This window comes from Delphinapterus leucas, chromosome 11 (genome assembly GCF_059928025.1).
Source record: "Delphinapterus leucas isolate spDelLeu-1000000601 "Yukka" chromosome 11, BTC_Dleu_Yukka2, whole genome shotgun sequence".
Classification (NCBI taxonomy): Eukaryota; Metazoa; Chordata; class Mammalia; order Artiodactyla; family Monodontidae; genus Delphinapterus; species Delphinapterus leucas.
Window position 1 is genome coordinate 90,565,941 of NC_143139.1, and position 576,716 is coordinate 91,142,656.

At 45.7% G+C, this 576,716-nt stretch overlaps 6 protein-coding genes, 1 non-coding gene and 2 pseudogenes across 24 annotated transcripts; 4 read left to right on the forward strand and 5 right to left on the reverse strand.

Annotated features, from left to right (window-relative positions):
* Positions 1–3,786: 3,786 nt before the first annotated feature.
* MB (myoglobin) lies at positions 3,787–15,652 on the reverse strand. Its single transcript, XM_022599904.3, has 3 exons — positions 14,467–15,652; positions 8,931–9,153; positions 3,787–5,444 (listed from the first exon to the last, which is right to left on the reverse strand). The coding sequence occupies exons 1-3, from the start codon at positions 14,559–14,561 to the stop codon at positions 5,298–5,300; spliced, it is 465 nt and encodes a 154-aa protein (XP_022455612.1). The 5' UTR covers positions 14,562–15,652; the 3' UTR covers positions 3,787–5,297.
* Positions 15,653–47,464: 31,812 nt separating this feature from the next.
* Positions 47,465–56,153, forward strand: LOC111187870 (apolipoprotein L6-like). The gene is given in 5 exon segments (XM_022599937.3): positions 47,465–47,561; positions 49,622–49,709; positions 52,143–52,968; positions 53,829–53,932; positions 53,934–56,153. Coding segments are annotated over 4 exon segments (1,041 nt in total). The 5' UTR covers positions 47,465–47,561; positions 49,622–49,626; the 3' UTR covers positions 53,962–56,153.
* A 25,058-nt stretch (positions 56,154–81,211) lies between these two features.
* Positions 81,212–337,470, reverse strand: RBFOX2 (RNA binding fox-1 homolog 2). 18 transcript variants are annotated; one of them, XM_022599946.3, is made up of 15 exons: positions 336,698–337,470; positions 260,100–260,150; positions 140,777–141,001; positions 117,552–117,695; positions 114,321–114,374; positions 105,010–105,102; positions 102,147–102,207; positions 98,802–98,855; positions 98,588–98,680; positions 97,350–97,482; positions 93,559–93,598; positions 88,261–88,292; positions 83,930–84,018; positions 83,398–83,470; positions 81,212–81,539 (listed from the first exon to the last, which is right to left on the reverse strand). In XM_022599946.3, exons 1-15 carry the CDS (start codon positions 336,878–336,880, stop codon positions 81,485–81,487), a joined length of 1,380 nt encoding a protein of 459 aa, XP_022455654.1. In that variant the 5' UTR covers positions 336,881–337,470; the 3' UTR covers positions 81,212–81,484. The 18 variants fall into 18 exon arrangements, with proteins under 18 accessions (XP_022455654.1, XP_089777403.1, XP_022455657.1 ...); XM_089921277.1 differs by lacking the exons at positions 88,261–88,292; positions 336,698–337,470 and adding exons at positions 180,745–197,128; positions 311,174–318,043 and having other exon boundaries at positions 97,350–97,492; positions 98,586–98,680; positions 117,552–117,698; XM_022599949.3 differs by lacking the exon at positions 88,261–88,292 and having other exon boundaries at positions 336,698–337,467.
* LOC115803704 (U6 spliceosomal RNA) lies at positions 82,712–82,818 on the reverse strand. Its single transcript, XR_004024476.2, has one exon. It is a non-coding gene; the product is annotated as a U6 spliceosomal RNA (small nuclear RNA).
* On the forward strand, positions 202,608–206,725 carry LOC111187856 (ATP synthase F(0) complex subunit k, mitochondrial pseudogene; annotated as a pseudogene).
* A 22,022-nt stretch (positions 337,471–359,492) lies between the features above and the next one.
* LOC149748070 (signal transducer CD24 pseudogene) lies at positions 359,493–361,498 on the forward strand (annotated as a pseudogene).
* A 45,097-nt stretch (positions 361,499–406,595) lies between these two features.
* Positions 406,596–411,718, reverse strand: LOC111187812 (apolipoprotein L3). The gene is given in 2 exon segments (XM_089921598.1): positions 406,596–408,505; positions 411,705–411,718. Coding segments are annotated over 2 exon segments (855 nt in total). The 3' UTR covers positions 406,596–407,664.
* Positions 411,719–422,417: 10,699 nt separating this feature from the next.
* On the forward strand, positions 422,418–433,718 carry LOC111187813 (apolipoprotein L2-like). Its single transcript, XM_022599826.3, has 2 exons — positions 422,418–422,496; positions 432,759–433,718. The coding sequence occupies exon 2, from the start codon at positions 432,814–432,816 to the stop codon at positions 433,618–433,620; it is 807 nt and encodes a 268-aa protein (XP_022455534.2). The 5' UTR covers positions 422,418–422,496; positions 432,759–432,813; the 3' UTR covers positions 433,621–433,718.
* A 15,461-nt stretch (positions 433,719–449,179) lies between these two features.
* On the reverse strand, positions 449,180–542,390 carry MYH9 (myosin heavy chain 9). Its single transcript, XM_022599874.3, has 41 exons — positions 542,193–542,390; positions 508,751–509,088; positions 504,418–504,574; positions 491,102–491,129; positions 490,235–490,328; positions 486,095–486,187; positions 485,540–485,603; positions 484,880–484,978; positions 484,324–484,467; positions 483,482–483,577; positions 482,577–482,695; positions 480,662–480,814; positions 479,315–479,488; positions 478,441–478,614; positions 476,004–476,118; positions 473,318–473,511; positions 472,847–472,968; positions 472,037–472,106; positions 470,047–470,207; positions 469,091–469,199; positions 467,992–468,123; positions 467,390–467,596; positions 466,718–466,855; positions 465,949–466,072; positions 463,823–463,994; positions 462,825–463,037; positions 462,013–462,157; positions 460,586–460,792; positions 460,259–460,363; positions 459,809–459,961; positions 458,448–458,696; positions 457,142–457,354; positions 456,774–456,986; positions 456,312–456,473; positions 455,103–455,231; positions 453,781–453,869; positions 453,574–453,697; positions 453,068–453,276; positions 452,296–452,404; positions 452,018–452,190; positions 449,180–450,733 (listed from the first exon to the last, which is right to left on the reverse strand). The coding sequence occupies exons 2-41, from the start codon at positions 509,081–509,083 to the stop codon at positions 450,616–450,618; spliced, it is 5,883 nt and encodes a 1,960-aa protein (XP_022455582.1). The 5' UTR covers positions 509,084–509,088; positions 542,193–542,390; the 3' UTR covers positions 449,180–450,615.
* Positions 542,391–576,716: the final 34,326 nt, after the last annotated feature.

Here is a 576,716-nt window from a genome sequence, read left to right on the forward strand (position 1 = left end):
TGTTTATTTTTGTTTTAATTTTCATTACTCTAGGAGGTGGGTCAAAAAAGATGTTGTGAGAGAGAAACGACTTAAATATTCATCACTAAGGGAATGACTAAATCACAGTGTTACTTCCATACAAAAGAAAAAGAAATAGTTATTAAAAAAGAATGTGGTGGGAGAAGGGGGCGTGATAAATTAGGAATTTGGGATTAACATATACACACTACTATCAATAAAACAGATAAACAAGGACCTACTGTATAGCACAGGGAACTATAATATTTTGTAATAACCTATAATGGAAAAGAATCTGAAAAAGAATATATATGTATACACACACACAATATATATATATAGATAGATAGATATAACTGAATCACTTTGCTGTACATCTGAAACTAACACACCATTGTAAATCAACTATATTTCGAAAAAAATTTAAAAAAAGATGTTGCTGTCTCATTTTTTTAACATCTTTATTGGACTATAATTGCATTACAATGGTGTGTTAGTTTCTGCTTTATAACAAAGTGAATCAGCTACACAAATACATATATTGTCGTCACCTGATACCTCCAGCTCTGTTCAGTTAAAGTGCGCTAAGTTGAGCTCAGATGAGTCATCATGTACACAGCTCTTCACAGTTTATCGCTTAGAATTTCCCAGCTCTTACCCAAGCACTGATTTCTTTTATGCCTGGCTCCACCCCAAAAGCCACAGTCCCAGGCAGAGACATTAGAGCTGGCTTTTAGGGTCTAAAGAGGTCACCTTGGCTGTCCTGGGGGTGTAAGTCCCGTGGATCTCAGAGCAGCAGGTAAAAGGGACTAAAGGTCGAGATCAGACCTCACAATGGAGGAGTTAGACAGAGGTTCACACCCTCAGACTCACACATATAGCTGCACACACTCTTGGCATCCCCACAGAGACGACACACACACACAGATACATAGACCTCAACCTCAGGCTCCACTGATGCCTCCTGATCCTAATGTTTACAATGTTTACAGTTTACAACATGCCATCGTGTCCAGGAGAGAAGTAGGGCGGCCTCGCTCCCATCTTCAGCTCACACCGTTTGAGCTGGCATGATAGAGCGGGCATTGTGCGAGGGGGTAGGTACGCAAAGATGAGCAAAACTGAGGGGACCCCTACCCTCTCTGTCCAATAGGGGAGAGACAAAAAGCCAAAGGAAACAAAACAAGGGAAAAAAACCAAAGTCATAATTATAAATTGTGGTAAAGATGTTCACTTCTGGAATTATGGAAGACTAGATAGTGTGAAATACAATCCTAATACCTCAATGATTCTGGATAAAAAAAACTTGAAAAACTGGAAGAAATGTATAACTGTGCAAGCAGGAAAATAAGGAAAATTCTGAATGATAAATAGCCACAAGGCGGAAAATAGGAAAGAGTCACGGAGGACAGTTTGAGCCCATGTAAAAACCATCTCATGGGGATTCCAGAAGGACATAATAGATATGCAAGAAAGGCAACACTTGAAGAGATATTTTATATATATAAATCCTATTGGGACTTCCCTGGTGGCGCAGTGGTTGGGAATCTGCCTGCCAATGCAGGAGACACGGGTTCGAGCCCTGGTCTGGAAAGATCCCACATGCCATGGAGCAACTAAGCCCGTGCGCCACAAGTACTGAGCCTGCACTCTAGAGCCCGCAAGCCACAACTACTGAACCCATGTGCCACAACTACTGAAACCTGTGCGCCTAGAGCCCGTGCTCCACAACAAGAGAAGCCACTGCAATGAGAAGCCCGAGCACCACAACGAAGAGTAGCCCCTGCTCGCCGCAACTAGAGAAAGCCCGTGTGCAGCAACGAAGACCCAACGCAGCCAAAATATAAATAATAAATAAATAAATAAATTATTTTTTTAAAAAAGAATGCACTTAAAAAAAATCTTATTGGCTGTGTTTCTCTGGAGAATTCTGACTAATAAGCCATCTCGGAGACTAGTCCCTGTGACTGGACCACACCCCCATCCCCTCAGATTCCTCAGTGTTCAGCCTTCTCACCTCCGTACTCCCGGAGCCCTAAGCCCATGAGCTCCCCAAAGATGGAGGCAGGCCTGTGGGCTTCACCAGGGCACCCCAGAGTGAGCCCAGGGCCTGGTATGTTGCAGCCCTCAGTAGGTATTTGTCTAATGAATACATTTCCCTGCTACCTTCAAGACCTAGCACAGATTCTTTTTTTTTTTGGCCATGCTGTGGGGCATGTGGGATCCCAGTTCCCCCGTCCAGGGACCAAACTTGCGTCCCCTGTGGTGGAAGCGCGGATTCCAGATTCTTTCCTTCTCACTCTCACGCCACAGAAGCTTCACAAAGGAGGAGATCATGTTTACCTCATTTGAAGATGGGACCCCTAGTCCCAGCCTGGGACCTGGCACATAATATTTGCTCAAGAAATATTTGTTAGATCAATGCAGAATATATGCCATTGCAGGATCACATTTAAAAAATATTAGCCTATATATTCCTCTGGGATTTCCTTTCCTCCTTTGCTCTTTCCTTTTAAGACAGCAAGGTATTTCTGTGCCCAAGCCTCAAGAAAGGATGTAACCGCTGAAAGCAAGAAAAACGTATCCCTCGCCTGGATTTGCAGATTCAAAAGCTCAGGCCTGAGAGGACCAGAAAGAACACACAGAAGGACAAAAGATTTGGAGGAAATCATGAGGCATCCCTGCTGCCCAGGCTGGAAAATCATTTTCTGAACCATCAGAAGGAAAGGAGTTGAAAAGGAAATAAGATTGCAGTTGGTGGCGGTTCCCAGAGAAAGTGGTTCTGTCTCTGCTGGGGGCCACTGCTAGCTCAGAGAGCGCCCTTGTGTGAATGAGGAAAAGGCACCCTTTCCAGGTGCACAGCTTGGCAACTGGATCACAGACTGGATCTAGCCTTATGAGCCCCTCCCGCACCCCAGCCAGGCACCCATGTGCAGTGCACACCCCATATAACCGTACAGGGCAGCCAGGCACAAGCTCTGCTTATCCCTGCCAGAAGCAGAGAAAAGCTCAAACAGGCCTGTGGGATCTGAACAGAGGAAACCTGTGCTTCATGTCCCAGGCAGAGCCGAACGGGGCTGGGGCGGGTCCCTGGAAAGAAGCGGCGTCAGGCAGAAGGAGCTTTGGGCAGCCTCAGAATTTCCATAGGTGCCTGATGGGGGCAATAACTGAAGACCGGGTGGGGTGCAGCATCCCTGAGGATACTACTGGGGACAGATGACAGCAATGACCAGATTGCCACCTCCCTGCCTATACACACTACAACTTGGCACATGTAATCTTCTTGGAATTAATTAGTCAAAACCCCAGGGACATTTGGATTGGGGGAGAAACCTCAAAGAGACTGAGATTAAGTAGCTGTCACCCAGCCACAATGAGGATTCCAAATAAAAATTCAGTTGAGTTGTAGAAAAAAAGAAGTTACCCTTTTTGCACGTCAAAGATATAAACAGATCTTTTTATCTGCTGTGCTCCACAAATATTTGTTGAACGAATACTTAATGTGTGTGACAAATGCCTGGTACTTCTCTGAGACCCTGAGTTTTATTCTGCCCTGATTTAATTATCAGAGCACATCGTCTCCCTGACTAGATTATCATTTGCTTGAGGGCAGGGACCAGATTATTCCACTTTAGATCCTGCACACGTATCCTATACAGAAGTGTTCCTTGCCTGGGCATTCAATGGAGTTACTATATAAATGCATGGAATTTTTCTCCAGACTCCAGATCCAAAAGCTCCCCTCCTCCTGTTTTCCCCTCCCCTCCTCTCTCAACTTCTCAGACAGCAGAAGAATTCCCAAAGCCTGGAGCAGAGCGGGAGGAGGGGGACTTTAACTCTGTCCTCCGATGCCGCAGCACCCTGATAAATGAGCCCGTTAGGATTTGAGACATGTCTGTTTCTGAAGATGGGTTCTGGCCTGTTCAGTGGCCATGAACCTTGGCGTAGTCTGAGGTTTGGGGCAGGGAAGTCGGGCTCATCACAGGGGTCTGGCCACTTGAGGGCAGGGGGCACTAGGTTGCCTGTCCTGGGAGCCCCTGGAGATGTATGGCGCTGAGGACTTGGGCATCTTGGGTGCTCTTCAAGTCCCTCTCGGCTTGGGTACCCACAATGACCCAGACCACCAGACCCCTGTGTGTAGCCTCTGCTCCAGTCGGCCTCCTGGCTGCCGTGGTCACATACCAAGGTTTTATTCTGGGTCCCTGGAGCGAAATTTACACATTCTGCCCATGCAGTTGGCCTTTGTAGACAGGGATTGTGTCTCTTGGCCTGTGTCGGTAAGTTATTCCCCATGCGTCTGTCCTTTCTCTGTGGCCAGAAGGTCAGCGCCTGCCAGCGGCTGGCCGCCTAGCTGTCTCCCCAGCTGGAGTCCCTGCCAGCTTCCAGGCCACACATTAAACCCAGCTCTGCCACTTACTAACTAGTATCCTTGAGTTTATTACCTAAATTGCGGTAACCACAGTGACCACCTTCCCCTGATTCTGCCTCTTCTGCTCTGCGCTCATGCAGCCCCGGGCTCCCGGCACTGATCGACTGCTTGCTGCCCCCACCAGACGAGGCTCTACCCTCCATCTCCCAGTGCCCAGCACTGTCCCTGCCACTGAGTGGTGGCTCTGCCTCCTGCCCATCCTCTCCCTCCCTCCCTCCCTCCTCCCCATAAGGCTCCCTGCACACACAATCCCATCATGGTCTTTTCTCCCTCTGAACCCCCCCTTCACTTGCTCCAGGGGATGAAAAACACCAGGCGGAGTCTATGGCATGCGAGTCTTTTATTAAGCCAGGTGAGTCACTCCATCACCTGAGAAGGTACACTTATGTTCCAGATACCAACGCGCCCCAGGGGCTGGGTGTGGCTGTCCAGTCCAGCCCAGACCTTCCCGGTGCAAGGGGACGTTCTACTTTCTTCACGGGGTGAGGTGATGGATCAGAGAATTATGGCTGGAGTTTAGGTGGACGGTTTGGATTGGGGATTTAAGGTGAGGTTGGAAGGAATTGGGTTGGGATTTAGGTGAAAGGAGAGTTGAGTGGGACCCAAACTCTGCCGGCCACAGTGAGGAGAGCCAAGCTTCTCCTGGTTACCAAGCTGACGACCCTCCACAGGAAGCCCGGTCCCCAGGCACGTGAAACCACCTGAACAAACCCTCATCCCCCTCCCTGCCCCCAGCCCCTCCGCATCTCCCACCGCCTCTCACAAACAAAGCAGGCACTCACTCAGAAGCAGGCACTACAGCTACACAAGATTAAGTCCCCTCCCTCCCTGCGCAGGTGGGTGGGGAGAGGGGCATGGGGGGTGGGGCTTAGCCATGGAAGCCCAGCTCCTTGTACTTGGCGGCGATGTCCTTCCGGAACAGTTCCAGGGCCTTGTTCATGGCTCCCTGGGCATCGGCACCGAAGTCCCCAGGATGCCTGCTGTGCAGAACATGGATGATGGCTTCCGAGATGAACTGCAAGGACAGGGGCAGAGGGGGGTACTGGTCACAGGCAGGACAAGCCAGGGGCCAGATGGGAATCAGCCCGAACCCATCTTCTCTTTATTCTAGGGTCGTTTATTGAGCACTTACTATCTATCAGGCATGCTGCTGAACGGCCTCCATGGATTAACTCCTTTAATCCCCACAACCCTGTGAGACAGGTACAGATGGGGAAACGGAGGCCCATCTTGGTACAGATGAGGAAAGGTCAGGCCATGGAACCACGGTCAAGGCGCTAGGTGGGCTGGCTCACCAGCTACCCTCAGCTGTGCTCAGCTCGAGGACCCAACCTCGGAGAGGAAGGGAAATACTCCTACTCCATGGTTTTATCCAGGATTTGGCACTCCGAAAATCTAGAAAGAAACTATTTCCATTTGTGTGTATTTAATTTTTGCGTGATTGCTTTAAATAGCCTTTTTGGGGTTTGGGCAGGGGGTCAGAACATCATGTTTTCTGTGCCAAGCACAGAGCTGGTACTCAGAAGTATAGGTGGGAGGGAAGGAGAGAAGGGAAGAGGAAAGGGTTCAGGCCTGCGACTCGGCCCCAGGACCAACTGTGTCTTACACCAACCTCGCCTTCACACTTTGCTTTCCCATCCACAAGGTCATTACCCGGAAAATGGACACAGGCATCTCTACAGCACGGGGCTGCTTTAGGGACTGAAAGATCTTGTGTCTGTAAGAAGCTACTGTGCTTTTTCAACGGTTCAGAAAGATTTGATGCCAATCACTACCGGGGCCTGTGGTCAAAGGGTGTCATTTTACAGAGGCCCAGACTGAGGTCACGTAGCAAGTGGACCCAGGGGATCGTGGACAAATGACAGCCAGAGCCAGGGACAGAGACAGAGAGGGCACTGCGGTTGGGTTTGCCCATTTTCTCCGGCGCCTGGGGTGCAAGTGACCAAAAGCAGGGTGGGGTTGGGTGAGCCGGGGGGAGCATGTACTGCGGGCAGCCTCAGAAGCACAAATGTCAACATCTAGTAAGCCCTGCTTGGCTCAGAAACAGGGACAGCTCCACAAACACCTGCTGCTGGGCATCGATGTGGACATGTGTTTAATTCCCTTTTAATGTCATAAACACAACAAGACGAAGTGGGGGGAGGGACTGACGTCAGCAAGCCCTGCCCATGGAGAACTCAGAGACCCAAGTTCCAGGCCCAGCTCCGTGACCTCCATGTGTAACCTCACCTGTAACATAGGGGCTCGTGACCCCATTAGGTCCCCCCACTCAGTTTTCCTGAGTCAGTGGCAGAGCCACAAATACGTAGAAAATCGTGGGCTGGGGCAGCTGGCAGGTTGAGTAAAGATAGTTGCTTTTATCACCCAGCGCCCTCTGTGCCCCCTCACTCACAGGTGAGAAGGAGAAATTTCTTATGAAGAACACAGACGAAGGTTCCATAGTGAGGGAAAGAGTAGACGTGGGGCTCTGTCTTGATTCTTTTGCAGGGATTATGCAGTAAATTAAACCTGTTTTAAGTAGACCTGGGTTCTAGTCTGCTAGCTGGTAGTGCTACCTTGGCTCTATCATTTTCCCTCTCTGAGCCGGTCTGCTCATCCCTAGAGAGGGGATCCATCATTCGAGTCATGTTGTGAACACCTCCACATGCCACTGGGGCTCAGACAGAGGAGGAGCCAGGGTCTGCCCTTGAGGAGCTCGTGTCCCAGCCAGGAGACAGCTGGGTAAAGAGACAAATTACAATACAGCCGGGCAGGCGCCATGGCAGCGGTGAGGATAAATGCCTTCACAGTGGAGGGCTGGCAGATGGAGCAGCTGACTGCCTCAGGGGCCAGAACAGAGGCGGTGGCTTCTGAGCTGGGCCTCGGAGGATGAACAGGGATTTGCCAAGAGAAGACGGGGAGGGCAGGGACCACGGCTCATGCAGAATCTCAGAGGCAGGACCTGCTCCTCATGTCTGGGGTGCTGAGATGGGCAGGCAGGATTGTTTGTGTGTGACTTGGGGGAGCAGGTAGGGGTGCAGGGTGGTGAGGCTGAAGAGGATGGTGGCGGTGGTTGTTCGTGGGAGATGCTGTGCCACAAGGGATTAAGAGCTTGCGTTCTAGAGTACCATAGATCAGATTGTACCTCCTGACTTATAAGCTGGGTGACCTGGGGCAAGCTACTTAACCTCTCTGAGCCTTCAGTTTCCAAATCAGTAAAATGGGGATGAGAAGAGTACCTACCTGGGGAAGAGAATGCTAACTACCTGCCCAATGTCCATTTTCTCCTTCTTCCTTGTAAGAGAACACTAGTTGTATTTGGAGTGGTAATAGGCTACATTTCCCAGCTTGCCATGCATATAGATGTGGTCTTGTAACTAACTTCTGGCCAATGAAATGTAAAAAACATTGTTGGATGAGATTTCCGGGGCTCCTTAAAAGAGAGACTTCCTCTCTTCCTCTTGCTCTGTTTGGAATATGGGCTAGACGGCTGGAGCTCCAGCAGCTATCTTGGACCACAAGTCAACTTTGAGGGTGGACACCACATGCCAAGGATGGTAACACAGAAAGAACCTGCATCCCTGGTGACTGTGGGGCTCCCATACCAGCTCTGCGCTCCCTACCTCTGAACTTCTTTTATGTGAGAGGGGAAGAAAACACTGAATGCAATTCCTAAGTTCATGGGGAAATCGTGAGAATTCCGTGCAGTGACCCAAGCAAATAGCTTATCATGGCCCATCCTAACTGGGAGCTATCATAATTATCCTTACCTTCCCTGCTGCACCAACCTGCCTGCTGCTCCCATCCCCAGGGGTGATATCCACAGGATCCTTTATCCCCCAGAACCCTACTGCTCCCTCTTGCCACATCCCCTCCTCCCACTGGGTCTAGACATAGGACTCGAAGCTCAGGCTCTCCCCAGCCCACCCAACTTCTCAGCCCATCACAGGGTGTTCAAACCAACTGCTTATGCCTCTGACACCTGAGGCTTTCTCTCTTCATCTGTAAAGATGTAGGAACTAATAATTCCCACCCGGAATTGAGCCCCAGTTGCTGAACTCCTGCCAACGAGATCTGTATGTCTCCGACTCCCAGTGTCACAGGGGTTAGGAGCTGGGGTTCTGGAGGAATAGAGACCTAGTCTGAATCCTGGTTCTGCCACTTGCTGCTTCTGTGACCAGGGACAAGCTACTTAACCTTTCTGTGCCTCAGTTTCCTCATCTGTCGAGTGGGTGTGATAATGGTACCTACCTGTGGAGACAATGCAAGTTGTGCATCCCATATCCACTTCCTCCTTGGTAACAAGATACTAATTTGAGGGAGAAATATGTTGACTCTCAATGACCCAGGAGGAAGGTAAAGTGGGTGGCAGCCCACTTTACAGATGAGGAAACGGGGGAACAAAGAGGAACGACATAGGTCACCCAGCAAGTTACTGGCTGAGCTGGGACTTGAACCCAAACCTCATGCCCTTGAGGCCTCTCCTTCCATCTTCCCAGCCGCCCCCGTCCCCGCCACCCACCTCCAGGTACTTGATGGGAATCTTGTGCTTGGTGGCATGCGACTGGGCCAGGGGCTTCAGCTCTGCGTCATGATGCCCCTTCTTCTTGAGGATGCCCCCCAGGGCGGTGAGCACGGTGTTGCCATGCTTCTTCAGATCCTCAGAGGCCTTCATCTCAGCCTCTGTCTTCAGGTGCTTGAACTTGTCAAATTTCTCCAGGGTCTCGGGATGACCCTTAAAGAGCCTGTGGGCACACGGAGGGCTGGAGTCAGATGCAGGGGTCTGGAGGTGGCCAGACCTGAGTTCAAGCCCACGCTCTCCCAGTTCCCAGCTATGTGACCTTGGGTAACTCACTTCACCTCTCTGTGCCTCAGTCTCATCCAAGGAATGGAGATAACAAGTCCCTCCCTATAGAAGCGTGAGGATTAAATGAGATAGTATATTCTGAGGACCACACAAGAAGTGTATAAATGCTTCCTATTATTAAATATTTTTATCATCATCTTTTCCTTCTTCATTGTTACAGTGAAAGGCAGGAAAGAAAGACATCTCTGCGTTGCACCCGGCTTCACCCCCATTTCCTCTAAGCTGTTGGGAGCATAGATGACTAAATGGCGTCACAGTGGAGCAGGGAAAAGGGGGAGCACTGGGGCCAAAGGACCTGGATTTGCTGAGCACCCACTGTGTGCCAGGCCCGTGCTAGGCTCTGCACCTGCGCTTCCCCTTAGGGACATATTATTCCCACTTTACAGATGAGAGAACAGAGGCTAAGAAGTGTGAAGTCCTAGCTCAATATTACACGGCCGGGGTGCCGAAGAGCCAGACTGAAATCAGGTCTGAGTGACTCAAAAAGTAGCCCATGCAGGGGACCATCTCTGCAGCTTCCTGCCTGGGGATCGCCCTTTGACTTCTTAAATACTTCTGGCTCCAGGAGACTCACTACTACCTGTGAGAGCCGTTCCAGTCTCAGCTCAGAAACCTTAGAAGGCTCTTGCTTATTTTGCTCTGACTCCTTGCACCACCCTGGCCCCTCACAGTACCGATGGTGAGGGTCCCTGGTGGGAGCCACCGCTAAAGACCAGGTCCCCGCTCCTGCCAGGGTCCCAGTGAGCTGGCCACAGTGATCTGAGCAGCCACCTGTCACCTTGGACCTCAGTCTTTCCTGCTGAGGAAAGGTGGAGGTTAGTTAAAGGGAGTCATACCTGCCACCTGGGCGGGAGTGATTTTCCCCATTTCACTCATAGGCAAACGGAAGACCACAGAGGTAGGTGAGTTGCCCAGAGTCACGTGTCTGGTCAGTGGCAGAGCCCAGACACAAACCCGCATGAATGGTTCCATAACTCACGCTCTCTCCTTTGTGTCGCACCCTGAAACCTCTGCAGGAGTGACCCTGTCTGCCCTGACTCCCCCTTCTCCTGTCTAATGGCTTCAGTTCTTTTAAAGGTTCCTCTTTTGTAGCTTCCTGGTTTTGCGACATGCTTAAACCTAACTGTGAACACACTCCAGTGTGCACAAGTATCTCATGGCACACACCCATACTCACAGGTGCGTGCACACACACACGCATGCACGACGTAGCACGGACGGGAAGCGCTCCCTTTCCCAGGGGGCGTATCCCTCCCGCTTCCCCAGAGCACCCAGGGCTGTCCACAGCCATGCCCAATGTCACCACTTCATCTAGGGCCCCAGCCAAACCTTGTACATCACTGACAGCTCATCCCTGGCACCTTTCACGCAAGGGTCCCTGGGCTCCTGACTATTATTATCTGGTGACAATGATCCTTGAACTCCTGCCTGACAGATACAAGACCCAGAACCCACAGGCGAAGGCCTGAGGTCGGGACACTGGAGGAAGACTGTCTGGGGCAGAAGAGGGCCAAGGACCTGGGACCCAAGGCGGCCAGGGATCGCAAACATTTTGGGAGTTCCCTGGATGTCTGGGAGAAAGACTTCGGCATTGAGAATTATGGAAGCTGAGCTCTGGCCCCAGCTCTGCCTCCGATGTGCTGTGTGACCTTGAAGAAGTCACTCGGTTTCTCTGGGTCTTGGCGTAACTACCTGTAAACCAAAAGCGTTGGTCTGGCTGATTTCTCAGCCTCCAAGTTCTAAGGCTTGACCTCCACCTCACCCTCCACTCTCAGTACCTGCCAGCCAGAGAGAGAGCCGGGTTTGCTTTAAACAGGGCAGAAAAATTGGGCTCAGGAGCGCCCACCAGATCATCCTGACACCACACAGTCGCCTCCCCCCCTTGACCCCAAGTCCTGCAGCTGGGAGCCGCCAGGGCAGCCACAGGAGGCCATACCTGGACGTTTGTGACAGCAATTGCCCAGAAAATGAGCAGATGGCAGGCCCTCGCCCTGTAGACATGGGTGGAGGGCTTTTCTCCAGCGTTTCAGAAGGGCTCACTTGCCTTGTGTTTTCATCCTCGATCCTATCATCAACCTGCCTAGTTTATCACAGGCCTGCTGGCAAGTCAGAGGGAAAGGAGGCCATCTCCCAGCTGTTCTCTGAGCTGAGGCCCAATCAGACACCCACACGGAAGACCTAGGACTCTCCCAGGCCTGCACAAACCCTTCTCTGCTCTAGAGCCCAAGGACAAGATGAGGATGGGAATTCATCTCCAGTGTGTCAAGACTGCGGCACGATGTAGCATAGGGGTCGAGAGCAGGCGCACTGATCCAAGTTGGCTGGATTTGAACTCCAGCTGTGGGACTTTGGGCAAGTTACTTAACCTCTCTGTTAAATGCAGTGATCATAATAATATCTACCTCATAAGGTTGCTGTGAGGCTTAAGTGAGTAAATATATGTGAAACACTTAACACAGGGCCTAGCAATCACTGCGTACTGTATATATATATAAATATTTGCTGTCCTCTTTACCACCTCTAGCACCATGGTCACCATTACCATCCTTTCCTCCATCATCATCACCGTTGTTAGGATTGGGAATTTTTGGTCCTGTCTGTAGCGGCCATTGGTTGGCTGGGACTCTTGGGCCGTGTCTCCTCCCAGCGACATGAGACGTATTGGCCACCAGCAGTGGCTTTCAAACTTTCCATGGCCTCAAAATCCTTTGTTCAAATGCAAAAATAAGTAAAGCAGAAAAGATTTGGGGAACGGAAGGAAAGGCAGGGGCCTGAAGCCCTCTCAGCAGCCTCCACCCTCCCGAAGCCCCCCTTTCCTGGAGCCAGACTCTCCAACTGACCTGCCAGCTATTATGTTCTAGAACATAATGGTCACATACTTGGAGTGAAGCCCTCAGTGTTTTATTAACAGACTCAGCTGAACAGAACTTGCCCTCTTTTATAATCAGAGGAGTGGGAGAAATGACCTTTTCTAGATGAGTAAGAAAGCCCAGGTTCAGCATCTGGAACAGAACCAAAAGGTCAGATCTTAAAGGGGCACTTTCAGCCCTAGGAGTTAGCAGCCCCTTCTCCTTGTCTCCATATCCCAAACACTAAGAGGGCAGAACCAGTTGGCGTGGTTTCTGCATGTCCTACAGCCTAAGACGTGACGGGCTGTTGGGCTCTCTGGGGCCTGCCAGGGGCCAGCAGTCTCCAGCATCATGTCTCGTCCCTGGCGCCTGGCCCCAGGCAGTTCTCTCTGATCCACCCTGGGAAAGGAGGAGATGTTTCCCCGTGACTCAATACCCCAAGTCTCCTTCAAGACATCCAAGTCACTGACTTAGGGCTGGCAGCCCCCAGATCACCTGGGAAAGACTCTTGCTCAGCAAAATGGTCTCCCACCCCAGCTACCCGGCCTCCTCTCCAAAAGTAAGGTAGGATCATGGACTCAGAGAATGCCAGGGCATGAGAGCAGGCAGGGATCTCAGAGACAGCGGCAGGCAATCCCTCCTCTCAGCAAATAGGGAAATGGGACCCAGAGAGGACTGGTGACTTGTCCAAGGTCACACAGCAAATGGATGGCTGAGGAGTTGATGTCAACTTTGGGGGAGACTTTTGTCCAATCAGGCAGGACCTGTTGCAGCCCAAGGAGCCAACCGACAGAGACACAAGAGGAGAAAGACATAAAGGAACACCCCAAGATGCCAGTTAGATTCAACAGAGAACTTGACTGTCCTCTCTCAAGTGTTTCTGGCATGGACCATTAAGGGCTCAAACTCCAGATAACAGGGCTTATAGGACTGGGCATTCTCCCCAGATTTGGGAGCTGGAGATGGGTGAAACCTGAGGGAGGCTGAAAGGGCAACTAAGTGGGAGAGGATAATCTACTCTGGCTCATAAACAAGGAGAAATTCTTCTGTAAATTAAAGTGTGAAAGCCAATCCGTTCACTGGTGGTAACTGGGGCCCACCTTCTCCCACATGCAGAAATATTGATGTACCTACATCCCATTAGGCTTTTGACCTGTGCTGCCCAGAGCATGAGAAAGGGCCAGGAGGAGGGGAGAGCCCATCACCATTTGGGGAGGAAGGCAACTGGGACATGAGATTCTATTTACAAGCCACAAGCCATTTTCTACTTAAAAATCTCAGAAGTTTGTGGGGGTGGGTTGTTTGTTTATTCAGGAAGCCCTTGCTACAGAAGGCAAGATGTGCTTGGAGACTATCCTGAGCCCTCAAATTCAAGACATACTCAACATCAAAAGTCACTAATGGGTCTCTGTCTTCTGTTTACTAATTATGATTCTTTAAAGGGCCCAAGTCTAAGCTTCGTCTATAATAGTTACTAACATCTTCTGGGGCTCACTCTATGCCAGGAATTAGGCTGCGCCCCCTACAGGCATCATCTTATTTCATTCTTATTTCCACTCTATAACGTATATATTAGGATTTCCACCCATTTTATTTATTTATTTATTTATTTATTTTGCAGTAGGCGGGCCTCTCACTGTTGTGGCCTCTGCCGTTGCGGAGCACAGGCTCTGGACGCGCAGGCTCAGCGGCCATGGCTCACGGGCCCAGCCGCTCCGCGGCATGTGGGATCTTCCCGGACCGGGGCACGAACCCGTGTCCCCTGCATCGGCAGGCGGACTCTCAACCACTGTGCCACCAGGGAAGCCCCCACCCATTTTATAGGAGAAGAAATTGAGGCTCAGAGAAGTTGTGTACCTTCTTAAAGGTCACACAGCTTCTCGGTGGCAGAGCCAGCTCTAGAACTACATACCTCATGTTGAAAGCCATGTCTTAGCCTTGACATTTTATAGACTTTAATGGACTTGTGACTCTGGGGTCATCCTTCCCTTCTCAGGTCCTTTTTGTCCTCATCCACTAGGTGAGGTGAGACAGATCTCTCAGATTTTTCTTGTTAATTCTGTCTATAATTCTAGGATACCACTTAGTGGGCTCTAGGCATCCAGGATTTGATTGTCAAGCTCCTTCCAGCTGCTAGCATAGGTGTGAGATGGATCCCCTTTCCTTTCCTGACTCCAATCTCTGACACATAAAAGCAAAGGAGAACCAAATAAGAATTTTAACAAAGTCAACTAACGCAGCCAGCTGGTCAACCCCGGGCAACCGTTCCACCTTGCAGGCGAACATTCTTGATCTTTGGGAGGGAAGTAGGGGATAGGGGCAATGGGGTTTCTTCCTTTTACCTGATGAGGACGTCCTGCCCATGGCCTGCAAGATCAGCCTCCACCTTCCCCCAGACATTCAGTACCAGCTGCCATTCTCCTTCGCTGAGCCCCATGGCACAGTCTGATGAAGAGAAGAAGAGCAAGGGTAGGCTGACTGGGTATCCTGGCTCCAACCGCTGGGGTTTGAGGCTGCCTGGCCCTAAAGGGATTTTATACCTTCCCGGATGCTTGACAGAGATCACTTGACACCTCACTCACTCTCTCCCCCCCCCCTTGCAACCCCCCCCTTTCATGCAGGGGTCTAATCTTTTCATTTCTCTAGCCCTCACATGGAAGCTATTTTGAGGCAGGTGCCATTGGGGGGTGGTAGGACAACTCAGGCCTCAGGTTGGTGGGGGGAGGAGCTGTGTGTGTGGAAAGAGTGGGGAGGAGGTTGGGTCACTCTCTGGACTCTCGAAGGCCAACAGAAAGGGCATGACCAAGGCTGATGCCAATGGCCTGAAACCCAACTCCCCCTGCTGTCAGCCATCCCAAGAGGACCTGTCATGTTTATTAGCCAGGGCAGCCGTCACCCTGGCTGGCCCCGGGACTGTCCTGGCCCTTAGCAGTTGCTTTGTCCACCTTCTGCCCACTTTGCCAGAGTGCCCTCACCCATCAGGGTGGTGGGAAGGGGCTAGATGGTTTCCTTGCTTATAGCTGGCTGGACCCAGGCAGATCCATAACCTCTTGGAGTCTGCATTTTCCCACTCCACCCAGAAAACTCCTGGCTTCACGGTCTTGCTCACATATTTCTCTCTGAAAAGTTTCTCTGGGGCTTCCCTGGTGGCGCAGTGGTTGGGGGTCCACCTGCCGATGCAGGGGACACGGGTTCGTGCCCTGGTCCGGGAAGATCCCACATGCCGCGGAGCGGCTGGGCCCATGAGCCGTGGCCGCTGAGCCTGCGCGTCCGGAGCCTGTGCTCCGCAACGGGAGAGGCCACAGCAGTGAGAGGCCTGCGTACCGCAAAAAAAAAGTTTCTCTGGATACACCCCTCAAGGTCCACTTCACTGCTTGCCCTTTCCACTGATCTGTGTGTGCTCCTGCGGTACTCCTCACCCCGTTGCATCATATTTCTTTGTTTCCATGCTGGCCCCTCCATTAGTATCAAAGCAGCCGATACTCACAGAGACTTTGCTGGGTGCCAGGCCCTATTCCAAGCACTTTACATTCGGTAACTCGTTTAGGCCCCCAACAGCCCTATATGATAAATATGGACATTACCACCATCTCATGGAGGGAAGTTAGGGAAATCTGCCATGGTCGCACAGCTAGTTGTTGGAAGAGTTGGGATTTTAACTCAGGAGTTCAGGCCCCCAAATCCATGCTCCTGAACACCCTACTTTGATTTTCACATGGTCAGGGGCTTTGTTTTATTCATCTGTGTATTTCTTGGACCTTGCACAGCGCTGTGTACCACATTTGAACTGAATAAATGTTCATTGAATAAAAAGATGGCTGGCCTTGCAAGGAAGGCAAGTGGAGGATGATCGGCCTTTATTTTATATCCATCCATCATCCATCCATCGTCCATTCATCCACCCACCCATCATCCATCCATCCATCCATCCATCCATCCATCATCATTCCTCCATCCATCCAACACACAGTTATAGAGTACCTACTGTGTGTCAGAAACTGTGCTACATGCTGAGGACACAAAACCAGATAAAACACATCCTGATGTTCAAGAAACTCAGTCCCCTAGGGGAGATAAGTAAGAGGAACAAAATTACAGTACAGTTTATTTAGTGCTATGATCAAGGTTTACACAGAACGTTACAGCTTACAAAGTGCCTCCTTGGGCAGGATTATATCTAATCTTCCCAATGACCCTGCGAGGTAGCAAGCATCACCCCATTTTACAGCCGTGGACCACAAGGCTCAGAAAGGATAAGCAGGTGTCCTGGCCATCCTGGGTCTGTACTGGACATGTCAGTTATGGCTGCCCCATGTATGCAGCCCTTTCTAAAGATAACTGCCCTGCCCCAGCGCCTGCGGTCATGTCCGCTCTCCAAGCCTGTTGCTAGGCACAGCGGATTGGACCAGGACTGGGACCTAACCCGAGGCAGTCAATGGCAGGGTTCGGCCAAACAGCCAATGTCTATTAACTACAGCAGTCAGATCCCTGGCGAGAATTGGCTAGGTGGTAGGAAACGCAGGGTCAAAGAGGGTTTCGTGGCCAACACTGGGTAAGACCCCCAAACTTGGGTAAGACCCCTGTGCAGCCTTGGGTCTCCATTCTGACTGCTGAAAAGCTCACTCCAATTGCAGTTTGAGGATTACCATCAGCTACCACTCCTGTGTGACCCCCTGTGTATCCTTGAATGGGGCCAATTTATTTACCGAGTCAGCTGATTCCTAACAACCAAAAGGGCCAGAGGCACACAGGCCCCTTCCTGACAATGCGCCACACTGAGGCCCCGTGTTAACCCAGGACACCGAGCCGGTGAGCCTCAGGGGCCGTGAAGCCTTCACAGTGGAAGGTTCAGCAGCAAGATGAGCAGCTAAAATGCCATAGGGGTTTTCTGGGGGGCTAGTGTTCGTTCATTTGTTCATTCACCGGCCTGGTATGGAGGGCCTACTCTGTGCCAGGCCCAGGATCAAAGGAAAAGGCAACTCTGAGAGATACTGCCGAGGGCTCAGCTCCTACTTCTGGCCCCTTGCTGGAGGGTGAGCCCAGCAGCGTGGGAGGGGAGGGCAGAAGGAAGAGAGGCAGCACATTGCCCCTGGCCTGGGCTGGCCACTTGGGGCCCATCGGTGACACCCCTAAGAGAATCAGCATCGCTAGCTTCTGATTTACGTCCTCAGCCCTGGCAGTGCCGTTTTCAAACACCCTCTGGCCGGTGCTCTCTTGAGAACCTCGGAGCATCCCCGAGGGGCTGGCAGTGCAGGGTCGATCATTATCCCACCTGGCTATACAGAAACGAAGGCCTGGAGACGTTATGCACCCACCCGAGGCTGGTGAATGGCAGAGCTGGAATCCACAGCCCTCGTCCCGTCTCCAGCCCCCCGAGTTGTCTGGAAACTGCCCGAGTACTTAAAATCTCATCAACTCTACCAGCGCTAAAGTGTTTAATATGAAGCTGTCACCTCCTTGGCAGGCGCCCCCATTAACTGGCAAGTTCATGGAAACCTGTGGCTTTGAAGTTGATGAACCTTTTCAAGTTTTACCTTTTAAGTTAATAGGAAGGAACCAACATTTGTTTGTACTTACACATCTCTACAACAGAACTGGCGGTACCTAGGAGTTTGCTATGGCTACCTGCTGTCGCCAGCTTTGTTTAGGAGCTATAATTATCCCTGTGACAGCCTTCAAACTGCCGGGCCAGGGAAACTGGAAAGTCACAGGATAGGAAAGCCAGGCTGTCTGTGGGTACAAAACTTTCTGCAGCCTTACACACTCCCGTCACGTACATGTGCACAGGCGTGCACACACACAGGTGGGTTAGTCTGACACCCAGTGGGGCAGGACTGGATCGCACCAAGTGACACCTGCCCCCTCCTCTTTTTCCCTTTCATATCACAGAATCCTATGAATGGGAAAATCTGAGCCTTGTAGACTCATCCTCAAGTCTTCAAATTCTGGACACTTGAGATTCCAGAGTTACAATTCTAGAGGGCCGAAGTCTTCAACTTTCACCACTCTGAACACTTAGATTCTAGGTTCCAGAGTCAGAAAGCTAGAGGAAGAGAAATCTAGAATGATAGGGCCACGGGATCTTGGAGCTAACAGAGGCCTTCAATAGTGTCCTGTCCAAGTTCCCACTAAATGCAGGAATTCTCCCTACAGATCATCATCTAGCATCTGCTTGAATACTCCTAAGAGCAGTGAGCTCACTACCTAAAGCTTTAAAGAGGCTTCTTTTTTTTTTTTTTTTTGCTGTGCACGGGCCTCTCACTGCTGTGGCCTCTCCCTTGCGGAGCACAGGCTCCGGACGTGCAGGCCCAGCGGCCATGGCTCACGGGCGCAGCCACTCCGCGGCACGTGGGATCTTCCCGGACCGGGGCGCGAGCCCGCGTCCCCTGCATCGGCAGGCAGACTCTCAACCACTGTGCCACCAGGGAAGCCCTAAAGAGGCTTCTTTATATCAGACCGAAATATGCCTTCCTGTCACGCTCAGTCCCTTGTCCTGGCTCTGGTGCTCCTTCGGGATAGGGAGGAACAGTCGAGGGAAGCTTCAGGCTCACCTCAGACTTTTCCTGTCCAGACCACACATCCCAGGGCTTTCACTGAGCACCCTTGGCTGGCAAGGTCAGCCACGAGCCTGTTTGGTGGGAAAAGCCCCCTTCTGCATGTTCAGTATCTGGCGACTCTCACCTCTCGTCGCTCACATACACAGAGAGAACTCTCTAGCAAGGGGCTTCCAGTGCCCCTCTGCACGGGTTTGAGTCCCCAGGTGACTGAGCACCAGGCCCTCTCTTTTAAAGGTCACAAGTCCAGTCTGGGTGACCTGGGAATTTGTGAGCCCTTATGCAGCCAACAACTCCCTCCAGTGAATCGGGGGTTGGGGGGTGTTACACTTTAAGGCTCCACCGTAAGGACCAAAAATGGAAAGAAAGAGCATTTTGGGTCTTCAAAGCTGCAGGTCCCCTCAGCCTTGGCCACCCTCCTTCCTCCTCCTCCCAGGAGCTGCCCCTTTGGAGGTCAGCCTGGGCAGTGCCTCCCTCCCCCACACCACCACCCCTACCCGCCCCCCTATCCGCCCCCCCCCCACCTCGGCTTGCTCTTTCCTGGAAGAGTCTGCCTCCTGGACCAGTGCCAGGCCTGACTCAGAGCAGGGCTGCGGCCTGGAGCTTGCAGGACCTGCTAAGGTCATCGACGGAGCAGTAGGACCCCCAAGCTGGTCCCCAGAATCTACTTGGGCTCACTGCCCGCTCCCCCCAGCCCCCAGCAGCCATTGTACTGACCATGTCTCCCCTTCTGCCCAGCTGTCCTCCTGGAGCCTCCAGCCAAGCAGTGGGCTGGGGGCGGGGAGAGGTGTCACAGCAGCTGGGAAGACTCACGGGGAGCTAAAAATACAGTTTATATGGCAAGGCTCCTCCTCTCCCTGGAGGCCCAGAGGGGCTTATTGGACGAGGGCTCTCAGGGACACCAGGATCCCAATATTCCGGTCAACAGGTGTGGCCCAGGGGCACCAGCTTCCCTTCCCCTCCCCCGCTCCCCAGCCTCTGAGGCTTGGAGTCACTTCTCCAGCCCCACCTTCCACCTGTCACCTGGGCGAGCCAACCTCACCTCCACAGTCCCCTCCCTCATCAGTCCTCCCTCCCTCCCTCCCTGGCCCATCTCATGGAAACAGTTGCGCCTCCAGGAATCCGACCCCATCACCGCATGCCACCCCTTTCCCAGCAGGTGTGCCCTCCCCCCCCACCCACCTTGGCTCCAACATGGATGCAGCCTTCTCCTCTCTCTCTGCTTTGGGGTGCGGCTCCCCATTTCTACCCTGTGAGCTTCCTCAGAGGCAGGAATGTAAAAGCCACGAACACACAGCCCTTACTGCCCCTCACAGCAGCCCTTTTCAACAGACAATTTTAAAAAATTTGAAGTATAGTTGATTTACAATGTTTCAGGGTAGACACGGGTTCTTTTTGAATTTTATTTTATTTTTTTATACAGCAGGTTCTTATTAGGTATCTATTTTATACATATTAGTGTATATATGTCAATCCCAATCTCAGGGTAGACACTTTTATAAACGCCGCTTTTCACAAGAGGAAACTAAGTCACAGAGAGGTTTAGTTGTCCAAGGTCACACAGCTGGGAAACGGCCAAGCACGAAATTCGAAACCAGGCAGTCTGGTTTCAGAGTATGTGCTTCACAGGTAGGACCTGGTCGAACTTTAGATTCTTCCTCTTCCCCCTTTCACGTTTTTTGCCAGCCTCTAGCAAAGGGTCAGGTCGATAAGCTCTCTGAATTGTTTATTCTATTGAACTGAGTCCATCCAGGCTCTTGGCTTCCTGGAGGTGAAGGCAAAGACAGTGTGCTGGGAGGCTGACAATTGGGGTGCTCTGCTGCCATCTAGTGGCGGCGAGGAGAAAAGCCTCCACCCCTGGTTCCGCCCCTCCCACTGCGTTCCTTCGTTTACCCAGCCAGCAGGCCAGCAGCCGGGACGGGGGCTTTTTCCATCTTTATATTCCCGGCACCGACTAGAGACGGCTTTCCAAATTTTTAAAAAATGAACAAGCATGGTCCTTTCTCGCAAGGGACTCAGAGTTGAGTGGAGGAAACATTCCAGGGGGATTCGGAACATAACCGAGATTTGAGCAAAGAGCTATGGGCGAGTCAGAAGGTAGCCCCAGGTCCACATGGAGAAGACCTGTTGGCAGAGGTGACGACCGGGCTTGATCTTAACGTATGAGGGAACTCCTACAGGGTCTCCTAAGCAGAAGTAACAAACCGCGTGTGCAAAAGCCCAAGGGATGTGTGGGGAAAGGAGTGTTGAAGGGGGTGAGACCGCCTGAGGGTCCTCCTGCACCAGAACCAGGATGGGGGACTTAAATCTGACAGTTCCGTTCCACAAACACGTGCTCACCTGGAGCCAGGCTCTGTGCTGCGCCCCAGGGAGAGCAGGGTGAGCACCACAGCGTCTTTGAGCTTTAGGGGTGATGAGAGGGAGGGGTGTGTAAACAGATGACGACAGTACTTTGTGATAAGAGCAGGAACAGAGGCAGTTCAGCATAGGTGTAAAGGCTTTGGAATCGGACACCTGGATTCGAGGCTTGGCTCCATCAGGTATTACTTTTGTGATTCAGGGAAGGTATCATTACTTTCCAGGGCTTTTGTTTTTATATCTGTAAAATGGGAGCTTTGAAAATAATTACCTATCTCAAATGTCACCATGAGGATTAAAAGAAGAGTGCATGTACAGGAGTCAGGGTGGTGCTTGGCACACAGTCAGTACTCAATAATTGCTCCCTGCAATATAAGGTGCAAAAGAATCATAAAGGAGGAAATGATTAATTCCACCAAGAAACGTGTAGCAGAGAAGGTGATGTCTAGGTAGGAATTTGAAGGATCAATAGGGGTTGTCTAGGAGAAAAGTGAGGAAAGGGTATTCCAAGCACAAGGACCAAAACATTCAAGGGCATGGAAGTTGGTGTGTTAGGACTAAGTTTGGTTGTGGGTGGCAGAAAATCCAAAATAGCATGGCTTTAACAAGAGAATATTCATCCATCTTTCATATGGAAGTCCACAGGTAGTGGTCCAGGGCTGGTAGGGCACACAACATGTCAGGAACCCAGCCTCAGTCTACTTTAGTGCTCTGCCATACCACATACATGGTCTCCACCCCCTGATCCAAAATGGCTACTTGAGTCCAGCCATCACATCATGATGCCAACCAGCAGGAAGTCAAAAAAGGTGAAGAAGTTTGTGCCCCCTACCTTTAGGGACACTTTCTGGAAGTTGTGATCAATACCTCCTCTCCCTGCATATCACATGGCCACACTTCTCTGCAAGGGAGCCTGGGAAATGTAGTGTTTATTTCGATATGGCCATATCCCCAGATAAAAACTGGAACTTCTTTTACTTAGAAAGAAGGGGGAAATGTAAATTGGTTGTATACGAGAAATTTCTGCCACAGGAGTTGTAAAGTACAAATATTTTAGTGTTTCTGTGGTGGAAAAAGTGAGGGAGAGAGTGATAGAGGATGCAGCCAGAGAATTAAACAGAAGCCAACCCCAGATGGCCTCGGGAGCCACAAGAGTTAAGAGTTCTCCCCAGGAGAGAGCCAGGAAGGGTTTTGAGCAGGGAGGGCCATGGTCTCATTTGCTGTCCTAGAAACACCACACGAGTTGCAGATGGGAATAATGTAATGGGGGGGGCTCATTGTGGAGGCAGGGGACACTTCTCCCCAACATTTTATTCTGAAATTTCTCATACATGTGGCAAATTTGAAAGAATTTTAGAGTGAACATCATATACCTACCACCAAAATTCTACCACAGACATTTTATAGCTTGTGTTCTCGCGTATCTATCCATCCCTCCACGTATCCAATCTTTCTTTATTTTGTGGCCTTTCAAAGTAAATTGCAGGCAACGGTTCATCCACTTCCGCCTAAATACTTCAGCATGCATGTCGTTAAGGAGACTTCAATGTTCGTTTACATTTTTTTCTTTTGACCTAAAATTTATATCCAATGAGATGCATGCGTCTGAAGCGGACTTTTGCTGAGTTTTGGTAAATTCGTACACCTGTGTAACCCAAACCCCTATCAGGATACAGAACATTATCATCCCGCCCAAAAGTTCCCACACGCCCCTTCCCGGTCAATCCCCGCCCCCACTACCTCCCAGAGGCAACAGCTGTCCTGACGATTTGGTTTTTATAAACCACAGATTGGTTTGGGGAAGGGAGATCTTTAAGAGCCTGCTGTGGATCCCACATCTGGACTGAGGGAGAGGCAGGGCGGAGGGGGTGAGGAGGAGGGCACAGGCTCTGTAGGGGAGGCTGGGGCGAGGGGGTGAGCTGGAAGCCCAGCGCAGCGCCGGCAGCGGGTGTTGTTTCTGGCTAACTGCGCAGATGGTGGCGCTATTTACTAAGGCGGGCGGGGTACCCGGGAGAAGGGGATAGAGAGTGAGTCTCCCTTGGGACAGTAGCATCTGGAGCGTCTGTGAGACATCTGTCTAGCAGGCGTAGGGATACACATGCGTCCCCGAGGCTTGTACTGTCGAGGTGGCATCGGAGAAGTGGTAGCCATGATTCTCCAGCGTGTGCATCCTCCCCCTGCCCAGGCCCCCGCGCGCACAAGGCTCCCGCTACCGGGAAAGGCAGAGGGGCCCCTTCTCCCCCGGTCCCGGAGCCCACACCCGTGCTTTCCTCAAAGCAGCAGAGGGAGGGCCGTGGAGAAGGCACGGAAGTGATTACTTCCGGTTGGCAGGACCCAGATAGGAGCCCCCACTCCCGAGGAGTGGAGGGGAGGGGGGAGCCAGGGAGGGCAGGGCCCACCTGGGCGGTCCCGTCCTTACCCCTCCTTCCTCCCTCTCTCCGCAGCATCCTGCCGCCTGGTACCTGTTCCTCTCTAGCGACTGCGGCCCACCTAATTCCAAATTCCTCTTCCCTCCCCTTAAAAACTATCAAAGCCCAGGTCTCAGCGATTCAGATCTCCTCCAGGGAGGAGGCCACCTGGTCTGCTTCCCTGGAGACAGTAGTGGAAGCAGAGAAAGTGAAACATGGACCCACACTCCCTGACTGCAGTTGGGTCCCCCAAATCTATCTAAAATCAAATGCAACTCACCCCAGCAGAGTAATTTCTTTCTTAAAAACCCCCTTGGGCGGGCTTCCCTTGTGGCCCAGTGGTTAAGAATCCGCCCGCCAATGCAGGGGACACGGGTTTGTGCCCTGGCCTGGGAAGATCCCACATGCTGTGGAGCAACTAAGCCCGTGCGCCACAACTACTGAGCTGTGCTCTAGAGCCCGCGTGCCACAACTATTGAGCCCGCGTGCCACAACTACTGAGCCCACATGCCACAACTACTGAAGCCCGAGCACCTAGAGACCGTTCTCCACAACAAGAGAAGCCACCGCAATGAGAAGCTCGTGCACTGCAACGAAAAGTAGCCCCGCTCGCCACAACTAGAGAAAGCCCGTACACAGCAACGAAGACCCAACACAGCCAAGAATAAATAAATAAATTAAAAAATAAAAGAATTGGGAAGGGGAAGAAGAGATGGAGAAGGAAACTTCCAAGGACGATGGGGTCTTTGAGAGATTATAGGGAGGGGAGTGACAGGATCACGGCTGCATATGGAGGATGGATGAGAAAGGAGCCATGTGGGATGTGAGGATAAATATTAAGGAATCCTTATATAGGCCTGGGTGAGTGCTGAACCACAAATATGGAGGCGTTCGTGTATTACAGCACTCGTTTGCCTCACTATCCAGTGCAAGTTAGGGGGAGGACTCCGCTGCACACAGTGATTCAGGGACACACGCTCCAACCCCAAGGACTTCAAAGACCTCGGATCCCTCCATATCCAGCAGCCAAACAACGAGACAGTGTGTGAGAGTTTTAGAGAACACGCCTAAGAGCGAGGCTCATCATTTCCGGCCATATTCCATCAGCCAGGTCACAGCCAAGTGGTGGGAATGAAATCCCGTATGCCCGGGAGGAAGCGAAGTGGGCTTGGTGGACACACGGCATTGTGTCTGCCACAGTCATGGCCTGAGATAATAAAATGTGGGAAGATGAGGAAGAAGAGCTGGAAATGAAACGTTCCTATAAATCATGTCGTAATAGCTCACAGAGTAGCTGCTCTGGATTTGTTAGGGCCGTTCGGGTCATCACACTCCAGCTGAGTTTTATCACCACTGATAAAACAGTGGGGAGGGAATTCCCTGGCCGTCCAATGGTTAAGACTCGGTGCTCTTACTGCCGGGGTCGGGTTCAATCCCTGGTCAGGGAACTAAGATCCCACAAGCTGTGTAGTGAGGCCAGGGGCAGGTGAAAGGGGCTAGCACCCTCTGTGACAATGAGAAGGGCATTTTCGAAAAGGGGGCGTCTGAATAGGGAGCTGAAAGATGGTCAGAGAGAGTTGGGGAAGCAGGAACGCGTATGAAATCTTCAGGAAACCCTGAGAAGACCAGTTTAGCAGGGTCAGAAATTTCGTGAAGGGGGTTGGTCATGGATGAGGTTGGAATGTGGGCTTGGAGCAGATCAGGAATGACTTTGAACTTGAAGAATTTTGGCGGCTCTTCAGCAGGCCCTGAGGTTGTGGCTTGGAGTGGGTTGGGAGAGGGGGTCCCAGCCTCGGATGAATCAGCAGGGTCAGTTAAAATTAGTCACCTTGGCCCGGCAGAGAGAAGCCAAGGCCAACGGTTGTGCTGGCTCACGTGGCAGCCAGGGTTTGCTTCTCTGGGGAGTCTTTGAGTTGGGGGAGTTCAGAGCTGGAGCACGTGCCCTGGGCTGTCCCAGAACCATCTGGGCTGTTGGGGCAGCAGCTCTGGGTTTCTGACCTTGACCGCAGGAGGGGGTGGGGGCAGTTTGGCCCAATTCCCTGGTTGGCCTCTCTCGGACCACCTTGGCCTGGAGTGGTCTTCCCTTCACCTTGCCAACCCCTCCTACACGGAGGCCTTCCTCACCAGTAAGACCGGGTTCTAGACTCCCTTTCTTGGCCTAGGTAGCAATATTCACAATGGTAATTGTAAACTGGATAATGGTTGTAAAATTTTTAAATAATGTATTATTCATCCAGTTGTCTCCAGGGACCCATCTCCCATCTCCCCTCTCCTCCCATATACCCAGGTACCATCTTGGAGAGGAGAAAGTGTGGTGGTAGTTAAGGGTGTGTGTGTGTGTGTGTGTGTGTGTAACCAGAGATACAAGCTGGAGGAAAGATTGAGATCCCATTAATTGGCTCATCTAAGTTGCAGTCCCCCTGACACACACAGAGCAGTGGTGCTTACAGACAAGAGGCAATGTACTACAGAGGTCAAGGATATGGATTCTGGAGCCAGACTACTGGGTTTGAATTCTGGCTTCACTGCTTGTTTGCTGTGTGACTTCAGGCAAGTTACTTAGCCTCTCTGTGCTTCAGTTTCTTCACCTGCTAAATGGCCATCATAACAGTACCTGCCTCATAGGATGAAATTTAAACCAGGTAAAGTACCTAAAACTATACCTGGCACAGAATTGAGTAAACACTCCATACACATGTGGGCTATGGGTCCTAGTAATAAAGAAACCACCTTTCTTCAAACATCTGAGTTGAAATGGTTAGATCTGTGACCGTGTTACATAATTAATGAATCAAGGTCCCTCTCCCTGATGGACTGCGGGGCCCCTGAGAGCATGTCTTACATTTCCATTGTCTGGTATAAGGCCAAGTTCAGGCTGGTAATAACCGCTGCACCACCTCCACTCCTATCACCACACCACAAACATGCACTGCTGGCCTGCCAGGGCCCAGCACGGCTCCAAATCCTTTTTACGCAGAGGCTCATTTAGCCCGCAGGACCACCATAAGTAGGAGGAGCTTGATAAATATTTGTTGAATAAAGAGGGACCTCCCTGGTGGCCCAGTGGTTAAGAATCCGCCTGCCAATGCAGGGGACATGGGTTCAAGCCCTGGTCCGGGAAGATCCCACATGCTGCAGAGCAACTAAGCCCGTGCACAACTACTGAGCCTGCGCTCTAGAGCCCGCGAGCCACAATTACTGAAGCCCACGTGCCTAGAGCCTGTGCTCTGTGACAAAGAAGCCACCGCAATGAGAAGCCCCCGCAGCACAATGAAGAGTAGGCCCCGCTCGCCGCAACTAGAGAAAGCCCGTGCGCAGCAACGAAGACCCAGTGCAGCCAAAAATAATATATAAAATAAATTTATTAAAAAAAAAAAAAGAAATGCCTACCACCCAGGATCAGGTAGACAATGAATGGAAAAATGCTTTGCAAACTGTAAAGTATGCAGCTTGTGAGGATGTAAACACTTAGGACCTCTTCCCCGAGGGACTAGAACCCCATTTTCCTTTTGGCTTCACTGGAATGCCTTGGGAACATATCCTGTGTTCTAGAACTTTCCCTCCACTTGCCCCTCTATCAAAATGTAGTTGTCATGGGTATCATTTTCCCTTATGACCTGTCTTAATGGTTACTGGTGGAATTCAACCCCTCCTACCTCCCCACCAAGAGATTTTATTTCAACAAAGGCAAGCACAAGCTTGTTATCTAACCCCAAAGAAAGACTCCTTACTTCCATTCTACCCTAGACTGGACTCTGTGACATTCTTTTTTTTTGTTTTTTTTGTGGTTCGCGGGCCTCTCGCTGTTGTGGGAGCACAGGCTCCGGACGTGCGGGCTCAGCGGCCGTGGCTCACGGGCCCAGCCACTCCGCGGCATGTAGGATCTTCCCGGACCAGGGCACGAACCCGTGTCCCCTGCATCGGCAGGCGGACCCTCAACCACTGCGCCACCAGAGGAGCCCCTCTGTGACAGTCTTGTATCATGTCTCACGGACTCATCTGCCCCCACCTGTGCAAAGCCCGCCTTTCTCAACATGGCACTTCCTCCAGGAAGGCCTCCTTTCAGAGCCCCAGCATCATGTAGACACCTCCCTCCAGGCCTCCATCCTGGTCTTACTAGTAGAATACTAAATATGCCCTTATTATAGCTCCAGGGGAAGAAAGATTTTGTCTATTCATTCATTCATTCGCTCAACAATATTTGTGGAGTACCTCTTCTTTAGCAGGTACTGTAGCATTTCAAGGGTGTAGAGAATTACCCTGGTTTCTGAAGAAGAAGAGGGAGTATTAGCTGCAGGGAAGAAGGTGAGCAAAGGCATAGCAATGTCAAAACCTGGACTGAGTTAAGGAAGCAGAGAGTGGCTGGATCATAGGGTGCAGGGTGGTGAGGAACGAGGGGTGAGGCTGGACACGTGGGCAGGATCCAGTTGTAGAAAACTCTGACATCGTGGCCAAGTCCTAACCATCCTGTAAGGCCTGACTGGAAGGCCACCGCCTCCAGGAAGCCCTCTGTTGTTGACCTGTATTGTTTTTGTCTTCTTAGCACTCCCGCTCCCCCGCCCCTTTTCCTATTGGGAACTCATTGCATTTCGCTGACTACAGCAGCTGGTTCAGAGGTGGGCATGAGATCCAAGCTAGACAAATCAGATTCTTCTCTGGGACATTTCTGCCAGACCTCTTGGACGGATTTGCCAAGCAAGGAGGATGTGAACCTGGGGCAGCAGGTGGCCTCTGGCCTGAAAGATAACAAGAGGTTTAGTGAGGTAGAGCCCTGATATATTTTTCTGAGCTACTGGGTCCATCTATGCCTGAAGCCAGTTGTATCTTGGACTTCCCAGTTACATGTATTCAATCATTTGTTCATTCAACAAATAGTTGCTGAATGCAGACTCTGTTAGTCAGGGTTCTCCAGAGAGACAGAACCAATAGGATATATATATCTATATCCTATATATAGTATATATATAATCAATAGGTTATATATATATGTATGTATTCATACATGTATATGAAGAAATTTATTACAAGGAATCAGCTCATGCAGTTATGGGCTGTGAAGTCCCATGATCTACATTTGGCGAGCTGCAGACCCAGGAGAAGCAAGTGTGAGGCTCCATTTGGAGGCTGAAATGGAGCCTCAAGGCCTGAAAACCAGGAGAACTGCGGATGTAAGTCTCAGTCCAATGGCAAAACCGAAGTCCCAGCTCAAGCAGTCAGGCAGAGAGCAAATTCTCCCTTCCTCCACCTTTTGTTCTATTCAGGCTTCAATATATTGGATAAGGTCCACCCACATTGCCATTGCGGAGGGCAATCTGCTTTACTCAAGACTATGAATTCAAATGCTAATCTCATCTGGAAACATTCCCATAGACACACCCAGAAATAATATCTAACCAAATACCTGGGCACCCTGTGGCCCTGTCAAGTTGACAAACAGAATTAGCCATCACACCCACCATGTGCAAGGCACAGTTCTAGGTAGAGAAAGTACAGCAGCTTAAAGAAGGACAAGGGACTTACCTGGTGGTCCAGTGGTTAAGACTCCATGCTTCCACTGCAGAGGGCGGGGGTTCTATCCCTGCTCTAATATCCTGCATGCCGCATGGTGCAGCCAAAAAAAACAAAACAGAAAACGACAAAAATCCTACCTAGTGGAGCTTACATGGTAGTGGGGATAGGGTGCGGGTAGAAAGATTTATAAATAAAAAAAATATAATAAGATAAAATAAACCATTAAAATGGCATGTTGAGTGATAATAAATGCTATGGAGAAAAATAAAGCAACAAAGCAGAGAAGAGTCATAAAGAGTGTTGGGTGGTGAGCGGGGAAACATTTTAAAATTTAGTTTAAAAATGTAAGTAAAAATTTAATTTAAACTTTCTAAAGAGGTGAAGGAGAGAACCAGGGAGATATCTTGAGGAAAAGCATTCCAACCGAGGGAACAGGAAGTGCAAAGGCCCTGAGGTAGGAGCACGTTTTCGTGTTTTTTTTTTTTTTAATGTTTATTTATTTATTTGGCTGCGCCGGGTCTTAGTTGCGGCATGCTGGATCTTCCTTGTGGCATGTGGGATCTCTAGTTGTGGCATGTGAACTCTTAGTTGCAGCATGTAGGATCTAGTTCTCCCCTCGAGGATCGAACCCAGGTCCCCTGCTTTGGGAGCAGTCTTAGCCACTGGACCACCAGGGAAGTCCCAGGAGCATGTTTTCTTATTCAGTTAGCAAACGCTCCCTCTCCTAGTTCCCACTGCCTGTGGCCTGTACCTCTCACCATCTCACCCAGTTGCCTTTATTTTAATTCATGTGTTATTCAGAAATACCTACTATTTGCCAAACAGAAATGCTCTCACCGTGGTGTTGATATGATCTCTCGTTTATGGATGAAGTCAGGAAAGTTCAGAAAAGATAAGTGACCCTTTCCAGGGCCACCGTCCCATGAAAAGGCAGAGCTGGGATTCAAATCCAGGCTTGCTCACCTCTAAACCCCGCGTTTGTAGTCCTGCCTCCCAAGGTCGGTGGCTGAAGACACTGGGTACATACTTGGAAAGAATGTTACCTTCTTTGAAACTCATCTATAATTCAAGCACCTGCCTCTGAGGACAGCAATACCTTGAATAATAAAGCTTCGACCAGATTTTCCATCAACCGCTCTGTGAATATCAGCCCGTTTCATTTCATAAACCCCTTGTAATGCAAGGATTGCTGTGTCCATTTTCAGGTGGAGAAAGTGAGGCTCCAACCACCCTGCGGAAACTCACAGGTCAGCCTGGTGGGTCTTTGGCTTGGTTTCTGGTTCCCACGTGTCCCTAATCCCCTCCCCTGAGGTCTGCAGAGCCCTTTGCCCTGGGCTAGGCTTTGCTGTCAGCACCCCTTCTCTGCCACGCCCTGGGCTGAGACCCCTGCACCAGAGGTCCCACTGCAGAGCCACTGCAACTCCTAGAAAAGATGTTGGCCCCGTGGGACTTCATTCCGGCTCCCCACTCCAACTGGAAGCTTTGAGCTCCCTGGAGGTGGCCCTGCCAGGGCTGACATCCCACCCACCCTGCTCTGCACCCTGTGGTTCCTGGGGGACAATCCTTCTCCTTGGTTTGAATTTCCACCCTCCACTCCTCCTGGCTGGGAGCTCCCAGCAGCCTGGGCAGCTGGGATTCTATGTACAGAAGGTTCATCAAGATGGTGTTTGAGGGGACTTCTCTGGTGGCACAGTGGTTAAGAATCCGCCTGCCAATGCAGGGGACAAGGGTTCAAGCCCTGGTCCAGGAAGATCCCACATGCCGTGGAGCAACTAAGCATGTGAGCCACAACTACTGAGCCTATGTGCCTCAACTACTGAAGCCTGCATGCTTTAGGGCCCACGTGCCACAACAAGAGAAGCCACTGCAACGAGAAGCCCGCACACAGCGACGAAGACCCAACACAGCTAAAAGAAAAAAAGAAAAATGGTGTTTGAGGGAGTTCCCTGGCGGTTTAGGGGTTAGGACTCAGTACTTTCACTGCCAAGGGCCCGGGTTCGATCCCTGGTCAGGGAACTAAGATCCCACAAGCTGTGTGGCGTGGCCAAAAAATAAAAAAAATTTGTAAATTAAAAAAAAAAAAAAGGACTTCCCTGGTGGCACAGTGGTTAAGAATCCGCCTGCCAATGCAGGGGACACGGGTTCAATCCCTGCTCCAGGAAGATCCCACATGCCACAGAGCAACTAAGCCTGTGTGCCACAACTACTAAGCCCGCGAGCCACAACTACTGAAGCCCACACGCTTAGAGCCCGTGCTCTGCAACAAAGAGAGGCCACTGCAATGAGAAGCCCATGCACCGCAACAAGGAGTAGCCCCTGCTCGTCGCAACTGGAGAAAGCCTGAACGTAGTAATGACGACCCAACACAGCCAAAAATAAATAAATAAAACATTTTAAAAAATGTATTTAAAAAATTTTTTTTAAAATAAAGAGGCTTGGGCTTCCCTGGTGCCGCAGTGGTTGAGAGTCCACCTGCCGATGCAAGGGATGCAGGTTCGTGCCCTGGTCCGGGAAGATCCCACATGACGTGGAGCGGCTAGGCCCATGAGCCATGGTCACTGAGCCTGCACGTCCGGAGCCTGTGCTCTGCAACGGGAGAGGCCACAACAGTGAGAGGCCAGCGTACCGCAAAAAAATAAAATAAAAAATAATAAAGAGGCTTGGCATTAAATAACTAAATAAATACATAATAATAATTTTTAAATGATGTTTGAAATGCAATAATTTGGTGCAGGTTTTTTTTAAATTATTTATTTATTTTTGGCTGTGTTGGGGCTTCGTTTCTGTGCGAGGGCTTTCTCTAGTTGCCGCGAGCAGGGGCCACTCTTCATCGTGGTGCGCGGGCCTCTCACTGTCGCGGCCTCTCCCGTTGCAGAGCACAAGCTCCAGACGCACAGGCTCAGTAGTTGTGGTTCACGGGCCCAGCCGCTCCGCGGCATGTGGGATCCTCCCAGACCAGGGCTCGAACCCATGTCCCCTGCATTAGGCAGGCAGATTCTCAACCACTGAGCCACCAGGGAAGCCTGGTGCAGGTTTTTTGTTTCTCAACTCGACTGTGAGCTTCTCAGGGTAGGGGTCAAATTCCAGTCTCTTCTTTATTTTCTTAAGCCCTGGGAGACTTCCTGGCCCAATCAATTCTCTTGGAGATGGTATATTAGTTTCTTAGGGCTGCTGTAACCAATGGCCACAGTTTGGTGGCTTAGCACAACAGAAACTTATTCTCTCACAGTTCTGGAGGTCACAGGTCCAAAAGCAAGGTGTCGTCAAGGTCGGTTCCTTCTGGAGGTGCTGAGGGAGAGTCTCTTCCATGTCTCCCAGCCTCGGGTGGCTGCTGGCAATCCTTGCTTTGCGGCTGCATCACTCCAGTCTCTGCCTCCATCTTCACACGGCCCTCCCGCTGCGTGTCTGTCTTCTCTTTGGTCTCTTTGAAGGATGCTGTCGTTGGATGTAAGGCCCACCCTAAATCCCGCTTGACCTCATCTCGAGATCCTTAATTACATTGGCAAAAACTCTATTTCCAAATAAGGTCGGAATAACAGGTACTGGGGGTTAGGACTTGGACATATCTTTGTGGGGTCACTAGTTGACCCACTGCTGATGGAGAAACACAGGCCCAGAGGAGAAGGGATTTTCTCAGGGTCCCAAGGGCAGCCGAGGGCCTTCCTGCTCTCCCGATGCTGGGCCAGAGCTCTGTCACCACCCGTGCTGGCCTGGGTCCCCGAGACTCTCTGGGAAAGTCTTCAGTGAAAAACCATCTGGAGACTGACTATCTGGGCTTCGGGGGAGCCTGCCCTTTCCTGCTCGGAGTGGCTGAGAATGTGATCAGGGAGGGAGTTTCCTTTCTCCATTGGCTCTGTGCCTGGGGCCTTGGCTGATGTGCAGGCCCCGCTCTGGTGGCGTCCCTGTCCCGCCTGCTCTCGGAGACACTGCTCCTGTCCCCTTCTCTCGCAGGCCACTGGCAGCCCTGGACACTGTGGAGAGGGGAGAGGGATGCAAGCCCCCTGACCTTGGGGTCACTTTCTTTCCAGGAGATGGCTCCCACCCTCTTCAGAGAGAGATGAGAACATTGCATAGAATTCAAACCAATAAATGACTCTAAATCCCTGGTTCTTAGAGGCTGTAGAGCATCGTGATTGGGATTCTGGACTCAGAACCCAGACCACCCAGCCCAGGCTCAAGGCCCTGCTCTGCCATTTGCTGAACATGTGGCCTTGGGCACGTTATTTATTCCTCCCAGCCTCGGTTCTCTCATTGGTAAGACAGGGGCAACGGCAGACTGACCTCCCGGAGTCATTAAAAGGATGAACGTGGGTTTCCCTGGTGGCGCAGTGGTTGATGCAGGGGACACAGGTTCGTGCCCCGGTCCGGGAAGATCCCACATGCCATGGAGCAGCTGGGCCCGTGAGCCATGGCCGCTGAGCCTGCGCGTCTGGAGCCTGTGCTCCGCAACGGGAGAGCCCACAACAGTGAGAGGCCCGCATACCGAAAAAAAAAAAAAAAAAAGAATGAACGTAACCACATTAGGCCCTTATCCCAGAGCCCGTAGTGAGATCGGGAGAGATGCTGTTGTCGTCCTGTGTGATCTGGGGTGCCGCTGGAGCTCGGACTACACGTGCAGTCAAGTGTCAGCTGTGATCTAATTCATATGACTTCTAGCCCTCAGCTCTTCCTTGCTAGACCACTCTCTCTTCTTCCCAAGGCTTTGCTTTTCTGGGCAAATCACAACACACCAATAGGGAATGGCCATGGGTCATGTTAAGCCAATTCTGGTTTTAAGAAATTCCCGGAGAGAAAGGTGGAGAGAATCATCCCTAGTCTGACGTCATACGCATTCAGTGCTGAGCAGGGTGGTGACCTTACTTTCTTGCCTTAATAAAATAACCTAAGGGTCTTCCCTGGTGGTCCATTGGTTAAGACTCTGCACTTCCAGTGCAGGAGATGTAGGCTCGATCCCTGGTTAGGGAACTAAGATCCCACTTGCCACGTGGTATGGCCAAAAATTTAAAAATAAAATAAAATAACCTAAGAGCAGGCCCTGATGCCTGCCGTGGAGACAAATCCTGTTGATAGAGCCCTTCTTCTGATGCATGCTCACCGCCCCATGGCAGCCTGAGCATAGGGCCAGACCTGGCGGCCCGGCTGCTGGCAGGGGCTCTGGGGGTCCTGCATCCCCATGAGCAATACGTCACAGTGCCCATCATGGCAGGACGGAGCGAGGGGCCTTCTCTCTCTCTCCCAGAAGACTTCTTGGTCTCTGCAAATCTGTCCAACCCCTAGCCAGCAACCCTTGTGTCCTGCACAGGGTGGGATGTGAATCTGTGTTGTTCTGTGTCAAGCCAAACACTTGCCTTCTTTCTATGGCATTTTAGAATCTAGAATGAGAATCTAGAACCTTAGACACTGGGGCATCCCGGCTGCCCAGCTATGGGCCTCACCCTGCCAATGCTTCTTCGCGGCCACGTTAGAGAATCCAGATCCATAGATGGAAAGAGCTGGTGGCATCACCCTTCCTGGCAAGGTCACGGGGACCTGGAGGAGACTGTCTTGACAAATAAAACACCGTTTGCTATGTTTGTTCAGCCACAGTTCCACACCAGCCAGTCCTTTCTCTGTGACCTCTCCCCAGCTCCATCTTCCTCCCTCGCCAGGTCCCGTGAATGTGCCGTCGTGCCTCAAAATATGCTCCCCCCAAGGACTGAGTCTAGCGCTGGGTCCCGCCTGCTTTGCTCATGGAGAACGGGCCATGAGCCGCTGGGGACCTCCATCCTCCCTGGAGCTCCTGTGGGTAACATCCTCCATTTCACTAGATGGGAACCACATGGACCGTGAGCTGTGGAATTTAGGTCACTTTGGATCAACAAAGGTTCACTGTGCTAAGTAAGAGCTAATTGCCAAGAAGAAAAGATGACACAGAGGCAGGCCCTGCCCTGGTGTCACCAAGAAATGGGCATAAAAATGGGAGAACTCAGTCTCATTTCCTCCGAAGCTCAATCCCACGTAAAAGCACATCCTCCCCTTCGGCGAGGCGGGGGCCTCACGTGAGAGAGTGAGGGCAAGACCAAATATACTTCCTGTGGGTGTCCTTCTTGAGGTCAAGGGCAGTCTGAAAAGAAATCCGCAGGACTGGGGAGAGAATAGGGCTTGGACCCAAACCAAGTCAATGACACAAAGTAATCGAGGATCTTCAGTTCCTAGACTCTCAGAATCACAGAATGTTAGATTCTAAGGATGACAGAATCATAGCCAAGAAAAGGATCCTGGCTCACGCAATGGGATTCCCCATTTTTACAGATGGGGTGGGGATGTGGCAATTCCAGGGGGAGGCCGTCACATTCCATACTCATTCCCGAAGCCTAAGGGTCCGCCCTAAGTGTGGGAGACCCTCCCTTTGTTGATGAGGTCACGGGGATCCCCTGACAGCTAAAACTCAACTGCCCAGCTTTGCCTGTGAAGTGGCATTTCCACAGCCACGGCACCAAGGGAACAGAACTGGGTCCACTGATCCGCAGGCGGACTCAGGTGGCCTGTGGATTTTCATCCCTGGCTGCAGCAACGTTTCCTGGAGCCACCCCCCAGCAGTTTCTTGGAGACATCAAGACCTTCGGGTGAGACAACCCACCCCAGCCGAACAAGAGGGTAAGTTCTGGTGCCAGAAGGGCTGACTCTCTGCTAGGGTTGTGAGAAGATGCTCAGTGGGCATCTTTCCCAAATCCCAAGTCTGGAGACGGTAGCAGACATCCTGAAATGGATTCTTCTGTTGGTGTAGAGTGGGCAGCTCAGCCAGGGTCCTGCAGATCCACAGGGCACCCAGAGCCCATCCTCCCCTACACCCCTACCTTGGAGGATCTGCTGCTTGGGAAACAGGCTGCTTTGCAAAACGCTATCCAGGTGGTCTGTGGGCCAAATCGGCAGCAGCCCACTCTTAGACCCCTGACCCCCTCGCAGAGGACAGCCATCAGTTGACTTGTCCGGAAGACCACCTCCCCGGGCTGTAGGGACCTGATTTCTTCCTCTCTTCAACCTCAGGGCTCTGGTGAGGACTTTTGGAAACAGCACATTGCTTTTGCTATGGGAGAGGGAATGTGACCTGGGCTGGGGAACCTGAGAACCATATTCCTCTGGCCACAGGGACCAGTAGGACATGGGACACAAGTTAACCCAGAGAGCTCTTCCCAAGGAATCTTCTTCCTGGATCTGGTGGAGAAAACGCTCTTACATCTATAATCTAGGAACCAGAAATACATGAATAGGAATAGGCCTGAGGCTGTGTCCTCTCTGTTATGGAAAAAGCCCACATATAATGGGACAGAATGAGGCTGGTTCCCCGAGAGAAGCCCAGAGTTTGGGGAAAGGAGAGAGAGCGAGAATGTACGAGGGCGCTACGATGGGTTCTTGGTCTCAGGGCCTGCAGTTCCTGGAGCTGCCTGACACCGTGTAGCTTTTCCTTTGATTCCACGAGCTACATCAGCAGCCGTAAAACATACTCTCTCTGACCCAGTTCACACTGCAATCCAGAACACACACACACACACACACACACGCGCGTGTGTGTGATGATTATATGTATATCATTTTCATGAAACAATATGTAAGCCCTTATTATGTATGATACATTCTGATACTTTGCATTCTATGCCATGTCATTTTCTTTTATTACTAGTTGAGACCCGCTAAATCGATTTCATGACACACTAAAGGGTTGTGACCTGCAGTACAAAAACAACCGAGGTGGAGCAAAAGCTTCCAATAAATCCCTGTTTTTGCCAACACTAGTTCAAGTTGGTTTTGTCACTTGCAACCCAAGTAAATACTAACTAACTTCAACCCTGGCGGGCCCTTCGCTCCCGTTCCAGCCCCACCCACCCCTACCCCTGGCCAGGCTTCCACAAGGAGCTCAGTTTGCCAACTCACTTACTCATTCATCTATGGAATGAATCCACCCTAGCACTTAGCAGTGGCGTCAGACCTCGGGTGAGGCACTCCACCCCACTGGCCTCAGGCTGGGCACCTATAAATTAGGCTTGTGTCCTCTACCTCTTAGAAGGACAGTGTGGATCCAATGAGACCCTGCGTGAAACGCTCCCAGACGGGGCTCCGAGTGTGAAGGATGCTCTGCACATAGCCGTTCCCATCCTCCAACCCCACCATCACAAGAATCTTCATTTTTAATTTGAGAACGAGGGGGAAATCCCTTCAAGAGTCTCTCAAATCTTCACAAAAGGAGAGTCCCGTGTATATGAAAATGGTGACGATGGTGAGAGTAACTGTTTACAATCCTCCCATCGTCAAGATAAACGCGTTCGATCCTTCCGAGAACCCTAGGAAGTAGGTGAAATGGTGCTGGAGGATTATTCGGACAGGCAGCAAGGGCCTGGAGCCCAGGGGTCCTGGGGCCAAGTTCAGTGCCCTTCTCTCCCCTGTGACTACTGCTTTCCTGTCCCTCTGTGAATTGGGCTCGGCTTCCGGGCAAAACTATGGGGGCAGGGATGGTACTTTTGCTACATTTGGCAAAGTGCCCTCAGGCAGCCTTTGCTCAAACTATCCTAAATGCCGTAGGCGGGAGAAGAGCAGCGATTCCCGCAGTCCAAGGATTTCAGGGGCAGAGTGTTTCTGGAGCCCGGTCTCCATCCCTCATGACGGTCACTGCCCGAGCCAGGGGCAATGGAGCTGCCAAAGGATCCCAGGATGCCTTTCGGGGCCACGAACATGGAGTCATGGTTTGGGATTATTATAACCTTGGGCCTAAGTGCCCTGCTCTGAGCCGCCCAGCTGGATTCAGTTTGCTGCCGGTCCACAGCAGCTGGGAGGGAGCCCCTGTGTGCAGCTTGGGCCCTCGCCTAACATGGGACATTGGAGAGCAAAGAGCGCCATGTCCTTTGGGAGATCCACATAAAATCTACCATCTTCACCATTAGCCAGTGTACAGTACAGAGACAGTAAGTACATTTACATTGTCGTGCACCATCACCACCGTCCATCCACAGAACCCTTTCCATTTGGCAAAAATGAAACTCTGTCCCCCATTAAACAACAACGTTCCTTTCCCGCCTCCCTACCAGCCCCTGATAACCAGCATTCTACTTCTGTCTCTATTTGAGTTTGATTACTATAGGGACCTCATCTAAGTGGAATCGTGCAGTATTTGTCCTTTTGGGACTCGCTTATTTCACTGAGCATAATGTTTCCAAGGCTCATCTGTGTTGTAGCATGTGTCAGAATTCCCTTCCTTTTCTTTCTTTCTTTTTTTTTTTGGGGGGGCACGCGGGCCTCTCACTGTTGTGGCCTCTCCCATTGCGGAGCACAGGCTCTGGATGCGCAGGCTCAGCGGCCATGGCTCACGGGCCCAGCCGCTCCGCGGCATGTGGGATTTTCCCGGACCGGGGCACGAACCCGTGTCCCCTGCATCGGCAGGCAGACTCTCAACCACTGCGCCTTCAGGGAAGCCCAGAATTCCTTTCCTTTTTAAAGGTTAAATAATATTCGAATGTATGTATATACTACATTTTGTTATCCCTGTGTTGTCGAACCCAAGTTCGTGTGCCTGACACACAATGAGGTCAAAAAACTGAAACGTCTGAGTTTGGAGCTGAGAAAGGTTTACTGCAGGGCTGAGCAAGGAGAACTGGGTGGCTCATGTGCAAAAATCCAAACTCCCCAATGGTTTTTTGGGGGAAGAGTTTTTAAAGGCGAAATTGCGGGGGAGGGCTGCAGGGTGTGTGACCTTCCTCTCATTGGTTGGTGGGGAGGTGACGCGATGGTGCTCCAGGAATCTCAGGCATCAGCCTTCTGGTTCCCTCCACTCTGGGGTCTACGTGCTTGTGCAGACCCGAAGTCACCATCCTCCCCCTGGGTGGGAGTCCCAGGTCCAGCGGAAGAACTCAGAGATTTGTATCAGATTGTTAAGTAAATCCCTCGAGGCGGAGCTGGGACCCTGCTTTATCGCTGCACCATTGTTTCTTTTCTTTCTTTTTTTTTTTTTTTTGCTGTAAGCGGGCCTCTCACAATTGTGGCCTCTCCCGTTGTGGAGCACAGGCTCCGGACGCGCAGGCTCAGCGGCCATGGCTCACGGGCCCAGCCGCTCCATGGCATGTGGGATCTTCCCGGACCGGGGCACGAACCCGTGTCCCCTGCATCGGCAGGCGGACTCCCAACCACTGCGCCAGCAGGGAAGCCCTGCACCATTGTTTCTTGACTGCCTTTCCTTTGTTTCTGCCTTCCCTCCCTTCCCTAATTAGTAACTGTTTGAATCTGCACTTTGGCACTCGGGGAATATCTAGGAGGCTGAAACCTTCTTCCTGCAAACAAGAAATGGGGGACACAGAAAGGCTTTTGTACCCAGAAGGGCCACGTAGGGTCCTGTTTGGTTTCAATCCCCCATTTTCTTTGATACTCCTCAATCTTGAGGAGAACAGGTGTGGGACAAGAAAGGGAGTAATGTTTTGGATGGAGAGGTTAAACTCGGCAGAGGAACTCGGTTTTAGGGGGACTTAGTTTCACATGGATACTTGAGTTGTTTCCATCTCTTGGCTACTGTGAATAACGCTGCTAGGAATATGGCTGTACAAATATCTCTGAGTTACTGCTTTCCATTCTTTTGGGTGTATTCCCAGAAGTGGAATTGATGGGTCAAATAATAATTCTATTTTAAATTTTTCGTGGGGACTCATTGTTTTCCACAGCAGCTGTGCCATTTTACATTCCCATCAGCAATGCACACGTGTTCCAATTTCTCCACATCCTAGCCAACACTTATTTTCTGTATTTTAAAAATAATAGCTCTTCTAATGGGTGTGAGGTGTTGGGGGGTGTCATGTGGTGAGAGGGAGCCCAGCCCTCCCTCTGCTCATCCCCAGGACCCGAGACCCTAGTGGCCGCAGCAGGTGTGGGGCAGGTTGCCACCTTGCAGGATCCTGTATGAGTCCACATACCATTTCTCCCAAAAACCACAACGCATGAGCCTGTTACCTGAAAACTGGGTTCACCTCTTGGTGCATGTCAAGCCAATAGACACAACCAAACCAAAGGTCAGAAGGAAGGATCGTTTACTTACAGCAAGTAAGGAAAACACCAGCGATCTTTCCCAAAGCACTGTCTCCTCTGAACAGCAAAATTGGGAAAGTTTGAAGCTAAGGGTCTACACATATTCATGAAGGGGCTTGAGCAGAGGAGAATTCAGCATAGAATTGGGGCAAAGGTCGACAGAACCCAAGCTTTAGTTGATTGAAGTTAGGAGGGTCAATGTCATCATTCCATCCTCCACCTGGGCAGACCTGCAGACCTCAAAGATATATTATTATGTATATCCCTTGAGGAGGAACTAGGACTCAGTTTTACTGCTGAACTATTGTTTCTTGACTGCTTTCCTTTGTCCCTGCATTCCCTCAATTCCCATAAGATCATTGATTCCTGAGACCTGTTTAAGGGCAAGCATTGCAACCAGGCTTACATCATAAAATGGCTTAGGCCAAAATGGCTTCTCTTACGTCAAGAAAGCTATTCCTGGTTCTCTTCTCCGGGGACCCCCTGACCTATCTGCTTACAATTTCATGACTTCAGGCTCTACTCTTCTAGAAGATTTAGCTTGGTATCTCTTCCCCTGCCCCCCATCTCCCCAGCAAAATCTTCCACCAGTTCACCTAGTAATTGTTAAACTGGAAGCTGAAAATGTGAGCTTGTCTTTAAAAAAGCAACACAGCTTCACTGATATAAATTCACTCATAAGTTGTACAAGTCAGTGGTGCTTCACATAGTCGCAGAGCTGTGCAATCATCACACTACCTAATTCCAGAACATCTTTGTCACCCCCGAAAGAAACCCCATCCCCATGAGTAGTCTCTCCCCATTCCTCCCTCCCCCCAGCCTCTGGCAACCACCAATCCACTTTCTGTCTCTACACGTTTGCCTCTTCTAGACACTTCATGTAAATGGAATCACACAAATGTGAGGAAAGGATGAGATGTAGTGAACACCTGTTGCTTTTGCCCACCCAACATCCTCTCTTCTACCCCATGTGGTTCTACCTGACCTTCGCGCCCACCACCCACCCTGTTATGGCCTGAATATTTGTGTCCGGCCCCCCAGATTCACACGTTGGGATCCTGCACCCAATGTGAGGTTATTAGGGGGGGTGGTACCTTTAGGAGGTGATTAGGTCATGAGGATGGAGCCCTCGGGAATGGGATTAGTGCCCTTATAAAGGAGACCCCACAGAGCTCCCTGGCCCCTTCCTCCGCGTGAAGGCACAGTGAGAAGTCAGTTGTCACCAGAACCCAACCACCCTCCCCACCTGACCTGAGACTTCCAGCCTCCAGAGGTATGAGCAATAAATGTTGTTTACAAGCCACTCAGTCTGTGGTATTTTGTTACAGCAGCCCAAAGGGACTAAGAGACACACCAAAACACAAGGATGGGCGTGTGACCTCAGCTAGCCAATCAGATTCTCTGGCAGGGATGCAAAACTGGAGTAGCAGGGAGGGACAGGTGGCTGAGAGGTCATCTGATGGGAGCAGCCTTGTGCATCGGCCCTAACCTCCTGACAAGTCACCAGGCTGCCTGCTTCTTGGTCTCTCCCAGCCCTGCTGGTCCAGTCGTACCTTTGTGGCTGGAGCTGCCCCAGAGTCTTTCCAAAAGATTCTTAAGTTTAAATGAGCCCTACTATGCTCATTCAATTCAATTGAGCGATTTCAATTCAAATGAGTGATTATGTAATAGTCTAAAGCAATTATTCCCAGTGTCCCCTTAAGATTTAGTAAATAAAGGGAATGAGTCAAGCATTAAAATAAGTAAATAAATAAGCAAGGCCGAGAATCAACCTCTATTGCTTGCAGTTCAAAGGACTTGATGAAATCGCACCTCCAGGTAGGTGTCTGATAATCAGCTATAATTCTTCAGCAAAAATGTTAGGGGCCAGGCCCTGGGCCAGGGGAAGGTGACAAGGAGGTTCTGACTTCCTGCAATCAGGCTGATTAAACAGATTGGTTTAATCCTATCATTCTCATTTAGGTTAGGAGAGTGAAAATGCTGTTTATTTGCTAGCTTGTTTGTTAACAGTAGAAATTCTCTAAGACTTTGACAAGTGTTAACTACGATATTTTTGAAATACCCCTCAAATATCCCTTTATTTGTAAATTGTCCCCCCTCCCCCAATACCGACCCTGTTCACCAGTGGCTAAATCAAGGCGCTTAGGAATAAGAACAGAGGACAAGTCCTCAGGGAGGACTTGGAAAGGGTGGACATGGTTTAGGGAGTAGCTTTCCAGGATTGGGAGGGAAACAGGCAGAGCAAGCCGTCACCTGCAACTTCCCTCCATTATGATCAAACTCTGTGGCCGAGTGGTGTAAAACCTTCCAGCGGGTACAGCAGGCAGCTGAGAGCAGCAAGGAGGAGGAGAGAACTCCTGACAGGTTGCTTAGGTGGAGAGAGAGGCTGAATCACCTCTTCCCTCCCCTGCCAGCCCACCGCAGCACCCAGGGCCTGAGCAAGGCCTGGCAGATGGACTGAGGGCTGAGGGCGAGGGCGGGCTGGATGCCGGTGGCGGAAAGAGGGACCCCTGCAGTTCCTCAGAGCCGGGCTGGCATCACGGAGCCCGCAGAGAGACGCCAGGGGACCTTTCACCAGCAGGAGGCAGTGAGGGCCCAGCGGGAGGGTGAGGCAAAGGAAGCCTCTGCTCAGGCCAGCCAGACCCCAGAGGGGCAACACAGGCCCCCCCAGGCAGATGTCACCTTGGGGCACGGCAAACTTTTATGGCGGAGAGAGAAAAAACCCTGGTTAAAAGGAAACAGCAGCCCCCAAATGGAGTCCCTTATGCTAAACCCACAATAGCAAAGCAAGACTTAGTACCTACTCTAAGTGCAGCTTCAACCCTCCCAGGAATGGAAGTCAGCCTAGTAGTCAGCCTGGTGGGGTGATTCCATTCCCCTGAGGAGGTCACCTTGCCTGAAACAACGCATTCTTTGCTAATAAGTTCCTTTTTCTACCCTGTTCTGCCTTTAAAAACCTTTCCTTTTCTACAGCTCGGCAGAGCTCCTTTCTGTTTGCTGGAAGGGACGCTGCCCAATTCACGAATCAATGAATAAAGACAATTCGACCCTGAAATTTACTCAGTTGGATTTCTTTTTTCTTTCTTTTTTTTTTTTTTGCGGTATGCGGGCCTCTCACTGTTGAGGGCTCTCCCGTTGTGGGACACAGGCTCCGGACGCGCAGGCTCAGCGGCCATGGCTCACGGGCGCAGCCGCTCCGCGGCATGTGGGATCTTCCTGGACCGGGGCACGAACCCGCGTCCCCTGCATCGGAAGGCGGACTCCCAACCACCGCGTCACCATGGAAGCCCTGGATTTTTGTTTTTTAACACCCTGATAAGAAATTGGGGCCTGAATTTGCCTAAACACTCACCCGCAAACGCCTGACTTTGAAACCATTTCCCAATGGGTTAAAAAAAACCATCCTGAAACTGTGCCCCTCAGGGTTAAAAGAACCTGGTGACTAACAGAAATTCTTGACCTTGTTATAAAGAACAGCAGGTAAGAACAGCTTGTTAAAAACTCCTCCACTTGTAACCTGCCTGCACTGAGCAGGCTGGCTGTAATTATTTCTTGACTCCTTAACCCCCACTTTAGATAGATAACTCTGCCGTGTGCTGTGGGTCACTATAGTAACAGGGCGATGGGCTTAAGCTGTTTTCCAGGAACTTGAATTCGATCGACCCCTGTCCGGTTCAAGCCAGCTAAGAATGGTTGGGACCACCGACCCTAAAACTGGACCTGTGCAGGTGTGCAAGGAACAACATTCTGGCATCAGAGGGCCAAAAATTGCACCCTCAGACGATGCTGAGAGCCTGCATTTTTGAACCTGCATCCCGCGAAGAAGCGTGTGACTCAGATACACATGCACAGAACCCCAGTCACCTCCACTTCTCCCCACCTCCAATCAGCCTGCCCCATGCCTAGGAGCATCCTGCTTCTTTATCCCATAAATATCTCGAGCCCCTCGCATTCAGGGAGGCAGAGCTGAGATTTGCTCTGTCTCCTCGGTTGGCTGCCTTGTGAATAAACTCTTTTTCTCTGTTGCAAACCTCGCCATAGTCAGGCAAACGAACCTGGTTTGGTAACAACTTTACCCAAAAGAGCGTGATTTACATGCAAGAGATGGAGTTTCCCTGAGGCCAGTTTGTTTCTTCTCAGCAGGTTGGGGACCCTTGAGGAAGGTTAGGTGAGTTTCGGAAATGAAGCAACTCCACTTCGTGGTCATCTGGGTTACAGGGCACACTTTTTGTCTCACCGCAGAAGCAGGTCTCCTGCAGGTGACAGATGACTTGCTCACCCAGCATCTCTTGGGGCTATGGTTTCATAAGAGTCTCTATAGTAAATACCCCTCAGGCCAATGGCTGGCCGGTCCCTGAGGCTCCCAGCACTGAGGAGAGGCCACGATATCTGATGTGTTGCCTGGGAAAACAGCATGGAGGCCCAGATGGCCAGGCAGCCTGGGGTTAGCCAACCCCACCTCCAGGACATTTTCTGGTCAGAGCGTCCCCAGGTATAGGAGGCCAGGGCGCCAGGGCTGCAAAGGCCCCTACGGGTCCCACCTCAGGGCCCTCCAGCCTCTCACTCCTGCTCACAGGGTCAGGGAAGGCAGTCAGCCCTGACCCCAAAGACCAAGCCTGGCTGGGTGGGCACTCCTCCTGTAAAGCAAAGCCCCAAGTGTGGCCTCAGGGGGGCTGGGGAGAGGGCCTAGCACCTCTGTTCATATAAATGTGAACAAACCACGCGGCCCCTGGTTCCAGCTTGTGCGCGTGTGCGCACACACACACACACACACACGCTCAAATCTCAGCCCATGACTGCATGAGAGGCTATTCCCCCAGACACAGGATGTAGAACTGGGGTTGCCATTTCTTAGTTGTGTGACCATGGGGAAAGCCACCCACGCTCTTGAGGTCTCAGTTTCCTCATCTGAAAAATGGGAGAGTCAGGACCACAGTCCTGTGTCTCAAATCAATGGGGCCAGCTGTGTTTCAGACTTTCCAATCTGGGGGATTTTAGGAAAGGTCCAGATATTATATATTATGTAACATCCCCAGAAGCCCTCTTGTAGTGTAAACCCTAAAGCTGGGCTTTTGTTGTTCTTGTTTGTGATGCAAGCGCCTGACTTAAGCTTTGATTGCTGAGGCATCCTCGACAAAGATGGTGATCTTGAATAAACACATTGCCAGCCCCAGGGTTAAATAAAAAGCCAGCCACCTCCCCTGCTGAGGCTCCTCGGTTTTAGAGATCTTGGTTGATTTTAATCACTGATGATTTGGGTCACTTGTTCCCAAGCTTTAAATTTCCCCTCGTATGTTTTAAATTCACCGATAAGGAGTGAACCCTGGAACACTTAGGGTCCCCACTCTCCACCCCAGTATAAGCAGAACCCCAGGCCCTGCTACTCTCTCTCCCTCTCTCTCTCTTTCCTCCCTTCCCCACCTTGACCCCCTCCCCTACCCCCCACGTGGCCCAGATGTGTCATATCATTCCCAGGTCCTGTAAGTAATAACCTTTTATTTAATTAATTAATTAATTTAAAATTTTCTTTTATGTAATTTCCAGGTTCTGTAAGTCATAAACCCTTATTTACTTTTAAGTTTTGTGATGATTATCGCTGAAGGGTGTCTTGCAATCATGAGAACGTTGGGGGCCAGTCCAACCACAACATTGGTTATTATAAACTGAGAGCGGCCTGGAACACCCTCCTTGGTCAAACACTATGCATATTTCTTCGGGGAAACTTGAATATTCAAATGAAGGGAGATGCATCAAAACTAGACACTTGCACCAGTGCAGGTCAGGTTTTACCACCAAATGAATTATGAAAAAATGTTTCCATTTTCAGAGCCTTTATGAATTTCATTCACAGTTACAGAAAAGAGGTCTTAGGCTTTAAGGTCACCCACCTCCGAGGGCGGATGACAGCACTCGTGGCAGTGAAGCTGAGCAGGACCCTGTGGGGCTCCTGGGCACGGAAGCCTTTCTTGTTTCTTGTTTGTAGGGAATAGACCCTAACCTCGACCTTCCCTGAGTCCCAAAGGGCAGATTCAAACAGCCGCTAATCAGGGAAGGGAGGGGATGCAGAGACAAGGAAGGGGCAGCTAAGAAACAATAGTGCAGCCTCGGGGCAGGGTCCTCAAGGGATACCTATAACAATACCTTTGAGCTCTTCTATAGAACTAAAACCCCCAGCAAATAGAAGATGTTCTCTTCATTCCAGAGAAGATCACAGTTTGATAACCTGGAAGCTCATCAGCAGACCACCTGAGGCCAGATTAAAGGAGTGAAGGCCCTGTCCACACGCACACCCTGATCCTTATCAGCAGCCCTGCCCTTGAACCACTGCTATAAAACTCTCCACCAGGGCTTCCCTGGTGGCGCAGTGGTTGAGAGTCTGCCTGCCGATGCAGGGGACGCGGGTTCGTGTCCGGGTCCGGCAGGATCTCACGTGCCGCGGAGCGGCTGGACCCGTGAGCCATGGCCGCTGAGCCTGCGCGTCCGGAGCCAGTGCTTCGCAATGGGAGAGGCCACAACAGTGAGAGCCCCGCGTACCGGGGGAAAAAAAAAAAAAACCTCCTCACCAAATCCTTCCGGGTTGGGACACACAGTTGGTTGTTTTGTATTTTTTTGTTTTTTTGCGATACGCGGGCCTCTCACTGTTGTGGCCTCTCCCGTTGCGGAGCACAGGCTCCGGACGCGCAGGCTCAGCGGCCATGGCTCACGGGCCCAGCCGCTCCGCGGCATGTGGGATCTTCCCGGACCGGGGCACGAACCCGTGTCCCCTGCATCGGCAGGCGGACTCTCAACCACTGCGCCACCAGGGAAGCCCCGGGACACACAGTTTTGAGGGGCATAAGTGTCTCCCTTTGCCTGGCAAAACAATAAAGTTATTCTTTTCTACTTCACCCAAAACTCTGTCTCTGAGGTTTGATTCAGCACCGGTGCCCAGAGGCTGAGTTTCCGGCATCATCAGGGGTGTTGATGCATTTGTTGGGCATTGCTTCCTCGCAGGACGTTCCCTCGCTTGCTCCGGGGCTCCTCAACATAGCTCTCCCTCACAAGGGCTAGTTTAATAAATACCCATTTAACAGATGGGGAATTGAGGCCAAGGGCAGTTGAGGAACTGGCCCACAGTGACAGCACTCCAGGTGGTCTGCTCGACTTGAGTCCTTGCAGGACGTAACCACCCTTGTTCTGCCCTTGGCGCAGCTAGGACCAGGAGAGGAGAGACTCAGGCCTGACTTGGATTCAGCTGTCCACTTAGTTGCACATCTATTAGAGAAAGAAGCAGAAAGGAATGTAAAAGTTCAAGCCATTTCGCAATAAGCGCCAGGGTCTTCCCGAAAGAGCTGCCTTGGGCATTGGCATTTCTGTGCCTGACTCATTGAACCTGGACCCAGTTTTGCAATCAGAGCCTCGGGCCTTTCCCCTAGTGAGAAGAACCAGCTAGAGACTCTGCACTTCGTCTTTGTCTTCCTGCAGCCCAGACGCTCACAGCCCCCTGCTGGACCAGAGACCTCCGGAGAGGAGAGAGCAGAAGGCCCTCGGAACCTGAGGCCACAGTGAGAGCTTCACTGAGAACAGGTGGGACAGCACACCAAGGAGGAGGGCTGATTTGGGGCCTCTAAAGGACAATGTGCCCAAGGGGTTGGCCACCTGCACTTGGTTTGGGAAAAAGAGCTGTTGTCAGGAACCCCCCAGGGGTTCACATCCCCATCCAGCCAGTTCCTAATGTGAGACTGGGTCTGAAGTTCAGCTTCGTTACTGATAAATCAGGATGGAAATCTCTCCTTCAGGAGTATTTGAAGTTTAAATAAAAGCATGATTAAGTGTATGATTAGACCAACCAAGTTGCGTCTTCCCCTCCATCGGCTGGGGACCCCAGGATCCTAGAGAGAGAGAGACAGAGCCTGGACCCCAGAAAGGAGGAGACGGCATGGGCCAAGGCATTTCCCTAGACGTTCTCTGCAGGACTGGTTTAGGGCTGTCATCTTTGTAGAAAAAGTGCTGAATGAGTTGTCTCAAAATTGCAACCTGCAGTGTTTCTTGGGTTGTAGGTTTTTTTAGTGTAGTTTGGGAGTAGGGGGTGTTGGTGATAAAGATTAAGAGGATTATCTCAAAGCTGTGTTTCAGAGTAACCGACTTTTCTGACGCTGGTGGGGTGCGTGAGGGACTTGGTTTGCAGGCAAAGGGGCAGGATACAGTGGAGCTGAAGTCTCCCAAAACTGCAAAGAGAAACTCATAAAAAAAAGCTCTCATATGAGAAAAACATCTCTAATCCTCTCCCATCATTTCCATCCCTCTCCCAACATAACATCCTCTGACATCCACTGAGAGACTGTCAGTAGAGAGGGGATGGGACCTGATGGGACCAAAGGGTTCCCCACTGTCACTATAGCCCTTCATCTGATAAGACTAATATGAAAAATGGGGGAAGTTTTAGGGGGTGCTGGTAAAGAATGGGGCTCCCCCAGGGTTTCTCAGCCTCAGTACCACTGACATTTTGGGCTGGACCATTCTTTGCTGTGGGGGCCGTCCTGTGCATTGTAGGGTGTCGAGCATCGCTGGCCTCTACCCACTAGATGCCAGTAGCAGTGCCTCCACCGGACCCCTGAATGTCTACAGGCATTACCAATATCCCCCGGGGAGGAAACATGCCCCTGATTGAGATCTACCATTCTAGACCTGGCTGGACTCCCACTGGGCTCCCCCACTTACCAAGTGCATGTTTTGTAGTGTATTCCTATAATGAAATACTACATAGCAATCTTTTTTTTTTTTTTAAATTTATTTTTGGCTGCGTTGGGTCTTTGTTGCTGCGCGCGGGCTTCCTCTAGTTGTGGTGTGTGGAGGCAACTCTTCGTTGAGGTGCACGGGCTTCTCATTACAGTGGCCTCTCTTGTTGCGGAGCACGGGCTCTAGGCACACGGGCTTCAGTAGTTGTGACACATGGGCTCAGTAGTTGTGGCTCGCAGGCTCTAGAGCGCAGGCTCAGTAGTTGCGGCGCAAGGGCTTAGTTGCTCTGCGGCACGTGGGATCTTCCGGGACCAGGGCTCGAACCCATGTCCCTTGCATTGGCAGGCAGATTCTTAACAACTGCGCCACCAGGGAAGCCCATGGTAAACATTTTTAAAGCTACTGAACGTTTTTAAAACCACAACATGAAAGAATTTCACAGACGTTGTGTGGAGCGAAAGAAACCGAACAAATGACTGAATTGACATGAAGTTCAAGACCAGGCAAACTAATCAATGGTTATGGAAATCAGGATAGTGGTTAAACAGCGCCCCCCCCCACCGCCCCGGGCCGGGTGCGGATTGACCGCCAGGGGGTTAAGGGAATCTTCTGTTCTCTATCTTGATCTGGGAGGTGATGACTCAGGTGTGTAATGTCAGAATGTACTGAGTTGAGGACTTCCTTTTGAGTATTTATCCTATATAAGCTCCACCTCAACATAAAATGTAAAAACAGCAGTTTGCAAATATTTTGTACATTGTGTGTTTATTATTATCTTGATTCCGCACCATCTAAAATCCCTCCATACTTGAATTTCATATGGTTTCGTGGCCCCTGCAGTAAACTTGGTTTCTGTTTCCAACCAGAAAATCCTTTGACGTGTGGTGACAGCTCTCATTCTCCCACAGGCAAAATGAACACGGATTTGATGCCACAGAATCTGCTGGACACCCAGGCAGGGAAAGCATTATGCAAGGCTGGTGTCGGTCTGCAAAGGTAAAACCCAGAGGGCTTTTTCCTTGGGGAAAGGGCTACTTCTGCAGAAATGTTTAGGCATCCTCATGACACGCGACAAACGTGTTCCAAGGGCATCAGCCATAAAGTATGCCCTGCCCTCCAACTGGTCTCTGTTACGTATATATGTCTCCCAGGGGAAAAAATATTCCACCGGCTACATTAAATATTTTGGAGCACAAGTCAAGTTCTTGTCGGGTACATGACATTGGGTAATAGGACTCTGAGGCCAGAAATTGCCCCTTCGGGCCTCACCTCTCTGAGGTTCATGTATCACCAAAAAGGCCCTTTAGTGTTACTGCATTCATGAATTTAAGCCCAAGTGTCCATTCATCAGCAGGTATCACCAGCCCAATATGGACAATCAACAAATGTCTGCTGAGGGAATTGCAATTTTCACTGTGTCAGGAGGCATCATTACCTAATGCGGGATGCATTTAGTTTAATTTAAAAACACAAGAAGGGAATTCCCTGGCGATCCAGTGGTTAGGACTCAGTGCTCTCACTGCTGGGGCCCTGAGTTTGATCCCTGGTCGGGGAACAAAGATCCCACAGAACACACACACATACACGCACACACACACACGAAGCCAAGCTCCTGTTAGCTACCAACCACGTGAAAGACAAAACTTCGCAGTGAATGCAAAGCGGCGTTATTGATCTTTTTTTTTTTCCTTTGGAATTTTATTTTATTTATTTATTTTTACAGCAGGTTCTTATTAGTTATCTCTTTTATACATAGTAGCGTATATATGTCAATCCCAATCTCCCAGTTCATCCCACCACCACCATCCCACTTTCTCCCCGCGCTGTCGATCTTTGCAGGTACAAATCTCTCTGTTGTTTCTCTTCGTCCCTGCAAACCTGAGGAAGCAGAGAGATCAGGGTGGGCTGCATGGTGGTGTCTGTGAAGCTGGGGGTCTCTCAGCAGGGTTACCCTCCCTGCTGCCATCCGCCCCATCCCCACTGCAAGTCCCGGGGTACTTTTTGCTCTGTCAACTGATTTACGGCTACTGGTTAACTGACAACTGGGCCTAAATTAATTACTTCATTAACACTAAAGGCTTCCTTGGTAGTATATTTGGTTTCTAACCTTTTCCATTGAGGAACTGTGTGTGTGTGTGTGTGTGTGTGTGTGTGTGTGTGTGAAGAGAGATTAAAAGGCATGTGTATATATACCTCAGTGAGGAATCCCTCACATCAACTGTCCCGATGAGAGGACGGGCTGGAGCTCTGAGTCCCCATTCAAAGCTGCGTGTCAACCTCACACCTTCCGTTGGGTGAGAGCCCTGCCCCGCTCTGGGCTTCTGTTCCCTCCACAGAAAAGTAAAATAGGAAGCTTAGATCTTCCCTAGGGCTCCTTCCAGCTCTGACACCCTCCTGTGGGCAGGGAATCTGTGTTATCACCAGGCCTCCTCAGCTTGCCCTGAAGGCAATGCACCCAGGAAAGTTCCTGAAGGAGAGGGCTTTGTTCTCCCCCCCCCCCCCCCCCCCCCGAGACTGCTGTCCCATGAAAGCCACACTCAGCTGGGCTGGCAAAAATCCCTCAGGACTGCCTACTGTGAGAAGACGGGGGGGGGGGGGGGGGGGCGGGGGGGGGCGGGAAGGGGCTGGGTCCTTTTGTCCCTGATTTCTCCCGTGAAGAACCAGTTCTGCTGGAGAGAGCAAGGAGAGCGGGCCAAGTGCCAAGGAGAACATTCAGAGCTTTAGCAGTCATTTCTCTCAGCCCTCTCACTGTGCAACTCCGGAGGCACGGCAGAGCACCGAATTCAAGTTCATCAAAGTGGAGACTTCCCCGGCGCTCCAATGGTTAAGACTCTGCGCTTCCACTGCAGGGGGCAAGGGTTAGATCCCTGGGCAGGGAACTAAGATCCCACAAGCAGAAAAAAAACCAAGGTCATCAAAGTGGGGGATGTATTATACAATATGGCGCCTCTTCCCCCTCACTCACCTCTACGCGTACAGGACTCCCAACCTCCGGCCCAACAGCGGGACTCTGCTTCCTCCTGTTTTTCCCAGCCCTCTCCCTCCCAGCAATTCGTCCCAGGTTCCTTATCTTGACTTGGGTCCTTGCGTTTCCCACTGCCCCTCCTCGTGACAGTTCCCATAGCCTCTTTGAACAAGGTTGAAAAAGTCCCTCAGCACTAATCCACCTCTTCCATCTCTTGGCCAGGGCTTCGTTTCTCCCATTTCCCTCCAGATCCCCCTCTTATGTGCTCTCTTCAGGGAACCAGCAGCTCCCAGCAATGCTCTGGGACTTTTCACAGTTGAGTTAGAGGTAACAGAGATGCTAGGAAGATGCAGGGAGGATTGAAAGTCTGGAGGGGCAAGAACATCCAGAAACCACATGGGCTTGACTACGAATTTGGCTTTCCCATCCGGGAGACTGAACATCTTTATTTCACTCATCCACAGGGACGAAGATGACATTCTTCCATATGAAGATGTGGAGTGGCAAGATAGTGACCTGTCAGCTGAAGAAAGAATATTTTTGGAAGAGTTTCCCATCCTGAAAGGGGAGCTGGAAGTGGGCATCAGAAAGCTCCATACCCTTGCAGACCACGTCGACACAACCCACAGAACACTCACCAAGACCAGCATAGTGGCCAATTCCATCGCTGTGGCCTCAGAAGTCATGAGCATCCTGGGCTTGGTCCTCGCTCCGGCAGTAGCAGGAGGAAGCCTGATACTCTCCGCTGCTGGTAGAGTTTTGGGGAAAGCAGGGGAGGTCACCAGCATCTTGACCAACGTTCTGGAACGCTTTCACAGTCAAGAAGCCCAAGCTTATGTCGGTAGCCTAGTGCCCACCCGTGCCCAAGAGGTCAGGAGAGCTGGGGCAGCCTATGTCGTGGCTGCCGGAAAGGTGGTCCAGGATGGTGAAAGCACCGTCAAGGATATCCGGAAGAGCATCCGTGCCTTTCAGATAGCCAGGGCCAACCCGCGCCTGGCCACTGCTGCCAAGAATCTCCTGACCACTGGCCAAGTCTCAGCCCGGAGGAGCAGGCAGGTGCAAAGGGCTTTTGAAGGTACCACGCTGGTGATGAAAACAAAGGCTCGCTTGCTGGGTACTGCAATGGCTGGCTTCTCCCTCAGTGTGGGCTTGGCCTCCCTCCTGAAGGACTGGAAACAGCTGAAGGAGGGAACAAAATCAGAGCTGGCGGAAGAGCTAAGGGCGCAGGCTTGGGAGCTGGAAAGGAAGCTGACAGAATTCACCCGGTGCTATGAGAGCCTGCAGCAGAAGGTGAGGCTGTGGTTTCCCTCGTGGGTGGGGCTGGAGGAGGGGGAAGCTTTAACCGGCGCTTATGGGCACCAGGGCTTATGGGAAGGGTGATGACGAAGCCCGTGTGTGTGTGTGGAGTTTGCATGGATGTTCCCAAGGACATGGGGTGTCTGGTGGCCCTGAAGGTCCAAACGGTATCGTGTTCATCTTGGAGATAGTGGTGCCAGTCCTGGAGAGACCTGGTCATGCCTTCTGCCTCTCCCTCGGCGCCCCTTGAGGTCCATGTGCTGGGCAGAGGGTCTTCCCAGTTGTACAGAACAGGACACTGAGCCACAGGGAGTGTTATGGGCTGAAACGTGTCCCCCTAACATTTATATGTAGAATCCCTAAGCCCCAAGGTGACTTTTTGGAGATGGGGGTTTGGGGAGGTGATTTGGGTTGAATGAGTTTGTGGGGGTGGTGCCATAATCCTAGAGGACTGGTGTCCTTATAAGAGGAGGAGGAAACACACAGGGCTCTCTCTTCCTCTGCCTGCACCGGCACAGAGGAAAGGCCCTGTGAGGACGAAGAAAGAAGGCAGCTGTCTGCAAGCCAGGGAGAGTCCTCACCGGGAACTCGATTGGCCAGCACCTGGATCTGAGGCTTGCAGCCTCCAGAACTATGAGAAAATACATTTTTGCTGTTTCATCCCCCGGGCTGTGGTGTTCAAAAGCGAGCTTATGCAACTTGCCAAATGCTTGCAACTATGTGGAGGAAGAGTCAGGATGACAGCCCGGGAGCCTGACCTCTGAGCCCGGGCCTGGATCTCCACGCCATGCTGCATGGGAGCCTTCTGTAGCTTTCCTTTGATTGGTGTGTGTGTGTGTGTGTGTGTTTTCCAGAAACTCTCCCAAGAAAAAAAGCCTGTGAGCTCGTCTTCGGAAGGAACCATGGGGACTGTACCTCTGCCACCAGGGAAAGCAGGATCCCAGGGGACAGGAGAGGATGAAGACAATTGAGCCCAGGGGTCTCTGAGTGGAAGAAAAGGGGACCACGGCGGTGGTGGGGCGAGGTTGGCAGAGGCAATGCCTGGAGACTCAGCAGCTGACAGGTCTACGAGGGTGTTGAGGGTGCTGTCAGTGGTGAGTGTCACACTGTAAGGTAAGGGAGGTCAGCCTGTCCCATCCCTCCCTCCTTCATGTGTGTAACTCATTCCCTGGACCCCTTCACCGCCCCTGCTCCCTCCCTCGCATGCAGAGTCAGCCCACGTGAAACGTGTATTATTTGACCCCAGGCTCTGTATTAAGTGCTGACACCAGATAGAAGGGCCCTGGGAATGAAGGGTATGCTGGGTTCTCTCTTTTGTATCAACTCAGCTTGTGTTGGCCCTCTGTCCTCCCCCTCCCCGACCTGGGCAGTAATCGCTGGAGAAGATCCTGGGTTTGCACATAAAAGGATGTCACCGCAACCTGCTCAGCCTGATTCCCATCAGGAAGGAGCCCCTCCATCCTCCCCACAACAGAAGTTCTTGGGCTCCTCAAGGCACAGGAACCTGTAGGAACTCTCCTGGCTTCCCCGTTCACCCATCTTACACCTATTTTTTTCTTTCCTATGTTTCAGCTGCTATTTTAAAAGTAGTGTATGGACATTCAATACAACTTTTTAAAATTCAGGAAAGTAAAGAATGGGGGAAAGGGGCTTCCCTGGTGGCGCAGTGGTTGAGAGTCCGCCTGCCGATGCAGGGGACACAAGTTCGTGCCCCGGTCCGGGAGGATCCCACATGCTGCGGAGTGGCTGGGCCCATGAGCCATGGCCGCTTAGCCTGCGCGTCCGGAGCCTGTGCTCCGCAACGGGAGAGGCCACAACAGTGAGAGGGTGCTGGTATTTTGGTGGAGAATTTTGTTTCTGTGCTTTTCTTGCTTTGGACATTACTGCCTGCTGGGGACCCTCTCTCAAGGCTGCATTGTAGAGTAGATTTTTTTTCTGTAACTCACTGAGTTTTCTTTCTCTTGCATTCTCAACTCCCTCATTTGCCTACAGATCTATAACTTTCCATTTTGTTGTTTTCACTTAGCAATATTTCCTACCCTTCCATGTTTCACAGAGTTTTTATAGACATTACTTTTCCATGTTGCAAAATATTCTCTTGACTGTACCTACAACGCTTTAATTAGACATATATTAGTCATCATTTTGTTAAGTGGCCAAAACCAGTTCAAACTGGCATATGAAAAAGAGAGGAATTTATTGGCTCATGTACTTAAAAAGCATAGGGGATCAGTGGGCTTCAGGTGTGTGTGGATCCAGAGGATGAAAATGATGTCATCAAGCATCTGTCTTTCCATTTCTCAGACAGACTTCCGCCACATTCAGGCACCGTGGCCTCAGCACCTCCAGGTGTGCCTGCTGCTAGCTGGGGGACTCCCACATGGAAAGGGGAGGGGCAAAAGTCCAGGGACCCCACTCTGACTGGTCAGGACTGGGTCATGTGCCTTTGCTGATGCTGGTTTCTAGGATGGCTATGGGAACTCTCTTATGATCTAGGGGTTTTAAGTAGTCACCCCAGGCCGTGTGGTTCCTGCTTTTGTTGCTGTTATAATATTTTCATGAGCATAACAGTAAGTAAACAGCTTTCGCCCCATTTAATATTGTTCTTTTAGTGTGCATGAGCATCCTTAAAGTCCCGAATAAACATTGTCAATAATAATACCTGCACAGGGACTTCCCTGGTGGTCCAGTGGTTAAGAATCTGCCTTCCAACGCAGGGGACGCAGGTTTGATCCCTGGTCAGGGAACTAAGATCCCACATGCCATGGGGCAACTAAGCCTACACGCTGCAACTACTGAGCCCGTGGGCTCTGGAGCCCATGTGCCACAACTAGAGAAGCCTGCACGCCGCAACAAAGAGCCCACTCGCCACAATGAAAGATCCCACATGCCGCAATGAAGATCCAATGCAGCCAAATAAATAAATATTCTTTTTAAATTAACAAATAAAAAAGATAATACCTGCACAAAATACGTAGTCATGAAGCTTGGGGTTTTGTTTGTTTTGTGGAAAGTTTCGAAGAAAAAAAGAAAAGAAGAAATCAGAATGGAAACTCAAGACTCATCTCTGACACTTATTTGCCTGGTCCCATTTCTGAGTTTTGGTTTCTTCAGCCACAAAATAAGTGTAGCCTGAATAAAATCCAGGACTCCCTCTGGGTGCAGATTTGCAGCACCAGGCTCACAGCAACCTGGGAGAAAATACCCTTGACAGAAACTTGAAGAATCCTTACTAATGCTCTGAGCCAGCACCAGAGGGGGTGGGAGAGGCTCAGCTTTCCCTTGTCACCTGCTTCTCTGGTTCCCAGATTCTTCCACAGGGGCAGAAGCTTCTGGAAAAAAGACTTTCCTCTTGCCCCCTCTCTCTGGCCCATACTTCCTGCCTCACAGCCCAAGCAGCTCCTCTGCTCTCTTCCTCCCTGAAATGCCTTCAGCACCCAGCTGCTTCCCCATCAGGATCTACTTCCTGGAAGCATGCTCTTTTAGGTCACCGGAATTCTGGTGAACAAACACCTTCCCCTCATTTCATCTCCCCACTAGTTAAGTCTTTGCCCTCCTGGCCAAGAGAAGCCCATCAACTCCCCGTGTTACTCAGGGCAACCCCACACCCACCACTGTCTTCCTCTCTCTTCTGGGTTAAGTGGGGTTCTTCATGAGTGCCCCCAAGGTGGTACAAGGCCCTCCATCACAGTCAGTCAGGAGTTCTGAGAAACATATTAGCTCTGAGGTGTAATCTACAGTTTAGTAAGAGGAGGAAGACACACGCAATCACATGCCCTGGTGAGAGGGAGCAATCAGCTACCAGACACCCTTGATACACTCCCCCTACACCCCCCAGTGTCCTCTGGTTGCCTCTTGTCTGTAGAAAAACTTTAGCCTCCTAAGCCTTCCCGAAGCTCCAGAGAATACATTAATCAGAGAAGTGAGAAAATGTAGAAAGAAAGGAAAACAGTCAAGCAAGACAAAATAATAACAGTTTAGCCATTAAACAAAGGCAAGAACATTTCGCTCCTCCTGAAGGGCTGTAGATAATACTCTGAGCCGTGGCCTTTGAGCTGTTTTGCAGATACTGAAGCCCCCACCAGGTGGGAGAAGTTAACTGCATGCTGCCCACAAGCATGCAGACCCCAGACCAGTTAGAACCAGATGGTTGATGATGTTGACTCCTGATTACCTCACCACCCACCAATCAGAAGAATGTCCACGTGCTGATCACACACCACACCACCCACCCCCCTCACCTTGTCTTTAAAAACCTGTCCCTGAAACCCATCAGGGAGTTCGGGTCTTTTGAGCACGAGCTGCCTAGACTCCTTGCTTGGTGCCTGCAATGAACGTTGCACTTTCCTTCACCACAACTCGGTGTCAGTAGGTTGGCTTTACTGTGCGTGGGTGAGCAGACCCAAGTTTGGTTCTTTCCGTTACTTCCTAACCTTTTAAAAATTAAATCAAAATCTTTTAAAGTCCAAAAGAATCAAAGACCAAAATCAAATTCTCTTCTAGAGTCCAATGCAGTTTTTAAAATCAAGAAATCATCCTCCCCAAAGTCTTATTTTGGCCAGTTTCAATGAATGGCATTCTTTTATTTAAGTTCTTTAATTTAGGAGTAATTTCAAACATACAGAAGAGTTCAAGAATAGTAGAAAGAACTCCCATACGTATCCTTTCACCCAGATTCACAACCATTAACATTTTGTCCCTGTGCCAGTTATCAATGTGTTACTTCTCTGCTCCAAATCCGCCCTTAAGTGCACTGCCTGGGACCCTGCACTGGACCCTCTTGACTGTTCTCCTTTGACAGCTAGCTCTAGGTTGAGCTTTGTCAGTAGAGGGCACACTGCAGGGGAAGGGGTGTGGCCTCTTTCCTTATCCCAGTGGAGCTCAGTCATCAGGTGGACAGCCAGTGAGCTCAACATCAGCCCCAGAGACAACTTCCTATGAGTTCCAAGGATGCCCCAAGTTCAAGATCAGCCCCAGAGGCAATTTCCTGTGAGTTCCCCAAATGCCACAGCCAGCTTCCCAGCTGAGGCTTTCCCTGAAGGTGGCTTCTGCCCAGTTGGATTCCCAGTGTGGTCAACAACAGCCCCCTCTACCTTGTGAGTTTTTGTCTGCCCTCCGATGGGCAGGAATGAGGTGCCCATTCAAGTTTCTCATGCATTTTTCTATTGGACTATTTGTCTTTTTTAAATGAACTTGTTGGAGTTCTTTAAATTTTCTGGATACGGGCCTTGTGATCATCAGGGGACCATGCAGAAATGAAAATGGAGGTGGAGGCTGGAAATAGGGGTCACGTCAAGTGGACCATAGGGGTCATAGTAAAAAGCCTGGACTTGGACTTGAAAGCCAGGGGCATCCTGAGAAGTGTTTCTTGCCACTGAGTTTCTTTTCAGGTTTGATCTAGGATGGGCAACAGCAGAGCTTCCTGGGAGTTTGGTTAGAAATGCAGAATTTCAGGCATCTGAAACTGAATCAGCCATCGGAGAGGATCCCTGGGGACTTGTGTGTACATTAAGTCTGGGAAGTGCTGCTCTATGAGGAAGACTCAGCATCACTGCAGCTGAAAGGGAGGAAAGGGGCAGAGCTGTCCTCGGACATGGTTCTGGTCCAAGGTAAACACACTCTTTCCTCTGACCTGTTCACTATCTGAGCCCTTTTCCTGATGAGAAGGCCAAAATATGTATGCACCTCCCCCGACCTGGTGATAAGCAACTACTTTTTTCCTGAGAGCTCTGTCCACTGCCCAGGCAACACTGCAGACAGTGGTCAGCTGTGGCTCAGACCCTTGGAAACACAGCTCAAAGCTGTCTCATCACATCTGCCTCACTTTCCAAAGTTAGAGATGTGTCTTGAAGTTGTGGGGACCCAGCATAGAAGCAAAACGTGGACCAACCTGCATCCACGTGCTGCGCTCACCGGGAGAGATGCCTGGGTGAGTACATTCCCCCCACTGAGCCGGCCTTTCCTTGGCTGTGAGATGTGAGGAACGTAAACACACTGACCTTACATGTTGTTTGGAGCAACATGGAAGAAAATGGATGTAAAGTCCCTTATTTTGTCCTTAATAATGTGACAGTCAAAATACTGAGTGGTGGAAGCAAAAGAGATTTGTATCCTCTCTCTTGCTTATCTGAAGTGTCGGCACCTCTTATAACGATCATGTAAAAGGTAAATAGGTTTTGAGCACAAAGCTGAAAGATAAAAACCGTTGTCAGTTTCCAGATGAATTCTAAGAAGTAAATCTAAGCTATCGTGAGTCAAAACATCTTTTCTTCTATAATCCTGAGAACTAATAGCACGCCAAAAATTATCCTGGAAAAGGAAAATTACGAAATTATCACACGCACACCCCCTTACAGACCCTCTGAAGATTTCTATCCTTGCAGCTTCTGTAGCTGCTGCTCAGTTGTTCTTGTGCTGAGGGTTATTATGGAAATTTTTTTTTTTTTTGCATTTTATCTTTAGATATTTGTTCTGTTCACATTTCTCAGTTTTCTTCTTTGGGGATTCCAATGAGCGTACGTTGGCGTTTTGCCTTTATTTCATGTATTTTTGCCAAACCTTTTTAGCATTTCATTTTCACTTCATTTTGCTTACTTTTCTCATCTCTGTCTTTGGTGTTGCTTAGTTGTTGTTGTTTTTTTTTAAGTAGTGTCTCTTCTTGTATGAATTCCAGTAAGCATTTGCTCCTGTGACAGATTTACTTTTCTCTTCTTTTCTTTCCTAAGCTCTACCAGTTTCCAGTGAATTCCTCCTGTTGTCTAGCTGTGATTCCCTTGAGCCCTCAGAGCTCTGTTTTACAACCTTGCGTTGTAGAGGAAATTGCTTCACTAACTTTAAGAAAATTAATTGCAAAATAATTTTTCACGATTTTCATCAGCTTTTTGGCTTCACTTTTCTGGTGCGTGCTCTTGATCTGCTGTTTGTTTTTGTCGTTGTTGTTACTATCTTCCTTTTTGTCTTGTAATTTTGTTATTGTGGTAAAATATATATCACATAAAATTGATCATTTCATCAGTGGCATTAAGCAACTTTATATTGCTGTGCAACCATCACCACCATCCATCTTCAGAACATTTTCGTCTTCTCAGACTGAAACTCTGTCCCCATTAAACACTAGCTCCCCATTCTCCCTGCCCCTCAGCCCCTGGAAACCACCCTTCCACTTTATATCTTTATAAATTTGAATATATATATATTTTTTGGTCACACCACATGGCACGCAGAATTTTAGTTCCCCGACCAGGGATTGAACCCAGGCCCCCTGGCAGTGGAAGAGCAGAGTCCTAACCACTGGATCGCCAGGGAAGCCCCTAACTTTGACTGTTCTAGGAGCCTCAGATAAATGGAATCATACAATATTTGGCTTTTGTGAGTGGCTTATTTCACTTAGTTATGTTGAAATAACTTTCTAGGTTCAAGATACTCCTGCCTGGGGTGACTGTCAGTGAACTGAAACTTAGATAACTTTCTCGTTCCTGTAAATGGTCTGCTTGACCAGAAACGCAGTATATCCAGTCAGCCGAACCCTGAACACCAAGCCAACTCTGGGCCTTCTCACCCCAAACAAGGTCGACTATATGGCCTCAGTCAATCAGATATTTTGGTTTTTTCTTCCTTGTTCTTTGTTCTCTACCCTATAGACACTTCTTGCCTTCCACTCCGTTTTACACTTCTCCAAAAGGAAGCTGTCTGCTTCATGAAGTGTTAAATAAAGTTTATTTGTATCACCTAAATTTTCTTCTTTAGTCATTTTTTTCATAGTTAGTTTGATGTCTTCAAGGTTCATCCGTGTATTTTCCTTGTCAGAATTTAATTTCTTCTTAAGACTGAATACTATTTCATTGTATGGATAGACCACTTTTTATTCAGCCATCAATGGGCATTTGGGTTGTTTCCACCTTTTAGCTATCGTGAATAATGCCGACATGGACATGGATATACAAATACCTGTTCTAGACCATACTTCCAGTTCTTTTGGGTATATAACCAGAAGTGGAATTCCTGGCCACATGGTCATTATAATTTTATTACTTTTTAGTAACTGCTGCACCATTGGCAGCGGTTGCACCATTTTATATTCCTGCCAGCAATGCACAAGGGTTCCAGCTTCTCCACAGTCTTGCCAACACTTGCTATTCTCTGGGACTTTTGTTTTTCGTTTTTGTTTTCATGAGTCATCCTTTGGGTATGAGGTGGTATCTCACTGTGGTTTTGATTTGCATCGCCCTTAGTGATTAGTGATGCTGAGCGTCTTTTCATGTGCTTATTGGCCATTTGTGTATCTTCTTTGGAAAAATGTCTGTTCACGTGCTTTGCCATTTTTCAGTTGGGTTGATTGTTTTTTGTTGTTCTTGGGTTAATATATGCTTTTTTAATTAATTAATTTTATTTATTTATTTTTGGCTGCATTGGGTCTTCGCTGCTGCACGTGGGCTTTCTCTAGTTGCAGTGAGTGGGGGCTACTCTTTGTTGCAGTGTGCAGGCTTCTCATTGCGGTGGCTTCTCTTGTTGCAGATCGCAGGCTCTAGGCCTGTGGGCTTCAGTAGTTGTGACGAACGGGCTTAGTTGCTCTGCAGCATGTGGGATCTTCCCAGACCAGGGCTCGAACCCTTGTCCCCTGAATTGGCAGGCAGATTCTTAACCACACCATCACCAGGGAAGCCCTTGGTGTGGACCTTGCGTTGGTTGCTTTTTCTCATGGGCCAGCTTTTTGTGGGAGATTCAAATAGGGAAGAAGCCTGGTCTGTGTTCTAGACGAGCAGAACTGTGCTTTCTGATCTAGAACCTTCTACGTGAGTGTTCAGCCTTTATTTCTCCTCAGGCAATGGAATTGGTCAGTTTTCAGATTCTTCACGATGCAGGTTCTTTTCTCCTTTCTGTCTCGAGGACAAACAATTACTTCCTACAAATATGACTTGTCTTACTACGTTTCTTCATTTAGTCTTATCTTCAATCTTCTTGGAACAAATCCAGATTCAGTGAGAACTTTATTCTTACTATTTTAAAAAAAAAGGATTTTAGGGGATTCCCTGGTGGACCAGTGGTTAGGACTCAGGGCTTTCACCGCCATGGCCTGGGTTCAGTCCCTGGTCAGGGAACTAAGATCCTACAAGTGGCACAGCCAAAAAAGCGGGGGTGATTTTAGTTTTGCACTGTGGGAATTCCCTCCTCTTGAAGAGCCACGTTTTTTCCTGAAATCTGAACTCATCGCCTGCTTTTTCTGAAATCTGCAATTATCAGCATCCTCTCCCCTTTTCTCCCAAACCCTGATCCTTCCCATTGCTTTTGGCATCCTTTTAACCTATATTACCTAGTTTCCCTAATTTCTAATAGATGGTGCCTGTATCGTTTCTTTGTTGCTTTGGATAATTGCTAAGAGAAGAGACACTGATAACTTTACACCAGAAGTTCTTGCAAAACTTTCTGAGCGTCATCATCCTGCCTCTTGGGCAACTTCCTTTGAGAGTCTTTAAAAGGTGCCTTTTGTTCCTCAGTTCCCTTCCCCAGGGTTCCATCCTCAGCACTCTTTCCCCCTTCACCGTCTTCCATGAGTTTCATGTGAACTCCCAGGCCTGAGTCACTAGGTCTCAGCTCTGTCTGAAGCCACAGCCTCTCTGAATGACTATGGGGTCTGTTTTCTCCTTTACGGGGTGAAGCTGCATCTCTTCTGATCCAGCACCCATTGTCATCTGTAGAGAGAGAAGTGCCCAGGAGCCCTCGGAAGCACCATGACTACAGCCCCGACTGGAATCCACCCAGGAAACCCTCCCCTTTCCTCGGCAAATTCTTTTGACCACAGTGCACTGTCTTGACCTACAGCTGGTGACACTGGGGATTGGGGAGTGACTCGGGCCCTGGTTGTGGGTGATCCCAGCTCCTAACGTGAAGGTGAGGGTCTGATGTCCCATGCCTGCCCTATTTCCCATGAGACCTTCCTACAATTACAGACATCTCATCCTGGGTCCCTTAGCTACAGGGACCATATTTTATGAACCCCAAATCAGAATGTATATTCAGAGCAGAATGCAACATCTCTGTTACCCCCTCTGGCTCCTGCGACTCTCAGCTGGCAGCCTGCTGTGGTCAGTTTGGAGGACGTCACCTGGCTGTGCAGTCAGGACCCCCCAGCAGTGCCTGAACTTGGCCTTGGTCCAGCCATACCTCCTTACTCAGTGGTCCTTGACGGAGGTATTAGCACAAGAGACAATGGCAGAGGGAAAGCAGAAATCACATCCTCTTCTCCTGGTTTGGACCTGAATCTGCAGAGCAGAGTCTCTAGCAAAATGGATTTAATTATGTGGTTTCAGTCCAAGAGAGCCTCTCCTTCACTCCAAGCCCAAGCCCAGGTTCCAGGAGTGCACTGGCCTCCAGCTGGTGAACAGGGAAGGGAGGGAGGAGAGATGAGGGCGCGAGGCAGAGAAGCTCAGCCAGCAACCACTCCTCGAGGATGGAGGAGAAAGCAGAGAGATAGGGTTCGCCGCGTTTGTGTGCGGGCCTGAGCGGCCACTGCCGGGGCCAGATGTGGCCCCTCAGCGTCAGGGAGTCTAAGCCAGAGGGGTATGAATGATGCCTTCTTTGGGAGAACTGAAGCAAAGCAAGCTTCTTCCCAGGTAGTGGGATATCCTGAGCTTTCCCAGCAGAAGATGTGTTGTAGCTGCAGAAATGTGATGGAACAGGAAATAGGACGACTCCTGAAACTAGCTGGGAAAGTGGTGAAACACAGTCAGGGTTCTATTTCACCTCTACTCCTATGTATAAATCACAAACGTCTCAGAGGATATTTATTAAAACGGTAAGGAGAGCTTCCCTGGTGGTGCAGTGATGGAGAGTCCACCTGCCGATGCGGGGGACGCAGGATCGCGCCCTGGTCCGGGAAGATCCCACATGCCGCGGAGCGGCTGGGTCCGTGAGCCATGGCCGCTGAGCCTGCGCGTCCGGAACCTGTGCTCCGCAACGGGAGAGGCCTCAACAGTGAGAGGCCCGCGTACTGCAAAAAAAAGAACAAAAACAAAAAACAAAAAACGGTAAGGAAACGGCCCATCTCCTGGAGACCCAGCACCACCGCCTCAGTGCCATGGGTCTCCCACCCCCATCCTTTGACTTGATTCTGCTTTTTCTCTGCCTTAGTCCTATTCACTCCCCACTCCCCTCTTCCCCAAAATAAAATAGAGTTCTCTCCCCAAGATCTATTCTGAGCCAGGACAGGGGAGAGAGTCAATCATGATTCTAAACATAAAAAACATAGTATCATGAACTAGGAGCCCTTATTCTAATGTGTCCCCAGTAGCTGTCATTTATCAGGTACATGTAGATAAGAAAGCAGAGACATTTCTACCTTCCAGAAGCTGTTCTGCACAGCCGTGCTGAAATCTATTCGCCATGCCTGCCTGCGAAGAATATAAAAAGAGAGTAAAGAAAAAAAAAGCAGAATTCCTCACGTAGGGTGACGCGAATCAAAGTGGAACAATTATGACCATAAATAATAATAATTAATATTAATAGCATTAATAAGTAAAGAGTATCAAACTGGGTGAAAAGTAGATTGGAATAATTCTCTGCCTACAAGAGACATCCTGAAATAAAATGCCACAAAACGCCAAAATAACAGGTTAGAAAAACTTGTCACATATAAATTTTTTAAATAGATGACAATATTAATATTTAACAACAATTTATCCAAGCTTTGTTTGTCTTACTAGGTGCTCAGCAGTGTTCCTTGCACTAAATGAATTTTATCCAAGTTGGAGGTTTTATAATGCTAAAAGAGTGAGTCGTAAAGATATCGCTTTTTTTTTTTTTTTACCATATTGGTTTTTATTATGAAATCAGCACATGATTCTTGCAACAAATTTCAATAAGACAGATGAGTGAAAGGTACAGGTGTGGGTCTTCCCTCCTGGCAACCTTCCCCAGGCTGAGCCTGCTCAGCTGTATCTCCTTCCAGAATTTTCCCCTAGTCTTTTGCCACATGTTCAATACTTTAAAAAAAAAAAAAATCGGGATCGTATTCTTCAACATTTTTTCTTTTACTTAATATATCCTGTGTCTCTTTCCAAGTCAGTTCATATAGATTTGCCTTGTTCTTTTTCACGTCCATAAGCTTTTATTCTGGGGCTTCCCTGGTGGCGCAGTGGTTAAGAATCCACCTGCCAATGCAGGCGACGTGGGTTTGAGCCCTCGTCCGGGAAGATCCCACATGCTGCGGAGCAACTAAGCCCGTGTGCCACAACTACTGAGCCTGTGCGCTAGAGCCCTTGAGCCACAACTACTGAAGCTCATGCACTTAGAGCCCATGCTCTGCAACAAGAGAAGCCACAGCAATGAGAAGCCCGCGCACCATAACGAAGAGTAGCGCCTGCTCACGGCAACTAGAGAAAGTCCGCACACTGCAACGAAGACCCAACACAGCCAAAAATAAATAAACAAATAAATAGACATACATAAGCATTTATTTAATACTGATGTCTTTTAATGTAAGCAGTCCCCCTGCATGGATATTTCAGATTGCTTCCATTCTTTTTACCACTTCAAGGAACTGGTGAACATCTTTACATGTGTTTCTCTGTGTACATGTCATTGTAGGATGAATTTCTAGAGGGAGGGTATTGAGTTTCAGGCATAGGTACTTTTTATGTTGTGAGATACTCCACATCATCCTTCCAGAAGTTATATCGTTTTATATCCAACCAAGTGTCTGAGGGTGGACACGCCCCTCTTTCTTTCTCAACAACGTAGGATGCTTTCATTCTTTTTACTTTTGCCAAAATGATCAAAGAAGTGGTGTCTTGCTGAGGCCTAAATTTGCATTTATTGGCTACTAACGATGTTAAGCATCTTTTCATATATTTACTGGCCATTGTATTTCAACTTCTGTGAAACGCCTTTTCAAAGGACATGAGAGATACCTGTTTACAGAAAATGAGAACCAAGTGCAGTTTGAAATGTCAAGGGTTTGTTATTACTTCTCAAGTCTTCAGAAAAGAATAGGCGTGGAGGTGGGCTGGGAGAGCCATTTTTCAGGAGTGGGGAAGAGAAATGAAGTCACGTTTATGACTCACATTAACAACTTAAAAAAATCAAAAGCATCCCATGAAGGTGTGGCAAATGTAAGGAAATCTGTACGTTTTTTAAGCTTTCAGAAAATAAGCAATTTTGGTGCTACATAAATTGTCCCAGAAATAGAAAACACAATATGCTACTGAGTTTATTCTTTGAAGCAAATATAACACTAATAATAAACCTTGATTACAAGGAAAGACAACTATAGCTCTTTATCATCTGTGGCTCTAAGATGAACATACTGAACACGCTAATAGAAAATATAAATCTACAACATACTGATGCAAAATTCTACAGTGACAAAGTTGGGGTTTCCATGAAATATAAGGATAATTTGATATATGGAAATGTATGCACATAATATACTATATTCTTGGGATAAATAAAAAAGGAAAATTATGACCATCTCATTAGAGTCGGAACATCCAGCACCGAATCCTAATAAAATATTTAAATCTAGGAATAAAACATACTGCCTTTTCATGAAGAGAAGTGGTTTTTGTAAACTAGCTGCCGACAATACTGGAAGTCAATTTCATAAAATTAAATAATTTAAGAATTCAAGCTAATGCAATAAAGTATGGAACCAAAATAAGAAAAATAAGTACTGAAAAAACAGGAAAGAAAACCAGCATTAGGTATTCATGAAATATTCATTTCATAGCTATTACAATTAGGAAAAATTCAGCAAAACAAAAGGGAAGTATTAAAAATGAATAATATTTCTATTGAGTAAAAAAACAAGTTAGAAAACACAGCATTATATTATTCATAATCGCCTCAAAACAATTTAAGGTATCAAGGAAATAATGTTGGCACGAAATGCAAAGAAGTAACAAATTTTACTTAAAAGAAAAATGAAAACCAGAAGCCCTGGGAGGCCATACGGTGTTGCTAGATTAATCAGGATATATCTTCAGACCTTCTCAATGGTCCCCATCTGCAAATGCAACAGCAAGTAACTTCCTTCATCAAGTTAACTAGAAAGATAAGTAGCCCCCAGCCCCTGCGTGGGAGATCCTCTGCAAAGAACTGCACGAAGCCAGAGAACAGAGCGGGGCATGGAGCTGATCGCTGACCAGAGCGCAGGCAGCAACCAGAACAAGTTGGTGCCATTATATGAAGGACTCATAAGGGTGACAGAAACATGAAGACCCCAACGTGCCACCATAAGGGAGTGTTTCTATAAACACGAAGGTACATCCCCTCTTGATGAAATGGCATAGAGTCATCAAAAATAACCTTGGGCTTCCCTGGTGATGCAGTGGTTGAGAGTCCGCCTGCCGATGCAGGGGACACGGGTTCGTGCCCCGGTGCGGGAAGATCCCACGTGCCGTGGAGCGGCTGGGCCCGTGAGCCATGGCCGCTGAGCCTGCGTGTCCGGAGCCTGTGCTCCGCGACGGGAGAGGCCACAACAGTGAGAGGCCCGCGTACCGCCAAAAAAAAAAAAATCCTTATGACAACTGTGTAGCAATATGAAAAATATTTGTCTTATAATACTACATTTTAAAAGTAAGACACACTATGATAAGTAGGTAATAAAAGCCATGCAAAAAAGAATATACATTGGAAAAACAACTGGAGGTAAGTGAATAAAATCGAGAGATATGTTGTGGAGGTATTGGGGGTGATATTTGTCAAATTTTAATGAAAATGTATTTAAAGTGATTTTTGAGCAACAAAAGAAGCTGCAACAGAAGAAAGAATCTTTAACTGAGGGTAACTGTGTGATGCTGCCTGTGCTGGGAAGGAAAAAATAATTTGCCGTCTACTCTTCTGCATTCTTGGCTGAAACCCTGGTAATAAAAGGCAGATTAACCAGAGAAAAACAGACAGAAGTTTATTAACACGTATACTTCATGCACACATGAGATACCCAGGGGAAAATGAGTAACTCCTCAAGGTGGCTTGGAATTCAGTCTTAAATACCATTTTAATAGGGAAAGGGGATGGGGGAAGTAGACCTCCTAGGGGAGAGTAAATGATTTTTAGGAATGATGAATGGGTCCTTAGAAGAATAGGTGGGAGATGTGATAGTTTGTGACAAAGATTCTCTGGGTGTGGGATTGCCTTCTCTCCGCTCCTGTGATAAGAGTCAATTTTCCCTGGTTGATGAAACTCCTGGGGAGCCGAATCTATGACAATTGAGTTTCTTTTGGAGGATCTGTCTTTAGGCAGATAAGGGGAGTTCAGAGAAAGCCCCTCTCTGCATGTATTTATTCGTGCTGAGCTCAAAATAATCAATAATCAAGTAAGCAAAGTAGCATGTTTTGGGGTGTCGTGTTCTGCTACCCTTCACCTATCTGGTTAAGACAAACAATTAACCAACTAATGATCTCCTCATCTCTAGGAAGGCTTTCTAGAGACTGGGCAATCTGCCAGAATTACAGATGGTAGAGGGCTGGACGTAATGATTACTCACTTGCTTTCCGGTTTACAGTATTATAAATGACATGGCTCTGATCATCTTTATGCCTGTCGTTAGCTTATTGGATGATTATCAGAAGGCTTTTGTGACTTAATATCAAAATTTCAAAAGTTCTTTGCCAATCTACTTTGTCACCAGTAACCTAAGAGATTACCAGTTTTACTACGTCCTAGTTGGCATTGAATATTATCATAGTTTAATTGTTTGGATAAAGTCCTTAGACAAAAGTGATGTGACATTTTTGAGAGGTTAAGATTTTTGAAGTATTCTAACCTTGCTTTTTTAACTTCCAAATATTATAATTAGATAGTCCACTTTCCCAGGGCATTGTTAAAGCTTTTTGGACCGAGATGACTAGAGAATAAATACGCTGGCTACTCTCTGAGCCACAGGCTTGGGAGGAGATGATGGAAAAAACTGGTTTGGAAATGTAATCATAGGAAAGTGATGTCTAGGGGGGAAGGTACCAGAACACGAGTTTTGTGAGGGCAGGGATTGGGCTGATACACCAACCGCCAAAATCCCAGCATCTAGAACAGCGCCTGGCACAGACTTTGCATTTGAAGGAAGGAAGGAGGAAGGAAGGAAATCTGATTGTTAATACCCACATTTTGTTGCTATGCTGTCACCATCTTCATAATATGAAACATAAAAATGTGTTCCAGCAAAGTTGGCTGAAGAGCTGGTCATGCAACCTCATTTGCCTCCATTTGCATTTGGAGATGTACCAAAAAAAAAAAAAGAAAAAAAAAAAAGGATTCACACATTCTCCTAAAAAAAATCCCTTAGGAAAGTAAATAAAAAACCTTTGGTGGGCTTCCCTGGTGGCTCAGTGGTTGAGAGTCCGCCTGCCGATGCAGGGGACACGGGTTCGTGGCCCGGTCCGGGAAGATCCCACGTGCTGCGGAGGGGCTGGGCCCGTGAGCCATGGTCGCTGGGCCTGCGCATCTGGAGCCTGTGCTCCACAACGGGAGAGGCCACAACAGTGAGAGGCCCGCATACCGCAAAAAAAAAAAAAAAAAAAAAACCTTTGGTAAAGGACTTCCCTGGTGGAGCAGTGGTTAAGAATCCATCTCCCAGTGCAGGGGACACGGGTTCGAGCCCTGGTCCAGGAAGATCCCACATGCCGCAGAACAACTAAGCCCTCGCGCCACAACTACTGAGCCTGCATGCCTAGAGCCTGTGCTCCGCAACAAGAGAAGCCACCGCAATGAGAAGCCCACATACCACAACGAAGAGCAGCCCCTGCTCGCCACAACTAGAGAAATTCTGCACGCAGCAACGAAGACCCAATGCAGCCAAAACAAACAAACACCCTTTGGTAAGCACATTAGCAGGTGTCCAAACACCTGGCCTGTCGGGTGATGGATTCCTAGTAGCGGAATTTGCTGCATTTTCCCTAGTCATCCAGAACACTCCTTCCCCAGCCTTCCTCCACCCTTGACCAAAGCCGTGAGAACATCTGGGTCTGGCCTTGAGATCCAAACTGCTGGGACTTACCTTTCCATGAGCTTCAGACTCTCCAGTAGCACTCAGCTGAAGCGTTATTCTCATAATAGACTGCTGCCTAACACAGGCTGTACTTCTGGTGCTGAAGGGTCCATAAAGTTCTATAAAATGAGTTGCAGGGCTACTCCGAGCTCTTAAATTATACGATCTTCACAGTCATGCAAACTAGAGTTCTCCTGCCCTTTCAGGACAGGAACAATCTATTCTCTGTATCTGTGACCTTGGCCTGGCCTCCTTCCACTCTTTAGATTCTTCCCCCACGGCTCCCGTTAATCCTGAGATAGTGCAAAACAAAGTCCTTTCCACTTGCTGCTGGCCGATGAACCAGCTTTGACTAGAGTTAATTGGGTCACTTCCAATGTGCCTGTGCACATGTTTCTCTACCGTCCTTGAGTGAAGGAAGAGAGATTTTTCTTTTCTCAGAGGAATATTGTCCTCAACCAGCAAAGGAGGCAGATGACAGCCTTCTGGGAAGCTGTAGTCCTAGGTTCTTACCCTAATTCCATCACTACCTGGTTTATAATCTAGGGAAAGTCACCCCACCCTTGGGACCAGCTTTTTCCTCTGTGAAAGAGGAAAAAGATAACCAATTATCTTCTGTGTTGGGTTTTCAGAAAGCATCACGGACCAATAGCAACATTCTTTCTCAAAGAGCCTGGATGCAGCATCACAATTTTTCTTGTGAAAATGGTCCAGACACCCTTACCAAGAGTGGCTGGGAAGTTTATGCTTCTTTGCCATCTATGTACAGATGAGCTTTAAGATGTAGGTTGGAAAGGGGCTGAACTCCTAGGCGTACAGAGATATCTCAAAGAAAATGCTAACTTAGTCTTTTTTTTTTTTTTAAATTGAAGCATAACTAATGTATAATATTATGTAAGTTTCAGGTGTACAATGTAGGGATTCACAATTTTTAAAGACTCTATTCCATTCAGAGTTATTATAACATATTGGCTATATTCCCTGTATTGTACAACATATCCTTGTAGGTTATTCATTTTATACATAGTAGTTTGTACCCTTAATCCTCTCCCCCTACCTTGCCCCTCCCCTTTCCCTTTCCCTCATTCATTCATTCAACAGGTTTTAATTAAGTGAGGCCTTGACAGGGACCGAGGATTTAAGGACACGTTCCCAAACTTGTCTGCATGTTGGCATCACTTGGCAAGGCTTCAAAAAATACTGATGAGTGGGTGGATCCTACCCCCCCAACGACTGGGATTTAACTGATCTGGGACATGATCCAGACTTGGGAGGTTTTCAAGGATCTGCAAGTCATTCCGTTGAGTTTGGGAACCACCGTATTAAGGCATGGGGAGCTTCCTTCTGGCTCTACTGCGTCAGTAGACTTTTACTCTTCGGCTATGTATCCTAGCTTCTTGATAACCAGGGGAAGTTTTGGGGGTAAACTGTGAGACACAGGATTCATCTTCCAAAGGGCCTTGCCCACGTCTTCCCTTGCCTGTCACAGAGCACAAGCTTAGGGCAGGTCCCACAGGGCACTGAGGAGATCGTGGGAAAAGATACAGTCTCTGCCCTAATGGCACTGGGGGCCCAGCAGGGGGATGGACCCCAGATAAGCCGTTAACAAGGAGGGGAGGTAAATAGTAGGACACTGAGGAGGAGGACGAAGGGGATGGGGTGTTGCGGGAGCCCCTCAGGGGGGCACCTTCTCCCAGGATGGGCGGGCTGTGGGAGAAGGGGAGGGAGCACCTGATCGTGAGAAGCTGGTGCCTTGCAATGCTGTTCCCACCACGTGCAATCCTGGGCCTGGGCCTTTGCCAGTCACCTCACTGAACCCTCTCTGCCCATTGCCTGCGTGCATTTCCAGCCAGAGGTGCCGTTCACTAAGTTATCTGATGTACACATGTTAATTGAGCACCTCTGTGCCGGGCATCATGCCAGGCCCAGCTGTGAACGAGGCAGACAAGGACAGGGTGCATTAAGGGAGAGAGCTACCTTGCCCAGCCCTATAACACCTGGGCGCTCAGGCAAACCTTTTGCGAGCTCCCAGTGATGCTACAGAAATGAGCACACTACTTCCTCTCCTTTTTGCCCTAGTTGGTCAAGCTGTCTCCGTGGAACAATACCAGACTTTAACTAACTAAGAAAACTTGAGAAACTTCTGCTTGCGAAGATGCTCCCAGCAATGGTGACAGAGGCAGACCTGCCGTGGTTCCTGATCACCCCTGGGGACGCCAGAAGCACCTGGGATGGAAGGAAAGTTTGTCAGAGACCAGATTTTCTGAGTGTACAGATGGGGTTGGAGACCAAGAAGACCTAAGTATTCATGTGAATTTCAACCGGCGTTGGGACATTCAGAACATATGTATTTTCCAAATTGTATATAACCATACAGCACAGTTATGATTAAATTTTTAAAAAACCCTTTATTTTAAAATCAGCTATGCTCTGCGAGTCCTCCATGCCCCTCCTTGCCCTGCCCCCACCCCGTCTCTCATCACAGCAGCACTATGCTGCTGAGCTCTGATCTCCATTCCCAGCGCCCTGAGAGGAAACGCCGGTGATTTGAGAAAAGCTGTTACCGAGAGATAGTTAGCCCTTTATTGCAGCAGAAGTTATAATCTTGAAAAATTGGACATGGTTGAAATATTCCAACACTAGGAGACCCGTTAAATACAAAGTATTCATCCACTGGAGAGAACTCTATGTAGCGATCAAGATGATGTTCAGGAGAGTCAATAATTGGATTAACATGGAAAATGTTTATTTTAGCAAGTTAGGTGAACAAAGCAGGATGAAAATTGTATATCCACTTTCTCACTTAGAACCTAACCAGGGGAAACACATCTCTCAAACCTGGCAGTAGAGAAAACAAAAGAAAACTCTGGCAGGAAGTAGAGCAAGGTCACACCGCAGCTATGGTTATTTAGAGGTAATTTTCGTTACTTTTCACGTTTCCTTTGATGTAATTCCTATGATGGGAATGACTGTTTTATGAATTGGAAAGAATAGATAATATTTACATCAAAATTAAACAGTTTTTAAAAAAGAGGACCAACTCATGGTCTGCTGGTCTTAGCTTCTTCAATCAGTTGAATGAATACAGTCTCACCCTCACTAGTGACAGAGGTCACAGTGGGAGGAGAATGAGTGTGTTTCCATGGGAGGCCACGCCCATGATGCTAGCCATGGCTGAAAACCATGACACCTAGTCTTTTGGGTTTCTGGACCCAATTCCATGGTGTGTGCATGTGTGTGTATGTAGGATTCCCCACATCACCAAGCAATTCTGGACACCAACAGGGAGTGGGCCTGGGGTTGCAGAGCTGTCCTAGGGTCAGGAGTGCTGTTGGAATGGGGTGCTGGGCTCAGGGAGAATGGGGCAATGCAACAGTGAAAAGTGATCAAGAATCTGCTCAATTGGGAGATTGGGACTGACATATATGCACTACTATGTATAAAATAGATAACTAATGAGAACCTACTGTACAGCACAGGGAACTCTACTCAATGCTCCGTGGTGACCTAAATGGGGAGGAAATCTAAAAAAGAGTGGCTATATGTATAGGTATGACTGATTCACTTTGCTGTACAGCAAGAAACTAGCACAACATTGTAGAGCAACTATACTCCAATAAAAATTAAAAAAAAAAAAGAATCCACACACACTCAAGACAAACGTGCGGCACACTTTCTTTTGAGCAAGATTTTTTTCCCCACTTATTTTCTTTCTTTTTTCTTTAGGATTTTAACATGGTTATCACCAACTGTTATCCAATTTACTGACTGAGGGAAATTAAGAGGTTTGGATAGAAAGATGATGTCAGCATATTGAATTTTAGGAGCCTTGGGACTGCAGCTGGACGAGACTAGACTTTGGAGAGCTTTATGGTCTCCGGCCACGGCCTTGCGTCATTAGGCGGAAATTGGTGTCGAGTTTTCGGGGGAACAGGAGACCGATGACCTGGGGAACACCATGACTTGAGGGAGTAGAGTTAGAAGACCCTACAAAAGGGACAGAGCGTCAGCCAGAAACGGGATGCAGTGCCAGCTCTTGGGTTTCTACAGGGGTTTCTACTGGAGAAGCACGAGAAACACCAGTGCTCAGACATGAAGGGCGCAGACTTCGGAGGCTGGGACCCCAGTTCTGCCGCTTCCTACTCAAGGCACAGGTTATCTCCTCTCTCCACACCTCGGCTCCCTCATCTTTCACGTGGAACAACAATACTGGTGAGTCTGGGATTTGATCTCTCTCTGCAGAAGCTTATGGATTCTGCGTCAGACACAAAGGACTTTACTACTCCCGGCCCGGCTGGCAACAAGAGCATCAGTGTGTGGGACGGGGTGGCTGCAGCTCCCCAGGAGGTGTGCACGGCGGCTGAGGAGCCCTGAGCGAGGGGCAGCCTCCTCTTCCAGAGCAGGTAGGAAGCAGACTCGTTCTTTGTCCCTGGGATACACCCCCCCCCCCGCCATTCCTCAAGGTTACTCGCTATAAATGCCACCCCAGAAAGGTCCTGGGAAAGCGAGGTCAGGGCTTCGCTTGCCTGGTACACCCAGCAAGAAGCACAGTCGCCGGGACCTGAGGAGGAGGACACCCAGCACCTGCCGCGGGGTTGCCGGGAAGGTGAAGGTGATGTGAGCACACGTGGAAAGCGCTCTCGGCCTCGGCGATCATCAGCAGGGGTGGCCATACGGAGAAGGCGGGGTTGGGGGTGGCGGCTGTGTTATCACCTTACATCCGAGATTGAAAAAAGTCGTTCAACAAATATTTATTGAATGCTTGTGTGTTGCTGACACCAGAGACACGGAGTTGAACAGAACGAAGCTGCCGACCTCCGGGCGCTTCTGTTCTAGTACAGGGGGACGCGCCGCGGATAAACTAGCGGGGGAGCTGGTGCACAGGCCGCAGACCCGGATGAGGACGGGGATTGACTCGGGGCCGCCTTGCACAGAAGCACGTCCTGATCCAACTGCTACTGTAGCGGGTGGCTGTCGAGAGCAGGCGGGGCGTGCGCTGCTGGGGAAGAGACGGAGGAAGGAGGCCAGGCCAGGAGAGCAGGGCAGACGCGCCAGCCTGTGTCGGGGGCAGCGGCGGAGGGTTTCGGGAGTGCCCGGCTGCGCGGGCGCTGGAGGTCAGGTCAGCGCCCGGGGAAGGCGCCACCTGCTGGCGTCACGCGGGGGCGGCTTCAGGGTCCTGGAGGGAGAGGCCAGGCGGCCGCGGGTGAAGAGCAGGGAATTGGAGTCGGCGGCAGAAACTCACTCCAGAAGTTTGTCATGAAGGAGAGGACTGGGATCGTGCAAAATCATTTGCATGTTTCAGTGCCACAGGGACCAGAGGGGGGAAAAGGTTGCCCTCCTTGTGGGAGGGACGATGGAGCAAAGTCCCCGAGAAGGTGGGAAAGGACGGACGTGTGGGGACAGCGCCTGACCGAAGACGCCTCTCCCGGTAAAACAGGAAGGACGGGAAAGAATGGGTGTGCGTCTAAGTAGGTGTCTAGATCAAGGAGATCCTGTGGCCTCCATTTCCTCCCGGAAACGGGAAAGGAGACGATCTGAGTGATGTTAGGGAGTTGCAGATTTAGGAGGAATTTCAGAGATTTGGGACTTCCTGGTAGAGAAACCAGTGCAGGAGGGGTGGCTGAGGAAGCCCAGGGAAGGAGGAAAAGGCCCAGGCCCCATACAGAAGGAAAAGGTGTGGGAGCCTGGGTGGTGGCCCGAGCCAGGCGAGAGGTGACAGGGGTGACAGGTGGCCAGACGGGAAGCGCCCCCTGGAGGGCAGTTTCTGAGGCAGGTGAGGGCGGCAGCGAGGACACCGGGAGAGGATGGAAAAGGGAAGAAGTGAAGCGGAAGATTTCAGAGGCAGAAGCAGGAAGACAGCTCCTGCCAAGACTGGAGGAGCCGGAGGGCAGGTCCCATGGCACCAGCCTCGACCTGTGTTTCCCTCTCCCCTCATCTCATTAAGGGAGCGTCGTGTTTGCCGCCTTCTTTTTTCCATCTTACAAAAGGCAAATGCAAGTTCTATCTTTGGAGCATGGGGGAGGCAACAGAGGTCGTTGAGGATCAACACACGCAGGCCAGGGCGAAGAATGGTGTTTCTCCTTTTATTTAAAAACAGTGCTTCATTACCATTTGCAAAGGCAGAGGCAGTGCTCCTCCTTCGCTTAGAGTTTATAAAAGCCAGCAACATGATCAATAATTTATACACATGGATAGTAATACAAAAAAATAAGGAATAAAAGCTAAAGATCTAACTACTCCGACCTTCACAATTCCAGCTACTTGATAATAATAGGAGTAACCCAATGAATACTGTATGGTCTGAAAGCTACTATACAATATGATTCTTAACAAGAAGGGGAGGGAATTAGAGACTGTCACAAAGCCCTGGGTGCTTCTCTGGAGTTTGTAGGGAAACAGGACCCTGGGCAAGCAGCTCGGGTGTCCTAGGAAAAGATTTAGGGGTGGGGGAGTGGGGAGTGGGGAGAAAAGGCGAGGTGGTCGATTATACAAGCATCCCATGTGATGCCCCCATGCCCCATAGGTACCTGTTTTGCCATGGCAACGGGAGGGGGCCGGAGAAACTGCACGTTGCATGTAGGGATGGTTTCGTCCCTGCCACGGGGAGCGGGGACAAGAGGGGAGGTTCGGTGGCATGTTTAGCCTTGCAGAGATTTGGACTGAAAAGCTCAGAGACTCAGGTGGGTCAGCCTGTCGGGGACAAGCCACCCTGCCTGGCTCTCTCAGCACTGTGCAGCCCTAGCTTACGTGTGTCAGCCCCAGGTTTGCTCCAGCTATTCACAAGCAGAATTATAACACAAGAAAAAAAAAATTCATTTCCCTTAGGGGGAAAAAAAAAAGGAGGATCAATTCATCACTCGATATATAATACAGCCAAAATGAGCTGCCAAGACAAGCACACACACACACACAATACTGTGAACAGAAAAATACAAGAAAAGGACAAAGCTGGGGTTCTGGGTGGGGTATCGACGTTGCTTAAAGCACTCATCAGTCCCCGGAAAAACCAAACCAAAAAACATTTTTAAAAAATTCAAAAACATATGCACCCCCTGGGAATCTGGCGTTGGTAACAGGGGCGGGTGGTAGGGGGGAGAGAAGAGCATCGCTGTTCCCTTTTTGCTGGCTGGTGTGAGCTGAGCCCTCGCCACACTGGCGGGCGCGTGTGTCACTCCCAGGAGGAGGGGCCCCGGCTGGCAATCCCCTTAAAGGCAAGGTTTGAGTTGTGGCCGATGAGCAGTTCTCTCCGTTACCAAGCCCTGCCAACCAGCACTACCATGGCTGAAGTGATCGACCGTTTTCCTGAGTAATCTGTAACTGGCTACAGTTCCGGGAACGTGGAGAACTCAGCTACTGCGGCCACCCGCCATATTCGAGGACTCCCCTCCGCCCTCCTTCCTAGTGCATCCGATTCGGGAATTTGAGAACCTGCTGCAGCCTGGTCTGTAAGCCTTATTTTAAAGATGGGAGCCAGGGACTCAACGGCACTCGCTAAACCAGAGGGCACATGCTGGCTTAGGACACCCAGAGTCTACTTGGGAAGGGCCCTGCTTCACGCTCTAGCTCCTGGATGGCTACTGCCTGGTTGATCAGTCAAGCGAGGATGAAGGAAGAACACAGCAAAGGGGAAAGGGAGGGAAGAGGCTTTCGGACAGTAACATTTCCAAAAAAATCGTGTTTTATGCAACAGAGAATCAGGTTTCACTGGTGGATACTACAAACGGTCAAACATTTTCAAGAGCATGACAAAATAAAAACACACAAACTTACGTTGGATGTTCACCTTGCCCACTATTTTTTTTCCTATCTTAAAACAGTGCAAACAGGTAACTTATGCTTTTAAAACACCACTACCCCTTCCCCACCCCCCAAAGTCCCTTTCCTCCTATTTTCTGGGGGAAACAAGTCTGCGATTCTGCAACTGTTTCTGTGCTAGGGGGTTGCAAGCAGCCGAGAAGTGGCTGGGCTTGGTGAAAGGGGGCGGTCCCAACGACCCTCCCCCCTCCCTTACAGTGCCCTCTGGGCTGTCCCTTGCTTCCCGCCCTTGGCCTCATCCTCCCGCCAGAAGGAAGGGAGGCCATCCAGCCCTTCCTGCAGATCCCTGGGGTTGCTTCCATCCCGAGTTTACACCTCCTTCCTACCTGGAAGCTATGTGACTAGTTACAGGGTGGTAGTGATGCACCGACTTATCTGCTAGAGCTCTAGGAAAGTAGAACCTAAACTAAGAGCAGTTCAGCCCCTGAGGAGTCACACTTTTGAGAGAAAGCTGCTATCATTGATTTCTACTGAATAGAGCTCCACTAGCTCCCCTTAAACTAAGAGCTGAGCTCCAGTCCCCTTCTTTTTCAAGGAAGAATAATATCGGCTCAGTTCCAACTGTGGCTGCTGAAGGAGGATGGTGACAGTGGGCTTTGTAAAAACTGAGAGCCTTAAAAGTGACGAATCACAACAGCTGATCTCGGTCAGTGGGAGCTGAACTATGTAATATAAGGAATTCTGGAAAAGCTCTAAGGACAGCTCTCTGGGCTGAAAGAGGGATATTCGGATAAAGGTGGTCACTAGGGGGCTCCTAAGAGTAAGATGCTTAGAAGTCCACATCGTGACCTACAGTAAAGCTGTCGAAATTGATTCAGCATGGATACGTTTTCTGGAATGATTCACCAGCGTCCTCTAACAAACTTACAAGATGCCATACTCTCTTCTGACTCAGTTTCTTAGTCCAGTGGGAACTAGAGTCAGGAATGAACAAGCACTGATGCTTCGAGGAACCTGCCTCTGATGAAGCTGCCTGTACGCAATCTCCAAACTAGAGTCAGGAATAAACAAGCACTGATGCTTCGAGAGCCCCGATTCTCAGTGATGACGCTGAAAACCAAAGGTCCTTTAATAACAAGCAGAACTCTATTTAGTCTTGGTAAAAGGAGCTGAAGGAAGCAGTATTAAAACCATCCCTGGAAATGCAGCAGAGGCCCACTGGAGAACACAGAGCTTGCCTATGGAGTCCTCAGCCAGAACCAGCTGAACTGAAATGCACAAAAGCTCAGGCTTCTGCCTCTTTTAAAAGGGCTGTGGAAGCTGCCTTCTCTGCCTTTCCCATCATCTTTCCCTCTTTCCGGAAAAAAAGAATAGAAAATTCTTGAACTCATTGCCCTATTTTCCTCCCCTGCTATGGATATAACCATTTAGAATTTGGCCTTGCCTCCACTGAGCAGTGGCTTGCCATTTCTGAGAATGGTCCCTGTTTGAACAGGACACAAAATTTCTCTCAGTTTCTTCACTCAGTAAAAGCTCTCCCTCAAAACAAAAGCAAAAGAAAGAAAAAAATCCTCCCTGCCCCCATTCCCTACACCTGTGAAAGCCCCACATCCCATTCCCACACCCCAAACTAAAATATTTATATACACACACAACAAAATTGTCTCAACAGCAACAAACCAAACTTTGGCTTGGGGAGGGGAACCCTTAATAATGGCCAACGGACTGGGCAGTCTGGTGTCCCCTATTCTGTGCATTCCTCCCCAGAATCAGTAAGAATTGCATCGAGGCCTCTAGCTTCCTTGATGTCTCCCCTAGTTTCAGGGATGCCTCCCTCCCAGTTATTAGGAGAGAGAGGATTCTGAAGGGGGAGAAGATATGTATTATACACGACAGGCCAGTCCCCCCCCCACAGATCCCTCTCCTTACAAAGAATGTTTGATGCTGTCATATGTCAGTCATTTTAATTCAGGGACATGAATCAGTATCAGTCAAGAACACGGGTGGAGGCAGGAGTAAAAAAAAAACCAAACAAACCAAAACAAACCCATAACAAACCAGAAGCTCCATGTCTCTGAATTACTTACTCCCTTTAGCAGCTATCCCTCGGGTGAAAGGTCACCCTAGTACCAATGTGAATAGACCAGGGAGCCAAACGGACCGTGCTTTTCTATTTTCTAATGGCTTCATTTTGGAAATGCTGCAGGACCCCTGCCTTTAAAAGCTAAGAGCTAGAAGAGAAACACTTTCTCCCCTGTCTGATGATAGATAAGTCGAAGCCAGGTAGTGATAGCAGTGACTCACTGTGGTGGCCACCACATGACTCTTCCTGGCAACATATGAGGTCCTGGCCATTTCAGACCCTCATTCCTGTACGGGAGGGGAGCAGCCTCAGGGGCTTGTTTCATGTCCTGTAGTGTTCATGAGTACCAAGTGGTCCAGGTGCTCAGCTGGGTGTCTTTGGAGGATAGTGAGAAGCTGGGTGGAATGGCCACGAGGGCTCCAGACTGTGGACAGAAGTGACTCGTAAAGGCTCTGGAAGATGAAAAGTCCTATGGCTTTGGAGCGTGAACGAAGTGCCTTCGCCTGCCCTTACATGCCCTGCTCACAGAGACCTCCAGGGACGGCTGATCTCGGGCTCGGTGCTTTATCTTTTGCCACCAGAGCCTTTATTATATGTTTTCTACTTTGTACTGACTTTTTGATGCAAGAGAAAGATCGGGAATATCAGGGAGCCTTAACCTGACATCGTCTGACACCCCTTTTCTTGCCCTCGCCCTCTTCACTGGCGCGTGCCAATCTGTACTTGGAGCCCTCAGGCCCTCAAGACACCTCGGGGACATCTGGCCACTGGCTATTTAGTCTTCTGTCCCTGGGTCCTAAACTCCTGAATCTCGAGGACACGGGAGCAGGGTGTTAATAAAAGGAGAGATGAGCTAAGCTGTGGTTCAGTGAAAGGAAAAGCAGCCCAGCAGGAATGCTAGGGTTTACAGCAAAGAAAAGAGTGATCTTTTTCATACTCCAGAGTTCATTCCGAGACTGGGTTCCTAATGAGGTGTTTATTATCCACAGTCTGAGCGCATGTCTGGAAATATTAATACTATAATTCCAAAAACGATGCCAACTGTCTCAGGCCTTGCGTGTAAGATGATTGTAAAGAGAATGAGGAGACAGGAGGGAAGAGGAGAGGAAAGTGTCTTAGTGATTCTCCTGCTTTGCCAGCACACATTCCTATAGTCTATTAGCATGTGGATTCCAGCCACAGCCAATCAGAATTGCCTGCCAAAGACCAGAAACTCAGAAGACTAGAAGGATATCCTGTTGCAGAGAGATCTCTTCCACTTCTGCTTGTCCCACAGCCACTCAGCACCAGGTACACTTTGGTAATTCTGTCTGCTGATTTCTGATCAGACGCATTTATCAGCTCCTAATGTCTCTCCTTCCTCATTGACTGCCTCTTCCGTGATTGACAGAATAAGCTAAGCACGGACATACAGACATGGAAATGCGTTATTTTTTTTTTTTTTTACCACAGTTAAAAAAAAAAGAAAAAAAGAAAAAAATGCACAATCTTTGGAACAAAAGAATTAAAGGCAGAAATTTAAAGGAAAAATACATATTCAAAGAACATAGTGAGGTATAAAAAAGTATTCTCTCTTTTTTTGTGTTTTTTGTTTGTTTGTTTTTCCTCTTCATCTTGCTATAGAGTTCCTCTACTAGTAAATATTGCAATAGCCAGGCCTCATGAACTGGGGGGCTGTCCCACTTGCAGGGGTCTCACGTCACTTCAGTAAGGGGCAAATCGGCTGTAGCCACCTCGGTATAAACTCGCCTGTAGTAATTAAAGACACAAAAATATTAAAAGGTTGATGAGAGAAACATTACAAAAGAAGACATGTCCTGAGGAGGGATTTGGAAAAACAGCTTCCTTAGAAGCTTCAAATCAACTGGTTAGATGTTGTCTAGTGCATGAGGTCAGGAAACCAACTTCTGCCTCTAAGATGCTCAGACCACAGCCCAAACATTTACTGCTGACCTGATGTTCTCAAGGGGAGAGTATGCTAATGGTTCATTATTTACGTGAGTTAGCACAGAAGAGCACTTCAATGAAGTTTAAAACCAAGTCTGTAAATAGTCTGATTTTTTAAAAGCATGGGTCTTGTCTACCTTGACGACCTCATTACAAGCGTGACCTAAAGCAGACTGCTGATCTTACCTTCTTACCCATTACCTGCCAATGGAGAACACGTTACTTCTGACCACTATCTCTGTCACATCGCATGTTTGAGATGGTGCTGGATTTAAACCTGAGTTAATCTTTCAACGAATAAAGTCTATTTCCTCTATAATTTATAAAAAATACCAACCAGGTTGTTTCTTGACATATCTTTTATATATATATATATATATATATATATATATATATATATATATATATATATATATGGTATGTAAAACTGGGGTTTTAAGTGGGCTTCTTTTCTTTCTTTAATCATAATCTAATGAATTATCTTTTTCAAACAAAAGTTCCCTAGGAACATATCGCTCCTTGGGTCATTCTTTTAGTACAGGACTTATATCACTTGGGCACTAAATAAAACCTCAGGAATTCCCATCACTTCCTTATATCATACGTCTCGACTTCAGTTCTAAACACCGCCCCCCATACCCCCGCAGGACCCTACTACTTCCTTCCACAGATCTTCATCAGTAGAGATTTAGTGTGGGAAGTGGCAGCCTCTCTCACATCCTTTATGTCTTAACTGTGACCCTCGTTCTGCCTCCCTCTCAGACACGGTCATCTGTGTTTCCGGGCCGTTGGCCAGTGACACCGTGGATGGTACAGAACGTCTGGCACAAGGAGGTATCACTGTGGACTGGCCAGTCTTTGCTGAATCCAGTGGGTCCCGTCATTGGCCCCGGAGGTGTCCAGGCCAACACAAAAATACTGCAGGGGGGATTCGAGTTTGGTCAGGGGAATTATTCTATTTTTTTTTTTATTTTAAAAATATGGAACGCTTCACGAATTTGCATGTCATCCTTGCACAGGGGCCATGCTAATCTTCTCTGTATCATTCCAATTTTAGTATATGTGCTGCCGAAGCGAGCACAGGGGGATTATTCTAGATGAGCTCTGTGGACTTTCTGTATACTTCTAAGAAGTATACCATACTTTGCCACAAATGTTAGTAATAAAATATCTTCGTAAGGCATTTGCTTGGTGATCTTTAGTACTATCTGCCAGAAGGCTTAGGAACAGCAGGGACATCCTTTGGCATCTGCATTTGGAGCAGACAGGTTAAGTTCTTTGAAAAGTTTACTGTGAAAACTGGAGAGTCTTGTGCCCCAAGTCTTTGCGAACACCCATCGGTAAAACTCTGCCACAGGTGTGCGTCCAACATCTGAGCCATTATAAAACAGCAACCTGTTCCCTTCCTTCCTCCCGAACAATGTCGTTACTCAGGGCAGACTGTCACTGCTCATTCCTTTCTGCTGTCCTTAACCAGGCCAGGCGGCTCACACCAGCACACACACAGAAGTGATATGAAATTTCCAGACAGTCCTATTGGTTTTAATACTTTGGCAATGGAAGAAGGGCTGAATTATCACCTCCCTAGATCTTCTGTAGTCTGTAGGTAAAAGTCAGAAGAAGTAAAACGTTTGAAAAAATAAAAGGCACATCTACTTACCACAGCGCCAACTCCATAGCTAGCGGCAGGGGCGAGGGCATGGTAGGGGTCGGCCGTGTACACCCTGCCATAACTGGAAAAAGAAATCCAATCAGGGAGATAAAGGAAAGACAGTGATTAAAAAAAAAAAAAAATTAAGGGGTTTTACTGTGCTAAGGACTTGTAACTTGGTCTTGGAATGTTATTAGAAAACTGGCAGAATGGAAAAAATCTCTCCGTTCTACTCCTAAAGGCAGCAACTGAAAATTTCTGAATTACTTCTATAAAATGGAAAAGAAGGGCACTGGAGATGAGGAAGAGGGAAATTGGGGTCAAAGCCAGAAACACACAGGAACAAGCTGGAGGGAGGGGAGGAGTGTGAGCCTGTGCGCCGTTGGGTTTTTGGCAGGATAGAGTCCAGGCCGAAGGCCTGTGGAAAACCCAGCTCAGCAGGCGGTCCTGGGGGCTAAGTGCCCTTTTGGAAACAGCGTGGGGAAGGAAAGGGGGTGACGCGGGGCGGCCTGGCGCTCCCCGCCCCCGTCTCGGCACCTACCCGTCGCTATAAGCGGCGGCGGCGGCGGCGGCAGCGGTGGCAGCGGTTGCAGTAGCAGGCTGTGCGTATCTGTAGGCTGCGTATCCACCCTACAGGAGAGAGGAGAACTGACTTTACACGTGCCTCTCCCCCGGGGGGCAGGCGAGCACACACCCGCCCACACGCAGATGGACGCAGACGCAGACACAGACACAGACACGAACACAGACACATCCGTGGGGAGAGAATGTTTCAAACTGCATCAGTCTGCATGTTACTCCTCAGTGTACAATTCAGCTCCACCCAAGGCAGGGGTTTGCTTTGCAATTTGTAATAGTAACAAAAATAAACTACACTGGAGAACCTCTTCTCAAATTTAAGGAATGAAGATATGATTTAAGACATTTTTTTTATTGAAATATAGTTGATTTCCAATGTTGTGTTAGTTTCAGGTGTACAGTAAGTGATTCAGTTACACACATATATATATATTTATTTATTCTTTTTTAGATTCTTTTCCATTATAGATATTGAGTATAGTTCCCTGTGCTCTGCACTAGAACCTTGCTGGTTATCTATTTTTATATATAATAGTGTGTCTACTGTAATTCCAAACTCCTAATTTATCCCCCCGCTGCCCACCCCCCTCCCCAAAATGAAGATATGATTTTGGGTCTGTCTTCGTTGGAACTTTCAACAGGGAAAATACTTACAGGAAGTTGGGAGAACTTTACCTGATAGGAAATGTAAATTATAGATTAAACCATTAAATTTATATGTGTTAACTTCAGATTCTCTGATGCGTACTTGGATTGATCTACTGCTAAGAGACTACGGTATATAAAGAAAGGTCCCATACAGTGCTATGCTCCATGTGGCCTAGTGCGTCTGCCAAGAGGCTAAGATAATCAAGCGATATTTAGAAGGAAGAACCAGTGTAGATCAGGAGTTGGCAAACCTCCATCTGTGGGCCAATGCAGTTGGCCTCCTGTTTTTGAAAGTAGTTGTGACAGAGACCATACGGCCTATGAAGCCGAAAATCTTTACCACTTGGCCCCCTACAGAAAAAGTTTGCCAAGTCCAATCTATACTTCAGACTCAGGCAAATCAGATTACAAAGGGCTGTGGACCCTTGGACTAGGTTCAAACAGATCAGGAAGCCCACCCCCCCAAGCATTTAACTGCATTTATTTTTCTTCCCTAAAAGGTTTTGGGACTTTCTTACATCCTAATCTCACAGCAGGTTCTGGAGCTTTTCTTCCAAGGGTTCAAATATCCTCTCAGTCCTAGAGAGTTTCAACTCCCCTGTCCTGCTATTTCACCTCAGTTTAGGTGAACCAAATACTCAAAAGGTTTTCAATGTCAGGGTGAAATACTTCATGAAGGTTTTCAAAGATAATCACAACAACAAATGCCACACGAGACAGGCTATTTGAAAAAGTGGCAAGCTCTACCTTTCCTTCTTCTTCTTTACCTTTCTAGAATTCATCTATTTTACCTAAACCTAATTCAGGTGTGTACTTTTATGACTGTCATTTCCCCATCAAATATAGGTAAATACAGCTATGTCCATTTGGACGGCACCTCAGCAGCGAGCACAGCATGTTTCGTTTCTGTAGATTACTGTGTCCTTTTCTCATGGACATCTGAAGCTTTCTGGCCTGTACTTTCTGCTTTCTATTCCTTCAATGTTCAGTTTTTGCTAAACCTACAAAAGAATTTCAAATTTACTTCTGTATCATTTCTTAGGATTGAAAACAACCATTTTCTAGTGGGACCCTTGGTCGTCTTAGCCATCTGACAGGGAAGCTTCTATCTTGCTCCTTTTATATCTGTCCAAATCTTATTCTGGAAATACATGTGATTTCTTCTTAGAGGTTTCTACAGCTTTTTGCTTATTTCCTATCTAATTTATGCTTTCTCTAACTGAAGACACTGCACCATGGGGGAAAGCTTACTCCTGCTCTTTAAATTTATGCTCCTTAAATTCATCACAAGCAGCTTCAAATATACATTAAAAAAAAGTCTCTGATTGGCTTTCAGTGGTTTTGTACTATTCCTTCTTTGTTCTTCAAGCGAATGACTTGGAAAAGTAAACATTGTTTTCTCAATTATAAATCTTTCCATAGATATTCCTATAAATAAGAAAACTCTGATTAGTATTACCAAACACTGGCAATGAGATGGTAATGGATAGGGCCGTGGCAGGAAGTACCCTCGGGGGCTATCTGTGATCCACATGCTTGCTCTGAATTCTAGCCAGGTCTATGGGAACAGGCAGGCCAGGCTGATTGGGGCAAAGCCGTACATCCAGGCTGCAACATACGCACTGCCATACATACACACAGAAGCATATACATTTATGTATAAACTAACTCAAGCGTCTCTTTACCTTTTAAACTTCTAAAGAAAAAATGAAACAGTAAAAGGATTGTTAAACAAAACAACATACTAATCATCATAGTTGAAATTTTAAGCTTTATATGAACCTTGAAGGCTCCAGTTTTTGGTATCACTAGAGATGATTCCACTAGTTTAGAATTAAAGTTTGCTAGTGTGAAGTTTACAGAGGGGCCATGTTTAGTAAAACTTCTTTGTAAATGAGGACAATGTGGTAAACAAGCATCATGAGGTTTCTCTCTTTAGCATTCCTTCAAAATCCAAAATAATCTCTAAAAATTGAAAAAGTCAAGGTAATAAAAGCAATTAAAGCCTAATTTATATCTTTCTGAGTAAAACATTTAAAAACTGAAGTTCTATGCCATGGGAAAGAGGTATGCATTCTCATAAAAGTACTGACTAGACTCTCAGTTAAGTCTCGGTGTGTCAGAGATACTGGGGATTGTATTAAATCATTAAATTTGAGCTGTATTGGACTAACCATGGGGAATAAAGGAGATTCTGAATGAGGTTACTGATAGCCATTTCCCCTCAGCTTCCTCAACCTGCAAGAAGCCATCGGAACCTCAATGGTTTGGGGGTAATGTTATTATTAATCAAGACAATTTTAAATGGATCAGGCTGTGGAAGAGAAGGCTCCCTCCAAGCCAGAAGGAAATGAAGATACTCTATCTGCAGTCTTTTCCTTCTGTTATGAGTGAACTCTGACTCTGGAGCTTGAATTTGATGAGGTTCTCTGCTATTCAAATTCAGGAACACAGGACAGGGATGCAAATATTTTACTGACAACAAAAGGCTCTAGGAGAATATCAACAGAATTTTAAGAAAAACTACATTAATTTTTTAGAAAAGCAGGTAATATTTCCACATATCTACTCTTCTGATTACTTTATGATAATGGTGCTACAGAGAGGCCCTTTAAAGGGGAGGGGTCTGTGTTTAGGATGGGCAGGTAATATCGCAATAAACTGATTTGCTAATTCATTGACGACTACCCCAAAATTAGAAAAATTAAGTTGTATGTCATGGATTCTTCCTCTTAACTGTATTCTTAGTCCAAAGTATTTCTGCTGGTGCTTTAAACTGGTTATTCAACAAAACATCTCACCATAATATAAGCCAATGAACATTCAGATATATTTATTTCTATTCTGGATTTTGGAATGCATAAAGAATCCAGGCTGAGAAACTGTTTTTTCAACTTTCACTTCTATTAGCAAATCTGAAGTTGTTTATGGAACATGAGAACAAAGTGCAGTTTGAAACACCAAGGGTTTCATTGCTGTTTCTTAAGTTTTTCAAAAAGAACAAGGGTGGGGGAGGGGTAGGAGAGACAGGGTTCAGGCGTGGGGAGGGGATATGGCGCCACATTTATTAATCACATTAAGAACTAAGCATGCCAACATCTGGAGCTAGAACAACCAGCAAAATCACCACGTTCAGACTCAGATTGGCTAACTCTATCTATCCCAGCATTCTCTTGGGACAGCGGTTTGCCCTAGGCTCTACCACAAGCTCGGTGAAGTACACAGCCTCAATTACTAGAGCGTGCAGCCACAACGACCTGGTATTACGGAAACAGTCAGTCACCACTTGAGTTAACATTCCAGACCCTAACGACTGGCCCCTCCCCAGCCCAAAGAAGAGTCAATCTCGCCCACCCTAGCCCTGGCCCACACCACAATGTTAATAATTATAACAAGCAGTAACCCATCTGTTATATCAGAGAAGGGAACAGAGACTCCACTGAGAGATTTAGAGTGAGATGTTAACATTTCTTCAGCTGACTGCACAAACAAACAAACAAAAAAAGAGGAGAAATAATTCATTTGGAGATATGAAGTCATGAGATAGCTGATGTGTATTGCTTTTAACCATGCACCGATGCAAAACTGAAGCAACCATTAATAATAAAAATTAAAAAGGACATATGTATTTACACACAATCAGACCTGTTTGATCTGAAGCAGTTTGCAGATTCTATCTGTGTGTGATTTGAAATAAAACAAAAAATGGGGATTAGCATGGCCACAGCACACCCTAATGTCAGAGGGCACACACGGACAGCTTTTTGGAACCTGACAGCTGGATAAATTTGGCATGGCTAAGCCTGGTCCAAATATCCACAAGCCCCTTTAAAAATAATTACTTTCTTATTCCTTTGTAATTCATTCTGAATGATTCCTAGTGCTCCCAACTGGGACAGCCCAATGCTATATCACTCCCCAATTCAACCTTCCTGATTCAGTTCTGACCCGCAGTGCTCACCTGTATGCTTGCCCTCTGTCAACACCCATACATTCTGATCCAGTGCTCTTCCAAAGTATTTCCTGTGTGCTATCCTTTCTCATATCCATAACACATCCCTGCCTTCAACTTCCAGCTTTTTCAAAGGAAAATGCTGTTACCTTTAAGATCCTTTTGTTGTTGTTGTTGTTAAAGTCTCACTTTTGCATTACCCAATGTCACCTCCTAGGGATTTTCTACTCCACTCTGAACCAATTTTATTGTCTAGTGAACTTTACAGCATTGCCACGCTGACATGATTCTTCTGCACAGCTCTGTAGCTGTGTTTTAACTAGAACAAAATGGAAGGGTTCTACGTATCCTCCCTTTTATACCTGACCTTTCCCTGCCTACCCAAGTTTAATCCTCCCTTGTCTTGATTTTCACCTGGCCATTAATTTTATTATTACTTTTTTGTTTTAGGATTTACAATAAAACAGGACTTTGGTGAGCATGTGATGTCAAGACACCTTCTTTCTACCTGGAAGACAATGACATCAATGTGACACTGAGGAGAAGAATGTGTACTTCAAGACCAGCAGACAAAATGAAAGCTTGTTCCCTACATGTGATGTATAGATTTATAGAGCAAGGGGAGTGGGGGGGGTGGTGGGCGCGGGGGGAGAATGGCAGGTGTGATGCTTCAAATCACTACAGCAGAGCAGAGATCCAGTCCAGCTAGCTTGGGTCTAAGGCTGTGCCTCTGGGAATCACTTTGTCTCTACACGATTCTAACTCCCTCCTTCCCCTCACCTCCCCCTCTCTCCGGCTGAGATGCACTGCTCTAGACTGAACTTGCATGAGGCTCATTAGGAGAACAGAGCTCTTCCGTGGCAATATGGCACCTTTTATTAAATGTGAATCACACAGATGTGAATACAAAACTCATAATAATGATAATATTGTTACTGCTTTTGAGTGAGAGACCTATCTACTTGGAAGAGTAGATAGGAAAAATTTTTAAGGAAAATCTTTTAAATTTATCCTATTAAAATTGGGGTTAAGGAAAGAAATTTTTATGACCAACTTGGTATCTTCCACTTACTACTTTTATGATGGATGAGAGATGGTGTTTAATTAACTAACCTTGTCGAACACTACTATTCCACGCCTCCCCGGATCAGTTCATTTCCCACAGCTTGCTGGGTAGCCACATAAATAAACTAACTGAATTGTGAAAAGCTGTCTATTGTTTTCTTTTTCCTAGCACCCGGCTCTCAGCAAATCTAACAGTGCATCCTTATCCAAACGCACTCACTAATCTAGTTTTAAGGTGAAAGGAAAAGAGGGCAAGGGAAATACATGTTTCAATTTTAAGTCTAGATTTTTAAGACAACTTCAAACTTACGTAGCAGCACAGCCCAATTACTACTATGATTTCACGACAGGGTCCAATTTGAGATTCAGAGTCCTGTTTAGATGGATTCTACCTTCTCCCTTTTCTCATTTCTTTCACAGTAGTAAGAAAATGTCCCGAATTTCTAAGCTCTCCAAATATAGAAGACCAGTTTAAACACCATGGATAAATGTGATTGACAAACTAAAAGAGGTGGCAGTGATGGGACAGTGCGTATAACACACCTGGGGCGGATGTGTGGCAATGGGACAGGAGCACTGAATTTTGGAGGAAGTGCCCTCTTGTAAGGAACTTGACTGGGTGCACTGCTGAGGTAGCAGGGCTTAGATCACACGCTCACAAGTCTTGCTTGTCCAAAAAAGCCTCTGTTCCCATCTCTAACGTGGAGCTGGAATGGTTAGTATAATTCAATTTTTTCACTGCAATCCACAATCTGATTGATTGGCAGGTCACACTGGCACTCCTACCTGAGGTATTTTAGCGCTAATGATTGGTTCCTGTAAGACTATTCTATAACAGAACACAGGAAGAGCAGTTCAAAAAACACAGCTGTGGAAGGAAAACAATCATACAAAAAAGCCCGCTAAGGGGCCCACCAGCCTTTTCTTTCCTTTGGATGCAAGCATGCTTTTCACAGGATGAGAATTAGGAGCAGTTTGTTATCCCATTAAAAAAGTGAATTAGGGTGAATGATGTCTTTTCTACTGATGAAAAAAAGACGGGGCGGGCAGACACATAATCTATCTGCTACACTCCCAAGTCAGCAAGGCGAATCTCTTTACAAATCATGGGCACAATTGCTAGATCAGTTCTCCTGAGAGGAATGTGTCACAAAAGACACAGCGAGGAAGAAAATGGCTAGCAGGGATTACGGCCTAAGAGCAGAACAGGGAAAGAGATAATCAAAACAAAAAAACAAACAACCTTCACAGTTAATAGCCTAAATTAATATAACTTAAATAAAACCAGTAACTTAAACTCTTTTCCCTCACGTTGTCTCTTCAAGCTTGGGTTCAGGGCACTTTTTATACTAGATAAACCCTCCTCTCTTTCTATTTCTAACCTTCTTTTCTGAGGAAACGAGAACTAAATGCATATTGATAGATTTCCACATAAGGGAAAATGTGCAGAGAGAAACAAACAAACTCAAGGTAAAATGATAGAGGTTTTTGTTGTTTGTTTGTGGAATATGGAATATGAAGTTTTAAAAGCGGTATTAAAAATGACACTAGGCCTCACTCAACAGTTCCCTCCTCATGTATTCTTGTTTTTCATTCTTGAGTTCGGGTATTATTTCACCACTACTTTTTCCTCCAAGTAACTGCTTTAAGACAAGAACTAAAAATACCATTACTATTCAGTCTTTTCATCAACAAGGGGCCACTGGTCAAAAAAATGTTTCGGCAAGGTCACTGAACTACTTCTGTTCAGCTTGATAAGGTGATCCAGTTGGTAAATAAAAAGATTCAAGAGTATTTTCTCAACAACTACAGAAAACCCATCTCTCTCTTAATAAAATCATATACTGTAAACTAAGGAAGTGAGAGAACTGTAAACAAATATTTGGTTGGTTGACTTAATAAGGCAGAAGTAGGCCACACTTAAGAAATACCCAAATAAGGAAGATATTTGAGGAAAAAAACCTGACTTAAGAAATAATGCAAGTGGAAGTGTACTCTAATAGACCAGATTTCAAGAAAACAACTTAAATAACATAAAGATGAGTGTCATGAGACTATGGATACTAACGTATATGGGAGAATGTACACGCTAAGAGCATATATAAATACGTATATTTAGAAAAGTTCACTTTGGTGTAAAAGTAGGATATAGTTTCCCAACCCTCAAGTTTCACGGTGAGCACAAGAAAAAAAGATCTTTCATTACTTCTTGAAAACCACTGGAGGAAAGTTGTGGATTTTAATTAAAGTACTAAGAGAGTTAATGAAATATGGATTATTTGGGTTTTATGTTTGGCTAAACAAATAATTTAGGTAATCTGGGTAAGTCACAATCTCTCTAAGAAACATATCTACAAAGTGAGAGCGCTGGACCAAATCATGGCTAAGGTTCCTTCAAGCATGTGTTAAATTAAAGTGTACTTTGGGGCTTCCCTGGTGGCGCAGTGGTTGAGAGTCTGCCTGCCGATGCAGGGGACAAGGGTTCGTGCCCCGGTCCGGGAAGATCCCACATGCCGCGGAGCGGCTGGGCCCATGAGCCATGGCCGCTGAGGCTGCGCGTCCGGAGCCTGTGCTCCGCAACGGGAGAGGCCACAACAGTGAGAGGCCCGCGTACCGGAAAAAATAAAAAAATAAAAAAATAAAAAAATAAAAATTAAAGCGTTCTTTGAAGGCCTGCTCTAAACAGGCCAGGTGTGTACAACTCACCCACCGAATCTCAGAGGGCTGCTCTATCCTTTCTCTAGTTCCTGCAACACAGAGGGCCTCCAAGTGCATTCTGAAAGTTCATTAACGTTTTCAGATTGCCGAGAATCTCTGGCAGACTGTGGAAACAGTTCATTAAAAAGGTACCCTTATTGACTCTGGGGAGGTTAGGGTGGAGAAGGCATTTCCAGACAATTCTACCCTATGCCCAAGGAATCATTTCATGCTGACAAGTTTTTCTCAGGAAATTGTGTCTTAACAATGTGGGTGGTTAGACCAAGCTTGCATTCAGAAAAAGATCTTTGGAGAGAGGTCCTAATAAAAGACTTGCAAAACTCAAAAACTTGACTCTTTCTGTCAGTTAGATCACTTTGTCCATGTTTTAAATAATATGTGACCACCAATCACGGAACTTGAGCTATAGCTAGACTGTTTAAATAATGGATGGTAATAAAGATGTTAGCATGGCTGGTCGAATCAACAAATCTTGTACAATGGTCAAATGTTTGTAAACGAGTCTAGGTTGCTAATGATGCCCCTTGTTTCCCTCTAGATGGCTGTTAAGAAAAAAGCCCCACTGGCTGTGGACCTTCTGATACAGAAAAGCCTTACGCACTGAGTATGTGGTCTTCTCTTATTCCTACCCACCCTTCACTGGCATCTGTTCCTTATTTCACTTTCACAAGACAATGCTCTCTCCAAGTATGTGAAACAGGAAAACACACATTTCAGAAAGCTTCCTGCCATCTACATAAATCAAAGCTCTAATGATCTAAAGAGGGATGTGAAATGAGAAGAAAAGCAGAAAAGGGAAAGAGTTGGTTTCAGGCTAAGCTAGTCCTGTTATTTATGTATGCACATGAGACGACAGTAAGAAAAGACTTTAAACCTGCTGATCATCTCGCAAGTATATTTGTGATACGCAGAACATATGTGGGTGTAGGGAAGGGAAAAGAATATGTCCAGTAGACTGACTCTAGCAATGATCAGGAAACCCAAAGGCTTAGTTTTTGCACCCAGGGGCAAGCGCAGTGGCAGAGAAGCATGCTTGCATTCTTAAATATATAAATATATATATATATATATCCACAAGGAAAATGAAAATAAAAATTAAATTATATTAAAAAAAGAAAAAAAAAAAACCAAACCAAACCAAAGAAACAGAAAAAAAAGGCTGGCTCGTCAGGGGATGGGGTCGAGAAGGCCCCGGTGTGTGTACTTACATAGAGGTCAGCACCGTAAAATCCGTCCTGGTAAACCACACTGCAGAAAATCCACACAAAAACAAAAACAAAAAAACAAAAGAACAGAAACACATTCCGGTTATTGAGGACGGCAGCATGCACATGCGCTCTACACGGGCAGGTGATGTATGAATACGGACCCTGGGCTTGGGGCCGGGGTCAGTCAGCCAGGAGGAGCACAGGGGCACAAGCTCTCTCGGCAGTCCGGGACAGGCATGGCAGGGGAGGAAGGAAACCCTGGAAGGAACCGCCTGCCAATCTGGTAATTAAAGTAGGATGAAAAAAATAAAGCATATTCCCAGAGGGCCTAATACAGCTATCGAAAATCTGCTGGATTGGAAACACCAACTTTTCATATCTGGAGTATTTTTTAAAAAATAAGTTTGTCCTAAGAGGAAGTTTTTCTTTAAAGAGCTCCAAAAGGGGTGTGTGTATGTGTGTGTGTATGTGTATGTGTGTGTGTGGGGGGGGTGGGGGTGGGCAGGGGTTGTGCAGAGAGGGGTTAACATGAAAAAGAACCCAAAGAATTCCACTAGGGCAGGACCTGTATGCAAAGTATGTTTCAAAATTATGTTTAGTATTTTGTTATCAGTTTCATAGTAACATGTAATTTTTTTTTCCTGATATCCATACATCACCTGCTTTTTTACCCTGCACATTAGACATGCGATAAGATTTGGCTGATCACACAAGCATGCAAAGTATTATTATTCAGCATTTTAAGAACCAATGCAACACCTCAGAAAAACAAGTCAATCAATTCTGACCAAAGTAAACAGAGAAATGTAATTAAAAAAAAAAAAAAACAAAACACAACCAAAAATACCCACAATGCATTGCTTTCACAAGCAGAGGTAATGAGCTAAAGGTTAAGGTGATTGGTCCAAGGTCCAAGAATTGAAAGGTGCAGTGGGGATCCCAGATAGTAACAATATAATCCAGAGTGGGAGGAGTAATTGGAAGACTTTAAGGGTTCTTTTTTGACCATAAGAATATTCATGGAATTCTGAAAAATTCAACTGATAACTGAGGTTCTGGGCATGACCTGTTTTATTTAAATGAATAAAATTGAGAAGGTAGCTGATTAGGAATAGAAGTGTTTACTCTCTGTTTAGAAAATGAATTTGTATTGAACAAACAAAATACATGACTCTTTTTTTAATCCTAAGCAACACTAAACTATTATAATTAAAATATAGATGTCAAACTTTTTGAGGTATTTTGTGCATATAACTCCCCCAAAACATTATTTTGGGACCAAAAGATATGGAATAGCAGTAGAGAAAAAAGACGACTTTCTTATTCATATTCGTTAAATCAAGATTTGGTTATGTAAAATTAGAAGATCTATTTATCATTTATTCACCTGAACAAGCTGGAAATTTTCACCACTACCCTCTCTGTTACAATAAACAAATTAGCAAGTGAGGTTATCAAATTATATTTTTAACTTGAATATGAAAATAACTTATTTTTTATATGTAGTTGGAAAGTTTCTGAATTCTACTCCCAGTGACATTTTGTTGTATTTACTGGATAGTATGATCACACTTTGCAATGCCCCTATTATGCTGTGCCCTTGTATTATACAACAGGCAAATTAAACTCATCCGTGAGGTTCAGTTAGCTGAATTCTGTCCATTTTCACAGTCTCCAACTGCAGTTAAAGTATTGATATTAGAAAGTAATCTCTCAATTGCATTTTAGTAAAAAAGAGACTTGTTCATAATGCGAAGGCTGATAAAATGCAAAGCACTGATACCAGGTGGTGATTAATTAGCCTTCAACTATTTCAGTAAGGGGATTATAGGCAATGACTGAAAAATATTTCTCCTATACAGAAGAGTGGTGGCATTAAAAAGGAATACGTTTTATGCTAAGCTGTGTCACTCACTGGGAATATTCACCTAAATTCTAGAAGAATTCCAATATTCCCTATATCAAATGCCACAAGGAGGCTAGAACACAATGATTAATGATAAAATTAGTTCACTAAGCTGAAAAGCAATTTTAGGCCATTCCTCATAAAATACTGGACTTATTCCTTGCCATCTTCCATGTAAACAGGTGGTTTAGTTAATAAAAAAGAAAACATGGGAAATTAGTGTTCAATGTAATGCACAGAAATTGATGTGATTAGACATAACGATAAAATATCTTTGAGCAAATATATACCTGACACAGACTTGGTAGAGAACGGGTTCTCAAGTTTGGCCAATATACTGAAATGACCTATATTGAATAGGAATGAATTCAACCACTTTATAAAGTAACTCAGGAATATTACAAAATAAAGAAGTCCCATGTTTCTGGTGAGCAGTATCTCTTTGCAAACATGATGGTAAAATCTCTTGGATTGAAATGGAAGACGCTTCATAAAACAATTTTCCTAGTGTGTAGAACTTCCAAGGTTCAGTTTTATGTTTTACTTGACTATTTCTTGATGAAACAATACTGCATCTTTATTCACTTCTTTAAAAGGAGATGTCAGAGGTTGAAGGTCAAAGGTCAAGTTGAGAGGGAAAAAAGGATAAAATTAAAAGTAAGTAATGGCAGAAGATGGAGATGATGGAATGCATGGAATTTAAACATCTATAAACTGCAAACAAGTTTATTTCTAAAGTCGTTCCCTTCCAGTGGCTTCTGAAGCCTGCCCGTTTCAACATGCATATTTGTCTTGTCTGATAAAGATGCTTTAATTCTGTGTAACTGAGGACCCCAAATGGCATGTCCCTTTGGTCTATGAATGAATGCTAAATTAGTACACCTCACAGTCAATTTTGCTGTCAGAAAAGGACCTACAAAGGAGGCTCTTTCCCTTTACATTTTAACTATGTAGCAATGAATAGGCTCCTCTGCCACTGTTTATTCTTCATTAAGAATATGGAAAAAAAACCCGTCACAGGCAGAGAAAAGATGAAGAACACAAACGTCACATCTTTGAAGAAAGAAAGTGCTGATACAACTAACTTATAAAAGTCCACTCTTTACAAAAATATACATTTTAGGTTGACACTGAAAAACAACTGAAAACAAAACCTGCCATCTTCACTCCTTCTCCCCCATTCAATAACAAAGGATTTATTTGTTGCTATGGAATCATTCCACTGCATGAGACACCCTCCATACAAAAATCAAAGGGTGAAGGATGCTCAGCTCCATTAGTTGTTTTATTATCATTCGGAAGCCAACTGTAGTTTAATTCTTCCTACTTCTCCCTTTCTCCCTTGATTCAATTGGACTTGGTTCATCTTTGAATTAACCTCTTTTAATCCATTTCCTACAAAGAAAGCAAATCCATTGTGGGTAAGTAGCTCTGCTGCTCACCACCCAGGCAGTGAAACCACAAGGGAGGGCACATGTGAGAGCCTCAGCCCCAGTAAGGGTGGTGGTGAGGGGGGTGAATCCAGCAGATGCAGTCTTGCACTACAGTCTTGAGCTTCTAGTTTGGTTCTCTGCAGGAGTGTTAATCCAAATTCGTGCGATGCTGAGTGAACTCCATGCCAACACACTGCTAGTGAACACAAGACAGCTCTGGCTACTGTCTTAAGCCACTACTGTGAGGGCTTAAGGTGGCCAAAATGAAGATTTATGTAATGAATCGATATTTTGTTACATTCTGACAATGGTATGGTTCTTGCCATCTAATCCGTTAATTTGCAAATATTCACAGAATCTCTACTATGTGGCACGGCAACATCCCAGAAGTTATACGAGGGCCATGGTTTTCTGTTTTTGTGCGGTTGCTTATTTTGGAATCTACTGCTTACCCTGGATAGGCGGGAATGGCTGTTGGAGGTACCGCTCGGACTGCACCGTATACTGTCCGCCCCCTGCCCCTCAGGTGGGCTCCTCTGAAAGCGGCCGCCGTGGTGGCTGCAGTTGGGTAAGGGAAGCCAGGAACTAAAGGGAGACCCAAAATACGACAGAAATGCCAACTTGCATTCAACAGCACGTGTACAATCACAGCTTGCTTTGCACCAATTACAGGAAAGACACCTCGACATTACATCTTTTCTCAAAAAGAAATGGAAATATACAATATGCCCAAACTAATTGACTCCATGCCTCATTCATCACAAATCTTGAGTGAGTTTTCTTTGTTCCTTCCCAATTTCGGCCTTACAATGCAAGCTGAGGAGAAACGGGTCAGGAAGCTCTGAGCACTACTGCCATAATGGAGACGAGACTTTTAATTTCTATGGGCAGTTTAAATTGATTGATATAAACTCTTTCACTGGCTAATTATTAACCTTGTTTCCAAACGTTATTACCTGCATATAATAATTATTCTTCGTAAGAATATTCTTTTGTGGTTTGACATGCTGCCACACTCCAAGGCACACAGTAGTCTTCAGACATTTCATTTGTCAACCTTATTCTTTATCTAAAATATTTCAATTCAGAAATGTGAGGTGAGAGGGAAACTACCTCTCCCCTGCAGCCTTGTAATCCTTTAAAGAGGCAGGCATTTTCTAAGGGCCTATTTTAAGTGTGCTGTCCTCTAGAAAGCACACAGAGACACTGATTCCATGTCCACTGAACTCTGTTTAATTATATCTCTTGCTAAATGGCTAAATGGCTCAGGTCAAAATGACTTTAGAGATATCAACAGAGCTGAGAATAAGCAATAATACTGGAGGGGCTTTTGAGTGATATTCGACTCAAGGGCCCAAAGCTGACTCGCAGATAACATGTACAACACATTCCACAAATAATTACTTCTTTTGTTTTCTTCATTACAAAGTGCAGGCTAAAATTTTCTTTACGTGTCCTCACCCCCTTCTAACTTTTCCAACTATTTATGCTTTTTGGCCATCTTAACATTTGGTCAAAAAGATTCTAGCACAGGCTAATAAGCAGGACAGGGCACTGTGATAGTATTTATCTTTCTCGCGAATGCCTCCTTTTCAGTTATGTATTATATTTGGGGGAAAAAAAAAGACCAACACATCACTGTTTACTCACAACAGTCAAAAGCCATGCCAGGTCAACATAGGCTACTTACTGATTAAAGGAATGTAAGTGTTGATGCCCCCTCTTCCTGACAGGGGCACTGCCGCGTCATTGCCTAGGGACACATCTGCTTGAAAGCTGGATGCTGAGTGCATTTAAGAAATGAAAAAGTGCAAAAAGATTACAAAGGAATAGGAAACTGAAAAACAATAGATTTTTAAAATACATATAAATAACACAAATGGAAAAATTAACTTAAATACTACCTGCATACAACTCGGGCCCATATACAGCTCCAACTACTGGGCTTAATTTCCAACCTGAAACGGAAGAGAGGACAGTAAACATTTAAAACTATATGAAGGAGCTTCCCTGGTGGCGCAGTGGTTCAGAGTCCGCCTGCCGATGCAGGGGACACGGGTTTGTGCCCCGGTCTGGGAAGATCCCACATGCCACGGAGCGGCTGGGCCCGTAAGCCATGGCCGCTAAGCCTGTGCGTCCGGAGTCTGTGCTCCGCAACGGGAGAGGCCACAACAGTGAGAGGCCCGCGTACCGCAAACAAACAAACAAACAAACAAAAAACTGTATGAGGAATATTAAGGAAAAGGAGTGATGTGCAAGTTGGCTTCAGACACCTCTGGGTTCATTTTTGCCTGGTACCAGCTTCTCTTTAGAATGCCAGTGGGGGTTTACATGAGAGGGTGATGACATTTCTGGACCTGATCATCTTTAAGCAGGACTAGCACGGTGAAAGGATAATGAAGATTTGGCAGGGGAGTGGTGGGGGTAAAGAGACGTGAGAAAAAAAATGGGAGGTAGGAAGATGGAGAGGGAATGAGAGAAGGAAAAAGAAATATAAATAGATCCTGGGGTTTGGTATACGGTCTCTCATAGAACGGCTTAATGACCGAATCTTTGTTTAGAAGAAGGAAAAAGGCAGAATATATATCATTCTCTATCATACTGTGATGCACTGTCTTCTATATCATCTTAACACTGTTTACTACTCTAATTGTTTGATAAGGGTATCCTTTGACTGAATTCAAATTTGACCTGGACCTCTGAATTCCATGTTCATTTATACCATGCTAATGGTGTTGTGGGTAAATGGAAATCTTCCTTCATTGGGATTTCCCACTGGGATTTCACTGGAGTTAACCAAGGCACCAAGGAGAGACATGCAATGATAAAATTCAAGGTACATTCCCAACTTTGGTGCATGTCTTCTGAGATTTTAATTTGCGATAAGCATATTTATGTTAATCAGACCTTTAAGCTAATGGATACAAGACCGCTGCTGAACACTAACTTAAACATTTATAAATTTTAAGTATTTCCAAACAACATTAGGTTTGATATCAATTTCATTTCTACATTCCCTTTTTTAGATTTATAGGAACATGGCAAGTAGTAAAAAAAAGAAAAATGCACTATTACCCACTGATTAGAGTAGAATTCCATGTGAAAACTTTAATCAATAAATATTTGTTGAATTTTATACATAAATATGCCATTTTATTTTTCTGAAAGATTGGCTCTTTTGGTTTAATTCTTTTATAACATTGTAACATTGTGCCACTGCTACTCTATAAATATGTGAATGGAAAGAAGAAAAGGCCAATTAACAGATTTCAATGGCTATAAGCAAAGACATTATTCAAGAGAAAATCCATTCATTCGGAATCAATCCAATCCCCCATTCATTATTTTATGTGCTTATAGACATGCCTGTTCATTATGCTGCATAAAAATTTCAAAATCTGGATTCAAATCCTACTGGAGTTGCAAAAGCACAAATGTTCTTCAACTAGACAAATCAAGGGACTCAAAGCCAACATGAACTAAAATGCTGAGAATTCACTAGAAGGCACCTAGCACACTCTTTACAGAATCTCTAACACGGGAGCTGCATGTTTCTAAAGTCTGGCTCCAGTAGGCTTGAATAGTGATTTAGAATAATATTAAAAAATGAACTTTTCCTTTTCTATCAATGGCACTATTACTTAAGCACTCCCTTTAAATGCATACAATGGATGCACATTATAATAATGGTATATAAAGGTACACTGTCAACAATATCTTGAATACGTTTAGTTTTGTACACTTTACAAATGTATTTTTACATTGTATTGTATGTGTTTATGTCATTTGACTTTCACAAAACCCAAAGAGAGCGGTAAGATAGGTACCACCTCTGGGACAATGAGTAAGGACTACACTTCCCTGGGCTTCATTTCCTAGATAATAAGCTAGGAGGGTTGGATTTTAATGACTTCTAAAGAAGACTTCTAAAGAAGAGCCTTGTGGTGCTAAAATTCTGCTACTTGACAGAGGTGAAAACAGAATCAGATAGGTTAGGAAATTGGCCCACTGTCACAGAGGAAAATGAAGAGTCAAATCTAGAAGGAGAATTTCTGTCTTCTCAATTCTAGTCAGCAGCTCGTTCTGCTCCACCATTCTCGCTGGATCGAAAGGAAATCTGACATACTCTCCTTCTGATTTAGTTTAAATTGGATTTTTATCAAAATTGCAGAAACTTCTGTTTCTGTGATGGCAGTGAAAAGAAGAAAACAAAAGGTAAAGTGGAAGGTGGTGGTATCCCAAGATATACCACTAGTAAAGTGAGTAAGGAAAATGCAAATTATGCTGATAAATGCAAATTATGCTGATTTCTATAATCTATTTGAAAAGCTGGGCTACACATATTTATTGAAGACCTCCCGGGATATACTCAACACTAATACACTTCTACTTGATTTAAGATACTACCAGCACATACTGTCATACTCTAGCAGTAGGTTCAAACTTTTATAAAGCAATAAAAGGAGAGAAACTCCTCTTTTTATTCCAGATAAAATCTTATTCACAACTCTAAAATATGCAACAGAGAATGAGGTCCACCAAAGTAGAGCTGTAGGCCTCAAGACCCAGTCCATTCAGTCTTCTTTTTCCCCCCAAGATGGTCCTGTAGAACACAGCTTGCAAAACCACTGTTGTACAACAGATTAAAATTATATCCTACCTCACTTAGGGAGTATGAGTCTAGATTAAATTTGACAACTGAAGCAAAAGTTCTGTTTTTGTTAGACAAAACATTCACAGAAAAATTCCTTCTTCATGAGAAACATTTATAAAACTCACTGTATAACAGGTAGCCACGGAATAGAAAATATGCACGCGTACCCCTCCCCAACACACACACCCCGTGGCTGCTGCCTCTAGACCATTCCTTTAAAAGGAGAACAAGGGGTCAAGAATTATTCCAATTATTATGTTCAGATAAGTAAGATCCAGGAGTATCCTGGACAAGCCTAACATATTATAAAGAACTACAGCAGCTACAAAAAGAGGGTGCCCACGGGGGGCCTAACTTGGGTTAATAGGTAACCTCAAATGATGTGTTCGCACTGTATAAAATGAACTTTACTGAGACTATAACACCTTAATAACTAAAAAAACTTAAAAAAATGTAATTTATAAAAATTAACTCTCCTAGGTAAAGAAAATACTTCAACGTACACGAAACAAACTGAAGACTGAAATCAAGAAAAAGTCTTTGATGTTTGTGAGAATAAATGACATCTTTCCGAAGATGACTTGTAACCTCTTACCATTTGCATATGGTGTGACCATCTTCTTATTGGTCATTACACGTGCTGTAGCATTATTCACCTACAGATACAAAGTAGAAAGAAGGGGCAGGGAGGAAGTAAACCACATTAGGGAATATGGAGGTGCTCATTCAATAACAAAGTATTCAGTTTAAAATGTAAATTTCAGAGACAATTGATTTAAATAATTAATATAACAATATAAAATATTAATAATAGTATTTTAATTAAAGTGTTCATTAAATGAGGCTAACAAGAGTAAAATGCAGTTTCTTGGTCTCCAAATGGAAAACTAGGACAACTTTACCATCCAGGCCTCCAAAGAAAAAGTACATCTGCAAGTTCTTTGGAGATCTTTTAAACAGAGAAGTCTCTGCATTGAGAAAATATGGAAAAAAGTAATTGGAAACAGCTCTGTGTGCACGTGAACTTTGAAGTTCATTAACAAAACAGAGGCTTGCTACATTGGTCAGGAAATAAATTTATAGGAAGATAGGAAAAAAAATCTGTGGAGTTTACCTGTTCTGATGTTCAGCTTTTTATATATGCTTGTATGAGATTTTACTGTTTGAGGTCAGTAAACAAATATAGGAACTGAGATTCCCATGCTGACAGACTTCAGGACCATTTTGAATTTTCTAGATTATGTGGCCTCTTCATTTAAGAAGAAAGTTTTCAAGAGGCCTTTAAATCAGGCACTTAAAAGAATTCAAAAAATAAAGCTTACGTTTCTTTTGTTTTATGGTACTCTCTACCCTCATTACAGAACGGCATAATTAAAGCATTCTCAGTGGTAAGGTAAGTAGACGCTACAAAGATGGTGCTGATGAAGAAAAGATGAATGGAGCTTAGAAGCCAGGATACTGCAGCCCAGTGTCAGAACCAGCCTCAAAGCTCTTGCAAGGAGGGTAAAGCCTTACCATAGAACCTGGTTATATACTATGTTGTCAGGTATATAAAAACAGGCCAGTTTTTAAAAGAATTATAAAACATACAAAATATAATATGTCTTATTTCGCTCTGGGAATTTACATTATGTTAAATTTGAATAGTGATAAATTTGTTAGCAAAAAAAAAAACCACATCAATTTTAGGTAGACTTGGAACAAAAAATGTTTTAATAATATGTCTTTCAGGATTTGTATAGTGATGATCTTCCTATGTGAGGAAAAGAGCTGGAAACTCCATTTACTCTAGTTTGACCCACCAAATCATATCAACATTTCACATTTAAAAGAAAGAATGGGATACAACAATGATGAGACTGAGAGCATGCAGATAAAAAACACACACACACAAATAAAAGAAAGAAAAAAACAATCAATTTTGGAAAGACAGGAGAAAGTGAAGAGCGAGGCTCTCACAGACAAGGATTAGAATGGGGCAAGAGCTCCCACTAGCTGCTAGAGCAGAAAGCACCCAAGCACTTGAAGGAAAAATGGCCAGAACCAATCAGAAACCACCAGTCAGCAAAAGAGACCAATAGCTGCACACAACAGAGAAGGGGTGGGGAAGGACTAGGGCAAAGGGTAGGAAGACAGCTTGGGTAAGGAGAACAAAAAAGCGGGGAAGAGAAGAGAGAAAGTCAGGAAGGCTGTCACGGGCAGGAGAGAGAGCTGTCAAGGGCAAAGAAAGAACAGTCATAGCTACAAACAGAGGTCTGGGAAGGAGGAAAAGGAGGAAAGGAAGTGGGGGCAGGAAGTGCATTAATAAAACCAGCCAAACTGGAGTTCAGTAACTCTGAGTAAGATGTGCAAGGGGAAAAAAATCATCATGACGTCAGTACTCAAACAGCTCAGACTGCTACAAAACAATGTGTACATCCAAAGTCCAGGCGGCATTACTCAACAGCATTGAAAATAAAAGGGGGAAAGGAAAAGGAAGAGGAGCAAGTCAAATCACATTTTGTAGTGTTAATGTGAGATGGCAGATGGACTTTTTCTTTCTTATTTGTTTGTAATTACATTTTAAAAAAGCTTCTTCTCTAGTGCTTTTGTTTCACTTACCGCCAACGGGCACCATCGCCAGCATTGTGTATAGTTACCATGGAAAGAGTGAGTCAAGTGAAGGGCCCTAAATGCTAAACCATTGGAAAGGGAGGGGGAAAAAAAAAGCAAAATATGCAGACATCTTACTCAAGATGGTGGCTTTTATATTTCATACTTTTACAAACTGGGAAAGGGGAAAGGAGCCAGTTAACCTTCACTGCGTTATGAAAAGGGCTGGTGTGCAGCACCAGGTGGCCGACTCACTCACAGTACTAGCACATTCTACAGGCAGCCACCCAGCCCTCCAGTAACTGCTGAAATTCTAGATAGTAAATATATTTGAAAACCACATTAGTTTTGGATTCTTTCCTCCCCGCCCCAAACCTCTGTGATCTTCTGTTCCTTACTTGTCACACGCATGTGGAGGCGAACTGGCCTCCCAAGAGAGAGAGGATACTGGCTGGCCCCTTGATTCATTATAGGACACATTTCTAAATTGGGTAGTTTGTAGACATTTTAAAAGTTAGTTTTATTTTGGCCTGATTAGAGGAATTCAGAGTCTCGCAAACTGAAGCAAAGGAAAAAATTCAAGAGAGTAGAAGGATGAACATTTTGGAGGAAAAAAGTAAATGAAAAACAAATACACATACATTCGCACACAGGTAAATCAAAATTAAAACCCCAAAACAACCAAAAAATGGGAGCGGGGAGAAGGATAGAAGTGTTACTTTTACGCGTTTTAGTGCAAGAAGGTAAAGGACACAGAGACACAAAAACACAAACAAGACAGGGTTCCAAATGTGAAATAAGTGAGGCAATACAGAAAAAGAGAAATAAAAATATAAACCAGAAATTGAATTATTGAAGACATGCACCTCGATTTTACGGCCCTCTACCACGGTGCCGTGTAATTTCTCCCTGGCCCTGTCTGCATCAGCACTATTCTCGAAAGTTACGAACCCGAATCCCTGCATGCAGCGGGAGAAGGGGGGAAAACATGCACATCGTTATATTGAAATACTGATCTCTTGGTAAATAGAAAAAAAATATCATAGTATGAAACTGACATCGGCAACAACTCAGCAATACTCTCCCAAAGTCACATTTTTGGTCCATGCATATTTTGTAAAGGGAAATTAAATCCAATAAAAGAATAAAGAACTGTAGTAGTAGTGATAATAATAATAATAATAATAATAATGTAATTAACAACAATAAAAACAATAATAAAATAAAACATAAAGCATGTGAGGCCAGACCAAAATTAAGGTATAGAGTTACTCGGGTCAAACTATTCAACTGAGAATCTGAACATTTTAAAAAAATCCTACCTTTCTTATTTCATGCTGCTAACATACATATCCTTTTATATAATACTAAAAATAATTAAATCTATTATTCCCCAGTAACTTCTACATGGAACTTGATATTTAGGTGCAAACCTTGTATAATGAGTTTTTGAGGCGGTCTAATCGTTTTAGCCCCACTTTGCCTGTTGCTTATAGCACCATCAACTTCTCTGGGAACGGTATAATTTAAGATATAGTGTTCATGCTTGATTCTGTGGGTACTGGGTGTGGAAGAGGAGAGCACTCATGTTTGTCTAAGCAAACGAAAATACCACTAAGCAGTGGTCAATTATGACTTTTCTTCAATGCGAATTTTAAACAACCAGACTGACACTCAAGAGTAAAAATATGTTCAGCTGAATTTCAGAAAATTGCTTTTACCCAAAGTTGCCTAAATTTTGTTGAAGCCTACATCTGCTACTAAATGTATTAGTTTTTTCTATATGCAGAGAGAAAAAGGAATAGTCAAAAAGGCAACAGGAATGAGATCTATGTTAGTGACACCAGTTGCATACTATTTAATAGGAAACGAATACCACAAAACAGCAATACAGTTGCTACTCTGAGTTAGGATTAATTTATTTGTCCATTGTAGACGCTGAAAAACCAACCAACCAACCATGGAGTTTTAATTTATTAAATAGAAAAAGCAGGAGACCGGGAGTTAACCCACTCTACTCCTTGGCTCACATTAAATCTGAAAAGACTGCCTGGGTCATTATCATTCTATCAATTTCAACACCAGCAGGATTTACTATATACTATAGGACTATTTGACAAAGCATTATATCAGTTTCATTCTAGGTGCTCTGTCCTTATCTTTCCACTCTGTAACTATAAAATTTTCTCAAGCTATTTATATCTGTAGAGTGGTAACTTCTTAGAATTTTCTGAGACAGTCCTCATGTCTCAATAGCTTTACTGTCCCTCTAGCATTCTTTGAATATTCCATTGTAGGATAACCTGAACCTTTACTTTCACTGAAGTTCTGCTTTGCTGCTTATTAATACCATGAGTACTCCTATATATACAAAACATATTTTTAACTGAAATGTTAAATAATGTGCATTGCTCAGTAAGATTTTATAAAAGCAACTCCATCATTCTGAAGGATCTGATTTCTCAGCATTTAAGTGACTATATGGTTGGGTGGCAATCCACGGAGGATTCCAATGGATTATCTCTACCTTCAATTTGGATATCTAGAAAGTGAAATGCTAAGCTGACAGAAATTTTTAAAAATATATGTAGCTTAGGACGGAATACTATGGGTAATTTTAATTCAAAATGTTCCTTAAAAATGTACATGTGTTGAAAATATCAATGCGAACACATTTTCAGAAACAAATTTTGATATCAACATGTTATAGCCACTTTGACAACTCAAGGTGTACAAGGGCAAGTTACTAATTAATTATTCCATTTGTCATCTACACTAGCATCTGATGAAGACAGGAAGCCAGCTATCCGATCCTGGAGAATCCTCCAATAGTAAAGTTAAACCTTTTAAAAAAGGTTACAGGGCTTCCCTGGTGGTGCAGTGGTTGAGAGTCCGCCTGCCGATGCAGGGGACATGGGTTCGTGCCCCGGGCCGGGAAGATCCCACATGCCGCGGAGCGGCTGGGCCCGTGAGCCGTGGCCGCTGAGCCTGCGCGTCCGGAGCCTGTGCTCCACAATGGGAGAGGCCACAACAGTGAGAGGCCCGCGTACCACAAAATAAATAAATAAATAAATAAAATAAAAAAAGGTTACAGATAGTGATGAGCTTTTATATCACATTTTGTAAGTTCTATAAGCTGTATTTCAACGGACTGTCACAGCCTTATACATTTTATGCCCTGGGTTAAATTAATAAATTATAAACTAGTGGTTGGACAGCAGATTATGTAGAGGCTAATATACAAGTTTTTAACTTTAGCATTATGACTACACACACCCACATACATACACACATACTTGTGTGTCTTTTAAATGCACCCATGGGGTAGAAAGGATAAACCTGTTTCCTTTTGAAAGTAAAGACATTGAGCCAATCTGAGGTTAAGTATTCAAGCATCAACAAGGCCCAGAGTACCAACAAGGTCTTCTTCCTTCCATGTAGCTTTTTCCTACAGCTAATGGTGAGAAAATTAGAAATTAAGCTTTGAAACCGAAATTCAGTATTCTATTTACTAAACTATATTAGTCCTACAATTCTTCTAATTTTCTCTTTCAAATCTAATTGCTAAATGTGTTCTATGACCCTTCTTTCTCTAATGTGTTGATGGACCATCTGTGACACAATGGCTGTGTGGTATCATAAGTGCTAGCATCTTACAGTCAGCATATGACGAAGTTTAACATTAAAGTCTGCTTGTGTAAGATTTTTTCAATATAACTTCAGTATTCTGGAACAAATTTTCACTTTTAAATGCTTTAAAAGTGTTTTATAAGGAAAGGTGCTTATAAACTAAAGGAAATGCTAATCAAGATATCAAAGACATAAAAATGAAGCAATCTTTTTTTTTTTTTTTTTTTTTTTTTGCGGTACGTGGGCCTCTCACTGCCGCAGCCTCTCCCGCTGCGGAGCACAGGCTCCGGACACGCAGGCTCAGCGGCCATGGCTCACGGGCCCAGCTGCTCCGCGGCATGTGGGATCCTCCTGGACTGGGACACGAACCCATGTCCCCTGCATCGGCAGGCGGACTCTCAACCACTGCGCCACCAGGGAAGCCCCAAAATGAAGCAATCTTTGCAGGCATATTTACTAGCGTAAAGAGGAGACAGAAGGCCTTGTTGATACTTTGGGGCTCCTGATAAGAAACACAGAGGTAATAGGATTTCTTTCTTTCCTTCGAAGATAAATAGACCTTGTGTCAGGCAGAATAACAGCCCCCCCAAAGTTGTCCATGTCCTAATCCCCAGAACCTGTGAATATGTTACCTTACATGGCAAAAGGGATTTTGCAGATGTGATTAAATTAATGATCTTGCGATAGGGAGATTATCCTGGATTATCCAGATGAGCCCAATGTAATCGCAAAGGTACTTAGAAGTGAAAGAGGGAAAGAGAGTCAGAATTGGAGAGTGTAGCAGCCTGAGAAAGGCTGGGCTGGCTGTTGCTGGCTCTGAAGATGGAAGGGAGGCTATAGGCCAAGGAATGTGGGCTGCCTCCCGAAGCTGGAAAAGGCATGCAATGGAGCATCCCTTAGAGCCACCTGAAGGAACACAGCCCTCCAACACTTTGATTTTAGCCTAGTGAGACCCGCTTTGGACTTCTGACCTCCAGAACTGTAAGCTAATAAATCTGTGTGGTATTAAGCCACCAAGTTTGTGATAATTTGTTCAGAAGCACTAGGAAATGAATATATATCTCTCAGAATTAAGGTCTGTGATTAGGAAGATGAGAAGCATAACCAGTATTTTTGGAGTACTGTCCTTAAATACTTTTCTCTTGAGTTGAAACTTCAAACAGGTGGTTTTCCATCAACTCAACTTCCTGCTTGCTTATCTGTCACATTTACAACTTGGTTTTAAGAATATTAACTCAAATAAGGCTTGAAAAAAATTTTAATGTACTGTTTCTTCAATAAAATTTAGCACTTTTGAAAATGTGCCAGAAATTGAGCCAAGGATATTCATAGACTTAAAAAGTTACTAATAGGAAAACTCTCTTCCACGAAATTATGTTTAATGTTCCCTTATTCTTGGAAATCTAATTCACATTAATTCTGGTCATTTGGATCTCTTGCCTTGAAAAAAATTTAATACAATTATGTCTACCTAACACATTTTCCTTACAAGAGCTTCAAAATGATCATACAAGGTATCAAAAAGGGAAACATAATAACAGTCTGAATAGCTACAAAGTCAGACCCTTAACAGTACATATTTCAGGTATGTAAGAAGATAAAAGATAAACAAAAAGTAAACTTTCATTTTTAAATTAAAAAAAATGATGTTGCAACATTTGTCTATACCAGCACTATCCAATAAAAATATAGCATGAGCCACATATATATTTCAAATTTTCTATTAGCTACATTAAAAAAGTAAAAACAAGTGAAATTAATTTCAGTAATGTATTTTATTTAACCCAGTATATACGACATATTATAATTTCAACATGGCATCATTATGAAACCATTATGAGTGAGATGTTTAATATTCTTTTTGAGCTAAGTCTTTGAAATTGGTGTCTATTTTACACTTAAAGCACATTTCAATCTAGAGATGTGCCACATTTCAAATGGTCAACATGGTTGCTGCACTGGGCAATGAAGGTCTACACCTTTACACTCTTACCTAAAGTTCTCAGCTCCCAAAGTTCTTCTATGTTAGCAATTTAAATACACCAGTGCTACATTCACAATTTACCAGCTATCTTAGTTGTCTTTTGGAAATTGAGGGATGCGGTGTTTATCAGGTACATGGTCGTGGTTAAAACTTCTACAGAGTGTGACAAAAATTTTATTATCTGCCTTGACATCCATTTGTCATCAAGGGCACACAGGAGCCGAATAACCGTCACCTTTTTAGTCTGGCCTCAGACTGCAGTAAATAACAAGCAACAGGATGAGCACTGTAAAAATATTTTTAAATTTGTATAATCTTTGAATTTTTCCATCTCAGAAGAATGAGAAAGAAAATTTACCATGTAACTTTTAAGGGAGAAATCAAAACCAGAAGGTTCTCCTGGGTATGGCCAGAACACAGAAATTAAAAAATAAATAAAAGAAAACTAAAACTAAAACCCATAAAATGGTAGCAAAAGAAAATAAACTAAGACTTTTGGAAATACATGCACTGTTAATTCAGTTTTAAGTATAATGAAAAACATTTCATCTCAGCATTACCCATCAAATTTTACTGAAAATCACAAAGGCCTACTCAGTGCAATTTCAAAGACAGTCTTTTGACTATATTTGGAAAGAAATAATTTCCCTTTGCATAAAATCAAAAGCCAGGGAAATAGGAGAGAAATTACAGCATATTTCTTGTGTCTGAGGAATGGGAATAGAGGTTTTATCTTCCCTAACTCCAGCCTAAACATAAGCTTAACCCAAACCTAGATTCCCATCATTCCAGAAATCCACCTGAGAGAAGTAATGCAAACACATTAACTAAAAATCTGCTAGAAATCTCAATAATTGTTGCTGTGCTCTATTCTGCAGTCCTTTAGAGGACTTAATAATTGACACTGTGTGAAGAAGAAGAGCTTCTATACATTCAATATTTATAAAACGCGTCCCTTCAAAAGTGACAAGTATACTCAAAGTATGTTGACAAAACTTTATGGAAAATATAAATGTTAGAATCTTTGTATTTCTTTTTAAAATAAGCTTGATAATTATCACAAACAAAATGTTATGGGACTGGGTGATAGTGAACAGGATGGTGGAAGGTCTGAATTTCAACAGTGAAATAAACTTTTGAAAACAAGTGCTCAGTTACTAAAAGCGTCTAGCAGACAGTACAAGGTCAAGAGTATTGGCTGTTGAACTAGGTGACCACTGTTTAGTGCTCTGTTTAAGATTCTATGTGAGAATATGTGAGAAAAAAAGAAAAAAGGAAGGAAATACATGAGAATATTGTGACTATTCCATTTAATGAACTATGTATGCTTTCTCCCCTTACTTCTCATTAAACGTCATGTTTTCCTTTTATGATGGTTTTTAAAAGGGTGCTTTTTAAAAATTGTTACTCAAAGGATCTATAAGGAGAATGGCAATATAATTTATTGTTCAAACTAGGATACTTTGAGGGAGAAAGGGGACATTATTAATTGCTAAGACAACAAGTATAACTGGGACTATCCTGGATAAACCAGGATATATGGCCACTCTCCCTATACACTAACTTCTTATTGTTTGTATTACTACTTTGTCACGACTGGTGAAATCTGGAGAATCAATAATGCTATGCGTATCTGTTTAATCATTTTCTAGATTCTATATGAGTACATTAGTTAACTTTTTGGAAGGGGTATCATTTTTCATCACATATCATAATTAAACATTTTCAAAAGGATAGTCTATGTTTGCTTCAGTTAATCACAGAAAACTAAATACAGCTGACTTTATGTTTTTACAAAGGAGTAGGGAGTAAAAAGAACATTTTCAAAAATCACATGAAATAATTTAAATAAATATGTATGTATAGGCATGTAAACGAAATAAATTCATTTCATAAAAACCAAATTCAGAATATGAAGGTCAAAGAAGAAAAAAGGAAAATAGTCAACAACAAAGAAACAACTACTTTCTGGAACACAGAAATTCTACTCTCCAGGCAAGGTGGAAAGGTAGACTACTAGCAGGCAGGGAAGGAATGGGCATGCAGCAAGACAGTGTTCACTTATGTTTTTAAGGGGGTATATTCTCAAACCCGGGGCCAATGATCTCATAAAAAATAAGACATGGTAATAAAGAGTTGCTTTTTGTTTCGCAGTCACTTGGTTAAATACTGTTTTACATGTAAGTATTGCTTATCTCTAAAAACTTGTCAGTTTTTCCATTATTGCTTCAGAAAAAATTCAATAAAGCTAATTTCTGTACAGAAAAGCACTCTGTTAAAAGACTGAGCAATTCTTAGCTAACCAATAGGACCATATAAGTCTCCTTTTCTCTGGCTCCTTTCAAGACATGTTGTAATTTTATAGTCAACCCCAGACACAAAAGTAATGAGAAACTAAACTCAATTTACAAAAAGAAAAGTACTCATTAATTTATCTCAGGTGGATCCCAGAAGACGCATCTAGGTTTTGACTCCAAAATAAATCTCTATTAATGAGCCCATTCCAGCTAAGAACTTTAGGTAGCAGTTAAGAAGGGCAAAGGATGAAGACAGGTTTTTGTATCAGTTCTAGAAGGCAGGTCCAAGGCAATTCTGAATTCTGTGCTTTGTTTTAAAAACATTTTCCAATTAGTACACAGTCTGTCTACCCTTCAGCAGCCCAAAGAAAAAAGGGCAGTGAGGACACAGCATCAAGCTGAGAGAGGCAGCATATACTTTTAGATTCCCCAAAGAGAAAAGGAAGGCTTGTGTCATTTTAAAATGGAAATTACAGGAGAGGAGTAATTGAATCGGGTAAATTAAAAATTTTTTGGTAGTAGGCAAATCCTTGAAGTCAATGAAAGAAGCCTTAGAAAGATCAATTTCCTTTGCTTCACAAGAATTCAATCAAATTATTTTCTTGGTAAGGAGCAAAGTCCTCAATGCCTGATAGAATTTTATTGGGCTTCTGGTTGTTAGTCTAGCTAAGAATGTTTTAAGTGCAAACACTTAAAACCAAAAGCATTTAAACTATACTGGTTCAGATAAACAGAGTGGTCAATAATCTTCATGTATTTATTTCACATTCATGTGCTTCTCATCTCTAAACCATTGTCATTTTTCTATCTTGTATCTAAAAAGTTCACAAAAAAATACCAGCAAACTATACAACAAAAGAATAGAAATCCACTGTGAGGAAATTACAAGTATAAACAGTTTTACTGGTTACAGTTTGAATAGATTTCACTTTAAAAATACTTACCAAGTTAAGTGCTGGAGAAAGTTCTGTATAGGCATAATTAATCTTTTTTTGTTTTAACTGAAAACTGAAAGCTTAGAGTATAATTACCTCTTTAATAATAAACAAATAATCATTATAGTCAGAACTAAACACTTTTAGTGTTGATGCATTCTATAAAGGAAGGGAATAATAGTCAGAAGCATTAGGAAAGCACAAACATTTTTATTAGTACAGATGGGGGCAGGAAGTATATATAACTCTGTAGATATGTCATTAGTTCCCAAAGTATGGTGAATTTGGAGTAGGAAATTAAGAGAGGTAAATATTAGCTTATTTATTTACTTTATTTAGCTCTTCTCAAATTACATTCTTAAGAGATTTAATCATAGCTAAGGGCTATTTTCAAAGTTCAGTAGGCATGACCAAATGAAAATTAATTTCAAAAACTGGTCTAACCTAAAAATGCAAGTAGAACTGAACATAGCGGTAAATATTTACAAGCCTGCCCACAGCTGATTGTGTCTGTGGAGTGGATTCCATTTGTTGAGGAAGAAGAAAACTCTCACATAAAACATTCTGAAATTCAGTTCATCAAATATTTTTTCACAACACCATTTGTAAGACTTTACAATTCCTTCATTCCTAAAAGCACTGCTGCTTATTTTAGTGCATAAAAATTCTAAATCATACAGATTGGGAATTTAAAACAGTAAATTATTATGTTCATCCTCATGCAAAAAAACCCCAACTCACTGTATTTGTAATTGAAGTGACTCTCAGTCCTGAAGCTTGCCTATCTGGGTATAACTTAAAGGAGGAAATCCACAGTGAATACCTGAGTCACTACTCCCTGTTTTCAAGCTTTATCAGAATTTACTGAACAGAGAGAACAAGTCAACTGAACAACTGAAATATTAAAGTTGTTCTAAGTATGTCATTTTGAAGTTCGATTTTTAAAAGCTGAACTGTTCTGGTAGAATTCAGACTAGAATTCTCACAAAATTTCACTTTTTTCCAGTCTTCTCTCTCGTCCTTTACAATAAGAAGCTTAGGCCAAATTTAAATCTGAGAAAGGACTGACATCTCCTACAGCCTTTCTTCCTTACGGCCACACTCTCCCCTCAAACCTCTCTCGTTTCTACACCATCACTCTCCCAATTTAAGAAAGATTTAGGAGAAATCTGGCCACGCAGTGGCTTATGTTTAGAGGTAACCTAATCAAGCTAGCTCACTGGGATACTTTTTGCAGGCTTGAAAAACAGCTTAAGTTTTCTGACTATTTACTATTTTAAATAAAACAAAACTAAAAGAAACCAAGCACACAACACTGAAACGGAGCTTACCTTAGAGCCACGTTCATTAAAGATTATTTCTACATCTAGGATTTTGCCAAACTGCTGCAGAGACAAAAATAAAAACATTTACTCATGTTCAGCTTTTTATCCATATACTTTACTTTCTTCTGAAAGAGGAAGAGGTGGTTTTTTTTCTTTAAACTACTTATTTAACATCCATGTTTCTATTTGTTGGTAGGTCCCAATATCAGTTGTTGATTTTTCCTCATCATTGAGCTGATAATTTTTTCTTTTTTAATTCACTCACTCACGCATTATTCACCTCTTTACAGTGGAAGCTGTTTTCAGAAGTTATTCACAGCATCACTGTATTACATGCTTCTTCACATGGACAAGAACTGGGGGTTTTCCTAACTACATCTCTAACTTTTGAAATCGTAAGTAGAAAGATATACTATTGATGGCTGTTTTTCTTCCCTTTCTTGTTTTTTTGGGCCACGCCTCCCACGGCATGCAGGATTCTAGGTCCCTGACCAGGGATCGAACCCATACCCCCTGCAGTGGAAGCTCCGAGTCTTAACTATTGGACTAACAAGTAAGGCCTTCCTTTTTTTTTTCTTTTTAATTAATAAAAGTAAACCACATTTACTGGAAAAAAAATAGAAAATATAGATAAAGGAAAAGGGAAAACAAAAAATGAAGATCATCTGCAATCCCAACATCTTAACATTTTGGTACACAGCCTCCCCAGCTTTTCCTTAGGTGTGTGTGTATGTGTGTTTACTTTTCTTAAACTTCATATACTATGAATAACTTTCCCAATCAATAAATATATGTGTTATCTCCATAGGCTACATGCTATTTTCCAGCATACCAAACATTCATGGACATTATGGATGATTCTATCGGTATTTATTTGCCACTTCAATATTTCTGCAATAAACATCATCTAGAATATTTAAAATAATAACTTCGTTTCGAAATTAGTTAAATATTTTAACATTTGGAAAATCAAAGCTAAAAATACAACACCTAAATAACTCTATTGCTAGGTAGCTAAATAGCTGATTAGAGGGGCATACAAATAACACAGTAATTATCTGGAGGAGAGGTATATATAAGGTGATAAAACTACCTGTTTTAATCAATACCTGAATGAACTGAATTGAAGGAATGTACAGCAAATCTCCAATATCGTTTTGGCTCACATTTCCCTTTCAGAACTAGACTCACAGACCCAATTATCTATTTCACTTGGATTTCAAACTAGACTTTGGGAAATGTGAAGAAACTAAAAAACGAAAAGAGCAAAACAGAGATCATGTTTTCTTATTGGGTTGAATCATTTCTATCGTTATCAAAAAAACATGTATTAAGAGCCCAAGTTTTCTAGAATAAGACTTCTGGACTTGATTCCAGTTTCACCGTTTAACAGAAAATCAGAAAAATCAAGGGAAGAGGAAAATGTCTTATTTTAGGAAGGAGGGCACTTTATTTTATTTCTATGTCTATCCAAAAAACTGAAATTTGTATGGTATTTTAGAGTTTGTTTTCTTTTACATTTTCTAATTCATCTTTATAATAACCTTCCAGAGTAAGAACTGGTTAAGGAAAATGAGACTAAAAGAAGGTACTCATCAAGTTTGCAGAGGTAATAAAATGGAAATAAAATAGAACATGGAATCTCTGCTCTTTACCAATGCTACTGTCCTTCTAAAACACTGATAGGTACTAACCATGTGGAAGAAGACAGCAACCAGGTATCTCCTGCAATGAAAATTTTATTTTTTTTTTGCACTTAGTGTCTTATGAGAAGGGTATTATACATTTCAAGAAATCACTGACAACTGGCCTAGGCAGATCTTTAGTGGACACTATTTTTCTGCCTCAACAGAGAAAACACTTCTGACAGATGAGGATGCATTCCATTTTCACAGACCTCCAGAGATTAAGGTTCCATATTATCTCTGATAATTCAGTAGAGAACCTAGTAACTCATACTCCTGGGAAGTTTCTTCTTAAACATAACGCAAATTCTTTTTTCTTTTTAAATTTATTTATTATTTTTGGCTGCGTTGGGTCTTCGCTGCTACGTGTGGGCTTTCTCTAGTTGAGGTGAGCGGGGGTTACTCATTGAGGCAGTGTGCAGGCTTCTCATTGTGGTGGCTTCTCTTGTTGTGGAGCATGGGCTCCAGGCATGTGGGCTTCAGTAGTTGTGGCATGTGGGCTCAGTAGTTGTGGCATGCGGGCTCAGTAGTTGTGGCTTGCGGGCTCCAGAGCACAGGCTCAGCAACTGTGGTGCACAGGCTCAGTTGCTTCACAGCATGTGGGATCTTTCCGGACCAGGGCTCGAACCTGTGTCCCCTGCACTGGCAGACGGACTCCCAACCACTGTGCCACCAGGGAAGTGCCATAACCTAAATTCTTTATGTTGCCCTTTATATTTTCTGTTGCTCTCTTTTCTGTAGAGCTGGAGAATAGCTGGCTACCGTTTCATGTTGAAAAGCTCTTCCAGTGCTTCAAAAATACCATTAAATCTCAACCCTGGCCTTGCCTTTGGTGTAGAAAACACATCCAGGACGTCAGCTGTAAGTGACAGAACTCTGCTCCAGGGTCTTGTCGCCATGAAGTGGCCACAACCGAGACTTAAAGAAGGGCATTTGCTTTTCTGACAAAGCATTAGGCTGCTATCCAAATAATTAAAACAAAAATCAATTATTTCTTACTCCTAGTTCAAGTTAAGTGTTTGATCAAATTAAAACAGGCAACAACACCTTAGCCCCAAAAAAGAATTAAGATTCTCAGCAGCCATTCATTTCTGAGTAACTTAAATATTTGCTATTATACTTCGTTTTCATGACAGCGATTCTGGGAGGAAGTAAACAGCTGGAAGAACACGCCAGGCAGCAAACTAACCCCCTATACCTGATTTTAGATCACAGATATGATTTTACTTAATTCATAACCCTTTGAAAGGCAGGGATTACTGTCTTGTCCTGATTTCAGTGCTTGGGTTTTCTGAACGTCCTAAGAAACCCCTCAGTCCCAGGCAAACTGGGTTGTGGAGTCATCTTATGTATGTGAGAATTTGCAAGGATAATGTCTAGAATAGGCCAGGAGATGGGAAAGTTTCTAAAGGCTGATGAAAATAATGATTTACCTCAGGATCTTTCTGAACATACTTGTAATTTTATCCTAAAGTAGTAATGACTAATAATACATCTGGTGAGTTAAAGTATATTTTCGTTGTAAAACCATAAAAGGACTTCAGAGACTTACCCCAAACATCTGCCGGAGGTCAGGATCCCGGAAGCGGAAAGGAATATTAGAGACATGCAGGCGTTTAGGGGTAGATTTACTCTCTGAATTTTCACTACTTTGCGTCTGTGACTGCTGGCCTTCTGTCTGTGCGCCCCCTTCTGTCTGCTAAGCAAAGAAATAAACAACATTAAGGGAAAAATAAATACAATTATTTCACAAGAATTACATAAAATAATTGAAGTCCTCCCCCACCCCAATCATTCTCAAACAGTGTGTCTTTAAGCAGAAATTACAGCTGTCCTTTCAAAGAGAAAAAAACCAAAGATGTTATCTGTGTTCAAAATGCTATAGTTTACCAAAAAATTTAGGTCTTTTGCATAGTTATAGTACATTAGTAAAGTGGGAGATACTAGAAACACTAAGTGACTTGCTCAAGATCACATGGAGAGGAACTTCCCTGGTGGTCCAGTGGTAAAGAATCCACCTTACAATGCAGGGGACGAAGGTTCGATCCCTGGTCAGGGAACTAAGATCCCACATGCCATGGGGCAACTAAGCCCATGGGCCACAACTACTGAGCTCACGCACTAGAGCCCGCGTGCCTCAAACTACAGAGCCCATGGGCCACAACTACAGAGCCCTTGTGCCCTGGAGCCTACGTGCCTCAACTAGAGAGGAGAAAACCTGCACACCACAACTAGAGAGAAGCCCATGCACGACAATGAAGAGCCTGCGTGCCGCAACTAAGACCTGATGCAGCCAAAAAAATAAAATAAAATAAATTAAAAAAAAAAAAGATCACATGGAGATACATTAGGAAAACAAGATATAAAAATAGTACATTGGGACTTCCCTGGTGGCACAGTGGTTAAGAATCCACCTGTCAATGCAGGGGACACGGGTTCGAGCCCTGGTCCGGGAAGATCCCACATGCCACGGAGCAGCTAAGCCCGTGCGCCACAACTACTGAGCCTGCACCCTAGAGCCCGTGAGCCACAACTACTGAGCCTGCGTGCCACAACTACTGAAGCCAGCGTGCCTAGGGCCCGTGCTCCGCCATTGCAACGAGAAGCCCACGCGCCGCAACGAAGAGTAGTCCCCTCTCACCGCAACTAGAGAAAGCCTGCGTGCCGCATCGAAGATCCAACACAGCCATAAATAAATAAACAAACAAATAAAAAGAATAATAAATTAAAAAAATAAAAATAGTACTTTATTCTTAGATTCTTATAGAAGTTCCTTTTTTTTTTTGCGGTACACGGGCCTCTCACTGTTGTGGCCTCTCCCGTTGTGGAGCACAGGCTCCAGATGCGCAGGCTCAGAGGCCATGGCTCACGGACCCAGCCGCTCCGCGGCATGTGGGATCTTCCCGGACCGGGGCACGAACCCGTGTCTCCTGCATCGGCAGGCGGACTCTCAACCACTGCGCCACCTGGGAAGCCCGAAGTTCCTATTTTTGAGATCTTTCCATTTTGAAAATGAAGAGTCTGTGGTATAATACTTAGTTGTGGAGATACCAGTATTTCTGGTCCATCATTTTAGGAAATAAGGGAATATTTTTATATTTCATTCCCTCTATTAGTTCCAGGGTTTATGACTACTGGGTTACCAAAGTATTGTAACATTATTTATGAAGAGGAGACACCTAGTGACAAAGGGCCCTTTGCTCAAAAACTGAAGAAGCTTCTTACTCTGAAACCAATCTGTACTCTCCTCCCTAATTTATGCGATTCCTGCTACTTCAGCAAAGGGAAGCTACCCTTCCGTAGCCCAGAGCAAAGTTGCATTTAGAAAAATCTGTTGGGAAAGGCTTGAAGGGACCCTGCCTAATCTACTACATACCCATAAATGCTAGATTTGTATATATTCATAGTGAAAGAATATGGGTGAGTGTGGGTGTGCATTTTTAATCATGAATCTCTTTTGCAATGTCCTAGGCATGTGTTAATTTAATTCTTTTTCAGTTAAGTCCTCAAAAAATTGCTACGTTGAGAAATACTTCTGACAAATGCATAACAGGTGTGATACATTCTAGGCATTCAAAAAACATTTACTTCGAAGTATTAATTTGACAATTTAAGAACCTTATGTTTTTACTATTCCCTGTGAAGCACATGCCAAACTGGATGGCTCAATGATATGATTAAACCAACACACTTAACACAGGAGTGGAACTTGCTGTTCTTATTATCTCAATTGAATGAGAACTGAGTCCCTCTAGCAGATTCTGGGTGACACGGAATGGGTCCCCCTACTCTGACCCAGCGTTCAGCTAAAAGAAACTGAACCAGAGATACCTTTGGCTCAGAGATGTTTGAATCATGTTGAAATGAAGTTTGAGACTTTAACATATAAAGGATAAACAGGAATGAACTCCAAATGTATACCAGCTTTTCAAGTGTCAATCTAAGGGATGGCCGCTTTTATCTCCTTCCATTCAGGCCTCGCAGGTGGCCTCACTGTGCAATTATTCACATGGTACGAAAATAGCAGGAAAGGAAAGAGCTACAAAGCCACGTTCTGCGAAAGTGTAAGGTTTTCAATCCTCAATCTGGGCACAATGCAGACTAAACAAAACACATTCCATTCAAAGATAAAACTCACTAAGTTACTAAAAAGCAGCATCATGGACACCAAAGCAACGAGCACAAGCATCAATTACAACTGATGCTCATTCGAGCACCTTCCAACTTCCCTCTCACATCTCACAGCTGGATCACATAAAACCCTTTCTTCAATCAAACTTTAAAACCACCAGATCTGATCTGAAGGATGACAGTGTTATCACTCAGACAAAGGTTAAAAAGACCGATTCTAGCTCCAAACCACAGTTTTATATATAGCTTATATATGTAGACTATGTAGTCTGTAAAAGGGTATGTGAGGTGGCAGGATAAATGAAAACTAACCATTAATTCCAAGTATGTTGCCTGAGGTACTTAATTTCTGTTCTTGAGAATATTATTTTACAGTCCAGAAGACACAACTGATGAAGAAGAAGCCAGATTGGTTAATTTTCCAGCCTTGTGGTGAACACCTACATTATTTAAAAGTATGAAATCTTTAATTCTCCGGAGACTTAGCAAGTAGAAAAAGTGAAACATTATTTCCAAAATTCTTAAGACTTCTGATTTTAAATACATTTATAAATTGAAGTTTAACATACATAGCTAACAAATGCGTAAGTCATAAGAATACAGCTGCATGAATTTTCACAAAGAAAATACACTCACGTAACCATCAAATTAGATTAAGCCACAGAACTCCAGCATCACCTGTGGGCCCCACTCCAGTTTCTACTCCCCTGCCAAAGGATCACCACCATCCTGACTTCTAACTCCATAGATCAGTTCTATCATTTTTGAACTTAAAAAAAAAAAAAAGGAATCATACATTATGTACTTTTTTGTGTCTGGCTTCTTTTACACATCATAATCACACACACACTGTTGTACATTTTATAACCATACAGAATTTGAGCTGCTTCCAGTTTTTGGCTATTAAGGATAATGTTCCTATAAATATTGTTACACATCTTTGGGTGCACAGGAGCAGGCATTTCTGTTGCGTGAACAGACATCTAGGATTGGATTTGTTGGATCAAGGATATGTCTAGGTTCAGCCTTCAAAGATACTATCAGTTTTGCAAAGTGGCTATACTAACTTACACTCCATCAGCAGTGTGTGCAAGTTCCAGCTGCCTTTAGTATCGTCATTTTCATTTTAACTATTCGGGTGGGAGGTAGTGGCATCCTATCATGCCTTTAACTCGCTTTCCTCTCTTTCAACCTCAGACCCTTTCGTCTCTCCACTTCTTTTTTTGAATTTTGTTGAAAAATGGGAATTCCCTGTAAAACAGCAAGTATTGCTTTTTAAAAAAATTGTTATTGGAGTATAGTTGCTTTAGAATGTTGTGTTAGTTTACACTGTACAGGAAAGTGAATCAGCTACATGCATATATATATCTCCCCTCCTTTTTGGGTTTCCTTCCCATTTCGGTCACCACAGAGCACTGAGTACTGTGCATACACTCCTGAGTGCATACTGTAAGACAGACCCTTACCTACGCCCTTCAATAATAAATAATACTTAAATAGTGTTAACTGTCTGTCACACGCTGGCCTAAGTATTTTACATATGTTAATTGTGATTCTTTCAACAACCCTAACAGTAGCTTTTGCTTTTTTGTTTTGTTTTTGTTTTTTTTAAAGATACAGAATGGATTCCCTCCTTTTGACCCTGTGTTCAGCTAAAAGAATCTGATTCAGAGGCACTTTTGGCTCAGAGATGTTAGCAACCATCTGAGGAGTCTGAGGAGTAGAAAGACTGCCTAAGTAATGGAGCAGGGATTTGAAGACAGGCAGCCTGGCTCCAGAGTACATGTTCTTAAGCTCTATATTAGAATGTACTTTACATGTATTATTTTCTTCAATCCTCACAGTAATCTATGAGACAGGTACTATTATTGTCCTCCAATTGACAAAGGCAGAAACTAGGGCATGGAGAGGTTAAGTTCATTGCCCAAGGTCACATATTAAGTGGCAGAGTAGGAATTAAAAACCAGGTGGCCCAATGTCATATGCTAAACCACCCCCTTCCTAGCACTGCACTCATGCTCTCTTCTTTTTATCTCATTAGAATGAAGAACCCGTGTGGATCCCATGCTCCACTTTCTCAGGACCCCCGCCTGAAGGTGGAGGTAGGCATGGGGTAAGAGGCAGGGAAAGCTATACAAGAGGTGACATGTATTCTATGCCTCGAGGGAACAGGAGCAGGTCAGGCCATGAAGGGGAGGAAACGGAGAGGAAAGAAAACCAGCAAAGGCACACTGACATTCATGAAGGAAACAAAGCCAGAGAACTACTAAACTGATATTCAAAGAGGCTGAAAAGCAGATTTCTGTACATAGTGGAAATAGGAATAGGGAATATACATTGGATGTAGTTAAATGAGATCCTATTTCCCATCTGTCATTCGCAACTTTAAGTTTACCTCACTATAGATTACTAATCGTTGAAACACACAAATCAGAGAGCAGAAGTAAACAGAAGTTTTTAAGGCTGTATCTTTGTGAAAAGTGGACAGTTAAACTGTCCTGAGAAAAATCTCAGTCAATACAGTGCTGGTTTGCTTTATTTTCTATGTTAACTGCTGAGCAACTTTACTGACTATATAAATAACCTCCCAAGGTTCTGTGTTCTTCCCTTCTGTGGTCATTTTCTGACCTACGTGATTCACTGGGCAGGGGGTGAAACAGAAGAGGCTGGAGTCTGTGGGCTGTTTACAGTGAGGACTAGCAGGGGTCCTGCTCAGTGCAATCACGCGACTAAAGCCTATACATCCACTCTTCAGACACCCTGGCCTCCCCAGTGAGGGCTACTTCGTTGAGGTTCTGAAACCCAGGGCACTTGACACTGAAGAGCAAATCAGATTTGTAAGTCTCAAAACCTCATCTTAGAAGTGAGGACTAAAAAAAAAAAATTTTTAAGTGACCTTTAAAAATTCTTGTAACTGGAAAATGGATTTAGTTTTCTGACTCCCCTATGAAACAATGGAAATATTGTAACTATTTATACATTGTAAACAAATGTTCTGTTATGGTCTGAAAAAGAACCCTGGGCAATACAAGATGAAGTATTACTTTCTAAGTCTCTATCATAATAAGACTTAATACATAATCTGAGATACTAAGGAATCTCTTGATTAATTCAGGAATAATATTTTGATTTATGGATTATCCATTTTCTCCAGTATTTATTTTTCCTCTTGTTGTCTGTGCCTTCATTGCTTATTTTCACCTCTGTGAGGCTGAAGGAGAAGAAAGGGAAATTAAATTTAGCAAAGTTTTCTTGAGAATCTGATTCATGTCTGAAAACATCTACCCTCCCATTTTAATGACAGTTTGGGTATAGAATTCTAGGTTGGAAAAAAAAAATCCTTCAGAATTTTAAAGGTAACTCTCAACTGTAGCCTAGCTTCCAGTGTTGTTGAGAAATCTGAAGGCATTATGACTCCTGTCTCCTTGTATGTGACTTTTCCCCCACTCTCTCTGGTTTGTAGATTATCCAAATAGGTCCAGTGCTCTAAAATTTCACAGTGACAGGCTTTAATGTGGGTTTGTTTTATACTGTTCTATTTTTCTGAGAATTCTGTGGTCTCTTTTAAGCTGGAAATTAATATCCTTCAGTCCTGGGACCTTTTTTGAATTATTTTGCTGATGACTCCTACCCTATACATTTTGTCTTTCTCTCTTCCTGAAACTTGTATTATTAGATATTGGATCTTTTGAACTGATCCTCTAACTTTCTTATCTCTTGTATTTTCCATCTCTCTGTCTTTTGGCTCTATTTTCTGGGATATAAGTCCTTAATCTCTTATCTGAAAACTTTGGGACCAAATGTGTATCAGAATTCAGAACTTTTAGAATTTTTAGAAAGGCAGTAATGGTGTAAACCCGTATGTAACACTATCAATGAGATGTGGAGCAGTGATATTTCTGTAGCAAAATATAAGCATATTCACATAAATGTGATAAAGACTATACATATGTTGTGAGTTTTGCTGCAAACTTATGAAAAAATTATTGACTTTCAGAACTTTACAGATTTTGGAATTGTGGGTGAGAGACTGGAGACCTCTTTTTCTTCCATCTCATCTTTCAACCTTCCAATGAAATTTTTTCATTTTGTTGACACGTTTTTAATTTCAAGGGCTCATTTTTCTTCTCTGAACCCCCCATTCCCCTCACCTTTTAAACTAGCAATTCAGGGACTTCCCTGGTGGCACAGTGGTTAAGAATCCGCCTGCCAGTGCAGGGGACACAGGTTCGATCCCTGGTCCAGGAAGATCTCACATGCCGCGGAGCAACTAAACCTGTGTGCCACAACTACTGAGCCTGCGCTCTAGAGCCCGCGAGCCACAACTACTGAGCCCACGTGCCACAACTACTGAAGCCCGCGTGCCTAGAGCCTGTGCTCTGCAACAAGAGATGCCATCGCAATGAGAAGCCTGAGCACCGCAAGGAAGAGTAGCCCCTGCTCACCGCAACTAGAGAAAGCCCACACACAGCAGTGAAGACCCAACGTAGCCAAAAATAAAACAAACAAACGAAAACTAGCATTTCATTCTTGTTTAGTGGATGCAATACCTTCTCTTATCTCTCTGAGGATATAAATTATTGTTCTGGTAATTTCTGAGGAGAAAGGGGTTCCTTTTCTTCCAAATTTCTCTTTTTGTTTGTTAGTTTTTATTCTCTATTTTCCACGTTGTAGGTTTTCCCCAGGTATCTAGTAATCCTTGGTTGTCTTGATCATAATTAAGAATTGTGGTGGGGAAAGTAGCTAAAAACTGACTGCAAGTTCTGAGTGGGTGGGATAGAGGGGCTTGATGACTTTGTGATTCATTCTAGGTTCAGTTAGGTAAGCAATTTCTTGGGGAACCCCCTGACTCATGCATCTTTAAGTCCTTCCTCTCAAGTTAGGTTATCCAGAGAAGAGTTTGCCAAATCTAATTGGAGCCGTGTTTCTGAGAGAACTGTTTTTAAAAAAAAATTTATTTTTTGGTTATATTATTATTTTTGCCATGCAGCATGTGGGATCTTAGTTCCCTGACCAGGGACAGAATCCATGCCCCCTGCAGTGTAAGGGCAGAGTCTTAACCACTGGACCACCAGGGAAGTCCCTGGAGTCATGTTTCTGAAATTCAAATTTTTGTGGTATAAACTGAATCATTTCTCAGCTTTCTCCCACTACTGGCTTAGGGATAAACTCATTTGGGTCTGCTAAGTTAGTTACTAATTGGCCATCTGCTTTCTAGCTTCCAAAATGATTAATTCTCCTGTTCTTATTTTTTATATTCCTAAAAACACACAGACACAACCACCATTTACTGTACTTTTAGAGGAAGCAAAATTAGATGGATGTATTCAAAAGTAACCTGAAACAAGTGTTTAATAAAATCTTATAATACTATATGCACATATTTTAATGAAGGCAGCAAAATAGGTCAACACAGCCTATATTTGTTTTGAGCTGACTTGTATAAAATATTTTGGGAAACAAGGCTCGCTTTCAATAATAACCTTAGTGTCTCAAGAAGGAAGAGCTTGCATTATAGCCCTTCTCCAACGCATACATGAAAGGCTGAGGTAGAACAAGCAGAGACCTCAGAAATGAGACATGCTAATCATCTTACAGCAAATCTATAAATACAAGATTTTTTTCCTTTCTCTGTTCTTCAGAGCCTAGAACTACTTCAGATATAAGCTAAGGATGATTAAAATATTTTGGGATAAGGAGACATGACAACTAAGTGCAATGTGGGATCCTGGATTGGATTCAGAACAGAAAACTGGTGACTGAATAAGGTCTATATTTTACTTAATAATATTGTACCAACACTGCTTATTGCCGGGTCCTGAAAATTGTACTATACCTATGTAAGGTGTTCACATCAGAAGAAGTTAGGTAAAGAACATGGAGAAACTTTTTGTACTCCTTTTGCAACTTTACTGTAAGTCTAAAACTATTTCAAAACAAAGAGTTCTAAGAAAAGAAAAAAGAATTTTGGGATGTCAGATTCTAAGCCCTACAGAATATTAGATCACAGAATGTTTAGTTGGTTTAAGACTATATACAGGCACAATTGTAGACAAATACTGTTGTTCATATTAAATATGTGGGTCAGACCACTTATAAAAGTCAGAAATGGGCTGAAAAGCCCATCTGTTTCAAACTGTTGGCATGATGAAGAAAAAAAAAAAACATTTAATCTAATAGTACTATTATCTATTCCCAGATTAGAAATAGTTTAATTTGTAAATCTTTTTTACTTGCAAAAGGCCAGTCACAAAGTTTCATCTCCTGTAGCATTTTCCCTTAAGAGCTCATCGTTTTACGAACAAAAATATAAATGATTCCTAGTTGGGTTCGATTTCTTTTGGATAGGGGATTGGCCTTCAGTCAAGGTGTAAGTGAATCCTCCTCATAGGATGAATTAGATATTCTCACAATTTTATAAAATCAGTCACATATAGTGCAAGGGACATGGTTGTAAAAGCTGCAAAGTTTAAGACCAAACTTATCAAAGATAATAGATATTTCTATTAATTGCTAAAAGTAGAGTTGCCACATGAACTGCCACACAATTCATACAGATTTGAAATTAAGCAATTATTAACAGAGTTCTTATTTGGGAAGATTCATATTGGTTTTCTTAAAGGGATCACATCAGACTCAAGATGAAGTTGCTCAAGCAAATCCCCATGTCAGTAAACCAAAACTTAAGTTTCTATGCTCTGCTCTCCCAGAAAAGAAAGGTCTAGGTCAACCAATTAAGTTGTCTACTCAGCAGAAGTTACCTGACCCAAGACTCCAAGGCTCCAAGATTTTCCTTTGCTCCATATAAGGAAATGCTTTAACCAATCAGCAAATGCCCAGTATAACCTCCTTGTTCCTGTTCCCTCTGCCTATAAAATCTCATCCTGTACAGCTTTTCCGAGCTTCTTTCTTTCTTCCTCCCTTCCAATTGAAGTTTAGTTGATTTACAATATTGGGTTACTTTCTGGTACACAGCAAAGTGATTCAGTTATATATATATATACACATACTGTTGTCTATCTATTTTATATATAGTAGTTTGTATCTTCTAATCCCGAACTCCTAATTTATCCCCTCCCTTTTCCCCTTTGATAACCATAAATTTGTTTTCTATGTCTGAGTCTGTTTCTGTTTTGTAAATAAGTTCATCTGTATCATATTTTAGATTCCACATATAAGTGATATATGATATTTGTCTTTCTCTTTCTGACTTACTTCACTTAGTATGATAATCTCTAAGTCCATCCACGTTGCTGCAAATGGCATTATTTCATTCTTTTTTTTTTATGGTTGAGTAGTATTCCGTTGTATACATGTGCCACATCTTCTTTATCCATTCATCTGTTGATGGACATTTAGGTTGCTTCCATGTCTTGGCTATTGTAAATAGCGCTGCTATGAACACTGGGGTGCTGTGAACATTGAATTACAGTTTTCTCCAGACATATGCCGAGGAGTGGGACAGCTGGATCATATGGCAACTCTATTTTTAGTTTCTTAAGGAACCTCCATAGTGCTATTCATAGTGGCTGCACTGATGTACATTCCCACCAACAATATAGGAGGTCCCCCTTTTTCCACACCCTCTCCAGCATTTATTATTTGTAGACTTTTTAATGATGGCCATTCTGACTGGTGTGAGGTGACACCTCATTGCTTTTTTTGTGTTTTTTTTGCGTTACGTGGGCCTCTCATTGTTGTGGCCTCTCCCGTTGCGGAGCACAGGCTCCGGACACACAGGCTCAGCAGCCACGGCTCATGGGCCCAGCCGCTCCGTGGCATGTGGGATCTTCCCGGACCAGGGCACGAACCCGTGTCCCCCGCATCGGCAGGCGGACTCTCAACCACTGCGTCACCTAGGAAGCCCCTACCTCATTGTTTTTTTAAAAAAAATATTTATCTTATTTTCATGGCTGCGTCGGGTCTTAGTTGTGGCACGTGGGATCTTTCGTTGCAGAGTGCAGGCTCTTCGTTGTGGTGAGCGCGCTTCTTATAGTTGTGGTGTGCGCATTTTCTCTTCTCTAGTTGTGGCGCGTGGGCTCCAGAGTGCGTGTGCTCTGTAGTTTGCGGCACACGGGCTCTCTAGTTGAGGCACTCGAGTTCAGTAGTTGTGGCACGTGGAATTAGTTGCCCCGCGGAATGTAGGAGCTTAGTTCCCCGACCAGGGAATCGAACCCATGTCCCCTGCACTGGAAGGCAGACTCTTTACCACTGGACCACCAGGGAAGCCCCCTCGTTGTTTTGATTTGCATTTCTCTAATAATTAGTGAAGTTGAGCATCTTTTCATGTGCCTATTGACCATCTGTATGTCTTCTTTGGAGAAATGCCTATTTAGGTCTTCTGCCCATTTTTTGATTGGGTTGTTTATTTTGCTGTTGAGTTGTATGAGCTGTTTGTATATTTTGGAAATTAAACCCTTGTCAGTTGCATTGCTGCAAATATTCTCTCCCAGTCCATAGGCTGTCTTTTCATTTTGTTTGTGGTTTCCTTTGCTGTATAAAAGCTTATAAGTTTGATTAGGTCCCATTTGTTTACTTTTATTTCTATTGCCTTGGGAGACTGACCTAAGAAAAGATTACTATGATTTATGTCAGAGAATGTTTTGCCTATGTCCTCTTTTAGGAGTTTAATGATGTTATGTCTTATATTTAAGTCTTTAAGCCATTTTAAGTTTACTTTTGTGTAGGGTGTGAGGGAGTGTTCCATCTTCATTGATTTACATGTGGCTGTCCAGCTTTCCCAACACCACTTGCTGAAGAGACTGTCTTTTCTCCATTGTATGTTTTTGTCTCCTTTGTTGAAGAGTAATTGACAGTAGGTGTGTGGATTTATTTTGGGCTCTCTATTCTGTACCACTGATCCATATGTCTGCTTTTGTGCCAATACCAGGCTGTTTTGATTACTGTAGCTTTGTAGTATTGTCTGAAGTCTGAGAAGGTTATGCCTCCAGCGTTGTTCTTTTTCCTCAGGATTGCTTTGGCAATTCTGGGTCTTTTATGGTTCCATACAAATTTTAGGACTACTTGTTTCGGTTTTGTGAAAAATGTCATGAGTAATTTGATAGGGATTGCATTAAATCTGTAGATTGCTTTGGGTAGTATGGCCATTTTAACAATATTAATTCTTCCAATCCAAGAGCATGGGATATCTTTCCATTTCTTTGAATCATCTTCAATTTCCTTTATTAACGTTTTATAGTTTCAGCATATTCTTTCACCGCCTTGTCAGGTTTATTCCTAAGTATTTTATTTTATTTTATTTTTTGATGTGATTTTAAAGGGACTGTTTTTTTACTTTCCCCTTCTGATATTTCATTGTTAGTGTAAAGAAAGAAATGCAATGTTAATCTTGTATCCTGCTACCTTGCTGAATTGGTTTATCAGGTCTAATAGTTTCTGTGTGGAGTCTTTAGGGTTTTCTATATCATGTCATCTGCATATAATGACAATTTTACTCAGAGCTCCTTTCTATGTGCTAGATTGGATGCCACCGAATTCATGAATCACTGAATAAAGCCAATAAGAGCTTTTAAATTTACTCAGTTGAATTTTGTTAACAGTTTAAAATCTGCACAAAAGTGAAGTGTCATTAATTTTTCTATATCACACTATTTCCATTTTGAATGATTCAAACTTGTATTAAATAAGACTGATGTATTTTATACCCGAGAAAATCTAATGGAAAGGTCATTGCCCAAAACAGCTTTAAGTACATCTAAAGGATACGTGTGTGTATACATGCTTCAAAAATCATAGAGCAATACTTCCCAAAGGGTAGAATGACAGTTCTGCAGGATGTTAACTGGTATTTTGTAGAAAATGAGTTTCATGGTCAAATAAATTTGGGAAATACTGGACTAAACAAAGTTAAAAGGTTTCCTGTGAATTCTGAAGACAGAAAACTCACCTTTCTCCCTAAACATATATTATATATATCATTCATTCATTCTCTCATTCATTCATTTTTGTGGATCAAAATATAAAATTCACTTTGAAAAATACTGCTTTTATCAGGATGGCCCTTAGAGCACAAGCTCCCAGGGGTATGAGGGAAAAAAATGGCAAAAGAGAAAAGAGATATATAATTGGACAGCCTGTTAATTTGTATTATTTTAACTTAAGAACTGCCTATAACACCTTCTTTGAAATGTAATAATTATATACCAATAGTATTATAGCTAATATTTATTGAATATTTGTTATGTGCCAGGCATTATACAAAGTACTTGCTGTACATTTTCTCATTTAATCCTAAAAACAACCCTATGAGTTAGGAACTAGTATCACCAGTTTTACAGGTGAGGAAAATGAGCATTAGTTATAATTCTCTCAGGGTTATACATTTAGCAAATGGAAGGAGCTGGGAGCTAAACCTAACTCAATCTGGTTTCCTAGCTCAAGTGCCCTAACCACAATATTATATAAATAGAAACAGTTTTTAAAAAACAGCTTTAAAAAAAATTCAGTCTCTCCTGATAATATTTTAGAAAGTAAGTTGATACAGTTTTCATTATGTCATTTTACAGTGCCTTAAAGAAAAATTTGGTACTACAATCCATGAAGATCCATCAACTAGACTTGTTAGCACCTAAAATTTAAAGCAATTTTATAAATGTTTATAATGGAGTATATACTGGGTTAAAACTGGTGGAATTAGATCTTATGAATTCCTTCTTAAAGAGTACTCCTAACATGACAGAATATCTTTCTAAAAAGTGAAATCTTGGCTTAGTTATATACTTAGTTACTGAAAATCAGGGTAATTTCACAGTGCTAAAATAACATACCAAGAATACCTATGCATATAAAATTTTTTCCAGTGCTAACACCAAACACAATTTTGGGGGCATAAAAAATTGAATTTACATTTATGTAGAATAATTCCTTACTTGAGCAAAAGTACGTTTAGATTTAGTTATTTTAAAGAGAAATGCTTAAGTATTTCTTCTGTGTATTTGAATATTGCTACAAGTCAAATTCTGAGAATCTAGTCTTGTTTGGGCATTTAAATGTCAGCTAACGTTTTCCCAATAAACTAGTAACTCAATTTTCTTCAGAAAATATCTAGTTCTGGGGCTTCCCTGGTGGCGCAGTGGTTGAGAGTCCGCCTGCCGATGCAGGGGACGCGGGTTCGTGCCCCGGTCCGGGAAGATCCCACATGCCGCGGAGTGGCTGGGCCCGTGAGCCATGGCCGCTGAGCCTGCGCGTCCGGAGCCTGTGCTCCGCAACGGGAGAGGCCACAACAGTGAGAGGCCCGCATACCGCAAAAAAGAAAATATCTAGTTCTATTTTCTCAGTGGGTCAAAGTGTTATAAAAAAGAATTCTAAATGGCATCATTTGTATATGTAATATTACCATATATTACCCCAGGAAACAAAAACCAGTATCACAGTTAACAAAAACCACAGCAAGTCACTTATTTTTTTAAAACCACGAGTCAGAATTATGTAAAAATTATATATATAAACACCAGAGACAATAACCTCAATTTTAAAAAACTTTATACTTAACTGAATGATTCTTTAATATTTTAATGTACACTTCAGAATGAAAGAAATCTGTAAGTATGTTCTAGTTGAAGTTCTTGGGTTTAAAGTTGAAGAGTAAGTGGAAACTAAGACCATGTCTAGAGATGCCTTTTATTTTTTATAATTTACATGGGGAAGCAGAAAAAAAGCCCTTGACTTCAAGCCGATTTCCTGAGTCCCAGCTCTGTTTTGAGCTAGCTGTAACCTTGTTCAAGTCGCTTAAAACTGCTGACCTCTGCTGTAAAAGGAGGGCGTGAGATGATTTCTAAAATCTATTTTGGCTTTAAAATTCAGTGATTCTAAACAGAGTTTACCGACTTCAAAAGACAGTACAAAATATTTACGGAAAATGCACAACTCTCGCAGACAGGTTAAGAAAAGCTGCACTACTAAGGTAATCGTGAGCGCTTCTTTACTCTCACCCTAACACACGGAGAGCAGCAAGGGCCAGCAGGGCACAGTATGACCGTTCTCAAAACTTTCCAGCTTCAGTTTCTTTTTTTGAGGGGTGGGGTGGGGGTAGAATGGGTAATAATAATCAGTAATTAATAAGTAAACAAAAATAAATAAATGAAGGCACGCAAAAGAGAAGAAGCAACAATCATAACTTAACAATATTAACAATTTGCTGAAAGGGTGTCTTGAGTCTTACATGAACCAAAGGGCAATTCTCTCTACTGAAAAATATGCATGCCTGGCTCTGAGTGTGGTTTTCTGCAGCAACTTTTGCATTTCAGACCAGGCTATAGTTTCCTCATCAATCCAGCTGTGAACTTGCCAAGCTGCTCATAGGCAGCTTTTCCATCTCTTGGAAAAGTGGATGACTGCATGAATGAATCCTCTGTTGTCCCAGGCCTCTAACTCTAGCCTGGAGATGGAAAATGCTAATGATCATACCTACGCTGCAGGCTGAAGGTAACATTGCCCAACAATACACAACACGAGAGAAGGATATGGGCCCCATTTTTACCATTATATTCCAGAAGTCCTGGTGTGGGCAAATGGACCCGCTGTTAAGTGGTATAACTTCCTGGCTACATTTGATGGGTCACCAATCTACAAGGCATCTTCAGGTAAGGGTCAGTGGGTAATTCCAAGGGAGGACGGTTAGACTGATCTGATGGTAGAGAAATGCAAGGACATCTGGCTTCAACTCCAGAGAAAGGGTGTACAAAAAAGAGAAGAAACTGAGGATGATGAACAATATGGGGTCTGAGTCATCTTTACTTGGAGGGGTGCTCAAAGGCCCCCCAGTGAGGAGGGCTATAAAATCTACAGGTTATGATATAGCACAGCAGGCCACTCAACTATTCCCTCAATTTAGATGCACCAGCAACTCTGTTCAAATACTTCAAAGGATGTTACTGACTAGCAACTTACTCTGCCTTTATAAGCTTCTTTTTTCATTCAAAAACCACTTACTAAATGTCCATTGTATATCATTGGGAGTAATAAGAGGAGGGCAAGTAATAGTTCCTGCCCTCAGGGAAAGTATGATCCAATAGGTTGGCAGAATATGTACACAAATATAAATCTTGTATCTGAAGATCACTCACCAAAGCTTATCTACTTCAAATACTTCGGCTATTTACGCCTGCTGGCATTTGGAAAATATCTGAACATACAGGAACTGAGGTCCTTTCTTCTCTGCAGGCAGGCTCAGTGATAATCAAGCCTCTGCAGACCCAGCTGGGCGACGCCTAACTGCTATCTCTCTTGCTAATGCACACTACGGGACCAAATGACTGTCAAAACAAGCTCTCATCTTAACAGTACAAGAAGCATCTAGCCCAATGTTAAAATCAGTTTCTAAAATATATTTTGGAAATAAAACTCCAGATTTCATTGCTTATTTCTCATTTTTATGTAAGAAATCCTTTCTTTTTGTTCTCTCCATCAACAAGATGGGACTATCCAACATAAACAAGATCTATTAAAATACAGCTGTAGCTCACAATAATAAAAAGCGCAAATAAATGACATCAACCAGGACAGCTGATTTAAAAAGATGGTAAAAGCAATTATCTCAAAGAACTATTTAAACAAGTAATCTCCAAAGCTTTTCTAATTTATTCTCACTACAGTTCCATCAGACAGGAATTAGTACCTTCATTTGATAGGTGAGGAAACTGAAACTTGGGGGGTAAAATGATTTTATTCAAGATATAGTTATTGCAATAAGGATGAAAACTCTTTGACTCTGATCTCCTTATTTTACTCATCCAATCAGCTGTCAAATTCTGTTTATTCTATCTTCATAATTTCTCTTCATTTCACTTCCTCCTGTACATAATCACTGCAACCCCTAATCCAGAACCCCATTATCAACTCCAACCATAAGACCCTTTCCTAACCAGTCTTCCTGCTCCTCTACTATCTTGTACATGCAAGAGATTAATCTTCTGAAGCACAATGCTGCTCACTTCCATTTCCTGCTCAAATACCTTTAATAAAGTAATTTCTCAGCCAGGCATTCAAATGCTCTTCCCAATTTGTACTCTCAAGGGACCTTTCTCCCACCTATTTCCCACTAGTCTCCACCAAGCACCCAAGCTTCAACCAAACAGAAACCCATGCTTTTATTCGAAGACATTTTGATATTTCCCATCTCTCCAACTTTGCTTTGAGAAATGACTGTCCTAATTCTTCCCACCACCATCTAAACATGTCTGAATTCTAGTCACTCATAATACAAGGCCCAGATCAATGCCATCTTCACCAAGGAGCTCACTTCTCTCTCCTCAGACCTCCCATGGCACATCTGTATCTTCTTTCATTTTTTTCCCCAAGAAATATTTACTGAGTAACTATTAAGTGCCAGGTACTATGACAAGTCGGGGAATGCAAAAGAAGCTTACAGTTTAGTTAGGGAGACAGAAGTGAACCAAAAACATCACACCTCATAAGTTCCACAAAAGGCGGTCAGCTCAGAAGTCTACCTGAGCCTAAATGAAGGATACATGAATTTGGCTTTGCCTAGGAAAGTCAAGCAGGGCTTCCCAGCAGAGCTAACACTTGGACTGAGCGGGAGAAGATGCACAAGCATCTGCTCAGAGGACCAGTGCACATATTCACGATCACTTCCATTGAGTTGGAGATGGGGAGTCAGAGTGGCAGACTGGAGAGTAAAGACTTTGAATTCCCCAAGCAGAAAAACAATAACATACCACAAAGGGCTACTTTATGAGCCACAATAAAACAGTGTTTGTGGAATCAAGCTTTCAACTGAAAAGTGTTATACAAATTTAAGATATCATTTATTTATAAATAACAATGCTTCTTATCTACCTTTTGAATTTAATTGGCTACAGGAATTACCAGACTCCTTTTATGAAACATATAAGTAGAAGGTAAAGGTTTAACAGAATAATTTATATGGTTGTCAAATCTAGGTAGGTTTTACAATATACTGCTCTACTTACTGCTCAATCGCTCTCTAAACACACCCCACCTCCCCTGAGAAACACACACCCACACACAACTTCCAAAGGTAAAATGGCTTAAGAGCAGTGGATTCACACTCACAATTAAAATGGACACTTAAAAATATAAGAAGTATCGGGCTTCCCTGGTGGCGCAGTGGTTGAGAGTCCGCCTGCCGATGCAGGGGACACGGGTTCGTGCCCCGGTCCAGGATGATCCCACATGCCGCAGAGCGGCTGGGCCCATGAGCCATGGCCGCTGAACCTGTGCTCCGCAACGGGAGAGGCCACAACAGTGAGAGGCCCACATACCGCAAAAAAAAAAAAAAAAAAAGAGAAGTATCTTCAACCAGAGCTTCCTAATAATTTCCCATTTTATTGTTAGCAACTTCCTAAAATGACAGAACTTGTGTTCTGTTTGCAGGCACAACTCAAGGATTTTCCATTTTCTCCTCAGCACCAATAAATTCACAATCTATTCATAAGGATTCCTAATCTTATTTCAATACATCTTTAGAAACTCAAATTGGTCAATATAATGCAAAATTATATACTGAATAGTTTCTAATATGGATGAAGAACAGAAGTCTTAACTGTATATATTTATATTAAGGAACAGAGCTCGCCGTTAATACTGTCATTAGAGACACATAATCCAGGAATCTGAAACAATGGGAAACGGTGGCAATAGGGAAAAAAAGAGAAAGAGAAATAAATGGGCAGTGGTGAGGAGAGGAGCAGTACAAACGACCATGAAGTGATTCAAGGAAGGGACTTCTGGCTCTGATGGCATGAAGAGGTCAGTGAATCCTCTCCTCAAAACAATAAGAAAACTTGTCAGTCATTTCACGGTCCTGGAAATCAATCAGAGGCAGATAATAAATAGAGAAGTTTCTTGAAAAGTTGCTAGAGCTTTAGGGTAAAACATGAAGGAGTCTACAAACTTATTGCCTGGGCCTACTCCAACTCACTAACCCCACCCTCTAATCCTCAGCTCTTCTGGGAGAGCTCATCAGGGTAGGGCTGGGCCACAAAACCCAGCAGCTTTGCTGCCAGAGGGGGCGGACTCCACTTGGGGTACTGGGATGGGGGGCGCAGTAGAAAACCACAGACTTGTCCGCTAAAGTGGCACACTTGGTGGGAACCTAACAGGGGAAATATAGTTCTTCTAGCTTGAGGCTGTGGTCTGATTGGGGTGAGTGGTGGATCAGCTAGAAATCTGAAGGGAAGATCCTGGAAATGAGAGAATAGTAGAATAACTAGATATGATCTCCTCACATCCCTGGCTGACTGTGAACATATGCGGATGAGGAGCGGAGACATAAAAGGGCCCAACAGAAAGAAAAAGCCAAGGCATACTTGAGAACTGGCTGTACTGTGAAATGCACTTCCCAACCCAAAACCAGATCAGCAGAGGCTGGAAGCTTTCCACACTCCAGGTGCTTAAGCACAACTTATGCCCAAATCACTGGCTGACCAATAGGCTATGGAGACACAGGGGTGACTCCCAGTCAGGCTAAAAAGTAAAAACGAGAATGAAAATCACTAAGCAGACACATCAGTGGCTGCACACCACAGAGGAGCCCGCAGTTTAAGTACAGGCAAACTATTTAAAACTCACACATATATACTCACCTACACTTCTCAAAAACAAAACCAAAAAACTTTAGAGTTGTTAAAATACATTACTAAAATGTCTAATTTACTAAAAAGTTACAAGACATGCAAAGAAACAGGAAAAGTGTGGCCCCAACTCAAGAAAACAAGCAGTAACTAGAAACAGGCTCTGAGGAGGACTGGATGTTAGAGTCTGCAGGTGACTTCAAAGTAACAATTACAAATGTATTCAAAGAATTAAAGGAAATACGATGACAAGTAAGGAATCTCAATAGAGATACAGAAATCCTAAATGAAAATTCCAGAGCTGAAAAGTACATTAACTAAAATAAAAATTCACTAGATGGGCTTAATAGCCGATTTGATATGGCGGAAAAAAGAAAGAGTAAACTGAAACAGATCAACAGAAATTATCCAATCAAAAGAACAGAAAGAAGACTGAAGAAAAATGAGTAGAACCTTAGATTCTGTGTAGATTCAGCTTAAAAACAAACAAACAAACAAACAGAATCTGAACCTGTGGGGAACAAGCATCCCCATTACTTGTAGCTAAAGTCCCAGGAGGAGGAACAAAAGGAAAGAACAAATATTTGAAAAAATTACGTTCAAAAACTTCCCAATTTTGATGGAAAACAATCTACAGACCTCAAAATCTCAATGCACTCCACGTATGATAAAACAAAGAGATTTATCCTAGACATATTAGCGTCAAACTGCTCAAAGCCAAAGACAAACAAAAAAAGCTTGAAGACAGCAAGAGAAAAACAATTCATCACATACAGGGGAACAACAACAGGATTAACAACTGACTTCTCATCAGAGGCCAGAGGGCTGAGGAGTTGGGGCAAAAATGTCAACCAAGAATTCTACAGCTAGCCTTCAAAAATGAAGACAAAATAAAGGTATTCCTAGGTAAACAAAAACAGAAAATTTGTTTCAAGCAGACCTAGTCTACAGAAATACTAAAAGATGTGCTACCAGCTGAAAGGAAATGACATCGGAAAATAACTCAAATCCATAGGAAGCTAAGAAAATCACTGGAAATGGTAAATTTCTTTAAAAATAGAAGATTTTTAAAGTAGTAACTGTAATACTATAGCACTTCATATATATATATGAAGTGCGTTCTCTCTCTCTCTCTATATATATATATGACAATAACAGCACAAAGGATGGTGAGGGATAGAGCTATATTGGATCAAAGCTGCTATATTTTACCAGAATAACACACACACACACACACAAATATACACACAGCCATCAGCAGGTTGTGATAACTCAAAGATGTAATTCTTGATCAAGAACTAAGAAAATACATAAATAACACAAATAAATAACTAAAAAATCACAAAAGGATTTAGAAGGTACAGAAAGAATTATTTAACATAAATCAGTAAAGAAGGAACAATAAAGGACATAAGACATATAAAAACAAATAGTAAAATGGCAGACATAAATCCACCCACGTTAATAACTACATTAAATGTAAATAGACTAAATGCTCTGATAAAAAGGCAATAATTTTCAGACTGGAAAAAGAAGTAAGATCCAGATGTTATGTTTTTTACAAGAGACACATCTTAGATTCAAAGAGTTTGAAACAAAATGAAGGAAAAAGATGTCATGCAAATAGTAATCATGAGAAAGTTCAAGTAGTTATATTAATATCACACGAAATAGACTTAAGACAAGAAATATTAATAGAGACAAAGAGGGACATTTCATATTGATAAAAGGCCCAACTGGTTAGGAACATTCTGTAGGACAGACCACCTACTAAGCCATAAAACAAGTCTCACTAAGTTTAAAAAGACTCAAATCATACAAAGAATATTCTCTGAGCACAAAGGGATTAAAGAAAAAAAACTTGAGACACCCTCAAACATTGGGAAATTAAACAACACACGTCTATGTAAACCAAGATCAAAGAAGAAATCAAAGGAAAAATTTAAAAATATCTTGAACTGAATGAAAATGAAAACACAATATATCACATTTTATGGGATGCAGCTAAAGGGAAACTTAAAGGGAAAGGTATAGCTTTAGACACATATTAGAAAGGATAAAATTTTAACATCAATGATCCAACATTGCAAGTCAAGAAGCTAGGAAAATAAAGACCAAATCAAACCCAAAGCAAGTAGAAGGAAGGAAGTAGTAAAGATCAGAACGGAAATCAGTGACATATAAACACAACAGATTTTTGAAAAGGTCAATGAAATCAAAAGCTGGTTTTCTGGAACAAGCTGCAAAATCAATAAACCTTAGCTAGACTGACCAAGAAAAAAAGAAGACATAATTACCAAAATCAAGAGTGAAAGAGGGGATATCACTACAGACGCTAAAGAAATTACAGAAAATGGGATTATTATTATGAGTAACTTTATACCAAAAGAATAGTTAATTAAAATGAAATAGAAAAATTCCTAGGAAAACACCAATTACCAAAATTGACTTAACAAGAAATAGAATATAGAAAAAAGAAAAGACTGATAACTAGTAAAGAAATAGACTTAGTCATTAAAATACCTTGATAAAGCCTCCGATTTATGTATTTTATTCTTTCTTTTTCCTTCTTTTCCAGTAGTTCTGTTAAGTCTGTGAGTTTATAATCATTTGAAGTGATCTGTATGATGTGATAACACACCTATTGTTAATTTATGACACTTCCTTTACTTGCTTACTAAGTAGTAAGAGATGAAGTCAAAGAGGTAGGCTGGGGCCAGGGATTAGTAAACCAAGTACAGTCTGGATTTTATTCTGTTAGGAAACCTTTAGAGTACAGCAGGAAAATAGCATTATTTTCATTAAAAAAAAAAAAAAAGTATCTTGGCTGCTATGGGATAAGTTAGGCAACAGTAGTATAGAAAATAAGTGAAGAGGTTTGGACTAGAGTGGTGACGATGATGATAAACACCTCACGTGTATTAAACTCTTTTAAGTCTCCTAAAAGCCACTTGAAATAGGTGCTATTCATTTTACAGATGAGCAAGCCAAGGCAGAGAGATTAAATAACTGGCCAAAGGTCATACTGCTAAGTAGGAGTCACATTAGGACTCAGGCCCAAAAACTCTGGCAGAAGTGCTGAGCTCTTAATCATGCACACTTAAGACTATGGTCTTAAGATGAAGAGAAAGAGGCTGAAGTTAAGAAAATGTTCTAGAGTTATGGGGACCAAGACTTGCTAATGGACTGGATGTAGAGATGAAGGAAATAAAGAAATAATGACTCGTAGGTTTTGCCTGAGCAACTAGGTGAATTCAGTAGTATAATTATACAACAGAGAGAGCATATGAAATAGGAGGGAAAGGGGTCCAAGGACTCAGCCCTGGAGCACCACAACATTTAAAAGCTGAACAGAGAAAGAGGAACCAACAAAAGAGACCAAAAAAGAGCTTCTAGTGCTTAGGAGGGAAACAGGGAGCGTCATGAAAGCCAACAACTAAGTATTTCAGGGAGAAGGGGGGAGGCAATGTGTAGAATGCTGCTGACAGATTCTGTACAATGAGGACAGAGAAGGGACCGTGAGATTCTGCAAAATGAGGGTTACCTGTGAAGCTGAAAAGAGCAGCATCCTGCTAAGTTAACTCCCATCACTGTACCTACCTTGTTGTATTGTCTGTCCCATCTCTAGACTATAAGCTCCTGGGCAATGACCGTGAGTTTTATGCTAACTCCTTATCTTCTAATTACAATGCTTAGAGTAGAACTGAAATTACATAAGCGCTATGTAATGTAATGTAAATGCAAAACTATTTCAAAGGGTTTTCTGGTGTGATGATTAAAAAGAAGATTTCGGGCTTCCCTGGTGGCGCAGTGGTTGAGAGTCCGTCTGCCGATGCAGGGGACACGGGTTCGTGCCCCGGTCCAGGAAGATCCCACATGCCGCGGAGCGGCTGGGCCCGTGAGCCATGGCCGCTGGACCTGCGCGTCCGGAGCCTGTGCTCCGCAACGGGAGAGGCCACAACAGTGAGAGGCCCATGTACCGCAAAAAAAAAAAAAAAAAAAAAAAAAGAAGATTTCAATACGACCAACGACGACACGCCGCCTTCTGCTCGCCACCTCATCACTCACATACCGTCAGAGATCCGTTCTGTGTGCTGGGTGAGTTGCTGCTCTGCTCCCCGTGGGCTTGCGTGCTTCCATAGAGGGTCAGGTTATGCTCACTGGTCTGGCCGGCATAGTCCTGAGTGTGTGGCACTCCGTATTCTGTGGGAATCCCATTTTGCGGAGGTGGTGGAAATGGGATGGTAGTAAAAGGCTGAACCATTGCGTCAGGAGTTGTTGTTGGCTCCTGGTTACCCTAGAACAAATAGAGAAAGAGAAAATAAGGAGAAAAACTGACTTTAAATTCTCATCATATAATTATTTTTAAGGTGAGTGAACAAAATTCCCTGAATATTCTCTCATTGCTCAGGTAAAATGGAACACTTACTTACTGCCTCAGGATTAGGGGAAATACTGCTATATGTATACTTATAGGTGTATGTATGGAGACACACAAACACACCCAACTTCAGTCTATTTGTGGTTTCTAGACAGGTCCGTGATCATATTAAAGTTGACTAGTTGCCAAAGGGCCAGAGATCTTCCTTTACACCAAAAAATTTTAAATGCCAGGAAACTTCTCACAGAAGATAAATTACAAGAGTTGAAATTCATTTGGACCATTAGTATTTTCTTTAGAACACTCTCTATCCCTTTAGTGATTCTTACGGGAAAACAAATCAATTTCACTAAATTACTATTCACAGCAATAGGCAGAATGACAGTATAAATTAAATTCTCAAAACCAGACAATATAGACCTCTAGATTTTAAGAACACAGAGTTCAGCAGAAAGCATATTATTAAAAAAATTAACCTTTGGATTTCAAGGTAGAGATTTATTTAAGTCTTGGCTACTAGGTTAATAAAAAATAAACCAACAAAAAACCCTTTCCTTAAATTAGAAATAGACAAAAAAATTCCCCAGACAAAAAAATTTGAGTTTCTCATAATTACTGCTAGCATTACAAGGCTAGCAGGATACCTCTCCACATGACATCCATTCCCAGATGTTTACTTGGGATCCAGCGTGATACATGCAATATCAGTAAAGAACATACAGTAACTACAGGAAATTGTTAGAAGCCATTTTGGCTCCACAGCCCCTGTCTTACTTCTGTTCAGTCTAAGTTCAGATACAAAAGAGGAGTTTAAACCTTGTGTAAGAGATTTCATAAAGCCCTTTCTTCTCAACAACTGACCTCCTGACCTCCCATTTTATTCCAAAAAAGGCAGAGCCCTTATTTTACTAAAGATATACAAGTCTGCAAAGTCTGGAGCCACTGTTCTTCTGGAAGTAGTTGGCAGAGATGGTCAAATGCTTAAAAATGTTAGCACTTTGATAGGTTTCCCCTCCCCCTATATTTTATTTATTTATTTATTTATTTATTATTATTTTTTTTTGCGGTACGCGGGCCTCTCACTGTTGTGGCCTCTCCCGTTGCGGAGCACAGGCTCCGGACGCGCAGGCTCAGCGGCCATGGCTCACGGGCCCAGCCGCTCCGCGGCATGTGGGATCTTCCCGGACCGGGGCACGAACCCGTGTCCCCTGCATCGGCAGGCGGACTCTCAACCACTGCGCCACCAGGGAAGCCCCCCCCCCTATATTTTAGATATCAAATCATTAGGGATCAAAGAAAATCCTCCGAGTCATGAGCATCACTTCCTTCAAACCAGGAAGTAATTCTTCTTCTTTCTTTCTCACTCCCGGTTATCCTTTCTCCCCCTCAATTTAAGAAGGGATTCTCTACCCACTGAGAGTTGCAGGAAACTGAACTTCCAGCAGCACTGTCTAAACATCATCCCAGGTTTTCAACATTAACTTAATGGCCATTAAACTCATACTGTCGCAAACAAAATGAATCCAAAACTGGAGAAAGATCTCACAATATTTTTAAAGGAAGGTTCAACCATCATTACGACAATCTGCATAAAATAAAACAGAACAAATGTACAAAGGCTGTTATAAATAGAGAAATATATAATCATAGATTGGAAAGCTGGATATTCTTAAGATGACCATGCATCCCAAACCCCACAAACACAATCAAAATCTCAGCAGGTATTTTTGCATAAATTGACAAGCTATTATTAAAATTTATACAGAAATGCAAAGGACCTAGAATATTCACAACAATTCTGAAAAAGAACACAAACTACCTGAGTTCAAGACTTATAAAGTGATGGTAATCAAAACAGTGTGGTACTGGCTCAAAGACAGACAATAGATAAATGAGATAGAAAAGAATCCAGAGATAGACATAAACATTTAGAGCGAATATTTAGGCATCAAGTCAATTCAATGGGTGGAAGGAAAGACTTTTTAATAAGTGAAAAACTGAATACCCAATGGAAAAAATAAACCTCAACTCTCAACCTGCATATGCAAAAAAAAAAATTAAAATATAACTACTAAAACTATGAAAATATAAGAAATATTAGGAATATTACTGCGGTGGGGAGGATTCTTAAGTATGATAGGAAACCTAAAAACCAGAAAAAAAAAAAAAGATTTGGTTACGGAAGTTAGGAAGGAAAGAAGAGAGGATGGGAAGGAGGGGAAGATTTTAAAGTCAAAAGAAAAACCAACTGGAGAAAATAGCTGCAAAGGTAAGACAGACACACTGGTTACCATCACTAAGTCAAGAGTAAGTTATTCAAACTGATGAGAAACACACAAATCAACAAAAAAAGAGGCAAAGAATATAACTGAACAATTCACAGAAGATGAAATACAAATGGCTGTATGATAAAAGTGCTTAATCTCATTAACAAATTGAAATACATATTAACCATAAGTCCAATTTTTTGTAATCAAATCACAAAAATATTAAAAACTTTTACTGACATATAATTGACATATACATTTAGCTCTCCATATCTGTGGGTTCTGCAGCATGGATTCAAATGACCACAGATTGAAAAATATTAGGAAAAAAAATTCCAGAAAGTAAAACTTGAATTTGCCATAGTCCAGCTATTAAATTGTATTTACAACTATTTACAGAGCATTTACATTGTCTTAGGTATTATAAGTAGTCTAGACATGATTTAAAGTATATGGGAGGATGTGCACAGGTTATATGTAAATACTATGCCATTTATACAAAGGACTTGAGCATCCGTGGATTTTGGTATCTGCAGCGGGTCCTGGAACCGATCCCCTGTGCACACGGAGGGACAATTCTATAATAAACTGCAGCTGTTTATTCACAGTGTACAATTTGGTAAGTTCTGAAATACATATGTACACTCATGAAATCAGCAGCACAATCAAAACAGTGAACATCTCTCTCCAAAATCCCCCAAAGTTTCCTCGTGCTCCTAATAAGTACATATTACTTTTGTAATAAAACCTACAAAGTATTTTGTATATAAAAGAGAATGATGAAAAATGAAAAATGTAACCAGTAAGAGGAAGCTGAAGCTTCATATGCTGGAGCACTGAATTATTGTGCTGTTCTTAAGAAAATGGTAGTGACATTATCTAGAGACAAAAATTCTTGTCTTTCATTCTAAAGTTATACAGCATCAAAATTCAGGCTGTCTCTGGTGTCTAAGAATCACATTTACATGGTACTAAGGATTGCTTTACATAAAAATCCTTCCCTTTATTTAGTTCTTAAAAATGATGCTAGCAAGGCCTTAAATTTTTACCCATAATTTTTCAGGGAAAAAATCATTCTTGTCACTCATCACTAAATAAGTTCTTTTCATGATCTCAAGGTCAGGGTATTGTAAATGATTTCTCCTTAGCTATTCTGGGTGGCCTAAGAAGGAAATAAAATAATTCTCTTCCTTCTCTTTCAAATTATTCAGTGCTACCTACCTACCTACCCACCCACCCACCCACCCACATGAAGCACACTGCTTCAGAAGACCTCACGGGATTTGCTGGCCTGAGGACAGATACGAAAGAGAAAATTCCATTTCAGGTGGGTTGGTGAATGAAGGTGAATAAGAGCGCCAAAGGTGTCCATAGATCTACACTCCAACTCTAGGCATAAATATACTCTTAGAGACACAGGACGGGTCTACGAAATAACACACCAAGGCTAAAAGACACTGTTGCCCAGCTATGATGAACACAGCAAAGGGGACTTCTAATGCTCCGACTGTGCTCCTCTTTCTCTTCTCTTTCACCGCAGCCTCCATTCTCCACCTCAGCCCTGCTGGGGACGCTGCTCTGGCACACAAAGCACAATATTAACTCTCCCGCAGAGGCAGTCTTGATAAAGCTGGCTCAGTCAACTGAATAAACATGTCAATTAGCAGTGGGAGATGGGGGAAGGAAGGTCAAACCTTCTTCTAGGATCCACATGTGGCCTTGGCACTATGTGTTTCAAAGAAATGCAAGACAGGCAGAGGCTGAACTATTTCTCCCCCGCAAAAAGGGAAATGCAAACCTCTGTTAGGAGGTCAAGAAGAAATTCTTGGTAGTTTATTTTGTTACATACAGGAATTTTTTTTTAAATGTTAAAAAACACTATGCTTATATACTATAGGAATGAAATTCGGATAGGAGTGATATTGCATTTAGCTCATACACTCTGCAATGTCTAAAAAGTTCTCCAGGCATACATTATTATAATTTAAAAATGTTATATGGTTTTCAGACTTCTATTAAATTTCCAGGCTATATTCCAAAGTTATAAGTTCAGATCTACTGTATAGCACAGGGAACGCTACTCAATGCTCTGTGTGACCTAAACAGGAAGGAAATCCCAAAAGGAGGGGATATATGTATACGTATAGCTGATTCACTTTGCTGTACAGTAGAAACTAACACAACATTGTAAAGCAAGTATACTCCAATAAAAATTAATTAAAAAACAAACAAACAAAAAACAAGAAAAAAAGTTACAAGTTCAGGAGAGAAGCACTACAGCTCATGGACAAACTATGAGATAACAGTCCACATGATTATTTCTAGGCAAGAATTTACCTCTAAGTTTATATGAAAATGTTTTAATGTCACAGGCTAAGCAGTTTAAGTATATCTCATCTGAGAAAATGAGTTAACTTTTTCTTGTAGCCCACAAAACTAGACACAATTTCTTTTTCTTAATTTAGTAGTCTATTAACTTTCTTGTCCACAAGATTAAAAAATAGACAATAGGGAGTACTATGCAAATAAAAGTTCTACCTCGCCTAACAAGAATCTAATAAAGATTTATCTACAACTCCTTTCTTCCCTAGGAAATAAATTAAGATTTTACGTGAAAGATGAGAGGAAAAGTAAACTACAGTTACCTTTTAGTTCTTATCAGTGTATCCGATTAAAATGAAAATGCTCTGAAAGAAGGACTATTTTTTATTCTGCCCTGTACCCCTCACGGTGCCCAGGGCAGTCCTGTGCCACAGTATCCCAGGGTTTGTAGACTTGTACACCTCCCTCATATCTCTGCTCAAATGTCAACTCCCCGACCACTCCATTTAAAACTTCAACCCCTATTTCTCCCTATCCCCTCATAACAATAATGGTATTTTTTTCAATAAAGCAGAACATGTAAGATGGTGTCCCCATTGTGTGGAAACCTAACTGTGAGGACAGAAAGAGCAGAATGCATCCAATCCTCCTACTATCCACATGAATTCGCTACAGGGATTGGCAGGAAATTATAAACAAAGACATTCTTTGGTTAACTGCCTTTCCAGAAGCAACATAATTTACAACTATACTAAAAAGTCAGATTTTCCAAATTTCAGAAAAACCTACCTACATTTCTAACTCTCTGGTTGAAAAAGTAAGAAGACACAAATGAGTGAGAAGACTGTTTTTCTAAAGTTATTATTATTATTTTTTTTGCGGTACACGGGCCTCTCACTGTTGTGGCCTCTTCCGGTGCGGAGCACAGGCTCCGGACGCGCAGGCTCAGCGGCCATGGCTCACGGGCCCAGCAGCTCCGCGGCATGTGGGATCTTCCTGGACCGGGGCACGAACCCGTGTCCCCTGCATCGGCAGGCGGACTCTCAACCACTGAGCCACCAGGGAAGCCCTAAAGTTATTTTTAAATGACTGGAAAAAAAAAAACCTCTGAAGAGAGCTACATGAAACAGACAAATCCGGGTTATATTTGATATTTCAGTAATCCTTCAACAAACCAATTCAATACTCTGCCATCTCACTGTCATTATATTATCTACACAAAAGTTTAAGGAGAGAAATTAAATATTGAGAGGACAAAAACAGTATTTTATTTCACACAGAATGCAGGCCACTGCAACTCAACGATTTTAGTGATGCCGTTTTTGAGTAAGGTTCAAGATGATAACCATGCAGGAAAGGACCGTATAAATTATGAAGACATAATAATTTTTGAAAATGTATTATTTGCCAATGCAAACAAATTTGTTTATTCCACTACTTTCACATTACCTAAAATATTAGCAAATCCATCTGAGACCCAACAAATTTCGTATTTCACAAAGGGCAATGCTGGAGTGTGTGGTTAGAAGATCATTTGAATCCTAGCTCTGCCACTTACTATAGCTGTAAACATTTAAACATGTTACTACCTACTTTCTCTGTGCTCCAGTTTCTTAATCTGTAAAATAGCAATGTTAATGCCATTATACTGTTGTGAAGAACCGGTAACATTAAGCGATTAACACCCTAGACTCTCAATAAAAGTTGTTCTCAACCACTACAAGCACCAGGTAGACTGTGGGGCCAACCTTCCACAACTTAGTAAAGTATTAAAATCCTACTGAATGCCACTGTAATGGACGTCACGTGAAATTAAAAAACAACAACCCTTAATGACCATGTATTTGTGGGAACAATATTTAAGAAAACAAACTACAGGGACTCCCTGGTGGTCCAGTGGTTAAGACTCCGTGCTTCCAATGCAGGGCGTGCAGGTTCTATCCCTGGTCGGGGAACTAAGATCCCACATGCCACTCAGCATGGCCAAAAAAATAAAGAAGAAAAGAGAAAGAAAAACTACAGATATACAAAACTTATTACAGTGATAGAGAAACCAACTAGCAAAGAAGAAAAATCCACTGAAGAAGTTTCTAGAATGATCAACTAGCTGAAAAAGAAATGGGAAGAGATATTTGAAATTCCATTTCAATTCTAAGACATCTACTAAATAACTACTGTGGGTACATAGCTGTTTTAGGCACTGAAGACATTATAACAGAAGTTTATTAACTCATTTAATTCTCACAACCCTAAAAGGTAGGTATTTTACATTATTCTCCTTTTACTGAAGAAGAAACTGACATTTTCAAAGGTTAGTAAGTATCTTATCCAAAACCACTCAGCTAACCACTCAAATCCAAATCTAAGCCAATTCCATAGCTGATGCTGCTAGTCACTACTCCTTGTGGCATCTCCAGTGGGGTCCTCAACCATTTTTCCCCAGTCATATCATACACAACTCCTAACTATAATTCTGTATTGCAGTGAATTTAGAATATTCCCTAACTATGGTGCTTTCCCAAATCACAGCCAGGCTGCAACAGTAGGGATCCGTGTCTTTCCCCCGTGCTATATCCTCTATCATGAATATTCATTATACTAAAAAACTCAGCAACTCAAGTAATCTCTTCTCCATGAAGCCATCCTTAGAGAAGGATGGTAGAAAGCAGGAGTCAGCACACGTTTTCTATGAAGGACCAGACAGAAATGTTTTAGGCCTTCTGGACTGTATGGTCTCTGATGCAACTCCTCTGCTGTTAGTAGATTAACAGCCGTAGGTAACACATAAACGAATGAGCGTGGCTGTGTTCCAGGAAAACCTCATTCACTGACACTGAAATATTATTCCTCTTTTGATTTTTTTCTTAACCATTTTAAAATGTGAGAATGTCATGAGCCTTACAAAAGCAGGCAGTGGGCCTGAGTTGGCCTGCAGGCCATAGTTTGTTGACGCCAGGTATAAAAGAAAGAGATTACGCTTTAGACCCAAATAAACCTGGGATCGAACCCTGACTCTGGGACCTCTTAGTTGTGTGACTTTGGACAAGAAACTAAGCCTCAGTTTTGTCAACTATAAAATGGACATAACAGAATTTACTGTGAGGTTGAAGTGAAATTAAAAAATCAAAAGTACCTAACTAGTACAGTGTCTAATAATAGCAGACCTTCAGTTAGTGTTTGCATTTGCCCTTTCCAGTTTGAAATAATTCCTCCACTCCTATATTCTCATAGCATTTAGCATGCACTACTAACACGTACATGACATTTAAATTCAAAGCCTTATATTTAACATACCTAGATACGTGTCTCATCTCTCCTATTAGATTAAAAGCTTCATTATAATGCGTGGGGTCAGTTTTGTACAATGTAGAATCAAATACGGTGCCTAATAAATATTAAGTGTTACCATTTTTTAAATAAAGGAAGATTAAGATGGAAAGTCACATATACGCGCGCTGCAGTGAACTGCTTTGTTTGGCTACAGTAGAGAGCGCCATGAGGGATAATACATAATGAAACAAATGTTATCTTGGGTTGATATCAAGTGGGAGAAGAGTGTTAGGGAAGGAAGACAGAGCTGGTAGAATATTATTAGTAACGAAAGGAATCAACATTTATGTGCTTGTGCTTTAGATACATGGTTGTGCAAATATAGGAGTTAGGGATGATGTCCTTCTCCTTTAAATCACATGGAGTAACAGAGGCGATACGTTATCTATAGTCTTCTGGTGTACAATGTGAAATACGCTAAATGTTTTAATTCTAAATTCAAACGTACTATCACAGTAAATAGGTCCCGTCAAACAGGAAAAATGTATAACCCAAGGACCAAGATTCAACCCTTTTATCAGTCAATCTCCCACAGCAATCCTAGAACTTCAACAATCACCCACCTAGGAGAGTGACTTCCAACTATTTTTTAGGTCCAACCATGCCCTTTCTCCCAAGCTTTCATGGGAGGTAAAGTAAAAAGAAGAAAGAGTATGAGCCTGAAGAACAGACCTTGGTTCAAATCCCAACTATACCTCCTACCAGATACGGATGAATTACTTCAACCCTTTCTAGCCTGTTTCTTCATCTGCAAACCGGGTTTTCTATTTAGAGAGTTGTTGTGAAGATTGTTCACATGAGAACAAGTGAAACTATTTATCTGGGGCCCAGCTTCCCAGCTGATTAGGTCCAGGTCTTCTGGGTGCTCATTTCCCACCCATCTCGGGTCCTTCCGCTCTCAGCATCCCACTAACATTACAAACTCTGTATGTCGAAAAACTGCATCTGTTACTTTCTTTTTCTTATTTCTGCTGATGAGTTAACCACCCTTCCAGTCAACTAGACTTACCTGGAACCTCTCCATTATCCTTTGTGATATTTTGCTCTGTGTACTGAGTATCCCAATACCCAAATCAGTTACATACTGATGATTTTTTTTTTTTTTTTTTTTTTGCAGTACGCGGGCCTCTCACTGTTGTGGCCTCTCCCGTTGTGGAGCACAGGCTCCGGACGTGCAGGCTCAGCGGCCATGGCTCACGGGCGCAGCCGCTCCGCGGCATGTGGTATCTTCCCGGACCGGGGCACAAACCCGTGTCCCCTGCATCGGCAGGCGGACTCTCAACCACTGCGCCACCAGGGAAGCCCGATACTGATGATTTTAACTACATTTCTCGGCAGTGAAGAACCATCAAAATAGGGGAATAGCAGAAGCACAGCTCATATAAAAACAGTATGTGGAATGTACTAGAGGGGGGGACAACCAGGAGGCTTTTGTAACATATTGGAGAAGACAGGTGGGCCTAGGCAAATGTAGTGGGGCAAAGGAAACTGAATCAAGAGATGCTGCGTGGTGGAATTACAAGAATTTGGCAACCAACCGGTTACAGGGAACGAGGAGGAGCAGGATGATTTTTTTTTTTTTTTTTAAGATTTATAGCTGCAGACTCACTATTCAGGACCTATTAAGCCATTCATCTTTATCAATACTTCAAAGAAAAGTTTTTTTGATTATTTACAAGTCACACTGGGGTAAATGAGTCTGCTTTATCGTTTCTTAAGCATATTCTCTGTTTTTACTGAATTATTCTGAGTATTATTTGAATCGATTATTTACTCACATTTAAACATTTACAACATGCTAGTCTTTAACATGGCAGGGAGGGGAGGCAAAATGGCAAAAATAAGATTTTGCTTTTGTAGGACCAAATTTTAAAAGGTGAGAAAAGCACATAAACTAATAATTATATCAATGTTATTTGTGCTACAAATAAAGCTAAGCATAAAGTACTATAAGAAAGGCCCAAAATATAATTGCCTTCATTTTCCTAGGATAATTAAAGTCTGTGTAATCTTAAGGACAGAAAGGTATTTTTGTTTGTTTGTAATCTTGAGTCTCACTTATATACCTAATCTGCTGTTGTGTTACAAACCACAGGCTGCAAATCCTATCTTAACAGAAAAGTTTCCCAATTCTCACATCTATGCTCAGAATAGATCACCGATAGAAACAGATCAATATTAATTTTATTCAAACCATCACAAAAAGAATCATTTAGTTTTTTTAGATAGAGCATCTTCTCACAAGTTTATCATTGCCAATGTCACTAATCGTTTTCCTAATGCTATAGATAAATGGACATTAATTCTCTAGGTTTGTAATAGAGGAAAAATACTTTTGCCTCAAGTATTTTATAAATTATATTATTTTTATCCCCTGCGAATTGCTCAGATAGGCTCAGATTTCAAGCTCTACTTGCTTTTGTAAAAAACTTTACAAAAAGCTCTCAGTTGACAGTACCTAAGAAAAGGCCTGTCATTCTTCTCAGTTCTTGTACTAAAAGCAGTGACTTCTGCCCAGATGTCTGTGACCAAAGGGAAAAAAGAGCTATAAAACTATTAATGCAGAAAGATAAGAACAGAACATTGGATTTAAGATGATCTAGAATCAATTAAAATAATTTTAACAACTCTGTAGAAGAATGATAGACCAAGAAGAAAACCCAGAGAAATAAAGTGCATGAATAAACGTGTACAAAGACAAAACAATGCCAGTTTACTAGGCATAAAGTGAAATTCATTCTAGATTCTTAATTTACCTACATGCTTAAATTTAACAGTGGCAAAAGTTAGACTAAAGTAAATAATGTATTTTCTCTTTTACAGTGAATATAAATTATACCCAGAGCCATAAGATGTCAGATAATCTGTAGGTAAGTTAGAATTTGGGAGGGAAAACCTATACATGAAGCGTCCATGTAGCCTCCAATTTTTATGTTCAGGTTGAATTCTAACAGTTCATTTTTCATTTGGTTGTCTGTAGCTTAGTAGATGGCCAGGATCCCAAGGAAACTCACAAAAACAGATTTAATGATTATATGATAATGACTATGGTAATAAAAGGCCAATCACCAACTGAAATATTCATTTTACGGGAAAGTATTTCTGATTCCAAAAAAGGAGTCCAGGGACACATCTATTCCTGCTGCAGTCTCAACAATAAGATCACCAACCCCACGCGGTAGGGACCCAGCCCCTCACACCCACAAACCCATCTTTTACCTGGTTCCTTGAAAGCAGAGATTCCCATATTTTATTGTTCATAACAACCACTCTGGGGACATATTTTTAAAAAAATCACTATCCTTTCCCCACCGATTATGTTTCAGTGCATTGGAGTAGGAGCCTGGTACTACTCACTACTCCAGTAGGTGGTTTGGGTACCACGCTGAGAAACACTGCTTTAGTGGCTTTGGCTGGCAGAATGGGAGAGAATTATGGTGGTGGCAGGTGCCTCCAGAAAATACCCAGAAGCATCTACACCTCTAGAAGAAGGGAAGAGACTAGGGAGAGAGTAAGCTATGAGAAGAAGGTAATAGTGGCCATAAATGTAGATTACCTGAAAGTAGAGAATTACCTTATATGGAACCCACAGATAAGAGAATAAACACCAGTTTTTGTTTGTTTTTTAATGTAAACCTACTGAAATGCAAGCCTAACAATGGGTCCTTCTTTTTAGAGTGGGTATAACTGAGGAACAAGGACACAAAGTTTTGAGAGTGCTACAGCCACATGAAGGGGAGATGGAGTGTAGGAGGGGACGGAGAGCAATTTTAAGCTCTTGCAAACAGATGATAAATAAAAATAAAACAGGAAATACAATATACTTTACCTTCATGCTTAGACTAAAAATCAATTACAGGATCTGGTACTAGTACAATACTAAGGAAGGTACACAGTCTTGGCCAACAAGAATATTGCAAACATACTACCAAATCACTTGTCTTAAAAATACACACACACACACACACATACACCCCTTTCAAATTACTCGAGAGAAAAGCCAGCCTGACCTCTCCCCTGAGGCTGCGTTCTGCCATCTCAAAGCAATAAATATTTAAACAGAAAAAATAAATATTTCAGAACAAAGTCATTCAAACCCAATGTCTATTAGGTTAAAAATGACAAGCCCTGTAATAGTCTTAATGTCTCCAACCTCTTAAGAGCTCTTTCTTCCAATCTCCTTAAAGCAGTATTTAGAACCTCAAACATCCCATGAATCTTGTCTTCCACCAGCAACAAGAGATACTCCGCGTCAGCTACCTGCTTCCTTGGAAATGAAACGTCCTTACACACAATTAATGGTTGGCTGTCTATTCTAGTCAATGTAATTGGTGATTTATACAATGCATGGATGATTATACTTTTTCTCAACCAAACTTTTCACTACAATTTAAATTAATTTACTCTTTATTGTGTCTTCATGGGCAATTAAGTTTGCATCTTCTCTAGATGTTAAACTGGAATATCCTTGAAAATAGCCACAACTCAGGTTCAGAATAAAACATTAGCAAGATTTTGTAGTGTGCCCTGAATAATAAAATATTTAATCATTCTTTATAGATTTTTGCATTGGGTATTCTATTATAGTCTACTTTAAAATGAGCAATCCGGGGCTTCCCTGGTGGTGCAGTGGTTGAGAGTCTGCCTGCCGATGCAGGGGACACGGGTTCGTGCCCCGGTCCGGGAAGACCCCACATGCCGCGGAGCGGCTGGGCCCGTGAGCCATGGCCGATGAGCCTGCACGTCCGGAGCCTGTGTTCCGCAACGGGAGAGGCCACAACAGTGAGAGGCCCACGTACCGCAAAAAAAAAAAAAAAAAAAAGAGCAATTCGTATGATATATATATATATAGTAACAGACAAAATTTTTCCCTATACCCTTCCCAGGACAAAATGGCATTTTGTCTGCAACCACAGTTAACATGATGGTTTACTTTTCCTCTATTCATTTCACAAGTAAAGCCCCTAAGTAGATCAGGGACTGAATCATATACTTCTTTATTGTAGCTTCCTCACCAAATGATAAGCGCATTGTAATCGATCTTTAGAAAATACACGCTAAACTGAATTAACCAGGTAGCTGAGTATCTGCTTCTGAAGCAGTCGGCAAAAACGACAGGGACCTTTCTCTCAACAGCTTTAGGAACTCTGCTGAAAGCTCACTACAATATAACCAGTCATAAATATTTACTATTAAATAAATATATATATATATTAATTGGAAAGCTACATGTGAGAGTCCATGTTATGTACCGTGGGAAATGAAAAGGAAAATGAGAGTCTCTGCTCTCATCAACTCTCACCCAGGTTAACCCAAGAACCTTTCTTTTAATAGTTCTCCTTTCTTCTAACTTAACCTCAACCTAATGAATTTTCCAAGCAGCTGCCAGAATGAGCTTTCTAAAATAAAACCTAAATCAGATATTGCTAATTAATTCTCTTCTTAAAATCCTACATTCCTCAATGCCTACAGGTCAAGTCCAAACACCTCTGTATGGAAGTCATGCCCCTTGCATACTTCATCTATTCGACTTCAATTCTCGCCATCAAATATTTATTGAGTACTTACCATGCATTATTAGACACTTTGTTCTAGGTGCTGGGGAGATAACAGTGATTAAAAAGACAAATTTCCTGCCCTTATGGAGTTTACATTCTAGTAGGGAGCGGGAGGTGGTGGGGGGGATAATAAACAGGCAAGCAACACAAGAAACAGAAGATGTGGTATGGAGAGAAACGAAGCAAAAGTGTGCAGGGAGTATCAGGTTGGGGGGATAGAGGACCCTCTAAACTACTGATTAGATTTTATCTTTCAATATTTGAAATTCATTTTTCCCCCAAATGCATTCTAAAAGATCTTTGACATTTATTTCCAGGGTGTTTTGGGTAATCTATTTTCCATTCTTAAAGTTAATTTTTATTTTTATGAAATTAGTACATGTACTAATAGCAAACCGAATGGGTACAGAAGAGTTTATGATAGAAAATGGCAGCCTCCTACCTCTCCTTCCTTTCATCAGCCCTCTTGGGAGTGGCTCTCTTTTAATGGTTTCTTAAAAGGCAGAGGCTCCAAGGCTGGAGGCTAACCCTAGGGGTTACTGACTCCTTACCTCTCCAGACTTAGATGCCACGTCAATCTTCAGATCTGTGCACAGAACATAGGACTTGGCCTCCCCATGAGGCCACTGAAAGGGTCAGGTGCGTTAACCGTTTGTATGGCAAACTTTGACCAAACGGAAGAGGAGCAGGAGATGAGAGGAAACCAGTAGATAAAAAACATCTCCACATTTCCTTCCAATGGACTGGGCAGAGGAGCGGCAGTCTATACAACCTCTCTGAAGACTTCTACTGAAACTAAGTCATCAGCAGTGTCTTTTACAAAGCTCTGGCCGACCTTTCTTCCTTGTTCTCACTCCCCCTTCCTCCCCCTGCTTTCCTGAGATCATACTCCCCAATAAAGTACTGTCTCCGGCTCTATTTTCTAGGGAACACGGGCTAAGGAAATCATCGGAGACTTATCTCTTGTATTTTCCATCTTCGCAACTTAAAGCTCTGCATCTTGGGAGATACCTTTAACTCTACTTTCTTTCCTTCTATGGCATGTTTTCTTTTGACTATCACATTCTTAATCTCTCACGCTCTTTCTCATTCTCAAACTGTTCCCTTCTCATTACACCCAGAACAGGTTTTATGAACGCATTCCGTTCTTTAATCTGACTACATTAGTTAGAATACTTCTTTAAATCTTTCTCTGTTCCCCGGAATATCTGTTTCCCCTAGGGTCAGGTTTTCTTTTTGTTTCTTCTCTTTCGTGCTGAAAGTTCCTCTCATATGACTAAGGATCCTCATGCACTGGTGACCCAGGTATAAGGACTTGGTTAGCTGGTGTGGATTTCCTCTGCTATCATATAAGGAAATCTGTTCTCTTATTAGGTCTCTTCCTGGAATTAAAATTCTAACTGGGAACTCAGTATGAGATAAGGAAGAGCATGGCAGCGGGCGGCTTCGTTTTAGTGCATGCTACTAGGAAAGTGTGGAATGACCTCCTCCTATCCTCCGAATATCAGATTAAAGGAAGGGGTGCCAATATCTAATACAAAAAGAATTAAATTTCCCCAAATATTCTGATCAACTTATTTGGAGTCAAACAATCTGGGGTTTTTGTTTTTCCTTTTTTTCATGCTGGAGAAAAGAGGTAGCATAGTAAATGATGGGGCTGGCTACTTCCACTGGAACATCTCCAAGAGATTTGTGTGTCCCCAAACAGCTGCTTGCTCTAAAATCCTCCTTTCTTCTAACCGAATAAAGCATCCATTTCCAAAATGACATTATATTTTATGTATTACTTGATTTAAGTAATAAGCACTAGAATATATGTGACTACCCAATTTAACTCTTCTGGTTTTGCACTTGTCATGAATTAACAAGTTAAAGTTCATTAATTCAATCAAGAAGTATTATTACATACTAAATTGAACCAGATACAATAATAAACACTGGCAATATAGTCCCAATCCTGAAAGAAACTACAGCCTGATGGAAAAAACAGACAAATGTATTCACAATTACAGTAATACATACTATGGACTAAGAGAACAATACATATACAACGCCAAGGAAGCACAAAAAAGGGACAACTCTATGAGACAGGGCAAGCTTTCTGAAGTAAGTGAAGTCTAAGCTAAATCTTTAAGGCAAGAAATTATTCCTGTGGGAGAAAGAGGTATTCTGGCCCAAAGTAATAATACATGAAAAATAATATATGAAGAAATATATGAAAAGCAGTAAGGTACAAAATATGGCATATTTGGGGAATTGCAAGTGGTTCAGATTTGGGGGTAGAGTGGAGGGAGAAAGCAACTGAGGAAAGGAAAAGAATTTTCAAATTTTCTGGGAGGAAAAATGAGAGAGCAAGTCAGGGTTTCACCCTAACGGGGATCCAAGATGACCCATCAAAGCTGCTAGAAACTGTGTCCCTGTCATCAAGCTATATGGGAAAACCTTCCTTCTACTAAAAACCAGGGAGGGCTGCATCCCTCTGAATCAGGGGTTGGCAAACTATGGCTTTGGTCCAAAGCTGGCCCACCACACGTTTTTGCACAACCTGAAAGCTAAGAGTAGTTTTTACATTTTCAACTAGTTGAAAAAATTTAAAAGAATATTTTGTGACACATGGAAGTAATATGAAATTAAAATTTCAGTGTTTATAAAGTTTAACTAATGAAGTGAGAGAGTGGCATGGACATATATACACTACCAAATGTAAAATAGATAGCTAGTGGAAAGCAGCTGCATAGCACAGGGAGATCAGCTCAGTGCTTTGTGACCGCCTAGAGGGGTGGGAGAGAGAGGGTGGGAGGGAGGGAGACGCAAGAGGGAGGAGACATGGGGATACATGTATATGTACAGCTGATTCACTTTGTTCTATAGCAGAAAGTAAGACACCATTGTAAAGCAATTACACCCCAACAAAGATGTTAAAAAAAAATAAAGTTTAACTAGAACATAGCCACACCCATTCACTTACCTATCATCCATGACTACTTTCTTGTTACAACAGCAGAACTGAACAGTTGTATCAGAAACAGCGTGGCTTGCAAAGCCAAAACTATTTACTATCTAGCCATTAATGGAAAAAGTTTATGGATTTCTGCTCTAAGTTAGGAGTCTTTCAAAGTCTCATCTCCTTCAATTAAGTCTCAGCTTATCTGTTCAGAAGTTCTTATAAGAAATCTCATACAATATTAAAGACTAGTTACATTATTTGTGGATATAAAAGTATTATTTTTAATTTCATAAATTATTGACTTCCATTTCCATATCTTCTTCTTAACAATTCCTTTATATATGAAATATCAAATTTTGCTTGCAGAACTTTATCCTGCAGTTCTAAATGAATTAAATATCTCCAGTTATATGATTTCAAGTTGTAATTTTTAAAACTGCATTTCCTTCTGTTAACAGCAGTCTAGCTATACTTATTTCCTGGACCATTAATTAAATAAGAAATGTTATTCTAATATTCTGAAACTGGTAGCCCTTTGAAAAAATTCAAGAGGAATGATGAAAAGAATAATATGCCAAAGTAAGCTAATCTAAGACTATTTCTAAGGCATTTGATTTATAATATGGATTGTTAAATCGGAATATTTTTCAAGGGTTTAATTTATTTTTTGGTTGTGTTTTACTTCTATTCTCAATAGAAAAATAAGATCATGATTCACTGTTGCTACTGATTTAAAAGGCTCTATAATTCCCAATTTTGGCTCTTCAACACTCTTTTTTTTTTTAATTTTTTTTTTGCGGTATGCGGGCCTCTCACTGCTGTGGCCTCTCCCGTTGTGGAGCACAGGCTCCGGACGCGCAGGCTCAGCGGCCATGGCTCACGGGCCCAGCCGCTCCGCGGCATGTGGGATCTTCCCGGACCGAGGCATGAACCCGTGTCCCCTGCATCGGCAGGTGGACTCTCAACCACTGCGCCACCAGGGAAGCCCTCAACACTCTTTTTTGATACAATTTCAACATCTCAAGAGAGGTGATCAAATTTACTTTTGCTGATTTTTAATATATCATCTGTTGGTCCAATTGGCATCTTCAAAACAGTATTTCTAAATAATAAGTTTAAAAAGTGAAAATTTCAGTATTAGTAACCTTTGAGGGATCTGGGCAAGACCTAGAAAAGTTAGAAGGCAAGTAGATCCTTGCCAATCAGCTCACAGCATGCTTTAGAATGGAGAAGAAAAACAATATTCTACTTTAAGAGCTGAGGGTAATATACTCTTACACTGAAGTTATAAATTGCTGACAAGGGCTTCCCTAGCGGTGTAGTGGTTAAGAATCCGCCTGCCAACGCAGGAGACGTGGGTTCGAGCCCTGGTCCGGGAAGATCCCGCATGCTGTGGAGCAACTAAGTCCATGCGCCATAACTACTGAAGCCCACACGCCTGAGAGTCCGTGCTCTGCAACAAGAGAAGCCACCGCAATGAGAAGCCTGCGTACCACAACAAAGAGTAGCCCCCGCTCGCCACAACTAGAGAAAGCACACGCACAGCAACGAAGACTCAATGCAGCCAAAAATAAATAAATAAATAAATTTTAAAATAAATAAATAAATTGCTGACAACAATGCATGGTCAATAGGCTATGAAAACTGAGTAAACGCAACATGCTATCAAAAACCAAAACTTATAACAAAGATATGATACTTAATAATACTCATAACTACTTAGTAATTGGATATAAATGATAAATCATTCATATAAATTGTCATAATTAGTCCAGAACAGTAAAGACTATAGAAACCATATGGTTTCACATCTATGAGGAATAATTCAAGGAGGTAGGTAAGACGAGTACTGAGAACAGAAGATTGAAGGGAACACTTAGCAGTTATTTTCAAATACTTGGGTTTTATGAAGAAGAGAGATTAACCACTCCATGTGACTCTGGATGACAGAACTAGAAACAATGAGAAGACAATAATGAAAACAGATTTTAGCTCACCATAAGGAAAACATTTCTACTTTGTAACAGCCAACAATGGAACTCTTTACCTATGAGGCTTGTAGTATAATGGAAGAGTATGCAAATTTGGAATTAAATGGATCTCATATTTGGAACCTATCCCTGTCTGTTCCCAGAACTACAAGGTTGCTTGACCTCTTGAATGTCAAAGTCTATCGAACGGGTGGGGCGGGTGTGTGTGTGGAGGAGGTGGGAAAAACACCACCTACCTAAAAAAGAGACTGACAAGTGACATATGATATGAATACAACTGTTTGTGTGTAAATGTGATTTGTATGTAAAATTGGTACAAAGTGGTATGCAAGAACAAAAGGTTATTTCAATAACAGTAACTATTAGTGGTGGTTAGGAACAGGGAAGCTGGAGCCAAACTCCTTGGGTTTAAATCCTGATGCTGTCAACTTGGCCAAGTTATTTAACCTCTCTGTATCCCTGTGTCCTAAGTTCTACAATACGAACGTTAACAGTACTTATAAGGCTGCTGAAAGGAATTACATAAGGCACTGATGACAGTGCCTAATGCATAATATATACTCTATAATGTTATCTAATCTATTACTATTATGTAATATTAGAAAAATAAATTCATTTTATTCTATAGTGAATTCCTTGTTATTGCAAGTATTCATCAAAGCCTTGAACATGTCAGAGATGGAAATCCCGTAAGTGAATAAGAGAGTCTCAACTAAATTCATTCATTCACACAGTCAGCAAGTATTAAATGAATATGTAATGCCTACAAGGGGCACTAGAGCACAGTGGTTAAGAGTACAGATTCCCAAGCCAGTCTGTGGATATGAATCCCCACATCTCTTAGTAGCTTATGAATTGGGGCAAGTTATGTAAGCGTAGTCTGCCTCAGTTTCTTCTTCTGTCCCATGGGGATAATTATAGGGTTGATGAGAGGATTCAATGAGTTAATGTAGGTAAGTGCTTAGCACAGTACCTGACAGTAATACATCATATACAAAGATTAGCTGATTAGCTATTATTTTGACTACATGCCAGGCACAGTTTTAGACACAGGGAATACAAGAGACTGCTGACAAGGTCCCTGACTCACAGAACTTACATTCTTTGTAGGGGTAGGGTAGCACTGATAAAAAACAAGCAAATAAAGAGTAATGACTAACACTAATATCAGTGATAAGTGAAGAAAAAGCAGGTTAAGGGAATAGGGAACAACTGGGGAATTCAAGTTGAGATAGGAAGGTCAAAGAAGAACTCTTGAGAAGCCTGGGGGATGAGCATTTCCATCTAAAAGAAAAACAGAAGGAAAGGTTCTGAGCAGGAAGATGCAAGGTGTGTTAAAAGGAACGGCAAAGAGGCCAGTGTCACTGGAGCAGAATATGGGAAGAGAAGGGCAGTAGGGGATAAGGCTGGAGAGGCAGCCAGGCTCCCGATCACTCAAGGCCTCAGAGACCAGAGTGAGGACATTGGGGTCTGAAGAGAAACAAATGGAAGGTTTAGAGCACAGGGGCGACACAACCAGACCTGCACTGCACTCTGGCAATGACCTCTAATGAATTATTTGACTCCAAGATTTCCTGAATTTAATCATTCTACTAGTAATAGAGGGACATTTGCATATCTGGGAAATGGAAACATACATCATGATGGCAGACTGAAACATTTCTGCTTGGAAGCTGAGCATCCAAACCCAATAATGAAATTACTACATTGGAAACAACAAAGCGTTTACTGCAGGGGAGCATTCCATTTGTGTTTGTTAGATTTCACATATGAAGTATTGTTTAGAAACGTTTAAGAAAGATTTGACAGTGGTTTTGGAATGTTGGGGAAAAAAAGTGAGGAATTATGATTCCAGAAGGGAATGCTTCAGATATCAACAATGCCAGATTCCAGAGAGGAACTGTACACCAAAAGGATGCTGTATCATCACCATGACAATCACATACAGATAGATGCCCAAGAAACAAACCAAGGTAAGGTATTACGTGAAGAGAAGTTAAAATGTGAGTAGTCCACGAACCAGAAATCAAAAGAGAAATGAGATTGTTCCCATATGGCGATCTTTTGGATGTGTGTGAAAATTTTCAGGGAAGAACAGAAAACTGGAAGAACACAACCAGGACTTTGAGCTAAGCCACTGAGAGGGGTGAGGAGTGCCATTTCCCTTTCAACATGGAGGTGTGCTCCGTAGCAATACAATCCTGAATAGCAGTTTGTCAAACACTAAGCTTTCCTAGTCTCGACTACAAAACTAAGAAGAAAGATAAAGGAAAAAAAATAAAGGGAAGGAGCCGAAAAAAGGTGTGTGTTTTGGGGCATGGGAGGTGACTGGGAAGAAAAACCATTTAGTAAATCAAAATTGCTCAGATTTAATTACTTATATGGAATTCTGGGTATCTTTTCAGGGGAACTGAGTAATTTTTAGAATAGCAATATTTTTCAAGGGCCAGCCTTGGCCTTGGCAAGGAAATGGTTATAACTGACGATAAGGAGCAATGTAGAAGAATTCAGAAAGAAACCAAAGCTCTGGAAAAAGTGAGGCTTTTTTTGGTTCATTGTAAAGGAACATAAATTAGCCTCAAACCCAATCTCCGCCTACCCCCCAACTTCCCAGAGTCCTGTGCAGCCCATAGAAAGTGGAAGTGAGCCAAAGCCAACAGTGTGGGCTGAAGCTCTGTGGATGAAGGGTGGGATGGGCTCGGGGGGGGGGGACCTGGCTGGCAACCCAATGGAATCACTTGAAAGCACTGCCACAAAATGGAGACTAAATAGTCACGGAGGACCTTCAAAATGCACAGAAAGTGGGATACGCTTAGCAAAATCAGAGAATAGATTCCCTACTCCAACTCATTTCAAAAAAACAAAAAAAAACAGAAAGGATAATAGAAAATGAAACAAAGCAAAACATACCTGCTCTCTTACCGGTCTTTAATAAAAGCATAAAATACCCTCCCTCTTCTCTCCTCCTAGCCACCCTGGAACGAATAGGGACCTGCCCACAGCTCAGGTAAAAGACTTCAGCCATCCAGCTACAAAGAGTGGAGATAGCAGACAATAGAACTGGTGGTGATTCATTACAAAAGAATACACTCCGGAGTGGCCTGCTGCCACTTGGGCTCCCCCGCACTATTTAAAGGAACAGCAACCTCCTTTCCAACCTCCCTTATTCTTAACACCTTCCCTCCTCTTGGTCCTGATGGAAAACAGATTTTGAAGAAAATGCCAGCAAAGCACTGAGCTGTCCAAGAAAGGGAGGGCTTTGTGTTCCACAGAAACTGGCAGTCTTACGCTATAGTAGAGAACAAAAATTTTCTTTAACGTCCACACTGTAAAATCTTTTCCTCTCTGCCTAGTATACTTTCCCTTTCAACAACAAATAGTATAACCTTTCTTATTAATTGGAGTTGAAGTCATTTACAACTTTGTCTAATTTGACACATATTACAAGAATGTATCTCTTCTCCTTCCTTTTATTCCACATTGTTATTTTCACAGATGTGAGGAGATGCAATAATTTGGTTCACATGCTCTGAAAGAAGAGAGTACCTCAGTGAAATACTCCTGTAACATATACAGGAATGACAGATAAACCTAAAGTTATTTTTTAAAAAGTCACATGAGCATGTCTGTCTACTATACTAGAATTCTGTAATTAAATTGCCATTTGCTTTTTTTTTAAAGCAAAACTCTGATAACTTATTGTAAATAACAGAGCCTTATAAACCAAAAACAGGCCTTATAAAACCAGAGCATATATAGTAACAATGTGTGTACACCGTGTAACTACAAATATGGATATAAACGTGATGAAAATGTCATCCATTGAAGGCCCTTCACCTTCCACCAAGTGAGCGATGGAAACCCGGGATATAGAAATGTTAAGATCAAAGATGCAAAGAACCTAGGTGACAAAATGATGAAAACATACCTAAATACTTTTCTTAATATACCTGTTAAGATACTAAATACCACAATAAACTGTTTAACTTTGATAAGTGAACCCTAAACACTGCAGACATTTTCTATTCAGAAAGCTTATGTGACAGATCATTATCAAATATTGGGATTTGACGTCTAGCTCAAAAAACCAAAAACTACCCCCCCACCAAAAACAAAACAGAACAAAACCATAGGACAAATAAAGATTTGGCCTATCTTGCTATTTTATGTATGTTACATTAACACAGAAAGTGTATACAAAAAACAAACATGCTGGAATATTGAAAATTCACAAGTTTGACATTCTATACTTTCCATTTGTATAAATTCAGGATGGGCAAAAGTGAGTTCCTTGTTTCCTTCAGCATTCACACACACTGAGAAAATCATAATGATTTTCACTTACCTATTAGAATTCTTAACCTCCCCCAACTGCCTCTTTCCAGTTTCTATTTATCTCTTCTGCTTCATTCCTAAAATTATAGTTTCCTTAAATACTTATTAAGACCAAGATATTAAGTATGCAAATGCTTGTGCATTTGAACTTGGGCTTGCACACGTTTACTCAGCTGCTCTAGAAACTAAGGGGACAGGCTCCAAGAGGCCACGGAAAACCTCTGATTATAAGAAGTCCTAGTTTAGATAACTCTTTCACTGATTTAAAAATATATACAATACATACAATGAAAAGTCAAGTAGTTGAGAAGGCTCCAGTAACAGCTGAGAAAGAAGAGAGCTGGTACCCTCTAATATGGTCAGTTAATGAAAACTAAACGAGGCTCCAAGTTTAAGAAGTATCATCTCCCAAGCAACAAAGAGAAGCCAGAAACATATTTTCTCTTTTTTAAAAAGTAAAGCAATATTTCAAAAGAGTTAATCGGGCTGACGATGAAGGGATAAGAAGTGGAAGAGAAAATATTTCAAGGGTTTCTCCACTTTCCAGAAGAGGGAGGGGTTTCTTAATAATCTCCAAACTCAGATCTGCTGAAAAATTACTATGGAAAGACATATTCTTTGAAACTTCCCTTTCCTCTCGGTCATGCTGGGAAAATCTCCTTAATGCTTTACCTCCTTCCAAACAGCACTGCGGGGCATTATATAACATTTAACAGAACAGGGTTCCAGTTCCTAAAATGATGCCTCTATCCAGATAGCCAGTTGACTCTCTCGCCCTCCGGTGGTGACTTAGGAAAAGAGATGAGAGAATACAAAAAAAAAAAAAAAAAAGGGGGGCAATCTCCTTAAAAGGAAAGCACTGTCCAGTGATGAAATTTCCCTATAGAGCATAAAAGCCTGGAGTGAAGCTGATCTTAAGTCTGAGACTAAAGGACATGAACGTTCCACAATGCAAACAATTCTCATTGATAAATCACAGTCTCATCGTTTCCTCTCAACCTATATATTAAAAAAAAGGGAAAAGGAACATACAGAAACGTGCCAAGAAGAAAAAGAGCACCGCCAGGGTAAATTGGGGAAGGGTATTCACCTTTCCATTTGTCAGGAATGACTTGCTAAAATGCAGCTATTGCCTGGTATAACCAAAGACAGGGGGAGAGAGAGAGGTACGGGGGGGTGGGGGGAGAGAGGGGCGGGGGGGAGGGGGAGGGGAGGAAGAGGGAGAGGGAGAGGGAGAGGGACAGAGGGAGAGGGAGAGGGAGAGGGAGGGAGAGGGAGAGGGAGAGAGAGAGAGAGAGGGAGGGAGGGAGAGGGAGAGGGAGAGGGAGAGGGAGAGGGAGAGGGAGAGGGAGAGGGAGAGGGAGAGGGAGAGGGAGAGGGAGAGGGAGAGGGAGAGGGAGAGGGAGAGGGAGAGGGAGAGGGAGAGGTCTTCCATTTCCTACTCCCTCTCCTTCAGATGTCTTTTAATGCCCGTGATTGTCATTTATATATTCAGACTTGTTCTTCTGCCAGGGAGGGCTCTACCTGCCTCTGCTGCACCTGGATGCTTCTACGTTCTCACAGAAAACAGTCTTTGCCAGTAACAAAGACATGAAAATGCAACATTTTCCTAGCCTTCATTTTTAATAAGCCATTTAGAGCAAAGGCAGCAAAACTGCAAGTCCATTGCCAATTCTGAGAAACCAAAGCGAATCAGGAATCAGATTTCCTTATAACACAAATTCTTCTGCAATTCTTAAAAGGAAGTCAATTCCTCTCCCCTCTTTTTGGCAGTCTACAAGAATCTCTTCCTACCTCTGCAGTCTCTCTCTCCCTCCCTCTTCTCAGAACCAAGACAAAGAGGTAGACAAATCCCCACAGGGTCTTTCCTGAGCTACAGCTGCACAGTACAGGAAACAGGAATCTGCTACGGAGCTAAGGGAGGGGAGAGAAAAAAGGATACGGGTACACCACACACAGGGACTCACAACAGGCACAGACTAACACTTTCCAGCTGATAACAATAATTCTGGCCCTTTCTAAAAAGACAGTAATAATTAAAACTCTGGTGACTGTGCCCCACCCCCCATCTTATTTAGAGCTCAGAAACGAGAAAAGAAACGCACGGAGGAAACACAGACCTTACCTGAGTTACCATTTTCTTTCTCTCCATAAACCAAATGGAAGAGATGATGAACACTTCAAAGCGGCCGCGCTGGGGCACACCTTCCACAGCTTGCTTTCCACCCCCCTCCCCCCCCAAGTCTAGCTCTTAAAGGGTGGGTGATTGTTCTCCCTTTATCCCGTTTTCCTTCCTTTTTCTTTCTAGTGTTTCTTCCTTTCTTTTCTCTTCCTCTCTGGCAGTCTCTCCCCCTCCTTCTTTCTCCAGCTCCCTCCCATATCTCAGGCAGATGGCTGAAGGAAGCCCCACCCCCGAATGCCTAAGGTAATTAATCAGAGTAGAGCCCCACCTCTTCCTCCTCCTCCCACCCCCTCCCGGCAGGCTGACATCTCCCAACTCCAGAAACAGGCCTGCTGGAGAATGGCAGTTTGGTGTGTGCTTTGCGCACGCGTGTGTGTGTGTGTGTGTGTGTGTGTGTGTGTGTGTGAGAGGGGAGGAGGGAAGGAGGGGGGGAGAGAGGGAAGGGCAGGCGCCATGTGCCCGCATATTTTAAGGAGTTTCTCCGATGGTGGCATTAATTATATGGCACGGGAAGTATTCACAGCAGCTTACCATAGTAAGTACAGATTTAAAACGTTCCATCTAAGAATACCTGATAATAAATAAGGAGAGAAACAGAAACTATTAAAAAAAATTTCCACTGATGTACAGTTTATAGATGCAGCGGATGTAATAAAAGATGAGAAGAGCTGCTCAATGATGGGTTGACTGGAAGGTTTTCAAGGAATGGAAATATGCAAGAAACTGCTTGCCCTAAACTAGTCTAATGACTGCAAAGGACAAAAAGAGAGGAGGGAGATAATTTAAGTGCTTCTTTTTTTTCTACTGTAAAAAACCTGGGGATTCTGAAAAAGGTATCTACAAACATGACTGCTTAAGAAGCTTAAGGTGGATACAAATTTGGCTGCTCAAGGCTTCCAGCTTCATTTAAAATTCTGATTAACTGAGAATTTACCCTTTGCGTTCCCCAGCCTTCTGCATCTCAGCCTCTATTGAAAAACATAAACCCTTTCTTGTACACACACTGGACATGTGTCATTACTATAACTAGTCATTGTTACTATAGAGTGCTATAGACACAGGAGGTTTGGGAGAATGTTTACTGAATGTAAGAGTTTCTTTTAAGTTCTCTTTGTAAAAAGTCATAAAGAAAAAAAGCATAAAGGTGTGATTCAGTTCAGAAGTCCTGGTCAAAGTCATAATTCTGCCCTTTACAAGTGATCTTGGAAAAGTCCTTGACCTCTGAATATAAATGTCATATCTCCCTACTTTCTATTATTATATATTCAAATAAAGTAACCTATGTGAATGTTTGATGAGTTTATGATGTTTGTCTCATAAAAATAAAGATTTTCTAATTTTTTAGTATTCTAATAAGATCCTATTCTAAAGGTTTTATTATATATTTTAAGTTATGCTATATTTATGTAATAATCTCTAATAGATTACCTGAAGAACAAAGAGATTAATTCCAAAATTGAGCTTTCTATATTTAAAATAAACACATAAAGAAATCAAAATTAAAAATCACAAATCACACCGAGAATACTTAAGTTTTTGCTGTCTCAATGAGGATTATTTGGCAAAATGTATAACCCAAGCTTTAAAACAATGTGCCACATTGGGCTTCGCTGGTGGCGCAGTGGTTGAGAGTCCGCCTGCCGATGCAGGGGACAGGGGTTCGTGCCCCGGTCCGGGAAGATCCCACATGCCGTGGAGCGGCTGGGCCCGTGAGCCATGGCCGCTGAGCCTGCGCGTCCGGAGCCTGTGCTCGCGACGGGAGAGGCCACAGCAGTGAGAAGCCCGCGTACCACAAAAAAAAAAAAAAAAAGTGCCGGATAATAATGTTGGTTGGCACATTGCCAATGAACCACCATCACGCTCCCATCCAAATTAATAATCATTTTAACAATTCTGAAAAGAACACAGGAACTACCAAACAATCTGGAGAGCCTGGAGAAACCGGCACAGTCATTGCTATTTACTGAGTACCTACAATATGTCAGGCATTGTTCTGGGCATTTTACAGCTATCAGTATACTTTTAGTATAACCTGTACGTGTAAAGAAATATGTACAAAAGAATGGGATCTTTAAACATTAGAAAAAAACATTAAGAGAAAAGGAATAGATTGGTTCTGAACTTGTTCTTTTTTTTTTTTTTTCTGAACTTGTTCTTATTTAACATTTTTAGAAATGATCTGGAAGATAGAACATATTACATTCTCTGAATTTGCAACTGAAAAGCCAATCTGGAGATAAAATGCAGTCAAAAAATTTTAAAGACAAAGTGAGGAAGCAGAAAAGAGGTGGGCGAGTTTCACTGGAAGCAGGGGCAATGCAGTGTGCTTCTGGGAAAATCTAAATCATTTACGCTTTCAGTTCTAATATAAGAAATAAACGGAGAATCACTGTATACCATTCTCTGAATCCACTGGTCCACAATAGTGCTAGGGGCAAAAAACCAGGAGCACCAAGACAGAGTCCCCCACTCCCCCCGCCACACACACACACACACACACACACTCACTCACTCACACACATGCTAGTCTTATGAAAGCCATGGCTGTCTTGAAGCTTGCAAACCTCCACACGTATGGAAAGACAACAAAGCCCCAAGAAGAGATTTTTTAAATAAAAATAAGGGATTCCCACATGCAAAAAGTCTAGGACTAGGATAAAGGTTTCCCTAGGCCTGGTATTCATGCCTCTTTTCTACATTTAGGACCACTGTTTTATATTGCAAATAATAAACTTATAAAAGTCATTACCACAAGAAAGAGTTAGTGGGAGCTAAAAGTGAAAAAAAAGTATTAAAATAATTTTCATAAACTCACTGATCATAGTGAGCACTGCACGAACTCAAGGATATTTTGATGTGCGTCCCTGACTTTAAGGGGTGGTGTTACAGAGGACAATCTGCTCCCTCGTGCCCAAGTGAGAGAAGAGCAATTGAACAGTCTGGATCTGACCCAGCAAAACAACTGCAGGCCCCTGGTGGCTGAGTGTGCCCAGTGGTACCCAGGAGAAATGCATTTCAGGGCATTTTCTGGGCAGGAGTGAGGGGGCTGGGGAGGTAGGCAGGCAAACAGACAATAAGAACGTCAGCTAAGGGAGGAGACCACATCCACCCTTGTGGATCAACCTCCAGCTTCCAGCACAGTGCCTGATACGTGGTAGGTACTCAATAAATATCTGTTAATAAATAAACAAATGAAGGAACTTCTCCTAGTTGTCTCAATGTCTTCATTGTTTGCTCAGTGTTCTATGTAATCCCCAGAACTCCAGCTTCCTTTCCCCCATACCACTCAACGGAAATGGATCTTATTAAAGTCACCAAAGACCTCTGATGGCCAAAGTCAATGGACATGTTATATCTTCTTTGACTTGTCTGCTGCATTTGGCACTCCCTCCTTTTGGAAACTCTTATTCTGAGTCTTTCTTGATTTTCCTCTTTTCCTGTTAACTCGCTTCCCCATCTTACTCTTTTTCCTCTGCCCACCTTCTATGTTGGTATTGCTTGAGGTGCCATCTTCAGACCTCTTTCTACTGCATACCACAGGTTCTTAACCCAAGGTATACAGTTCCTCACACAGGTACCCTGGTGGAAATTTGTTATCTTTATGTGCATTTCTGTGCAGAGAGGATCTACGGTATTCATAAGATTTTCAAAAGGGTACACATCTCAAAAAAGTTAAACAATGGTCCTTAGTTCCCGAGGCCTCCTGTTGACCAACACGTTTGCTGTAGGTAATGTAATCCATCCCATAGCTTCAATTACCACCCATTTACCTTGATGACCCCCACATTTCTATATCCAGTCCAGATATCTCTCCTGAACTCCAGATCAAAATATCCAAATGCTAAATAATGGTCATCTCCATTTAGATATCCTACAAATTTCTCTATCTTAAAAGACCAAAACTAAATTAAATTCTTAAAATCGAATCACTAATTCATTTAGCAAATGTTTGAGTGTCTACTATGTGCCAGGCACTATTCTAGGCACTGGGGGAAAACTAAATGGGCAAAGGAGATAAAATCCCTGTATGTGTGAAGCCTGGATTCTAGTACTCATTCTACCATGTTTGTTTACTTGGTGAAATGTGGTTAAACTTTATAACCAGTAAAACAGGTATCAGTTCTTGAAAACTTACTCTGTGGTGTCTTATCAGGCAACTACATATATTCTTAGCTCATTTCATCCTCAAGACATTTTAATCTCCTTTGCAGAGATGAGGGAACTAATACCAGGTGAGGCTAAGTATCTTGCCCAAAGTCACCAGAGCTAGCAAGCTGAAGTGTCCAGATTTAAACCCAAATTTGATGGGAAGTCTGGAGTCCTTCCAAGACTCCTCCTTCTCACTCAACACCACACCAAACCAGAAGCAAGTCTTTTTGATTTCACTGAAATGTGCCCTTTCTTTTCATCCCTAGCACCACAAATTCGGTTCTGACCTTATTATTTTGCACTCAGCCTCCTACTTATCTCCCTGCCTTCAGTCTACCCCTCTTCCCATGCAGGCTTCTTACTACTCTCAGAGCTTGCTCTTTCTAAACACAAATCTCATCATGCCACTTCCCTGATTAAACTCAACTACTGCCCACAGCCTAACAAGGGGGACAATTCTAACTCTTAAGCAGGCATCTAACACACATAACGTGGCTTCAGCCCCCTTGCCCAGAGCCCCGGCTTTCCCTCTCCCCACCCACTGCTCTCCTCTGTTCCTACCACACTTCACGACTTGCAGTTAGTTCCTCAACGACACCTCTGTTCTGTTCTCTTTTCTGTTCTTCCTCCCTTGCGTACGGCCTTCTATCTGGCTAATTCATCCTTCAAGGCTCACTTCAAGGATCCCCCTGCTCCAGAAAGCCTTTGCTGCCCTACCTGCTCCCACACCTGGGTTAGGTACCCCTTATCCCTGTGCCTTAGCGCCTAAGCCATGGTTGATACTGTTTCTGCATAACTTTGACCAGACTGTGAGCAATCTGAGGGTAGGAACTGTGTTTCACAATCCTAACGCAGTTCCTAACCCAACGCCTGAATACCTTAGTAGATGAATAAATGTTTGATGAAATCAAACTGTAATGCCTTGATTTCTACCTCTAGCCATTTATTTATCCATATGTGGGTACCTAAGAACAAAGAGCATCTCTGTGGTTATCAAAATACTATAAAAGCATTCTTTTCTTCCCAAAGAGTACTTGGAAATGTCTTTAAATTTACTTCAGTATCTTAGAAATTTGAAGGCGAAAGGAAGATGTACAAAATGAGGGAGCGGGAGAAAGGCTTTGTTTTCTACTTTATTAGAATAGTTCAGATTCTATACAAAACAACACTCACTGATTTAAAAAAAAAAACAACTCACTTTAGGTGGTGTTGCTCCTCACAATTTTAGGGACTCAACCTTCCTACCTTCCACCCACTTACCAGCAATGCTAAAAGCAGGTCCAAGAGTCCCTGACCAGAAGGCAGGGTTTGCTCATACTTTCCCAGGCTGCTGCTAACACCCAAGTGAAAAGCAACATTAAAGGGACAGCATGTCCGGCAATAATAAAAACTTGTTAGTATAAAAGCTTTTCACAGCATGTCCCCCCTCATAACCCTAAGTGTAAATAACAATTTACACCTAACAGATATAAATACCTTTCCAGAAGCATCTCCCAGACAATACTACTTTAATATTCCTTGTCCCAGCATTCTCTTTAATATAAATAAAGCCAAATTATAGATAATTCCACTATATCCTAGCTCATTTTCTCAGGGTTAGGCAGTGTTCAGTTATATATAACCCATTCTAGAAAAAAAGGTAAGCAAAATTTGAAATCAACTGCTTTAAACGTTATATGCTTATAAAAAACAAATAATCCTCATATTTATTTCCTGTCCCCCCAAACCAACCTTTAGAACAAGATCACAAATAGTATACACTAAGACACAGGTGAGGCCAGAGATATTAGAAAACATCACTTCATAAATTATTAACTAGATTTGCAGAAAATACTCTTTAAAATCTCTTTAAACTATCCCAAACTCTAAACTGAGTCATATATGCAATTGAAATTATGTGTACATTCTCTGTATTCTCTGAGAGACTAAGGAAAAGGTTCTTAGACAAATACTTAAAGGGATGGGACATAAACAAGTTTAGGAATAACCAGATTATCAAGAAAATACATGATTAATCGGTGAAAACTGAAGTGTACTGTTTCTCCAATAATACAATATGCCACGTCTCTATTACTAAATTACTGGAGGTTCTGCTGGTTTTCTTCACCACTAAATCCCTGTGTCTGGCATAGTACCTGGCCCATAACTCAAAAAACATTTGGTGAGCAATAAACTAATTTGAAATGAGAAATTAAAGTATATATATATATATCCCCCTTGACATCAAGGTCATCTGCCCACAAAGAAGTGGACAGCCTATGAGCTAAGTCACTCTATAGCATTCTGCAGACCTGAGCATCCTCTAGGCACACGTATCTTTTAGATAGGTCACTGTCTCTCAGTCTTCCAGATGCCTAATATCCTTAAGCTGTACTTGGCTCTCCTGAACCCTCAAATCAGGATACACAGCTACACCCCCCAAAATGTAAGTTCCTGCTTCTTCTCCCTCCAGCTGCCCCATTCACCTCAAAAAGATAATCAGTGCCAATGTGTTTGATGGGTGACAGGTTAAGTAAAACTGCCTGAGGAAAAACTGCGACGCTAGATGAACCCCTAACTTGCAACAAGTTGTCACATAACATAAAATTGACCATCTTAGCCATTTATACCGTTCAGTGGTATTAAATACAGTGTACCTCTGAAGAACACGGGTGTGAACTGTGCAAGTCCACTTACACGCGGATTTTTTTCACTGCACATGTATACAATCAGCGGCTGGTTGAATCCAAGGATGCAGAACCACTGATACGGAGGGCCGAGTGTGAAGTTATACATGGATTTTCAACTGTGCAGAAGGTCGGTGCCCCTAACCTCCACATTGTTCAAAGGTCAACTGTGTATTCATAATTTGTTACCAGCACCATCATCCATCTCTGTAACTCTTTTCATCTTATAAAACTGAAACTCTTAACACAGATGTAGAGAACAAACATATGGACACCAAGGCGGGGAAGTGGCGGGGGGGTGGGGGTGGTGTGATGAACTGGGAGATTGGGCTTGACATGTATACATTGATGTGTATAAAATTGATAACTAATAAGAACCTGCTGTATAAAAAAATAAATAAAACAAAATTAAAAAAAAAAAAACAAACCTGAAACTCTATACCCATTAAGTAGTAACTCTCCATTCCCCCTGTCCCCAGAGGCCCTGGCAACCACCATTCTACTTTTTGTCTCTATTGACTATGCCAAGTACCTCATATAAGTGGAATCAGTGTCTGTCTTTTTGTGAATGGTTTATTTCATTTAGCATAATATCCTCAAGGTTCATCCATGTTGCTGCTTATATCAGAACTTCCTCCCTTTTTAAGGCTGAATAATATTCCACTGTATGTATATACCATGTTTTGGTTATGCATTCACCCACTGATGGAAACTTGTGCTGTTGCTTCCACCTTTTGGCTACCGTGAATAATGCTGCTGTGAACGTGGGTATACAAATATCTTTCCAAGATTCTGCTTTCAATTCTTTTGGGTATAAACTCAGAAGTAGAATTGCTGGGTCATATGGTAATTCTATTTTTAATTTTTTCAGGAACCACCATACGGTTTTCCACAACAGCTGTACCATTGTACATTCTTACCAACAAGTGCACATGGGTTTCAATTTCTCCGCATCCTTGCCAACACTTGTGATTTCGTTATTTTTTTTGACAGTAGCCATCCTAACAAGTTATATTTTAACCATCCAGTCAGAGGTGATAAATGTCTAATCCAAAAGACTAATTTCAAGAACAGCTTCTCAAATAGATTTTTTATGGGTAGGGAGACTACACTCATTGTCTTTTAAATCATATCTAGCAAGCCCCTATCTGTAGGGGCTTCCCCTGCCTGTATTTTAAACTGATTTGGCCCAGATTTGGTTCTGCAAAAATTATAACTAATAAAATAACCAATTTCAAACTCTTAAGACAGGCATGATTTTATTAACCGTAAGAGTAATAAAAGGTGAAGTACCTAAAATACTTCATTGCCCTATGTTGAGAACTCACTTTGTTTCATTATCTCAACATCAGCAATTCTAGAACTACTTAATTTAAAAAATAGGTGCAAAACCTTTAATTTTTAATAAATACTGTACAATCACATACTCAATAATGTCCAGTTGCATAACACACTGGTACAGAACCATAAGTATTCATACTATGCAACAAAGAGCTTTGATTTAACTAAGTACAAGAATATAATAGAAGCTAAAAAGAAAATTTTATAACTATAGTTGAGACGGTTTGGGTAGCAAACAATCGTCATAAATGCACCATCATTTATAAATGCACTGGAAAAACCTGTTACCCTAACAGAATTAAGAAATAAGACTGTAACATAGTTTGGGACCCTTCAACTTAAAATTGTTTTTTCAATCACATTAATTTCCTTGATGTGGTGGAGAGTGTACTCTTAAATTTTAATATCCCATTACCTGCATTTCTAAGCTACCTTAATTTCAGACAGAATAAACCTAATAAATGGAGCAAAGTCAGGAAAGTGCTGTTTCAAATACTGAGCACCACATTTAACAGTACTAAATCTTAATGATTTGGGGTGGCAAATTCATTTTATCATAAATGAATAAAATTTTCCTGCCAAAGACTATCAAACATGTCATAATTTCTAAACAAGAACCCTTTAATCCACTTCACAATTTTTATTTTTGGGGAGAATGGCCAATTTTCTACATCAAAAAATTTATTTACATATTACAATTCTGTTTTTCATAGATCTCCAACATCTCAATCTTCTTTGGAAACATTTTTACTTTTTCAGCTTTATTTTTATACTACTTATATTACAGTTATTACAAGTCCATTACTTTACTAGTTGGGGCTCAGAAATTTACTGTTCACAGATGTTTCTCTTCAAAAGAACATCAATATTTACTTGTAAGAAGCTTTGCTTCTAATCTAGTCTCATGACACTTCCAGCCTTAAGCTGTTGCATAGACCAATCCATTGCGTTATGCCAGGAGAGAAATAGCTCACAGATAAATGAGACCCACAAATATATCAAAGCCTCATTATGGAAAATATAAGCTCGATTTGAATAACTCAAAATCACAGAGAGTTATACAGCTAATATAAAACATGTAGTATAGACCAATGTCCTACAATATAGTTAAAGAAACATAGCCATATCCCCTCCCACATGACTCCATACTGGTAGCTTACAACGTGAACGAGAGCTGTGAGTTTACTCTACAGAGCTTACCCAACAGGTCCAATTAAAAACAGCGTGGGGGCTTCCCTGGTGGTGCAGTGGTTGAGCGTCCGCCTGCCGAAGCAGGAGACACGGGTTCGTGCCCCGGTCCAGGAAGATCCCACATGCCGTGGAGCGGCTGGGCTCGTGAGCCATGGCCGCTGAGCCTGTGCTCCGCAACGGGAGAGGCCACAGCAGTGAGAGACCCGCGTACCGCAAAAAAAAAAAAAAAAAAAAAAAATAGCGTGGGTTTAGCCTTTAGGCCCCAAATACCTAATAAGATATACTGGTTTGTCACTTCCTTTAACCCTATGCATTTCTGTCCAACCCACAACTTAGGAGCTAATTATTAAAGAAATGGCAATCTGTAAAAAAAAAAAAAAAAAAAAAATTAAATACCATAAAAACAAACTAAACCAAACTGAGAAACTAAGTAATGTCTATAATTCAGATATAATTATATTAACCATTTTTATTTTCCTATTCTAGATTTTCAGTACAATTAATATTTCAAAGAATCATGACATGAAAAATCACCTAGTCCAACCCCTTCATTTTATATACAAGGAAAGTGAAGTCAAGAAAAATGAAGCTATTTGAGCATGACATGGAGGTGTTAATACCATAGGTTGAATCAGAATCCAGAATCCTTAACTTCAACTTCATTTACTGTACTGCTACTAATTAAAGGCAAATAGTTATTCAGGAATATGCTTGATAAAGGCCTACATTTTTATGATTCTAGATTTCAACCAGTTAACAATTAAGATGGCAATGATCCCATCACAGAAAGTCTAAAATGTTAAGTGTGAAGAGAGTGCCCTCTACTGTATATTACCTATCTGAAAAATACAGCAACATTTGGAAACCACCATCTGTGCTTCTCATCTACTCAAAATGAAGCCTGAAGTTTACTATAATATATATGGTGGCTTAATTATGTTACATTTATAATGCCAAGCCCAGTATTTAAAACACACACACACACACACGCATGTGGGTAACCACACACACACGGACTTCTGAAGTTTCACAACTTCTAGGATTGAAAGCAACCACCGCTGCCCAGCCCTCAATACTATAAAACACAAACTTCCTGTTACAGCAAATTAGCAAATAGCTTTGGGAAATCTATGCTCTGAATGGTACCAGGTCAGAAGACAGGAAGCTTATAAGCATTTCATCCCACCATCAAGTACTATCTAGAAACAAGTTATAACCCTTAGCTTACCTGGACAACAGGATATTGATAATCCATACAATATACACCATACATAGCAAAGGGGAAAAAAATCTTCCAATAAAGACAGTACAAAAAGTGTCTAAGCTTTTGCCTTGTTTGATCTGGCTGTCCTGTCCAAAGGAACCTGGTAGCACCCAAAAAATCCTTGGCTGACTTCCAGTCTACGCAGATAGGTATGTTGGCTCAGGTGATGAAGAAAGAGCTTGCTTCAGGCCAGGCTTCCACCCCAATAAGACTCAACACTACACAGAAGAAATGGCTGTTTTTCAGGGAAAACAAAAAGCTCCAATGGAGTTACTAGCTACAGACTGAAAACTACATTAGAGATTTGCTGTTACTGCTGGTTTTAAACTGACAACTCCTCCAGAAACTCAAGAGGTAGAGAATGACAGCCAAGGAAGGGATCGCGGGCTCCTTAAAGTGGCACCAAAAACGGTAGGAAGCACAAGGTATCCAGGATCCAAAGTGATATATATATATTCTAGGCTTTAAGTACGTCAGAGGGAACACTCCCAATCCAGGACGTGGAAAGGCAGATGGGACTGGTATTCTCTATTTCTTCTTGGGCGGGACTTCGCGTACGCGTGCGCATGTACGTGTACGTACACACACACACACACACACGAATACACACACCCTTCTTACTGTCTCCGGCACAGACAGGTGTTAGGATTAACAGTATAAAATCCTTCTGCGTGGAAAGGAATGGGAGAGAAATGAAGTCACACTGTTACATGCAGTAAAAGGAGCTCTTTCATGACACTGTATGTTTTTGTATTTGTATCATTTAACACCTCCTCTGCTGTGCTTTAACAGAAGCTAGGACAGCTGGCAGGACCAGCACTAGAAAAGAGGAAGGTGGCCCCAGCTCTGAGGCAACATGAGTCCACTGGAAACCTTCAGATATGCCAGAGACTCTCTCAGCTGTTCCAATCAAACATGGAAGGATTAACTCCGGCTGCTTGCAAAAAGATGGGGGTGGAAAGGTCTCTTCAGAAAAGCCAGCTGCTTCTCCCCTTTTAGGAAGCTGCTATACCCACCCTGCCACTATATACAAACACGCATGTGCACACATATTTCTCTAACAGATACTAAAAGCAGTAACAAACACAGACAGGTGTTAGGTCAGTCTGACAATGCAGGGCAGGTTAAAGAGTTGGCTTTCAGAGCCTAAATGGCCCATCTAAAACCAGAGAACTGCTAAGTAATTCTTAGCAAACAGGATCTAGAGTGAGCAGAAAGTAAAGATAAATGCTCAGTAAGACACACACACCATTTATAACTATCATTCCTAAGAAATCCCCTACTTGGGGCAAACATTCAAAAGTTCAAAATGATAAATAATTCTAAATTAGTTTCAGGGACTCTGATCTCCCTAATCTTGGAGAGCCAGTAATATTATAACATGTTTTAGTAAGATTAACCCATGAGGATTATTTGCATTTGTAAGAGTCTAACTCTTACCATGCCCACTCCACCCCCAGGGCAATTTTTCTCCTTTTATGGTCATCGCAATTTATTTTAGTATTGTTCAGGAGAAATTGTCTTTTAAGAGTCAGAATGGCCTCGTTAGTACATTGAAGATCTCTTGGTTAAGCGTTTACCTTAAATCGGTTCTGGGAGATCAGGCAGAGAGCACTGCAATGTACTAGATTATCTTCAGATTGCTGGTCCTGATTCGATGTGTATTACACATGACGGACAACAATAAATCAGTTCAGTATAATTTTAACAATTTATTGATCTATTATACACAAGGTATTGTGCTGAGCACTGGAGGAATGAACAGGCACAGTTCTGTTGTCAAGGAATTTGCAGTTTATGGGAGAACAGATCAGTACACAGGTAAACCCAAAAGGCAAGACAATGCTACAGTCCAAAATTAAACACTGTGGGCAACTTCTCACACAGGAAGTAACATTTTTAAAAAGCTGCTCTTAATGGACACTTCCATAGTGTCACTTTCTCACCACTAAAACTATGAGACGCTGCTGTGCCAATTCTTAACAGAGATTGAGCCTTATAAAATTTTTGATCTGATGCCTTAAGGGCCTATAATATACATTCTACTTGTCCCCTATATAGTTATTAAAATGGTAATAAAGAAATAACAATAGGGATGTTTCTATAATAAAAACTTATACTAAATTTTCCCTTCTAACGAAATCATTCTCCAATCCTTCTTCCTCCTGTACGCTCTGCCCTCCCACCTTCCCTCTACTTCATTTCATGTCCAGCAGTACAGCGGTACTGGCCACACACATACTTATAAACTAGCATCTTAATCACTATTACATCTTCTTGATATGACTGATGCCAAGATTCTCTTGATATAAAGTCTGGGAAATAATGATACTTATAAACCATACAGGGCCGTGAGGCTGTCAAACTTAACCTTCATGCGTTAACTCAGTTCAATACCTGATGAATTAATCACAGAAGATGGAATTTTCCCAAACTGTGTTATATTTAAGATGATAGACTGTAACTCAAATTCTAGAACAACTGTTCTAATTTCAGCCTGAAAGTGGTCCCCAAATATGTTATTGAGGGCCTCATCAATCTCTGGAGCTTTAAATTCTTCCTGAGGATAGATCTATACATACATGGTGAAAAGATGTGACTGATACATTATTAAGTGAAAAAAATTATACTGTTGAATAATGGTTAGGGTGTAATTTCATATTTGTAAATGCACATATGTGTCTGCGTGTATGTTAATCAATAAATTATATATGTAAGTTATAAGCTTTATGTGTCTCACATGTAAGTTACATGTTATATATTTATACACACATATATAACTAACTGGTTGACATGCACACCAATATATGCCATATATAGTACATATTTATACACACACACATTGACACACATACATATTACAGGCATAAGGCAAAACCAACACCTCTAGGGGGCGGGATAGTGGTTTTCATTTATTTCTTTAGAGATAAACTTCTAATTTGTCAAATACATTTAAATTAGCATTCACTGTTCCTATAACTTACCTTTTTATAAGTTGAAGGGAATCAAAACAGATTTTACTTTGAATACCAGTATTTTAAACATCAGTAATACTCTCTCAGCCTCTATATTATCACCTTTGCTTTACCTAACATGATGGCATAAATATAAACTCTCATTTAATACTGGAGGATTTAGACGATAAGCAATCAGTACCCAGGTCTAGTTTAAATAATAAGCCCTTCAGAAAAATGGCAAAATAATTCCATATGTGAGTTATAACTCCTTGTACTTCTTCTTGTCTTTTACTTAGCTCTTTCTGTAAATTTTTTAAATTGTTATAATTTAAGACCAATAATTTAGTGAAACTAAAATTCTAAAAAGCACTTATAGAAAGACAGACGAACCTTTCACCCAAAAGACAGCATGCTATAAAAGATCAAATTACACATTACAAATGTTAGGGTCTCCTTTCCTGACATACAGTCTTTCTGCGGACTATTGTAGCCTTACTTACCAACAGAGATTCTACGCATGGGTCAGAAGTTTCACATCATTTCAATATTTTTTCCCATTTTCAAAGACATTTTAAAAATAGAAACAAAAATATGTGAACATTTTCAACACAAATTACTACTAAGTGATCCCCACCCTCAGAGGGAACAGGCTAGGTATTTCCTTTAAATTTTAAATACTATTATATTCATTCAAATAAAAATTCCAGAAATAAAAAAACCAATTCTCCACAATAAGCTCAGAGTTACTTGCTGACGATTCCAAATTACACCATTTGAAAAAGTATACACTATGCAGTATTACAAATGCTTTTACAGTATTAAAATTTTTGTATATTGATCAATTAGAAACATGAATATAGAAAATGGCCCTTCATATATTTCTATATATCTCATTAGCAGAGACATTCAGACCATAAGTTTCAACACTTGGCACACCTAGAACGTGTCTGTTAAAGAGAATGTAATGATATCAGACAGAAAGAGACCTAGTGATATTTAAGAGTGAGATACCTAGAAATTATCTTGAGATTTATGAAATTTAAGTTTTGGTTATGATGAAGTAGACAGACTACCATATCAGTCTCATGCCAGAGGACACAGTTGGTGACACTGTAGTATAATTTGTACCATTTACAACCCTAGGGATCTCAAGACTTACCCAGTACTGGATAATCAGAAAATATTTGAGATTCTTCTCTTTTCTACTCTCTCATTCTTGTTTTCTTCTCTCCTTTTCTTTCCCTTCTGCCTACGCCACAATCCTACCAAGAGTGTTCAAAGATACTAGTTAGGCTTCGGGATAGAATGCTTCGGCAAAGATTGCAAAGACCTCTGTTCTAAGGTATAAAATTGATTTTAGTAGTAATCTGAAAAGGTTCCAAAGACTGCTGCGAACTGGGATAACACAGAAGTTCAAAAAGAGATAGAGTCTGAGATAGACAGATGAGGATGGAGGGGCTGAGATCAAGAAAGACGTATGTGTAGGCAAAATAATGTAGTTAGAAATAGGTAAGGCTTACATAGGGATCAGTGTGACCAGTCTACCTGACTGTGAGTGAATAGTGGCAAATGACAAGAAGAGTAGGTCTGGGTCACTGTGGAGGACCCAGGCCATCAGGCTATGTATTTCAGGCCTTATCTTTAAAGAGTGTTTGAGAGGGAAACAGTGCTACAAAAATAACATTTTATGAAAATGGCCTGTGGTGGCTGCAGGAAGAATGGAAAAGGGAACAATCAGAAGGTGGGGAGGCCAATTAGGGGCTACTGCTTGGTTTCTTTCTTTTTTAATTTTTTTGAGTGCGCCACGTGGCATGTGGAGTCTTAGTTCCCCGAACAGGGATCGAACCCGTGCCCCCTCGGTGGAAGCGCTGGAAGCATGGAGTCTTAACCACTGGACCACCAGGGAAGTCCCAGGGGCTACTGTTATAACAGTCTACAGATTATTAATGCAAAACCCACAAGTTAACAGTAGAAATAAAGAAGGAATAGATGTAGGAGACATTACAAGGACAGCATCCACAGGAACTGGAGACTTCAGAAAAAGGGTATAAGGGAGAAGGAAATTAAATATAACATTGAGTTTCTAAGTCTAGCTGACTGGCCAAATAAGGGTAACACTGCTAAAAGAGAGAAGTCAGAAGCATGAACTGGTTTGAAGTTGTGGCAGGTCCAATAGAAAATGTCTAACAAGTACTCAGAGTTGTAGGTGGCAGCCCCGGAAGAGGGGTCAGGGTTAGAAATGAAGATCCAAGAGGAGTTTGGGAGGAACAGTCAGGCTGCAATTATTTAGTCCACAGCGTGTACTGAACATCAACCACGTACTTCAAAAAAGGAAAGAGAGGGAGAAAGAGGGAGGAAGGGAAAGAGAGAGGAGGTGGGGAGGGAGAGGAGAAGGAAGGAGGGACGGAGGGAAGAGGGAAAGAGACAACAGTTGATACAAGGCAAAGAGCTGAAAATAGAACCTTAAGGAATACTCACTTCTAGAAGGCAGAAATAGCAACAAAGGATAAAAAGATTAAGCAGGATTGTGTACTGTTCACAAAAGCCAGGACACAGAGGACGTGTGTTACTTTCTTCCTCTTTTCTTTACTATCCTGTGTCCCTTGCACTAGGGAAAGTATTTCATAAATTGATACCAGAGATGAGTATATAACAATGTCGAGTAGAGATACAGAAAGGTTAAAGAGAATGAGAATTTAGAAAAGATGATTGAATTTAGCAAGTAGGAGACCAAGAGAAGTTTTGAGAGAGAGCTGTTTCAGTAATATCAGTAAAAAGATGGCAGCAAAATTGATAAATTCATTATCAGAATGAAAAATAGACACGATGCCTACTTTAATAAGATTTTCTACCTTGGGCTACTTCTTGGTCTTCCAAGTGGCAAGTAAATACAAAAATAATTACTGATACATTCAACTACCCACTGCTGCCTCTATCAAGGTGGACCTTTGTTTTGTTTTTTGCTTCTGTGTCTTACATTTTTAGGCATACTTTTTTAATTGGATGATTTCGTTAGGGGTAGGACCTGTCAGATCATCTTGGTATTTCTCTCAAAGAATTAAGCCAGTACCTTTTACACAGATATGCCCATCAGTATATGAAAAGGGAGGGTCTGCATTTTATTACTTGAAAATACAAATCAGAGGTAAATGAATTAATCACCATGCACAGACCATCTCTTATTTGTTCATTCAGTTAACCTTCATTCATTCAACCAAGATGCCTCTAGCACTGTATGAAGTCCTAGGAATAGGAAAAGCTCTCAAAGAGCTGACAATAGGGGAGAGAAAGCAGAAAATAGTAAGTACCAAAACACCATGTGATAAATGCCATACCTATCACAACATGGCTTGGGAGAAAAATAAAGAGGCAACTGCTGTTGCAGCCACCACTGCTGCCATCTAATTTCCGAGGGTGGAGGAGCCCAGGAATAGCTCACAAGCAGTTAATGCTGGAAATGAATTGTGGAAAGCTAGTAAGAGTTTTCCAGATGGATTGGGGTCGATGGTGGGGAGCTTTGAGGTAGTGGGACAGCATTCCAAATGCACAAACCAGCATGGCATAAGCAAAGCCATACTTAGGGTGCTTACAGAAAGGCAGGCAGGTAAATATATGCAACAAAGTCAAACACCTGTTCAAAACTATTTATATAAGACTTCCACTGGTTCTAAGGTACTGCGAGAATTGCTGAATTTTCTACACCAGTGGAAATGCTTTAAATTATATCTGCCAGAGAAGAGCAAATCACGGTGAAGTACAGAAACACTCCTTTGTGTGACACATGGTACAAAAGGAAGTATGCGTATTAACAGGGGTGCCATGCTATGGCTGAAATGTATTCTTCTATTTGGAGTGACAGACATGGCATGCAGTCTCTGAGGCCAGGAGTTAGCATTTTTGTTAGAAGTGTCTTTCATTATGCTTTCATTCTAATTCAGTATTACTAAGGTAAAATGTATCCATAAATCATAAGACAACAGACATTCACTTTAAATCTACAAAGACAGATAGTACATAAAAGATAAGGGTAAAGATATAACCTTTACATACAGAAAATAACTGTAAATATTCTCATACTGTTAGAGAAATATGTCTACAAATGATTCCACATAATTATCTTACATTATAGAGACTTTTACCCTCCACAGAAAGTTTCATCTCAACTAACTCATAATATCTCTGTGGTAGATTACAAAAATGGTCACAATATTTCACAGCCTCCCTTCAAGAGGTGAAATTTTCTCTCCACTTCTTGAATTTGGTCTTAGCTTTGTGACTTGCATTGGCCATTGGGATATCAGTAAATGTGACACAAGCAGAGGCTTGACAGGTGCTTGTCCACAGGGACTGGCCCTCTCCTGCTCCTCTCTGGAACCCTGAGCCAACCATGTGAAGAACTGTGAAGGGTAAGAAACCAAGTGGAAGAGGGATGAGCTGTTCCAGTTGCGCCTCCCAACCAATTAATTAGCTTGCCAACTGCCAGACATGAAAGTGAGGTCATCCTAGACCACTCGAGCCCAGCCTCCCCATGCTAGGAGACTCACCCAAATTCCTGACCCACAGAACTGTGAGCAAGTAAATGATTAACATTGTTTTAAGCCATTAAGTTTTGGGGAGGTTTGTTATGCTGCAAAACCTAATAGACACAACCTCATTGCATAACATTAAACGGTATATCTTAATATTGGCACCAACACCACACTATCTTAATTATTGGAGCTTGAAATCTCGCTGTGTTAGTCCTCCAGCTTCGTTTATCTTTTTCAAAGTTGTTTTGGCTCTTCTAGGTCCTTGGCATTTCCACATGAATTTTAGAATCAGCTTATTAATTTCTATAAAAATCTTGCTTGTATTTTGATCGGGATTACACTGAATCTATAGATCAGTTTGGGGAGAATTACTATCCTAAGAATATTGAGTCTTCCAGCCCATGAACATAGTATTTTTCTCCACTTCATTCCACTATTCAAAAATAGGTTTTCGAAGATTACGACTATCTTTTTTCTAGTACGTGCTAAAAGCAAATGCTATTATCTGAGGTATAGCATACCTCATTACCACTCTTCTGAAGTCTACCGAATCCCCTAATACTCACATTCCTATAAGACAGTGCGGTATTGGTGTCAAGATAGAAAAATAGATCAATGCAACAGAATAGAAGATCCAAAAATAGATCCACAGGTGCAAAGGCAACTCAGTGGAGAAAGAACAGTCTTTTCAACAAATGGTACCAGAACAACTAGATATCCACATGCAACAAAAATGAACCTAGATCCATACTTTATGCCATATACAAAATTTAACTCAAAATGAACCAGAGACCTAAAAATGTAAAACATGAAACTATAAAGATTCAAATAGAAAACCTCTGCGACCTTGGATTAGGCAAAGATTTCTAAGATATGATACCAAAAGCACAATTCATAAAAGAGCAAATTAATAAATTGGACTCCATTAAAAACTCTGCTCTTCAAATGACACTGTGAGGAAAATAAAAAGACAAGCTGTAACTCACAGAAAACATTTGCAAAGCATATATCTGGTAAAGGATACCCAGAATATATAAGAACTCTCCAAGCTCAACCGTAAGAAAACATGTAATCCATTTTTTTAAAAAATGGGCAAAAGATTTGGACACTTGAACAAAGAATATACAGGGATGCTAAATAGACCCTTGAAAAGATGCTCAATATCACTACTTATTAGGAAATTAAAACCACAACAATACCACTACCTGCCTATTAGAACGACTAAAATGAAAAAGACTGCAATACCAAGTGCTGACAAGGCTATGGAGGAACAGAAAGTCTCAAATACTGCTGGCAGGAATGTAAAATGGTACAACCAATGTGGAAACAGTTTAACAATTTCTGAAAAAGTTAATTATAACCTACCATATGATTCATGCATTCCATTTACCCAAGAGAAATGAAAACATATATCCATATAAAGACTTGTACATGAATATTCGTAACAGCTTTATGTGTCATGGCCTAAAACTGAAAATGTCCATGAACAGATAAATGATGAACAAATTGTGGTATATCCACAATGGACTATTACTTGGCAATAAAAATAAATGAACCACTGGTATATGAAATAACAACGATGAATCTCAAAATAACTACAATGAGTGCAAGAAGCCAGATAAAAATTAGTATTTATTGTATGATCCCATTTTTATAAAATAATAGAAAATGAAAACTAATCTATAGTGTCAGAAAGCAGACCAGTGGTTGCTTGGAAATGTGCGGGGAGTGGGTGGGAATTGGAAGGATTACAAAGGGGCACAAGAGAACTTTTGGAGATGATTAATATATTTATTATCATGGTTGTGGTGATTTCATGCGTGTATACATATGTCAAAACTTAAACTGGAAGCTTTACATATTTGCAGTTTATTATATATCAATTATACTTCAGTAGAGCTGTTTAAAAATTAAATGAATTCCTGCCCTACTTACTGCAATGAATTTGCAGAGGGCTAGTTATTTTCTTTGTAGGGGGTGTGCGGACTGGTAAGGGGACATAGGGGAAAGTCCCCAGTATGCCCTAAAACATTACAGAAAAAATCTTATCAAAAGGAAGATTATGGGTATAGTGGTATGAGATATAAGCAGAAGCAAAAAGGCAAGTTTTTCTGAAAATTATTTTGGATTAGTCTAGGTTAGACCCCTGCTACATACACTCTTAGCACTTGTACATATCCTTTCCAACTTGTCATACATATTATTTCTGCCTCTCCCACTCCAGGAGGGCAGGCACAATAGAATCTATCTTACTCCTTAAAATATTCCTAATACCCAGCAGAGTATTGGGTATTAGGTCTGATTGGTCTACACAAGCAACACACTGTGTGATTAAGAGTCCAGGGTTCTGGGCTTCCCTGGTGGTGCAGTGGTTGAGAGTCCGCCTGCCGATGCAGGGGACGCGGGTTCGTGTCCCGGTCCGGGAGGATCCCACATGCCGCAGAGCAGCTGGGCCCGTGAGCCATGGCCGCTGAGCCTGCGCGTCCGGAGCCTGTGCTCCGCAACGGGAGAGGCCACAACAGTGAGAGGCCCGCGTACCGCCAAAAAAGAAAAGAGTCCAGTGTTCTGAAACCAAACCACTGGGATTTAAATTGTAGTTCTATCACTTCTAGCTGTGTAACTTTGGAAAAGTTATTTAACAACTCTGCCTCAGATCCTTCCTCTGGAAAAAGAATTACCTACCTCATAGGGTGGATGTGATGATTACGTCAGTTAACATATGAATGCCTGGCATATAGCAAATACTATATTATAGTTACTGTTACCGTCATTGTCATCATCGTCTCCAATAATTTAAGAAGGGCATTTAAAGGAGACTCAGAATTACCTGATTTACGAAGCCAGATCAATTATCTGAGGAATAAGTGGCCTCAATAGGAAGCAGAAAGTATATAAAGAGCTACATAATTGTGTCAGAAGGAGGAAGGGGGAGCTCCTAAGCATAGGCAGTGTAGGGCAATACATTTCTCTTGAAGGAATTACTCAAAGCGAGAAGACCATGCTTGATCAAGAAGGGAATATTAGTAAGTAAAACAGCAGAGAAAGTACAAGTGATTTTTATCCCAAAGCAAATCTCCCCAAGTGCAAGGCAGGTAACACGTTCTGTCTAGTAGTACCGAAACACAATGAGAGACCGTACTCTCGTGTTCAAAACGAAAAGCTAACCAAAAGGCGAGGCCACAAAGTCTTGAACATGTAACTGCCTCTCTTCTTGGATTGTGTTCATCATGCTCATGCCTTACAGGTGAACTGTCAGGCATTACCTGACACTCATCCCTACTGGGGATAGGAACAGGGCTCTGACAGCAGCAATGCAGCCGTGTGGGAATCCTTGGGTTGGCACCAGCCCCTTGGCTTGATTCTGACCTATAATCTCTTCTGACTTTGATTTAATACAGCAATTACTGGTAATGTGGTTTGAAGGAGATAAACGCCCAGTGTAGCCAGCTGTCGCTTACTCTGCTTATGATGCAAGAACATTCTTTAATTAAAATTCTCTTTATGATAAAGGGGCTGCTTCACTGAATGTGCAGCCCTGATATTGGAGCTTCCCCCCAAAGCGAATTAGAAATCACAGTTGCCCCTCCTCACTTCCGGCAAAGCATCCAGATACACAATCACTCCATCACTGACAGTGAGTTTCTTAACCCCAGATTTTTCCAATTCTTATAGTTAGATCCTCGTAACAACTTCTTTCCACTTCTCACAGTCGCAATGTCAGCATTACAGGATTTCCAGCGAGGAAGACTCATCTCTCGTTTTTGCAAAGAAGATCCTTTAATTTCCTTTCCTTTAAAAAAGACTCTGTACCCATTTCACTGAAAAGTAAAGTATAGCTGAATATATCAATAGCCCTAAAGTCAGTTTTAATTCATAATGCAATGGTTTGTTATACCTTTTATATCTAGGAATCCTTGTAGAATTGTCATAAGTGAGATAAGCAGAGGAAGACAAACAGAGTCTACCAGGCTTGTGCCCACGTCATAAAGGCGCCGCGTGCTACGAGTGTAAGGCACGGCACTAGGTACTCCAGCTGTTTGGCAGCCAACCACAGCAACAGCCGCCCAACAATTAGAGGGAGAACAGTAACCACGTGGGGCCTCAAGAAGGATCATTTGGTATACAGTAGGTTACTAGTTCCTGAATCAATCAGTAACACTTTTGATCCAGTTACAAAACTTCCCATCCCTAAAAGTAGAGATAAGAGAAAACAATTTCTGGTTAGCTGGGATCTATTATTTTGACTGCCTTGTAGAGGACGGTCATTGACAATTATCCTTTTAAAAAAAAGAAAGAAAGAAACAGAGAGCACAAGGTCTAAAGCAGTTACATTCTGCAAAGTGGAAGCAAGGAGATCCAAGACCAAACATGTACTTTCTTTTCCTATGGCACACAGTGCAACTTCAATGTGAAGGTCAAAACTTAAGAATTGATTTCCTATCCTACTACAGGGGAGTGGTGTCTCAATTACAGTCAATCCAACTAATATATCCTAAGAGCCTCTAAACTCAAATTATATCCCCTTTTGGAAGAGTGCCATATGCCTCCTCAGGAAATCCGAGATGAAGACTAGATTCCCTCTCAGGAGGCCTTGCCAAGACCCACTTTAATCTTAGGTGTACGAATACAGAACTAATGTCATCCTTGCAATACTAATGTTACTCCGGGGAAGAATGCCTGGCTCTCTAGCTCTGTGTGAGAAAAGTGATCTTCTTTTTGAGAGAGAGGGGGCTGGTAGAGAGAGATCTCTGGAAAAACAACTATATGAATATATACAAATATAGATATTTTACCCTAGCCCTTGGGGAAAATGGCCTGGCATAATTAACAAGATTAAAGAGGGATTTAGGATAAATAAGATGAAAGTTAGTCTGATCTTTACAGGATTAAACTCAAAATCCTAACATGAATCCAATGATTTTTAAGATCAACACCATATAACAGGATTAAACCAAGAGCTGCTTTTGTTTTCATATTGGAAACAATCACAGTTAGCAAATCCAGGACTAGAGCACCACCTTAGCAGTTAAACAGTGGGGAATTCAGGCCTAAAGATAGCGGCCTTTACTCTAACTTGGCTTGCTGAGGTCCTGTCTCCACAGGGCCAAGATCCCTTATGTATAAATCCTAAGTCCAAAAAGCTTGGAAAACTATTTCCTTCTTTCTTCTTCCTCCCCCCGCCCCTGCCACCTAACTTTGTGGTGGTGGAAGAGGGACTCATTTGGTGATAAAATGGGACCCAGACACCATAACTGGTGTGAATATTAAAAAACATTTAGCTGTAAATATATGAATGAGTGCGATTACTAGGTGTTGCCCATGCCCAACTAGGAGTGTTACCCTAACAGAGAGTATATGTACTGCTTTTCCTTTCTAAAATCTAAGATTCCAAATTAAAATAGATATCTGACTCCAAGGGTTTCAGATAAAGGACTGTGGAACTGTAATAACTTTGTAAATGTGTAGTTCTTTAACTTTAAAAAGGTGGGCATGATATGAATAATTGCAAATTCAGGGAAACAAATTAAAACTGCTGACACAATAAGCAGCAACATGCCGCATAATGGCTATCAAGCTGCAGCCAGCGTGTCTAAGATAGACATGCGCTGGGGATAAATCAGAAGAGACAGAGACCCGGCTGGAACCAAATATGTTACAAACTGATAATTACATTTTAATGATGGCCAGAAAAACAGTATATGTTGAGAAAATTTTCTCAAAAGTCTAGTTCAGGGGTAAGTTTTTAAAACTTGCCATAAATCAAAGACAAAAATAAAAAAAATTTGGGGGGGGTTATATACCAGAAAAGATACCATGAAGGTTCTATTCAAATAGCATAATTAGATAAATATCTATTTCCTGAAAATCTATGGAGCCCTATGACTTGTAGAATTTTAATTCCAAAAAAATAATAATAATAAAAGTAACACAGAAAGTTTGGAAGATAGTACATGTACCATTTATTTCTCTTGGAACATTTATATTTATACACATGTTTCTCTTTGACAGAAATACTATCAATTAACATAAAACAAAACTAGCGACTTCTGCTTCCTGGAAGGAGTACATACCTCATCCCTATTCCTCCCACTAAGTACAATTTAAGACCCTAGACATTTTATATATTAAACAAACATAAGAAGACTCTTAAAGGTGGAGAGAAGAAAGCAAACTGGATTGGGACCTCAGAACACAGTGGTGAGTTCCCTGGGTTTCCTTTATGCCTTCTATAGCTCAAACTTGGAGCTAAAGAACCCGGAAATGCCAATGGGTTCAGACAAAGGCCTGAACAACAGCGTGCTCTCTGCAACCAAAGAACATGGAAAGGGCCACCCTAGCAAAACAGAAAACTTTAGACTGCTCTAGTCCAGCCATACCCACACCTCACTCCCACCCACGGCAGCAAAGGCCAAGTGGGGAGCAGAGACTTCCACCCTCACCAGGCCATAATCAGGCATCCCAACATCCCTGCCCAAGTAATATTAGAGAAGGAGAGGCAGGGAGCCCATATACGCATCTCCACAAAACTGTAAAACTTGAAAACAAAAAACATAGAGGAAAAATCTTCAGGACCTCGGGCTAAGCAAAGAGTTCTTAGACTTGACACCAGAAACATGACTCATAAAAGGAAAAACTGATAAATTCTTCTGTAAAAGAAACAAAGGAAAAGATAAGGAAAAGACAAGCCATAGGGTGGGAGAAAATATTTGCAAACACGACAAAGGACTAGCATCTAGAATACAGAAAGAACCCTCAAAACTCAACAGTAAAGAAATAAACAATCCAATGAGAATGTAGGCAAAAGACACTGATACCACCAAGGAGGATATACAAATAGTAAATGAGCACATGGAAAGATGTTAATCACTAGACATTAGGGAAATGCAAATTAAAACTATAATGAGATGCCACTACATATCTATCAGAATAGCTTTAAAAGAAAGTGACAACATTAAATACTGGTGAGGATGTAGAAAAACTGAGTAACTCATACATTGCTGGTGGGAATGTAAAACGGTACAGCCACTCTGCAAAAACAGTTTAACTGTTTCCTAAGAAAGTAAAGATGCAATTACCATAGGATCTAGCAATTGCACTCATGGGCATTTAGTCCAGAGAAAGGTTCACATAAAAATCTATACACAAATGTTTACAGCAACTTTATTCATAATGGGCAAAAACCGGAAACAACCCAAATATCTTTCAATGTGTGAATTTTTAAACAAACTGTGATACATCCAAACCACAGAATACTACTAAGCAATAAAAAGGAACGGATGATTGTTACATGCAACAACCAGGATGAATCTCCAGAGAATTATGCTTAGTTTTAAAATGCAATCCCCAAAAGTCATATGCCATATGATTTCATTTATATAACATTCTTAAAATGACAAAATTACAGAAACGGAAAACAGATGAATGGTTGCCAAGAGTTAAGGAGAAGTAGGAGCAGGTGGGAGGTGCCTGTGGCCATAAATAAACAACTAGAAAGAATCCTTGTGGTGATGGAAACGTTCTGAACCTTGAGAACATCACTGTCAACTTGCTGGTTGCGATGCTGTACTAGAGTTTTGCAAGACGTCACCACTGGGGGAAACCGGGCAAAGGGGGTACCTGGGCTCTCTCTGTACTACTTTTTACAGCTCCATGCAAATCTACAATTATCTGAACACTAAAATTTTAATGGAAAAAATGTATCTGTTGTGATAAAGGACATTATTGGGACAACTGGCAACTTGGAATGTGGGCTGCAGATGAGATGATAATATCCGTATTAAAAGTCCTGGTTTTGATAATGTACTCTGGTTCTATAAGAGACTGCCCTTGTTTTTAGAAAATAAGTATGGAAGTATTTGGGACTAAAGGAACATGATATATATGCATGTATACACATATCCACACATACATACAAATACATAATTAAAAAATTTATTCTCAAAATGTTCATAAAAATATAGAAAAGAGGAAAGAACAGTAAAGCAAATGTGGCAAAATGATAAGGAAAAAAACTTCGGGGAGTGTTATGGATATATTCATTACCTTGAGTGAGTCACGCCTGTGTCAAAATCCCATCAAAAATATGCAGTGAATCTACAATTATCTCAAAATAAAAAGTTTAATTAAAAAATAAAACTACTTAACCCTGAAATCAAGAATAATCTGAATACATCAGCCAGCAGTTTTATATTTTGATGTCACCCAGAACACCACAAAATGATTATGCCTAATGTTTATAATTATTATATCATATGCTTCTTCCTATGGAGCTACCAAAACATTATGGACTTTACAATGTATTCTTTGTGTTCACTAGACACATAGCTGCCCACATCAGAGGACAAAAGCAGTATGCACACTGCCTTGTAACAGCCTTCTATTTATCACTCATGTTTCTTAAATATATTAACTAAAGTTTTTTGCTTTGGTAAGCACTATTAGAACTTAAGATGTAATATAGCATAGGGAACTGTATTCAATATTTTGTAATAACCTATAAGGGAAAAGAAGCTGAAAAAGAATACACACACACACACACACACACACACACACACATATGGCTGAATCACTGTGCTGTACACCTGAAACTAACAACACTGTAAATCAACTATACTCCAATTAAAACAATTAAAAAAAAAAAACTTAGATCTTTCCTCGGTTAATATGATTAGTTGTTTTTGCATTACCACTCTTTGAAAATTATTTTGTGAAGAAAAGGAATAAGGATTCACACCTTCCATTTGATCATCAGTTTCCAAGTTAAAATTTTTTGTTCTTTATTACCTCGAGTAAGTTCCCTTCAGTCACCTTAGCCAAAACAAAATACAAATATCAAATAAAAAACATACTTTTAGATATGATTATTTTACTAATGTAATATCCAACACTGTATATCACACCATTTTTTTAAAAACTTTTTTATATTACTTATACAAACTATTAAAACTGAAGGGGAACCTGCTGTATAAAAAAATAAATGAAATGAAATTAAAAAAAAAAGAAAACCAATTTAGAAAAATAAATAAATAAAATAAAATACTTCCACTGACTGCATGTATTAAAAAAAAAAATGAAGGGAAGGAGGAAGAAGGAAGGATTAAGACAGAAGATCTGGTTCAAATCAATTAAGGACCAATATGTAGAATCTTTCTAGAAAGTCTGGGTTCATACTACAGTACTCATTACTTCCCACTTAAGACAACAACGGGAAAGGATCTATCACAGATACTTTGAAATCACCTTTTAAAACTAAGATAGCGAGAACATGGTGGTGCAGTGGTTAAGAATCTGCCTGCCAGTGGAGGGAACACGGGTTCAACCCCTGGTCCGGGAAGATCCCACGTGTCGCGGAGCAACTAAGCCCATGCGCCATAACTACTGAGCCTGCGCTCTAGGGCCCACGAGCCACAGCTACTGAGCCCGCGTGCCACAACTACTGAAGCCTGCGTGCCTAGAGCCTGTGCTCTGCAACAAGAGAAGCCACCGCGATGAGAAGCTCGCGCACCGCAACGAAGAGTAGCGCCGGCTGGCCGCAACTAGAGAAAGACCATGCCCAGCGATGAAGACGCAACGCAGCCCAAAAAATAAATAAATTTATTTTTTAAAAAAAAGAACACAAAAAACTAAGATAGCATCCATAAGACTCCCAAAAAATAATATCCAGAAGTATGATATTATTTACCACCCAAATCAAAAGAATCTAGGAAAATCGATCCCTAAGTTCTAAAATATTTGTGAGGGCAGGAAGGAATAACTGTTTTGTTTGCTGTCTCCTTCCTTTCATTCCAGCCAGAATGTCTCACTCCACACTCTGCCAAGCTTTAGACTAATGAGTATAGGAGCTCATTCCTACTTTCACCAAAAACATATAAAAGTAGCTCTTTGATGAGGCAATGTTTTGACTGACTGAGCATCCAAATCAAGGCTGCTGCGTCTTCCCAGCACCGGCAGAGTGCTTGGCCCACAGCAGGTGTGCACAACGTATTTGCTGAATTTAAAAAAAGTAAATAAAGAAATAAATTATGTCCAAAACCTATTTACTAAAGAGGCCTTGAATCCCTAGTGCTCAGGTACCTTACTCAAGAGTTCAATCTCTAAAATACTGCCTGGGCCATTTGCTTCAGGATGAAAATTCATCTGCCTCAGCTAGCATCCTTGTATTCTAGACTTCGGCACATGGATCTTCTATATCACCTGACTTTTCAGTTCTTATTCAGCCCCAGTGAGTAAGCCCACTATGGCTCTGGTTTTCTTACACATATAGGACCTCACTCTATCCAGCCTGCTCTCGCCACCTTAACTATAAGCTACCATGTACAGAAATATTCAATTTCACATTAGCCTCTGTCATCTTGATTCCCTGGCTTGTAGTTCTAGGACACCTGCAGTTTTGACGTGGAAGTTACGTGCCTTGGAGCAATCCTGCACATGTTGCTTTTCGGTATCTCTTTAAGATGTATTCTTTTATACAACAGGATAAATGCCTTATTCGGTGTCACAGTGAATGACAAAGCCTGACTGCAGCTAATTTTCCAGGATCTTATGTCCAGCACATTAAATAATATATATATATATATATATATACACCTCATATTTCAGCTGTAATCAACTACCTTCATTTTTTTTTAAAAAAAGTACTAAACAGACATGAAAAGAAATTAAATTCTTTAAAATCCAGATTCTATTATTGTCTGGCACAAGAGTACAGGTCTAAAGCACACATACATTTTTACGTTGAATTTAATCCATTCTTCATCCACGTGCCAGCAACATTAATCATCTTACAGCCTCCAAATACTTCCTGTGGCACCAAGTTCACTATATTTTGGCTAAGTCTGGGCTGTAGCAGCTGACAGAAGACTTAATATATTCTTAATATGGTTGGGCTTCACAGGGCCCATGATCCTCTAAAAACTGTGTGCAAAATGTTATAGAAATGTACATTGTTCTGGGGACCTGGTCCAGAGCTTTCATTTGATTCTCAGAAGTTCAAAACGAAAAATAAAGATTAAGAACCAAAAGGCCAGAAAAATTAACATGGTTTTGTGATAATTCCTTCTTTAAAAAGCTGTTCCATTCAAACACTCCTATTTTTCCTTGGTGAACAACTAATATTTCTTTTAGGTATTTTCCCCAAGCTCACTTCCTATTCCTACCTCTCTGATGTTTCCCTTTGATTAAACGGCCTTTACTTTCATTTCTAACCCTCAACTCCTTTACAAAACCCCCAAACTCCTTCTCTTCTAAGGGCTAGGCCAGAGACCCAAATACTAGCCCCACCGTAATTCTTTCAAGTCAGGGACCAACTGACAAGAAACATTCCAGCTCCAACATTCCAACTGTCTTACTAAGGGGCTAAAGCAGTAAGAGAGATCTTTGGGTGTGTGTGTGTGTTTTGTTTTCTATTAAACAGTTGTTTAAGCCAATCTTTGGTGTGTGTGTGTGTGTGTGTGTGTGTGTCTGTTTTCTATTAAACAGTTGTTTAAGCCAATCTTTGTGTGTGTGTGTGGCGTGTGTGTTTTGTTTTCTATTAAACAGTTGTTTAAGCCAATCTGGCTTCAAATCCTCAAGGGAAAATTTGGGGTCAAGAATCTATTGCCCCTTTTTGGTCATGCCTGAATTCTCCTCAAGCCATCCCACATCTTTTTTTTTTTTTTTTTTTTTTTTTTTTGCAGTACGCGGACCTCTCACTGTTGTGGCCTCTGCCGTTGCAGAGCACAGGCTCCGGACGCGCAGGCTCAGCGGCCATGGCTCAGCCGCTCCGCAGCATGTGGGATCTTCCCGGACCGGGACATGAACCCGTGTCCCCTGCATCGGCAGGCGGACTCTCAACCACTGTGCCACCAGGGAAGCCCCATCCCACATCTTTTGGTGTGAACCAGCTATAATGACACACTGTACTGCAGACTTACCAAAGTGGAAATTCTTTTAGTCATTCTGGGAGAATTAAGAGATTCTACACAAGTGTTTCTTACTTTAAAAAACCCTGTACTACAATATTTATTCACCATTATCTTCTGAATCCTCCTCCATCAGCCCAGAAGAGTGCATACAGCCTTACTTTCATGAAATGTTCTTTACAACTTAGAGATTTAAATGTTCTTTTTTGAACTGTATAGTCTCTCTCACCCCAGCCCTGAGATTCTGCTTTATACCTCCTTCTAATTTCTGCCTGATATCATGGCTCTAAACATACAGAATGTAAATATGGACTTTTGTTGCAAGGTCCCTTCAAAAGGTTCAAAATAGTAACCTCTATGCAAAAGGATAACAGAAGAGGGCTTTTCAACAACTTCTGTGTCTTAAGAGAAACAGTAAAGTTGAATAAAAAAACAACAGGAGTTTCTGGCTGAGAACTGTCATTTGTGGGAATCAATGAAATAACACAGAACTGTACTGAAAATATCTGGATCACATTATGAACATCCACTGCATTACAGAGAATATGCAGACAGTGCAGGAGACTTGGCTGGATTTATACAGAACATACACTTTTCTGGATAAATGGCTGATAAAAGCAGGTCTCAATTTCCTCTCAAAACAGTAGGGTATGTTATGTTTTTAGGTACTGACTTCCGGTTATTTGAACTTTCAGGATTTGTTTGGAGGCAACAAGGGTTTAATGAACTATACTCTTTTGACCTTTCATTCAGAGATGTGTAAAGAAACATGACTTAGTCTAGCTACCAGTGCAACGAGGGACATGGCTATAGAGAATATGAACAAGAAAACAACTCGCTGGGGCTCTCCATGTATTCTGGATTTTGCCTTTATTATCTTTTAAACAGATCTTATTCCACATTACAGTCGGCACCACTTTGCCTCTCCACTTGCTTCTCTTGCTTCCATTTAGTCCCAGAGTTTGAAACTGTGCACTTAAAAGGTTTACTCCTGGTGCTCGTACTTTTTCACGCCACTTGGCTCCCACTCAGCAGCATCTTGGGGGAGTTGGTATGTTGCTCCGTCCCTTGAAAGCTATTCTAAAAGGTCACTATTTTCATTTGTGTTAATTGCCTGCGGAGATAAGATGAAGGGAAACTGAACTTTGGAGATGCATAAACACATTTCAAGATCCACACTCTGAAATATAACTGGGTTTCCCTAAGTAATGTGTGTTGTATGGGTGGAGGACAGGGGGACAAAAGAGATGTGAAGGTAAGAGAAAGGAAGACAAAACAGTTGGAAGCTGTGAAGGCCCAGGGCAGAAGGAAAGGAGTTCTGAACAACAGTTAAGAGGGCTTCAGAGTGACAGTAACATCAGTAGGCAACAATGGAAATGCAGGGAAATGCTGAGTCCTGGGGGCAAGGAATTATTTAATGGAAATAAAGCAGTAAAAATGGGGAAAAGGCTGATATCCTACAGAAAGAGCTCAAGATTCAAATGATTAAGGCTTCCGGCTTATCAAACTAGCCTAATCAGAGCTGTTCTCATTCAAGGGAGAGAGGACAGGCCAAATCTCACTTTTCCTAGTCACATGAGAAGGAATACCATCAAACTCAAAGCAAGAATCAGGATCCAATAAGTTTAAAAAGGCACTGGTTAGGGGAGTCCTTTGTACACTGAACTGGGGTTCAGTGTTGGGCTCAGGCCCCAAGAAAAATTAGAGCATCACCACGTACCAGAACAAAAAGACCAGGCAAGGAGACGAGCCAATCTGATAAGGGTCATGTTTAACCCCTGGCACATGGGTAATGAGGCATCAGATTATTTAAAGCCTGTGGCTGAGTAGTGGGAAAGTAGCTCTTTAATATAAGGTCAGACTAAACTCTCTAACTTAGAGATCTGAACTTGCAAGCTTTCTGTGGCCATGGCTGGGCAGGGTAAGGGCAGGCAAAGACCGACAATTCTAAGCAAGATGGTATGCCAGAGTCCAAGTCAGTTCAACATCTACCACCGCGTATCTGATATACATTCAGCCCTGAGCTGAGCTAAGTGCTGGGGACACAGAGAATTCACCTCCAACTTTAAAGAGTTCACAGGAAAAACCAGAGTGGCCCGTCTGTGACCACTTAACACAGGGTTGCTGTTAGAATTCAATGTGTTAATGACTGTAAAATGTTTAGTAGAAAGCCTGGCAAGTAGGAGGGAGGCACTCAAAAACCAGTAGCTGCTGATCTGTATCCTTATAATTATGATCACCATTATTATCACAATACCTACTACCGTGCTGTAGTGAACAGATCTTTTTAATTCTAGAAGAAACAGCTTTAAAATGTGCAGAATTTGTTTCGGAATGATTTGTTTCTTCAGACTGCCCATCAGACTAAGGATTTATATTACAACTAGGGTAAGACCTCTGTCCACTCATGATCTAGTTCTTATAATAGTCCAGGTGACAATGTTTCTGGCAAACTTTCTCCATCAGTCATGGGAATGTCAGCAGCAATGCAGTCTTGCACCCATGTTACCCACAATTTTTAAATCCTGTGAAGCTGACTTCATAGTTTGTTGCTAATACTCACAAAAGGAGAAAAGCCATTGAGACTGTAGAACAACTACTTCCTTTTGTCACAGATCAAAAGGGAGAGATTGGAAGGGATAGCACAGGTCTTTCCTTCCCTCAAGAGTGAAAAGTCCATCACTGTCATCAGGGTCAATTCGTACTAACTGATCCCCCACAATGAAGGAGATGCTTTACTAAAAGCATACATGAAAAACAATATCCCTAGCCTCCCTCGGGCTAAATTTTAAGAAAAATGATGTGAGGAAACACATATAGGAAAACCACCCAAATATGTTCTGAAGTGACTAAAAAGCAACTTAATTTAGAGTCAATCTAGTTGAGAGGTTTGCAATACGTTTAACAGAAAGAAATATGACATTCCATCTACTTGCTAAATCCTTAAAGAGTTACTAAATATAGTAAACTTGTAAGTTCTTAGAAAATATGTCCAATTCAGGGAAGGGGAGGATGGAGACAGAGGGTAGAACGTGAGCATAAAAAATACAAAGAAACAAAAGGAGAGAAAAAGAGTAAAAACAGAGAGGAAACCTGACACAAAATCCTAAGTGTACCAGGGAAAGAGGAAAATAAGAGGAAAATGAAAATGGAACTAGTATCCGTGGAGTAAGAATGAATCATGGCCACTGACAGGTTCAACACCTTTGTTTTACTGATAAACTGCGGCCTAGTGAGGCTGAGTCACTGCTTTGAGTTTACAAAGCTGGAGAGGGCCAGGACTAGAAAGGTGGTTAGTGCACAGTAAATACTCAGATTTGGGATGAATTAAAAAGACAAGTGTTATGGTCTTCATGTTTGTGGGTCCCTCCCCTGCAAAATTCACGTGGTGAAGTCCTAGCCCAGAGTGTGGCTGTGTTAGAAGACAGGACCTCGAGGTCCCCAATCTGATAAGAGTAGTGTCCTTATAAGAAGAGCCAGCAGGGCTTCCCTGGTGGCGCAGTGGTTCAGAGTCCGCCTGCCGATGCAGGGGACATGGGTTCGTGCCCCAGTCCGGGAAGATCCCACATGGTGCGGAGAGGCTGGGTCCATGAACCATGGCCGATGAGCCTGCGCGTCCGGAGCCTGTGCTCCGCAACGGGAGAGGCCACAACAGTGAGAGGCCCGCGAACCACAAAAGAAAAAGAAGAGCTAGCAGAGAGCCGGCTGACACTCGCATCCACTTTCCTGCTCTTGCTCGCCCCAACGCATGCATGACAAGGAGGTCAAGTGTGCACACGGGGAGATGGCAGCAGCCTACAAGCCAAGAGAAGAGGCCTCAGAAGGAAACCTACCTTGCAGGCACCTTGATCTGGGACTTCCCAGGCCTCCAGAACTGTGAAGAAATTTCTATTGTTTAAGCCACCGGTCTGTGGAAATTTGTTACAGCCGCCCTAGCGAACTAAGACCACAAGCACTGAAGTCCTTTGGCAAGGTATTCAAAAGGAAAGTTTAACTTTAATTTATTAAACCTAAAATATACACACATCTTACCCCCTTTTCTTTTTCTTTTTTTCTGTTAAAGAATGAGAATGGGGCCACTGGCTAGCTTTAGTTTAAGCAAAAATCCAGGTAACACTCTGAAAGGCACACTACAAGATATCTACACATAGTAGAAACTCAATAAACTTTCAGCCAAATAATGAGCGGTCAGAACTTGATTCTGTGCTTACGAAAGTAACATATCCCTCACCTATTCCCCAAACTACGCACCACCAACTGCAAATAACAAATGCTCAAAGTATGTGTGTCTGTTTTGCAGCCAACACCATAAAGAGGCAGACCGCCTTTTTAAGAATCTGGCCAAGCCCCAAACACCCCTTTTCAACTTGCCTACTCTCCTAGCCCCTTCTTACCCTGGGAGTTTATGCCTTGACATTTAAAATTTTACGTTTTATTGACAAAACAAAATAGAATTTTTCATTATCAAATTTTAAGAAGTCTGCCTAATATATTTTGTCTGGTGAAATAGCAAAAATAAAAGTAAAAGGATTTATTGCCCAACTTGGACATAAATCTTTAAAATTTAATTAATTAAATTATTTAAATTAGTTTACTTCTTGGTGAAAAGAGGTAAATCTTAAGGGTTCAAAGGAAAATAAAAGTTACTGAAAAAATGCAAATTACCAAAATATAAAAGTAGAAATCTAGCAGTTTTCATTATGCCTTATAGTACTTTCCCAAAACAGCTGCTGCCAATTAGCATGGATGAATGAATGGGCTAAATATATAAAGGACAAAAGAATAAGAAGAACCTAGAGTTTATAGATACAGAGTGGGGACACTTTTAATAAGCATTTCAATTGTCTTAAATTTGTTGATGAAATGTGCCCAGAAAAAGATTATACCAAGAAAAGGCAGCAAAAAGAATACTGTTCTCCTTGTAACATAAATTAGGTAATACCACAGCATATCTTACAAATAAAAGCCCCTTAGAGTCTCAAAATAAAACCTCTTTAAATGGATGCCTAAATGGGTCCATCTTGTCTGCTCTGAAAAGAATATTACAGCCAATATACAATCTGTCTAAAATTTACAAAATGGGTCATATTCTAAAAATTCATTTTTATTTCAGAGTTGTTTGGAATTGATCACATTTCCCCATTAAAAGAAATACACACAGACACACACACGTACATATTTATAAATGCTGACTGGGTTTCCACACCTGACCACAAAAGCCCAGGAATGTAATCAGGGAGTTGGGGTGTGGGGGGGAGACAACATAGGAGTCCGCGGAACCAGTAATGGACCTGAACTACCATACATCTGAAATAAAAATAAACAGAGGACAAGATAGTTAAAATAGCAGCAAATAACAAATAATGCCAATGTAATTGAATAAGAAATGATGTGTTTTTTTCCAACTCATCTTGAACATTGGTTAGAAGTAGAAGACAAATTCAATCCGCTAAGAAAGTGGAGACGTCTGTGGAGACATCGAGGAAGGAGCAGGAGTACTTTCAAGCATTTTAGTGACTGGTGCAATTTTTTTTTGGGGGGGGGTGCGACTTTAAAAAATACAAATTTCATTTCCACATCTACAACATTTCCATTTTCCCTGATACAAATGTAATTCTAGTCAATCAATCATAAGGAAGGTAATTTGTTTATTTTGTAAATGGGATAAAAAGATGGAGACAAGGAAAAGGAAACATAGCAAGATTTAGAACGGAATCGTTAAGTGCTTAATAAATACTTGCTGAAAGGAGAGGAGGGAGAAATCTAAAAAGACTGCTGACAGTGGAAATAACTAAAGTTTAAATAGTAAAAGAGAAAGACGGAGGTAAAAAGGAGAAAGAAGGACCAGACATGCCTGTACTATTTTTAAAGGAGGAAGAAAATAGGTAGTAATCAGAGAGTTCTCAGTACTGCCACTCGGGAGGGTCACTGACTCAGAACAGCTGGGATGGGTCTAGCCAGGAAACAATCATGATAACTAACATAAATTGAACATTTATTATGTACCAAGGACTGTTCTGAGAGCTTTTACAGGCTCAAAGCAACCTTCTGAGATAGCTACTATTTTTGTTGTTGTTGTTCTAATTTTATAGATGAGAAAGCACATTAATATGCCCAATGTCATTAAGACAGAATGCCAGAGAGCCAGGTTTGAAACCTCGTCAATTTGGTTCCAAAGCCTGCATCATGAAGCACTACTGCCTCTACAGTAAAACCATCACACACACAGGGACAGGTGGTCCTAGTAAAGGAGAGAAAATGACGATGACAAATACAAAGAAGAGTTCTGTATTGTAAGTTCCTATAGTTACTAAGTATTCCCGTTAATGAAAAAGTAACCAGTAGAAAACCTCTGGAATTCAGCACCCATTTGACAAATATTTATTGAGCATCATTCACTGTTCTAGACACTAGGGATACAGCAATAAACAAACCAGACAAAAATCTCTACAGGTGAGGAAAGTAGTAAAAAAGATATTTTTACAGTATACTAGAAGATGGTAAGGGCTATGGAGAACTTAAAATGACTAAAAAAAGAGCTAAATGAAAAGGTAACATTTCAGCAGAAATGTGAAGGAGCTGAAGCAGTACACATGAGGGTATCTGGAGAAGGGCATGACAAGCAGAGGAAACAAGTACTGCAAAGTGCTACGGCAAGAAGGCGGCCAGTGTGGCTGGAGAAGACTGAGGACGAACAGGAGGATACAGAAGTCAAAGAGGTACCCAGAAGCCAGCTCAACCAGAGGCTTGTAGGGACTCTGGCTTTTCCTCCGAGTGAAACACATGGGTGGATTTTTGAGCATGATCAGATTTATATTTTTACAGGTCTAAGTCAGATGCTGTGTTCAGAATAAATTATTTGGAGTCAATGGTGGAAGCAGGGAGACCAGGTAGGAGACTATTGCAATAATACAGGTGAGAAAGGATGGGGTACTGAGCGAGGAGAGCAGTAGCAGAGCTAGTAAAAAGGGATTGGATTTAGGTGATTTTTGAAAGGCAGAGCCTAAAGGATTTGTTGATTAATAACACTGCCGTGAGGGAGAAAGAAGAGTCCAGGGTGACTCCAAGTTTTTTTCTGGCCCAAGCAACAGAAAGGTGTCATCTGAGAAGGGGAAAACTGTAGGTATTCCCACAGGCTTGAGACTGGAAGAAGGCAAGTGGAGACCAGTTGGACAAGTTAAGTTTGAGGTAACTATTAGGTATGGAAATGTCAAGTAGACAATTGGATGTAAACTTCCTGGGAGGGATCTGGCCTGTAGGTATACATTTCAGAATCATCAGCATACAGACAGTATTTAACCCCCCGGTATACCATCGGAGTCCACTGGGCCCAACTTTTCTTTGTTGAACAGTTCTATATTTAAGGATTTATATTTTATGACTTATTCTTTCTCAGAGGTATTTCCCATCCTTGCCCCCCCACCAAAACCCAAAGAAAATGTTACTTTAAAAATAAAAACAGGGCTTCCCTGGTGGCGCAGTGGTTGAGAGTACGCCTGCTGATGCAAGGGACGTGGGTTCGTGCCCCAGTCCGGGAAGATCCCACATGCCGTGGAGTGGCTGGGCCCGTGAGCCATGGCCGCTGAGCCTGCGTGTCCGGAGCCTGTGCTCCTCAACAGGAGAGGCCACAACAGTGAGAGGCCCGCGTACCGCAAAAAACACACAAAAAACAAAAAACCCAAACACATTCTATCTTGCAATTAACATATGGGTTCCCTGAACGCTTTTGTAAATCTAAGGTGCATTATGAGATTTTAGGGATCTTATTTTCCCTATATCTTGAAACATTCTGATTTTTCAATTAGCTTTACTCATTAATTATTCCCAACCATGTTTTAAAAAATGACCAAAGTAATTAAATGACAGACCAATGGCATACTCACTTAGAAGAATGATACAATAGTGAAATAAATCACCACTAACACATCATCCTTCAGTTTTCTTACTGCATTGTGCAAAGTATTGTATCATCTTTCAAGAAGGCTTTAAAGAAGGTTAGAGATGCTGTTTTTTTTACCGTTTGTTCAGTTTTCATTGAATACAGTTTTTCACTTCTCACCCAAAATGACAAAGAAAAACTAACAGAGGAAAATGTTTCACAATTATTAGATGAATCCGAAGATGAATGCAAACACGGATAGCAGCACTCTAAACTCTAATGATGATGGTGAAGTCTGATATATAGAAGTGAAATCTTGAGACTACGACTCTTTAGATGATTACATTCTAATCTAGGATATAAGCTTGACCACACTCAAGAATCAGTAAGTAAACAATATATTTCTAATAACAAAAAGGAACTATGGTAGTCTCATCCAGTTCAACAGAAAGAATGTCCTCATGCAGTATTTTGCAATGAGAACTAGGATCATCCTGTTTCACTAAAAGGACATGTAACAGTATTCTTTCTTTTCTTAGAACATGACACAATTTACTTGATACAGTTCATACATGGCCAAGTGCTGAAGGTAGATACATATATAAAGGTAACTGGAAGGAAACAGATGGACAGAAATGAAAAGATCATCTTTTGAACATAATTATGTACTGTCAAAGGATTTCTAAAAAAAAACTTTAAATATTGTGTTTAGACTATGTAAGTGAAGGAAGAAGAACCTGAAGCAATAATTAGCTAGACCCTATTAGAGACATATTTGGAATCTGAAATCAGAATTTACAAGACGGGTGTGTTCCAGGTTAATGAATGACATAAGCAATTAAATTACATTCAAAGGAGGCTGCTTTTTGAGGTATACGCTTCCCAAACTAGAAATATAGGGAATAAAAATTGGGACAGTACGTGTCAGTGAGACATCATATATTTGGAAGATTCACATCTACACAGGTAGAGATCTACAAAAGGAGCAGGAGCAGAACAAAAGGTCAAAAACAGTACAAATACTGACACAGAACCTAAAACTCACAGCATAAATATAACTTGTGACAATCTTAGAACAAGTTTGGGATTGGCTTGAGTACTACTCAGCAAAAAACTTGCTTTAGTTGCGCTATTAGGACGAACAGGGTTGAATTTGAATGTATTTTCACAGATGGAAAAGGAAGAGAAATCAAGAGCACATTATTTAGATTTCAAAAAGAGTAAATGATTCTTTCTGTCCTTAGAAAAACTGTTAATGTTCTTCTCAGCTCAATGCAGTCTCAACTATTAATAGATTCAAAGACCCCTCTTAAAAAAATACCCCAAAAGATCTTGTACTATTAACAAGGCTAAAGAAGGTTTAGACACAATGATAAGAAAGTTAAAATCTGTACTTGCAAAAGAATGGCTGGAAGATAGCCTATGTCTGTTTTCTTCAATATGATTGATATTAGTACAACAAATGCTTTCATTTTACAGGAAGAGGTTCAATTACAAGATCGCAAATTAATAAGACAATTCCTCATATGGCCAGGAAATGAACTTGCAAGAATAAATACAGAACTAGGAAGAGAACGTTTACCCTCTCAACCACAAGCGTGAGTCTCGGAGAATAGGAAGAAAGAAAGAGGATACAAAAAGGATAGGAAAACATGAAGTACTGCAAAAAAGATTTTTAAAAAAACCATGAATAGTATTCAAATGTGACTTGTAGTCACTATAGGAGAGATATGTAGTTAGTTGCGTGAATACATTTTTTCTTACTTCTAATAAAGTTGTTTTTCACTATAATTTTTCTTCTTTTTTTTTTTTACAGATTTGGTGCAGACTTTTAAAATTATTTATTTAAAAATTTTATTTATTTTTTGGCTGCGTTGGGCCTTCGTTGCTGTGCGAGGGCTTTTTCTAGTTGCGGCGAGTGGGGGCTACTCTTCGTTGTGGTGCATGGGCTTCTCACTGCGGTGGCTTCTCTTGTTGCAGCACGTCTGCCCTAGAGCATGCGAGCTTCAGTAGTTATGGCATGTAGGCTCAGTCGTTGTGGTGCACGGGCTCTAGGGTGCACAGGCTTCAGTAGTTGTGGCGCACGGACTCAGTACTTCTGGCTCGTGGGCCCTAGAGCGCAGGCTCAGTAGTTGTGGCACACAGGCTTAGTTGCTCCACGCCATGTGGGCTCTTCCCGGACCAGGGATCGAACCCACGTCCCCTGCATTGGCAGGCGGATTCTTAACCACTGCGTCACCAGGGAAGTCCTTCACTACCATTTCTTATTTCTTAAATTAGTCATAAGAGTTAAACAATCCTCCACTGAACGATACAGACTGAAATCATATCAGGTCCAGAAACTGATGCCCAATTACATTTCACTGGTATCAGAAAATATTCCGACTCTTAACACTTTCACAGGGAGAATAAATTGTGTACTGGCCACGTACGGAGGTATTGCTTTGATAGTCTTATATTTCAAGTTAAGGTCTAAAAAAACTCCAGCTGTGAAAGCAACATAAACGGATTCTAAACTGTAACTCATCTATTAAGTTCCCAGGCCTGAAGAAGCTAACGTCAACTCATCACGTGATACTCGATTTGTACAATCAATTATTGTACAAATAATTTAAAAAAAAAGAGTTAACCAAGATAAAAAGATCAGAGAGCCCACTGGGCCCACCTGACAAATAGTTTTGGCTATTTGTCCTGGTTAACTGAGAATTAAATCCACGAGACTAGATGAAATCACTAAGTAAAAGAATCAAGAGAAGAGATCCAAAGACTTGACCCAGAGTATGACAACTTTAAAACTGAGAAGAAATCACCAATAAGATAAGAAGAAAACCAGGAGAGTGTGATGTCCTGGAAGTCAAGTACCCAAGAAAGTGCATCACAGAGGAAGGAATGATCAGCCACATTATGTTCCACAGGCAGGTCAGGTAACATGAGGACTGAGGCCCAACCACTAGACTTAGCAGCATGGAGGCTACTGGTAATATTGACAAGAGCCATTTCAGTGGCAATAAAAACCTAACTGAGCGAGTTTAAGAGGGAATGAGAGGAGAAGAACTGGTATGAGCAAACAGAGACAACTCTACTGAGTTTTACCCTAAGAGAAAAGAAAAGTAGCTGACAGAAAAGTGAGGTTAAGAGTATTATTTTCAAGTGGATGAAAGAACAGCTTAATGGCATGTTAGCAGTACTAATCTAGTAAACACAGAAAACCTGATGATCCCAGCGAGAGGCAAGAGAATTGCTGGGTCCAGGTCCTAAACAGGCTAGCAGAGATGGGGCCTAGTACACAACTGAGGGGCTGGCGTTAGAGGGCAGGCAACTGCTTAGTGTACAGTAGTGGGAGAGAGGGAAAGCTCACTGACACTGACGGTACAAGGTGGGTAAAGTGTGGTGGTGGGAAATTTCCTCCTGATTGCTTCAGCTTTCTCACAAATACTCTAGTAACTAGAAGATTTGCAGACAAAAGCCAAAGAAGGGATGATTTAGCAATGGATATGCATTCTGCAGAGACTGGCCTAAAATGGCATAGTATCAGGGCACCCTTCTCACCTGCCCTCTTTTGGTTTCTGTTACTCTGAAATCTCTTGTAATCTCCAAATGGTGTAGCTTCTCCAAAGGGGGGTTGGGAGGACAGGGGACACACAAAGGAGTCCCTGGTCCACAGTGATTCTGAAATCTCACTGGGCAAATAAATGTTGGGAGTTCCTTGATTAGGTCTCAAGGCTGTGGTAGGAATTCTCTGGGGCTCTTGCCTTTGAATCATCCTTCTTTTTTCAGGAAAAGTAGCACGTGTCAGCAGCTGAGTAATTTTCTCAGCTTGCTTCCTGCCAGAACAATTTTGGGGGTTCAACAGCTTCTTTTCAGTTTGAACTGTCTCTTCTCCTTTTCAGCTGTAGCTGCAGTGGGCCTCCTGTGAATCTCACTGAGATTCACTGCATTAGACAAAAGCTATACCCACAAATATCTTCAAGATAAACCCTTCTCTACCTTCTCTCATGCTAAAACAGTTGTAAGCCCTATTCCTTGATTGAAAGGTCTTCTGTGTGACTCTTAAGGTTTTTCTTAGGTCTTAACAAAAGGTTTTAAGCCACACCCTCAGCTTCATCTTTAGACCACGATTCTCCAGGCAGTGCCCTTGAACTGACTTTTTTTGTTTAACAGTCCTTCCCTCAATTTATTTCTCTCTTCTCATACTTTACTTCAAGCAGTAAGAAGAATGCAGGGGGCACCGTCAATGTTTTGCTTGGAAATTTACTTAGGGACATCTGCCAGTTCATTAGGCACCTTTTCTGCTTTTCACGCAACTACAATCAATAGTGATGCTAAAATTTCTGCCACTATATAACAAGGATCCCCCTTTCCTCCAGTTTCCTTTCCTCTGAGCCTTCATGGAGATCTCCTCAAAGTCCCAAATTTTAGAAACAACATGTCCAAGGTACTCTGATTTTTCACTAACACTCTCCTCAGAGGCCACTACCCAGTTCCAAAGTCACTCCTGCATTTTAGATTTCTGTTGTAGAACCACCCCACTTTGGGTACCAAAATCTATAGTTGTCTATTTCTATATAACAAATCATCCTCAGGGGACTTCCCTGGTGGCGCAGTGGTTAAGAATCCGCCTGCCAACGCAGGGGACGTGGGTTCGATGCCTGGTCCGGGAAGATCCCACATGCCATGGAGCAACTAGTCGGTGCACCACAACTACTGAGCCTGCGCTTTAGAGCCCACAAGCCACAACTACTGAGCCCGCGTGCCACAACTACTGAAGCCTGAGCACCTAAAGCCTGTGCTCCACAGCAAGAGAAGACACCACAATGAGAAGCCCGCGCACCGCAATGAAGAGTAGCCCCCGCTCGCCGCAACTAGAGAAAGACTGCACGCAGCAATGAAGACCCAACGCAGCCAAAAATAAAAATAAATAAATAAATTTATAAATAAATTTATTTTAAAAAGTCATCCTCAAACAACAGCTTAAAACATCACTTATTATCTCACAGTTTATGTGGATCAGGAAGCCAGGCAAGGCTGAGCTGGATGCCTATGGTTCAGGGTCTCTCACAAGGCTGCCATCAAGGTGTTGGCTAGGGCTGTAGTAATTTCAAGGCTGGACTGGCAAGGATCCACTGCCAAGCTCACTCACCTTGCTGTGGGCCCTAAACATCATCTCTCTGTCATGTGGGACTCGCCACAGCGCTACTCACAACATGGCAGTTTGCTTCTCACCATGCAAGCACTTGGGAGAGAGCTGGAGAGGGCAAGCACCCAGGATGACAGCCACAGTCTCCTTATCACCAAATCTTGGCAGTGACATCCCATCACATTTGCCACATTCTATTAGTTCAAAGTAAGTCACTAGGTCCAGCCTATACTCAAAGGCAAGAGACTGCCCAAGAGCATGAATACCAAGAGGTAGGAATCACTGGAGACCACCTTAGAGGCTGCCTATCACAGACTAGATGGAAAGCATTACAGCAGGCCAGTTAAGAGCACTGACTCTCGGGCTTCCCTGGTGGCGCAGTGGTTAAGAATACGCCTGCCAATGCAGGGGACACGGGTTCAAGCCCTGGTCCGGGAAGATCCCACATGTCGCGGAGCAACTAAGCCCGGGTGCCACAACTACTGAGCCTGCGCTCTAGAGCCCATGAGCCGCAACTGCTGAGCCCGCATGCCACAACTCCTGAAGCTCGCGCGCCTAGAACCTGTGCTCCGCAACAAGAGAAGACACCATAATGAGAAGCCTGCGCACCTCAACGAAGAGTAGCCCCCGCTCGCTACAACTAGAGAAAGCCCGCGTGCAGCAATGAAGACCCAATGCAGCCAAAAACAAATAAATAAATAAATAAAATTTTTTTTTTTTAAAAAGAGTACTGACTCTAAAGCAAAACTACTGGGTTTGACTCTTGCTTCTGTATCACAATATGAAAAACGAATCATAAAATAAGACAATAGTTGTGAAAGGACCTGACCTCATACACAGGAAGCACTTGGGAATTCCTGTCCCCTTTTCTCTTCCAATCCTAATTGTCTTTAACCATCTTGAGAATTTCCCTGGCATTAGATGTAATCTGTAAGCACCCACTACCAGAGCAGCATGGTATTGAACAACATGAAAAAATATTATTTTGACTTTCAATGAGTCCAAGAAACATATCTTTAATAAACTTAATAAAATCAAACAAAAGGATAAAAAGAAAGATCCGGAATCAATGAAACAGAGCAGACGGGAATATACACACAACAGCAACTGTCTCCCCCACCCCACCCCAATCCTGGCATCTGCTTTTAAATTGTAATGCCAATCTTGGCAAAAAAATACCGTAACACTTTTTATCTAATTAGCAACTAAAAGTACAATAAAGAGAATAAATAAATCATTAAGAATGATTTAGATGCTTTTATTTAGATGTCAGTTTATCTGAGGAATACGGCATTCAACAATAACACTGGGAAGTAATATCATCCCCATTTTACAGATGAGACACAAGAGCATAAAGATGATGGGACTTGTTTTAATAACACAGCAGGTTAACAACTGACCAAGAATAGAACTGCAACCAGCATATGATGTCATACACGATGAAACTATAATCAGTTCTTTCTGATGTTCATGGATATGGCGATCTGGCTAAAACGGCCAGTGATTAAGCATTCATCTCACACTCAGGAAAAATAACTGACAGTTATTTTAAAGAATGAAAGGCAGGCTTTCATTAGTTAACCTCTAAATTAATGGTCTAAATTCAAATAAGCAAATAAAACACCATGTGAGTTAATATACAAATAAGGTAGCACAGAACCTACAGATACGAATTAAGTGGAATCAAAACCCAATATTTTAGGCTACACAGATAGTTCACTATACTAAGAATATCTAATTAACCTTTTAACTAATATTTGTGGAGTGTGTTCTATGCTGGCCTTATGTGACAGGTACTACATGTTACCTCATTTAATAATAGCGAAGGATGCTGAAAAAGCGCCTGTGAAGAGGAGCAGCAAGCTCACCTTCAGAGGAGGAACAAGAACGCTGCGCTGGAACCTGCTCACGAGTTTTTAAAGCATATTTAAACATACTTCCAGAACCAAGATGGGGAAAAGGGAGCTAGCGAAGGAAGACTACAATTCCTAAAGTGTACTTTATTCACTGCAAAAAGAAATGAAAGAAAATGTGTTTTGGGAGTTATAGGCTTCACTTCCCTATCCCCCCCATCCCCAAGCCAGTATGTGTGCTTTACCACATTGATTTTCTACCCCTTCAAGTATACAATTAAAATCTTAAAGAACGAATGTTTGCTTAAATGGTTCCAACTTTATTCCCTAATTTATAAATTTTACAACAACAAAATTCCATATTCTGGTTTGAAAAATGACAAAAGATACTTGTTTAAGAGTAAATGCCACATTAAAACGAACAATATTAAAACATACATATTAAGACAGGCAACTTTCTTATACAACTGGAAGAGCTTACCTCTCAGCATTCATGTATCCGGCCGTCATCTCTACCTAAAAATGTTATTCTCACTTCCAAACCCTGATCCCAAGGCCTTCTGCCTCATACCTGTGCAACCCTATAGTTGTTACCCAACAACTACCCACTAGCAATCGATCTCCCTGCTTCTAGTCCCTCCCCAAACTATTCTATCCACAGAACCTAAAACCAAAGCACTATTTTGAGAAGGGTAAATATTGCTGTACTGAAAAATTTAAGAATTTCTTATTTTCTGTAGAATAGTGATCCAGTATTCAAGATCCTCCAGGTTATCCATCAAACCATTTCTTTCTGCCATTCCTGTCTCTTCCAGTAATACTGGTCCCTTCACTATCCTCCAAACTTTCTTTCCTCCCTTCTTTTCGCTACACAAATGTCCAATCAGTGCCTGCTCTATGCCAGGCACCTTTCTAGGCGCACAGAATACGCCAGTGCCTTCATGGAGTTTACATTCTGGTTGAAGGAGAAAGGCAATAAGTAAACATACACAGCAAGTCAGATGGTGGTAGGTGCTAAGGAGAAAAATAAAGATGGGAAATGTTGAATAAAGGGGTATGGAATTACTGTTTATACAGGGTGCTCCTGATAATGTGACAACTGAGTAGAGATTTCACATAAACAAGGAAGTCAAGCAGATATCTGCAGAAAGACCAAGGAGGTGGGCAAAAGCTAAGGCCCTGAGGCAAGGGTGTGTTTGAAATGTTCAAAGAATGGGCAGGAGGACAGAAGAACAGGAGGTCAAAGACAGCCAGGGGAGCAAGTCATTTAGGGCCTTACAGGCCAGTGCAGGGCATTTGACTTTTATGCTGAGTGAGATATGAGGCCACTGGAGAGTTTTGGCCAGAGGAGCAATGTAATGTGACATTTGAAAGGATCACTCTGGCTGCTGTGTTGAGAAAAGACTTCAAAGAAGGGGTTGGAGAAGAAGAGAAGCAGGGAGGCTAGTTAGAAAATTATTATAGTAATACAGGCAAGAGATAGCGGGTGGTGTGGCCAGGATGAAAGCAATGGGGCTCAGGAGTAGTTGTTAAGGTTTCGTGATCATTCTTGACACTGTATCTCTGCTTCTGCCAGTTCTCCATCTGACTTGTATCTATTTAGTTCTCCCAGAATCTAGCTTAAATTACATCTCCTTCAAGAAACCTTTCCCAACCAATCTCATCCTCAGTGATTACCCACTTTTCCCAGCTCCTGTCGACAACTGCCCACACCACCTACCAGCTGGCATGTCGTCTTTGCTACAAGGTACAGTTATTTATCTATTTAACTTCTATGTCCCTATTTTGCCCCATTATCCTTGAGAAAGAAAATACTTTATAACTCTTGGTATCCTCATTTTGCTGCATAAAACAGATTCAATAAGTGTTCACTAATAATCAAATGGCATCACCTAGAAATTACTATCCCTCAAAAGAAATGATCACGTAACTGCCAAAATCAAAGAGAGGCCTGCTATCACCCAGGCCACATATCATCCGGGGCTACAGTCTGCAAGAGCTGCTTACTTAGCACAACTAGTTTCTCTGGACCAATGGTTTTCAAAGGGTAGTCTCTGGCCCAGTAGCATCAGCATCCCCTGGGAATGTATTAGAAATGTAAACTCCCAGGTACGCTCAGATCTAAGGAATCTAAAACTCTGGAGGTGGGCCCCGGCAGTCTGTGCATTCTGAGGCACCATAAAGTTTGAGAATTATTGCTCTGGCTTACAGGTTTAAGTAATTACCCTGCTTTTACAAGAGATTTCTGGAACGATTCCATCCTGGCTTACATCCTCATTCACCTCAACCATCGTCAGAAGTCCAAGGCTTCTGGATGGCTCGCCCTGTACAGCTCTGCACGGCCACTCTTCCGGTCCCGCCTCTGGCTCTCCCTCGCCCTCCTACGCCCTCGCGGTCATGAGTTACCCTCAGTAACCTCTTCTGTATGCTCACTCTCCTCTGCGATGTTCCCTTCACCTTTTTTGCTCTAAAGGAAACCTGGCCGCTGCTGAGAGCACTGCTGCTGCTTCAGTAGGCGCTTTCCTCCTTCCATCGCACACCTCAGGCAGTGGCAAGCATCCTCCCTACTCCGCACCACCATCTCGTGTTGAACCTCACAGGTGTCCTCCTTGCTTTCCAAGACTACTTCTACCCTCCGTCCCAACTGCAGATCCTTTGAAACAGGTGTCGTCTGCCTGCCTCCTCAAGTCTTAGCGCAGGGCTCCCTGTCTTCATCTCCTTTATTCGTTTTGTCGTTTTTGATGATCTCAACATCCACGCAGACGATTCATTAACTACTCTGGCCTCCTAGCTGCTGGTGCTGTTCTAATGTGTTTAAGTGCCAACTATATTTTTTCACAACTTCACTGAAGCCACTGACCTAGAACTGTATCCCTGCACCGTCATCACCAACAACCACACCTTCTCCAAAATCTCAAGCTTCTCAAGCATTCTCCCCTCACACCATCAGGGTTGCCTGCTCTAGGAGTTTTCCCACGCTAGCATTTCTCCAGCCTCCTTCAGATCTCTAATCTACAGGTCGATCCTACTGCTTTTCGACCATCCTACTCCTCTCCTCCTCCTGTTCTTAATTCCCTCCTAAGCCAGTCCAACACTATACGTAATCCTTTTCAAAAAGTCTTAGTTCCTTTGCCCCCTTTTCCCTTAGTCTAACTTACCTAGTAAAATCTCAATTCCTGGTTAAATCCAACTCTTGCACCTAAACAACAGAAGATTGCTGGATAAAAATCACACAACTGACTTACCACCACTCACTCAAGTTTATGGCCACAGATTTTAAGCATCCTACACCTCTCCAGTAAGTTCACTTCCCATTTTTTTGAGATGACTACTATTTCACCCCTTGTCCTCTCTCCTCAAATCTGCGGCACTTCTTCTCCACTCCCTGCACTAACGCTTTCAGCTGCGTTCATCTTACATGTTATAAAGAAAGCAGACACGCGCAGAGAACTCCCTCTTCTGCCTGAAACCAACGCCACCAGCCTATCTGGCTCTAAACCCACACACTCCGCCCTCCTTCCTATTAAAAAGAAAAAAAACTGCTTCTGGCCAATCCCTCTCTGTACGCTGGATATAGCAGACTTTTCTCCTGCAATTAGCCTCTTTCTTTTCAGCACCCTCAATTCTTCCCCTACTGGATCTTTCCTAGTGACAAAAGACATGTCTTGATATCACCTATCTTTTAAAAATTGTCTCTTGAATACACATGCCCATCTAGTAACTGCCCCAATTCTTTGCTCCACCCCACAACTACACAATATTTCACTGTCTCAACATCTTCACCTACCAATTAACAACTCAACCCATTCCAGTTGGCTTTTTTATCCCCATCATTCCAACTCAAACAGCTCTTACTGAGTTCACCAATGACTAACATCCTACCAAGGCCAATGACCAATTATTTGGTCTTAAGTAATCCAAACCCAACAACTTCTTCCCCAGAGTCTGTGATATCACATACTTGCCTTGTTTCCCTCCCACCTTACCCAATTCCAGTATCCTTTAGACCTCCAGTGAGAAGCCTCAGGGGCTTCCACCTCAGCCTTATTCTCCAGTTACATTTTTTTCCCCAAGGCTTTAAATATGCACTGATGAATCTCGACCTTATACCTTCAACTCACATCTCTCTTCTGTGCTCCAGGCTCATATCAAATTGCCACTGAACTTCTCCACTTGGATATCTATTAGACGTTTCAGACTAAACAAGTCCAAACCATAAATATTGTTTTTTCCTGTGTACTCTCTGTTCTGTTGCAAGGAAATGCCCCCTCCATTCTAATTCCTCAAACCAAAAGCTGAATAAGCCAGATTTCTCTTTCATCTCACCACACACACAAGCCATCTTTAATCTTATCAAATTGCCCTCCAGAGTCTAAGCCATCACCTCTTGTTTCTTGACCTCCCTCATCACTTTTCGTAAAGCAAGTCAACTCTCCTGCTGAAAATCTCCCAATACCTCCCCATTTTTAACCAGAACAAAATTCAAAATCTCTACCACGGGACATGATCTGACCCTCACCTACCTCTCCAGTCTTATCTTCCTACGTTCTTTTCGTTCTCTACACTCCAACCACACCACCCCCTTTCTGTCCTTTGAATGCCCCAAACTCATTCCTATCTGAGGACTCTGTATGTGCCACTCCTTCTATAATGCTTTCCTTCCATAGTTTGACAAGACGGTGTTTCTTATCATTTAGGCCTTTTCCACCCTAGCTAAAGCATTCACGGTCATATTACCTTTTCTCTATAGCACTTATTAGTTTCTGAATTCATCTTGTTTGCTTACATGTTTACAACTTTCTTTTTCCAGTTACAGAATACAAACTCTATGGAAAAGAACTTTGTCTTGTTCGTGCTCTTTCCCCACCCCTTAGAAAGTGATCAGCACACAGTAGTCATCAATAAATGTGTTAACTTCTTGAGTCTCATTAATATAATCATTTATTTAGCCCCTTACAGTTTCCTGAGCTTTAAAAATATGCATGAGGGACTTCGCTGGTGGTGCAGTGGTTAAGAATCCGCCTGCCAATGCAGGGGTCACAGGTTTGAGTCCTGGTCTGGGGAGATCCCACATGCTGCAGAGCAACTAAGCCCGTGTGCCACAACTACTGAGCCTGCACTCTAGAGCCCGTGAGCCGCAACTGCTGAGCCCGCGTGCCACAACTCCTGAAGCTCACGCGCCTAGAACCTGTGCTCCGCAACAAGAGAAGACACCATAATGAGAACCCTGCGCACCTCAATGAAGAGTAGCCCCCGCTCGCCACAACTAGAGAGCGAGCAGCAACGAAGACCCAACGCAGCCAAAAATAAATAAATAAAATTTTTTAAAATAAATAAATTTATAAAAATATGCATCAAACCAATTTCACTCAAAGTATAAATATAAATTCTGCAATAATAATAGAAGCCTCTTGTTATCTTTCTATATACAAATTTGATCACACCCGATCCTGCTTAAAATCAACAGCTCCTTGCTGGAATAAACAAACATCTTTATTCAGATAATCTAGGCTCTAAAGTTTTTAATTTTCATCCATCACTATTCCACTCACCCCACACATACAAGCCACATGGAATTATATATGGTTCACAACATATATACTATCTCACCAATCTATGCCTTTTGGGGAAAGCAATGACCTTTTCCATGCCTCACCCACTCAGCCTGTCTATCTCCTCCTCTGTAAAGACTCCTTTGAACTCCTAGATGCTGTAAGCTCTTCTGTCCTCTATCTGCTTTGCCTCCTGTAAAACAGGCGCATTCTCCGTACTCCTAAAGCTAATCCCATCTTCTCAAAGCATAAGAGCAATCCTTTCTCTTCTCTCAAATACTCCACTTCTCCTTCTCAAATGAATTTGCTCGGCTAGCTTTTAAACATGACCAAGTCTCTTTTATTTAAAATAAAACAAATAAACCTTTCTATGCCACACACACTCTTCTAGCTACCCTCTACATCCCTTCAGAGTCGGTCAAACTTTTCCAACAACTGTCTACACTCACTATTTCTATCTCCATTTCCTTCTCCCATCCCTCCTCCGCCCCCAAACTCCTGAGCTGACTCCATTCCCAGGATTCTGCCTTCATTAGTCCATCAAAACAACCCTTGCAAAGGTCATCAATGACCTCCACGTTGCTAAATCCATGGAGATATTTCAGTTCTCTCTTCCTGCCACTCTTTTATCTTAGTTTCCTAATGTCCTGGTTTTCCTTCTGAAGAACAAGCTCTCTGGAATCTTGTTCCCTGCCTTCTTTGCAGGTTCATCTCCTCTACCAGGCAGGTATCAACTCCTCTCCTTGCTCTACATTTTCTCCCTAGGCCAGTCTCATCTTAAGCCACTGAGTTTCAACATCATCAAACGTGCCCACAGCTTCAATTATTATTGCATGCAGGTTTCTCACAAATTTACAGTTTAATCCTCTATCTTTCCTTGTATTTCCAGACCTAGGTAGTCAACTATCTAAGCGGTATTTCCCCTTGAACATCTCAAAGTTACCTAAAAGTACTAAATCCAAAACCAAACTCATGATATCCTTCCTCTGCCCGCCTACAAAAACACTTGGACCTCTTCCAAACCATAACACCATGCCACCGACTGTACCGTCAGCATCTCTCTCAGGCAGTTCTGCTTCCTCCGGCACGTGCTATCACTACCATTCTCTGTCCCTTGGACTTTTACTCAGCCACCACTTAACTTCTCTCTGTACTCTTACTCCTCTCTAATCTGTGTAGGTATCTTTTTTGAAAAACAAATCTAATTATAAACTCCACTTCAGCCTTCTCCCAATCCTACTTAAAGTCTTTAAATGGCTTTTCACTGCCAAGTATCTGGCCTCCAATGTTAGCTGAACTGAACTGTGTCTACATTTTGTGGTAACTCAATTTACTATTAAGTCTAGTTCTCTAAATGCGTAAACCAATTAGGATGACAAAATAGGGATTAAAAAGTGAGCATTAAAAAAAAAAAGTGAGCATGGAAAAATTAGCCTGACTACAACCTGAATAACAATAACAACCTTAATAGCTGCTGTTATTATTATCATTACGTTACATCTGCTTAGCACAAAATAGCTCCCAAAAGTAGATTATTTCGATACTCTGTTAGGTATTAGTAGTCCATTTTAAAGATTAGAAAACCAATGCTGGAAAGGTTATACACTGACAAATGGCACCACTGAGACCCAAAACTGTTGTCTTTTGACTCACAGTCCATGATTTCCATGTTTCGTGATAAAGCCATCACTTACTGACTGCTTCGTTTCTAAAATGGCTGATACACATTTTTCTAAGATTACTCCATTAATGCTCTCAAGAACTATCACATCCTTTTCACAACCTGGAAAATCAAGGTACATACAATTAAGTAATGTGTCTCAAGTAATTAATGGATATGGAAACAGAATTCAGGTTACCTTATTTTCATTTCTCTACTCCAGCCTGTATCAGGCTGAATGGTAGCAGTGATAAACCAGACACTACTGAACAAATAAAAGAAGATGTTAAGTGTGATGTAGGAAGCTCTGAGGCCAGACAGACCAGACCAAATCCTACCTCTGCCAATTCTAAATTGTGTGACTTTAGCAAGTTACTGAAGTTTCTACTTTCTCCTCTGTAAAATGAAGATAACAGCTAATTCTCACATGTGTTGAGGACTGAAGTGTATGTCTAACATATATGTTATCACTCAATAAACAATTTAAAAGAAACAAAATAAAAAATATCAGCTTCTCCCAAAAGAAGATAGTGTAAAAACATAAACATTATACTCCAATAAAGATGTTAAAAAATAATAATAAATAAATAAATAAGAGCCATAGAGTTTAAAAAAAATATGGAATTGAGTTTCCAGCCCTGCCATTTACTAATTATCATATACTCTTTCTTGGTCTCTTTCCTAACTTGTACAATACAGATAATGATTCCGGGCCCTTAGCACTGCTGTGAGGATGAAATAAGATGACATATAAAAGCACTTTCTTAACCAGATAGCATCATGCAAAAATCATTATTATCTGTGTACATACACTGACTACCACTGTGTTATAAACTCTTTAAGGGCATGAGGATCTTTAATCATCTTTGTATTTGTAACAGCTAGTAGCATAGACCTCTGCCCACTATAAGCATTCGTTAAATGTTGGCTGAACTGATTTACTGAGAAGACAGGACTGAAATATGACAAAACAACAGCTCAAAGTGAAATACAGAAGTTCATCCATATAGAATATGAGTAAGAGAGAGCCTGAGACCAGTCTAGCTAAGATCAACTCAGATGGGGAGAACACATCTTGACTTCTGGGAATTTAAATAAGTGGTCTACAATTTGGTTTCCTGGACATAAACTGTATAATTATCAAACAAGTAAGTTCCCTCAGTACGGGAATCGTATGTCTCCCTCCGTCTTCCCTGCCTCTGCCCCCCACTCTCTCTCTCTGCCGCCCTCCCTGTTTTGGACAATGAAGAGGAGATGGGGAGAATAAATGGCATAGCAAGTGCTCAGTAGTACTGCACCCCTCCAAAAAAAAAAGTTTAGGAAAAATAGTGGGGATGTTCTCTACCAGGAGGCAACTTTAACGAGCGTTCTCTAGTCGCAAGTACTTAAAATACTGATTAACGGGAGACATTTCACGTACAACTAGTTTGTATTTATCAAAGTTCTCCCTGCATGAATTCAAAGGCATCCTTCACATGCTAGAGAAAATGCTCTGGGGTAGTGGGTGGTCTGCTGAACGTTCAAACCAAAAACCTGGCTCGCACTGGCTATTTACTGTGCATCTACTATGTGCCATACATCATGTTAAGCATGTTTCATAGATTATCTCAAATGTTTACAACAATCCTGGGTAACAGGCATTATTTTCCCTATGTGATAAATGAAGAAATTGAGGTTCAGAGAGGTTAAGTGACTTGTTCATGGCCAAACAATTGGAAGTAAGAGGTGGGATTTAGACCTAGTAAAGTCTCTAAAACCCATATTCTTTGCACCGTATCATGCTGCCCCCAATGCTAGCAGTTTCACTATAAAGGAGGGTGACTCAACAGGGAAGTGGGGAGGAGATCTGACAAAAAAGGCATGTATACAGCACAAGACGGCATTCTATCTCAGAGCTCTAGACGCACAGAAGCAAATTAATGAGCCACATCCAGCTACACAACCCGAATACCTGGATGAGCTGTTAACTTCCACTTTCCAGCTCTGCAGGTTCTGAGAATGTCCACGCTGCTCAGAGGTATTGACAACTAAATACACTTCAGCAGTTTTTCTAGAATGCTTAGGACAGTACCTTTAAGTCACTGCTGGTACCAAACCAAGCAGGCAATGGAGGTGATATATGCTTCACAGTTCTCTCATGCTTTCCAGACACTAACCTTTCCTGCACCACTGGGTGTCTTCCTGGCACACAGCTACACAAAATTCACTTCCCAGAACTTTAGAATTAGAATAGATATCTTAAAGATGCGGAAACTGCGGTCAGAAGACTCAAATGACTGTCCAGTGTCACCTGGCTGGGTACTAGCCTCGATAAAGTTCTGACCTCCTATTCCTCACCCGGTAAGTTTTCTCCACAGTAGCCCCTCAGTGCCTCCCCCTTAATGCTTGACTACTTTGATTTCCTTCTCTAAGGAAATGACCTCGATGTCATGTAGCTATGGCTCCTTCTGGACATTTTCACTGAATCCAGCAAATGTTTGAGGCACTGGGCCCGACGATGCAGATTGTGAAGACATAGAGCTGACACGTTTTTTTTCTCTACACAGTGCTGCCCCATCGTTCAGGTGTCATGGCACACATAGAAAATGGTAGTATTTTTATGGCACAAAGTGGCAAACTAGAGTACACAGGGACCAAGTGACCTGGGGAATCCTGGGCCCCTCCTGACTGCTCCCAGGGTTGAGGGGAACAGTTATCTTGGCGTACATGTGTCTCAACCCAGCATGTGGTACTCTGGCTGGAAAGCTCTGTTCTGGGGCTAACAAGCCAAGGGGATTGAGACCAATTTACAAATAACTGTAATATAAGCACAAAGGAAATAACTGAGGAGACTGTCACTGTCTGCTCTCACCAAACATAAATGAGTGGAAATGAGACTAATTCAACTTGCTTCCTTTTATAACTTCTCTTCCAAACAAATCAAAAGACAGAATAACCCACCCTCTGGTTAACAGGTAGTTCATCAGTCCCACCAATGAGCCTGCAAAGACCCTAGACACAGATGCCTCATTCAGAGATGGAAACTACTTAAAGGACATAAGTGTGTCAGAAAAGTTCTTTGACTTCTTCCAAATACTACAAAAATAAATCAACAGAGGGAAGAAAATCAGATTTCAAGGTCATATTCAGATATGAAAGGGGAAGCAGGAAAAGCAGCCCCTACACACACACAAGCTCCATTTCCATAAACCTAGTTAAAATTCTGCCGTCTGATATTTATAAATCTAGTCCACCTGAGCCAAGTAGGTTTCTGCGGTTCCAGACATCTAGGCTGAAGGGCAAAGGGCAAAGTGAAACCTTCAAAAGCTGGCTAGTAGCCAAGGGCATCACATCTAGGAGGCTCCCTTGGCAACACACAACAACTGTCTTCTCAAGAGAAGACACTGTCATCTTTGCAAAGGACTATAGATGTTGTTTTCACAACTAACTGCAGGGGTTTTTTCCCCCCCGTATTATTTTCCTCCTCATTCTCCTAAAAGTTACCACATTTCATAATTTAAACGTCTCTCTAGTCCCAGTATGTTTCCCTCCATCCCAAATTACAACACCAGAGTTAACAATAAATTAAAATAATGTACGGTATTAAGTTCCTGGCAAATATAAGATGCTTTATAATGCTTGGTTATTAATTACCATTCTAGCTGCTACAGACGTGGTTCCTAACCATGGGCAAGTCACTATTTGTGACTTAATTACTTCCCTCATAAAATTTTAATAACAACAGTGACCTACTTCACAAGACTATTGTGAAGGACAACAAAAATTATTAGATAAAAACTTTCAAAGGCTAATTCCTAATTAAGAATCTTACCACCTACTGGTTCTCAATATCTAAAGAGACGCTTTGATATCAAGGTCAGTGTCCCCCAAACAAAACACAGCCAGGCCCTGACCCACCAGGAAGACTGCAGCTCCTGGGATGACCAGCTCACTTCACCTGCCCCATGTGCCTTCTCCAAACCTCCCAAGCCCGGGGGATGGCACTGCACTGGGAGCTCAGCCCTTGCGCCTAAGTCTAACAAGGTAAACAACATTCTATTAAAAAAAAAAAAAAAAACAAAAACACAACCCAATGTCACAATCACGGCCAGGCTTTAAAACCTTCACACCTGTGAGGAGAAGGGGCTGTGGCAGCCCGTGCTCCGTGGGGAAGGCCATTTGTGCAGGAGCAGAATCTCGCAGCTTTCCACTCCTTATATGTGCAAGTGCAAGCCCTCACCCGCAGCACTCTGTACTCACCCAGAGGTACATCATGTCAGACTGGGCTGCTCAAACTCAGCGGTCAGTTGATCCTGGGCTGCAAAAAGGCCCTTCAGTGGACTGTAGGAAAGGAGGTGCCAGAATGGGGGGCCGAAGTTTGGGGTGGGGAGAACCCCCCCAAATCACTTGAGTTTAAAAATCTAAAACCGACCCGTCTCCTCCCCCCTCCTCCCTCCTCTCCAGCTGACTGTTCTGTTGTTCTCTCTCCTCCCTCTCACCCTCCCTCTCTCTCTCTGGGAGTTCCCAGCCCCGTGTGTCTGAACCCGAGTGTACAGCACACTCGCTCTGTATTTGCCTTCAGGGAATCTCTCTCTGTCATTCTACTTCTAGAAACACAATCATCACTCACAGAGATTATTGCAAAAGGCAGGGATGGGCGGGGTTAGTAATAAACCACCGGCACCAGCTTCTAGTAGCTAGACCTCAACTAGTGTAAGAAGGGTTCTTTAAATATGAGTGAAGCAATCAAAAAAATTCTGCCCTCCAAGATCAAGGAGAGTGAGCCAAGACTCCCCTCTGCCCCAGTTCTTCTGGAGCCCCTTGCAGAAACCAAGCGTGAACAGAGAACCTGCTTGGCACCTACATTCCCTCCCTGCCAGGTCAGCCTTATGCCACTATTCTATAATAATTCACTAACATTCTACCAATCATAATTCTGAATCTTAGAAGATTTTAAAACTAGGAAAAATTATATATAAGCTTGAATAGGTTCTTATCTTTTGTATTACTACCACCCTAGTTCAAATCAACAGAGCCTCCCCTCTAAAGAGAGGAAAAAACAAGGGGTTTAGAATCAAGTGGATTTTGAGCCCTACCACGTTGTAGATTCTTTACTAGGCTCGGGTATGGGGCAGTGTATGAAGCCTGGGTTTGAAATCTGGGTCTATAATTACTATCACCGTGGCCTGGGGAAAGTTATTTAATCTGTCTAGGCCTCTGTTTCCTCAAGCAAAAACCGGGTACAACACTCCTTTCGGAGCTGCTGCAATTCGATCGAATGATATCACTATGTGAACTATCTGCCGTGTCCCTGGTGGCCATGATCGCTAATTCAGTTCAGCTCAAACACTTACGGAGCCCCTCCTACAGGCCAGGCAACCATGATCTCTAATTCAGTTCAGCTCAAACACTTACTAAGCCCCTCCTACAGGCCAGGCAACCATGATCGCTAATTCAGTTCAGCTCAAACACTTACTAAGCCCCTCCTACAGGCCAGGCATATTTTTGTCCATTATGTTCAATGATGAACAACAAGAATTATCTAATCACCTGTCCTAGTGTTTTTTTGTTTTTTTGTGTTTTTTTTGCAGTACGTGCGCCTCTCACTGTTGTGGCCTCTCCCGTTGCGGAGCACAGGCTCCGGACGCGCAGGCTCAGCGGCTATGGCTCACGGGCCCAGCCGCTCCGCGGCATGTGGGATCTTCCCGGACCGGGGCACGAACCCGTGTCCCCTGCATCAGCAGGCGGACTCTCAACCACTGCGCCACCAGGGAAGCCCCTGTCCTAGTGGTTTTTATTCAGCAAATAACTGACTTCTCCTCCATATGCCAATGCCCATGCTCTTTCCTTACTTCCCTACCCATTTTTCCATGTTCAAATCCACAACCCACCCCAGCTGTAAGTGCTCTCCCCTCCTCTGTAGGCCTGGTGTCTGTAATGTGGCATTCACCACTCCTGCCAGTTACTGTTACAGGCACTTACCTGTACCTACCAATCTTACCCCACTTATTCACATTTTTTCAGGGCAGGGTTCATCTCTTTTGAGCCATGGAGTCTTTTGCACAGTACCTAGCACACAGTAGGTGCACAATACATTCTCAGAGGATTGTGCGTTTTGAGGAATATTTTATTCCTTTAACTTGTTATAGGAAAAACAAAATAAAAACAAAAACAAGAGGCCTTCCACCTTCCAGCTGCCTCAGGGTTCTGTTCCCCTCAGACATGTTGAAACAGCTCTCTCCTGCTCATAAAATATCCAAGTAAGGTCTGTGAGTCTCACATTCAAGGCAGGCCCGACGCAGGTACGAGGTACCTTCCCTCTCCCTACCTGACACTTGCAGCTGTAGAGAGAGCTCTGTCTCCTGCTACGGTGGGGTGTCTTTTTCTCTCAGAGTAGAAGTGAAGTCACTTTTCCTTTTCTTCCACACTAAATACGTGCCTTCCGCAAGAGCTTAGACCTCTTCCCTCCTCCCACCTCAAACTCCCACTTGTTTACACTCGGAGAGGTGGGGCAAGTATTCTTCTCAGCCTCACCCAAACCTTTTCTTTTTCTTTATGCAGAACTTCTTTGCTTCGTCTGAAGTCAGGACTACCTCAGTTCCAGTACAAAAGAGGAGTAAGAACTTCCATGTCTAAAACGGAGACAGCCTTTTTTCTAAAATGGGAAAACAAATCTCGGCTTTCTATAAACTTACTTAGCGTCTGTTATATAATCAATTTTTACATGTAACTTTCCCCTCTAGTCTCATAGCCCATGCCCTAAATCTTAAGTCACCAGGCTTTCCTATACTCCATTCTAAACAACTGTATTAAAATCACACTGTGAAGAGATTATAGTCCTTTCAAACTCTTTGAAGACACAAAATTGTATGGTGCCGTGGGCCCGTGGGCCCGGTTTTGATCCCTGGTCGGGGGACTAAGATCCCACAAGCTGTGTGGCGTGGCCAAGGAAGGAGGGGGGGAAGGAGACACAAAATTGTTAATACTCATTCATTATTTTATTTTATTTTATTTTATTTTTGCGGTACGCGGGCCTGTCACTGTTGTGGCCTCTCCCGTTGCGGAGCACAGGCTCCAGACACGCAGGCTCAGCGGCCATGGCTCACGGGCCCAGCCGCTCCGCGGCATGTGGGATCTTCCCGGACCGGGGCACGAACCCGTGTCCCCTGCATCGGCAGGAGGACTCTCAACCACTGCGCCACCAGGGAAGCCCAATACTCATTCATTCTTAACCAAGTACCAAAAAAAAAAAAACGCAATAAAATTTCATATATTGTCACTTTATGGTGTTATCTTTTAATCAAATTTAGGATGGGATAATGATACCACTGTTCTCCTGGAGCAAAGCAGGAGAAAAACACGTACAGAAACGAGATCCTTAAAATGAAATTTTAAAAGTTTAAATATGTCACAAAAACTCTGAAAACTACCTCCAAAACTCCCATGAGTGGAATCTTTGTAAACTTCTTTGGAACCACAGGGAGTTCATAAATTTCTACTGTCAACGCATCTTTCCCTTTTCTGATCATAATCTTAAGAATCGGGTGAACAGTCTGTTCTATATGTTTTCTTCACTTAAAAAACGAAAAACTTCAAAATCCCACAGGCAAGCTAAGTGGATCTTTTTAATTCATGCTCCTGCATGTCCACATTTCCCTAACCTTAAAAAAAAAGAAAGGAAGAAAAAGAAACAAGGAGGTAGGAGAAAACAAAATTCTTTCAAATCAAGTCAAATAAGGAAGGCTCTACTTTGTCACTATGCAGGATCCAGATGAAGAGACACAAAGGTATAACAAATGCACTCGAGGAAGACCCTCTGAATAGGATCCCAATCTTACACACAGGATTAGGACGCACACCTGCTTCCTTCTATCAGGAGAACACTTTACCAGGCTGCTTAATGGTTCTTTGAAACTTATCAGCCTCTATATTAGTTCGGAGGAGGGAACATGTGAATTGGAGCATCAGAGAAGGAACTCTTCTCAAGAGGGCCCACAAAAGAAGTCTTGCATGCTTGCTCCTGAGAAAGAAAAATCAGATTATCTGGGATAGCAGTATGGGTGCTGCCAGTAATTCTAATCTGATAATGCATCCTGAATTCCTGCTTCTGAAAGCACTGGATGTTGTAATGTGAAGAGTCTGGTGGGCAGAAAGGGCTTGAAGCCACATTTTTGATTCTCTGCCTCAAAGTCTAACAATTGAAGAGGTTGCATGTTTTATGCCAGTTTCTCTGTGGGTGTAAAAGGCTTGTGGGGAAAGTTTGTACATCTGGGGGACCAACACAGTTTTGCAAAAATATTCCTGAGAAATCAGGCACTGTAAATTTTTCAAAAGAAATGTGAAGCAACCCTCTCTACATAATTTCTACTCCTTTCACTTTCAGGACTGTTAGAGACAACACAGACTCACCACAGCAATGAGCTATAGAAATGGACCATATGAAGTCCAACTGAATTTGACTCAAAAAGAAAAAAAAAAGTTGAAAGAATGGGGCTCTTTTAACCTCATTTCCTCTCAGCTTAAAATAGCACGGATTCCCACAGGGCAGTTCTCTAATAGAATCTTGCTCCTCAAAATGTGACCCACGGACCAGCAGCAGCCGCAGCAGCGTCAACCGGGAGCTTCCTAGATAAGGAAGAATCTCAGGCCCCATCCAAGACTTACAGAGTTAAAATCCACATTATGACAAAAGCCACAGATGGGTCACAGCTCACTGACGTCTGAGAAGCTAGTCTAGATAGAGCACTGCCCTCACATAGCAGGACAGACTCATGCAAGACAGGGGTAGATGCTGTTGTAGCTTTCCAGTTAGGGCATCTAAACCACTCTGGAACACTAACCAGAGAGTGCGCATTCCCACGCTGCGTGACGACTTCAGTATAACACAACCACCAGCTACTATTTACTGAGAACATGCCACCTGCCACAACTCTGCGTGCATCATCTCACTGCATCTTCGCAATACCTCTGTAAGGGAGGCCCTACTTTAGCTTTTTCACACATAGAAGAAAACTGGGGATCAAAGTGGCTCAACACTTTGCTCATGGTCTGACGGCTAGTGAGTAAAGGAGCCGCAAGTGAAACACAAATTTGTAATACTCCAAGATCGGTCCTACATCACACTTTTTCACGGATAAAATCAAATCAACACTGCCAAGATCACTGGAAAATTCCCGCTGGATATAACCTTGCACTCTACCTCTGCCCGTTACCAAGACTTCAAACAACAAATGATGGAGATGAGGTTTGGAACTCAGTGTACACACATTGTACGTGAGTTTCCAAAGGCTGTGGCTCTGGTCAAGCACTGCTGCTATGACAGACGTCATTAAGAGAATGATTCTGGAAACCTCTTATGAACTGTGGTTACCTTCTACGATGTCTACAGTGAGCTCTAGACAAATACACAGAGAAAAGGGTACATCCCAAAGCTCAACTCTCGGAAAAGCTACAGGCAAATAGAATTGTTAGAGCTCTGACCCCGAGCTTTAGGGAACCCAGGGCGATCATCCCTAAAAGAGGAAAACGTATTATCTTAAGAGCTGTGTTCTTCCTCATTATGTTTCAATCATATTCTCAAATAACCTCCCATCCTTCTAACTAACTTGCTCCAGTATCCCCTCCGCTACAAGCTCTGACCTCATCAACCACTTGTTCATCAACTACCCACCCCAGTCCTGTCTTCCACTCCCTCCCATGCCCAACTCTGATTCCATGGTCCATGATTATAATCCCTCCCTTGCAAATATCCTCAATCATTTGTTCTCTCCATCACTGGCGTTTAGCAAAACTCCAATCCTGGTTAAGTACAATGATCTGCCCTCTCTGTGCCTGTTCCCAACCCACTAAATGTTGCTGGAGAAAAGCCACATGACCAAGCTGACTGGCTTCACTATACACTCATGATCAGAAGCCTCAACCAGGCACTTGGCAATGCCAAGCAATCCTAACAAAGCTGCCCCTGGAAGCTTTCTCACTCTCCAAAATGACGACTTCTTACCTTTCCCTGAAACCTACCTCATTCTCTCCCCACCACCCAATCATCAGCTATTGCTCTCCAAGGACTTCACTTTAAAAGAGAAGCGTTCAGATACTCTCTTCTGTGCACCAAATCCACAATCCTACCTAGAAACACATGCATTTCCTCCTCCTCACATTCTGTTACAATGAAGGAAGCATCCCTTGCATCAAAGGCCCATTTCACTACTTGAGCTCACACCCCACCCCACCCCCGGTGCCTGTGTAAGGACCATGCTGCTCTGTTCATCACCCCCTCTCTCCTGCCTCATGACTCTCTCCCCTCTCCACTCATCACTGTGAGGCCAACAATAAACATATGTCCATCTTCAGAAAACCTCCCCTCTGCCCTCGCACACTGATGGGGAAAGTGCATGTTGGTAGCACCACTTTGGGAGTCTGTTTGGCCACATCTATCGAATTCTGAAACATGCATGGCCTGTGGCTCAGCAATTCTACCTCCAAGGAACCTATCTTAGAAGATCCCCACAAGTGTAGAAGGAAGTTCACCGTAGCAATCTGTAAGAGCAAAAACGTAAAAACATAAATGTCCAATAATAGGCAAGTAACTAAATGAATCAAGGTTTAAAAAAAATCGTCCTTGGACACCTCACCTCCCTCCAGCCACTCTCTCCATTTCCTTGCTCACCACTTCACAGTAAATCTTCTCAAAAAAAGAATCTATACCCGTTTCCACTTCTTCACCTCTCATTTCTTCTTCAGTCTACTCAAAATAAAGTTTCCAAGCCCTCCACTCCATTAAACCAACTGGTCAATGTCAACTACATCCATGCTATTCAACCCAATGGACATTTTGCTGTCCTGAACTTATCTGACCTCTTAGGAGGATTCAACAGAGTTGGCAGCCTTCTTAAAACACTCTCTCCTTCTACCTTCTGAGATACTACAATCCTGGTTTTTTCCTGTGCATCACTGATTACTTCTTCTCAGTGTCTTTTTTGGCTTTTCCATTAACAGGCTGCTAAAAAAGGAAGTGTTCCCTGGGGCTCAATCCTGAGTCACCCTTCTCTCTCTGAGTTGTCTCAACCAATCCCACTGCTTCAAATACCATCAACACGCTAATAATTACCAAATTATATCCTTATCCTAGACCTCTTCTCATCCTGCAGTATGACTACTTAGCTGCCTCCCAAGCATGTCAAACATAACACTCCTCAAACTGAGCTCTTAATTCACCACCACCACCACCACCACCCTTGAAACTGGTATACCCTTGGTGTTCCCTACCTCAATAAGTGGTATTACCTGACAATTACGAAAGTTAAAGACGCTCCCCTTACCCCTCACCCCTCACATCAAACCCATCACACGTCCTGTGTGTCTGACTTGTCTTGATCTCCACTCCACCACCTGAACCCAAGCTACCATCACCTCTTTCCTGAACATCGCAATACTTCTTCCCCTTCCACTGCTGCTCCCCTTCAGAACACTCATCACATAGTAGCCAGAGGAACTTTCTAATCAGATCACATCACTCCTTTGACTCTATAGCTTCACATTACACTTAAATTCTTTTTCTATTTTAAGTCCTTATAATGGCCTTTAAGGTGCTATATGATCGATCTGCCAAGCGCCCACTTCTCCAACTTCATTCCATATCATTATATCGCCTTCGATCACTATGCTCTAAACACTCAGATCCTGTGTCAGTGCCTCATCTAGAGCAAGTCCATCCGTCTCCCCAGCACCCTTTCAGCCCCTTTATCCCCTGTTCTTGAAATCCCTCCTCATCCTTCCTTCATTCTCTGCAAGGCTGGCTCCTTATCTTTCAGATCTCAGCTTAAATAACACCTCCTCAACTAAAGCTCTCCAGACCACTCTCTCTAGCTGGAGGTTCTTCCCCACAAACCCTTATTCTCTAGATTACTGTGCTCTGTTTATTTTCTTCCTAACAGTTATCAAAATCTATAATTAGTTAACATATTCATTTGTTTTCTTATTTGTTATACATTTCTCCTTTAGAGAGTAATATTTTGTGTATATCACATACAACTGAGATCTTCTACTATGGGACAGTTTATCCTTTGACTTTTTGCTAGGGAAGGTCAAAGTTATTTGTAGGAGTTTCCGGCACTCAGGCAACTGTCTAACCAAGTCCTATAAATAAAGTTAGAGCGCAACTAATATCACCCTAGTTACCAAAATGACTCAAAGTTTTATCACAGCTACAAACCATAAACACATACCAGCACCCATGGCTTTAGAATGTCACAGTTTGAAATAACCATTATATTAATGAAAAAGCAATTCCAATTTAATCATTTACTTTAAGCTAATTTGAGTATTACATTCCAAACTGCCTTCTTTCCAATACAATAAATGCATTTTGCTCAGTACAATAAAATTATAGCATCCCAATCCAAGCTTCACTATAATCAAGCTCGTTGTTAATTTTTTTTTTTTTTTTTTGCTGTACGCGGGCCTCTCACTGCTGTGGTCTCTCCCGTTGTGGAGCACAGGCTCCGGACGCGCAGGCTCAGCGGCCATGGCTCACGGGCCCAGCCGCTCTGTGGCATATGGGATCTTCCCGGACCGGGGCACGAACCCGTGTCCCCTGCATCGGCAGGCGGACTCTCAACCACTGCGCCACCAGGGAAGCCCCTAGTTGTTAATTATTTATAGTCTACAAACCATACGTCCAACGCACTAGCCACTAGTCATGTGTGGCTATTTGAATTTAATTTTAATGAATGAATATTAAAATTTCTGTTCCTCAGTCACACCTGCCACATTTCAAGTGCTCAAGAGTCACATGGGCCTAGTAGTTATTATATACTAGACAGAGCAGATACAAAACATCTCCATCATCACAGAAAGATCTCCTAGACAGAGCTGTTCTACAACGTGGTAATAACCAGGAAGCAAAAGGCCCTCTAAATACCCAGAATATCAAAATGTTCACGCATTTTCATCAGCAGGAAAGCTCCGCCAGGCCTTCTCTTGAGTTGATTTATTTTTATTTTAGAAATATTTCTGTCCTGGTTATCTGGCTACTTACTCACCAAAATTTTAAAAAGCAAAAAAGGAAAGGGAACTAGAAAGCAGTAGGGAATAAGTACCAGAGGAAAGAGGAATATTATGTGAGAGGCAGCCGCATCAGATGCAAGAGAGACCAAGAGAAAAAAAATCTAAGAAGCAGATAAGTTATCAAAAAGCAGAAAGATATCAAAATGGGGTCATTTTGTAAGGCAAAACCAGGAAAAGCTCCTGAAATAATCACTCCTTTTTAGTCCTAAACAATAACTGATGTTGACAACTGTGTTAAACCAGTAAGAAAAGTATAACTGGTAAGAAGAAAATAAACTGTATAGTTAAATAACACATTTTAGAAGGACTTACTTCCAAAATAAATAAATCTTAAACATCTTGATGCTTAAAGAAGGGAAAATCCTCTCAGCTAGCTGGAATACTTGATCACTAAAAATAACTCATTCCTAAAATATTCTGCATAGTCAAATTCAATCCAAGAGTTCAGTTTAACCAATATGAACGAATGCTGCTTGCAGAGCAAGTACAGACAGGAGAATAAGACAAGGTTCTTCTGTTAATGAATTACAGTTCATCCAGACAATGGAGCACCATATAGCCTTGGGGGGTGGAGAGGGGAAGAGGAAGCTCTTCAAGTGATAAAAGGAAGGTTCAGAACAATGTATAGCACAGTGCCATTGAATTTTTTTTTTTTAATGAGGAATTATACACAAAAGGGAAAGCACCCATTGCTTCTAGGGTAAAGACACTGGGGGACTCAAGACAGGAATTGGGGAGCAGCTGTTCACTACATGACCATTTGGTGCCTTTTGAATAGTGAATAATGTAAATGTACTATTTATCCAATAAAAACCTATAAAACCTTAAATTAAAAAAAAAAACCAAGTTCCCTATACCCAAGAAACATATAACCTAATAGCTTAACCAGGCTTCAAAAAACCAAAGGAAAAATTACACTTTTTCCTTCACCAATGACTAGACACCTAAATATTTAACACATATTTTATTCTTACTAAAAAGCTCACTGTATGCTGTTTGAAATCCCAATAAACTGATTTTGAAAAACTCCAAGTTGATCTTAAAAGGAAATTGCAATGATCCTTATTATCTTGTATTAACTGTTTAAAAAAGTGTTTGGGGGATTCCCTGGCAGTCCAATGGTTAGGACTCCAGGCTTTCACTGCCAAGGGTGCAGGTTCGATCCTTGGTAGGGGAATTAAGATCCCGCAAGCTGCGAGGCGCTCCCCCGCCCCAAAAAAGAGGTGTTTGCATAAAGGTGTATACATCAAGAAAAAAATCATTTTATTGGATAATACAGCAAAGATTGGTTGAAAAGCTCCCAAAGAAGCTACAAATGGTCTTCTGCACCACGTGGGAGGCAAGGTCAGGTCATTCTGATGGTCCCTGAGGTTGCCAATGCTAGTGGTTTCCCAGTATCCTTTCTTCTTCCTTAGTAACAAAACCCCAGTTTTCATTCTAGGACATTAATATACACACCCTCCAAGAAAGGACTTTATCTCCCAACCTCCATTGCAGCTAGATGTGGCCATACGTTAAGTTCTGGCCAATGAGACATCAGTAGAAATGTTATGTGGGATTTCCTGGAAGTCTTCCTAAGTAGGGGAGGGGACCTCTTTTCCTCCTCCAAACCACTCTGTGCAAATGCGGGAATAATGGCCGGAGCTGTAGCAACCATCTGGGCCACATCCTACACACAGAGAAGCAAAGGGCACTAAGGATCCTGGATCCGTGATAACCGCTGAGCACTGCATCAGCCCTGGGCTGCCTACTTCCAGACTTCGTTTCCATGACAGACGAGGCCTTGTTTAAGCCACTCTGAGGCAAGGGGAGGGGAGGGGGGATGGATTCTGTTACATGTAGTGAATTTAATCCTAAGTGATACTTTCAAGAGTCAATTATTTTACTGTAACTTTACAAATCAAAATTCAATGTCACAGAAAGCTCTACACACACAAATAGTGTACAGCCCTCATGACTAAGACAGAGACTGTCAAAGAATCCTGAAATGTCTAGGCTGGAAGCCTAGGCCAAAAAGTCAGCTAGTCTATCCCCCTAATCTGCTATCCCCGACCATTCCACACCAACATGACAGAAATAAAGTTTCAACTTAACGATTCCTGAATTTTAGTAATGAAAAAAGTCATATATATTTTATATATATTTTATATATATTATATACACTCTCATTTTCATCATCTGTAAAATGGAAGTAATGACACAGGGATGTCTTCAGACCCCAATACAATAGAGTATGTTAGCTATTCTGTAAACAGGGCATGATACGCTATCATTACCATTACAATCACCACTATAACAGCTGACTGGCAAGTGTGAGGCACAAAAGAAAAATTAGGTGAAACCAATTAGCCAAATTTTGGGTCTGGGGCTCAAGGAATTCCATGAACTTGTCAAACCTCTTTCACCAACTTTCTTATCTCGTTATCTACCAAAAAATACTACACCAGGAACTTCAGTTTCCTTCTGGGGAAAAGAAAGGAGTTGAGTGGCTATAAGGGGGGGAAAAGAACAGCAGTAAAGGGTTTAAAGCAATTAGTGAATATGATGTATCTGAAGTATATAAGCATGTTTTTAGCATTTCACGGGCTGTCAATAGGTGGTCCAACCATTTACAAATTGATGCTAGCAATACTTCTATTCAGTTTATTCATTCAAAAGAAAAATACGAAACACATGTATACAGTTTCTACTGAGTATGCAACAAAGTGTCATTTAAGAGTGAGATGCTGTCTTTGAGAAATAAGGATAATACGTGAGGTCCTCCAAGCAGGAAGATTTTTAACCTGTGCACTAAGGTATAGGCAGTATATTTAAAACAAAAATAGCTTAATCACTTTCATTTTGCACTTAAAAATGATCTAACTTCTCCAAAATTGGTTTTGAAGTCAAAAAAAGCAAATGATTTCACTTTTGAAGGCATTAACTCAACTATGAATCCATTTCTGGTGATGACTTTAATCCACAAACACACTGTACATGAGTCACACTGTGCTCTGCTGGTCAATTCATTAGATTCTGAAAAGCATTCCATGGTCAAATAACTTGGAGAAATATGCTTTAAGCAATTTTACTATTTGTTGAATTTCAGTTTTTCCTAGTCTTCTAACAGGATACTAAAATTAATAGATGCTTCTTACTAATTTCAAATATACTCATAGGAAGAAAATAAGCTATCCAGGGGCGTCAGAGATTAGCTGACAGGCAGATAAATGCCAAGAATTTGCTGCACAATTTAAAGGGCTACAATCAGGATAACAAGAGTGTGAGAAACAAACTCAGACAGCTTGAAGGTTTTTGTTCCCCAGAAGGGATACCAAGGTATGGCCGATTTACACACCCTTCTGCTGTGAATGGCCATATTCAAGCAGGTGTAATTAAGCAGTAAGATTTCTGAAGAATTAGAACTATTCTACCTCTCCTAGATGATACACTTATCGCCTGTTTATGCCCATTTATGAGTCTGAATGTATAACTAGGGGTTGCGGGTCTTCTGAACCAGCAGAAGAAAAAGGAAATAACATCACCTTCTGAGAAGGCAATCTATCTAACCCACACTAGACTGGACCAGACCATTGTGTCCCAGATCTAACTGATGGTTTCAAAATCCAAGTTCTCCCAAAAGTTAGTATGTACCAAACTCTATAAACTTCTTTTCAGGCTATGACTACATTTTTAATAACATAAATGAGTTTAGTGGGACTTACTCTAATCGCTTCTGAAAGACAGTTTATTTTTAGTAAATATAATAGTCCCCCACATGGGAAGCTACAACCATGCCAAAAATGTCCTAAGAGGAGATAAAATCCTATTTATAGAGCTATCAGTTGCTCCTTGCTTAGGTTGTAACATAGTTTCCACTTTAAGCCTGATATGACCTCCCCTGACTTCTCTGGTCTCTAATGTTCTTTTCATCCTGAAGTTCCTCACATTTATCTTTATCTCCACAGGGTACTTAAATTGAGCTACTATGGAGTGGGGGGAAGGGAGAAGGAAAGAAACTCCTTTCCCTAAACCTTCTCCTGCCTGAGAGTTTTAGGTAAATTTCAGGAATCTAAAAAAGAGAAAAGAGGAGTTCTTCATTGGGTGGGCTTTGAGGAAGGAACCTCATAAATAAATATTCAGCAATCATCAAAGATACTGCCACAGTGAGCCACGCACACGGCAAATCGGCCTACTGATGTCTTTGTCTGTGTATGACTTTAACTTGAAGTCTTCCATCTTTTAAAACCCCAACAAGAATAAATGTCAAGGGACTTCTAGTATAGAGAATACCATACTCAAAAGCTAAGGCGGGGGTGGGGTGGGGTGCTAACCAGCGAACCAAAAGATAAATATAAGAGATCAAAAAAATTTTTTCCTAAAAATGTGATTTCCTCAGGGATTAAACTGTTGTTGTTTTACATTAGCTGCTGGCACCTTTACACTCCCCACTTAAAATGCTAACTGTGGAACCTTCCTTCCCCAGTCTCTGGCTACAACTCCATCAACAATTCTAGAGGGGTACTTACTTTATCCTTATTCAGTGAACCATTTTCACTGTTTCCTGTCACTAGCAGTGGCAACACCCAAACCTCATCTCACCCCCGCCCTGCCCTGCTGAATACCTGGATGAAACTGTAAATAAACCTTGTCTTTACTGCTCTGGCAAAATCCTAACCCCTTTCATCTCGGAACCCCAGTAAAATTTGCTGTCCCTAGCTCACTTATTTTTTTAATGTTCTTAAGCATATACTGCTTTTGTTATTAATTCTGTGTTTGTAGGTCTTGTTTCCTAAATGAGACTGCAAATTCCGCTCCATTATGAGCTCCTAAAGGGCAATGGCCATGTCTTATTTATCTCAGAATAATCAGTGTCATGCCAAGCGATTGGTATATAACAGGCACACAAGTAAACATTGTTGAAATATTTGTTAAGTTGATCTGGATGGTGGAGATGATGTAGTGAGTTTACTTCTCTTATGTGAATCTCTCAATCAGGAAAGTCCAGTATCACTGTGGTAGAATGGAATCACAAGCAATTCATGAAAAGAGTGAGCGAGAAGCAAAAGGCCATTAAGTAACACCAACCCACCTCCCACTGGATTCTCAACATCATCCTCAGTGCTCAAGGAGATGGTAAACACAGCATACACCAAATGATGAAGCAGATGGTAACAGTTCCCTACCCCAAGAAAATTTTATCTGCTTTCCTCCATCTACTTATACATAGCTAATCTCTGAGGTCTACCTCTTCCCGCCCACCCCAAACCACAGTGAAACCCTTAACTCTCTGGAATCTGATGACAAGCAGCCACTAATTTAGCATTTTCACTTATAACAAGAAGGGATGGATTTAAATTTCAGTAAAAATAATTCAAACTAAGCTCTAGTAAAAGTTACCTGATAATAAAAGTTGGCAAAGACCAGAAAATACTTCCCTTAAATTTTTTTCCAACTGTGAAATTTACCATATAAAATGGTATTTCCCTTTTAAAAAGAAGGCATATGGATTTTCTGGGGCGATCAGAGCTGAGGCATGGGCATGGATGATTAAAGTGAACTCTCAAGACCATTTTCCAGAAGCAGCATGGTACTGAACAAAGAACTCAGGTTTGGAAGTGAAACAGACCTGTAACCGCAGTGCCAAAACACTCACTAGCTGTGACCTTGAGCAAGTACTTTAGCCTCTCTTAACTGTTTCTTCATCTATAAATGCAAGTTTATCATGAAAGTTAGAAATAATGTACATAAAACACACAGGTCAGTGCCTGGCTTAACAATTTACAACTGTTAACAGATTTGCTTATTGTCATTTTTCTTAGCTCACAACAAAAAGACTCCTTCACAAATCTGACATTTTAGGGCGACTACTATAATTTATTGTAAATTGGTAGCAATACAATATCGATAGGAAGGCACCTAAAGAAAGCTATTTCCTCTATGAATTCAAAAGTAAAATTGCAGAAGAGAAACACAAAGTGTTCCACGGGGCAAGACGTCCCTAAACCAGACAGCTAGGATAATTTATAAGATACTGTAGTGAATAACCAAGCTCTCAGAAAGAGGGAGCTTCTGACAGGGGGTATAGATATCACAGCAATTCCAAGTAGGGGTAAACCCAATATTGTGGTCTCTAGCTCGTAGAAAAGCTTTGAATAAAGGAGATTTTTAAAAATCTCCTCAAAATTCCACCCCTCCCTTAAACTAGAGATACTCACCTGACAATCACAAACACAAGGCAAAGAGAAAAGGAAATACCTGCACCCGTATGAGGAAAGGGGGATGCTGGCTCTAAAGGATGAGAACTTTCCTATGATGCAAAGAGAAAACTGATGGCTGCACCATCTTCTTTTGCTGCTTCCAGGAGATGGCAGGAATGTCTAAGTCATTCACCTGCTCTAGTAACAGGGCTGTGAAAAGTGAGACAGTAGTCCTTCTGTAGGGCAGAGCTAGAAGCTAATTAAGGAGTTAAAATGCTGGAATTTTAATGAATTTAAGGAATGAAAATGCTGGAAGGACTTCTGGGGCCTTTCTAGCCAAGCCAGTGGAATGGAAGAAAGTCTGGGCATTAGAGCCAGATGGGCCTTCCTAGCTATTTGACCTTAGGCAAGTTGGACAGCCTTTCTAGCCTTCACTCTTCTCATCTATAAAATTGGGTGAACAGCATTAGCATCTGCCCTGCAGAGGGCAAACTGTAAAAAGCAAACTGCTTCAGATAGGTACGCAACACAGGGTTAAATGCTTTCCCCCAGACCTCAGGCTAGCTGTACTTTGTAAAGACCGGTGGCTGATACAGACAGCTATGTCATAAATGTTGGTTCTGTCCCTCTCCTTTCCTTCTAACTTAGCAGAAAAGGGATCAATTCCAAGTAGGGAAAGTAACTTTCCCAAGGTCATGCTGCTGGTTACTGGCAGAATTAGGGCTTAAAAAACCAGCTTCTTCAAGCTCAATGCATTGCACCTTGCCTCATTAGGAGCCTTCCCTTGGGGACGGGGCAAGCTAACTTAACATTAGATGGGCTCAGAGAGTCAAGGCGAACAGAACAAGCTAACTGCAATGTCAGGAGCTCACTGCGATTCAGACGCCCAGGAGTTAAACACTCCGCTGACTAAGGCTCCAGAGAGCTGCGGTTGGGCACACTCCTTCTGGGAGGAGGCCAGAGAGGCACTGAAATCCATTCCCTGGCGTGATTGGTCGGTTCCCAGAGGGGTGGGGAAGAGGAAAAGGGAGAAGAATGTCACCCGATCCCCAAGGGTAAACAACAGCAGGAGCATCTGCTCAGGTTTTCAACTAAAACTGTGAAGGATTTCTGAACAGTTGACCACCAGACTCGGAAGACTGGGACCCCTGACCTTCAAGAACAAGAGAGTTCTTGTTCTTTAATGACCAGATTCTTAGTGATACAATCTGGATGAACAAATGCAGAAAGATGGTTTATGATTTCCACAGTGCCGAATGCTCATGCTCTAGGTGCCCTCAATCACCCAGCTACCCTCCCTCCTGCGCCTGCCCTTACAGAGGAGAACCCAGCCTGCTCCTTGCTACTTAAACTCTGACCATCAAATTCCCTCCTCCGAATTCCTCTCCTTCCTCTTTAAGAGGAGCCCCGTCCTTTGTAAAAAGGATATCTTATTGCAAGAGGCAACCTCTCTGTAGTTGTGTTAGCACACATGTGCAGAGCAGAGAGAAGGGAGGGTCTGGGGAGAGAGAAACCTAATACCTTGCCAAATCCACTGGGAAGTCTGCCCGAGTTATTAAGCCAGGACGGGGCCACTTAACTGAATTGGTTGAGGCAATGCCCTTCAGTCCTGGCTGCATTCTTCCCCCAAGGGAGAATGCAGGAAGGGCTGTCTCCTCAAAATCTTATTATCCCTGACAACTCTTTACTCCTCAGAAGTTTCTCTCTCCCATTTCCAGGATATACACAAAATGTTTAAGTTCTGAGCAGAGAACGAGAGGCAGCCCCTCAACCCCAATATGCTATGGGACCCCACAGGACTGATCACTAATAGCCGCCAAAAACTGCATTCCCTTTGTACTTAGGTACAACCACAGCTAAATCCTCAAGTCCCAGTAACTGACGGGGGGGGGAGGGGATGGTCATCACAGGACTAAGGTAAAACTGAAGAGAAAGCCTCCTACTGAATGACTAAAACAGGAGGACCTTTAAGAAACCAAGTCAGTCCAGGGACCAACTGGAGCCCACCTTAGTGTGGCCCCAGTTAGGGGAACTAGGTGGAACCAGGACTAGGTCCACCCCAAACAATCTGGAGCTGCTGGGCAGCCCCATCTCTCAGGAACTGCGCAGGCTAGGAATGACCTGAAACCATTGTGGACTCAAAGAGCAAGGATTCCTCAACACTGGGCCAAAGCAAACCAGCTTCAGGAAGTGGCAGAGGCTCCTTAAGTCTCCCCTTTGTTCCTGCTCTGTAATCCGAAAGCCAAATCTAATCTAAACTGTGCTAAGAATGCCCTTTGCTACACAGACGTCTCATTTATAAAACCCAGGGAGCACAAGTGACTCAGCTCTCTTTCGTAGGAATGTTCAGCAAATTAACTACTCAGGGAGGCTTTACGTGGTTATTAAAAACATAGGCTTCAGGGTCAGACAGGCCTAGGTTTCAATATCTGTCCCACCACTTTCCAGCTCTGTCACCTAGACCGCTCCAAAGCTCAGTTTCTGCATCTGTCAAATAGGGCTCCTGCCGCCTTCTTACAGGAGAGCTGCTGAGAGCAGCGAGGGATTGAGGGCGCGCGTAATGAGCACGGTAAGCATTCAATAAACAGTAGCTGTCGCTATAACGTGTTACTGAGGACTAGGAAACAACTTCTATAGAGAGGTAACACTGCCAGCTGTCAGCTGTACTAGCATTCCTCACCTCGCCCATCCGTCAGAGGGCGGTCAACAGCGTGAGGATGCCAGAGATTATTTTCTATCTGCTGAGCAGTGTGCCAGATGAAGGGGAGAGAGTGAAGGACACAACCTCTCCTGTGGAGCAGCTCACGGTGCTGAGGGAGGACGTGACGGAGAGGAAGTGACGGGGAAGAAGGGAAAGTTCCGAAGGGGGTCTCAGCATGGACCGTCTACTCAGCTTCTGCATTCAACCGTGAAGGGGCTGCTTTCACTTCTGGTCCCAGCAGTTGCGGGTCCCGCTGACTGGCTCTATCAGGGTCCCGGGCAGGGGGTGCTGGGAAGCGAGGTCCCTTCCACACCAAGAGGGAGATGAGGGGGGAGTGGGAAGGACAGCGGAGAAGGGTTTTGGTCTTCTCTCCTCATGTGATACCAGGCAAAAGTCATTCCAGAAAAGGAGTTGGCAGTCACAAGCCAACAATTCAGGCGGCACTACAAGATGCCTGGTTGCTGGGTTAGTGCAGCAGCAGAGGTAGTTTTTAGCAGAGACATAGGGCTCTCAGGAATTACAACCGCGTAATCAAAAACACGTATACTCACTGGACAGCGTGTACCGTGGAAGGCCGGAAGGGCTGGGCTCCTTGGATCAGTGGCCCCCAAACTCATTAACCAGTGCTCTTGCTCTCTCTTACAGATTTTCACCATCACAGTCCCCACCTGCGAAACTCTCGCACATACCTTAAAGCCTGCCCGACTGGTGCACTGGAGCAGGACTGGGCCCCGCCCTAGTCAGGAGAGCACAACGGCCCTGGGGAAAAGCACTGAGCTGACAGTGAAGGCTCATATCACAGACGCAGCTCTGCACTGGCAAGAGCTCTGAGAATATAAGCCTTGGGAAAGTCATCTCACCTCTCTGGGACTCAGTTTCTCCATCTGCAGCACCAGGACAATGTGATGAAATCCCGTTCTGACATTCAAAGGACCTAAGGGGCAAGCTGGTGATCCCTACCCTGGGTTCTTATTTCTGCATTAGGGCAGACATGCCACAGAAGAGCCAGGGTATTAAGACAAGTGATTACAAGTCACTCTCTAAACTATCCTGAAAGTTCAGGCAGTAAAAAGTCAGCCACAACTTTTCTGAAATCCAAAATGAAGAGTTTTGGAACTTACAGTCCTGGCCCAGACCATTCATTTTACGACGGTCAGGACTCTGTTTCTTGGATGGTAAACCAGGAAAGAAAACAACGGGACGACAGTAGTTACCTGGCACCTGGGAAGGGCACATTGCTTGCTTGCTAAAAGGGCCCTCCAAACACTAGACTGAGAAGGACGTACAGGGGGCCTTAGGGTAAGCATTCATTCCAAAAAATATGGGAATGACAGCTGCTATTTCTGGCCAATGGATCAGGACCTGAAAGATGGGTGTAATCTCCACCGAACAAATCGTACAGTCAGAAATAATCTTGCATCTGCCAGCACTCAACAAACCGGCAGCTCTTTAGAGAGGACTCTCTGGGGACCCAGAGCTGCAGTAACCAAGGGAAATGTATCCAGATTAGATCAGCAAAGGCCTCTCCGTTTCCACACGAGATATTGTAGGGGGCAATGACACCGGCCAACACACAAGATTTACACAATGAGCTCCCTGAATGCTGCACATGTCCGGGTCAGAAGAGCTGCCGCTGGGCTACAAATGGCTCCTGAAGCAGCAGATGCCAAGTGTCCTATTTACCTTCGCCTTTGGTTACAATTCCTCAAGAGGGCCTGAGAGGTCTGCTTTTCATGGTATTGCCTTTTCCGTCCCTTTTAAATTAAGAAGAAGAATTCTTCCTTGTCTCATTCACTTTACCTTTCTCTTCCCAACATAAAAACATAAATAAGAAGTGGTGTGTCCAAACGATGGAATATTATTTAGTAACAAAAAAGAATGAAGTACTGATGTATGCTACAACATGGAGAAACCTTGGAAGCATCATGCTAAGTGAAAGGAGCTGGAAACAAAGGACTTTATTATATTGAGTCAATTTATAGAAAATATCCTAGACAGGAAAATCTGTAGAGACAGGAAGCAGACTAGTGGCTGCCTAGAGTTTGGGGGGCAAGGGAGACAGGGGGACCAGGCAATGATGACTAAGAGGTACGCGGTTTCTTTTTGGAATGAGGAAGACTCTGTGAATACACTAAAAAGGCCTCTGAATCGTATACTTTAAATGAGTGAATGGTAGAGTATCTAATTATATCTCATTAAAGCTGTTAAAAGATGCCGCAAAGGAATTATGACCTCCTGTAGGAAGGGACATTTAATGAGGGAGCTCTGACTCTCCTGACCACCGCTGCTCCTTCCTCCCAACAGCTCATTTCGCTAGTCCGTCCCTGCTCAGTCCCTGCTCAGCTGCAGTATCCGGCGCAGGGTTACACCTTCCCTGAGATAACTGGGCAGGTGGTAGCTTTGCTGGATCTTCAAGTCTACTCCTGCTCTGTTATGACTTTAGTGTCCTTCCTTCCACATCTAGTTTCCCTCTGTCCCTGAAGAGATAGTGAAACTACCCCCCAGCCCCCAGCACGGGTTGATGACTTGCCATGCCATGAAAAAAGAATGAAGATAAATGATACTATAAAAGCACAGGTTTGGGCGTTAGATCAAATCTGGGTTCCAACTGAAGCATCTGAACAAGTTACTTTAAGTCTCAATCTCAGGTTCCACTTCTGTAAAATGGGGAAAACACCAGGTAATGCATCGAATGCACATTGTTATTATAAAAATTAAATGGTAAAGTCTATATAAATGATTAATATGGTGCCTGGCACACAGAAGGCACTCAATAAATAATAACCGTTATTTATAAAAGCCTTATGCCCAGTTTTTTCAAGCTGTCATCCAGCAGATCAGCTTCTATGTCAAAAAAGGCAGTAACAAAAGCAGGCCACTGGCACCATCAAATGGTTCACAAACATTTTTCTGACTATTTGTTTTAACTCATCTCACTCACTGATCCCTAGTCCATTCCTAATACTTCTGTGTTTTTTACTTCAATTTGTTTTCCTATTTCTGGGCTCAATTTAACCTAAGCATTAGGCTTATTATTGCCTCTCCAGTTCCATTTTCCCTCCTCAACCTTAATCTGTATTTATCACCTTAATTATAATACTTTAAGCCACTCAGTGTAAATAAACTGTTTACCCAGAGTAGCACAGTACTCAGTATCCTACTCCTCCTAAAAGCCTATCACAGGGCTTCCCTGGTGGCGCAGTGGTTGAGAGTCTGCCTGCCAATGCAGGGGACGCGGGTTTGTGCCCCGGTCCGGGAGGGTCCCACGTGCCGCAGAGCAGCTGGGCCCCATGAGCCATGGCCACTGAGCCTGCGCGTCCGGAGCCTGTGCTCCGCAACGGGAGAGGCCACAGCAGTGAGAGGCCCGCGTACCGCAAAAAATAATAAATAAATAAATAAAAAGCCTATCACAGAATCAAAACAACTTAAGACAGAGTTTAGAAAGAATTATGATGGAACCATAAAATGGAATACTAGGCAGCCATGTAAAACAACACTACAGAAATATTTAATGACATGAAAAGATATTTACAATGGAGTAGGAAGGAGCTGCAAGCATACTACAAAAGTCTGTACCATATCATGAGATTTTGTAAGGCATTTTATAATGTGTGTATATGCAAAAAGAGCTGCATAGAAACAAGATTAGAACAATAAACAAAAAGTTAAGATAAAGTTAATATATTAAGGCAATTTTTATTCTTTTGGCCTGCTGTATTTTCTATATTTTCTTTGATAAATGTATATTAATTCTGAGAAAAAGACTGACTTAAAAATATGAATTTAAACAATACGGAACCTCTTTGCATTTTTTTAGCAGCCACTGTAGCATAGATCTGGAGTCAGAAAGACCAGGATTCAAATCCCTCCTCTACCACTTGTTAGAAGTCTGACTTTGCAGTCACTGAAACTTTTAGGCTTCGTGGTGTCATCTGGAAAATGAAGATGAACATCCTAGCAAAGTGCCTGGCACCTGATCTTCAGTACATCTCTCTGGCAGTGGTCCTCAGCTTGAATGTGCATCAGAATCACCTGGAGAGGATGCTGAGACAGGTGGCTGGGCCCCAGTCCCAGAGTTTCTGATTCAGTAGGTCTGGGAGGAGGGGGATACCATGAATTTGCATAAGTTCCCAGGTGATGCTGATGCTGCTGGTCCGAGAACCACACTTCGAGGACCACTGCAATAGGCAATAAGTACAAACTCTTCTTACAATACGTTACACAGATATTAAGTGCTCTTTCAGAGCAATATTTCCGGAATACAAGCTCACTGGATACTGAATTATAAAAGAGCCTAACACTGCACATTCACCCAAAAGCCCAGACTTTATAACCTGGGATCATTCACTCCAAGACAGTGAGGGAATTGGGTTTCCACTGTAGAGGGAAGCAAATAACAATTATTAGGACTGTATTTAGAATATCTGACTTCAGCATGGGAGAACATGTCTTCGAATGTGGACATGGATCAAGCAATGTGCAGGAGGGAGACCAGTGTGAATCCACTGCTCGCTGCCCTGTGCCTGTCTGGGAAGAAGGGCAGTGTAGTGTGTCACAGGGCACCTGCTTTGCTCTGGGTGCCCCCTGTTGACAAAAACCGACATAGCCTAAGCCCATATGTAGTCAGGATAGGCCTTTTCTTCTTCCAGTTTTCCTAGTCCCCTTCTCTCTGTATCTGCAGCTCATCTCCAAACAGGTTAACTGTTGCAGCATGGCATTCATCGTAATGGTATGTGGCATTTAAAGCACAACTGCTAGAGACGGCTAGCACTAGCAGTGGGAATAAACTGCGGTTGTAAATAGTCTCTAATACACTGTGAAACCCTGTTGGTATTTCTGAAAATACACTAACTGATGAAGTACTTAAGAGTTTCTATAGATGAAAATTGTTCCACAGCACCATCACAGACAACTAAAAGGAGAATGAGAGAATTTTAGAGCTGGCAAAGGTCTCTAATACTATCATCGCCAGCTTCCTCACTTCTATGAGGAAACTGAAGGGCCCAAAAGGTAAAGTAACATATATAAAGACACAAAATTAGTGACAAAGCCAAGTTTCCTGACTCCCTCATGACTCCTGATCTTTCCACTATACTATTTCATCTTTATTTAGAAACTTTATTCATTTAGTCATCACCAAGACAAGTATAACTGCATTTTAACCACTTCATAGAGGGTAAAGAAACTAATGAACATGTAACGATTCCTGAAAGGTACGGGATGAAAAAATTCTACCTTTTTTTTACTGTGAAAATCAAGCCTTTCCTAATATGAATACTTCTTTTTTTTTTTTTTTTTGACTGCGCCATGCGGCTCATAGGATCTTAGCTACTAGACTAGGGACTGAACCCGCACCCCTGGCAGTGAAAGCACAGAGTCCTAACCACTGAACCGCCAGGGAATCCCTATCAATACCTCTTTAATAGCAATCACTTTAAGTTAAATTCACAGGATCAAAAACTGCATTGAAGGCTTCCCTGGTGGAGCAGTGGTTAAGAATCTGCCTGCCAATGCAGGGGACACGGGTTCGAGCCCTGGTCCCGGAAGATCCCACACGCCGCAGAGCAACTAAGCTCGTGGGCCACAACTACCGAGCCTGCGCTCTAGACCCCGCGAGCCACAACTACTGAGCCTGTGTACCGCAACTACTGAAGCCCACGCTCCTAAAGCCTGTGCTCTGCAACAAGAGAAGCCCACGCACCGCAACAAAGAGTAGCCCCCGCTCGCCGCAACTAGAGAAAGCCCGCACGCAGCAACAAAGACCCCACGCAGCCAAAAATAAATATTTTTTTTAAAAAAACCTGCATTGATTACCAACAAGCAACGTCTAAACTGGGCGTGAGCAAACTTTGGCCCACCGGCCAAATCCAGCCTGTCACTTGTTTACGTACAACCCACGTACAGTCCACGAGCTCAGACAGTTTTTACATTTTTAGTGGTTGAAGAAATCAAGAGCATATTTTGTGATATATGAAAATTATATGAAATTCAAAATTCAGTGCCCACAAATAAAGTTTTATTAGAACACAACCACGCTCAGTCGTTTCCATATTGTCTACGGTTGCATCTGTGCTGCAGCAACAGAACTGAGTAGCTGCAGCAGAGACTAGATGGCCCCAAAGCTTGGAATATTTACTCTCTGATCCTTTACAGAAAATGTTTGCCCATCCCTGTTCTAAACTATTGATAAATGTGATGTCTGAGCCTTCGGTCAAGTACAAAGTTCTGGGTAATAAGTCCTATGGAGGCCCAGCCTCAGCAGCGAGCTCCCTCCCACCACCCCAGGTTTAGCAGGAGGACCACACAGGGCAAGTGGCCAAACCTATGCTGCCTGTCAACTTGATCTCTCCTCTACAGAAGCCAAGGGCACTGTGCTAGGCTTGGCCTGTTTTTTAGTTAATATTGATCAGCAATCCTGTGAAAAGCATGCCCATTTTACAAATGAAGAACCAAACCTAAGAGAGGTTAAACATCAGGCCCAAACTACAGACTGAATCCAGATCTGTCTGGCACCAGAGTTCTCTGCTCATTCCCCAGTGGTTTTCAAATTGTGCTCCGGTCAGCTGAGGGGCCTCATGGGCACAGGAAACCCAGAGGGTGGGGCCCCAGGCCTTCCACATCTTTTCTACCAGGACCACTCCACTTACATTTTTATATATTGTGTCCACGTAATTTGTCTGAAGAAGAGAATTTGCTGCTAAAAAATTTAGTCTGTAGATCAGTGTTCCTCTTCAAAACAAAAGCTAACAACAACAAAAGCTAATTTTGGTGCCACTTATTATTACCACCTTTGGCAAATCTGTCACAAAACTGGAAATCTTAATTTCCTCAGCTGCCAGTGGCGATGAAAACCCTGCCCCCCTGCATGCAGACCGCCATTCACCAAGATCAAACAAGAATAGATATGAAGCGATGTGTAAACTAGAGGACTACAGAAACATAATACAGAATTATCATCCCCTCACTAAAGGGCAGGGAGGGGAGCAAGTAGGGAATTAACATTTGCTGCCGACCAAAGAAAAATCAAACGTGCAAGTAAAATGTAAAAAAAAAAAAAACATTCTAATAAAAGTAAATAAGTAAAAGACATGATGCAGAGTGGAAGTATCATAAACTTTGAAATCTAACACATTTAAAAATTCCCTAATTAACAGCTACATAGCCATGGGCGATGGCTTAAATCTCTTTGAGCCTGGGTTTCCTCACCTGCAAATGGGATGAAATAAAATAATACTGAATACTTGCTCAATGCTTTATACAGGGCCTGGCACCTAATGAGTCAGTGTTCAATACATGTTAGCTCTCTTTTTATGGGGACCTCCCATTTGTTACTGTGAAATTAAGACCCACCTGCCAGAATTAACAAATGGGTTCCCTGTAACATAACAAAATAATAGAATTAAGGAGCTAGAAGCATCTTTACCTTAGATGATTCTATGAGGCACATGACAGCACAAAGCTGTGCGAGCACAGGCTGAAGGCGCTCTAAAGGAACAATGAAAGATACTAATAACAGGAGATACACAGGCAGTCCCCTGTTGAAATGCTCCACTAATTCAATAAGGGTATTTATTGAGTGTTTTAAGAGCCTTCTATGGCTCCATAAAATGACAGATTTACATTTAATACCCACTTGACCAAACCCATTAAACTTGTAAGAGGCACTCTCCTGCTGAGGATCAGATATCTAGCTTCTTAAGTATTAATTTTTCATATTGCTTTGGCAAGGCAAAGGCAATAAAACCTAGTTAAATTCTGAACAAAGTCTTTTTTCCTTTGTCCACAGGAAAAAAAATCACAATACAGTAGTCTCTCTATTTCAATAAGGCTGAAGATGAGTTTAATTTGTCCCTTTACCAAATTCTTACTGGGCATTTATTTTGTAAAAGGATTCAAGAATATCAAGAGGTAGGACAGTGTCCTTGTTCTCACAAGACTGTGTGGGTCATCCAACCTGTTCACCATAACATAACAGGCAGTGGTAAAGTGCTATTACAAAATAGGAAAAATGTGCCTTGGGGGTTCGTTGGGCATTAATTAAGGGTCTGTACCCAAATAATTGCATCAGGCAACACTTCATGGAGGGGGGAACACCTGAAGTAGGATTTAAAGGATGAAGTGTATTTAAACAGAGAGAACACCATAAGTAAAAAACTTAGAATTAAAACCTGTATTTGATTTCAAAGCTACATTATCCTGCCCCATAAATGTGACTAAAACACAGACTACCTTACACAACGCAAAAGGAAAAAGACTGGTGCCAGATCATGGAAGGCCTGGAGTAACCACTAAAGTGTTTTCAGCAGATAAAAGCTAAGCAGAGTCTGAGACCCAGGGAAATCAGAGTCGTGCCTTTAAATGCGTGATTATACAGAACTTGCTGAAATTATTTTCTGGTGGCACCAAAGTTTCTAACATAAGACCGTAAGTCATCTGTTGTATTCCCCTGCCTCTCTAAGTCAACCTTAAATCAGCTCAGTATAATGGCTAAAAAAATAAAAATATTTGATCTATAACTGAAACGCACAACTATATTGTCCACCAACTACAAAGCCTTTTGCTTTACCTTATACTTGACTAGTTGGTTTCATTCTAAATCACTGCCATGGTTGTTGTCTGTTAAAGAACAATGGGTTGAGGAGACATATCAAGCTTCTTAAAGTAACTCACCAAATGGTAGCTAGGGCTGGTTGTGGGAAGACTATCTGTTGCTTGGTGGTACTAACCACCAGAGCAAGGAGATCCTACTAAGTACTTGGCCGCCCTAAGTAATTCTAGACAGGTGAATTTCCTAATTTTGAAAATTGCTAATAAAGGAAATTCTCTAATTTTCCTTTTATAAACAGTCCCAGTGATTAATAATCTTTAGTCATATAATTCTTTTTGATGGGCACATTAGAGCTCTCATTACAATACAAATCAACAGCCTGTATACATAGTATTAGGTCAATCTACTAGAAAGTCAAGCAGTGAAGTTATGATCCATCCATTTACAAAATACTTAATAAGCAATTGGGTCAACAGTGGACTACAAACTGTTCTAACAGCCTAAAATCACAGCAAACCCAAACTGAGCAAAAAGAGGCAAAGCTGGGGGAAGAAGTCAAACTCTGGCATAAAAGACAGGATGTGCCAAGAAACTAAGTACCGAAGAGGGAAGAAGGGGAAAGACAGCCACACTGTCCATTCTTCTGACTCAAGTCACTCAGCTGTCCACAGAGCCACAGCAACCCTGTAGATTCAGAGGTGGGATGTTAAGTGACAAAAGCTCCCACAGTTTCCACAATGAAGTGTGACACTCCCAAGAACCACAAAATCAAACCCAACATAGGCAGAAGAGCCCTTAAAGGAAAAAGAAGAAAGTTGGGCCCAGAAATGAGAAGAGCTCTTCTAGACTACATGGGAAGTTAAAGGTAGAGGTTAGTAAACATCAACCAATAAGACACTGCTGACCTAGGAAGTTTTTAAAAATTTAATCATTACAACCACCTTACAGAAGTAGGCACTATTAGCCTCACTTTCACAGATGAGAAAACTGAGCCTTAGAGAAGTTAAATAATTTGCTCACAATCTTCATAATACTTCCCCAACTCCCTTGATCAGAACCTTATGGAAATGTTCATGTAGATGTGTTAACTGAGTTCAAATGATTAGAGGCAATTAGGAAAGATTTCATAAAACAGGTTAAGCTGTGGCCAGGGATCGTGAAGGATATTTAGGACTCTGCTGGAAAAAGGAGGAACATTTCAAGCACAAGGCACTAGGAAGAAATCAATATCCAGCAGAGGTAGCTGAAGGGCTCTGAGAGCAGAAGAAACATGTGGGTAGGGTGATAGTGAACAAGATGGCTGCAGAGAGCCTTGAGTGTCTGGTTCAGTTTGAACCAGATTCTGTTCAAGTCACAGAAGTCTCAAAAATAACTCCCTCTTTATATTTATGCTGCCAAGACCCGTAATGAATTAGGTAAATAAACTTACACAGATGTCATTTCCCTCACACAGACACATTTTTCTTGGAAATATGGCAAAGCTATGTTCCTTCGCTAGAAATTTCAAATCTATACATATAACTCATTTCACATGGTGAATAACTAAGAATCAAAAAGAAAATGAGGGGCCTCCCTGGTGGCGCAGTGGTTAAGAATCCACCTGCCAATGCAGGGGACACGGGTTTGAGCCCTGGTCCAGGAAGATCCCACATGCCACGGAGCAACTAAGCCTGTGCGCCACAACTACTGAGCCTGCGCTCTAGAGCCCGCGAGCCACAACTACTGAGTCCGTGTGCCACAATTACTGAAGCCTGTGCACCTAGAGCCCATGCTCTACAACAAGAGAAGCCACCACAATGAGAAGCCCACACACCGCAAGGAAGAGTAGCCCCTGCTCGCCACAACTAGAGAAAGCCCACGTGCAGCAACAAAGACCAAACGCAGCCAAAAATAAATTAAATAAATAAATAAATAAGAAAACAGACTTAAATCAGAGACTGTGAGAACTAATCATTTCCTTATAAAGCTTCCCTAAGGCCGCTTTCCGATAAAATAAACAAGAAAAGTGATTTACTGACCCTAATACATGCCAAGAAATTTACATGTTATCTCTAATCCTACAACAACCTTTCAGAGTAGATACTATTCCTATTTTATAGAAATTGAGGTGCAGAGAAGGCTCAAGGAAAAACTTCCCAAAGTCATATAGCCTGCAATGGCAGAGCTGATATTTAAGCCAAAAGTCAGGGTGTGTGTGTGTGTGTGTGTGTGTGTGTGTGCGCGCGTGCACACCTACAGAGGAATTTCCATGAAAGCCAATGAACCTGGCTGATCCCTTACCGTATCACATCCCTTAGGACATGCAGAAAGCAGCATAATTTCCCTTCACTACCTTAAGGGTTTTCTTGCCCAAACATGCCTGCCACTAAGGATGTGGAAAAGGCTGTGTCAGCCAAACACAAAGCCACTATAAACCTGCCAATCTTCCTTGGAGCAATCACCAGGTCTGAAAAGAGATAATCAAATGCCTGTTTTCACAGTCTCTTTCATATGATAGTTATGCAGAGTTTATCCAAACTTAGCACATAAGGATGAAAACACAGTTTTGTTTTGTTTTATTGGGGGAAGATATGTCTTACAAAATTGCATAACTGAGAAAAAATATTTGCAAATTGTAAATATGACAAAGAACTTGTATCCAGAATATGTAAAGACCTCTTACAATTCAATAATAAGAGGACAAAAGAACCAAATATTTGTGTAGCTAAATAAAACCAAATAAAAAGTGGGCAAAAGACTTGAACAGACATCTCAACAAAGAAGACATATGACTAGCTAATAAGCACATGAAAAGGTACTCCACATTGTTAACCATTAGGGAAATGCAAATTAAAACCACAATGAAATACCAATATATACTCAGTATAATCGAAGAGGTGGATAAAACCAAGCCACTCTGGAAAACAGTTCGGCAGTTTCTTAAAAAGTTAAGCATAATACTTTTTATAATTTCTTCTATCACATTTCTACACTGAAATTTTTATAAGATTTAGTCAAATAATAACCTATAGTTTATTTTCCTTTCAAATTGGATTTAATCCTTTAATTTTCTAGGTATTATTTTGATTTGCAATAGAAGGATAATGCTTTACTTGAGTAGTTTTCAAAAACAACTACCATTGCAACTGTTCAGCGACCCCCCCCCCCCAAAAAAAGTTAAGCATACATTTACCATAAAACCCAGCAATTCTGCTCCTAGAAATCTACCCAAGAGAAATGAAAACATATATCCATACAAAGACTTGTGAGTGCTCATAACAGCATTACTCATAATAGCCAAACTGGAAATAATACAAGTATCTATCAACTGGTAAATGGATTAACAAAATGTGGTACATCCATGCAATAGAATACTATTCAGCAATTTAAAGTAATGATATGGTGATACATACTACAACATGGATGAACCTCAAAAACATTATGAAAAATGAAAGAAGTCATACACAAAACACTACATACATATTATGTGATTCTATTTACATGAAATGTCCAGAGAAGATAATTTTATAGAGTCAGGAAGCAGCTCAGTGGCTGTCTGGGGCTGGGGTGGGTGCAAGGACTGACTGCAAGACAATTCATGAGAACTTAGGGGGATGACAAAAATGTTCTAAAACTGGACTGTGGTGATGGTGATACAACTCTGTAAATTTAATAAAACCCCTGAATAAGTACTCTTATACTGAGTGAATTTTATGGTATGGATATTATATCTCAATAGTGCTTTTTAAAAAGTAATTATTAAATATATATTTTTTCTATATATATGTATGTATATATTTAAATAACTCCAGGGGAAACAAAAAAGTATATAAGGGAATGTAATCATAATATTATGGTTCCTCTATATTCAGTCATAATAATGTAGATATTATGTAAACATAAATCAGTAGTGAACATTGATTTAACCATTTCTTGGTTAAATCAATGAAAAATTAGCAATTTTATAGACACTCCTTCCTTCTCATCTCTTAACAGTAGGAAGCCAAAGGATAGAGCATCAAATTGATAAATCAAGAAATAACAGAATAAGCATGTTATTTAGGTACATGGCTGTAAGCAGCAAAATAAATAAAATGGTCTTTCCTAAGAGGGAAAAGCTTCTGAACTATCTACAGGATGGAATGATCTAAAATGCAACACTAAGTCTGAAGCTGATTAATGGTTTGAGAAAAGTGCTGATGCTGTAGCATCTACTAGCCCTTCATCCACTAGAGGGTGTAAGGCAACACCACAGAAGGACCTGAACCACTGATGGGTGACCCGATGACAGATACTGAAGAGACGCAACCATGTGAATAAATCTTGCATAAAGGCTGAAAGTGGGGTTCTAGATAACCTAGTAGGAAGAAAAGAAAGCGATTTCATACTTTTTGTAATTTAAAAGCAAAGCAGAAGCATTTTTTGTTAAAAAAAGGGCCAGTAAAAAAAATTACTATGGATTGTAAGACATAAGAGAGGTATGAACATTTTACTTCTGAACCTATTATTTTAATCCAGTCTCCAACTGGGAGAGGGCAGTGGGATAAAATTTCTCATTCAACAATTAAGTACTAGCTGGAACTGATATTAAACACAGCAAATGATAAAGCTGTTGCCTAGACAGTTCTAAGGTTGCCTTTTGCAGGGGGGAGGGGGGGAGGGGGCAGCTCTAAAAATTCCTTCTTTACAGCAACCACCATGTTGTTTTAAAAAACATACAATAGGTCATGTTGCTCCCTGCTTAAAACCTTGTAAAAGCTTCACATTAAACTGAGAATAATTTTCATTTATTCATCCAACAAATACTTATTGATCTCCTCCTACATGCCAGACTCTGCTCTAAGCAAAGTCACAGCTTACACAGAACTTACATTTTAGTGGGAGAGACAGACAATAAAGTACACACACTAGATAATTTCAGATAATGATAAGAGAGCTGAAGATAAGACTGAATGGTCAGGGTATGTATGTGGATAACTTTAGATTTGTGTGGTCAGGGAAGCTTCTCTGAGGGGTAAACTTTGTCCCTGTGACCTGAATGAGAAGGTGAATATCTGGGTCAAGGGCACTGCAGATCTCAGGTAGAGAAGACAGCAATTCCACGGACCTGAAGCTGAGATCAAGCTCAAGGAGTTCAAAAATGGAAAGAACACCCAGTGAGGCTGAAGCTGGTGGTAAGAGGGGGGAGGAGATGAATTACAGAGGTAGACAGTAAGCGCACATTGAAATACTCCTAAATCCATACAATGGGCTATGGTCCACCAAAAAAAGAAATAAAGTACTGACACACGCTACAGCAGGGATGAACCTTGAAAACATTATGCCAAGTGAAAAAAGCCAGTCACAAAAGACCAGATATTGTATGATTCTGTTTTTATGAAATGTCCAGAATAGGCAAATCCACAGAGCTGGACAGTAGATTAGAGGTTGCTCAGGGCTGGGGTCAGGGGAATGGTGAAGTGACGACTAAAGGTTATGTATGGGTTTTCTTTAAGGTGGCATTTTTAAGGACGAAAACCATTAGAATTTTGTTTTTCAAAACTACAGTCTGCAATCCATTAGTGGGTTCAGAAAATCAATTTTGGTCAATCAATTGTTGGTCATAATCAACAGTTTGTTTTTTTTTAATGGAATGGAAGAGAATGGAAAATATCACAGCGCTGAGAACATAGGGTAAGTATCTGTGTGTGTGTGTGTGTGTGTGTGTGTGTACACTGGGTCATAATTCAAAAGGTATTACTTACTAGAGGTTGCCACCTTTTTTTTTTTTTTTTCGGTACGCGGGCCTCTCACTGTTGTGGCCTCTCCCGTTGCGGAGCACAGGCTCCGGACGCGCAGGCTCAATGGCCACGGCTCACGGGCCCAGCCACTCCGCGGCATGTGGTATCTTCCCGGACCGGGGCACGAACCCGTGTCCCCTGCATCGGCAGGCAGACTCTCAACCACCGTGCCACCAGGGAAGCCCGCCACCTTTATTTTTTAGGCTTGAAGTCACTGAGCTAGAACTTGAACACCCTCACTATGTCCTCCATTTGAAATCTCCCCAAGGAAAGAAAAGCAGCCATCATTTCTTTGCCACCAAACCAAATGAGTATGACAGAAAATGCATTTGCTATTGCCCATGGATCCCAATCAAAATAAGTAAAAGCCCTGAAAGTACATTTGCAAAAAACTGGACAGAAAATAAAGTCCAGGGCTTCCCTGGTGGCTCAGTGGTTGAGAGTCCGCCTGCCGATGCAGGGGACACAGGTTCGTGCCCCGGTCCGGGAAGATCCCACATGCCGCGGAGCGGCTGGGCCCGTGAGCCATGGCCGCTGAGCCTGCGCGTCCGGAGCCTGTGCTCCGCAACGGGAGAGGCCACAACAGTGAGAGGCCCGCGTACTGCAAAATAAATAAATAAATAAAATAAAGTCCATTCCAGGGATAACAAAGATAACTCGTTAGAAAAAGGGAAATTAAAAATTCTCAAGAAGAAAGAAAATACGTTGGGGAAAAAAATCTCTTAGGTCATTTAAAATCTATACTCTAAATTAAAAGTAAGGCTGCTACTCCAAATTTAAATCCCTAATTATCCAAGTCACATCTGTCAACTTAAACATCTCCTCTGATATTTCCATTCTGGGGGAATCACTTGAGCATGTGTATATAATAGTTTTCAACATACTTTTAGAAAAGCGAAGGAAAAAACTTTTTAAGGAGCCACTGACTAACATTTAAAAAATCAGAGTCTAATACTGTGACATTAATCTTCTTTACATTAAAGACGCAAAATTATAAAAGGAAGGTTTATTTCATTCCTCATGGGCCTGTTTTTCGTGACACTCCCAGGAAAGCAGTGTTCTCCAATCTAAAGAGCAAATCACAATCATAGTCCACAGTGCTGCTGGCAGGCAAAATAAGTAAATAAAATACAAAAAGATACACTGTAGACCATAAGCTATTTTAACAAACAAAATAGGAAGGAAACTTGATAGAAATAAGTTATGCAAGGGGCCTCCAGTTCATGTGAAGACTTTCCAAGCTGTTACATTCTCCAAAGATTCCATAGTGTCTTATCTTGCCACACGAGGAAGAGAACATCCCCATTCAACGAGGAGAGAACACTGACAGAAGAACACAAGAGGGAAATACAAGACATGGAGGCTGAGAATCCAGGACTCAAGTCTCACTGTGCCACTAACTCTGTGACATGGGGAAATTCATTGAAAAGCCTCTGGTTTGGTTTTCTTAGCTACCAAATAGGGATAATAAAGCCTGACCTTTCTAGCAGAGCTACTGTGAAGATCAAAACTGAATATACTGATACATGGAAGCATACACTGTAAACTGCAAAATTCCTCACCAACATTAGTTTTCATAATTTACTAACATTCCTGGTTCCATAGCTGATGCAACACCTGAACCCAACCAAGCGTCTGTGCTCTCATCTCCAATGTGAATGGCAACGCTTCATGTCCACAGGTCAAGTGTGGGAAATGTACCGTGCCATAGTCCCAAACCTGATCACTCCAGTTAAGGGGACACTCACTGTATTTCTTTAATCATAGCTAGGATGACCATACATCCCATTCATCAAGGTTTGCCTGGGACTGTTTCCACATCAGCATCCCTTTTCTCTCTCAAAAGTGCCCCAATTTGAATGATAAACTACACAGTCACCTTAATTACAGCAGACATAAGTTGTGGCACCAAGAGGTGACAGACAAGAGGCGAGCCTTAGTACTCCCCCTGTACTGTCCAGAGCCCCCGAAAGCCATTCCAAATCAACGAACAATATGAGCACAGACAGTAAGTTTGCTGTGCAGAACGAAGGCCCCTTCTAAGCAGACTGCTGCTCCCAGGTCCCTCCCGAAGAAAAGCTCTGGAGCTAATGCACACAAACATTCTCTCATTTAGAGAACGTTACAAACCCACAAACTATTCCAACCTTAATCAACACTTGGGAACTCTATCATGAGCATGTGCACACACACACAGATCACAAAGAGATGGTCAGCTAGGAATCTAAACCACTACATTGTGTCAGCAACCTAAAATCCTGCATGGCCTTAGATAAAGCATGCAGCCTTTCTGAGCTGGTGTGCACTTCTGCTAATCTGGAACAATGTTTGTCTCCTCCACTTGCACGGAGAGACCACATTAGTAAGCACAGTGACGGGCTTGGAGTGTTTTATAAAAGCAATGGATTGCCATCCCATAAAGCCTGTTAACTAGGAAAGAAGGCTGAGGTGACCTTGCATGAAAAAGGAAAACCTCTACAAGGTGACAGGTGGTTTCTTTTCCCCCTCCTTTCCTTCGCAGGTCTTTTTTTTTAATCTTTTATTTCCTTTATTTTATTGATTTATTTTTGGCTGTGTTGGGTCTTCGTTGCTGCACACGGGCTTTCTTCTAGTTGCGGCAAGCGGGGGCTACTCTTCATTGTGGTGTGCAGGCTTCTCATGGCGGTGGCTTCTCTTGTTGTAGAGCACAGGCTCTAGGTGTGCGGGCTTCAGCAGTTGTGGCATGTGGGCTCAGTAGTTGTGGCTCGCAGGCACTAGAGCACAGGCTCAGTAGTTGTGGCGCACGGGCTTAATTGCTCCGCGGCATGTGAGATCTTCCTGGACCAGGGCTTGAACCCATGTCCCCTGCATTGGCAGGCGGATTCTTAACCACTGCGCCACCAGGGAAGACCCCTTCACAGGTTTTTAATTCAAATGTGTTACCAGGGGTGTATGTAACAGTGAAATACTGGCCCACTTAGTGCTAAGGAACTTTGTTGTTATAATTTTTAACCAGGGTCATGGACTCCTAGATTCATAAGTTCAATGTCAAGGGATCTATGAAGCCACCAAATGATAAATAAGTAGAGTGAGTGAGCAGGCATACTGCACATGACCCCATTTTCCCTTTGTGAGTCAAGAATCCCCAGTATAGAAGACCCTCAACAAATAGAGGACAAATTTCAGTGCTTATTCAGCTGCTAACCTGTATTGTTACCTTGGATAAGTCACTTTAATCTCTGTGTGCCTGTTTCCTTATCCTTCCCAAGGAAATACTTGCCTTACCCATTCAAGAGGTGGTGGTGAGGATGAGATGAGAAAATATTTGATGAAAGCTCTCTGCAGTGGTCAAAAGATTATCATTTTTATCTCTTTTAAAATCACCATTAGATGCTGATAGAAATCCTGTCTGGGTATGGTTCCTATCTATTTAGAAAAGAAACATAAAAGAATAAGGAAAAGCAAATAAAGATTCACACAATCCAAATTCACCTTCACCCCAGTCTCTGGTTCCTGGATTTGCCGAGCCAAACCACTCTGGGAAGATGTAAAGATCACAAATTCAGTTTCTGCCCAACTCGGGCTGCTCAGTGACCAGTGTTTCACACTGATAAATGCCTCCCAAACCTCAGAGCATGAAGTGAGAGTTCACAAGGTCAGGCACCTTAATTAGCAGGACTCATTCGGATTCTGTATTCATCAAATGCAACAAGCAGCTATTCAACATGCGCCTGTCTGCACTATGCTACGGTCTCTAATTCAAAGGTCCAGACAGAAAAACAAAATAAAGCCCAAGAAAATAAACTAAACTAAACCGTCACCATCAGAATGTGCCTCTATGTAAATTAGGCAGCTATAAAGCACTGCAAAAGGGTCTGCATAGGCCTACAGCAGAGACAGTATGAGTAATGTGCAGGCTACTGAAGTGGGTCTGGCTGCAAAAGAAAGGAAAAACAAAGTAGTTCCAAGCAGAGACTACTTTTTTATGCTTTAACAAATTCCTCTTAATTCCTTTTGCTTAATTCCTTATTGATCTGTAATCCCCAGAGGAAGGACACAGCATTATACAGTACTTTTTCAGATTCTTTTAAACTCATTAAGTCTATTCCCATACTTAACTTTGATTAGTTTTACCTTCCTATATCTAAAATAAGCCTGTATCCAAAATCAGCAACATTTGATAAGTAAATGTCTGCATGAGTATATACAAAACTAGATCCAGAGACTGACCATGGTCCCTTACGTTTTAAGGGTCCTAGGTAGAAAGTACATGATGAAAGAGAAAATAGCACTTGTTTTAAAGCAGCCCATAGGATTGTAGTTTTTGACCTTGGCTACACAAATCACCTATAGGAATTCTAAATATCTGAATGGCTAAGCCCAATCTTAGACCCACTCAATCAGAATTATTGGGGGCTAGATCTCCAGGCAACAGTATTTTTTCCGATATATGGCCAGGATATAGAAATACTATCAAAGGACATAAACTTCACAGCTTACAGAAGCTCTATCTAGGGCAGATCCAAAGCAGAAAGAAATAAAAGAAAGACCCTCTATATTCTCTTTAGGTTTGGGGTAAATGACCGTTATCTTTCACCAAGAGCTTCCATAGGACAATCTTCAATTCCGACAATGATGATCCCACTGGGAGATGAACACAGAGATGAGCAGCATTTTCTCTCCCCCCTTTCCTCCATACCCTACCTGGGACTAGTCTGATGCCAACACAACACCAAAAATACCAGAACTGGGCAAATACTCTCAATCTGGAAGGCCCTCAAACAGGTGACTATTGCTTATGGGGCCATCCTGGTTTTTTAAGATCAGCTTCGGGGTTTTGATGAGATTTAATTAAGTTCTGGAAAAGGGAGCTATGTCAACCCTTTGGTTTAGCACTCTGATGACATATCCCTTGGACAAGCCTAATAATGGCGGCCTTTTTTGGACAACCCTATAAGGAATGGTGGATAGACATTCAAAGATATAAATGATGGCTAGAAATTGAGAGATGTTTCTAGGAGCTACCATTTTAAATCTCCTGAAGAAGATCAACATCCCCAAATAGCAAAGAGGTTAGGTGTCTTAAGCCACACCATTTCTCTGAGGCAGCCAAACCTGTTCTACCCTAACTCTGTGTCAGCCTCACCTGCTCCAAATGGCAAAAGGATAGGGAAAGCATTTTACACACTCACCTAAACCACACCGAGGGTGTCCTGGCAGGAAACAGTTTTGCTCTAACCCACAATAAAGCCTGGGCTTTTTCCAATCATCCTCCCTATCTAACAAAGACAGGCAGCAGAAACTTCCCTCTCTCAAGAAAGTCTTCCCTGATTAAAACCATAAGGCTGAATTCCCCCAGGGAGGAGAATGGAATTTTCTTGTTGCAGATTATTGCAGGGACCCAAAAAATCTGTGCAGGCAGGGGCTAAGTGGCTGGGAATAAAGAGACAAGTCCAACATTTAGAATTATGAGACATCAAGAAAACCAGGTTAAAAAATTATCATACAGCCTGGAGAAGAAAAAACAAAAGCAATTACGACTGTACCTGAGTGACTTTCCCTCTATAACATCCACAATTTCAATAATGTGATTATAATATTTTTAGGGTTAAGAAATATATTTTATTATATCTCTAAATGTAAATTCATTGCTGAAATTAATCATATCACTCTCCAAAATAAATAATTTCAGGAAATGCTCTCTATCATAGCATCCTTAGATCACACACACACACACACACACACACACACACACACACACGCGTTATCTGAGTTATAAACAGCTTATACCAACCTGGCTGTCCCGTGCTGGGAATCCATGATAACCTGGGGTCAGAGGCTCGTTCTAAGACAAAGGAAAGAAAAGAAAATCATAAGACAAAAGAAAGTGTTGAGAATCATCAAAATCATCCAGAATGATCAGACATAAATTCCTCCACCAGTTCCTAAGGTGTTCTACCTAACCATATACATCTCTCAGTTTAGCACGTATGATATCAAAAAAACAAAAACAAATAAAAAACAGTATTTGCTTGGGAGCACTGTTCCTAAGCACCATGTTCCTCCTTGTGCAGCTAAATCTGTTTCCTTCTCCGTGTATCTCAAACAGAGCGCTACTGGGATTTGGGGCAGATCAATTCCTAACTTCACACCGTGGAACTCTAGTATGCCCGGCCCTTAACTTCTAAAAGCCAGTAGGCTTTCAGTGTCCTGAACACTAGGACAACCAAAAACTTCCACACATTTCCAAAAGTCCCCTTGTTAGGAAGGAGACAGTACCACCCCTACTGAGAACTGTCTCTTGACCTGGAAAAGTTTTAGTCCCTCCCCTCTATCAATCTGCTTTCCTTCAGTTCTTTTAAACCTAGATGAAAGCCTACCTCTGTTCCGGACTTCCTCTACCATCCTACATCATCCTATGAACTCAAGTGACTCCTAATATGTGTAGTAAGTTAAAATTTACTGGGTTATTTGTACAATTTACTTTTCATATTATTTATAATTTAATATATCTTCTTTTTGTAAAGGTGTTTCATACTGAGTGTCTCATCCTCACATTAACCATTAAATCAAGATCCCTGGGGCTTCCCTGGTGGTGCAGAGGTTGGGGGTCCGCCTGCCAATGCAGAGGACACAGGTTCGTGCCCCGGTCCAGGAGGATCCCACATGCCGTGGAGCGGCTGGGCCCGTGAGCGATGGCCGCTGAGCCTGCGCTCCGCAACGGGAGAGGCCACAACAGTGAGTGGCCCGCGTGCCGCAAAAAAAAAAAAAAAGATCCTTGAGGGCAAGAATGATAGCAAATAAAAGCTACACAAACTCTAATTTAATACAATGTCATACAATATGAGCACTCACTTATGGCTTACTTGACTCATTCAATTATTCAGTCAACATATATTGAATACCTAATATTTTCAAAGTAGTTTAGATGACTGACAGAGTAAGTCAGTAAAACAAGCCCCTCGCCTTCAAGGGAACTTTTAAATGGGAGGAGATACATATGCACACAAAGGTGTAAATGAGAACATAGTGCTTTCATAGTTTTTCCAAGGTGCTCAACACAGCTATCTGAAAGATATGCATCCTCTTATTCCATTCCTACTAGCAAAACAGTAAGTTAAGAAGAATTTTCCTTGATAGGATCTTCGTTTATGACGAGAGTAAACCTGCCACCTGACAGTACATCTGCTTTCATTACATCCATATCTTTGTTGATCATCGAAAGTCCATACTCCTTTCAAAAACATGAAAGCCAGGTGTCAACTTAAGCTCCCTGCACAGACCCCATGTCTTGTTCATCGTGGTTTCCCCACAACCTAGCACAGTGTCTAACACATGGTGGACATTCAGAAGAATGTGTAAATAAATAAATGAGGTTCAATAACCAGAAATTATTAGGCATTCAGTTGCTGACTCAATCACAGACAACCCAAGTTCTCCTTTTTTTTCCTAAATCTCTATTTTGGACATTTATAAGTTAAGTCTCCCTAAAGAGAGTACACCAAAGATAACTGCCTTTAAAAATTATAGATGCCAAAATGATCCCGAGAAAGAACAAAGTTGAAGGACTCACACTACAAAGCTACAGTAATCAAGACAGTATAATACTGCCTAAGAACAGACGTACAGACCAATGAAGTACAACTGAGAGTCCAGAAATAAACCCTTGCAGTTACAATCAACTGAGTTTTAAAAAGGGTGCCAAGAAAAGCAATGTTAGAAAGAATAGCCTTTTCAACAAATGGTGCTGGGACAACTGGATATCCCATGTCAAAGAATAAAGTTGGAACTCTATCTTACACCACATACAAAATTAACTCAAGATAGATCACAGACCTAAAATCATAAAACTCTTAGAAGAAAACAAAGGATTAAACCTTCATGACCTTTGGTTAGGCAATGGTTTCTTCAATATGACTACAAAGACACAAATGACGAAAAATAGATAAGTGGACTTCATCAAAATTTAAAACTTTTGTGCTTCAAAGGACACCATCAATTCTGGGGATCTAATGTACACAGAGTGATTATAGTTAACAATACTGAATGATACACTTGAAAGTTGCTAAGAGAGTAGATTGTAAATGTTCTCACCACAAAAAATAAATGGTAATTATGTGACATGATGTAGGTGTTAGTTACAGCTATGGTGGTAATCACTTTGCAACATATGAATGTATCAAACCAACAAGTTGTACACATTAAACTTATACAATGTTAATGCCAATTATGTCTCAATAAAGCTGGGGAGGAAAAGACACCATCAAGTAAGTGAGAAGACAACAGAATGGGAGAAAATATTTGCAAATCCTTTGTCCAATAAGGGGCTTGTAGTCAGAATGTAAAAGAACTCTTAGAAAGACAACCCAAATTTTTAAGTGGGCAAAAGTTGCAAACAGGAAGTTCCCCCAACAGGATATACAAATGGCCAATAAACACATAAAAAGATACTCAACACTGTTGGTCATCAGGAAAATGCAAATCAAATGAGATGCAAATGAGATGACACTTCACACCCACTAGGATGGCTATAATCAAAAAGTCAGACAATAACAAGTATAACAACAACGTGGAGAGACTGGAATCTCATACATTGCTGTTGGGACTATAAAATGGTGCAGGCGCTTTGGAAATAGTTTGGAAGTCCCTCAAAATGTTAAAAAAGAGTTACCATGTGACCCAGCAATTCCACACTAGGTATAACCAAGAAAACTGGAAACATACATCCACACAAAGCCTTGTACACAAATGCTCCTAGCAGAATTATTTCATAATAGCCGAAAAGGTGAAATAATCCAAATGTCCATCAACTGATAAGTGGATAAGCAAAGTACTGTGTATCTATAACTGAATATTATTTGGCAATAAAAGGAATGAAGTGCTGATACAACAAAGATGAATTTTAAAAGCATCATGCTAAGCGAAAAAAGCCAGAGACAATAGGCCACAAATTATATGATTCCATTTATATGAGATATTCAGAAGGGGCAAATCCATGGAGAAAGAAAGTCGATTAGTAGTTCCAGGGACTAAAGGGAGCAACTGCCAGTGGGAACTGGGTTTTACTTTTGGTGATGAAAATGTTCTGGAATTAGTGATGATGGACTCACAACTCTTATGATTTTGCTTCAAACCACAAAACACTAAAAACACTTGAAAAGGGTGAGATTTATGGTCTGTGAATTATAGGTCAATAAACCTGCTATTTAAAAATAATAACAATAGGCAATGTTGGCTGGCTATTTTCATACAAATTTTTACAGGGGAGACACATGCAGCTTAGACCATAACAAAAAGAACAGGGCTCCTTCCAAAATCCCCAAGTGCCTTGTTTGTTCTGGAGTCTATACATTTACTTCAATACCATTCTCTACAGATTTTAACAATGATGATGATAAACGTGATAATAACCACTAGATACTGAGCAACCAATCACGCGTGGTTTCAGGATGGAGGGGAGGAGTAAGAGAAAGTGGCAAAGAGAAGGAGATAATAAAGCACAGATAAAAGGTGGAAAAGTCAAACTTTCAACCCAGGTCTGTTGGACTCCAAAGCCCCTGTTCCTCCCGCTTTATCAAATTCTCTAATAACCATTCCATATTATTCCTTTACAGTAAATTTCAAGATTGTCTGAGGAAGGAATTACAGGATGAAGAAAGTCATCAAAAACACCCAAAAGGGGCTTCCCTGGTGGCGCAGTGGTTGAGAGTCCACCTGCCGATGCAGGGGACACGGGTTCGTGCCCCGGTCCGGGAAGATCCCACATGCGGCGGAGCGGCTGTGCCCATGAGCCATGGCCGCTGAGCCTGCGCGTCCGGAGCCTGTTGCTCCGCAACGGGAGAGGCCACAACAGTGAGAGGCCCGCGTAGCGCAAAAAAAAAAAAAAAAACACACACACAAAAGCATCACTAACAAAGATTTGTCACTCCCAGAGACTATCCCATGTATAGACTATATTCTTGAGTTCAACAATGCAGAAAACTTTTTTTAAGGAAAAAAAAAAGTACATTCCTACAAGCAAGTATTGTCAAAAACTTTAACAGCAAAGACAGATATAACAGGTACACAGAGATGTGCCAGAGGAAACGGACTTCCCCCTCCACCTGCTCAGCAAAGTAGTCCTCCTTTCTTCCCCATCGCTCACCCGAGGCTACCTAGAACTCTCCAGCACTCAGACACAAGCCGCCTCTCTCAAAGTGGACTATACTTAACGACAAAGGTTTGCTTTCGTTTTTAATTTTACCACGTATATATCTGTCCCTTCAAAATGCATGAACTTTGCGTGTTTTTGAATTGTATAGAAATGAATCCTATTGTATAGCAATTTCCTTTTTTCTCATTTTATGAGATTTATCTCCACTTATGCATGTCACTGTATTTCACTAATTTTGACTACTGCTTAATATTCTATTTTATGACTATGTCACAATTTATTTACCCCTCTTGTTTTCCTGTTAATAGATATTTAAATTGTTTCCAGTTATACTCACAAACCACTGCTGCCTGTGAACATTCTTTTAGAGTTGAGGTATCACTTTCCACCCATAGACTGACAAAAATGAAAATGAAAATATGACAAATTGGCAGGAAGAAGAGTAAATAGATATCTTTACATCTAATAGTAGGAAATAAGCATATTGGGACTACTCTTTTGGAAAGCAATTTGACAATAATTATTAAAATATTAAATACTCATACCTTCTTGTAATTTCATATCTCTGATCTCTTTATCTACTCTAGAGAATCACCTGAACTTGTGCTCAAAGAAGCATGTGCAAAGATTTTTCAATGCAGTGCTGTTTGCAACAATGAAACACTAAAAAGCACCTCAATAATAGGGAAATAGTGTTATCAACTACTGTTGATACTGTTGACTATTCAACATGCTCTGTTAAACTGCAAGTGTTTTAAAAGGTAAAATCTCAGTGAACTATCTCAAGTCATATTAAATGACAGCAGAACAGTCGGTGTGCTATCCCTTTAAGTCACAATACAAAAAGAGGTATTTCTACATGCATATAAAAAAGTAAATAAATGCATAGAGAAGATCTAGAGGGATATACAACAAACTTCTAACAGTTCCCTCTAGAGAGAAGAATAAGATCTGTGGAAGGTCGAGAGGGCATGCTTTATCTGAATTATTTGAATTTACAAAATGTAAAATTCATGTATTACTTAGAGCATAAAAAAGAACCAAAGAAGTCACTACTACCAGTGTTTTATAATGTACAAAACACCTTCACATAATCTTATTTAGCTGCAGAAAATAGGTTTTATAACCCTCATTTTACAGATGACAAAGCTGAATTTCAGAAAGATTAAATGATTTGCTCAAGGCCAAATAGCTAATGATAGTGGCTGAGCTGCCTTCAGACTTAGGTCTTTTAACTCTATACCCAGTACTTCTGCTACTTCATGACAACTAGTTCAAACCAGTACTGGTCCTGGTAGAGATTACTATGATTGTCTAAAAACATGCAGATCTGAGTTTTTAATCAGTGTAGAAATAATAACTGAAGGTTATTATTTTTTTAAATTTTAATTTCATATTGGAGTATAATTGATTAACAATGTTGTATTAGTTTCAGGTGTACAGCAAAGTGATTCAGTTATACATAAATAACTGAAATTTAAAGCAGACATGGAATTACAAGGCAAGCTAATGGAACAGATGGGACAGAAATCAGATGTGTTAAACTCCGAAGAGGAAAGGCAGCTATGCTGCTATAAGCAAGAGTTGTTGACCTAGTAAGACTGAAAGACTTAGAAACTGACTGCCAAGGCACAGAAGCGGCTCAAAAATAAAAATAATATATAAGAAATAAAATACCAACCGTAAGAATTTTACTACAGAGATAGCAATGAAACCTGTTTAGAAGCTTCTGGTAAGTGAATGTGTGAAAGAGTAACAGAAGGATCCTTAAGTAACTGGAAAATACAGCAACTGTGATGGATCGTGCACATACAATGGACACTGAAGGAAGTGAAGAAAAATATTACCTGACATTTGTATTCTTCACTAGCTGCTTAGAAGCTCCCATTGCACCTATGTTTGAAAAATCCATTTAAGCAGAAGAATCTTCATTCATTCAGTAAATGTGGATTGAACAACTGCTCTATGACAAGTGCAGTGCTGGTATCCCTGCCCTTGAGGAGCTGTGAGTCGTAATAATTATAAAATAATGTGATTGATAACATAACTAACATCTATAAGAAGAACGACGGGACTCCAGAAGATCTTTTGGAAAAGTGTGTATGGGATTTGGGGGTGCGGGGGAGAGTTGAGTGGCTAACAGCCTCTAACCTCTTATTGGAGGACAAGACCTCCACACTGTGATGGATTGATGCATGCTGAAAAGACACAATGTAAAATCGATTTTAAAGCCACTTTTCTAAATACATTCTGAAAATCATCAACATCATTTCTAAATGATTATTTAGATATACATAATGGGCCGATATATTTGCCCATTCCAAATGAAAATTACCCAGAATACTGCACCTGGGAGGTACAATAGAAAAGAACTGCTTCCTTGAGCATTTAAAAAATACAGTTAAAAGAGAGGTACTAAGAGGACTTAACAACACTGAAAATCAAAAAAGCCCTGCTTTCGGTACAGAAATATAGCAGTGATATAACATACTAGCAGGACTGCCCTGGCGGCACAGTGGTTAAGAATCCGCCTGCCATTGCAGGGGACACAGGTTCGATCCCTGGTCCGGGAAGATGCCACATGCCACGGAGCAACTAAGCCCATGAGCCACAACGACTGAGCCTGCGCTCTAGAGCCCGCGAGCCACAACTACTGAGCCCGCGTGCGGCAACTACTGAAGCCCGTGCGCCTAGAGCCCACGCTCCACAACATGAGAAGCCACTGCAATGAGAAGCCCACGTACCACAACGAAGAGTAGCTCCCACTCACTGCAACGAGAGAAAGGCCGCGTGCAGCAACGAAGACCCAACACAGCCAAAAATAAAATTAATTAATTAAAAAAAATAACATACTAGCTATAAATCCTAAGCAATATCAATAAAACACTCACTGAGGAGCCTAGGGAGCCTAGGAGCCTCTGCCATCTCCCTTGGTTTCACCTACTTAACAGGTCATGTGTTCAGCGTCCAGAGATTTACTACAAAAGTATTTCTTACTGGCTTCCATCAACGATGAGGGTTGTTTAGCAGCAGGTGCAGAAAACTGGAAATGCACAAGGAAGTTACACCAAGCAATTAGAAAAAAAAATTTAACCCACCCTATTGTTTTTCTTTTGTGTCTAACAAAATCAAACCCATTTCACAAAATGGAAGGGGAAGAAAAATACTGAGAATGGAACAAAGTAAATTCTTGCCACCATGCAATTTGGGGAGAGGAAAGTAAAAGCAAGCAAAGGAAAGTAAGAATGAAGATGTCCTCTAACAAACAAAGCTTGGGCAATGGTACAAGCCCAAATTTTTCACTGACTTACTCCCAACTGAAAATTAATTTCACATTACCTTACATTTAGCAATGGAGGGAAAGACTGATTTAGACCATAAAGGCTAGGGGAAAAAAAAAAAAAGCAAAAGCAAATTCCCAGCGTATTTCATTACCTTGTTTTGCAGCCCAAGTTACTGTTTTTCAAGTAGTAAGCCTACTTTTGAACAGGGACATGGAAGGGAACACCACAGGAACTGAAGATGTACCTATGTTCCCATGCTATTACGTACAAAAACAAATCCTAGCAACAAGTAGGGTCAGGAAGAGAGACTGCTTAGCAACCACAGGACATCATTCCGCGTCCAAACCATACAGGGTTCAAGGTACCCGAAGATAAGAGGGCTTACAAGGGATATGAATCCGGTAGTATCTAACAACACAGGCCCAACAGAAGGTGCAATGGGTAACTGGTAGACTAAACTTTCACACTACAATAGAATAAAATAAAACATAGGGTAATTCGTCCCACCTCCCCACCAAGAAAACTGACAGACAGTAGCTCTTTGTTACACTCACCACTTCCACCCCAAATACCCCATCTTTTTTTTAAGAGACAGCTCACTTTGGGGGTGCTTTATCTCAGCCCTAAGGATAGTTGCTGTTACAAATTAACTTTATACTAATGATATATTATCATCAATCATATTATTCCATTATTTTATATCTATTGTATTACATCTGCTATTCCTTAGAGTTCTCTTTACCTCTTACAATCCAATCCCTTATTAATTCAATCTGCTGTTATAGTAAACAATCCTTTATATTAAATTCCTTGCTTAAATTACTTATAGTCTCTTTGTCCTGATTGGACCCAGATTGGTACAGATGAGCTGAAACAAAATGCTAATAGCCACTTATTTCACACAGGGCAGTCATTATGCTTCATGTTTTCTATACGTTATCACTTTGTATTCTCACTAAAACTCTGTAATATATCTCTCAATATTAAGAAAACTGAGGCTCAGAAAATGATGCAATTTGTCTACAATAATGCAAATCCAGGTTGGTCTGATACTCAAGTCCCTGCTGGTTCCCTACTATAGCATTTATTTTTCTTCACAGAACCTAGCAACACTTTTTAAAGAACTAAACATCTATGTACGGGAAAAGAATGAACAAAGCAGTCCTGGCTGCTATACTTAGAAAGGGCAGTTTGCTGGTTGGCCTTGACTGGTGCCTGGGAACTTAGATATCTATCAGGAGGGTTCTATTCCCAGAACTGGTAAGAGTGGCTCACTGTGCCTAAACTGTGCAAACAATACGGTTTATGCCGAACACTGCTTTCCTCCTGGGAGTCTAGAATTTGAGCATGTGCTAGGCAGAGGGTGCCTACATGAACAACCCTTCCCAGCCGTGCCCCAAAAAGAAAATTTTCAGCGCTAAGCCTGATGAGCTTCCCTGGTAGACAACACTGCCGCCACTGGCTGAAGGAAGTAAGCACATCCTGTGTGACTCAACTGCAAGAGAACTCTAGGAAGCTGGAGCCTGATTTCTTCTGGACTTCACCCCATGCAATTTTTCCCTTGGTGATTTTGCTTTGTATCCTTTCACTGTTATAAATCATAGCCATGAGTATGTCTATACAGTGAATTCTGTAAATCCTAGCAAATCACTGGAGCTGGGGTAGTCTTGGGGACGCCCCCCCAATACAGCTTATGACATGCCAAGTATTTTATTAAATGCAGAGGATACAAAGATGAATAGGGCCTTTGCCCTCAAGGAATTTTACAGTCTATTTAAATTTCCCTTCTTTCACTTCTCTGATCTTCACTTCTTAGTCTGTTTGCCACTTAAAATAGATTAGATACATCTCCCCAAGCTAAATTTCATTCTTGGCGCTGAAATGATGCTAAATATTTAATAAGTCTACCAAGCAAAATCTGAGATACAAAGCTCTAATAAACTCGAAGGCCACACATATTTTCTCTTTACTTTCCCCATCATATTGTGCTCCTCATTAAAAATAAACTGACCAACTCTTGTACACTGCTGGTAGGAATATAAAGTGGTGCAGCTACTAAAGAAAATAGTCTGGCGGTTCCTCAAAAAGTTAAATATCGAACTACCGCACGGCCCAGCAATTCCACTGCTAGGTATATTCCCCAAGGAATTAAAAACAAGTACTCATATAAGTACTTGTACACACTATGCAAAAGAGCTGAGATGTGGAAATAACACAAATGTCCATCAATGAATGAATGAATAAATAATTGTATACACATACAAAGGAACATTATTCAACTTTAAAAAGGAACAAAGTGCTGATACATGCTACAACATGATTGGACCTTGAAAACATGATGGTACATGAAAAAAGCCAGACACAAAAGGTCTCATATTGTATAATTCCATTTATATGAAATACCAAGAATAGGTAAATTCATAGAGGCAGAAAGCAGATGGAAGGAAAGGGAAATGGAGGGTGACTGCTTAATAGGTATGGGGTGAGGAAAATGTTTGGAACTAGATAGGGGTGGCGTCTGCACAATACTGTGAATGTACTAATACACCAAATTGTTCACTTCTAAAAGACGAATAATATGTTATGTGAATTTCATCTCAATAAAAACATTTTTTGAAAAGCAATGCAGTATACAATATGGTGATAATGATGTTATTTGAATGGGTTCTTGTAGCTTGAAATAAAATCATCAGTGACTACAACAGATATGGATTCAAAAAAGTGCCACATCTCAGTATATACCCTGGAAAACGATTTGAAGACTCAGTGGTTCCAAGCAATGATACAGATACTGATGCCGTAGAGTATGTATAAATTTTCTTCCCAAAACCATAGAAAATAAAATGTTTCTAAATTATTATATAAGACTTTGAATAGGCATGTATGCATAAATAAAATCAGTATTTTAAAGACATTTGCCTATTTCATCAACATCCCTAAAAATTTATATATTTAGGTTGGCTTGTCCTTTCAATGGAAAACAACTTAGAGCCTTATATACAGAGTTTCCTCATATTCAGGCATTTACAGCACATACACGTAACTTTTTTTCCCTTAAGTCTAAAAGGATGTTTCCCAAAATGTTTAGTGATTATGTCTTGGTGTTGAGTTTGGGTTTATAGAGTGACATACATTTTTTTTTTCTTTTGCCTATCTGTATTTTCTAATTTTTCAACAACGAATACATATTGTTTTCACTTAACCATCAAAAATTAGGAATAATAACAGTACCTTCTCCAGGATGCTGTGAAGATTAAATGAGATAATACACATAAAGCCCTTAAAACTATATTCAGGATATTATAAGTATGCAATAAATATGAGGTAATAGGGGTAATATTATGTTTCTGTTTTTGTAAATATTTTTCAGGACACATATCTTTCATTACCTCTGGCAAAAGCATTCACCTTAATCCAGGCCTGGGTCATCTGAGTCAAGCCTAAATAACTGAATAATAGCTTCTTAGCTGGTCCAGTAGTCTCCATCCACCTCTTCCCAATTTTCTTACCAGGCCAGGGTAATTCATCAAACACCACTCATATCACTCCCATGCTAATGGCCCTCCATTGCTCACATGATCAAGTTCCAAACACTCTAAATCTGGCCTCACCTGGCCATTCCCTTTTTCTCCCCATTTATTTATTCCTTCAACAAATATTTACTGAAGGACATTCATGTGTCTGGCACAATGGCAGAAATAGAAAGACAAATAAGTTACTGATTCTTTTCTTAAGGAACTCATAGTCTAGTAAGAGAGACAGGCATGTAAATAAGCACAACATGAATCATGCAATAAAATGTAAATATAAGGTCCAGAGGGAACAAGTGTACAAAGTTGATAATGCAGTGAGAAAGGCATGAAGAAATTACAAACACGGGAAGTCATGGGAGGCAAGATCTGGATGGGGTTTGAAGGATGACTGCAAATAGCTAATTTCCAGATCTAAACTTTACTCAATTTACTTCGCACCTTAGGGTGTTCTCCCACATCAACTCAACTTTAGTAAAATCTAGCAAAGTGCTACCTGCCTTCACAATGCAATTCTTGTAACTCTGGCTCAGTGTATTTTCAAACTGAGTCAAGACCCATTCACGACTGATTTAATTTAAGAGATCTCAACCATTATTAAAAAATTAAAAAAATGAGAGCAGCAGCTCTCAAACTTTCGGGTCTTAGAATCCCTTTACCCGCTTAAAAATTACTAGAGATCCCAAAGAACTTTTGTTTATGGGAGTTAATAAGGATTAGTATTTGCCTATTAGAAACTGAAACTGCGTAATTTTTAAAATATTTGTTAATTCACTTTAAAATACCAATAATAAACCATTATGCTAACATAAAACATTTTATGAAAATTAACTATATTTTATAAAACAAAAAATTTAGTGAGAACAGTGCCATTGTCTTACATTTTGTTTTTGCAAATATCTTTCACATCCCACTTAACAGAAGATGGCTATCTGCTTCTGCCTTCAATCTGTTGTGATATGTTATTTTGGTGAAAGTATATGAAGAAAACCTGGCCTTCCACAGATATGTATTTGGAAAAAGTAGGAGTACTTTAATAGTCTTTTCACATATCTATGGATATTCTTCCTTAATATTACACCAAAACTTGAAAAGTAACAGTTCCTTAAAAGTTAGTTGCAGTGTGACATCTGAAACCATATCAATGAATTTTTTTCATAAGACCCATTGGCCTGTCCTGCATTTTGAATGAATTTTCACCTATCATGATTACGTAACATCTTGCATTGTTTGTTTATAAAATACTGGTTCACTAAGTTATAAAGATCTTCTCAATATTGACACATTTCATTATACAATATCAATGAAACTGACTTTTTTCGCCCCTCCTTTAAGTACAAGGGTGTGGTGGTAAAAAAAATAATGACTACCAGTACAGTTTGGTGCCGGTGCCTTGATTCACTCTAGGACGACCCATCATTGCTTACACAACACCAGTGCAAATGTCAACATAGTAGGAAAGGCAAAAAACATCTTAATGTTATGAAAAGAGTTTTGACCTTGAAGACCCCCCTAAAAGGTTCTTGGGTACCTTTGTGGGCGGGGGAAATGAGGTCCATAGACCACACTTTAAGAATCACTATACTGGACTACAAAAGAATTTTTAAACAGAAAGAATCAAGTACCTCACGTTTAGTAAGGGTAAAAATTATTCCATGAAACGTGTTTTGGTCACATACATACAGATAAACATCTAACTATACACTAGGTTGTCACGTAAAATGGATCTCTTATCATGGGTCATAGTCAAAATCCCATGGTCAAACAACCCTTGTATTGTGATATTCAGTTGAAACTGCTGTTTCACTGAACTGCAGACTTTAAAAAAAAAAAAACGATACCTCTTTATTAGCCTCAGAGTATAAAGGAAATATATCCCAAAAGGATAATTCTGCAACATTCCAAAAATCCCTCTGAGATAGGCTAACATGTTAACCCTTTAGCCATAAAGGTCAATACAGACAAAATAAATTTTACTTTAACTGGCATATATTTGCTATTTCAATTTAGCTTTTAAAACAGTCTCATCACTCACATTGCTATTCAACATGATTTCAAACGAGCTCTGTTGCTATTAGCTGAGTGACTGAAGGCAAGTTACTCAACCTCTCTGATCTATTATTCCTATACCTTGCAGAGATGTTAAGATTACACATAATATATACAAAGCACCTAGGAGTGTACCCACCTTATAGAGGAAAGCTGTTATTATAACAATTTTTATTATACGCTTTGAGTTCACAATCCTGCCTTATCCCTCAGTCCCCTAAGATTTATACGGCTGAGTGACAATGGGCCTTTCTATCTCCTACTCCTGCTGTTGCTTCCAATGCCCTACTTGCTACGATTGCCAATCCTCTGACCTAAACTCTCTGCCATCTACTTCTGGTGTCCCCAGAGCAAGTCCCTGAACTTCCCCTTATCATATTAATTCCCTGGTCAGAAAAAAGATAATGCTCATTACAATTCAAGGATCTTCTGATAAATGCCATGTTAATTCTTGCTTGCAACTAGTCTAAAAGACTTTAAATGAAATCATATGAATTCATGGTGGTTATTTTTTTTTAAACAGCAATTTTTTTAAAATACAAATTAATTTTCTAAAACATATGGTCAACTTACTAAGAATTCATGAAAGGGCTGCCTCTATCAGATCTCATCACACCTAATTCCTATACCAGCTCCACTATTCAACTCCTATAGTTCTTCCAGCCCTCTTAGATAGTCTCCATTAAGTAAAAGGCACTTAACAGAAAAAAGTGGCGAAGAAAACTATACGTACGGTTTTCTGTAGTACAATGAGATGCTCGAGATAGCTGAAAGAAGGGCAAGAGGCAAGGAAACTACCCAGAGAGAATGGTGTTGGGTCTCGACTGGTGGCCCTTTCTGAGGGAACAGAACTACTACACAGATCACCACTGAAAGGGGGAAGGGGGCGGGGGAGGGGGAGGCACTAATGTGTGCAGACACTGCAACGTGCTAGATACTTCATGCACATTATTGCATGGTCTGGGTATTATTTCCGTTATCAGCTGAGGACACTGAGACTCAGAGAGGTTGAATGACTAGATCAAGGCCAAACAACTAGTAAGTGGTAGAGGCAGAGGCACAATTATAACTCTCTTCTTTCCGTTAAATGGTACACAGTGACTTAGTCCAGAAAAGCACTTATCCCTATAGGCTAAGCAACAGGGAAGGGAAGTGCAGGCTCATCTACACACTGGCTTAGCCTGACTGTTTCTCTTCTACCAATGGGAATAACTGAGAAATAATCCATCTTTAACCTGTAGTTATCACCCAATTACTCCCACTGGTAGAAGAAAAGCAGTGTTCCTTAAACTTTAACATGCATACAGGTCACTGCAGGGTATCTTGTTAAAAATGCAGATTCTGATTCATTGGGTCTGGGGCAGCACCTGAGATTCTGCATTTCTAATAAGATTTCAGGAAATGATGACACTTCTAGTGCTTGGGCCATACTTAAAACGGATTACACACAGCGGGGTTCCCAAACCTGGCTGTTCATCGTAATCATCTGGGAATCACTTAAAAATTATAGATTCCTAGGCCCCTCCCTCCTGGACATTCAGGGTGTCTGAAACCTTCTACCTCATAATTCTGTGATTCAAAGAAATGTATAATTAATTATTAATGACAATAGCCAAAGGAAACACTGATTGAGAACATACCAAATGTCTAAGTGTTTTCTGTATTAGTTTACTTTCCCTCAGCACCACACTGTAAGGTTGGTACTTATAGCACTATCATCCCCATTTTAGACACGAGGAAACCAATGCACCAAGAGACCGCTACTTGTCCAAGGTCAGTCACTGAGCAGCAGAACAGGGGTGCACACTTGAATCAATCTGGTTCCTCAGTCTGTGCCCTCAGACACATCACAAAATGCTGCTTCGATCACCCAATGGTAATGTCACTGATTTTAACAAACACAGTTGAACAAATAAGTCCACATGGGTCACCTCAGAAGACTGTGCCCTGAGAAGGCTATGCTCTTATTCCTCAGATGCTGCCATCATTCATGCAGCCACTGCTAAACTACATAATCTAGGAGCTCTTGATCTGAAAATGAAAATGCCTTCAGAACCTAAACCTATGACTTTAAATATCTTTAACTGGGACAAAAGCTCATCATTTGAACACAGATTTGATTTTTTTGACAACCCCAAATCAGGAAAAGCCAATTCAAAGAAATCCAGTGTCTGATCAAGCTAGGTATTCTTTTTAAATTAAAAAATGTGATGTTAGATATTACAAATGTTGTCCTCGTCACTCGTCTCTGAAGCTGGTTCCAAAGGAGAGTTCTTTATGGTTCGCGCAGTGGCTGCATCACCAGAGTCAAAGTGACTCACTATTTTGAAGGACAATACTCATCTGGATGCACAGACTCTGTTATATTTGTTTTTAAAAATATTAGCCCCTCACTCATTCCAAAAGAAACACATTTGCCCTTCACTATCTGTACGGACACGCACGCATGTGTTCAGAACAACTGTCCTGAGGCATGCAGTTCTCCTTTCTGCTGCAAAAGCAATGGCTTTGATTTCCTTCCAGAATTTTTAAAAATAAAAAGTGTGCTTTATTTATACACACCCATCTGTAGAAAAATAAATATAATAATCAGGCATTAATAAAGCATTTAACTGCATGCAGCACCATAAAAGGCATCCTACAAAGGCAACTATATATCCAAAATAGGTGCACAAATACCCTCATGTACAGAGGATAAAGGCACACACAAATACTACAGGGAATATAACTCTAGAAAGGTATTGTATTCCTACATCTAGATTAGCTCCTTTGTTAAATATATCCTTTTCAACAAAGAAAATATTCTGCAAATTCAGAATGATTTACAGATTTTTAAAAAGCAGGCATTAACGCAGATCAGCACGATTCCACACAACCAACCTCTGTGCTTGAACTGGACTCCCCACACCTTACTGAAGCCACAATTCCCCTGCACAAACTCCCATCCACCACCCCCCACGCACACCCAACTCCCCACCAACCTCACAGGGGTTCCTGGGCTGGTCCATGGAATCTGATGACATCACTCTCTCTTCCTTCCTGGAATTCTAAACCCTGCTGCTCTCCCCTTGCACACAGCTACCATCTCTATGGCAACCTCACCTCCTCCTGCTTCCCTATTGGCTTCATGGAGCAGGATACACAAAAAGGTTTTCCGTTCTCCCCTTACCACCCGCCCCCAAAAAATGATGCTTTCAACAGGAACCTGAGCTAAATTTAGCTACTTGGGATTCAGAGTCCTATGACTAAGAAAACAGAGAAACGTCCTCCTTCCTACATTCCACCCTTCTCTCAACCCCACCCCGAATTGGCTGCTTCACCTCTTTCTCTCTGGCCCCCAACCCAAAGCAGTATCTGCTGAGCATTCAAAACATCTGACTGTCCCACATATAAGGCTGGCACACAGAAAACTCTCACACCCTCCTCTCCTCCCAATAAGAAAAAAAAAAAAAAAAAAGAACAAAAATAAAAGTATGCACGGGTCAAAAAACCAGTTAGGACATGTTATGGGCTGAGCATCGGTATTCTGCTGTTTCTTTCCATCCCAAGCCAAGGATTGGAAACTCCATGCCTAAAGGCAGAATTCCTAAGTCTCCAACCACTCAGAAGACCGGATTCCCTCGCTATTTGCTTGATATTATTTCCTCCAGCAGAGGAAAAAAAGGAGGAGGAAAAGGGGAGAGAAGTGAAGTTGAAAGACTGCACACTTCAGTGACCAAACATGCTAAGCCTAGAACCACAAATCCTGGGTCGAATTTTCCATCCCAGAGACTGACCTGCTATGTAAACTAGAGCAAGTTCTGACATCCCTCATCTCAAAAGCAGCTCCCACACAGGGATGTTATAAGAATTACTGACAAAATTAATGTAAAGTAGTTTAAGTCCCTGGGCCAAAGGGACTGAATATAGAGTAAGTTGACATCATTAGTAGTGAAATTCCTGTGAATATAAACAGAAATCAATAATCCACAGAGGAAGAACATGAACTTCTAGAAACTTATCCCTCCATACTCATTAGATACGGCACAATGTATGCATACTTTCTTGAACCACAGATAGTTCCCCCAAGGGTGTCTACTTCTAGTAAAATCCAGCTAATCTTTGACTAGTTCTCAATTTTGGAGCTGGCCCTATCTTTTCTTTGCTTAGTCCTAACTCTAATTTTGAAACTGCTACTCATTCTCCCTAAATGACTCAATATGGACCAGGGTTTCATTTTCCAGCTTGGCTGCCCATTTCTAGGGAAATGATTTTTTGTCAGAGCCATATTTGATAGCTGAACACTGAGTCAACCCAGTGGCTAGTCATATATGACTCTAAAGGACAAAGCATCAATTGTAACCAAGTAGGAAAGGCTCCAAGCAGGTCAGAGCCTTACAGTATGAAAGGGGGTGGATTAAAATAAGACACACCCAGGAAAACTGTATTTTGGGTCTGCAGGGCAGAGACTCAGCTCCAGGGCACCAACTCTCCAGTGAAAAAATAGACATGAAAGGAAAATAATTTCGTACGATAAATAGTCGTTTGCCCCAAACAGAATTTAAACAATCTGGAACATTCAGCAGAGTCAAAATGCCCCACCAGTTAACATACAGGCATCCAGACTAAGCTTCAGAACTGCTATAGAACGCAGCAAAGGATGCGGTATTTGCTAATAAACAACGGAAACTCACATGGGGGGGGGCAGTCAGGGGGAGGAGGAACACAGCATGACTAGCCCATCGCTGAGGTTTGTACCTCCTCATTTCACTCCACGTGGACTCATAACAAGCCACTCCCTGTGTGAAACCTTTACTGTGGACGCCACTAATCAGACGGGTCCACAGGCTAACTATGATGAACACTCTTCTAAAAGTTCTCCGCAACATTCTTAAACAAACAGAAGGTCAGTCACCTTATTCCACAATGGGAAGACTGAAGCACAGTTTCCAAGACTGCCCATCCAATCAATTATGGAGCTTGACTTACATTAGTTATCATTATGACACCTATCAAGAATGGTCTGGACTAAGTGGACTACTGCAAATAAAGCTCTATTTACCTACTCCTTTCATTCAAACACACACTGAGTGCACTTACTATGTGCCAGGGGTTTTATATGGGTTGTCATTAATTCTCAAAAATAAAACCAAAAAACTGCAACTCGCATATATTCTTACCTCTCTTTGCAAACAGAGAAACAACAATTCCAGAGATGTCAATGTGACCACGGTTATATAATTTGTTATTTAATTTTTTTAAAACCTAAGATTCTAACCCAGATGTGTTTGGACTCCAAAGCCTGTGTTTTTTCTGCTTGGCCTCCCATTTACAGACAGTTGGGGTTGGAAAGAAACAGTCAGAAATCACTTTGTATCTGTGATTTCTTATGTCATCAATAAAATACAGGTTGCGGGACTTCCCTGGTGGTACAGTGGTCAAGAATCCGCCTTCCAATGCAGGGGATGTGGGTGCGATCCCTGGTCGGGGAACTAAGATCCCACGTGCCCCAGGGCTACTGAGCCCATGTGCAGCAACTACTGAGCCCATGTGCTCTGGAGCCTGCACGCCACAACTAGAGAACCCAGCCCGCATGCCACAATGAAGAGCCCGTGCAGCCAAAAGAAATTAAAAAATAAATAAAATAAAATACAGATTGCTTGACATCAAGGTCAAAGTCATACTTTTTAGGTATACTAACAGTTTTAAATGCTGAGCAGGCACTCAGTACTTACTAATTTATTATCCTAATCCTATTAGTCTAAACTTCTGGACACATGGCAATGATTCTACTCAGATCTTTTAAAATTAAAATTGGCTTGAGAAATTACATGCCGAAGTGAAATGATAAAACTTCAGATAACATATTCTAGAATTAAATTTTATAATATTTGAGATGAACAAAATTATCACTGTCAAAACGCCTACACTGTCCCAGTCATAAGGTCCTAATGCCTACACAGTCTCATCTGCTGATTTTAATCCATAAACCCTGTGCAGTCAAGATCTGTACATTAGATTATTTATGATCTCACATTCTGCACACAGAATGAGAGCATTTCAAAGTATTTCTCCAGAGATTCCACTAATATTAAATCAGCTATTAGAGGACCATGCTAAAGAGGCCATGGGCTCATGTCTGGTACCCATGTAAACCAGTTAGCATCCCTCTTGCCTACTGCCACAATAAGCCCCCTGCTGTAAATACGTTCCTGGGTTTACTGAGAAATTAACACAAAGTATCACTTCTGAAAAAAGTTAAAATATATCTACTAATATCAACTATTATCATTAACTTTTAATCCGTAGAAAATAGCTATTGTTTTTCAGAAAATATGCCAAATCATTCATACTTTCTTTCAATATTTATTGAACACCTACCACATGCCAGCTGGTAAGTCTCAAAAGGCGGGCACTGGAGGACAAATAAACACAGTTATGTGTACTATGTGATATGGCAGAGTATACAGGTAGAGTGAGAAGACACAAGAGGAATGGCTGCCTCTCAAAGGTATCGTGGAGAATGAGCTCCAGGAGTTTACTGAGGTAAATGAGGCAGGTAAGGGCCTTCCAGGGAGAGAGAATGAAGATTTACGAAGGTATGGTCAGAAAACAACATGGCAATCTTAAGATGACTTTCAAGAATTTTACTAAGGCCAGACTGAGAATTGAGAGATATGACCAGTTGAGAGAAGTCAAGGCCACATGATTTTCTACCTCATCCAGGTTAGGTTTTCCTAAACTGCCTTGCTTTGAGTTAGATTTCCATAGAGTAAGGGGGAAAATTTTTTTAATATCATGTGAAGAGTTCCTCTCTTTATAGTTTCCATGATAAGAATAAAGGTCAATACAAAGCCTCTCCACAACAAAAGAAACTACCAACAAAATGAAAAGTCAACCTACTGAATGGGAGAAGATATTTGCAAATTATGTATCTGATAAGGGGTTAATATCCAAAATACATAAAGAACCCATACAACTCAATAACAAAACAACAAACAATCTGATTTTAAAATGAGCAGGGAATCTGAATAGACATTTTCCAAAGAAGACCTGCAGATGGCCAACAGGTACGTGAAAAGGTGCTCAACATCACTAATCATCAGGGAAATGCAAGTCAAAACCACAATGAGATGCCACCTCACACCTGCTAGAATAGCTATTATCAAAAAGACAAGAAATAACAAGTGCTGGTGAGCATGTGGAGGAAAGGGACCCCTTGTGCACTGTTGGTGGGAATGTAAACTGGTGAAGCCACTATGGAAAACAGTATGGAGGTGCCTCAAAAACTAAAAATAGAACTGCCATACGATCCAGCAATTCCACTTCTGGGTATTTATCTGAAGGAAACAAAAGCACTATACTAATTCGAAAAGATACCTGCATGCCCACGTTCATTGCAGCATTATTTACAACAGCCAAGACATGGAAAGAACCTAAGTAACCACTGATGGATGAACAGATAAAGAAAATGTGGTATATATATATATATATATATATATACAATGGAATATTATTCAGCCATAAAAAGAAGGAAATCCTGCCGTCTGCAACAACACAGATGGACCTTGAGGGCATTAGGCCAAATGAAAAAGTCAGACAGAGAAAGATAAATACTGTAAGATCTCACTTATATGAGGAATATTAAAAACAACAACAACAAACAAAGAAACAAACAAAAAAAACCCCAAACCCTAACAGAGAACAGACTGGTGGTGGCCAGAGGTAGGGATTGGGGTGGGGTAATGGGTGAAGGTGGTCAAAAGGTACAAACTTCCAGTTATAAAATAAATAAGACATGGGGGTGTAATGGACAGCATGGTGACTACAGTTAATAATACTGTACCATATATTTGAAAGTTGCTAAGAGAGTAGATCTTAAAAATTCTTACCACAAGAAAAAAACTCTGTAACTGTGTGTGGTGATGGATGTTAACTAGACATATTATGGTGACCATCTGCAATATATACATATATTGAATCATGCTGTACACCTAAAACTAATGTAATGTTGTATTTCAATTGTATCTTAATTTTATAAAAAGAATAAAGGTCAAAAGGAGGTGCATTCTTCTGAAAACGAAGCCTTTAGTTATGGAGAACATTTAATGAAGAGGTTCTTCTATCTGCAGAGCAAACCCCAAATTTGCTGCCCAGTGAGGCAGAGTGAAAGTTTCCTTATTCTTCTCAGAGAGCTAGTTTAAAAAGTGATCAGTGGAGTTTTTTTTTAATCACTTTTCTTTTCCAGTGGCTGTCTGAAACTCTTAGTGTGTTGAATACTTGACAAGCAAATTTACCTTAATAAGAGAAGCATCTTCATGCCCATACGACACCTCTAATATATAAACACATAAATGTATATGCACACCCACATCCTACCAGCTTTGACAGGCAAAGGATTAGGACATGCATCAGAGGAAAAGCTATCTATAGGCTTTTCACAGGACAAAAGGAAAATCTAATTTTTAAGCAAACTTTTTACGGAAGTGACTATATATACATAAATGGGAAAAAATCATAAGTATACAACTCAATGAATTTCCACAAAGTGAACTCCCCATGTAAAGCAGCATCTAAGTAAAAAAAAAAAGAGAGAGAGAGAGAGAGAGAGAACACTATCAGCATACTGGAAGCCCATCTAGGGCGTCTGCAAAGTCACTCCTACCAGCTCACAGTAATGACTTTAACACCACAGATTCATTCTGCCTGTTTTTAAACTTCATATAACCGAAATCACACATTATATACTGTACTTTTGTGCTGGCTTCTTTCGTTCCACATTACATTTGTGAAACTGATTCATTTGTTGAATACAGCAATGGTTCATTCACTGTTATTACTGTAAAGTATTCCATTTTATAACTATAATTTATTGGAAAATATTCCAGTACTGTTGAAAGGCAACTGTGTTATTTCCAGCTTGGGGCTATTACTAAAAATGCTGCTACGTACATTCCTGTGCATGTCTTTTGGTGCACATACGTACACATTTCTGTTGCATATAAGCAGGAGTAGAAGTGCTGGTTTTAGGGTACACTTATGTTCAGCTTTGATAGATACTGCCAACTGCAGATTTTCCAAAGTTGTACCAACTTACATCCCCACCAGCAGTGCATGAGGGCTCCTGAGGGGGGTTCCTGATGCTGAACAACCTCACTAACACCTGGTAGCGTCTGCCCTTTCCATTTCAGTCTTTCTGGAGTTAGTGTAGTAGTATCTCACTATGGTCATTTGTTTTACCCTGATGATTAATGATGTCGACCACTTCTCATCTTTTGTGAAGTACCTATTCAAATCTTTTGCTCATTTTTTTCTTTCTGGCTTGTTCAAAGATTAATTTACAGGACTTCTTCTATATACTGATTTGAAGGAGTTATTTATGTATTCTGGATCTCAGCCAGATACCTGTATTGCAAATATCTTCTCCTACTCTGTGGCATGCCTTTTTATTTTCTTAATGGTGCATTTTAATGAAAAGATAGCCCTAATGCTAATGTAGTCCATCTATCATTTTTTTCCTTTATAGTTATTATTTATGTCCTGGTTCAAGTAAAGAATACCTTGAAGATATTCTCATATGTTTTCCTCTAGAAACTTGAATAAAGTAGCATTTTAAATACATATTTAAAAATTCCCAGGCACACCATGTATGTGTCTATAAAATGCACAAGTGAAGTTTTCCTCCAAAAAACAGATCAACCAACTCAACCTGTGAGTTACACAAGACCACACTAAATTAACTGCACTGAGCACCTCTCATGTGCCCAGGACTGTGTTAGGTGCTACAAGAGATAAAAGCGATATATAAGAGGTGATCCCTGACCTAAATGAATATTAACCTTAGCTGACAACATAACACTTAAATATTAATTGTGAGGATTTTGACCTCAGAGCTCAAAAATAACAATCCTCTATGACTCTCAGCTCTCCAAGCAAATTTCTACTTCAATAAGGAACAGCAGGACAAAGGCAATACTTTATTACTGGTACTGCTTCAATACACATATCTAAAAACCACATCATTTACCAGTTTTCAAAAGAGTAGACCAAAGACCTTAATAAGGTAACAGCTACAAATTCAGTATTTTATAGTTCAACTACCTAAAAGAAATAGCCGAATCCAGAAGTTATGCAATTTTTCCCGGAATAAAAAAATCTCATTCTAGGTACAGAAGAATGTGGCAGAGAAGGGGAAAATATCAATATATATATGCATACACAAACACTCTTACACACCCACACAACCCTACATTTTTTTCCTATATGTTTTCTAATTTTCTTGCCCATAATTACTTAACCTTTTCTTCCTGGTCTTGGGGAGAAAAGTTACTTAAAAACAAACAAACAAAATGCCAAGCTTAAGAAAGAGTCCCAATGAGTTAGGGATCTAATATATATGTGACCCCCTTTATAAAGATAAATCTAGGGAAGGTCATTTCCAAGATGAGAAGCTGAAGTGGTAAAAGGAAAGACTAGCCATTAAACCAATTTAGATGAGCAGAGAGTTTTTAAACCAGAGTCATCGAGTTTTCCTTGTTCTATTTTGTAACAAGCATTAAAATAGAATTGTGCTACTCTTCTAAACATGTAGAACAGAAGGGAAAAGAATAAGTCTGCTAATTTTAGAGGTCAGGGTGGACCAGATGCTTCAGAGCCTGGGATTCTAGGCCTTAAACACATTTTCTGAAATGATGCAAGAATCTATTAGTAGAGCTTAAGTGATGACCTCAAGCTAAGGTAGTTTACTGATTTGTTACAAGAAGAGAAGAAGCCTAAGGGATTAAAACTCTTTCATCTAGAAAATTTTCCAAGTCTCTATTCTGACCCAAAATAATAGGCAAAGGGTTGGCCAACTAAGAATTAAGCTTTTCAACAGGAACCATAATTTCCCATGATATTCATTCAGCGAACTTTTATGATATGTACACCTACTAGTCTAGGTACCACGTATACAGTGTGAAAAACAGACACAGTCCCTGCCTTCATGAAGTATAGTCAAATTGGGGAAAAATATTTTACCAATAAGCAAATATTTAGTTGCAAATCACAATAAATGTTAAAAAAAATTGGGATAAATGTACTTTAGGTTAAAGAAGGCCTCTTTAGGAAGATGACATCTAAGCTAATAGGAAAACAATGAACGGAGTAATCCTAGTGATCCCAACCAAATATGTCTGGTTGATTCAACCCTATCAATTCCAACTCACTTCTTCCAAGGTCTACAATGTCTCCACCCCCAATCTATCCCTACATTCTGAGCATTGTCTCTGCTCAAGCACAGCAGCAAGGTTTCATGGTATGGCCTGCCTGAACTAGGGACTGCAACTGGGTACTTCTCGTGCTAGAGCACTTCTAGTATTTGACAAGTGCGTACACCAAAGACGGCAGAGAGCCAACAAGGTGAGCGGAGGGCTCAAGGGCCCCTCATCCAATCTTCTTCCACTCTGCTTCAGAAGACAAGGAAAGGTGTCTATCCGCCTCTAAATCAGAACCTCTGCTTTCCTGCCATTTCAGAAGCAGCTTTTGTACAACTGCATGTGAATCTACAATTTCCCCAAAAAAAATTCCAATTAAAAATAAAAAACAGCTTTTTAAGACTCAAGGCCTCGGAGAACTTTATTCCTACACAGAATTTTACATATTCAATCCTAATAAATTCACATTTATGCAATAACATGAATACAACAGCCAAATGGATCAGGATGAAACTGCAAGGACCCAGACGAACCCCTGGGCCCACAGAGTTTCTGCAATCATCAGCTAGATCCAGAAAACTGAGATTCAAACACCAAGCACACATCTGAACCAAATGGTCTAACAGGCATCTGCGCCAAAAGAGAAAATCAAATTTATACATAAAATATATCCTTGGTAGAGTGTGGAAGGCCCACGGGAACGATTCATAGTCCCTGCAGCTGAGCATCACCACAAAATCCTCTTTTCATCTGTGCAGAGTGCCTGAGATGCACTGCAGTAGTTGAGAAGGTGGCCAAATTCAAGCCTCCATCAGAGCACAGAAGGTATGCTCCCCTGGCAACAATGCTCCATGGGATGTGAGCACAAAACATCTTTCTATCTCTATTGGGCTTAAAGTCACTGTCAAACTCGCCCTGTGGCACACAGCCAGAAAGGGCCAGTGATACTCAGTTTATAATGTAAACAAACCACGTATTATTCTGAGCCCTTTTGGAAAGGATGCCGGACTGAAGAAATTAAAAAACAGAGTTGGCTTGGTTTCCCCTGTCTGCTTCACATTCTCATGTTCCCAATACCCACTTCCAGCAAATATCTCCCAGGTCCAGGAAAAAAAGCCTTTCAGCATCTGTCTTTAATTTGGCTGTTCACCCTCCTCCCTCCTCCTATTTCTCCCTTCCCCTCCTCCTCCTCCCCACTGCTCCCACCCCATAAGGAATATATATGTCCCCTGAAAACAAACAGAGAAGAGATTAGAGAGGAAAGGAGACTAGAATGGGGAGATAAACCAGGCAGGAGAAGAGGGCAGTTTCACAGAATGAGGCACAAAGACAGCCCAAGATGGCTGCTCTTGAGGCCCAGCAATGACGGCTGTTTCTGATTAGGTGAGTACAATTGCCTAGCTGCACAGGAAGTGCTCAGGGGGCCCTCATGGTCTGTCCCATCCCAAACACACTGAAAACCTTTGTACTGGAGCAGGCCCATCTGGAATCAGTTAGGACCAGGCTCCTAGCAGACCTTTCCTTTTTAAAAAAGAAAAAAAACAACCCTCTCTAAAACCGCTAGGCTGAGCTTTCCCGCCTGCAACTTTCTCATCCCTCCCCCCAGATCACTCTTCAGAGAACGTTTCTCCATCTCCCATTCTGGGGTCACCACAAACAAAAGAGGAATATAAGAACATAAAGCACTTGGAGAGCTAGCATCCTCCCCTGGCCCAGACAACCCCAGAAAATTAAAGAATTCGTGAAACTAAAATCCCTTTTCATACAATTTTGGGATTTTTTTAAAAATGTTATTTTTAGGAATCTGAAGTGCCCTACTTTTTTCTTTAAGCATTTAAATGAAGCATATCCTTTATGCAACTTTTCTCTTTTTGTTCTGTCTTCTAAATCATGCAAAAAGCAGAAAAAGAGAAACTCTGGGATAGTTCTAGCATTCAAAAGGGAAAAAGGTTTTGCACTCACATTCCTAAGTTAAATTGCCAATATTCGTTTTTGCCGGAAGTCAGGTTTTACTGATGCTTTCTATAAAAAACAGGCCTTCTCTGGTAGTGCGGTAAATGCCTAGAACTAGGACTTGGCAGACCTGGAGAACAGTCTTGATGAACGATTAATTCACCATGTGGCTAGGAATAAACTGCTTAACCTTTCTGGGTCTCTATTTTGTCACTGGTAAAACGTGGGGGGGAGGAAGAGACCCTAAGGTTATTTCCAGCACTGCTACCCCCTCAAATTCCACACACCTAACAAAAATATGAGTACATACACAATTAGGAATTCCCAGCTTCACCTAGGAATCATACCTTTACGGCAAAAAAAAATTTTAATTGTCCCCAAAGACCATACAGAAAGGAGTTGGGTGTGTGGCGGGGGAGAAGGAGCAGAGTGTGTCCGCTGGTCTGAATCGTCTATAAACCTCATTCCCCGTCTTCTCGTTGCTTAGGGAGAGCATAACCAAAGGCAGAGGGGAGAAAGTTTAAGGCCAAGTACCAGGCGAGTCATTTGGGCTCAGGAACCTGATCAGAGAAGTCAGCATGAAGACCTGGAGAACTAAATTCACAAATAAACTACTGAATTAGCACTCTGTCCTTTGTGCTTACTTTAGAAGCTGCTTATTTATTTAATTGATCTCAACAAATATTTATTGAATCTACCAAGAAGGTCAGACTCTCTGAGAAATACAAAACAGGATCAGAAACTGCCCTCTCCTCAGGAAATTTATAACCTACAGAAGAGACACAGAGATGTTCGGACGTAGTTTTATTCCCAGACTTGATGACACTGAGGTAAGGATAAAGTATTGTGACAGATCCCAGAATGCCGCTTCTTCCACATGCCTCATTCTCTTATCTCTTATCTTCCACCTTCTGTTCAAATGTTAAGAGGGTTCTAATGAATCTGAAAATTATCAAAATTATTTTGCCTTGAAATTTAAAAGCTGGCATTATAAACTGCCTATACTTATCACAGGTTCAATAAATGTTAAATAAGTAGCTTATCCCCATAGAGAGAAGGGCAGACCTACATAAACCACCTCCCAACCTACAGCTGTCACCAGCACAGGAGCACTGAAAACTATCTCAACAGTCATACCCATGGCAATCGGGAACCCATTCTTGACCCTAGCTTGGTTCTAGGGATTAAGAACCAGCAAAGCAAGTACAAGGTTTGCAATTAGAACTGTCACAGGTCCGCAGTCCTGCCCTCGGCCACAACCAGAATGGCAGGAGTTTACTGTAGACCACATGTAAGGGTTTTGGCAAGAGGTGCGTACCATGCGATATTGCCTGCCTTTATCTACATCAGTGTGATCGATGTTTCATCGTAACTAAAATTGGTCAAACAAGGGTCTAAATTAGAGGGCCTGTTTTGCCATTTCATAAAAAGAATCCCATAAGACTGATACTTGTTTCCTTAATCTCATATCCTAGGTAACCTGAAGGATGTGGGCTCCTTTTCCTGGGCCACTAATTAGGGTATCCCATTCTGGGTAACCTCCCTAAAAACATACTCCCTTCAGTGAGTTAATCTCCCCGCTTCCCTAAACTGGCAAGGCTTCAAAGGCATTCAGAGAGAAGTAAGAATCTGTGACCTGGGGGTTCCAGAAACAGGAGGGTCACATTTCCTCCTGGAACATGGAAAGTTGAACTGTAGGAGGCGCATCTGAGAGACTTGGCCCAATCCCTAAACACTAGTACATTTCGAATTGGGTGCAGAGAACTTGGCAGCTCAGCTGACTCCCCAACCAGCTCTGAACAAAACTGGACTGGTCAGGATTCTTCGTGGCAAACAGCAGTAGAGGGGGCCAATCAAAACTCTCAGCTCTGCCAAAAAACTGCAGCCTTTCCCTTAAAGGGAAAACACTTCAAGGTGAGTGCTCATGTGCAGTTGTGAAGAGAGAACAGGAGGTTTCAGATTTTCTGAATTCTTACCTTCTGTCAACTTTATTTCTATAAATTCCTTTTCCTGTATTTGTTCTCCTCTATAACAACACCAGCATTGCCGCAGACAGTAATAAAAAGCAGGTAAGGACTCTACAGAAAGGTGGCCACAATCCAAACACTGCACTTGACCAAAGGAAGCATGGTATCCACCTTCATCTTAGGGGAGACTTGGGATTCGCCCTTCTGTTGAGAGCAGTCTGAAGCCTTCTCCCAGAGTCTCCACTAGACCCTCACCTTCCCTCCTGCCTCTTCCCCTTTCTACTGACCCTGTCCCCGCTGCCATTCAGAACTCAGAGTCAGCTGAAATGCCAGAGCAAACTGCCTACTGATGCAAGTATCACCAATGAGAGAGGCAGCACCGCACAGTGCAGGCCTTCTCAAACTAACTGTAGCAACCCCTTTCTTTTTTTAATTCCCAATCCATCATGGAATGGTACTTTTGTAAAATGCAATAAAATGAACTACTAGAAAAAATAAAATTAAAAAAAACCAAAGACATATAAAATACAACCCCAAACGTTTTATTATTAGATTCAACACTCACAAAATTACTCCATCAAAATGCTATAAAAGCTTCTACATGCTCACTATCAAGTCCTGTATCTATCTTGCAGTGAGCTGGCAACCAACAGTGGACTGACACCAGTGTTCAAATGACACCATGATCAGCACTGGTACAGTGAAAAGAGAACAAGCTCTGATGCCACCCAGTCCTAGGGAGGAATCCCACCCACTAGTTACATGACTTTGGACATATCACTTAATTTTTCTCAATCTCAATTTCTGCATTTATAAAATAAAAATATAGTATCACCAAATACTCTGCAGAGTTATGAAAGGATCAGGAAAATGTAATGACAAGGAGCGTACTCAGGAGTGCCTGAATTAGACCAGGAATCCAATACTACTATTATCAGGCTTTCCCAGATACTTCCTTTCATCATCCTCTTTTAATCCAAAGGCAATTCCAATTCCAATAAATCCTAACCTTGGGAGCTAGTAGTTTCATGGCTAAATGTTAACTAGCAAAAGCCAGACTTATGATCTCTTACTGTCTTTAGTATCCTCTTTCCCTTTTGGTGTCAGGAAGAACCAAACATTCTTGTTGTGCCAAAAATGCATTCCCATTAGATTTCTAATGTTTTCTTTTGACCCAAAATATATTCCAGATTGACTTACAGTCAAAACTCTTACCAGCTCCATCACCAATTCTGTGGTCATTCCAGCTTTGTTGTTATGTTTTACTAAATACTGAGTAGATACAAGAAGAGTATTTATAAATTATGTAAAGCATATAAAGAATAACAAAAACATGTCACCCCAGCTTAGCATCCTCATTTTCCCCCTCCTGCCCCCAACTCAATATGCTGCCCTTCTTCACAAATGTTCTTAAAGATCTGAATTTAAGGCCCAGTTCTTTGGTAAGTTGCATCCCCTCTCTAAGCCTCTCTCTTACCTACCAAATGAAGCTCCCTGTTTGACTTCATTTAGATTCAACACACTCCACGTTAACCCCCTGGCTCCTCTCATGCTCCTTACCCTTCTATTGTAGATAATTCTAACAGCCATCCTCCCATCCCTGAACTGGCTGTACTGAATTCTCCCACCAAAAGTCCTGGTCACCACTACCACTCTTCTTATTTTTCCCTCAGTTCTTGCTTCCTTTTCACAAGTACCCTTCAGTCCCTGGGGAGAGGCTGTTCCACCTGACCCTCGAAGATCTCCACCTTCCCTCAAGCCTAGATTCACCCTCTTACACATAGTTCTCTTGGGTATTCACAACACGGAGGCTCTATGGAAAGCCCCAAAGAATCCAATCCAAAATTCTGATACACTAAAGAAGCTATGTTTATAATTTAAAATAAGAGGGAGAAAATAGCTGCAAACACATATCTGACAATGGACTGGTAACAAGAATATATAAAGAACTCTCAAAACTCACCAAAGAAAACAACCAACTCGATTTTTAAAATGAGCAAAAGATTTAACAGACCCATCATCAAAGAAATGCGGATGGCAACTATGCAAATGAAGAGCTGCTCAACACCATTAGAATTTAAGGAAGTACCAATTAAAACCACAAGAGATACCACTACATACCTACTGGAATGACTCAGGTTTTTTTTTAAAACTGACAATATCAGATACTGCAAAGAATGTGGAGCAACTGGAACTCTCTCATACATTCACTGCTGATGGGAATGCAAAAATGGTAAGCCACACTGGAAAAAGTTTAGCAGTTTCTTATACAGTTAAACATATACTTAACATATGACCCAGCAATCCCATCCCTATGTATTTACGCATGAGAAATGAAGACATATATCCACACAAAAACCTATGTACAAATATTTATTGCAGTCTAATTCATAGTTATCAAAAGCTGGAAACAACCCAAGTGTCCATCAACTGGTGAATGGAAAAATAAATTGTGGTACAGATATAAATAAATAAGCACTCAACAATAAAAAGGAATGAATTACTAATCCATAAAGCATGGGCAGGGCTTCCCTGGTGGCTCCGTGGTTGAGAGTCCGCCTGCCGATGCAGAGGACGCAGGTTCGTTCCCCGGTCCGGGAAGATCCCACATGCCGTGGAGCGGCTGGGCACGTGAGCCATGGACGCTGAGCCTGCGCGTCCGGAGCCTGTGCTCCGCAACGGGAGAGGCCACAACAGTGAGAGGCCCCGCCTACCGGAAAAAAAAAAAAAAAGAATGGGCGAATCCTGAAAGAACCCAAAGTGAAAGAAGCCAGACTCAAAACACTACATAGTGAACAGAAATCAGATCAGTGATTGCCAGCAGCTGGGGGCGGAAGGCAGCCCTGACTGGAAAGGGAACTAAGGGAACCTTCTGTGCTACTGAAAGCATTCTATATCTTGATTGTGGTCATCACTACATGGCTATATTACATTTGTCAAAACTGATAGAAATGTATGCCTCAAAAGGATGAATTTCACTGCATATAAATTATACCTCAATAAACGAACAAAAGATATATAATCTCCCTCAGAAAATAATAATAGCTCGCTTCCATCATAGAGGAGTTAGCGCAACAGCTAAGGATACAGGTGGGGTAAGGAGTCGAGGAATTATAAGAAGGCACAGACCAGCAGGCCCAGACCCCAATGACAAGAGTGGCTGGGGGAGGTGGGGAACCACAAGGAAGGCTGGGGGAACTGGAGGGACACTGGGAGGCCAAACGGAAGACAGAGCAGAGGGCCCACTGGCTGAGGATTGCAGACCATGAGGAGTGGGATACAGGGATGGAGGGCCCGTCTGCTGTGGCTGGGAAACTGATTACGTCGAGCACATAAATAAAATGAAATAAGTAAATAGACCGAGGATAAGAAGAACCCAAGTTTCTCCCTACTTGGAAATGTATTTACAAAAATGGAAAGAGGTTGGCTAGATTTAAGATGGAGTTATCGGTATGAACTCTGGTTTTTATGATATAAAATTCAAGGTTTTATAATATAAAATACATAATATATACACACATAACATATACACACATACAAACATCATACATCTGCACATACTATACTACATATATACATATATGTACATAAAGAAATCTAGAAACAGTTACAGAGGTGTATGTATGGGGTGTGTGTATATATGTATGTGTGTGTACATATTTACTTACCTGTATTTTCTAGCTCTGAGAGAGCCTAGAGGCAATGACACCCCAGTAGCAATGCACATACCTAGCACCCAGATTTTGGTTTCTAATCACTCTCCTCCACTTAACAGAACCAGGACTCCTTGGAAGTAGCTGATTCCAGAGCTAGAGCAGGAAAAGAACAAGATAAGCCTGGAAAATCTTCTTGTGCCAGAATGTCAAGAGACATCCCATGAATGACGGAGGCAGGTCAACAGAACAAAGGCGGCAGCATAAAGTGGGAGCTACTGGCCGAACTGGGAACAGCTTGAGGATTAGAACAATTACAGAAATGGATTACAAACAACAGACTAAAATAGGAATCCAGGAGTCCACAGTGACAGAAATAAACAAACAAATAAGGGAAAACCTCTCCTTATAGTAGAATGGCAACTGATAAATATAGACAGACTGATAGAGAATCACCATTTGGCAACTATTACAGAAGTGGCTGGTTCAGGATGTCAGGTGGAGCTCTGATGAGGAACGGGCTAGTAGTATAACCTCAGAATATTTTTCCGTAAGATAATCATTAATTGCAAAAGGAAAAATGATGAACTTAATGTGGAAAAACCTGGCAAACACCAACCAAACCAGGCGATCACGGTTAATATCACTGGTCATGGGATGGGTATGTATCATTTGCCTCCAGGTCTGATGCACTGGCAAGAGCACAGCATATTTCTGTGACATTCCCACCAAAAGTGACATGACTACTGTCATGAAGAACCAGACAGACCCAGGCCAAGACACTTCAAAAATGTCAAGGACATGAAGGAAAGGCAGAGACTAAGGAACTGTTCCAGATTGAAATAGGACTGAAAGATTGAGGAGACATGTAACTAAATGTCACACATATTCCTAGAGAGGATCCTGGACCCAAAAGGAAAAAGAGACATTATAGGGGCAACTGCCAAAATGTTAATGGGGTCTATGGATGGATGGTTAACATACCAACAGTGACTTCCTGACTTGGAGAGTCGTATACTGGTTATGTAGGAAAGTCCTATTTGGGGGCATGCACACTGGAGTGTTTGCTTCAAAAAAGTTCAGAAAAGGAATAATGATAAAGGGTATGTATACACACACACACACACACACACACACACACACACATACGAGAGTGGGCAATGAAGCAAAAGCAATAAAATATTAACAACTGGGGAATCTGAGTAACATATATAGGAATTTTTAAGTTTTTAATTGTTTTGGCAACTTTTCCCTAATTGTGAAGTTATTTCAAAATGAACTATTCTGGAAAAAGTAATAGCCATCTACTGCCAGGAATTGTGCAGGGCACCATATCTTTTATCTTCACAACAAAAGCTGATCCTGAAGCTCAGAAGGTTAAAACCTCGCCCAAGGTCCTCCAGCTAACAAGTGCTGGCTGGACCCATCCTAGCTGAGGTCCACAAACTCTAAAAGCCTTCAATCTTCTACCACACCATGCTGCCTCATTCCACAAACAGGTAACCACTGTTTACTGTGGGACATGCCAACATCTGTACAGATCACTGAGGACATGAAATGAATAAGACCATCCCTGCCCTCAAGGTATTTGGTTTAAGAGACATAGACAGACTTGTGAAGTAGTAAAGGGTTACAGGTGCTCTGTTTGTCATTCCTTTTGCAGGGAATGTTGACACTCACTCTACCACAAATGCAATATGACCCATTAGAGTGGAAGGTAACTTTTGAGATGTATAGGACCACATGGCCACATGGGGTACGCTTAGGCCACGTAAGTGAGAGGTCCCTGCCTGACCACAACACACACACACACACACACACACACACAGTCTCACTCTCTCTCACTCTCCCCCTCCCCCCGCCACTCCTCCTTCCCTCCCTCTCTCCTCCAAGGCCTGAACTGCCCTAAAGAAAAAAGGGGGGAGGGGGAGCAGATATCCAAGTATATTTAAGGAGTCTCAGACTATTCTTTCCCTTAGGTTTTTATCATCCCCAGAGGTATTCTGTTTAAAGGGGTCCTTTTCTAAAAAGTAGTGGCTGTGGTGGGACTAGAGCTGTTTGGCCCAATGACGAGACAAGATTACTGCCAAGCCATACCCTTGCTTTCCAGTGGTTTTCTACTCAGAGCAAAAAACAACTCTTATGTATGAAAGAGAGCAGAAGTCTGAATCTCTACGAAAGTACAAGAATCAGGTTCACCAGGCCCCCAGAGGAAGTGGGTTTTACCATCAATTATGTGCAAATTAAGTGGTTTTCTTTTCTGGTGGTAAATCAAGTGGGAGGGGCGGGGGGGCCTGCTGTGCCTCTCTGTATTGTCCTGAGTTTTGCAATAGCTTTTGGGCTCAGGCCATACATCATTTAAGTCAAGGGAGGGAGGAAGGCACAGGCTCTGCACTGGTAACACAACAGTACACATGACAGGCGCTGCCCTCAGAAAACCGACCGTTTAGCAGAGGACTCAGATAAATTTAATGAGTACTATGGGACATCTAGAAAGAACACTTTCTAGGTTGGAGCAGGACCAGGATCAGGAAAGGCTTCCTTGAAAAGGGAGCACACTGAGATGAGATCTAAGGAACAAAAGAGCATTAACCTAAAATTGCCAGGTTTCTGTGTTTTATTTGGTAGAGAATTTTCTGGACAGGCAGGTAAAAAGTAATACAAGAAAAATATGTACAAAAGCAAAAAGGAAAAAGAAATAGCAAGTGATGTCATCTTGCTGGGACATAAATATGAAGGAAGAAGCCTGGGAAAGGTTTTTAGTAGTGGAATGATAAACATCTGATCATCACAACAATTCTATGGTAGTTATATTAGCTTCTGTTTACTAATGAGAAAACTGAGGCTTGAGAAAAGTTAGGTCAATTGGACAAGGTCACACAACAAATGAATGGCAGATCGGCTGTAAAACCCATCCTCTTTCTGGGCTACTCTCCTGAGAGTTTTACCAGAACGTGACTAGTTCCTTGGATTCCCAGACAAATCACCTTTTCCATGGATATTCAACCCTTGGTATTTAACACTTTCGAAACACAGTTACCAAAGTTGATTTTAGCTCTATTTAGAGGTCAATCCCTCAGTAAAATCTAGAATACTCATTTTTATGTTTTCACCAATGTGGCTTTCAATACAAAAAAAAAAATAAAACATTTTTCCCCTTATGCTGCAGAGGCCTCAAAAACTTAAGGCAGCAATAGGAAGACAGCCCACGCAGAATTCACTGTATACCCTGTAATGCACCACACATTGGCACCTATTTTATCTGGCAGCAGGAAGAGATATAAGTTAGGACCCCACAATTATCCCTGTAGAGAGGCACAGCAAAGGGAATGCAGGCATAACAGCTACAGTAACTGTAACACAAATAGCCAACTGTGCTTACAGCCAGTCACGCCAAGAGCTTTTAAACACCCACATCCCTAATGCCTCCCTCTCCCCCCCGTGTAGGTGGGCCAGTTCCTTGCCATTCTTCTCTACCCCACATCATTCCACAGGAAGAGAGAATCTGCTGCCACGAGTGGGAAGCAAAGGAAGCTGCTGTACTTCTGAATACAAAAGACCAAAAAGTAAGGGTCCTACCTCCCCACTCTGTGCTCTACACATTAAAGCAGGATCTCCCTATTTCTTCTACTGTCTAGCATAGACTTGTAGCTCCTGTTACAGCCCCCAGGTCTCATTCCCTGACACTCACCCTGCCCCAGCTGGACTGGGTACCCTCCCCCACACACAACATTTACTCACCTCTCTCTCTGCACTTAGCACATTACAGATCTGTCTGGGGTCAGTCTCCCCACTATACTGAGAGCTCCCAAGGACAGGGACTGTCTCTCAACCTGCCTAGGTTCGCGGAGTGCATACAAGGACTGCAGAATGAAACGGGAAGTGGGCAGTGGAAAAGGAAATGGTTGAACAGTAATCTGAGGTCTGAGAATCCAGGATATCTGAATAGACATCATGGTACAGTCTCTACACTGGACTGATATGTTGAGTGCAAAATTTACATTTAAAAAAATCATCCTTTCACAGTCTCTAATAGAGAGCTCTAGAACGAAAGATGACACTAAGAGTATCATTAAAAAAAAAAAACTAACCATAATTATTAGTGTATGTCCCCCAAAGCAAAACAGCAACAAGAGAGCACAGCCTACAAAAAAACTACCACAGCCCTACCACTCTGCCCCAGTTCCCAGCACAAACTGGTTTTCAGGGCCCCCTTTTTTTGGGGGGGGGCATTTTTTGCCCACCACTTCCCCTTACCTTCTCCACTCTCCCCTCCTTCTACAACCTACCAAAGAAAACAATGACTGTATTGCAATACGCAAGAATCTTCAGAAAGATACATCTCCCCAATTCTCCTAAGCTTTTCTTTAGGGCTGCTGGCAAGATAAGCAATTTGTTCCCAATTATAGCAGACTTCATCTGGGTGATGAATGTAGTCAGCAACTCCTCAACAAGGTGCTGGAAACGATGGAAGATCTCAAAAACATGCTCTGGCAGCACCTTCCCAATCTGCCTGCAGCTCCAGGCTCTTCTTTTGCTCTAATCCATCAGCCACTTCCTTCCCTAGGGACATCTGCTCTCCGATCCTCTTTACCAACTATACTTGTCAAATTCAAACAGAACCTGCTAACAAGGTAAGACAGGAAAAGGATCTGATAAGGTCCTGGGATTGTTTCAGTTTAAACCCTGTGACCACACTTTTTCTTGGATTTTTTTCTGCCCAATAAAAACTACAGAAATTACCTTGGAGAGGTGCTGATTCTTATTAGATTTTACTTAGAATCACTGTAATAAGATGTCCAAGCTGAAAGCAACCTCAGAAATAATCCCATCATATCCCCACATTTCACAGATGGAGAAAGGCTCAGAGAAGTTAAGAACTGCTGAACTGCAGTTACACAGAGGAATTCCCTAGAATGTCAGATCCTAAATGGCAAGAGTTGTATCTAATTCATCTCCAGGGTCCAATGCAGTGCTCAGCACTTGAAACATGGCTGGCAAACTGAACCAAACGAACACAACTAATTAGTCACAGGACTATGTCCCATGATGTTTTACTTCAAGTACACTGTTTTTTCATCATACGTGACTAGAAAGCTAGAACCTATGGGTGAGGATTTATGTGCACAGCAGACCCCATGGAATTCAAGCTCTCTCCCTCCTCAACCACTAGGTACACTCCCTTTATCTCTGACACCATTTATAAGATTTCCAACCTCTTTATGTTCCAACTGCTCTAAAAATCATACATTTCTAAACTGGTTTCCTAAAATATCTTCCACTCGATACTCTTCTTAATAATTCTCTTCAACTGTCCTCTTAATCTTCTTAATGACTGTGCTCTTTGGGATCCCTCCTCCTATCTCAACTTACCACAACCTGTCTCACCTCCCGTGTCTGTCCCCTTAAGCCAGTGGTTCTCAACTTTGACTGCATACTGCAATCACCTGGGGAATTTTTTACAAAACTACTGATTCCTGGGCCCAACCCCCAGAGTTCCTGATTTCATTGGCCTGGGTTGGGTATGGCCAAGGAATGATATTTTTAAAAGCTCCCTAGGTGATTCTAATGCACAGCTAGCTAACACTGAGAACCTCTGCCCTATACCCTCAGAAATTAGCTGCCCGGTCCACTGTATACTCTAAAAATAACTACTGCCAGTTGTTTTGGACTTGCAAAATATTAGACTGCCCTGTGCCAGGCACACGTGTTGCTAGACTGAAGGCACATTAGAACCATGCACTTGATTCACATCTGTCATATGATAATGCTTTGGTAAATATGTCGGTAAAGCTCTATAAATCATCAATGATGGTAAATGGCCAGATCCTGATAAAAGACTACAGAGGGGGAAAAAAGCTGTACTGGAGTTTTCTGACTCAAACACGTTTAGTTTCTGGTTTTTTACCAAGGATCCAAGGTCCTTCAAATCCAGATGCTCTTTCAGTATCAAAAATAGCCTTCTGTGGCCAACCCCAAAAAAGCACAAGGTATGTCATGTATTTTCATGCCTCCATGCTTAGGCATATATCAATAACTGTCTGCTTGGAAAACTCCTATTCGTCCTTCAAAGCCCAGTTCAAATGCCTCCTTTAGTAATTCAGTCAAAAAATACTGAGAATCTACTAAGTGTCAGGCATTTGTCTAGGCACTAGAGATACAACGTTGAACAAGACATAGTCACTGGTCTCACAGTGCTTATATTCTACTTGGGAAGCCAGACAGTAAACAAGCAGACAAATTAAAATAATTCCAGATGGTGGTTAAGTGATATGAAGAAAATAAAACAAAATAACATGACAGAGTAATGGTGGGTGGTAACTTTCCCCAAAGGCAGACTCACTGGGTCTCTCAAGACCACATAAAGAACAAGGGGGCTCTACCATATTCTTTTTACACTCCCAGCATTCACTCTTTGTACATACACAATAAATATTTTGAATGAATAAAAAACATAAGGGTGAGAAAAAAGGTAGAAGTTAAAAAGAAAAATGAAGTATCATAATCAACTAAGAGTTAAGAGACATGAACCCTCACCTAAGTTTCTCCCACTACCTACAAGATTTGGGGCAAGTCCCTTCCTCTCTTGCATAAAATAAGTAGACTGCATTAGACTGGCACTGTAACGCTCACCAGAGGTAAGAAAAGAGAGAAGTATGCGGGTAGAGCCTTGTAGTGGTGGGGCTAGCAGGCCGTTCCTAAAGCGCCAGCAGAGGGGCCCACACAGGAATGCAGGCCCAGGGCTGCCGAGAGAAGCCAGAAACCTGGATTTCATGTAAGTTCTCCCAGTGTTTAAATGCTTCATCCAAATGTCTTTAAAACAAAACCCCTTGTGTAAGGGCCAGACCATAGGCCTAAAGTTTGCACAGTCTATAGACTAGATCACCCCTGGGTCCTTCCTAGTTCTAACAGTCCATGGCTCTGCAATGAAATATCTTCTTATAGAAAAACACGAAAGAAGGGACAACAGGAGTAGAGGACAAAAAGAGAAAAGAACAAGTGTTTCTACTTGTGTTGCACTCAGATCATAGAAGAGCCTTCTTCATAATTCATCAGTCAATAAATCCTATTACTTGGAAAGAAAATTTTGTATCCTGGACAATAAAAAGAACAATTCCAACCTCTCCTTTAGGTTATAAAAGCTACCCACATGTGCTTAATAAATATTCCTCTCCTAAGCAGTCAGGAATGCTTAAAGAGGCACAACTCATGTGCACGCACACAGACACACACACCCCACAAAGCAAGAAAATCAATTATGCTGAAGACTGGCAAGATGCCCCAAAGACACAGCAGGAATTTGATACGAACAGCGGGATCAGGAAGGAGAATGAATAATTCAGACTCCCTGATTCACTTAACCAAGTGCTGCAGGCCCAAGCTGAGGCCCAGGGCTTACAGGCTGAGCTCCCTCATCTGAAAGCAACACGAGCTCAGCGTCTGAATGGAAAGCCAACCGTGCCTGCTCACAGGTGGGAGAGGGAAGGTACGACCGACTTGCAACTAGAATAAGTCACGTTCTTTTTCTGAACGCCAATTCATCATAAAAGACCAAACCTGAAAGTGGACAATGTTCTCACACTGTCATTAGCAAAGGAAAAACAGCATGCATATTTTATTTACGCCCACCCTCTTTTTTTTTAATTGTTTTTTTATTTTTGGCTGGGTTGGGTCTTCGTTGCTGTGTGCGGGCTTTCTCTAGTTGCGGCGAGTGGGGGCTACTCTTCGGTGTAGTGCACGGGCTTCTCATTGCGATGGCTTTTCTTTGTTGCGGAGCATGGGCTCTAGGTGCCACCCTCGGCTTCAGTAACTGCGGCACATGGGCCCAGTAGTTGTGGCTCGCGGGCTCTAGAGCGCAGGCTCAGTAGTTGTGACACACGGGCTTAGTTGCTCCACAGCATGTGGGATCTTCCCGGACCAGGGCTCGAACCCGTGTCCCCTGCATTGGCAGGCGGATTCTTAACCACTGTGCCACCAGGGAAGTCCGTATGCCTACCCTCTTTAAGGAGGCCTCATTAGACCAGAAAGCCAATGGAAACAAGATAATGGGGAAGGCAAAGGAAAAAAAGTATCGGCCAGAATAGCTGAAAGTATGCAGACACCTTCCCTACCCCCACTGTCCCACTTTCAAGAGTGAAGAAAGTTCCCAACATTAACTACCTTTAAACTACCAATGATGACCAATTTATGAACTATTCATATTGCTTTACCTAAGTTCCACATTATTTTTAGACACAAGCAATTCTGAAAACAGATGCAGATCTATCCTGAGAATTAATCAGTCTTCACAAAATCTCAGTTTGCTGGAAACCAGGGCTTTGTACTGCAGATTAAAAAACAAACGAACAGGGCTTCCCTGGTGGCGCAGTGGTTAAGAATCTGCCTGCCAATGCAGGGGACACGGGTTCGAGCCCTGGTGCGGGATCCCACATGCCGCAGAGCAACTAAGCCCGTGTGCCACAACTACTGAGCCTGTGCTCTACAGCCCACGAGCCACAACTACTGAGCCCGCATGCCACAACTACTGAAACCTGCCCACCCAGAGCCCGTGCTCCACAACAAGAGAAGCCACCGCAATGAGAAGCCCGCGCACCAAATGAAGAGTAGCCCCCACTCACTGCAACTAGAGAAAGCTCGCGTGCAGCAATGAAGACCCGATGCAGCCAAAAATTGAAAAATAAATAAATTTAAAAAACAAACAAACAAACAGGTTTGCTACAGAAATGACCTAGGGAAGAAAAAAGAATGGTAAACAGCCCAACTTGTTTTCATGTGTCTCTATGACAGGTTTTTAATGACAAGGATAAAATATTTGTAATCTTTCAACATTTAAATCTCTCAGATCTATGATACTCACTGATGCAAGTAACTCTTTGAGTCTTGCACTGGTGAAATGTTATTGTAAGCAACACGCCAAGAATGTATTAACTTCTGAATACCACAGTACTAACATCGTATTGGTATAAAAACTAAGGGAAGAAAACAAATTTGAGGTTCCTCAAATCCTTCTAAGGCTGTTAAGATACAGAGACTCTTTGCAATAAATGGATCTTAAATATTATACTAGTTGAGTAGCAGAAAACAGATTTTATCAAGCAATTACTACCACAAATAAGTGCACTCAAGAGTGAGCTCACACTTTTAAAAACCTTTTTTTTTTTAAATTATTTTATTCATTTTATTTAATTTTTGGCTGCACTGGGTCTTTGCTGCTGCACGCAGGTTTTTCTCTAGTTGCTGAGATTGGGGACTACTCTTTGTTGTGGTGCACGGGCTTCTCACTGCGGTGGCTTCTCTTGTTGTGGAGCACGGGCTCTAGGTGCACGGGCTTCAGGGAAGCCTAAGAACCATTTAAAAAATTCGCCTGATTCCTCAGTTACCAAAAGCAGCAACTTTTCCAAAATTCAAATATTTGAACAGGAGATGTTTCAGCCCTAAAAGCAAAGATGAAATAACATTTAAAAAAAAAAAAAAGTAATTAAGGGCTTCCCTGGTGGCACAGTGGTTAAGAATCTGCCTGCCAATGCAGGGGACACAGGTTCGAGCCCTGGTCAAGGAAGATCCCACATGCCGTGGAGCAACTAAGCCCGTGGGCCACAACTACTGAGCCTGCGCTCTAGAGCCCGCGAGCCACAACTACTGAAGCCCGCACACCTACAGCCCGTTCTGTGCAACAAGAGAAGCCACCACAATGAGAAGCCCGCGCACCACAACGAAGAGTAGCCCCCGCTCGCCGCAACTAGAGAAAGCCCATGCACAGCAACGAAGACCCAGCGCAGCCAAAAATAAAGGGGAAAAAAAAGTAATTAAATAATAACCTGCTCCTTCTGGGGATAATAACCAAATTTTCCTACTTACATCAGGTTAGCCCCTGGGAATTAGTCTGTGAGCCCATCATAAAGAGGTATGTGATACAACAGCAGTGACCCAAACCAGAGACCCTATCAGAGGAGCTGGCAACTACACCAGATGGAAACCTTTTGCTCACATTCTATATTACAGATCATGAGCCAAGGGTCACAGACAGAAAAGGGCCCCTAATTTCCAAATGCTCAACGACTGGTGCATCTAGAAATTAGATAATACAAAGTCTTACCTGCCATTTCTTTTGTCAAAGAGTAGTAAGGCTGCTGTTGACCAATTTTAATAAGCTGGAAATGGATGACAATCCTACCAGAATAAGAGAAAGATTTATTCTCTTATCTGATGAGGTTGGGGCAATGGAACTTTTTTTTTTAAAGCTCCCCAGATGATGCTAATGCGCAGCCAGGACTGAGAAACATGGGTCTACCTAAATTTGGAAACGAACTACCTAGGGTTACTTAAGTAGTGAAATCAAGGGTAACACATTAGAAGGAGGTTTTGGCCTTTGAATACGACTTTGTTTGAAATCATTATCTCTAGCAAAAGAACTAAATGCCACACAGTGATCATTCACCCTGAAAATCCAGGACATATTCTATACAGATAGGGTTCTTTGAGTTCTAAAATCCTATAACCTATCCAACCATTAACCATCCAATAAATATTAGGCCTACTATATATTGGGTACTATGCTAGAAGATGGGCATTTAAAAAGAAAAAAGATGAAAGCATAGTCCTTACCCTCAAGGAACTTACAGTTTGGTACCAGATCAAAGTAAATAGGCATTTACAATACAGTGAGATAAATGCTAGAAAGGGAAAAGTATAAGGTTCTACAACAGCAGTTAGGAGAGTTCCTAGCCCCATCTTAGACATTCAACAAAAGGTTCCCAAAGAAAACTGACCTCTAAACCAAGATTTCAGAGATGAGGGTAGGCGAGTACAGGTGGTAAGAGAAATTTATAGAGGTACCTTCAAGGAGGGGTGCATGGTCTATGCATGAGTGGGTCGAGGGTTTGGGAGATGAGATAGGAGCTGTATCACCCCAGTGTCATTTAATGGGACTAAAGGCAATGATATGGTGAGAGCTGTCTCAGAAGGATCACTCTAAGAAAGATAGCTGCAATGCAGTGATGTGGGATGGAAGGGACAAAAATAAAGGCAGAAAGACCACTGCGTAAATGGCGGCACTGGTCCCTGACTTTCACAAGGGCAGAGTTTTGCAGAAAGAGCAGATGAGGAGAAGTCAGTTTTAGACATGCTGGCTTTGCAGTAACTGTGGGGCATCCAAGCGCAGATGCACACGAAGCAGCTGGAGACAGACATCTGAAGTGCAGGAAGGAGATGGCTAGAGATAGCAATGTGCAAGTTGTCAGCGTACAGATGATTCATAAAGCCTCAGCAATGGATACGCCCGAAGAATCCTAGATGATCAATAAAGCTTCAGCAATGGATACGCCTAGAGAATCCTGCATAACAGCAACTTTTAAGTGGTGGGCTGAGGAAGAGACGAAGAAAGGGGACTGGCAGAGAGAGGGAAACATTTTTTAAGGATGGTGCCAGAGAAGCCAAGGGAAAAGAGGCGTTTCAAGGACACAGAAGATAGAAAAGGATATTCATTGGATTTAGCCACAAGGGAGTTATTGGTGACACCAGGGGAAGGAGTATCAATATTGTGGTTGATTAAGAAACCAGACTACAATGGGCTCAAAGGACATAGTCAATTATTTTAAGAAGTTAGTTTGTAGAAGGGAGAAGAATGAAAAGGAGCTGGAGGGTGAAGGAGACTGAAGGACTAATTTGCTAGATTTTATTTATTTTTAATAAGATAAGCATGTATAAAGTTGATAAGAAAAGATTTTTAAATCTAAGCAAGAGATCCAAGTAGAATTCACCACAGAAAGAAAGAAAGATATACATCTTTCACGATAACAGATGAAGTTTGTAGGTTTGGTGGCAGGAAGTTAAAAGAATTCAATTTGATAGCTTCTATTCCATCTATAAATTAAGAGGCAAGATTTCTTGCTATAAGTGAAGAGAAAGTGAAGGTAGGACAATGAGGAACGGCTGAAGCGGCCATCGTGGCAAGTCCCCAAGACAGGTCACTCAAACACAGAAAGACTTCCAGACAGGAGTCAAGGGTCCAGGAAAGGTTGGAAATCATGACAGCAGACATTTGTATTGATCTAGACCTGGGGTTTTGCTTGGTAGGTAAAACAAAATGAAAATAAAGAGAGGATACTGGCCAAAAGAGCTGTTTAAGCAAAGGACCATGAAATCCAAACAAGACAGGGAAGGAAGCAAAGGCAGGGGAGTCAACAGACAGGGCAAGAGCAGAGAGAGAGGGCCAAGGAAGCAGATTTCTCAGAGACATTGGAGAAAAGATGCAGTGGGAGTAAATGAATGGGAGAACTGGAAGAGTCTTAATGAGAAAATGAGAATGCCTGTCTAAATTTTCAGAAATGGAGCAGTTCCACACTGACAAGACCCAGAGTGTGTCCTTAGAATAGGTGGTGAAAGTGCAACGCAAGGAGGGAAGCTGGTTAATTAAAGAACCAAGAGACAGGGGACTAGCTAAGGTGCTGGGTCCGTCATCAGCACAGACACTGGAATTTCCTACAATAATAACATTATTTAAGGTAGGAAGAAAGCTCAAGATCCAAGTGCCAACATAGTTTTTTGTTTTTTAAATGAGGGAAGGAGGCAAGGTAATCAATAAACAACAGCACTGAGCAAGGGAAGAGGGTAGATTATTAGCCAGATTACTAGAGCTTAGACGGGCCGGGAATTTCGCCCAAAGGTAGAAGATTCGATAGGAGCAATGGAGAGGGGAGAGAGGGGACAGGATACTGACCTCCCCCACCAAGGGGAACAACAACCACCCTTGAGGAGGGGGACGTGATGGCCTCGGAAAGAAATCACATTCAGTCAAGAGAAAGGGGTAGAAATAACGTGCAGTTAAAAGGCTGAGGGTGAAGAAATTTGTTTACTATGCAACAGGGAAAATGGGATAGTCGATGAGGGAAGAAGTCACTGGAAGGTCAGGTCAGGAGAGAAAAAGCATCAAATCAGGCCCGAGATCACAGGAATACACAGATGGCCATCGTTGCTTACATTCTGGACGCTGACCAAGGAGTGCAGAGTTGAAAGGAATGATCTGTTTGGCTGCTGCAAGATTTCTAAAAAAAACCAAAAAACAAAAAGAGTCCCAACAATTCCTTAATAGAAAACTGGAGGGCGCAGAAGGACTTGGGCCTTTTGATAGGCATCAGCATTAGCCAGGTTTCAGTGACCGAGTCTAAGCTGCTGACCAAAAGAGGGCCCTTTGAATCCCATGTGACATACCGTGTATTAAAAACAACTGGCAGCCTCTGATGGTGGGAGAGAGGGGGCGCCCTCAGGCCCTGCCAGGAGGGCGGAATATCTATTTTGCCACAGCAGACAAGAAAACTCTCTAAGTGGAGTCAGTTATGACCTGGACCCATGCAGACTGACGAGGACAGGCACCTGATTCAGGCTTCTGTTACCTCCAGTAAATAATGTGAAATAAATAATGAGAGGCTCGAGAGTCAAGAATTTTGATGCTTCTAATAAAAAAAAATTAATAAGCTAATCAAATAACTTTTTACAAATCTCACATATGTAGCCTCTCCTGTGCTAACTGCTTTATTTGCAATAGCTCATTAGTTTTCACAAGTCTATGAGGTAGAAACTATTATTAACATTTTACAGAGGAAGGAAGCGAGCCTCAGAGAAATTAAGAAACTTGCCCAAGGTTATAAATTTATTAAGCAGCAGAGCCAGTAAGACTCTTATCCATGAGCTCTACGCCTGACTCTCACACCAGTGGATGCTGACAGTGTATCTAAGTACGGAGCCTCTTGAATACACAACTGAAAGTACAGTTATTAGCAGTGAGAATACAAAGAAATAAAAGGCATGATCCTCAAGAAAATTATGTCTGGTTAGAGAGACGAGAGATAACTACAAAAAAAAAAAAAGGAAAACAACAATTCAAAACTACTTAAGTACCAAGATTATGATAATGGTAACAAGGGTTTAAAAGATAGCTAGATTAAATAGATTTTTAATTCTCTGACCAAGGCAATAAACTTTCTGACAGCCCATTCATCTAAGCTTTCAGACTTCTCAAACGTTAGATATAATGTTTAATTCCTTAGGAAATATCTGAGTAAATCATACCAAGACACTAAAAAAAAATGAAGTTAAGTGGATTGAAATACCTGCTCTCCTGAATCTTGAAACCTATCCCAATCCAACAATTTTCTGCTAGTATGCTTAGTTTCCATGTACTAAAGCTCTGTTTTGACCCAGAGCAGGCAAAACTCGACCTTCACTGATTACGTCTAATGGGTCATTTATATCCTATAAGTCTTGCGTCTTGCCTCAATCTAAATCTGAGAAGTTTGAGGCTGAGCCAAAAACGAAACAGCCATCAGGAGGAGAGGCAATGGATGAACCCACCTCTGGAAACTCAGCAGCGTGCTCTAAGCACACTTACTTGTATAATATCTTAACTCCAATACTACATTTGAAGCTACCTGAGAGCACCGTCAATGTCTCTGCCTAGTACACCTCTACATCCCTCACAACGCCTTCACTCAATCTCACGCGTAAATGAACTCACCTCCATTCCCCTACCTGTGGAATAGTATGGTACCTTGCTTCATGTGCAGACCTCTCAGAGGTAGAATGAGCTATGGAATGGTTCTTAAGTGCTCTGAATCTTACGTAAGAAGTGTGATATACAAGTACATAATAACACATTTACCATGTAATATCCAAACAGCCTTATTTCACTACTCAAAATCAACTAAGGCACAGACATAACACATGAACATAGGTACATACCAGTGTTTAAAGCTCAAGCAAAGCTAAACTCATCTTTGCCCCCCGCCCCCGAAAGGACCAATTTGATTATAAGTCAGAATTTGCATCCTCAAAATGAACAGAATTGTTCCAAATAATATTGTTGAAGTAGCAGTTGAGGGTATAATGGACTTCAGCCACTGGACTCTGACCATCATCAGAGGCAGTCAGTGAAATACAGGTACACTAACAGGGGAAAACAGCGGAAAAACAGGTAGGTAGAGTAGTTCCAAAGTGCGTCCACAAATTCTTTGATACTACTCCCTTCAAGAGGTGGAGCCTAATTCTCCATCCCTTGGGAGGAACTAGACTTAGACATTTGCTTCTAACAGATAAGTAAAGCAGAAATGACAGTGTATACCTCAGGGACTAGATCATAAAAGGCACTGCACCATTTCACCTGCTCTCTCTCTTATCTGATCTCTCACTTGATCACTCACTCCGAGGAAGTTCTGCCACGTAAGGAAGACACTCAAAGAGCCAAAGGAGACAATCATGTCAGAGGGAACCCATGCCTCCTGCCAATAGCCAGTGAGGAGCTGACAACATGCCAACAGCCATGAGATGAGCCCTCCCGGAAGTGGCTCCTCCAGCCCCAGTCCAGCCTTCAGATGATGGCAGCAGTCCAGCCAACAGCTGGACTAAAACCTCATGAGAAATTCTGAGTCAGAACCACACAGTTAAGTTGGTCCCAAATTTCTCACCCACAGAAAATGTGAGATAGTAAACACTTGTTGTTTTAAGTCAGTAAGTATGGGGCAATTTGCTACACAGCAAAAAATAACTAACATAGTGGGTATGTTGTAGCACACTAGGTTGTGAATCCCAAACTATCATTAAAGTTCCTCCAAGGTTCTGGAAACAGACACTGCCAGAGAGGAGCACACCTGTACTTCAGTAAGTTCCTCTTCTCTTCGAGCACAACATCTAACAGAAATATCCTGAGAGCCAGAAATATGGGCCATTTATGTAATTTAAAATTTTCTAGTAGCCACATTTAAAAGGGTAAAAAGAAATAGGTGAGAATAATTTTAATAATATACTTTATTGAACCTAACATATCCAAAATACTAGCATTTCAATATGTCAATATAAAAACATAGTCGACATTTTAAAAATCTTAATGAAAATTTTTTTTAGACTGTCTTTAAAATCTAAGGTATATTTTATACTTCCAGAGCATCTCAATTTGGACTAGCCACATTTCAAGCCCTCGACAGTCACATGTGGCTACTGTATAAGACAGAGCAGGTCTAGAAGATTTTTTCTGCAGCTTGCTGCCCTTTTAGAAACATGAGTGTGGAGCCCAAAGAGGTAAAAGTAAGAATTTTTTTAGACACCTAAAGGATTCTTTTTGTTTTCTCTACTGAGATATCTCATTTGTATAGGTTCCCAAGCTAGGAAGGAGTGGCCTTCATGGAAGGAAAGAGGGAGGGGAAGGGCAGTGTTTACTGTTAAGAAAAGGAAGGACCACTTTGAGAAACTGAAAAGAAACTGACTCCACCGACAAAGTATCAACACCAAGAATCAGGCTGAGTGCAGAGTACATCATCCCCGTTTTTAACTGTTTCCCTCATCATTCATTCGTCTACCCATTACACACACTACCCTACATCCATTGGAAAAGGAAAGATGCAGTTTGCTCTGAAATGGAAGGTCTTGAAGCAGGGGGAGGGAGGCAAAGTAGAAGAATATCTGGTTTTCTCCAAAAGCATTCTCCAGCTAACGCATTTGCCTCCCCCCTATCACCAGTGTTGGCTTCTAGGACCACTGCTTTAATTTTAAAGGAGGACAAATCACACCCAGAGCCCTCAGCAGACAGCAATCTCTACAAGAAAATCTACCCCAGTGCAACCAGAGTCACCCTCTTCCTCCTGCTCCTGCTCCTATGTCTTGAGAAGCAGACTGAGACCATTATGGAAAAAAGCCCAGCTGTGTGAGTCACTGCAGCCATCCCAAGGGGCCTGGGCAAAATCCAGAGGACAGCTGGAAACAGCTGTTGTGAGATCAACTGCAACTGGGAGGGAAGGAGGAAAAAAGAGGATGAATTCATAGTTTATTACACATGATCCCATTCTGGCCTCAGAAAAGCTGGGTTTTATTTTCTCTCCCAAACAAAAAGTTTCTTCTCCCTGCTTCCTTACGTTTCTCCTCCTAATGAAGGAAACAGCAACAGGTTCCCAGCCCCGAGACAATTATCCAGGGTGGGATACCACCCCCACCACGTGTCTCCCACAATATGGGGTAAACAAGAATCCATCAGGGGAGTAGCTGAAAAGGCAAAATACTGCCGGCTTGAACGAAACTCAAAAAAACAAATGTCACCAGGAAATATGAGCCTGCTGAAATCTGCCAGAAAAATAGCCCCAGGGAAAGAGGAGTTCCACTCTCCTCACATGATCATGACCTTATAAACACTGTTGATTAAGGAAATATGAAAAAGTGCCCAAAGAAGGGCACTTACACCGGGTATAAGGCCTCAGTGTCCATTAAGGACTCATCTCAGAAGGTTGAAATGATACCAACAAGACTACTGACTCTGGGCCATCACTCTGGCTTTCCTGGCATCTTGACGAATCATCTTCAACCTCCAAAACTAGAAAGCAACCAGCCTCTAGACTTCTAATCCACTTTGCTGCTAGCCAAAAAGATGCAGGTCTTCACACATTAGTCCTTGAGGTCCTGAAGAAAAGGCAGCTGACCCCTGGTCCAGATACTGCCCTAAAATGAGCAGTGTAACAACAGATACCTTTCCTAAACGAGAACTTCTCAGACTTCAATAGGTAAGGGAACAATAGGGATTCACTGGCATCTGACACATTTAAACTATCATTAGTTGGCTCTGGTCATGAGACACAGGGAACTCATGAGCATCCCCTTCTACCTGGTCTCTGTACATCCAGCCATCCTTCAAACCCTTGTGCCTACAGCTCAAATGGTTTTGATCAATACACACTCCAGGGTGGTCAGTCTTGGATTCTTCAGTCATTTTAGACATTCACATGGTAGAAATACTGCATGTTGTCCAAACTCACCAGGCAGACCATCCATGAGAACAGAAGAGCTGCTGCTTTCAGAAGAGGTCTCAAGATACATTTTTAAAAATTTATTTATTTAATTTATTTTTGGCTGCATTGGGTTTTTGCTGCTGCACGCGGGCCTTCTCTCTAGTTGCGGCGAGTGGGGGCTACCCTTCATTGCGGTGCACAGGCTTCTCATTGCGGTGGCTTCTCTTGTTGCAGAGCATGAGCTCTAGGCATGCGGGCTTCAGTAGCTGTGGCACACGGGCTCAGTAGTTGTGGCACACAGGCTTAGTTGCTCCACGGCATGTGGGATCTTCCCGGACCAGGGCTCAAACCCGTGTCCCCTGCATTGGCAGGCGGATTCCTAACCACTGCGTCACCAGGGAAGTGCCTCAAGAGATTTTTAAAAGCCAATGCAAAGGCCCTTCAACTCTCCCAGCTACCCACCTGCCAGCAGCAACACTGTTTCTAAAGTAGCTACAAAGACTCAAAATGTCTCTATACATTCTCCGGACTCCCTACAGAACTTTAGTTATTTCTTCCACAAATATTTTTTTAAGTATTTACTACATTACATCATGCATAGGACCTCTTGCAACTAATTTCTGAAGCCAGCTATTGGAGATCCTGTAAATATTGGAAGGAACTGAGATGGGGAGGGAGTGTAAAGTCTGAGTCAGCTTCCAGGACCAAAGGAAACTTTTTCCTTGGCCTCCCAGGTTTAAAATTAAAATAATTAATATGACAACTTCATTTAAAAAAATGTAAAAGTCATAAAAAATTTTTCAGTTGCCATAGCTTACATTCTGGATCCCCTTTTATTCTCCTTTATATTTTTATCTTTCCAAGTGTACAGCAAATCCAGAAAAACAACTGTGGTACAATTTTATAATAAATATAGTCTTTCTCACCAACAAATTAGCAAGGTACATGACCCTTTACCATATTTGACACCATCAACTTCAACTGTTATTTAATTTTGGCTGAGTTTATACATCACCTACACAACTGAATTGAAACCCTTTACAGAACACCCCCTGGATCTTCCTCTTCCTGCCCACACTACCTCACAAAGAGCAGAACCTCAAACGACACCTCTTGATTAGGTTTCACTTTACATAAAATGAGTCTGGGGATGAAATGGAGAGACTGGATCTAAAATGCACAAAATGAGGAATCAACGAAGGTGATTCTTTCCCAAAGAAGCCATCCTCCAGAAGTGGAAAAGAAGAAAGCTTTTGATCAAATCCGAAAGATGACATCGAGACCTCTGTATCCCCCGAAAGCCAAGCTACCAGTAACAAAGCTAAGCAACCAAAGCCACTTACATTTTCATCCCCTTCTCCTTCGGTATGTATTTCTGATCACCACAATAACTTCCTTTCCAAGTAGCCCACGGTGACAGCCACTGCCATGAGAGTCAGGCATGATTTTAATAAGTCTAGTCATCTGTTTTCCAGGGTAACCTGAAAAAGCCAACAGATAAGCATGTCCCAGGCCAGCTCTGGGAGGTTCATGAGGTTGAAAAGGTAAAAAGGAGTTTGTGAGAAGATCACCATCATCTAAAAGGTAAGAGTGTATTCAACTCAAATGGGTGCATGGTAGTAACCACAGGATTTTTTTTTCCCCCAACCAAAGCAACAAGGAAAATAGAATCACACTTAGGGTCTAAGGGCAAAGTATGAATTGGTTTTTTAAAAATAAGTGAGGGGCTTCCCTGGTGGCTCAGTGGTTGAGAGTCCGCCTGCCGATGCAGGGGACGCGGGTTCGTGCCCCGGTCCAGGAAGATCCCACATGCCGCGGAGAGGCTGGGCCCGTGAGCCATGGCCGCTGAGCCTACGCGTCCGGAGCCTATGCTCCCCAACGGGAGAGGCCACAATAGTGAGAGGCCTGCGTACCACAAAAAAATAAATAAATAAATAAGTGATGGAAATAATTGAAAACTATACTTTAGAGGAATCTGTCATTTAAGAATTTTGGTTAACTATTTATTGTTGGATGGGTACAATTACCCATACTTAGCAGACAGGGAAGAAGTTAAACATCTCAGCTCAAGGTTTCACAGAAGACAGGTGTCCAAAGACAGAAACTCGATTTCTTAAAGGCATAAATTATGGGAAGAACTTCTCAGACATGAAATATAAAACATGTGGGAATGCATTATTAATTTTACATATTTAAGATCTAAAAACAGGAAATGCAAAAGTTATAGTTCTTATAACAATGTTAAAATACATACACTATATTTAAAAACAGAATTTTAGAGCTGGAAGGGATTGCTAGACAATAAATCAGTATAATAGCAATTCCAACAGAAACTTATGTCCAAGAAGTTCAAAGCACTTGGCTTTAAATGCTATATACGGGGCTTCCCTGGTGGTGCAGTGGTTGAGAATCTGCCTGCTGATGCAGGGGACACGGGTTCGAGCCCTGGTCTGGGAGGATCCCACATGCCGCAGAGCAACTAGGCCCGTGAGCCACAACTACTGAGCCTGCGCGTCTGGAGCCTGTGCTCCACAACAAGAGAGGCTGCGATGGTGAGAGGCCCACGCACCGCGATGGAGAGTGGCCCCCGCTTGCCACAACTAGAGAAAGCCCTCACACAGAAACGAAGATGCAACACAGCAAAAATAAATAATTAATAAACTCCTACCCCCAACATCTAAAAATAAAATGCTATATATGTGCAGCATGAGTAAGACTTTGAAGCCTTAACTTTTGTACTTTATGATTTGTGCTAATTTATAACCTCTGTATTACACTTCTTATTCAAAGAAAAAGAAAGGAAGGGGGACTTCCCTGGTGGCACCATGGTTAAGAATCCGCCTGACAATGCAAGGGACGTGGGTTTCATCACTGGCCAGGGAAGATCCCACATGCCACGGTGCAACTAAGCCCACGCACCACAACTACTGAAGCCCACATGCCTAGAGCCCATGCTCCGCAACAAGAGAAGCCACCGCACCACAACGAAGAGTAGCCCCGCTCGCCGCAACTAGAGAAAGCCCGCGTGCAGCAACAAAGACCCAATGCAGCCAAGAAATAAGTAAAATTTAAAAAGAAATTTTTTTCAACCATTAAAAAAAAAAAAGGAAAGAAGGGAAAAAGGCAGGGATAGGAGGAAGAAAGGGGAAAAAGGGAGGGAGGGAAGAAGGGAGAGTGAATGAACAAAAGTGCCCAAAATGCCTTAGACCTCCTGTGACAGGAAAAATGCATCCCACTAGGGTTCTCGGTATCTACCTTCCTTGTGTCTGTTTTCCTTTGTTATCATCTCCGGGTTTTTTGTTTCTCATTGGCACTCCTGGTTTCTCTCCGTCCTCCTTTTTACTTCTGCCCATCTTCCTTCCATGTCCGCCTGCCTGCCTCTTTTCATCTTTCCCTTTGCTTGCCTCAACTCCCCATCCCCACACAACACAAAAGTAAACCCCACTCAAAAGCAAACAAGAAATTTTACAACATTCTTTACAATGTTACAAATCATCTGATCAAACTGTTCCAGTTTAGGAAACTGAGGCTCTGGGAGGTTACATAATTTGCCCAATGTCACAAAACTAATAAATGATAGAACCAAAACTAAAATCCAGCTTTTCCTGTTAAAGTACTAAAAGAAAGCACAGAACATTATTTTTAAATCTCAGTATACAAGGCCTTTCTCAGAAAGAAACAAGATCCAAAAGCTTAAAAATAAATACCTTATATATTTGATTACATTAAAATGTTTTTATCTGGCTCTAAAACGCACACAAACACATATACATACATTTATATACTATAAACGAACTCAAAAGACAAATGACAAACTGAGAAATTTTGTAATATGAATGACAAGAGCTAATTTCCTTAATTTTTGAAAGTTCTTACTGACCAAAAAAAAAATTCTTTCAAAATTCAGTTCATGACAAAGAAACACAAGTAATTTTTAAACATATTTTTTAAAAAAACAGATCCTTTTTCAAAAATACAAAAAATCACTGTACCAGTTTTCACTTATTGGACTGGTGAAAATCAAAGTATGGTAACATATAGTTTGCCAAGCTGATAGGAAAAAGTCACTCTACTTCGTTGTTCATAGAAGTATACACTTCTGGAGGCTGCTCGGCAATACCTATCAGAAGTTTAAATGAACATACCCCAGAGACCCAACAATTCCACTTCTCAGAAGCTGTCCCCATATACTTACCTACATACACAAGAACATATATATAAGCAGCACTGCTTCTACTAACAAAAGACTGGAAACAACCTAAATGTCCAGCAACAGGAAATTTTTAAACAAATCATGATTTTAAAACATCAACAACAACAACAAAAAAAAAACTTACTATGGAATACTATGTGGTCATTTCAGAAGAATGAGGTTGCTCTGTACAAACTGAAACAAAATATCCTGCAAGATGTTCTGTTCAGTGAAAAGCAACGAAGGGACTTTAGGTATACAAAGATGTATGTACATCTATATGTATACACATGTATAGAATTTTCCCAGAACATAACAGAAACTACTAAGGTTTCTATCACACCAACATTCCAAAAGGAACTTTAGGGCTCTTCTAGTTCTAAGAAGCTCCTACATTAGTAAGTTCTTCCTGATTGCTAACCTGCAATAACTTTCCTCGGAAAACTCACCCCGGGACTTCCCTGGTGGCACAGTGGTTAAGAATCCATCTGCCAATGCAGGGGACACAGGTTCGAGCCCTGGTCCGGGAAGATCCCACATGCCACAGAGCAACTAAGCCCATGCAACACAACTACTGAGCCCACATGCCACAACTACTGAAACCCGTGCGCCTAGAGCCCATGCTCCACAACAAGAGAAGCCACCGCAATGAGAAGCCCGGGCACCACAACGAAGAGTAGCCCCCACTTGCCGCAACTGAGAAAGCCCGCACACAGCAGCGAAGACCCAGCGCAGCCAAAAATAAATAAATAAATAAATAAATGTATTTTTTAAAAAAAGAAAAAAAAAGACCCATCTCCAACTACCTCTCCTGGAACTCTTGAACCCTACATACAACGAAAATCTTTGCTCCTTCTCACCCCCTTCTTTGCCTTTCGACCAGCTCAACTGGGCCCCTTGGTAGCTCCCCTTTCCACACCTCTACAACTTTGATTTCTTCTTCACTCTCTCAATACTTCTCCTGCATCCTAATATTAATTCATTTTTTCCATATGTATACCTCACAGTCTTCCAAAGCCTAAAGGCTGTTGCTAGGAGTTGGCATTCTTTCTGCTCCCCATTGCTGCTTTTCTATCAATTCATATCATTCGTCACTCAGCAAACATTTACTGGGTAACAAATGTATGCCACCTATAATAAGTCAAAAAGTTCTACCTAACAGCTGGTCCCTGTTTTAAGAAACAGAGAGGAAGGGGAGAGAAATAATCATATTCTGTTGCCTTTACTCAACAACTCTTAAAGTTAATGCAGGGTTTCTCAACCTCAGCGCTACTGACATTCTGGGCCAGATCATCCTTCACTGTAGGGAGCTGCCCCATGCATTTTCAAGTGTTAAAGCAGCATCCCGGGCTTCTACCCACTAGAAGCCAGCAGCACCTCCAGTTAGGAGAGGCAAAAATGTCTCCAGACATTGCCAAACATCCCCTGGGGGGCAAAACCTCTCCCAGTCGAGAACTACTGAGTTAATGCTTACACATCATTCTACTTCCTCAACCTCCAGTTGACAACCCTTCCAAAGCCTCCAAGTTCTTCAACCTACTTATTTCCAGGGGACTTGACCTCTATCACAATCATCCATTTGATCGCCATTCCTTAGGAATCATCACTACCTAAACTCTTCTAACATCAAGATCTCAAACTCGTGTCACAAGCTTCCTATCCTTTGTCTTCTCCCACCCCTTTCCTCCACCTGAAGCTGTCTGTCCCAGTTTACTGACGCTCAGCCCAGGGTAATGTGCACTTAGCTACACTTGTGAGCTTCTGAGTACCGTCTGATGAAGTTAAGAAATCACCAAGACCACCTCAATCCAAGCTGGCACTTAACTGAGACTTAGCAATCCTTTTATTGTACTTGTTTTTATTTTTTTATTTATCTTTGGCTGCGTTGGGTCTTTGTTGCTGCACCCAGCTTTCTCAAGTTGCAGCGAGTGGGGGCTACTCTTCATTGCAGTGTGCTGGCTTCTCATTGCAGTGGCTTCTTGTTGCGGAGCACAGGCTCTAGGCGCATGGGCTTCAGTAGTTGTGGCTCACGGGCTTACTTGCTCCGTGGCATGTGGGATCTTCCTGGACCAGGGCTCCAACCCATGTCCCCTGCATTGGCAGGCGGATTCTTAACCACTGCGCCACCAGGGAAGCCCTATTCTACTTTTTAATGAATGCTTATTACACTGGAACAACACCTACCTCTAAAATTTCTCCACCATCTCAGAGTGTCATTACCATCCCTGCCTACAGGCTACTGTTCTTCTCTAACTGAAGGAAGACAGAGGTCCTCTGACATGAGCTCGGTCAATTTCCCTTCTCATTACCTCATACACATCAGAGGCTCAATAAATACGTGTTAAATTTAGGAAGGAAAAACATCATGGCTTTATATTAGCTCTATTTAAAAGAGCGATTTTTATGAGGAAAAAAGCTCTAAATTTTATTCTAAATCAAGACTTTATTCTACAATACTAAGCAACCTTAAGGAGAGTCATCATGCCTTCTCAAGGCTACCACCAGCAATCAGTGGTGCAAACTGCTGCTGCAAAGGGGCCCTCTGCGTAATCAGTAAGGTACACTGAGGTTTTAGAATGAAGCATAAATATAAACTCCAGTGACAACCGATCATACTGCACATAGAAAGTGCTGCCCATAACTGTGAGTGATTCTTAATTCCACTATTCAGTGAGATGCAGAGAAGTACCTTAACAGAACAACAGAGCATCAATGGCAGTACCACGTGCTAAAGACCCAGCACTTGGCTCTCTGTGAAGACTAACAAATATTCCCTGAGAGTAAGAACTGCTCTGCAACAGGAGATAGGTTTTAAATAATTAATTAGCATAGGTAATTGTACAATATCTTTAGAATTAAGTGTCTCATTTTCATCTAACCCTAATGCCTCCCAGAAGTATGAGTTTACTGTCAGAAGAAACAGGCAGCCTACGTGTTCCACTTGAAGAACGTCTAGGTTCCCAGTGAATCTCAGGCATAACACTTTCCACCAGTTTCTGTCTCCCAGGGCAATTATGGAATAAGAAGCTTGGCAAAAGCTTTGGCAAAATAGAGCCAATCGTTTCTCAAAATGTGTTCTAAACTTTTTTCTTGACCTTCGGCTTATGGTAGCTTAGACAAGTATCTTAAAAGCATTTCTAGTCGGCCATTTTTGGTAACTTGTGAGCAAAATTATTTTTAGCTGAAAAAGTTTATTTCAATCCCTCTCTCATAACTCAGAAGCATCTGACCAGGTTTGGTTCAAGCTTTCCAGAATAATTTGTCTTTGACTGGATTCAAAGCATAGGGTATTTCAGCTTCAAAGGGGAAAATTTCTCCTTAAGAGGCATGAACAACCAAAACATGAGAATATGCAAGATACGTGAAAAAAATATCACTTGACTACCTGCCACCTACCCTGCACACTGTGGAGATTAAGCACTTAAACGCTCGTAAAATGTTGAGAAAGCCTCTGATGGACAAAACATTTTGTTACAGCATTCCATGCTATGAAGAGCAAAATGCATGCCTAAGTGGTAGAAAGTGCTTCACATAAATTTAAATATAATGAAATGGAACATAAGGTTCAAGTTGTTTCCATGCAGCACTCAAACTGTGATTCCAAATAGAGTAAAGCTTCTTCTAGGATGAAGACAACGGAAAAAAAAATAATAATTCTGCTAGAAGGCACATCTACATATATACAACATAATCAAATACAGGTTTTCTTTGCTCTCTCTTACTTTTTTTTTCTTTTGGATGAACTAAGACAGTGTCTCTACTCTCCTACCACTATGAGGTTATGCTCCGAGAGTGGTAGGATAATCCAATCACCGTCTTCTAGTCAGCTTCGTGAACAATAGTACATGACTGCAAGGGGATGGCTGTCTGAGGAGGGACTAACTACCAAAGGCAGTTTGGGAAAATCCTCTGCCCTCCCCACGGACCCAATGAAGTTCCTCTCATACCTGATCCCTGGACATTCTGCCTCTCCTGCCCAGATGGCCTGAGCCTCCCTCTCCTTTACCTGCCTAAGCCCTGCTCACTCACTTAGTACTCACCAGTGGCTTCTGCAGAATGCTCTCTCTGCGCCCATCCCAGCCTGGCTGGCTAAGAATTCCTCTATTATGCTGCCATAGAAACCCTGTACTCACTCCTATCAGGGTACAGAAGCTCCTTTATTTACCATCAGGTTATGTCTGGAATGAAAGGCTGCTCCTAAGTCCATTAGTTCATAAAATTCCAACGTGAAAAAAATCCAAGGAACCCATGGGTGCACCTCTAGTGAGGGGACATTTCTTAAGAAAACTAGAGAGGCTTATGGTAGTGGTTCTGACTTGTTTTGTTTCTTGTCAACTCATGTTGATTTGCACTTGGCCCTTTATTATCATCTGTTGTTGAATGAATCATCCCATACACATATACAACATTTACCATTTCCTAACATCACCTCCATTTTTATTCATCTCTACATTTATCCACCTTTTCATATCAGCATTTTCGTTATAATCAGGTTTTATCCTTAATGAATAAGACCGTTAAAAATAAATATAATAGGGCTTCCCTGGTGGCGCAGTGGTTGAGAGTCCGCCTGCCGGTGCAGGGGACACGGGTTCATGCCCAGGTCTGGGAAGATTCCACATGCCGTGGAGCGGCTGGGCCCGTGAGCCATGGCTGCTGAGCCTGTGCTCCGCAGCGGGAGAGGCCACAACAGCGAGAGGCCCGCATACCACAAAAAAATAAATAAATATAATAAGACATAGTTAAAAGCACTGGAAACATCCTATATACCAATAAACAGTGTGACAGACAAAATTTAAATGACCATGTACCACCACCAGTACTATTTTTTCTTTGCTTGTGATAAGCAGAATTCGCACTTTTGCTCTAACACGTAACTTTATTCATTTTTCTATGAAAATTAGCAAGTTCAAGGATCATAAGTAAAGTAGCTCCTGTACTTATTCCTATGTAATTTTTTTCTTTTTTAATTTTATTTTTTTGGCTGCGTTGGGTCTTCACTGCTGCGCACAGGCTTTCTCTAGTTGTGGGGAGCAAGGCTACTCTTCTTTGCAGTGCACCGGCTTCTCCTTGCGGTGGCTTCTCTTGTTGTGGAGCACGGGCTCTAGGCGTGCGGGCTTCAGTAGGTGTGGAGCATGGGCTCAGTAGTTGTGGCGCACGGGCTTAGTTGCTCCGTGGCATGTGGGATCTTCCCAGACCAGGGCTCGAACCCGTGTCCCCTGCATTGGCAGGCGGATTCTTAACCACTGTACCACCAAGGAAGTCCCTCCTATGTAATTTTAATAAACTATTTTATTTTTAAAACAATACATGCATGTAATACAAAATTCAAAAGGCACAAAAGGTATACAGTGAAAATTAAATCTTCACCTATAACCCATTCCTTCATCACTCAATACCCCTCCCAAGAGGCAACCAATGTTACCAGAATCTTGCGTTTCCTGGCAAAGAGAGTCTATGTGTACTAAGTATATGGATACTAAGTATACGGATATATACTTTTTTCATTACGCAAATAGTAACAAACTATACACTTTTTTCAGCACCGTGACTTTTCACACTTAATGTATTTTAGTGTCTTCTAAATGCATTTATATAGAGCTGTCTAATTCTTTTTAACGTCTGCATGATATTCCATTTTAAGAATGTACCTTATTTTAATTCACAGATTTCCTGTCAAAGAGCATTTGGATTTTTTTCAACCTTTTGCTATTTCAAATAATTCTGTACTGTATATTCTTACACACAGACACAATAGTATCTGTAGAATTAATTCCTAGAGATGGAACTGCTGGGTCAAAGAATATATGTATTTGAACAGACATTGCTAAATAGCTCTTTGTGGAAGTTACGCGACTTTTCACCCCACCAGCAATATAAGTACCTATTTCTCTACCTACACCCTTATAATACACTGTGCTACCAAGTTTTTCTTTTACTGTATAGTTGTTCCAGAAACCTCCCCCAATAAGCCTCCCGGGTTCCATAAGAACCTCCTTTAACTCCGTAATCCTGGCGTCTAGCATGTCATAAACATTCAAATGTTATTAAATGAATGAATGACTGAGCAAAAGGGTAAGGCCTTTTGTACAACATGAGAAGTTTACTTTAATATAAAGAACAAGGAAAGTGATTTAAATATTAGCAATTTTTCCCTTGTAGGGAAGGAGGGAGAGAGGAAAGTAAGAAAGGACTGATAGATGGATTGATGGATAGATTCTGATCTAACATGCCTTCTCCTAGAGGTTTTTAAAAAACAGGAAAGATACCTACCTATCTGAAATAGTCAAGTACTGTCCTACCTTAAAGTAAGATACATAACCTATACTCAGAATGTCAAGAAAGCTAAAGGGCCTCCAAAGAAACAGCAAGATCCCTTCTCTGAAACTGCCATGGGATACTGAAGCCTCTCACATCAGTATTCCTCTTACTTACACACTTGCCAAATAATTGACTCTCATCACGTATTGTACACAGTCACATAGCCGGTTAACATTTCACTCATTTGCTTCCGTGCAGTACCTGGCACAGTCACCACAAAAGATCCTTCGGTGAATACAGTAAGTGAATACAGTGGTGACCTCTGTACCACCACAGGTCATGGGTTTGCCATGCTCTCCAGTGCCCCTGTTTGGTACTGTTAACAACCACAGTAACAACAGATAGCACTTATATACACTTACCGTGGACCTGGTGCTCTTCTAAGCATATTATATTTACTCTATGAACTCATCTAATACTCACAACCTTGTGAGAAACTATTATTATCCCCATTTTACAGATGAAAAACTGAAGCACAGAGGAGATAAGTGACTTGCCCAAAGGACACACAGCTAAGTAGGTGTAGAGACAGAATTTGAACCTAGGCAGAATGGCACCTCTTACCCCAATATTTTAATACAGTGTGATAACTGCTCTGATAGAGTGGCACACAGAATATATGTTACCAGAGCACCAGGCTTTGACATATGCTCAGTGTGAGCCTCTATCAGAGAAATGATCACATTGCATTAAAATTATCTGTGTATACATCCACTTTCCCACTGCAAGTCCAAGTCTTAGTCATCACCGTGCCCAGCACTACCTGACTCAATAAATTCTTCAACTGCGTTTTAGGTTAAGAGGTGGAATAATAAAATTCCATTTCTATTCCTCGGGTTTGCACTTCATATTTTCAATGTTGATGCTTCTTCCTCTGTGTGCCACCACTTCCTAAGACCCATATCCTTTAAAGCAAGATGTGCTTCCTAAATTGTGCTACTTCCCTAGAGATGCTGGCCAGACCTCTCAAACTGCCTTTGGGTACATTCTTGGAGTCCTAGAACACCACAGAGACCCAAACCACCATTCCTGCTGGGCAGGGCACTGGCAATACAGCTCCCACCCCACAGGAGCCACCAGCCTGCGTCAGTGGCTCTTATCAGGAACATGGAGTAACTTGAGCCACCTGCCAACCCATCTCTCGACTGCTAAGACAGGCACTTTCTGCTCTCAGGTTGCACAAATGCCTGGAAACCTTACACCGAGTGTGAAGGAAGACGCAACAGGGGAAGCAACACAGCATCTGGTGCCCTGCCTGCTTCCATTCACTGTGTGGGGTCATGGAGACGGAGTGGGCCTAATTCACTCCCTGCAAAGCCTTGTGACCAGAAAGATTGTATGGTGAGATTAGCATCACCACACAATGGAGGTCAACATTCATCCAGAATGCAAGACGCATCCCCACTGGCCTCATTCTCCAAACAGCTGGAATGCTACCTCCTCTATAATATTTTTGTGAAGACAAAGGTCCATTGCAGAAGCCAACTCTGAAAAGCACTGTTTTAGTTCACGTCTTTAAATGCAGAAGTGTGTAAAGGTTAACTGAGCTAGAATCAAAGCCTAAGCTTGAAATCCTCAATTCTATGTCTGAATCAGAATCCACTACTGTCCACAAAACAAAAGAAAAATATTCCCTGTTTGTCGAACCATATCTATTTACTTCCCATCGAGTCTCAGTCACAGACTGGTCATATTCCAGGGATGAAGAGCATTCACTCAATCCTGGGCTTTCCACAAACGCAGGAGTAAAGTGAAACTAACAACAACTGTGGCTGCTGAGATGCAAACACCTACTCGGAACCAAATCTTTCTTTCTCACAATTCAGCACCAAACTTGGTTCACTGAACAGCCTCCTGACAGCAATAACATTCAATCAGGATAAACTTAGGCATTCTGGATATGTCTGGTATAGAAGATGTCACACGGAATAAAATCACACTGCAGTTGAGATTCTATATGCAATGACTCAAGGCAGATCCGGAGTATCATTACTAACTCAATGACAAATGGAATATCTGACCCCAAATGGGCCCTACTACCACAGAAAGACAGGACCAGGAGCGGCTGACTGGAGCAGCTGGAGAGTTGAAGATGCCTACATTGTACTCAAGCATCTTTAAAAGGTATCATCATTTATGGATATTCACATGAGAGAAGAGAGATGCAGATTAGGTCTCTGACCCTGTGATTCCATGATTCCATAAAAATGCAGACTCTTACTTTATGAGATCCTGTACTAATCAGAGTCATCCTTCCCAGAGACATTTAGATGTAGTTATCTCAGTAGAGCAGAACAGAATAATCCTAATTCCAGAAACCTAACAAACAGAGAAAAAAAGTTTACAAGCTGATATAAAATGATCTCCAAATACTATAGAGAAAAGAAAAGCATATGAATATTAATACTACCATTTGACTTTTTAAAAGGGGGTGGAGAAAATATTACGTAGATACTATCTCTGGACAGATACCCAGATAACTAACCATACTGGTTACTTCCAAGGAGAGAAACTAGGTAGCTGGGAAAAGGCAGAGACTTTTTACTCTTCAATCTCTTGCATAGTTTGAATCATTAACCACGTGAACATACATTACATGTTTAAAAAATAAATGTAAAAGGTGAAAAAAAAACTCCATATAAGAAACTCCCAGAGAAATCACACCCAAAAAGTAAAAAAGAATAAGAAATGAGGGGCTTCCCTGGTGGCACAGTGGTTAAGAATCCGCCTGCTAATGCAGGGGACACGGGTTCGAGCCCTGGTCGGGGAAGATCCCACATGCCGCGAAGCAACTAAGCCCGTGCGCCACAACTACTGAGCCTGCGCTCTAGAGCCCGCATGCCACAACTACTGAAGCCCACATGCTAGAGCCCGTGCTCCGCAACAAAAGAAGCCACTGCAATGAGAAGCCCGCGCACCGTAACAAAGAGCAGCCCCCGCTCTCAGCAACTAGAGAAAACCCGCGTGCAGCAGTGAAGACCCAATGCAGCCAAAAATTAAATAAATGAATAAATAAATAAATTTTACAAAAAAAGAATAAAAAATGAAAGATTCTATTTAGTCCTAAAGCTGAAAGTCTGAGCTTATTGCTTGCTCTCTCATACCCTCTCTGAGCCTGACATAACTTCTCCACAAAAATGGGCACAGCATCTACTTCACCTGACTGAAACAAGACAGCTGGTCCAGGTAACTTTGAGATGCCCTCAGCTCTCATGATTTTATACTACCCACCATTATCAATCCATTGACTTAGCTATTGTTGACCCATTACTTGATTGATAATAAAATTAGAGACTGATAACTTTAAGGCAAAAAACAAACAACAATAACAAACTACCATACATACAGCAACCAACTATCCCATCTAACTCCTCCCAATATGTACTACAGGAAAGTGAGATAAACACATAAAATCTCTCCCACAATGCTTGGCACGTACAAGTACATGATAAATTTTAGCAAAATCCCAATTCAAAACACTAGATCCAAATGGCTAGATCCAAATTACTGAAGAATAAAACTGGGGTTCAGTGTTGACTTCAAGTGCTACATGAATCCCCTGTCAGGTAATGAGTAAAATGTTTTCAATATTAAACATGTGGCATACAATGAAGCACATATTCACTCCATTCCTTATCAATCATACCCTTTGGTCCAAGAGACATGAGGCTCAGCAAAAAAGTTACTGGATAAAAAGCCATAATATCTGGGTACAAGCATCAGTTTTGCCACTTCCCTGTCTTGAGGCTTAGAGATGTATATTTTCACCATCTGAAAAATGGGAAGAAGAATCACCTACCTTCTGGGCTTGTTACAGGGAATAAGCTGAGACTTGTGTCAAAGCACTTTATAAACTATAAAGCATCATATAAGTATAATTATTGAGGATTAGGTACATCCAGACATGATGATTACACAAAAAGCAACAACAATTATTAAGGACATTTTAAAAAATAGATTGGGGACTTCCCTGGTGGTCCCACGGTTAAGAATCCGCCTTCCAATGCAGGGGACACAGGTTCGATCCCTGGTCAGGGAACCAAGATCCCACATGCTGCGGGGCAACTAAGCCCGCGTGCTACAACTGCTGAGCCCGAGACCTCAACTTGAGAGAAGTCTGCACGCTGCAACGAAGAGCCCGCATGCCACAACTAAGACCCGACGCAGACAAAACTAAATAAATAAATTAAATTTTAAAAAAAAGATTGTATAAAGGTTGATTTATTTTTTCAACAAACGTTTACTGACTTATTATTATTAGTTATCCCTGGCACTGATGGAGGAACCAAGGATACAAAGATTAAGAGACTGTTCCTGCCTTTAAGGAAGTCAAAAAGCACTGGGATATAAGAAAACAGGGCTTGGTAATTATAATAAAAACAGCTATTGTATACGGAACACCTACTACGTGTCAGGCTCTGAACTAAGCACATTACATACATTATCTCTTTTAATTCTTATACCAATCCTATAACATATTTTATACGGGAAGAAGCTGAGCCTTAGAAAAGTTACGTAACTTAACCAAGATCACACAGCTGTGATGTGGAAAAGCTAGGGGTCCAAGTCAGGTCTGTCTGTCTGTAAGCCCATTCTGTTTTTTATAATCTTAGGGTGGGAAAAACTTTTCTAAGCATCACACACACACACAAAAAAAGCAGAAATCATTAATGAAAATATTAACAGACCCTGTTACATTAAAAAAATTAACCTGATACAGTAAATGAAAAAAGCAAGGTGCAAAAACAATGTGTGGAGTATGCTAGTGTTTGTGTAAAAAGAAAGGGGGAGGAATAACAAGAAACTAACAGGGCAGGCGGAGAGCAGGGAAGAGAGGAAGATGCTTCACTAAATATGTTTTTTATAAATATAGAGTCACAACATCTGCTTATGAAAAGTAAAATGAGATAGTTTAAATTCTGTTTAACCCTATTCCAAAGTTATTTGACTCTGTGTGTGTGTGTGTGTGTGTGTGTGTGTGTCAGAATGACACCTATTATCATTTCACAAGGAGCAATCAACAAAAAACGGCTTGGGATAACATGAATTAGACCATTTCCTTGCTTAAAACAAGATGCTGGACCAATCAATTTTTGTAGGTTTCTTCAAACTCTGGGATACTGTTAAACCAAAGAAGTATTTACTACTTGCCTAAAATTAACACTGCAGAAAACAATTCATAGTGAAGCTAAAATTCAGTAAGGGTAAATGATCCCTACACCAACCTCAAGAAAATCAGATATAAAGGTTTCTTAAAACAGCCTTCCCAGGGTTAAAACACAAAGCCTACCAGGGAACACTTACTCCCGACTACTCCTAGAGAGAGAAGCGCCAAGTAAGCATAAAGGAAAACTGCTCATCTACATGGATACCTGGGTATCGGTTAATCATAGCATTTTTATACAGCTGACAAAAATCACTAATGGTCCGTGATAAGCGCCTCTCTGAAAGGCTTCTGCTCTGTGGATGCCACGTGCCAAAGTTAACCAACTAATCTGCAACACTGTAAAACACAGCCAGCTCAGAGCCAAAATGTTGCAGCAAAAATATCTACTTAGTATCACAACAGCAGCTAAAGACCTGTAACACAAAGTAAGCGGACAAAAGATGTGTATCTAATGAATAATGAGCGGCAGCTGGGGAGGGGAGGAGGCCATCAACAGAAATATCAACTTCTAAGCCCTGACACAGACCTTTTAAATATGACCAGCATCACTTCAAAGTCCAGGATGATACCAAGATTAGCCAAATTACCTTACTAAAAGTCACAAATCAGGCTATGGCTTCAAGTGCGAACACAACATACAAAACACACCATAAAATTTGTATGTGAGGATAGCAAACACAGACAAGTAGGAAATGGGCCACCTAAGTGACAGGTGTAGAGCACTACTCTCCATTCTTCAAACAAGGCCACCTCTGACCCCTCACAGAGATGTGCAGCCTAAGACCAGAGTCATACTTTCAAAACAAGTGCTACCGACTCCCCATAAACTTTGTCAGCGCTCCCACTGTGAGAGGCAGCCATTGTGGAGACTTCCTGAAGTGCCAACAAAGTCCTCAAGGCCATCGTGCCAGCCACCGACAGTGACAGTGTTCCTGGAAGTCTGTATGAGGTGCAAGCCAATGAGCTCAGCTTTGTGGGTGCTGGGAGCCACCACAAGACATCTTCCAATTTTGCCAGTTCTTGCTTTGAAACCACACGATCTTACTATCCCCTCCCCTAGAAACCAAGAAATAGCAGGTAAAAGCTGTCAAAGCCACATATTCAGACAGATCAGGGGACAAGCCAGTCTGACTAGGGGATAAGCGACCTCATTTGCAGATTCTTTTGCAAAGGATGGGGGTGGGGGAAGGCTGGGCAAGAAATGGGGGTGGGGAGGAAACTAAACAATTCCTGTCTTCTACCTCAAATTATTACCCACCTTCCTCAGAATTTTTATGGAGCACTGAACTTCAGATGGAAAAAGAGAGGGGGAAAAAAGGCAAAGAAAACTCAAGGCTGTAAATGTGACTGTACAAAAATCCCCGAGAGGATGACCTATGAAACTAAGCTCCCTGCAACAAGGGCTAACTATGCAGCTGCTTTTTTACTCGCCTAACCGTCCAAGATAAATAGAGCAGGCTCACAGAAGCCCACCAACTTCCAGGAAAATGGAACCAAAGTCCTCTTGACTCACGACAGGCCACATACCCCTGAAATAAATCCCTAAATGAAATCCATACAGGTCTGCTCTGGAAATCATCCTGGCTGACAGCAACGAATGCCCCCTCCTCCAAACAGCTGCCGATCTGCAGAGGAAAAAGCTGCTCAAAATAAAGCAACTGGAAGAACTTCCCATGAGCCTCAGTTCCAAAAGTGTTCCAACTCCAGCATGCGCTGGAGCCCACATGCAAACCCCACGGCGCCCCGAGACCACGTGTGCAGCTCCTCTCGTTCTACCAGCGTGGCTCCTGCTCCCCACCCCGAACCCCAAAGCTGAGAGACTCCACAGCTTCCCCCCGCCCATCCCTCACAAGAAATCATGCTTTGCTTGTGGTATTAACAATTTAGGATCCAGCTAAATCAATGCAGCCCCAAAGAAAAATAAACAGTATGCCTCCTCAAAAACCATATGCTTGGAATAAAATATCCAATACTCAGTGCAAAACCTCTTTTCCTCGGCAAAGGAGAAACCAGGGAACCAGCCCCTATATGGGAGAAGTCCCACATACCAGGGTATTATCTAGGGACTTAGGTCCCTAAAAAATCCGAGTATTATGGTTGAACACACCCATGTGGAAGTCTAAATTTCAAAGGCTCGGTTTCCACCCTTGGGAAAATAGGTTTCTAAGCAGTTACTCAACCCTTATCATTTGGTTATTCAAAATTGTCATCTACTTCATAAGTGGTACTTATCATGTGTGCTGTGCCTTGAATCCTCAGCTGAAATTTCTAGATGCCACGTATGTGCAGCACACGTCAGAAGGAAGTGATATAACTGGTCTCCCTCATTCCCTTTTTAGAAACTGCTTTATTCACTCAGAATCCAAAAAACCAGAGGCACTATAAAGTATGCCCATTTGCCTTTAAAGAGGCCCCAACTAAACTAGCAAGGGAAGTCTCAAGGCTGGAAAACAGGCGAGGATTACATAGGAGCACAAATCAGAAGCTGAAAGGGAAGGAGGTGGGGATAGCAAGGGCCTGGGAGAGAAGATTCCTGTAAAATACTTCTATGAATCTGTCTCCAAAGCTGAGATTTAAAAGATCTATATCAGGGACTTCCCTGGTGGCACAGTGGTTAAGAATCTGCCTGCCAGTGCAGGGGACACGGTTTCGAGCCCTGGTCTGGGAAGATCCCACATGCCGCAGAGCAACTAAGCCTGTGCACCACAACTACTGAGCCTGCGCTCTAGAGCCCGCGAGCCACAACTACTGAGCCCGCCTGCTGCAACTACAGAAGCCCACACGCCTAGAGCCCATGCTCTGCAACAAGAGAAGCCACTGCATGAGAAGCCTGTGCACTGCAACAAAGAGTAGCCCTGGCTCGCCACAACTAGAGAAAGCCTGCACACAGCAACTAAGACCCTACACAGACCAAAAAAATAAAAATAAAAGAACGTATCAATTATCCTCATTTTCAAACATAGCCAAAGAATGATCTGAAAAATAGCATATATTCCGTGAGGTGTCTCAGTTGGGTATTTTTCCTGCATCCATAAAAACAAGCTATAATAGCTTATGAAATTCACTGGTTGAGAACGGAAAGGCTAAAGTCCACAGTAGATCAAATGGGTTTACTCCCAAATGGTGGTAATACATCTGAACTGCAACACTCCAGAATCTCTCAGCAGCACCGTAAAAGGTAGGTCAACAGACTGCTCCAATGAACTGGAACAGGTTAGCTCTAATTGCCCCTTAATCGTGTGGTTCCTCTACTTTCCTCAGCCACCCCATCACAAAGGCACTTTTTATACATATGCACGTGCTCTCAATTAATATCTGAGCACAGGAAATGAAACATCAGGTTGCCATGCCCACCCGACACATTCGGCAGTTAAGTTCCACCCCAGCTTCGGTTTTCAAAGACCCCTCTCTCACCTTTAACCCTGATATCAATGGAAAGATCAGGTACCATTCACAAATCCCACAACACCTAGTCTTCAGAGGAGCTGGAAAGCAGACCAAGGACTAGACCCCCCAGGGAAAATCTGGAAAAACAATTAAAGCCATCTGCTGGCCCCAACTGAGGAGCAGGAAGACAAAGTTCACTTCAACAAGAACGACAGTTTCTTACTCCGGCCCAGGCACAGTGCGAGATCCTATGGATCCCAAAGGCTCCCCTGATCTCACAGTCTAGGTGGGGGTAGAGGGGCAGACAGTTGAACAAATGTTAATCTAAAAGTCCTAAAACAGAGGTCTGGACATGATGTTCTGGAAAGCAGCAAGAATGTGGGAGGGATGCGAGCAGTGACAAAAGGCATCCAGGAAGAATCTGTATCCCAACTTATTCTTGAAGATTGAGCCTTACAAATGAGAGAGAGATGTGAGGCAGGAATTTCAGGTGGAACAGAAACAAAAGCACAGAGGTATGAATGAGCCTGGGCCGCACAGCGCGCTCAGGAAGCTGCAAGTCCCTTGCCATGGACTTGGAGGTGGAGTGTAGAAAGAAGCTAGAAAGGCAGGCACAAGTCAGGCCAGAAGGACCTGGTAGGCCAAACGGAATGGACTTTATCCACAAGTCAAAGATAAGCTATCAAATCATTTTAAGCTCTTTTAGATGGATGACTCTTGTTAGTAGTCAGGAAGGTGGGTTTGAAGAGTCCAGAAAGAGACCACAAGAGACAAATGCATCCCAGCCCAATTTCCACAAACAAAAATGAGAACAAAACGTGCCATCTATTTGATGCAATACATTTAACCAACAAACCTTATAAAATTTGGAACAAAATGACATTTTCGCCACTCCTGCATCCCAAGTACCACCAAAATGGCCAGTGCCTCTGTCACCCACTCTCCCAGGAGAGATCCCACAGGTTCCTGAAATGTCCACATGCCCAATGCAGGGACAGTGACACTTCAGGAGTCCTTTTAGTCCTTAGCAAAGAAGTGAATGTCTCCTCTTCCTCTCATTGGAGAGACCACCATGAACAGGTCCATTCGCCTCCTCCACGCGGATGTCAAACCAATTAGATTTCCCGGTTTCACACAGCGCTCATCTCAGGTAACTCCCAACTCCGGCACTTAATAAATCAGAAGCACGTTAACCGCTCCATGCTGATAAGCAGTAAGCAGGAACTCGCTGAGTGCTGTGTAGCAGGTTATAAGGGAGGCAAGAAATAAACATTTACTGCCGAGCTCCATGATGGGAGCTTTAAATAATCCAACTTTCTCATTACAGCAGCTCATCAGCGGATGCAGTAATTCCCCCAGTTCACAGATGTGTAAACAGGAGCTCAGATGTTAAATATCTTACCAAAGGTCATTCAGTTGGTTGGTAGGTGGAGGAACCAGGATTCAAACCCCAATATGAGAAATTCTAAATAGTGTTTCTTTCACTACACCATACTTCAAGTATGTATGGATAACAAACATAATGACATATTAAGGTTGGTAATAATAATAACAACAGTATTTCCCCTTTAAAAATTGAGAGGGGAAGCACATTATACAGTCTCAGATGAAGGGATCACTCAGAGAAGACACAATTGAGTGATCACAACTGGAATCTTCAAATGCTCCAAAAAGGTCACTCCTGAGCATTAGTGACCAAAAACTGTTCAGACTCAAATAATCAAAGCAACCTGACTATACTCCACTGAAATCTATCAAATCCTCCATACCCTTCCCCTCAGGGTCTCTTAGACAACATCTGAAAACACTCATGGCTGATTGCTTGCTCTCGCTGCGCTCTCTCTTAAATGATTTCTCAAATTACTTTACCACCCAAATTACAGAAATATGTCCAGGATTCACATGGCAGTTCTGATCCGATTTGCCCCAATCCTGGCTCAAGCAGCTTTGCACTACCCTCCTAACTAGATCAGTGCCAGCCAATGGGTTTATTCAGGCTGATCTGTGATGGATTAGATAATGAAACCTTAGCCATGTAAGCTGCCTGCTTGTACTGGGGCTGTGGGGGAGAAGAATAGGAAACTCAATACTCCTAGGGGCCACCTAAACACCACATGCACTCGCCATCCCTCCTCCATCTGTTTGCTCACGCTCCAATTACTGCCATTTCCTTTCCACCGTCTCGCATGCTCTTCCCTTCTGTCTCTGAAGGAAGTACACATTTGCCCCAGAAAAAGATGTTTACTATGCTTTACAAATGCATATCAAAAAACAATTCAAACAAGTCCATTCACTAAAATGACCATCTTTATTTTTTCCACAAGTTATTAAAGCCTGATATCAAACTGATGGCCTGAGAGATGTCAAACCAGAGATTCACTAGCAACATTCTTGTTTACACCAAGTAGTACATTGAATTTCTTTCCCAGCCCTGTAATCTTGAGGCCTGTCTGCATCAGTCTGCTTTATATCAAAATGAAAGTTAAATCTCTAGTTAGCTTTTTGTTGTGTTCACATGTCAGTATGATAGAGAAAAAAAAAATGACAACATGGGTAGAAAAATGGGAGAGGAAGTTAGGAGACAAATTCAACTCAGGCTAATCTCTTGAGTTGCCATGAAGAATAATTCTACTTTGAATTCAGATCTTTCTCCTCCTCAAAGACATTCCCAGTTTCACAATCACAAGCTTCCTTGTGAGGCTTGAAAGAAATTAGTAATTTTTATATGACTGTGCCTCAATTTCTCCAACTACAATATTTACCACTCTGGTAGTATTATGGGATGAATGTCTGTGTCCCCTCCCAAACTAATATCTTGAAGCCCTAGCCCACAGTATGATGGCATTTGGAGGTGGGGCTGTTGGGAGGTGATTAGGTCATGTGGGTAGGACCCCCATGTTGGGATTAGGACCCTTATAAGAAGAGGAAGAGATCTCTCTGTGTGTGTGTCCACTAGCATACATGGGGAAAAGGCCATGTGAGCACAGAGCACACAGAGCAAGAAGGCAGCTGGCTGCAAGCCAGGAAGAGAGCCCTCACCAGGCACCAAATCTGCCAGCACCTTGATCTTGGACTTCCAGCCTCCGGAACTGTGAGAAACAAATTTCTGTTGTTTAAGCCACCCAGTCTATGGTATTTTGTTAGGGTGCCTAAGCAGATAAAGACATGTAGAAATGAAAAATTCAATAATTTTAGTGAGATATAGTTCAAAAAATCACTTTGAAGGAAAGCACATCGTTTTTATAACTCTACCCAAATGGTAGCACCACGTTCAATTTCAGCACCAAACACTCAAAGTCCAAAGAGACATCCACCTAGGAGGAAAGAAACCCAGAACCAAGCAAATGGCAAGATAAAGTACTTCAAGAAATACAGTGTCTACAGAGCAATTACAGGCTACCTGGAAGCCCTTCCCTGAGACCAGAAAGTCTTCCTGCTACTAGTGGCTGATTCACCACTAACATGAACAACTTCTGAACTCACTTAGCTACAATGGATTTATGACTCTATGGTCAGAAGCAGTTAGTTAGCCATGTAACAATCACATTCCAACATTTCACTACCATAAAGAATTTTGCTGAAAGCTATAAATAATAATTAAGGTGCACCTTGCCTTATGAAGCAGCTAAGTTCCTAGAAAGTTGCACAAAAATTGAATTTTTGCTCATCAAATTGTTTATATTCACTAGAAGAGCTGAACAAAATAATTTATTCCCCGGTATGTTTAATAAAGCCCAAATTTTTCACATATATCAGACTTGCTTAAAGTGAAACAAACCTCTAATATCTATATATATAACTCACTTAACTTTCTACCAGGTTAGAGTACAATATTTCCAAATACCTCCTTTAACAACTAACTACATCTCTCAAGCTGTGTTTCAGTTTTCAGGTTGAATTTGTCTCTTCCCTCCTACTCTACAGTGCAGGGTTCTCTAATTCTAAACTGTTTCCAGGGCTGTGTGAACTCCTCTGCCATCCACATAAAGCTTCTGGATACTGGCCTTGAAAAGGAGTGACCCTTCCTCTCCTCTCTAGGGTTCCTTCTTAGCATAAGGATTATAACAGAAGCACCACAGACTCTCTTGTGTCCCTGGTGCTCCACTTGGGGAAGTAATGATTTATCCCAAAAGTTTAGTGGCTGTTACTCAACAGGGTTGGAACCTGCAGCTTAGAGCCATAGCTCCATTTAGTCTGTAGTCTTGGGAAATTAACGTCTGTTAAAAAAAAAAAAAAAAAAAGGGTTAATCCTTTGACACTCAAAAGATTGGGGAATTTCCGGAAAGTACTTTCACCCCAAAATTTCATGATTTTTTTTCTATCCCTTAATTATTTAAAAAAGGTAAAATTTCAACTTCAACCTAACAGGCATTGAGCACTTACTATGTACCCAAAACTGTAACGTATTACAAAGGATAACTACGAAGAAAATATAGTTCCTGTCTTCTAGAAGCTTACAGCATCACTAGGGAAACAAGAATAAAACAATAAAGGGACAATACAAGATGATGCATAATTAAGCATCAACACAAACAGGAGGCAAGAGGAGGGTCTGACTGGTGTGAACTAAGCTGTCAGGGAAGGCGTCCCAGAAGAGCTATGACCTCCGAGAAACTCCATTTGTGTTAAGATATAAGAAGAAAAACATGTGCTTTAAGACAAACCCGTATACCAAAAAGCAAGTTACTCTAGATTTTTTACGTGTATGTTTACGTGGGCCTATAGGCATGTCTACACCGCTGATATTTCCTAAAACTGCCTCGCCCCTGCTCGTTCTCCTCCAGGTACACTGGTTTCTTGTTCTCAAACACATCAAGCGCACTCCTCCGTCAATGCCTCCGTACCCACAGTTCCTCTGCCTGAACGCTCTTCCCTTAAATATCTGAACAGGCCCATTCCCTCAGGTCATCCAAAGGTCACCTATCAGAGACGCCTTCCCTAACCATCCTCCTCACCACTCTCTACCCCTTCCCCTGTTTTCTTTTTCTTCTTAGCACTTAGGACCACCAAATAATAGTTGATTTCTTTACTGTCTGTCCCTTTCAATTAGAATATTAGTTCCATGAGAGCGGAGTCTTTGTTTTGTTTACTACCATATTTCCTGGGCTCTAAAACAGGACCTGGCACTTAGCAGCTGTTCAGTAAACATCAGTTAAATGATTATTAAATATCCTATCCTTCTCATCAGAATGATAGGAAGGTCCCCGAGATGTAGGTGACCTAGGCTTAAATTTTATCTTTTCATGAACATTATTTTTCCTTTACTCCCAATTATACCTCAAATTTCAACCTCCCCATAAAACCTCCCTTGACCATTTTGGCAAGAAGGACCATCTCTTTCTTCTGGCCCCAGTGGCACAAATCCTCTGCATGCTTTGGCTCTAAATTTTGCAATGCCTTGCGACACACATCTACCCTGTGGTATCTCTACTTTCATTCCTCTGGAACTTACCAAAAAAATTCATATATATATATATACACACATATATATATATACATATATATATATATGATATGCATACGTACCTATGTATGATACATATACGTACCCACACACGTGCACTTTTTTCTTTTTTTGTAACTTTTTACCCATTTTGACTCCCCACCTAGATTGCAGACACCAAGTACCTTAAGGTCAGGGAACCTGACATATTTTTTTAGAGCTAACTTAGAAATCATCCTGTACCAACACTGTATTTTACAACCAAGGAAACAGAGGCCCCCAAAGAAGGGATTTTCCCAGAACCATACAGGTAGTTGAAGGTAGGGGGCTAAATCAAGGATGATTTGAATACCCGTGTCACATGGTATATTGGAACTACAACAATGAGAATGCAAAAAGTGAAAAATAAATAAAGATCCACAAGTACACAGAGTGAAAAAAGGATTCTCTGTGGGATAATTCTAAGTTGCCCATCTGTACCCAAAGGACCTAATCCACTGCTTCCTCTGCATACTCCAAAGTCCCTATACACTGCTCCATTTCCAAATACTACTATCCTTGGCCAATTTGAAGGCAACCAGCAAATAATGGGCCCCAGGAGGAAAGGTGGGGAAGGCAGTGGGAGTCTCACTATTAACCATGATTGACAGAAACGATAAATACAGACAGACACAGATATATGCACACACCAAGCAGAACATGCTCACCAGCACCCACATCCAATCTTCTCTCCTCATCATCCAGTGTTAACCCACCTCACCTTAAGTCTCCCCATATTCCTCTATATTTTCTCCATGGCCCAAGCTTTTACTTCTCACAAGCCCTCTGCCTGAGGGAGTTCAAATGGAGAACAAAAGGAGGCAAACGAAGCAAAAGAATTCAAAAATAAACACCAAGAGGGTCACTTTCCCCAAGTCAACACAAGTAATAGAGTGGCCTCTGCAAGGGAGACCAAGAAGCACACAGCAAACATGCCAGGCTTAAATACAGCTCCGTCTCTAACACAGGAAGTCAGACAGAGCCTTGAAAAGCAGAGAGAGAAGAGCACAGGAAGTCTTTTAGCACTGCAGAGATTTCCAAGAGTGCTGTAATGGAGAGAGCACAGGAATAGGAATTAGAAGACTAGGCTTCTAGCTCTAGTTTTACTACCAGCTAAGTGAGTGGCCCTAGGCAAGTCACTAGTCTGCTCTGGATTTTTGATTCCCCATCTGTACAACGAGGTAGTTAAAACATTTTGGGACTTGAATAAAAAAAGATGAAAACTGTTGACTTTCTCCCACCAAAGAGTTCTATTTTGCATAAGAATCTTCCAAGTCTATCCAGGTTAAGAACTCGAGTCAAAGATGATGTCTCTGGTCCCTTCTGTCTCTAACATTCTGTGATTCTAAGAGAATTAGGCAGAAGTCTAAACGACTGCTGGTAGGTAAGCCTCACCCTTTCATAGTAAGTATGTTCTGAACAGAGACCAAATCCTAAAACCTGGAAAGGTTTCACGATCTTCCTCCAATTACGAAGTCAACTGACATCGTCACTACATTTGCCAGTCCCTATCCAAATCAACCAGCTTCTCCCTGAGTCCACAACTCAGAATCCAGTCTTCTAACAACCCTATAAATTTTCTTTTATACCCCAGGACATTAAAGAACTAGTAGGTGCCCCAGCTATATAAAATGCAACTGGCAAAGTACAGGAGGGGCAGGTCCTGTGTCGCCAGACTCAGTAGCTCCACAAAGTTAATGAGCTCGAGCACCACGGCGTCCCCTAACACTACCCAACTCCTCGTACTTCTCACACTCCTTGTGGAACTGATTTAACCCACAATCTAAGCCACATCCCCTTTGGGCTCTCGAGGAGGTTTCTCGCTTTTCACTCCTCTCCTTTCTATGTCGCTCCCCTTCTCCATCCCAGTTGTGTGTCGAGAGCTGACAAAAAGGTACTCCCTCTTTGCGGAAGGTTTCCCACCACTCTCTCCCCGTCCTTGACTGGGTCTCCGGCTCTCTGGATAACAGACCCAGGATCTCTTGGCTTCCACCCCACCCCAAGGAACTAAGGAAGGGTTTGAAGAAATGGAATCCATCTCAAGCACGTTCAATTTCCTCCCAACACCTATTCATGCGACCTGGCCCCCCGTCCCCTCAGGGCTCAGGACCCTCCGGGGCACACCAGGCTCCACCTGCACCCTTCGCCTCCAAGCCGGGGCTCGCCCCACCTTCCAAGCAGGCCCCGACCGGCCCCCTCCCACCTCCAAGCCGGGACCCCGGGCAGCCCTCCCCGCTCCAAGCCCGGGAGCCCCGAGCCGCCCCGCGGCCCCCGCGCCGCACCCCCGCGGTAACTGGGCACCCGCCCCGCACGGTCACCTGCATCCCGCCGCCGTCGGCCGCCGCCTCCTCGGTGCGCGGCCGCTTGCTCAGGCCGGGTTCGGCTCCGTCTCCTCCCCCTCCGGGCACCGGCAGCTCCAGCTCCGACTCCCGCTTCATCCCCCGGGCAGCGGCGCCGGACCCGAGCTGAGGCGTCTGCTGCGGCTGGGCGCCTTCCGCCATCCGCCCGCGCCCCCCTCGCCTCCGGGAGCCCGGCGACCCGCCACAGGCCACCTCCCCCTGGGCCTCGGCCCCGACTGTCGCGACAGGCGGGCGCGCGCCTGCCCCCGCCCACGCGTGCGTACGTGCGTGCGCGCGCGGGCCCGGCTCCCCCTCGCCGGTGGCGGGCGGTCGCCGCTGGTCGCTGGCAGGCCGGCTTCCCGACTCGGGGCAGCCGGCGGGTCGCGACGGGCACTCGTTCGCGCCCCTACGCGCACACACGATCTCCGGCCCGGCCCGGCCCGCCGCGCGCCCCGCCTCGCGGACTCACGGAGCTAGCCCGCCGGCCCGCGCTCGTTCCCTTACACTGGCCCTCGCCACACGCCGGGCCGAGGGAGGAAGGGGGCGGTCCGGGCTCCCTAGGCGTGGGGAGGGGTGTTTATTTGCCGTGAGGTGGGGCTCGAGGCAGGAACGAGCTGACTGGCTGGGATCCTCCGACCCGCCACTGTGGCAGCCCCGGGAAGGCGGGGAGAGAGAAAGAAGGAGGGAGGGCCCGGGATCTGGGACTCCAGCCCGCGCGGGAGGCCGAGGCGGCGGGGGAGGGGGGAGGGGGGCGGCGGCCGAGCCCGCGGAGGGGGCGGGGCCAGCGCCCCTCGGCAATCTCCGCCGCCTCCGCTCCGGGCGCCCGAGGGAGGCCGGGAAGAGATCGGGGGAGCTCGGGGATTTACGGCGCGGTCGAGGGATTGTCCTGGAGGTACCGCGCGGCTGGAGTTGCAGGGCGGAGGGGGCGGAGTCTGTTTCCCTAAGGGCGGGGCCACAGCCTAGAAAGGGCGGAGCTTAAGAGGCCCGAGGCCGCGTAGCATCTCCCTCTGGCGGGACTCGCTGTTGTGCAGCGAATTCGCCCATCTGGCCGCGTCGGTTCCAGGCGAGGGAAGAGGCGCTCTGGGGGAGAGAGGTCTTTGCTTGCTCCTTCTCCCGCAGGAGAATGGGGATCTCGAGTTGGAAGGTCCAGGAATGAAGCCACCACTACAGGCCTCTCTCCCCAGTCCTGAAAGCCTTTACTCTAATCATAATTATTATCACATTTGTGGTCATCGTAATAATACCTGATGTCTGTAAGAGCTTCACAGTTTGCACAATGGATTCACAGACCCGTTCTGGAGACGGTGGTATAAGCAGAGTAGATACCATGATCTCTGTTTCATTGATGGTGAACCTGAACCTTGGTTAAGTCCTGCAGATAAAAACTGGCAGATCCATATCTCAGGAAAACAGATCATATTCTCTTTCTTTGCACCTTGCTGCCTAACACTTTATTGTTTATCAACTTCGTGCAATTAGAGATATTTGTGCAATAGCTTCTCTTTCTTACCGACTATAAAGACTAAGGCGGCATCCACTTTCTCTGGGTTCCATGTCGTGCCCACCCCTGTTCCATCGTTTGCAAAATGAGGAGATGATTTAGATCAGTGGTTTGAAAGCAGGGACGATTTTGCACCTACCCCTCTCCCCCAGGATATCTGTCAACATCTGGAGATATTTTTGGTTGTTACACCTGGAGTGGGTTGGGGAAAGGGGTGCTGCTGGTGGATAGAGACCAGGATCGACTGGGAAAGTTGTTCAACATCATACAGTGAACAGGACAGTTCCCACAACAGTTAACCAGCCCAAAATGTCAATAGTGCTGAGGTTTAGAAACCCCGGGTTAGATGATTTCTCAGGTCATTTCCAGATAGGCCTATGATTTATCCTTTGAACTTGGGTTTAACCTGACTAGTGCTGGAACAGTCCAGTGATAAAGATTCCTGCTTGGAGTCAGACCAACCCAGGTTTGAATCCAGGCTTTACCGCCTACTGCCCATGTGATGTTGAACCACTGATGACTTAAGAATTTCTATATTGAAGGGGATTAGGGCCTGCAGACTGGGTGCAAGGGAAGACTGGAGGACTTGTCTTAAAGCTGAGTTTTCATAGCAGGCACATTGTTTTAACTAGGCTATGTTATAGACCAATAAAAATAGTCACGTTTTAGCTCTGTCACTTACAAGTCATGGTGCCCTGTGAAAGCTACTTAGCCTTTCTGTGCCTCAGTTTCTTCATCTGAAAACTAGGATAATAATAGTACCTTTCTGAAAGGATTATTGTGAGGGTTTACATGACTTTTCACACATTAAGAACTTTGAACAGATTGGCCTATGGGAAGCACTCAATAAATGATAAGAATGTATCATTATCACTACCACTGTGTTTTTTAAATTACATAAGGTGGCTTTGTGAGGCTGCTAGAGATTAAGATGGTCCGACAAAGCTCCCCAGGTCAACCTTTAGTACAACCACTGTTGGGCAAATCAAGTATTTTCACCAAGCCTTCAATTCCTTGTCTGTAAGATGGCAATAATTGTCACAATGTTGTTCTAAGGATTAAACGAGACAAAATAAAGTACTTAGCACAGCGCCTAACATATAGTAACTGCTTAATAAATGGTAAATATTTATCATGTAATTTGTTTAGTGACAGTAAGCTACTGGCTAGGGACCCATGGGGCTGGAAAGAGAAGCTTAGACATCTCTTAATACCGCTCTTTGGGCCTCGGGCTTGGGAGTGCAAGTACCTGCAAGCTTGTTCTTGAGCTCCAACCTAAATCAGCCGGTACTCCACAGCAGATGGAGCTTGATCCTGTCCAACCAAGCATTATGTATTTAAAGAAAAATTGGGATGTTTCCTGATGGACTGTGGAACAACAATGGCTGTTTTTTTTTAACCTAGGGATATCAGTGTTCGATTTTCCAAAAAATTTACTTTCTAGACTGGTATCTTAAGAATTCTTTTCCCTTCCCCACCTATCTTGCCAAAATACTGGAATCTAAATGATGCTAGGTCCTTCCTGGGCTGCTCCATGACCCAGCAAGAAATAAGATTTGGGATCAGGGCTGCTTGTGACTCAAATTATTGTTATCCAAGTAGCATACATGTCCCCTAAGAAATAGAGCGATGTGGTATGGGAATGTTTGAATGACCAGGCAGAACAAAGAGAAATTGGACCCTGCCTTGTAAACACACATTAAGCAACTAGGGAGGGAGAGAATAGAAGCCTATCAATAGTGGAAGAGGCCAAATGCACCCATGACGGCACAAAGACCAGGATCATTTCTTTCATATATATCTGCAGCTACCTGTTTGGGAACAAGTGGTTATAAAACATTACAGAGGAAGAGGACAATTTTAAAATATTTTCCTAGAAAGAATTTTGAGCTGCAGAAACTATGGAAGTCCTAACATTTATTCATTTATCCACTCAACAAACTATGGGCAGGAGTCTAGGATACCAAAATGAGTAAGGAGCTCACAGTCTAGGGAAGAAGGGATGAGCAAATAAAAAGACAATTGTAACGCATCATGATAAGGAGGTCACCACTCATAGTGGTCAAGCACACGGACTCGTGTCAAACAGACATGGGCTTGAATCTGGCACGGCCATCTCTCTGATCTTGGACAAGAAAGATCCTTCGCATCTCTAAGGCCCAGTTTTTTCATTTGTGTGACAAGCACTGATAACAACCCAATATTCATTCTCCTCTTATTCTTTACTAGCAGAACCTCAATTTTGTTCAGGGCAGAAATCTTACCAGCTTTAAAAAGAAAAAATAGAAAGAATTCTTAAGCTCCCTGGCAGGTGAGGGTGGCCATGTTACACAGTTCTGGCCAGAGAGAGGGGTAGGTAGGGGATAGCATCCCTTCCCAACTAATAAGACAAAACCATAAGACAAAGACAAGCATAAGACAAAACCCTTCATCTTTTGCTTTTTGTCATTTATCCTTCCTCCCGCCCGAAACACAGATGGGAAAAACGACAGCCCTCTTGTGTCCACAGTAACAAAAACTACAGGCTAAGAATGGTACTATGGAGCCACCATAGCAGCCCTAGCCCATCCACCTCTAATTTATCGTTATTTGAGCAAAATAAGTTCCCATTTGCTTAAGCCACTGTGTACAGGTTTCTACATGCAGCCAAACTTGACTCCTCACTGATATAATCTGTAAACTGTACCTCCCCCCACCCCGTGTTCTTTTGAGTATTAAATAATGCATGTAAAGCACTTAGCATGACACCTGGCTCATAGACACACTCAATAAATGGTAACTTAGACCTTTTTACTACTATTATTACTCCTGTTGTCCTTATTAATATGATTAGTATATGTGCCAACAGCTATAGGAGTGTATAGGAAGATGTAACTCCCTTGCCTGGGGGAGACAGGACAAGCTTCACCAAGAATGTTATGCTTGGTCTGGGTCTTTAAAAATGAGGAGGAGTTTCCCACGATATGGTTTCTGATAAAAAGTGAGCACATTCTTGGGTGCCTGCAAGGACTTAGGAGGCATTCAGCACTGCTCACCAGGAGAAAACTCTGATAAGGTGATAATAGTGCCTGGATCAGGTCAGAGGACCAGAAATGGAGTCAGTTGTCTTCAAACTGTGACTGGGAGAGGTAAGTGGGTGCCAGAGCACCTAGCCACGGGGCCTTTGTGGGCCCATAGCAGACAAGAGATTGTATGAAAGATCTATTCAAACACCAGTTATTGTTAACCCTATACCCTGGTTACTGACAGCCATCGGATGAGCTGTTGGTGTAAATCTCTGTATTTAGAAGCTCTTTGAGAACATGAGTGTTTTCTTAATCCCTTCCTTGATGTCTGTGTACCTAGCACTGAGCACAGAGCTTGACACAAAATATGTGGCTATTCCAACAACCCTGAAGATATTCAAATACCCAGACCTTCATCTCACATCCCCTGGAAGACCAGATAAAGACCCAGAGCAGAGCAGAGGCTCTTGGAAATGCTATCTTAATCATGGACTCTTCTAAATAGAGGCAGAGTGCTCGAGGCCTGAAATCCTTCCCCAAAAATGTATTATCTCTTTAATCAGAGAGAGAAGAGTAGATATAAATAGAAGAGAGCATTTTCTACTCCAAAGCTTTCTTTTCCCAAAAAAGAAAGACGGAGAATACCCTTGATAATTCATCAGCCGGATGAAGGGGAAACCACTCCTGCCATGTGGCTGGCTGATCCAGGAGCAGATACAGAGCCTAATGAGAAACTGAGTTCAGCAAAGGAGGAATGTCTGATGTTTAAGCCTCATTAGGACTGTAAAACCAGCCGTCCAGACACAAACCTGGCCATTGACTTTGACCTCACTTCCCTACCTCCCTCTGCTCGTGGCATTATTGAACCTGGGTTTTTCCTATAGGCCAGAACCTTGCCAACCCTTTTGCCCTTCACATAATGTGTTTGTCTGGTTTCTATTTCTGTAGTTTGATGAAGGATGATAGCAGGGTATTGAGTGGTTGTTTTTCATTTAGTGCCGTCACCGCCCTCACCCTGCCCCCAACCCCCACCCTCCTCTAAAGTTGGGTTTTCATTGTCTGTTTTGTGCCTCATTCTCGGTTGTTATTGCTTCTTTACAGAGTGGGGAAAACATTTTATTTTATTTTATTTTATTTTATTTTCCAGGCCCTGGTATACATAGCCAGATATATGCATCTTTCCCGCAAAGAATTATGGTGTTTTAAAATTGGAAATGACCTCAGATGAGAAAAGCAGGGAAGGTCAGATATTCACTGAGACCCTAATACATGCCAAACCCTGAAGCAGGAGACTTTTTCGCATTTAATCCTCACAACATGTCTGCCAAACAGGTGGTACTACATCTCATTTTACAGATGAGAAAACTGAGATCCAGAGAGGTGAAGCGACAAGCTCAAGGTCATACAGAATGGTTACTGACAAAGGAACTCCCGTCCCCCTACTCCAAGCCCACTGTCCCTTCCATGCCTCAGCTTGTCTTTGCAGACATTTTAGGGCGTTTTAAATTGGGAAGATACAAATCTCATAGGGAAGACGGGAAAAAAAGTATAACTTTTTGTTTTCTGAAACAGAACATAAACATCTTGATCCTGCATTCCACCTGGGGCATAAGCTCCTGGACCTTTGTTGCATCAAGACATTAGGTCTTCGTCGTATCCGGCACCTGCTCAAGTATCTTGCTCCGGGGCGCTGTCTGGATGTCAATATCCATCTGACTGGCCTCTGCTGAGCTGTCCTGCCTGCTCCTCAGTTATTGATCCACCCAGAGAGCAGCTTACCCAGGGCTTCTCCAGGAAAGGCTCTGTCCTATCAACTTCACACCTCTGTCAAGGGCATTGGAAACCCCCCCACTGACCCCCCCCCGCCCCGCTTGGGCCCCTGCCCTGTAGACACAGAGGAAGCATCCCTACTTCTCACACCCTTGCTGGAGGGGAACCCTGAAAAGGAGGTGAGGCACAGACCTCCTCTCCTTCCAGATACTGTAGGATACCACATATACCGCTCTGTTTCTCCCTGTCTCCTCCTGAGGCTCCATCTCGGAAGAGGCAGGGATCCTCAGAGACCCACATGAGGCTCCAGCTCTGATCTCCTCTGGACTCACCTCTTTCTCTCCTCAACACTTGCCACATTTGCCTCTCCTGGGTGAAGGCAAAAGACTGGTCCTGGCTGATTCCAATCCTGGGAAAAACCTCTAGATTTTGCAGGGTGTAGATTTCATGACCAGAGCCATGCAGGATTTAGACTCTGGGAGTTAAAAAGACCAGGCTTTTAAAACACAGAGACTTTTCTCGCAAGCTATATGTTTCAAAAGTCTTTTGAAATTCAAAAGCTTGGCCCTGCCTCTCCTTTCTCTTTTCCTTTCCACTGTAACAGCTTTATTCCTGAAAGGAAGGGCAGGTGGGAATAGTAGAAGATACCAGGGAGAGGGGGGAGAGAGAATACGAGTTGACATTTCTGTGGCAAAGACAATGTCTGCACCGTTTCCTCGTCCACTGAACACAGATACAGTTCTCAGCCTCCTTTGCAGTTAGGATGGGGACATATGACAATGTTCTGGCCAATGGAATGTGGGTAGAAGTTTCAAGCCTGGCCCCTGAAAATATCCCTGTCTATCCTGTAGTCCTCTTTCCCCTCCACAGCAGCGGGGGAGGCCATGAGCTAAAGAGATAACATCATACGAGGAAAAGGAGCCTGGATGCCTGAGTCATCAATTGGAGGAGAACTGCAGAAGACTGTGACGTGAGCAGAAATGAAACTTAATTATATTAAGACACTGAGGTTTATTTAGGTGTGTGTGTGTGTCTGTGTGTGTGTGAAACGGAGCAGGACCCTATGGTCCTTGCTCCACCCCCCACACTGGTCCTCAGCCTGCCTTTCGTCTGTGGAAAAACTTTAGCCAAAGAATAAGTTTAATCAGAGAAGTGGGAAAATGCAGAAACAAAGGAAAACAGTCAAAGGAAACCAAATAATAATAGTTTAGTCACTAAGCAAAGTCAAGGACTTTTAGTTCCTCCTTAAGGGCTGTAGACAATATTCTGAGCCATGTCCTGTGAGCTGTCTTGTAGATACTGAAACCCCCGCCAGGTGGTGGAAGAGGTTAACTACATGATGACCAGGCTGTAGCCATGACACAAGCTGCCACAATTCTGAGAATTGGCCTCAAAGAAATGGAAACAAACCGGACCTGGAACTGAAGATTAACTGTACCTAAAACAATCAAGATGACGTTGATCAGACCACCAATGACCAATTTCAAGATGGCTGTCAGAGCTGACTGTATTGTTTCTGCATGTAGGCCCCTCCCTCTGTGTATAAAAGCTCTTGCCCCCTGATTGTCAGGGGCAGAGGACAGGGGTGGGGGTGGGCGGTGGCGGGTGGGGCGGGGTGTCGGCCTTGGGACAGACGTCCACACCCACCCACCCCACCCATCCCCAGTTGCTGGCATCCACAATAAAGCAAACTTTCTTTTCCACCAACCTGGCCTCTTTATTGGCTTTTGAGCAGCGAGCAGCCAGACCCCACTGTCGGTTACGTGTGTGTGCCTGTGTATGTGTGTGTTTTACAGCAGCTTTCATTACTTACCCTAACAAAATAGCTAAATATTTTTCTACTTCATAATCAATGTGTAAAAAGGGCAGTGGTGGAGAAGCAGAATCTTGACCATTTTGATTAAAATCTATGATATCGGGGCTTCCCTGGTGGCGCAGTGGTTGAGAGTCCGCCTGCCGATGCAGGGGACGCGGGTTCGTGCCCTGGTCCGGGAAGATCCCACATGCTGCGGAGCGGCTGGGCCCGTGAGCCATGGCCGCTGAGCCTGTGCGTCCGGAGCCTGCGCTCCGCAACGGGAGAGGCCACAACAGTGAGAGGCCCGCATACCGCAAAAAAAAAAAAAAAATCTATGATATCGAAGGTACTTAAAATGACACCAATTCTAATAAAATATTAAGTATTATCTTTGGACAATATACAAAGCTAGACATTGAAGGAGAAGTGATGGGAAGGAAAACAAGAATGATATCTTGATAAAATAGATTAATAACAAGGACCTACTGTATAGCACAGGGAACTATGTTCAATATCTTGTAATAACTTATAATGGAAAAGAATCTGAAAAAGAATATATATATTATATATAGTATATTATCATATATTATATATAATACACGACATAATATACATTATATACATATTGTATATATATATAATATATAAATTGTATGTTATATATGTTGCATATATAGTACATAGCATATATGGTATATATAGTATATATAATATATAATATAATTATATTCTATACTGAATGTTATATACGATATATTATATTACATAGTGTATATTTTATATACACTATATTATATATGGTGTATATATTATATATGTATAATATATATATAACTGAACCACTATGCTGTACACATGAAACATTGTAAATCAACTATACTTCAATAAAAAAAAATTTTTTTAATACCACAGTAAAAGAATGATATCTCAAATCCCTTCTTTCAACCACCCTGGCGTAAAACCTGGCACACTGAGATGCTTAATAAGTAATGATTGAGTGAATGAAAAATCCATTAACCTATCAACTCTCTTTAAATGTGGGACATTTACTATTTTAAGTTTTATAGGGAAGAGCAAAGGAGGTAGAGATAAAAAAAACAGATGAAGAGGGAAAAAAAAGTTGGGGATAGTGAGAAGGTGAGGTGGAAATAATTTTCCACAAGGCAAGCATCCTTCCTCATCCCCACTTCTGTGACTTAAAACAGTGCTTACTCCCCGTAATTTTGCACTCTTCATGCTCACAAACACACAAAAGTAAGGTTACAATTCCTGTTTATTATTGATGTTAACATACAAAATGGCAAGTGCCACAGTGAGAGGCAGGCAGAAGCCAACACATTGGGGAAAAAAAAACATTCTATCCCTGAGACTTGGAATCATGCAGAAAGGCTTTTGAGCTTTGAAAGGGCTCAATAAATAGCACCTCTTCCCTATCAAGTCAGGAACTGATTCAGAGAAACATAGAGAAGAAATCAAAACCTTTATTACTGATAAACACTAGGCTTGAGTGTGCAGCCAAACCTAGGATGTGCTGTGAACCTCCACCCTTGAATTAGACAGACTCAACCACCAAGCCACTGGCATAGCTGGAAAGCCACCAGCTGCCCCCAACAGGGACAGGCTCCTTAACTGCATGGCTTGACCCTCTCAGACTCAAGCAAATTTGAAGAGTAAGGAAGTTGCTGAGCCAAGCTGTGTCCAGTTCTTCTTCCCAAATCACTAATCGGATAAATCACTCCCTCTGTCCAGCTGGCTTTAGCTAAGACATGTGGCAGAAACAAACTCCTCCAAATTCCAAGTGGCTTAGAATTACTAGGATCTCTTGTTCATATATCCATTATGGGTTGGCTATACGTATATCATCTTTACTCTGGGACCCAGGCTGATGGACTGGTCCATATCTTGGTCATTACTGGTCTGTGGCAGAGGGAAAAAGGGGAACAGTGGTGGACCACATGATGGAAGGGACCCACCTATGTTCTCCTCTTATTCCATTGGCCAAAGCAAGTTACATGGCCACGTCTGCCCTCAATGGAGTGGGGATGTCTAATCCCCCTGAAGGGAGAGGCAATGAATATGTTTAAATAATACCAATCTACTACCCTCTTTCCCCCAGGGGATTCACTTTTCCCAATCTGCACCCAAGGCCAGAGGAGAAAGTAGTAGATGCTGTTGTTGCCACACGCATATCCTCTTGGCCTCCCGTGGAGGTCACCTTGGGTTCTGCAGACAGTCCCCACACATGCCATGCATGTCACCTGCTTCCTAACTCAGACACCTGCCAGAAGGGCTCTCTCTGGCTGCAGGAGCCATGTGGTTCAGGGAACCAAGTGTTCCAGAAGGAGCCCCAGGAGAATACCCAGAAGCACCAATTAACCAACGAGGGACAGAAGTTGGTGTATAAATTCTCCATCTTCCTCACCTCTTGGTAGTACAGTTGGAAGGTATTTCTACACAATCCTCAGAGGATCCATAATGGGCGTGAGCTCCAGTTGCCCACAGTGGTAACTGGGTCATAAATGGAGCTTTTCCTCTCTTTTCTTCCTTCCCTTTCTTCCTCCCCCACTGTGCTTCCTGGGATCACAACCCCAATTAACCACTGCACCCAAATCCCTGGGTTGGGGCCTGTTTTGAAGAAACCCAACTACAACAGGGATGGAAGTTTCTCCTGTCAAAGACCTGTGTCCTAATCTCTCATCATTCCCCAGCTATTCTTCTGCCTACTCAGATTCACAGCACAAGAGTGTGAGGGCAAAATGAATCTTACACAGTAACTAACACCTTCCTTTTGGCTGGAACTGCCATCTTCTAATAATTCACCAAAATGACCAACACAAAGAGAAAGAGATGGGGCACCTCTGTGTCCTCTAGGCCTTTTAGAAAGTATGGAGCTGTTCCTTGGTCACGTACATGTCAATCCACAAGAAAGGTGATGATCAAGGGATGGGCACTGTGCAAAAATTCCCCCAAATGTTCCCATGGCAAAACGGGAAGGGTCCACCATGTTCCCCAGCACGCTGTTGGCACCATAGTCAACAAACAAATTAAGGGCAAGATTCTTGCCAAGAGAATTAGTGTATGTACTGAGCACATCAAGCACTCTAAAAGCCAAGATAGCTCCATGAAACGTGTGGAGAAAAATGATCCCAAATCGAAGGACGTCAAAGAGAAAATTTATTTATTAAAAAATAAAAACAACTTTTATATAGTAAGCACTTTCCATATTGAGCCTCACTATATAAGTCTCAAAATAACCATGTGAGGTTGGTATCATGATCATCCCCACTTTGTGGATGAGGAAACCGAGGCTCAGGGAGGAGGGCCAGCTCCCCCAGCACTCGTGGGGAGGCTTCTGGCTTCTCGTCAAACCACTTTGACCTTGTAGCTATCTCGGCTGGTGTCAGCTGGTCTCTACCTTAGACATCTTGGTGCCTCTCTTTCCTTCCAGCCTGTAATTTAGGATTTCTCAACTGTCCCTATGCAGCTGTCATCATGCCTTAGACACAGTTCAGTGGCGGGATTGTTGTGTTACAGGCGCGGGGAATATGACAGTGAAGGTGACAGACCAGGTCTCTGCTCTCATAGGGCTTATTTTCTGGTGAGGAGAGAGGGAAAATAAGCAATAGAAATGGTAGATAGTGGTAAATGCTACTCAGAGAATCAGACCAGACTGATGGGATTGAGGGAGAGTGGGTGGCTAGTTTTTGCTGGGAGACCAGAGAAGGCTGCTTTTCCAAGAGGGTCACTTTTAAGCCAAGAGCTGAATCACAAGAAGGTGCCAGCCATGGAAAGATATGGGGGAAGAGCATTCCACGCAGAGAGAGCAGCATAAGAGAAGGCCCTAAAGGGAGTACTGACTTGAGGAGACGTAACTAGGAGGGGGTTAATAAATAATAACACTCGCCTTCAGCGGGTATATGATTATCAGAGGCAAGCCACACTGGAGTCCTGTGCTTTGAAGAATTAACACAGAGAGGGTGGACTCCCAGCTTAATCTCCCTCCCAACCCCTCCTCGTTTCCCCACCTGTTTCAGTTTATCCTCTCTCAACACTGCTTGGAATCTGGAATCTGGTCCCACTCCCAACTTAGGTGAAATGAATTGCTCCTTCAATAAGGACTTTAAAAATGGTCCACGTCAGGGCTTCCCTGGAGGCGCAGTGTTTGAGAGTCCACCGATGCAGGGGACACGGGTTCGTGCTCCGGTCCGGGAAGATCCCACATGCCGCGGAGCGGCTGGGCCCGTGAGCCATGGCCGCTGAGCCTGCGAGTCCGGAGCCTGTGCTCCGCAACGGGAGAGGCCACAACAGTGAGAGGCCCGCGTACCGCAAAAAAAAAAAAAAAAAAAAAAAAAAAGGTCCACGTCAAAACAAAGAGAAAGACTCCACCAGGGCACTGGAGCACATGGCACAGGCAGGGCACTGGACTTCTACTCTAGCTCTTTGCCGCCTTCCTAGACTAGGGGCACTGAGGGAACTGGAATCCCTCCCTCCCTCTCTCTCCCCCTTTCTAGCAGTTTGGGATGTGCAGTACACACAGAAAATGCGCTAAGCGGCTTCGCTTAGCACTTGGCAACAGCTGCAGTGAGCCTAACACATGGTTACTTATTAACCCGTCTAACTTCTCCTCTAGCTGTACATCGAGGGCAACAGACCCAAATGTCCACAGGGACCTGGCAGGGAAGGCAACGGCAAACTCACTTTCATGGAATTCTGGAAGTTTAGATTCTTTCTGTGAAATCTTCAGATACTTACATGTTGGCAATTAATTATTTGGAAAAGTCAAATGAGCTCTTGAGTGCATTTTAAGTGCATTATAGATGCATTTTATTCATAGGGTATTCTCAGTATCTCACAGATGGCAAATAATATCTGCTTAATAATATGTGTTGAATGAATGAATAAATGAAAAAAAATAAACTTTATGGGAATTAATCAGATCAGCTCTTCTCATTGGAGCCCATCTGAGACTTTAATTGTCATTACCTGGCTTAGCCAAAACTGGATTCCAGATGAAATGTAGGGTGGGCTTAGTTTTCTTTGTTACATCATGTGATGGGATCGAGTTTGTTTACTTTATTGCTCCACTATCCCAAATGACTCCAGTGGCCCTGGGGCTTTCTAGGCAGGAGATCAAACATCTCCAAAGCAAGCTAATTTCCACATGTGGCTCAGCTGGGTTCACACACTAATCAGAGAGACAACTGATAACTAAGCGCTCAGGATCCAGAAATGTTACTTTGACATTAGTATGACCGTAAAATGTTAACACTGGAAGCATCGCCTAGGGATTAGCCTCTAGTCACAGAGCTCCAATGAGCAGAGGAAGAAACTGATTTGGAAAGTTACCCACCCAAGGTCATGTGCTTCTCGGGCTTGAGTCATCCCTCTTCTCCCTGCTTCCTTTGGCTTGGCTCAGAAGAAGCCACATGTATTCACCTCTCCCCATTTCTAACGCAGTGACCAGTCTCTGTGAGAAATACACACATGTGTCATAAAGCCCTCCGGACTGGTTAACCGTGTGCGCTGGCTGTAGACTCTTCTTGGACTAACCCCAGGACTGCTGCCCTGAAAGGGTTTCTCAAGAAACAGAATTAGGTTGAATGCAAATATTCTACTATCAGAAGCCCAGAAGGCATCTGGCAGATGTGATTCAAGGAGAGGGATTGGGTCCTTCCTAGCTTTGTATCCCCAGTAGCTCTTAACAGAGGGTGTTCCGTGTAACAGACACTAAGTATACATTTGAGTAGTCCTACTCTGTGCTGGGCTTTGTGCTAAACAGTGGTTGTCAAAGTAGAGTCCCTGGCACTCCTGGGGGCCCCTGAGGCCCTTTCAGGGGGGTCCTCAAGGTCAAAAATATTTTCATAACAATACCAAATGTTATTTACTTCTGCATGCTCGTTTTCTCATGACTGTACAGTGGACTCTTCCAGAGGCTACCTGATGTCTGACAGCTTATAGAATGTGTGCTTGTGATTCTTGGGTTTTGAAAATTTCTCAGTTTTAATTTGAAACATGGTAAACATCAACAGATACAACCCACATAAGAGTTTTTTGAAGTTTTCAATAATATTTAAGAGCATAAAATGGATCTTGGAACCCAAAAATTTGAGATCCACTATTCTAGAGGATGTAAGAAGCTAATATGTACCAAGAAAAAAAAAAAAAAGGAAGAAAGAAAAAGTAGAGCAGGGTAAGGGGAACTGGAAGAGCCTGAGGATGGGAGGGAGGGGCCGGCGATGGAGGCAGGGAAGGGGTGATGGGTGGGAAGGGGCAGCTTCTGGTGTTAAATAGGGTGATACAAACTGGCCTGAGAAACAAATCAACAAATCAAACATTTGATATCTCTGAGTTGCCATTTAAAATCCCTTCATTTATCCTAAATTTAGAAACTTTAATGAGGATTGAATCATAAATATATAAGATTATAATTATGTGCATATCATTTAAAGAAATTGTTTAAGAAATGCGTACTTTGGGTACCTTTAAAATTCCACTGTGAGCCCCTCAAAAATAGTAACACTCTCCTCACCAAGATAAGCCCTATCCTGTTGTTTTTTTTTAATTGAAGTATGGTTGATTTACAAGGTTGTGCTAGTTTCTGGTGTACAGCAAAGTGATTCAGTTATACATATATATATTCTTCTGATTTTTGAGTTAAGTATTCTTTTATACTTTTTGCCAGTGTTACCATCTGCATAAGGATATAGGATATATACAATAAATGATATATTGTTTAATTTTGGAAAACCAAGAAGCCCAAACCACTGTAAGGAAAGAACAATATTGCTGCTGACAGATGAAGTCTTCCCGGAGAAAATGAACTGGACCAAGTGAGGTATCACAGTGTGGCTCCTGTTGTTTACAAGAGCTGCTCCCAGGGAAGTCAGTGGGTAACGTCAGGGCATCTGCAAGCACCTGTAGGGTGAGCCATGCACTGCAGTCTGGCAGAAATACATTCACAGGGAGAGGGCTATTCCGTTTTTTGTTTTGTTTTGTTTTTGCTTTTCAGCTCCATGACCTGACTCTAGGTCTCGGGAGTGGGTCAAACCTGAACACAAGCGGAGTTGAAACAACTGCAGGCACCATTGGGAGGGCAGGGACTCCACCAACACCCAATCAAGGCAAGATCTAGAAAAGAATCAGAGCACCGCTGATCTGGGCATTCTCTTCCTCCAGCTAGGATCTTGGGGATAATGCCCCAACTATATCTGTCTATATGCTAAGTCCCAGGACTCCCTCTGGACTGGTTGAACAGATTGCCTTCTGAGTCTGGGGCAAGACTGTCACTCAGTTTACTGAACCCACATCTTTTTGTTTAGTGATTTACACTCTTTTGGTGGAACTTAGCCTCCAGTAGCTTTGCTGAGAAAGGCTGCACGGGAAAGTATTTGGGGATCATGGCTATTTGAAAATGTTTTTGTCAAACCGTCATATGTGGCTGATACCCTCACTGAGAATAGAATTCTAGATTGAAGATTACTTTCCTGCAGACTGCTGAAGGTATTGGGTCACCTTCTAGCCCTCAGTGTTGCTATGAACAGTCTGAATCTGCTGTAATTCTGTTTTCTTTTTCTCTCTGGAAGATCATAGAATCTTTTTTTTTTTTAATACCGGTGATCTGAAATTCCAGCACCGTGCCTTGAGTTGAGTGTCTTTTCATCCATGATAATGAACACTTGTCCCTTTCAGTTTGGAAATTTGCTTTCTGCAGAATTTCTTGAGTATTTCATGAATGGTTTCATCCCTTCCATTTTCTCTGTTCTCTTTCTTCTGGGACCCCTATTATTCTTTTAAAAACTTTTTTTAAATTTATTTTTTATACGGCAGGTTCTTATTAGTTATCTATTTTACGCATTAGTGTATAGATGTCAATTCCAATCTCCCAATTCATCTCACCTCCCCCACCTCTATCCCCATGTGGTGTCCATATATTGTTCTCTACATCTGTGTCTCTATTTCTGCCTTGCAACCCGTGGAACCCCTATTATTCTGATGTTGGGTCTCTTCGTCTCAACTTCCATTTTTGTTTCTTTCCTGTTTTCAATCTGTCCTTTTGCTCTAATTTCTAAGTTGTTTCCTTAACTTGATTTTCCAATGCTTTTATTGATTTTTTAAAAAAAATTTCAACGATCATATCTTTAATATCTAAAGCTCTTTCTAAATCTTGGAATGTTTTCTGATGGTATCCTGTTTTTGTTTCAGTTCAGGGATACACAAATGTTTTCTTATCTCTCTGAAAACAAAATATGTTTTTAAAAACTCCCTGCACAGTGTCTGTTTCTTCCAGGTTGCTTTTGTCCTGTTTGTTTTGGTCTCTTTCTTCCACGTTAAAGGTTTTCCTCAGATTTGAGGTATTTCTTGGGTCTGTTGACAATGAAATACTAAAAAAAAAAAAATTTTAAGCTTTGAGTGCATGAGGGACTGTCCACTTGGACCTTCACAGCAGGCTGATCTGGGGGCCTAGGTGTTGGGAAATCCAGTATGTCCGTGTTTTTTTAAGTTTTTCCTTTATGCTAGACATTTTCCAACCTCCTCCCCGGAAGGGAAGGGTTTGGTTTCAGAATTCTAGAAACCAAGCTTAGGGGTGAAGGTTGGAGCCATGGGGGTGTGCTGTTTCCACGTTCAGCATTAAAATGCATATGGTTCCTTTATCCCTGTTTTCTGTAAAAGGCCCATATCGTCAGCTGAGCCTGGCATCCCCCAATCCAGAAAAGCTGTGCTTTACCCTCTCCTGAGGATAATCTTACAGGCTTCTTCCAGAGTGGGGGAAAATCAGCTGCCAGGAATTGGGGGGGGGAGGTGGTACCTGGGATCTAATAGTTTCCCGGATACCCCCCCAGATACCCGCCCCAGTCCTTCCTATTTTTAGCCCCACCCCCTTCCCCCGCCCCTTCACTCACAGAGAAACCTGGTACAGCTAGTTTCTTTGTCTTGGGCTGACTCTGCTGTGTCAATGAGTTTTGTGCTCCACCCTCCCCTTGGCTGCTTTGGATTCGGCTCTCCCAGGCCTGCCCAATGAGTTACCACTGTCCTTCTCTTCTTGTGGCTGTAGTTTCTGTTTTCTCAACATTGTGGGCTTCTTTTTTATTTTTTTCAAAAATCCCTCTTCTGGAAATTCTAGTGGGGTTTCAGGAAGTAGCAAAATTTGAGACACGTGTTCAATTTGTCATTGTAACCTGAACACTACCCTAGAAATCTGAGATCCAATCTGCCCCTTAAAATTCAGTGTGGGAGTTCCCCATAGTTATGGAAAATTCATAAATTCAACTTATTCTGCAGACTTTGCCATGTGTGGCCACACACCAGACACTCTGCTGGAATCTGGGAATACAGATGTATTTAAGACATGGTACCATCCTCATGGATATCAGTTAAGCAGAAGAGACATACTCACAGGAATGTGATACTAGTCCACAATCCCTCACCCCAAACCCTTAGGGGTCCAATGGATCTTGGATTTCAGAATTTATCAGAGTTTAGAAAGATGATATGGGGCATATTTCATCATTCTCCTAGCACCCCAGTGGGGCCTGCAGCAACACCTGGGAATCAAAGGTGTTGCTTTGTATTGCTGTATATTGCTGCAGTGAAACGTGCTGATATTCACGTTAAATAGGCGGGGAAAAGGACTATAAATAGCCTCACTTCCATCCAGGACAGGTTTTAAAAGCAAATGATTTAACAAACCAAGTCCAGTTTTCAGTTTGGGGATTTCTGTGTTGTTGGTAAGGCCCTGTGACCCTCCACAATGTATTAAGTTCTATAAAGGAAGTGTGTACAAAGTACTGTGGATACAGGCTGCAGGGAGCGGGGAAGGCTTCACAGACGAGGTGATATTTGAGTTGGACCTTGAAGAATGAATAGGAGCTCCTCAGAAAGGAAAGGGACTCTTACACTGTTGGTGGGAATGTAAATTGGTGCAGCCATTATGGAAAACAGTATGGAAGTTCCTCAAAAAACTAAACATAGAGTTACCATATGATCCAGCAAACCCACTCCTGGGCATATACCCAGACAAAACTATAATTTGAAAAGATGCATGCACTCCTATATTCATAGCAACACTATTTACAATAGCCAAGACATGGAAACAACCTAAATGCCCATAGACAGATGAATGGATAAAGAAGATGTGGTACATATATGCAATGGAATATTACTCAACCATAAAAAAGAATGAAATAATGCTATTTGCAGCAACATGTATGGACCTAGAGATTATCATAATAAGCGAAGTAAGTCAGAAAGAGAAAGACAACTACCATATGATATCACTATTACGTGGAATCTAAAATATGACACAAGGGCTTCCCTGGTGGTGCAGTGGTTAAGAATCTGCCTGCCAATGCAGGGGACACGGGTTCGAGCCCTGGTCCGGGAAGATCCCACATGCCGCGGAGCAACTAAGCCTGTGTGCCACAACTACTGAGCCTGAGCTCTAGAGCCCGTGAGCCACAACTACGGAAGCCTGTGTGCCTAGAGCCTGTGCTCTGCAACAAGAGAAGCCACCACAATGAGAAGCCCGTGCACCACAACGAAGAGTAGCCCCTGCTCACTGCAACTAGAGAAAGCCTGCGTGCAGCACTGAAGAGCCAATGCAGCCAGAAAATAAATCAATTAATTAATTTAATTAAATAAAAAATTATCACTTTTAATTTCTAGTACGTAACTGTTGAGCCATATAACCCACATAAACAAAAGCTTTTTGGAGGTCTCAACTTTTAAGACTGCAAAGAGAGCCTGAGACCAAGAAGTCCGAGGACATTGCTGCACGCCAAGATAAGTCACTGGCAGATTGGAACAAGGGGAGAGATTTTGTTCTAGAAAGATCCTTCTAAAAGCAGTGTGGAAGCCAGGCTAGAGTGGAACCAGGTTGCAGGCAGGTGCTCCAGTCAGGGAGTGAGAAGTGATGAGGAGAGAATCGGTGTGGCAATGGGGATAAGAGACGAAAGGATTTTTGCAAGGAACATTCCAGAAGTGGACGTGTCAGGCCGTGCTATCTGCCCACTCTTGCCCCACCATTGCTCCTATCTCAGCCAGCATCACTTTCATCTACATCCCTTTTAGTCTTGGCTGACCGGTCTAACCCGCATCAAGCTTAATTTGCTCCAAAATAGACTCTTGATCTCCCCCAATCCAGACCAGATTATCTTACAGATGAGGAAACCGAGACTCATAGAACTTAAGAACTTATTAGGGGGAATTCCCTGGCAGTCCAGGGGTTAGGACTCCACGCTCTCACTGGGGAGGGCGTGGGTTCAATCCCTGGTTGGGGAACAAAGATCCTGCAAGCTGCATGGCAAATAAAATCCCACGTGCTGTGTGGCATGGCCAACACAAACAAACAAAAAACTAACCAGGGTCATGGGTATAAACAGAAACAAGATTGAAGCCCTGGTTTCAGGTCAGCTTGTGTCTAAAACTCAGACTCCTTCCCTGACCCCGGCCTGTCTCTCTTCAAGCATAGAGGTGGCCTCTGGGGCCTGATTTGCATGCATGATTCTCATGAACTCACTGAAAGACCTGTAGGGTCAGGGGACAGGGGCTGCCTACTGACCTCCCTGGCAGGGCTGGAGTCTGAGGACGCCAGCTCTGTCCGGAAACCCTGGCTGGGGAGTTGGTAAAGGGGGAAGAATTTTTAACAAAGTCCCAAGAGGTGTCTCTTTTCCTCCTGATCCTTTCCTATCCCTCCAGCCTGCTCTGGCCAGTGTCAGTCACTGCCACGTAAATTAAGAGAGGCAGAGAGGCCAGGTTCGGTGATCCCCAGGTAATTTAACAGCAGAGTCCTTTAAACCATCAGACCCTGCGGACTCAGAAGGGTTGCTTTCCAATCAGGTATATCAGAGTGGTCTCTAGAGGCTAAATGAAACTCCCGCCTACATCAGGGAAAAGGGAGACAGGCACAATCAAATCTGAAGACGTGGTTATTGAGGGACTAAAGTGAGGGCGGGGTGGGGGGGGAAGGGGGGGCCGAGGTCCAACAAGCTTGGCTCCAAGAAACTTACAGCCCGGTTGGGAAACGAGACAGGGTCACGTGACTGGTGTCCGCCGCCGCCGCCGCCGCCGCCGCCGCCGCCGCCGCCCCCCACCTCCCCGGCTGGCAGTGCAAATGAAATCACGGCCACAGTAATACCCTGAATCACAAGCTCTCGACGTCCCCACTCATTTCACTACAGGAAATGCAGCGCTTTCCTAGAACGTTGTTTTCCAGGGGTACGGATACGTGCCCGAGTCCTGCGCCGCGCGCTGCCTGCGAGCGGAGCGCCCCCTAGAGGCAGTCGTCTGCCAGCTCCCTCCCGCGGTGTACAGATGTGCTGGGGCTGCACCTCTGTTTAGAGCGCGTGGTGGCCCGGGAAGCACCTTCCAAAAGGTATCTTTTGAAGCGAGAGGGAGAAGAAAACGTCTTCCCTTTGTGTTCCCCTCTGTCCCACAGCAAAGCGGCCAGGGTTCCAAACGATTTTTTCCCATCAGTTCCCCCTATTTCCTCTGGGGAGCGCGCGCTGCCAGGACCTGATTGAGGGTGAGCTGCTCACATGCTTAACTGTCTCTTCTACAGGCCTCCGGGCTGACCTTGAGGTATGCTCAGGGCAGGGAAATCTGCAGCCCCCTCTTAAGGTTGGAGATCTGAGAGCAGCCATCTCAATCGCGCCAAAAGACCCGAGTTCCTGCATCCAGCAGGAGGGGGCAGGAGGAGAGAATATTTACTGAACCTTCAGTGGCCACCACCGTTCTAAGCACTTTTCACATGTACTTACCCCTTTGATCTTCACAACAACCATATGAGGCAGATACTATTATTATCCCCATTTCACAGTCAGGCTTTGGGAAGGTTAAGTTGCTTGCCCAGTGTCCCACAGCTACTGATGGCGGAGGTGGATTCAAATCCAGACTAGCTGGCGCCGTAGGCCACACTGTACTGGGTTGTGAGGAGGCCCACTGGCCTGAGACACCCCAGGAGGCTGGTGGGGAGGACAGCAAGATTAGAAATGATGATGCTGTTGGTCAGATTTGTGTGTAGTTAGGGGAGGCTATGGTCCGCAGTTAATCAAACACTAGGTGTTGCTGTGAAGCTATTTTGCAGATGTGATTAGTCTATAATCAGTTTAAGTAAGGGAGATTATTCTAGATAATCTTAATCTGAGTGGGTCTGAGTCAATCAATCTAAAAGCTTTTTTTTTTTTTTTTTAATATTTTCAGGTGACGTTTTCTTTCTTTTTAAATTTATTTATTTTTGGCTGCGTTGGGTCTCTGTTGCCGTGCGGACTTTCTCTAGTTGCGGCGAGTGGGGGCGACTCTCCGTTGTGGCGCACGGGCTTCTCATTGCGGTGGCTTCTCTTGTTGCAGAGCATGGGCCCTAGGTGCATGGGCTTCAGTAGTTGTGGCACGCGGGCTCAGTAGTTGTGGCTCACGGGCTTAGTTGCTCTGGGCATGTGGGATCTTCCCGGACCAGGGTTCGAACCTGCGTCCCCTGCATTGGCAGGTGGATTCTTAACCACTGTGCCACCAGGGAAGCCCCAATCGAAAAGCTTTAAGAGCAGACCTGAAACTCCATTGAAGAAATTCCACCTGTGGACAGCAGTTTCAGCTCATGCTTGAGAGTTCCAGCCTTTCTGACAACCTGCCCTACAGATTCTGGATTTGCCTACCAGCTCCCACAATTGCATAAACCAATTCCTTGAAATAAATCTCATAATATATCCTACTGCTCATGTTTCTCCAGTTGAACACTGACTGATACAATGAATGAAGACCAGACAGATGCCTGCAAGGGGCGGGTGATGACACCCCTCCCTAGGACTCAGTTCAGTGTGAGTCCCCTCCAATGGCTAGCTGTCATTCTGGGGAGAGCTGGAAAATCCCAAATTGAATGAGATAAGAAATCTAGCTCAGATATTGCAAAATGAAGAAAGAGACATTTTTGCACTCCCAAGTGTATGGGCTAAGTAGATCCACACCTATTACACCATTTTAACATCCTGGACCTGCTTCAGGGTGGGACAGAAAAATAGAGACACAATAACACTAACCAACCTTAATACTAAGAGTAATAACTACCTTATAGTAAGAGATTATCGGGTGTCCGGTATTGTGCTTTACTTATATTACCTAACTTAATGCTGACAATCTTGTGAACTAGGGATGGTTATGAGCCCCATTTACAAAAGAGGGACTGAGACCCAGAAAGATGAAATGATTGCCCCAATGTTCCATGGCTGGTGAGTGAGTCAGGATTCAAGACCCCACCTGTTTGCCTCCAAAGTTGTACTTTAACTCCTATGCTATACTGGCCTCTGACACAAATGACTGGAATTCCCCCTTCAGACCTACCACTTCTCCTTCAGAGCTCCCAGAGACTTACAGGTACTCCTCAGCTACCACAAGAGACCTCTTTTTCTCCCTCCTGGCATCTGTCCTTGTCCTTTGATCATCCCCACGAGGAAGCTCCCAGACTCTGTCAGTTCCTCTGCTCTGGGCTGAAGATACTGTTTGTATCATTGCCTAAGGACTGGGTTCATGCTGCTGTTCCAACGATCTTACTCTCCCAACATCCTCTTCTTGGCTAGCAGCACTTTTCACAATAGTCAAAATATGAAGAAAACCCAGATGTCCATCAACTGGTGAACGGATGAATAAAAATGTGATCTATCCATATTATTCAACCATAAAAAGGCATGAAGGACTGATACATGCTACAACGTGGATGAACCTCAAAAACATGATGCCTAGTGAAAGAAGCCAGACGCCAACTGTCATATACTGTACAATTCCACTTATATGAAATACCCGGAATACATACATCTATAGAGAAAGAATGCAGACTAACGATTGCTAGATACTAGCAGGAGGGGAACACAGGGAGTGGTTGCTTAATGGTTACAAGGTGTCCTTTGGAGGTGATGAAAATGTTCTGGAACTAGATAGAGATGAGGGTTGCACAGCACTGTGAATGTACTAAATGCCACTGAACTGTACATTCTAAAAATGGCTAATTTTATATTGTGTGAATTTTGCCTCAATAAAAATCCATACACACAGAAATAAATAAGTAATGCCAGGTCACCTGTGTATATCCAGTTATATCACTCTTTCATCTGACTTACTTTTGTCTTCATGTCAGCCATCCTCGGTACAAGATCCTGGGCTGGGGCTGGCGTAGCAGCATAGCTCTGCTTGGCCTTAAGGTCCCCTGCCCTCTGGTCCCCACTGTGTCTTCCCTGGCAAGTGGGGAAAACTGCCCCATCAGGGGACCTCTCCCACCTGGTGCCTGCCGTGGGGATTAGAGTACCTATTAGTCTGGGCTCTTCACTGCAAGTGATAGGAACACACACTGGCTGATTAAGCAGAAAAGGAGCTTATTAAAAGAATTGGTTGAGACTTTGCCTGTGCCCACCCCGAGCCAGCGATCCTCCACGAACCCCACATCCAGTGAGACGTGCTGCGCGCCGACCGAGTGGACATGGGCAGAGCGATGGTAGTCAGGCGTGGACTGGGGCTGCTGCTTCTGGCACTGCTCTTACCTATGCAGATTTATTCGAATCAAACAACAGTTGTAACACCTTCAAATACTTCTCCCAGCATACCTCAGCTGCCCCCAATCCAGAGAATGCCACCACCAAGGCAAGAGATGGTGCTCTGCAGTCAAGAGCCAGTCTCTTCGTGATCTCTGTCTCCCTTCTACATCTCTACTGTTAAGAGACTCAAGCCAAGAAACATCTATACTTCCTCATCCTCTCAACCCAATTCAAATGGCATCCAGACATCCAGCGTGCCAAGGGAAAAAACAAAAAAAACCCAGATCGGCTTCCCTGGTGGCGCAGTGGTTGAGAGTCCGCCTGCCGATGCAGGGGACACGGGCTCGTGCCCCACTCCGGGGAGATCCCACATGCCGCGGAGCGGCTGGGCCCGTGAGCCATGGCCGCTGAGGCTGTGCGTCTGGAGCCTCTGCTCCGCAACGCTAGAGGCCACAACAGTGAGAGGCCCGTGTACCGCAAAACAAAAAAACAGGTCTTCATTGAATGAATCTGCTAATTCTACACATTTTATTGACAGAAACTGTTGAGGATCCCAAATTTGATTGGTTTGACTAGATGATGAATGCCAATATTAAATCTGCTGGCATTTCCTGTACAAGATGAAGAGAGACAACATCCAAAAGTAGTTAAGAGATGATTTCCTTAAATGTGGCTTAAGAAGTATGGACACATAAAACTCTACCTTGAAAGTGAGGATAGATTTTATCTTACTTAGAGATAAAGAAGGGGATGTGGAGCAGGGATTCAGTTTTTATTTGGTTCCTTAAATTTATAAGGCCATGAAACAATGAGGTAAAACAGAAAGCTTCCATGATTCTATTTATATGTACATTAGAAGGAACTTCCAGGTGTTACTGTAAATCCTCAATGTGTTGTTTCAGCGGTACTAACTTAATGCTGATGTACTCTGGATAAAATTTTTTTTTTTTTCTTTTTTGCGGTACGCGGGCCTCTCACTGCTGTGGCCTCTCCCGCTGCGGAGCACAGGCTCCGGACGCGCAGGCCCAGCAGCCATGGCTCACGGGCCCAGCCACTCCGCGGCATGTGGGATCTTCCCGGACCGGGGCACGAACCCGTGTCCCCTGCATCGGCAGGCGGACTCTCAACCACTGCACCACCAGGGAAGCCCTCTGGATAAAATTCTATGTTAAGCTGCCACTGTTCTCTTGGAAACTGAACTCTGTCCTCTGGGGTTTGAGTTTGACATTGCATTTGAATTTTTATATAGTCATTGATATGTACCAGGGCAATAATGGATTGGAATCTACCCCAAATCCAAGCATAATGAGTACATTTTGCTTATATACTTATCCACTATTGTTATTCAAAAAAGAGCACTAGATTCTTTTAGCGAAACAGATAACAAAGAGCAAAATTACATTGATCTCAACTAATTTCAAAATGCTTTTTTCTTCTGCATATGTCAAATACTTTTAAGAGTTTCTGTTTGGAAGGTAAAATTGACAAGTCTTGAAATTAAAAAGGCAAATATGTGAAGGAGCCGGACTGTAAATCAAATATTTGGGAAGTGAAGACCGGAAGCTCGCTTACCTTAGAATCAGAAAAACTTTTATACTTTTTTCTGTAAATACTTCTTTTTAAACTGAATCAGAATAGCCCCATTTGGAACACTTTCTGTATCATTCAATCTTTTTAGATAGTCAGAACCTGGTCCTAAGCCTAAAGTGGGCTTGATTTTGGAAAGTAAATCTTTTCACAACTGCCTGATGCACAGAAACCTTTTTAAAAATAGACACTCCCTAAAGTCTTTTGTTCGCATGGTCACACACTGATGCTTAGGTGTTCCAAAATCTAAAATGGCCACAGTAGTCTTGATTACCAAAGTCATTTTTTTTCCATCTTTAGAAACCTACACTGGAACAACCGTATCCAACAGATCTCAAGCTACTGTGTGTGAACATTTCCTTTTGTTTTATACCTGAATGCTATACATCTCTTTTGGATTGTATATTGTGTTTGTGCATTTATGCTTTGATTCAAAGTAACTTCTCATGTTAATGGAATTGATTTGCATTAAACACAAACTGTAAATTAACAGAAATGGCTGAAAGAGCAAAAAAAAAAAAAAAATTGGTTGAGGGGCTGACGGACCTGGCTCGAGGCTAAGCTTCAAGGATCGAGGCCCTTAAATGGCCATAGAAACAGCTGGATGAGCGAAACGCCACCATTGCTGCTCCTCGAGGACGTTCCTGCGCCAGGATTTCTCCCTAGAGCTGAGCGTCTGGAGCCACTCACCACACAGAGCATCCTTCCTCGAGTTCTCACTTCCTTCTCCTCATCTACCCGGGTGAGTCTGATTGGTGAAACTGGGTCACATGTCTGTGCCTTAGCTGCAAGGAAGGCTGGGAAGCCAACATTTCTGGGTCCCACCATGGGAGATGGGGCTCATAAGGCTGGACATTTCTCAAGTATAGCAAGGTGTTGAAAATGTGGCAGGCATACAGAAAACATGACAAACAGCAGACACAGTGTTTATTATTCCTGAACTGTTTAAAGGACCATGCAGCAGCCCTAGCTCATTTGACATTATCTTTCTTTTCTTCTGTCTTTTTTTTTTTTTTGTGGTACACGGGCCTGTCACTTTTTTTTTTGTGGTACACGGGCCTGTCACTGTTGTGGCCTCTCCCGCTGCGGAGCACAGGCTCCGGATGCGCAGGCCCAGCGGCCACGGCTCACGGGCCCAGCCGCCCCGGACCGGGGCACAAACCCGCGTCCCCTCAACCACCGCGCCACCAGGGAAGCCCTCTTCTGTCTTTTAGAAGTCTTTATTGAATTTGTTACAATATTGCTTCTGTTTTATGTTTTGGTTTTTTGGCCGCGAGGCATATGGGATCTTAACTCCCCGACCAGGGATCAAACCCCCACCCCCTACATTGGAAGGAGAAGTCTTAACCACTGGACCGCCAGGGAAGTCCCTGACATTATCATTCTCATGAGGCAGCTTGGGACTTCTGCAAGCAGAGACACAGCCTGGCCAGCTCTGGTTTTTGACTGTCCAAAAACTTTACACCCCTCCTTCCCCTCCCCCAGACATGTAGGTCTCATGGGGCTGTCAGTCATAAAAATCACCCACCCTACCAACCCCTAGTTATGGGGTAGATAAATAACTCAGACTGGATCAACCATTGTATCCCATTTCCCAACAAGAGTGGTTGATCCAAGGGGGTCCATGACCCAAATCCCTGGGATTGATATGATGATGTATGTGTGGGTGGAGAAGCTCTCTTTTGCCCTGGAGTTGTTAATCTGGAAGGAAATTTATTTATTTCAGCGGGTGGCTATCTTCCCTGGCCACATGAAAACACTATATGCAGTGGGATAAAATTAGGTCAGCCTAGAGTGAAGCAGAGATGAGAGATGGTGAGACAGCCAGGAAAATACGGTTTCATCTTCTGGATCCAGCTAAGCCTGAAGTCATTCCATCTCTGGTTTTTAATTACATGAGCCAATAAGTTCCTTTATACAGCTGCAGCTACTGGGAGTTGGATTTCTATCATAACTGAGTCTTTGTAATAAACCACCCAATCCCTAGTGGGAAATTTACTACGAAGCACGTTTCTATCCATTATCTTATTTGATAGTGGGTTTTAAAGTAAGGAAGAGAGAGCTTTAATAATAAAAAAAATAGTGAATATTATTATCAACTCAATACATAGAAGAAAACTTGAACTCGGAAAGGTTAAGGGACTTGGCCAAGGTCACACATCTAATTGTGGTCTGACTTGGATTTGAACTAAGTTCTTCCTGCCTTAGTGTTCAGCACTTGTCCTAGAATGTTTATAGGGGCTCCCCCCATAAACAATGTCAAATTTTATTTTCAGAACTAATGCCATTCCTCACAGTTTACTCTAATCCTTGGTATACTCGGGCCTTTCAAAGTCAGGTCTCAGCTCCTGAAAACATAATAAAGAACTGAAAGAGCTTATGGAGTTATTCTTCTTAGGGTGTTTTCATTTTCAAAATGTGTAAAGGTCAAGGTATAAAGCTTTGAAGGGGAAATTTCAGTCACTGATTGTGGACAGGAGGGACTCAGATCCCCTGGAACCTGAATCCCCATACCTACATTTATGGGAAACTCTGGCCTTTTCCCTAGGCCTTTTCCTAGCTAGAACATTTTTTTCTGGGAAACCCAAGAATTTCTAGACAGCAGGGGACACAGAGTCAACATGTCTTTGGAGCCTGATATAATTCATGGGACCCTACACTCACCAAACCAGGTCAGCCCCTGGAGGTTAGTTATTTGGGAAGGAAAGGTGATAGAGAAGGATCATGGGAATTGAAATTCATTGAGCACATGCTAAGAATGGCAAATAGAATTCATCTCCACCCTCAACTTCACTCATGCATTGACAAGAATGCCAAGGCAGCCTCCAGGCTCAATTAGTAATGTCTGCCCTGGGTGCAGGATAGGACCTGGTGTAGCCAACAATCCGCCCTTTCTGGCTATGAGCCAGGCTCTTTACGTCATTAACCCCAAGTTCTCACAACAGCCTCTGAGCTGGGAGTTACTTATTTTCCAGAGGAGGAAACTGAATTTTAGAGAGGATGTTACTTACCCCATGGGAAAGCTGTTAAGTGGGTGAGTCATTAAGAATTCACAAATAAAATAAACAACACACTACCCCAACAAAAACAGCAACATTATGTATCATTTACTGTGTGCTTTCCACATGTAAGACACTGCAGTAAGCCTGTGTGTGTATTATCTTAGTTCGTGTCCCAAAAGGCTGGTGGGGTAATTCGCCATTTGACAGATGAGGGCAGTGAAGAGCTGAGAATCCAAGTGTCATGTCTGACGTCACCGGCTTATCAGAAGCAGAGCGGAGGTGGAAGCTGGGTGTGCCCAGGGCTCTGGTGCCTGGCTCTCTGACTGTTACTTCACACTGGGTTATTTTCATAATGCGTTGTGGTTTGGTCAGGGAGGGGGATTCTGAGAATGTGATGGGCTAAAATATGACAATTCTGGCAAAAACTGGCTCAAGTGTTTCTGGAGAGGCTTTCTAATAAACCCCTCTGCAAGGATGGTTTCCACACATCAGGCTTGTTCAGAACAGGCCCATCCCTTGTGGCCAGCCGCCCATTTTAGGCTTTTTGAGCAGCCGACTCCCCACCATGGCACTTTCAGCCCCGCCTGCCCCAGCCTTTTCCGATCTGGCTGAGTCAGAGGCCTACAGAACTTCCTGCATGAGGAGGCAGCCTTGGGGAAAATCCTCGGGTGTTTTCATCCAAAACACTAGGCAGCTTGGTACTTGACAGGAGCGTGGCCACTGGTCCTGGCTGGGTGATCTTCAGCCAATGGAGGTTTTCTCATCTGGAAAGCAAGAAGGATGGCTTATGTGACATCCAAGTGACTTTGCTGCTCTGAACAGTGTGAAAGGCCTGAGATCATCTCTGTGGTCACCCTCAGACCCTGTTCACTCTTGTTCTCTCTCCCTCTCCTCTCACTCAACATATTGCTAATGAGTTTTCCAACATCTTATTAAGAAAACGTTCAAACAGCACCAGAATTGAATCCATTTTACACTGAGCAATCATAGACCCACCTGGCAGATTCCACCCAGTTCTCTTCAGCTTGTTTCCCTGGTGACCACGGAGGCAGAAAGCCCCCCAGACACAGCTCCCTGAGGACACAGCGTGAGATTCAGTCAGTTTTCCCCACTGTTCGTATCCCTCATGCATCCCCCGCTTGCCCCTAACTCCTTTCTCTGCTGGTAGCCATCTCTCTGGCCCTATGAATGTCCATGGCTTGCTGTAATGACCCCAGATGAGACCCTCAGTGCCCTTCTCACAGGACATCAGGGAGGGAAGGAGCTTGTCGGGTGGGACGTGGGGCAGGGCACCCACTTCTTAAGAGGTCACTTTGTGCCCAGCACTTGCCATATGCTGTTGTTTGTATAACATTTCTCCCCCAGAGATGTGGAAGTAATAAGTAATCGATGTTGGGGCTTCCCTGGTGGCGCAGCTGTTGAGAGTCCGCCTGCCGAGGCAGGGGACATGGGTTCGTGCCCCGGTCCGGGAAGATTCCACATGTCGCGGAGCGGCTGGGCCCGTGAGCCATGGCCGCTGAGCCTGCGCATCCGGAGCCTGTGCTCCACAACGGGAGAGGCCACAACAGTGAGAGGCCCGCGTACCACAAAAAAAAAAAAAAAAGTAATCCATGTAGAAACTTTGGGAAACTCCGCAAAAGCCTAATAAAAGTCTGAAAACCAGCCATGAGCTCCGCCCGCAGACAGCAGTACTAGCATGTCCCTCATTGAGGGCCTACTGCGTGTTGGGCATGTGTGTATTACACATATTTCCTCAGCAACCATATTCAGTAGGTATGTATTTATTATTATTGCCAATTCCCAGTTGTAAAAACTGAAAGGCAGAGAAGTTAGGTGATTGACTTACATCCGCGCAGCTAGGAAGGGGAGGAACTGGGATTTACACCCCGTCTGTTCTAGAGTTTGCTTTTCACCACCAGCCTCCACTGTTTCCCTGAACCTGTTATACATGGTTTAGGTTTTTTTCTGGGCAGTAACATTTGAAATGCACATGTATATTTATTTTTAATAAAATCAAGATCATGTTATTTTGTTTTTTATTTTATTTTTATTTAAAAAAAATTTTTTTTTGGCTACACCACGTGGCTTGTGGGATCTTAGTTCCCTGACCAGGGATTGAACCCGTGCCCACGGCAGTGAAAGCATAGTCTTTTTTTTTTTTTTAATTTTTGGCTGCGTTGCGTCTTTGTTGCTATGCGCGGGCTTTCTCTAGTTGCAGTGAGCAGGGGCTACTCTTCGTTGCGGTGTGCGGGCTTCTCATTGCGGTGGCTTCTCTTGTTGTGGAGCACGGGCTCTAAGTGCGCCGGCTTCAGTAGTTGTGGCATGCGGGCTCAGTAGTTGTGGCTCGCGGGTTCTAGAGCGCAGGCTCAGTAGTTGTGGTGCACGAGCTTAGTTGCTCCAAGGCATGTGGGATCTTTCCAGACCAGGGCTCGAACCCGTGTCCCCTGAATTTGGCAGGTGGACTCTTAACCCCTGCGCCACCAGGGAAGTCCCCAAAGCACAGAGTCTTAACCACTGGACTGCTAGGGAATTGCCTGAGATCATGTTATTTCATAACAGACTTCTTTCACTTAACATATTTAACCATTTCTATTCAGATATTAATCCTCAAAATAACCCTCTCAAATAGATAGTGTTATTTACATTTACAAATGAGAAAACTAAAGACTACAGAATTAAAGATGGAAAATGGAAGCTCAGAAAGGGAAATGACTTGCCCAAGGCAATGGTAAGGGGTCTAGTGGGATTTAAACATCGGACTAAAGCTGGTACATCCTACCCCCACCCCTGCCTGGCACACCCAGGGGCACAGCCTGCATGGGGTCGAGGAAGGCAACCGCAAAGCATTTTCTTCAAACCTCCCTAGATTAGATCACACTTAGTTGCCAACTGAAGCCTGGCTGCTTGCTTTCTCCTCCTCTCTGGAAGCTGGAGCTACTTTTCACGAAAAAGTTCTGCACGCAGACGCCCCCATGCAGGGGGGACACTTGCTCATCCTTCCAAGATGAGAGATGGGTCATTTCCCAGCAGAAAAAAGACAATTGCAAGGATTAAATGAAGGAATGTATCCTACAGCTTGTAACACTGTAGGAGTTCAATAAATGATATCTAATCATCACGATCATCTTCATGCTCATCACCGTGGCAATAACAAAACTAGTTATCAAAGGTACGATTTTCCTTGAGGATGTCTTTATAAACTTCACCACTAGGTGGCAGCTGCTACCACACTGGGTATTTGCTGCTCTGGTTTGGTGCAAGACAAGGATGTGTGTATAGCTATCTCTGCGGGCCGTCTTGGAAAGGGGGAGCATATGAAAAAATAACCCCACAATTCCTATATTTGGATTGAGCTACTGCTTCTCCTGGCAGGACTGGCTCCTGCCGGCCTCACTACCTGCCTTTGCTTAAGCTTTTCCTCTGTTTCCATTCTACTCTTGTCAGATCTCACATCATTCTGCAAGCCTTTCCTGACCCCTCCACCTAGACCCCAGGTAACATAGCCTCTGTCATCCCTTCTTCTCCCCTATCACAGCCCATGATTCCACCTTCCAGTCTCTGGTGGGAGGCGCCCAGTAGGACTTGGAGAGTGATGGTCATTCTGTAAATATTTACTGTTCTCCCTCTCTGTGCCAGGCATTAGGTGCTAGGGGCCTGCAGGTGATCTTTCTTTGAATAAAACAAACCAGAATCCTGAAAAGGACCTCTCCCAAGGGAATCATCAGTCCTTGAAAATCAGGACTCTGTCCCTCTTTTCACTTCTTTATAGGTGCAATGAATGACATGTTAAATAATAAATAAAATAATAGGTCCTAAATATTGTATAGGACACATTAATGCTAAAAAGTTATTTGTTGTCTATCTGAAATTCAAACTTAGCTGGGCATCCTGAGTTTTGGTTGTTTTGGTTTGTTTGGTTTTTTGGTAAATCTGGCAAAAGGCCTTGTTTGCGCAGGGGAAGTACAACATGCCGTGTGACTGCATCTCCACGAAGGGCCCGTGAAGTACAAGCCTGCTCCTATTGAGAATCAAAGGTATTTTGAAGTTTAATGGGCTACTGTTTTTAAAACAGAAATCCCTCTTTCCGGGTGATTATATGTTTTTGGGCCTTTTTAGTGGACCCCTCCTGAGAACTTAGACTCTCACCCCAGAAACATTTGGTGTGATTTACGGAAAAAGCTTTGGTCTTAAAGCAGAATCATGGTAGGGGTGAGGGCAGGAGGAGAGGTAGGGGAGAGTGCTTTCTTTCACTACCCTTAGACAGGTTTAACTTCCAGTTGACCATGTCGGTCTTCGATGGAGCCTGCTACATGATGTTCCTTTCTGGTCTTGAAGGTTGCATCCCAGGAGGACGCTCACTGCCCTGCCCATTCGGGTACAAATTGAGCCAATCAGAGGCTCCTCAGAGGGTGCACACAAACCTAGCCAGGTGGGCCGTCAGCTGATTCTGGACACTCTGCCGAGGCACTGGGGTGGAAAGAGCACTGGACCTGGACTCTGAGACCTGGATCTGAGTCCTGGCTCTGCTACCTTCCAGCTGGGTGACACTTAATCTGAAGTCATTCACTAATCTATTACTTGGCTACTAGATTCCCTGCTAGGTACTGTGATATGAATAATGCTAATGAGACATTCCTCTTAAAGTCCCAAAAGTTAACTAATGTTGAGCAACTCACTTTACCTCTTTTTTTTCCTAATCTGAGTCTCCATTTCCTAATCTGTAAACTGGGGATAATAATATGGACTTATAACCTTTTATCTAAAGCCCTTGGCACATTAGGGGCCAAATGTGCTTCCAAATTCAGGATGTTTCCGTTTTTAGGAGGGTAACATAGTGTATATATACCATGTATTCCATAGTAAGTAATTACAACACATGGCTATCAAAACAAATGACTTCACACTGGGTGGGATAAATTCCTCCCTCCCCTGTGTGTACTTTCTGCCTTTCCCATTCAGAAGTAGGATTTTTTCCCCCTCCCCTTGAATCTGGGCTGGCCTATGACTGTTTTGGCCATTAGAATATGGCAGAAGTGACAATGCCTTTATGAGGACTTGGCAGCTCTGCCTTGGTCTCTTGGAGCCTGAGTTACCATGTGGAAGTCTGATTATCCTGCTGGAGGGACCACATGGAGAGGCCCTGAGACCACATAGAGAGGAAAAGGGCCTCAGCTGAGCCCAGCCACGCAGATAGATATCCCTGTCAAGGCACCAGACATGTGAATGAAGGCATGTTAGACTCCAGCCCAGCCCAGCCACCAGCTGAATACCACCAAGGGACCACTGTTGATGCCATGTGAAGTGGAAGAATCACCTGACTGAGCCCTGCCCAAATTCCTGACCCAAAATATTAGCTCTAGCAAAATGGTTTTTCCTTTAAGCTGATAAGTTCTGAGGTAGTTGGTTGCACAGCAATAGAAAACTGGAGTCCCCAGTAGAAGAAGGAATCTCCTGACAGCCCAATCTGCCTCCTGTACCCTGGAGTCTGGTCTCCTCTAGAAGCTCTAGAGAGGGGTACAAGAGGAAGAGGTGGATGGGATTAGTATAAAGAGCCCAGAAAGATTACAAAAGTTAAAAAGGAATATGCCCTTTAACCCAGAAATTTTGTTTCTAGGAATCCATCCTACTGAAATCCTCCTGCGCGTACTTACCAGCATGCACAAGCAAGAACGTTCACAGCCGTGGTGTTTGTGATCACGAACAATTGGAGGCAACCTAAATGTCTATTAGTAGAAGGATTAACTAAATCAAGATACAGTTAAACAATGCAACAGTACAGATGTTTTTTTTTTCAAATGAGGTAGATCTGTGTGTAGTGATAAAGAAGGAGCAGTAGAGTCATCAGACATATATCAATATGTCCTCAATATGTTGTTGAGGGAAACAAAGTAGGTTACAGAATGTTATATTGTTGTAAAATAAAGATACTTCTGTGTATGTATACAGATGTATTTATTCTATCTCTGCATCTGTATCCAGTTCCAGCCCTACCTAGCTAGCTGTCTATCTATCTATCTAAATATCTATCAACCTACCGTCAGTCACTCATCTGTCTATGTGGGAGGACGCTCTAGCATATATTTGTTGCTTCTGCCTGTCCAGAGACATTCATTCTGGTTTCTTCTGGAAAGAGTATCCGGATCTCCTCTGGTGAACTATTTCTCCCCCACATTCCCACTGGGTACTTTGAGTGGGACTCTTCCTCCCACCGCCCCTGGGGGTGGAGCGTGAGACTCAGCCCTGGCCAATCAGGGCACCAACTTTTCTCAGCCACAGCGATTGGTTCCGGCCAGCCAAGCTTGTCCAATCACAAGTCAGGCCTCGAGTGGGCACTCCAAGGAAGAGTCTTTTTTGGCGCTCTGACTCCGGAGGGCAGTGCCTCAGTGATTGAGAAGAAATCCTTAGAGCTGCCTCTTCCAGGGGAGTTGCCCTAGTGAGGCTGCAGATTAGCTTCCGACCTTGGAAATCTGGGATATCAGAATTGACAAACTTGCACCCTATGAGTGAGCACCATTGCCGCTTACAAGGGCTGGTATCTTTGCTCGAAACTAAAACGCCCTAACAGATACAGAGGCTGACAATATTTTAACAGTGGTTACTTCTGAAGAGTGAGGGTTATGAGACTTTTAAGTTATGCTTCTATACTATTTATAATTTTCAATTAATGTGTACTACTTTTATCATTTAAAAGTACATTGTTAAGGCATTAGACTGGGAATGTCTTTCTCAGTTTATACCAATCCTTTCATTTCCCATCTTCCTGGTTTCCTTAAATGGGTCTCTTCAGTTATAAGCTGTGTGAAGCAAATCAAGGTGGGCCATACATTTGTTATAACAGCTTTATTGAGATGTCATTTATATACCATAAAATTCGTCCTTTTAAAGTGTACAATTCAGTAGTTTTTAGTGTAGTCACAGAGCTGTGCAACGGCCACCACTTAACTCCAGAACATTTTCATCATACCCCAAAGAAGCCCAGTATCCCTTAGCAGTCACTCTCCATTGGCCCTTCTCCAGCTCTTGGCAACCACTGATCCATTTTCTGAATCTGTGGATTTGCCTATTTGGGGCCTTTCATATAAATGGAATTATATAATATATAATCTTTCATAATTGGCTTCTTTCACTTAACATGTTTTTAAGGTTCATCTCTGTGTTGTAGCAGGTACCAATACTTCATTCTTTTTTTTTCTGTGTAATTAAAAATAACCTTTTTTATTGTGGTAAAATGTGCATAAGATTTACCATTTTAACCATTTTTAAGTGTACAGTTCAGTAGCATTAAGCACATTCACATTTTTGTGCAACCATCACCACTATCCATCTCCAGAACTTTTTCATCTTCCCAAACTGAAACTCTGTACCCATGAAACAGTAATTTCCCATTCATCCCTCCCCTAGTCTTTGGTAATCACCATTCTACTTTCTTTTTTTTTCTTTTTTAAGAATCTTTCTTATTTATTTATTTTGGCTGCGTTGGGTCTTCGTTGCTGCGCGCGGGCTTTCTCTAGTTGCGGCGAGCGGGGGCTACTCTTTGTTGCGGTGTGTGGGCTTCTCATTGCGGTGGCTTCTCTTGTTGCGGAGCATGGGCTCTAGACACGCGGGCTCAGTAGTTGTGGTGCAGGGGCTTAGTTGCTCCGCGGCATGTGGGATCTTCCCAGACCAGGGCTCGAACCCGTGTCCCCTGCATTGGCAGGTGGATTCTTAACCACTGCACCACCAGGGAAGGCCCCCTTGTTGGTTTTTTGTTTGCTATATTTTCAAAGGTTTTTTTAGTAGTTCTTCTGAGGATTATATTTAACATCTTAACTTAAAACAATCTAGTTCAGATTAGTACTAACTTAATTTTAATTGTACACAAAAACTTTACTTCAGTGTAGATCTGTTCTCTCTCTCCTTTGTGGTATTGTCATACAAATGACATCTTTATGCATTATAAGTCAACCTATCAACATAGTTTTATAATTATTGCTTTATGCAGTTGTCTTTAAATCAGTTAGAAGAAAAGTGTTACAAATAAAAAATATGTACACTGTCTTTTATATTTACCAAAGCAGTTACTTTTACTGGTGCTCTTCATTTCTCCTGCCTGCTCCAATCTGCTCTTGAGCCCCTCTCATGAAATTTTCATTTCAGTGATTACACTTTTCAACTCCATAATTTCTATTTGGTTCTTTTAAAAATATAATTTCTATTTCTTTAGTTGATATTCTTTTTTTAACTTCCCATGCTGAATTTTTTAATTAAAAATTTAATTTATTATTTAAAAATTTTTATACAATTTTAAGTTACACTTCAGTTACAGTTATTGCAAAATATTGGCTATATTCCCTCTATTGTACAATATTTCCTTGTAGCCTATCTTACACCCAATAGTTTAGTTGATATTCTTTATTTGGTGAGGCATCATTCTCATACTTTATCTTTGGACATGGTTTTCTTTAGTTCTTTGAATATATTTGTAATAATAGCTGATTTAAAACTGACAGGTAACTCTAACATCTGGGCTTCCTCAGGGGTGGTTTCTATTGACTGTCTCTTTTCCTGTGTATGGCTTATAATTTCCTGTTTGCTGGTTTGTTTGCAAGTCTCATAATTGTTTTCGTTGAAAACTGTACATTTAATATAATGTGGTGACTCTGGAAATCTGCTACCCTCCCCCTCTCTAGGGCTCGTTGTTGTTACTATTTTTGTTGTCACTGTATTTGTTGCAGCTGCTGTTGTTCGTTTAGTGACTTTCCTGGACTAATTCTGTATAGTCTATATTCTTCGTTATGTGCACCCACTGAAGTTTCTGCTGGGTAGTTAACCTAGTAACTAGAAGTGGTCAGCTAATGATTAGCTAGAGATTTCCTTAAATACTTTAACCAATAAACCTCACATCCTCTGTTGAAGGGTTCTCTGCTCTGCATGTTGAGTGTGTCTTCAATGCTCCAGCAGGTGTTTTACAACTCTGCCTTGGCATCCACTTCCTCGTAGGTCAGCCAGAGGTGAAATATGAGGGTCTTCCTAGGTCTTTTCTGGGTGTACCTAGCTCTGTACATGCCTGTGGACTTCTAGATTCCCAGGATCATGTCAGAGCATTTTAAAGCCCCCTATGCACATCATATTCCCCCAATTTTCCTTTTAGGTTTTTTGACCAGCCTCTTCTTTACCCCAACTGGTGTCACCACCTCAGACAGCTGTCATGTTAAACAATTGCCACTGATTGTTTCAACAACAGTCTTCCAGGACACAGGGTTTTTCTCACTGAGTGAGCTCTGAGTCAAGTCAATAAAGACAAACTCTGAATAGGGCTTTTCCCGGGAGCTGCCAGAGAAATAGAGTGACAATCTGCTGGGTCGCTCCAAACCTATTCTGCCCCCTCCACTGGCTGCTTGGCTGCTGGTTTTCACAACTACTATGGTGATGAGCGCTAGTTTTCAAGGCTATCATGGAGCTGAGGGAGGTAGATAGGAATAGGACAAGTTAAAACAGCACAAAGTTCATTTGTATTACTGAGATTCAGCTGCTTTTCTTGAATAAACCCTCATCAGGTTGTTACAAGCCTTTGATTAATTTCCAGAGGTCTAAAAATGTTGATGTTTTGCCAGTGTTGTCACTGCATTTATTTTCAGAGGTCCTTACTCTGGTATTCTGGAAGTGCTTCTCAGGCTATACATTTTAAATACATTAACCAGTTAGCTGTCATTAAGCTAATTTCCTAGGAGTAATACTTAAGGAAATAGGTAATACTAATATCTACTCTATAGTGTCTTGAAGGCAGGACCTCTATCTTATTATCTCTGTATTAATAAGGCCTGAAATCATGGCTGTGGCAGAGTAAGGAATCATTAAGAGTTTAAATGAACAACTACACATCTTTTATTTGAATTGTGATTTGTAATTTACAAAGTGCTTTCTCATGATCTTATCTTATATAGTGTAATTTAGTTCACCAATATTTCCTGTTCATTAACTACATACCAGTCAGTGTGTCAAGTATCAAGGATAGAAAGATAAATAAGACAAAGTCTTGCCCTGTAAGGTATTTTCAAGCTATTTGAAGACACAAGATGTGAGTGCATATAACAAAACAAATAATACTATGGAGTATAAGTTACATGAGAGTGGGTACCATATCTGTCTTGTACTACATAGTATTTTCAGAGCACAGAAGAGTACCTGATATCTTGAAGATGTCTGTGACATATTAAACATGGCCACAATTTCTTTTATACTCTTTCTGTTGAAAGGGAGGGTCTGTGTTCCTCCTCTTTGGATTAAATGGGTCCTGTAACTGCTTTGACCAATAGAATGCAACCAACGTGACACTGTACTTGTTTCTGGGCCCATGTCTTATAAGAATCCATCAGTTTCCAATTTTGGTTTCTTGGAACACTGACTCTTGAAACCCAGCTCCCATGCCAGAAGGAAGCCCATGTAGTACTGAGGAGAGGCCCATGTGTAGAGGAGCTCAGGCCCCTGGTAGATAGCCCCAGCCAATACAACAGTCTACATCAACCTGTCAGCCATGTGAGTAAGCCATCCTGGAAGTGGATCTTCTAGCGCCAGCTGAGTCACCCCAGCTGATCTTGCATGAGTAGAGATGGGCTGTCCCACTGAGCCCTACCCAAACTGAAATTTCAAGAGTAAAATAAGTGAGTATTGTCATTTCAAGCTACTGAATTTTGGGGTGGAGTGTTACACAGCACTGGATACTCACAACAATGTTCAATAAATATTTGTTGACTGCCTATGATTGCTGACAATCTGTCATTAATTGTTAAGAGTGGTAACATACATTATCTCATTTAATCTTTTCAATAATGTTGATGAGGCAACTTGCCCAAGATCATACACCTGGTAAGTGGTAGAGCTGGGAGCAGACCCCGAATATTTCTGATGTCAAAACTAGATTTTCACATCTACTTCCAGTATAACATGCTACCTCTCTCTAAAGAACTGGAAAGATGTTCGCCAGAGTCCAAGGGAGGGTGAGATTCCCAGCGGCTGGATCTCAAGGAAGGCTTTATGGAGATGGAACTTGAGCTAATTCTTGAAGAATGAGAAAAAAGTTATCCAGGTAAAGAAGAAAATAAAGGGCACCCCAGGGAGGGAGAACAATATGAGAATGGTCTTTATAAAGCTGAACCCTAGGGAGGGTGGGAGGGAGGGAGATGCAAGAGGGAAGAGATATGGGAACATATGTATATGTAGAACTGATTCACTTTATTATAAAGAAGAAACAGACACACCATTGTAAAACAATTATACCCCAATAAAGATGTTAAAAAAAAAAAAAAGCTGAACCCTATGTGGCTCATGTCCCAGTTACTATTTTGGGTTGGTTTACCTTGAAATATAGAAGCGTGAAACAACAATTTTATGATGTGCGTGGATTCTGTGGGTCAGGAATGGACAGGGCACAGCAGGGACAGTTTGCTCTGTCCCACAGTGTTTGGGGCCTCAGCTGGGAAGACTCCAAAGCTGGGAGTGAGTGGCAGGTAAGGTCTGGCATCATCCAGATGTGACCTCACTCACACATACGGCAGCTGATACTGCCCGCCATCTGCGATGTCACATGGGCTGCACGCGGCCTCTCCATGTGTCTCTTCAAGTGGGGTAACCTGGGCTTCCTCAGAACATGGTGGCTGGGTTTCAAGAGTGAGTGTCCCAAGAGAGCCGGGTAGAAGTGCATGGGCACTTTTAAAATCCAGCCTCAGAAGTTACATCGTGAGTTCTGCTACGGCGTAGTCACAATGTCTGCCCTGGTCCAAGAGGAGAAGACATAGACCCTACCGCTCAATGGGAGGAGTGTTAAGGTTACATAAATGGTGCAGGATGACAGATATTGTTCCAGTCGTTGCCGGAAAACACAGCCTGCCTCAACACATCTCATCAACTTGTCGCGTCGTTAGGAAACACTAGTCTGACATCTAAATCTTTTTTTTTTTTCATTTTAACATCTTTATTGGGGTATAATTGCTTTACAATGGTGTGTTAGTTTCTGCTTTATAACAAAGTGAATCAGTTATACATATACATATGTTCCCGTATCTCTTCCCTCTTGCGTCTCCCTCCCTCCCACCCTCCCTATCCCACCCCTCCAGGCGGCACCGAGCTGATCTCCCTGGGCTATGCGGCTGCTTCCCACTAGCTATCTACCTTACGTTTGGTAGTGTATATATGTCCATGCCTCTCTCTCGCTTTGTCACAGTTTACCCTTCCCCCTCCCCATAGCCTCAAGTCCATTCTCTAGTAAGTCTGTGTCTTTATTCCTGTTTCACCCCTAGGTTTTTCATTGACATCTAAATCTTTACTGTGGGCTCTTGATAACATGTCAAGGGTGGGCAGGGGCGGGAGGGTGCTTAATTGTATAACGCTCAGCAACACTTCTTTAAATTATCTTTCTTGGGGATTGTGTCAGAATGGCAGACTGAGCACCTGCTTTCACTACTACTTTCATTCTCAATCCCTAGCAATGACAGAAAAGAAATATTTTAAAACAATAGACTCACAATAGGGCTGGAAGACTGAGTGGCATCAGTGGACCACTAAAGTTGAGGAATCTCAGGACAGAAAGCATATAGAATCTATTTGTTGGAGGAACCACAGCTCAAAATATGTGCAGAAGAGGAAGGCTGTGAATAGTGGGAGTTTTTCTGGGAGTTTTCCAAATCAGAGGAAATGGATCTGAGTTGCAGGATGAGGTCTTCGGGTCGTCATCAGGGTGGTTGTCTGAGAACTGACATCTAGCTCAGCAGGGAGGTTGACCTCTTCTCTTCCCAAATTTGCCAAACACCAGGTAATAAAGGCACTTGACCTCAGACCAGAGCAATGTGCCCAGGATTTGTGTAGGAAAAGCAAGAGAACCCAGGAATAATCTGAGGGCCCCTACTCCCAAAAGATGGTTTCTAGAACCTACTCCCATACTTTTTCTCTTCCTCACCATTGGCCCCAGTCATGCAACAAATTTCCTAATAAATCAAGGCAAAATCATTAAAGAGAAGCACCAAGCTCTACAGAAGACAGACCAGCATTTAAGGAAATAGAAGGAAGTTTAGTAGAAGTTGTTCAATGTCCTCAGAGGAATATGAGATGAATAATGCACCCATGAAACAAGATATAATAGATGCCCTGCCAAGATGTCCCCTCACCCTTCCCACTTAGGTCCACAGTGAACTGATCCCAATTGTCAGCACTGCATTTCTTTGTCCTTTTTTTTTTTTTTTTTGTGGTGCGTGGGCCTCTCACTGTTGTGGCCTCTCCCGTTGCGGAGCACAGGCTCCAGGCACACCAGCTCAGCGGCCATGGCTCACAGGCCCAGCCGCTCTGCGGCATGTGGAATCTTCCCGGACTGGGGCACGAACCCATGTCCCCTGCATCGGCAGGTGGACTCTCAACCACTGCGCCACCAGGGAAGCCCTCTTTGTCATTTTCTTGATTTTGTTTTCCCCTACTTGCCTCCAGAGTCCTCTTTGCCAACTATGTGGCAGGCTTGAGGTGCTAAGGAATTAACACCCCTATGCTGGAAGGAGCCCTCAGCCAATGGCCGGTGGGAGCGGTATAAATACCCCAGCTCCCTCACCCCTTGGGTGGAATAACTCTGACTCATGTGTGCCACACTGGCTTCCAGGGTGCCCAGCATGATTAACTTTGGCAACTGGCTTGATAACGCACCCTCCATTGGCTACCTTCCCTTCATCTCATTCCCCACTTCCCTACTTGTAGTTCATGGTATCACATCTCATTCCCCACTTCCCTACTTATAGTTTCTGGTATCAGCTCCCAAGTAAGCCACTTGAACTGAAATAATTTTTTAAAGAGTTGCTTATTGGAGAACCCAAACTAAGCCTAAGAAACAGGCAATTATGAAAAAGAAAATGGGTAGATTCACAATGTTCACTGCAGCTCTATTTACAATAGCCAGGACACGGAAGCAACCTAAGTGTCCATCGACAGATGAATGGATAAAGAAGATGTGGCACATATATACAATGGAATATTACTCATCCATAAAAAGAAACGAAATTGAGTTATTTGTAGTGAGGTGGATGGACCTAGAGACTGTCATACAGAGTGAAGTAAGTCAGAAAGAGAAAGACAAATACCATATGCTAACACATATGTATGGAATCTTAAAAAAAAAAAGTTCTGAAGAACCTAGGGGAAGGACAGGAATAAAGACACAGACATAGAGAATGGACTTGAGGACACGGGGAGGGGGAAGGGTAAGCTGGGACGAAGTGAGAGAGTGGCGTGGACATATATCCACTACCAAATGTAAAACAGATAGCTAGTGGGAAGCAGCCGCATAGCACAGGGAGATCAGCTCGGTGCTTTGTGACCGCCTAGAGGGGTGGGAGAGGGAGGGTGGGAGGGAGATGCAAGAGGGAGGAGATATGGGGATATATGTATATCTATAGCTGATTCATTTTGTTACACAGCAGAAACAAACACACCATTGTAAAGCAATTTTACTCCAATAAAGATGTTAAAAAATAAAGAAAGTAGGTAGATGGACTGAATAACATAATGAGCATAGATGGATAAAGAATTAGCAGAATATGGAAAATAGGAAAGAAAAGTTAAGTGACATGGATGATAGATCCAGAGATTCCTATACCTGTCTAAAAGAACAGAAATAATTCAAAAGAAAAATAATCCAGGAAATAATAGAAGAAAATCTCCCCAGGCTGAAAAAACCCACAAATCTTCACATTGAATGGGCTATAAACAAAGAACAGCTCATCCTGATGAAATTTGCAAACCCCAAGGGTAAAAGAGAGTCCTAAAAGCTTTTAAAGATAAAAAAGCAGGTTACCTACAAAGAACCATGTTTTGATAGGGCCAGAAATTGCATCAGTACCACTGAATGCTAAAAGACCATGGAACAGTCCCTTCAAAGTTCTGCTGAAAGTACTTGGAACTTAGAATCTTCTGCCTGGCCAAAAATCATTTATAAGAGGGGGGAAAATAAAGATATTCAGAAACATTCCAGAGCCTGAATCCAGAGTCACTTTCAATCAAAAGGAAAAGTGAATTTGAGAGCAAAGTTTGTGGTGCAGAAGGCAAGCAGCTGAGACCTCACCACTCCCGAGGACCCTGCTCAATTCCTGTCTCCATGTGCCAGTGGCCCCCGCTGGACGCCAGAGGTCTTGCCTTCCTCTGAATTCTCCTTTTTAATTTCCCGTATCACCAACCTAACATTTAATCACACGCTACCTTGAGACATCGCGTATACGGCCACAGCAAACCTTCCCCCTCTTGCACTGCAGCTTCACTATTCGTGCGTTTGCTTGGCCTTCCTGCCTGGGTTATAAACTTTCAATAATAAGGACCATATCTTGTACGTAATCAATAAATATTCACTGAGCTTTAACAAAATCGCTCTCTCTCTCATTTCACAGAGTATTGCATTCCCTCTGCTGCCAGCCACTCTCTCCCCATCTAAACTGCTCTAAACACCTTCCCAAAACGCAGCCTCCTGGCTTTTCCCCTCTCTTTCCCTTCCTCCCTCTCCAGCTCCATTTTTCTTTCTCCCACTCCTCAGCTCTTTCTTCATGCCACCTCACATTGGTCTCTGTGCTTTCCCACGTGTTCTGTATTCATTCTCCTGATCAGGATAATCGAAGCCAAGAGGCAAGGAGGTGAAAGGTGTATCAGGAGCCCGCCAATGTGCCCAGCAGTGTTCTAAGCCCTTTGTGTGGGTTAATGTATTCCCATCTCGCAGCTGTCCTACGGGATAAGGACTGTTATTTGTCCCACTTTTCAGACGGGGAAATCAAGACACAGAGAGGGGAAGTAACTTGCTTGAGGACTCACAGCAGTTGATACATGGAGCTGGGATTCTAACCTGAGCAATCTTGCTCTTGCTTTTAACTATAATGACTTTCAGAGGCATTGCTACGTCTCACCCCTTGTCAAACAGTAAAAGCCCAGAGATTTAAAAACAAGTGGGATATATTCAGGGGACAGGGGGAGAACAAGAGAGCAGAACTGGAGAATTAGGATTGGTGCTAATGGGAGACAAATGAAAAATAGTTTGGAAGGTGGGGTATACAGCAGAACAGTAACACGTGACATATGACATGTATATCGTTGTAGAGTTTACAAAGCATATGCACACGCTCATTTCACATTTCACTTGATCCTGATAACAATACTTGGAGTGGGGATTCAAGGCGATCATCGCTCTTGACATTTTACAGATGAAAGTCTGAGAGGTTAAGTGACTCGTTCAAGGTCACAGAGCCCATAAACGGAGGAGCAGGCACCTGAACACTAGAGCTTCCTGACTTCGGGCACGAATAACTAACTGGAGCAGAAGCTGCTGAGTGGAGATACAAGATGCCAGTCAGTGCTTATGCAATATTTAACTGATTCTCTGAAGTTACAAAACATGCTGTTGCTATTAATATACCTACTGTTTGTCTTCTGGGAAAGAACCAGCAGTATTTTTGGTTAGGGTTACACAGGGGAAGGATTTCCTCCTCTACCCCTTCAAGACAAATCACTCCTGCCCAGGCAGCTGCCCACCCCTCTCCAAACAACCCTAGTTTGGCAGAGACCAGGCAGAAGAAGGCGAAGGAAAGGGAGCCGGAAACCAGGAGACAGTCTTAGGAGAACTTTATTTCCACGATGCAGGAGTAACTTCCGTTCCATCTCATCAGATAGTTTTAACATGCTCTACATCTTTTTCCGATTACCTGGCGTTTGGGTAGGTGGGAGGGGAAGAGGGAGGTGGCGTGGTGCAGAGCAACGCAAGGGCCCACCTTGACATTTTAAACACACCGCAGGAGGCTTGTGTCTTCACAGAAATGTTGCTGGAAAAAGAAATCGTGACCTGCAGCCACCCTGGAGCCAGAAAGCCAGCACCCAGAGCTCACCTTGGCCCTCTGTTTCCACTTGGCCGTGGGACAGGATCCTGTAAAAGGATGGGGGCAGGGAGGCTAGTCCCCAGCGCTGCTTGAGCCAGGCCCCTGGGGACCAAGCAGCCTCCCGGCCCCATGTCCCTTCTGACCACACGGGAAGGTCCCTTCAGCTAGCGTTTTCTGAGTGTCCCTCCTTGCCTGGCCCTGGGGAGGTGAAGGTGAATAACACCTGGTCCTTGTTCTTGATGACCTTGCCATTGACCAGGGAGGCACATTTGCATCTCGTGACTCTAATTTCGCCAATGCGTGAAGCAGCGGCTCGCAGGGGCCTGTGGGGTACAAGGAGATGGGGCTGTGCTGCCCTACAGGACAGACTCCTGCTGTCTCCAGCGTGGAACCCTGGCTAGCCAGCTTCCTAGTGATGTGACCTGGTGAAGCCTCTGACTTCTTTAGTCCGGGCTTCCCCGGTTCTGAAATGGGGGAGCCCACACTGAAGAATGTAATAGTCACCCTGCAGGGTTGTCGAGAGGAGAAGAGGAACCTCAGGGACGGGGGAGCTGTTCACTACCCAGAGCAGATAGGGGGACTGGGAGCCTGGGGAGGAAAGGGTTAAGCCAACAGGAGCACCCCTCCCCCCAGTGGCTGGGAGCCAAGGAAAGTTTGGAAGGGAGGGGCGGTAGGACAGGCCCAGGGGTGGGAGATGAGGGTCAGGGCCCCATGTGTTTTGGAGAGCCTCTGGACCCTTGTCTGGGTCCAAGCTGTCCTCCCACCTCTGCCCAGGCGGGCAGTTTCCTGCCAGGTTGGGAAATTGCTTTGGCTTGGAATTTTCCTGCTGGGGGGATGGGGGAATGTTTTTGGAGACGGGTTCAGAATCTCCAGTTACCAACATTTCTGAGACAGGTCCAGAGGAGATGGACACGAATTGTACAGTCTCCAGTGGGAGGGGAGGAGGAGACAGAGGACGGCCAGAGGAGATGGCTGTGCCAGACACCCCTTCCCAGTTCTGGAGCCACCCTTGGGGCTGTCTCTGCTGTCCCTCGAATAGGGCCTTGGAAGATGGCCCTACTCACTCCCCTGCAGCCACAGTCACTGCCGGTAAGAACCACAGCCCGACGTCAGAGGGAGTCCTTGACCTGCGCGAGAGGGCACTTCTTCCCTCTCCAGTCGAGGATGGCTTGGGGGGTGGGGTGCAGGCTGCTCCAGAGCCACAGTACCATGGCCACCCCACCTCGCAGGACTGCCTACTGCTCTTTGAGGGCATTTCTCTGTCTGCTAATGGTCAGTTTCCCCTTCAGTGCTTGGGCTGGGGAGCAGCTTGCTTACTGCTTTCTGTAGCTGATGTCAGCTTGGTTCAGCCTGAAGGCCTCCCAGGTGTGGAAGGTGGACCTCACATTCATTGCGGGTAGTGCTCCCTTGGAGACAAACCCTGGCCAGCACCACCCCTCCCAAAGGGCTGATGGTGCTGGAGCCCTCTGTCCCAGCCTGCCCTGGCTTGGTTTCTCCAGCATGAGACTATTTCCCAGCACGTCTGCAAACAAGGGGTGAGTACGCAAAGAAAAAAATGAAAATAGATCCCTCCCTCACACCGTATCAAAATCAGTTCCAGATGTATGTGAAAGGCTGGGACACAGGGCTCCAGCACCTCTCTCTTACTCTACCCCTACCTTAGACCTCATTATGCAATGGTTCCTGGTTATCCCACCCAGGCAGGATTATCTCAGACAACAGTAGCTGAGTCTTCATAATCCTAGACATAGGGGGTCTGGGTGGGAAAGCAAAAGCAAAAGGGTCAGTACAGGCATCAAAAGCTGGCTTAGGAGAAACAACAACTAAACACAATGTGTGATCCTGGATTGGAGAAAAGGTTGCTCTAAATGGCATTAAGACAAACAGTGAAACCCAAATAGGGACTGCATATTAGATAATAATATAAGATTGCCAGATGAAATACAGGATGCCCAGTTAAATGCAGATCTCAGATAAATAAATAATTTTTTAGTATAAGTATATCCCATGTAATATTTTGGGACATACTTAAAATTATTTGTTGTTTATGTGAGATCCACGTTTAACTTGGTGTACTGTAAATTTAATTTACTAAATCAAGCAACTCTTGACATTATGTAATATTATTACATAATGTAAAATCTCCTGAATTAGATAATAGCATCTGAGTTACCCAAGAGAACATCTATCTTCCTAGGAAACACACATGGAAACATTAAGGGCCAAAGGGTCAAAATGCCTATGATGTACTCTCAAATGATTCAGCAAAAATATTAATCACAATAATAAAATTAATGATAATTAATAACAAATGTTAACTAATGATGATTGTAACCCAAGTGTTCTTTTTTCCAAATGAAAATTTGGGGGGAAGAGCAAGGGCTGACTTAGGAAGCCAGGAGAGCTGAGTCCAGGCAACAAAGAATAGGAGTGGCTGCTCATCTCAACATTCCAGGAAGGGTATGGGGTGTGGACCATCTCGGAGGCATGCCCTCCCAGTGCTGAAACTTTTTTCAGTAAATCCATCTCCAGGTCCCTGACAGCCACCAGGGGGCAGCAGTGAGAGACAAGGCCCAGGCAGTACAGGGTCATATCATGGTTATGATGTTTCCCACTTTCCAATGATGTTTATTGGCCATTGTCTCTGAATGCCTGTTCATACCTTTTGTCTGTCTTTCCATTAGTTTGTCTTTTTCTTAATGATCTGAGTAATGCCTTATATATTCTAGATATTAATCCTATGTCACTTAGGTGTTGAAAATATCTTCATCTAGTTTGCTATTAGTTTGTTTTTTCCCCTCCCTTTATGGTGGGAAATTCATCTTTTGATGAATTTTTATGTAGTCAAATTTATTGATCTTTTTTCTTGAATGAGTTGTGCTTTTTATGTCTTCAGAAATCCTTCCCTGCCCCAAGGTCATAGAAATATTACGTATTTTTCTTCTAAAAGTCTTAAAGTTTTGCCTTTCACATACATCTGGAACTGATTTTGATATGGTGTGAGGGAGGGATCTATTTTCATTTTCTTTCTTTGCATACTCAACCCTTGTTTGCAGACGTGCTGGGAAATAGTCTCATGCTGGAGAAACCAAGTCAGGGCAGGCTGGGACACAGGGCTCCAGCAACGAGCTGTGGGAGGAGAGGTATATCAGAAGTGGTCCTGATGCAAAAGCTAATGGAGGAATCTTCCCACCCCATACAAAGACAGTAGGTTTGACTAAGCCAGAGGTGGTCCCTAGGTGAGGCTGCAGGGAGGGAGGAGGACCTTAGAGAAGAATGGAAGATCCAGACAAGAGGGAATATAATTTCAGTAACCATGGTGGCTCCACAGTGGCCTCTTAGACACTCAAGGTAGTTGGTGAATTGAGCTGCTTTCCAAAGGTGGCCAGGAGTCAGGCTGGACAGTGACTGGGGTCTGAGCAGAGACCCTAGCCCTCTACTGCCTGCCCCTGCTCCTGCCCCAGCTGGGCACTACTGGACAAACAGGCCTTGGTCTTAACGAGACTCCCCCACTTTGCCCTGGGTCTGAGCTCATCTATGCCGCTTGGAGCTCCCGGCCCTGGGGCAATGCTGCTGGGAGAGAAGGATCTGATCGCTGAGAAGGGGCCTTTAGAGAAGGCAGTAGTGGGAGGGGGGCTCATCACTCCGAACAGAAGGAAGCCCAGACCTCCCACAGCACGTGGGCACAGAACATGGGCTCTGGGCCACACTCCTTGGCCCTACTGGTCATGTGACCTGGGGGAACTAACTTCATCTCTTGGCTTCACTGTAAATGGGATTCTAATGGCAATCTACCCGAGCAAGTCATTGTAAGGCCTACAGATAATGAGGCAAACAGTTGATACTCAATACATGAGTGAAATCTATCACTTGCATGAAGCTGCATAGCTGATAATCAGGCCCATGGCAATTTTCCCACAACCTGCTTTTGTGGCCTGATTTCCTGTAACTTCCTCCATTTCGGCTATGCTGAACCACGCCCACGTGCTGCAACCATCTACTCTTGGGGTCTGGTTAGACACATTACGGCCCATCCATAGAATGGAATACCATGTTGTCATTAAAAAGAAGGGGGTACACCTGAACCAGATGATAAAAAAGATGTTCAGATATGTTAGGAATTGGGTGAGACAAGGTACCGAACCTGTGTGAAGTAGGACGCTCTAATGCCATACTTGCAAGGCTATTGCTCAACATACATGGGTACACACACACACACACACGTGTGCGTGCTTGTGTATGCATGGGTTATCTCCTGTAAGGATCCATGAGGAATTGTAAACACAGATTCCTTTTGGGGAGGGGGCCCAGTGGAGCAAGTAGGCGTTCGCGGTTCTTCTTACTCTTGCTGTGCAATTGACACCCCTACCAGAAACAACAAATGGCCTCTGATGAATTGTTTCTTTATCTGTAATTCTTATTGTCTGTTGGTTCCTTCCATCCCTCCCTGGCCGCAGCCTGATGGGAGGCACAGGTGAGGGAAGAACGTGACTTTGGGAGTCAGGTGACCCCCATTCTCTCCCCAGCTCTGCACGAACTTCAGGATGACCTTGGCCGGGCCCCTTCCCCTCCCTGCCCTCAGCCTCCATCTGTAGAGTTAGGATGATGCTGGAGCCGGTGACCTCCACGGGGCCTCCTGCTCAAGGATTCTCTGGCTTTCTCTGGTCTATTTTTGCCTGACACCTCTCCCAGGGGCCTGTGGGTCTGAGCTAATTTCCCTGGCTGGCTCGGATCCAGGCAGCTCAGGTGGAGAGCGCCGAGCTAATGAGGCCAAGGTCATGGGCCAGTTAACGGCTCTTGGGAGGAACCCGTGGCCGGACTGCAGCTGGACTGCCCCTCTCCCACCGGTCACTGGGCTTGGGCACAGGAGGAGGTGAGAAGAGCAAAGCTGCTCCAGAGCCCAGGTCCAGTTACCTTTTGTGACAGCAGCGTAGTATCCCCCAGTCACATGACAAAGCAGGGAGTATGTGGGGTAGGGGTGGGGAGAGGACCAGATGTTTTAAAAAAGTGCATTCCCCTGCCTGCAAGCACACCACACCTGAGCAAGCCAGGACGATGAGAACCAATTTTATTTCTTTAACGCTACAGCAAGAGGGCACGTCCACATTCTCCTGGGTCTACCCACTGCGTGGCCTTTCTCCCTCTTTCTAAGTCACGTCCATGCCTCCTAATCCATGGTGAGGTCGAGAAGGGCTTCCTCTTCTACATTATTACCTGTCATAAGGACAGGGGTTATCTGTTTTATTCAATGCTGCATTCTTGGCACCTAGATCAGTGCATGGCATGCATACAGTAGGAGCATAATAAATATTGCTCGAGTATACCAACTCACCTTTGTCCAGGGAGAGGCTGTGGATGGCATTCAAAAGGACACGGCATTGCCAATGGGTTCTACTTGTTTTAAAATATTTCTACCTCAGAGTCTGTGGAAGCTTGATATTTAGAGAAAAACTCTATGATGGTTCTAGGAAAAAAGAATAATTCCTTTTTTTTTTTTTTTGCGGTACACGGGACTCTCACTGCTGTGGCCTCTCCCGTCGCGGAGCACAGGCTCCGGATGTGCAGGCCCAGCGGCCATGGCTCACGGGCCCAGCCGCTCCGAGGCATGTGGGATCTTCCTGGACCGGGGCACGGACCCGTGTCCCCTGCATCGGCAGACAGACTCTCAACCACTGCACCACCAGGGAAGCCCAAGTATGCCACCACTTCCTAATTTGAACATTTTGCAAGTTTGAATTTTTTTATTCCAGGTTTTTCAACTCAGTTCAGTGACTGTTTATTATTAATTATTGTATTATATTATTAATTTTTAATTGAGTTCATCCCATCAGCCAGGCTATGGGCCAAGCACAAAACAAGTATTGATTTATTTAATTTTAATAACTGTGTAAGATGAGCACACTACCGTTATTCCCATTTTACAGATGAGAAAACAGAGGCAGGCAGAGGTCAGGTAATTTGGTCAAACTCACATGGATGGTGAGTTGTGGAACCAGGAGTCAAACTCCAGAGACCACGCACTTAATCACAACTAATGCTGCTCTTTGGGACTTTCCTTGCATGCAAGTATCTGTTTATGAGACGCTGTGATTTAACAAAGAACAAGGGCTTCAACAAGTGAGAGGTTAAGCAAACAATGGTACATCCACACCATGGAATACTACTCAGCAATGAAAGGGAAGGGATGGTTGGTAGATGCAACAACCTGGGTGACACTCCAGAGAATTATGCTGTGTACAAAGGCAACCCCGTAAAGTCTCATACTGCATGATTCCATTTATATAACATCCTCGAGAGGACAAAATTATAGACATGAAGAATAGACTGGTAACGCCAAGGACTAGGGAGAGATGGAGGTGAGACAGAAGTAGGCGTGGCTAGGGCTTCCCTGGTGGCGCAGTGGTTGAGAGTCCGCCTGCCGATGCAGGGGACGCGGGTTCGTGCCCCAGTCTGGGAAGATCCCACATGCTGCAGAGCGGCTGGGCCCGTGAGCCATGGCCACTTAGCCTGCGCATACGGAGCCTGTGCGCTGCAACGGGAGAGGCCACAACAGTGAGAGGCCCGCGTACTGCAAAAAAAAAAAAAAAAAAAAAAAGAAGTAGGCGTGGCTATAAAAGGCCAACATGAGGGATCCTCGGGGTGATGGAAAGACTCTATACCTTGACTCCATCAATGTCAGTATCCTGGCTGTGACATCAAAGAGGAGGCAAAATAAGTAGCATTTTGTACAACAAAATACAGTTAGCAGCCTTTAGCCCCAAAGGCTACACTGGAGAACTGGCTGGGTGTGTACTAAATCTGTGTGTGTGTGCAAATATAGCATTTAAATGTTTATTTGCCAACATTTAAAAATTTTGCAAGATGTTACCATTGAGGGAAACTGGGTAAAGGGTACAGATGCAAAATAAAGAGTTTCATTTAAGAAAAAGAATGAGTGCACTCCTGCCTGCAAGGAGCTCCTGCGTAGGGAACGAGACCCCACCTCATGTGCCCAGGTCACTTCCGTACATCGCGGTGGGGTGACGTGGCAGGCCAGCGAGGACTTCCAGTGCAGCAACAGTGGAGCTGAGTTCTCAAGCATCAGCAGCTCAGAGGTGAGAGGAAGGGTGTCCGAGGCACGCAGAATAGCAAGAACAAGCGGGGCGCCTGGGTCTTCTTTCCCCAAAGTCCCCCTGGTGGCCCGCAAGATCTCAGACCATCCCATCGCCAACATGCTTAATGCAGGCTATTTCCCACCTTGTACGTACGAGTGTTAAGTGACGGACAAAATTATCGCCTTAAGTTTTTTCTTCAACATTTGGTGCCCACTGTTGCTTATCCAGTAGAACCCGATCATGGGAGAAAACAAGCAAAGATTCCCTTGTCAAACATTACACCAGAGAGCAAGCGTCTTTGTTCAGCCTGTCAAGATCATCTTTTACGTTCAGTTTAGTAAAAAGGCAGTTGTTCATGTTTTTCCTGTTGAGATCATTTCTTTTTTAAATGCATGGGTTTTTTTCTTGTTAGGCCTAGTTCTACTTTACATGTAATAGCAGCTGAGCGGCGGAAAGAGTGAGGATTTGGGGGGTCAGAGGACCCTGTATCTGAATCTCAATTCTTACTTACTAGCTATGGGCTTGACCTTTATTCTCCCTGAGCCCCCATCCCTTGATCTCTATGATAAGAGTAATTATACTAAATGAGGCGGCAATACTGAATCCATGGTGGGAATTAAAGAGGAAACATTTGCCAAAGAACCTAGTATAACGCCTGACACGTAGTAAGCACTCAATAAATGATACTCATTATTACTGCTGATAATTCTACTTTATGTAAAAAATAAAAGATAGGCACCTTTTACAGTGTTTTACAAATAGTGCTATGATTTCTAGGGGGTTTGCTTGTATCAGCCGGGATAGTTAAGGTTATGCTGCCGTAAACAAACAACCCTCAAATCTCAGTGGTTTACAGCAACAACATTTATTTCTTTTTCTTTTTTTTTTTTAACATCTTCATTGGAGCATAATTGCTTTACAATGTTGTCTTAGTTTCTGCTGTATAACAAAGTGAATCAGCTACATGTATACATATATCCCCATATCCCCTCCCTCTTGCGTCTCCCTCCCACCCTCCCTATCCCACCCCTCTAGGCGGTCACAAAGCACCGAGCTGATCTCCCTGTGCTATGCAGCTGCTTCCCACTAGCTATCTGTTTTACATTTGGTAGTGTATATATGTCCATGCCACTCTCTCACTTCATCACTTCTTGCTCATACTACATGTCCACTGTGGGTCAGGTGCAATTCCGCTCCTATAGTCTTCCCTCCTGGACCCAGGATAAGGGAGCAGCCATTTGCTGGAACATTACTGGTTGTCATGGTAGAGGAAAAGTGTCTTTTAATCAGCATTAAATGCTATGGCTTAGAAATGACACACATTTGCCTTCAAAACTCATTGGTCAGAACTGGTTACACATTCCTGCCTCACCATAAGGAGGACAGGAAGTCTAATCCTACCTTGTGTCTGGAAGGCAAGGGGGGAAATCACAAAAATGCAGCCAACAGCCCTACTGACAACCACGATGCTTTTGAGAAACACTGTCCTGCCCAGAGGGACGGCTGGACAGTGAGAGGGAGGCAGGAGCCAGGGGGAAGGGGGGATATAGGGATGGGCCCCACCTGGGGGGCAACCCCAGGTCAACAGGCAGGACCGAAGCCAGAGAGCTCTGGGTGCCTTTCTCATCCGGACCCAACCCAAACGGAACCTGGCCCGTTCTGATCTGGCGGCAAACAAGCCAGCCCTGCTAGGAGGTGAGAGTCCCACACGTTCACATGGATGCTAAAGCTGTGCGTAATCTGTTTCCCTGGTACTCCAGTTTGTGGGCAAAACAGAGTCACAAAGCAGTATTTCTCTAGCTCCACCCCTCCTGCTTTGCTGGATCCCAGGGCCTATCGGATTCTTCTAAGGGTTTGGGGAGCCCCCAGGCAGTGCCTCTGGTGTGCCACCATCCTGCCCCCTGTGGCTCCTTCCGGGTACCAGCCCTGGGCTCCTGCCTGCTCTGCCTCTTTTGTAACTGCTTGACGTCAAAAGCAGCTGCTCTGCTGGCTTTGTCCTCCGAGGTCCCCTGGGGCTGCAGACGTGTAGTTCCAACTGCAGCAATGTCTGTGCCAACAGTGCCACCTCCCGTCCCTTCAGAGGCTGCTGGCAATGTCCGGTGCTCACAGTGTCCCCGATCTCCCACTGCAGCCCTTGCAGAGGATTCAGCATGAGTCCTGGCACAGGGAAGCTGGAGTGGCCAGCACGGTAGCCCCATCAGTTTCCTTTCTGACCCACGCTGGCCACCTGCCGGATTCTGGACCTCGGGTCTTCTTTTGACCTTAGCAGGTCCAGGGCCTATGCCTTGAAATCTCTTACCACCACTTTCCTTTCCAGCCTCCTCAACCCTTGCTCATCTTCAAATGTGAGCTCAAATACCACTTCTTCATGGAAGCCTTCCTTGATTTCCCAAACAAAGTGAAGTCCCCCAGTATAAGATCTTTCCCCTTAATGTTGGATTGGTAGGTAATAACAGAGGGTGCAAAAGAAGAGACACCCACTGGTCAAAAGCATTTCCAAACAGCAAACAAATTCTCCATATTCCTCATGAGAATTGATACCTCGCCGGAAACAAGTTGCTCACACATCTTTTGCAATCTTCGGGGAGAGATGCAGGCCTGTCAGGTGCGTTGGCCTTGGTGAGAAGCTGCTGTGTGTTTCTAGTTCGCCCCAACGCACTAATGTAGATAAATGGATGTGTTGACCTGAGTGGCTAGGAAAGGAACCTTTTTTGCTCTCTGTTTGCCACGGATGACTCACACCTTCCTTGTATCAAGGAGAGAAGATGTTTTCTTGTCAATGGGGATCTGGCCCTCCCTGGAGGTCAGGGAAGGCAAGCCCAATGCTCTGGGCAGGGCAGTTTCCCAAGAGGCCCACGATCCCCCAAAAGCTAATTGTCAATCCAGCATTGTCCCTACATTTTTAAAAATTGAGGAAACTGAGTTACAATACACACATTCAGGCATAGGTAGGTAAATTAGGATCCATCCTTACTAGGGAATACTGGTGCTTGGGGGAAAGCACATATCCCATGGCTACTGCCTTCTGGGGTCAGCTGGCCATGCCCCAAGTGGTCCGGGAACCCGTGCAGAGCCCGGATATCTCTCAGTCATCACCCCCGCCTCCTTTACCCTTCAGAGGCACAGGGACGTGGAAAGAGCAGTCAGACGAGGTTTGAATCCAGGCTCTGCTACCTTGGACCAGTTACCTAAACTTCCTGTGCCTCAGTTTCTCCGTTTGTCAAATGGGGACAATAATCCTGTTTTCAAAAGGTTATTTTGAGGATGAGGCGAGAGGAAGGCCATGTTCTTCCTCCCCCTGTCCCCGCGCCCACAGGATCACTGACCAATGAGGCCTAGCTGTTATCACCTCTGTAAATCCCAGTCCCCAGTCTGAGGCTCCAGGTTACTCACTTATAACCACACCCTCTCTCCAGCATCCAAGATACACCCGAGAGGAAAACTGAGATCACACAGAAGTAAGTCCCCGGGCACCACCCTCAACGTCAGCCCACCCCTCAGCTGGCCAACTCAGAGGACAGCCTAGGTCCAGAGCCACTGTTCAGACTAGGTTCAGGCTGGATTCAGCACCTTCAGACCTGCTGCAGTTGCACAGGCCCTGGCACTTCGTGGCCGTGTGGCCTTAGTTACTTCTCCACTCTGGGCTTGTCACCTGCCCCTCCTTCTCCAACCCCAAACCCACTGCATCCCCAGCACACAGCCCGGGAGGTGCTCAGTTCTACAGTATGTGACTTTTGCTGTTCAGCTTTTGTTTTGTTCTTTTCCTCTCAAATACCTCTAGTAGAATGATGTCGGTATAAGGCAGGTTTCCCAGCACATTTAAGTTTTGAAACCAATCTGGGGCCAGTTTTCTCACAATCAAACAGAAACACTTGGCCAAAGGTGACGATCCGCAGGACACACAGGACCACCTTCTCCTCCTGTCACCTCTGCAGACCTGAATCGCTCCCGGTTGCCCCGTTCTGTGCAAGTCGTGGCTGGCGGAGCAGCTCCAGAACCTCTGAGGTTTCCACGACTTGAACTCTCGGTGAGGCTGTGAGTGTAGACTGGGAATCTGCGAAGTCATTTCTCGCTGGATGGGTTAATCCAGAAGGCTACACCCGGGATCTGATCTTTATCTTGGCAAAAATAGTCTCTATGAAAAGCAAAACTCACCAGTACTTACATCCGGAAGGAACCCGAGGACTGAAGTCTGCAAAGCATTGACGGGCTGTGACACCAGATACACGAGTTGGTGGAGGTTTAACCAGGGAGGAATTTTTATCAGGACCGTTACTGTTCTGGTTAATGTGCTAGTTACGAAATTTCATAAGTTTCGAGAGGTCTTTCCCAGCTCATCTTTCTCATAAGCCCTATTCGTTGTGGTGCAGGAACACACGTGGGGTGTCAGATCAGAAACAGCTGTACTGATAGTTGTGTTGAATGCCGTTTACCTACCTGAGTGCATCCAGGTGTTTGCTCTTGCTACGCTCTCTACGAGGAACACTGCCATTATCTGGAAAGATCTAGGTCCTCCTCCAAGGCCCAAAGCAGGCAAAATCTCCTTAAAGAAACCTTCCAGAGTCCTCCCCGACAGGGTTGACTGTCACCAGCTTGGTGCTTCAGTGGTGCCCGAGGGTGCCTAAACCTAGCCGCGTGTCCGCTTTCCTGGTCTGTCTCCTTCTACTGGACTCTACTGACTAGACTGAGGCTTCCCCAAGTGCATCTATGTCCCCCGTGTCCTGTGCAAAACCTAGGCTCAAGTGAGCAGAGGTGAATTGCGTTTTAAATTAAAGTAGAAAGTAAAAAGCAGGGGTTGGTGGAGAGCGATGCTTGGATGGACACAGAGGCTGTGGGGGCCTGTTTACAGGAAACCTGGATTTTTCTGCAGCAGCTTATCTCTGCTTGGCTACACATCCTTTCTCAGGAAACAGAGGAAGCTGAGGGAGTGGCAAGTATTCAACTCAGAAGGGACTGAGGGAGGAAAGCAAATCCTATTTCCTGCCTGGTGGTTGTGGACAGCAGCAAGTCACTGTTGAAGGCTTGTGATGCTGAGGTCTTTTTTTTTTTCTGGCCACTCCATGCAACACTGAACCCGTGACCCTGAATTGGAAGCATGACGTCTTAACCGCTGGACCGCCAAGGAAGTCCTGCTGAGGTCTTTACAATCAGTTAGAAACTTAATTTTCACATCCACTCCAGGAGGGAAGTACACATTTTATAAATCAAGAAACAACTTACCGGAGATCTCAGAGATATAAATAAAAACAGAAACCCGGGCCTGATTCCAAAATCAGTGATCTTAACCATTCTGATTTACCTCTCAGGGGAAGGGGATGGGAGTAGGGCTGGAATACAAAGATCCAGGTTCACCCTCCCCATAAGGGCCTCTTCCCTAGGATAAATGTCATGGGGCATCCTGGACCCTTGATAGCCTGTAGAGGGACAGAAGGAGGGACGGGTATGATTCTATCAGAAGAGCACTCTGCAATTTGCAATTCATTTACTTTTTTATCATGTACTTCAGAATTATTATTTTATTATGTAGGTAGGGGAACAGAGGCAAAGGCAGGGACGTGGCTTGTTCAAGATCACAGAGCAAGTCAGCAAAAGAACTAAGGCTCAGAAATAATTTCAGTTAAGTTCCTAACAAACAGACTCTCCTGCAGATAACAACCACACACTCTAGACAAAGTACAAAACAACTACTTCAGCGTTCAGGAAAAGGAACAGAAGCAGGAAGATTTTGAGGGGAGTCAAAACATGGATTAAACGATGGGCAGAGAATGAGTTTGCCATTATGTTGCAGCTTTCTCTTGAAGGCAGCTGCAGTCTGGCACACATAGAAATGACTGAAACTCTGATAGAAAACCTGCCATCTTTCTGGCCTGAAAAAAACCAGAGGACAGAGCCCAGGGCAACCATGACTCTTGGAGAGACAGGAGAAATTGTTAAAGGAGAGAGCCAAAGAAGGGAAACTCCAAATTCTGTGCATAATCTCTATCCCAGTGTCTGACTGGTCCTGAACCATGTATGCATTAAGCAGACTAAAAGAAGTCTGAAATGAGATGGTAGTTGCCTCTCTTCACAGGTAAGACAGGTTTGCAATTTAAGTCTAACCCAGTGAATTGCCTGCCAAAGGGGAAAAAAATCGTTTTTGGAGGAATATATTGTAAAAGAATCCATAGTGGGACTTCCCCGGTGGCACAGTGGTTAAGAATCTGCCTGCCAATGCAGGGGACATGGGTTTGAGCCCTGGTCGGGGAAGATCTCACATGCTGTGGAGCAACTAAGCCCGTGAGCCACAACTACTGAGCCTGCGCTCTAGAGCCCGCGAGCCACAACTACTGAGCCTGCGTGCCACAACTACTGAAGCCCGCGCGCCTAGAGCCCGGGCTCCGCAACAAGAGAAGCCACCGTAATGAGAAGCCCACGCACCACAACAAAGAGTAGCCCCTGCTCGCTGCAACTAAAGAAAGCCCGCGTGCAGCAACAAAGACCTGATGCAGCCAAAAATAAATAAATAAAATTAAAAAAAAAAGAATCCATAGTCTCTTCAACATAACATTCATAATGTCCAGGATATTTTAAAAAATTACTTGACATAGAACAAGGAAAATGTATCCCATTCTCAAAAAGAAAGACAATCAACAGAGGTCAACCCTAAATGATCCAGATGTGGGAATTAATAAACAAACATTTAAAGGCATTTATTATAACTATGCTTGATGAGATAAGGAAAAAATGCATGGGTATGAAAAGATAGAAATCTCAGCAGAGGAACAGAAAATAGCAAAAAAAAAGAAAAAGAAAAAGAAGCAAAGAAAATTTTAGAACTGAAATATACAGTATCTGAAATTTTAAAATGAAATGTTTGCACTTAATAGCAGAATGGGGATGGCAGAGGAAGAGTGACCTTAAACACAGATTTTTTAAAGAAAATACCCAATCTAAGGAAACAATAGAAAAATGTTTAAAAAAATAAAGCCTCATGGTCCTGTAGGAAAATATCAAACAGTCTAAAGGTAATGGGTAATTGAAGAATTGGGATCTCAGGAGAAGAGAAGGGCAAATGGAGTGGGACAAAAATATCTGAAGAAATAATGGCCGAAAACTTTTCAAATTTGGTGAAAGAGCTAAATTTACATAGTCAAGAAGTTCTGTGAGGGAATTCCCTGGTGGTCCAGTAGTTAGACTCTGTTCTTTTACTGCCGAGGACACAGGTTCGACCCCTGGACGGGGAACTAAGATCCTGCAAGCCGTGCGGAGAGAGGCCATAAAAAGAAGCAGTTCTGCGAACCCCAAAGAATATAAGACAATCCTTCCCCAGGCAGCCTAATGCTTTCAAAATGGGCTCTGTAACAAAATGGCTGCTGATAGGGAGGCTACGTCTAACCACACAATATGGACTGTCCCTCATCAAGGTTGACTTGACGCCTAATGAACTTCACCCCCAGAAGTGATGGCCTGAGATATCACTGAACTGTCCTGAGGGGGACTCAGCACCATGTCAACTGGGAGAAAATACCTTGAGAGGCTGAGTTGTTGTCTTGTGAAATGTGTTATGCTCTGAATCCACAGCCAGTATTTAGTGCATTTGCTCCCAAACCATATTTTATGGATCTAGGAATTAAGAAGTTAAGATGAAGGTGATAGATCTCATGATTACTCATGATAGGCCAATTTCAAAATTTTTGTTTTCAATACCCATGTCTCTGGGACCTTCTGGACTAGAGGTTTTAGTATTTAAGAGGGGAATACCTCCCTGAAGGCAGACAAAAAATCGGTTTTATTGAGTGGCCATATATTGTTCCTCATGCTCCCTGATTTGTGGATAACAACAAGGTTATGGGTTGGATGTGGTAATGGACCTTGATTATCAAGAGAAATTCATACTGTTGCTGCACGGGAGGGCAGAAAGAACATGAGTAGAACTCAAGAGATCTCTTCTACTCATGGACCTCATCCTTCTTGGACGACTGTAGCAGATAACAAAGGGTAAGAGAGAATTTCACAGCCTTACTGAACCAGGACCATCAGAGGGTTCAGGGTTCACAGGAATGAAATTTCCCACAGGTAAGAGGAACACTGAGTGGGATCCCCAGTTAAAGACTTGTATCAGTGGAGCGATGCTCATGGTGGCCGTGGTCTCTACTGCACCTCCTTGCTGCCTACGTATTTATAATATATATGCAAAATATCAAGAAAGGAGCCCAACAGAGCAAGAGAATCACTGGACTCGTGACACCTGCAAGATGCAGTAGGTGGAGATTATTTGCATTTGTCTACAACAGGGGAAGTGGGGAGTTCATTTACTGTTGTATATGGGTTGACTGGATCCAGAACAGGGTAAGGAGAGTCATTTTTGTTTGTCTGAGAAGAGTGCATGTGTGTATCCAGGAGGCACTAAATCTGGTTCCTCTTTTTTTTTTTTTTCCAGTACGCGGGCCTCTCACTGTTGTGGCCTCTCCCGTAGCGGAGCACAGGCTCCGGACGTGCAGGCTCAGCGGCCATGGCTCACGGGCCCAGCCGCTCGCGGCATGTGGGATCTTCCCGGACCGGGGCACGAACCCGTGTCCCCTGCATCGGCAGGCGGACTCTCAACCACTGTGCCACCAGGGAAGCCCCTGGTTCCTCTTGACCTGACACTTCCGTCCAGGGGTCGTGTCCCAATTACACATTTTTCTTCCTCATCCTTCAGCCTGCCTTACTGGTCCAAGAATGCAGTCCCCCGACCCAATACCCACCTGTCTCCTGGAAATTTGACACTGGGATTCCAGGAGTTTGGACCTAAGCCACCTGCTGGCAGGGGCCTCAGGAGACAGACCATAAGCTCCTGGAAGGGAACCGGCCCTCTTTCCTGTCCTTCCTAAACTGTGCAGATTTGGTGCTTCTTTTCATTCTCTCACCTGCCCTGGTTCCCTCCCAAAGGACCCTCATTTGTGCTCATTTAGCCAATCTCAGTTTCTGTTGCTTGGAACCAACACCTGACATAGGGGTCACAGTGGAATTGCATAAAGGCACATTGAGCACAATGGGGTCCAGCTCTAAGGGTTTGGGGGGACAAGGTGGTGGATACTGAATGGCTCCATCACTCAGTACCTGAATCACTGCCCAGACCGAGTCTGTGCAGGAATGGGAATTCTCCAAGAACTGAGGAAGAATTGACGAAGGAATGAACTCATGATTCTGGGGTCAGGCAGGTGAATGGCCACAACTGCTGACGTCTTCAGGAAGGAATGGAAGGGCCCATTGAAGGCCTCAGGGAAACACAGGCTGAGAGGGAGTTAGAGGCACTGAGAGAAGTCTTGCGAGGGTGGTTTGTACAAAAGGTCAGAGAAGGCACTGCAGCACGTGCGGAGTGACTTAGGAGATGTCCTGGGATCATTTCCGTGTCCCAGGTCACTTGCTTCCTGCCCTGGGCGCCCAACATGGGAGCCTGTCTGGGGCTGACATGCTCCACACATGGAAGCACAGAGAGTCAATGCACCGGAGAGCAGGCCCGTGGGGATGAAAGCAAACATCAGACGCTCCCTTCTTTCCTCCCTGGAGAGGCTGAACCTGAGGCCATTCCTTGAAGGTTCCTGGGAAGGTCCTGGCAGGTGCAATCCCCCATATGGGTGACCAAGTCAGAACATGGCCTCATATGGACTTCCCTCCTTCCCTGTTTAACTTCCCCCAGCCTCTCAGTCCTGCTCCCAGGGATCAAGTGAGCCTGGCCTCCAGCTGTGCCTTCGGGGGACCCCAGGCTCCAGCAGGCTACTTTGGGCTGCAGGAAGGCTTTGGGCTTCTGTGCTAAGAGTCATGGGCAACCGTGGAAGAGTTGGAAGCAGGTGCTACTGAGATCGATATTCTTTCTTTTTTTTTTTTTAATTTATTTATTTTTATTTTTGGCTGCATTGGGTCTTCGTTGTTGCGTGCAGGCTTTCTCTAGTTGCGGCGAGCAGGGGCCACCCTTGGTTGCCGTGCGAGGGCCTCTCATTGCGGTGGCCTCTCTTGTTGCGGAGCACATGCTCTAAGCATGCGGGCTTCAGTAGTTGTGGTGCACGGGCTTAGTTGCTCCGCGGCACGCAGGATCTTCCCGACCAGGGCTCAAACCCGTGTCCCCTGCGTTGGCAGGCAGGTTCTTAACCACTGTGCCACCAGGGAAGCCCGAGATCGATATTCTTAAGGGTCATTCTAGCCCCATGTGGGGAATAGATGGGGTGGGAGGCAGGGGCAGTGCCACAAGGTTAAACACAGGAAGACCCTTCTGGAAGCTCATGCAGGACTCTCGCTGAAATGTGAAGGAAGCTTGGGTGAGGTTGTTTGCTGTTTGGCTATCTCTTTCTGCCCCTCTGTTTATGGCTGACCCTCTCTCACACCTGCAAACAAGCCCTCTGATCGTAATCAGCCTTGGGTGCCATGTGTCCATCCTGGGTCCAAGGTGCTGGAGGAGGAACATACCTATGCTCAGTCCAAGCCAGATGTGCACGGGCTCCCCCAGGTGTCCCAGTGGGGCCTGCGGGGCATCAGGGTCTGAGGGAGATGACTGGATGGGAGCCCAGTGGGCAGCAGGAGGAGCGATGGAGGACTTGCTCCCTGAGCTCCTGGAAGTCAGGCTCCTGGGGAAGGAAAGTCAGGCATCTGGAGCCCAGCTGAGCTGTCAATCAACACAAAGAAGCTTCAGTGAGTCAGTGCATATTTATTGAACCAAAGTCTGTAGAACACAACCTGGGGAGAGCCAGATGGACCTGAAGTGTCTTGCCCAGCCCTACCCCTAAATGAGGAAGAAACTGAGGGTCAGAGAGGCCGTGTCAATTAGCCCCAGGCTGGTTCATCTCCTTGACACACTGCAAAGTTTCTTGACTTGTTGCTGCCATCTGGTTTCATTTTTCTTTCCTTCTTTTCTGTTGTTTTTTGTGTTTTTTTCAAATCAACCTCTGTTCCAACACAACATTTGGAATTTTATGGGAACTTCACTGGTCTCTTAGTGCACCCTGGTCCCAAAGAGCAAATGGTAACTTGTCAAACGATCCATCCACTGTGTTGTCACCACCACCACCATCAGCAGCATCATTATCTAGAAGTCACTGCCTGAAAATCTAAATAGACATTTCTTCGCAGAAGAAGGAAGTTTCTTCAGAGTAAGTGTATTAGTTGGTCATATCGAAATCAAGGAGAGGATGCTCAAATCCATGGGAAGGATGTTGTTAGTAGCAGTGTTTTAATAATGAAGTTAATTGTGTATAGTTCTAGTGTGTAGGTGTTGTGGAGTGTTCCTAGGGATAGAATCGTTGTGAATACATTTATTATAATGATGTTGGCCTATCCTGCCGGGAAGAATATGGTGAAGGGGCCTGCTGCGCACTCTACATTGAAGCTGGATACGAGTTCGGATTCTCCTTCTGTTAAATCAAAAGGGGCTCGGTTGGTTTCTGCTAGGGTAGAAATAAATCATATTATGGCGAGTGGGCCTCTCACTGCTGTGGCCTCTCCCATTGCGGAGCACAGGCTCCGGACGCGCAGGGTCAGCGGCCATGGCTCACGGGCCCAGCCGCTCCGCGGCATGTGGGATCTTCCCGGACCGGGGCACGAACCCGTGTCCCCTGCATCGGCAGGCAGACTCTCAACCACTGCGCCACCAGGGAAGCCCCATAGTTGTTCTTGTGTTGCGGTCAGGGTTGACAGGGTAAAGGATCCGTTTATTAAGAGCACTGATAAGAGGATGATCGCTAGTGTTACTTCATATAGATTGTTTGGGCTACTGCTCGTAGGGCTCCAATTAATGCATATTTTGAGCTGGAGGCCCAGCCAGATCATAGAATGGAGTATATGGCTAGACTTGCTATTTCTAGTGTGAATAATACTCCCAAGTTTATGTTGATGAGGGGTTATGGTATGGGTAGAGGGATTCATATTGTGAAAGCTAGGGTTAGGGCTAAGATGGGTACGATGATAAATATGGAGGTGGAAGATGTAGCTGGTCACAGGGGTTCCTTAGTGAATAGTTTGATTGCATCGGCAAAGGGTTGGAGTAGACCATGAAGGCCTACAATGTTTGGTCCTTTTCGGAGTTGGGAGTTGTATATAGCCTAGGACTTTACGTTCTACTAGTGTCAGGAATGCTACGGCTAGGAGGATAGGAATGATGAACATTAAAATGTTAATTATAAACATTTTGTTAGGGAGAGGGTTTGAACCTCTGGATATAAAGGTTTAAGTTTTATGCAATTACCGGGCTCTGGCACCTCAACAAAACCCTGGCCTTGGGCGGTTAGTCTGTGCTTGCTTATAAGGTTGAGATTAGATCATTAATTGTTTTGAAAGCGCTTATTTAAAGTGGGCCTTATTTCTCTTATCTTTTCGTACTGGGAGAAACGCATAATAGATAGAAACCGACCTGGATTGCTCCGGTCTGAACTCAGATCACGTAGGACTTTAATCTTTGAACAAATGAACCCTTAACAGCGGTTACACAATTAGGATGTCCTGATCCAACATCGAGGTCGTAAACCCTGTTGTCGATATGGACCCTAGAATAGGATTGCGCTGTGATCCCTAGGGTAACCTGTTGCATTGATCAGTTTTTTGGATCAGTAAGTGATATTATGCTTTAGCTAGTAGGTCTAGGTTTTAATCACTCAGAGGGAGTTTTGTGCTCCAAGGTCACCCCAACGAAATTGTCAACCCATGTGAAATTTTGTTACTCCTTGGCGGTTTAAGATTATGGTTTTTGGGTTGATTAATTGAGTCTCCATAGGGTCTTCTCATCTTATTTTGTTTTCCCCACCTCTTCAAGGGGATGTCATTTTCACTGAATAGTAAGAGACAGTAAAACCCTCGTGTGGCCATTCATACAAGTCCTTATTTAGAGAACAAATGATTATGCTACCTTTGCACAGTCGGGATACCGCAGCCACTTAACGATTGTCACTGGGCAGGTGGTGCCTCTAATACTGGTGTTGCTAGAGGTGATGTTTTTGGTAAACAGGTGGGGTTTGTGTTTGCCGAGTTCCTTTTACTTTTTTAAATCTTTCCTTGAGTGCACCCCTGTGTTGGGTTAACAGTGTTTTTAATAGATGATTTAGTGTTGGATTGTATTTACTTACTGTTGATTATCAGTATGTTATTAGTTGCTGAGGTAAGCTTGTGCAAGGAGAAATATTTCTTGTTACTCATGTTAACAGTATTGCTTCTGTAGTCTTATAGATTAGCCCAGTACTAAGGCTAGGAGTTGATTTACTTAATATTGGAATTGAAATGTGTTTTGTCGTTGAGCTTTAATGCTTTCTTCATTGATGGCTGCTTTTAGGCCAACTATGGTATAGTTTGTTTTTACTCTCTAGTTAAGGTCGTATCCATTTCTAAAAAACTGTACCTTTTCAGACTAACATTTAAATATACGTTGAAGCTTATTATGTTTTTTAGTATTATTTAACGTTGAACTGAAATTCTTTTCCTGGACAACCAGCTATCACCAGGCTCGTTAGGCTTGTCACCTCTACTTATAAATCTTCTCACTATTTTGCCACATAGATGAGTTTGTTCTGATAACTGTTCATAAGTAGCTCATCTGGTTTAGGGTAGTTTAGCTTAAGTTCTCTTTGTTAAGCTGTTACTAGTTAAGTCATTATGCAAAAGGTACAAGGGGTAAGCTTTGCTTTTTATTACTTTTAATATTTCTTTTGTCATTCCCTTACGGTACTTTCTCTACAGCGCCATCAATGTTTAAATTTCTATCTCCTATACTTTAGATGTCTGGTGAATGTGTTATTTGACTAGCTTGTGTCAGTATGGTAGGAAAGGTGTGGGCTAGGTTTAGTTCTAGACATACATAGATCATGAAATCTAGGCGTAAACTAGGTGCTTTATTTAAGCTATGTCTTGTTTTATCCAAGCACACTTTCCAGTATGCTTACCTTGTTACGACTTACCTCCTCTCATATAATTGTTTAGCATGTGTTGATGGACTGTGGCTTTGTCATGGCACTTGAGGAGGGTGACGGGCTGTGTGTTCGTGCTTCATGGCCTTATTCAATTAAGCGCTCTACTCTTAATTTACTACTAAATCCTCCTTTAGGTTTTAGGTTTCATAAAAGCTTTCGTGTGGATAAAGGGTGCTCTTGGTGTAGAAAATGTAGCCCATCTCTTCCCACCCCATAGGTTACACCTTAACCTAACCTTTTTATGTGTTATAATTATGCTTACTTTTGCTCCTTTTTAGGGTTTGCTGAAGATGAGGTATATAGACTGGAGTAGCAAGAGTTGGTGAGGTTTGTCGGGGTTCATGGATTATAGAACAGCCTCCTCTAGAGGGGTGTGAAGCACCGCCAAGTCCTTTGAGTTTTAAGCTGTTGCCAGTAGTGCTCTGGCGAATAGTCTAGTTCTTATGACTATTTGGGTTTAGGGCTAAGCATAGCGGGTTATCTAATCCCAGTTTGGGTCTTAGCTATCGTGTGATCAGAATATATTAATAAAGTCACTTTCGTAGTTTACTTTTGTTTTAATTACGGCTTTTTACAGCTTAATTAAGGTTTAACTTTATCTTGTATGGTTCTTTAACACGCTTTACGCCGTAGTTCTATTAATTCGGGTCAATCATGTGACCGCGGTGGCTGGCACGAAACTTACTCACCCTAATTAACATGGCTTAGTCACGCTTTCGTTTATGGCTCAGCTTTTATCACTGCTGTCTCCCGTGGGGGCGTGGCTAAGCAAGGCGTTGTGAGCTGCTGGTGTGGCGTGCTTGACACCTGCTCCTTTTCTTTTTTTTTTTTAATTTATTTTTACATCTTTATTGGAGTATAATTGCTTTACAATGGTGTGTTAGTTTCTGCTTTATAACAAAGTGAATCAGTTATACATATACACATGTTCCCATATCTCTTCCCTCTTGTGTCTCCCTCCCTCCCACCCTCCCTCTCCCACCCCTCCAGGCGGTCACAAAGCACCGAGCTGATCTCCCTGTGCTATGCGGCTGCTTCCCACTAGCTATCTATCTTACTTTTGGTAGTGTATATATGTCCATGCCTCTCACTCGCTTTGTCACAGCTTACCCTTGCCCCTGCCCGTGCCGTGCCCTCAAGTCCATTCTCTAGTAGGTCTTTGTTTTTATTCCTGTCTTACCCCTAGGTTCTTCATGACATTTTTTTTTTTCTTAAATTCCATAGTGATTTAGGGGGCATTCTCACCGGGGTGAGGATACCTGCATGTGTAATTCTATTAAAAACTAATAGAAAGGCTGGGACCAAACCTTTATGTTCATGGGGCTAGTGGGCCCATGTAGACATTTTCAGTGTCTTGCTTTATGAGATGTTCGAGGAACTTTAACTTGCTGCACATAGGTGATGTTTGTATTACGTGGCTTATGTCAGATTTAGTATTAGATTTTTGATAAAATGGTTGGCAAATCTAGGGGGATGTCTGTCTATATGGGTGGTGAATATCTAAGTAGCTCATTTGTATGATAGGAAGGGGGTTGAGGTTGATCCTTTGGGATATCTAACTGTCCTAAGCCGTGGGGGGAGTAGTAAAGTGCTATGTCCTGTAACCATTAACTGAGTGTACAACGCCAGTGGCTCTTGCCAAATAACAAATACATCCAAGTCCAGCTACAATTTGCTTGACTGTGTTAAGACCTTTTAAAGTCATAGCTGAGTCTAAAGCACTTTCCCCCACAAAAATAAAAAATACCAAATGTATGAAATCACAGTTATGTGTGAGCATGGGCTGATTAGAGATGTCTTATTCAATGGGAAAGAGTGGGCGGTTTTAGGAGAGATGGCCCCGAAGTAAGAACCAGATGTCTGATAAAGTTCATCAATGGAAACCCTCACAAGCCATGGGCCTGGAGCGAGAGGAGGGGCACCTGCTGAGCGGGTTGATGGTTTCACGCGGCCTGGCGATTAAGCTCGTGATCTAATGGACAGGATTCCAAACGTGTTGGCTTGGACCAATTTAACTCAATGTGCTATGTACGACCAATAATGTATATGTACTATGTAATATTAATGATATAATGTACATGCTTATTAGGCATGTGGTAAATAATGCAATGCACGATTATACATACAATGTACGTGCATATACACATGGGAAAGAGACATTATAGCGGTTATGTGGCGGTAACAGACATGCACAATACACATAGCATGTATGTAGTAGAATGAATTATTTTTAGTACTGACATAGCACTGTAGTTTTATGAATGTCTTATAATATATTTTTTTCAGGGAATAGTTTATATAGAATTTCAGCTTTGGGTGCTGGCGGTGAAGTTTAGTGCTTCTTCCAAGTGTCTCGGACAGATATGTTGTTCTCCTTTTCCGGTTTACAAGACCGGGGTATTGTGTTATACTACAAAGACTCTTCATTTTAGGAACTTGTTTTCAATGAGACTCGTTACTGGTATTAACATTAGGATTAAAAGAAAGTATAAAATGGATGCAAGTTGTCCGATAATCCTATATGGGTGTTCCACGGGTTGTCCTCCGAGCCATGTTAGCGCTAGTAAGTTTGCTACTAGTACTCAAAATAAGAACGGACTGAAGGGCTGGAATATCACGCTTCGTTGTTTGGATGTATGGAGAATTGGAATAAATGCCAGGATTAGGATTGAGAGCAGCAGGGCCGAGACTCCTCCTAGCTTGCTGGGGATTGATCGTAAAATTGCATACGCGCATAGAAAACACCATTCTGGCTTCATATGTGGTGATGTGCTGAGTGGGTTTGCTGGGGTGTAGTTGTCAGGGTCTCCGAGCAGGTCGGATGAGAATAGAGCTAATATTAGTGAGGCTAAGATTAATAGTAAGGCACCTAGGATATCCTTGATTGTATAGTAAGGGTGGAATGGGATTCTGTCTATACCAGATGGAATTCCTATGGGGCTGTTGGACCCTGTTTCGTGAAGGAATAAAATAGGTGGACGGCAGCTAGTGCTGTGATGATGAAAGGGAGAACGAAGTGGAAGGCGAAGAATCGTGTTAGTGTTTCTTTATCTACAGAAAAGCCACCTCAAATTCATTCGACGAGGGTAGTGCCGACATACGGGATTGCTGAGAGTAGGTTTGTGACGACAGTTGCACCTCAGAATATGTGTCCTCAAGGTAGGACGTAGCCTATGAATGCTGTGGCTATGACTATAAGTAATAGGATAATTCCAATATTTCATGTTTCCTGAAAGGTATAGGACCCATAGTATAGGCCATGTCCTACGTGGGCATAACGGCAGATAAAAAATACGGAAGCTCCCTTTGCGTGTATGTATCGAATGACTCAGCCATAGTCGATGTCTCGGCAGATGCGTGTTACTGATGAGAAGACAGCTGTTGTGTCTGGTGTGCAGTGTATTGCTAGAAACAGACCTGCTAGGATTTGTAGGATTAGGCAGACCCCTCGTAAGGAACCCAAATTTCATCATGGTGAAATATTTGATGGGGTAGGGAGGTCAATGAATGTATTGTTGAGGATTTTTACTAGTGGGTGGGTTTTTCGGGTGTCGGTCATTGGTGTTCTTGTAGTTGAATGACAACGATGATTTTCATGTCATTGGTTATGGTTGGAGTCCGTGTGAGAATAATGATGACATATATTGTATTCATTTTAAGTATTATTTTTGTGATTGGTTTTGTGCGGGTTTCTTCAAAACCTTCACCTACACACACACACACACACACACACACACACACACACACACTGGAATATTACCCAGCCATAAAAAGAATAAAATAATGCCATTTGGGGCAGCTTGGATGGACCTAGAAATTATCATACTAAGTGAAGTAAGTCAGAAAGAGAAAGACAAATACCATATGATGTCACTTATATGTGGAATCTAAAAAATAGTACAAGTGAACTTATTTACAAAACAGAAAGAGACTCACAGACACAGAAAACAAACTTATGGTTATAAAAGGGGAAAGGTGGGGGAGGGATAACTTAGGAGTATGGGATTAGCAGGTGCACACTAGCATACAAAAAATAGATAAACAACAGGGATTTACTGTAGAGCACAGGGAGCTACATGTATAACCGAAACATTTTGCTGTGCACTGGAAACCCACTCAACAGTATAAATCAACTATGCTTCATTAAAAAAAACAAACAGGAAAAAAAAACAAACAAACAGGGCTTCCTTGGTGGCGCAGTGGTTGAGAGTCCGCCTGCCGATGCAGGGGACACGGGTTCGTGCCCCTGTCCGGGAAGATCCCACATGCCGCAGAGCGGCTGGGCCCGTGAGCCATGGCCGCTGAGCCTGCGCGTCCGGAGCCTGTGCTCCGCAACGCGAGAGGCCACAACAATGAGAGGCCCGCCTACCGCAAAACAAACAAACAGAAAGAAATCACTGCCTAATTAAGATAAAGCTGCTGGAATCAAAGGTGAGTTGATACTGGAAAAGTAGGGCTAGAGACCACCAGAGACATCAAACCCTGGGGAGGGGTGAGAGAGGAGCCCCTGCTACTTCTCCTGGAGCCCAACAATCCTAACTCCTGGGCTTTTTCCCATGTTCAACACGTTCATATTCCTGGCCTCTTGTTGCTAGTTCCCCCTCCCTCTCCCTTTATTCTGCCCCCAGTGTCTTCTTTAGTCCAAAATAAGTGGCTTCTCTCCTCCCCGCACTCTCTAGGCCCCTCTCCTCCCTTCGTCCAGGCTCCACGCTCCTTCCTTCTCTCTCCCCCACCTGCCACCTGCATTTATCCCTCCCCTGCTGTGCTCAGCTACAGAAATGCCAAATTCCTAACACCTAGCTACATCTATGTTATCTCGCCCTCCTTTTCCCTCTAACAAGGTGCCTCCATGCCTTGGCCCCGCAAGTGTCCCTGGTCCCTGCACAGCTCGGGGAGTGGCGGAGTCCAGCCCTACTGCAGACGCTCATAGATGCGGGTGAGCACCTCCAACTTCTTCTCCAGCTCACGGGCCTGCTGCCTCAGCCTTTCAGCCGACTCTGTCTTTGCCCCCTCATGCAAGTGCTTTGCCTGTTTCACCAGGAAGGCCGCTTCCATCAGAAGGGAGACACCTGCAGTGCCCGCACCCACAATCCGGGCTCCTTTGGTCATTGCCAGAGCCGTGCCTTTGAAAGTAACCTCTTCCTGCTGGCTGCTTTGGACTGGGATTACTCCACTGGTGATGAAGACGTTTGCATCCGCTGCTAAGGCACGGTTGCTTTTGACCGTCTCCATGGCACGGGTATTCATTTCGATGTGTTGCACAGCTTCTGTGGATTTCTTTGTTGTGCTAACAGTTCGGGGGCTGATCTTAAGTGCCTCCAGGAAGCCAGTTGACACCAGGCGACTAACTTCGGTTTTTGCTGACAACGTGCTGGCGTGTTCCACAATGCTGGTGGGCACACCGGTCACAGCAACCACTGCTCCCAGCCCTAACCCAGTGGCCGAGAGTGCCAGACCCGCCCCCGCTGTCATGGGTGCCAAAGCCAGGCCAAGAATGGTCAGGACACCAGACACAGCGCCAGTGGAGTTGGCCACAATGTTGGAGAGGGTGCAGTCCCTGTGGACCTTGTCAACCTTGTCTGCGAGTGCGTGGAGCTTTCCTATGAGCTCCTCTAGCTCTCATTTTACCAGAGGAAACCTGTTCAAAAACCTCTTCCTGTCCAGCTGGTCTTTTCGGAGCGTGACTTGGTACTCCACGGCCAAGTCTGTTTTTAGCTCACTCAGATATTGATGCAGTGCATCTGGGTCTTCCCTGTAACAATGAAGGTCAAGGGATTAGAAAGACAGTTTGCTTGTCCATAAACTAGGCTCAACAAGATCTATTCTGTAAATCACAGAGATTTTGTTATAAATCAAATAGAAAAGAATTTCACAAACGTAAATTTTTCTCTTTCAACATAAAACACATATTTCTGTATCTTGTAGATGCTCCATATACTTATTCAATCATGGAATAAATAAGCAAAAGTCATCTTAGGATATTTTAACTTAACATAGGTATTTGAGGGAATTCCCTGGAGGTCCAGTGGTTAGGACTTTGCGCTCCCACTGCAGGGGGCACAGGTTCAATCCCTGGTTGGGGAAGTAGGATCCCACAAGCTACGTGGCACGGACAAAAAAAAAATGGTATTGGATAAAGACGCCTCAGAGGCAGGTCAACACAATCACTTCCAAAGAGTAGGCAGAGTGGGAACTCCACAGAGAAGCACAGAGAAGTGGGATTGGAGCAGAAAAACCTTCATTCAGAGAACCTTAGTGCGTAGTGAGGAGTCAACCTGCTCTTTGCCCTTGGCTACTGGGAAGTGGTCCCTGAGCCCCTAGAATATTCTGGCTGATAGGAGTGTCCTCGTCTGCCTGGGCCTCTGGCCACTGGACAGTCTAACAGGGTGACATGTGATGGGGCCTCTGGGTCACGTGGTATCACATGTGACCTCTGGAGGAGCTGGACACTAGGGCATTAGTCTGACCTCCGGGAGGGCAGGAGACAACAGCTCAGCTGACTCCATACGCTGAGGGTCCTGTTGAAAAAGGTTCACTCCTCGGTCAAGTTTCAGTCAGGCTCTTCTGAGCCCTCTTCTCCAATAGGCCTCAACCTCCGCCCTTTGTGTCCTGTCCTTCACGGCCTGTCTTGCCCAGTCTCAGCAAAACTTCGTCCAAGTCAGTTTAGTGAGAAGCCTTCCCACTGTTTAGATCTTATCATGTTTGATATCTGATGAAACTCCTCATCTCCCACCTTTGATGCACACGTCCTTTACTTGCTTTTAGCAAGAATCCCGTCCGCAAATCTCAACAAGAACCCCCCTGCCCTCGATGTCTCCTCTCAGTGATTTTCCATCCCACGCCCCTCACTCTGATCATTGGCTACCAATCCCCACTCATTTTGCTGTGTTCGGACGTGCGTCCATCTGTCTCCTCTGCTGCGATGGTCTTCACGCCTATCACGATAGTCCTGAAGAGACTCTTCCTTATCGTTTTAACAAGAGTCAGAATATACTTCTTTAAACAGGGTGAACGCCCCTGGCGGGCAGTGCTCCGTGTGCCCTGCCACACACTGAATCCAGGACAGGGACACGGCCTGAGGACAGTGGAAGCTTCCTGTGTGGAACCCGCCCAGACTCTGCTCTGTGGCTGATGGGAACCGGCATCCTTCCCTGTAATAAACCGTAACTGGGATCGTGACAGTTTTCAGGGAGTTCTGTGCCTCCTTCTAGGGAATTCTCACACCTGATGGTAGCTTTGGGGATCTCCCAAATTTGCCATTGGGGTCAAATGTAAGGACAGTCCTGGGGACCGTGCCTCAGCCTCTGCAGACTGGCTAATTCTGCGTACTTAGAGGTTTTTTAAACCTAAAGTCAGAGCTAGAAGGAACCTTAACGATCATTTTGCCTGGCAACTGCTGTCTTCCAAGCCTGATGCCCTTGGCCTTCCCAGCTGAAGGTCACTAGGTCCATCGACTGCCCCAGTTGACTGGGAAGCAGGTGATATGCTATTAACCCTCGTTCCCCTTGGACTCTCCAGCCCGCCTCACTGATTCCTGACCCATCGCCCAGCACCCCCGACCTCTCAGGGGTCACCAGCCTAACTCATACCTTAGCTGGTGACAACTTCACATGCCTGCACACCAAGGCCATGTGCGACTTTATGGAACCTCTCAAAGATTCAAGAGACTTTAGGAAACATCCACATGAACTGCTAAGCCTAGAGAGACCTGCGTTCACACAAGCTGGTGGAGGAAGACTTTTCCTCTTTGGTGGGGACTTGTGAAGTCTCGTCAGAATCCCTCAGATGACAGAAAATCGGCAGCCACTCATTGTGATGCTGGAGGTCTCACTAAGCCACACGGCCTTCCCACTGGTCAGGGCTACTCTATGTAGATTGGAAGAGGGTCCCAGAGGGCAATGGAGAACCCCAGGTCCCAGGCAGGGTGTGGAGGACACAGTCACCCAGGGCCCTCTATGCTCAGCATGAGGGGATCGAGTCAGGGAGGGAAGAAATGTCCCCTCTCCCACTCACAGGACCTCTGCTAGGGTCACAGCCCCTTCAGTTTTGTATCCTAGGGACCCATTCGCCTCACTCTAGTCCTGGCTCTGCTGCCCAAGCCTTCCTACCAGTCCTCCAACCTGGACCCCTCTGCTCCATCCTGACCCCTGGGTCTGACCCTGGTCCAGGCCTCCCTGGGCCTTTGGACGAGATGACTGCACTTGGTTCCCCGCCTCTGACCCTGCAGTTCACTCTGAGTCCATCAGATTGAATTGCTATTCCCACTGGACACATGACAAATCTGAGACTCCAACTCTTAAGCTCAGAGTCCCAGAGCTGGGCAGGGGTAGAGTCAGGATCCAACCCAGCTCCATGCAATTCCACTCCAGCCTCTCTGCCTTATGGGCCAGCAGGATCCTGCAGTGTTGGTACACTTCCTAAGATGGGGAATAAAAGGGCTCCAGCCAGAATCCCCGGGAACGCAAACTGGTGGTGTCAGGATTTTCTGACTTGTCCTAAATAGAGTCCTGCTTGGGTCTCATCTACAGGAAAAAGACCCTTGACTCCTGTCTCTTCCCAACAGCTTTTGAGAGTTAACATTAGGAACCTGGGCCACAGCAGTGAAAGCTCTGAATCCTAACCACTAAACCACCAGGAAATTCCCTTTAGACACTCTTTTTCAAAGCAGTTGTCTAAATAGTGGTGGCGCAGTGTTGGATCCTCAGGTTCCCTGAAATAGAATACTCTGGACCTCAATGGCCACCTTTATTCACGTAGGGAAAGGATTTTTCCATTTGGAGGTGAAGCTGTTGGAGTCACAGGGTCTGGAGAAAAACTGAGGAAGCTATAGGAAGAGACAAACCAAAACCGGATAGATCCAGCTGGAACCAAGGTGGCAAGGTATCTGACCTCACCAGACCCTCAGTCTCATTCTAGGCTGATTTTACTACATTAGCTACTAGATGACACACCTACGGATGACCATGACCGGAAGGTGCAGACCAAAAAAGGATCAAAAGGACGTGGCACCCCATTTCCAGAAAATCCTGACCACTTCCAGCAGAGTCTGGAAAGCACCCGATAAATGAATGTTTTCATGTTTTGGCAGTGAAACAAACAAATATTCACATTAAATGGGAAAAAGTCTGTAATGACTATAAATAAGCTCAGGTCAGTACAGGACAAGATTACTGCCCAGGTGAGTTACCAAACACATGTGTGTGTTTCAGAAATTTGGAGGTGATAGAATTGCTGATAAGAGACTGGCGACCAGTGTGTCTATATGTGTGGGCTGGGACTTGATGTAAAATCGATTTCCCTCTATATCCACACAAAGAGGCATTATTCTTATATCACAGAAGAAGAAAGTGAGACTCAGACAGGATAAGGGACCACCCAAGGCCCGCAAGCAGAAAGGTCAGAGGTTGAATCCAAGGCCAACCATCAAGACAATTCTTTGAAGCCTCCTTGTATTTAAAAAACTGTGATTTCTTCATTCTACTCTGTAGTATACTATGGGGCTTCTTTGCAACTAATTTCTGTAGTGTATACAGAAGTAGAAATACAATGTTGTATACACGAAACTTATATAACGTTATAACCCGATGTTACCTCAATTAAAAACAAAGTTTCAGACCACACGCCATTGTGTAAAACTACCATGGGAGGGAGAGGATTCCCCCTGCTAATCACAGACACTCCAGGCTGGGCATCGGAGGGCGATTCTCAGGTGGGGGAGGGGTGGGACCCCTGGCTCTGATCCTATGATCAATCCCCATCACTTCTCTCTTCTCCAGGCTGGCCCCAGGGGACCCAGCTCCCCACTGGCTCCACTGGACCCAAGCTGAACTGTTGATAAACAGGAGATCACCTTGTTCCGGAGGAGAGTTGATCCTCAGGAATTCACCAGCCCAGCCCTCCCTCGAGGATCCCAGTCTGCTGGGATGGCGGCTCCTGGCTTCTAATCTGCTCTCCCCTCCCTTACCCTTCAGCTTGACTAATTTGCTCTCGAGGGCAGCTCCAGGGAGGACGTGATTTGGTTCCTGGGCAATGCAGTGATGGGGCAGAAGCAACTCTGAGGAAACGAGACTCAAGAAAACGCAGCGCTCATGTGGGTGCGTGGTGATTGCTTAGGTTTTTTTCTTCCCCCTTCACTCAGGGAGAAGGGAACCCAGGGCTTACATGGAGGAAACCCACGGCACTAAATCTGTGCATTAATTGGATGGGGGTGGGTGGGGGAAATAACTGAGCACCCGCGTCTCTGCAGGGGTATTGAGATCCATAGAACCAGTACCTGCCTGAGGCAGTTACACCTGGTAAGCAGGTGCCCTGACAGAGCTGCAGGCAGTTGCGGGGGGGGGGGGGTGCGGAGGGGGTGAGAAGTCTGGGGGAGGGGAGGTTTCAACCTGAAACTAACAAATTCCAGGTAGAGGGGACAGCAACCACACTTAGGCAGGACCTGCTATGTGGCAGGCGTTGGCCCACGCCACGAACACACATTACATTTGATCCTCAAAACAACATAGGGAAATATTATTCTCATTTTACAAGTGAGGTCAGGCAAGGTGCTCCAGGTCACACAGGTGGGAGGTGGCAAAGGCCAGGCTGGGGCTCAGTTCAGGGTCCACTGAGCCTCACAGAGCGGCTGGGCTGGCAGCAGGGCGAGAGCTGAAGGCAACAGGCTCTGTGGTACCGCCCCAGGGTCTAAGAGCAGGGGGGGTTGCTGGGACAAAGGGAGAGGCCAGGAGAAGCCTCCAGGGATGCTGGCGGACCTCCTCTCCCCCTGGCCCGGCCTCCAGGATTCCCATCTGCTGCCCCCCACTCCCCATGGGCTGTCCTGTCCTCACTTCTGAGTCACTTGCTGGATGGTGGTGCAGGACTAGGGGGTGAGGAAGTGAGCATCTTGGTCCTGGCTCCCTGGGGGGGGCGGGGCCGGGAAGGAGGCTGTGGGGACAGACCCCTGGGTTTGGGGAGCTCCTCTTGGCCCCTCGTGGGGGCTCGAGGATGCTTATCCATCCCGTTCTTGGTTCTTGATTCCTCTGTTGGTTAACTCAGCCTGGAGGCACCACCCTCAATTCCAGGTCACAAGTAGGAAGCACCAGAGAAGAGGCAGCTGGCTACCTAAGTAGCAGAAGGTTACTGTGCTCACGGTGGCAGCAGCTGGGGTCTCAGAGCCTTCCCTTCAGCTCGCCCGCCTGTGTCAGGCTGGAAGGAGGTGTCGCTTCACCCTTGGGAAAGAGAAAACAGACTGTGGGCTTGATCATGAGTGAGCAGTGGCTGCAGGGAACAGCGAGGGGCGAGCTCTCTGGTGGGTTCCCTGCCACCGGTGCCACAGTGGACTTAACCCAGAGAGGTTCTCTGTCTCCTGGGCTCTGCTGGCCGCTAGTTAAGGAAAGTTACTCATCTCCCGTCAGCTGCCTCCAAGTCCAGTCAGAGTCCTGCTCTCCTTTTGCGGCACAAGGAGAAGATAATCAGACGGGAGACAGCCATCTGCAAAGTTATAGAAGTGAAGCAATAAAACCAAATACAGAAAAAAAGATAAGAAGGGAATACTCTAGAAATTACGTGAGGTTGGGGGCACTAGTGTTTACTAATGGGTAATAATTAATAACGATCCAGTGTCAATGATGCGCAGGGCTCCTGAAACTTTGTTCAGCCCTAGTGATGTAATGGTATTAGGAGAAGGTGGGGAGCGGTATAAGAAGAAGGATAAAAGTAAGTGAAATTATTAGCTTTCCTGGAAGGAAGTAAATAAATAATATCAAAAATGGAGTACCTAATGTTTATTAGCTACTGTGGTTGATGACGCGCCACTTTGCATCAGGCACCATTCTAAGCGCCTGGTAGGCATTCATTCACTTTTAGTTCTCACAATGACCCTGGAAGCAAGGAAACTGGAGCTCAGAGAGGTTAAGTAATTTACTCAAAGCACCCAGCTAGTGGCAGAGCCAGAATTCAAGTCCAGGTTCCCGTCTCCGGTGCACTCTCACACTGTTCTCTCTCCCAATGTAAGAAGTTATTTTAACACATTGATTAACTGCCTAAAGAAAAAGCAAAAAACTTAAAGTGGTTTTCCCTGGGAAGGGCTGAGCAGAACCCACTGTGTGAGTCGATTTGTTTTACAGATATGCACTTATTATTTTGGATTGTTTTAACTCTAGGACAGCAGAAGTCCCTTTAGAGTAGTTGGCAACCCACCACCTTAAGGATGATGGAAGGAGCTGGATCAAGTGCCAGTAAGAAATGAGCCTGATGTGTCCTGATGTGACAACGGTCAGTATAGGAGACACGTTCGTGTTGATGAAACCGAGTTCTCTAAGAAAAGTAGGGATAGGAACAGGGGTTCAAGCAGAATATCGGAGTGAACTGTCACCTTAAACAGATACATTTTCCAGCCGCATCTTGCCCACCCACATAGGCACCCATGGGCTTCTGTCCACTCAAGGGAAGCAAGACTCCTTGCAGGGGAAGTGAATTCCACAGGCCGGCATACCTGCTACTCCAAAGGCAAGGATGCTCTCGAAGATGTTCAGAGCGGTGTTTAGAAGGGGCACCCACGTATAATAATAATAATAATAATAATAATAATAATAGATAATGATGACTATGATCATGTTTTTAGGGCAGGTTGAGTCTGTGAAAGGCCATGAGTTCATAATAATATTCAAATGAGAAGAGTTTAGATAAAGCGTGTCCAAAGAGGTAGATATAAAGGTCAAAAAAGGTAGCTATGCTCCAAAGAGGTGAGTATAACGGGAAATATTTCACTCTTAATTGAATTTAATAAGAAGAGGAGTTTTAAAGTGTATGGGGATATTCCCTTCTGTTTATTTACATGACTATTTATAAAGGATTGAGGAAGAAAACAAAGAAACAGCCTCTGACATCCCAGGCCGGCCTGGGATCACAACAGGGCAATGCTATTCTCCGGTTGGATGTAAAGACTCTCAGAGAACACCAACCTCAGACCACGGAACCCTGAGAGCATGAGGAAATGAGACAGCAAACACCCATCACTGTGATGCCACCAACACAACACCCCCTCCCTTGGCTGCAAAGCATGACTGTCCTTCTTTACCGATTATACCTTTCTCCTCACTCTGTCTCCCCTCTCCATAGATGGATTTACTGAGACACCTTCAGTGTGAACTGCCCCCCATTCTCTGCAGCACCCGATCTACAGAGGCCCCATTTCCTTAGAGCCTCCCCCAAATGACCTGACCTAAGCCCCAATCCCAGAATCTTTCTTTCTAACGCCTTCTTTCTGCGATGCCCAGGGTTCTCCCTCAGGAAGAGTAACAAACAGCTTGTCCACTATGGGAGTGTGCCTGAGGCTGCAGGCACTGACAGTGTGGTGGAGAGAATACACACAGGCAGGCCGCCAGGGGTAAGGATGCCTAAAGTAGGTTCCTCTCCCTTTCCCTTTCCAAGCCGCCCTTGCTCTGCTCACTCCCTGGCTGGTCCCTTTCCAGCTCCTGTGCTTTGTTCTCAGACTTGATCTTAACAACACAGTGTTCCTGTGTCCTTGGATGCTTTCCTGCCCACCTGCTCTCATGCAGTTCCACTTCCTCCAAAGCCATTCGCCTCCCCCCTCGACCCTTCTGCCTCTCGTCTCAGGGCCTGGACATCAGGTATGTGTTGCTGGGCCCCTCTGCGGCGAGGGGTGACTGTATGACCCAGTCCTGGCTAACAAAGCACAGAAGAACTCAGCAGAGGGGGGCCTGGAGGCTCCCTGCTGTAAGGGACAGGTGGGAGAGGAGAGCTGGCTCGTCCCCTGACTCCTTCTCTGCCTTCTCTGCCTCGAAGCTGCACGAGCCCGGGAGCCAGGGCAGCCAATTGAAATCGTGAAACACAGGGACCGGGAGGCAAGGGGGGGCGGAGGAGGGCTCGGGCAGAAAGGCTGGATCCTGGATGACTCCAAACACCTGTAAACGGGGCTGCGCCCTCAACCTCCTCCTTTGGTCCTTCTCTGCCGCTCTCGGCCGGCCCTGACCCTCGGGTGCAGCCCCAGCTGGGTGTGGATGCTGGACGGTGCTCCCTCCTGCTGGATTACTCTCCTCCGTTAGCCTCCGGTCGATAACTTCCCGGAATAGTTGTTGGTGGGAGAAGCCTGTCCCCACCCAACTGCATAGCCAGGCAAGGCCTCCCCTCCCTGGGAGCCGACAGAGATTCTCACCAAGCACCTCCCTGCATGTAGCTGCAGGGCATCCTGCTTGGTCAGGGAAAGGAGGGGTTAAGACAGGATCAAGTTCAGAGTCCTTAGCCCAGCCTCCAGGCCCTCCTACTGCTCTAGTTCCGGTCTTCTCACCACTTCCTGCTTCCCTGGGCCTGGTCCAGGTGCCTGGAGGACTCCCAGCTGCCTGGCCTCGGATTCCCCCCCAGCCCCCGGGCGTTTGCTCGGACTGTTCCTCCCCCTGCAGTGCCTTTCCCCACCTGCTTCACCAGGTGAAATGTTACTGTTCTTGGAGGCCCAGCGCCTCCTGCCGCTGCTTCCTCCCCCCAATTCCTCCACCGGCTCCCAGGGAATGTCGCACTTTCCTGGTCGTGGTTCTATTTGTGTGGAGTTTCTTCAGCTCTGAGCACCCCTCGGGGCCCTGTCTGTCGTCTGCTGCACCTTCTGCTCTAGGGCCTCCGCGGCCCCTCCGCCCTCCCAGGCACAGCCTGGCTAAAATACGAGGTGTGGGACCCGTTAGGGGGACATGAGACAACCAGCTTCTCCGTGACACGGCACAACCCCTGTTTTCACCTGCGGTCGAGTAATTCCATTTGTTTTCCTAGTCTATCTCGACGAAAAGCTCTTTCGGATAGGTAGTGCTTTCACATTTCTGAACGTTTCTGTTTACGGGCATCCCTTGCTTTCCAAAAGATCATCCTCGGCCAGTAAACTTTGATGAAAGGCCTACATCCGCATCTATGGCATCTTGGTTTGCTAAAGGTTTCGTAGAAACACTCTATATTCAGGTAGCAGGAAACACCTGTATTTCCTCATGTCTCCTTACTCCAGCCATCATGAGATATATATATATATAAAATGGCTGGAGTAAGGAGACATGATATATATATATATTTTTTTTTAAATAAATTTATTTATTTATTTTTGGCTGCACACGGGCTTTCTCTAGTTGCGGAGAGCGGGAGGCTACTCTTCATTGTGGTGCACGGGTTTCTCATTGCGGTGGCTTCTCTTGTTGTGGAGCATGGGCTCCAGGGCGCATGGGCTTCAGTAGTTGCAGCACACGGGCTCAGTAGTTGTGGCTCACGGGCTCTAGAGCGCAGGCTCAGTAGTGGTGGCGCACGGGCTTAGTTGCTCCGCGGCATGTGGGATCTTCCCAGACCAGGGCTCGAACCCGTGTCCCCTGCATTGGCAGGCGGATTCTCAACCACTGCGCCACCAGGGAAGTCCCAAGGATGTTTTATTTTTAATGTTTAATTGGAATAAAATATACAAAACATAAAATTTATCATTTAAACATTTTTAAGTGTACCGTTCAATGGCATTAAGTGCATTCACATTGCTGTGCAAACAGCATAACCATCCAAATCGCAGAACGTTTTACGTCTGGCAAAACTGAAACTCCGTACTCATTAAGCTCTAACTCCCCTTCCCCCCTCCCACAGCCCCTGGCAACCAGCATTTTACTTTCTGTCTCTGTGAATTTGACTTCTCTAGGTGCCTCATAGAAGCAGAACCATATGGTACTTATCTTTTTGTGACTGACTTATTTCACTTAGCATAATGTCCTCAAATTTCATCATGTTATAGCACATGTCCGAATGTCCTTTTTTAATGTCAGTACTATTCCATTGTAGGTATACACCACATTTTTCTTATCCTATCATCCACTGATGGAAGCTTGGGTGACTTCACCTTTGGGCTATTGTGAATAATGTTGCTATGAACAGGAATGTACCAATATGTCTTCTAGACTCTGCTTTCAATTAGTTTTGGTCTATAGCCGGAAGTGGAATGGCCGATCACGTGGTAATTCTACACTTAAGTTTCTGAGGCACCGTCATACTCATACTGTTTTCCACAGCGGCTAGATGCTGTTATTTTTAAGGCCATATTTTAGCACAACAGTGAGACCAGACCAGGATCTCCCTGGTTGCCTGACTGCCAGGAGGATAGAGGTTGGTGGTGCCGCCTGGCACATGCCCCAGGATGTCTGGTGGTGTGGCTCTCACAGCCCCGCCTCCATCACAGCCCCGCCTCCACGCTCACACGCCACTCCTCGCCCCTCCTGTTTTGGGATCTGCTGAACTTGAGGTATTTCCTCTCTCCGGGTAAAGGTTGTCTGCAAAGTCCTTAGTGTTGACACTTAGCAGAGTGCCTTTCAACTTCAAACGTCTAATCCAAATCAATTACTCAATTACCTGTTTTAAATTAGGATCCAAAATCTGTTGTCAACTCTGAGAATGTGTCCAATTCTCTTAAACATTATACTGTCGGCTGAAAAAAAGGTACAACGTGAGACCTGTGAGTTAAGTTTCATCCGGGGCGAAATGAGGACTGCAGCCCAGGAGACAGCGTTTCAGAGAGCTCTGAGAAACTGCTCCAAAGAGGCGAGGGGAAGGTCAGCATATATGTGATTTTAGTGAAGGGGGAATACATGCAATCGAGCACGTATTTTTTGCAGAAGGTTTCTGCTAGTCACGAGCCGCATATGTCACCATGAAGGATTTTAGTGCTTTTCTAGATATGAGGAGATGCAAGGATTGGGCTCATAAAATCTCCCGAAAATATCTAACTATCTGAAGACCTGTTCTGCCAGTTTTCCCCAGAGCACAGAGGGCCTCATTTCCGCCCTCCACCCTGAGCTCCTTTCAGGGGTGTTGATGGTCAGCAGCTGCAGTGGCTCATGATTTAAACCTTGTAGAGGCAGACGGCAGGCGCCAATGTCGGGTGCCAATTTGTAGCTGGCAATACGTACGTTAAAATGAAACACACTTGTCTTGATTTCAACATAAAAATGTTAAAAGAGTGGGCTTGATTTTTTTTTTTTTTTTTTTTGCGGTACGCGGGCCTCTCACTGTTGTGGCCTCTCCCGTTGCGGAGCACAGGCTCCGGACGCGCAGCCTCAGCGGCCATGGCTCACGGGCCCAGCCGCTCCGCAGCATGTGGGATCTTCCCGGACCGGGGCACGAACCCGCGTCCCCTGCGTCGGCAGGCGGGCTCTCAACCACTGCACCACCAGGGAAGCCCAAGTGGGCTTGATTTTATTGGTCCTCTTTATACTTAGTTCTAAACCTTCCAGAGGCTGACAACTGTTAACTCCCTCAGGGCCCAATTTTCCCACCCGAGGAAAGACCAGTAGGATTGTCCAGTGGATGATGCTGGCGGCCTGGCAGCCAGTGGCCGAGACCAGTTCCCCTGAGGTCACCAGATGCTGTCTGCGTGGAGTGTGATCCCCTGTGCTCTGCGCCTGGTGCCCGTCTCTGCCAGCCACTCGGAGGACCCAAAAGCCCCCATGGTCACATGCTCAGTCTAAAGCTCCCTATCCACTCTCACCGTCCATACAAAGAAATGACAATGGGCAGGTGGGTCGCGGTTCTGGACACACACCTCCTGCTGTCCAGCATGTGGGAGCCATTCGCACCTCCTCCCGGGTATGGAGAGATTGGGTGGGCAGGGCTCCTGGGGGCCGTGGCCCTGTGCCTCTGGCTCTGACCTTTCCAGGCTCCACCAGGTGACGCTGGTGACGTCTGCCAGGCACCTTCCTACGCAATTTTCTGGTTACTTCCTCCCTGAGTTGGCATCGCCATCACTGTGGGCTGAAATTGCTGTGGACCAAAGCTTTTAGCCAAGGCCTCGACCCTGGAGCTGTAGCCATCCTGGGGGACTTCTCTTGTGATGTTGGGGGTCACATTGAGGCCGATCTTATAGTCACTAGATCTTTAGGGTCTCCAAATGGGGTGGTCTCAGCTTATGAACCTGGAGTGAAGAGATGCTTAATCCTCACCTCGATTTGAGTCTACAGCCCCTGTCTAGTTGCTCTACCACGAGCCTGTCTTTATGGAGGTCACTAATGTTCGGCGACCATTCTGCATTGAGGACGTTTACGTCAACCTGGCTACAGCTCATATGGATGTTTAATCCAGTTCTGCATCTCACAGTGGTTTTGTTTGGCTAAAGTCATGCTAGTGAAAGGGAAAAGAATCAGGAGGAAGGAGGTTTACAGAAAACAATGACAAAAAATAACATTAAGCAAGGAGCAGTGTTTGCAAGTATCAAATGTCAAATGTCAACCTTGGTTTGAGCCTTTGGCCCTCCCCTGATCTGGTGGAAGAAAGCTCCAGCCTCTCCCCTCCCCTCGGATTCCTTATCTGCAAAATCGCATTATATACCCGGCATATGTTACAGGCGATCGTAAGACCAGACTTACAGTGTGTGTGGTCCTCATGGGATAACACCCATCACTCCTCTGTCCCTCCCTCAAAAGCTGGGAGGAGCTGGCCACGATGCCCCAGGGACATTTCCTAGGACGAAGCAGCCCCGATAGAAGGCCCACTCCAGCCACTTCTGCTTGGGGCAAAGCAGAAAAGTCCACCAGCAGTCCAGCTGCACCACTTACAGGCTGTGGGACCTTTTCTTCTCCATTTCTTTACCTGTAAAATGGAGCCAACACTTCTTAGAGCTAATGGGAGATTAAACAGGAAATGTGTGGATGGTGCCAGCACAGCACCTGACACACACACTCAGCCCTCCATCCACGGTGGCTCTTTGCTCAGGAACCAAACAGAAAACAGGACTGGCTTTCTGTTGTAGACTTTCCTGAGTTGCCAGGTCACTGGCCTTCCTGTAAAAGTCTTCCGTTTGGAGAGGAGAGATCTGTTGTCAAATGCAAATAAGCCAGGGGAGAAAAGAGCATCGTGCTCTCAGCCCTTCCCACAAACTTTGCATCCATCCAAATGGCCTTGACCACCAAGGCTGGGCCTCCTCATGTGGGCCACTAGGACCCAGAGGCACTGGTGCTGTTCCTGTCACCAGGGCCACGCCTAGAGACTTGATCAAAAGGAGCAGGGGGGTAGTGGCCAGAGTGGCTGAGGGGTGAACTTAGGCCCCTCTCTAGGGTACCATGGGAGCAGAGCAGGGCACAGTGGACTCTGCAGGGGAGGGTCCTGGAGGGCTTCTCAGAGGAGGTGATGCCAGATTTAGGCTTTGGAAGATGAGCATGATTTTTCAAGTTGGTAGGAGCAGGTGTCCCTGGCAGAAGTTCCTGGGTGAGCAAATGCCTAGAACCCATGTGGGCGTGGCACACAGCAGCAGCAATATACCCAGTATGCAGTGAGCATCTGGACGTCCTGGGACCGTATCGAGTGCTGGAGGCATGAAGGTAAATAAGGCAGGCAGGCTGGCGAGTGTGGGCGGGTGCAAAGGGCAGAGGGAGCGTGGAAGAAGCCCATGGTGTGGGGGGAGTGATTTGCCAAGGGCCTCACAGTCTGTTGGTGGAAGGTCTTCCTTCAAGGAGCCCGAGGCAAGATGTGCCGAGCCCAGTAGGACCTGGAATGTCAGGGCTGGACTTGTTTCTCTATGGGGGTCAGCATCAGGGTGAGAATAGCCCAGGGTGAGGCCTAGTGGGCAGAGTGTTTGTTTGACCTGAGTGACTCAGAGGTAAGGGCTTTCACTTTCCTTTTTGCTTCTCCAGGTATATCTGGGCCCAGCGGGTGTGTGTGGTTATTGCAGAGACGCACAGCTAGTGGCTGCATCTGCACAGCTGAGAACAACTGGATCTTGTTCACACTCGGCCAGAGGAAGATTCCTGGGTAAGCAGGGGGGTGTAGGATCCCCACCCATCTCCCCATCCTCAGGACAACTGTCTGAGAAAAGTATGACTGTCCCTGATTTACAGAAGAAGGGAGATCAAAGCTCAGAGAGATGAGGTCATGGGCCCGAGGTGGCAGGTGAAGCAGGGGCAGAGCCTGGATTTGGAGGCAGGTTTGTCTGACAGCTTCCTCCCGCCCCCTGGGCCCTTAAACAGTGCAGAGGGAGGGCGACACCTGCTCAGGTGAGCTCAGCTTGAAATGCAGTGGTGAGACATGAGACATGAGTGGTGACCCCAGGAGGAAGGTGGGTGTTGGCGGTTACTCAGTCCTTCGGGAAATTTGGAGGAAGCAGAGTGGGTGGAGGAGGGTATGAATGTCAGAACCTCTCCTCCTGTGGCCTGGCCACCTTGAAGCAGCCGCCAGGGCGCTGTGGTGACGCTGAAGGGGCTCAGGGATTTCTTCGGAGATACAAGGGATCAAGGTTTGTTCACCCACCCTGTCTCTGAGTGCCTGCTCAGTACCAGGCCCTGGGGAGATACTGAGGCCTGAGAGGGGAGGGCCAGGAGACCAAGCAGGGGGATGCAGGGCTTTGTCTTCAGGTGCTCACCGGGCCCACTGCTCAGGATGTGAGTGACGGGTGGCCCTGTGCGGGGAAGATGGCCCCGCTGAGGAAGTGGGATGACCTGGCTGCAGAGACCTGCACCGTGTTTGCTGTTGTGCAATCTTGAGATGAAAAGTCAAACTGTACACCTGTGTCAAAGAAAATAATCAATAAAAAATGTTTAATAGGAGTAGAAAAGGATTTTCTTTGAACTAACTGAGGCCTCTAGCCCAGAAGACAGCCTCTCAGATAACTGTGAGGCACCGCTCTGGAGAAGCATGGTTTTCAGCACAGGTTTACATCTTGTCAAAACAAAGACCATCAGACGAGTCAGGGATAGTTTTCTTCAAGGTTTCACAAAATACAGAACAGCATGTACACAGCAAGTCAGTATGGCCTTGGAACCTAGGAAGGAAATCCTAACATGGAAGGAATACTGCACTGGCTTCCCAGGAAGGGAGGCATTTCATCTTATTTTTAACGGGGACATTCTTTACTTCTGGTCAATGCACTGTCTTCTTTAATAACTAAAATCGATGTATGGTATATGTTTGATAGGGCAAAACAAATGTTTTTGTTAGCATAAATTCAATTAAACTCATGTATAAGCCAGAATCACCTCCCTATATCTCAATATGTGAAAATTCTTTTATCACATGTGACTATAACGGGGGGTAGGGCGTGAGCTTAGATCTATGCGTTTATACAGGCAGAGACACACCTAGAAACTTTTGGGTTATTAAAATCACATCCCCACCCGTGACATACCTGTGTCACAAGGTCTGCTGTTGGCCTCCACTCTGCCTACCGAGAGCTCTGTGACCCTGGGCAAGTCACCTCCCCTGGAATTGTTTGTTCGTATCTCTTACCCATTTTTTAAAAACTGGTTTCAGCCTTTTCCTGTGGATTTGTAGGCTCTCTGTGTGTTGGGGATATTGACTTTGTCTACTGTAAGTATTGCAAACAGTGCCTGCCGGTCTCTGATTGTTTTCTGACCTGGTTTACGGTGTCCTTTACAATTTTTAATTTTCAAGAGGTCAAATAGATCAGAACTTCTTTTATAGCTTGTGGGATTTCTGTGTGAATTAGAAAGGTTTCCATAAATCAACATTATATTCAATGTTTCTTTTAGTACCTTTGTAGTTTTTTCTTTCTGGTTAAATCAGATCCCTTTGGGATTAAATCCTTCATTGATTAGAAGCTTTTTGTTTCTCCTCCACCTCTTCCTCTTTCTATTCCCCCTTCCCCCTCCCTTTCTTTCTAATTTCACGCAGGTGAAACAGGGGTTGTGCCGTGTCACGGAGAAGCTGGTTGTCTCATGTCCCCCTAACGGGTCCCACACCTCGTATTTTAGCCAGGCTGTGCCCGGGAGGGCGGAGGGGCCGCGGAGGCCCTAGAGCAGAAGGTGCAGCAGACGACAGACAGGGCCCCGAGGGGTGCTCAGAGCTGAAGAAACTCCACACAAATAGAACCACGACCAGGAAAGTGCGACATTCCCTGGGAGCCGGTGGAGGAATTGGGGGGAGGAAGCAGCGGCAGGAGGCGCTGGGCCTCCAAGAACAGTAACATTTCACCTGGTGAAGCAGGTGGGGAAAGGCACTGCAGGGGGAGGAACAGTCCGAGCAAACGCCCGGGGGCTGGGGGGGAATCCGAGGCCAGGCAGCTGGGAGTCCTCCAGGCACCTGGACCAGGCCCAGGGAAGCAGGAAGTGGTGAGAAGACCGGAACTAGAGCAGTAGGAGGGCCTGGAGGCTGGGCTAAGGACTCTGAACTTGATCCTGTCTTAACCCCTCCTTTCCCTGACCAAGCAGGATGCCCTGCAGCTACATGCAGGGAGGTGCTTGGTGAGAATCTCTGTCGGCTCCCAGGGAGGGGAGGCCTTGCCTGGCTATGCAGTTGGGTGGGGACAGGCTTCTCCCACCAACAACTATTCCGGGAAGTTATCGACCGGAGGCTAACGGAGGAGAGTAATCCAGCAGGAGGGAGCACCGTCCAGCATCCACACCCAGCTGGGGCTGCACCCGAGGGTCAGGGCCGGCCGAGAGCGGCAGAGAAGGACCGAAGGAGGAGGTCGAGGGCGCAGCCCCGTTTACAGGTGTTTGGAGTCATCCAGGATCCAGCCTTTCTGCCCGAGCCCTCCTCCGCCCCCCCTTGCCTCCTGGTCCCTGTGTTTCACGATTTCAATTGGCTGCCCTGGCTCCCGGGTTCGTGCAGCTTCGAGGCAGAGAAGGCAGAGAAGGAGGCAGGGGACGAGCCAGCTCTCCTCTCCCACCTGTCCCTTACAGCAGGGAGTCTCCAGGCCCCCCTCTGCTGAGTTCTTCTGTGCCTTGTTAGCCAGGACTGGGTCATACAGTCACCCCTCGCCGCGGAGGGGCCCAGCAACACATACCTGATGTCCAGGCCCGCCCAGCAACACATACCTGATGTCCAGGCCCGAGACGAGAGGCAGAAGGGCCGAGGGGGGAGGCGAGTGGCTTTGGAGGAGGTGGAACTGCATGAGAGCAGGTGGGCAGGAAAGCATCCAAGGACACAGGAACACTGTGTTGTTAAGATCAAGTCTGAGAACAAAGCACAGGAGCTGGAAAGGGACCAGCCAGGGAGTGAGCAGAGCAAGGGCGGCTTGGAAAGGGAAAGGGAGAGGAACCTACTTTAGGCATCCTTACCCCTGGCGGCCTGCCTGTGTGTATTCTCTCCACCCACACTGTCAGTGCCTGCAGCCTCAGGCACACTCCCATAGTGGACAAGCTGTTTGTTACTCTTCCTGAGGGAGAACCCTGGGCATCGCAGAAAGAAGGTGTTAGAAAGAAAGATTCTAGGATTGGGGCTTAGGTCAGGTCATTTGGGGGAGGCTCTAAGGAAATGGGGCCTCTGTAGATCGGGTGCTGCAGAGAATGGGGGGCAGTTCACACTGAAGGTGTCTCAGTAAATCCATCTATGGAGAGGGGAGACAGAGTGAGGAGAAAGGTATAATCGGTAAAGAAGGACAGTCATGCTTTGCAGCCAAGGGAGGGGGTGTTGTGTTGGTGGCATCACAGTGATGGGTGTTTGCTGTCTCATTTCCTCATGCTCTCAGGGCTCCGTGGTCTGAGGCTGGTGTTCTCTGAGAGTCTTTACATCCAACCGGAGAATAGCATCGCCCTGTTGTGATCCCAGGCCGGCCTGGGATGTCAGAGGCTGTTTCTTTGTTTTCTTCCTCAATCCTTTATAAATAGTCATGTAAATAAACAGAAGGGAATATCCCCATACACTTTAAAACTCCTCTTCTTATTAAATTCAATTAAGAGTGAAATATTTCCCGTTATACTCACCTCTTTGGAGCATAGCTACCTTTTTTGACCTTTATATCTACCTCTTTGGACACGCTTTATCTAAACTCTTCTCATTTGAATATTATTATGAACTCATGGCCTTTCACAGACTCAACCCGCCCTAAAAACATGATCATAGTCATCATTATCTATTATTATTATTATTATTATTATACGTGGGTGCCCCTTCTAAACACTGCTCTGAACATCTTCGAGAGCATCCTTGCCTTTGGAGTAGCAGGTATGCCGGCCTGTGGAATTCACTTCCCCTACAAGGAGTCTTGCTTCCCTTGAGTGGACAGAAGCCCATGGGTGCCTATGTGGGTGGGCAAGATGCGGCTGGAAAATGTATCTGTTTAAGGTGACAGTTCACTCCGATATTCTGCTTGAACCCCTGTTCCTATCCCTACTTTTCTTAGAGAACTCGGTTTCATCAACACGAACGTGTCTCCTATACTGACCGTTGTCACATCAGGACACATCAGGCTCATTTCTTACTGGCACTTGATCCAGCTCCTTCCATCATCCTTAAGGTGGTGGTGCCTGAAACCAACCCATTCTTGTGGCTTACCTACTAAAGTGACTTCTGCTTCCTTAAAGTTAAAAAAATACAAAGTAATAAGTGCTTATGGTTAAAACAAACCAATTCATACAGAGGGCTCTGCTCATTACCTCCCAAGGAAGAGCTTTTCCTTTAGACAGTTAATCGATCTCTCTAAGTGATATTATTACATTGGGAGAGAGAGTAGGGTGAGCGTGTGCTCTGGAGACAGGAACCTGGACTTGAATTCCTGCCCTAGCGCAAGCTGGGTGCTTTGAGTAAATTACTTAACCTCTCTGAGCTTCAGTTTCCTTCCTTACAGGGTCGTTGTGAGAACTAAAAGTGAGTGAAGGCATACCAAGCACTTAGAATGGTGCCTGGTACAAAGTGGGGAGTCGTCAACCACAATAGCTAATAGATATTAGGGATTGTCTTTTTCTTTTTCTTGATTTAAAAATTTTGATATTATTTATTTACTTTACCAGGAAAGATAATGATTTCATTCATTTTCCTACTTTTTCTTATATCCCTCCCTACCTTCTCCTAGTATCATTATATCACTAGTTTTATATCCTCTAATAGAAAACTTTGTAGTTGTAAGCACTTTATTTACACCTTCATTTCTTAGGCCCTCAAATGGAGCCAGTACTTCTTTTTTTTTTTTTTTTTTGCGGTACGCGGGCCTCTCACTGTTGTGGCCTCTTCTGTTGCGCCAGACACACAGGCTCAGCGGCCAGGGCTCACGGGCCCAGCCGCTCCGCAGCATGTGGGATCTTCCCGGACCGGCGCACGAACCCGTGTCCCCTGCATCGGCAGGCGGACTCTCAACCACTGCGCCACCAGGGAAGCCTGAACCTGTACTTCTTGACTCCCCACTTTGAAAAATGAAGTATTAATCCTCCCCCTCCCTTCAGTGACTTCACCTCCCAACTTCTAGCAGTGTAATTTAATTTTTATATTGGTTAACAAGTACATTTACTTCTCATATTTAAAGTGTTTTATTTTAAAAGATAAAAATTATTTTATAATGACTATAAATGAAATACAAACTTAAAAATTTTTGAATCACTGTATTTTACACCTATAAATTATTTAATATTGTATATGAGGTGTACTTCAATTTTAAAAAGTCTCCAAAATAATCAAAATTGGAAAGCCAGGACTTGCACATAAATAAATTTACTTTAGATTTTTTAAAAAAATGAGAGGGTTTACATTTTTGTGATGTTTTAAATACTGTTTTCTTTTCTTTTTTCCTTTAACATCTTTTTTGGAGTATAATTGATTTACAATGTTGTGTTAATTTCTGCTGTATAACAAAGTGAATCAGCTATATGCATAGTATATCCCTATATCCCCTCCCACTAGGCCCCGCCCCACGCTCAAACGTCACCCCCCCACTTCCCGACCCACCCTAAACCCCACCCCTGCCTAAGTTCCACCCCTGCCTAAACTCCGCCCCCATAGCCAAGACTTTTATTCCTTTCCTCTATTAGATTAGGGTTCTGTTTTACCTTGTTGATTCATTGTTGATGATTCTTTTATATTTTTATTTTTCCTAATAAATCTTTTATTTTTTTAATTTTATTCTTTATACTTTGTTATTGTTCTCTCCTTTTGGCTTGTTCCCCCCCCCTTTTTTTTTTCTTTTTTCTGTTGTGGTTTTATTTTACCTTGTTGCAGTTGTTTCAATTATAGTTTTATTTTTCCTAATGTATTTCTTATCTTTCTATTTTTATTTTGTTTTTGATTCTTTGACATTGTACTACTCCTTTCTTCTTTTCTTTTCTTTTTTTTTTTTTACCACACCGCAAAGCTTGTGAGATCTTGGTTCCCAGGCCAGAGGTCGAGTCTGAGCTCCTGTGGTGGGACCTCCGAGTACAAACTGCTGGACTAACAGAGAACCTCAGACCCCAGAGAATATTAATCGGAGTGAGGCCTCCCGGAGGTCCTCATCTCAGCAGCAAGATCCGGCTCTATCTAACTGCCTGCAAAGTTAGTGCTGTGGGTTCCCTCCATGTAAGCCCTGGGTTCCTTTCTCCCTCAGTGAAGCAGGAAAAAGAAAAAGATGTCATTAAGTATTTCCGGGAGAGAGTGAGCAGGGAAAAAGTGCAACACCTGCTCACTGAAGACGAAGGCTGGAAGAGATTTGTGGCTGAGGCTGATTTGCCCAGGTAACCTGCAGGGATGCAGCAGAAATGTCACCCACATCCCCATGCCCCAGGCTCGTTTCCTCCTGGCAGACACACCTCTTCCAGGCAGGACCCTGTGGTTGGGGTCGAGGATGTTCCTTCTCAAGTTTCCGTGGGGAATGTTTACTCCTTGTCATTTGCTGGCAGTGAAGAGCCTCAGGTTGAGAAGAGATGAAACCTGCAAGGAAGGGGCATGTTACGACCTTGGACAAGTTGCTGAGCTAGTCTCTGCCTTAGTTTCTTCATCTGTTCAATTTTATTGTGAGGAAATTGAGAAAATGTATGCAAAGTGCTTAGCATGATGGCTGACACATAGTAGGTGCTCAATTAATATTAACTTTTAAAAAGCTTGCTGGGAAGAGATGGGGCCAAAGAGCCTTTTTCCTAGAGATGAGGCCCAAGCAGGACTCTATTTAGGACAAGTCAGAAAATCCTGACACCACCAGTTTGCGTTCCCGGGGATTCTGGCTGGAGCCCTTTTATTCCCCATCTTAGGAAGTGTACCAACACTGCAGGATCCTGCTGGCCCATAAGGCAGAGAGGCTGGAGTGGAATTGCATGGAGCTGGGTTGGATCCTGACTCTACCCCTGCCCAGCTCTGGGACTCTGAGCTTAAGAGTTGGAGTCTCAGATTTGTCATGTGTCCAGTGGGAATAGCAATTCAATCTGATGGACTCAGAGTGAACTGCAGGGTCAGAGGCGGGGAACCAAGTGCAGTCATCTCGTCCAAAGGCCCAGGGAGGCCTGGACCAGGGTCAGACCCAGGGGTCAGGATGGAGCAGAGGGGTCCAGGTTGGAGGACTGGTAGGAAGGCTTGGGCAGCAGAGCCAGGACTAGAGTGAGGCGAATGGGTCCCTAGGACACAAAACTGAAGGGGCTGTGACCCTAGCAGAGGTCCTGTGAGTGGGAGAGGGGACATTTCTTCCCTCCCTGACTCGATCCCCTCATGCTGAGCATAGAGGGCCCTGGGTGACTGTGTCCTCCACACCCTGCCTGGGACCTGGGGTTCTCCATTGCCATCTGGGACCCTCTTCCAATCTCCATAGAGTAGCCCTGACCAGTGGGAAGGCCGTGTGGCTTAGTGAGACCTCCAGCATCACAATGAGTGGCTGCCGATTTTGTGTGATCTGAGGGATTCTGACGAGACTTCACAAGTCCCCACCAAAGAGCAAAAGTCTTCCTCCACCAGCTTGTGCGAACGCAGGTCTCTCCAGGCTTAGCAGTTCATGTGGATGTTTCCTAAAGTCTCTTGAATCTTTGAGAGGTTCCATAAAGTCGCACATGGCCTTGGTGTGCAGGCATGTGAAGTTGTCACCAGCTAAGGTATGAGTTAGGCTGGTGACCCCTGAGAGGTCGGGGGTGCTGGGCGATGGGTCAGGAATCAGTGAGGCGGGCTGGAGAGTCCAAGGGGAATGAGGGTTAATAGCATATCACCTGCTTCCCAGTCAACTGGGGCAGTCGATGGACCTAGTGACCTTCAGCTGGGAAGGCCAAGGGCATCAGGCTTGGAAGACAGCAGCTGCCAGGCAAAATGATCGTTAAGGTCACTTTTATCTGTGAGTTTGGGTTTGTTTTTTTTGTAATTCTAAGTACGCAGAGCTAGCCGTTCCTCAAAGTCTGAGGCACGGTCCCCAGGACTGTCCTTACATTTGACCCCAATGGCAAATTTGGGAGATCCCCAAAGCTACCATCAGGTGTGAGAATTCCCTAGAAGGAGGCACAGAACTCCCTGAAAACTGTCACGATCCCAGTTACGGTTTATTACAGGGAAGGATGCCGGTTCCCATCAGCCACAGGGCAGAGTCTGGGCGGGTTTCACACAGGAAGCTTCCATTGTCCTCAGGCCGTGTCCCTGTCCTGGATTCAGTGTGTGGCAGGGCACACGGAGCACTGCCCGCCAGGGGCGTTCACCCTGTTTAAAGAAGTATATTCTGACTCTTGTTAAAACGATAAGGAAGAGTCTCTTCAGGACTATCGTGATAGGCGTGAAGACCATCGCAGCAGAGGAGACAGATGGACGCACGTCCGAACACAGCAAAATGAGTGGGGATTGGTAGCCAATGATCAGAGTGAGGGGCGTGGGATGGAAAATCACTGAGAGGAGACATCGAGGGCAGGGGGGTTCTTGTTGAGATTTGCGGACGGGATTCTTGCTAAAAGCAAGTAAAGGACGTGTGCATCAAAGGTGGGAGATGAGGAGTTTCATCAGATATCAAACATGATAAGATCTAAACAGTGGGAAGGCTTCTCACTAAACTGACTTGGACGAAGTTTTGCTGAGACTGGGCAAGACAGGCCGTGAAGGACAGGACACAAAGGGCGGAGGTTGAGGCCTATTGGAGAAGAGGGCTCAGAAGAGCCTGACTGAAACTTGACCGAGGAGTGAACCTTTTTCAACAGGACCCTCAGCGTATGGAGTCAGCTGAGCTGTTGTCTCCTGCCCTCCCGGAGGTCAGACTAATGCCCTAGTGTCCAGCTCCTCCAGAGGTCACATGTGATACCACGTGACCCAGAGGCCCCATCACATGTCACCCTGTTAGACTGTCCAGTGGCCAGAGGCCCAGGCAGACGAGGACACTCCTATCAGCCAGAATATTCTAGGGGCTCAGGGACCACTTCCCAGTAGCCAAGGGCAAAGAGCAGGTTGACTCCTCACTACGCACTAAGGTTCTCTGAATGAAGGTTTTTCTGCTCCAATCCCACTTCTCTGTGCTTCTCTGTGGAGTTCCCACTCTGCCTACTCTTTGGAAGTGATTGTGTTGACCTGCCTCTGAGGCGTCTTTATCAAATCCCTACCTTAAGAGTGTCCTTGTCCACAGATGAATGGATAAAGAAGATGTGGCACATATATACAATGGAATATTACTCAGCCATGAAAAGAAACAAAATTGAGTTATTTGTAGTGAGGTGGATGGACCTAGAGACTGTCATAGAGAGTGAAATAAGTCAGAAAGAGAAAAACAAATACCGTATGCTAACACATATTTATGGAATATAAAAAAAAAAAGGTTCTGATGAACCTAGGGGCAGGACAGGAATAAAGACGCAGATGTAGAGAATGGACTTGAGGATATGGGGAGTGGGAAGGGTAAGCTGGGACAAGGTGAGAGAGTGGCATGGACATATACACACTATCAAATGTAAAATAGATAGCCAGTGGGAAGCAGCTGCATAGCACAGGGAGATCAGCTCGGTGCTTTGTGACCACCTAGAGGGGTGGGACAGGGAGGGTTGAAGGAAGATGCAAGGGGGAGGGGATACGGGGATATATGTATACATACAGCTGATTCACTTTGTTATACAGCAGAAACTAACACAACACTGTAAAGCAGTTATACTTCAATAAAAATGTTAAAAAAAATTTTTTTAAATAAAGATAAGGATAGAAAGAAAAAGAGAGAGTATCCTAAGATGACCTTTTTTTATTTATTCCATGATTGAATAAGTATATGGAGCATCTACAAGGTACAAAACATGTTTAATGTTGAAAAAAAATTTGTAAAATTCTTTTCTATTTGATTTATAATAAAATCTCTATAATTTATGTAGGATAGATCTTGTTGAGCCTATTTTATGGACAAGCAATCTATCTTTCTAATCCCTTGACCTTCATTGTTACAGAGAGGAGGCAGAAGCACTAAATGAATATCTGAATGAGCGGAAAACAGACTTGGCCATGGGTGATCAAGACACACTCCAAGAAGACCAGCTGGACAGGGAGAGATTTTTGGAGGAGTATCCTCGGGTGAAGGAGGAGCTTGAGGAGGGCATAACAAAGCTCTATGCTCTCGCAGACAAGGCTGACAAGCTCCACAGGGACTGCACCATCTCCCATGTGGCAGCCGCCTCTGCGGGCACTGTGTCTGGTGTCCTGACCATCCTTGGTCTGTCTCTGGCACCCGTGACAGCGGGGGCCAGTCTGGCACTCTTAGCCACTGGGTTAGGGCTGGGAGCAGCGGCTGCTGTGGCCGGTGCATCCACCACCATCGTGGAACGTGTAAGCACGTTGGCATTAGAAACCGAAGCCAGTCGCTATACGTCAACTGCCGACAACAAAGAGGAGGTGTTTGAGGGGGTTGTACCTAACAGCACAGACCCGTTTACTTCCTCTGTAGAGAAATTCTTCCAAGCCATGCAAGACATTGAGAGCAACGTCCGTGCCATCAAGGTGGCCAAAGGCAACCCTGGTTTAGCAGCCAGTGCTAAGCGCTTCACGACCACCGGGCAAGTCTCAGCCAAACGTGGCAAGCAGGTGCAGAAAGCCTTTGGAGGCACGGCACTGGCAATGACCAAAAAGGCCCGGATTCAGGGTGTGGCCAATGCAGGTCTCTCCCTTCTGATGGAAGTGGCCTTCCTGGTGAAAGAGGCAAAGCACTTGCATGAGGGGGCAAAGACGGAGTCGGCTGAAAGGCTGAGGCAGAAGGCCCGGGAGCTGGAGAAGAATTTGGAGGTGCTCACCGGCATCTATGAGAGTCTGCAGTAGGGCTGGACTCCACCCCCCCCCACCCCCTGAGCTGTGCAGGGACCAGGGACACGTGCAGGGCCAAGGTGCAGAGGCACCTTGTTAGAGGGAAAAAGAGAGTGAGATAAAAAGATAGAAGTGGGGAAGCTGGGCTGTTCTCCCTGACTCTTGTTTTGGTCTGTTGGCTGGACTATGCCATTTTCCTAGAGGAAGAGAAACCCTTAAACCCTCTTGTATTCAAAACCTGTAATTTTCATCTCTAAATTCTCCCTCTTGGCTCGAGTTGAGTCACAAAACTTCAAGTACCCCTGTTCAAAAATTATTTCAAAAAATCACAGAATAAATGTCACCTTTTGTGTTCATCTCTCTAGATCAATTTCCACTGCAGTAGTTTTTAAAAACCTTAATAGGAAACTAAAACCTTTTTATTTCCCCAACAATCCCATGATCAGGGAGCCAAGTTTATTGACCCAGCCCTGACCTCATCCTCTGTCTCTCTAAATGCCTGTTGTTGGTGTGTAGATGGGAGATGCTGTGACATACCATCAGATGTGATCTCTCTTGCTCTTATATTTCTTTATCCCTCCATGTTGCCCCTCGGAGCATTTCACCAAAGGCCTCCATCATCCCAAGGGGACCACAGACAGAAAGCGAACACAGAAATTTCTGGCTTTTGTGTTCATGGATTTTTTTTATTAGAGTTGATTTACAACATTGTGTCAGTGGGACTTCCCTGGTGCCGCAGTGGATAAGACTGTGCTCCCCAATGCAGGGGGCCTGGGTTCGATCCCTGGTCATGGAACTAGATCCCACGTCATGGAACTAGATCCCACATGCATGCCACAACTAAGAGTTTGCATGCCACAACTAAGACCTGGTGCAAACAAATAAATAAAAAAATATTATATATATATATATATATATAGTGTTTCAGGTATACAGCACAGTGATTCATTTACATATATAAAAAGAATATATATATATATATTCTTTTTCAGATTCTTTTCCCTTATAGTTTATTACAAAATACTGAGTAGAGTTCCCTGTGCTATACTGTAGGTCCTTGTTGATTATTTATTTTATATATAGTAGTGGGTATATGTTAATCCCAAACTCCTAGCCTATCGCTCCATGCCCCTTCCCCTTTGGAAACCGTAAGTTTCTGGTTAGCAGTAATCTTTTGATGTTCGACTACATGTGTTTTTTGTTGTTCGTTTGTTGTTCGTTTGTTTTCAGCAAAAACTCCTATATCCTGGCTCCTCCTTTACTTCTTTGCAATAGTCCCTCAGAGCTACCCGCGGGGCTGCCTCCCGGGCTGTGGTCTCAGTAAGGTCACAGAATATAACATAATTCTCACCTTTCAGGGTGTGCTCTTTTTCAGTGGACAGTACTGAGTGATGGATGGACCGATGGTAAGGACCTGGGTCCTGCAGCTGTGGGAGCTGTCCAGACGGGTCTGAAATCGGCAAGCCAGGCCATCAGGAAGGGCCTGCAGAACGTTCAGGCCCAGGCTGAAGCTGTGGTCCGCAGCGGAATTTCTTCCCATCGCTGCATCTTTAACTTAAACACAGCCGCAAGGTTCCTTCTGCCTTATAAGGCAGCATATTCGCAGGTTTCCCGGATTAGGACGGGAACACCTCTGGGAGGCCGACCACCCTTCCCGCTCATTCATTCATTCATTCTCTCATCCCTCCCCCGCATGGTCCACCTAAGCGCTAGGCCTGTGCTGAGGGCCGGGGCACAAAGGGAGGCAGTCTGCGGCCCCGCCCTCGAGGGAGGCCACTGTGGAGGCTGAGGCAGCCAGAGAAACAAATGACCGTGATGCACAGTGGAGGTCGGGGTTCAGAGGACTTCGGTGACGCGTTGCGGGGTAAGATCTGGGAAGAGAGGAAGGAAAGGCTGGCTTGTATGGAGGGAGGAGGGTGTCTGTGGGACAGGGGCTGTGCCAGGGCGTGAGGGATGCCACGGCTAGAAAGGAATGGTACCCTCTCTGCAGTCAGGTTTATTCCCACCCTTCGTGGCAGGAGGGGAAGGAATCGGGTTCTAGGAAAACCAACACTGAGGTACTAGGGAGTGGAAAGCAAAATTCCCAAGGTTTCTGAAGAAAACAATGGAGACCCGAAGGGATTGTCGAGGGGACCTCTGGTTAGTCCTTGAGCCGCGGCCCCCTCCTTCCTCCCCTCCCCGCGCCCTCCCGCTCCTTTTACATCAGGTGCTGCTGGTTTGAGAAGCGCTGGCAGGTGGAGAGTCCAGGCGGGACCAGCGAGACTGGGGCGCGTTTGCTCTGCCCTTCATCCCACAGAGAGTGGCAGGAGAGAGGCCCAGCCAGGCCTATCCTGCCGAGGGGCACACCTGAGCCTGGGGCACTGCCAAGGGCCGCTGGGCTGGGCCTCGCTGTGGGGTGAGGCCTGTGAAGGCCTCTCCTTTCACCTCCTTCTCTGAGGGCCCCCGGCCTCGCCTCCTCCAACTGCTAAGTGCTAGGGACGCAAGGGAGAGCCAGGGTGGCCTGTAAAAGGAGAATTCAGGCTCCCACCACTTGCAGCTGAGTGAATGGGGTGGGAGGTGGGGGAGGGCGGGTTGGGAAGGTCTCCTTTCCTCGGCTGTCACATTAGGGTAATTCCCCACCCTCATTCCTAGCCCAGGGTCATTGGCTCTGCTTCGGGGGGTGGGGGGTGGGGGTGGGGGTGGAATCCTGCTCACAGTTGCAAAGCCCCAGTTGCTTGACCGCCTGCTGCCATTAACCACATCCGCAGCCCATTCGAGAAAAATCTCCAGCGAAGCAGCGTGTTCACCACACTATCCACAGTGTCTTCCTCAGTGTCATGTTGGGGGCACAATAAATACCCCTCTTCCTTCCTTCCTTCCTTCAAATATCGCACATTAATTAGTCTATAGTGTGGCAGGCAGGCGCTAGGCTGAGACTTAGGCTTTAGACCTTTCTTCACTTTACAGCTGAGGAAAGGGAGACTCAGAGGGGTGAAGTGACTTGCCCAAGGTCACACAGCAGGTAACAGAACGGATATTTGGACCTAGTTCTTCTACCTGACTTTTTCCACTTGACCCAAAGTGTCCCAGCAGGGAAGTGTGGAGGCAAGGAAGGGGGTGGCCTGTTAGGGTGGCGGCCAGAGTATCAGGAGATGAGCTGGGACAGGTGGGCTGAGGCAGGGTCACGATGAGCATCAAAGGTCAAGGGAGGGGTCTTCCCTGGTGGCGCAGTGGTTGAGAGTCCGCCTGCCGATGCAGGGGACACGGGTTCTTGCCCCAGTCCGGGAAGATCCCACATGCCACGGAGCGGTTGGGCCCATGAGCCATGGCCGCTGAGCCTGCGCATCCGGAGCCTGTGCTCCGCAGCGGGAGAGGCCACAACAGAGAGAGGCTCGCATACAGCAAAAAAAAAAAAAAGTGGAGAAAAGGAGAGGAAGGATGTCTGTAGAAGCAACTGGAAACACAGGCTGCCTCTGGGGAGCGGGCCTGGGTGGCAGGAATGGGAGAGTGGGAGACTTTTCAAGGTGCCTTCTTTGTACCTTTTGAATTTTGTACCACGTGAATATTTTACCCAGGCAAACAAATTAAATAAGTAACATAATCAGGCAGTTTTGCCCTGACCCAGCTTTGTCCTGACCCAGCTCCCCGCACGCTTAACCTCCTGCATTCTGGAAATACTCCAGGGCTTGTGTTGTCCTTATCAAAATTCTTTTAGGCCTTTGACTCCTGTCTCAGCCTGACTGCAGCATCCAGCAGCCTGTGGGAGTGGGGTGAGTCACAGACACCCTCGGCCAGCTGTTTGCCATCTGCAGGCCTTCCTGGAAAGGAGCCCCTTCCAGCTGTGGCCCCCATCTCTGTAAAGCCGCTGGTACCCCTTTCATCTCTCTTTCTCTTACCTCTCCTGATTGACTGGAATTCAAATGAATTCAACCCCCATTTATTGGGTGTGCCAGGCACTGTGCTAGGAGCAATGAAAACCTCCCGACAGATCTGAAAGGGGGGGGATTACTAGAGCAAGGAAAGAAGCGTGGGGGTGGGGTGGGGGGTCATTCTATATGTATGTCTGCAGGGAGGTACTTCTGAGTACTTTTCTTTTGCGGTACCACCTCCTCCAGGAAGCCTTCCCTGATGACATCTCCCTGCAGACATTAAGGGCCCTGACTCCCAGCCCAGGGCTCGCCTGGAGCTCAGACCAGCAACACAAAAGGCTTCCAGAAGCAGGGATTGCCCGGCACTCAGACCCTGGGCAGTCCTTTGGCAGGTGGCACAGATGGGTGGCACTAAGTGCTGTCCCAGGAAGAGACCTGCCTACATTATAACATGGGGTGACTCTGCCCTGGTTGGGCTCTGCTCACAGCAGCCTGCCAGGGCAATCTGGGGAGGGGAGGGCCACCTGATAAAGCCTATCTCATGGACCCTCCTAAGGGAACCAGATGTAGGAATCCTGCCTGTTTACAGGTAAGCAAATGAAGGTTTAGGGAAATGAAGTGGCTTGCCCCAGGCTCCTAGGCAGGGATGACCCAGCTGTGGCAGGGCCTGTGCTGTTTCCACGACACCATTGACACCATTCTGCCTGTGCTTGGAGGTCCACAGCCCTCCCACAAAAACACACACGCGTTCCTGACAAGGAGGCTGGAACCCTGCCATGAGCTCTCTTTCTTCCTGGTTACCATGAACAGCCCCTAAAAAGCAGCAGGCACCCCTGAAGGAATTATCAGCCATTTCTACTTGAGTGTAAATTAGTTATCAGAGCCTGAGACTGGAGCCGAATGCAGGGCCCTGCACCAAGTGACACATGGCAGGTGAAGAGGGAGAGGTCCCTGGGCAGGGCTGTGCCCTGGGAGTGGCTGGGTGGAACTTCCCTGGAAGCACCTGTGCCCTGGGCCCTGTGTCCAGGTGGCACTGTGAAGGGAAGTCTCCAGGGGTGGAGGTGCAGGGCGACGTGGAAAGAGCACTGACTTTTCTCGGGTTCCAATCTGAGCTCTACCACCTCTTACCTGCGTGGCCTTGGGTGAGCCAGTCACCTCCCTGAGCCTCACAACCTCACCTGTGCCACGGGGATACTGTTACCGTATCTACCTTGCAGGTGGGGGTCCTCGAGAAGATGCTCCATCCCAGGGTTCTCAAATTGACTGAACATTGGAAGCCCCTGCAGGGCTCCTTAGAACCTAGGGTCCCCACCCCAGAGTTTCTGCTTTAGTTAGTCTGGGGAGGGGCCTAACTAACTAACTAACTAACAAGTGCCCTAACAAGTTCCCAGGTGGTTCTGATGCTGCTTGTGCTGGGACCACTCCTCTACAAAAGATCCCTATGAGAACAGACTTGTGGTTGTCAAGGGGAGGGGGAGGTGGGGTGGGGGAGGGATGGAGGGGGAGGTTGGGATTAGCAGATGCAAACTGTGATACAGAGAATGGATAAAGAACAAGGTCCTACTGTACAGCACAGAGAACTGTGTTCACCAACCTGTGATAAACCATAATGGCAAAGAGTACGAAAAAGAATATATGTACGAATATCTACATATATAAAACCGTCACTTTGCTGTACAGCAGAAATTAACACAACATTGTAAATCACTGTACTTCAATAAAATAAATTTTTAAAAAAGATCTCTATGAAACTAGGAGATCAGGAAGGGGGGCAGGTGCAGAGCAGAGCCTATAAAAGACACTAAATACAAACTTGACATTTTGCAGGGATTTCACGCCCCTGTCACCACAGTTGGACAGAGGGTACCCAGGAGGCAATGAAGAGGTGGCTACGGGGCCGAGGTTCAAGGGTCAGGGCTCTGAGCTCTCTCCAATAACCCCTCCTTTAATCCCCCCATCTACTCTGTAACACTGCAGTGAGCAGGTCTTTTGCACCTACTTCATACATGAAGAAACAGGCTGGGAGAGGTCATGGGACATGTCCAAGGTCATGCAGGCAGCAAGGTGGATATTGAATCGGAAGCCAGACCTCTGACTCTGACCCCTGGACGTTTTCTAACCACCACACCGCCTCTCCTAAGGGTCATCCAGCGGATGTAAAAATATATTAAGAACAGCGCAAACCCATGCGGGTGGTTCTTCCCCGCCTGGATGGCCCGGAAGCCCCAGCTCTGCAGAGACCTCTCTTTGCCCCCAGGCTTTGGTTTGTGCCACCCCGCCCCCCAGTTCCTTGCCCTTATGGGTCCTTCTGTCTTTCTGGAAAGGGACTGTAGCCATTGATGCTCCCCCCGCCCCCAGGCCCTGATGCAGTGCCAATACCCAGGAGGTGCTCAGTGAATTTGGGCTTCTCCTCCCCTCCTCCCCCGGCCCCAGCCCAGCTCCCTGCTCTCCACCCTCCTGGGAAAGGCGGTCCTCAGAGCCCCTCAAAAGTGAGATCCTCCCTCCTGAGCCCCGGGAGCCTGAACAGGCTGCCTGAGTGGAGCGGGAGGGAGGCATGCTGCATCCCCCCAGGCCAGCTGCCAGGGTCAGAGGGGAAACTGCATTTCCTGCTGGGCCCCTGGGGAGCCTTGTCTCTCAGAGAGGCCGGCTGGGTCTCTGCACAGGAGCTCCTGGGGAGAGGGGTCAGGGATGGGGGAGGAAGGAGGGAGGAAGAGGAGAAGGGGAGAGAGAGGAAGGCAGGCATGGAGAAGAGGAAGGACAGGGCAAAGGGGAAGGGAGGCAGAGGGGGTTGGGAGAGAAAGAGAAAAAGAGGCAGAGGCGAGAACCGGAGACAGAGGGTGACAGAAGATTGGAGAGCATGAGATGCAGAGAGGAAGAGGCAGGAGAAAAGCGTCAGAGAAACAGGAGAGGGAGAGCACGTTAGAGACGAAGTAGAAAGAGGTGTGAGAAAAAGACAGAGAGTCTTAGACAAAGGCCAACAGACAGGCAGAAACCTCCAGAGACCAGGCAGACGAGGCCCCGAGGAAACTTGAATTTCCCACACGTCGCAGGTTTTCTTTTGGGTTTTCTTTGCGTCTGCGCTGTGAGGCTTCAGGCCAGGGGCCAGCACCACATCGAATTGACCAATAAACATCACCGTCATGGCCACTGATGGCCTGATGGGTAATGGCCCAGCCGTAGAATTTGGAGGAAGCTGGCTGGGCCCAGGGGGGAAGTGGTCAGCTCCCCACAAGCCATGGGGAAGAGTCCCCCTGGGGCCCTGACTTGTAACAGACTCTTGGGAAAGCCCCTGCCCACCCTCCCCCAAGCACATCCAGAAATTCTTTTTTTTTCTTTTCTATTATAGTTTATTACAAGATATTGAATATAGTTCCCTGTGCTAGACACTAAGACCTTGTTGTTTATGTCTTTTATATATAGTAGTGTGTACCTGCTAATCCCAAACTCCTAATTTATCCCTCCACATCCCTCCCGCTTTGGTAACCATAAATTTGTTTTCTATGTCTGTGAGACTCTTTCTGGTTTGTAAATAAGTTCATTGGTATCTCTCTCTCTTTCTTGTTTAGATTCCACATATAAGTGATATCCTATGACATTTCTCTTTCTCTGTCTGGCTTACTTCACTTAGTATGATAATCTCTAGGTCCATCCATGAAATAATGCAAATGGCATTATTTCATTCTTTTTCATGGCTGAGTAATACTCCATTGCATATATAAATACCACATATTTATCCATTCATCTGTCGATGGACACTTAGGTTGCTTCCATGTCTTGGCTGTTGTAAATAGTGCTGCAATGAACACTGGGGTGCATGGATCTTTTCAAATTAGAGTTTTCTCCAGATATATGCCCAGGACGGGTATTGCAGGATCATACGGTAACTCTATTTTTAGTTTTTTAAGGAACCTCCATATTGTTCTCCATAGTGGCTGTACCAATTTACATTTCCACCAACTGTGTAGGAGGGTTCTTTTACCTCCACACCCCCTCAAGCATTTATTATTTGTAGATTTTTTGATGATAGACATTCTGACTGATGTGAGGTGATACCTCATTGTAGTTTTGATTTGATTTCTCTGATAATTAGTGATGTTGAGCATCTTTTCATGTGCCTGTTGGCCATCTGTATTTCTTCTTCGGAGAAATGTCTAGATCCTCTGCCCATTTTTTGATTGTGTTCTTTGTTTTTTTTTATACTGAGTTGTATTAGCTGCTTGTACATTTTGGAAATTAATCCCTTGTTGGTCCCATCGTTTGCAAATATTTTCTCCCATTTTGTAGGTTGTCTTTTTGTTTTATTTATGGTTTCCTTTGCTGTGCAAAATCTTTTAAGTTTAATTATGTCCCATTTGTTTATTTTTATTTCCTTTACTCTAGGAGACAGAACCAAAAAATATTGCTGCAATTTATGTCTGAGTTGTTCTCCCTATATTTTCATCTAGGACTTTTCTAGTATCGGTCTTACATTTAAGACTGGATCTTAGAGGAAATGCTTTCAGCTTTTTACCATTGAGTATGATGTTAGCTGTGGGTTTGTCATATATGGCCTTTATTATGTTGAGGTAGCTTCCCTTTATGCCCACTTTCTGAAGAGTTTTTATCATACATGGATGTTGAATTTTATCAAAAGCTTTTCCTGCATCTATTGAGATGATCATATGGTTTTTATTCTTCAATTTGTTGATGTGGTATAGCACACTGATTGATTTGAAGATATTGAAAAATCCTTGCATGCCTGGGATAAATCCCACTTGATCATGGTGCATGATCCTTCTAATGTATCATTGGATTCTGTTTGCTAGTCTTTTGTTGAGGATTTTTGCATCTGTGTTCATCAGTGATATTGACCTGTAATTTTCTTTTTTGGTGCTATCTTTGTCTGGTTCCAGGATGATGGTAGCCTCAGAAAGTGAGTTTGGAAGTGTTCCTTCCTCTGCAATTTTTTGGAATAGTTTCAGAAGGATAGGTGTTATGGTGCCTCTAAATGTTTGGTAGAATTTACCTGTGAAGCTATCTGGTCCTGGACTTTTGTTTGTTGGGAATTTTTAAATTAGTGATCCAATTTCAGTTCTCGTAATTGGTCTGTTCATATTTTCTATTTCTTCCCAGTTCAGTCTTGGGAGATTATACCTTTCTAAGAATTTGTCCATTTCTTCTTGGTTGTCCATTTTATTGGCATATAGTTGCTTGTAGTAGTCTCTTATGGTCCTTTGTATTTCTGTGGTGTCGGTTGTAACTTCTCCTTTTTCATTTCTGACTTTATTAATTTGATTTTGATTTGATTTGATTGATCTCCCTTTTTTTCTTGATGAGTCTGGCTAAAGGGTTATCAATTTTCTTTATCTTTTCCAAGAACCAGGTTTTAGTTTCACTGAACTTTTCTATTGTTTTTTTAGTATCTATTTCATTTATTTCTGCTCCGATCTTTATGATTTCTTTCCTTTTACTAACTTTGAGTTTTGTTTGTTCTTCTCTCTGTAGCTGCTTTAGGTGTAAGGTTATTTATTTAAGACGTCTCTTGTTTCCTGAGGTAAATTTGTATTGCTATAAACTTCCCTCTGAGGACTGTTTTGCTGTGTCCTTAGGTTCTGGATCACCGTGTTTTCACTTTCATTTGTCTGTAGGTATTTTTTGATCTCCTCTTTGATGTCCTCAATGATCCATTGGTTGTTTAATAGCATATTGTTTAGCTTCCAGATGTTTGTGTTTTTTGCAGTTTATTTCTTGTAGTTGATTTCTAATATCACAGCATCGTGGTTGGAAAGGATGCTTGATATGATTTCAGTTTTCTAAAATTTACCGAGGCTTGCTTTGTGACCCAGCATGTGATCTATCCTGGAGAAAGTTGCATGAACACCTGAAAAGAATGTGTGTTCTGGGCTTCCCTGGTGGCGCAGTGGTTGAGAGTCCGCCTGCCGATGCAGGGGACACGGGTTCATGCCCTGGTCTGGGAGGATCCCACATGCCGCAGAGCGGCTGGGCCCATGAACTGTGGCCGCTGGGCCTGCGCGTCCGGAGCCTGTGCTCCGCAGCGGGAGAGGCCGCAACAGTGAGAGGTCCACGTACCGCAAAAAAAAAAAAAAAAAAAAGAATGGGTATTCTGCCGCTTTCAGATGGAATGCTCTATAAATATCAGTTAAGTCCGTCTGGACTAATGTGTGATTTAAGGCCTGTGTTTCCTTATTAATTTTCTGTCAATGGATGATCTGTCCGTTGGCGTAACTGGTGACTCAAACTCCCCCACTATTACTGTGTTACCGTCAATGTCTCCTTTTATGTCTGATAACATTTGCCTTATGTATTGAGGTGCTCCTATCTTGGGTGCATATAAATTTACCATTGTTATATTTTCTTGCATTGATCCCTTGATCATATGCAGTGTCCTTCTTTGTCTCTTGTAACAGTCTTTATTTTAAAGTCTATTTTGGGACTTCCCTGGTGGTCTAGTGGTTAAGTATCTGCCTTCCAATGCGGGGGACGTGGGTTCGATCCCTGGTTGAGAAACTAAGATCCCACATGCCACAGTGCAACTAAGCCCACATGCCACAACTAGAGAGAAGCCTGTGTGCCACAACAAAGAGCCCATGCACCACAACAAAAGATCCCACATGCTGCAACGAAGATCCCGTGTGCCACAACTAAAACCCGACACAGCCAATAAATAAATAAATAAAATTTTAAAAAATAAAATAAAGTCTATTTTGTCTGATATAAGTATTGCTACTCCAGCTTTCTTTTGATTTCCATTTGCACGGAATACCTTTTTCCATCCCCTCACTTTCAGTCTGTATGTCTCTAGATCTAAAGTGGGTCTCTTTTAGACAGCATATATATGGGTCTTGTTTTTGTATCCACTCAGCCAGTCTATGTCTATTGGTTGGAGCAATTAATCTGTTTACATTTAAGGTAATTATCAATATGTATGTTCTCATTGCCATTTTGTTAATTGTTTTGGATTTGTTTTTTTTTTTTTCGCGGTACACGGGCCTCTCACTGTTGTGGCCTCTCCCGTTGCGGAGCACAGGCTCCGGATGCGCAGGCCCAGAGGCCATGGCTCACGGGCCCAGCCGCTCCGCGGCACGTGGGATCTTCCTGGACCGGGGCACGAACCCGCGTCCCCTGCATCGGCAGGCGGACTCTCAACCACTGCACCACCAGGGAAGCCCTGGATTTGTTTTTATAGGTCTTTCTTTTCCTTTTCCCTCTTTTGTTCTCTTATGATTTGATAACTATCTTTAGTGTTGCGTTTGGATTCCTTTTTTGTGTGCATATCTATTATAGATTTTTGGTTTGTCGTTACCCTGAGGTTTTGGTATAGCATAAAATCATTTTAAGTTGCTGAGCTCTTAATTTCAAATGCATTTTAAATATCCTGCCTTTGTACTCTCCTCCTATCACGATTACTGGCTTTGATATCATATTTGTATGTGAATGATTTCCTACCTTTAATATATGTTTGCCTTTACTGGTGAGCTTTTCCATTCATAATTTTCTTGTTTCTAGTTGTGGCCTTTTCTCTTCCCTTAGAAAAATTCCTTTAGCATTTGTTGTAAAGATGGATTGTTGGTGCTGAATTCTTTTAGCTTTTCCTTGTCTGTAAAGCTTTTTATCTCTCCATCAAATCCAAACGAGAGTCTTGCTAGGAAGAGTATTCTTGGTTGTAGGTTTTTCCCTTTCATCACTTTAAATATATTGTACCACTCCCATCTGGCCTGCAGAGTTTCTGCTGAAAAATCAGCTGATAATCTTATGAGGATTCCCTTGTATATTATTTGTTGCTTTTCCCTTGTTGCTTTTAATATTTTCTCTTTGTCTTTCATTTTTGTCAATTTGATTACTACATGTCTCAGCGTTTTCCTCCCTGGGTTAACCCTGTATGGGACTCTATGCACTTCCTGAACTTGGGTGACTCTCTTCTTTCCCATGTTAGGGAAGTTTTCAGCTATTATCTCATCAAATATTTTCTGAGGCCCTTTCTCTCTCTTCTCCTTCTGGGACCCCTCTAATGCAAATGTTGGTGCCTCTGACATTGTCCCAGAGGTCTCTTAAACTGTCCTCATTTCTTTTCATTCTTTTTCCTTTATTCTGTTCCACAGCAGTGATTTCTACCACTCTGTCTTCCAGATTACCGATTCATTCTTTTGCCTCATTTATTCTGCTATTGACTCCTTCTAGTATATTTTTCATTTCAGTTATTGTATTCTTCAACTCTGGTTGTTCTTTATCTTTCCTAAAAATTTCTTGTAACTTCTCGCTCTGTTCATCCATTCTTTTCCCAAGTTCTTGGATCATCTGTACGATCATCACTCTGAACTCTTTCTTGGGTAGATTGCCTATCTCCATGTCACTTAATTCTTCTGGGATTTTATCTTGTTCCTTCATCTGTAAGATATTTCTTTGCTGTCTCATTTTGTTTAAATTTCTGTTTATATTTTTATGTATGTAGTGGGTGAGTTACATTTCTTGACCTTGGAGAAGTGGCCCTCTATAGGGATGCCCTCTGTGTCCCAGCAGTATCCTCCCCTCTCATCACCCAAGGGCCAGGAACCAGCTGGTCCTAGGGTAGGTTCCGAGTGTGTATGTGCACTCAGTTCCACAGGCTGCAGGATTGTAGTTTCTTGCTTCTGGTGTCTGCCCCTGGGTGGGTGAGGCTGGTCTAGATCCTTGTGCAGGCTTCCTGGTGGGAGGGGCTGGTACCTGCCCATTGGTGAGTGGAGCTGGGTCTTGGACCTCTGGTGAGCAGGGCTGTATCAAGGGGTGTGTCTAGAGATGGCTATGGGCTCAGGAATTCCTTAGGTAGCCCGTCTAAAGACAAGGTGGTTCTGTATTCCTGCCCTGTTTGCTGTTTGGCCTAAGGCATCCCAGCACTGGGGTGAGGCCAGGTCTCGGGGCCAAGGACCCAAGATGTCTGCCTCCAGCCAGAGTTCATGTAGGTGAACACTCCCTGCTATGTCCGCCACCAGATTTTACGACCCCAGAGAGAACCACAGCTGCCCCCGCCTCCCCAGGAGACCCTCCAAGACCAGCAGGTAGGTCTGGCCCAGGCTCCTATGGAATCACTGTCTTTGCCTTGAGTCCCAGTGCACGCCAGACCTTGTGGGCACCCTCCAAGAGTGGAGACTGTTTCCCTCAGTCCTGCGGAGCTCCTGCAATCAAGCCCCACTGGCCTTCAAAGCCAAACTATCTAGGGGCTCCTCCTCCCAATGACAGGCCCCTGTGCTGGGGAGCCTGGCATGGGGCTCAGAGCTCTCGCTCCTGTGGGAGAACTTCTGCAACATAATTATTCTCCAGTTTGTGAGTCACCCACCTGGGTGAGATGGGATTTGATTATATCTCAAGTGCACCCCTTCTACTGTCTCATTGTGGTTTCTCCTTTATGTCTGTGGATGCATAGTATCTTTTTCCGGTAGATCCCAGTCTTTTTCATTGATAGCTGTTCAGCAGTTAGTTGTGATTTCTGGTGTGCTCATGAGGGGAAGTGAGCTCAAGGTCGTTCTATTTCACCACCTTGTCTCCCTTCCATCGGTTCATCGATTTTTAGTTATCCATATGCCCGCCCTTTCATTTCCATTAGTAATCAAGATTTAACTGATAAACTAATTTTAAAAAACTGGCTCTTCCGGGCTTCCCTGGTGGCGCAGTGGTTGAGAGTCCACCTGCCGATGCAGGGGACACGGGCTCGTGCCCCGGTCCTGGAAGATCCCACATGCCGTGGAGCGGCTGGGCCCGTGAGCCATGGCCGCTGAGCCTGTGCTCCGCAACGGGAGAGGCCACAGCAGTGAGAGGCCCGTGGACTGCAAAAAACCCCAAAAAAACCCCTGACTCTTCCAATACCACAAGTCAAAGTGGTGGCACTGGCAAAGCCCACTGGGGTCCCCAGGAGAAATAAGATGGAATCTAGGTGATGAGTTCTACCCTCTTCTTTCGTGATTAATCTAGTTTCACTTGCCTATAGATGGCCCTGTGCAATGACCTGGCACCGACCACATAGGATTAACGTTCTCAGCACAGAACCACTGTGCCAGACACTTGCCGGCCATGCGCAGAAGCCAGCTTTTGTGTTCATAACCATAGTCTGGGTGGAAGATTTGGAATTGTTTGGAAAAATAAGCAACTGGTCAGAATTAGGGATGAGGAGGTCTCTAATGCCACCGGTCGAAGACCAGTGGGAAAGTTGACAGCACAGTGGACGCAAGTGAAGAGGTGAGAACATGCTGGGACCAGGGTGAACGGTCCACCTCAGGGCCCAGCAGTGAGGAGGGATGACCAAGAGTAATGAGAGAGAGGCTGGGAGGAGGAGGGGCATTAGCAAGCTTTAGCCTCCACAGAGAGCACGTGGACAGCTGGAGACGGAGCAAAGACGCCCTCCCTTCCACAGGGGACTTTGGAATCAGTAGCCCCTGGGCTCTCATGCTCATGCATGGTGGGTGGTCAGGCAACCCTGGGGACTGCACCCCCTTGGTGGGCAGAGGTTGGCACCTGGTCCAGTACTTCCCCTGCACAAGGTGAACAGTCAAGCCAGAGGATCTTAAGGGGGGAGAACCGATATTTGTTGGGTCCTGTAGTGGGTTAAATGGGTGCTCCCCCGCAAAAAAAGATGTATGTCCGTGACCTAATCTCTGCAACCTGTGAATGTGACCTTATGTGGAAAAGGGTGTTTGGAAATCCTTTAAGTTAAACATCTTGAGATCAACAATGATTATCTAAGTGGGCACTAAATCCAACAACTAGCATCCTTATAAGAGACACAGAGAGACAGCAGAGCAGGGGGAGAAGGCCACGGAAAGACAGAGACAGAGATTGGAGTGATGCAGCCACAAGCCAAGGAAGGCTGAAGACACCGCAAGCTGGGAGAGGCGAGGAAGGCCCCCCACCCGGAGCCTCTAAGGGAAGCAGCACCCCAGGCTCCAGCGCTGGCGCCCACCCGCCTCTCCCATCACCTCCTGCAGCTCCCTTCCCAGGGCCCGAAAGTGCACCTGCTCGGAGGCTGGATGGGTCGGCTGCTGGAGGCCTGGTGGGTGCCCTGTCTAGGAGCCTGCAGCTCTCCTTAGCAATCTGGCCAGCCACACAGTGGCCCCGAGGGCCCGCATGCAGACCTGCTGCCTGAGTCCACACCTTGAATCAAGTGGGCACCAAACCCCTTCTCTAAGGAGAGCCTTTGCCTGCCCCCCCTCCTGCCTGCAACTGCAGGGACATCTGTCTCCCCTGCCCTCGCACTCCCAGCGCTTGGCAAGGGGCCTGGTCTATGCTCAGCCTTTGTTCAGAGAATGAAGAAGGAAGGAACAAAGGCTCTGACAGTCCTGTGAAGAGCCCCTGCCCCAGTACCCACAGGCCTCGGCACCGACTCCCTCATTCCCCCTTCTGTGGCACCTGGGACGAATCTCCATAGGGCAGGCTTCGCATCGTCTGATGACGAAGAAAGCTTCTGGAAGTTAGCGCCTGGGCCTTGTATCTCTATCCCCCAGGCCAGCTCAGTGTCCATCACATAGTAGGTACTCAGTAATTGAAAGGAACCAAGATTTATGAGACACTCTTAGCATCCTTGAATCTGGCCAGCCTGCCTTTCTGCATGACTGTCACTCCCTACTGGAGCCTGTGCCCCAGCCGAGCTGCATTCCTGGAAGCTTCTAGAAATTGCACCAAGTAGGTGCCTGCTGCACAAGCAAAGCACAGTCCCTTCTAGGCCACCTGCTCCGGCGCAGAGACACCCCCAGACACATGGCTCATAGCACAAGGTTCTCTTTATTGTGATGCTCAGTGGAAAACATCTGTAAACCAGCTCACTGTAGTGGTGACGGCTGCAACCATGCTAAGGCACTTTCATTATATAAAAAAAGGGCAGGGGTGGGAGTTCTGTTCACTCCTTTGTGACAGTAACTGGGACCTGAATTCAGAGCTTTTTAGGCATATGTAGCTTTTATATATCTTCACGATTTCTTGAGAGTTTGTTTCCTTAAAAAAAAAAAAAAAGCCTTCTTTGCCATAAGTAAGTCTAAATGCAGCATATACAAAACAGTTAGGAATACAGGGAAATTCAGCCACCAGTGTAGACCAGTGTAGGACAAGCTACTCTCTTCTAGACGTGGTTCCAAAGGAAAGGCAGTGATAAAGGCTTGGAATTTTACCATTTATTACAGTTAGAGGGAGAAAAGACAACTTTTTTTTTCTTTTAAAAATATCCGTGCAGATGGCAGAGTCTTGAATTATACTGAGTCAACGGTGCAGGTCAACTACCCTCGGGCCCCAGTCCTGGAGTAGGTTCGAGATCACCTGGCCCTTTCCACTGCTCTGACTGTCAGGCTCGGGACAAGTCCCTTAACCATTAAATATATTTGGTCCCCAAGAGTGTTGGGAGAGGCCACTGCTGGCCTCTCCAGCTTGGCCCCTGGGCCCTGTCTTCTCAGCCCAGAAGCCCTGCTGCAGCAGGGGTGGGCTGCCCTCGGCAAAGGAGGGAAAGGGGTCATCATTGCACTTGAGACATTTCAGAATCAGGAAGGTGATGGTGGCGCCGCCCGGCAGGGGTGGGGAGGAACGCCCCTCCTTCCCCGCGCCAGCTTCCCGTGCCCTGCACAGAAGTGGACCCCCTGGGCCTGCTCATGCCGGACCACCCAGAGCCCACGGGAGTGGGGGGGCCGCTGGGGCAGAGGATGTGAGGTCACCGCGTGTGATTGCCAACAGCAAAGAAGGGAGAGGGTGGCGGAGGCGGGGGAAGGTGACAACTCTTCTGGGGCGTCGGGCTAGCAAAACTCCTTAGTCTGAAGAAAAATAGATTCGTAGAAAACTCTCTTGCCCACCCCCGGAGGCCCGCCCTCCTCACCTCACCATCTTGTGCTTTTCGGCAAGGGAAGGGGTGGGGGGGATACTGCTGGTCGCTCTGTTCCCGGGCCAGGGCCCAGGACTCTGACTCTTTGGTATTAGATTCCGGGGGGCGGGGGGTGGGGAGGGTGGGAGGGGAGCAGGCTGCAGCAGAGGAAGCCGGAAGCCCTTCAAGGAGGCCTGGCGGGATGGGCGGGGAGGTGAGGCCTGAAGTCCCCTGGCCTGGGGGGACGAGGTGGGGTCACGGTCACAGCAGTCCCAGGAGGGAGGAGGGGTGCTGCAGGGGCTGGGAAGGGGAAGTGGAGTCGGTGCTGTCGTCCGTCTCGGGCAGAAGAAGAGGTTGTTACTCAGCAGCTTTGGCCTCAGCCCCGTCGGCTTTGCCGTCCACCTCCTCGTCTGAGCAGTCGCCGGCGCCTTTCCGGGCCATTCGGCGGGGCACGACAAACGGCAGGTCCCCACGCCTGGGGGCAGAGGCAGTGGTCAGCAGGGTTGGCCAGGCGGCCACAGTACAGCTCATGTGTTTCAAAGTGACCTTTGGAGGAAACTAGCTCCTGACATCCCACGGGGAGAAGCAACGGCGGGAGGGGGGCCTCCGGGGACACAGCCTCCAGCGGGGACAGGAGGGCTGTCCCCTCCTGCCCCCCCGGCCTGAAGCTTCCCACTTTCACCCAGAACACTAGCAAAAATAAGTCAGGTAATGGGGGCTGATTCAAAGGGGGGAGGCACAAGAGCAGATGAAGCTGCCCCTGCAAAATGCCACCCTCTGACCACACTTAGTACCAAACAGGTGAAACCAGGAGACACACAATGACTGTGTACGGCGCACAAAGACAGGCGTCTCCTTCCGGTCCCAGCTGAGAAAATCGGTATCACACACTGACTAGACTGTCTGCTCTTGTTGCTTTTATGCTTTAAAAAATGATCACTGGGAAAAGGAGGTAAGCAGTGAGAATCTCGACCAAAAAGACCCTCTGCCTCAACCATTTCATGCTGCCTGAATGTGACATTCCTTTGAGAATTGCCAAGCAGCCCTTGCCATTGGTTCAGAGTTAGAAGATGCCCGTATTCACCCAGCACCTACAGCTGTGCCAGGGACCGGCCAGTTGCTTCAAGCAACTTCTAGTTGACAAAACCTGAAAACGTTCTCATCAGGTTTAGCGCTGCGACAGGAACAGACTCTTCAGGCAGGACGGGAAGAAATCACCCGGAGAGTTTATTTAAAAGGCAGGGCTAGGACTTCCCTGGTGGCGCAGTGGTTGAGAATCCACCTACCAATGTAGGGGACACGGGTTCAATCCCTGGTCCGGGAAGATCCCACATGCCGCAGAGCAACTAAGCCCATGCACCACAACTACTGAGCCCACGTGCCACAACTACTGAGCCCACGTGCCTAGAGCCCGTGCTCTGCAACAAGAGAAGCCACCGCAATGAAAAGCCCGTGCACCACAACTAGAGAAAGCCCGCGCACAGCAACAAAGACCCGGCACAACCATAGATAAATAAATAAGTAAGTTTAAAAAAAAAAAAAAAGGCCGGGCTACAGCCCAGGAGGCAAGGATAACGAGGAAGGGCTCTCTGACCGGCACTTCTCGGCGTCATTAAGCACCTTGCTCGTTGACATCTAGCTGAGAAAGGTGACTGAGTTTATAGGAGCCTCATTTTCCAAATTCTGCTCTTCAGGACAAACTAACTTTTTGAAGGAGAAAGGGTCCTGTGAAGGGGCGGGTGGGGCCGGCGGGGCTCACCTGAGCTTGTTCTTGAGGGAGCTGACCTCGCGGTTCATGGCATCTGCGGTCTCCGTGGCATCCTCCAGCTCACGCTGCAGTTTCCGGCGGGAGGCATTAGCCCGCTGGGCCTCTTCCTCGGCCTCCTCCAGCTGCCGCTTGAGCTGCTTCAGGCGGGTGGACGCCTTGTCTGCCTGCGGAGACGCGTGGCCAGGGGCCCCGGTCACGACCCCACATGCCTGTGGCCCTCCCCGCCCTCAGCCGCCAAGGGGCAGGGCCCCGCTCCGCCGCCAACACACCTGGTCCTTGTACTGCTCGGCGCTTCTCCGCTCATCATCCACCTGCAGCAACACATCCTTCAGCTTCTTCTCGGCCCGACGCACCTGCTTGGAAGCCGCCTGGCGCTCCCTGAAAGGCATGAACACAGAGGCTCAGGGGGGCACCCTCTTTCGGAAGGTCTGGCCGACAAATCCACAGGCCGGGGCTCCCATTCCCGGGCCTCACTGGTACTTCCCCTGATGCTAAGGTAGACCGCCTTTACTGAACACTCTTATGAAGGCGCTGGGATTAGCCCCATTTCACAGATAAGGAAACTGAGGTTCAGGGAAGGGAACTGACACATCTCAGAGAGCACATATAAAGCTAGGAAAAAGAGGACTTCCCTGGCGATCCAGTGGTTAAAGACCCTGCACTTCCAGTGCAGGGGGCACGGGTTCAATCCCTGGTCAAGGGAACTAAGATCGCACATGCTGCTCGGTGCAGCCAAAGAAAAAGCTAGCGAAAAGGAAGACTGACCCCCATCGCCCCCCACAGAAATCTCAGTCTTGCTGAGCCCACAGATGGGCTGCCCAGGTGGGTGGGAGCCCCACCTCTCCGATTCAGCCCTCAGAGAGTCATCAGGCTCCCCAACTTTAGAAGTGGGCTGTGGGTCCTATTCAAACTCCACAAGCCCCAGCAAAAGGCCCCAGGGAAAGGGGTGAGAGCCCCGTCAGGATGGGGGGAAACAGTCTCAGGGGTGGGCACACAGAGGAGCCGGCAGACGGTGCCAGGTGACGGGCGAGGGGCACCCACTTGGTCTCGTTGTCCAGCTGCTCCTCCAGCTGTGCGATCTTGGCCTCGAGGGCGGTGATGGAGGCCTTGTACTTGGACTTGACAGTGCCCTCCATCTCCTGCAGCTTGACCTTGAGCTCCTTGTTCTGGCGCTCCAGCTGCTGCCGCGCGTTCTCGTTCTTCTGGGCGTGACTGCGCTCCAGGTTCAGGTCGGTGTTGATCTGGTCGATCTGTGGGAAGAAGGGCTGGTGACCTTGAGGAAGGCGGGGATCCCGGCTGGGGGCAGAGGAGGGGCAGCTGGACCCTGCAGGGCCCCTGATCACTAGGCCTTCCCACAAGAGGGAGCTGCCCAACGTAAAGGGTCCAGAAGCAGCTCAGCACCCGAGAGAGAGGAACCAAGGAGCCAGTGCAGGCACCAGGACATCATCCCCTAAGCATCAGGGGGCGGCCGCCTCTGCCTCTGCCACTGGGGAGGCCCACCCGCGTCACCGAGGGGGCCCTGGTGCGCAGAGAGCCCCGCCGCTCACCTGCAGGTTGGCCTTCTTCAGCCTGTCGTTCACCAGCTCCGTGTTGCCCTGCTCCTCCTCCAGCTCCTCCTCCAGCTGTGCGATGCGGGCCTCCAGGCGCCGCTTCTCCTCCAGCGCCAGGGCACTGGGAGTGGGGGGCGGGGGGAGGTGAGAGGGGCCGAACCAGAGCGGGGAACCCCGCACCCGCTCGCGCTCGCGCCGGCTCACCCTTTGCCGCTGCTGTTGGCCATCTCGTCGGCCAGTTCGTCCCGCTCCTGCTGGGCCTGGCGCTTGGCGCGCTCAGCAGCTGCCAGGTCCTGCCACGGGAACCCGAATGTGACCCGCCGGGGCCGCCCGCAGCCAACAGCCCTCCTCTGTTCCCGGCACTCTGAGCCCCTGGCCCCCCTCTTCCCAAACCCCTTCCCAGGCCTGCCTCCTCCACGGAGCCCGTTCCCAGGAGCCCCTCTGAGGCCACAGCTCAGGCGCCGCATGATCACACAGCCCCCATACCCAAGCGCTAAGAACTAAGCCAGGGCCTCCCTGGTGGCACAGTGGTTAAGAGTCCGCCTGCCAATGCAGGGGACATGGGTTCCAGCCCTGGTCTGGGAGGATCCCACATGCCGTGGAGCAGCTAAGCCCGTGCGCCACAGGTACTGAGCCTGTATTCAAGAGCCCGCGAGCCACAACTACTGAGCCTGCGCGCCGCAACTACTGAAGCCCGCGCACCTAGAGCCCATGCTCCGCAACAAGAGAAGCCACCGCAATGAGAAGCCCGCGCACCGCAACGAGGAGTAGCCCCGGCTCGCCGCAACTAGAGAAGCGCCTGCGCACAGCCACAAAGACCCAACGCAGCCAAAAATAAATAAAAATAAATAAATAAAATAAAAACTAAGCCAGGTGCCGGGGATGTTGCAATAAACAGGAAATCATCCTGGCCTGACGGGATGCTGGTCCCTCTACCTTCCAGGCAGACAGGAAGCAGGGGCGACAGGACAAAGACGTGAGTTAAGGCCACAGTGCGGGACTCTGAAAGCCGGCGGGGGCAAGGGCTTCACCCTGAGGGTGAGGCGGCCTCACCAGAGACCCACGTGTGCAGGAGGGCACAGCCGGTCTGGTCAGGGCAGGTGAGGAGAGCCTGGATGTCTGGCCCAGCTAGGAGCAACTGGGTAGCCAGCATCATCAAGGCAGAAGACTGCCCAGAGCCTGGGGATGCTTTCACGGCCTGCCTCGTGTGAGGGACAAGGCCGCCAAGGGGACACTCGGCGCCGTAAGCGTCTGGGAGGGACCCCTCCTCGCCACGCAGCAAGTCACCGCAGGTGGTGGTGATTCACGCGAGGGAGCCGGCCCCAGGAGGTGACGAGTTAATTCACACACACGTTCTAATCACACCAGGGAGCCTTGCTACTTCATGAAACCCCGAGGGGCAATTCTTTCAGAAAGCAAGAACCACACCGGCCCATCGCTGGAACTTGGCCCATTCTTCCAGGTCTGCCCGGGTGGCCCCAGCAGGTGGGTGGAGGCCCCGAGCGCCCTGCTCCGGCCCGGCCCACCTCCTGCAGCTGGATCATCTCGGCCTCCATGCTCTTCAGCTTCTTCTCGTTCTCCTTGGCCTGCGCCAGGATCTCCTCGCGGGAGGTGCGCGTGTCCTCCAGCTCCCGCACGCAGTCCTTCATCTGGGCCTGAGGGCAGGGAGGAGAGGCTTGGTGCCACCGTCCCACCGCTCCCGTGTGCCCACACCCCCGCACAGGGACGCCCCGCCGACAGGGACCGACGGCTGGGCCTCAACCTGTGGCCACATTGAACCAACATGGCTATAAAAGGGCAAAAGAGTAAAGACAAAGCTTCCCTTTACTCTAAACCATCTTTACACGCTTTTAACTGTTAGGATGTACAAAGCACACCTGCGGCAGCGTTAGTCCCCGGGTGGGTATTAGTCCAGCTATGTTTTTGTTTACTTTCTACCACCTCCTGTTGACTTGGATCCCGCGCTCTGGGGCCATCCCCACTGCTCCAGGTCAACGGCCACCTGCCAGGTTAGTCCCGGCAACATGGCGCGGTCATGTGTCCTTTGTTCACTGGTGATTCGTTTTAACTCTGAAGATCTTGGGAAATAGTTGTGTTTTTTTTCCTTTTGCAGATAAATCCCAAATTGGGATTCCCCAGGCCAAAGGATACAACCCTTGCTGGGCACGGCCAAGTGGTACCAGGTAGAGCGGCCACCGCAATGAGAGCACCTATGCCCTACTACCTCGCAAACACCAGCGTTTACACTCGATCTTATTGTTGCCGGTTTGCTGGATATGATGTGCATCTCAGAGCTGGTTTTTTAAACTTATTATTCTTTCATTACTGGTGAGCCCAAGTACATGTTCTGTGCTCCGGGCTGCTTCTCTGAACCATCAGCTTGGAACCTTCCACCATTGTTAAGGCTGGGATGGGCCACGTCTGGTTTGTTCTAGAAATCTGCCACTAAGTGACTATAACACCATTGCACTTCTAGGTTTACACTTGTTTGTTTCTTTGTTTAAGGCACTCAAAGGCAACAATCTTACTGCAAGTTTGCTTCTGACTAGTTTGTTTCTGCTCAGCTTCTGGGTTTCCATCTGGGAGATGGAGCTAAAGGCACCCAAGACCTTCCTCGGGGAGGGCAACATGGCACTTCCCAGCATTCATCGGCCACCCCACTAGTGTCCCAGCCCCGTGCTGAGCCCAGCGCTGCCATGTGCGGCCGGATCTGGTTTGGTCCAGCCTGAGCTCACCTGCAGCTTCCGCAGCTGTTTGATGGCTTCGTCCCGGTTCTTGTTGGCCGAGTCGATGTGGGCCTCCAGGTCCTTCAGGTCCATCTCCAGCTTCTTCCGAGCAGCCACGGCCATCGAGCGCTGCTTCCTCTCATCCTCCAGCTCAGTTTCCATCTCCCGCACCTGGGGAGATGCCGACGGCTCAGGAGGCCGGACGTACCCACAGACCCTGCCTCAGCTCACGGCCCGGGTGGGCTTGGTCCAGTCCCGTGGCATCCACGGGGCGTCCAGGGACAGGGAGGACTCCTGACCATAAAACCCTAGTAGAGGGGGCCACTGACCCCCAGGCAGAGGATTGGAACGTGAGGACGTGGAGGGCGTAATCAGGGGACTCCCCCAGTCCCGGCGGAAGGAGAAAGGAGCCCCCAGAACCCGGGGCTCCCTGCCCGCCTCTGCCCAGGGGAGCGGGAGGGCCGTCCGCACCTGTCTGACCAGCTGCTTCTTCTTCTCCTCGCTCTGCTCGTCACGGCCCTGCAGGTCCCGCTCGAACTGGGCCTTCATGGCCTGCAGGTTCACCTCCAGCCGCAGCTTGGCGTCCTCGGTGGCCTGCAGCTCGTCCTCCAGCTCCTCGAGCTGGGTCTTCATCTCCTCCACCTGCTGCTCCAGGGCCCGCTTGGACTTCTCCAGCTCGTGGACCTGCCGCCGAGGGGACGTGGTCAGGAGCAGAGGGGCGCGAGGCCCCCAGGTCCCCAGCCTCAGTGTCCGTGAGCCCCTAATCCTTCGCGTCCTGAGGCCATCTCCCCCCCCACCCCCCCGCCGCCCCAGTGCTGGCCGTGGGCTCGGGGACTCACGCTCTTGCCGACGTCGTCCTTGGAGCTCATGAGGTCCTCCATCTCTGCGCGGAACTGCTTGTTGAGCCGCTCCAGCTCTGCCTTCTGCTCCACGGCCTCCTCCAGAGCCCGGGCCAGAGACAGTGCCTTGGTCTCCTTCTCCCGGGCCTCGGCCTCCGCCCGGTCGCGCTCCTCCGCGTACTTGGCAGAGATGGTCTTCTCCTCGGCCAGGAGCTGGGAGGCAGGCAGGCACCATGAGGCTCGAGCAACCGGCTCTCAGAAAGAGCTCAGGGCCTGCTGGCCTCTGGCAGGTAAAGCATCTGGGCCCGAACTCCCTGGGGAAGGAGGGTCCCAGGGGCCAGGACTGGGGGGAGGGGGAACAAGGAGAACAGCGAGCCGGCTGCTTCCGATTGCGACACGTGCCGTGCAGCGTGTCCTCATAAGCAGACGAGGGTGGAGATGGCCTCTGCCACAACCCATTGGAGTCTGTGTAACTTTTATCACTTAGTAACCGAGGTTCTTTATGACACTCAGTGCCCCTTCCGGAAACCCACAGGAAGTAAATATTTCACCCTCAGGACCCAGAAAGCCCCTGGTTTTCCTGAATGACTGGTTGGTGTTTACCTTGAAAAGAAAGCGAATCTGGCTGCTCAGAGGCGCGAATCCCTTGTGGCCCCCCTCCAAGGATGTGAGGCATCTTTTCCCTGCGCTGGCCCACCCTGACCATATCATCTTATTTTCCGCCCTCCTCCTTCCCTTTGCTTCAGCACCTCTTTACTCCATGGACTTATTTCTTAAATGGGACAGATGGGAAACGCTTTAGACTGCACGTGTGACTTCAGACTTTGCGTAACTGCTACGTTAGTACAAAAGCAGCTGTAGTGACAGCTGTGCTCAATACCTCTGTCCACCACAGGCAGTGGGCGCCCTCGGCCAGTTTGCCGACCCCTGCTTTATTCCAGTTTTCTATCCCACCCCACTGCCTGCGTCTCGGTAAGCTGCCTCAGATCTCCTGGAGTAAGCAAGAGTTATGAACGTATAAAGAAAAATTCTAACTAGAGAAGATTCGAAAAACATAAAAAACCAAGAAAGGGGAAATGTTGCTCCCAAACCTATCGTGTGAAGCACCCAGTTCTGAGCGCTTTCTTTCCAGGCGCCTCAACGAGCTGGAATCCGGGAGGGCCCTCTGAGAGCCTGCCCCTCAGGGCCTCCTCCCGAGCTGGGTGACGGTGACCCCGGGCTGGGCTGACGGACAGAGGCCCCTGCCCGAGGCAGGGTGTCTGCAGAGAGGAGGACATGAGGCGGTGGCAGCACCAACAGCACCCACCTGGTCGAACTTCTTCTGCTTCTTCTCCAGGTTGGAGACGCTCTGCCGCTGGTGGTCCAGGTCCACGAGCAGGTCGTCCAGCTCCTGCTGCAGCCGCGTCTTAGTCTTCTCCAGCTTGTCGTAAGCGGCTACCTTCTCCTCGTAGCACTGGCTCAGCCCCTCCAGGTCCTTCTGGAGCTTCCTCTTGGCCTCCTCGGCCGTCTCCAGGCACCCCACGCCGTCCTCCACCTTCTTCCTCATGTCGGTGACCTGGGCGGGAGCAAGGGGTAAGGAGGCACCCAGCACGGCACCTGCTCGGGTAACGTGGCCACACCTGGGACAGCTGGGAGCTGGCCTGCCGCCCGCCAGCGGAGGAATGGGGTGCCAACCCAGTTACGGAGACGGCTCCCCCAACCACTTCCCGCTCCCTCTGGGGCCAGGGAAATGGAGCTTCTGCAGAGGGCAGGTGCCTAGCGCATAGAGCCCAGGGGAGGTGGACACCACAGGTCAGCTTGGGAAGGCCTCTCAGTCGTGACCCGCACCAGCCGCTCGTACCAAGACGGAGGCCTACAGTGGGAAGCCTCCTCCCCTCCCCCAGGCAGCAGCCTGGTGCCCCCTGCCTGCACGCATCTGTCTCGCAGCCCCCTCCTCGCATCTGGACACACAGCTGCCACCGTGCCCACACTCCCTACCGCCATCCAGGTACCCTGTACCCTCCCCGACCTGGTGCAGATCTTCTGGCACGTTTAAGTCCTAAGACGGATCCGGAAGAGGGCCCTTGGTCTATCTTTGGCCCCGGACCCTTTCAGAGTCTAGAGAAGACTCTGACCTCCTTCTCATAATGAGGTTTGAACGTGCATAAAGCAAAATACGCAGGATTACCAAGAAACCAATATAGAAAAGTGCAGGTGTCGGGTATTTTTTAAGACTCTGGTTCAGTAACCATCGTGCTTCTTTATCAGCACAGCAGATAGCAGGCTCCTAAGTGGCTAGGAGCACGATGACCTTCCCAAAGCCTGCCCTCAGCTCGGACACGATGACCGGTGGTTTCTACTGAACAGGGCACCGGCACTGCTAGGGCCACGGCTTGTTGCCTACATTCATAACAGAAGAAAACGCCGAAGGCCAGCTGGAGATTGGTGAAATGAAGATGTACGTCTCCTCCACCCAAGTTCATGGGTTCCTAAATTCTCCTTGGGGACCCCAGGCATGAGCCCTGGTCTGGGGAGGGCAGGAGCTCCCCCAGGGGAAGGTGTCCAGCTCGGGGTGGCCTGGGTGGACCCAGCGGCAGGGCTGTGCCCTGGAGTCCAGGTGGGCACCCCGCCAGAAGCTCCCCAGCCTGCAGGCTCCCTGGGGTGTCTTGCAGGGAGCCAGCTCCGAACCTGGGCATGGAGGGTGGCGATCTGCTTCTCGAGGTTCCGCTTGGCCTCCTCCTCCTCCTCCAGCTGCTCCTTTAAGGAGTTCTTCTCGTCCTCCACCTGCTTCAGCTTGGTGCTCAGACTCAGCTTCTGCCGGTTCTCCTCCTGCAGGAGCTCCTACTCCGAGAACAAGGAGGGCAGGGGCTCAGGACCCACAGCGTCAGGGCCTCACGGTCCCCATACCCTTGGTGGAAGAGGGGAGCAGTCCCTCGGATTCAGGGGGCAGCCAGCAGAGACCTGGCAAGGAGTCGGGAGGGTGCAGAGAGCCCGCGGATGCAGGGGAGGACGCAGAGAGCCCGTGGATGCAGGGGAGGACGCAGAGAGCCCGCGGATGCAGGGGAGGACGCTCTGAGACAAAGACCCAGAAGCCTGGTAGCTAATGCCGTACGGGCACAGGACCCGTCCCGCCCTTACCTGCGTGTCCTGCAGCTGTGACTCCAGAGTGGAGAAGTCCTTGGTGAGCTTGCTGGATTTGCTGTCCGACTGGGTGAGAAGACCCGTCACATTGTCCAGCTCAACCTGCGCACGGATGGGAGACAAAGCCCCGTGAGCTCAACCACGACTGCTTGGGCCCCACCTCGGCTCTCTCGGCCATGCTGGACCTGAGTCACAGGCTGAACCCCAGAGGCCTCGCAGATTGAGCCAGGTTGCGGAGACAGAGAGAGAGAGAGAGAGAGAGAGACAAGAGCGGGAGCCCTGGTGATGTGGGCCAGGACCCAGGAGGTCCGGCGGAGGCCTCACCTGCAGCTTGGAGACCTTGTCGGCCAGCTCCGTGCGCACGCGCTCCCCCTCGGTGAACTTGACCTGCAGCTCCTGAAGCTGGGCCTCCACCTTCTTGCGCTTGTGCTCGGAGTCCCCCTTGCCCTGAAGCAGCACCTTCACCTCGTTGGCCAGCTCCCCTCGCTCATTCTCCAGGGTCTGCTTGGCCTTCTCGAGGTTGGCTTTCACCTGGCAGCGGGGAGAAAAGCGAAGACGTGAAAGGGGGCACCTGTGACGTGAGGCTGGTCTTTCTAACATCATCGAAGATCCGGCGGATCCAGACCCAGAATCGGGTGCCTTTGCAGCAAAAACGACACTGGGCAAGTCTGGGGGATGACGAGCTGGCAAGGGTCCCAGAATCAGAAGGCTCAGGCCTGATGTGAACTCAGCACCCAGCTGGGGCCGGACGCCCGGCACGTGGGCTCCCCCAGCTCTCACACCATCCCTGCCCGGCCTCCTGCACCAGCTTCAGGGAGCGTCCAAGGGCAAGATGCCATCATTGCTGATGTTAAGATTTTAGCTGTTATTATAGGATGACGGAAATTATAATTGTTCGTAGGTAGACTTGCAGAAAAGTCTCTTGAAAATGTGATGTTCAAAGTAACACAGTGATGTTCTTCCAAACAACATAAAAGCCGAGTTTACAGAATAAACACGACAATCCCAATCTAGTCCGTACCGAGCCGGCCACAGCATCACGGGCAAGTTCAAGGGTAAACCGGACCCAGCGTGAATGCAAAGTCACTTTGGGTGAAAACAGCTAAAGGACCAGGCAAGGCTTCAACCTGCCCAGAACCAGATGGAAATTGAAGGTAGATAGGTAGACAAGGCAGGTTTCTGAAAATATTGTACAGGTTGCCGTGTGGAAGAGCCTCTGCCTTCTCGGGCTGCCACCAAGGGTGGCCGTGAGCTGGAGGCCACCGGATGCAGGACTGGTCTTGTTCAGGAACTGCTCGGCCATAGCCGAGAAACCATCTGGGGTCAACATCCCCAGGGTTCTCCCACGAAGACTCCAACTGACCACCTGTTGGGGGTGTTCTAGAGAAGGGGGGCTTCAGAAAAGGGGACCCCGATGGCCCTCTGAGACTCAGTTTCAGAGTCGCTCCAATTCCATGAAATTTTCTGGTCTGGCAGGTTGATGAACAAGATAATAATGAGAATAAATGATTCTTGAACAACTTACCGAGCCCTCACTATCTAAGTGCCTCACATGTTACCAACTCCGACTCTCACATTAATTGTAGGAGACGGGCTATCATCAGTCTCCCTTACAGATGGGAAAACTGAGGCACAGAGGGACCTACATCCCCAAGTCACACAGCCACGAGGGGCTGGAGCCTAGACTCTGCAAGGGCCCCCCCCGACAGTGGCAGAGCCTCACGTAGCCAGTCCTGGGGAGGCCCACGCACCCGCTTCGTCTGCTCCAGCTGCTCTGCCAGTTCCTCCACGGCCTGTGAGTGCTTCTGTCTCATCTCCTGGATCTGGGCCTCGTGGGTCTTTGCCTCCTCCTCAAGGGTCTTCTTCAGGATGTTCACTTCCTGTTCACGTTTGGACCTGGACAGAGAAACGCCCTCAGGAGGGAGGCCAGGGATCCAGGAGCGATGCTGCCCTGGGGCTCTTCTGTGGCAACAGAGAGCACCCGGCAAGGGGCACTGGCCACCCCAGGCAGCTTTCTGCCCGCTGGCCTCTGTCCGTGGCCATCCATCCTACAGCCCAGGCTCACAGACACACTTTTTTTTTTTTTTTAATGTACTGTAGGCCTTTTATGTAAGGAATTGGATTTTATTCTAAATACGAGGAGCCAGGAGTGAGTTATAAGCAGATTAATTAAATTAATTAATTTATTTATTTGGCCGCACCATGCAGCATGCAGGATCTTCGCTTCCTAACCAAGGATGGAAGTCGTGCCCCCTGCAGTGGAAGCGCAGCGTCCTAACCACCGGACTGCAAGCGAATTCCCCACAGACACACTTTGTAGAGGCTTCTGTAGCCTTTCAGCTTTAAAGCCCACCCTTGCCTCACCCCAACTCCAAGCCAAGTTCTTCTACTCTAGGGAGAAGCTGCTGAGGAACCATCAGCTTCCGAGCTCTCTGCTCCATGACAATAGGCCACTGTGTGTATGCAGAGACTTGGGGTCCACCCCTCCCAGGCCACAGCCTCCCCTTCCCTGCACCACCACCCCTATCCCCCAGTGACTGGGGCAGTCAGTCCCAAGACACACCTGAGCTCCTGCTGGGCAGCCGTGGAATCCAGAGTGTCCTCCAACTCTGTTTTTAGAGCCTCCAGCTCTTCCCCGAGGTCCCGTTTCTGCTTCTCAGCTTTATTCCTAGCGGCACGCTCAGACTCCAGGTCTTCTTGGAGTTCAGAAATCTGAGATTCCAGCTCCCGGATCTTCTTTAGGGCCATGTTCTTCTGGGCGGCTTCTTCTTCCACTCTGCCAAAGAGAGCAACATCATCAGGATGAGGTCACTGTCACCTACGGAGAGCAGAGTCTGCAGAAAAGGCTTCAGAGAGGTGCAGCCAAAGCCACTTCTGGCAGTCATAATCATGGCCCTTAGGAGCTCTTCTCAGCAAAAACATCTGACGCATCCAGAAGACTTAGCACTATTCCACTTTGAGAATTCAAAAACCTCACAGAAGAATCATTTCATTTTCCAAATTAAGATTCAGTCCTTTAAACATTAAAAAAAAATGAAATGTTAACTGAAAAAAAAAAAGGAAATAAAATGCTACAGTCCATGATTACAGCAACTAAGTAGAAATACAAATGTGCTCTGACTTTGGGTGATAATGATGTGTCAGTGCACGTTCATGAATTGTAACAAATGTATCACTCTTGCGGGGGAGGTTGCTAATGAGGGAGGCTGTTCACATGGGGACTTGGGAATTCGCTGTAACTTCTGCTCCATTTTGTTATGAATCTACATATGCCTGGAAAAATAAAATCTATTTTTTAAAAGCATGCCTGTAGCCACGAAATTTTAAAAAGGAAAGGAAAGAATTGCTATGATTGGATGACTAGGGTTGTGGATGAATTCTGGGGGGATTACAAATGACAGAGAAGCCTTAGACTGCACTTTTAGTGAATAGAAGATGTTTTGTCATTAATTGGCTTCCAAGACAACAGCGGAGCGCGTGCCCGCAGTTCACTGATGCACCGAGAACCACAGCAGGGAGCACACTGAGAGTGTGGGCACTGGCTGGTGCTCTGGCCCTCACCTGGCCAGGGCAGCCTGGAGCTCCTCCTCTTTCTTGGCCAACTGCATCTTGAGCTCAGCAATCTGAGCCTGCAGCTCGGCGATCTGGTCACTGAGGTCCGTGGAGTCTCCCTCTAGCTTCCGGCGGGTCTTCTCCAGCTCCTGACGCTGCTTCTCCTCTCTTCGCAGGCGCTCTGAGAAGGAAGAATGGAGAGATGCGAACAGACCCCTCCAGTGGCTACAGATCTGTCTTTGTCTTCAAATCTTACATAAAATGCCAAATATTTGTTACAACACATCCGTGCTGTTTAAATGATCATGATTCACACTCATACCCAACTCCTGGATGAAGGGAAAGAACGTCACCATAAGCTTCCAAGTCCTTGTCTCTCCAGCCCCACCCACTGACCCTTCCCACCAAGGGAACTATTCCCCCAAAGTTCATGTTTACAGTTCCCTCGTTTCCCTTTGAGGCTCCACCATGTCTGCCTCCCTAAAAATTATAACATTTAGTCTTGCACGAATCTGAACTTACAGTAGGGATCTGTCCTATATGAATTCTATGGAGACGGTACAGCAGGACCAGAGTCCAATGGGCTTTACAACTCCTGTTATGACGTCACCTAGGTGATGTCCTTACCTTTTTGTGCCTCATCTGAGTAGTAAGGCTATAAGACAAGCTACTTCCTTAGGCTGCTGGGAGGCTCAAATGTGTTGGTATCTGAAAGCACCTGGAACCCTGCCTGCCCATAGAGTGTGCGCAGTAAGGGCTGGCGACTCTTATTCCTCATCTTACCTTTGTTGCTCAACATTAACATCTTGAGATTTAGCAACTTAAGTGTCACTGTAATCGATCCATTTGGACTTCTGTCTGTGTATTCCACCATGTGAACACACCACAACTTATCTGTCTATCCTACAGCTGATGGGCACTTGTAGGATAGATGGGCACAGCCTACAGCTGTGTGCCCTCCTGAGCCACAATGCCGTGAGCATTCTTGCCCATGACTCCCAACGCACATGGACAAGAGGGATGGGCTGCAGGCAAAGCTTCAACCTCACTAGGCACTGGCAGACTGTTCTCTGAAACTGTCGACCAATTTATACTCCCACTGGCAGCGTGTGTGTGTTCTGACTGTTCTACATCTTTGGCAACACTTGTTAGTGTCAAACTTTCACGTCTGCCAATCCGGCCGGCCTGCTGCTCCAAGACCTCCTGGATGATGGAGTCTTTCAGACTATTCCCAGGTGAAGAGATCTCTGTGTCAGGACGTCTCTTCCCCTTGATGGTCTGAACACCTTAACCCAGGAGGGGCCAAGAAACCAAGCTGGGAAAATTCTCCTAGCGACCAGCCCAAATGGTTTCAGCCCTACGTCCACTGGGCACTGACAACTGCCCTGTGCACCGGGCTGCCCCACATCTCCCCAGAGGGAGCAGTGGTTTCTGGCTGGAGCTCAGAGCCCCCCCGGTGGTCTGGGCTCCCCTTGCCCCCTGTACCACTCCTCTCAAGGGGCAGGGGTACAAGGGGTCCCCAGACAGCACAGACCTGGGCTTGTGCCATCCTCCTAGCCACCACAGATCCCAGGGCACAGGGAGACGGAGGCATGATTTGTCTCCCTGCCCCACGTGAAGCAACGGCCTCTCGCTATACCTGCCCGGCATCTTACAACACACACAGCATGTCCATGCGCATTATTTAGTTCATTCCTCACACTCACCCTTTCGCTGTGTCCCCTTAGAGGTAAGAGAAACTCAAGCTCATGGAGATTAATAGGTACAAGATGACACAGCTAGTAAGTGGCAGAGTCGCAGTCAAACCTAGAAGCTCCTAGGAAGTCTCAGAAGCTTGTGAAACGCATGGTGTGCGACACGAGAGAAACGCCAGAGCTCAATTCTCAACACCCGTCACTTGGCGGAGCGTCCCTCCCCACCAGTGCCTGGAGGTTCAGACTCCACAGGGAGCGGGCGCTGACCCCCATGTCTCGAGGGCAGCGGCCAAATACCACAAGCCCCAGCCTCGCCTGCACAGAGCGAGCGGGAGACCCGGCCGGCACTCCAGCTCCTGGCAGCGAGGCCCAGGCTGGGCCCCCGAGCAGGGGACACTCCAGCGATCCCGAGTCCGGCCATTGCTGCCACCACCCCCTTACCCTCCAGGTCGGTGATCATCGCCTCGTGCTTGTTCTTGAGCTTGGCCAGGCTCTTAGATTTCTCCTCCTCTTCCGTGAGGTTGGTGGTGAACTCAGATATTCTGTCTTCCAGCAGCTTCTTCTCCTGGGGGTCGAGGGGGAGTCAGAGCTTAAAGTCAGTTGAGAGCAGAACACGTCAGCTCTCCTCAAGGCACGGCTCACCCAGACATTGAGGACTGAATGGTGGCGCAGGGCCTTAAACACCTGGTCAAGTTCATTAGGATTTCCTAGATCAAAGGAGTCATTTGGAAAGGTCACTAGCTCCCCTGCAATAGCTGGGCCTGCGTCACCCCTTTCTGCTCAGGTGAGAAGAGCCGCCAGGTGACAGTGAGCGTCAGCGAGGGAATTCAGGGCAGGCGGGATGGCGCCACCTTCTGCATGCCTTCGACCTCCCCCTTCCTCACCCCCCAAAGCGCCCCTGTCCTTCTCACTTTCTGCTCTGTGTGGCCACCAATGGAGTCCTAATCCCACAGTGGCGGCCACACAGCCAGCGTAACTCCCCACATCACAGGGTCCCGGGCAGCCGTCCTGCCCTGTCAACCTGGCCACCCCCATCCTCTGGAGATGGGGGTCAGCATCCTGACCTTGTCCCTCCTTCTCCTCTAACTTGATTCCCAGCTGTTATCTGTCGCCAGACGGACGCTGACAGGGACCCAGCCGCAGCCCCGAGCCTGGAGCCGCTGCCCCAGCCGCTCGCCCCCGTGCCCCAGCTGCCGGGCTGCCGCCCCACCTTGGCCAGCTTGCAGTTCTGGTCCTCCAGGATGATCTGGCCCTCCTCCAGCTTCTTCAGCTTGGCCTCAGTGGTCACCTTCTCAAGCTGAAGCTTCTGCCGGGCGCTCTCCTCTTCCTCCAGCTGTTCCTCCAGTTCCTAACGGGAAGCCAGGGCGATGCCTGAGCAACTTGGATGTGGCCCGGCCCCCACCTGTGTGGTCATGTATTTAAAACCGGGGTGCGGGGACAAGAACCCTAGTCCAATCGCGGGGTCACGTGTTCCGAGGGGCCTCGTCCAGCAAGCATCCGCCCTCCGCTCCTCAGACCAGCCAGAGCCAGGACGGAGGAGGGGAATTAAATTGGCTTTGACTCTCAGTGGGGCAGCGCTAACAGGCACCTGACACATCAGAAATAACCACCCAGGGAATTCCCAGGTGCTCCAGTGGTTCAGACTCCGAGCTCTCACTGCCGATGGGCCCGGGTTCAATCCCCGGTCAGGGAACTAAGATCCCACAAGCCGCGCGGCACGGCCGTAAAAAAAAAAAAAAAAAAAGCCCCAAAGAGAACACGTCTCCAGGGCTGCCCCCGGGACAAAGGCTGTCCTCCCATGGCACTCGTGGCACCCCTGCTCCCCACGCAGCCCACCCCCCGCCCCATGCCTGGGGTCCGGCCCTGCCCCTCCTCCGGGCACCTGGATGTTCTGCTGCATCTTCCTCTTCTCAGCCTGCAGGTGCTGGCAGCGGTCTTCCTCCTCCTCCACCCTGGACTCCAGGTCATGGCAGATCTCTTCCAGCTCCTGCTTCTTGGCGGTCAGGCGGGCCCGGAGCTCCTCGGCCTCGGCACACAGTTCCGTTTCTGCCTGGAGCTGCTCCTGCAGCTGCAACTTCTCAGCCATGAGCTGCGAGAACACGTGGGAAATGTGAGCTCTTACGGCCGCCTCGGGCCACTGGTACCCGCAGGAGAACTGGTCTCCAGTGCAGGCTCCTGCAGGGAGAACCCTGCTGTTGAGAGCAGCTCCCATCTCAGGACGCTGAAGCGGCCCCGCTCGTTTAAACATCACGTCCACCGTCCCTCACCACCGCTCCATGAGCTGTACGTCAAGATCCCGAGGAAACAGGCTCAGAGAGGGGCTGGGCCTTGAACCCAACACTCATGAGCTTCCCATCCCATGGGGTAGCCTTCCTGCATCACGAAACCCCGAACAGGGTCTGCAGAGAAATTAACCAGGCATGCCTCGCCTACTGGTTGCCAGCAGGTGGCAGCAGTGCCTGGGCAGAGCCTGCAGACACCCACCTGGGACTGGAGGGTCTCCATCTCTGAGAGCCTGCTCTCAGCGGCCAGCTGCTTCTCCCGCACCTTCACCAGCTCCTCCTCCTTGGCCATCATCTCCTCCTCCTGCCGGCTCACCTGCAGCAGCGGCTTGACCTAGGAGAGGAGATTGAGGAGGAAACGTGCTCAGGGGAAGATGCCTGTCCAGGCTGAGAGCCGTGGCGCTTTCCCCTCACCTGCGGAAGCGCAAGCTCGTGAGAGTGAGGGGCAGGTAGGACGCAGGGCAGAGGAGGTGCAAATGGGTACAATCTTTCTGGAAATCAATTTGGTACTGCGTGCCATAGGCCTCTGACCCACTAACTACGTTTCGGGGAAACTACCCCTATGTGTGCATGAAGATGTTCAGGACAGCGTTGTTTATAACAGTGAAAATTTCAGAGAGAGAGATAAACATCCACTGCTGGAAAAATAGTCAGATAAATTATGAAACATCTCTAGGGAACAGTATGCTGACTTTTAAAAAATGATGCTCATGAAGGAATTTTAGATGCAAAATGCAAAGTACATGACTGTTTATACAAGTCAAAGCTCAGGAACGTGTGTGGTTTACACAGCAGAGATTTACCAGGAGTGAAAAAAAATTTTTTTAAAAGCAGACTAAACATGGAAACATCTATTCAATATCGACGTTGGCACAAGGATGAAGGGATTACAGGTGAATTTTTATTTGCTTGTTTACCCTTTTGGTTAGTCTAACTTTTCGCAATTACCACAGATTACTTATCATAAACAAAAGCAGCCTGAACAACTTTACTAATTAACGAATTTTTTGTAAAGGCTAGGGAGGACCCATCCAGCGGGTGCAGATTCTGACCTGCCCGTGGTTTCTGGGTGGGCAGCTCTGTCTCCACGTGGAGCCGTGGTGGGCGGGCTGGGGCCTGACATCCCAGGAGCCACCCTAGCCCAGCCTGATGGCACCGTGGCCGTCCACGCCAGACACACGTCCCGGCTCACACCCCTCTAGACCCCATGGGCAGGATCAGCCCCAGGGCCTGAGCCCTGCAGGAGGCCAGCGTGAGGCCTGCTCGTCCCCCGTGTCACGCGGAGGCCCTTTCAGACCCACCTTGGTGAAGAGCCGCCACCACTGCCAGTTGCGCAGCTTGAGGTAGGCGGCACAGTTCCTCTGCAGGACCTTCATGGCCGTCAGCTGCTGCTGCCTCTTGGCGAAGGCCCTGTGGGGCGAGGGTCACAGTCAGCCCTCCAGGTGGGGGATGGCACACCTCCCTCCCGACAGTCCTGACCTCACTTGTGGAGGCTTTTCCGGAGGGACCGACCCCTGCCGGGGGCACCACGAAACAGACGTGGCGGGAAGGAGGTCGGCTTCGGGTTGAGTCCTGTGGGTGACCTCACAGAGGGTGCCTGGGGCCGAGGTCACCACAGATCCGAGTCAAGTGTGAGCCCTGGTCATCAAGTCCATCTATCGACCGCAGCTCCCCACCCTGGTGCCACCCACGATCTTGTGGCTTTGGTTTAGAGGGAGAACGTCAGCAGCTGGTGTCCTACACAGGTCCATTTGTCCAAACTCCACAAACTCATGCTGCGTCCCCCAGCGCTCAGCTCTCAGGCTGGAACAGACACCCCTGAGCACAGACACGGAGGGCTCAGGGGACAGATGTGCAGCTGCCCCACCCACCTTCCCGCAGCAAGTCAGCCCCTGACCCCCACAGGAGCTGCTCGGGACTCAAGGATGGCCTCCTCCTCTGGGAGCATGGCGTCCTCTGGGGACAGCCGGCTCTGGGTGTCATCCTTACATGAGGGACACAGGAAGGAATAGCGGTGGTAGGAGCTTTCGTGACGAGCAAATCCAAGCACAGTCACCCCCCCCACCAGCTCACTTTAAACCTCAGGCAGAAATCCAGGAAGTAGGGGGGCAGGGAAGGCCACGGGGGCCTCCCCGGGCGACACCTGACTGGCATTAGGGCGCCCAGGCCACCGCTTCCTCGGTGTCCTCCGCTACAGGAGAGCTGGGAGGGCCCGAGCGCGGGGCAGGCTGGGTGGGGTGGGCGTCGCAGGACTCACTTTCTGGCCAGGTAGCCCCTGCAGCAGGCCTGGAAGCCAATGATGACATCTGTGATCTTCAGGTCCCGTTCCTCCTCCAGGTGAGCCAGCACGCCGGCCCGGAAGAAGACCTTGCTCTGGCCGATGCGGTAGAGGTTGCTGTCGAGCTCCAGGGCTTTGATCTAGACGGAGGAGAGTTGGCCACTTGCCCCTTGCCACCCCTGCGGAGCCCTGGAGCAAGGCCAAGGACGGGGGAGGGGCCTGGAGCCTGGGTCAGGCCTGCTCTGTGGGCAGCCTTCTTCTGGTGCAGGGAAAGCGCGGCTGGGGGCACGCTGGGGAGCAGGCAGGTGGGGGCCGGCATGGGGCAGGTAACGAGTCAGACTTGCAGAGAAGCACAGAATCTCGGCCCTGAAGGGACCCTGGAGGTCTCCTCTTCCTTCTCTGTGCCGCCCCGCACACTGCAGTCACGCTCTACAAATGCCCAGTCAGGTCTCCCTCCAAGCAGAGGTGGCCAAGCATCATTGTTTTGTCCAAGCCCAGCAGAGACTCCAGCTCAGGCCAGGATCAAATACAAACTAGATGACCCTAGACCTTAACTTCCGTGAGCCCATATTTCCTTAGCTGTAAAATGGGAATAACGGTTTCTTTAATTAAAAGAAAAGTTAACAAACAAAGCAAATAATAGCACCTCCTTTCTAGGAGAGCCGTGGGAGTCAAACAAGAGAACGCACAGAAAGCACCAAGCACGGGGTCAAGCGTGTGACCAGTGCCGAATGGGCTTCAGCCGTCATTACCATTACCGGGCTGTTTTGGTACAGGAACCAGGCTCTTTTACTAAGCCCACTGGCAAGGGTCTGTCTGTCCAACTGTCTGCCTGGGAGAGAAGAGATTTAGAACAAGCTCCAAGAGGCAGAGCCTTGAATAGGGTAAGTGGGATCTGGGGACCTTGGTGTCCATGAACGACCCGGCAGAGGCCCTGTGAAAAGGGAAGCCCAGGGCAGGTGGAGCCACTGAGGGCATCCCCCGGCCACGCGTCCCACCTCCCTCCCGGCATGAAGAGCCCAAGCTGCCCATCTTCCCTGCAGGGCTGGACGGAGGGGACCTGCCTATGCCAGAAGTGGGGACACCCCTCACTGGCCAGCAGCTAACTCAGTCTCCGGAGAAACAGCGGCCCAGACACGAGCTGGAGGCACACCCTTCTTCCTTCACGCCTCCTCTCTGCCAGGTGACAAGCATCGGAGAGCAGGGAGCTGTGTCTTCTCCCTCCTTTTCTAGCCCCCATCTCCCTGTCCCTTAATGTGCTGCTTTGCACAGAGCAGGTGCTGAATTTTTCTTCCCTTTTCTCTTTCCTCCCCCACCCCCAAGCCCGGCCTATCCTCTGCTGACTCTTTGGAAAGAACGCGAAGTAAAGCAAGCAGGAGGTGGTGGCTACTGACTCTGGACACGTCAGGCCCAGCGGGACGCCTGCCTGCAAAGCAGAAAAGCGACTGAGTGGGTACAGCCTCAGCGCGGCCACTGGGTCACCACAGGGCCTTCATTCGCTATGCAGAATCCAGTGCCCACTGCTCGTCAGGCACTGGTTCAGAGCTGGGGGAAAGAGAGGAAAGGTCCAGAAACTCAGACACCAGCAGCTTTGGGCTGGTCGTGGCGCCCTGGTGGCAAGCTGCCCCGCCGACCACACTACATGTGAAGATCGGAGGAGACGTGCGCAAGAACGAACCAGAATGTGCCCCAAAGGAAGAGGCCGTCTCACACCACAGCCTTGCCACGCCGCGGCTCTGGCCTCCTCCCTCCCACCTGGCTCCCACATGCTGTCCTGACCCCACCAAGGGCTAAGGGGGCTGCCGCTCAGGGCACCTGGCAGAGTCAGAACTGGCTTGTTGGAGGAACAAGAGAGCACGGTGCCAATGGATCCAAAGGACCCTGTCCAATCACAGGGGCGCTGGCCACATGGATGCCCAGCGGCCACAGGTCACCCAACACAGGAGGTGGGGACAGCAGCTCAACTCACCATGAGCACACATGCCTGCTTCCCATCCATGAAGCCCTTAGGAATGGAATTTGGTGTCAGGATCTCGTATCTGAGGAAGAAAAGGACAGCCAGGTCAGGTTAGCCCTCGCTTGGATTCCATGTGGCCTGGAATATACATGAGAGATTAGGGTCGTCCCTGTGGTATAGCAGATGTAGAATTCTTTCCACAGAGTCTCCTAAGGAAAGGGGACATTCGGTGAACCCCGCCCTGCTCTTTCCTTAGGCTAAATGGCACGAGGAAGGCCTGGTGCTTTCCAGAAAGCGAATGGAAACTCATGTCAGGCTGTTTCATTCACTCAAGGGTGAGTTTTGCAGTGGGCTTTGCATCCGCGTCTGTAACCCCAGAAGGCCATGCCCACCTCTTCACTGAGATGCTGCAGGGAACCACCAATCAACGGGGTGGTCCAAGAAATTAAACTCAGGGCTGCATCAAGGCAGCAACTGGCACTAAACACAGTCATTAAGCAAAGAAGCCGGTGTCACTACTGGCCCCTCTGCACACACAGCAGACCTCCATTTCCATCAAGTTCCTTTAAGACCCAAGGCTTCGGCTGATCCTCCTTTAATTTCTTTTCAGAGCTCCTCTAACTGTAGCAAACAGCGCCAGGCTCCCAAAGTGACTAGGAGTGAAAGCCAATGAGATAACTTTTGTTTCAGAAACAAAACAGAGAAATCCCTCCTCCCGTAGACGGTGGCACAGAGAACCGTGTGAGGAGCCGGCCGGACGAGGAAACGGCTCCCGTACCGGAAGCCCCTGCTGGGATGCAGCCGGCCCTGGGCCCTGCTCACCTCTGCCGGAACTCCTGGAAGACCACGCGGTTGGGGAAGCCCTGGCGGCAGATTCGGATGCCCTCGAGAACCCCGTTGCAGCGCAGCTGGTCCAGCACCAGATGGGGGTCCAGCTTGCCAGCCTAGGGAGGAAAATACATGCACCTGCTCTTACTTCTGCACCCAGGAACTGACGGAGAGAGGGGCAGCCCCCTCTGCATGAAACAGGGCAAAAGCCCCCAAGGGAGTTGGGAGTCGCTGCCACCCACAGGTTTTGACAGCCCAGTTAATTACGTGATCCAGGTCCGGGAGAGGCAGAAACACAGGCTACGAAGGCAGCTTAGCCCCTAAGGGTGCCTGAGCCACCCTGCCGGGGAACTTAACGGAGGCCACTGTGTGCGGCGGGGGACAGAGCTTCTGCACAGGGAGACAGACAAGGGTGGAGTGGCCCGCATGTGTGCCCGCCCGCACCACGCCCCCGAGGGGCCACACCTTCTTCTCGTGGTTGGGTATGATGCAGCGGACGAAATTGGGGTTGGTGTTCCTCAGCGTGGCCATGAGCTTGACCAGCTGCTCTTTGTACAGCTGTCCCACCGTGCGAAACATGCCCTTGCGTGTCTTGAAGGCCCCTGGCAGCGCTGTCTCCGACATGCCGGCCACCTGGTCCAGGCCAATGATGCGGTCCACTGCAGAGAGCACGCAGAAGCACTTGAGTACCCGGCAGTCCAGATGAGGGCGGAGGGGTGGGAAAGACAGACAATCTGGACAGAAAGAGAGACTACAGAACAGCAGACTGTTTCTACTTGGAGTCTACACAGCAGGCTAAAGTCATCTCCAAATGTTGAGCAAAGGTGGCCTTGTGAGCCCTCAGGAGCAGAAAGCAGGAAGCACTCTTTGGAAAGGGCGCAGAGCCACTGAGGGGAGCAGCGCACCTGTGAAGGCTAACTCCACATCCACGGCGCTTATCTCAGCCACCCTGGAAAGCTCCTAACCCAGAGACACGACAGAGCTAACACTGGGAGATTAGGACTGACGTTTATACACTACCAGGTGTAAAATAGATAGCTAGTGGGAACCTGCTATGAAGCACAGGAAGTTCAGCTCAGTGCCCTGTGATGACCTAGATGGGGGGGGTGTGTGTGTTGAGGGGGGAGGATGGGGGTGGGAGGGAGGACACATAGGTGTACATATAGCTAATTCACTTCATTGTACAGCAGAAACTAACATTGTAAAGCGATTGTACTCCAAAAAAAACCAGAATCCCCTTTCACACTAGCTGTGATTCAGGTAAGTTGATAGGAGCTGTGAGGCCTTTTGGTGAGTGTCGTGATGGCTGGTAAATAACAACCCTTTGCTATGAGAATAACTGGAAAAAAAAACCAGACCTAATAACGCATTTTGGAGTGGCGAGCCAAGCTCGTCCACTTGCCTGGCTCTGAGGAGGTGTTCAACTTGACTTACAGGAATCCTATAGTCCTCGGATCCCAGGTGAAATGAAAAACTCAGCACCCTGAATTCACATTGACCTTTACCCGAGAGCACTGGGCTAGGAGTGAGAAGGCAGGAGCTCTAAAGCTACTCTGCTGTCGCCTGCAGGACTCTGGACGAGTCCCTCTCTGTCTGCAGCGGCCCCACGCGGGGCTCTCTACATAAGGGACCTAGCGCAGCAGGAATGGTGTCGGAGCAGAGAGTTCCAGACAACCACTTCTGCCAGTGACGACCCCTTCTCCCTCTCGTCTCCCTTGGTCTCCAAGCTCAGGGGTCTTTATCATCTAAGCCCACCCTCCAGGAAAGAAGCCCTCATCACCGTGGCTCCCACCCAGAACAATGAAATGAACTGCTTCCTCCCAGGCGAAAACAAAACAACGAACAAACCCAACCTAAGTGGCCGGCGATTTGAGGCCAGCCTTAAGCAAGAGCCAATGTTAAATTTGAAAGCTTCCATTGCTGGCTGCAAAAGTTAAGAATTCTGTGACAAAGTCGGTTTCCTATTCCTCTGTGGCCAGATCTCTTATTTTTTTGAAGGCAACCCAAAGGACTGTTGCTCAAGAGGGAAGCCGGGAGCGAGGATGGACCCGATGAACCCCCTCAATTAAAACGGGAGGCATCTGGACCTCATGCAGCCACCGCAGGGCCCCTCTGGCCACCAAAGGTGTCCTGGGAGTGGGTGGCTTGTGACGGCCACTCAGGTTGCCCAGTGTGAGGTCAAATACGCCCCGTAACAACTCGCCGTTTCAGGTAAGTGTGCCCTGCCCCCAGAAGGCCTGGCCCGGGAGGAGCAGGTGACTGCTGCGTATACACACAGGTGCGCGCACGCACAGACACACGAGCGTGTAACAGCAGTGCGCGCAGCACCTCGTGCTGAGACATGGCAGCCATCCAATCAATGAGACGCCGCCTTCACAGGCGGGAATTCTGAAGGGGATATAGATTGTAAAATGATTCTTTTTCCTTTTAAGATCTAACAAGAAGTGTCAATACCAAAACACGGCCCTGATGTGCCTGGTTTTCCACTGGAGGCCTGGAGGCGATGGGGAGGGGGAAGGGGCCTCCCCACAAGCCCGGGGCCGAGACCAGGGAAGGGGCACAGTCACGCAGCAGCAGCCATGGCAGAGAAAGCTGAGCAGAAGCACTCGTCACGCAGCCCTGGATGCACCACACACGGACGGACGCCGCACCGGGCAGCCAGTCACCTGGTTCTAGGAGGAGGAGGGTAGGAAAGCGCTGATAGAAATAGGCTCTCTGGGTGCTCTGCATCTCTGCAACAGAGAGGTTAAAGCAAAACCCAGGCAGAAGGGAGGAGAGACCAGCAGAGACAAGGAAAAGAACGACTTCTGGAGCTACCAGCTACCAGGGAGAGGCAGGGAGGCAGTAAGGAGTGGGACGGGAACCTGGGCGCTGGGCCATCACGCGACCCCCCCCACCCCGCGCTAGAAAGGGCTTGTCTGTGGCCGCGGAGCCTAGGGAAGCCTCTGCCCAAGAGCAAGTGGCTGCGCAGCATGTTCAAGGATGCTCGGGGCTCAAGGACAGGGTGACCGTAAGGGTCGGAGGAGCCCAGGCTCCCAGGTGCTAAGCGGCCACAAACCCACCAGTCCACGTCCTGGGCTCGACCCGCTGCCGTGGAGGGAAGAGGCCCAGCCGGGGGCACCGGGAGGCGGGGTGAGGGCCAAGGGCGTACCATCCTTCCACAGCTCCGAGACGAACTTGTCGGAGGACTGGTGCAGCAGCGTGGCGATGTTGTCGTTCAGCGGGTCCATATTCTTCATCAGCCACTCGTCAGCTTTGTAATCCACCTGCAAGACGGGACCCCAGGTCACGGGCTGCTTGGGGGACATCGGCGCGCGCAGCCTCTCCGATGACCAGCCGACCCCACAGGCGGAAACATTGAAAACTGTGAACCCTCGGCCCGGCATTTGCATCCCCAAGAAGGAAATGATGAGTGGCCAGGGCGGAGGCCTCCATGAGACGTCCTCTGAGGAATCACGCAGAAAGCAAAAAATTTAAGCCACGCGAACCCCAAGCAAACGGTTATAGTTACACCACGGAATATTCTGTTTTTAATTTTTTTAAGGTAACACGAACATAAAGAAAAAATCCTGAAAGGACATTAACCAAAATGTGGTAATATTTCTTTTTAGTAACAGGCAAGTAAGTTTTACTTTTTCTTTGTCATTTCAGGATACCCAGGTTTTCCTGGATATGCATTATTCTGATCTTTTTTTCTGTTTTAATTAATTTATTTTATTTTTGGCTGAGTTGGGTCTTTGTTGCTGTGTGCAGGCTTTCTCTAGTTGCGGCGCACCAGCTTCTCATGGCGGTGGCTTCTCTTGTTGCGGAGCACGAGCTCTAGGCACGCGGGCTTCAGTAGTTGCAGCACGTGGGCTCCGTAGTTGTGGCTCCCGGGCTCAGTAGTTGTGGCGCACGGGCTTAGCTGCTCCGCAGCATGTGGGATATTCCCAGGCCAGGGCTTGAACCCGCGTTCCCTGCATTGGCAGGCGGATTCTTAACCACTGTGCCACCAGGGAAGCCCCCTATTCTTATCTTTTTTGAAATATATCCTTAATAACAAGAGTAGTACAACATTATATATTCTAACAATACAAACAGAGCAGGAAGCTGCTGCAACCCCTGTCCTAAACCACACAGCAGTAACCACCGCTCTCAGCCTGTGGTCCCCTCCTGGCCCCTTTCGACAGGTTTCCGCACACGCACTGCTATTGATGACAAGGTACAGGATGGTGGCTTCTTTCTCCCTAGGGGCAGAGTTACCTCCCGGGAGACGACAAACCCTGGAGCTGAGTGTCCGGCCATCTGTCCCCCTGGGCACAGGCAGCATCCTTGTCCTTTTAGCTGCTGTGGTGCAGCCCAGGCGAGGATGCACACGGTCAGTCTCACCGTTCAGGCCCCTCGTGGGCTTTTGGGTGCACCCAGTTTCCGCATCACAGACAACAGTGCAACAAAAGCCCTCCTACATTTCTAACAGGGGTGGAAGTGGAAATGGGGCTTTAGGCGCCGTTACCTTAGGTAACGAGAAAACAGAGGTTTTTTAAACAGGGAGTTTGTGGGAATTCCCTGGCGGTCCAGTGGTTAGGACTCGGCACTTTTGCTGCTGTGGGCCCGGGTTCGATCCCTGGTTGGAGAATTAAGATCCCGCAAGCCACATGGCACAGCCCCCCAAAATAAATAAATAAATCTCATCACACACCCGAATGTAACCAATAGTTAGATACTCCATGCAAGCAACACAATTTGCTGAGAAAGCCCAGCTTTAGTCTAAGCACGGACCTCTGCAGACTCAGGACATCCCTGTCCAGTTAGGTTCAAGCCCCAGGAACAAGCCAGCTGGAGGATGTGTTCCAGCTGGTGTGAAGGCAGCTCTGCCACTTACTGGCCGGTGGTCTTGGCAATAACAAAGCCATCATCTATGGGTGTGTCTCACCCAGAGGACTGTGCCACCCCCATGTGGCAGATGTTCTGGGATGTCTGGAGACATTTCTGGTTTGGCAAGTAGGGAGGGCGCTGCTGACCTCTGGTGGGGAGAAGCCAGAGATGCTGCTAAACATCCTACAACACACAGGACGGGCCCCGACCACAAAGACTGACCCGGCCCTCGAGTGGGCAGTGTGGAGGCTGAGAGACACTGCCCCAGAGCACTGACCGCCGACTCTGGGCTCACAAGCTCCTTTAATCCATGTTACCCAGTTCAGTGGTGGTCATCCCCACTTTCCATGTGAATCAACCAAGGCTCAGAGAAGTGAGGTAACCAGCCCAAAGTCACACAGGGGCAGAGCTCTAATACAGACTCCACGGCCTGCGCCTTTAGCACAAATCTCATTTCTGCGCCTGGAAAATGCACCTAATGATAATACACAACAGGACACCAGCCTGAGCACCTTACAGGATTGCCGCAAGCTTCTAACAAAACGGAACATGTGATGGTGCTCGGCGAGGTGGGGGAGTCCCGTGAATGCTGACGGCACCAGGCACATTATCGGACGAGTCACGGGACAAGGATACTGCGCCCCGCCCCACACCTCGGGGCTCCCGGTCTTAGAATCGCCTCCAAGTCTCCTACGAAGGTCCGGCCGACACCTCCCTGTGCGTGTGCGCCTCACCTTGCCAGCGTAGTGGATGATGCAGAAATCAGCTTTGTCCTTCAGCTGCTTGGGCTTCTGGAACTTGGGGTGGGTGCCCTGCTCCTGCACCACCTTCTCCACGAAACTCTTGTCCGTGGCTTTGGGGAACCAGCACTCCTCGTCCAGCAGGGCCAGGATGCCTGGGGGGCCTGCCTGGAGGAAGCACAGCATCGCACAGGTGAGCTCGACCTGGAAACCCACCCATTCCTGCCCTCGTAAGAAGCCAAAGCCCAGAATCTCTCCAGAAGGTAGGCAGTGCTTCCCCGCAGGGAGGAAAAAAAAAAACAGAAGAAGAAGAAGAAGAAGCACTGCCGAAAGCACTCAATTTAAGAGCTCTAGCTCAAAAGAAACTTCTGGGGTCTAGGCTACAGTTGCATCAGAAGGGTTAATGATGCATCAGAAGGGTTCTCCAACGAGTGCACTGGAAATCCCTTGGCGGGCTTGATGGGCCAAGCAGACCCTCGGCCCACGTCCAGAGGCTGCCCCCAGCAGATGTCCCGGTCCCTGAGTCCCTCCACATCCCCTCCCCCGCCCTCCATATCCACACAGCTACATGGCGACAGGTGACACTTCAGACAAGCCTCCCGAGGAGGAGGAAGCGCCCCAGAGCCCCAAAAGCCTTCCGTACACCGAGTTTCTAAAACAAGAGGGCAGACTCGGACATCGCGGGGACTGGCCGACGGGCCTGGGAGCCACACGGGTTCTCGTTCGTTAGAAAATGCAACGGATGAAAAAAAAAAAACTCATCGCAAAAGCAAATCGTTTCATGTCAGAATGCTGGGGAGTTCCAGCCCCAGAAGGGCAGAGGGAAGAGGGCGGGGGTGAAGCCCCGCCCCCCAGGCGTGGCTCTTACTGGCTTCTCGATGAGGTCGATGCAGGGCTGCAGGTCGAGGCCGAAGTCGATGAAGCTCCACTCGATGCCCTCGCGCTGGTACTCCTCCTGCTCCAGCACGAACATCGTGTGGTTGAAGAGCTGCTGCAGCTTCTCGTTGGTGTAATTGATGCATAGCTGCTCAAACGAGTTCAGCTGCGGGGGGGCGGGGGGAGACAGGGTCACAGACACGCCCACCCTCCCGCGGCACGGCCCGCAAGGCCCTCAGCAAGGAAGGGGACGGGTGCTGGGGTTTTCGTTGGTGTAGTTGATGCACAGCTGCTCGACCGAGTTCAGCTGCGGGGCGGAGACAGGGTCACAGACACGCCCACCCTCCCTCGGCACGGCCCCGCAAGGCCCTCGGCAAGGCAGGGGACGGGTGTTGGGGAAGAACCTCCTGGGGCCCGCGGACCTCCCCAGCAGCCTGGTAAAGTCCCTCATCTCAGGATAAAGTGTTTAAACGCGTACAATAGATTCTCAACGAAAGAAGTGATGTTGAAAGGTAATTATCAAACTACGGTGACATGGGAATACACGGTGCTCCTTCATTAAAAAGCACAAGCCATGGGCTTAATAACTTCCAGAATTTTGAAGGAGAGATGAACGTAAATGATGTTAGATCTCTTCGATGACTGTCGTGACGTGAAAACGTCTGATTTCTAGTGGTGACACATCCAACCACTGTTAATGCAACTGAGGTCTGCACACTCCGCTCAAGCCACGATTCAAAAAACGGCATCAATTCAATGAAAAGTTAGTAAAAATAAAGAGGTGATTTTTTTTTCCCCACCCACGTTCATGGTTCCTCTGAAATGTGCCATGGACCCCAGGTTAAGAACCTCTGCTGATCTACTTTATCAGTTTTTCCTACCTGAAGTCTTTATGGGCAGGGACAATATCTTGTCACAACGCTCATAATATTTGAGAATACATAAACAATAAATCAACAGAAAGCCCCTGTCCATGAGGCCTCCTGGAACCCCATCCAGAAGGTATCATTCTTGCCAGCATTTCTGGTTGGCAAAGGGCATCTTTTCTTTTTTTTTTTTAAGTTTTGAATTTTATTTTATTTTTTTTATACAGCAGGTTCTTATTAGTTATCCACTTTATACATATTAGTGTATATATGTCAATCCCAATCTCCCAATTCACCCCACAGGGCATCTTGTTTAAGCTAAAAATACACCCAACCGGTGTCTTGTGTCTCCACACAAGCAAGGAGGTGGCCAGCTCGCATTGCTGTGGGGCTATGGGAGAAAGGATCCCAGTCCCAGGAGAAGGCAGCCCAGAGGCTCAGGAGGCGGGAGGGGGCAAAAGGGAGAAGCTCACATCGAAGATCTCGAAGCCGGCGATGTCCAGGATCCCGATGAATGAGGCGCCCTGCCTCTTGGTCTTGTCCAGAGCCTTGTTGATGCGCAGGACCAGCCAGCGGAACATGCGCTCGTAGGTGGCCTTGGCCAAGGCCTCAATGGCAAAGTCAGCCTGGTGGGGGGGGGACACCCGGTGGGGCGGGGAGTCAGATACAGGAAGCCTTTAAGTCCTCATTCCCTTTGCCCCAATAATGTCACCTGTGGGCCGCCCCCCGCCCCCCACCAAGAGAAACAGCCCTAAGGATGGAAAAAAAGCTTCACGCACAAATACGTTCACTGTGGTGTTATCTACAATGAAGGAAGCTGCAGTAACCTAAATATCCAACAATACAGGCAGAGCGAACTTAGGCATCTGCAAAGACCTTTTTAAAATAAATGGAGACGAACTGAAGTATCTACAGAAGAAATGACAAGATGTCCGAGATTTGCTTCAAGTTACACAGTTAGGGGTGCAGGGCGACCGGATGAACCAGGAATCAAGCTTGGCCTTGAGTCAGGGACTCCTGAAGACGCCTGTGTGATGGGCACATGGGCTCCCTGCGCTATTCTCCACTTTATTGTGCAAATGTTCAAGAAGTTCCGTAATTAAAAAACAGGGTGACAACTACGTTTAAAAAAGAAAGAAAGGGGGCTTCCCTGGTGGCGCAGTGGTTACGAATCCGCCTGCCAATGCAGGGGACACGGGTTCAAGCCCTGGTCCAGGAAGATCCTATATGCCACGGAGCAACTAAGCCCATGCGCCACAACTACTGAGCCTGTGCTCTACAGCCCGTAAGCCACAACTACTGAAGCCCGTGCACCTAGAGCCAGTGCTCTGCAACAAGAGAAGCCACCGCAATAAGAAGCCCGCGCACGCAACGAAGAGCAGCCCCCGCTCGCCGCATCTAGAGAAAGCCCGTGTGCAGCAATGAAGACCCAATGCAGCCAAAAAATAAATAAATAAGTAAATTAAAAAAAAAAAAAGCAAGAAAGAAAGAAGGAAAAGGCCTTGCCGGAAGGAAAAAGCTGCCCAGTAAGCATCACTGGGTAGGACTGGGGCAATTTTTTTTGATTTTTCTGAATCTTAAGTGTTCATGTAGTATTTTCATAATGAAAAAATTAAGCTTCTTTAATTATCAGGGAAATGAACAGTTGGTCATAATCATGCCCGCTGTCTTCTGAAAACAGCTTTGGAGGGAGGGCTTTGCCCAGAATCAGCTGTCAGCCACCAGCGGGAGGCCCAGTGGACGGCACCCTTTGGAAAATGAACTCATCAACGTGAATTCAAAGTAATTTTGAGAGACGGGAGGAGCAGCGGCCTAAAACCACCCAGCGCCAGGGCCGTGAGAGAAACTAGAAACCACCCACAGAGGCCCTGCGGGCAGGGACTCGGGTCCTGGGCGGCGGGCACGTGCGAGCAGCACAGACCCCTGCCCGGCTCTCGCCACGTGCAGCAGGACAGCACGTGGGGGACAGACAGCCCTGAGGCCTGGGCTCCAAGAATGGCGGGTGCCGCCGCCCTGGCACCAGGATGAGTTGTGCTACAGGAACACTCTGGGCTTGCTTCGCTTTCTCCTGGAACAGGACACCCCTGCATCCTCGCCCGCCAATCAGCTCAACATCGACTCCAGGGAAAAGGCACATGGCAGCCCACAGTTCCCACCAAGGGTGGCGCTTCCTAGGCGGGGGCCTTGGCCATGTTCCTGGACCCTGGGCCCAGCTTCCTCGTGCTCTCAGTGGGGGTAACACCATCTGCTCTCCGAGGTGCTGTGAGGACCCAGTGAGGAACCCAGGCGACAGTACCGAACACCGAGGGTGCTGCAGCGCAGGCCTCAACCTGGCCACCGCAGCGGCCCTTGCCAAGGAGGCGGCCCGACCCCAGCCAGAGGGCTTACCTGCTCCTTCGTCTGAGCCTTCTGGACGTAATCCCGTCCCACCTTGATGCGAGGGGTAAGGATTCCTCTGGTGAAATCGGTCACGTTGATGCCCAACAGGTGGGACACTTTCTGGGCAGCTGATGTTTTTCAAAGGGTAAAAGGAGGAAGGGGTAAAAGGCTTGAATTAAACCCAAGAGAATGGGTCCCTCTGCTCACCCTGGGAAAGCTGTGGTTACTGGGCGATCGTCACCGGACAACCAGCCCGGGCCCCAGCCCTTCCCCCACGGCACACGGAACAGCCAGCTCTCCCCTCGGGCCGGCGGCACGGGTCCTAACCGGGGGGGCCTGGCATCCGTACCTCCGCACACCCCCGGCCATGTCCTGGGTGTGAAAGAGGGTCCTACCCACAAACAGGACTGACTCGAGGCAGCGCTGCCCCAGACACAAGGGACGGAACAGGACAATCCACACGCACATGGGTTAAATTTTTTCAAGAGCCCCTAAGAAGCGCATGTTAAGGCTAACATAAACGAGTCACCTGCAACGACCCAAGGCACTAGCAGTGACCGAGGAGCTGGGGTGACGACACTGTTTCATGTCCTCGCGAGTTCACATGCAAGGCAAGTGACGGCAGAAATGACTGTTTTACAGAGACAACCGGTCTGGTCTCAGAACAAATGAGGGGAAATGCTGGGCCATAGGATCATGGGTTTTCGAACTCATTCTAATGCTTACTCTGTGAAGAAGCAGCAGGGTCGTGTTCATGTGTGTTTCACAAAAAATACAGAGTGACGGGCAGCCACGAACACACACGCAACAAAAAAGACAGGAGTGTGTGGAATCTCTCCCAGACTCTTTCTCCTAAGCCAGTGCAAGCCCAGGCACCTGCCCCTCTACTTCAGGTGAGGGGCCCACGTGGTCACCTGTGTTGTCGGGCATGGATGCCTGGTCGGTGTTACGCTCCTTCTTGAAGACGATGTTGCCGAGCTGGAGGACCCCCGAGATGACCCGCAGCAAGCCTTCGGGTGCAATCAAAGGCAGGTCAGAATCAGGCGGGGGGTGGAATAAGCCCCTGAGTGGGGTGTCTCCCCCCAGAGGCCCTCAGGCAAGACGAGCCACGTGGGGGGCACCAGGCCTCGGCCTAAAGCATGTCTCCAGGGCCTCTGGCTGACCTCAGCTTAGATACAAGCTCTGTTAACATTCCCAACATCTCCAAGTCCGGACCAAGGATGCACCTCTACCCAGGGGCACATGGTCTATTTTTATAAAGTTTTATTGGAACACAGCCACGCCCATCCATTCACATGCTATCTGTGGAGCAAAGGTGACTGACCCTAACGCTAGAGAATGGAAGTCCCCCAACGCAGTCCCCCAATCTTCCTAAAATAAAGCCTTCAGGCCCTCCTCACCCTCCCTCTAGAGAAACGAGAAGACACAGGCAAGATGCACACTGTGTTCCCTCTGAGCTTCGCCAGCGCGGAGGCCCCAGCCAAGCCCCTTCCACGCTCGCCCTGGACAAAGCAGGGCTAGCCCACTTTTAGCAAATGGCAAGAACACGAGTGGTGGACCCAGACTCTGGGCACTTAGTAGCCTGTCCTTTGTTCCCCTATGTCCCCAGGCAATACGACTGGGAAGAAATAATCCTGAGCCTCAAATCCGAGGGACCGTCTACCACACACTCAGGGCCTTCCTCCTGGCCGTTACAGACTCCCTAAGCACCAGCAGGAAGTGCTCCCCAGGCTGCCCCAGGAGGACCGGCCCTCACCCATCTGCTCCTCCTCTGGGATGCCCATAATCCGCATGGCCTCCATGGTCTCCTGGAACATGTCCTTGTCCTGCTGCCCGGGGATGGTGACGTGCCCGTTGGACAGGAAGCGGTATTTGTTGTATGGCTCCAGCAGGAGATCAGCTGTGGGGGGCAGAGGGCAAGGTTTCGTGAAGGTCAGGAGGTGCTGGAACCAGACGCTCCAGTCAACACCGTGACCTCAAAGGTGTGGGAGACTGGGGAGCGCCCTGAAATACCCCAGAAACCGCGGAGTGGCTGGAAAGGCCCTCTCCCCAGTGTGTGAGATGGGCACGCACGTAGACCCCCCCCCCACCACCGCCTGAGAGCACTGGGGCCCCGAGGTCCGCAGCTGCACAGGGACCTGCCAGGCTTTCCTCTGGCATGGTCGGAAACAGAGGCCAAGCCGTCAGCCGGCCCAGGGACGGAAGTCACGCCCCTCTGGCCCACCCAAAGGCCAAGATTTCATTTCCTAACTGCAGTGTGTGGCCCGACAGCAGGGGGAGCCCCCGTGTCAGGCTGTGGGCCCACCACTCACTCTTGAGATGCTCCCCAGCCCCAGACAGCAGGTAGTAGAAGATGTGGAAGGTCCGCTCTTCCTTGGCTTGGCGGATGGCACGAGATTTCTCCAGGAGGTCTTTGCAAACATTAAGGAATCGTGCTCGCTGGAGAGGAGGCAGCCAGCCCTCCACACGCCCCCAGCCCTGTCCAACGCCACGGAACTTCACCAGCAGAAAGTGGCAAAACAAAACAAAGGCCAACTACCTTGGCTCTACCCTTCACGGGTGTAGCCTGTGCAAACAGCAGCCCTCACACTTGGGAGCCTTATCTGTTTAAAGGGCCCCCTTCTCACAAGAGAACAGAGCTCAGAACACTCTCACCAGCACAGGCTATAACACCAGGGAGAAATAAGGTAGCGTCCACCCAATTCCACTCTCTGGGACCCACACTGGATGATCTTCCATGGTTCCATCCCATTCTAAGCTGAACTTTTTCCCGCCCGTAAAGAGAAACCTGAGCTCTGAGCTGAGTTCTCAATGAGCTTAATCCTGGTCCTCTTCCAGGTGGCACAGACAAGGTGTCATAACAGGCCCGGAAAGGGGAAACTGCTGGAATCAGGAAGCAGCTTCTTCTCCATCAAGGTCACATCTCTCCCCCCCAGACCCAGAACACTTGTTACAATTAACCACAAGGATACAAGTCTCAATGTTGGCTCCCACAATGTAGCCATTGACATCAAAGTTGATGCGAATGAACTTGCCCTAAGGAAAGACGGATGAAGAGATCAGAGGCCCCATCCTCCAGTCCCACCTCCAGTGGTACAGCCTGGAGGCAGAAAGCCAAGAGACTGAGCCTGTGTCCCCGGCCAGGGGCCCCGCACCCCAACTGCATGGGTGCTCGGGACTCAGAAGGGCCACACGGCTAAGCCTGAGCCGGGCCCAGCTCCAGCGGTGCCCAAGTGCCGCCACAGAGGGGAAGAGGGGAGGAGGGAAGAAGTTATCTGGAGGTGTTCCTCCTGCCTGGTCTGGTCCTGCGTTCTGACTGGCTGCCGGTTACAGCAGGACAAGCAGGGCACCGGCAGGGACTCCCCACTGCCTCGCTGGCTTTGCCACCCGAGCTGAGCAAGCTCCTTATACAGGTGCATGACCCAGCCTACTGCACGCGACAGGCCGGGAAGCACCAAGTCCGACCCTTCTCCGCGTCTGCGGTGCGAGCAGCCGGTGGGAAGGCGCCCGTGAGCGCCGGCACTCACAAATCGAGAGGAGTTGTCGTTCTTGACGGTCTTGGCGTTCCCGAAGGCCTCCAGGATGGGGTTGGCCTGCAGCAGCTGTCGCTCCAGCTCGCCCTGGAAAGGAACCCAGCGGGGCAGTGAGGGCCAGGCAGTGGCGTGGGCTGGCAGACCTGCCCCGCCAGGTGGAGGGGAGGTGGCAGAGCTCTGTCCACACATCTGACCTGCCAGGGACTGGGGCTTCCGGATGGGCTCTGGCCACACCAGTCTTGGCAGTCCCCGTGTCACTCCAGAGTGACCTTCCCGCCAGGCATCTGGAAACCCTGCTTGGTTTGAACTTACTTCTCTGGGCTAACCGACCAGTGATCGAAAAGGAAAGCAGGCGGCTCACCCAGCTAGCTCTGGGGACCTGGCCCAGTGGCCTGGATCAACCCTGGAGGATGCGTTGCGAAGTAGCACGTGAGCCAAAAAGAGACATGAAGGCACCATTCCTTCCCCTGGACAGTTTCCTTCCCAGGTATGCTGGCCTCCCTCTGTCCTCCTTGCCTCTAATCCTCATCTGACAGATCACAAAAAAAATTTTTTTTCCCATAGGACAAGGAGAGAGGGAACCAGATCCACAGAAGACACCAGCTCGTCTCGTCCGTGTCCTAATAAACTCTGCATTCCCCTTGCTGGTCCCCTGTCCTCCACTCCCCCCGCCCTGAAACCTGCTCCCAGCAGGTCAGGCGTCTGAGCATGGGATCAACAAGGCCCACTTTGCGCTCTGAATTACTTATCAAGAACACCAATAAACCCTACTTGGGGTCTCATGACACCTGGTGGTTGACAAAATGCCCCCTTATTTATGCCTTCTTAACCCTGGATCCTCATGATACTTAGGGTAGGAAAGAGAGAATAGCCCCATTTCAGAGAAGAGAAAACAGAGGTTGAGGGAGGGGGAATGATTTGCCCAAGGTCATCCAGCCATCAACCAGCAAAGTAGGTCATCGAATTCAAGGTTTCTACCTCACACCTGTCAGTCACTGCCCTGCCCCCTGCATCCCCGGCCCCACCTGGGGGCTCTATCCTGTCAGGTGGGCAGGCCTTTCATCCTGCCAGCAGGCCAGGTAATAACTAACACTGCCTGAGGAAAATAAGGCTCTTGTTCACCTTAATACCCAGGCACCCTCTAGGGAGAGAGGACATCACGCGAGGGCCAGGTGGGGTTTTATATTTATCAGCAGGGCTGGAGTCAAGCCAGGACTTTCCGGAAATAAAGGCTGCCTGTAATTTGTGACAAAGAGCAGAACGGGTAGTAGCAGGGGCTCCCGGGAGAGCCGTGAACTACAGCCTCCCAGGCACACCTGCCACAGATGAGACCTGTCGGCAGAGCACCGAGGATGCTCTGGGGTCGGGCCGAGCCCACCAGAGACCAGAAGGGGCCCCGGCAGACACTCCTCTTCCCACAGCCAGCCCCGGTCAGGGCTCCTCCCAGGGCTGGGGAGTCTTGTTTTTGGACCGCACAGATTAAGTGGAGGAGGGTCAGTGGAGCCCCAGGCAGGCTCTATGGGAGTGCTTGGCACCAGCGGTCATAGGACACTGGGCCTCCACCCCCCGGGCTCAGGCGGGCCTGGGAAGGTGGCCAAGGCAGCCCATGGAGCCAGATTTGGATGAGCTCTGCTCACCCACCCACTACAACATCCTCTCAAAGCACAGGCCAGGCTGCCAAGCTGGCCGAGCCACTCCCGTTCCCGCAGTCAGATGGGAGCCTACCGGAGCCTGCCGCCAGCCTGGACGCAAAGCTAGGGCCTCTGTCGGGGACACGGGCTGCTACCGTGGACGTGGGACCACCAGGCCAACCCAGGAGCGACCACCTCAGATTCCCAAGCCGAGCTCCCTGCTGACAATGGTGGCAGCTAACCTATGGGTTTCTCTTCACTGAGAAGAGAAGAGACCTTTATTTTTCAATAAGGCACAGAAGAGACCTTTATTTTTCAATGAAATCCACATACTGTGAAATTACAAGGTAGGCAGTGCGTGCTCATGAGGTTTGGAATTACCCACGCGGTTCCTGAAGGGCTTCACTGGGTGGAGTTTCTGCCCGGGGCTCTAACTAGTACACAGAAAACAGAGCGAGGAAGAGGAAGAGCGTGAAAGGCCACTGTTCAGCCTCTGGAAGCCCACCTGGAGAGTCCCTTCACCAAGCTCTGCTTTGCCAACCTGCCGTCTGGCCAAAGCCCGGTCCCCCACAAGGTAAGGTGTGGGGTGTCCCAACGGGCGGTCTTGGGATGAGCACCTGGGTCACGGCGGGGAGCGCACGCCCCCAGAGTATGCTGCGACAGGCCCAGAACACAAGGGCGCAGACCAAGTTCAAGAGTGTCTCGTGGCCCAGCTGTGTGTGGGAAATCCTTACACAGCTTCAGGCAAGGAAATCAACCAAACTGGTCAATGGCCTTTACAACTGAGGGCCTGAGCGGTCACGGGAAGCCAGGGGCAGCCTATTCGATCGCTCGAGTTGAACTTGGAGCCAGGGACAGGGTGTCCGCCACACAAAGTGACCTGAGAAAGGGGACGTGACAAGTGTGCCCCTGCATGTCACAGCCCTCACCTGCCGTCCTGAGTGCTGGGGGCCTGCCTTCCCCCCTGCAGCTGGAGCAGCCCATGACGGAAGGCGCATGGAGCCCTGCTCTCTAACTGTGGTACCGCCTCCCATCCCGCAAGGCAGGGACTCCAAGGCCACCCTCCAGAGATCCAGGCACATACTAGGCATTCAATGAATAGTTGGGAAATGGATTTTACTGCAAATCCAGAGATGGAAAACCACAGCTAGAGAACTCCTAACCTCACAGCCCTGTTTTAAAAATAGGTCCCCTAAAAAGAATGGAAAATGGGGGAGGGAGGTGGGTAGAGAGAGGGAGCAAAAGAAAACTTGATTCGTTTCTAAATATAACTCTTGGAGAAAGATTCAGAATGCCTTGCGAAGTTGGACACATGAAAAGTTACTTTTGGTTCGATTCCAGAAGACTGTGCTCTAGGACATTCTGCAGGACACACCCCAGATCCACATGCAAAGAGACACACACCACTACTTACTTATACAGGCTGCACACGGCGCCCCAGGAAGGGGGGGGGCACCCAGATGGCACAGTTCCCCCTGATGGCTTGAGGAGACACCATTGACACTTAGATTTCACAGGGAAGTTTAAGAGTGTGCTTGAGAGAAAGAGAGCACCACATGGGCATGCTTCAGACTGATCACACCTCACTCTGGGGAAGCCTTCCCGGCACTGCTTCGGGCTGGCACTGTGGTGGCAGGCGGGAGCCACCCATCTCCATCTGGTCCAGAACACTGAGCGTGTGAGGGTCCAGGAGGGCAGATGACCACTCCGCTGTGCCTCGGTCAGGGTTCTGCACGGGGCCTTCCGTGCCGTGTGCCCATGGGAACTCTGGGCCTGACCGGAGCAGCTGAGAAGAGCTAGGTGGTGAGGCCTGTCCCCATTCTGCAGGAGCTGTCATTTCAGAGTGCACGCGAGGTCACCGTTTGTCACAGCCCAGCCCCTCCTCCCAAGACAGTCAGTGAGCCGAGCCTACAAGAGGTCTAGACGCAGAGAGCGACAATGGTGTGGGGTGAAAAGCTGCTTAGAAAAAAAAATCGTAATTCAAGGGCACACGATGGACAGAACACGCATTCCTGGTGTAGAACGTGCAGTAAACGTGCAGCTCACCTAGCGAGGACACTGCTGGGTTCGACCACAATCCACCAAGAGGGAGAGGGGAAAAAAAGGGAAGTGAGATGTCTTTCCAGCTGCCCGTTCTCTCTTCGCTGGGGGCTGTCCACCCAGAGGCACTTCAACAGCAGGCAACAGAAGCAGGGGTTCCAGTGCAGGCCTGCCCGAGATCCTGCACGTCTCCATCAACTTGAGAGCCAAGTTTCGGAACCTCTCTTCCGACCTCAGAGGTGGGGGCCACGCAGCATTAGCTGCGAACCTCGGGCGGTCTCCGGTTTCCATAGCGACTCAAAGTTAGCAGGTCAAGGGAGAAACAGGCGGGCTACCACCAGACCCACTCCCAGCCTCAGTGAAAGCAGGCCTGGCCTCTGCTTCAGCCCCCCAAACACTCTCATTTTGAGCCAAACCACGAATCCTTGAGTTATCTTCCTCGGGGAGGAAGGCCTGCACTCACCTGGTCCTTCTTGCTCTTGTGGGAAGATGCCACGTGAGCCAGGTACTGAATGACTTTCTTGGTATTCTCCGTCTTGCCAGCTCCAGACTCGCCCCTGCCGGGACAGCCAAGGAAGTTCTCAGGGGAGAGGTGGCCAAACCCTCGGCGTCTGCCCCTTTCCCACTACGAGCTCTACTGTCTCCCATTCTGTGGGGTGCCAGTGAGGGACCCAACAGCCAGTAGCAAGAAAGGGGACGGGCAAACAAATGGTAAGCTCTGAAATCCTCACTCGGGCCATTTCCCATGGCCCTCCGCAGCCCTGACCAGAGTAAACTTCTGTCCGCTGCCTGCCCTGGTCACTTGGCAGCCTTTGCTTCCAAATGTCTCAGGAGGCAGTTTTAGGCAGCTGTCGACTCAGGGGTCAAAGGCGTTTATACATGTTCCCTCGAAACTTCACTCGAAGGAAAGTTTCGTACCGTTAACTCCCTTGGCTACGGGTTTATTTATCAGCTCCTCGTTAGGTTCAGAGGACGGAGGTGAGAAACCCAGATAAAGAAAGCCACGGTTCGGCACCAGGGTGAACGTGTCCTGGGGGCCCAAGCAGCTCCCAACCCTGCCTTGTTGAGAAGACGCTTGCTTTTCCTCTCCGCACTGCCACCCTCATCCCCACCGCCTCCTCTGAGGAAGGAGATTAAATCTCTGGCCATGAAATCAAGCTCATCCACGCTGCAGGACTACTAAGGAGCAAACATGAAGCCTGTCCCTTGGGCAAGCGGCAGGGGCTTGAATTGGGAATGGATCTCATCAACCTAGGTTTTGGTAGGGGTCTTCAAGAGTGAGAACAGATCAGGGTGACGCAGGACCTGCCACCCGGACAGAAACACTTACGTGCACAAAATGGACTGGTCCTCTCGGTCTGAAACAAAAGAGACATCAGGTTAACCTCCAGCAGACATGAAAAGCCTCCCGCTCCGGCTTCTGAAGAGCCGCCCATCGCCCTGCCCACTTCCCAGGAGCGTGAAGCCTGGAACGCTGGCCCTCCATGCCACCGTCACAGGGAGGAGGGACATTCCTGGGTGGCAGCGACATGGGGCAGCTGCTCCCTCCTCCGGGAGCTCAAACTGCCTGCCCTGGCCGCCCACCTGGCCCCATGACACTGAAAGAGTTCTGTTGCTCCCCCTCCGAGAAAGCCAACCTCTGGAAAGCTCCCCGGAAGTCTACTTTCCTGCCCCGCGTGTTTCTAACCGGAGGTTGGCGCTGTTGGAAACAAGGGCCGTGGCAGGTGTTTTAAACATTGTCCCCATCCGGGTAAGAGGCACAGGTAAGACGTGGGGTGAGCGGTGAGGTCAAGGCTGGCTTTGCCGTGGGACAGGCCTGGGCTAAGATGCTGTCTCGGCACGGGCTTCCTGGAGCCCTGGGGGATGTGGTATGTGTGGAAGTCACACACGTGAAAGCACCAGTGTGGGGTCTGGCATGGGGAAAACTCTCAGGAATGGGAGTTTGGAGGCAGCTCGGAAAGAACAGCAGCTCATCAGAATCAGCTTCTGACCAGTTGCTGTGAGCCCTGTGGTCTCCAGGCCTGGAGGCCAGGAATTTTCAGCAACTCTCCCAGCTCTGTGAACCGGTCAGCAAGTATGGATATAAACAATGCCCTCCCCTGGAAGGCAGGAGGAACGGTGATGCCAGGCTTTGAAAGCGAAGTTTCGCAGAAATGCTTTAAGATATTAGGGATGACCTGACTCAGGACCGAGTGTGCAATTTTAAGCAACAGCTGAAAATATAAACTCGTTTTATCCCATCGCCTGGGAGACCCCCACCTCCTGGAGGTCAAATCAGCCTGAATCCAGGACCAGGCTACTGACCAACACTGGGCTGCAGCGAGGTCAGTAATTCCCGAGTCTCGGTTTCCTTATCCATAAAGTAAACATGCTACTAACTCTCCAGCAGGATTAGTTTGAAAAACAGAAAGAACATGAAAAGGACCCAGCCCGGAACCCTGTAAATAGAATGAACTCCACCGGTGGCTGCGGTCTGTCCACTTCCCCATCATGAAGTCGCTGTGATGGGTGGCGACGGCTTGGTCAGGGCAGCAGGAGAACTAGTTGAGAACTAGCAAGGGTTCTGGTAGCTGTCAGGGGTGTCAGTGCTGGACAGACACCGATGTCGGTGATCTGGAAGGACACCCACACCGGCTCAACTGCCCAGCCAGGAACCTGCAGGGCATCGGGAGGGTGACTCAGGGCTGCCTGTGTGTACGGCCTCGGGAGACGGACTTAGCTGTTCGGCACCAGTAGAGACACTGTGCAGCGAGGCCACCAGCCTCTCTGTGAGGGGAGCCTCCAGCGCACTGATCCCAGCAGCCTGCACGGGTGGGCATTTACGACCACCTCTTTTCCTGTCTCAGGAGGGAGAGAGGAAGTCCGGCCAGGGAGAAGTAAAAAGAAACCGCTCATCCAACACAAGCTGCAGCTGCCCCCGCCCTCCCTCCAGCCCCTGGAAATATCAACAGCGTGGGGGGGTGCGGAGGGAACCCGGCCACTCACACAGACACAGCCCACACCCTGCCCCGCACCGGGCAAGGGCTCAGAGCAGACCCAGAGGGTGACCTTGCTGCACCCTCTCGACTTTCCCACAGGACCAGGCCCTGCGAGGCTGCACAGCAGGGGCTGAGATAGACTGGGCTGAGTCTCATAGACCCGGCCGGGTCCCGATAAGGCAGCAGGGAAGGCGGTGGAGCAGGGAGCGGGGGAGAGGCACGGCAGGAGCGGTGCTAAAGGCTGGGGAAGCCGTGGCAGCTTCCAGCACCCACCCCACCTTGATGAGTCTGGAACCAAAACAGCTATGACGGGGCTGCACCTCCCCCACTGCATGTCGGCAGAGGCCCAGCAGCGGGCGTGTTCCGTCCCCGCTGGGAGAGTGGCAAGAATGTACCTGTACGGGCCGGGCGGGTGGCGGGCGGCTGCCACTACCATAAAAGGAAACGTTCCCATCCCTCCCAGAAAGAACTGTTTTCCCAGGGCTGCCCAGGCCTGGTCCCCGGGATGGCTGGAATTCCTCTGATTGTGTGAGAAGGAGTCCGATGCTGAACTGCTGAACAACAGGAAGCAGAGCCCCCAAACACACACATGTGGGCACACACACAGACCCACGTGCGCACACGCAGGGACGTGGACACGCGTGCACACAGTGCATGTACACGGACACAGGCGTGCTTAGGAGTATGTACAGACACGTGTGTATGCACACAGGCACATGTACACACAGACACACACGCCTGTGGGTGCACACACACAGACACGCACATACACACAGGCCTGCACACGCTTCGAATCCCAATTTCAGACCCAAACTCCTCATGTAACCTCCATCCACCCCACCATCTCCAGCTCTCCCTCCCCTCTGACCTTCCACCTCCAATTCCTGAAGCCAAGTGACCACTGTCAACACGGCGTAAAAGGAAACCCTCCAATCCTTGCATTTTACACTTTAAAGAAACCTTAATTTGCTTTGCCAGAACATTCATTTGGGCAAATGCTTTCACAGAGGAAAAGTGATGGGAGGCCTTTCTGATTTCCTCAACTCTGCCCCCACCAGCGGGTGCCCCCGAATCCACCTGCCCACCATGAATGACACTGTGGCCCCCAGCGTCGGTCTTCGCAGTTTTTACAGTGGGTTTGGGTCTGTAATCTCTTAGGAGGTAGGTGAAGCAGGCGCTGTCCCTGGTCTGCCCAAGCCTGTCTCAGCACACTTCTGCTCGGTTCCTGAGCTCAGAAGCATCTCTTCTGGGTAGGGGGTGGAGGGAATTCTCAGCAGCCAGCCGGCTCTCCGCCTGGCGCAGTTTACTCTACCAGAGCCCCAGAGCATTCTGGCTGGGACCCTCCTTAACGCTCACTCCCCACATGGTCAGCTCTCAGGACACGGACCCTCGAGAGTCGAGACCACTCCACTGTTCGCTCAAGTCCTTATTTGGGTCTACGTGGACCGAAGGCTTATTTGAAAACACCCTTCCTTCCTCCACAACAGAGGAGACAGACAGACAGACAGGAACCCGACAGCCCAGAACCAGGGGAGTGCGCCCACCAAAGACAGCCCTGTTCTGGGAAACAGGCTCCCCGCAGAATGAAGACGTTAGCCTGACTTAGGCCCCTGAACCCCTCCTGCCCTGGTACTGACTTGACGGGGATGGGGTTGAGACAGAATACGCATCTCTTCAGGGCTTTTTTCAACTCTTTTAGAAGCAGCAGCAGCCTTTCCTCAGGATAAAAATCTTCCTGAGTCCCTAATATGAAGAGCAGGTGATAAAAATCAGAGTTGCTTGGGCAGTGGAGATGGGGTTCCTGCGAGCACACTTTACAACCACCAGTCCATGTGTCTGGAGCAGCGGCGGAGAGAAGAAAGCCAGTGGCTGCGCGCCCTAGAGCCCGGGGCACGATCCTCGCTCTGCACGGCCCCTCGGGATGCCTGGCCCCTTGGCCTCTGGGGAATCAGAGGGCAGGGCCACTCCTAGGACCGAATGATACGGGTGCCTGAAGCGTGAGGCACAGTGCAGGCGCTTGGAAACTGTCCTTAATGACCCCAGCCCTTTGCACCTCCCAGCTCCCCCACTGCGCAGCCTCCTCGGAATGACGACAGCGAGAAAGCTTTTAAGTTACATATTCGGTGATGAGGCCATTCCCTGCCCTGATTTTATTTTAAACCCCAAAAGCCCTGAGGCCTTTTGGAGCCGATTCCGATGTCCAAACAGACAGGTGTTTCCAGCCAGCTCAGAAGGCCCCGGCACAGGTGGGCGGAGGGGAGCCCTGACCGCAGGTATTTTGGCCCAGGTACGGGCTTATGCGAGGGGCCTTCTGGCTCATTTCCTCTGTGAGAGGAGCTGCCGATTCTTGTCCATAAAAGGCCACGAGGCTTGCTCAGCCGCAATGTGACATCAGCCCTGACAGGAAGTAACAGGAGGAAGGGAACGGGCCCGGTTCACCAACAGCGGCTGCCCAGGGCTGACTCACTAGAGCGCTCACTAAGATAACACCTGCCGAGCTGCCGCGGGGCTGCTCTCTGGGGGCACCTGGAAGAGGGTCCTGCCCACGGGACCTGTCTTCAGGTCAGCCGGGTTTCTCGAGAACTGACAGCCGTGCATACGGGCCAAGCAAAAACGAATGCAAGGGCAGCTACAGGTTGGACAACACACCTGCGTGGGGTGAGAGACGGCACGACCCATGGCCAGCGGGCCTCAGACTGTCCACCACCAAGGGGGTTGTCTTGCGAAAACTGCACAGCAGACCCCTGTGGGACCCCTGCTCCGTGTCACCTGGGATGGGAGCCCCGGGCTGCTGGGGCAAACTCCGGGGCAGCACTTTGGTCCCAATGGGCCAAAATGCAAAGCACTTCGCCAGGTGTAAAACATGGGGAGACCTGTGGGTTTGAGCTCAGACCCTGGAGGCTGGGAAGGCTCTAGAGAGCACGCAGTCCAATCACCTGCATCTAGAGGTCAGGACACCAAGTCCCGAGAAACCCAATGACTTGGTCAAAGTCACGTAAGCTGGGCTAAGAACCCAGGCCTCCAGATGCCTGCCTAGTTCCCCACTTTGCTCCCACAGGGCAGGGCCCTCTGTGCCACCGGCAGCCCCGCCTCAGTGCTGCGCGGAACGGGCCATCCCCACTCACGATGCGTCACACCGGCCTCGCAAGCTGTCTGCCACTTTCTCCAAAGCCAGCCCAACTCACGAGCTTGGGTTACAAGCGCTTGGGAAGCAAACAGAGAGGTGAGGAAAAGCAGGTGCAAAATAATGCTTCCTGCTAGCAGAGGCTGCGGGTTGGTGCCACGCCTCAGCGGCCTCGTGTCGCGGAGCCCAGGCAGCCTGCCTGCCTGCCTGCACCGCGGTCAGCCAGCGAGGAGGAAAGCCTGCCAGTGGCTCCCAAGCACACGGCGTGGGCACCAGCAACATTCTTGCCAGGTACAAGGGTGGGCCCGGACCAAGCAGACGCTCAGTCAGCAGCTTCCAGGCCAGAAGCCAGCTGGCCCCAACCACTGCCTCCACCCACGTGCTCCCCGGGGTAGGGTCGGGGTTTGAAACCCAGGTACAGGAGACAGAGATCGGGCAGCCCTCCCCAACCAGCACCCCTGACAATTAGGAAGAAGCCCGAGGGACTGCTCTTTCATTCTGTTTGGGGGCAAGCGAGGCCCCCGACAAGCCCTCTCTTGGCCAAAACGCACCCGGCGGCTCACACAGGTGGGCTCCCAACGCACAGGCAAACGTGCCCAAACCACTGCTCGTTGTTCATCCACCTTCCTGCGGGCAGGGCCGGAAGCAAAAACTCCATGTGGGGTTGCTGCCGAGGATAAGCCTTCCAGGATGGAGGGAGATTCCAAAGCCACGTGTGAGTGTAGACGGCCCACTGCAAAGGCCACGAGGACACGGGGGGCACCTGACAACCCCCGAGGCCAGTTCTGCCCTGCTCTGAAACAATCCCTCGGGGAAAAGAAAAGACAGGCAGGAGGAGGCCCCGGCTGAGTCTGGTACAGAGAGCACTAAGCCACAGGTCACAGCTCTGCAGAGGGCTGGGCTCTCGGGGGAGGACAGGAAGGAAGAACAAAGGGACACGAGCAGGAAATGAGATGGACACCGCCAGGCAAAGCTCAGGACAAACTTGGCTCCAAGTCGGAGCACAAACAGCCCTCCAAGGAGGACAGCAGGCTTTGCGAATGTCCCATTCCCAGGTTCGGTCAAACCTGGAGAACCAGGAACACAAATGCTAGGAGACGAACCACGGTGGCACGTGAAGATGCTCCCTGCAGAAGCCAGTGGCTCCGGTCGCCTTGAGAAGGGCGCTCAAATGAAATAAAAGATGGGCTGGTAACTGTTGGGCCAGATTTTGCTCCTGGAACAGGGCTTCTGTTCTTAGCTTTCAGCTTAGAGCTCTGCCCTATTTGCGTTTGCGGTCCAGCTCGTGTTGGAGAGACCAGCTCTTCGACAAGAGTCAGGAAGCCCAGCTGGAATGGCACCCCGAGCCCCAGTCAGCGCTGTTTGCTAGAAGAACAGAATTTATTACAAAGGTCGATACTGGGCCATTAGCCTTGGTCAAGACTAAAGGGATTTTACAGAAGCCACTTACATTATCCTGACTTTTAGGCCTGCAGACTCTCAGCTCTCTTTATCTCTCTAGTTTTAGGGAATTTACTTTGTTCTCTTCTGATAGCTTAATTCCAGAAATCAGGCAGGGGAAGAAAGCAACCCGTTTCTCCAAATGCACCAATGTTCAGCCCTGACATACCAGGACATGCTCTCCTGGGGTCTCAGGGCCAGAACTTGAGAAAACAGGAAAAACGAGCTGCTAGGCAGTGTTCAGCAGGTAGTGAGAGAGGAACTAGGCCAGGGAAGTTAAAAGCAAAAAGCAGGGCTTCCCGGCGGCGCAGTGGTTGAGAGTCCACCTGCCGATGCAGGGGACACGGGTTCGTGCCCCGGTCCGGGAAGATCCCACATGCCACGGAGCGGCTGGGCCCGTGAGCCATGGCCACTGAGCCTGCGCATCCAGAGCCTGTGCTCCGCAACGGGAGAGGCCACAGCAGTGAGAGGCCTGCGTACTGCAAAAAAAAAAAAAAAGCAAAAAGCAGCTCAGCCATTAGAGACTATGCAGGTGAGTTTTTGTTGTTTGTTTGTTTGTTGGGGCGAGGGGGGTTACAGTAACAGAGACATGGGCCCAAGTTCTCGACCACTGCCGAAGTTTCAGGTTCCAAGAGGTCACTTCTTTCTCCTTTCCCACTTCAGCCGGCCCAGAGCAAAGCAGAGCCGCCCTGTTGGCTTGGATTAAAAACAAAACAAAAAAAGCAAGCCGAAAGCTGAATCCTTGAAAAGGACCCATTAACCACAGATTCCTCTTCTAGAAAGACCGTTATATAGAAATGAGACTGACAGGCATGACCACAATTAAGTAGCCTCATTCCGTGGGCCGACTTCCCTTCTGGGGGGGCCTGACCAAGCAGCCTCCTTGTCCGGGCTTCGGTGTTGGGGCAGGGGGCCAAGGGCTGCCTGTCATGACGCCCCTCTGGTAGCCCACCAGCACATCAACAGAGGACGACTCCAGTGCCACGGAGGAACCGTCTCTCGCATGCACAGCATTCTCCTGAAGACCCCCGAGGCCACATCGACCCCAAGGCCTCGTGCTGCCATCTGAGGCCCATGGACCACATCAGACAAGCTAGAGGCCACTGCACACCTGTGTATCACACGGTCACTACAGGGAATCAGCTACAACAAGCCACTTCCTGTATGTGCTGGTACCCAGAGCCTGGCCTCTGGGAGGATGCTCACCGAGGAGATTAAGAAGCCACCTGAGGAAGCACTTGGTCATCACTTTCATCACGCAAATGGGAGCGTGGATGGACGGGATACGCCGTGTGCAGGTCTTGCAGAAGGCAGGGACTGTTCAGTCAAGACACTGCATCTCCAGGTCCCACTGCTACCTTCTAATGGGCACCTGTCACAGGCCAGGAACCGTACGCACGGCCCCTTGTTTGATCCTGACAGTAAACCTGCCAAGTACGTTTATCCGGCCAAGAAGCAGATGAGAAAGTGAAGGCCCAAAGTGGACCCCAGTCGGTCAGGACGTGACAGAGCTGGACGCCGACCAGTCTGAACCCCACGCTCTCTTTTCTGCACACTTCTGGGTCACAAGGCAAGCTTCTCCCTTAAGCTAAGGCCGAGAGAGACCCGGCAGACTCCTTCTGCTGACCTACTCCAGAAGGGCTGTGTCATTTGTCAAGGCGGCCCTCGAGATAGGTGGGCCCCCAGGTGCTGGGCCCTCACGCTCCTGCTGCAGTGTACCTGCCTGCCTCCCAGGCCGCCCCCGCCCCCAGCAGGCCCCAGAGGGGCTGCGTCCAGCATGGCCGGCCGGCAGGGGTAACCGTGTGGCAGGGGTGACAGAGCGCAGCCCTCGGGGTGAGCTGCTGCCTCCAGGCCTCCCTCAGACAGCGGGGCCTTTGTGTGTCGCCGGCTGGCAGGGCTCCCTGGCAGGGCCTTAGCCTCCTGGCCGGCACATTCCTGCTTAAGTGGAATCATCACATCCGCGGCTTCCTCGGCGGCCTGTCCTGGTGAGTCTGCTCAAAGGCATGGGTTTACTGGACCCTCGAAGCACTACCTAGCACCTCCCCAACATGGAGCTTTTCCTCAGAAAGACCTTGGAGGGCAGACAGCTTCACAGGGGCAACAGGCGGCAGGGCCGGGAGAACGAAGAGAGAGGGGCAGGAGGGCCCCTCCGGCCCTAACCAGCCAGCAGGACGGGAGCATACCTCCAAACACCAGCCAGGGTGAAGGAGGACCCACGGCACCCTGGAGGATGGGCACCAGGGCGGGAGTCGGGAGACCGGGTGTCTGGGGCTGGCTCTCTGTGGGCCTTTGGGCAAAGTTAGTTAATGTTTCTGGGCCTGTCCCTTTACCTGTGATGCAGGAGGATCGTCCTCAGATGTGAAGAGAACGCTCAAATTCTGCCCTTCCTCGTTTACCCGAAAAGGTTAGTCAAGCACCAAGAGGCATGTGGACACTCACCGGGCCCTTGGTGACCAACCACTCCTGGGGCAGCTTCCGCTGAGAAGCAGAGGTGGGATTAGTGCAGAGCGAAGGGTTAAATAGTTCTTGGATTAGTTTAGGTCTGGAATGAGAGCAGACCCTGCTGCCACTCCCCCAGAAATGCTGGGAGCTCATTAAAATACCATAAAGTCACCGAAAGTGAACCAAACCTGGCATTCTAACTAATTAACAAAGAGGGTCTTTTTCTTCTATTCCTGGGGAGATAACTGAGCTCAAATTCTTCAACTGGCCAGTTCTCCTGTGAGAACACACACACTCTTTCCCACGGAGGGTGGAAGTCAGAAGCGCCCTTTCCCCACCTAGCCGTGCGTCTGACAGACCACGTGCTGCTTCTCCCGAATTCCCCGGGCAGCCCTGGGTACCCTGTCCCCGCAGGGCCGACGATGCTGCTTCTCCCGAATTCCCCGGGCAGCCCTGGGTACCCTGTCCCCGCAGGGCAGACGTCTGCCTCCCGCTCTCTCATTTTCCCGGCCTTCCGCGCTTTACAGAATCCTGAGGATCGGTTCAACCACAAGGTAGGAAGACCCAGTAATGCCCAGGACAACAAATTAACCAAACGGGAAAGCCAGGGTTGGGAGGGTGAACGTACCAGGTTACCGCAACTTTAATTAAACCCAAGGCTGAGGATTAAAACAAACAAGACTGGGCCGGCACGTCTGGGCCGTGCTGCAACCATTTACTGACATATACCTGCCAGGCTTTCCACAGGAGCCGACCTCCAGGGTGCCATTCCGACCACCCTAGGCCTCGGCGGCCACACCTTCCTCTGAATTCCCAAGACAGCCGACACCTGCCACAGTCACGCTGGCACCGGGTGGAGGTGGCAACTCGTCCTGTTAGACAGCTTTGGCCACAGATCCCTGTGTACAAACATGTCTGTCTCTCCACCTGGACTGCCATCGCCTCCAGTGCCAGAGTAATGTACTCAACCTCTTAGTATTCTGGCACTTTCCAATCTCCTACCTCCATGGCCTAATCCAGGCTACCATATACTGCCATGCCCCAACCTGTGCCCACGGCAGACAGCACTAATCCATCCCAGCATTCCTTGGCACTGAGTCTCAGATCCTTTGTCAACACAGGGTTAGGCAAGGCACTACTGATGGGAGCTGACACTTAGAATAAAACCAATCTGCAATGCTTAGTCCAGGGGTTCTGCAGTGGGGACAATTTTGCCCCCCAGGGAACATTTGGTAACAATGCCTAGGGGCCTTTTTGGTTGTCACAACTGCAGAGGGAGGGTGCTGCTGGCATCGAGTGCGTAGAGGCCCGGATGCTGTGAAGCATCCCGTAATGCTCGGGACAAACTCCCCCCCCCCCAAAAAAAAAAACAGAGAATGGATATCCAGCCCCAAACCGTCAATGGTGCCAAGTTTGAGAAACCCTGGCTTCGTCCGACAAACAGGTAAAGTAACCATATAATTCATCATCCAAACGGGAGCGCTTCTGAAAGTGAGAGAGGGCAGTGTTAATACTAACTGCAAGACTGCAGGCATAAATCAGGACTTACAGGCAAACCAGAGCATTTAAGAGATGAAAGACGGAGGGAGGTCCCTAGAAGTCAAAGAGCTCATCTCATAAAAGTCTCCAGACAAAGCCACCAACTCCCCTATTTGGCAGAATAAATGCTAGTATGTCATAAGCCACAGCCAGCTCAGGGAGGAAATCTTTTTCTAGTTCCTCCCTAAAAAAAAGCAGAAAAGGAACTGTCTGGCTGTGGCTTTTAGGATGTAAGTGTCAGAGAACAGACCTGTGTTCCCCCAAGCCAGAGGGGCAGCATGTGCTAATAAGTAAGACACGCTCTCCAAAAGAGAGGCACTGATTCTAACAGCCTGCAGACCCCAAGGCTCCACTGTCCATACCTGACTCAGGGCAGGCACCAAAGGCTCCGCTCGAGAACTTCCTTTACTGGTGAACCATCTTGTCCTAACAGGGGCAACTTCTGTTAATTAACTTCCTCCCTGTCCCAAGAACAAGAAATCTGTTGCTGATTGCTTTGCGGGTCAACTGTGTGCGACAAGAGGGAACTTGGAAACGTCCTCGGTCAACATGGGGGCTGAAGAGCTGCACCGAGTCTAACATGAAGCAGAAATGGGCAAAAACTTCTCAGATTGAGGTTTAGAAAGTACACGGACCCAGCACCCACACAGATAATTTTTAAAAAGCAACAAGACCTTAGGTTTCCTGTGCCTACAGATGTCCAAAAGATGAAAACACCCACCCATTCACCCTCATAATTTGGGGTGGCTCCTCAGTTCCCATCAAGGCCATTCCATTATGGCCAAGACTTCCTGATCAACACAAAGGAAAGCTCCAGTCCTCTGCAAGCTCTCCCTTTTTTTTTCCCCCAATTATATCCAACCTATAGCGCTGACTTTTGCCCCTCAAAATTCTTTGTGGTTGTTGAACACACAATAATTGGGCGAAATCTCTTTGGGAAGAAGTCCCACAGATTGTCAGAAAAAAGGCTGGCAGTTCAGTTCCAGAGACTCCGACTCCTGGCACCATGCTGTACATCACTACATTATTCTTATCATAATGGCTTGGCAAGAAGTGAAAAATCCCACTTGCTAGAAAACCTTTCAGGTCTGGGATCCAAGTGTGGGAACATGCCCTAACTCAGTCGTGCGGAGCTCAAGAATACTCCAGGGTGCACTTCCTGCATGAGGCCAATTATGAGAGCAAGGAGAAAACTGACTCATAACCTCTAGAGACAGACTCAGGCTCTTCCGGAATCCCACAGAATGTTCTCCTACCAGACTGTTCTAGTTAGCACTCTGAAACAGACATCCTACTTTAAAACTAAAGGGCTGGCTTCTTCAACGAATTCTGATAGATGTGAACATGAGCCAAAGGGTAGGCCAAACGTGTACAACCTACATAATTCACCAAGCTTGGCAATGAAACACCTTCCACAGCACTATGTGGATGGTACAAGACAGACCCACATGTTGCCATTTTAAACCACTAAACCAGGGACAAAGTTGTTAATACGATAAGACTCATCACCACCACAGCCTAGATTGACTACAAAGTTTAAAGTAAAAAAAAAACAAAAAAAAAACGATGCCCATGTAATAGGACATGAAAAACCACTATCCATACAAGATATGAGAACATAGCCCTGTGCTAGGTAGTTGACTAAGCTCTGAGAATATAAAGGCAACCTGGGCCCAGTCCACACCTAAGTCAAAGTATTACTAGGGCTAGCCCAGACATCCTCCCAGGCTGGCAGTAATGCTTCAGTCGTGTCTTTAACAAAAGACTAGAGACTTGCCAGGTATTGTGGGGCAGATGGAACAGGCATGGTGGCTTCAAGCAGAGAGGCCTACTGGAGAAATGCAAGGAGTTCCATGTAGCCAGCAAGTTGGAGAGGTAGGCAGCAGGCCAATTACAAAGGGCACCGTATGCTGCTGGAGGGTTTAAGGGTTATCTCTGGGGCAATTGAGGAGACTTTTCAAGAGTTCAAATCAGGGGTTTGATCAGATTTGCATTCCAGAAGGACGACTCTCTGATAGACGCACAGAGAGAGGGCTCTATTAAGAGCAAAGGTTAAGAGGCACAGCAATAGTACAGGCAAAAAATTGTAGAGGCCTGAACTAAGGCCAGGGCCACAGAGACAAGAGGGGGAAGGAGGTCAGAAATGTTAAAAGAGATAAAATCTATAGAGAGCGCTGACTGGCTTGGAAAAAGGGGTGAGAGAGAAAGGGGACAGTGTAAGATGAGCCAGGTTCCAGGCTTGGGTGACTGGGTGGATGGAGAAATAAATGGCAGCCGGGAGCAAGTGGCTGGCAGCAATCAGCTAACAGAGCCAGTCCTCAGCTGGAAAGTGATGGCAAAACCACTCGAGTGGATGGGCCACGGCCCAGAGGACGAGACCTTGAGAAGCACCAGGTGTAACGGGGGAGAAGCATGCAGATGGGCAAGGCAGAGATTAGGGGAACCAGAGAGTCACAGGAAGGAAGGGCTTTCAAAAGGAAGTGGGTAAGACTGTCCAATCCTGGGAGAGGTTAAGTAAGATAAGAGCTCAGAGCTCCACAGAAGGGAGGTGGCCTTTGTCAGACAGAATGGGGGGCATGACGTGCAGGGCAAGGAGTGTGGCTGAGAAGTGTTGAACAGAGGTGCTAAGCACGGATACTTCCTCTAAAAAGCTCCACTATGACGGGGGAGAGAGAGCAGAGACAACCTACAGTAGGGCACAGAATCCAGGAGAGACTTTGTGTGTTTTTTTTTTTAAAGATGTGAAAACTCAAGCATGTTTCCAAACTGTGTAGAAGAGAAGAGGTGAAAAGAATGAAGGAAAGGAAGTAACTGGTGGAAGAGGGGACCTGGAAGTCAGAGGACTGGCACAGGAGCTCCTGACAAGAATGAGAAATTGGGAAAATAATTAGGAAATGCATTTCTTAAAGCTTCTTGAACATTCTATCAACATACAAACATCTCCTTTGATAGCCACTGGTCTTGACTCTCACGCAACGGCTTACAGACCTCCACAATGCACGGCCCCCTCACCAGTGCCATCAACACCAATGCAGCCACAAGATCACCGTGAAGGAGCACCTGCAAAGGTGCCAACAAGGCTAGAGGTAAAGACTCAGCCCCTGGGAAGGCCACGGCACTCACCTTGCATCATACTCCTGTAGGCTGTGTCTGTGATGGCGTAGATGTGGGGAGGCATCTCATGCCTCTTCTTGCCCTTATACATTTCCACGATCTCTTCGGAGTAGATGGGCAGGTTCTTATAAGGGTTGATGACCACACAGAACAGGCCTGAGTAGGTCTGAAAGAAAAGAGCGGCAAACAGGAATGGGTTAGCAAGTCTGATTCTCAACGTCGTGCACACTTTGTGGCAAGACGCCTGCTGCCTCTAAGGACCCCGAGTCAGCCTGATGTGAAAGCCCCCCCTGGAGCCCCTGGTTCTCCGGGCCCCACTCCGGCAGACCTGCCGAGGCGCTGGGGCACCAGCACCATCTCTGCTCTTTCAGTTGAGGGGAGCCTCCCTCGACTGCAACACTGCTGCCAGCTGTGCATGTTGACAAGCGTGTGCATCGGGCGAGATCTGGGGCAAGCTTCGTGGACAGTAGGAGTCCAGTTACGAAACTCAGATCCAAGGACGATAAAGATGTGTTTGGCATCGTGAGAGATGCACAAAGGGAAAAGGATTCGGCTGCAGCAAGCAAACGGTGTGGAAATACAAATTATTCTACCCTTAAGGACCCTCTGAGATATTCAAGCCTAAACTTTCCCAGCACTGGGAAAGACTCATGGCACTCCTCAACCATCTAGGATCCTTTGTGGGATAATAGATCGCTGACAGATACCTCTCTCCCTGGAACCTTCCAGAGACACTCACATGAAAATCTCTAGAAAACTTAAAGACCGGGGCTTCCCTGGTGGCGCAGTGGTTAAGAATCCACCTGCCAGTGCAGGGGACACGGGTTCAAGCCCTGGTCCGGGAAGATCCTACATGCCGCAGAGCAACTAAGCCCGTGCGCCACAACTACTGAGCCTGTGCTCTAGAGCCCGCGAGCCGTAACTACTGAAGCCCGCGCACCTAGAGCCCGTGCTCCGCAACAAGAGAAGCCACTGCAATGAGAAGCCTGCACACTGCAACGAAGAGTAGCCCCCGCTCGCCGCAGCTAGAGAAAGCCCGTGCGCGGAAACAAAGACCCAACGCAACCAAAAATAAAAGAAGATAAAATAAAAATAAATTAATTTAAAAAAATCACAAACTTAAAGACCACTTTCATGTCCCCTGTGAGCCTTCTCCAAGACTCAGGTCTCCTCTTGAAGGGGAACCCAATTCGTCAACACTCCACGTGAGGCTCCCGAGAATATACCCAATACCCCAAGTCTGAGATGACTAGGTTAAAATCAGACCCCAGAGTCAAACCTCAGTAAGGGCAAGTTTCTTAACCTCCCCCTCCCTCCATTTCTCAATCTGTAAAATGGGCACACGCAGACTAGTTGATCCTCACTGAGTGGTTATGCGGATCACAGCACCCAGCACAGCCGTGGAGAGAGGCTCAGAGTAGGTCAGGAAAGCAGTTTCTGGTGGCAACAGTCTAGGCAGCTCTGCCTTTCTTCAGTGTCCTCTTTTTCTAATAATTTTCCCGCTATTTTTTTTTTTCAAGATCCTTCTCCCCGACAAGAAAAAAAAGGCTCCTAATAGCTGGGCGAGACCCCCTGAGACCACCCAGGTGACGGGTGCTCATTGTGGGGGGACAGCTTTCTTTAGGTCGCTGGAGCAACCCAAGCACCTTCTCCCTAGGAAAACAGGCCACAGGCCCAGAAGAAGCCAGGCGAAGCGAGGCCCATAAGCCATGACTCACACCTGCAGCCCCGACTATTGAGTGATGGCTGAAGGCCACGAGGCAGTTCCTGGCAGAGCTGGGAGCAGACCTAGGTTCCACAATCCCCCCAGTGCAGACCTCCTTGGTTCTCCGAACTCCTCACATCTTTTTGTTTCCCTTGCTACAGGTGGCCTCGACCCTCACTGTCCACAGTGTTGCCCCCCGATCCAACAGCAGGCAACATCTGAGGGGCTGGGTATGTGTCAATCCAGTCCCTTCCACCCTGCCCACTCCAGTCTCGCCCAAACTAAGGGGGGATCTTGTGGCTGAATCCAAAGACAGGGTCCACACAGGAACCAGTCGGGAGCACAGAGGCCCTTCCCAGCACCGGCCAAGGGCTACAGGTCTTGGACTTTTCAAGCAGAAGTTGAAAGCAGAGCTCGGGAAGGACCCACCAACCACGCACCGGCCCCCGTGCAAAAGAGCAGATGACCTTGGAAATGAACAAGGGTGCCTGACTGCCTCTTCTGCGTAGAGGAGGGGACGCAGGGCCCTGAGTTTCCTTCTTCCTGGGATCATCAGTCAATTGTTCTCCCTCCAACTACTCTCTCCAGGGGTGCCAGGAAAGCTCCGAAGCAGAGAAGTCTGCACGAGGTGTGGGCAACCTGCAGCTCGGGTATTGTGGGAAGACGGGAGCACGGCGGGAAACCTCTGGTTTTCCCTCCGTGACTGTCGGGTGGGGCTGAGATAGCAGGCCAGGGAGCAGCGAGGTCACCCCAGGAGCTCAGAAACAAGTGAGCTTTGTTCCTGGGGTTTGAGAAAACCCACACTCTAGGAAATCCAGCCCGATGAAAGCGAAGGACAACGTGGCCACACATTTAGGGCGTGCCACGGGGCCAGATGTTTGGAAACAGCTGGTGGTGGCGGCAGAAGGGGCCTGGGTTTTACTAGGACAAGCCTTTCTGACAGCTGGGTGGGCAGATGGTCCCATGGCGGGGTTCAAGAGGACCTCAAAGTTCTCTGGGCTAATCCCATCAAATCAGTGGATGATGAAACTAAGCCCCGAGGAATGAGCACTGCAGCTCAGGTGGGAGGAAGGGGCTGTACTGTGAGCTCATCCTGCTGGAGGCCCGTGGAGGCGCAGACACTGAACAAGTGGCTCTGCTCCCACACGGCCACACCAGGGAGCTGCTCCATTCACGGGCCACAGAAGCTCTTTGTGCCCGACTGCCCCCTGCCCCCGGGCCTCCCCCCACCAAAGAAACAGACAGAGCAGCTGTGGCGCAGAATTAGCCACGCTCCCCACAACGCCAGGCAGACACACCGCACAAAGGCTCCCGGGGTCGCAATTTGGGACAGCGTGTGCAGGGAGAGGGCCTGTGAATGAGGCAGCGCCCCCTGCCCAGGCAGCCCCATCGAGCGGCTCTGATCTCCCCGCAGCTCTGCACCTGCTGGGGGTCTCCATTAGGGCAACTGCACAGACAATCGACTTCCTTTTGGTGAGGATGCCAAGGAGGAGGCTGGACTGAAGCAGGAGGATCTGCGCACGGGAGATGCCAGCAAAGAAGCAAAAACGGGAGTTAAGGCCTAACGCCTCCAGCTGAAGAGTTCTGGAGAAAAGGCTCTGGTCCTGCCCACGAGTTGTAGGCGCAGGTCCCTGCCTGCCTAGAGTAAAACCCACACTCTGAGAGATGAAGCAACTAACATCGAACGCACTTTCCTAATATTTCCGTTTGCAGCCAGCTGATAGGCAAGTGCAGGCCACCGACTTGTTTCACACTCAACAATGCTCTAACAGGACCCAAGCTGAACAGCGACACCCATAAAAGGCCGAGCAGAGGGTCGGAACTACCTTCACCTACGACAAAAGGTAGCAGCTACAGAGCCGAGGCTCTCCACGAGCCCAGGGCTGGCTGGTGCTTTACAATGCTTTCACGACTCCTCATAGATGAGGAAGTGAGGCCCCACATAGCCATGTCAAATGGTCAGGAAGGGCCAAGACTGGAACCAGATCCTGGAGGCTCCAATTCCCATGACCTGAATCACTCTGCTTTGCTGAGCAGGACCCATTTCTTAGAGCCAGCGGAGTGGTTCTAACGTAAGCAGTTGACGATGCCAAGGGGAGAGTCCCACTCCCAGACAACAGCACTTAGCTCCCATCTCCCCTCCACAGACAAGCAATGCTTCCTTTAAGGCTGTTTGTTTTTCTGCAGGTCACTAATGCTGAATTTAAGTGGTTAATACCCCGAGGGACAGGGGCTTTTAATTTGGTCCATACAATATTTTCATCAAGAAAGACAGAGATACTGAAACCTGAGTTCCAGTCTCAGGCCTGCCAGCACCTGGCTGTGTGACTCTGCATAAGTCCCTTACCCTCTCTGGGCCTCAATCCTTCCCACCTGCCATATTAGAAGCCTGGGCGAAGCTGGTCTATAAAGGAGGACTTTTCCACTTAACACCAGTCAGTGTATCTCCTCGGCACGTCCTCCCTCCCGCCTGCAGCCCCACTCACTTATGTAAATGAGCCCTGGAGCCTCCCTCCCGTGCAGAGCCCGCCCACTTTATGTAGATGAGCCCTGGAGCCTCCCTCTCGTGCAGAGCCCGCCCACTTTATGTAGATGAGCCCTGGAATCTCCCACCCGTGCACAGCCCCGCTCACTTACGTAGATGAGCCCTGAGTAGTAGCGCTCCTTGAGGTTGTGCAGCACCGAGGCTTCGTTGAGGCACGTGAGCTCCGCCATGTCCTCCACCTTGGAGAACTTGGGTGGGTTCATCTTCTGGATATCATCCTTGTTCACCTTCACCTTCTTCCCGTTCTCCACCAGCTCCACGATGGCCTCCTCACCCATCTCTTCCTTGAGGCTGGCGGGCTCAAAGCCACTCTTGTCTGAAGGCACCCATACCAGCTTCTTGGCAGCCCAGTCGGCCTGGGCCAGCGGGTTATTGATGAAGTTTTTATCCACATAGAGATACTTATCGGCAGCTTGCTGCGCCATGGTGACTTAGAGCCAGGACCGGGAGAAAAAAAGGATACAACGTTAGCTACAACTATACCAGCCACAAAGAAATCACTCGCGTCATGTGTTTGCAAACTATACAGCATTATAATAAGTAAAGTTATATATGACCAGATCGTACAATTGGTCAAAATTTTCTCGCCCTCTACTTTCGGGAGAAAGATGTACATCACTGGAAAAACAAGTTGATATCAGAGATTCTGTAAGGAATTAATGGTAAGATGTATCCCAGGATTGATGCACAAACAAATCTATAAACGATTGTGCCAAATGATATGCATAATAAGTCTCAGACAGATGTAATTAGAGTCACACTAAGCTATACCTGCTAAGGCAGGAAAGTGACCACACAGTTTAAGAGGACTTCCAACAAGAACACATTTCTAGTTAACCCAAAAAAGGCAACTGACTACAAGTGCACAGAGTGGAAGGCTCCAGTTTAAAAAACTTTTCCTTATTTCACGGAGTCAACCAAGAGAAGAAAACACAACACCAATATGTTGCCAACAGATTTTAATTCCATCGCCCCAAGAAATAAGGCGAAAAGAAAAGAAGTCAGGCTCCAGGACACATCGTGGAAAGTAATGAGTGCTTCCCTTCTGAGGCACTAATGTAAAAAGGCAACGCTCATAATTTATGGGCGAGGAGAACATAAGTCCATGTGTGTTTGCCTTTTTTGAAGCTGATTTGCAAAAGAAAGATAAAATAATCCCTCTTATCTGAGTGGTTTTAGTTTATGAAATACTATCACACACACTTCACTATCTCAGAAGATCCTCCTCCTAACAACTCTGTAAAGTGGGTAAAGTACGTGTTATCATCCCATTTTACAGATGAGGAAACAGAAGCTCTCTGGAGGTAAGGGGTTTAGTCCAGAGTTACCTAAGAAGGACTCCTGGTCTCTGTGGTCTCCCATAGTCTAACCACAGTACTTATTCCTGCTCAGAGGCTCAGGCTGGGATCAGCAGGGAGGACAGCTGCTTTGAGTGAACCAAAAGCAGGATTAAGAAACCCTGGTCTAGGGACTTCCCTGGTGGCGCAGTGATTAAGAATCCACCTGCCAATGCAGGAGACACAGGTTCGAGCCCTGGTCTGGGAAGATCCCACATGCCGCGGAGCAACTAAGCCCGTGCGCCACAACTACTGAGCCTGTGCTCTAGAGCCCGCGAGCCATAACTACTGAGCCTGTGTGCCACAACTACTGAAGCCTGCTTGCCTAGAGTCCGTGCTCCACAACAAGAGAAGCCACCGCAATGAGAAGCCTGCGCGCCACAACAAAGAGTAGCCCCTGCTTGCTGCAACTAGGGAAAGCCTGCGCACAGCAGCGAAGACCCAACGCAGCCAAAAAATAAATAAAAATTAAAAATTAAATTAAATTAAATTAGAAAAAGAAACCCTGGTCTAGGACAGAGCCAGCCCACAGCCACCAGAGGAACAACCCAGAAGCTCATTGACTAGCTCATGACACCGGGAAGCTTTTCCCTTGTGAGATCAAGGCTCCTTCCCCAGGCCCAGGAAGCCAGGAGGACCCCAGATCCAAACCCAGAGTCTCACAGTCTTTCATGCTTCCTGATCCCAACAGGAATTTGGATGCCAAGGAGGCTGAAGGCTTGGGAGGCAGAGAACAAAAGCGAAAGTCTGGGCTGCCCAGGCCTTCTTATCTGGGCTCATTAAATGGTTTCCAGATCAACGCTGAGGGGCTCCCTTGGACTCACTCCAGGAGAGGCTGTTTTCTAGGAAATCTGCCAGCTCCCACCCACCACAAGGGAAGGCAAATCCAAGCGGCAGAGCCTGGCAGCCTCCCCAGCAAGCTCAGCCAGGGGCTTTGTTTACATTCGCAGCACAAGCAAACCCTGGCAGCCCCTCTTGGGGGACCAAGGGGCACCATCCACCTGCAAGGACCACCCCCAGAAGAAGCAGGCAGGGCCCAGAGTTAGGCAGCAGCACACAAGGCAGGAATGGGATGGCTGCAGACCACCTGGCCAGCCTCATCTTCCGGGTGGGTCTGGAGGCCAGACAGGCCCAAATCCAGCCGTCCTCACCTCCACACTGGCCAGTCTGTTCAAACAAATCAAAGGCTTCTCTGTGCCAGAGTAAATACCAGTTGTCTTCTGCCTCTCTGCCGTCCATCTGACCATGGGCCAGTCGCCCTCTGCAAAGTCCTAGCACCCAGGGTCCCCAAACCGATCTCCCCAATCACGTCACCACCGTGCTCGAGAGCTCGCAACAATCACTGAGCACAGGGCCTCCCTGGCTGCTGGTTCCTCAGACTTGAAACCCGGAAAGGAGAGGTCAATCTCCCATCGATATGCAAAAAGGGATTCACGTCAACCCTGTCCCCCAAAACTCCAAGTCCACTGCTCGTCAGGAGTTCCACCAACCCAGTCCGGTGAAGGCACCCTTTACAAGATCACTCCAAGAGAAGGGTGGAAGGGGCCAATCATTAAGTACCTACCTACCAACATCAAGTTTGGTTTATTCCCAACCTCACCTAACCATCAGTCACCCTGGGAAAAAAAGCTCTTATTTTCCCCAGTTTACAAGTGAGGAAACAGTCCAGAGAGGGCAAGTCGCTTGCCCAGAGTTGCCAGGCCCAGTTATGGGCTAACCCAGATCTGCCTGGTCCCCAGGCCTGGCCTCTTCCCAGCACACTTGTGCCTGGGGTCGTGCAAAAGAAGTCAGGCTAACATTGGGGCTGGGCTGAAACTGTCAGTAAGCTGAGGGGAGCACGGGCGGTACGGGGAACGCGTCCCACAACATTCAGCAGACGTTTACTGGGCATTATCAGGCAGCCAGGGAGGCCGAGAATGAGCCTTCCTCGTATGGACCACGTGGTCTGTCAAAAAGCAGAGCAGGGCTTCCCTGGTGGCGCAGTGGTTGAGAGTCCGCCTGCTGATGCAGAGGACGCGGGTTCGTGCCCCGGTCTGGGAAGATCCCACATGCCGCCGAGCGGCTGGGTCTGCGAGCCATGGCCGCTGGGCCTGCGCGTCCGGAGCCTGTGCTCCGCAACGGGAGAGGCCACAACAGTGAGAGGCCCGCGTACCGCAAAAAAAAAAAGCAGAGCAGGGTGAAATCCAACATTCTTACTCCCTCGGCCTGAGACCGTCAACAGTGAGTGATCCCTCAGTGATGGCAGAACGACTTCTGGCCCTCATCAAACTCCAGTTCACCCCAGCAACTCCAACCCTGGGGGAACCTAGAGCAAAGAGTATACGGGCTGCCTCCAGGTTGCAGGCCCTGGGCGTTTGGCCTTTGGCCTACCCTGGGAATCTGGGGTAAGGGCCCTGCCAGGCCCTTTCATCAGTGAGCCTGCACTGGAGGCCATGAACATTGCAGCAGGTAGCAGGGGAAGACTCCACCCAACCCCCCGCCTTCAGCTCCTGGTTCTACCCTACCCTCAGGCCTCAGTGGGGGGACAGGGGGCAGGTACAGGCCAGCACTGTCTACCTCTGATAGCTATCTGAGATTTGCAGGCCAAGCCATACTTCCTATAAGAGGGAGGGGTACACCCCGCCCCCTCAGAGCTGAATCGGGCTGCAGCCCTCTGCCTCCAGCAAGGCCAAGCCACCCCTGGACAGTGGGCTTGAGGAGTCCCCACTGGCCTCAGCACCTCTCTCTGAGCAGGACTTTTCATTAAACACGGCTGCTTGACCAGGCGAAGGACAGAGCCGTTTGGTTTCAGCGACTCTGCCGGAATGATGTGGGTTAGCAGCAGTGCCCAGATCAATACATGGGGCTAGACCAGTGGGGAGAGCTGCAGAGGTCACGATAAACAATGGAGTTTCTATTCAAGAGCCTTCTCACCAGGCCTGGACAGGAACATCCACATTCAAGGATTTGGGGGCCACAGGGCTGCAGCTGAGTTCCTGTTTCCACCTGTGTCAGGTAGAGGCTCCTGGGCCCCAGTGGCTGCTGACTCTTGTGTGCCTGGCGGGGAAGCCAGCACACAGGTTAACTCTCACCTCTAAGGATGCAGGTGGAGCAAGCCGCCACCGTCCAGAGCTGTGAGCAATGAAGGAAGGGGCTTTATAAAAAGGACACCAGGGAGGCGACTGCCTGATTGCGGCAGCCAGCACCCGCCACTTCTCCCCGCCCTGTCTTGGAAACATGCTAAACGGCCTCTGAAATTTTTTAAAAACTGCGTGTAATAGAACAGTTTACAAGATGAAAGAAAAAGACGCACCACCAAATTCCTGACACTCTCCCCACAAAAATTAGTTTTCCCTCTTTTTTTTTAATGGTCCCTTCTAGTCCTGGCTCATAGAAACACTTGATTTGTAACTATCGCAGGCAGGGAGTTTCACATTTTGTATTTTCCCTCCTCACTCTGACCACTTCCCCACAGGGCCATAGTCTGCTTCTTGATGGTTTTTATCCCAATGCTTCATTGTTACAGGGGACAATGCAGAGGCTCTGAGAGGAAAGTAACCTGTTGTTGACACAGCTGGGGGGGAGGAGGACTCGAACCCAGGACCCCTGACCCCAAAGCCTCGTTAGTGATCACTTTTAATGGCTGCATGATATTCCAAAGTGATTTTAAAAAAAAATACCGCTTACTAGCTCTTTTCCTCTTATCTAATGGACCACCTTGACATAAGTTGTCAAGTGGAGTTATGGGAGCAAAGGAACATCTGTCCGGGTGTTTTTATGGCCCCCGAGGGTACACTGGTGTGCACGGCCGCTTGAGCAGGGTACCCACGTGGCAGCAACGACACCAGCACTACGAAAACTGTCTGCAGGAAAGAGCTCGTGGCTCAGACTAGGGAACCTCAGAAGTCCTGGGAAGTTGTGGGACTCAGCAGGCCAGCAACGGGTTAAGGAGAAAGGAGGCGGCTCTGGCCCATTGGAGATCAGATCAGGCTAAAGCCAGCCCTTTCCATGCCGGCTTCCTGTGGGTGCCAGTCCAACTCCAAGAAACCCAAGTAGTTGCCTTTTTAGGCCATAATCGAGAGGACACAACCAGAGGCTAAATTAGGATTCTCAGGAAATGATGAAACTGAAAGTAGATAGGTTGACCAAAAACCTCTGCTTTTAACACAGAATGTCATTCCTCGATTATTTGCCTTCTCCCCTTCCCCCCCAAAGATCCATTTGGATCTTCTACTCCTTCCTGTTTTCCGAAGGAATCCTCTCCCTCTCCCTCCCTCCTTCCTTCCCTCCCCTTGGTTGGTTCTCTTTGTACTTGCTTGTGTGCTTGTTTGGAAAAGAATCTGCGAGCCCCTTAAAGATATAATTTATTGTACTAGGACAAATCAGTGGTCCAGACACTGTGAGCTTTTCCATTCCTAGATGGTAGGATTTATGTAGCCTTCCACGGGCCAACTTCTAGGCTTGGAGCTTTCAAAGTCATCACAACTCATCTTAAAGCTACCATCTTAACTCATCTTAAAGTAATGAGAGCCTGCTACTAAGCTCTCCATTTTCTCACTCAGTCCTCACAATCATTTAATAAGGGGTATGTCATCATATTCATACAACAGGTGGGGGAAATGAGGCTCAGACAAGTCACAAAAGCCAGGTTCAAACTCAGAGCCACTGGGCTGCAAGGCCCTGCTCAGTTTCCACTTAAGACTGCCTTCCCGCGAGCTCTCCGTGGCCATGGGGAGAACACAACCCTAGAACCCCGCTGGGGAAGCAAACCAGCGAAACAGACATTAATTATGCCAGCTCTAATTATGCCAGCTCAAGGCTGCAAACCCCATCCCCTTGTGCTGGTTTGTACAAGGGACTCTTCACATTTCCACCTTAAATCGGCGGAGCTAAAAAGTAAGGTGAGGGCCGTGACCTTGGGGGAGCCATTCAAGTTCTCTGAGCCAAGGTTCCAGTTCAGAGACCCAGGCTGCCTCAACCCAGACAGCAGAGCCCTGTTCCAGCTTAGTCACTGATGTACGCAAGCAGGCCCCTTTAATTTTTTTTTTTAATCCCCACCCCCATCCCAGAGAGCACAGGTAAAAAGGCCCCTTCTCTTTCTCCTTATAGTCATTGCTTTTGAGTGAAATTAAACTATCGAGGTGCCTGAGTTCCATTGTTAAGGAAAAGAATTTGAAAAAGAATAGGTACATGTATATGTATAACTGAATCACTTTGCTGTACACCTGAAACTAACACAACATTGTTAATCAACTATACTCCAATATAAAATAAAAAGTTAAAAAAAAAAGAGCTGGGCTACCCTGGTGGCGCAGTAGATAAGAATCTGCCTGCCAACGCAGGGGACACAGGTTCGATCCCTGGTCTGGGAAGACCCCACATGCCGCGGAGCAACTAAGCCCGTGTGCCGCAACTACTGAGCCTGTGCTCTAGAGACCACAAGCCACAACTACTAAGCCCGTGTGCCGTAACTACTTAAGTCCACGTGCCTTGGGCCCATGCTCGGCAACACAGAGAAGTCACCGCAATGAGAAGCCTGTGCACTGCAACGAAGAGTAACCCCCGCTTGCTACAACTAGAGAAAGCCCGCACGCAGCAGCAAAGACCAAAATTAATTAATTAATTAATTTTAAAAAACAAAAAGGCCCAGGTGATTAATGGAAGACAGAAAGCAGCCACGCTGAGGGCAGGGCAGGGGGGAGCGCGTCCATGGCTGGGCCAGCTCACCCCATCGTACTGCAACTGCGTGCAGCAACGAAGACCCAACACAGCCAAAAAATAAATAAATAAAATAAAAATTAAAATTTTTAATAAAAAAAAAGAGCCTGTGAAAGCACCTGCTGAAGTAGTATAGAAATTTTCAAACTCATAAGATTTACTTATTCAATCAACTAATACATACTGAGGCTCTACGTGCAAAAATACTGTGACAAAGGTGCAGAGGACCCAAGGAGCTTGTAATGTAGTGAGATGACAGGATAGACACATACCACTAGTGACAGTGCCAATTTGGGACTTTATATAGAGTACAGAGTGGACAGAAAGCAAGCTCCTTGGTTTCCTCTCCCTTTCACAGCTGCACCCAGCACCAGATATGGTGGGGGCCCAACAGATAGGTTGGCTGTATGGATGAAGAAGTACTGCTGGCCCTTCAAATCCACAGATTCCACCAACCACGGATCAAGACTCCATGAAGGAAAACAGAGGAACAAGCAACTTGCTTGTAGGAACAGAGAAAGGGGTGATTCAATGGAAAACTTGGAAACTCAAGGCAGAGTTTCATGGAGGAGATGACATTTAAGCTGGGTCCCGGAAGATGGGTAGAATACTGATGGGGGAGGAGAAAGATGATCAAAAAGTATTCCAGGCCAAGGGAGAAGGTATAGTTTTTCATAAACTACGAAATTATGTGATCAGTTAAGCCAAGGTTTCTCGGCCTCAGCACTATGAACACTGGGGACCAGATAATTCTTTGCTGTGGGGCCTGTCCTGTGCATTGGAAGATGTTTAGCAGCATCTCTGACCTCTACCCACTGGATGACAGGGGCACTTGGTCCCCAGTTTTGACAACCAAGATTGTCTTCAGACATTGCCAAAGGTGGGGAGTGGGGGGAAATGCACCCAGTTGAGAACAACTGATTTAAGGGATTAGTATGAACAAATATTGCATCAGGGACCCAGACCTCTCCTTAGTAAATCCTCTCCCAACTCTCAAGGGCACAAGCTAGCTCTCCTTAAAACAGAAGTCCTCAGAGCAAAATCATTCCCAGGACCCAAACAGTGACCATCATGGATGATGCTGTCACCGAGGAAGGACTGTCCCTTGTAATACACTGTATTTTAAGGGATATGACCACTACTGGACTGTACTTTAAAGATTCCTAAATGCTCAGTTAAAAAAAATAAATCAGGCAAAGGAGGCTGATGTACTTCCCCACACAGGACATGAATCTCCCTCCGAGCCTCCAACACAGCAGCTCAGGCAGTGATTCATAAGCAAAGTTCACCAGCATCAAGAGGCCCCGGTGACGGGCTTCCCTGGTGGCGCAGAGGTTAAGAATCCGCCTGCCAATGCAGGAGACGTGGGTTTGATCCCTGGTCTGGGAAGATCCCACATGCCGAGGAGCAACTAAGCCCGTGTGCCACAACTACTGAGCCCACGTGCTGCAACTACTGAAGCCCGCACACCTAGAGCCCGTGCTCCACAATAAGAGAAGCCAGCGCAATGTGAGGTCCGTGCACCGCAACGAAGAGTAGCCCCCGCTTGCTACAACTAGAGAAGGCCCGCGTGCAGCAGCAAAGACCAAAATAAATTAATTAATTAATTTAAAAAAAAAAGAGTCCCTGATTAACGGAAGACAGAAAGCAGCCACATTGCGGGCAGGGCAGGGGGGAGCGCGTCCATGGCTGGGCCAGCTCACCCCATAGTCCTGGGAAATCCATCAGATGCTATTTACGGGATGGTTTTGGCAAATCAGAATTAGTCCCAGGGAGGTAATTCCCTGGCAGTTCAGTAGTTAGGACTCTGCACTCTCATTGCCGAGGCCACGGGTTCCATCCCTGGTCAGGGAACTAAGATCCTACAAGGCGAGCAGCATGGCCAAAATTTTTTTTTTTTTTTTTGCGGTACGCGGGCCTCTCACTGCTGTGGCCTCTCCCGTTGCGGAGCACAGGCTCCAGACGCGCAGGCTCAGCGGCCATGGCTCACAGGCCCAGCCGCTCCACGGCATGTGGGATCCTCCCGGACCGGGGGACGAACCCGTGTCCCCTGCGTCGGCAGGCGGACTCTCAACCACTACACCACCACGGAAACCCATGGCCAAAAATTAAAAAAAAAAAAAGATAAAAAGAAAAAGGATTAGTTCCAGGGATGATACCCAGGTGAATGTTTCCCACCTACCAGAGGGACGTCTCCACCTGGTGGACCCACAAGCATCATCACACCTGAACTCCCCCCACCCTCCTCTCCCCAGACCTGCACTCTCTTCTAGGTCTCCATCTCCAGCTAAGACACTGTCCTTCTGGTCACCCAAGACAGTCACTGTAAATTCCTCCCCGGTGGATTAGCAAGCCCTCCACCAACCTCATGGCCAGCACCCCTTCCATACCAGGCCTGCCTCCAGTCCTTTCTGGGCTGTTACAGCTGCTCCTTGCTGGCTCTTCTTCGAAGCCCTGCATCTTCCACCTCCTTCAAATCCAGCCTCCTCACTGCCTTCAGAATGACTCAGCAGCTCCATTTCTAGGCATGCTACTTCCTATTTTATTGATATTCCCAGCCCATCCAACAGTGCAAGGGCTCTGCAACTTCCCCAAAATAAAATAAAATCATCTTTGCACGGTGAGTAGGCCCTTGTGACCCTACCCATCGATCTCCTCTGTGCTCCTAGCCCTTCCTTTCCCCCTGCCGTCCCTTTGTGGTGTAGCCTAAGCCTTTCCCAGATCCTCATAAACAATTCCTTCACATCCCACTCTGCTTACGCCTCCGGGCCTTCGAAGAAGAGGTGTCCTCTGCACCAGGAACCCTCTCTCAAATAGCTCCACACTCGGTCCTCTGATAGCTGTGAAAAGACTTCCCTCACGTCCCTCCCCTCTGGGCTCTGTCCTGTATCCACTGCAGTAACCCAGCAGCTGGATTGTCATGATGTGCAGTTTTATCTGAGGACAGGGACCAGCTCTCATTCATCTTCAAACGTCTAGGGCAATGTCCGACTTGGAGCAGGTGCTCAGTTAAAGTTTCCTGAATGAATGAATAAGGAACAAGACGAAGAGGAGGCAGGAGGAGTAATGGGGAAAGTTTTCGAAGCGCTATGCAAAGAGGCCAGAGAGTACAAGAGCTGAACTGACAGGGAGAGCAGAGCTGAAAGCACACACCAGGGTCGTAGCCACTTTATCTGTCCTCTTTGTTACAAAACCCGAGCCATTTGTGGACTAATTTTTATATCCCCCAAGCAAAAAGGGAAAGAAAGCATATTGGGGCTTTCAACCCACAAAGAGAAATAGTACTAAAGATAACTTACTGGACCCCAAGAAGCTCTGCTTAAGGTTGAATAAACCATCTCAGTTTTCTGGAACCATCTAGCGCCCCCTGATTAACCAAGCTGGAGGTGCCTACCATCTACCACCAGACATAGCAGAAAGGACCTCAGCTGGGGTGGCGTGGCCTCTGCCCTCACTGGGAGCCAGGAAAAGCCCTGGGCCATGCTTCCTGCCTCTCCTGTCCTTGGTCTGCATCTGCTGAGCAAGTGCCACAGGCACGTTCTCTGGTATCAATTCAGAACAAAGAGACAGACAGGACTTGGAGAAACCACTGCCTCGTGGGGCACCGACTCTGCAGATCCCAAGATAAAATGTTTGTAATGCACCATGATGGAAAGGAATGGAATGGGCACGAATTTGGAGTCGGACGGCCCTGGGTTTGATCCCCAGCTCAGGATTCCTGTGATCTTCAAGCTGGGAACACCTCAATCTCCTAGCTTTAGAAAGAGAAAAAAGTATGGACCGTCAACCATTGGAGGAGTTGTAACTCAACTTCCCAGCAAAGAATCCGACATTTACTAGGAACTGCCTCCCAACTCCTCTGTCTTGTCCTCCTGACCTGATTAATCCTAACCCTTCCTGGAATGATACCTGGGACTTACGAAAAAACCTTCCAGAAGCTTGGTGACTCTTTCTCCAGGTTACGCTACTCCACAGAGAACAAGGTGGTACAATCCCCTGACTCTTAGCCACCTTAGCCTCCTAAGTGATTTGCCCGAGAGGAGAGGGTTTTCTGGCCAAGGAAGGTTGGAAATGCTGCATCCCATGGCCCTCCTGCTGAGCCGCGATGCACACAAAAGGTTCTGAGAAGCCTGCAGTAAGGAAACCCACTTCATTTTGCCCACTCAGGCTTAACGCCCAGGAATATCCTTCAGGAAAAATATTTCTTGATGCTGGCCTGGGAAATGCTGGTCTGGTGGGATGTGTGCAGGAGGCCTGTGGCAGAGGAGCAGGGGTTGAGTCTGGCTTGGCACTGACCAGCTGGGTGACCCTTGCTGGGCAGCTGCTGTCAGGCTCAAACAAGATAATAGACACAGAAGCCTTCCTGCATAAGCACGGGGGCTGTTCAGCCACTGAGCCGCCCAGGGCCAACCTCACAGCAGCCCCCACCCCGAGGTGCTCACTCTCCCCAGGCTATGAAGGGGGGAGGGGCCCCCCAGCTGCCTAGAGCCCAGAAGCTGCTGAGGCATGGGAGAATGGCGGATGGGCCCCTCCCCTCCCCACCTCAGGAATGTTGTTTGCTTACAGAAGAAGCTGGGACTTGTTTCCATTAGCAGTATTCCAACCCAAGCCTGTATTGATGCTTAGCAGATAAGAAAACCAGACCAGAGACAGGCCAGAGAGGAATTTAGCACCAGAGCCCCAGATCCCATCCCCTTCACCCTTCCCTCCTCAGAGGCCATCTGGAGGGGCTTCCCAGGACTCCTGAGTTCCCCAGGGAATGCCGAGATACAGGACCTGCACCCAAGGAACCCAGGCCATCAAAAGTGACACTAGACTTGAGTATGCAGATTTCCCCCTCCTAGTGAGGCATAGGGGGAGGGGCAGGGAGCGTGGGAGGGAGTAGCTGGAGACTGGGGGTGGAGGAGGAGGGTGCACAGCTGCTCACCCAGTATCTTATCAGCCAAGTTGAGGAATGTGGACTTTACTCTAGGGACAAGGGGAGGTGGGGGAGGGTGACATCACTGGATTTGTTTTGTTTGTTTGTTTGTTTTTGCGGGAGCTCTCACCACTGTGGCCCCTCCCGCCGTGGCCCCTCCCGTTGCGGAGCAACAGGCTCCAGACGCACAGGCCCAGGGGCCATGGCCCACAGGCCCAGCAGCTCCGAGGCATGTGGGATCTCGCGGACCAGGGCACAAACCCGTGTCCCCTGCATCGGCAGGCGGACTCTCAACCACTGCGCCACCAGGGAAGCCCTGGATTTGTATTTTAAAGAGATCACCCTCCTCGCTGCGGGGGGGGGGGGGGTTGGCAAATAAATAAATAAATAAATGAAATAAAGAGATCACCCTCCCTGACCTCAGTTTAAGAGAAGCAATGAGAGAAGTCAGCAGCTGGAAAGTACCACGGACCAGCCAGGAGGGGGCTTCCAACCTGAGAGGAGAAAGAGTTCCTTGACAAGGCTGGGGAGAAAGAGATCACATGCCACATGAGGGGGGGCAAATGGAGGCAGACTTCACCCTCTGAGCTACCACTCTGAACAGCCCAGCTCAGGGAGAACCCAGGCAAGGAGAACCCTGGCAGTCCATGCCCACTGCGGTCACTTCCTCCTAAGTGAGAAGTGACCCAGCATCCCAGGAACTCTCTGGCCAGTGGCACCAAAGTGTCTTGGGCATAGATCTCCTGCATCATGTGTCAGAGACCAAAGTGCCCAGTCTCCTCCACTAAGATACCATCCTGTCCTCAGAGCCACAAGGTACATTTTTTTTTTTTTTGCGGTCCGCGGGCCTCTCACAGTTGTGGCCTCTCCCGTTGCGGAGCACAGGCTCCGGACGCACAGGCTCAGCGGCCATGGCTCACGGGCCCAGCCGTTCCGCGGCATGTGGGATCTTCCCGGACCGGGGCACAAACCCGTGTCCCCTGCATCGGCAGGCGGACTCTCAACCACTGCGCCACCAGGGAAGCCCCACAAGGTACATTTTTAATGAATGAATCAAGCAACTAATCAGGGCAGGAAGCAGAGCTTGAAAACAGCTCTGCTATTTAAGAAATCCACCATTCAGAATGATGACCTTTCCCACCTAAAGAGAAAGATCCCTATGGCCTTTAGAGCCCAACCAATTCCCGCAACCAGTGCCTCCAACTACCTTTCCAGCCCCATCTCTCCTGTCCCCTGCCAGACACTCTCATTCAAACACGACTCCAGGACTTCCCTGGTGGCGCAGTGGTTAAGACTCCATCTGCCAATGTAGGGGACACGGGTTCGATCCCTGGTCCGGGAAGATCCCACATGCCACGGAACAACAAAGCCCGTGGGCCACAACCACTCAGCCTGCGCTCTAGAGCCCGTGAGCCACAACTACTGAGCCCGCGTGCCACAACTACTGAAGCCCGCGCGCCTAGAGCCCGTGCTCCGCAACAAGGGAAGCCACCGCAATGAGAAGCCCGCGCACCACAATGAAGAGTAGGCCCCGCTCGCCGCAACTAGAGAAAGCCCGCACGCAGCAACGAAGACCCAACATAGCCAAAAATAAATAAAGAAATAAATTTATCAAACAAACAAACAAAAAAAAATACAACTCCCCAGAAGACAGTCTTCGCTTCATCACAATTCTCCACTCATCCAGGCAGCCTTTCCTAACACCCGGTATATTATTCCTCTTTCTCCTCTCCCCAGGCCTGTTCCAGCACAGTCTGCCTTATACCAGAACCACCAGAACCTCTCTGCCTGTCCCCATCGTCCCTGGAACTCCTTCAGGTGCTGACTGAGCCCAGGGTTCAGACAGAGGGTCCTCAGTCAGTCGGTACCTGTGGACGTGAACTCGCCTATTCAGAATGCTTGGGTTTACAGCTCACGTTGTGTCTTCTGGAACCTGGCTGTCCAGCAGAATCCCCATTCCCTCCTAACCCCTCCCGTCTGGTGTCAAAGGAGAGGACAGGCACAGCAGCAATGCAGCTCTCACTGCATGGGAAGAAGCTGGGCGAGCAGCTGCCAGCAGATCTGCGGGTAAGTTGTCTGCACTGGATGTTGACTTTGCTCTTAACCGGTTCAGTATTTGTGTAGTGAGATCACACATGTGCCTCACCTACTCAGTAATGAGCTTCCTTCCACTCGGCTGCCCAGGAGAAATTGTAGAGAAGCAAGTCGTTTCAGACGTGGTGGTGGGGTCCCCCCCAAAGAGCAAGGTGCACATTATCCTCCCAGATGCACCCCCGGGTTTGACAGAATAGCTTGGCTGACTTCTCATCAGGAACTGTGCACAGACACACCACCCTGTCCTCCCACAGATCGCATCTCCTGAACCCTCAAGAGCTTCCCACACTCGCACAGGGGCGACACAAACCTTCAGATTCCTGCAGTCAAGTTATCCCTTCCCTTTGGTTCTGCTGATAGGACGGTTTTTCTTTCCCCAAGCACGCAAGCACAGTTTGCTGAAACCCAACACAGAAAAATAACCATACTGAGAAGATTTAATTATACAGCCGCAGTCTCAATGGGAAAGTGCAGCACGCTGGTTTCCTGAGTCCACATCACGATGGCTGAGAAGCCCAACTTGAGGTCAGAAAGGAAAGACAAGTTTGAAGACCCCGCAGTCCAGGGCCCACCAGGTCTTCGGCAGCTTGTTATTCTGAGTGATGTTCAAATGACACAAAAAACAAACAAAATCCCTGAATATCGTAGCCGCTACCACCAATAGCCATCCTGATCCCATTCTGCTGGGCTGAGAGCTCTAGGGCCACGATGGATCCCAGTCACCACCAGGTCCCTGATGACGGACCTGCGTAGGTGCTGAGTAATCCCTAATGAACTTCAGAAATGGGAAAGGTTCCAGTCTCCCAAAAGGTCCAAACTCCAAGGACCAAGCCCCACCGATTCTCTGCCACCCATTCTTAAAGTGCCTGAGGATAAGCCCAGTAATCCTGCATATTATTTTCCAAACCTCAGTGATTCTCTTTAGTAGACAAGGCAGTAAAGGCCCAGAATGGGCTGAGCCTTCTCTGTGGCCATTCAGGATCATATCAGCATCTTCATTCTTCTCCACCACCCTTCCAGCTAAATCTGATGTACACTAATCTCCGTTTTGTTTCTAACTGACACACGACTGGCTAGAGGTCAACAACGATCTTCCTGTATTGATCAGGCAGTCATTTAAGTCGGCCCTGAGAGGAGAGAGACCTTCCAAATGGTGATAACTTAATTCATGACCTTTATGGAAGGCGTCTTAGAAAATCAGACTCAGGAGACAGCCAAGACTGGCTGGGGGATTGCAGACCCGTCACTTTACTAACAGAACAAACTGGGCCAGGTTGACTGGGCCCCTAGGCCTCGGTTTCTCCATGCATCAACTGGAGATACTACCAGCTGCCCCCCCACTGCCCGGGTCAGCTGGGAGGACAGGAGGGCGTGGAGCTGTGCAGCCCCCAGCGGAGAGCTGACAGCCCCATCTCTGCAATGCGGTCAGAGCACGGCTCAACTCACAGGACTATTGTGGGGACCAAAATGAGCTAAGGGAGGAGCGGTGCTTGGTGGCGCCCCGGGCCCGCCGGTGCCCCTCCCGGACAGTCTTGCCTCTTCTTTCAAGGAGTTTGTGTCGCTGCTGAGCTAGCTCATAATGAGTCAGTCACAAATGCTGCCCTCACAAAGCCCACTTCGGGGGGTTTGAAGTCACATCCTGCCTAGCCTCACTCAGCATGATTTATTCCACCCCAGGAATGCAGCTCACTTCCCAGAATTTTGTGAAGAACTTTAGTTAAAGAGTTTGATCCTGCAGGGAGCTCCATTTACAGGCTCAGCTGCAGGGGTGGAGGAGACCCAGCTCAGCTCAGACCTGTGGGCAGGAACCACACAAGTCAGGGCTGAAAGACCTCACCCCACCCAGCCCCCGCAAGAAGCATCTCATCCTGGGGGTGCCAACATTTTTTTTAAACTCTCAAGTTGCGGTAGAAAAAAAATGATTTAAAAGCTTTTTATCGCGAATATGCAAATGTGTCAAACCAAAGCTTCGCAAAATGATATGTGCATACTATGCACTCGAGTCTATTTAATTCCTAAAACTACTGGTTGCCACCGGTAATCTCACAACCCACCAGTGAGTCTCAGCTGACAGCCTGAGAAACACCCATCTGACCTCAGCCTTCACTGGGTATGTGAGGCTCAGACTAGGCCAGCCACATGCCCAAGATAACACAGTGAAGTTCACAAGCAAAAGTTAAGTCCAAAGTCAAAGCAAGGCTGGGGCGGGGCGGGGCGGGGCGGGGCGGTGTCAAACCTCCGGCCTGTAAGGTGGCAGCTGTAGCAGCCCAGTCACCTGACATGGGCCGGACTGCTGGTCCCCCGCCGCTCCCATCATTTGATCCCGACACCCTCAGTAAAGCCATGGCAGGTATCCTACGGCCCCTGCCCCATTCCCTGCTCCCCACCGTCCCCCTTAAAAAAGAGGGAGACCGATGCTCAGGGAGGTGAAGTGACCTGTCTGGACCTGGGGTTTAGGAAACATCTTTTGAGGACCTGGAGCCCAGGTGGAAAATCACAAGGACAGAAAGAAAGAAGAGCCCAGTTTCTTCTGTATGCAGAGTAACAACAGATCAAATCCACTACTACCAAAACATCACCACTCAAAGCTCCAGGCAGAGCCCCACACTGAAGAGATGCCCAGAAGTGCTATATTAAAGGCTTCATACAGATGAGATGGGAGAGGAAAAGCCCACTACCCCAGGAAGGGTACTCTCCTCACATTTATATCCTTGGAACAATGTCACCTAACCCTATAATGAACAGACCCTCCTGCCTGATAATAGCCTGTGTGTGTGTGTGTCTGTGTCTGTGTATAAACAGATATGCCTCTGCACATCTGTTTATACACAGACACAGACACACACACACTCTATAAACAGGAAACCCAAAGTCCCCATTTCTCTAGATCAGTGGTTTTTAACACTTCCAGCCATCAAAGACCCCTTTGAGAATTGGCTGGAGGCTGTGAACCCTTTGTGTACCATCTTAGGGGGTCACAGGGACCCTCAAGTACAGTCCACGGACTTTTAGGAGCCCCCTGGTTACCAGCTCAAAGGCAAAGGGGCACTGGAGTGGCCTCCTTCTCCACCAAGGCAACGTGAACTGACTTCAGAGGGTTTTCTTCCTTCATCATCCTCCAGAGGGGCTGCGGTCGGGATGGCCCAATAGTGAGAGTGTGCCTGGGAAGCAGAGGACCCGGGATGGTGACAGCAGGAGGCCGTGTCCCCTGGGCTGCTCTGATCACTCTGGACGGCAGAAACAAAACATCCAAAACTGGACGGCAAACTGTCTCCCTTTCGTTTCCATCCCTTGGGCCTGTTCACCACTGAGCCAGCATGGAGCCAGCCCTGGGCACACAGGCTGGAGGGCGGGCAGAGACAAGCCCTCCAGAAAAGCCAGGCTGCACAAGCGGCATCCCAGAGCCTTCGCCCTCCCGGGAGAAAGTGACCCAAATACGAGCCACACACGGGGTGAAGATAAAACCCACTTATTTCACACTTGACACAAAAATTGAATGACAGCTCCTAGAGCATAGTGTGCTAGCGCCCGTGTCTGAAAGGTCGGCCAGTCCAGCTATCCTTGAGCAGGGAGCCTGGCCGCAGGGATGACCTCACCACATCTGTCACCAGAAACCTGGCCGCCGCTTATTTAACCACCCGCTGAGGATCATTCCTTTGCCCGGGCCACAGGCTGGTCCCAGAGGGGCCAAGGCTGAAGCTGTGTGAGAGAAACCGTGGTGGACCCTGCCTTAGGGAGCGGCCAGATGCGGCCATACCAGCCTGCCCTGGGCGAAGCCTCCCCTCCCGCACACGCAGACGTGTGCACACACACCCCACAGAGGCTGTGGGATCAGCGCAGGATGGGACACATCCGGCCAACCTGGATGTGGGCACTGGAGTCTCCATTCACTGGCTGAGGGATTCTGGGAACATAATTTTTTTTTTTAATTTATTTTTGGCTATGTTGGGTCTTCGTTGCTGCACGCGGGCTTTCTCTAGTTGCGGCGAGCAGAGGCTACTCTTCGTTGTGGTGCGTGGGCTTCTCATGCGGTGGCTTCTCTTGTTGCAGGGCACAGGCTCTAGGTGCGTGGGCTTCAGTAGTTGTGGCACGCAGGCTCAGTAGTTGTGGTTCGCGGGCTCTAGAGCGCAGGCTCTGTAGTTGTGGCGCACGGGCTTAGTTGCTCCGCGGCATGTGGGATCTTCCTGGACCAGGGCTCGAACCCATGTCCCCTGCTTTGGCAGGTGGATTCTTAACCACTGCACCACCAGGAAAGTCCTGGGAACATAATTTAAGCATTCTGCACCTCCCTTCATCTGCTCAGGAATCACAAAGCCCATAGTGCAGAACCATGCTGACACTTAGTTCTGGGTGCTTCTCACATGAGCCCTCACTACTGCACACGACAACGCAGAGGTAGGTTCTGTTAGCGTCCTGCTTTGCAGACGAGGAAACCAAAGCCCAGGGTGCAAGTAGTAGCTGCTGTTGCCTGTACCGCGGGGTCTGCGCCTACCCAGCAGGCTCTGAACATGCAGAGAGGCGCAGAGACACAGAGCAGTAGGCAAGGCTGGTAAGAAGACCTGGTGACCGGCCGTCAGCAATGGATCAGGAAGGGGACGGCCCACAACCTTCCCTGCCACCCAGCACCCAAGCGGCCGACGCAAGCCCCCTCACATCAGGCAAGTTTCACCCGCAAACTCCTTTAACCCGATTTCTCTAAGATGTGCTTGTCAGAAGGCGGAGGTTTCCCTCCCCGCCCCTCCCAGCTGTCCCCTGCGGATCCCACTGAGGAGGCAGGAATTTAACAGGCCTGTGGTTCACACTCCGGAACACAACCAGTTTGGAATGTCCAGGTCCAGGAGCACAAAGGCGGCAGGCGAAAGTCCCCCCAAGGGCCCAGAATCCTGCCCCAGCCCCCATCTTTGCTCAGGTCCTCAATGGAGTATCACATTCTTCAGATTCTTGTCTGAAAGCCAGAAGGGGACGGGGGCTTGGCTATTTCAACCTAAGGATAACTAAAGCCTGAGACGTGTCTTAAAGGGGAAGAGAGCCATCCATTTTCAGCCTCTGTCACACTGGTCTGCCCTAGGTGTGTAGACTGTGAAGATCTGCACACGGGGGTTTGCAACCCGGAAGAGCCCTCGGCCCAGTGTCCCCAGCGTGTCCGCACTTTGAGGACAACCGGGCTCCAGGGCACATGGCTGGTAAGAGGCTGGGAGGGACGTTGCCATGCTGCATCTTCAGTCTCGGCCTTGGAGGCCACTCACTGTCTGTTCCTTCCTCCCTGATGTGAGGTTTCAAGCGCCAGCCAGCAAGTGGGCAGAACCAACTCCAGGTAGGTCTGGAGGGAGGTGAGAAGCCACAGTGAGGACGGGGCCTTGGGAATTCCACCGGGCTCGGTGGCCAGTGATTAATCCCGTGATGAGGCATTTTTCATGAGCGCTCGGTGCAACACAGCCACTTCCTCTACACCCTGGCAGGCGCAGGAGATGGCTGGGGGGCAGCGGGCCCAGCTCTGGGCAGAAGGTGGGCTGGTGGGCTAGGAGGTGGCCAGGAGGCAGCTAGGAGGCAGGAGCAGTGCTGGAAGGCTGAGGGGGAACAGCTAAGATTCCCTGTAGGAGCCATGCTGAGCCCATCTCACACACCTGGCCGCCCACCCACACCTGCCGCCCACGGATGTGTGTCTCCAGTGGAGCAGGGAAGGCTGTATTTCACACCTGGCACCATAAGCCAGGGAGGCACCGGGCCGACAACCACTGCATTAAGGTTGTGTACGAAAGCGTGAAAGTCTACAAGCCCCCAGCTTCACAGACACTATCCACTTAAAGGGTTAAGTGGGATGAGAGGGCAAGAGAGGCAACGGAAGCAGATATGGAAAATCACTGGCCTGAAAATTAGAGGAGCGAGGAGAGGACCTGAGATCTCTCCCGTACTACCTGGAGTGAGGCACTTAGGTTCTTTGAGCCTCGATTTTCCCAGCTTTAAAATGGGAACATCAATACCGCCACCCTCGTGGGATTGGGAGACTTCAACTGCAGTAACCTGAGTGTGACTTCAAACTTCACAGTGATAGAAAAAGTACATGAAGATCGGTTTGTTAAAAATGGATAAAATAGATATATTTATAATAGACAGCCTGGAACTGTGCTGAAGAAACTGTATGTAAATAAAACAAATAAACAATAAAGCTAAACTTTATTGAGCACCAAAACGCTCATGGTAGTTATTTTCCCCATTCCACAGACAAGGAAACATATGCACAGGAACGATGCATGACTCCCCCAAGGTCCAAGAGCTAGCACAGGGGAGAATCCGAATTAGGACAGAGGGTCTGACTCCAAGTCCCCTGCCTGTGTACACAAGTACCAGACAGAACCATGGCACAGTGGTTAAACCTCAGACCCCAAAGAAATAAAGCCATCTACCCAAGGTCACACAGAGCTAAGTGACAGTGCTCATGCTGAACCACGTCTGTTTGGTTCACACTCCGGTATGAATATATTCACCCCTCTCTGAAGCATGTATTAAGTGCTTACCGTGGGCCACATACAGTGCAAGGGTTCCAGTGGCAAGTCCTCTAATAGGGCAGGGACACCAGCAAGTAGGGTCGAGAAGGGCTAAGACAGAAACCAGTGGGGGGCGTGGGCGCTGACAGAGCAAGGGAAGCTCTCCCTGGCAGGCAGCCACTCAACACTTCGGCCAGCAACTGGGATTTTCTAGTCCTGCAAGAGTTTTCCGCAAGCGTTTCCTCTTGCTCACGTAAAGGCAGTGTTTATGGCTCATCAGAGGGGAGAAGTCATCTCCAAGAACACTTGCTCCACAAGAATGGGCGGGGGATGCCATCACCCCTGTAAGGAAGGCAGAGCGACCTAAGAACTGTCCATCCCTGGTCCATTCTGGGGGCCTGGTTCCTGCGGCACTTTGATGTCCACGAGTGGAACTCAGGAGCAGAGAGGATGAAAGAAGACAGAAGGCAAAGGCGCTCTGTGAACCAAGGGCGGGCGGGGGGCAGGAGAGGGTATGGGGACACATTTTCTGGGGGTCCCCCATGAACCAGACAGTGCACGGAGTGACTTCCACAATTTAGCTGCCCAAAAGACACCACGAGATGGGTTTTATTAACCAGATTTTACAGGTGAGCAAACTGGGGCTCGAAGCAGTTAAAGGAACAACTGGTGAAGTAGGGAGAAGTCCTAGAGGGACCGATAGAGTGTCCCTGGGTTAGAGAGGCCTCCTCTGACACTGACACATACCCACTCCCCTCTCCCCTCTTATGGTCTGCACTCTGACCCCCAAATTCACATATTGCAGCCTTCACCCCCAGCACCTCAGAATGTGATTGTATTTGGAGAGAGGGTCTTTAAAGAGGTCTTTAGGTGAAAATGAGACCATGAGGGTGGGCCCTAATCCAATCTGACTGGTGTCCTAGTAAAAGGAGGGGGTTTGGACACAGGGACACAGCAGGGCTGTGTGCAAAGAGGGAAGACTGAGTGAAGAGGCTGCAAGAGGGAGGCCATCTGCAAGCCAAGGAGGGAGACCTCAGCAGAAACCAGCCCTGCAGACACTGCGATCTTGGACTTCCAGCCTCCAGAACTGTGAGAAATAAATTTCTGTTGTTTAAGAAGCCCGGTCTTTGGTGCTCTGTGCACGCCTTCACCCGACCATCATTCTCTACAGTATGCCCACCACCCTGACCTGCCACGGTGAGCCTGTTTGGCTGGCTGCTGGCTGCTTCTCCCCACTGGAATGTCAACCGCAGACTTCGGTTACCTTTATTCAGTCATGTATCCCCAGCACTGAAACAGACTCCAGCACACAGCCAGCATTTGATACATATTTAATGAATAAATAAACTGAGTGAAAATGGGATTTAAACCCAGCTGCCACTTCTAGAGTCACCCACTCCCTTCCCCACGCCCCGCTGCCTCCTTCTGCTTTATCTAATTCTCTATTCCTGCCCCACCTCTCCTCCTCCAATATAAAAGCTGGTAAATAATTTTAAATAGTATAAATTCAAAGATAATCTCTAGTCTATAATCACCGCCAAACAGTAGTGTAAATAAGGTGACAGGAGATTTAAAAAAGATACACACTGGGGCTTCCCTGGTGGCGCAGTGGTTGAGAGTCCGCCTGCTGATGCAGGGGACACGGGTTCGTGCCCCGGTCCGGGAAGATCCCACATGCTGCGGAGCGGCTGGGACCGTAAGCCATGGCCGCTGAGCACGCGCGTCCAGAGCCTGTGCTCCGCAACAGGAGAGGCCACGACAGCGAGAGGCCCACTTACCATCAAAAAAAAAAAAAAAAGATACACACTGGACCTCACCTTGACCACCAGGGAACATTATAATCTACTAAGTGCTGAAATCCCCAGCTAATGGTTTATTCTCATTATTAATTTAAAGTCAATATGTAAAAAATAAGGTTAGGTGAGGTTTAGGGTTTGTTTTTGGTTTTCTGAGTGTGTATTTGATGGAGGGGGGAGCGCACTGAGGACGACAGAGCTCTCCTACTCAAACCTCAACTCTGCGGACCTGGTACTGATCCAAACCGCCGCTGCAGCCTGGAGAGGGGACCCGAGGAGGTCGGCAAAACCTGAAACAGACAGCACCACGGAGGTGTCCCAGTGACCACGTCCCGCCCTGGTCCTCTCATCCCTTCTCACTCCCTCGGGGTGTGGGCACGGGGATGGGGCTGGCTTCTCTCCTGCGCTCTAGGAAGACTGCAGCATTCAGGCCAGGCTCCCTTGAGCCAGAAGCTGGGGCTGGGGGACAGGGGCAGTGGGCAGCTGGAAAGAGGGAAGAAGCCTTGGCAAGGAAGCCATTAATCTGGAATGAAAGAAAACACCAGAGCAAAGACACTGTAGCCCAGTTTCTAGGCCCTTGACCACCTGCCTTCTCCCCTCACACCCAGCCCTGCCCCGCGCCCCAAAACTCCTTTACTGTTGTAAAGGTCTGTCTGCTTAAAAGCAGCCACTAAGATTCTGCAACTTCCTCTTTACAACAAAACTACACTGTTGCAACTTGTTGCCACAGTTGGTTCCTTCCCCAGAGGCAGGAGCCACAGCACAGCCCAAGTGGCCTGCCTGGCTTTGGACGGTTCTCAGATGTCCCCACCCTTGGCCGCCTCCCACCGTGGTCACCAAGGGGCCTCCCTCAGGAGGGCCAGAACCCCCACCACCACCATTGACATGGTCCCTCGGAGCCGCTGTCCCTCACTACCGCCCACCACCACCCCACCCCGAGCGTTTTCTGGTCCAGACCTGCATGAACCAACCACTCGGGGAGGGAGGGCATAAAGATCTTCCTCCAATGAGCCCAGAAAGATCTCCCAGGTCCACGTTCCTGCGCTTTCTCACCACTGATGACAGAGTGGTTTTACCTGTTCTCCATCAACTCTACCAGGGCATCTAAGCTGCCACTTTCTCCAGGGCTCACCACCAGCACAACCAACGACACCCAAGTGAAGTGATTCTTCCCTGGGTATAGACTGTGAGCCCCCTGAGGGCAGGATTTGGGATGTCTCATTCATCTACATCCTAACCACCCAACAGTTTCTGTATTTGCTGCATGAATGAATTTCCAAAAGACTCAATAAAACCCATGGAACTTTCTGGCAAAGTCAATAATGGTTCTTTCCCACCGTGGACCATAACATAGCCATTAAAATAATAACTGTGGAGACTGCTGCAACATAGGAAACTTTATATTACAGCACTGAGTAGTCACAACACACGACGGTATCTAATTTAATATTTAATTTTGTAAAATATGCAAGTATATGGACAGGAAACCCAGAAAAATGCAAACAGTGGATGGAGTGAGGGGCAAATTTGCTTCTTGCCAGGTTTGTTATTATATCGTTTGTGCTATAAACAAACCTCCCCTCCCCGCTTTTCTTTAACTTTAAAAAGGGAAACTAGGGGCTTCCCTGGTGGCGCAGTGGTTAAGAATCCGCCTGCCAATGCAGGGGACACGAGTTCAAGCCCTGGTCTGGGAAGATCCCACATGCTGCAGAGCAACTAAGCCCGTGCACCACGACTACTGAGCCTGCGCTCTGGAGCCCGCGTGCCACAACTACTGAAGCCCACATGCCACAACTACTGAAGCCTGTGCTGCTAGAGCCCATGCTCCACAAGAGAAGCCACAGCAATGAGAAGCCTGCGCATTGCAACGAAGAGTAGCCCCGCTCGCCGCAACTAGAGAAAGCCCGCACACAACAACGAAGACCCAACGCAGCCAAAAATAAATAAAATAAAATAAAAAATAAATTAATTAAAAAAAGAAAAAGGGAACCTATTCTAGGAACAATTGTCTCTCTCAACACTCCATGAAAAATGTCAACCCAAATCCTTCAGCTGGGAACAGTGTCCTTGCTGACCACATAACCAGAGGGCACAGGCAGAATTCCCAGCAGCCACCCAGAGGTTAAGGGCCTGGGAGTGCAATCCCGGACCGCCACATTTCCCAGGAAATGGCACAGGGAAGCAGACCTTAATGGGCCATTTGGGCTGCTCAAGGGGCTTTGAGATGGGGCCGGGGCCTGGAGCCACTAAGGAGAAGAAATCTTTTACTAGCCCAGGGTGACTCAGAGGGCCTTGGCCACCTGCATCACCCTTACAAAGCTCCACCGAAGTCTGAGTGAATGAACAAGGTCCCAGCCCGGTTCCCTGGACGTGCTGTGCCACATCCCTACCTTGCAATCAGCTCCAGAAGCTACCTCCTCCAGGAAGCCTTCTCAGATCCCCCTGGGCCCCCAGCACTCTGGTGGGACACCAACAGCTCCTGGAAACAAGGGCCCCTGATTCCTTCCCCTCCTTATTCCCAGCACCCAGGCAAGCACCCAGCATACACTGTAAAGCTCTGAGGAGTGGTTACTGAATGATGATAGACAGATGGACAAATGAAGCAGGAAGGAATGCAAGTCTGCAAGTGGGCTGATGTCAAGAAGAGCCCACTATGGAGATGGTGGCGGGCCCTCCGGCTGGCTGGCTCCCAGTGAGGACCAGCCAGGGCCCCACCAACAGCAGGCAGGCATGGCAGCCGGGATTTACGCTGCCCTCCCTTAGGACAAAACACACACACACTTGAAAAATGGTCGGTTGAGGTTAAAGGTGAAGTCAGTAGCCAAGGCAACACTATCGAACTGGCAACCTCGCTCCAAACAGCTAACTGCACTAGGGGTGAGGTGCCCCATCCTGCCCCGGCCCAAAGCCCTACTCTTTTCATTAATTCTTGGCCACTGGCGAGGAAGGAGGACTCAGGGACCAGTCCAACCCCTCACTGCCAAGTGAGCACAGGCAAGCCCAGGAGGGAAGGGCATCTGTAAGGACACACAGGGGTCAGAGCGCCTGAGTCTGAATCCCTGCTCAGTCTCATCTGTAAAATGGGGATTAACTTCCTACCTCCTGGGAGTGAATTAAATGAGAGAATTCATGTAAAAGCACTAGCACAGCACCTGGCACCTAGCAAGTGGTCAATAAAATTTAACTCTTATTGTTATTACTATTACAGGCAGGGCTGGGACTTCAACCTAGATATCCTGATTACCAGGCCAGCGTCCCTCCACCAGAGCCTCTTCCTTCCTTCCTTGCCCACCTTCCTCATCTTCCCTCCTCCTCCCAGATGATCCTAGCCTCCAGGAAGCTGGCTCAAGATGCCCAGAAATCCCTGCTCACTCAGGGTGGCACGGGCTGCCTCACGTCCCAAGTCTCCGTCCCAGTGTCCCAACTCCCTAATAAAGGGTAAGGCTCCTGAGGCCAGGGATGGGCTCTCTGCCCTCGTCCCCACTGAAGCCCCAGCAGGCCCAGCACAGGGCAGGCCACACAGCAGGAGCCCAAGGCATCTTTGACGACTGACTTGGCCAAGAAATTTGGGATCAATACCCAACAGTTGGCTCTTCAATATTAAAAAACAGACAAAAACTTTAAAATAGCTCCCTGCCACCAACTTTCTTATCCCAGAGACTTCCAGACAAGTACCGAGCATCCGCCTTTTATGAAATGGAGAGATCACTAAATGGCAATCTAGACCTTTGGCTGCCTGGCCTCCCGCGTCCCCGGGCTTACGGGCACAGGTACCAGTAAGACCTGAACTCCACTCGTGCAACAAGGACAAGAGGTCAAGTCCATGCCCGGCGCTGGCGAGAAACTGGGGATGGAGAGATGAAAGAAGACCCCACCTCTGACCTCTCAGTTCAGTGGGGTCTAAAACCTTCTCCCCCATCCCAGCCCAGTTAGATTAAGTCACCCAAATGGTTCCAAATGCCTCATCTTTATGTTTATCAGACAGGAAGCTGCCTTCTCCAGCCCTGTGACTAAATGCAAAACACAGGAAACACAGGCTTTTGAACATAGACAACTCAAAAAAAAGGTGCCCTGGCAGCTTTATAATCGCTTTTTTTAAATGCTTAAACTGACTCCGATCAGTCACCAGTTGAACTGTACGGTCTGGGGAGACCTGCAAAGGCTGCAGGCCTGGAAAACCTCAGCCTCCAAGCCCAGGGGGACTTTCGCAGGTTCCTCAGTCATCTCACCGCACCATGTTATCGAGGGACGGGCTTGTTGCGCAAATTCAAAATCTTTAAAACCTGAACATACATCTCCAAACACCGAAGGACAGAGGATGTTGGTGACGACCTGCAAAAGGGAGGAAGAGGAGGAGGAAAAGAACTGGCCCACTTGGCGTATGTTTATATGTAAATTACAACAAGCCTACAAAAGCGACATCTCCATGTGGTCGATGAGGAAACTGAGGCTCCAGCCTAGCAGTGGGAGGAAAGGCAAGGGTCTGGTCCTAGCTCCACCAGATCCCAAAGCCCTGGTTTGGTTCCCTCTACGTGGGTTTTGTATCAAAGATACAACACAGCGATCACCCAAGACGTTAAGTGACGTCTAAAATTACTAGAAACCGGGACTGGCTGAAGGACCGTGGAAAGCTGGTGTGGCTCTCTGAGTGGCCCACCCGCTCGCTGCCTGGCGCTGCCCCATGTGAAATATTGATTTTTGAGCTGCAGGAACTTCCAGGCCAAGTGGAACTGTCCAACTGGAAGAAGTTCAGAGAAACCCGAAACACTTCCCACCCCATTTCTTAACCCTTGGGCCCCTCCCCCCCACCCCCCAAAAGAAAAAGATTAAGGGTGTGGAAAAACAGACTCTTGAGGGAAGATTAAAGGAGCTAAGTTCGTGTTGCTGGGCTAAACAGTGCATAAAGTTGAGGAAAGGCATGATAACAGCTCAAAACCACTTTTAAGCGAGGCCACATGATTTTAAGAGAAAGGCACTGGGGTTAAGGGAAACCAGGGCCCAGAGCTTTCTTCTACCAACTCACAGAATGAGCTTGGGCGACTCACTCCTCTAACTGCGGGGGGAGGCGGCAAAAATTACACTATCCCTAAGACCCCTTCCAGCTCAGACATTCTATAATCCTAAGCAAATTCAGTAGGGAGGACTGTCCTGTCGCTGTTGATTTTCCTTTTAAGCGGCGCATCATTCAGGATTAGAGTTAAATGAAAGGAAAAGAAAACCTGAGACGGAAGTTCCCAAAATAACGTCCATGGAGGTGAGAGAGGGACTCCCCTGGAGGACCCCTGGTCCTCTGGGCAACACGGTAAGGACCATAAGGACCAAGGGCCTCTGAGAGGCCCCAAGGAAGTGACCTGCAGGCGGGGGGAAGGTCAGTTGCACCTTCGACTTCCCTGCAGGCCACAGCCCAACCTGCCCAGGCAGGAAGCCATACCCTTCAGTGGCAACTTCCAGAAGGCCCTGCAAGGTTCCCTCCAGCCACAGCAGGAGGCTTCCCCACCCAGGCTAGAGACGAAGACAGCCGCTGAAGACACCGCTGCTGCGAGAACCCGAGAGTCAGGCTGCGGAGAGACTCCCTACACCGCCTCGCCCTCAGCCAAAGGTCGGCCAGGAGCCTTCTCTGGGCCCACCTGCCCAGGCCCGGGTGTGCTGTGTCCCATCCTGGGTGCTGAATCACCTCAGGCTGGAGAAACCAGTCGGCAGAATGGGGGCCTCAGAAAGTCCAACAGCAGCCTGCCTGCCTCAGTTACTTTTTAAAGAGACCCGCATCAGACTCAAGGGGGCAGCTCCCCAAATATCTGGTGCCCTCAAAGCCTGAGGGGCAGGTGCGGGCAGAGGGGGCAGATACAGGTTGGCATCCAGACTTCAAACGGCCCGCCCACGGGGTGACAGGCCCAGTTCAGACGCAGGCTCATTTTGGGTACTCCTGTGTGACTCACGCCATCTTTCCAGAAGGCCTACAGGCTGCCTGGGAGGGACACAGCCCTGCCCGAGACCCTGAAGGGGTCTTCCACCGGCTGAAAGCACCAGCTCGGTGGTGAGCAGAGCCTACGTCTTCTCCGGGGCCCACATCATGCAAGACTAAGGCAACCCTCCTTGAGAGGGGGATAGGGGCCCTCCAATTCAAAACACCCCGTTGAACACATCTTCTCAAGAATTTGGGCTTTTCCAATGTTATTAATACATAAAAACCACAGGCCAGACGTGTGAGGGACAACCGGAGATGGGGTGGGTTGCAATGACCCCACGTTTCCAAGTGAGGAGGACCCAAGAGAATAAAGGTCTGGTCTTCTGGTCAGGGTGGTCTCCCCAGGCAAGGACAAGAGGACCGTTTGGAGCCAGGGGGATTGTGGGAAAGCTGGCAAAGAGGCATCCTGAAATACTTTCCAGACACATCTTGCAGGCTTCCTTTTCTCTTACTGCAGAGAAAAAGCAATCATCTACCATTTTCCAGAACACGAGGGAGTGGATCAGAGTAGACATTTGTCTAAAGGGGTTACTCTGGTGATAATATGACATCATGGAGAAGAAAACAGGCCCGAAAATGTTCCAACCACAGAGCAATTCAGCCCATTTTTAAGACCCTTCCTCCCTCCCTGCATACAATAGGCACTCAGTGTGCAATCTGGGATCCTGAGCAAAATGCATTTTAAAGTGGAGACCTCTAAGACTGGCCAGCCAACCACTTATTTGTATAGATAATAAAACTAAGAAAATTTTGAATTTTTGACTATTTAAGGGCAACGCATGTGAAAAGGCATTTAGTGAAAAAAGTAATGCTCACCCCGGACTCCGGCTTCCTGGGCCCTATCTAGAGACAACCACTATTACCCGGGTTTCTGTAGCTTTCCGTGCATAGAGCCCAGGCGACATACCCTGTTTCACCCAAAAGGCAGCAACACGTATCCTACTTTGCTTCTAGTTTTATCCACTTACAATGTATCTTGAAGAGTATGGCCTATCGGTACCTATAGGTCAGCCTCATTTTTTCAAGGGCTGCAAGGATTCCCACTGTACAGCTGTGCCATGATTTATTTGACCCTCTTAATGGACAGTTAGCTTGTTTCCTGTCTTTTTCTATGACGATGCTGCAAAGAATGTCCTCGGACATTTCCTTTTGCACGTTTGAGTTTATCTGCCGGGTGAGTTCCTAGAAATCAGTCAGAAAGACAATGCTTTGACAGATATTGCCAAACTACCTCCTCAAAAGAGAGTTGTTACAACTTAGACTCCCACCAACAGGGCATGAGAGTGCCTAAGAAACTGGGGCATCTTGGAGAAATTAAAATTAATCTTGGAGAAATTAAAGTGCATGTTTCAGGTATAATTGGTGGACACATAAACTGGTATGATGCCTTTACGGAGCGATACGGCACCTCCTACCAAAATCAAATGTTCCCCCAACCGGAGCCAGAGCCAGAAGCCAGGTCTCCAGGCACTAAGTCCAGTGCTCTTTGCATGTCACCCCCTGGGTCTCTCCTAGATCACGGAAACCGTGTTTGAGAACTAAAATCGCAGTGAGTTTGTGTACCTTCTGCCTGGGCCAGGGCCCTGCAACAAGGCTAGTGAGCACAAGCTCATCACCAAGAGCATCCAAAAGCATCAGCAGATGGGACCCGGAAGCACCTGTGTTTTCACCATTCGGGCTTTGTGGTCAATGAGCACTGCACACACACAAGCACACCATTTTTAGAAGTACAAACAGCACTGCGCTAAAAGCCGGGAAATCCATCTACCCCGCCTCCCGTTTCCTCACCTGACACCCCAGGAGTTAAGTTAAAAACGTACATAGTCACTATATATCAGGCCCTTTATATACTTTATTTCTTTTAGTTCTTACATCTAACCCTGCAGGATAAGCACCATGATTCCCATATTACAGATGAGGACACTGAGGTTCAGGGAGGTGACATGACTTGCCTATAGTCATATAAGTGGCAGCGTCGGGAGCTGAGCTCTGCCTAGTGCCAAAGCTCACGACCCCACTCTTCCCAGCTCTCAAGAACGGGATTCCATAAGTCACAGGCTCACTGCTTCCCAGGGGGCATCCGGGGTTCCACACCATTGTCACCAGAGGGCTTAAGCCCAGGGGCTCAGCACACCAAGGGTTAAAGCCGAGAGGCAGTGACTCTCTGAGGCTGCACAAAGGGAAAAGGCACTTCCTGCCCCTGCGGGCAGAGATGCTGTATTATGCTCAGCAAATTAGGACGTTTGTTTAATTAAGAAGACACACAGATTTTGTTATTCTAAATATTTTTGGAACATGATGCTTGGGAGGAAGCTGTCAAGGCACGGATGTTTTTTTTTCTTTTTTCCCTTTGCCTTGGGTTTCTCTTTCTCCCCCTCCAAGAGAAGGGTAGGGCCAGGCTCACAGGAAAACAACAGCCAAGCCCTCCTCTCCTTTTGAAATAAAGATGTCAAGCTGGTAAGGCTGTCTTAAGTACTTTATGGAAGGATTAGCTGGAAGAGGAAGTGAAGAAAGCACAGCTAGCCTGGCTTCTAGCAATACCCTCCACCAGGCAACACAACAATGCAGCATTTTTGAGTGTGCTTTTCTCCCTTTAAAAAGCCCTAACAGATCCTTGTTTTGTTTTTTTCTGGAGCAAAAACGGGCAAGAGGCAGGCTGTGATTAACATGCGTCCTTCATCCTGTAAGAGGGAAGTTGTCCCATCTCCAACCCCTTAGGTTAAAAAGTTTAAAAATAAAAAATAGGGCTTCCCTGGTGGCGCAGTGGTTGGGGGTCTGCCTGCCGATGCAGGGGAAACGGGTTTGTGCCCCGGTCCGGGAGGGTCCCACATACCGCGGAGCGGCTGGGCCCGTGAGCCATGGTCGCTGAGCCTGCGCGTCCGGAGCCTGTGCTCCACAGCGGGAGAGGCCACAACGGTGAGAGGCCCGCGTACCGCAAAAAAAAAATAAAAATAAAAATAATAAAAAAATAAAAACCAGAAAGCCCTGCCCCTCTCTTTCCTCTACCCTCATATGCCCTTCAGACTAGGAGCCCCACAGAATGCACCTCTTGGGCTGCCCTTCCCCAAACAGAGCCTGCCAATCCCAGCACCTGGATCTGCCCACGGGCACTGCCGGGACTTGCTGAATGTGAAGAGTAGAGCTTTTCAGTGTCACCCTGCAGCCATCTGGGGGCACAGCGGCTCTCAAATTACATGGAGCAATCTCTGGATGTTTTTAATTACCCCTCAATTATCCACTAAATGAGTCCTCACTTTCCCGACACTGAATGCTTGCCTCGGTTTGCCAAACCTGCAATGTCCTCCTTCCTGGGGGCGGCTTCCCTCCTCATCCCAGACAGTAGTGGCCCCCTCTCAGAATTCCTCGAGTCCTTTGTCTGCGGCCTGCTTGGGACACTCATCACAGGCTGCTTTTGTATTTCAGTCACTGGGCCACTATTTCCCCCGAGGACTGTCAACTGCCCCTGGGCAGAGGCCTCTGGGTTCCCCCGCGGACAGGCTGGCTCCCTTCTCCCAATCCCCATGACTCACAGCACCCTTCTGGGGTCTCTGTCATCTTTGCCTCACATTAGAGTCATCTGCAGATTTGTTTCAGCTCTCCCTTAGATGCCCCAGGGCAGGGGCCAGGTCTTGCTCAACCTCACCCCCCTACCACCTGGCAGAATCCCTGGCACAGAGAAGCCAGTTAAATATTTGCTCAGTTACACATCTGTGTACCCTCCCCCCACCCCTAGCAGCCTTGTACGTAGATTGACTAATATTAATCAAGTGACTGACTAAATAGGCCTTAAGGCAGCCTCCCTCCCTACCAAAAAGGGAATAAAGCACCCGGTGAGGTTACAGGCTCAGATAGTCAGAAATGGCCACAGTGTTGCAGGAAGGCGCTAAGGCTCTTCCCCTTCGACAGTTACTCAACAGTTACTTTGCGATCCTGTTAAACCCAGGAAAGGGTGCACTGAACCGAGAAACGACTGGGCCTCTCAAGTGCCCAGCGGAGAGAACCGCCGGTCCCCAGGACCTGGGACTTCCCGGGAACCTTCTCCCCACACCGGTTGGGTGGGGCCGCAGACAGCAGCCCCGACGCTCGCCCTGCCCCCGCCTCAAGACAGCCGGCAACCTGGTCCAGGAGGGGACCTGGCGTGTTTGAGACACCGGGGTTCTCGGGAGGCATGCGATGGGGGGGATGCAGTCCCGCCCTAGGCGTGGCCCGAGGATAGCATGGGGTGAGGACCCTGCACAGGGACAAATGGGGCGGGGTGGGGGTGGGAGGTAAGTAGAAAACCCCGGATCTGGCCCAAACGGGAACGATGCAATAGCCCAGGCCGGATCCTAGAGGAGCAGGGCCCAGCTCTCCCCGCCCCCCGCCCTGCTGGGGCGGCCCGCAGGTGCGCTGGAATCAGGTGCGCGCCGGGCCCGCGGACCTTGGTGCGGGCCTTCCTCTCCCGGGGAGCAGAAGTCAAAAGTCAACGGATGAGGATCTGTGGAGGAGGAGGGGAGTCTTTCCTGCCTCGAGCCGCGGTCTCCGCCGGGTACCCCTTCCCATGCACCCACCCGCACCTCTCCCGGTTCCCCTCCTCCGCCCAGCCGATCGCAGCCGGCCGAATGAGGAAGTCTGGAGCGGAGGGGTGAAACAGCAGAGCGCAATGTCTGCAGCAGGATTGTCCGATTCTGACTCAGGAGGACGCCCTGACAGTTGCCAAACGGTCCCCGCCTACCCGTTACCTCCGTTTCGAAAACGCCCGGCAACTTCCAAAGGAGCCCCCGCCCCGAGCCTCCCACCTCACCCTCACCCGTGCGGCTGGGTCCAAGGGACAGAGGCTCCCCAGAAGGGGTTAAAAAGTTTGCCCAACTTGGGCACTGGGCGAGGCGAGGGCGGGGCGCCTGCCCCGACAGCAGGGGGAGGTCGAGGCTCCCGGGTGCCCGGCTGGCGGAGTGCGCCAGCGGGAGGGGGCGGGTGGAACGGAGGGTTTCCGGGGAGCGCTCGGCCCCGAAGCCTTCCTCTGCTCCACGAGGCCTCGCTTCCAACGGCGCCTTCCCGGAGCGTCCGCGCAGAGGTCCCGGAGACCCTCCCGGAGCGAAGGATGCGGTGCCCCGGACCGGCCCCGCAGCTTTCGCGCCCGCCCGCGCCGGTCGCCGGCTGCGCGGAGGCCAAGAACCACACGTCGGCCCGCTTGCCCCAGACGCCGCGCGTCCCGTAGCCGCCCGCCTGCTTGGGGCGGGACCCGTCGGTGGGGCTCGCTCACCTGAACCTGGATCTGCCCCGGGGAACAAGCGCTGCTTCTCCCGAGAGGTCTTTCTCGAGCGCTCGGGCGACTACGGAATGGGACGAGCGCCTGAGGCGGGAGCTGCAGCAGGTCAGCCTCGCTCAGCCTTCGGTACCCTGCTCAGGAACCGCGGTGATATGCGCGCCTCACCGCACCCTGCTCTGCTCCTCGCCTCCTTCCCGCCCCGCCCTCTCCGCGCGGGCCCATTCCGAGCGGGGCGCCGGCTGAGGGGCGGAGCCTGGCGGGACGAATCCGCCTCCCGAGTTGTCTCACCCACTCCAGCCCGCTTCTGGTCATGATGGACAGACATATTGACCTGTGGGAAGGCAGCGGGCGGAGCCTATGGGGCCAGAGGGGAGGGAATTCATTCTCCCCATTCGCCCCCACCTCCACCCTCTCCACCTTCCCCCACGCTTCCTAGGCGGGAGCCCCGCCCCCTAGGGCGGGCCCAACAAACAACCAGGTTCCAGGAGGAGGATTGACACAGAGAGAGTCCAATCAGGAGGATTAGACTCTCAGAGGCCTCCCGGCCGGGATTTTGGCGCATTGCCTGACCCAGGGCGAGGCCAGGCTGGAGCAGACTGGGGAAGTCCGGGTTTCTGACACCCCGCCCCGCGAGCTGTTTTCCCTGACCCATGTCATTCTACCAGAACAGACATTAAGTACCATATATGGGAAAAGTGCTATTTTACAATTAAGAAGGCCTGTGGGGGCGGACCTGGACTCAGCCCCGGATCCGTTTTGTGCGCCCTAAGTTCGATTTCTGACCCGCTCTTTGGAGTGGGCATGCTGCCGTCTTTCGGCCTCCAGACCTTTGCACGAACGGGTTCCCTGAGCCTGGAGTGCCCTTCCGAGCCTCTCTTTACCTCCACGTGGTTAACTCGCACACTTCCTTTCGGGTATTTGTTGCAAAATGTTTTTTGGGGGTTTTTTAGGTAGGCAAAGCGCATTTTTTTCCCCTGGTTACTGCCCACAACAAGAGGATTAATTTTGTTTTTTTAAGATTTTTTTACATTTTTAATCCATCTGGAATTCATTTTAATTCTGGAGTGGGAAAGAAATCGAATATAATTTTTGTAATAGCCAGCTATCCACACACCACCATCACCTACCGAACTCATATATTCTTGGATCTGTTTCTGAGTTGTATCCAGTGACCTTTCTGTGTGTTCCTGTGCCAGTTCCACAATACTTTAAGGATGGTAGCTTTATAATACATTTTATATCTAAGAGGGCAAATTTCTCATTACTCTTTCCTTTTGGAATGTTCTTCCTATCATGACTATTCTCCCAAATGAGCTTCAAAAAAAGTATGATCTAAAGGCAAGAGAAAACTGGAAAAAAGATTTTGCAACTCTGTGACAAAGAATTATTATCAACAATATGTAAAGAGCTCTTCTGCTTCCATAAGAAAAACCCCCAATACTCCAAAATAAATATAGCCAAAAAAGGAACAGCCTATTAAAAGAGAAGAAATATAAATGGCCCGTAATTATGAAAAAATTACTCATCTGAAATACAAACAAAACCACACGGTATGCCATTTTCCACCTATCAAATTAAAAAAATAAATAAAAATGTCCACTGTTAGCCAGGTTTAGAGATACAGGTGGGAAAGTAAATTGATCAATTTTCTCTGATAATTAATCATAAAATAATAACTGGAAAAGTGCACCAAGATGGGTTTAAAAGTTCTTTACAACATTGTTTAGAGTCATTAAATATTAGAAATAAATGTACAATGTAAGAGGTTGAATAAATTTTGATACATCCACATGTTGAATACTACCCAGAAAGTCATCAAAAATTGTATCTAGATTTGTATTTACTGACTTAAAATATACTAAGTGAGGAAGAGCAAATTATAGAATGCTATGATAGCAGGATTTCATTTATTGTTTCATAATGTTTGTGTGTGTGTTATGTGTGTACATGTGTGTATGTCTCAGAGAGAGAACGAGGTTTAAAAGGCATTATATCAAAGTGTAAGTAGGGGTTAGGTCTTGGCAGAAGGACTGTGACTGATTTTTTTCTTTTTCTTATCTGTATTTCTAACACATATATCACTTGCATAATTTTTTCAAAACTGGGAGAAAAAGAGTCACCCCCACGTCATCTTTATTCTTATTAATTTATTTTTGGCTGCGTTGGGTCTTCGTTGCTGCGCACTGGCTTTCTCTAGTTGCAGCAAGCAGCAGCTACTCTGTGCTGCAGCGCGTGGGCTTCTCGTGCAGTGGCTTCTCTTGTTGCAGAGCACAGGCTCTAGGCGTGTGGGCTTCAGTAGTTGTGGCACACAGGCTCAGTAGTTGTGGCATGCGGGCTCAGTAGTTGTGGCTCACGGGCTCTAGAGCACAGTCTCAGTAGTTGTGGTGCACGGGCTTAGTTACCCTGTGGCATGTGGGATCTTCCCGGATGAGGCCTCAAACCCATGTGCCCTGCATTGGCAGGAGGGTTCTTAACCACTGCACCACCAGGGAAGTCCACCCCTACATCATCTTGAATTTATCTCTCATAGTATTTACACACTAGATTTTTTTTTTTTTTCTACACACTAGATTTTAATTGTCCATGTACTTAACTGTTTTCTCTGCTAGGAGCTGCCTGAGGGCAGATAGGAAGTATGACTTATTTGTGGACCCAGAACTGACACAAGGCTCGGCATAAAATGGTCCTTAGTGGATGCTTGAACAGGACTCAGAGAGCATCTGTTTCCTTATCTGTAAAATGGTTGTAGGGACTTCCCTGGTGGCGCGGTGGTTAAGAATCTGCCTGCCAATGCAGGGGACATGGGTTTGAGCCCTGGTCCGGGAAGATCCCACATGCCACGGAGCAACTAAGCCCATGCACAACCACTGAGCCTGCGCTGTAGAGCCCACGAGCCACAACTACTGAGCCCGTGTGCCACAATTACTGAAGCCCAAGCGCCTAGAGCCTGTGCTCCACAGCAAGAGAAGCCACCACAATGAGAAGCCCGTGCACCTCAACGAAGAGTAGCCCCCGCTCATGGCAACTAGAGAAAGCCCGCGTGCAGCAATGAAGACCCAACACGGCCAACAATAAATAAAATAAAAATAAATAAATTTAAATAAATAAAATGGATGTAATGACGGGGGCTTGCCCAGCCCGCAGGACTGTTGGGAGGAACACAGAAGCAGGCTTATAAGTGTTTTATAAACCGCTAAGCAATGTGTACTTACAACACAACATTATGGAAAATGATCATTTCCATTTTCCTCACCCTCAGTCTCCTACACCACCCTTTCCTGGAAACTGAGGTCACTCAGAAGATAACCTGTCAGACAAACTCTGAATTCTCTCCTCCCCATCTATTAGCCTGGATTCTTCCCTAAAGCAGGAAGCCCTCCTACTTACTGTCCAGCCTAACCCTTCCTCTATCTCCCAGAACCTGCACTCCTCAATGGTGTCTACCCTTGTAATATTTTAGAAAAATATTTTATCTCTTTTTTCTGAGTATTAAAATAGTATTACAGTTGGTGTAGAAAAATACCAAAAAGAAGACAAATCAAAGTTACCCACAACCTTACCACCACACTGTAGCAACTGTTAACAAATCTTATTTCCTTCAAATCTTTATACACACACATATTTAAAATAAAATTCAGAGATCCACATATATATGGTCATCTGATTTATTACAAAGGTGCCACTGCAAAATAAATGGGGAAAAGATGGTCTTTTTAATAAATGGTTCTAGGTCAATCACCTATCTGCACATGGAAACACGAATCTTTACCCCTTGTCTTATACTTTTGAGATAAATAGTTTAGGATGAATCCAAGACCTAAATGTGAAAACTAAACAATAAAACTTCTAGAAGAAATTTCTTCATGACCTTGAAGTAGACAAAAAGATTTTAAGACACAAAAATTATAAACCATAGGAACCATAGGAAAAATTGTTAAATAGAACTTCATTAAAATTAAGAACTTTCATTCATCAAAAGATACATGTAAGAGAGTGAAAAATCAGACCACAGACTAGGAGAAAATATTTACAGTACATTATATATAACCAAGGGTGTGTATCCAGAATTTATCAAGAACATCCATGTTAAGAAAAAGACAGACAACCCAATTTTTTTTAATGGGCAGACTTGAATGAGTACTACATAAAAAAGATAACTAGCCAGTAAGCAAATGAAAAGGTGCTAAACATATTAGTTATAAAATGCAAGTTAGGGCTTCCCTGGTGGCGCAGTGGTTGAGAGTCCGCCTGCCGATGCAGGGGACACGGGTTCGTGCCCCGGTCCGGGAAGATCCCACATGCCGCGGAGCGGCTGGGCCCGTGAGCCATGGCCGCTGAGCCTGCGCGTCCGGAGCCTGTGCTCCGCAGCGCGAGAGACCACAAAAGTGAGAGGCCCGCGTACCGCAAAAAAAAAAAAAAATGCAAGTTAAAACCACAATGAGTTAGCACTGCCCCAACAAAGGTGGCTGAAATTAACATATCAAGTGTTGGCAAAGATGAGGAGCTCCTGAAACTCTCATAAATTGTTGGTGGGAGTGTAAGTGTCTACAACCACTTTGGGAAAGTGTTTGGCTGTATCTACTAAAGTTGAATATATTTGTATAACCTATGATCAGCAATTCCACACAACTATATACCCAACAGAAATGAGTGCCCAGGCCCAACAAAGGCAAGTACAAAAATGTTCAGAGCAGGGACTTCCCTGGTGGCGCGGTGGTTAAAAATCCGCCTGCCAATGCAGGGGACACGGGTTCGAGCCCTGGTCGGAGGTCGGGGAAGATCCCACATGCCGGGGAGCAATTAAGCCCGTGTGCCACAAGTACTGAGCCTGTGCTCTAGAGCCCGTGCTCTGCAACAAGAGAAACCACCGTAATGAGAAGCCCGCGCACTGCTCACCGCAAATAGAGAAAGCTCGCGTGCAGCAACGAAGACCCAATGTAGCCAAAAATAAATAAATTAATTAAATTAAAAAGAAGGAAATGTTCATAGCAGCTTAGCACAGCCAAAAACTAGGAAGAGAAAAGCCTATCAACAGTACAATGGGGCTTCCCTGGTGGTGCAGTGGTTAAGAATCCACCTGCCAATGCAGGGGACACGGCTTCGAGCCCTGGTCGGGGAAGATCCCACGTGCTGCGGAGCAACTAAGCCTGTGTGCCACAACTACTGAGCTTGCGCTCTAGAGCCCGTGAGCCACAACTACTGAGCCCGAGTGCCATAACTACTGAAGCCCGCGCGCCTAGAGCCTGTGCTCTGCAACAAGAGAAGCCACCCAATGAGAAGCCCGCGCACCGCAACGAAGAGTAGCCCCCGCTCGCCGTAACTAGAGAAAAGCCCGCGTGCAGCAACAAAGACACAAGGCAGCCAAAAATAAAATAAATTTATTAAAAAAAAACGGGCTTCCCTGGTGGCGCAGTGGTTGAGAGTCCGCCTGCCGATGCAGGGGACACGGGTTCGTGCCCCGGTCCGGGAAGATCCCACATGCCGTGGAGCGGCTGGGCCCGTGAGCCATGGCCGCTGAGCCTGCGCATCCGGAGCCTGTGCTCCGCAACGGGAGAGGCCACGACAGTGAGAGGCCCGCGTACCGCAAAAAAAAAAAAAAAAAAAAACCAAGACAAAGACCTTAACAGAAAAAGATATACCGAGGGCAGATAAGCATATGAAAAGATGCTCCACATCATATGTTGTCAGAGAAATGCAATTTGAAACAACAATGAGCCACCGATACACCCCCATTAGAATGGCCAAAATCCAAAACACTAACAACACCAAATGCTGCTGAGGATGTGGAGCAACTGGAACTCTCGTTGATTGCTGGTGGGCGTGCAAAGCCACTTTGGAAGCCGGTGTGGTGGTTTCTTACAAAACTAAATGTACTCTTACCGTATGATCCAGCAATTGTGCTCCTTGGTGTTTACCCAAAGGAGTTGAAAACTTACATATACCCAAAATCCTGCACACAGGTGATTATATTAGCTTTATTCATAATTGCACAAGCTTGGAAGCAACCAACATGTCCTTCTGTAGGTGAATGGATAAATAAACTGTTGTACATCCAGACAATGAAATATTAGCACTAAAAATAAATGAACTCTGGAGCCATGAAAAGACGTGGAGGAAGCTTAAACACATATTATTAAGTGAAAGACACCAATATAAAAAAAACTGCCCGCTATATGATTCCAACTACATGACATTCTGAAAAAGGCAAAGCTATGGAGAAAATGAAAAGATCAGTGGTTGTCGAGGGGTTGTGGGAAGAGGGAGGGCCAAACAGGGCAGAGCACAGAGGAGTTTTAGGGCAATGAAAATACTCTAATGGGGGATACATTCCTCGTTCTCCCCTCCTTCTCAACAGCAGACTTCTCCAGAAAGTGAGCCTTAAATCACAGCATGTGCATGAGGTTCCCGGATACCTCACCTTGCTCTCACTCACCTTGGGCCCCTCCCTCTCTCCAAAAACTGCCCCTCCGTGGTCCACAAGCCGAATGCCTCACTCAGGTCTTGCCTTCCTGGATGGATTTTGAAGGTGCTCAACATCCCCTCCTCCCAGCACAGACTTTCTAGAAACTCCCCAGAAGGACTGGTAACCTTCCCTTTTCTCTCTTCCATGATTGCTGGAATGCACAGGTTTGGGCTGAATCTGTTTTTTGTTTTTTTTAATTTTTATTTTATTATTTTTTTGCGGTACACGGGCCTCTCACCACTGTGGCCCCTCCCGTCATGGAGCACAGGCTCCAGACGCGCAGGCTCAGCGGCCATGGCTCATGGGCCCAGTCGCTCCGCGGCATGTGGGATCCTCCCGGACCGGGGCACGAACCCGTGTGCCCTGCATCGGCAGGCAGACTCTCAACCACTGCCACCAGGGAAGCCCCTGCATCTGCTTTTTGAAGGTGGTATTTCTTCCAATTGGTTGGTACCTAGGTTGTATCTGTCCTTAAATACTTTTAATAGCGCCTCTGCCAGAGGCTGACATTTATTGAGTGATTTGCCATGTGACAGGCACGGTGCTAAATGCCTTGTTTAAATATCATCTCATTTAATCCTCACAAGGATACTGTGAGGTTAGAGATGAATATTATCTCCATTTTACAGATGAGGAAGAGGAGGCTCAGAGAACTTAAGTGACTTGCCAAGTTCACACAGTGGTGGGATCAGAGTTTGGTCCATGTCAGTGCAGCTTCAGAGCATATGTGCTACGTACTATACTGAGGTGCCCACTATTTCCAGCTCTCTTCTCCCCTCTTCTCCTCCGTCCTAGATCTGGGCTTCTAACCCACTCCCCCACTTTTAAATATTATAGCCATGTGAATGACTTGCAAATCCGTATCTCCAACACCAGCCTCTTCCTGATGTTCAGTCTCCCTTTTTTTTTTTTTTTTTGCGGTACTCGGGCCTCTCACTGTTGCGGCCTCTCCTGTTGCGGAGCACAGGCTCCGGACGCGCAGGCTCAGCGGCTACGGCTCACGGGCCCAGCCACTCGGCGGCATATGGGATCTTCCCGGACCGGGGCACGAACCCGTGTCCCCTGCATCGGCAGGCGGACTCTCGACCACTGCGCCACCAGGGAAGCCCCAGTCTCTTTTTTTTAATTTGTTTTTATTGTGGTTAAAATACATACATAACGTAAAATTTACCATCTTAATCAGGTTTAAGTGTACGGTTCTGTGGCATTAAGGACACTAATATTGTTGTGAAACCGTCACCACTATCCAGCTCCAAAACTCTTCTCATCTTGCAAAGCTGAAACCCTATACCCAGTAACTAGTAACTCCCCATCCTCCTCTCCTGCTCTGCCCCCACCTCCTGGGAAACCACTATTCTACTTTCTGTCCCTATGAGTTTTGTTTTTTTTTTTTTGCGGTACGCGGGCCTCTCACTGCTGTGGCCTCTCCCCGTTGCGGAGCACAGGCTCCGGACGCGCAGGCTCGGCGGCCATGGCTCACGGGCCCAGCCGCTCCGCGGCATGTGGGACCTTCCGGGACCGGGGCGCGAACCCGTGTCCCCTGCATCGGCAGGTGGACTCCCAACCACTGCACCACCAGGGAAGCCCTGTCCCTACGAGTCTGACTCTAGGTCTGTCACTCCTGGTAAGTGGAATCAACAGTATTTGCCTTTTTGTGACTGGCTTACTTCACGTAGCATAATGTCCTCAACTTTCATCCATGCTGTAGCATATGTCAGAATTCCTTCTTTTCTAATGCTGCGTAATATTCTACTGTATGTACATCCCATATTTTGCTTATCCTTTTATCCATTGATGGATACTTGGGTAGCTTCCACATTTTAGCTATTGTGACTAATACTGCTATGAACATGGATGCACAGATATCTCTTCTGTTTTCAGTTCTTTGGTATATGCTCAGAAGTAGAATTGCTGGATCATATGGTAATTCTATTTTTAATTTTTTTAGGAATACCATACTGTTTTTCAGAGCAGCTATATATTTTACCTTCCTACCAAGAGTGCACAAGGATTCCAATTTGTCCACATCCTCATTTCTGCTTATTTTCTGTAATAATAAATTTTTTTAAGTACTGTCAACAAAGACGGTATATACAACAGGAAAATAGGTGAAAAATTTTTTTCTTGATAGTAGCCGTTTTAATGGGTGTGAGATGGTATCTCATTGTGGTTTTGATTTGCATTTCCCTGATGATTAGCGATGTTGAGCATCTTTTCGTGCGCTTATTGGTCGTTTGTATATCTTCTTTGGAGAAATGTCTATTCAAGTCCTTTGCCCATTTTGGAATCAGACTGTTGGGATTTTTTGTTGATGAATTTTAGGAGTTCTCTGTATACTCTGGATATTAATCCCTTACCAGATATATAATTTGCAAGTATTTCCTCCTAATCTCTGGGTTGCCTTTTTACTCTGTTGATACTGTTTTTTGTTTTGTTTTTTTTTGGCTGCATTGGGTCTTCGTTGTTGCGCGCGGGCTTTCTCCAGTTGCGGAGAGCAGGGGCTACTCTTTGTTGCGGTGTGTGGGCTTCTCATTGCGGTGGCTTGTCTTCTTGTGGAGTGTGGGCTCTAGGCGTGCAGGCTTCAGTAGTTGTGGCGCACGGGCTTAGTTGCTCTGCGGCATGTGGGATCTTCCCGGACCAGGACTCGAACCCAAGTTCCCTGCAGTGGCAGGTGGATTCTTAACCACTGCGCCACCAGGGAAGCCTTCTGTTGATAGTGTTTTCTCATGCACAGAATTTTTTTTCATGAAGTTCAATTTGCCTATTTTTTTCTTTTGTTGCATGTGCCCTTCAGGCTTTTTTAATCCACATAATTTTTTATGCTAAGATAATACATCTTGGACTAAACATAGAGTATCTTTGGAAGGATATACAAGAAGTAACACTGGCTGTTCTTAGAAGAACTGGCTAATGGGGAAACAGGAGTAGGAGAATTTTCACTGAAAAAAACCTTTCTCTCTCTTAAATTGAGACTCACATGAATGTATTATCTATTTAAATAAATCAAATTTAAATATAAAAAGATACGCTACAAATTAAAATATAGGTGTAAAATAATACATTCTCATTTTTTAAACCTAGAAAAAAATTTTAAGCATAAAGAAAAACATCTAAATCACCTACAGTTTTATTACCCAAGATTCTTGGTGCATTTCCCTATTGTTCAGTTGTGTAATGATGTGGTTCTTGCCAAACCTGTCTGCACACCTGACTCCCAGCTCTGCTCACGTTGCCAGCCTCTCCATGCCAACCAGACCCAAGCCCAGAGGCCTCTCTCGCTCCCCTGTCCTTTCTCCTCCCTGACCCTGACTTCACTCCTCACTCCCCTTACCCCCACCTCACCCAGTCTTCCTTTCCTTCTCCCCAGCATCTCCTTGCTCTCTGGCACTTGCCCTCCCCTCCTCTCCTCCAGACCGTGACCTGAGCTTCCCAGCAGGGCTCTCCCCCACTGTCTCTTCCCATTTCCACTGGTATTTTCCACATCCCAAGATTGATGTCCTGGAGCCCAGCTATGAGCATCAGCTCAGCACAGACTTACTGAACTCTTACTATGTGTCAGGCACGGAGCTAAGCACTTGGTACATCCATTGCCTTATTACATCCTCATCTCAGTCTTTTGATGTGGGTATTATTATTCTCCCCCATTTCACAGATGAGGAAACCGAGGCTCAGAACAGTTAAGTAATTTGTCCAAGATTATACTAGATTGCTCACGTTCTGATAACAACTTTACGATTATTATTGGTTCATTACTCTCAATGACCCAATCATCATGGCTTTTTCTCCTCATTTTACAGAGAAGAAAATAAGCACAGAAAGTTAAGTAACTTGATCAAGGTTGTTCAGCTAATAGGTGGTGAGGCTGAGATTTGAACCCCGGTGTGCTCACTGCACAAAATCCAAAACCTCTCATTTTGATGCTCTGTCTTCGTAGACTCTGCCCTGGCCCTCAAAGAGCCTAGATCACGTTCTGCCCTTCTCCGGCCAAAAACCTTTGCAGTGCTTTCCTTGTGAAGCCCAAACTCCTAGCCTGGTATCCTGGGCTGCATGCAATTACCTCCAATCTCCTGATAAGACCTGTCACCCTCTGGTCCTCTGCAGGGACTTACCCCGCAAGCAGCAGCAGCTCACTGAACCTGCCCATTCTACGAATTGGCCACTGTCCCACCACTGCTTTCACACCTTCTCTGACAATTCTGCCCGCTGGCCCCAACCCATCCGTCCAGACCCCGATCCCCCTCTAGAAAGAGACCCCTCCCTCCTCCTGACATAGAGCATCCTCTGACCACACGTTTTCCCCTTCCATCGTGTCCTGTCTTTTGCCTTCTGGGTCACAATCCGGACTCCAGCCCCTAGTGTGCCTCAGTATCCTCATTTGGAAAATGGGGATGATGATACTCCTTACAGAGCTGGGTGGTTGTGAGGATGAAACGACATCATGTATGTCAAACACCCACAGGAGTCAGGGCGGAGTAAGTGCCATCCCCAAGTATTTCCTGAGGGTGGGTTATTTGCCAGACCCTGTGCCAGATGCTGGGATTTGGTGACGGACAAGCTTCAGCCTCTGCTCTGATGCTGGTGCTAACAGAACAGCCTGGTAAGGGCTGCAAAGAATAAGCACTTGAGGGGTGTGTGGGGGCAGAAGGAGGACATCTAGGGGAAGGGGGAGGAGAAGCTTATTCCAGGCAGGAAAACTGGGTGCAAGCTCCAGTGGGGAGAAGACACAGACTGTGCAGGACTCAGCAGCCCGGTGCCTGGGTGGGAAGTGTCAAGGAGGCAGGAGGGGTAGGAAAGGACGAGGACCTGCTGCAGAAACTGGGGTCTCCGGACCAGCAGCGTAGCGGCACCAGCCTCACCTGGGAGCTGGTTAGAAGCCCGGAGTCTCAGGACCCAGCCCAGACCCACGGAATCCAAATCTGCATGTTAACAAGCCCTCCAGGTGGTTTGCATCATCTTTAAGTGGGGCAAACACTGGGCTTAATCAGGTGACCTGTGGTCCTACAGAGGAGCTTCCACTCCTGTGGACCTTGGAATCTCTGGGGAGATTTGCATCCAATCAGTATCCGAGGTGGTGGGTCCTGAGGATCCTTATTTTATAAATTTGTTATTCATTCAACAAATGATTACTGGGATTTCCCTGGCGGTCCAGTGGTTAAGACTCCAGGCTTCCACTGCAGGGGGCACGGGTTCAATCCCTGGTCAGGGAACTAAGATCCCGCATGCCGCACGGCGTGGCCAAAAATAAATAAATAAATAAATAAATAAATAAAATATATCACATCTTAAAAAAAAAAAAAGATTACTGAGCACAGGACCATGCCTTCTCCTTTCCTGGAATAGTACTCAGGGCCTCTCAGCACACACTCAACAAACATCATGCCAGGAATCTGGTGCATGGGCTCCCAAGCCCAATTTACCTTTTTCTGTCTAGGGCCCACCCTGGTCTCCCTGCCATCACTCAAAGATGCACACACACTTCCCCCCCTTCCTCTTGAGCCTTTGAGTGGGTTGACTCCTTCAGGAGGCCTCTCAGATCTTCCTACCTGGTACGGAGGTCCTCTTCCCATAGCACCCTGGGCTTGTTTCTGTCATAGCATCCTTGTACTATCAGCCTGCCTGCTTCCGAACAAGGAGCCAGGAGCTTCCTATGCACAGATCACTGCTTGGTTTGTGCCTGTATCCCCATGACCCGGCACAGTTAAATGTTTGTAAAGTGAACGGACAAATAAATAAGCTAATAAAAATTAAAATAGGGCTTCCCTGGTGGTGCAGTGGTTGAGAGTCCGCCTGCCGATGCAGGGGACACGGGTTCATGCCCCGGCCCGGGAAGATCCCACATGCCGCGGAGTGGCTGGGCCCGTGAGCCATGGCCGCTGAGCCTGTGCGTCTGCAACGGGAGAGACCAAGGCAGTAAGTGGCCCACGTACCAAAAAAAAAAAAAAAAAAAAAATTAAAATAGACACACTACCATATAGGGGGTAGATAACCAACAAGGAACTACTGTTGGGGAACTATATTCAATATCTTATAATAACCTATAACGGAAAAGAATCTAAAAAAAGAATATATATATATATATATATATATATCGGAATCACTTTGCTGTACACCTGAAACTAACACAACATTGTTAATCAACTATATTTCAATAAAAACTTTTTTAAAAAGAATAGATGTGAAAGCATGACGTCAATGTTAGATAATACAATTATTCATTTGTGTTTGTTGCATGGTGTCTTTCCACAGTCGGGTGCTGGAGAGTAGATAACCATGCCTCTATTTTTCTTAAGAACTTTTCTGGGATATGATTCACACACCTTCGCCCATGTAAAGTGTACAATTCTGTGATTCTGAGTATACTCATGGAGTTGTGCAACCATGACCACTACTTAATTCCAGAACATTTTCATCACTCCAAAGAAACCCCATATCTGTTAGCAGTCAATCCCCATTTCCCCCCAACCTCCTCCCCCTGCCCTAGGCAACCACTGATCTACTGCCTGTCTCTATAGATGTGCCTATTCTGGACAGCTTATGTAAATGGAATCATACAATATATGGTCCTTGGTGTCTGGCTTCTTTCACCTAGCATGAGTGTTCCAGGTTCATTTATGCAGGAACAGGTATCGGTACTTCATTCCTTCTATTGCTGAAAGATACTCCGTTGCATGGATGCACCACATTTTGCTTATCCACTCATCAGATGACAATAACCAACTTTCATGCAGGTTTACAGCATTCAGCTTTTGCAACTGCATTCTCATGCTGCCTCGCTTCATCTTGACATTTACCGTTTGAGGAAGGTTGTGTTTATCCCCATTTTGCGGGTGAGTAAACTGAGGCTAGAATGAGCAGTTTGGACTTGCCAGAGATCACAGGCTATTAAACAGCAGAGTCATAATCTGAAGCCCTTTTCTCTGTGCCATTCTGCCTCCCTCCCCAATCCAGTTTATGTCACATCTCCCTTTTCCCTTTATAAATCCACTTTTCATGGTGTCCACAGTGCCCTGTGGCTACCGGGCCTTGGATACACAGAGGTTTGGATGTATGCTCAGGAAGGGTGTTGAGCCTTTATCTGATCTGGATTTATAAGCCAAAGGTCTGCCCTGTTTACAGCCTCAGTGTAGACAGGCCACTTCTGGCTCCTGGATGGGGACAGCGGAGGGGGAGGGGGTGTTAGCTGAGAGGAGACCAAGTTCTGGGAGTATGTTACCCCACCATCCACCCTGTAGAAAGCGGCCGCCCCCACCGGCCCCAGCGCCACCCAGACCTTCCTGTGGCCACTCCGCCTGCCTGCCACGCCCCTTCCTCTCCAGTCGCAGAGAACTTTAAACACACCTCTTGATAGCCCTGGTCACACTGTCACACAGTTCTTTGTTTATTTGTCTGGTCCCCCAAACCTGTGAGCGCAGACCTGAAAGTCACCTTAATATCACAGCAACTGACACTTAATAGGATCTGGGTCAATGCTAGTGGAATGAATGGGTCTTCCGTGTTTTAGTAATAGTGCCTATCAGGAATTCCCTGGTGGTCAAGTGCTTAGGACTCGGCGCTTTCACCGCCATGGCCTTGGTTCAGTCCCTGGTTGGGGTAAGATCCTGCAAGCCGTGTGGTGTGGCCAAAAACAATTAATTAATTAATTTAAAAATAGTGTCTGTCATCTACTGCATGCTGACCACAAGACATTTTATCCTGACAGCAACCCTGGGATGTGGTGTCTAATCTCCTTTTCACAGAAGAAGAATTGGCGAGTCAGAAAGGTAAAGTTTACAAGCCCAAGGTCTCCTAGACTGTAAGAGACAAAGCGAGGATTTAAATCTAGACCCATTTGTCTTTCAATATGCTGCTCTTTACCACCAGCGGGTCCCTCTTAGGGCAAGGGTGAATTTAGAATCAGGCCTTTGGGAGTAGATGATTTTTTTTAAAAAAGCATAACTTTCAACATTGTAAATCAAGTATACTTCAATTAAAAATGAAATAAAATATTCAAGTGATATTTTAAAAATATAAATATAAACAAATAAGTAAAGGACAAGGTTGCCCAAAGCTTCTCAAACTCTACTTACCTGTGATCTCTACTATTAGATCCCACTTCAGGTCTCAAGAGAGAAAATCAGCTCAGAGAGGTTAAGTGACTATCAAAAACACACAGCTCAGTGGGAGGACTAGCCCTCAAGGCCAAGCCTGCTTGTTTCCAAGGGCAAACTTGCTTCAGCACAGCACAGGTGCTGGGTGTTTATTCCACATTGCATTGCCCAAGTGAAAGTCTCGGTTCCCACTGAGAAGCTTTACAAGGAAATGAATAAATCCAAATACCAGAGAAACTGGAACCCTGATGCATCACTGGTATCGTAAAATGGTACAGTCACTTTGGAAAACAGCGCGGCAGTGCCTCAAAGTACTAAAATGAAGTTACCATCTGACCTAGAAATTCCACCCCTAGGTATGCACCTAAGAAAGATGAAACATATGTTCACACAAAAACTTGTACACGAATGTGCATGCATGTTGATAGCAGCATTATTCATAATAGTCAAGGAAAGGAAGCAACTCAGATGTCCATGGACTGAGAAATGGATAAATAAAATGTGGCGTTCCATACAACGGGGTGTTATCTGACAATAAAAAAGAATGAGGCTCTGGTACATGTTACAACATGGATGAACCTTGGGAACGTGTTGCTCAGTGAAAGAATCCAGACACAAAAGGTCGCATATTGTATGATTCTACTTCTCTGAAATGTCCAGAATAGGCAGATGTATGGAGTCGGAAAGTAGATTAGTGGTTGCCGGGGGCTGACGGGAGGAGGGAAAGAGGAGTTTCTGCTCACGGGGATGGGGTTTCTTTGGGAGATGACGAAAATGTTCTGGAATTAGATAGTGGTGATGATTGCACAACCCTGTGACTACAGTAAAAACCACTGAATTGTACACGTTAAAAGGGCGGATTTTACGGTATGTGAATTATATATCAATAAAGCTGGTATAAAAGGAAAAAGAATAAAAATGATCTCTGCCTTTTCCAGTTCCATGGAAGCAGGTATTTGAAGGTGCCCTGGTCCCCCGCCCATGCTGTGACAGAGCATGGCGTCCACTCACTGGGCCCAGCACGGCACCCACAGCCAAGCGTGGCCTCTTTGATTTGGTGTGGGAGTGTCTCTTAGCCTCTCTTCCCTTTGAGGGTGCATCCTTAACGTTGGGTCTTCTGTGTGGCAAAGGACTTTACGGTCAGAACGTATCCATTCCCAGATGGGGAAGCCATGGTAGGTAGCCGCCCAGCCCAGCTGGGTGATGACGGAGTCAGGTGACGTCATAGGGTGTCAGCGATCTGGAGCCAACGATTTGACCCCCAGTGTGAAGCAGCTGGGATATAAAGGCAGGCACCCTGGATCGGGAACCTGAACGCCTGGGTTTGAATCTCAGCTCCACCACCTGCTAGCTGGGTGGTCCGGAGCCGTCTCTTAACCACCTGGAGCCAACATTTGCTCACCTGAAAGAATGAGGGGGGTGATCCCTAGGTCTGAGGACACTGAGAGGACCCCAGCTATTCAAATTGTAAGTCCACTTAACCCAGCAGCTTCAGTATCCCCTGGGAGCTTGTTAGAAATGCAGAATCTCAGGCCCCACCCCTGACCTGTTGGATCAGAACCTTCATCTAAACATCCCGACCGGGGGATTCTGATACATGGTAAAGTTTAAGAGGCACTGGTGAGAATTAAATGAGATTATGCAGGTAAAACCCTGCCACAGTGCCTGGCACACCATAGGTGCCACACACGTGGATTATGGTGGTTTATTGTTACATAGAAAAGAGGGCTGGACTGGTCCCAACTCTGCCACCTCCTCGCTGTGTGGTCTTAAGCTAGTCACTTGGCTGCACTGGGCCTCAGTGTTTCCATGCCCTGTGTATCTAACAAGATTGTTTGCATGAGGCTCCTCTGATAAAATATGCGGAAAAGCGCTTTACAAACTCGAGAGGCCTAAGTGCGGACATGGTTGTCTCGGTCAAAGTGGAGACAGGGTGACTTGCTAGATTCTGGAGATAAGAGAGGGTTTGGAGCACGGCTGAGGCAGCCAGGGCCAAAGACCCTGGCAAGCAGAGAAGACCGATTGAGGAAGCACTGCTCTTGCCCAAGAGAAGCCTCTGCACCTCAAAGACATGTAACCAAAGGAAATGGAGACAAAACCACAAAGTGCTTGGGCAAGACAGGGAGATGCCATCAAAGGCACGGGAGGTGGAGGCTCACAGCTGGTGCCTCCTGGTAAACAGGTGGCAAAGTTTTCGCGCTGCTAGAAGCACCCGTGCGGGGGGCAGTTGCTGTGAATGGCAATGTCTGGCTTTAAGGTGGTCTCCAGGGGGCTGGAAATTTCCTCCTCTGCTTGTAGTCCCTCCATCGGTGGCTTCCCATGGCCTTTAAGAGGACAGTAACAGGTGATGTTTATACGTGCCGGGCACTTTCTGAGAACGTTTCTTACGTTCCCTCCTGTGATCCTTGCAACAGCGCTACGAGGTAGGTCTCTTTACGTTCCGCACGTTACAAATGAGACCACTGAAGCACCGCGAGATTGAGTAACTTGCTCAGTTTCACAGAGCTAATAGTGATGGAGCCAGACTTCCAGCCCAGGATGCCTCACTCCAGGGGCCCAGTTCTTAGCAACCCTTCTCCTGCCCTTTTTTTTTTTGCGGTACGTGGGCCTGTCACTGCTGCGGCCTCTCCCGTTGCGGAGCACAGGCTCCGGACGCGCAGGCTCAGTGGCCATGGCCCACGGGCCCAGCCGCCCCGCGGCATGTGGGATCCTCCCGGACCAGGGCACGAACCCGCGTCCCCTGCATCGGCAGGCGGACTCCCAACCACTGCGCCACCAGGGAAGCCCCTCCTGCCCTTTTTTAAACTGACTTTATTTAAAATTTTTAAAAATACATTTATTTATTTATTTATGGCTGCTTTGGGTCTTCGTTGCTGCGCACGGGCTTTCTCTAGTTGCGGCGAGCAGGGGCTACTCTTCCTTGCGGTCTGTGGGCTTCTCATTGTGGGCTTCTCCTGTTGCGGAGCACGGGCTCTAGGTATGTGGGCTTCAGTAGTTGTGGCACGCCGGCCCAGTAGTTGTGGCGCACTGGCTTAGTTGCTCCAGGGCATGTGGGATCTTCCTGGACCAGGGCTCGAACCCATGTCCCCTGAATTGGCAGGTGGATTCTTAACCACTGCGCCACCAGGGAAGTCCCGACTTTATTTTTTAGAGCACGATTAAGTTCACAGAAAAATTGAGGGGAAGGTACAGAGATTTCCCGTATACCCTTTGCCTCCATATATGCATAGCCTCCCCGTTATCAATGTCCCCCACCAGAGTGGTTGAGACATTGTGGTTTACAAGAAACATGTATTTGGTCATTCAGATAACCAAAATATATTTTTCATATATATATTTGGCCTTCATCCACAGTTCTTGGCTCACAGATCTTAGAACCCTTGGAATTTCCTAAGTGAAGAGAGCAAAAAGGGTGTCTTTTGTCATGACTTTCGGACCCCACTTAAGGATGGGACTGGTTGTCAGGGGAGCCATCCTTGTGTCAGGGTTGGAACTTTCTCTCCCAGCCCCCTGACCTCCAGGGAGGGGAGAGGGGCTGGAGGTTGAATCAGGCCACCAATGGCCAGTGAGTTAATCAAGCAAGCCTTTGTAATGAAGCCTCCATAATAACCCAAAACGGACAGGGTTCAGAGAGCTTCCAGGCTGGGAGACACGTGGACGGTGATGCACTCAGAGAAAGCATGGGAGTTACGCGCCCTCTCCCCATGTCCAGCCCTATGCATCTCTTCCATCTGGCCGTTCCTGACTTACATCCTTTCATAACAAATCAGTGGTCTAGTGAGTAAATGGGTTTCCTGAGTTCAAAATTAATTGAACCCAGTGAGGAAGTCATTGGAAGCTCCGATCAGTTGGTCAGAAGCACAGGTGACAACCTGGAGTTGTGGTTGGCATCTAAAGTGGGGGAAGGGAATGGTCTTGTAAGACTGAGCCCTTAATCTGTGGGATCTGACACCATCTTCAGGTAAATAGTGCCAGAATTGAGTTGAATTGTAGGGCACCCAGCTGGTCTCCAGAGCAGTGCTTCTTGGTGTGGGAAAACACACACACACACACACACACACACACACACACACACACACACAGGAATTGATAACTAGAACCCTTTTTGGTGGTACATTTGTTACAACCGATGAACCCACACTGATACATCATAATCACCAAATCCACAGTTCACGTCAGGGTTTACTCTTGGTGGTGTACTTTCTGTGGGTTTAGACAAATGTATGATGACATGTATCCTTCATTATAGTATCATATAGTTTTTTCACTGCCCTAAAAGTCCCCTGTGCTCCACCAAATCATCCCTCTCGCCCACACTTTCCCCAAATCCTGGCAACCACTGATCTTTTTACTGTCCCCATAGTTTGCTTTTCCCAGAATGTCATATAGCTGGAATCATACAGAATGTAGCCTTTTCAGATTGGCTTCTTTCGCTTAGTAATAATTCATTTAAGGTTCCTCCATGACTGTTCATGGCTTGATAGCTCTCTTTTTTTTTTTTTAGTGCTGAATAATATTCCATTGCCTGGAGGTACCACAGTTTATTTATCTGTTCACCTACTGAAGAACATCGTGGTTGCTTCCAAGTGTTGGCAATTATGAATAAAGCTGCTATAAACATCCATGTGCAGGTTTTTCTGTGAACATAATTTTCACTTCTACTGCTTTTTAGTCTGGAGATGGAGACAATGGGTAGAGGCTGGCCTGAGAGTCCTCAACAGAGGGACCAGGCTGGGTATGGTCTTCTAGGACCTTCATCATCATGCAGGCGTGATAAGAACTATGAATCCAGCAGTCCTGCTGTCACCGTCGGTCCAGCATGGAGGCCCTAGGACCCAGGGTCACTGAGCAATTCCAGGTGTGCTGCCTAACTCATTACATTCCCATAGCAACCCTGCACGTAGCAAATCCTACATGCCAAACGCTACAGCAGGCATTTTACCCAAGGCTGTTTTTAGAGTTTTTGTTTTTTACCCCCAACCCACTAGAAGAAATATATTTCCTAATACAAAATACTCTTACATAAATGAAACAGGTATCCCCCCAGTACTCTGATATTTTCTAATCTATTTCAGTTTTGAAAGTACTAGTCATGACATTACCTTCATGGCACATCAACAGAATCCTGCTGCAGAATTTGGCAAGTTACTGAAATGTTGTTGTGAGTAGTAAGTGAGATAAGGTATGGGAAGAGTTTAACACAGGACCTAGTTCAAGGTTAGGGATGAAGAAATGGTCCCTATGTCAGCAAGATGGGTGTTATCACCCTACAGATAGGGTAGAAAATGAGGCTTAAGGAGATTAAGTGGCTCCTAAGGTCACATAGACAAGGGCCAAAACCAGGACTGAGCTGAGAATCAGGCTCTTTCCAGCAGTTCCACGCTGCCTTCCTAGAGAAGTTTAACTTGTTTGGTGTGGCTTCCAAAGGTTGTGCTACTGGTTACAGCTCAGTCACTTGGGTCAAGGCCAAGTTCGCTTCTCCTGGAGAAGATAAGAAGCTGCCCCTACTCTCTCCTGGGTCTGTGACTGTCTTCTCTCCCCCTACTCCATTGTCCAGTTTAATTCAATGTCTGTTTGCTGGGCACTGACTGGACACATGGCCATTCCCTCTCTCAGCCTGGAACACTACTGATGCTGCCCTCCCTACCTCATTCAGGTCGCCCCTAAAATGTCACCTCCATACAACCATCCTTACACCCCTAATCTGAATGAGAACCAACACCCCCTGTCCAGGGCAGCCCCTTTCTCCTGCTTTAGCTTCCTTCGTGAGTGTGTTTCAGCCTGACAAATGATACACTGCCTTGGTTTATCCATTAACACTTATCTTCACTAAAACATAAACTCCAGGAGAGCAGGAACTTATAGGGCTGGTTCTCTGCTCTATTCTCAGTACTTAGAACAGTGGTTGGCACAGAGGAGGTGCTCAATAAATGTTTGTTGAATCAATCAATGACACTGGGCCCAGACTGCGGTGCTGGGCTGATGAACCAGTGGAGACCATGGCGAGCCATTCTGGTGGACATTCTAAGTACAAACCAAGTGCCCTCGGATCACAGAGGAAGCAGAGATCAATTGTGACTGTGGGTCAAGGAGGAGGAGGCCTCTGAGTGATTCCTGAAGCTGGGTGGAACGGCAAAGATGGAGCTGTAAGTAGAGAGAGAGTATCCCATGTGGAGAGAGAGGCAAGGGCAAAGATGCAGGGGCAGAAAGGTGGATCGGGCACACAGAACAATCCACAGGCTGTAGCTTTGTGTTCAGGTTTGATGGGCAGGTGGGAAGATGGCTAGGGTGGGTTGCAGAGGGCTTTGAATGCCAGGCTAAGAAGTTTGGAGTTTATAAGTCTCTGGTAGTGTCTTAAGATGATCTATTCATCTATTATCTATTATCATCTAAAGGCATATCGATTTCTATCTGCACACACACATGTGGAATACATATACACAAATACCATGGGAGCCTAATAACTTAAATTTTTAAAATGTATATATTTTAAATAAAATTAAATATAAAATTAAAATTATACATACAAAAATTACACATACACACATGTATGGTTTTGTTTGTTTGTTCGTTTGTTTTGCGGTACGCGAGCCTCTCACTGCTGTGGCCTCTCCCGTTGCGGACCACAGGCTCCGGAAGCACAGCCTCAGCGGCCATGGCTCACGGGCCCAGCCGCTCCACGGCATGTGGGATCTTCCCGGACCGGGGCACGAACCCGTGTCCCCTGCATCGGCAGGCGGACTCTCAACCACTGCGCCACCAGCGAAGCCCCTATATTTTTAATTTATATTTTATTTTTACTAAATATGTGTACATATGTTTTGATAAGCTTCCAAGGTTCACAGTTTGGGCATACAAGGTTTTACAATAAAAATCTCCCTCCCACTCCTGCCCTTCCCTAATGTTACTGTGTTTTTATTTATTTATTTATTTTCTAGTTATTTTATTTTTGGCTGCGTTGTATCTCCGGTGCTGCACGCGGTCTTTCTCTAGTTGCTGCGAGCGGGGGCTACTCTTCGTTGCGGTGCGCGGGCTTCTCATTGAAGTGGCTTCTCTTGTTGCGGAGCACGGGCTCTAGGCACGCGAGCTTCAGTAGTTATGGCGCACGGGCTCAATAGTTGTGGCGCACGGGCTTAGTTGCTCCGCGGCATGTGGGATCTTCTGGGACCAGGGCTCCAACCCGTGTCCCTTGCACTGGCAGGAGGATTCTTAACCACTGCACCAGCAGGGAAGTCCTGTTACTGTGTTTTGTGTCTTGCCCCAGCGGATTCACATTTACAGCGAGGCCGCACTTGCGGAAAGGCTGTAAACCGGGTGCAGGCGGTTGGCACCTCTGACCCACAAACGCAGCCGGGCCTGTTTCACCGGGAGCCGTGGTCCTTCCACCCCTCCTGCCCGGAAGTCCTGCGCGCTCCACCCTCTGCCAGGTGGATTGATTGAGCCTGCCCACTTCTGTCTCATGAACCAATGAGCACATTTATGTAAATTAGATCAATTCTCCGCCCCGCCCCCACCCCACCCCCACCCCCACGACAACCAATGGTTGCCGAGGTGCAACAGGTCCGCCCGCTTCCCGTTCTGACCGAGCTCGGAGTAGTCTGTAAAATTTCTGCCAAGGGTAAAAAGAGTTTAGAAACTTCAGGAGCTGGAGAAATGAGGACTGGGGCATAAATGGAATGCCGAGGTGAGACTGACAGCACTGAATCACAGAAACTGAGGCTTGAAGGGTTGCTAGAGGTCATTTCGTCTGACCTCTGGACTGACTGCCTCCCTCCGCGTGACTCCTGACAGGTGCTCACACGGTCCGGTGAAATCACTACCCGCAGACGTGAAAAAAGGACGCGGCTTCATCAGAAGGAGCAGGTCCCAGATCTGGGACTGGGTGTGGGGGAAAGCCCCGCAGAGGGTCAGAAGCAGGCTCAAATCCTGCCGCTATTATTTCTTAGCTGTGTGACTGGGCACTCTGCCTCAGCTCCCTACGCCTCAGTTTCCTCACCTGGAAGTTGGGATTAATAACACTACCCTCCTGGCTTTGATGTGAGGACCAATGGGCTAGTCAAATGGAAAACGCAAGGGGTTTCCATCTCTGCAAGTCATAGTGCTTGATGATTTTAAAAGTATCACTGTGAGGGCTTCCCTGGTGGCGCAGTGGTTGAGAGTCTGCCTGCCGATGCAGGAGACACGGGTTCGTGCCCCGGTCCGGGAAGATCCCACATGCCGCGGAGCGGCTGGGCCCGTGAGCCATAGCCGCTGAGCCTGTGCGTCCGGAGCCTGTGCTCCACCACAGGAGAGGCCACAGCAGTGAGAGGCCCGCGTGTATCACAGTGAGGTTAGACCCACCAGGGTTTAAATTCTGGTTTCCCCAGTTATTTGTGATACCCGCCTTAGGAAAGTCACCTTTACCACTCTGACTCTTGCTTTATACAATTCTAAAGTCAAAAAGTCTAAGGGCTGTTTTCAGGATTAAACGCGTTAAGGTTTATAAGGCCCTTGGCAAAGGGCCAAGACACGTGTGGTGGCTAGAAACACACATGGGACCTCCCGGACCCTCAGTTTCCTCATCTGTCTTCGGGATACAACCATAATGTCTTCCCCATATGCCTCAAAGGATTGTTATGAGGCCTAAATACCTTGTGACACAGTTTAAAAACTACACCAATGTTAATTAGTGATAATGCAAGGCAGCCAGCACGTTGGGAAAAAGCATGATGTTGGCCCTGGCTCTGCCTTTTATTCTCTGTGCGACCTTGGACAAGTGATTTCCCCTGTCAAAGGGTCAGTTTCCTCTTCTGCAATATACCACCTTTATAGGGCCATCGTGGACATTGGTAAAATGGTGTATGGAAAATGCCTACTATACACCCAGTACACAACAAATTTTAATAAACGGTCTCTATTATTACTAGCAAGTTTTTCTTTAAATTTCCCTGGATTTTGTTTCTGGAACTGAGGGACTGAGAGACAGGATTGAAAACACAACTTGCTTCTCATTGTACATCCTTCTGTATCTTTTGATTTATATTATGGGAATGTATTATTTTTCTTAAGTAAATAAAATTTAAATTTAAAATGGAAATATAATGCATTGTGTCTGTAATAAATAATAACAATCAAAATGTAATAATTTAAAGCTAAATTTTAATCTCATGGGTAGAGGCCTTCTCTGCAGTAAGAAGATCCCCAAATGCAAAGTATAACCTGGTACCCACACATGCCAGAATGTACCATGGAAAAGCAGAGTCATGTTTTTTTCTAAGATCACAGGGAAAATTGCCAAATCCAACAAAGGGTCACCTCTGAAGGGACTGACCATCCGTTGGTGTAAACATTCTCAAAGCCACTTGAAGTCATGCTCTATGGAAGGAAATGACCTCGATCTGGAAGCCCTCTGGATAGATTTTCCTTGGCATCAGGGGTATTCAGGACTCTGGGTGACTCACTCCTCCCTGCGGGGCTTTTCCTCCAACCCGGATAAGGTTGAACACCTCATCTGGGAGCAATAGCTCTCCCCAGACCCTAATGCCTTACATGAATATCGGCTGGCTCTGGGCCACCCAGCCAATCCACACCCAGACTTCTCCAATGTCCTACGAAGCCTCTGGCCTTGGACAGCCTTCCTGCTTCCTCCCCTGGGGCCACCACTGCTCTACACTGGAGGCACCCATTCAGCTGAGAAAGGAGGGCAGTTAGAACATCAAGGCCCAAGCCCACAGGGCAGAAACCCCTATGTCTACTGTCACATCTTTGCTGTGTGTGGCAGTGACCTGACAGTTCAGGTTCTGCTTCACAAATTATCAAGGCAGACAGGAGAGAGCCTGACATTTGGGGCCTCGGCTTTAACTGCCGTAACCCGAAAGTGACACATGTCACTTTCACACATCTCATTGGCCAGAACTAGTCACAGGCCCTGCCCAAGTGAAAGGGTGCAGGCCAGTGCTGGGGAGTGAGTGAAGTATCTGGGGGACATTGCTGTGTCTGCCTGCTCAGCCTTTTAGCCAATATTAATTGACTCTAAAATCAGAGGACATAAGAATGCGAGAGATCTTGGGACTCATCTCATCCAAAAGCAAATCGGAACCCTGTGAGGTTTTTGTCCAAAATGCAGAGTCCTTGGTCCTACCCCAGGCCTGCTGAATCAGAACAGTCTAGGATGGGGCCAGGGATCTACATTTTTATTATTATTTTATTTTATTTTTTATTTTTTGGCCACATGACCTGCAGGGCTTGGGGGATCTCAGTTCCTTGACCAGGGATAGAACCCAGGCCACAGCAGTGAAAGCCTGAATCCTAACCACTAGGCCACCAGGGAACTCCCTGGAATCTACATTTTTAAAAGCTCACCAGGAGGGACTTCCCTGGTGGCACAGTGGTTAAGAATCCGCCTGCCAATGCAGGAGACACGGGTTCGAGCCCTGGTCCGGGAAGATCCCACATGCCACGGAGCAACTAAGCCCGTGCACCACAACTACTGAGCCTGTGCTCTAGAGCCCGGGCTCTGCAATAAGAGAAGCCACCGCGATGAGAAGCCCGCGCGCTGCAACGAAGAGTAGCCCCTGCTCTCCGCAACTAGAGAAAAGTCCGCGCGCAGCAATGAAGACCCAACACAGCCAAAAATAAATAAATTAATTAATTAATTAAAAAAAAAAAGCTCACCAGGAGATTCCAGCAGCAGTCAGGCTGGGGACCCAATGATGGAGTCAAACCCCCTTTTATAGATGAGGAAACTGAGGCTGGGAAGGACAGTGACTTTCTCCAAGCCACACAGGGATAAGTGATCAAGCTTAGACCAGAAACTAGGCTTCCTGACCATGGCTCTTAACACCTGTATTCGTCGCCTGTAGTCTCTGCCTGCCCTGGCTTCTGATAATAGTACTTCAGTTCTCTTTTGGGGAGACACGGGTCATGGTTCAAGTTTCCAGGGTTCAAGTGGGGCTGAACCACCCAAGTCAGGAGTGGGTACATGACCTGGAACTAACCAATCAGAATCCCAGGATATGTTCTGAGATGGTCTGAGATTAAGTTCAGAAAGTGGGAGGCAGCCCCAGGATGTTTGCTGGAACTATTTAAAGAAAGAAACTCTCTTTCCACTGAGGTTGCTCACTGGTTTGCTGTGAGCCTGGAGCAGCTCACTGTCTTTGCCATCATGTAGAGACAGCCTGCCTGGAAACAAGCCCTGAATGGAGGAAAGCAGAGCTAAGGGATAGAGAAGGGTCCTGAGAGCCTCGTCAGACGCTTGCATCCAGCCCTACCTGGACTTCTCCCTGTGTGAGCCAGTAGATTCCCTTTCAGTTCCCTGAGGTTGGGGCTCTGCCCGTGCAACTACAAATGGCTGGGGACAGAGCTCTGGGGTCCAGAAGCACCCCATCCAGTTAATGAGGGAGGTGTCAAGTGTGAGGTCCTGCCCCTGCCCCTCACAAACTGGAACACGGGACCAACACACAGGCAACAAGGGTGCCTAAGACAGTGAGGTGACTAGATCAGCATCACAGACATCCAGGGTCTCATCTGATCTCCTCCCCAGGAGTGAAGCAGGGGAAGTATAATCATCTCTAAACGATGAGGAAACCGAAGCTCAGAGAGATGAGGTCGCTTGCCCAAGGTCACACAAGAAGTGGCAGAGCTGAGGCTTAGGTGTTTCACCTCTCAGCTGGAGGGCTTGGCACTCCACTGGGCTCTGCTCTACCTGTAATTACAGCCAGACTCTGTTGTGAGCGCTTGCCATGTTTTGCTCATGTGGTCCATACAATAAGATACTGGCGGGTATAGACTTCCCTGGTGGCGCAGTGGTTAAGAATCCGCCTGCCAATGCAGGGGACACAGGTTCGAGCCCTGGTCCGGGAAGATACCACATACTGCAGAGCAACTAAGCCCGTGCGCCACAACTGCTGAGCCCACGTGCCGCAACTACTGAAGCCCACGTGCCTAAAGCCTGTGCTCCACAACAAGAGAAGCCACTGCAGGGAGAAGCCCACGCACTGCAACGAAGAGTAGCCCCTACTCGCCACAACTAGGGAAAGCCCGTGTGCAGCAATGAAGACCCAACGCAGCCAAAAATTAATTAATTAATAAAAAATAAATAAATAATATCAATCTCATTATTATTAAAAAAAAAGATACTGGTGGGTATGATGCTGGTATGATGACACCATCACACAGTTGAACAAATAAGGGAAGTCGGGAACTTAGTCAAGGTCACAAAGCCAGGCAGCATCAAGGTTGGATTGTGGCCCAGGGAGTCCGGCTCCTGAGCTCTCTGTGGCTGGAAGTTCACGCACACTCCTTGGTACACCACATCTAGGCAGATGGCTCCCCAGCTTCTTGTCACCTTCATGAGAATGGCTGATTAGAAACCAATCTGGGGAGGCGGGAGTGGGGGAGGATGGACAAGGGCATCTTCTCTGATCACATTGACTTCCCTGAAACGGCCCCTGGCCAGACTCACTGCTGGAAGGCCACAGACAAGCCCCATGGGGATTCTGCTAAGAGGCAGGAAGTGTGGGGTTAAGAGTGGTCTCCGGACTCCTATGCATTCAAAAGAATTGAAAGCAGGGTCTCAAAGAGACATTTGTACATCGACATCTATAACAGCATTATTCACAGTAGTCAAAAGGTGGAAGCAACCCAGTATCCATTAACAGATGACTGGATAAATAACATCTGATATATACATATCATGGAATATCATTCAGCCTTAAAAAGAAGGAAATTCTGAGACATGCTACAACATGGATGAAGGCATTCTCCTTTGTGAAATCAGCCAGACACAAAAGGACAAATACTGTATGATTCCACTTATAAGAGGTACCTGGAGCAGTCAGTGTCATACAGACAGAAAGTAAAATGCTGCTTGCCAAAGGTTGAGGGAAAGGCAAATAGGGAGTTATTGTTCAATGAATACAGAGTTTCAGTTTTGCAAGTGAAAGAAAGTTCCGGAGATGGATGGTGGTACAACAATGTGAATGTACTTAATGCCACAGAACTATATGCTTAAAGATGGTTAAAATGGTAAATTTTATATTAGTTTTTTACCCCAATTAATAATTAATTAAGGGGAAGAAAGAGTAGTTTCCGGAGACAGCCTGCTCTCAAATCCCAGCTCTGCCACTCATGAGCTGTGTGACCTTGGGCAAGTTGCTTTCCGTCTCTGTGCCTCAGTTTCCTCACTTATCAAATGAGGATCACAATAGCACCTAGCTCAACAGAACTGTGGTGAGGTTTACAGGACTTCATACCAATAAAGTCCTCAGAACTTAGTTCTTAGTTCCAGTGCCTGGAACTAAGTAAGCACTCAATAAGTTAGTTATTGTTATTTTCATACAGTCACTTCGGACCAAGACTAAATGAGAGAAGAAAAATGATGATTCTTTCTTCTGTACGTTCTGTGTCTCTTCCTCCAGGTTCCACCAGCCTAAAAACATTGGACTGTCCATGCTTCAAGCCACAGGGTGGGCTAGTGGAAAAGATGAGTGTCATAGCCAGTCAGCAGGGTGATTCAACCCAGCCCCTCCATGTGCTGCTGTGCGACTTTGGGCTGGATCATTGACCTCTCTGTGCCAGATTTTTCTCCTTTATGAAATGGTTAAACTACTGCCTATCTCACAGGTGAAGCAAGGGTTAAGAGAAAGAATGGACCACCCCACACATGTCCATCCCTCCCTTCTTCCTGGATCCATGGCGGGGGTGGGGCCTGGGGGGTTGGGGCAGTGTGTTCCCTCACTTCCCAGGCTGCCGCTGGTTTGTAAAGGACCAGAGAACTGTTGTCTCCAAGGACTGCCGCTTCAGTCCACGTGACCGGGATGAGAGACGTTATCGAAAGGCCACCCACCCTCCAAGGGCTGCAGAAGAGCCTTCTCCCTCCTCCCAGGGCCTCGGATGGGGGTCAGGGAGATGCCCAGGGAGATAAATAAAGAAGGAACAAAAATAAAGCCCAAAACATGTTCATTTTGGGATGAGAGTGCATTGCTAAATACTACCCACAAGGCCTGATGTACAGAAACTACATGCTGGGGTGCTCTGGAATGTCACAGGCTGCAGCAGTGTGAGAATGGGCCTGGGTCGGAATAGCCAGGCTGGGCCTCAGAGGCAGGACCAGGACTCGGCCCGTGCAGCCCTCCCAGGCACCCTGGCACCTTCACGTCCAGGAGTTCGTGATCTCTTGCACCTGAGCCCACACAGCGTGGGCAGCCCACACAGCCTGGGCCACCCACATGGACACTCATGCTGCCCCCTCGCTGTTCCTGCCGCCACCCCTCTCCTCTGTAGGACCCCTCTGCCCACTCCACCCACCTTAGTCCGACTAACTCCAGCTCATCCTTTACCACTGTGTTTAGACACCATCTCTTCTGGCAACCCTTGGTTGACCCCATCCCACCACCCAGACCCACATAGCAACTGCGTTCATCTCTGTCACAGCAATTCTACAATGCGTTGCTGTTATTTGTGTACTTGCTTCTCTCCTCTACGAAGCTGCAAGCACTTGAGGGTAGTATAAGATAATGATTAAGGACGTGGATTTGGAGCCAAACTGCCATGGCTTGAATCCCAGCTTCCCAGCTGTGTGACCTTGGATATGTAATTTAATCTCCTAAGCCTCAGTATTTCCCTCTGTAAAATGGGGATGATAATGACAGTGTCTGCCTTATAGGGATTCTGCCAATTGCTGAGTATGTCTGTTCCAGTTATGCATTCTAGAACTGGAGAAATAACCACAGGATGGGTTACGGGGACCCACTTAGCCAAGTGTGGGACAGACCTGAGTTAAAACTCCATTGATCACCCGACTTCCAGAAGCCCTTACTCTGGTGGTGGAACACAGCGACGTTTTGGGTCTCCTGGAATTAGGGTCAATTCAAAGCCAGAAAAGTCTGATTATCTTCTTCTCTCTAATACACCGTCACCCAGGTATATGGCTGGAAGTCCCTTTGGGGAAGGCTGGGAGAAGGATAAAGACGGTAACTTTCTGACGGTGTAGTGGGGTCCCTCCTCAAGGGGAACCAGCACCCTCCTCATTCAAGTTGTCTGGGTCTGTAAACTGGTTCAAGTCCGGGAGTTGGTCAAGGGCAGTGATTGTTTTGGTGACTCAGGTTAGGCTCTGTTCACTTGAGCTGGAATTCTGCCACTTACACTGATCAAGTAAAGAGTTTAGTAGACCGCCCAACCATTTTATTCTAGGGACACGGTGATCAACTAACCATGCCACAAGTGTCTACGAGTTTAAATGGATTTGAGGGGGTTGATATAAATGAAGCACTAGGATAGAGCCTGCCACGCGGCACGCAAAAGAGAAGTGCTTCTCGTTATTGCCAGTCGTCTTTATGCTGCCTGTTCCTGACGGCAAGCAGGCACCCAGTAAATGATTACAGAATGGGGTGGGGGTGAATGGGTCCATGGTTCAGGTGCAGCTGGAATCTCCACTTGAGACCTAAGCCGAGTTCACCTGTGATTCAGGTAAGACTGGAGGTTCTGGGGCATCCAACATGGTCCTATCTGCATGGGGCCCAGGAGAGTTCTGGGAAAGAAAACTCACTGGAAGGTAAAAGAGAGTCCAAACATGGAAGGCTGGTTTCAGGGCACCGGGCCAAGTCCAGAAGGGAGAATTAGGGACACAGAGTAGCCCAGGATGTGACCCTCAGATGATCTCTACTAGGCTTAGTTATTTGTTTTTATTTAGCATCTATGGACCACCAGCTACATAGAGTTGAGTTGATGTTCTTTCAGGGTATAGCAGTTCATCTTTGGTGGTTTATATAAGACCACGTTCTTATTCATTTTATGTTTTCCTGCTTCCCTGATCCCCACTCCTATTCACTTTCCCCAAATACGCATGAATCTTGTAAATTTCCTTTTAAGGACTTCTTGCATGCATTTTAATTTTCAAAAATGAAATTTTGCTCTCTTTACTATTGATACTTTGCGATCTACCTCTCCTCATTGTTGTACAGACATTGTATGTTGTTTCTTATTTTTTATTTATTTATTTTTGCGGTACGCGGGCCTCTCTCTGTTGTGGCCTCTCCCGTTGCGGAGCACAGGCTCCGGACGCGCAGGCTCAGCGGCCATGGCTCACGCCCAGCCGCTCCGCGGCATGTGGGATCTTCCCGGACCGAGGCACGAACCCGTGTCCCCTGCATCGGCAGGCAGACTCGCAACCACTGCGCCACCAGGGAAGCCCCTGTATGTTGTTTCTTGATGCTGCTCCAGCTTCCCTAGCACGGATCTGCTACATTTTGCCACTAGCAACGTTGCAGTGAACATCTCTGCCCAAGTTGCCTCAGGGAGTTTTAAGAGATTATTATGTTTATGGGATGATTACCCAGAAATAAGATGTCTGGGTGACAAGGTATTCCCAGATTTAACTTTGCCAAATACTGCCAGGTATTTCCAGAATGGCTGCACCAATTCACATGTCCACAGCAGTACTTGGGGCCTCCCGTCTCCCCACATTGTCACCAACACTTGAGAGTATTGACCTTTCTGATCTGTGATGGGTGTGAAGTGATGTCTCACTGTTTTAGTCAGTGTTAACTTAGTATCTGTGTTCCCTGCTGGACCGTAAATCCGTGAGGGTGGCAGGCCCACACAGAAGGTATATCTATATCCCTAGCATACTGATCAGCGCCTGCCATGTATGAGGTGCTTCAATTTATACCTTCGAACGGATGAATGGATTACTCCCGCAAGCAGCCCTCCTGAGTTCAAGCTTGACTCCTGGGGAGGGGAGAGGAGTGAGTGAGCCAAACAGGAAGATCTGCTTACTAAAGTCTCAGAGGTCACTGGCCAAGAGGAAATTCCTTAGGGACTCCCATACACAGCTGGAGGAATGCAAAGGAGTGAACGTTCCCACAGAGCCAAAGAAAAGCCAGGGGGTGCAGAGACTGGCATTTGTATTCATCTGGAAAACATGAGTTCTGCTGAGATCCCAGAAGACTCTGGCAGGAGCCGCCAGGCAGGATCTCCACAGACAGACTTGAATGTCGAAGGAAAACAGAAGGCTTGCTGCTGGGTGGTTGGACCAAATGGACCTTTCTCGTGTGTTATTATGAGTTTTTTTTTAAATTTGGGATAAAACAGAAGTCACATGCCTCTGAACTACTTGGACCAAAAGTCTCCCAGTGGGGCCTGCACAGAACCACTGACTATCCTGTCAGAGGTCTAGGAGATGCTTTTCTGCTGGAAGCCTTAATTTCCTCATCTGTGAAGTGGGTACAATAATGGCACCTACCTTATTGCCCAGCTTGTAGTAAGCCTGGAGTGAATGCTGGCTTTGGAAAACTTCTCTAAGGCTCAGGCTTGGCACTAATGAGGGCCAGGAACATGGTAAGAGGCAAGCAGCCTGGCCTCCCTATGGCCTCACTTTTTTGGCTCCTGTAGGCCCCTCCTGTGACTTATGTATCTACATACCCTCACTCATTCAGTCAGCAAAATCCCACAGGAGCACTGAGAACACAGTGACAAACCAGACACCCCCTCTCCCCCCGCCCTTCAAGGGGCCTGCAGACACGGGACAGTGATGAGGTTATGATGAGGGAAAACACAAACATCCAAGGGAGCAGAGGAAGCCACCCACCCCATGCATCTTCCCCTCTCTGTCCCTTCCAGCTCTGTGGGAGCCTCACTTTTCCCACCTACAAAATGGGACTCACAGGGTTGTTTTCAGGTTCAACCCTGGATCTTGAGCGAGAGAAATACGTTTTGAAAAGGAAGGTAATAAACAGGAAAGCACAGGCACCCCAGGACCAGGGCGGTAGGAGGCAGAGCCCTGTGGTGATAACTTGCTGTCCCACCCTCTGCACTGACCAAGTCACTCAGGGGCAGTCCTCGCTATATCTTCCCTTTTCAGTCAAGACTATGTTCCTCTTTTGACCAAGAAAGTGACCCAAAAAGGACTGTGGTCACTTTCTTATCGGGCCTGCGGTGGAGGCAGAGGGCACACACATCAGGCCCTTCCCCAGCTCCCAGGGCCCCAGGCGTTTTCTCCAAGGAGGACATCCCAGCTCCACTGGGGGTCACCACAGGGCACCCGCAAAAAACACTGAGCCAGAGAAGGAGCCCCAGGTGGTGCCCTGAGGTTGGGGTCCAACGTGTGCCGGGCCAGGCAGCCCTGGGAGAGAGCACGGGGAAGGGAGTTCCGCTGATGACTTGTAGAGTGGCCCCACCCAAGAGTCTGTGCTTCCGAACCTCCGTCTCTCCAACAGCACCCACACTTCAGGGTCACACAACGCGTACACGAGAGGGCTTCAGAGACCAGAAACTGTCATACGCTTCAGTTGCAAGTTATCATCCCAGGGAGCACAAAGCCCTGGCCTTACTCCACCCGGTGTCCTGGCACCTGGCACAGGGCCTGACGCCCGGGAGGGGCTCAGTGAAGGCTTGCTGAATGAATGAATGAATGAATGAGAGCTTGAATGTGTCACCTAGGGTTTTTTTGGTTGTTTTTTTTAAATAAATTTATTTATTTTATTTATGTATTTTTGGCTGTGTTGGGTCTTCATTGCGGTGAGTGGGCTTCTCATTGTGGTGGCTTCTCTTGTTGCAGAGCACGGGCTCTAGGCATGTGGGCTTCAGTAGTTGTGTCATGCGGGCTCAGTAGTTGTGGCTCGCTGGCTCTAGGGCACAGGCTCAGTAATTGTGGCGCACAGGCTTAGTTGCTCTGCAGCATGTGGGATCTTCCTGGACCAGGGCTCGAACCCGTGTCCCCTGCATTGGCAGGCAGATTCTCAACCACTGCGCCACCAGGGAAGCCCCGTCACCTAGTTTAACAATTCAATCCAACACGGTATTGCTAAGGGCCGACTATGTGCCAGGAGCCGGGCTGGGGACTGAAGAAAATCACAAATAACAAATGAGATTTCTTTTTTTGTTTTGTTTTATTTTTTATTTTATTTTTGGCTGCGTTGGGTCTTTGTTGCTGCACACGGGCTTTCTCTAGTTGTAGCGAGCAGGGGCTGCTCTTCATTGCAGTGCACGGGTTTCTCATTGCGGTGGCTTCTCTTGTTGAGGAGCATGGGCTCTAGGCGCGCGGGCTCAGTAGTTGTGGCTCTCGGGCTCTACAGCACAGGCTCAGTAGTCGTGGCACACGGGCTTATTTGCTCCACGGCATGTGGGATCTTCCCGGACCAGGGCTCAAACCCATGTCCCCTGTATTGGTGGGCGGATTCTTAACCACTGCACAACCAGGGAAGCCCAAGATGAGATTTCTTACTCTCAAGAGATCATGGCATAAGATGGGAACAGGGGATTCCCTGGCAGTCCAGTGGTTAGGACTCTGTGCTTGAGGGCCCAGGTTCGATCCCTGGTCGGGGAACTAACATCCCACAAGACTCACAGCGCAAAAAAAAAAAAAAGAAAAGAAAAGATGGGAACAACTTTCCTGTATGGGTCTCATGTCCTCTTCTCATTTAACCTGAATTTCGACTCTAGGAGCTGCTCAGGCTGCTTGTGGTGGCTGAGCCCTAGAGCAGGCCCACGAGCCCACCTCCAGGTGATCGCATCCTTGTGGAATCCCCTCCCCTTGAGTGTCGGTGGGACCATGATTTGCTTCTAACCAACTGAATGTGGCAAAGGTGACAGGATGTACGTGATGATGTGACTATGAAGCAGACTGGGCACTAAAGTATGTCCAGAACTTTTGAATAGGCTGTACTAGTAACTCTCCAGAGATTTAGAGACATCAGTTCCGTCAGGGCACGCAGCCGCAAACAGTGGAATCCATGCTGCCTTGAAACGAGAACGGTAGAACAGTGATTCCCAAACTTGAGCCAGCAGCAGAATCCCCCGGAGGGCTTGTTGAATACAGACTGCGGGGCCCCACCCTCACAGTTTCTGGTTCAGGAGGTCTGAAGTGGGCCAAAGAATTTGTGTTTCTAACAAGCTCTCAGTACTGCTAACAAGTTTCTAACTGCAGGTCTTGGGACTGCACTTTGAGAACCACTGGACTAAATGCTATTAAGAAGGTTACATTATGATAAG

Bases quoted from the DNA above. Each gene is read 5' to 3' on its own strand.
- LOC111187813 (XM_022599826.3), top strand. From the start codon at position 432,814: ATGGGTGATCAAGACACACTCCAAGAAGACCAGCTGGACAGGGAGAGA.
- MB (XM_022599904.3), bottom strand. From the start codon at position 14,561: ATGGGGCTCAGCGAAGGAGAATGGCAGCTGGTACTGAATGTCTGGGGG. The intron at 9,154-14,466 runs GTAAAAGGAAGA...GTGTGCCCACAG, and splicing joins GGGCAGGACGTCCTCATCAG to GCTCTTTAAGGGTCATCCCG. The intron at 5,445-8,930 runs GTGGGTGGCGGG...CTGTCCTTGCAG, and splicing joins TTCCCATCAAGTACCTGGAG to TTCATCTCGGAAGCCATCAT.
- MYH9 (XM_022599874.3), bottom strand. From the start codon at position 509,083: ATGGCGCAGCAAGCTGCCGATAAGTATCTCTATGTGGATAAAAACTTC. The intron at 470,208-472,036 runs GTGAGTTGAGCT...TCCTCCGTCTAG, and splicing joins AGCAGGCATGTGTGCTCATG to ATCAAAGCCCTGGAGCTCGA. The intron at 456,474-456,773 runs GTGCGGACGGCC...GCATCTCCCCAG, and splicing joins AGAAGCAGCTGGTCAGACAG to GTGCGGGAGATGGAAACTGA.
- RBFOX2 (XM_022599946.3), bottom strand. From the start codon at position 336,880: ATGGCGGAAGGCGCCCAGCCGCAGCAGACGCCTCAGCTCGGGTCCGGC. The intron at 105,103-114,320 runs GTAAGCTCCGTT...CGCTGCATGCAG, and splicing joins TTAATGAACGTGGCTCTAAG to GGATTCGGGTTCGTAACTTT. The intron at 88,293-93,558 runs GTAAGTACACAC...AATCACACACAG, and splicing joins TTTACGGTGCTGACCTCTAT to ATAGAATCTGCAAACTGCTT.